Source organism: Apus apus, chromosome 6 (assembly GCF_020740795.1).
Source record: "Apus apus isolate bApuApu2 chromosome 6, bApuApu2.pri.cur, whole genome shotgun sequence".
Classification (NCBI taxonomy): Eukaryota; Metazoa; Chordata; class Aves; order Apodiformes; family Apodidae; genus Apus; species Apus apus.
Window position 1 is genome coordinate 11,554,665 of NC_067287.1, and position 564,992 is coordinate 12,119,656.

The following is a 564,992-nucleotide window of genomic DNA, read 5'->3' on the forward strand; positions in this document are numbered from 1 at the left end:
ACAAACAATGTTAGTCTGTTCTTTTACCTGGTCTGTCATTATGTCCCTTGAATCCCACCAAACCCAGCACAAAGCTGTTACAAGTGGCTCTGCTGTGCTGTGGGGACCATGGCTTCAGTCCTTCCTTTACTGTGGTGAAAAGAGCCACAAAGCTCCTGCTCTCACAGTGCCCCTAAGACTGCTTGTCATCAACCTTTCTCAGGAGTCTGTCTCTGAGGAAGAAATGTTATCCAGGAAAACCAAGACTCCATAAATGCTCCAACAGGTCTGAACCACTTGTGAATAGCTCTGTAAAGCCAGGATAAAAAACAGGGATGTACCAATTGACAAAAGTGCTTTGTAAAGTTAATTAACAAGTATTTAGATCAGTAAGACTGATGAATCACGATTTTGTTAAGCAAAGGAAACTGGTACAGACACCGAGAAATCATTAGTTTTTACCTCCAACTTGGCCTCGTGTGTCATTTCTTATCTCACACAAAATTTTAGCAAGCTCTAACATTATAGTCAAACTAAAGATTTTTTCAAAAGCCACATTTTTAGCACCCTGTAATATCAGGTGATGAACAGTCATGCTCATTAACTTTTCATTGGGAAATGGGATTTTTATCAGTGCTGTAAAAACAAGCAAACAAAGCCCCAACTGTCTTCTATTAGACTGACAGTTACATTACTTCATTATACCTGCTAATCAGCAATTAGTTTAATGCCAACATAACCAGAATGAAATAATGGCTCCAGATGCTATGACAAAGGAAGTTTTCATTCCTGAAAAATGCATCTTTAGGAATAGCAGGAAGGGAAAGAGTCTTAGAGAAAATAACATTCTCTGCCAACATACAAACTGAAGAAATGATGCAACAGCAAATTCTTCATGTGCACAACAGCCTCAGTTAAAAATTAAGCAGTGCCTCAGGGATGTGTAATAGCTTTGCAGTCTATCAATGGAGGTGAACAGATAGGTGTAAAGACTATTCTAGACTTTATAAGAAAGATAAAACCTGTTTTTATACTTGAACAGCTTCATTTTTCAACCATCTTAAATGGTAAAGGACTGTTTTTCACCTTTTCTGGTGCCCGGAGTTCAGAAAGGTGCACTGAGTGCTAACACAGGCAAACCTCTCCGTGCTGAACAGAGGCTGTTTCTGTTCATCTGGATTTTTAAATATTGGTGGTGTAAAAATTTCCTAAAATTCTTTATGCTTCCAGCCAGTCCTCCTCTTTTATCTTTTCACCATCTTTTGGATTCCTAAAACAAAAGCAGAGCATGTTCATTAATGCATTCTTCTTCTTTGTCTCAAAGTGGGGAGTGAAGAGAATGAATGACAAAGCACATCAGCACCAACACCAATCTTTAAGGCTGCACACCAAGGTACCTTCAAGGTCGACCTCAGACATCAGTCTGAGAAACACATTATGAAGGGTATTACAGATATTGCTCCTGTTCACTTTTGATTACAATTCCATTCCCTAATTCTTTTTTGTTGTATTAATGCATGATTTTTTTTACTAATACCACCTATTTAAAAAATTCATTATCTAGCTTCTCTCTTCTTGGTATAACTTATTGAAGCACATACATTTTGGTATGAAGTGCCCAAAGACATTTGCCTGGGGCAACACTTCATAATACAGCAAAGCTCTGCCACTTCCCAAATCCAACACCAGAGCACATGGCAACTTCCCTGCCATTAAGGCTTGTTCTTTTTCTTTTCGTTTTTTTCTTTTTCCCCCCCAGCATTTCAGTGAACCCTTATGTTATTCCAGGTCACATACAAAAATCTATCTGCATCAATCTATCTGTACAGTACAAAACATCACAACTGTCACATAATTTAAAAACCACCACAGATGGTGGTCCTATGTGGTTGCTATTCTAAGTGTATGGGGTTTGCTAGTTGATTCACAGACATCAGGACTATGCAGGGGTTCTCTAAAACACAAGTCTAGATCAAAGAGGTTCTATCCCAGCACAAAAACACCCAACCCACAAAGCCAGAAGAATAAACAAAATCCCTGATCTTTTCCTGTTTAAGCTAATCAGACCAATTTATTATTTTCTTTCAACAATTGTTTTATCTCAGGTTTGAGCTAATTACTCATCCATTTCTAAAAGCATATAAAAGAAGAACAATCCAACAAGTACAAGTCACTCCATTTACTCACCAATCCATTTCCTTTCAACCTTTCAACCAGAGGAAACGTGCAAAACTCCTGGGTTAAGTGGCAGAACTTTCTGAATAATTACTAAAAAGAAAAGCTGTCCACACAGATCACTTTCAAAGGATAATTAAAAGAAAATAATAAATGAATAAATGTTGAAGTATTTATAGCACTAGACAGAGGGCCACAGGTGCCATAAAGCTGATGCCCAGAAAGACAGTTTCCAGGTTACATTTTAATTAAGAAAACATTCACATATATGTCAATGTTAAACGAAACTTTCCAAAATTTAATATCTTACATATTCCAAATCTAGTTTGCTAATATGCAACAGCACTATTATTATTTATTTAGCCTATCTCCTACTGCCTCACAAAGGCAAAACTGATTTTGGAAGTGAAGAGCTTGCATGATACACGGAAGACAGACTCCATGCATTCCTTCCATTAACAGACTTTTGAATGAAGCTTTTTTATGCCACCAACCCAATTCCCTGATCTCAGTGCCCCTACATACATTTAACTGCACGGATATGATCCATTTTCCTGCTCTAGTTCCATATTCTTTCATGTCCTCCTTCAGGGGAAAAAAAAATAATAAATGTTTAGTTATCAACTGGAAAATGTCCACAGGCATCTTAAAAAAAAAAAAAAAAAGACGCACAAACAAAAGAAAGAAGAAAGTCCCATTCAGTTTCTTCTTCTGGAGAACAGCTTTACATTCCTGAGAGTGAGTAACTGTTGGAACAAGACTGCCTCTAAACGTTGCAGGACTTGTCAGACGTTGTAATCAGGGGACTTTCCCTGTGGTTGTCGCAGTCGAATTTGTAAGGTAGAAAATGCTCCCACAGTCACATGAAAGAAGAGCTGCCACAAGTTGCGCAGTTCATACAGGTACATGTTGCACAAGCAAATTAACCCAAAAGTCAGGAAGGATTTGGCATTCCTCCAGCCTGTGTAGTATACAAACAGGTAACACTGTCAGGAAGAAAACAGACATCAGATTACCTCATGGAAAATAACTTCCACTCAAAAAACATAATCTGGTCATTTAAAAATTGCAAACCCAAAATAAGGGAAATTCTAAATCAAACATGTAAGAACCACATCAATTTAGCAGTCATGGAAGGCTGAAAAGCACTTGATATCGTGGAATCACAGAACCAGAGAATCACAGAATGTCTTGGGTTGGAAGGGACCTCTAAAGCTCATCTAGTCCCACCCCCCTACAACAAGCAGGGACATCTCCCACTAGAACAGATTGCTCAGAGCCCCATCAAGCCTGACCTTGGATGTCTCCAGGGATGGGGCCTCCACCACATATATATCAATGCAAGGTTACATTTGCTTCCATTAAACCGTCTTTGAGAATAATTATCTCATAATAATTGGTTACAACCTGCAATAATAAGTGGTTCACGACAAATGAAAGCGGGTGTTCTTGGCAATCTCTGTTCCATCCAAGCAATGGAGAAGGAACAAGAGTCAATGTTAAGTCTCCTTCAAGCAAAGCAATGGGAAGGACAGAAAATACCAAAAATACCAGGGCCCTGAAGCTGGGAATACTTAACCCAAGACAATCCCCTAGGTACCAACCCAATGTCCTGTTGGGATTAATCCACAGGATTAACTGGTGAATTGAAGAGATCCACATATATCCACTGTCCTTCTTCATGGATGCAAGATGGAGAGAAATAAACAACTCCACTGTAGTTCTACCACATTGTAAGGGTCAGTTCCTGCACACAGTGGTGTAAATGCCCACACTTTCCCACTCTGCCTTCTTCCTACCAGAACTGGAAATCTATTCGAGTATCTTGCCCCAGTCCCAAATATAGCTGTCCAGAGCTATTTTTGAGCACATTATTTTTACTTTTGCTATTATTAAAACTACTCCCTTGACTTCTACAAAAAAAATCATTTGGCCCCCTCTGGATTCTAGCCATTCCCATGTGATGAAGAAAGCCTTTGGAGCACTTAAATACAAATAACAACATCACTTGTTGTTACATTGTATTCCAAATCTGGTCATAGTGGACATATAACCAGTATCACACAAATTTCTTACCAGCATTCATAATCAGATTATCTAAGTGCCCCTGCTATTCTTCTTGGGCATTGGTTTTATCAGAGTCAAAGAAACTCCACTTAATTCTTTGTGGGTTTTTTTCATGTTCCTCAAAGAAGGGGCAAAAGCATTGCACACTCACACCTGAACAATGCAAATTATTGAGGTTACTTTATATTGTATCCATAACTAAACCACGTTCTTATAAAGTATGGATTTCCACTGTAACCATGGCTCAGGTACCAAAACTACTTGTGATTTCTGGACACCTAAGTATCCTCAAAGATCTGAGTACTGACACTATCAGTAAGATTTCTATATCCTTCCTCCAAAGCAAAGTAAAACTAGAGATAAGTAATCTGCATGTTTCAGAATCTAGATCAAATTCCTCTGAACTAGACTGGCCATTTTGAGCAGAGCAAATGCAACCTACTTGTGTTGACAGATTTACAGATCACATCTAAAAGAGCAATTACGTGGTACTAGTATCTCAGCAGTAGAGAATTCTGATATAATTTCCTAGTGCCAGCACCTCCACTGACAACATATGTTTAACTGCTTCCAAGATCAAAATAAAGAGCCAGAATATGCTTCATCAAATGATTAATAAACATGAAGGTTTAAAAAACAAAAGTACTATTTTAAAATGTCACTGCAACGTGATGTTGAGTGACTGTGAATTGTACCAAAGAACTGCTTTGAAGGCATTCTGGGGCTTATTTCTGCATTAGTCTACATTTGACATGCTGGAAGATTTGCCACTCACAAAACAAAAGCACCAGTCAGAAGAGCAAAACATTGTGGTTTCAACACCTTGCTATAACAAGTGCACTTTAAAAATTCCTAAGGCCTTTTTTAAAGCTATCAAAGGGAAGTGTTAACGTGGCAATAACTAAGCATGCTTTTATGTGGAAGGCTCCTCCGCACCTTCAGAGAAGATTTTTTAAACCTTACTATTATTTATTTATAATAAATATTACGAAATTACTGAAAACTCAGCTCCAGACACTTGGCACTTCAGGTACAACAAGGACAGTTGTTACTTTCGTAATTTTTCTTCTTCAGAAGAGACTAGAAACCACAGAGGAACACTAGACATGTCAGCTCCAGATAAACTGGAATAGGCATTTCTCTACTTCTTGGACATAGTATCAGAGCTCCTAATCATAGATATTTTATCCTGTTAACATTATAGCATTGCTGTTTTGTCAGTGCTGCGATACTCAGTTATAATTTTATAAGCAAAATAGTCCATAAAGCAGAAATAACTTCAGTTTACTTGAAAATGGCACTTCCAAGTGCACAAAAAAACCCCAAAAAATCCCAAATGTAAAACACTTGGAGCAATTAAAAATCAGTTTATATTTTAAAGTTGCTAAGAAAGTGCCCTCAAGCTTTGATGTCAATACAAAAATGATACCAAATACTGACAGCATAATCTTGAAATTAAAGGTTTTAGAGAGTACATGGTAGATGCTGACGGGCCATTCCCCTACAATGCTGCTACTTTTCTCCTTATACAGTCTAAAAATACCCAGATTGCATATTGCATGTGAAAATGTAAAGGAAACACTTATTTCACACAGAATCGTCACGGTTGGAGAAGACCTGTAAGATCACCAAGTCCAATCATCCACCCAGGATAGGAGAGGAACCACAAAACCACAACCACACGCCCCACAAAACTAACAACATAAAACCCCGAAATCCCCCCCATACCCACTAGAGCATGCCCTGAAGTGCCACGTATTTCTTGAATACCTCCCAAGACGGTAACGCCACCACCTCCCTGGGCAGCCTGTTTCGGTGCCTATTCTTCCTAATATCCAGTCTAAACCTCCCCTGGCACAACTTCAGGCCATTTCCTCTAGTCCAGTTTGATACATATAATAGATAAATGACTCTAGCCTTAACTGGCCACTCAATACATCCCACATATTACAACACTTCAAAAAGTAGCAGAGGATTTTCTTCAGGCTGTTTACTCTCACTTGTATTCTTGGTACTTAGAGCTAGGCTGTGAAGATGCTAATTTTGGTCCAAAGAGCTTCATTTCAAATGCAAAAAGCACTGACAGTGAAGCTCTTCAGTTTATGTGTTTATTGGTTCCTAATGATCATGCCCAAACTACATTCTTCATCATTGCACACTGAATGTTAGTGAGCATAAAACATTCTGCTCCGTTTATGTCTCATTTTTTGCCTGCACACCTAGTTTACAAACATTTTCTTGGAAACAAGAAACACACTGCTACATTGTTATTAACTGAACACAGGAATACAACATTATGGAAGCCCTGTGGGTGAAGGACAATGAAATGTGTTGTCATGCAACATATAGAATTAATCTCCCAAACTCATAAATGGGCAGAAGAGTATCAGAACCTGACTGCCAGCCCTCTTCAGTTCTCAAAAAGGACCAATCACATATCATACAAATCACACTAGAGGGTATGGAACAAAGAGCCTTGACAGATAATTTTTTAATATTAAGAAAAAGCCTACGTTCTGAGCTGCATGGATTCCTTAAAATAGATCTATTCAAGTCAGACAGTGGGAGAAAGATGTCTGTCCTTATGTCTCAATGCACAGACATGAACACTTTATAAAATATTAGGTTTCTAATTTGGTAGAGGAGGAAAGAATGCATTTTTCACACAAAGAATGGAGAAGCTCCACATTATCTGATATGGAACAGACTGTTGGCATGGAAAATTAACACCAATCTGAAAAATTATTTCAGGCAGAAGCTGATGAAAAGTCAACAAGTGGTAAAGGACACACGTTGTACTGTGACATTTTGCTAGAGACACAGAGAATGAAGGCTACAGGTAACCTGGACAAAATGCTGGCTAATAAAAGGCTGATATAAAAGAAAAATACTGAGATATTTTATTTTACAGTCTGACACTGTGCTGAACATTGGCAGATGAAAGCAGGTAGAAACTGCATACTCCACATGCAAAAGATTAGGTCACAAGAAGTGTACTAATAGCAGTTGAGAGTGACAGACGTAACAGTCACAGCTAAATGTAACAGCAGTGTCACTGAGTGACAAATGCCAATGGGCACCTGAACACCTTGCTACAAACTATATAGGAAAATCAAACACAGATGCAGAAATGGAAAACCTACAGACCTGAAATGCAACGTGAAATATCAGACAAGAAAAGGAAAACATGGTGGAAAGTGGCCAAAAGCTTTGAGAAGAAAAAAGATGCATAATAATGTACAAAGTGTTCTGGGGTGTGCCTAGGTATTACTATGTTTACTTCAAATCTTCCCACAGGAAAGCAGTAAGGTATTTGTTCACATTTTTAGATTTACTTGAAACTATTACTGTAAGGAAATTATGTAACCTCCATGCAACTTTAGAGATAAATTCTAAGCTCCAGACAGAAAAGTCTATCAAATCTCTGAATCAACTAACTGGAGAAAAATTCCAGCAAACAGAAGCTCTTTGCATTCATCCTCTCTAAGACAGTTTATGATTAATGAAATAACACAGAGCAGAAATTATTTTTATAATCACTCTATTCAAGTATCAGTGACATTTGAGAAAACATTATTATACTTATGCATGATTGAGTGATGTTTCCAAACCCTAGTGAATTATGGAAGCAGAAGAACATACCTGGTACAAGCAAGCTGCTGTTCCAAGAAAAAATGCAATAACGTAACTGAAATCTTCACCTTCATTCTATTAAAATAAAACAAAAAGGCATGTTTTACAGTGTTTCAGTGAAATCAGATCACAGAATCATACAATCATAGAAGGTTAAGGTTGGAAGGGACCTTAGAGATCTTAAGGTTATTCATTATTGTATGTTAAAATAGTCTCACATACAGATTTAAAGCAATTATTATCCTATGCTAAACCAAAGGAGTTAGCACTAATCATTGCTTACTTACATGTCTGAAAAAATCCAGTGATCTAGAATCTGACCAAAATGTTTACTCAAAACAGACAACTAATGCTGAGATTTTCAAAGGCCTTAAAGGCAGTCCAGCTCTAACACTGGACACTTACCTTTTCCAGATGCCTTTGAAAATTCACATTTAAACACTGGTAACTACCCTTAATACCAACTTCGTACAATCATGCCTTTCTCCAGCTTCACAAAATAGAAATGAGATAAAAGGAAAAGACACCAATTGGCCACCAGGGTGTGGTAAAATTCTACACTGAGATTCGAGCCAGCAGCTCTGCACTTATTGCAGTGAGCACAAACAAAAGCACATGAATTTATCAGAGAGAGATTATTGGAAAATTCCATTTTCTTGAAAGAAAAGATGGAGAAAATTACTTGCAAGTGATAGATCTTTTCACTATGTGTTTGAAATACAAACCAAAACAAACTCCTCACTACCTCAAGCAGGTAAAAGTTTCTATAGAACTGAGCAGAATAAATTCACATGCGCAGTCATTATTCTAACAAACATTTGCAACAATCAAAGATTTTCCCAGAAAAAAAAAATGGGGACCCATGCAAAGGTACTTCCTTGAAAGCCAATTTCATTTTGAGAAGGTGGTCCATTCGGAACTACAACTTGTTTCTGCGCAGAGTGGGTTCAGGGGGAAGCATTTTCATCTACAGTGTTAACTAGGGAAGTTTCTATGTCTGTATATAAAACTCACCTATTTGGTGCTTTAAACTCCTAAACTATATGCCAGCCCTTGTCTTAGTGTTTTTGTTGGAGTCCAGCTACAGTGTAACAGAGTTTTGCTAACACTCAAATAAAAACATTGATTTTTATAAAGGAAACACAAACGTGGAGAGAAGCTTTTGAATGACTTCTCATTTGGGATTATTTCTCCTTAAACCTTGGGGATTTTTCAATAACAAAGTAAATCAAGAGAAATTGTAATGGATTTTTATTGTGCCTCATTTGTCAGATACCATCTTATTACCTCCAGATGCAATAATATACAGAATAAAATTAATTGGCTGTCCTATCATCAGTTAAAGAGGTTCATCTGACACTGGGGTTCCTTTTTAAAAACCAGCCGTGGAAAGGTAATAAAACAAGTTCTAGAAACATTACAGTAGGTGGCAGAAATCTGTTCAGTACTATTTATAATACAGTGTACTTTAAATTAGTTCCTATTTATAAACTGAGAGAATTGTGTATAACAGTAAAATACAATTAGGGATAAAGATGAACGTTCACTATTTCATTCTAGGTTTTTCTTTAAAACACAATCCAAATCAACTCAAAAGAATGACCTAGCAGAGAATACTTCATTAACCCTGTTCATCTACTCATTAGTGTTCAGCAAATGCTAAGACATCAAAAAAATCACTGCTTTAATTCTTTACATATATCAATAATTATGTAAGACACCTGGAATACAGGTCATCTTCTTTCCCTTACTTCCCTAAAAAATCCATTAGGCATCAAAAGTATGAAGTCCAGTTATGAAGTCCAGATAGATATTTGAATAAAAATATTATGTATTAGCCAAGTAGGAGTATTCTCTTTTCCTTTCAGAAAACTTCCATGGGGTTGTTAGTTTCTACCTCCATCACCACAACAGCAAAGCCATTTAATGCTAAATGAGTCTTTTTTTTATTCTGCTAACACACATGAACTTTCTGAGCCTGCTTGCAAGCACTACCAGCATATTCATTTGAATTGCTTGAAATCATTAACCCACTATTATCCTCATTGTAGCAACGAAGATACAGCTAGCACAAGAAAGGCTACAGGGAGGGTCAGACCAGAGAGTTCACATAAACAAATACATATTGAGGAGGTTGTCTGGGGGGGGAGATGTTGCTGTTTTGGGGTCGGTGGGATGTTTCGAAGAAATCACTTGACAGTATTCCTTACAATGCTCTTTTCAGCACACAGGAGTAATAAGTAACCTACTTATAAAGGTTTAGTCAAAACAAACAAAAATTAATAAAGGGTTTCTAAGGAACAACTTTATAAAACCTGTTTAAAGATCTCTGCTCTGTGGACCTTTCAAAAAAAAAAAAAGCCAGATTTTCAAGGCTGTTCGTCCTTTTTATAAAGTGTTTTTAAATAACATCTATTAAAATTAAACATCTCATATCCTGCCATAAATTTAGAAAACAGAACATTATGTTCATATCCTCACTGCTATCAAGGTACCTCGTGAAGGAGTCAGCCACCCACCTTCTACTGCTTTTGAAACCCACAGCCTCAAGGAATGATATATCACACTCAGGAAGCATGCAAGGATCACAAACAATATTGTTTCCTAAACAGAGGTCTGACTTCACAAACAATACTTCTGAAAATAAAACTGGCAAGATTTCATTTCTGTAACAAGCATCTTCTAAGGTTATATTATGATTGGTATGATGTATAACTCCCAGACTCAAATAAACATGTACAATACCTGGAGAAGACTTTCTATAGCATGAAAGCCACGAATTAAATTCAAAGCCCCACAGAGCAGACTGAGTACAAATGAGACAATCCCTGGCAGAGTCACAGCTTCTAGTCGCTGATGAGGAGCTGCAAAACAAAAGGTCAAAAGAAGATACCAAAGGTCAAAGCAACGTCTTTAGAAATTTAGTAAAATAGTCTCATTCTTCAGTGGCTTCTAGCTCAAGAAGACAACACTGAAGCAAACCACAAAATGTCATTTTTTTTTCTGAAAAGGAGAAACATTTTAAATATTTCAGCACAAGGTTTAACAAAAACTACACCTGCCTTCAATTCACATTCATAATTGTCTTATTATACTCAGTCTTTAACTCAATACATTCAGTTAATTCAGTGTGGTCCTGAAAGCTGCTCAAACACACTGGGAAATCGATGGCAAATGATGTATTTGCTAGTGAAATTTGTCTACAATTGGTAGCCAGCTAATAAGTCACATACTTAAGAGCTCCTCTTGCTACCTCCACTCTTCTTAAACACTATTGCATTAGCAGAGTCATTGAGACTGATTTAACTTGCTTGCTGAGCAGAATGCTATGAGGCAAAGCTATTACAGTCCCCTACCTTAAAAAATACAGCCAGTGAGTGCTATCAAAGACACAAAGAAAAAGACAGCTCTGAAACTAAGCTAGTATCTATCTTAAAACCTTACACAGCCCTTCCTTTCCATGCACACCCACTATTTTGGGCCTCATTAGGGTCACGGGCATATAACAGTTGTGTATGTTCCTCAGTAGTGTCCCTTTCCATAATTAATAACAGAAAGCAAGTATGAAAAAACAATGCAAAACCCTTACAGTCTAGGCAACACTGGGAAAACAACAGGACTACTGAGCCATACTTAAATCATTCTGTACAAATCAGCGAAGTGTAAAGATGTGAACAATATGGTTAATGAACTGTAACATTAATAGAAAGAAGGGTGTCACTCCTGGTTGTTTGCATTGCACAGATCCAGGAAAGAAAGCTTTCCAAACAATTATCAAGCTACAGAACCTAAAGGAAAAATTACAAAAGCTATTTCACACTGATAAGCAGACAGGGCTGTCTAATTACAAGTGTGTTATAACTCAAAAATAAAACACAAAATTAGTTCAGTTAGTGCATTTGTGCTGAATTTAATAGCACAATTAGTATTTTTTATTCTTTTTTAAACAAAAGCATAGCCCATGTTAACTTTCAGAGCTTACTGCTTTTCTAACCACAGTTCGTATTTGTGGAATACTACCAGCAATCACTCAGTTCAGGTTAGAGGTGCTATTTGCATTCCAAACAATTCTCATACTGGTTGGTTTGGTCTGGGTTTTTTTTAAAACCATCTCATCTAGAGAGTGGCAAAAAGCTGAAGGTATGTGTGACTGCATTTAGGCACAAGTCATTGCATTTCATTAACTGGTGGATAAAATTAGTTCACTGCTCTCCGTTGCACAGCTCTCCAGAAAAATCTTTTTCCCCATATAACTGGGTAACTGTAAAACATTATGTGTTAAAATGGTATTTAAAACACCTCTTTAAGAACCATGGGGGGAAAAGCAGAGAGTCTCATCAGCTAAATCAAGACAGTCTATGAAGGATCATAAAATAGAAACTTTTCACTCTTACTAAAATATGCAATAAAATCCAAAAACTTTAAAGGACACAGCATACTGCTACTTTTGTCATTAAGCTCCTCAGGTCTTCATAAATCAACAACAGTCAAAATGCAATACCAAAAATTCTCTAAAACAAGCTAAGGCTCAAATGAAGCTCAAACATTGAACTGAAAAGTTGCAATTCAAATACCAAAAAAAAAAAAAAAAATCAGGAAAAGTTGCACAATGTTAAAAACTGCACTACTTGTAAGGATGCTTATTTAAAAATAAAAAGTAAGTAGATCTAGTACACCGTCAGGCAAAATTTAACTTTTATTTGAGAACTGTCTTTTGGTTGAGAAAAAGCTCAGAAAAGAGTAGATTTATCTTAACCAAATAAATACCTAAAGCATCACACACAAGCATGCTGTCACGGTATTTCTAATGCCTGTCAACACCTACACTCACTTTTAAACCAAAATTCTATCCCTCATCTGCACACTTCTGCTTCTCATACTCTAATAATTACCCCTGCTCCTCTTTACACTCCACAACTTTTGCTAAAGCTGGTATTTTGCTATGGAGCTGCTATTTTCAATTAATGCAAGAGGCCTAGACACTAGACCTTGGGTACACATTGAATTGCAAGTACAAGCAAGTTAGCAGACAAAATTCATCAGCACAGCCAAAAGTAACAAATTTTGCTATTGTGTAATAAACCAAGATTTGCATCTACCTAACTCCCTACCTCTGCATGCTGTCCAACTGGATTTAACATACTTAATTCACTTATAGCAAGTCATATTTTCAACAGGACAGCATATTCAGGAAATTACACTGGGCAAACTGTATCTTTTTGTGCAAATCATGATTCTATGGGAGAATTTGTCCTTAGAGCAAAGGAGAAACTTTGAAGTCTAGTCAACTGACTGGGTAGCAAACATCCAGAGAAAGTTCTTCTCAAGGGTAGAGAGAAGGAATGAATGCAAAGAATTAACAGAACTATCAGCAGACATGCTAAAAGACACTGTTACTCAATAGCATCTAAAATGTGAGGAGCTGAAGAAGGAGCAAAATGCAAACCTCTCATAATGTACAGCCCTTTGATGGTGAGTTTCTACAGCAATTCAAGGAAGTGGATAACTGAACAGAGAGATCTATGGAATTCAGAAGAAGTTAAAAGTAACTGAAAGAGGGAAAAATAACAGAAGAAAGTCAAAACAGAATGAAAAGAAGACACCAGAATGAAAAGACAACAGAATGAAAAGAAGACAACAGAACTGCTTCTGTAAGACAAGTTGCAGACAGGTAGGAGAAAAAACTCTGGAAAATCATCTGCCAATTATTGTTTAATTTTACTTTATAAAAAGAAAGTGGTCCTTATGCATTTTAATTTAGGCCCACATGATCTTACGACAACTCATGTCCCACTATATGCACAACTTTAAAAATACAGCCAATTTTGACACAGGCAGAATTTCCTCATGCTAATTGTTTTCTCTTTCCCACTGCAGGTAGTTTGAATACAGACAATTTTCAGAGTTAACCAGCACCACCATAACCTTTTCCACAAGCCAGGATTGCACTGGAACATTAAAAAAGTAAGAACAAGATCAACACCAAAACTAGTCAAAGAATGGTATCATAGCATATACCTTTAAAAACAGGATGCACATAAAAGCAGTAGATTAATAAGTTACATGTGGTGCCGTTTAAAAGAGTCCACTTGTCTAAACAGTTTAAGTATCTTCACACATTTCCTTTACTAATTTTCCAGAATCTCTCTCTAAAACTGTTAAATTGCAAATACTGAGATGGCAAGCTATTTCTACCCTGTCTCACAGCATCTAAAAATCTCAGGATCAGGGCCTCAACAGTAGAAACAAGATGTCATGCCTATTTTATTTGTTCTTCATTTGCAGCAGAAAGTAGTTTTCAGTCTTCTAAAGGAAACTTCTCAAGTAAGTAATCAGGATAATACTCTGGCAAAGAGATCCTATTAAAATATAGATAATTGCACAAAATTAAGCTGATCTCTTGTATTACAGAACTTTAGGGAATGTTTAGCTTTACGATTGCAGTTTTCACCCTGAGGCACTGTAAAGTGTATGTCAGCCCAGGATAACTAGCAATACAGACTCATTTCTCTCTCATAGTGTCTTGGGAAGATAGGCACTTTGAGCAGAGGATGAAACAGACATCTAAGCTGAAACACATGTGATCATGTCAGCTTTATGCTTTAAAAACATCAGCGAAAAAAGCTTTTTTTAAAGAAAAAAAATATAATAGACTTATTCTACTGTCCTACATCTGTGCATTTAAGGATTGAAAAACAAAAGTCTGAAACTTACCTGCAGATATCTTACCAGTACCCTTATATTCTGTCCCAGATAAATGTGCAAATCCATTAGCTGAACCAAGCTCTGACACGGAAATTTGATAAGGTGGTCTCAGTTTGATTTCTGTCTGCATGTCAGCCAGATTCATCTTTGTTGACAAAGACCGTGTGTTGTTGTACCTCTGTTTGGTCCTCTGAATGAAATTATCTGTGTAAAATAAAGAGATACATCCTTATGGATTGCTGATAATTAAATAATCCAAGACCACACAGCTTTATGTACTGCACACTTCACAAATTCAAATATATTGTCTGAAATGCTTGCATTTACCTTGTAATTTCTAATACTATTTCTGTTTTGTAACTAAAGTATCATGGGCTCTTTAATTCTGCAGTAAAAAAATTAAGCTCTAGAAATCTAATTACTTAATAACTCTGAACAAAATAATGACTTTTGACTGCATGAGACTGAATGCATTGCTAATGCAATGGATTTACTGCACTTATTCCAGCTTTTCCATTAGTTTAGTAAATATCCCCCTAAAAAATTAACTTCTGCGTTCAAGTATAAACTTACTTTAGTATGAAATATGCCTGCAAAATATTCAGGCAGAAAACACAAATACCATGTTATACAGATAGAAAGACTGTAATAGAGCTACATTCTGACTTAGTAACTAGTAAAACAAAGAAGGTGTAGGGAAAAAAACAAACAAAACCAAACAAAAAACAGTGTTCATAGAAATCTTCATAAGGAAGACAAAGCTACACAATTGTTAAAAATGGACTGAGTGAATTATAGACAGGAATTAACCAACTGAAGTATTTCTCCCCATATTTCTAAAACTGCAGCTCTTTTTGTTCTAATGTGTTTTACAAGAATATTTAAAATAATGGCTAACCATCTAGTATTAAAGTGACAGAATTAATGGAATCCGTAACAGCTGTTATCTGGTATATGTGAGATTAGTTGTATTTGGAGCTTGCATGACAGAAGATGAAATGCTTCACTATATCATAAAACAATTTAACATCTCTCCCCTTTCATGTAGTGAACAAAAATTACAGCATAGCTAAGAGCAAATATGGAATTGTAGTCTTTTACTTCAGAAATTTATGACTCAGTGCCTTCACAGGTTAAGTATTTCAACAAGTATGAAGTCAAGCAACTCCTAGTATTAACTAGAAGATGAACTCCAGACTTGGACACATTAACCCAAAACCTACTGGAGTGAACAGAAAGATTGTAAACAAGTTTGGGTAAAACTCTAGCAGCCTGATTTAATGCCCACAGAAATATTTCTTCATTGACTCTAATGGGAGTTAAATCAGACTCTAAATCCACCTGAAATAGAGCTATAAACTGCCTCGGACATTTTTGTTTTATGTGCATTAACCTGCACATCTATTTCAATACTCATTTGTCTCAGTGTGAGAACAAAGGAAGGAAAAGTGAGATCCTTACCAAACTCTATAAAACAGTACGGTCTGACAGCAGTGTTTGTCTTCATCATATTGTAGGTAGTGATGAATTCTTTCTGAACCTCATCCAGGAAGCAAAAAGACAGGACACTGGGATAATTTTCAGTGCACAGCATCATATAGCTTACTCCCAGAGAACTGATAAAGCTGTAATTGAGACAATAAATTAAAAATTTCCAATTTAAATCCAGGTAATTCACTGCTTCACTAGTCTGATCTCATATTTTATAATCAGAAATGCTAAAACTGCCCTGGGGTAAAAAAGGAATTAATGCTCACTGAAAAGCCCAATGGTATTCTAGAAGAAAAACTATTTACTTTTAGGCAGTGTTTTACTTTAACACCACATTGCACTATCATTTGAGAGGCTGTGTTACACATGTGTTTTATAAATATATATATATATGTGTGTGTAAGATGTGTGGAACATGGAACCTAAAATACCACAAAGCTTCTGGGGTACAGAAACAGCAGGCTTGCCTCACTGCTTTCTGTTCATCTCAAATGTGGAATACGTGCTATGGTGAATCCCAGAAATGCAAAAAACTTCTCTCTGGCATGAAGGGGGGGTCAGTTGGGTCTTTCTAAACTGAGGAAATAAAACTGTTTTATAGACCAAGGGATTCCTCATTCTCCAAAGATAGCTGCAAGGATGACCAGAGATGGCAAATACGAAATTAGAAAGGTATCGTTTTCAATATGCATATCCCTATGGCATTTAGGCACTTCATTAAGTAGAGATCACACCCTCCTGACATTTTAATTCTTCAAAACACTGGTAAATAAATTACAGTAGTAAACATAATGAAAGACAAAAGTAATATATTATTTTGACTGAGCCTTATGTCTCATTCTGAAAAGTTTCTTTTAAGCTGGTAAGTTCACAAGCTAACTACACCTGAGGTTAAGAGGAAAAAAAAAAGACTGGAAAAATTTAGTCTCTGCTGGCCCTAATAGTAAGGAATGCTGGAAACTCATACTTCTAAAAGTTGTGTAGACTTAAAAGAGAAGATAAATGAACGTTATTTGAACTTACTTTATGTTATACTGCCCAGTTTTCAGCGTACATCTATCAGGAAGCTGAGAAAGTTTCTTTGAGAGCATTTTAAAATATTTTCTACATTCTTGCATTCCCGTGCTCTGATCATAGTCAGTAGATGCAGACAGTGGGAGTCCATCCCTCACACGGACCACAGAGGCAGATAAAATCATAGACATTGCCAACAGAGCTAACAGCCACCTACAACAAAACACAAATCAGGAGGAATCAGAATTAAGGTGAAAGCAAAAACCATGGAGTCAACTGTGATTAACCAAATTTCCCAAGCTGTATACTGTGCTCAGGCTTCAAATGGGGCACAGGGAGGATTTTCAACTGTAAGTCAGATTAGAGTCCTAACTCAATGGGACCTATTGCCCTACATGAACCACAAAGCAGCAGCACATCTAATGTCAACGTTTTCAAATACTTTTATCTGAACTGCCACAAATCCTCGCCTAGAGATACCTGTGGAGACTGAAACACTTTTACTTAGCCTTGGCACTTTCACCCTTCAAGCTGTGAGTCTTCTTATTTAGAAACAACAATTATAGTCTATACAAACAAGAACATATACTGTAGAGATATGCCAGATGGAAAAGTGATCCAGGTCTTGATTAAGCAATGGTATTAATGTGCTTTCATGAAACTGTGCTGCCAGGTACATGGTGAAGTACCCTGACAAACAGAGATTTACACAACTTACTATCAAATATGAAATCAAGGAATCAGGACAGCAAAAAATTTAATCCACCACTTCCAGCTTGCAACAGAAAATCTTAAATATTAAATGTGTTTTTTCTTATCTGGGTCTCCATTTTCTTTAGACCTGAAAAATGTGTCTATCTGTATTACATGAATCCCAAGCAGGCTGAAATAGTGCTTGCAAAGCCTACATGCTTTTACTGTATTTAATTTTCAAAGCATATTAATTAAAGCTTTGTGGAATACAGTCACTTTCAAAAGTTGTGTATTTAAACATTTCTTCATCAAAAGGAGAAAAATTATAGCAGGCAGTTAACAGTATAAACATATAGCCTGCAGACAGTCTTCAAGACTGAGGACACATTTTTAAAGCCCTCAAGTTCTTCAAACCTTATGTTAAATCAAAACATTTAAAAGTTTGGCAAGACAGGCATTAAAAGAAGGATTACTGATCTACTAAGCATCACTACACACGTTTGTCCTCATCCAAGTGGGCGAACTGCTAGAATTTATATGAAGCCAAAAGCAAACACTTCCTCAACTCTTAACACTGCTCTGCTGACTCCTATCATATACTACACCTATCACTTAAGAGATTATGAAGAAAATAGATTTTTGCCTCCCTCAGACGATGCTACTGAAGTTCCATACAGTCACAAACCGCAAAAGAAAACAGATTTCTGAATACAGCTGAAATATGCTTTTGTCTGCAATATTGACATGTTTACAGCACCTTTCAAACTATGACATTAAAGGGTACTTTACAAGCCTTAGCAACTGAAGGACTGCATTTTGAAAAGTCAAGAATCCAGATTTTCCCAAAATAGTACTGTCTCTTCACAAAAGTGAGGAAGTAGCTATTTTTCCCTGAACCCTCACCTCCCCTACTTCCCACTACCCAAAGGCTGTATTACTCATCAGGATACTTACTGAATAATAATCAACATTCATGTTTTTCAAGTGTATTTAATACTCAGAGAGAAAGAGGCATATAATAATGAAAACACTGAATATGTGCTGTAATTTTCAGTTTAAGACATTCAGCTTCATCAGCAAACTTCAACCTGCTTTGATTTGCATCAGATTAGATAAACAAATTCCAAATTAATACTCTTCTGATTTTACTTGTATAGCACACCAGACTTCCACCAAAGTCATAACACCAGAAGCCACTCTTGTCTGTAGTCTGCTGAAGACCTCTGGGCTTTTAGCAGGTATGCTTGCTATTTCAGCACTTCACTACATGATTCCCTAATGTAGAAAGTGCTTCAATCAGCTGGACACAAAAACAGAAAACAAAACCAAGTGAAGCCTTCTAGAATTAAGCCTGTTCTAGAAACTTTTAACTATCTCTATTTGAGCTCACGCATGTGCTCCCAGCAGGACAATTCGCACGGAATGCACAGGGCACCTGTTTTCTTAACTATGCTGATAACCATGTACCAATGTCAGCAGCTCAAGAGCATGACAACAATGCAGAGGAGCTTTAAATTGTAACAGTTCTCTGACAATAAGCACTTCTACTTCTTGGAACTCAATCGTTAAAGGGGATTCTGGGAGCTGTACCAATATAAACATAAGAACAATGATGTGATAGCTGAGTTTAAAATTCCCCTCATTAACTTACTTGCACAAAATGTAATTCCCTGGATCTGCATTTCCTCTGATGAAAGATATAACTTCATTAGCACTTAATGTACAGAAAGGAACACAGCTCCATGTCCTGTTTTAGGAAAAGGTAATGAATTGGACAGCACTGCAGGAGAAACTCAGAATCCTGTAGCCAGCTCTCAGAAGGAAAAATACTGTTCTGTTGACTTTTTAGTTGATCTCGATGCTTAAAGTTCATGTTGAGCTATCTGATGGGACAAGAACAAACACAAAAAAGTTAATAAATGTACTTACTGGCTAATGATATTCTTAAGCTCTTTTTGTTAGGGTATACCTACTGGAATGGCCAAAAAATATCCCATGGTGATTTCTCAAGAGGTAATGAAACAAAAAGAACACTAGAATAACAGAAATATTAAACTGTCTCTGTGTTCTTTAAGTGAAGTTCAGGAATTCCTATCACTTCAATCATTTGAGATGGGAAAATATGTACTTGTCTGCATAGTACATGAGTAACTCAGAGTAACATAACCTTTGACTCTGAATCCCATAATTTCTCTCATACATTAAGTTTCAACAATCTATAATCTCCTCTGATCAGAAACCTGAACACTTCAGGAACATAATACAGTACAACCACAACTGTATTGCCAAGGCATAAAATTTTCAATATTCAATCTAACAATAGTTCCTTTACTCCAACCTGATCTAGCAGGAGGTGTCCCTGTCCATGCAGGGGGGTTGGAACCAGATGATCTTTAAGGTCCTTTCCAACCCAAACCATTCCATGATTCTATGATTCTAAAACTAACAAAAAATAATACAGATATCACTGACAACAGCATGTATCCATGGACAATGAGCAAAGAAAAGGATAAAGATCTCTCTAGAGGTATTCTTTCAATGTTTATGTCTATTCTATATGTAAATAAATATTTGCATAAATCTAGAAAAAAAACATGGTTACTTTCTTTCTTCAAGATCTCTACTTATATGTAGGAAAAATAGGCTAACAGAAGATAGGCCTCCACTAAAACCTGCCAGTTCTCTTAATGTACTCTGAAATCACACAAGTTAAAAACTGTGTTTAGATGTACAGGCTTAAGACTGCCAGTCAGCCAGGTTTTGTTACCAGCATCTGAAAAATCCATCCAATTAAAATATGTATTTTTTTCCTCAGCTTCCTACCAGTGGAATCAGAAAGCTATCTAAAAAGTTAAGCTAATGGAAGAAAACCACCTTGGCTGAAAGATGACACGTATGCAATGTGCTATGTGCAATACTTAAACTGTAACAGAACTTTAAGCCTTACTTGAAAACATATTAATATGGGAAAAAAGTTTACTAAATCATCAAAATGAAATAGGTACTTCATGTAGGTCTCAAAACTGTAAGACTCTACAGAAGGAGCCAAGTGGCAAATTTCATATAAACTTATACAGGTAGAGACTGAAGAAAGAACACTAAAGATATAGTGGGTTTAGATCTATTTTAAAATGTCTTTTTAAAACACCTATTTAAAACTGCAAAAAGTAATTCACCATACCATTACAAATTTCATAGGTTTTCCTCCAAAGATTTGACATCTATCAAACACCTGAAGATGACAGAAGACTGCACTTCCACTATGAAAAGTCTATAAATCCATTACAGGTAGCCAGAAATGAACACTGGGGTCACTGTCTCGTTCTGTGCCAGAACTGAGGAGTATTAAACCCAACCAGCAGGTGTTAGGCTCATGGATTCCAGAGATGGTTCTTCCCAAAACATGGTTAACAAGTGGAACTCCTCATCACAGGATGTTGTCAATGCTAATGCAGTACACAAATTCAAGAGGCAAGTGGAAAAGTTTACAGAAAAACTCCAAGGGCTGTTAAAGCTAAAACACTATCCTTTGCTCAGGGAGACTCTGACCCCCAAACAAGAACCCACAGGGAGGGTACACCATGACGCACCACTCCATGCTTCCATGAGTCTTACGTTTCCCTGCATGCACCTACTCCTGGTCCATCTTTATTCATTTCCCCTTAGACGACACTTTACAGCCCTCCCTGCAAAGGAGGGCTGGGAGAACTCATGGAAAAGAGGAACATGGAGAAAGTTGGCCACAGACAGGGAAGAGTCAACTGAAATGGTCATTCCTCTATTACTCCACTCTTCCAAAAACTGTCCGATCTACCACAAACGTGTCACCCTCCACTGCTTTCACATATAGGAATTTTCATATATCGCTTCAGTTTCAGTTCCTCCCTCGAGGGGAAAATCTGAGGTGATGGAAACCAAAGCCTGTTTCACTCTACATACTTGTTTTCAAGAGAGATTCAATTATCACTTTGTTTATTTGTGTGTTGTGACAGTATTTGATACCAAGACAGAATCTAGAAGAGTCCCAGGCAGTGGTATATGTTCCAGTCTTCTGTAATGAATTGGTCTTTCAACTCATGATCTGACAGTAGTTGTTTTGTATGTGGCATCTTCTCATAACTTTTTTTACCAGCAAGTGTTTGGAAGTGACCTGTGAATACAGTCTGCTCAGGATACTTCCATTTTTAAAAAACAATCCAGTTTCACAGAAACTAGGAGATTCCAAGTAGATCTCACACAAAGCCTACCCTCTAGCACCTGCTGGCCTTCAGCAACAACCTAAGCTATTTCTTGCCAGAATGTCAGCCTCTCATGATAACCTCCCATAAAATACAACGCTGGGAAGCGGTTTCAAGCTGCACACCTGCCTGACCCAGAATTAGCATGCTGCCACTTACTCCAAGAGTACAAAGAGCGCTGGACAATTCATTGCCCCCATGTTTGAGGGTTGTGATAGCTGCATTTTGCAGGCAAGAGTCTTAATGTTTCCACTCTGCAGCATACTTCAGAAATCTGCGTTACGAACTAAAGCACTAGAGAAGGACACAACAAATAAAGCCACTTCGATATCATCAGGTATGATCAGACAAGGAAATAATCCAAGACCACTAGCCCGTATCATCCTTCCCACAAAACAGAGAGAAAACACACCCTGGAAATCGAATCAAGATTCTGAAAGACTAAGGAATGGAACCAGCTGAATCCCAAAGTTCGGAAACTGGACGGTTCCATCCAGCACCTGCTTCTGGGGCTGCTTCCACAGGATCCTTTGCAGCATTTGCAAGGGCAGCTGGAGCAGGCAGAGATAACGTGCCTGCCAACTCACACGGGCTCACGCTGCCTCAGGCTGCAAAGCTTCACCCAAAACCGCCGGTGCCCACACACCCAGCCAGGAGAACGACCAGCCCCTGCTGCCACGGCTGCTGCCACGGCTGCTGCAAAGGCAGCTCTGGACAGGCCTGGGCTGCCACGCACGGCCCCCGGCCCGCCCGCTCTCCCGCCTGACGGCGGATGGACATACCCAAGCGACCCGACGGCTCCAGCGGCCGGACCCACGCCCCCGGGAGGGCGGCGGCCCGGAAGGCGGCGGTACCGGTGGCAAGTCGCTCCGCTCCGCAGCGCCAGCCCCGCACCGGGAGCCCCGCGCTGCGGCCCTGGAGCCGAACGGGTTCGGGGACCCCGGCCCGGGGGCCCGGGCAGGCGCGGGGCCTGCGGCGGCGGCGGCGGCGGCAGCCCCGGCGGGCGGGCCCCGAGCGCGCGCGGGCCGCGTCGCCCGGCAACGGCGCGGGAGGAGGGGCGCGCGCTGCCCGGCTCACCGGCGCGAGGCGGCGGCGGCAACGGCGAGGGCGCGCGGCGGGCCCCCGGCGCCAGGCATTGTGGGTACTGTCCACGTCTGCCCCGGCGGGGGAGCGCCCCTCACGTGACGCGGATGCGGGCACGGCATTGGCCCGCGGGCGGGGCGGGGCGTCGCTATGGCGACAGGCGGGGCCGGGCCTGGCGGCGGGGCCTCTCCCGGCCTCCCTCCCCGCTCCCGCCGCGCTCCTGCCGACTCAGCCTCCTGTGCCCCGGCCTGTGCCCGCAGCCCGGTCGGATGGGGGGCTGGGTGAAGTTTCCGGGCGCCGGTCAAAGGGGCGGGATGACCCGGCCCCGCAAGCCCGCAGGGTGCCAGGCGGGAGGCAGCCTGGCTAGTTCTCTGCTTCACACGTCCCGGGCAGCCCTGCCTTGGCCTCCTTCGCAGGGGAACTGATGTTTAGGAGTTGTGCGCTTTGGGATCTCCTGCGGAATAACTTCTCACTGTACTTGGCCGGTTTCCCCCCGGTTTAATAGAAGCGTAGAGAACCTGGCATGTGCCTGGTGTATTTAACTAACAAGATGTGTGCTTGGTGTTTTCTGACGGGGAAGCAAACGTAGCTGCCAACAGGGAGAATTTACAACGGTGACGTAGTTGTCACCAGAAAAAGTGCACGGAGCTGACACCAGCTGCTGGACTAATGTCACTCATCTCCAGACAAGTCAACCAGGCATGTTTCAACAACAAATAACAATACAAAACCAAAAGCTGGCAAATCTGATTACTAATCCCAAAGTGAGGTTCCAATTTTAAAACATTTGTTATGGATACATGAATTATCTTCTTCATGTATTGCTCCTCGATTTTACTGTTTTCCTAACACATCACACAGTTTTAGTCCATTGGCTCAAATGACAAACAAAAGCAGCTTATTTCCTCACTAAGGCTTTTTAATTTCTTCTTCCATCTGTTACTCCTTAACTATCCAACTGCTTGGCTGGAGCGTTGGCATCAAGGTCATACACCTCACACTCTGGACTTTCGAGCTCTGCTGAGCTTCACAAATCAGGAGGGCAGCACCAAAGCTCATCAACACCCTCCAGCCTCACATCTGCCTTCTCTAAGCAGCGTGATCTGTTTTAAATGGACACCTACAGAGACCCCAGATACCAGTGGGGTATCACTCCCTGCCCCTGAGACAATGTTTGTGAGTGTCAGTGATCCAGGTGTAGTGAAATGATCTCTTGAATCTTAAAACCAGGTGTAAGTTGCTGTTTCTGGAGATTAGTGTTGCCCTTTCAGCTTGCAGGCTCCCTCCTCCGTGCTTCCAGCAAAGCTGGGCCACGCTGAGGAATCAAGTTCTCTGTGTCAAACGAGGCTGCAACAAAGGGTACAAGGTTAACTAGGACCATAGAGTTGAGTAACAGAGGTGAAAGGCAGGCTGGCAAAAAGAGAAAAATTGTTTTCAGAGCGGACTCAAAATGAGCCAGGAAGGTGGTGAGGTGGGGAGTCAGGAGACACAGGTGGTGTGGAGATGTGGGAAGGGAATGCAGGTGCAGGTGAGTGGAGAGGTCACCTCAGGAGAGGCCACCTGCAGGTGCTTGGGGAGGTAGTTTTGCTCTGAATGTAAAAGCAGAAAGGAAAAAGTGATATCCTGGACACCAGAGGAAAAAGACTCTTCTCTGAGCGTCCCTCTTGCAGTGAAAGCTGGTTGCTGGGGGAAACTGCCACAGATGTGGGCCATGAGCAAGTCTTGCTTAAGCCTCTGGATGGAGCCTCTGCATGTTGAAATAAGTGACTGCATTTCCAAGTTGATATCAAGGCCTGTCAGGAAGAAACTGTTCCCTGTCAGACTTTTGTAGAGCCAAGCATAGGAACGTCTCAGTCCTGACTGGGTAGGCACAGCCGTAGCATTTGGAAGATGATACGTTAATCTGAATAATTTCCAGAGACTCTTTATCCTGTATAAACAGAGTGCACAATATTACAAGCTGCTACACAATTGAACAGCTTCTGATAACATCCACTGTAGAGCTGAGAAGTAGTGATTGTTTAATTAGGGGCTGCCTAAAGGTTTGTGATAAGTGCATACCTGTGTGATTCTAATTTTCCTACTTCTTCCGAATTGTTTCTCTTTCAACCCTAAAATTCTCCTGACCACTTGTAAATGTTTTAAAGGGAAAAAAAAAAATAAAATGAGCATTTTGCATTTACGTAAGCAGGGCTTCAAAAATAATACACATATCTATTAGTTAAGACTTACACATTCCTAGGGGGAAAAAACTAAACACTCTGTTTTCAGGTAAACCTGGCCCTGAGAGTTTAAATAAATTACACACAGTCACTGAGGGAGGTAGTGGCAGAGTCAGAAGTGCAGTTATAACTCTGGCACTCCCAGCTCTCACAGTGAACTTAAATCATACCTGTTATCCAGGAATTTACATGACTAAAAAGCCAGTTACACTTAAAATAGCTTTTTTTTTTTTTTTTTTGCTTGTCCCATTGACTCCCCTAGGACACGAAGACAGTAAAATGTTGTCAGAGGGGCCCCACCCAGTGAGTAAATCAGTGAAAGCTGCAGCCAGAGATAAAACTGAGATTCCGAAGAAGTGAATCCAGTCAGTTCAAAGGGAAACCACGGTGGAGAAATGTAGGTGTTTCAAAAGGAGGAGGAGAGGTGAGGAGATGGGAGTGTGAGGCAGGGTACCTATAGAATCGGAGTTTGGAGGGAGCTGGATGGGAAGGACTAGTGTCACACTCCTCAGAGATGACACCGAGGTGTGTCTTCAGGAGTACAGAAAAATAATGAAGCCAGGTGGTTGCTTAATGTCTCATAATCCAGACGAAGGAAAAACGAACGGTGAACACTCCTGAGAGAAGCTGGGACGGGGTTTGTCTCACCCAAGTTCAAGGATCCGGAAATCGCCCGCTGGGAAGAAGCTTCTTGCTGCTATTTCTCCTCATTCGCTGCAGGGGGAGCAGGCATTTCCAGCCGCATGTATACGCTTCGGGTTAAATGACTAAGTGTAGGGAAAACAAACCCTTAGGCACTGGGTGGATTTGCTGGATATCTGCTGGATTTAAACACGACTTTTTAAAGCAAGTTTCCGCAAGAAAAAAATCCAGCCTGAGGAGCTGGCAATAGCTGTGCTCGTCGGTGATGCAGTCAGAGGAGAAGCAGGAAGGTAAAGGTCTGAAAGGACCCTCAGGAGCTCATTCAGAAAATTCAACTTCAGTTTTCTTTGCAGCAAATTAAACTGTGGAATAGATTAGATTGCTGATCCACTTTGTAACCCATTTTTACAGGGGAAATGAAAGCCTTCTCTGATTTAGACTAATTAAACCCAAAGCCTTTCATCTTTTTTGAAAAAAAAAAAACAGCAACAACAAAAAAACCACAAAAAAAACCCAAACAAACAACAACCACCAAACACTTCTGTTTACTAAACATCATTATCCTTCTATTGCTCCTTTCTCTGGACTTTTTCTTTTTTTCTGTATTTTTATTAAAGGTTGGTGCTTGAAGCTGGAGGTATTACTCAAGCTGGTGCTTTAGCTGGAGACCAGTTATTGTGCTTCCTGTTTCTTGGATGCTAGTGCCAATTCCCATGAAAAAAACTGATTGGTTGAATCAGCGAATTTATGTTGAATTGGCCCAGCTTCATCACGAATGCTTAAAACCTCAAATAAGGCTCCTGAAATCATGGTGCTGGTTGAGAACCTGTGACTTTCTAACAATTCTGCAATCTCAAAAAATCGCATCTGGTTTTAGAAGTTTCGGAGAAACCTGTGTCCATAATCACAAGAGTTAAGATAATATTCACTGGAATGAACTGTTCTTGCTAACATAGCATCTGCAGAAGTGTGAGCAAGGTCATAAAAATCAGCAGCAAAATATCCAGTTTATTTCCTTGCTTCTCTTTTAAAAGCCTTCTCTGCTGATTCAGTCATAAGGGCCTGTGCTGGGCAGATGAGTTTCTTTCATGGAACAATAGTGTTTAATTCTCAAGGGCCTTACAAGTCTGAAGCCACCCCATGTTGTCACATAAAGTATCTCACTGGTAACAAATGCAGATGTTAGAACAAAACACAGCGTTATCCCAATGGCTCTTGTTGCAGCAGGGCCCAGCATGATCTCCTGCATAAAGAACATCATATTTCTGAAAAGTAATCTTCATGCTGCATCTCAATTAGTTGACGTGTTGTTCATGCATTTTTATTTACAGGGCTATCAGCATCTTGGGCTCATGGAAATAACACAAGTGAGCTTTCCTGATGATTGTGTCCCAAGCAATTTCAACAGTAACAGTCTCTCTCTGGAGCTTCTCTGCTTCCTTTATTTCCTCTCTGGTAGAAGCAGCTGATCTGGAAAGACACATGAATATACTCCTAGTACACATAGTGCCTTTAGTTCCCTACATGGCTGTAATTGAACACATTGGCAGATTTTGTGTTTAAATATTTTCATAGAAGGGAAAGTCATTCCAAGCTGATCACTTCATGAGGCCAAAAATTACATTAGGAGCCATTTAAACAGTTACAATAAATAAGAAAATCCTTATTTGCTTGTACCGTTGTGCCATAAACAGTATAATTTATCTTCAAGGAACTCTTAGTCCCTAAAGAAATTTGTCTTTGTATATAATAGCCACAACAAACTTAACTGAGTAAGAAAAAAGCCACATATGGCTTTGTAATCCACAGTTAGGATGTTCAATTTGAAATTTAATTCAGAAGGATAGGAAGGTTTCTCCAGACTGAACGGATTATTAGATACTGTAATATCTAATAAGATTATAAGATGGAGGTGGTAGCTCACAATAATAGAAACCTGCTAAGACACAGGAATGTGCTAAGACACAGGCCTGGCAGGACTTCTGGGTTATCAAATCCAGTCCCCAGGTGCTGCAGGCAACTGGAACACACAGTCCATTTAATGCATTTTGTGAGCTTCACATTAATACTAGGTATGGTTTTGCCCCTATCATTTTTACACCCGCACTGTGCAGGTGGAAAAAGAACACCTCATCCATAGTGTAAATTGTTCATGGCCAATTTATACCCACTTGCTCACATTCCAAATTCCCTACCTTCAGTATTTCCCCTACCTGATGTATTTAAAAGAGTAATCAAACCCCATCTTGACCTTCAGCTGCTAAACAAGCTGTGTGCACACAGTTTCCTTCTATGAAGGGTTCTCCAGTCTCCTCCTCATCTTAGCAGCCCTTTTCTGATTCCGTTTCTTTAACTTCATTGATCACAGCCATGTGTATTATTTCAAACAAAATCTTACTGGGGTATTTTACAAGGATGTTCATGCTTCCTTCGATCATAGGGAAGTCTCTCTCCCATTGCATTTTAGGGTTTCAATTGCCTTTTTCATGCCCACCCTGCACTGGGGCAAATGGTTAGAAGTCTTTCTGTGTTGTTGCAAGTTTCCTGCAGAATTTTTTCAGCTACTAACTCTCTTAATACTTCACTCTTCAAGGACATTCAGTTCTTGCTGTGGGATATTCTGAACTTTCTTTATGCTGATGCTAACTTCCTAACTTGGTGACTTTGATAAATTTTAATAATCAGACACCTCTGTTTTCCAAATGAGTGATTAATGAAAATAACAATAACAATCAGTCTTAACACTTACTTCTTAGGAGCTCTGAATAATTTAGTTCCAACACAGTTCAGCTTCTCTTCTTCTAATGCCATGTATGCCTTACAGTTCCTTTATATATCAGACTTCTCCAGGTAGGAAATAGAATTTTATACACAGCTCCTCATCAACTACTTAATTGAAGTCCAGGCAGTCAGATTTCCCCTCTTTGTCTAGCTAATTAATTACTGTATCAAAGAAAGCTATTAAATTAGTCTGGTATTATGTAGCCTTAGTAAATGTCAATTCCATTTTATTCTGTTTTGCAGTGACTGTCATGACTTCTAAAACTCTCTCCTCCCACATTCTTTCCTAAAGCCTGACATGAAACATTGATGTACACAAAGGAGAATATATTGTGCCTTTTGAGTGAAACCCATGGTTTATTTATCATTAGTATAGATTAGTTAATTACATCACTATGTGTTTTTGACTAGCAGGTAGGGCTGAGCAGCACTTATAAATATATTGAATGCCTCGCTATATTCACTAGCAAAAATGTATATGCAGCCTTCTTTATTCTAAATATTGCTAGTACCACTTTTAAAAGGACAGGAATATAAATTCAGCAAGCTGCTCTAGCTGAGACATGGCCCCACATGGGACAGGTCTCTTCCTGAACGGGTTGGTAGTCCAACTCAAAACACAATAAATGTTGCGGGAAATCAGAGGACAACACATCCAGTGAGTGACTTGACTTGTAAGGGTGATCAGAGGAAATGGGCATGGAGGAAAAACAGACTTTGAAGAAACAGAGAAGAGTTGGGGAGGATTTGGCAGAGAGGTACAGGATGATTGTTCCAGATAGAGATAAATTACACATGGGATAGTCTTCTTTGTATTTAATTTTTAATTATATTGTGAGCACTACACAAATTGAAAGAGCTGGTAAGAAACTAAATCAAGAGTTGAATTTCAAGTCCTCTGCTGACCCAGAGACTTTGCGTGTCCTTGGGCAAAACACTTTCTCATTTTTTCCCCTCTCACTGCCTCATCTGTAGAACAGAGATAACACCACCTCTTTTTCCCTAACCTGACTATTTACATAATAAAAGCCTTTCCATGCATGACAGTCTCTTATATATTTGTACAGCATCTAGCATAATGAGGACCTGGATCTTAGGATTACAATACAAACAATACACAACAATTAAGATTATACATCCATCCAAAATATACCTAATGAACCTAATACTGCAGTACCTCATCAGAGAGACATGGCTTTTATTACACGCTGAACTCTGCTTCTGTGACTTCTGCACTCCCTCCTTTTATTCTGCCCTCTTGCCTACAGCAGGCTCTGGCACAGATGCGTTTTTTAGGAAAGTCAGGGGTCCTGTGGCTATCCTTTTATGGTCTCCTGCAGGTGGAAGGAGCAATGGACCCCAGAGTCCTGAAGGACCTGCAAGGAGCTGGGCAGCATCGCAGGGGCTCTGCACCTCTGCAGCAGCTTTCCCATGCCCCCGCTGTGTTGAGCAAGGTCTGCCTTGAAGGCAAGTTGCTCCTCTTTGAAAAGGGAGAAAAAAAAGCCTCAGCCCACAGTGTCTTGCCCATATTGCCACTGGGGAGGACTGCATACCCACTGCAGGCCAGCCCAAGCACAGAGCTTACCTTCCCTGGTAAGGAAATCCTACACTCTTTGATCAAAGAGTTCTCTGCTGTAGATTGTTGGACCTGATCATCCCATTCCACACTCAAGGAATAAGCATGGAATAGAGTAATAAGCATCCTCTCACCAGTAGCCTGGAGGCTACAGGATGGGGGCTTCATCACTATGCTGCACATTTTCCTAGGAAATGTTTTTTAAGAGTTTACATTCAGTCTGGAGGAAGACAGCTTCCCACGCTGGAATTTTTGGGGATTTGGAAGCTCTTTTTTGGTACGGCCAGGAAATAGTGCCAAAATACTGCTCTTATGGGAGGTGAAGCTGGGTCTGCACTGCAACTCCTCTGCACGCTGAAATAGAGTAAAATGGAGGGAGCTGGTGAGCCCAGGCCTTGAGGCTGGGCTGGCTGTGCAGCTGCTTGGCATGAAGGGGAGCAGAAGCACAAACTAGGAGCTCTTAAGCCCAGTTTCCTTGTTTGCTTGCAGAATAAGTGACTGAGGGCACTCAACGTTTGCAGCAGTAGCCCAGCCATCTCTCACACCTTTCTCTCTTCCCAAGTTTTTTACGAACAAACAAAAGTGATGGCAACTGGATTATTAAGAACTGGACAATTTGGTCGCACGTACTGTGCGAGGAAGGTTGCCTTGTGTCATGGCTATTGTTGCTTCATGGGAACTGAGATTATCAGGTGTCTGTTACAAATGTTTGGCACAAGAACTAAACACCCATGCATACTGAAAGGTCCATCGACACGACAGGAAGAATTATTCAACTTGCAAGCAAAAAAATGACAAAGCAGAGGAGTGACAAATACTCGACATAAATCCAGAGCTCCAATTTAATGCATGGGATAAGGACCTCTGTTTCCAAGTGAAGACTCCCAGCTCTTGCAGTTTCTTACTTCTCCATAATTTAGCTGTGCACATATTTGGCATTTGGAGTGTGACGGATTTCCACATTTGCTACCAAATGAGCTGCAAGAGCTAATCAGCTCGTGCAGAATTGCACATATTAATGAAGAAGGCTCTTCTGCATGCCTGTGATGTAGACTCCCACTTAACTGGGGCACCAGAGACTAATTTGAAAAGATTTTGTTCACGTAGAAGCTTTTTTCCTGTGATGAATGCTTGCAGGGAATCGTGTTGCAGAGAGGGAGGAAGCAGTATCTGCAAAATCTGACTGAACAGTAATTACTGAGTGTTGGAAGAGCAATAGGAAAGATAATTTATTAGTGGCTTGAAGCTAATGAGAATAATTAGCACTATGATGCTTTCTAAGCAAACACAGAATAATTGTTCCTTAAAGAGCACCATCCCCCTTCAAGTGTGGCGAGTGCTCTGGGCAGGACAGAGGAATTCCAGGGGCAGGAATCTTAGTAACCAAGGACCAGGTCCTGCAACTGGGTGGAAACATCCAGGCATTCTCGTGGCTGTAATTATGGGCCAGCACTGGAGCTGCAATTCCCTAAATTTTGGGCTGACAGGCTTTTTTTTTTTTTTTTTTTTTTTTTTTTTTTCCAGACCTCAAAACCAGCTGCCCTGGGCTGATGAACACAGAGTTCAGCTTTACTCCACAGAAACCAGAGTCTGGAAACTGCTGCCTTAGATTTTTTTCAACATCGGATCTTACAAGTGCCTGCCAAAACCTTGGCAAAAGCCCAGCCATCTGAGGGTGCTTCACAGGGAGCATTTCAGCAGCACTGGTCAGTCAGAGGTTCCAGGAGTCCTGGTTGCCAGCAGATAAAATGGTATTTGGAGTCTTTTCCTTTGTACCCTCCTTCCTTAATCGGTAAATAAAAGCAGGACGCACAGAGACAGCCTAGCATCCTCTCACCATCAGCCAAAGAAAATAACAGGAGAAACTTAGTTTCCAAGCAGTTCCAGCACAGAGCAGTTAGGTACACAACTGGATTAGCCAAAGGCCTGCATGGTTCCAGTGGAGCCATGGAACGCTCAGAGATGCTGGGCTGCCAAAGGCAAAGGAAATGCCAGTGTTTGGCCCCGACACTCAGCACCTGCCGATAAAAGCTAATTTTCTCCCCCTCTCACTTTTCAGAATTTACTCCTGCAATCCTGCTGTACCATTACAGACCCAATCACACTAAAGTCAACCTATTAAATTAAAATGAGGTGCACGTGGACAACAGTCCCCACTCCCCCGAGTGTGGTTTCGAGCAAATTACTTGTTTCATAGTTTGTAAAATCCAGTTGGCAGGGACTTAGTATTATGCTAGGAAATCCATACAGGGAACACTTCCTTCTCATAATGTAGCACGATCAAGAATATGGAGTGTGATTTTGCTTTTTATTTTTTAAAAGGAAAGCAGCCTATGAAAAGATGCCTAGACTAATTCACCAGGTCCTGACTTTTCTTTGGAAAAGCAGTAAGATTCTAAAACCAAAATCACCCATGAAGCAAACCCACCTGAAACAAGTCTCTCTCTGAAGCATTCTCTTAGAGCTCACTCATGGGAGTGATATCTGCTTTTTCACTCCCAGATGACATGCTGTAAGAACACAAACCTCACCCCTCTTATCTTTTTTGACCATTAATATAATTCTATCTTTGTGGATAACTATTGAGAAAATTTTAAGTCAGCAAGATTTAGGGACCTAATCTGGTCTGAGTGGGAGTTGAAAAAAAATTCCCAAGGCTGTTTAAAGCAACTGCTACTAGTTAGGATGCTTTGGAGGGTCAATGGGGCTATCAGATCCAGAATGCATTTTTACATGGGGAGGAAAGAGGAAATGGAGATTTGCTAGGTTGCTTTTTCTTGATTCAGAAAGTAAGTCTCTTTCAGTCTCTCCTGTAGGAGTTGCTCTAGTTTGAGCAAATAAGGATGTAGTTATTGGGTCAGAAAGAGACAGGTAATTCCAACAGAAGCCAAACTATCCTCTCAGGTTGCAGAGGACTGGGGACTTATGCTCATCTTGGGCCTCCAGTTTGGGTCTCCCATATCCCAGAGTATTCATTCTCCTGGGATTCTCTCCAGACTGCCTTTTCCCTCCTTCTGGTGGATGAAACAAATCATACATTTCAGGACCTTTCATGAGATGGGGAATCCATTGCCTACCCAGCTGCTACTAGTTTGCTCAAAATGCTTGGTCCCACTTCCCTCCATCTCCTGGTCTAACACCAGGACTAACAGAGACCTGTGGGCTATTTATATCTTGCTTAAGCCAATGCTGAGAAACAAAGTGATCACAAAATCCTTGCTCAGCCTCTCTGCTGTGTACACGTTTTACCCCTCCTCAACAAGACTTAATCTGCTTAGGGTTAATGGTGTAAAGGATGCCTGAGACTTTAACAGGGCTGGAAGACCAAACTCAAAATTGCAAGAGCAGAATCTCTGATTCACTACAAACCATTTGTTGTCAGCAGTTTTCTTCCTGATAAATGATTCACGATTTGAAAGCCCAGATTAATCACTTTTAACCATGGCAGAAATTCCCACCTGGCTCTGGATGCCTGAGCATCTACTGCAATGGGCTGGAAAGTCTGAATGTGTGAAATGCCCAACTGTTTAAACACACCAAGTAAGAGGTTTTACACAGAAGATACTTTTCATTCACAGTTTGTAGAAAAGACTGTAAAAAGTACATCAATTTCAGCTTGACTGATGCAAATATAAACATAAACTGACTTCACTAGCAAATATAAACACCAACTTCTGCTTTACTGGAGGCAACAGTGTAACAGTGCAACTAGGATCCAAACCTGAGCTACTAATTAAACAGCCTTGGAAGCAAAGCTCCGAGCTCATGATACACTCTAGTTCACAGTAACTAAGGCTTTTGTCAGCCATTTGATGTAATTGTTTATTGTGTTCAAAATGTATTTTTCAAAAATCATTCCGATTATAAACCAGATTAGTCATGACCCTGTAACAGAAGGTAAATTATTCTCAAATATTTTATATTTGTGCATTAACACATGATTAGCCAAGAAAAAATGAATGCCCAAGTCCAGGAAGTAACTGACAAAAGACTGAGGGGGAAAAAATGAGAATCCTTAATTTTAATTTTATTATGGTGTAACCAGCTGTAAGGAATTACTGGTCTGAAGCACAGTGTGCAATTGTCCTATCCTAAACATTTACTAAAGCCTATAATTCAGAATGATCCTGACAAGTGATGTCTCTACTGGCAAGCTATGATTTCTTTTTTTTTTTTCCTTTTCCTTTTTTTTTTTTTTTTTTTGAGAAGCACACGTTTCTCAGCAATTAGCACAAATACAGGCACAGCCCATGCACAGAAATGCTCAAGCACTTCTGGGGAACTGTATTTCTTTCATGCTAGCTGCTTTAACTCTGAGATTAAAAAACCCCAGTAAGTTCTGGACCGATCATACCTCATGGTTTGTGGGTAAGCAAGAGAATTCCTGTTTTAAATCAAGTGGCATAAATTTGTATTATTTCCTAAATGCAGGGCAAAATGCTTGCTACTAACATGAGGATGGCATGAAAGAAAATTACCATGATCTTATGTAAAAATCACTAAGCACAACATGAAGTAACTATGCTAACAGAAAAGAAAAAAAGCAAAACAAACCACAGAAAAAAACCCTAATAAATTAAGCTACTTTCACAGTAGGATATTAGGGACTACCAGGCAGCTGATTTTTTGAGTGAAGAGGCTCATCAGGTACCTAATAAGAGAAGATACTTGGCACAGCTCCTTCACTGTTCAAATTGATGTTGTGGTTAACAAGCTGGCTACCATACAAGGCTGATCTGGCTACCAGTATTCCAGATTACTCACTAATGACTTCAGCAACTTAATGAATGCCAAACGTACAGTGCCATTAATTGGGCAAGAGAGAAGAGGGAAAAAATACTGAGAAAAGAGGTAAGATGCCATTCACCTCCTGAGCAGCACAGCGCAGTGCAGAGTTGTCCATTAGCATGGCCTTCACTGAGGAACCAAACTAGCAACAGAAAATGAGATTGGCAGACTGAGGAGCAAGAGGAGGAATTCAGACCCAAGGCACAGATAGTTATTCATTGTAAAAAGCTGTTTTGTCCACCTGTTGAGTGCCAAGGCAGAGAGAGGCCGACGCTCACTCCCCCAAACACCCCGCTGTACTGCCTAGCACCCCTGGACCCCGGGCTGTCCCCAGCAAAGGGCTGGTGGGCACCCATCCTGCACGTGCTGGCTCTTCCTAAACCCCCACCAGCTATGGGCGTACACCCAGTGGGGAAGAAGCTGAAAAAGGCTAATTAATTATAAAAATACTGGTCTTTTTTTAAATTTAATTTTTGTTCAAAGTGAATCACAACTTCCTGCCCCTCCCTCTCCCCTGCTTTGAAGACACAAATACCTCCAGATCAATGTCAGGGGTTTTTTTTAAGCATCAAGAGTTTAACACATTTCAACGGCTGCTAATGCAGGTTTTACAGTGATGATTTTTGTCAGAGAAGAGATTGTTTATGCAACTCCTTAAAGATCAAAAAGGTAAACTCCCATATAAAAATGCAGATTAACTTTTGGCACGTAAACGCATAATATACATAATTACTGCATTATCAAAAGGATTATGCATTTATCAAAAACAGCTGAACATAACACTTTCCAACACGTATCTGATATGGCCCAACTGGAACTGGAAGGGAGACTGTACACCCTATAAGGGTCACTGTACACCCCTAGAAGGTAATTAATCACTCCTACCACAACGTACAGAGACATTTGACAATACTGATGTCAAAAAAGGAGGGTTCAGTTTTCATTTTACCCATGCTCTACTGATTTTTTATTCTTGGCTTAATTCACTCAATACATTCTATAAAGGTATGTAAACAGTCCTTATTTAAAGACCAGAGAGATTTAAATTAAATCAACAGATTTGGACTGGTCAACGTTAGTGTCTTCATTAACGCATATACCTTATTTTATCCCTGAGCACCTTAAAATTGTTCCCCCAAATCAAGAACATGTAACTATTTCACAAGAATGCAAAACTGCATTTGATAAATCTGTGTCTTACAAGTTGCACTTTCCTTCACTGGTTCAAAAAACAAAACCAACCAAACAACAAAAAAAGTGTCCCCTCCCCTTTGTTTTTCACATGTACTGCAATACCTTAAAACAAAAATAATTCACTTTATCAAACACCACCTACAGACAGACTACAAAAATATTGCATAGGAGTGTCAGTGGGCATAGTCTCACAACATGAGAGAAACTGCTAAGTTTTCTTCAAAACATTATGGTAACATTCTAATTTATTTTCATTTTAAAAATCAAGTGGTTTCACTTTATTTCAAAATTGTACAAAATGGCCATGGCTGTTTATAAAAAAAAAAAAAAAAAAGAAAAAAAGTCTCTGTCTTGAGAATTTGTGAAGTCTCAGGTTCATTAACAAAAGACCTGGAACCATTCACAGTGCAGCGGAAGCTTCGATTGAGGCAGAAACTACAATTCATCCTTCTTCTTTCCTACTCTTTCATGGTCTCGTTCTCTCAGTGTTCGCATGAAAGTGGTGAATCCAGACTCCTGGTTTTGAAGAAAGAAAAATACGGGTCACACTTTTACAAACAAACCAAAACAATGCATCAAGAACACTTTACAATTTCTGCATCCCATGGCAGAATATGAACTAAGGAACAACTATTGCTTCCACATTGCCTCATCGGGCAGTGCTCTGCTCCAGCTCTGCTCTGCTGCAGTGCAGGGGGGAAATACCCACACAGGTGCCATATGTTAAACTTTGAGGAGATGGGACACAGAGAAAAAGGTCCTAAAATCACATAGGACATGGGGAAATCTGTGCCTAAAAATGCTACTGATAACTTTCGTCAAAAATGCTTGAAGAGATTTTCATGCCACGTTTGTATCCTCCCTGTGCTAGACATCTACTGATTTAGTGCTAGAATTAGCCACGGAAAACAGGTCTCCTGGCGTCCACTGCTCTGAGGTTTACTCTGCGAAGTGGTTGGCCAAGGTGATTCAAAGGGTGTTGTGCCAATGAGCAGCCCTTTAACAGCACAATTCCTTGTTACTGAAACAGAGGTGTGAACAGACCTGGAAACTCCATGGAAGGAACTGTGCTAAGCACTGCTCCCAGCATTATCATGATAGGAGATAACAAAACCTAGTTTGATGCTGCATAAGCAGAAGACCATAGGTCCCAGGAGAGGTGGAGGGGGAATACAACTGTCAGCCACAACAGAGATTGCAATGTTTCTGTTGGGCATTTTAATTCCACCCAAGAAAGTGTTGGCTGCATGCAAGGGATTAGTCAATCCACTTCCAAGCATAGGGATAATCATTTCCCAATTGCTGTTGCCCCACAGCACTCCTGTCTTGCTAAATTCCTTTTATCAGACACCACAGATCCTTCCTTCCATGTATCACTTCTGTAAGTACGGGTTAGAAATACAAAAATGGAGGCTGAAATTTTACTTAATTTTTGACCACTGCATCTATCTTTACTTTTAAGAAAAGATCCACAATCAGAACTAAACACGGTATCCATAACAACACCTGGATCAGCACCATAAAATAGTAATTACTGAGGTCCATAATGCTGGAGAGAAGTGGGTCCAAAGCTCCATGCAGACTTCCTTAAGATACCGACTTACAAAGAACCTCAGAATTTAGCTTTTTTCTTCATGCTTCTCTATAATTTGGCCTGCTGTAATAGGAGCAATAACTTTTAGGCAAGGCTCTTATCAAAATCACTGGATAGCTTGAAGACCCCAAATTTTTCTTGCAGATCCTTAGTTTCTCCAGGCAATCAATCACAGCTGAGGAATAACCTCTCTCTAAGAGGTTATGACAAAGAATGCACACAAATAATTTGATTGCTCCCTTATTTTCGGGCACTTTACAATCACAGAAGATAGTAATGCCATTCCTGCCTCTTGTATTCATAGCATTTAACTAGCTGGCCACAGGAAAAAAGAGTGAAACTTCAGCCCATGGACTAGATGGCACAATTGGCCTTTCCATCCTGAGGAGTGAATTGGATTCAGTGATAATGAGATATTTAGTTTTCCCCAGTCTCCAAAGGACAGCTTTGTCCCTGCTATGAAACCAATGGTCTGTCACCATTTGGCAGCCTGGAGGCCCCATAACACGTTTGCAGTAAACATGCAAGCCAGATCCAGAACTGACAGGAGTAAGTTCTCTATTTTCTGGCATTTTTGCACCTGGAGCAGCCCATGCAATAAACCCTTTACTCTCACTCAGTCCAAATTCACTTGCAGACTTCAGTTTAAAAAGATTAAAATATACAACAAAGCATTACCAAATCTCCTCTTTTTTCTCTTCTCATATTCTTAAAATAGACCAAGCACATTCCTAATGCAGAGATGTACAGGGGTGTGGCACACAATGATTCATCCATATAAGACAGTAACAGAAGCAGTTAAACATCCTTCCAGCATGATAAAAATTTACCTTGCCATTTTCATTTCCAAGGCAGTACAGGCAGAGGAGATCCTCCTCTCTGTATTAGGTGATGACTCTTGCTTTCACTTACCCCTCTTTCTCCAGTATATTTTTCCACAAATTTCCCATAGTTGTAATAGTTGAAGGTGGGGTAGCCATCAACCCCCTCCTGCTTACACAGGTCATGATTCTGTTCTTTGGCACAGTCCACTGCAGCGTAGGCGATCTGAAAGACAAGAGATCGGCATGAGGCAGGAGAAGACAAAGCAAGACTCCATGGTTAATGCTGCTGCAGCTTTGACTTAACATTAGGAGAGACCCAAGTTTTCTGCCAAAACTGCAACGGCTTTTGTAACAGCTCAGCTGTGGAGGAAGATCAGAGGGTGGTCAAGCCATGTGAATGGGAGAGCAGAAGCCTGCTCCCTCCAGATGAAATGCTGTGCTGCTTGCACAGCACCTGGCCTGTGCAGCTGCAAGGCATGTTCAACTCAAGGAGCAGAAAATCACCTTCCTAGCCTCCCCACTGAGCACTGTGTTAGACTCCAAATGGGAAATCTAGAGGCTGTGTTAGTAAAATCACTATGAAATCCAAGCATGCCAGTCACAGCTATGTCCCACTGCAGTATTTTTCCTGCACATCGGCTTTAAGTAATAAATGGTGACAGGGTGTCTTTGATAGCAGCAACAACCCACCTAAACTAATCTCCTTCCTGTTCCATGGCTAACGCTTGGAAAAGTTACCTCTTCTGCTCCTGGACAAACACGGCTGGCCACTTATGCAGGCTATTAATAGATAGATGATTTCTACCCCAAATAGTTGTTGTAAACTCCATTCAGTTCTCCCAAGGTCAAACAGGGATGGGTGAGAGCCCAGAGCGCTGTCTGCTGAGCAGTGCAAGTAGAGCAGAAAGTTGCTTGCTTGCACTCTCAGTCTGGTTGATGTTTCCTTTCCAGTATTTTTTTCAGTCTAACCGTTAGGGTAGGGACTGTATGTTAAGTGCAGCAAAGTGGACTTTAGTTCCTTTTGAAACCTCTAGATGCTACTGTCACACAAACAAAGGCTGAGCAGGAAGCAGCCTGCCCAGGCAGCAGAGCAACACCCTCCGGCCCTGCCTGCTTCAGCACAGGCGCAGCGAGGAAGCACAACCTCACAGACCCAGAGGATCAGCTCAGGCTGACCCTAGTTTAAAGCATTTGACATTTGAAACCTGAATCTGTGAAGTACTGAGGAGGGGCTGCACTTAGCATGTCTGATGTTGAAAGAAAAAGCAATTTATAGGCTTCTACTTCAAGCGGCCGAGCCCTCTGCTGTGCCTTCACACTGACTGCTCCCGCGAGTGGCAGCTCTGGCTCCGAATGTACCCTGCTGCTTAGGCAGGCCTGCCTTCACAGACCTACTTGGCTCCTCAGCAAAGCATCTAAGAGGGCCAGGGACAAGCTCTGCAAAGCCCCAAACAAATTTGCAACTGTGGGGTACAATTTATCAAGTGCTAATTTCACAGCAGACGCATCTTAACTTGAACCTTTAGTTCCATGAGCCTCCTTCAAACAATCTGATCAAAATACCTTTTGCTCTCATGACTTTAGGGTTGCAGTTGAACTGTTCTTCCATAATTAAAAGATCACTTAATATTCCAAAATGCCCTCCAGTTTCATGGTGATGCTGTGAAAACGAGAAAACCTGATCTCATTATCCTAGCAGTAATTAAGGAGATTGGCAAAGCCAACTTCAGTTAATTTGCTTGTTTTGTTTTGGCTTTGAAAGCCTGACAAGACAATACTCAGTAAGATCTCACTTGGGTTTCTCTTCAGATGGAAAGCACTATATAAAATGACCGGTGTTCTTATCTTAAATATTTGGTTTCTGCTTTCCCGTTTTAAACACTAATAAGGCTACTGGAGAACTCTTGAGAGTTGTTAAAAACACGCATGATCACACTTTTTTTTTCCCCCCTTTTGTAAACAGAAAGACTCCTACTCATTTAGGGCCAGATAAAACTAAAAGTTAGGAGTAATACACTGCAAGAGTGTCATCTTAAGTATTTATGCCTTTCTAACCTTAGCAGACAGCCAAAATTTAGAGCCCTGTTGGCTACTTCAGTGTAAAGGAAAGCTTACAATGGAGACAAGCTTCTATTTCTTGTCACAGTATTAATGTAGAAAGAATACTGGAAGTCTTGGTTCCCTGAAAACAGAAAGAAAATAAAACTGTTTTTTTCTCACGGCTCTAAATATCACACAGGAAGAGATAATAGCAGAAAAAGCAGAAGGCATATGCACTCATCCAGATCCTAGTAGCTGGTCTGAGGCATGAAACGGTTGTGACTGATGACCCATCTGTTCTTAAGTGTCTTGGAGATTAGGAAAATTAGATTTTAGTTCACTAGAAGGAAGAGAAACCCTCTTTTTATCTGTACCTCTCTGGAAACATCTAGACCAGCTCTGGTTGAAGCAAAGAGCCCTACTTCACTTACAAAAGGCTTTTGTGAGAACAGCCCCAAGTGAGGAGAAAGCATGGTGGAGGGATGCAGTGCTGTAAGCCACTGTTAACCTTGTTCAACACATCTTTACTTGTTGCCTCAAAATGGGAGACAGTTAAAACTATGAGGTGGCTTCTGAAATAAATGCTTAGTAGTCTGCTTGAGATACAGCACTCCTCTAGTGCACACATACAACTAAGCTGGTCCCTCTGTGCATTTGTTGTGTGCAAAAAAGATCCCAGTCCAAGTCTGGCTGCAACAGTCACATTAGCCTTAATGCTAGGCCTTCTAACAGGTCTAGTGGCAAGGGCTGTGTACATCTAGAGCAGCATTTGGAGGACGCGTCCATGGTCTTTCTTTCTCTGAAATGCTCCTGATACAAGCCCCACAGACTCATCACTGCTCCTGCAACACATTATTTTGAGCCCAGCTCTTCAGAACATACGTTCCTATTTGGTTATTCTTACAGCCAATGAGCAAGGAAAACCAGCAACTTTCAAAAGCCTTGTAACTCATACAGACCCAAGCAAAATTTCATAGAGAGTCATCTAATTCCCAAGACTCCCAAGGAGCCTGCACTGCAAATCCCTGCTGCCAACAGTAGCTGAGTAGAAGCACTTAAGAGAGCTTGAGTGATTACGTTCGAGTGGAAATGTTAAGGCAGCCTAAATATAGAGGATGCTACCATCTCTCTATGCACTCATCACCATAGCATCACAGTCCTAATTGTCTTGCCTGTCTCACAGTGGAAGATCAAATATAGTGCACTGCTAGGAGAGAAAAGGAATGCTGAAAAACATTTGTAGCAAAATGCACTTCTGGACTGAGCACCAATTTCAATCTCAGTTATATTAACTTCAGACAGCTGAACTCTGAGACATACCAGAATTTCAGCAAACAGCACCAATGACCTTTGTTCTGTTCATGTTTTCATGGATGCGAGTATTAAACTTGGAGGCAGAGGCCACTCCAGAACTTTTCAGTTAGGGTGAATTACTTCATTACTATACTGAAAGGCTGCACATAAAAAGATGCAGCCCACTAAAAGAAAGGCTTTGCTTGAGTCCTGGCTCAGGTGAGCAGTGATACACTGCAGAGAGATTTTCCTCCGATTCTCAGTCTTCTTGGTACTGACCAGTTTTTCTGAATCACTAAAGGGAAACTGAGTCAGGAAAACTAACAACCTAAAAAGCTTCTACCAAAATGTGTTTAAATACTTATGAAAAATATTACTCTCAGAAATTATCTTCATATTCAACTACCAGCAACAAGTTACATGGAAATTCACTGAAAAGTATAGGTTAGCAGGATCTATATGCTTTGCTGGTAAAAACACAAACTTGATTCAAACTGGAAATTTCAGACAGATTAAGCATAAAACAACTCTGATATATGTCCAGGAGCAAAGGCATTTGCCATCACCTCTAACAAATTCCCTCTCATCAAGGAGGGGAAAAAAACCTTTCAAAATCGGTGAGAGCAAGAAATTCTCCTATTGCTGGTGTAATATATGTGTGTGTGTATATATATTTATATATATGTCCACTATGGAAAAACCCAGCATAACAGCTTTCAGAAGACAAGACTGATGTTATGGAGATCTTAAGATTGTTAGGGGCTAGAATGTATTTATTGTGATTTTCTAACTTTTCCCCTAACCAGAGGGAAAAATTCACTGAAAAAACATTTCAGGAAGAAAAAAACCTAAGTGCTATGTCTGCACTGCTTTAGATATTGACAATACATCATAACATACAAGTTCTCTCTCCAGAGGCAATGCTGTTCAGGTTTATCACTATCCTGTTCAGTAGCTGTAGCAGAAATAGAATAGTTATCAAATAAAATGATAGTCAATCAGAGACTGTGGACCCCGGAGGAAGTTCTTTGGAGTACATCCAGCTTTCTCATGTTATTGGTAGTTCCTCACAACTGGTATGCAGCTTATAATTAATACCAGGTTATATGCATAACAATTATGCATAATAATAACAACAATAAAATACCAGGTTAGTATGCTTTTCTTCTTTATTCCACAGTCAGTATTGTTTAACACAACTCTAGCAACATTTGGGACTGGAAAATATCTTTATCTGAAAAGGGAAATCCCACAGCAATGCTTCATGGTTTTACCAAAGAAGAAGGAGCTTAACTACAGTTGCAAACTTAACTCCACATGGCATTAGAGCGTGTGTATGACCAGCTCTGACCAGCTCTTAAAATGGGAAAATCAAACATGGCATATTGTTCAGATGAAGTGGTCTGATCATGAACACTGAGCTGTTGTAAGAATCTGAACGTTTCATTTAGGTGCTTAAATAGAAGTGGAGCTATGCTGAAAATGTGACCATTGGTCTCCATGTACCTCAACTCTAATAGAAGGATGATACCCTATTTTTTTTACTGTGTGTTAGAAGGTAAAGGAAGTACAAGCAGTATCATCTAATCATACATCAAGAATCACAGTTCCCTTCCAACCAAATTTCAAAACAACTTTTTCTCTAGAGGCACCTTGCAGGTAAGGAACACAATTACATCCAGTGGATCAAATAGACGTGTAGAGAATTGAAAGCAGGATCCCTTGACCTTCCAGGCAAGTCCTCCTTTCTATTCTTAAACTTCTTCATTTTAACAGTTTGTCTCCCAGTCACCATACGACTGTATGGTAAAAGTACCCCCTGCAATCCTAGTTGCTCTCCTGTTAAAAAATGTACTGCCACACACTGGTTTATTGATTCAAGGAAATAAATCTCTGCTGGAGCTAATATTGACTTTTGTTATGAAAATGGAAGTGAATAACTAACTGAATATTGATTTAAGGGAGGAATGATATATGGTAAGGTTAAAAAAAGTTAAAATAAAAGTAAAACTGCAACATGGAAAAGAATGCTTCCAAGCAACATTTTTAAAGTATAGTCAATTCCAGACAACAACTACCTGATTATTAGGAAAAAAAGTCTGTTGCTGCCAAAAGTGGATCCTAACAGCAGTTATGAGCTGGCCTCCTAAAGCTTGTTCGAATTCAGCTGCTGTTCTCAATTTGAAAGGCCGTGCAAATGGAAGATTCATTATGAGCTGCCCTGATGTGCCATAGCAGCATTACCAGAGCTGCAATTCATCAGCTGTTCTCAAAGCAGGCCTGTTTGCAAAGGGAAGACTCATTAGTAGGCACCATGATGTATAGTGCTAGCATCACCATATTTAGTGAGTCTAATTAAAAAGACATTCAACACATGCTTTTTAAGCAAACAGGGATCAAATTCTTGGCCAAACTAAAATATTAACTCATTTGGATAACTGTACAGTGATTTGGTTGGTATAATGATTTTAAACCATGGCTCACAATACACACTGGGGACTCGACCAGTTTCACTGGTCTTGCAGGCCCCTGCAAGCATCCCAACTCAGCCCATCACCTGCACCATTTCCAGCAATCTCTGCCACAGCTGTTTCTCTACAAATTCATTGGAACTCAGCTGCACTGCTCTGATTTAGGTCATTGCACTTGTACAGGGACAGTCTTCTGTGAAAATGGAGAGGACTGGTCTAATAGCTGCCCCTTTGAGGGAGGTCCAGGAATTTGTTACTGGTCAGCTGTGAGGAGTCAAGAGGCTTCCTTCAGCAAATCCAAGCTGGAGCATTACAAATCAGTTCCTCCAAGCTGAACTTTATCATCAGCCAAAAGGCAGAATGCAGATTTTTTTAAGATTCAGCTGGTGTCCTTTCAAGACTTTCTGGAGTAGTTAGTGAACATGCCATCCTGCTCCTCAATCTGTTCAGCAAACTGACAATCCTTACACTTGCATTTTCTGATGTACACCGGTCATTGCCAACACTTAAGTTGTGGAGCACAGGCCAAAGGCTTTCCCCTGGCAGCTGCATGCAAAGAACACAGTGCCCCAAGGCAAGAATGCTCCAGATGGTGCTTTTTTTTTTATTTCCTCCCCCACCCCGTCACTGAATAACTAAATTAACTGAATAACTGAAAGCAATATGTTAATTGCTTCACTGGACTAGCCTCTCCACTGACCTGGTCTCACTGGCACTGACTTTCTCCAGGTACATGGAAAAACACAGAGGCTCTGGTTCATGAGTTACACCCAGAGCCCTGTTTTGCATTAGCCACACAACTGCCCTAAGCAAGCGAGCAGGCTTGGGATTTCTGCTCAAACCACCAGCAGTGATGTGGCCAACAAGAACTGACATTTGGGGCCAACGTTTCGAGCGCTGCATTTTTAAACTCCAGCTCCTGCAGTGCAGATGATGAAAAAGTACACAGCATTACACAGAGCCCCAGGGGAGGGGTTTTTTTGCGCCAAAACCACCCCCTACAGTGAAACTGCAGAGCCGAAGATACATATTTAAACACTTCAAGCTTTGCTCATTTCCAAAATTCCAATGTAAAGACTCAAAGTCTCCCAAAGGATACCTTTTTAAGATACCATTTATATACAATTCAAGACTAGAATGTTTTTTGATTGCTTTTCAGCTCCTGCAGAATTAAATGCTTAATTAAAGGACCACCCCTATCAAAGATACAGTTTAAATGCTACTATACTCTGTTACAGTGAAAAAACCTTTCTCCATGGGGGGAAAAAGACACTACTACAGACTAAAAATGAAAATTGGTAATTTTTCCCTGTTTTTGAAAGAAGAAATACTTATTCCCTCTTAAGCAATAATTTTACAGAAGTTTGCAACCCGACAGAACTATGAATTAGCCAAAATTTGAAGCCTCAGCCCCATCTGAAACATGGGAATACGCCCAGTGCTGCCTGTGGGAACAGCCATGTGCCATTCTTAAGTCTTAAACAGATTTATTTTCTTTTCCGCAAGGGTACAAACTGGCAGCAAGAAGCACCTTGGCAGGTTATGGCTGTACACAATTAAATAGGTTCCCCAGATAATCAATTCCTGGCACTTTCATAAGTCACTAGGGTGGAATAACATTGTTTTCCCTAACTGCACACACCTCTTTGAAACTGTACCAGCCTTAATATTCCCTACTGGCTCTCCTGTTCCAACTCATTACATTTTATACCTCCTTACTTCAGCCTTAAACTGAAGTCAAGAGTTGCATCCGTCAATCACCACTCTGCTCTTGGAGTCCTCTCGTAACCTGCAGTCTGAACCAAAAGCTTCACAAGGCTGCGTTTACCACCACCACCGTGTCCAACAAGCTGTGCCCTGGTTCAGATTGCTTGTTAATACATCCTGGGGCTCTAATAAGCAAGTTTCACATTGTTTGGTACATTTGCTTCACCTCCTCTGACTGAAATGTTAATGAGTTCAGGAAAGAGAGGCTTCTTTGGGAACTACCAGAAAAGTGGGAAAACTAGGATACTTTCTCAGAGATTCTGGAAACAAGTAAGTATAGAAAAAGCATCTGAGCAGACAAATTTCCAGCAGCCTAAATCTTCTGTGTGCCAGAGTGATGTACTTCTAATTTTATGCAGTTACTGACACAAGAACGTTTTGTTTCTTGTCAATCTGATGCACCTTCTGTGAGTTACAAACAGAGGAGAGGAAAATTAAAAAAACAAACATGTCAATTTCCTCTGCTACAGTAGCAGGAAAATTAATAGGAGTATAACTGTTACAAAATGCCCTCTTCATTTATAATAGAATATAGAATAGATTATATTTCAGTTGGAAGGGACCTAAAACTGTCATCTACTCCAACTGCCTGACCAGTTCAGGGCTGACCAAAAGTTAAAACATGTTGTTAAGAGCATTGTCCAAATGCCTCTTTACACTGACAGCCTTGGGGCATCAATCACTTCTCTAGGAAACCTGTTCCAGTGTTTGAGCACCCCCGTGGAAATAAATGCTTCCTGATATCCAGTCTAAAGCTCCCCTGATACAGCTTTGAACCATTCCCACACGTCCTGTCACTGAATACTAGGGAGAAGAGATCAGCACCCCCCACTCCACTTCCCCTCCTCAGGAAGCTGTGGAGGCCAATTTTCCTATTAATTTGCCAACTCTTTTCCATGCCACACACACCTAAACACAAAGCAATCTTGAAGTTAGAACAAATTCAGAGATCAGAATAAAATATAGGTCACTAAAAGATAATAAGCAGGTTTCTACCTAGTTATTTGGTTAAATCTGGTGGCTCACGTGTTTTTTTTTTAATCCCAGATACACATTCACTCAGTTAAAATGGTTCAGCTGATGCCAGGAAATTAACTGGTGTGCTTGAGCCCTCAGATATATTTTCAAGCATGAGGGTCCTAGAAGGGCCTGACACCCTGGATTCAAGTCAGCCTACTTACAGCAATATATCACACTTATGATATGCAAGCAAAGATGAGTTACATGATTGAGGTCTTCAGGACTGCCACAAAACATGCACCACCAACAGCTGACAAAAGTTGAAGGGGGATGGAGATGATTAAAACTATCCTTTATTAATCTCTCAATGAGAAAGAATGTGTTTTGCTTCACAGAACTGTTACAGAAAGAATTAAACAGAAAAGACATCAAAATAAGGAAAACAGAATAGGTTAGAAGTGTAACTCAGTGTGATCAAAAAAGACACATCCCCTAAGATGCAGATAGATTTCCATTAGTGTAACAGCAATTTTACCTAGAAGCCCATCACCTTATCAGCAAACAAATCTATACATTTCAAGTGGTGGAAAACATGCTTAAATATCTCAGAAATAATTAACAGCAAGTTACCTTTCGATCCTCTTTGAAGACTTCAGCCGCAGTTGTGAAATGCGGAATGGCATTTTTACAGTGGGGACACCCTGTTGGACACAGGAAGAGAAAAACAGCATAAACATTAGCTGTAAATATGGTACAGGGACAAGCTCAAGATAAAAGGTGAATTAGTGGAAAATTTGTTTTAAAATAATTCTAGACGAGTTCTCCAGTTTGTGAAAAGTGGGACAAGGCATCTGTAGACCATTTGTCCGCTACATGAACTTAAGCACATGTTTAAATCCCTCTGACTCCAAGCAGTTGGTGTGTACTTTCAGTTAAGTGACATCCCATACAGGGACCATGGTGCAGGGGGAGGCCTTTCTCTATCACCTGTCCTTTAAGAGCACTGAAAGATCACCAGGCACAAACCAACAAAATGTTTCCCTGCTGTTGTACCTCTCTGTAGACATTACCACATGGGTTACTGCTGCTGTTGGCACACATATAAGCTACATTTGGACAAAGAAATTAAGATGGTGCAGCTGTGAACAGGAGGAGATTGAAATTTGGAAAGGAAGTTGTTGGATGAAAAACTCCATACTGAAGATGAAGGAGAGTGTTTAGAAGTGTCTGGGAACTGCCTGTGTTAGGGCCAATCTGTGGGGTTCACAAGGGAGGGGAAGAGGAGCAATTCCAACAGGCCACACGTCTTTCTTTCACATATGGAGAATACATGTCCAGTCCTGGGTTAGGATGACTGCTGCTGGCCTTACTGAAGACTTCCTCATGTGCACCACAAAAAAAGCAACCCCAGAAGAGTTTTCCAGACACAGCACACAAGAACCCTGCAGCTTTGTGTGGGAGATGGGCTGATACTTGTTTGTACCACCGCAGCATTGAAAATAGGTCCATTCATTCCTTGCTTAAACATACACTCAATCTACTCAAGCATTTCAGAAGAAGCCACAGAAAGGGAACAAGAACTGCTTTTGAGTCAGGAGCCAGATGTGAGCACTCTTAATTCAGAAGCAACGTTTATTGTCTATGACTAATAGAAACAAATCTCAAAATATCAATACTAAGTAAAGCTTTGAAAAGGAATGTACCTGCCTACGTGTAACAAATGGAATATTGTGTCCAGTTCTGGGCCCCTCAGTTCAAGGACAGGGAACTGCTTGAAAGAGTCCAGCGCAGAGCCACAAAGATGATGGAATGGAACATCTTCCTTATGAGGAAAGGCTGAGGGAGCTGGGCCTCTTTAGCTTGGAGGAGACTGATGGGTGACCTCACCAATGTTTACAAATATGTTAAGGGTGAGTGTTGGGAGGATAGAGCCAGGCTTTTTACAGTGATGTCCAGTGATAGGACTAGGGGCAATGGGTGCAAACTGGAGCATAGGAGGTGCCATGTAAACATCAGAAGAAACTTCTTTACTGTGAGAAAGACAGAGCCCTGGAACAGGCTGCCCAGAGAGGTTGTGGAGTCTCCTTCGCTGAAGACATTCAAAACCCGCCTGGACAAGTTCCTGTGTGATGTGCTCTAGGTGATCCTGCTCTGGCAGGGGGGTTGGAGTAGATGGTCTTTCAAAGTCCCTTCCAAACCCTAAGACTGTGTGATTCTGTGTGAAATAACTTTTTTCAAACCTAGCATAAAGAGATGTTTCCCAAGCAAAGACTCAGGACACTATTTTGTGCTCAGATGCAGAGAAAAAAGGAAATGGACACACTTCTGTCAAGCCTGCATAATGCTAGGGAAAAAAAGGGTTAATCTCATTATTATTTCTGGATAGGAACAGAACAGAGCACAGATGAGTTGCTCACAAGCTCCAACTCTTTATGCTACTGTTGATCATCATTGTAAAATACTGGTAAACAAGTGGCTGTGTTACTTCAAAGCCCGTACGGAACAAATGCCCTCTTAGGAGGCTTGCAGCCACCCTCTCATAAATTGCACTCACTCTTTGAGCTGACAAGAAAAACAGTACCTGTGAATAAACACTGCACGTCCCTTTTTACAAAGGTAAGGTTGCTGCACATCCCTCTCCAGCAAACAACAATTTCATAGAATCATAGAATGTCTTGGGTTGGAAGGGACCTCTAAAGGTCATCTAGTCCAACCCCCCTACAATAAGCAGGAACATTGCTTACATGCCCTGCTTTGAATTTCAGAGTGTTGGTTTTTTTTCTTCAGAATGGGATTTTGAAAGCACTGCAATAACATACACATGTATAACTACAAGGAGAGTCTATGCAGTAGACTATGCAGTATGTCTTCTTTTTCCCTTCTACTAATACACTTATGATACATCAGGCAATAATGTTTCCCACCTCAGAAGTACTGAACCTTCAGAGGATAAGGCATTTGGAGAGCCCCTCTCTTTAAGCCCCCACTAAAGTTGCAGCACACAAGAGCTTTCCATGAGCAAGAGAACCAGAACATGGTTCAACAAATAACAAGCATATTCTTTCAGACACAGAAGAGTCCAATGATTATTAATAATGCAAGCTGCTGTTTTGCAGGGGCCAACAGATAGCTGGTAAGAAAACAGCCCAAGTGGCTTTCTAGCTGGTGGATGCTCAGAGAAGCATCTGCACCTGCTCGATGTCCCTTCCACCTTAGTGAGTCACTACTGCATGTGCTGCTGCATGGCATTCAATAGGTGGCATCAAGAAGGGCTTCTAGTGTGGTACTCAGAAAAGATGCAAATCTTATAAGGCCAAAAGAGAGCACCCAATTACTTAGGCAATTATGGCATTTTTTGAAAAGGTAGGCAAAACCAAATACGCTTTGAGGTTACAGTCAAAAACAACACATAAGATAGGAGCACCATGTAATTCAAAACAACTGGCAAAGGAACACGGCTTTTATTTCCTTTTCTTTATGATCTTCTCATCTTCCCACTCTCACATCAAATGACAAAAAGTTACCTTCATTTACTGATCTGAAGCTCCATCCCTCCTCCTCTCATTTCTTCTTCTCTCTCATCCCTCCATTCTTTACTGCACTGTGCTTGCAAAACTGAAACACAACCATATGGCTTTTGGCAGCACTGACTCCAAGTCCAGTAGGCATTTTGTTAGCCTTGGACATCCATCCATGGAACAGATGTGAATGCTACACTGAATTCCCAAGGAGTTTCAAGGAGTTACAGAAAAAGGGGGAAGGAGCACATCATATGGAATAGCAGAACTTCATCTGTTACAACTTAGAAGGATTGCCAAATACAGCAAACACTTGGAAGTCACCCAACCCAGTCATTCTATTTAAAGCACACATGCCAAAAAAAATGAAAGCAGAGGCTGATGTCTTCATTTTGACAGACAGAAAACTTGTTCTCCCCATTCCCTCTTCGTGCTCACTATCACAATTTTATTTTAAGTGTTAACACTATCTTCCAGATTTCAAAATGCAAAGAAAGGAAATGTACTGAGCACTGCACATGAGGATAGGAAGTGTGCAGGCTCCTCACACGGCATTTTCCAGATGGGCTGCAAAGCAAAGAGATTACACTAGCGGCATCTGAAGGTGTGGGTCAAGAATCAAAAGGTCTTGTGACTTCTTAGAAGCATTTATAGGACAGTAAGCCATTATGGACTCAAGTATTGGGAAGATTAATTCCATCTCATTTTAGTTTAATAATCTGGGTGCTACGCTAGGCACCCAGGCTTCCAACAAGGCCAAGAGGTGGACTTTCAATTGAGCAGCATTGGAAGTAGCACTTCTGGGAGCAGATCCTGCTAATGTAGTTGTAGGGCTTTGCTTTGCCCATTTTCTTTCTGCGTTTTTACATCATTGTCAAATTTGATCTCAACAGGGTTAACAGCAGATGTGAACTGAACAGTAATTTCCTGTGCCTGACTTGAGAAATCTGAAAGAAATCTGCTCCAGGAACATCCAGCTTTTCCACAGGTTCCCAGCACTGGAGCTCAAAACCTCTAATTGCTTTTGCAAATCTCATGCCAACATCATTTCCTAATGCAGAAAGACACTTGCATCACCTGGCAGGAAAGGAGGAGAGCTTAACATCTAATGCACATGTGGTAGCATGTGTTAAGGCCATTCTCCATTCCCAATCAGCAGATGATACAGCTTTATTACAGCTCTGGCCAGATGTTCTCACCCCTCTGTGCTCAAAATTTTGCACTCTGGAGGCCCCCACACACAGCCTGTGGTGGCATCTCCTCAGCCTGACTGCTGAAGCCTGCCAGGGTATGGCTGCCTGCTTAGACCATAGGTCCATGGATTCCTAGGAGAACACACCTGCAATAGGGTTTTTAGTCCTCTTTGCCTTTGCATTACAAATGAAGATTTTTACATGAACGCAGTATTTTCTACAGGTTGTTTTTTTTTCCTCCCCATTCATGTTGCAAATTTGGTAAGGGCTGGGAAGGCAGACTGCAGTACAGTCACAGCAGGTACTCTCACATTCCTCACTTTGAAAACCAAGTAGTTCTTGACTGATCCAGTACAAGAAAAACATGGGTTTTGTGCATAAAAATTCAAGAGGAATAGCTGATGAACAGCAGACGAGAGAAATCAAGTAAGAAAACAGGCTTCATTCAGCCCATTAGCACTGAGGGGCTAGAGAGGGAGTCAGATTAAATCTCCTCTAATTAGAGAAGCATTTTAAGGAAAGCTAGTGGGTCCTTTGGGAGATGAAGTGATGTATAGCACAGCTTACTTTCCATGGATTGAATTAACTGATAGCAGAAGCAATTGCATGGTAGAGCATGGATGTCTTTGAGGAAAGAATAAATGAGCCAGCATTGGTTTGGGCACAGAAAGGTGTTGGAGAGGCCAGCACTGAAGCTGGCTTCATCCTCAAGGAAACACTGGTTTGAGTACTCTGAAGAAATAAAGAACTAGAAGGGGTGAGCTGGATGTGGTTTCCAACATGATGCCACAAAACATTTGTATGTATGATGTAGACCAAAGCTATCTCATGGGGAAACAGAAAAACTTACTAAGTGCTCACATCACCTTGCAAACTCTTATTTATTTTTTTTAAAACAAGAAGCAGACTGAGGAAAAAACATTATCAACTCATTTGTCAGGTATGGTAAGAAAGACAAAACTGATGTTAAAAACCAAGTTCACACTGCCCCAAACGTAAGAGCAGTCAAGCATATGTTGTGGTAGCAATGCAATAAATCCACAGAAATTATAGTCTCAATTCAGAATTGTAAACATTTCCCATAATTGCAAAGTCCCATAGGATGCAGAAGGGATGCAAAGAGGATTTCAAAGCAATGGAACAACCACGTGAATAACCTTCATATCTTTATTACACTGGAATAGATAATTTTTCGTTGGACAGGGTCTCCTTTTTCAACCTAGTGAATTGTTTAGAGATGACAGGAAGTCAAAAGAAAAACTCAGAGATTCTTAAAACTTCAGTGTACAAATGTATTAGGACCAGATGGTAACTATAATGTTGTTTCCAGAGTATCACATGAAACAGATGCACCCTGTTGGACAACAGTCACCTTATTACATTCAAAACAAAATTATGTGAAATTTTCAGAATTGCCTAAAGGGACCAAGTTCTCCTTCCAAAACACACAGGTTTCTACTTGCTTAAATATAAAAAATGTACTTTAAGTTATTTCACATTAATTTGAAACTACAAAGTCCAGTGATATGATATAGTATAACCTCTCTACAGCTGAACAGTACAAGGTTAATTCAGTTTCCTTAGAAGAGTGAAAGCTGTATTAGCATAGCACACAGAAGAAAGGTGAAGCAGTTTTTAATGAATATAAATCAAAAGCTAACAATTTGTACAAAATAGATAAATGAAGCAAATGGACATCAAAGAAGTATCTACAGTCAGCAGAGGCAATAATGATGTTTAAGTACATAAGGGGCTTTAAATGTATTGGAAGCAAAAGAAAACCAAACAATACTAGCAATATAACTTGGAAAGAAAATGATGGAGTTGTCACAAGGAACTTCACTGAATATATAAATTAAAATATTAAGTAGGTGTGGAGAGGGCCTGTATGCTTGGCACTTCCAAAATGCTGTTTGAAGTTCTGGGTCCACAAATCAAGAATGAGTTCAAACTGGTGGCAGCTCAGGAGACTCATAAGAAAAACAACAGGACTGGAAGGTGCAGGAAGGAGTCATGGCAAAGGGAGTCAGGGAGCTCAGTGTGTCAATAGCTTAAATCCAAAGATTAAGAAGTGATAGAAATTGAGAGAAGTCAGTCTAGTTTCATCATAATGAGCTATTCAAGCTGGGTGCCAAAGGCCAAGTAACCTCCAGAGCTTGCTACGTGCTGAAACCCATCAAACTCAGACCTGAAATTCACGTTCTCCACCACTAGTCATTTTCAGTCTGAAAGGCACTGTTTTTTAAAAAAGATGCTTTCACTCAGTGGTTCTCCATCTGATCACGCAGCAGCCTGTCCTTGACTCACATCATTGAGCTGAAACCACTACAGAGGTGATATGGTCGTGCTGTCCTTGGATCACCCTCTCCCAAGTAGCCAAGGACTGCAGTGTGCCATCCCCACAGGTCAGGTGAGGACAGCAACCACTGTTGACCCTAACCTGAGCATCCCACCCAAACGACCTTACACTTTTTGCTCACCATTAATACAGAATTACGTATAATCCCACCCATGTTGTTTCTGTGTGAACTTTTAGCATCTTGTACATAATAAAATCTGATAAATAAAGTAACAAAGTGGTGTGTACACATTTCATATGAAATGTTTCAAAGAGATAGTTAAAACATGCATACATTTTATGTTGTAGACTGTTTCCATATCAAATATACTAACTTAAACTCTGAGTATTTTCACAGTGAAGGCCTGGCCAACTCCTTAAGAGAAGATCTGAAAGCCTGATGATTTGTGGGATCATGGCATTTGTGCTGTCTGTGCTCTGTCCCCAGCATGAGGAGCTCCCACTCCCCCTTCAGCCCCCAGCTTCCTTTAGTTCCTCTCAATGGATGATCTCAAACACTTTAACTGGTATCAATTAATTACTCTTCAAATTGTCCCTAAGAGAGACAGACGTGATCATCCCCCTCTGTCATTACACTCAAGGTTAAATGGAGTCAGGAAGAGGTTAAGTGACTCTCAGGGTTCACAATCCTGCCTGGCAGGGAACAGGGTTGCAAGGTGCTGACTCCATTCATTCAACTGCAAAACCATCAGGGGCTCAGAGGGCTCAGCATGTGGAAAGACGGAGCCCTCGGCGTGCAAAGCGCAGAGCAGGGAATGACTTTCCAATTCCCCATCCCTGCTTGAAATCATCACTGTCTAAATAACAGGGGTAGATACTGCCCTCCGTTATTGGTTTTTAAATGACTGCAATTCTAAGCAAGAGAAAGCAGCACACTGCACAGCTATCAAAGCAAACCCGGGAGCTTGTAAGCTGCAGAGTAAAGCAAAGCCTGTTTCCACTTCAAGAATTCCACATGATTAACTAGAAATAAAACAAGAATATTACTTGGTCAATCAAGGAAAGACAAGCCACAGACAGTAATTGCACAGATAAGAGCTGAAAATGGGTATACTGCTTAAACCAACACAATTCATGTAGCTACAGAAGTCACTGAATCCACAGGCAGATCTGAGAAAGGCATTTGGAGATGTTACTGAAAGGTTAATTTGCTTTTGTCCTACCAGTAGAGAACTGGAGGGCCTTTAAATTGAATATCTAGAACCAAAGCCCTTTTTATGACATGACCTGACACATAGCATAATCATATTTCCAAGACACGAGATATTAGTAATTGAAAGCAGGGGGATTTGTCCTTTGAGTATAAAAAGGTCACAAGGTTTTCAGTTAAGCATCAGGTCAAACAGGGCTTGCCTCACTACTCTAAACAACAACAAGCAACCTATTACCAATTTCACAGCCTACTGGTGGGCTTTGTTGTCCTTTTTTTTTTTTCCAAGCTATCTGAACTGTTATTTTGTAGCACTTTGGGAGTATAAGGAGAAGATAAGGGATACAGAAAACAAATCTTAGGAAACCACAGTGTTAGACATGAACAATTGCAACAGCAGGAACAAACTCATTGAAAAGGCCAAACTGCAAAGGTGAAAAGAGGAGAAAGACTCTGCACAAAACTGCTGGACTGTTTTATGCACTACAAAAGGCAAGGATACAACCAACTGCAGCGAATTACAAATGACATGGCAGCACCTGGCATTTGACAATAGCAATTGTTTAAGATGGGAAGCTGTACAGCCAGCCACCTCTGGACAGAAAGGGTTAAAGACCAATAGTTACATCCAGAACAGAACTGAAGTGTCAGCTCCAGCAGACCTGGATTTTCCAGATAAACTGTGTCACTGGCCTGCATAGCACAAAAGGAGCTGGTAATAGGGGTTAACCAGGTCAACATCAGCCGTGGTTAACTGCAAACATAGTTAAAGAGCAAGCAAAGTAATTCTGCCACCTAACATGCCAGTGGATGCAACCCATAATCAGAGGATAAACTGCTCTGAGTTAGCAGCAGTCCAGCAGAGTGCTGGGAGAGGCACCACTGCATTACACCAGCGCTGAGTGAGGCTCTAAAGCAGTCCCTGTTAGGATAATGTTGCATCACCAGAAAAAGCATCTGTATTCTTGGAAATGGGTTTGATAGCAATGCATAAGGATGGGTGGCACATTTGCAGTTAGATGTCTCCTAATGTACCCCCCACAAACTTTATGATGCATTGCACCAACACACAGCCCTGTGTCTGAAGGGAGAGAATTTCACAGGGCAAGGGCATGTACTTCCCTCCTCTTCCCCTCCTCAAGAGCCTGAGCACTTCACACCAATTCCAGCAGCTGTAACATTTTAGGGTTACAACAGATTTACAGCACGAGTGCTGTTTTACAGAACAAAAGGAGCTGGATCGCCTCCACGAATTGAAGTTTAATGCCACAGCTCCACCACAGCCACCTCTGAGCACTTCCACCACAGCCATGCACAGTCTGTGAAGTGTCTCAGCAACTGAGTTGAGAACAGTTAAAACTGTTCTGTCAGTGTTAATTAATATCCTCGACACAAGCAGTGGGGCTAAGAGCAATTCTAACAGCCTGATTGCAGAGACCACTCTATAAATCCATCCTTTATCAAAACCAGCCTGTTAAGGGGCTCTGTGGCATCAGCACTATTTACACCATCAGGAATGCACCTCACTAGCACAAGCCTGTAGCAAAAGCACCACTAACGCACAAAACCAGTCAGCAGCAGAGCTAACATATCAAAATTCTGCAGTGCCAGCCCACGCAGGATTTAAAACCTCATTATCAGAAGGTCCAGACCTCACTTTTGCCTCAGTCAACAACCAGAAAATCTTTCCTGCAAGGGTTTTTGCCTTGAAATGGATTCTTTCTGTTCAGCATGTTTTTAGTAATTTTTTGATAGCTTAAGCTTCATTTACAAACACACACATTTTGTTCAGGCTCTTTGATACAGACTTCTAATGAAAAATTAACAAGATGTGCTTGCAAGTGATGGGAAAACCTCGTGGTGGGAGGCAATCTGAGGCCACCGTGGGACACAGAATTCATCCGTGCTTCTGTTTTGCTCCATGCAACTGGATCCATTAACTCAACTGTTGAGTATTTTAGGCCCCCCTTTGCATCCTTCATGCAGAACTACACCACCCAGGCCTGCTCAGCACCAGCCATCCCATGCCCAGCAGCCACAGGCTGAGCCCTCATGGCCAGTCAAAGTTGCCCTGCTTTGTTGCAGCAGCCTGGCTTAGCTGGAACATAGCATTATCTCACCAAACCTTGCCATGCAAAGGCTGAGATAGGGTGCAATCAGCCTTGTCCCAGCTTACTTCCAAGAATGGGAGGGAGGAAAAAGAAACATTATTGCCTTCTTAGGAATAGCTTTTTGATGACAGCTTGGGTCCCTGAGCAAACTATCAGGGCTGGAGGAGCAGATTGGCGCTGGCTGCTAGCATTAATAGCCAAAACACAGTCTGCACCCACTGTACACTGTGCAATCCATTCTGGCAAGGACTCTCAGCTAAGTGCTTTTTCTGCTGCATATTCCTCAGTGCATAACTTGGACAGAAGAATCCAGTTTTTATGGTGAAAGCAGAGAGAAGAAGCATACCAAGATACCAGCATACCAGCCTGTGGGTGAAACTAACGCAAATTTTCTTTAGCTCTCAGCATTTCATACACTGCTGAGGCAACACACAGGGATGGGCATGATTTAGACAGAACTGAAAAAAAACGTGTGTTCCCTATTTGATTTCTTACTGCTGAAGAAATCCCCATCTGATTTCTTGCTTCTTACTGATGGCCAGGAGGTGATGCATCAAACAAGGATGATGTTGAGATTAATGCTTGATTTGGAAACTAAAGAACTTTTTTGTTTTACACTAGAACAATACCCAGGTATCATCTCCCACTAACAGGTTAGAACAACACCCAGCCTTTCAATGCCTCAAACACCTTCTGTGATTTTATCAGGTGCAACACAGATTAAGCATCACTCATTCACTTCCATCCCTGAAAGAAAAACCTTACAAAAAATTTAAGTGAAGAGCTAAGGAGGTTGACATCCCTTAATTGCACATCCTCTGGTCACAGCACAGCCACTTACTCAATACAAAAATAACTCATTAAAACAATTCGCAGTATGATTTATTTATGGGTGTTCTTTGGGTAACCCCTGTGGGTTAGCCTTAATCAGAAAATAACCTTTTCCAGTTGACAAAAATAATTTCCAGCAAAGTGAAAGTTTCACTGCTGAACAGGGAACTGGAAATCAGCTCCCAGCACAGTATTTATTAAAAATACCCATTCTGCAAACCTTGTTGAGTCCCACAAACTGAAGCCATTTGGCAAGTTAATAACATTGGCAACTGCTGCCCTTATAAACCACTAAAAGGGTCCATTTCCCCCCTGTTATTTCTCATTGCTGCTGTAAGTCGTTGTTTTCTAAGAATACTTATTACCTGGTGTTTTTACAAAAGCAGGATATGAATGAATTTGCTCAATACAGCACCCTTCCACTGAAAGTGACTGACCTAAGTGCTGCTTGTCACCACCTCCTCCCCCACATCTGGACCTATTATTACTGGTCTATTATATGTAATTCCTGTTCCTAACCCAGTTGAGTAATTTGTAGTCTCTTTGGAGGCAGCAATCTTAATAAAAAAATGATATGAATGTGTTTTCATGTGTTAATGTCTCATTCTTATGATCCACAAGTGGACAGCTTCTGTTTCTGAGCAAGAGTTAGTAGGGGGTATTATTAACTCTTTTCTATTTGCAGAAAATCAGAACTCTAAAAAAAACCACAACAAAACCAAAATCAACCAACCAAGAAAAACCCCTTCAAAACAAAACAAAAAAACAACCATGTATTTCAGACTCCAGTGTTATTATTCCTAGAAACACAGCTCTGCTGTTGTTAGAAGGCACTTCTGGAGACCATCTAGTCCAACTCCTCTTCTCAACAGAGTCAACTACAGCAGGTTGTTCAGCACTGTGTCCAGTTGGGTTTTGAATATCTCCAAGGATGGAGACCCCACATCATCTCTGGTCAACCTGTTCAAGTGTTTAACCCCCCCCACAGAAAAAAATCACCCAAGTTTCCTCTTATGTTTAAACAAAATTTCCTATGTTTCAATTTGTGTCCACTGTCTCTTGTCCTGTCCCTGGGCACTGCAGAGAAGAGTCTGGCTCTGTCTTCTTTATCCCCCTTGGTAGCCCAAAACTGGACACAGCAATACAATTGTGCCTCCCCAGTGCTGAATGGAGGGGAAGGATCAGCTCCCTTGACGTGCTGGTGATGCTCTGCCTAACACAAGTGAGGACGCCCATCTATGGAGTCTGTGTCCCCAGAAAAGACCTAGTATAAGTTTGAGAAAGCACTGCCTAAGAACAGCTAAAACTTGATGGTCACATCACCAAATTATGACATCAGAAAGGCATATTAAATCCCAGGGATGAACAAGGCAGAAGAGGAAACCATGTGAATTTTAGTTAGAGAATGTGATGGTCATTAATTTGGTATGGGTCTTTGCAATGGCTCAACAAGAAACTCCACGTAGGATACAAAGGGCTTCTCCAGACAGAAGTTTGGTTTAAAAACACAATACACTCCTGAAGAACTATCTGTATTTTCCTGTTTAATTGAAAAATACTTACTTAGCTTCAAGCACATTTTTTTCTCCTTAATTAATTAGTAATACAGCAAAAATGTCTCCAACTGAAAAGAAATGTTATTTACTGGAACTCTGTTGCCCTTTGTGATTCTCACAACTCATCGCAACCAACTGCTTCTACTTTGCACAGTTTTCAGTGCTATAGTAGGAGGAGGTTAAATGCATTGGCAAAGTCAAATCTCAATTATCTGGGATAATGGAGCAGAAAGAGCACATTAAAGTAAAAATGCAGATAAAACACGTTCAGATAAGCTATATGAACAAACAGTGAGGACATAAGAGAAAGAAGAAAGAAGAGTCAATGTGTTGATCCCAGAAGAGGCACTGGTGCAAGCTGGTCAGTCCTGGATGCAGTATTTAATGCAGTGACTCTTGAATGAGCTCTGGACACAGACCATAGACATGCAGCTATTGTACTTCTGGCCACAGCTGGTTAAGCACTGCAGTCTAACTGGGCTAGGCTCAATCTGTTCCTGTCCATTTGGCTCATTTCCTGATTTGGTCCACATTCCCCCAAATCCTGGTCATACACATACCAGCCTACACATGTACACCATACCTCACTCAGACCAGTTGTCTCCTCTCCCCATTTCTGAACAAAGGACAAGCAATTACAAAAGAAAACTTGGGAGTAGTTGATGGTATTCAGTACTCCAAGGAGAGTTTATGTCTATAGAGGTAATATAGACACAGATCCCATAAACCCTCCCAAAACACCTCTCAAATGCTGATGCAATACCTTCAATGCTCCTCAAACCCTCGTGGCAGTCTGCAGGACACAACACATACCTGAGGCATCATGCTTCACTTCAGCAGGCTGTATCATTGTTGTTCTCTTATTTTAGACATTTTCAAAGAATGCCAGGCTGGAAGGGACCTCAAGGATCATCTGGTCCAACCTTTCTAGGTACTACTATAGTCTATATGAGATGGCTCAGCACCCTGTCCAGCTGAGACTTAAAACTGTCCAATGTGAAGGAATCTACCACTTCCCTTGGGAGACTATTCCAATATTGGACTGTCCTCATGGTGAAAAGCTTACCTCTTGTGTCCAGTCAGAATCTCCAGAGAAGCAACTGGTGTCCATTACCTCCTTGTCTTTTCCATGTGACTCCTTCAAAACAGGGAGTCTTCATCTTCTTGGTAGCCACCCTTTAAGTACTGGAACATGGAAATAAGGTCTCCCTGGAGCCTTCTTTTCTGAAGGCTGAACAAACCAGTTCCCTCAGCCTCTCTTCATATGGCAGGTCCTCCTGTTGATCATTCTTGTGGCACTTCTCTGGACCCGCTCCAGCCTGCCCACATCCTTTTTGTAGAGCAGGGACCAAAACTGAATACAATACTCCAGGTGTGGTCTCCCAAGCATCAAGTAGAGCAGGAAGGTGACTTCTTTATCTCTGCTGGTGTTGCCCTTGTTGATGCAGCCCAGCATCCTTTGGGCTTTCTTTACAGCACACTGTTCACTCATGTTGAGCCTGTTATCCACCAAGACCCCCAGGCTGCTTTCCACAGGGCTGCTCTCCAGCCAGGTGGATCCCAGTCTGAACTGCACTCCTGGGTTATGTGTTCCCAGGTGCAAGACCTCATACTTCTCCCCATACTTCTCATTTTTGCCCCTAGTCAGTCCTGTGGATCTGCCTCCACTGCTGCCCCAAATCAGTCACAACAGTGCAGAGATGCCACTGAGAAGGAATGGGAAATCAAGAACATTACTCTCTCAAGGTGTCACATCCACAGGAGTGTATTTTTTCCCCAGCAACTTCAAGAGGTTTGATTCTGATTCTCAGTCCTTAAAATATTCCACCGGCACCAGGAGTAACCTTTATGCTTCAGCCACATTCAGGGTGATGGAGTAATGAGTTTCCCATCTTTTCTATGTGGATGTAGCAGCTTTCTCCTCTGGAGCTAAATCACTGTGAAGCACTGTTCAGCACCATTAAAGCACCCTTCAGCTCAGTCCAGAGTTATTGGCATAGCAGCAGATTGATGGTTCTCCTATAGGTATTAAATAATTTGGACTGCAAGCTGCCACAGAAAAGCCAGATCTCACTTTAATTTTCACGTAAGATATAAATCTGTGGCCTTTGCCTAAAGGTTTGTCACTCTAGCTGAAAGCTTTACAAAGGTCTGAATATTCAATTTCCTGCTTTGAATTCTTTTGACAGCTGAGAGATACATTTCTTAGCATAAATATTTATATATAAACATACTTTATATATGCATGTATACACGCTCCCCCAGTCTTAAAATATCTCAGCATATGTGTAAGTGTAACAAACACTGTCACAGAGTCACAAGTAACTAGAGTAACATACTGTGAGTCTGAACTGACCTAAGATGTGGATCTGAATAGAAAGGGAAAATTATTTTAGATAACGCAGCCTGGCAATTTTAGCAGTGTTCCTCCTGCACTAAAATAAGGAAGTTAAGCCTAATTGGCAATGTAAGCTCCAAGAGGTCTCAAGATTGTGAAAATGGTAAACAAAAGCTAATCTATCAAATTTAGCAGGAGGCACATTATCACTGCAGAAAAATAGCATTGTTTGTACCGTTCTATCGCATTAATGATTATTTCACAGAAACCAGAGATTGAAAATACTCATCTGCTGCTTTCCCCTTCACCCAAAAAAGGGCAGGCTCATTGCCTTCCCTTTGTGTGCCTACTTTCTGCTTTGCACACAGACACTTTCAAATTTAGAGAGAACAAATCTGACAAATCAGACACAGTGCATGACCCACATACTGACAACACAACAGCAACACTGATTGTCTTAGGAGCCATGGAAAGGCCAGAACTGGTTCCCGTTAACACCTCTCTGTCCTGTATATAGGTGGTCTCATGCAGCACTGTATCCAAAACAGTGGAAGAAGAACGTTTCTGAAGGGCAGCTTCAAAGGACCCAACAGTCTTACATCATGCAAGCATTGCTTTTACAACCTGGTCATACAGACAGGGACAGAGTGATCATTATTCACCCCTCCTGGTGTAAGGGTACGAGTCAACCTACAAACAACAGTATCGTAATTAGCCCATCAGGCAAATTGCCTCATGCTCTCAGCCCTGAGAGATACATACTCACTGCACACAGTGTCTCTGCTTTAAACATGGCCTTAAAAAGACCAAGAATTGAAGTGCCATAAAAAGATGCAGGAAAAAAACAAAAGGGAAATAAATCTCTCTCCTACAGAAAGTCACTTGTTGGGTGGAGAGAACTCAAGAATGGTGAACTCCTAAATCTTACCACTTCGTGTGAAATAATTTGATTTTAAAGTTACAGCTTGCTCTTAACCAGTTGAGGTCCATGAATCAGAAATTCCTGGCACATGGGCAATTTTTTTTGTCAATAGGTAGTGGGAACTGGAGCTGAGAAGGGACTAAGTGTCCTTCCCTTTTATTTTACAACCTTCCAGAAATCTCCCTTTTGAATTGCACCCCTCCCTTATCCCAGATCCAGCAGGTCTTTGTGGGAGCCCAAAAGCAGTCATGTTTAATTTTCTAACAGAGAAGAAAAATAAAGGGCTGCCTGATCAAACATTAAGGACCTGAGCTTTTTTTCTCGTTTTCTAGAAAATGCCTTCAGTTTAATGTGAACAAATTAGTAACTGTTTCTCTGAAGGTAATCCATGAATTGCAGCACTGGCCATGTGATGGGGAAGAATTTTTCTTGCATCTGGGGACAGGGGGCTGAGTCATGGTGCTATAAGCTAATACTATCCAACATTAAGTGTCAGGATTGCGCTCTCCCTTTGACAAGCCCCTCAAAATTTAAGAACCCGTACCAAGTCCACCTGTCTCTCAGATAAGACAGGATAACAGAGGAGGTCCCTCCCATTTGCCTAATTTATAAAGGGTCTGATTCAAAAGTTCTCTAGAAATATTCTCAGGAGCTCCAAAAAGAAAGCATGCACATGATGCACACTAAACGATCTGGAAGGAGGAAGTTATGCTCATATTCCCAGTGGAGATTTAAATGTAGATTTATTACAGACAAAATTTATTCCATCAAAATTTGTTCTCAGCCTCTGGGGACTGATTCCTCCTACATCACTCCATTGATTTTTCTACTGAAGTGCTGCACAAATGAGTCAGGCTCTCCATGTCCATTGTGCTACTTATAAAGGATCACATTTTGTTATATGGACCAGAAAACGTAGCAAAGGAAAATAAATTTGGTTTGATTTTGTACCCATTTGGTGTCTGCAGTAACCTAATAACTTCTAAAATAAACCCTGTATACTCTTTTGTTTCCATTTATAAAGACACAAATGATGGTGCCAAGGATGGTCCCATGCAGTTACATTCAGAATCAGCTCTTTATCCTTAAAAGTGTAGGGACAGCAAGGAAATTAATTCAGGCTTACAGCAACCATAGGCTTTACAAAAACCCAACCCATATATAGGTATTTACTCACATGGTGCATAGAACATGACAAGGGTGTGCTTCTTCTTCTTCAAGGACTCCCTGAAGTCTTCTCCAGCAAGGTGGATAACACTAGTCTGTTTTTCTTCCCATGCAGGCTCAGGTGGAGGTGGTGCTTCAGGGCTAGAAAAGAAAGGAAATTAGATTGGTCTGAAAATGTTTCTGGAAGCAGACAAAGGGGCATCACATCCTGATCATAACTACCATGAGGCAACTGAGGTTGAACAATCCTTCAAGGTGCCTGTGCAGTAGAAAAACTCACTCGGTATTTCCAACACCAGATAGTAACAAAAAAGATGTAAGTTAATTTCTGTAACACAATAAAAATATAATTTAAGTGATTGTACTCAGGCATATGAGTAGGAATGTAGAATAAAGACTTCCTACATTGCATCCAGTATCTGAGTGGGAAGAATATTGCTCTTCTATCACTGTGCCATCCATAAGCATGAATTAAGAACAGCAAGCAGGTGGAATCAAAAGGTAACCAATATAGAACAGCATCTTCCATTCAAACACCCTTTTTGTACTCTTTATCGCTATCATGCAAACTTTTATAAAGAATTTCATGACCTTCTCTTGAATTCAGATATTAAAGCCAGGATGCAATAATCAGCATCGTTCCACTTCGAAGACTGGGGGTGACTGAACTGGAATATTTTACCTTGATAAAGAGAATGTCAGGTTTCAATTATGACTGCACATACTGACTAGATCAGAGCAATCCTGCACATCTAGAGCGCCTCTAACAAAACTTCTGCTATTCAGCAGCTCACAGATTTCTCTCAGACTCATTAAATTCATTCCTGCTGTATCTTAAATAGTGATTACTTACATAAAATCATCAGAATGGTGCCACACTATAAAGACCTTCATATGTCGCCTTGGTAATAAATTAGCTTTTCAGACTTTCCTGTCACTTTGAATGGCACCATTTTAAGTTCCTTCAGGTACATAAAAACCAAGTAGATAAAAACTTGATTTTTAAAGTCCTACTCAAGGTCACTTGGTGGACATCTACCATATTTATATTGATACCAATTTACCAGTTGTTAGCAAAATAATTAGGACAGCTGGTCTGAATTTTCACACAAACATGGTGTGAACTATCATCGATTAGAGTTACAGTCAGAGGTCTGACTTCATCTCACAGACATCCCCACACTGACCTGAAATAAGCTACACAGATACTGGTAACAATCTAGTGTGGTGGCACAGACACCATAGACAGACTGGGGACCAGAGCCAAAATTCACATGGCTACAACTAGACCACTCAGTGGATAGGTTTATACAGGATGTACTTTACTTCCTGCCTGAAACTCAGATGCATCCCTGTTTCTACCACCTTCATTGTAGCTGTGACAAGTTTAGCCCATGTCAGCAACAAGGATCTTAACTTCGTTGCATTTCTAGTTGTGAGAGCATCTAGCAGTCAAGAGTAGGAGACAAGAACTCTAGGTTTCCCCTGTGCTGCTGACTACCTGAGGCTGCAGACAAGTTTTCCAGAGGCACATTGGGATCCAGAAGGGAATAAACACCCCTTTCCTCCTTCTCATTGCTTCTCACCTGCTAAATGCGTATGGGAACTGTAAACCTCAGTCTAACTCAATACAAATTACATAGCACTCAAAGTACTCCAACAAACTGGTGAAACTAGGATGGTGACTTAACATCCATTACTGACAAAGCAGCCTGGAGCCTGAGTACACAGGAAGGCCAAGAGAGCACTGTGCCTAAATGTAAAATACAGTTAAAACTTCCCAACATGCTACATACAAAGATGTTGCCAGGCCACATCTATTACCTGATTTGAAGCACTCAGAGATATAACTTAAAAAGAAAAAAAAAACACACTCAAAAAAACCACTACACCCCTAGAAACCCCACAGAGCCTCCCCTCCTCCCACCAAATAAGAGGGGAAAAATTAAGATTACATTCCTTATGCCAACTGCACTTAACAGTTAAATGATTTTAAAACTTCACAAAACACTGGCAGGTTTTTCTCACTATGAATAATGCAGAAAATACATTAGGCTTACAGAACCTAAAGGAAATGCATATTTTATTCCAGAACACTTGAAGAGAGAATTGTACCACCAATTTACTTATTTGAAATCAAATTATTTTCATCATATCTCAAACTTAATTCTGCATATTTTAGCACACCACCCAAGAAAAGCTGGGAAGTGCAAACAAAGGTTCTGTTCCTCTTGGTCTCACTGGCTTTCATTCAGCCCCATGTAGCTTCTATTCTAGATATTGGCTCTGAAATGCTGGAAAGTAAAAAGTACAATTGCAGAAATTCAGTTACTAACAGTGAAATCTGCTGCTTAGTATAAAGAGGGAACAACAAATGTTCTGTTATTTTTCAGAGCCATTGCTATTCCTTCTCCACTGAGAGGCTTAGGGTATATTTGAAAAAATATTTATTTTGGAAAAGAATTACCAGGACAACCATGAAAAAATCCCACAGCAAATAAAGGATTTTGTGCATTAGAGACCATAATTAACATACATGTTTGTATGGCTTTGAATACTGGAATTCAATTTGGTTTTGCTAGCAAGGGATTTGGGCAGCTAATGAAGCTAGGTTTAAGATTAACTTCCTCACCAGAGCAGCCTTCAGGAGCCAGTAACTGGGAACCTGAATACTATCTTGGACTCTCAAAACTTACTTTAGCAGCCAGTCAATGATCTTCTTCTTTGTTCTGAGGTGTGGCAGAGTGTATTTCTCCTCTCCGTCCTTAAAATACTTCAGAGTAGGAAATCCTGAGATGTGGTATCTTTCTGCCAGTGCCTTGTTGACAGTAGCATCGACTGCTGCCAGGACACCTGGACTCTAAAACAGAGACCACTAACTGTAAATCCCAGCAATATACATACACCCCTTTGGCAGGCAACAGGGACAATCACTCATGATCCAGGTGCCTTCACTTTCTCAGGTACTCAGCACAGACACACGAAAACAAGCAGAGGACTGATGCAAAACCCAGAAAGGACATCTCATGGACTAAATGTAACCAGTGTTACCTGTTCTCCCATTTCTGACAGGATTCATAAATCACTTTATAATGTTCAAGAGATGTTCCCAGGAATGGCATTTCCTCCCACAAATCCCAATTTCTCTCAGAAGAAACAAGCATTGTTAAAGACAAGTTTACTCCGAAACAAATACATCTTTCCCTAACTTGCAGGCATCTTTATAGGGACCACCTTTAAAGTCACAGAAGAACACTTGTAAAGTTTGATTAATCTCATTTTTGTTTTTCTTATCTCCTCCTTCTTCTCCAACAGGTTCAAAGGGACTCTAGATGTCTCCTTTGAAGATGCTTGAAGCATGGGGGTGACTAATCCTACTTCTCTTATTGCATGGCATACACAGCATGAGACTGAATCAATAACACTAATACTTACATTATTGGATCTCTCTTCTCCAGCCATGCTGATGGAGCACTTAAGATGAAGCTAATGGAGTGATACAACCATAAAACCAGGCTATTTGAAAAAGGGATCAACCCCCTTTTTTTTTCCTTATCTAATTTATACATAAAAGCCCATGCTTCTTCACATTATAAGTAAGGGGGGAAAAAGATCCATTTTGGATTTGATCATATTATGTATAAGGCGTACAGCAGAATACATAAACATTTTTCGATTTTGTTTTTGTTCAAGACAGAATGTTCTTTCTAAGACTTTGGCAGGGTTCATGCATTAGCGATGAGAAGCACACTTTGGAAGTACATTTTGAAGGGTCCTGTGGGAGGATGAGAACAGCTGAATTTGTTTTAGGGAGAAAAGTCACTTTTATTACTCCAGTTATTTATTACTGATTATTTGAAGGACATAATAAAGGAAATTAGCTTACATCACTGGCTACATGGAGAAACTCTGCAGCTTTCTCATATTCTGGCTTCATTTTCTTACAGTGCCCACACCCTGCCAAAAGAAAAAAAAAATCCAATTAAGTTGTACACGCCACAGTTATTCATTGACCCATCTAGCCATTATCAAAATCCAGAACCATGTGACAGAGATTTACTAGAATTTAGTATGTATTTTACTTATTTGCAAAGCCTTAGTATGACTTAGGATCTTTACCAAAGTGGTCACTAAGGTTTAAACAAATAATTTAATCTACTTAAAATAATAATAAAGGCCTTGAATTTGCATCCACACCTCTCTTCTCCCAGAAAGTACTATAAATATTACTTGTCAAGCCCATCGCTCTTGGGTGAGGCATAACCTCACCCATTTCAGTTTCCAAATCTTTATCTGCTTTAAAAAGAAACAACACTGCCCTTCCCCTTTGCGTGACTTCCTGACTTTAAGCGGAGACTTATACTAGCACAGCTTAAGTGAGCAATTAATTTGAATTAAACTGTGCTGATAATAAGCCCCACTTTACACTGGGGCAGCATGTCCCTCTAGCAAGGATTTGCACTGATTTAATCACAGCAGTGTAATTACACCACCACGTATGTTCTCAACGTAAGCAGGACCTGTAAAGCTGAGATAATGGTGCTTTCTTGCTTGTGCGAAGTTCTCCAGAGACCTGCCATTACTTCAGTGCTAAGTGCTGACATTACAATAAAGTAAAATGAATGTATGAGCAAGAAAAGCAGACTTAAAATACATTGAGTGTAAAATTGCTTTCAGCTGGTACAACTGCTTGCAGGCAAGCTCAACCTGAAGGACCAGGTGAGGTTCCTGCCAGGACATGAAGCTTTGCACCCGTGGCACGATGCTGGACCTGTGGGACAGCACATTCCTTGCCCCTGCACAGCCCCTGCCATCGCCCCCACGGGACCAGTGCAACTGTGGCCCCACAGGATCAGTGGGAAGGGACAGAGAGCTGAGCTTGGGCAGGGCAAGGGCTGACTCCTGCCCACAGACACAGAGCTGCAACAAGGCCCATCGCGTGGCACTCGCCTGCCCTGCTGCAGTGTCATCTCAACACAACCCCTCGCTGCACTTTTCCCTCTTGTTTGCAGCAGCAGCCAGCTTTTCCTTTCTTCAGCTGCTGTTGTTGAAACGGGCACTTGAAAGCCCTGACTTTGCTGAGCTTTTGAGTGTCATAACAGAAAATACAGTTAGAAAACTGCTTCAATACAGCTTCAGCAAAGGCCATTTCTGAGGCGTATGGGCAACAGGGCTATGCTGTCTGAAAAAAACCCAACAAAACTAAACCAAAACAAAATTAAGGGCTCTGAATCTCAGGGCTGCCTTGATTCCCACTGTGGGATGGCTGCCAAAGCCAGCAGACACAAACTTAAGCCTGAACTCAACCAGTCAACTGTGTTTTATATCACACAAGTCAAAGGGTGTCCCCAGCCAAGAAGCGACAGGACATCCAGGTGTAACTTCACCACAGCAAACAGGGACTTCAGCAGAGCTCCAACCACTGCAGCACACCATGAAACCATTTCAGGGCATGTTTATAGCACTGGGTGGATACATTTGAATGAAGATTGCAAATCCCACCTGAGAATTACAGCAAATACCCAAATGGTTGATTCCAGACTGAGCTCCAGTTCAAATACTAGGCAAGGTCAATGCTGTTTAGTCATCCGCACAGTGATTCTGGCATTAAAAAGCCCCATGTCCTGCTTTTGAGCAAAACCAATGCTATAATGTGGTAGGAGCAGCAGAATAAGGGAATCTCAACAGGTTTAACACTGTAGTGGAAGCACATGTGAGCATGCTGGAAGCCTCAAGTGACAGCTTTAGAGGTGAATTCAGGAAGAAGCTGGAAAGAAAGATTGAGGAAGAGTTACTCTCTGTACCACTTGTTTTGGCTGAGAGCACGAAAGAGGCTGGGAAAATTATTTATTTGCCACCCATAGTAAACTTGCAAGCATATGGCTTTGTGGAAGGAGCTAACCATTCCCTTTGACACCTGCCTGAGTTGATTTATTTCTCCTTTTAGGAACAGGGAACTTTATTAATTTTGTGCTCTTCCTCACTTTTAAACAAAGGGCATCTCGAGGCCCAGCTCGGACACCCACGAACCTTTTCAAATTAGTTAGCTCAAATTTGTACAAAAATAACAATTTTTTGCAGGGTTAACTTCACCTTGGTGGGCTTTACACACCCATGTCCTCCACCCAAAGCAAGCTTCATATCATGCTCTAGATACAGTACCCACACAATCTACACTATATTTCACAATCATTAATATTAGATCTCATCATCACAAAGCATTAAACAATCTGAGTTTTCACAAACCTATGCAGAGATAAAAATATAACACAAATGAAGCATACTTTGCCCAGGAAATTTAAAAAAAAAATCCAAATAATTTGGAATTTGTGTAAGTAATGTTTTGGACAGATATATCCAGGCTATCAAATGTCACTATTCTGGGTTCTTTCAGGAACATCACATAGACACAGCACTACTGACTGCCACAAAGCTAACTCACTCATGCTTAAAATAAAGGGGGAGCAGGATCAGATCTTTAAAGACATATTTAAATGCAAACTGAAGTCCTCAAATCTTTATCATGCAATGCTTGTTCTACCCCTGACAGAGGACAGCACAGACATGACAGCCTGGAAAAAAAGCCATCACATTAAACTGAATCTGAAAGAGGGACAATGAATCTCAAGAGCTTCTCCCACAATAAATGATGCTTCTCTGGCCACCTTTATGAGAATTTGGCTATTGCGTGCTACCGTCTGCTTCCACCTCAAGAAAAGGGGACATACAGATTAGAAGTCAGACCTACACACTGCAGATCAATTCATCTCTCCTATGACTATTTATCCTACCTTTCAAGAATCCTGTGAGGATTGCCATTAAATTCTCAAGGCCAATGAAAAAGTCATTTAAATGAATTCCAAGGTCACTGCCTCTGCTTGGATTGTTGCAATAGGTTGCTCAGCATTGTCTTTATCACTCTGCACTAAGTTCTTCCAGTTTTAGATGTTTTCTGTTCATAAAATGAATGGGAAAAAAAACAACCCTACAGGCCCTTAGCCCAGATGCTCCAATGTGCTGCACAAGGTCTGCTTGGGACAGTGAAAGGAAGCCCACAGGTCTGCAGTGGGCATCTTTGATAGATGCGCTCTTACGAAGACACACTCTTATGTCAACTGTATACTGACATTAAAACTGTAAGACTAAGCAGAGGAAGCAACCTGTTTAATCCCAGGTGAGAAGAGAGAGGTCACAGTCAACAAAAGGATGCCCTGCAGCCTACTTGGTGCACTGAAACCCTCTGAGCCTCCCCAGGTCATGGCTGGTGGAAACACCTAAAGGACTTGTGTCTGCACAAGAGCACTCCCGTAGCTTCAGTTGTTTCTCACAGAAGACAAGTAGCTCCCCTGGAGGTGTAAATCAGTGGTACTCCCCATCTGGCAGCAGAAACCAGTCTGGGATTCAGTGCCTGGCTCTGCTGAACAGTTCTGGACAACTCCTTTGACATCTCTACACCTCACCTCGTTACTCTTCACAAAAGCAGGCTCAGGCTGCAAGGGCCAAGGCTTGAATGAAAAAGAGCACACAGAGTAAGTGTAAAGAAGGAGTGCTACAAGTCAGGAAAAATAAGTCAAAGCTTACAAAAATTGGTGCTAGGACCACTAGTGCAAGACAGACCCTTGCTAACCACTTTTTAAATGTCCCTAAATGAAGCAAGCATTATGTTTTCTCCATTTATAATCATTCTCCTGATTTGCACTGCACAGAGTGGCAGACAAAGAGCTGCCTTCACTGCAGTCGCTGTCATACACTTTAGCTGAGCTGCACTCCCAAAATGACAGCAATCACAGGTCCTCACAGTGCCCCAGCACAAAGAAGTCACTTACGTCCAGAATTCCACTGCAGGGCAGAGGAAAACACTCACTCAGCACTTCATCCTTCCCAGAGTGTGCCTGAATGCATGGGCAGACATGGACAGAACAATGCTAACATGCAAGGGTGAGCAGCACATGGACAAAGGGAAGGTTAACACATGCTGTTGTGTTTTTTTTGCCCAAGTAAATATCAGTATTTGTTTAAAGCAGCCTGTTTGGCACCATGGCAAAGACTCAACACAGAGCACAGTTGCTCCAAACTTTTTCAGAAATGTACTAAGACTAATACTTCTACTGTTAAAATCCAAGTTTTGCCTGCAGAAGACAGGCAGCAAACCAGCTAAAAAGCTCCAGCTAAGCTCCTGCATATGCTGTTGTAGCGCTGTCCCCAGAGCGTAAATCTATATTTCTCTCTGTCACTCACTGTTTGCTTCTTTCAGGTTATTATGGCTACAAAAATAAACACCACGCTTTTAGTCATGTCCTCTCATTTCAAGACAACATTGTCTGAGGATCTGCAATGTATGTGTCAAGCAGGAGATAAAAGCCAACATCCAGGTACTTGTGGACAAAGAATTTTTGACATGAAGAACCCTTGAGATAAATTAAATTGCAAACCAAGATTTAAAAGAATCATTACATTTCTGCCATCCACAGACTGCTTGAGTACTGCTATTGCATACCAGCTATTTAATATATCATGCCAGCTCTACATCCGTCTATAGCTGCACACCAAGAATACCTTCAACAGTCTGATGAGAAAACATTTGAAGTACAAAGCACATCCTGCTTACAGCAAGCACATGACTGACAGTTCATACTATACCTATGGAAGACTGTGACCTCTCAACACAGCAGAATATCCAGCCCTTATGTGCCCTGCTAGCTTTTAACATCGAGTTAGGTTATGGTTGGACTCGATTATCTTAAAGGTCTTTTCCAACTAGAAAAGTTCTTTGATTCTGAATATATACAAAAGCAAGAGTATGTACATGAGGGAGGGGAGACAATCCCTGGAGACAGGGCAAAGATACATACAAGTCCCAGCCCTCTTATCACCTATGCAAGAACACAAATGTGCTCTCTTCTGCTATGGAAATCTTTAACAAACTTACAGATTTCTTACACATCATGTAAAAGAGTAGCTCTAAGGTTCGACATGAGGCAGATTACAGTTCTTTCACTGGTATAGGAGAGAATAAACTACAACAGCTGCAGATTCCCTTGCATAATTTAGCTGTCTGCATTGCAGACATCTGATGGGAAATCATCCACAAATATGGCAGGGAGGAAGGATGACAAAAGTAGCTGTTTCTCCCCATAATCACAGATATGAATTTGCAACCATGTTGGTTGCATGTTCATTTAATAGTCATAATGGTCACAGCTATCGGGTCATGCCCAGATCTCCAGGTTTGTGCTTTAAAAAACATAATTTAAAAATAGCACTTTATGAAGGATCAGGAACTCAAGAAATTTCATGCATCTTTTCCCCTCTGGGTACTTACTCCCCCCCAAACTGTCCATTTTCTTCTCACCAGCATCACTGAACAACCAGGTAAAATTCCAGCTACTTAGAGATGTTTCACGGCTTGATGCTTTCTTACAAGATCAAGAGGAGCAGCTTGAACATCTTTAATGTGACACCAAATTAATTTTTTCAACAGCTAGCAATGTGTGCATGCACACACAAACCCAGAACCCCCCCACTTTACTGCTGTACTTTTAAAGGTAGATTTGCTTTGACCAAGCATTGAATTGCTTAAGGATCTGCGATAACCAAACAGCTTTATGGCTTTACAAAAGACAAAGCCTGTGAAAGGTCAGTCTGGAAATGACCCTGAGGAGCTAGAAATATAGAATTAGAAGGAAAACACTCCAGCAGTTTGGATTATTGCAGTCACGGTACATTTACGTGGCTGCAGCCCAATGGCTCGGCTGTGTGGGCTGCACCGTTCATCCCAGTGACAGGAGAGGAGTAACCGCTCATTCCCACTGTTATCACCATCTCACTGGCATTACCACAAACTCAGTGCAGTCAATCTGTGCAACCAATGATCTGTGGAAATCCAATCCCAGCGTGTGCACAAAGAAGAAAGTGCCTGCCTGCTTCCAGCAGCTCTTCACTGTGAAGTCAGGGCACAAGAGGACTACAAATTGGTCACCCCTTCTCCCACCCGTGTGACTTGTTGCGGCAGTAGGGACCCCCACTCCAGCCACCATCTCTTTCGGGAGTACCTCATGCATGTGCTGCAGAGCACACATGGCAGACACAGATGTCCCTGGGAGGAAGCCTCAAGGCATTGGGAAGAACACAGTAGCACAGTGTGGGCACTACCAAATGATTCAGTCAGACACCAACCAACTCCTGATCAAGACACAGGAGAAGGCCAACACACCACATGAACTGACACCTGCTAGCGACATGGGGGTGCACACTGAGCGAGCCAAGCCTCACCTCCCTGCTTGATCACCTTCATTACAGAGGTGAAAGCATTTAAAACTCACATCTTGGTCATCTTTTGTGTGCTGGCATAACTGTTACCCCCACAGCATCACTGAAACTGCTCAGCAGAAGATTCATAACAGCTTGAGACAGTTACAGTACAAGTTCAGATGATTTATTTTTTAAAAAGACAGTCAGATACTGCATTACATAAGTTATATCAGATCAAACTGAGAAGAGAGCTTAAACAAATGTATCCCTCTGGGAACCCTGTCTGCATCCATGCTGTATTCACAGCTCTGTCTCACAGACCTTGGCAGGGGAAGGTTCAGCACAGAGGGGCTGAACCACCAAGTGGGTCCTGCAAGCTGCTTCCACCTTCGTTTCTGGTCATGCTGGAGCATATCTTGACGTAGAAGCTCAAGGGAAAGGGTGAATATCCTGCAAGTCCACAGACTGCTACCTCCCAGGGGTCCCTGAGAGTTAAGCAGGGAGAGAGATTTCTGTTCTATCTTGCCCTCGGAATGTGCACTCTCTGCTTTTAACCTCATAGGGAGTCCTGGCTGACCTGGACTCCTGAAATTAGCCACTGAAAAATATACCCCACCTGCAATGGCACTGACTCCAGGATGATTCTAGGAGCAATCCTTAAGCTAATCACTGTCTTCATTTAAAATAAGCTAAGAATAAAAATCACACGGCTCTTTATTTCCATTTCAAATCCGGCTTCAGTTTCCAGCTATTGGGAGATTATGCTGCATGTATATACACCTGCTTAGCCAAAACTGTACAGTGCAATTAGTAGAAGTTAGTGTTGGGAGATGACAGTGCCTCCTACCATTCCACTTGGGTGGGATAAGAAGTGAAGGAAGGTGAATCAGCTGGCATTGGGAGATATAACTTACACTTCCTACACCAGCTTGAAGGAACACGGCCCTGAGTAGGTTTGAAAATTAATCTTCCCCTATTCAAATGTGAAAGAGACACAACAGCATGGCTGCCTTAAGGTGAAATTGTTTAGAGCATGAAAAATACCACCAGAAGGTTTCTTTCTCAATTAAACCATAACTATTCCACATCCGAAAAAGATCTTCCCCCTTTCTCCACTGTCAGATGATCAACAAAACTTTGCTTTGGAGAGGGAAGAGAAGTTGCACTGCTTTCTCTCACACTCTTACCCACTATAGAAGACTTTATACTTTGGAAATCCAATTAAAAAGTTTGAGAACAGAGGTTAGATGAAACAGCTTTGAATGCCCAGCTTAGGAAAATAGCATAGCAAGCAAATAATTTTATAGGATTTAATTTGTATAAAACAGCAGCAAAAGCAATGTAGTGCAAAGATATTTTCCTAAGAAGGGTATATCCAAAAGCCCTCAAGCTTAAGGGACAGGGGTGTTAAAGCCAATGGTGACACTGGCTATTACTGTGAAGACACCTATAAAAGTCAAGTATCAGGAAGAGAGACCATGCAGAATGCTCACTTCTTGTCCAAAATCAGACCAAAAGTGTTTCCCAGCTGAGATACATTCACCTACTTTGGAGAATTGTGCTGGGATGCTCGCTAACCATAAGCAGTCAGGATCCCAGAAGACACACCTTCACCACGAGCACAATACCTCTGTATCAAAGCAATGGATTCATTTATTAGTAACTCAGAAAGACAACATCACTTGCCAACTCACTATCTGAAAGGGCATTAAGGAGCATACAGACAGGCAAGCAATCTTTCACTGTACTTTTCTCTGTTCATTATTTGCCCTTTAAGTAAGTTCTCTACCCTTCACAGAAGCCATAAAGTATTTAGAAAGATAAACTTGATAATGAAAACTCTACTGGTAATGATTCAAGTAGCAGGGATACTGTAAGGCACTTTCCAAAGGAGAGTCTTGCACTATATATTAAACTTACCCAGGCAAGGAAATGAATTTATTTCAGAAGAAATAAACCTGGTGCTTATTTCTTAAAGCTAATAGCTTCTACTGTTAACCCATCCTTAGAGGTAAGCAAAGGAAACCTATAAAAATAAGTTATGCTTCACTCCTATCAGATCTTACCACACAAGCATCATGGGCTTCCATGTATGCTGGAACACAGCTTGTGGGAGGAGAGTCACCCATTCCACACACTCAATTGTGGACTTTCACAGCTAAAATTACAGAAGTCCTTTACAAGACCACTCTGAATAATTAAATCTACAATAGATACTCAGAAAAGAGGAGAAGGGGGCAAGTGTCCCTTCAGCTGTCACCTCTCAGCTGCCCCTTGGTTCCCTGGCAGCCATAGCTACTCCTTTGCAGTAGTCTCAGTTAGTCAGTGAGGACTTAGAAAAAAAAAAAAAGGAAGACAACAGTAATGCAAGAAATGAGGCAGCAAATCCCCAAAGAAACTAATGCTCCCTTCACACCACCTGCCACACATTCAAACAAAGCTCTTTTTTTTCTGATTGGGATAGCCTTTCCAAGTCGTCTTTAATAGAGAAACTAATTGCTCCCTATTGGAGGCAAGGATACAGTGATGCATTTTGAATACATCCCCCAGATTACACAAAACACAGCTCAGCTCCTTTTTTTCCTCCTTCACTACTGTTCTGCACACTTCTCTCTATAAAACTGCTAGCAAGTAAGTTATACAAAGTACACACCATGTACCCAGAACACCATCAGGGCAGAGAGGAAGTCAAGATCCAGCCTGAAGGCAAAGTAGCCACAACACCCCCAGAAATCTGGTTTTGCTACTCTTTGTTATGAAGCTGAACCAGAGCAAGCCAAGGTTCTTCCCATCAAGTCCTGGCATGAGCTGTAGCCAGGCTGCAAGTCATCACAATAGCAATAATCTTGTTTGAGCTGTGCACTCTCCTGGTTGCAGATGGAGTTTCTTAACCCTGGGGGCTAAAAGTCTGATTGCCTGCTACAAGCCAGGGAATGCCAAAGGCACCATCCTATTTCCTTCATGTTAATCAAGGCCTTGCCAAGTTCAGTTATGATATGCCTTCCTACCCCAATTCTTGCAACGCTGGAGCATCTCACAGTCTGCATGTGGCTAGCTAGATAAAACTCCCACACAAGGTGAAATGTTATCTCCACAGATAAGAATCCAAGACAAATACTTAGCCACTTGGGTCACGATTGTACAAATCAAAGCAAGGCAAGGAACTAAACTTTTACACCTCCAAGTCAAGGCTATCTCTTTTATCACTGGATCATCCTTTTTTATGACTTTATCCTGCTCAAAGAGAACAAACTGCTTTAAAAAGACAATCATCTTCCACAAACTCAAAAGACTGACACAAGAGACAATGGACTCTGTCATTACTGTCCTCACCCTTTTCATTAGGTATCCTATAAAGTTTTACTGCAGAAGCTAGTTATTAGGATTTTTATCCTCTCCACATTCCTATTTATATTAAGTACCACTAAAAACCCATATTGATTTTTATTTTTAAACCGTCAAGAAACATAAGTTGAATGGTCATTAATGAAAAAATCCATGTCAAGTTCTTCATTTTGCTGGTTTGCTGCATTTTCAAGAACTCGTTTTAGTGTGTGATTAAATCTCCACTGAAAATCACTGCTGTAATTAGTTTAATGAAGCAGGTCACTTCACTGGCAGGTCACTGAACTGAGCTGTTTACAATCCCTGAGATTTTTTTGTGATATTCAAATACATGTAGTATCAAGCAACATCCTGTTGTAGCCTTACATGCTATTAAATATTGATGAACCTAGTCTGAGTGTCCCAGTCCTCCTCTCTGAAATCAGCAGTCAGAATTTGCTCACTTCAGTGGAAGCAGATTCAGGAGCTAGGAATTTACATGCTTCTAACTGGTTTGTATAAAGAATGTCTGCTTCAGGAGCATGCCAGTAACACACAGCTAAGAACTACACACATAAAACGAACAGAAAGTTGGCACAGTTTACACTTGTCTAGGGAAGCATTTATTATACATTCCATTAAAAATGCATTAAGGCAACATTAAAGTCAGGCACCTAAGGGGATGAGGAGAGACAGGAAACGCGATGATGAAACTGAAGCAGATCTCTTATCTTCACCTATCTATCCAGACTCTTAAACAGCAACATTCATCATCCCAGTGCCCTTGCACAACAATTCAGTCTTGCACTGATAAGGGCATTGCAACAGCCCATCCTGACATCTGCACTGCTTCACCAAGAAACCTAACAGAGCTAGGTACTGCCTATGACCTACTTAATGGTCCAGCTTTCTCTGATTACTCTAAGAACAAAGTAAAATTTTTTGCAGGGTCTAGTAGGAACAGGATTGAGCCCACAGCAAGCACCTTGACACATGCATGTCTCCACAATTCTGATCTCATGGACTGGTATACACAGCTACATCACATGGATAAAGCATCTGCCAAGCTTCCAAACACACAAGTACATGACTTGCCATATACACTACAAACTTTGAGTCATCCTTTCAGGCTGCAGCTGAGGCTGCACAGAACCACCTGCCTTCAATTTCTTCTCTGACTACAGCATCACTGAATAACAGGCACAGTTCTTTCTGAAATATTGCCCACAAAGAAAGTTCAACTTGAAAAGCAGTCCCTTCGTGAGGCTGGATTGTCACAGCTTATAAAGACCTTCCAGGAAGCTACAGCAAACCCTTGACCAAGGGCAACATCCTGCCAAGCTTTTGGCTTCCAACTCCCTGTTGTTTCACACAGTTGAAGTGCATTCTGAAAACACGGCTGTTCTCTGCAATTCCTGCCTTTCAATAAGCTCTTCTCACACACAGTCATCTTCACCTAAAGACTGACCAACATTATAGAACTAGAATAAACAGCACAGAGTGCAGACATGGAGGGGCTCTAGAGTATATGCTATCATTGCTGCTGCTGACACTCCTCCTGGGAAGCTATCTAAGACCCCTCCATGATGCAGGGCTTTTCTCCAAAACACTCAATTTGGCTGCATCAAAGCTGAGGCCAGAAGGTAGACCTGAACTAAAATGATGCCATCAACAGAGACAGGCTGGTATTTCTTAAGAAAAGCTGCCACCAGAAAATGTCAAATAAATTTAAGGGGCTCCTAGCACAGGTCTAAGGAGGACAGCTTCCCAGCTACCTACTGTTTGTTTTCATCCTGGAGGCTGTACATCTTAAGGCAAATGCCAAAAGCTCTCTGCCTAGCCACTATCTTATTTGAAAAATCACAAATATCAGACATGACAGGGACAGATAAAAATTAAAGGATATTTCCATCCATCCCACATTCAGTGTTGCTGGTTGTCTGGATAACCCAGAAGCCTTTGAGTTAACTGGTACAACTTCATTGGTGTATACCTTTTTAAATTCCTTGAATGAATCACTAGCATGGAAAAAGATATTTATTTATTTATTTATCAAAGGCTGCAAATGTTAGGCTCTGCTGACCTGTCCTGGAAAGGTGTTTTTTTTCAGGCTGTACAGTAAATTAATTCTTCAGCCTTTTCAACTTACGGCCTTTCTGTTGAGGCTGCCAGGGGACATCCCAATTAGCACTCACTGCAATGGTACATTGCTTTCATAAGGAACCAGTGGGGGTCTGAAAGGGAGACTTATTTATTTATAGCTGTAAAACCCAGTCTAATAAAAAAAAAACATTTCATTTTGGATTTGCTTTACTTTATATTTAAAGCAAGCAATGGATTCCTACATCCTAATCTCACCACATGCAGCAGTAAGAAACAAAAACAAGACCACTGAAACCAACAATGGTGCTCTGGCAGGAAGAGATCCAAGTCTGCTGCTTGGTTAGAAGCTGGAGGCCTTCAACTTGTATTGGGTGAACCGGTTGGCATTCTTAGCAATGAGTCCACAAAGTGGCTTAAAACCTTGGATTTTAATGCACTGGAGGGAAGAGAGAAGGAAGGATGAGTGTGAAAAGCTGTTTTTCAAAGCTATATTGATAAAACAGCTCCCTGTGCAATTAAAAACCTGCAAAGCTGAATAGTTGGCTTTGGAAAGCACCAACTGCGTAATTTATCAGGCTGGTTTACAAACGGAGAGAAAACATCTGAGGACAGGAAAGAAATTTCACAGGCGTTTCAACAACACATCAAAACTACAGTGCATTTTATCATCAGGATTTATTTCTTGTCCCGCTTCCGTTAGAGGGGGAGCAAGAAAAGGTATGAGAGCTGCATCTCCAAAGCAGTTTCTAAGAAGAAGTTAAGGAGGGGAAGGAACAGAAGGAACAAAAAAACAAATAAACAGCTGCATATTTCCTGCCTTCCCTCTTTATCAAGGGAGGAAAACTGTGACAGCTCAAATATTCCACTAAGATTACTAACATTTTTTTCTAACCTTAAGTCCTGCAACTGCAGCTTATATAAAGCCTCTGAAGTCCTATGAAGAGGGTTGGGAAGAAGACAGGTTTAATATGAATTTAAGTTCATGTGCAGGGAAAAAATGCTGCAGGAGAAACTTTAAAACATTTTAATATTTGTGTGCTTTAGAAAGCAAATGCACACTCAAACTAACAGTAGAGCCAAAGCGCCTTATTCTCCTCTGTTACCTCTGGCATCAGTACTGGATCACAGACTTGGTTATGGCTGATGGGGTATGAATGGGGGGGCAAAACTACCCCAAGCAATCATTAGAGGTGACTTGACGACCACCACTCATTAGCAATAGCAGCTAGTCAGATCTGTACTTGCTGACTGTACCTGGACAGGCTACAGCTCATGGTGGTGTCAGGACATTATTGCACATGAGGCTGCAGGAACAGGTACACTTTAAAATGTCAGCAATGTCATTTGTGATAACAAAACATAATAAACATGAAAAGTAACTCCTGTTCATTAAGCACAGACACTTTTAGAACTCATTTCTGAATGGAATATAATTTCAATCCTAGACTTGCAACATCCTTCAGTAGCATTTGAATTGGCTTATCAGTGACTTGGTTAGGTTTATTTTGTGCAAGACTCTCAGACTGTGCTTTGGAGAAAAATGCTGGGAAAAATGTAGAAAGGGAAATTTGTGGGGTTTTTATCCCTTTGACAAAACCAAGTCTGAAAGACTGCAAGATGCACTAATTTGGTAAATATTTTGGATAGAATTATTTTTCAAATTGCATTTGTCTCAGCAAACAGTTTGATGAGGACAAATGAAAACACAAACAGGGCTTTTTTTGTGCTCAAGTGATTCAGGAGCATTTTAAGTCCTAGCAAGTCCCTATGCCGCTAAAGCACTTAACACTTGGCTGGCAGGATAACCTGAATCTAGCGACATTCAGAACACATCTGTCATCTTGAGCATCTAAATAAGTTATCAGCTGTAGGCTTAGGTACCAAGCAGCAGATACAGACATGGAGCCTTTATTGCTAACAGAAGACTATCATAAGCTGCATAGGTGCCTCCCTTTATGTTGTGGCACAGAAATAGCTTTGTTTGGTGTTGGTGGTATATTTTCTGTGAGACTTGGAAATAGGCTCATTAACATAACTGGGTTATCTACCTCATGCTAGGAAATATGATCAACCCAAGCAAAAATTCCAAATCCTTCGGGAGATAAGGCCATCTATTTGTTCTTCTGTATAGTGCAAGTGATCTCAGTTGATAACTGAAGTTTCTGGGTACAACAGAACACACAGAAGAAACACTTCAGATGTCTGCATGATCCCAGTCTGGAGATATCCAGGATAACACTATGCTTGCCACCAGCCATTACCAAATTTCAGCAAAATAGGAGCAAAATGCTGCATAACCTTCACAGATGGCTAAGGAGGGAGAGTGCATTCAGACTCCTGGATGTTTGGTCACTGTTTACCTGAACTAAATATTCAGATTAATTGAACATCCTCTTAAGTGCTTTAACAAAGAAGTTTCAGAAGGTTAAAAATCCTGCTTTGTGTCCCTGGTGACCAGAAAAACAAAAGCAGGATGAACTCACCCTGCTGACCCACAGTCACCCCTGTTTCTCAGGACCAGCAGTAATGACTTGAAGCAGCAGCACATCTTCTGTTCAACAGCTGTGCTAAATTATTGCAGAAAAGGTATAAGGTCTCTGATAGCAAGAAGTACAAGTTGCTTGCTGCAGACCTTCCTGATGTGTTTAAATCAAACGTAGCTGCTCTGCTTGAATCTAGTTATGCTAGACTGCACTTGACACAAAATGCTGTGAGGCCTTTAATTGGGCTAGTAAGTGCAGCTGATTGTAAATAATTATAGTGTGGTCCCTCTGGATGATCGTTAGTATCCACAGGCATGAGACCCAATCTGGCCACATTCATCACAGTGCCCAATTCTGCAGTTCACAGGTATTTACCAGGGATGCATTTGGTTCAGCTGGAGGGGGAGAGGGAGGGGGAAAAAAAGCTTCCAATTCCCCACACATCTTTTAATACTACACACTCATTAATGCATTGGCCACCTGACTATGCAATTAAAGCATAACTGAAATAATTCTCTGTCTAGTAAGAGAACACATGGACACAAGATTGATAGTACACTAGAAAAGCTCCAGTCACGTGTACACTCCATGATGATATGGGGCTTTAAGTACTTGCTAATTCCAGGCCAGGGTTGGGATCTTAGTGCTTATTCTTAGTTACACAGAAGTATATCCTGAGCTCTGGGCCTATTTTGTACATCTGTTTCAACATTTCATTTTCTTAATACATAATTTTTAGAAGAAATTTTCTCCTCCGAAGCTACCAAAGTTAAAACAAACAAGATGTCCTCCATTTTTACTGGAGTAATTTATCTGCTTATTTGCATAAGGTGACTTCATTAGCACATTTAAGAAGTGCTAGGAGAAGATCTTTTAATCATGGAGATAACTGTTTAGAAAAGTTCTTTGTCATTAATTAGTTTGCAATCCTTACACTCTCTGCTGAGAATGCCCAGAGAGGATTCTTACAAACACAGAACTTACACACATGTGCAAACTGCTTTCTGCACGTAGGCATATCAGTACCATCTGAATGTAAATAAAATGCCCCAAATATTCAAGTTGCTTTTAAAATGTATTTTTTCTGGTAAGAAATATTTTTCATTCCAGTTCTGAGCAGCTGGAACATGTTATCAGGAGACTGCAACAGCCTGACTCAGGCATCTTTAGTTAGTTTCAAAACAGTATTTAACAAAATACTACTGTACCTTAGCACAGAATGCCCCTTAGCATAAAACATACCTAGCTGGAAGTACTCCTCCTTTCCAAACAGGTCACACAATTCTGTTACCACTATAATGGTACTGTTTGTGTTTTAGAAGATATTAAAAACCCTAAAAACTAAAGAGTCTTGTTCAAATTGAGTTTTTTACAAAATCTGATTGTGGTTATGTGTATTCATCTATTTTTAATCAGACTTTCCAAAGAAATAAGGTTTGCAGGGCCAACTGCTGATTTCTACCCTCTTTTCCTCCTCCCAAGTACCTGACCAGACTCCCTTGCCTATTTACAAACTCAAAAATCAGCAAAGCTTTTAAACACGACTAAATCTCTCTACATACACAGAAATGTGGGACTAGTGAGAAGACACTTATCCCGAGCCATTGTGCACAAAGAGGGAAACAAGGGAAATTAACAGCAGTTACATTTCTGTTTGGCAGCAGTTGTTCTGCCAAACCAGCAAGCGCACAGCTCCCGAGGAGCAGCAGCCCGTGCTGTCGCTTGCACACTGGGGTGCATGGAAATCTGGGGAAGGAAGGCTTTGGTTGACAAAGGATAACTCCTGAGCAAATCAGGCTTCATCAGTTCTGCTACTTGTGTTTTCATTTTCAGACCAGGCGTTAATCTCCAGTCCCACTTTAATTAGGGCAAATAATCCAGTGAACACAGCAACAAAACAGCAGCCAGTCACCTGCTTCAGTGGGTCAAATCCCTAGGCATTTCATCAGGCAAAGGAAATTCATTATGGTATGTTTTTCAAATGAGTCTTATTAGCAGATCTTCAAAAAAAGGCATTTTGGAGCTAACTCCTGCAGGCTTAGAGAGAAGCAGAATTTCAGCCTTTGTGCCAAGACCTGCTGCTGTTCAGCTGTGAGGACACAGCCTGCCTCCAGAGCCCTAACCCTCAAATCTATGTCCATGAAAATTAACATTTTGCCCAAGTGCAACTGCAAGCACAGCAGCAAGGGAGACCAAAGCTGTGTATCACCCAGCATAGGAGATCTGAGTCTGAACCGTGCACTGCAGACACAAAGAATTGGTAGAACCAGCTACGTAGCTGGAGCAACTTATATCCTAAGTGAACAAAGTGGTTAATGCATTCTTCCACCTGCACTCTCCCACCCAACAGTGTACAGAAGGGTGATGTGGCTAGAACAGCTTTCTGAGGGCAATACCTCTGGGCAACCCACTGCATTTTATTGCTCAATCTAAAATGTCAAGTCCTGAAAAAAAATCCGCTCAGTGCATTCTCAGTCAAACAGGAAGTAGTATCACTACCAGCTCTGCTTTAGATTTCAAAAGTCCTGGGGACTTTCTGAACTTAGATCAAGTTTTAGCATACTTCAGCAGAATACGTAACAACCATCACGTTGCCAGAGAACAAACTGTGCAGAGGAGTTAAAATGCTCAAAATGACACCTTGGCAGCCATGAACAAGGACTCAGGAGCCCATGGTTCTCAAACTGAGCTGCTCAACCAACCAGCACTCTGCTTTGAAAGCAAACAATATAGAAGATGAGCTGAAAATGGCAAATCATGCTGTAAAATGGTAAGTCCTCGGACTTTTTAAGCATCATTACACTCTTCAGTTATGTTTTGACTCAGACTACAAAGCATCTCTTCCAGCAGCACATCTCCTTTCTAAACCTGAAGTCAGCAACTTCACAAACATTTCAGGCCCTGTGTATTTAACAATCATCACAAACAAGAAAAGCCTGGACTTTGAGTTCATAGCTCTGTGAAACCTCCACAGAAAACCATCATTCGTTTTGCTAGCAAGCATTTGGCTTAGGGTACAGAATAGGAAAAAAACAAGCTCACATGGTGCATGGAACATCACTAGCACAGATGAATGATCTTTTATAAACTTGTCGAAGTCCTCATCAGTCAGGTGATAAACTACATTTTCTTCATCTGCCCAGGGAGTTTCTGGAGCCTGTGGCTGAGGTGCCTGTGGGCTGAAAGACAAAGACACAGCTGAGAAGCAGCTCTCTAGTGCTAATCAATCATTTTGGGAAGCTGGACTGCAAGCAACTATGTTGTGCAGATGTTTGTGTATGTATGACACAGTCACCCTACTGAACAGCTTCCATAATTGTACCCACCCAGAACTCATAAACACTGAAACTCAGATAAAACTGAAGGAGGAATAAAAAAATCCACAAGAAACTCATGAGGACAGATCAGAAATGGAAAGGGATGGAGCAAGGAGATAACCAGACTACTTGGTTATTACATTACAGAAAACAGATGCATTTTCTGCTAGTCTTTTACCCTCCTTGGCAGGATGCCCTCTTTCTCACAGCAGTCACACTCTGCAGTTCACAGGAGCCATGGCAAATGAAAGCAAAAAGTAGTGAGCTGAAACAGCCAATCTAACCAGTCACCTTGAATACTGGCAGCATGATTAAGGCTGACACAGAAAGGAGGTGCAGTGTTGGGACCATGAACCACCTACACAGACCGTTTCCTCAGGAATATACAGTTTTCCCCCAAACAACCCTGTGACCCAGGGAAACATCCTTACGTCCTCACTTGGCAATGGGCTTGTCGGCTTATTCAGCAAAGCTACTCAACTGCATACTTAACCTAAAAGATAAGTGACATGCTCTACAGACTCTATGATTGTATATGAGTTTATCCATCTTTGACGGATCAGAGCCAAAGAGACTGTTCCAAGACATGGTAGCAAATCTGGAAACTGAAACCCAGGGTACTCTGGACCAGTTCACTGATCATCATTCAATTAAACAATTGTTCTTGGCTTTTATTACTGTACATTAAAAAGGGAATTTGTCTGATGTGAACTAAACTATGCTAATTGACACTATCTATTAAAACAGTGTTCATATAAAGGACTCCCAAACATAAGAACTTTGGAGCCAGACTTCGAAGGTGTTTTATCTTTGCCAGTTTTAGCAATGAATTCCAAACACCCCCCAAAATTCACCACATTCTTTGGCAAAATACAGGTCTGGATGTGACCCCATCTCTGGATGAAAGCAGATTTACTATTTTTTATTAAAATGTATTATTGTGTTAGCTGCCTGGAACAAGAAATGGCAAACAGATGATAACTCACTTATCCTGCCTTGCTCATTTCTAGACTGAAAGCCTAGTTTGATAAAAAAGGCAGTAGAGAGATACACAGATACAGATAGCAAATTCTGTTGATGTAAGCAATGGATCTGAATCAAAAATATTAACCAATCCATGCAAAAGTGTGAGGCACACCTCTGCTGCTGCTTATATGATAAACAAACCAAGAAACAAGCCTCAAAGCAAAGAGAGAAGCCAAGAGAGAAAAAGAGGCAGGTCCCCATCCACAAGAGTTTACTCTCTATAAGCTTAGCAGCTAATCAGTTTGCTTGTTGCCAAGCCTGTAAGACAGCAGTAATCTGCAGGTATCCTGGCAGAGCAAAGGCTCTCCAGAACACACTGTGACACTTAATGAATTTGGAAGGGGAACTGGGTTGAGTAGGCAGAGCATGATGAACATGGACACAGTAGCTTCAAAGCACTGGGAGAATGTGTTTAGCGTTGCCTGGCATGACCTATTTCAGTAAGGAATTAGTAAAGCAGGGCACAGGATGTTTATTCCAATGGCCCAATTTAAAATGCTGTGCATGCTAATAAGCCTACATAGGAATTGGTAAGAAGCACCTCAAGGCCTGGAAGAAGCAACAAGCAAAATCTAAAATGTCATTTAAAACTGAGACAAGGCACATCCAATGCCTGAAGACCAACAAAAGAACGACAGAAGTCTGGAAAAGTTATCAAGCGCTAATTCAATTAAGAATAGAGAACAAGTTCTTGATTTAACTGAGTAGCTGGTGCTAAGACAGGGCCCAAGAGAACTCCATAAAAACAGCTAGACTAACAAAGCAGCTACTGAAGGCAGCAAGGAGCTGTCTGGCTTGCCTACCATGCAGGCTGATCGAGTTGTGTATCAGATTACAAGATTTGCAGTATGTACAAGACAGCACAGCTAATAATGCTGTGGTTTGGAGTAAGGCTGTTTGATTGTTTCTCCTATTGCCTCGTGAAAGCGTGTGAAGCTCCATAAGGTAGTAGCCAGGGCCTATTCAGAAGATAAGAGAGGTTAATTATCCATAAAACCGATGGATTAGCACATTTCAGCATAAGAAAGAAGCACCTTCAGTAAGTGGTAAAAGTTGTTGGAGCCCTCCAAACTAGCAGTTTCTGTTCTGACAGGGAAGTACATGGAAAACATCCTTTCAATAATTCAAATAATTTTCACTTTCAGTAAGTTATATTGTGTCCTACCCCCAAAAAACAGCAACAACTTTCAGCACATTACTAGTAACATTTAAAATGAAAAGACAGAAAAGGAAGAGAGGGAAGAGAAAACAGCTGCTTTTTTGTAGTGTGTACCTAGTGTCCACAAAAAAACAGGTCATTCCACATGGCTCAGTGTCCACTGTATTGTCTTCTGAGACTCAATGATAGCAGCACACCCATGTACAATGTGAAACATGTTGGCTTTCCTGGCCCTGGGCAGTGCCCCTGCCCTGAGCACTGCCCCTGCCCTGAGCACTGCCCCTGCCCCGCAGACCAATGTCTTGCATCATAGTGATGACACTATTTTAATATTATACTCTTCTGAAATACAGCCTATATGCCCTGCAGCTATCTCATTACACTCTCTGGCTTTCCTAAAGCCCTTGCCTTACCATTTGACTGCTTGTATTGCAGATTCCTCAGACTAATATAACGCTATGCATATAGCAGATATACCACCTATATGGTTTTAATTGCAACATCAATGACAGGCAAAATTCAAGTATGTGTAATTTCTCAATGTGGTTTATTTAAAAGTTGTACTTACTATACAAAACTAGGGCAAGAAGGCTACTGCTCAGATCATCTTTTGGGAGACTAATAAGCATGCACTAACACTAAGTGAGGACAAACAGCTGTCTTTAGCTCTGGACTGCTGAAATATCAGCCAAAGCCCACAGTGCCTTGTTAGCAGAGATTATCATTGGGAAGAGCCTGCAGCTGTTCTGCTCTGCCTCCAGTAGCTGTGTTCACTTGCTGTCACAGCACTATACAAAGGCACTACATATTACAGGGATTATCTGGATATTATGTGGGCAGACAGGGGAAAAGAAAACCCACCCCAAACATCTAATGTTTCACAGTGTGGTAGCCAAGAGATAACCACATCCTTGCAAAATCTGAAAAGCATAATCAAGTGCAGGTAATGAAGTCATATCCTTGCTCCAAGGGTTGATCATCTCCTTGGCATTGTTGGAGTTGCCATCTTGATCACTCATATCTGAAGGCTTAACAGATTAAGTAAGGCTTAAAGACTATAGCTAAATTCCTCCTCTTTGATCTACCGGGCAATACTTGCCCCCAGGGTTTGTACCTCCTGGTGGTAACAGAAATGCTGCCCTCACTTCACTCATGGGTTCCCAGTCCTGAACCACCTACTGAGGACTACCACTGCTGAAGACCCTGCGCTGCTTGCAACCATACCCATGTCCCCAGTGTAGCCCCACTGGTACAGTAAGACACATTTACTCTGTAGCCCCACTGGTACGGTAAGACACATTTACTCTGAGCCAGTTGTGTTAAGTCATATTACCATAATAATTTGCAACTGTCTGTTCCTTCTCATCCATTTGTTTCCTTTCTTAGTTTAATTTCAAGATTATTTCTGTGGCTGCAGCGAACAAGGGAGGGTTGCAAAGATGATATCATAGAATCATAGAATGGTTTGAGTTGAAGGGACCTTAAAGATCATCTAGTTCTAACCCCCTAGCATGGGCAGGGACACCTCCCACTAAACCAGGTTGCTCAGGGCCCCATCCACCCTCGTCTTCAACACTTCGAGGGAGGGGACATCTACAATCTCCCTGGGCAATCTGCCCCAGTGTCTCACCACCCTCACACTAAATAATTTCCTCCTAATGTCTAGCCTAAAACTCCCCTCTTCCAGTTTTGATCAATTACCCCTTGTCCTCTCACTACAAGCCCTGGTAAAAGTCCCTCCCCAGCTTTCCTGTAGGCCCCCTTCAGGCACTGGAAGACACTGAACAGCCCCAACTCCCTCAGCCTGTCCTTGCAGGAGAGGTGCTCCAGCCCTTGGATTATCTTTGTGGCCCTTCTCTGGATTTTCTCCATGAGCTCCACATCCTTCTTATGTTGGGGGCTCCAGAATTGGACACAGTACTCCAGGTAGGTTCTCATAAGAGCTGAGTAAAGAGGGAGAAGCACTTCCCTTGACCTGCTGGCTACATTTCTTTTGATGCAATCCAGGACATGGCCAGCTTTCTGGGCTGCAAGCACACATTGGCAGCTCATGTTGAGCTTCTAGTCCACCATCACTCCCAAGTCCTTTTCCTCCAGACTGATTATGATACATTATTCACCCAGATTGGATATGTACTTGGGATTGCCCCAACTCAGGTGTAGGACCTTGCACTTGGTCTGCCTGAACTTCATGCAGTTTGCACAAGCTGACTTCTCAAGCCTGTCAAGGTCTCTCTGGATGGCATCCCTTCCCTCCAGCATGTCAACCTCACCATAGACTTTGGTGCCATCAGAAAACATGCTGAGGGGGCACTCAATGGCACTGTCCATGTCACTGACAAAGATGTTAAAGAGCACTGGTCCAAGTACCAGCCCTGCAAACAGCTCTCTTTAGGTAGAACAAGATGCTTTCAATATCTCTTCATGTCATGACAGGAAATACAGACTTTGTAGAAATGACTAGCAATCCAGACTGCCTTGATCTCCTTTTTGTCTCTGCAAGACATTCTAGAGGTTCTAAATAAAGGTTGAAGAACCAGTGAGAAATGTGCACTCAGTATATACACTTCTAGATAATACAACAGTCAGACCTTTTGCTAGCTATTAAGTTCAGGCATCCAAGATCACTGAAAGCTTAAGCTGGCATTTTTAACAAAGCTGAGAACTGTGTATTTGCATTCCTTCTGATCCACAGACAGCCTCCTGTTACACATGAAACCCAATTGTAACATGCAAGGCATGCATGGTAAAAACCAAACATTAGGCAACGTCTCTGTACTAGTTAAGCCAATCTCAGCAAGGTAGTTTTGCTTGCTCTTCCGAACAGAGGGAATGAGGAGAGATGGCTGTTCCTAAACCATTATATTCTGTAAATAATAAAGAGTACTTAGAAGGTGGAGTGCATGAAGTTCAATGCCTTACTTTTTCAGCCACTCTGCTATATCTGCCGCAGTAGCACCATAGTTCTCAAAGTGGAACAGGAACTTTCCTTTCCTGTTAAAGCAACAAAACAAGGTTTAGTCCTTGTCCTGGAAGATAAGAAGATGCAATTATAGTTCAGTGTGTGATTTTTAAAGTAGTAGCAAAACATAACTGACTCAAAATAGCAGATTGTAGGATATCCCCGGACATTGTATTCTTCCTTTATCCTTTCAAATTCAGCAGAGTAAACATTCATCCCTGCAAGAACCTGAAAAAAAAAAAAATAGAGCATAATTGTATTGATTCTTACAATGCAGCAGGAACATTACAACTTTTTTTTGAAGAGTAAAGTAAAAACAGCTAAGCTCTGGGCAGATTCCAATTTAATTCTGTGCTATAAAGCAAGGGGATCTCTGCAAAAGGCAGTGGAGTTTTTCTTATTTTGTGCAAGGAAGAACACAGCAATAAATGAATCTAGTCCACAAAAAGCACACACCAATCAGCTTGTCACCTCCTCCTTGCTCTGGCAGAACACTCATTCTCTCTCTGCATATTTGGATTTTACACTACAAACCTAACTAGATTTTCTTCTTCTTCTGCAAGTACATGGTTTAGTTCACATCTAAATATTAGCTAGGACAAAAGAAGTTCCACCTCACCTCTCTGGTTTCCACTCCAGCAATGACATTGGCATCTCAGCTAATGTCCAGAAGCTCCAACCCACCAAGCACTGGCATTATCCCAGTTCAAAAATACACTTACTGAATAGAAAGGAGAAATCAGCATTTCACTTATATGAAAGTAAAACCTGTCCTATTTCCATGAGGAAATACCACATGACACTTATATGTTTTAAATATGTTAAATCACCTGACTGGCAGGGTAAAGTGAGAGTTAAGAATGAACCTTGTCCTACAGGTATCAAAAGAGGGGCACAGAACTACAGTAACTTTTCAGACGAGCAAGTGAAGCAAAAAGCCTCTCCTCCCCTTTCTTTAATTCTATCCCAACTCACTCTCTACCTCCAGAGCCCTTCACCCCAAGCTCAACCTTCAGGCTTAGGGCTCATATGACTTACCCTGTGGCCTATCCAATCGCCTTCCAAAAATTTCTCATGGGAAAATTTGAAGATGGGACTTATTCTGAGTTTCTGTGGGTATGGGATTCACATGGAGCTTGCCCTGCAATCAAACCTTCAACCAGCCCATTGCTGACATACCACTTTGTGATTAACTTAGTTTATGGCATTGACACCTTAAATCATTTTAGCAGCAAGGTCTTAAGCCAAACCCCTCCTCCTTTCCCCTCCAAACCCAGGATTTTCTCCTTCCAGCTGGAACACCACATCAGAATTGAATACCAAGTTCCTGACTGCGGCGAACTGCACAGGCCAACCAAATGTGCTCAGAGCCAGCATGAAATAAATCCTAGAGCAGAAAATCCTCATTTGAAGGTCAACCTTCTGCAAGAATATGCTGGAAAGTCAGAGAAAGATACATTGTTTTCTCTCCCCTATCCTGAGAAAGGATAAAGGAAAGCTAACTGAGAAGAGCACAGAAACAGGATTCATAATTGCTGGCCAAGTCTCTTTGAATTTTCCTTGTAGTTCCACCAGATTGACTTCATTCATATGAGATTATCTAGATTCAACTCTCCCCTTCCCTTAACCTTTATGTCACCACTTGAGGGTAGGTAAATGCAATAAGATCAAGATACAGTGGTTGCTTTATAAAGCGAGAACCAGGCTCATTTAACTAATTCCCTCCTAAACAACACTCTAACAGATGCCACATTTGCTGTGAACTTTCAGAGGATTTCCTAAATTTTAAATTGGGTGTTCCCAGCCACGCCAGATACTCTGCTATAATCTCACTGTGCAAACCCAACCTGCAGTGATTGATACAAGTCAATAACTTGGATTCATTATGGTGTTCATACTTCACATGAAACACAATTAGCAGAAAGCCTATTACACTGGGATTTGCTTTTAATGACAACACTAACAGCTTTGCCTGGCCTATAATCACAGAATTATGTAATATCAGGCTGTCAGGCACCATCAAAATACACCTACTACCCAAAGCCAGGATCCTCTCTCTATACCTAAGCTACTCCTGCCAGATGTTCAGCTAATTTGCTTTAGCAAATGACTCAATGACCCCTACTTCAATTTCAGTCCATTAGCTCTTGTAATAGCCACAGCAGACATGAAGATCAGTTTATTCCTTTCACCTCTGCAGTGACATTTTACATATGTCAATGCTTAACTGCTCTCTACCAAGCTACCTACAACCTAAACCAACTCTGAACCTCTCCTAGCTGGTCATGTCTTCTGGGCTTCTGACCATTCCCCTTCTACTGTGACCTCTCCCTAGCTTCACAGTTTTCTTGAAGGAATTGCTCCAAAACTGGTACCTAACACCACTCCCTGAGGCCTTCCTAGAGCCAAGTTTACTGAACAGATTAAACAAAGGCTTCCTTAAATAAAGGAAGGTATCTGAAATAAGTGTAGGGGAACTTCATGCTTCTGAAGTCTCATGTTTTTACCAAAAAGACTAGCACCAAAGGAGGAAAGCACTTAGGCATATGTTCAAACTGGTCTTACTGAGTGAAGTACTCTGGCACATTCATGAAGTCTACAGCACCAAGGAGATGCTGATGTGCTTTGCTGACCACCAGATCCCCTCTGCACTAGCACCATAGGACATCACTGACAGTCACTTGCAAGAGCTCACTCTAGTCACAAACCAAGGAGTCTCTTGTGCCAAGGGTAACTAAGCCATCCTCTTCTGTTTCAGAGCACCTTTATTGCTTCTGCACTGGATGTAACAGAACCACAAGACCTCATCTGAATGTAGGACTGAAAACACCACCCAGACTTCCTCTCAGTAATGGTACTAGGACAAGAAACAACCAGTCCCAAGAGAACAGTGCAACCAATCACAGGTGCAGTTCACCTTTTCATTTTTATGACCTATTAAATAGGCAATACTGTACTTGATTTTCTTGCTATATAATAGTAATAATCACTTTTGAGCCTGGCACATCCTGACAGCCAACGACAGGTCAGATTAAAAGGCCAGACATTCAGCTCATCCAAACCAATCATAAACTTCCGAGCAAAGCCTGATACAGAGGTCAACATTGCTTTAAGTTATCCCATTAATAATTTATGATGGGTACAGCACAGTTAACTTTAGAAATGGCAAACTTTATACATGTCCCACTCAGGAAGCTAAGTAGGTAAAATTTAGACAGACTGATTTTTGTGAAAGGTGGCACAGGTGGCAATGGCATAACTGTACTTTCCTCTGAACTGATCCTGCACTAAAACCACTCCAGTGCAGAAAGCATCCCTGAGCTGAGCTGCATCCAGCACAGGCACTCCTGTGCCACAGCCCTGTCACTCAGCTCTGCAGGATTAGCCCAGATCTACAGAAACCATTTCCAAATGAGGAAGGAAATAATCAAACTAGAACAGATTTGGAGTTTAAATTCTCCAGTCTGATTTTAATAAAACAAGCTGCACGTGGTCAAGGATAGGATAACTGCAGAGAACACAGAGCTCTGCCTCTGGCATTACCTCTGTAGGCCACTCTTTCCATTCCTAATTGCTGCCACCCCACACCTGGCAATGTACCTGCTGTGCAGGATGGGAGCACCTTCCCTAGTCCTGTGGCACAGTCTTCACCAAGGGGAGATGGCAGAGTGCTGCTTGGCTGGGAAAAAACACTCTCGAAAATATCTTCAAGGGTTGTACAGTCTCCTAAATAAATGTGAACAACTCCCACTCATTTCAGCCCTAAGCAAACAAGGATTTAGAGAAAATACTTCTGAAGAACAACTAATTAGGAGAATGTGGGGGAGTCTGACAGTGCTTGCTACTTATGAGAAGCACTGGTCAGAGCTACCCTAGTGATGAACTGCAGTGCTTCATCTTTCCCTCCTGAGGAAATCTGGAAAATTGACAGCAAATAATCCAACAGGTGGGATCCAGCTAAAGCTGTGAAACAAAAAACCTCTTTCTTTGTCACTCATGTGTTATTGGTATCATAATTTATACATCAAGCACATCATACAAACTTGACTTCAGATGGGCCTTCGACTTGCTTAGAGAGATCAACACACCTTATTAGTACAAATAGGTAACTAAGTTACTGTGACTGCTGTTGATGGATTTTACTGTGGTTAAAACTTCAGTCTGGTATGAATGCTATCCCTGTTGACAGAGCTATAACAAAACAACAACATTTTATTAATGTTTACACTTAGTGCCTAGGAGGGCAGCAAATAGCTAATGCAGGGAAATCCCTCTCCCATGACACAGTAACTCTCCACTAAAAAAGTGCATTAATTATCACTATAAGAGCAATCATTCTTGATTCCTCAATGCAACATCAGGCCAAAACACTGATCAAACCCATTATGGCAAACATTTCTTTATCTTTTGCAACATGAGCTCAATAGGACTACAAACTCACAAATCAGAAGCTACACATACAACTACATAGTGTTTGAGCCTATTTTCCCACAGCAAGAACTACATGGGATCCAATGGGCAAGTGAGTCAGCAACTAATTCTACAAAGTTTTATAAAAAATAAAAACCACGAGAGTGAATCTTGAAGGGATCTGGAACAGAGTAATTCAATTCTGTTTTGTTTAGAATTGCTTAAAATTCCCCACTTTGGTAAGTATTTGTGGTTTTCAATACTAAAAAGAAAAAAAAAAGTGTTAGAAGGATTTTTTTTTTAATTGTATATAAATCTTATCTTTTCACTTACATATTTACCCTTCAGTTCTGTGGCTGCCTGCTGGTAAGATGGCATCATTCTCTTACAAACACCACACCCTGATAAAAAAGAAAGCGTGTAACTAATATGCCAACAATTCTACTCAAACTGTTCTACAGGACTGATGTTTCAAAGCACAAGAAACTACATTTTTAATATCCAAAATATATATACACATAAACTACATTTTCATATTTTAAAACAAAACTCCTCTATTTCACATAATAATTGTTTATTAGCTTCTAAGGATGTTACTTCTTGTTACATGAGGCTATTTTTTGCACGTTTTTCATGCTATTCATTTTCATACTAATTTCTCACCCCAGTTTTGGAAAGAGTAACTCCATCTTACATTCTGCAGGCTCTGAGCTGAGCTCAGAGGGTACCTTAAAATGAAACTCACATTTCAAAAGTCAATGGAAGATGTCATGCTTGTGAACTCGAACAAAAAGCTTTGTGTGTTTCTGGTCTTTAAAGAAGGGGGGAAGGTACTTCACATTCATCCCAGCTTAACAAATCTTTGAAAGTCATTTGAGACACATTTCCTAAACACATTAGACATCAAAAGTTAAACAGCACTCTGTTAATTGAGAAGAGGTAACTCAGAAGAAGCAACAGGCCTTATAAGATACAGTGACTTTATGTGCTGAGGAAAAGACAAACAGCAACTGAGGAAGCCTACTGATGTACAGCTAATGGATCGTGCTGAGAGCTGTTTGATGATGCTCTGGAGGGCTAAGCAGATTAACACTACATCACCTTTTAAGCACCGGGTTTCACCCCTGACAAGTAAAATACAAGTGTGGACATAGGAAGGGGCAGGACAGACAGCATGAAAGAAAGGAAGCTGTGGCCAAGCACTTCAGATTTCTGGAAACTCCTGGGTCCAACATGGGACAGTAGTAAATGTTCATATTCTGGTGAAGACATGAGAAAGGAGGAGCAGATCTTGCAGCCAGAGGTTGAGGATCACATCAGCATGCCTGGGAAGAACACCCTTTAATCAGAGGAAAGAGAGCTCTTGTTTCTGTGGTCTTTCCACCTTTGATCTCTCTGCTCAAATTGCCAGTGAGGTTCTTAAACTAGTGCTAGTCAAAATGATGATTTCTTGGTGAGCATGGATCTGAGGCCCACTGAGGTATCAGAGTTTCATCCAAACCACTGGACAGACATCAAAAGATCCAAGTTAACACCATATTCTTAATCTTGTTTCTTCTCTCTTCAGCAGCCTCAGGCCTGTATCTCCCCCAGCTATCCACGTCCCTCTTTCCCTCTCTGGACCCCCTTCTGGAGCACAGGCACATCCCAGCCTTGTCCACTCAGCTATCACCTCCATAGTCCTTCTGTGTCCAGCTCTGCGGCTGCCTCACACTCACTGCTCACAAACTCACTTCAGTACAACCCCTCCTGCACACAAAATGCTGGGTTATACTGTTCAGGACACTGTCAAGTCACATATATCCCTATACAGGCCTAAAAAGGTAGCCTTGGAAAACTAATTTTCTTCTGTTCTTTTTTCTTGTATTTTAATTCAAAAGGAGGGGCTTAATCAAACACATAGTTTTCCCACTAGTTAACACCTTTATTTTTAAAGCCCTGTTTCCAGTGATGTTATGAATAGCTTGTTTTTGTTGCCAAATCCAGATTGCTTCCTGCTGGAGTTTTCTTTGATAGAGTTAACTACATATATCTGAATACCTCTAAGCATACCTAATTTTTTGTACTTAGTGCTGTCTGACTTTATTATATAGGTCCAAAATTACACTGAGTGGTCTCCAAATGGCAGGCAATATTTTCTAAGGAAAGCATGCCTTTGCTCTGAGTCATTTTACCCAGATCAAGCATTCCAGAAGTATTAAAGAAACTACCTTTAAGTCTGCAGTCACTTTCATCTCCCTCTGCACTGCTGGGTAATGAAAGCGCCCATTTCCTATGAATCTGCTACAATGAATCTAAAGGCCCTGCTTCCAAAAAGCAAAGAAGCAATGCACCTGTCTTCCCCATGGCTTCCCATACAAAGCCTCTGATGTCCTCTCATGCCAAAGACCTCTCAGAGTCACCTTTTACAAGTAAAGAAAAGCAGAATTTCCTTTAGTGACCAGCCTTGATTTGCTGCTCCCAGTTATGAAAGTTAACACCTGTAAGTAAACTTCAGCTGCCCAAAGCCAGTACTTTAATGCAACTGCTGGACACATTCTGTCTCCAGTAACAGGAGTAAGAAAAGAAAAATTGGACAAGAACCGCGTCAGAAGGTCTTGTGTGTTAAATAAAAGATGAGGGAGTTAAGAATTGTGAAATCAGAGGGGAGAAAAGAAGTTAGAAGTAGGCTTCCTTTGCAGCAGTTTGGAAAGCAGCAAAAGTATTACAGCACTGAAGACTAGCAGGTGTTTTGCCACTTCAAAAGAAGAGAAACTGGAAGGAGGAGTGTTTCTGGGGGAGCGGTTCAAAGAGAACAAAGGGTTAGATAAGACACACTTCAGGAAGAGACTCAGTTGTGGAAAACAATTATTCACGATGCAGGTAAGCTGTGAAAGCACTCTGCAGCTGAACTCCGCCTGAAGGGGCGATTTCCTGGCAGAGCAGGCATATCACCACCTGCTGATACAAAGGTGGCAGCAGCCACTGCGAACAACCAGGCACCACTCTAAGCCACGCAGGACCATCCTGCTGCAGAGTCTGAAGGAACAGAGCTGCAAATAATTTAATTCAAGGAAAAAACATTGCCTAAGCGATGCGTCAAACTACGGCTTTAGCCATTCTAGTCAACTTGGCAGTAATCTGATGAGACTGAAAAGGTAGAATGGCATTTCAGGCAGTAATTACAAGAGAAAATATACTGGGAAACACCAGATAAAGCTGTCACGTGACACAGTTTTAAAGAAAATCAGCCAGCAAATTGACAGTGGTGCCTAACATAAATTTCTCTATCAGGGCAGTGCTGGGAAGTTTTCTAGCTTAGCTCACACATTCTTTCCTTTCTCAAGGCTCCCTGTTTTCCAGCTGAGCAAAAACTCCAGTGGAACACCATGTCATTTTGAAGAGCTGGAAAGCCTCTCACACAACCAGTCACCAGGAAGCACAAAAAAGTAATTGTAAATCTGCAAAATTAAGGAACAAGCAGCCAATGCAATGACAAGATAGCAGCAATACAAGGTCAAGGTCGAAAAAGAAATGCAGTCACTCCAATGTGCTCTTCTATTTCCTTCCTGTCCCCGTCCCATGAAATGCCACTTGTGTTCAAGCTACTTCTGCCACTGTAGGTAGGAACACCCAGGGCACTTCTTGAATGGAGCAGGAAAGATATTCCTGGCTCCTGACCACTGCACAGTTCCCTCTGCCTGCAGTATAGGAAGAACAAATACATTGCTGTTTTTTCAACCCCACGGTCTCCTCCGGAGATCTGCTTGTGTGGAACCAGCTTGTCTTACACTATGACCCAAGCTACAGAAGTAAAATCAAGTGCAATACCAGTTTGCATGTACAGCTCCATAGAGGCCAGAGGGCTAGGCACTCTAAGACAAATGTATAAGCACTTATGCCCTCAGTATACAGTGTTTTTGTCTTGTACAACACAAATCTAGAAAGGACAATGTGTAAAGAAATTACAGAAAACAGCTGCTTAAAAGAACAATGAGCAAGAGTCATCATCACAAGAGAAAGAGGCAAGACTAGGATATAAGTGACAGATTACAAGGGGAAAACTGAGGACAAACAGGCAGAGCTACGCAAGGAGTTGAAAGATAAAGATGGGACAAGATGGTATTAGTGAAGCACAGGTGAGACTTCTACTCAGACTTGAATATCTCTCAGTGGAGAAGGGAGAAAGAGGTGACAGGACGTGCTGGGTTACTTACATGGGGCATAGAACATCATCAGAAGGGGCCTGTCCTCCTTCTTTAGAAGCCTTCTCAATTCCTAGTGAATGAACCAGAGAACATAAAAACAGATCTGTACTCAAGGACACCTCTTATTATTTGTGTTACAACTTGAAAAAATTAAATATATGTACTCATAGAATACAGCCTTATTATCTGAGGGAAGAGGGGTCACCTCTCCTAACAGACAAGACTTCGCTTTCTTCTTCTTGCTCAATTTTAACTTGAAAGAAGATGGCAAAATTTGTTATAGATTTGAATAACTGCTAAATATCATACATCAGTAACTTCACTGTGAGATGTGGAAATTTCACAGTTTCGTTTATTCTTGCTGCAGAATCTCTGACTGGAAACTTTTCTTCCCTGACCCAACCAAAAAGCCATACTCTAATTCAAAAAGTCATACTCAATAATAAATAAACCAAGTTCAGCTTCCACACTGTGAAGCCTTGTCAGATCTATAAGAAGCCATGAGAATATATTTTTCAGTACCAGCAGGACAGAGAAACCAGATTAAATTTTCAAATTGAATGCAACCCTTGGAAGGCCTTTAATAGAGTACAGAGGGTGAACATTAAAAATTAATCTTCCTACGAAAACTGAATGTCAAAATAACGGTTTCTAATATTAAAAATGAAAGCCAGAAAATTGAAAAGGCCCTTTACAAAATACCAGCTAGAGTCCAATCAATTAAAGTTTAAAAAAATCTATAGACTACAAAACTAATACAAAAGACCAAGGTGATTATATCACAAAGAATATAATAGGTAGCTCTGTGGCGACACTGGTTTTTTAAGGTAGTTTCATCATATTTGCTGCTTTCCCACCTGTCTCCAAGAGGACAGTTACTGTACAAGGTTTATTCCCTCAAGGTCTGGATCCTGTTCCTTCCTGCTCCAGACTTCCTGAGACGACATCAGGCAGAGGAGGGAACCCAAGGTTTAACAAACACCTGCAGTTGTAAGAGCAGCTCTTTACCTCCTACTCACACCCTGCAGTGACTGCATCTTGCAAGCTGCTGCACTTTCCTGAGCCAAACAGGTCTCTTCTGCCACACCATCCACAATGCTTTGATACTTGCCATGTTGCTGGTAGACTAGTATCATGAACACATGCAGGGGAGCAGAAGGTGGGAAGCAGGAGACTTTACTCTATAGTTACCACAATCCATAAACTTTGTCAAGTCACTTAAAACAGTCTGGTTGCTTTAAGCTTCCCTTTCAATGAAAGGAAACAATGTTGCTTCATTAAGACTAAACATACACACTCTCCCCACATATTTATAAAATATCTCTCCAGCTAACATACCTTTTCACTGTCAACATGCACAACATCTTTGGCTTCAGGATCCTCCTCCCACAGTGGAGCACCTTCCGGATCCTTAAGAAAGGCCACAATAGACTGGAATAAACAGAGAAAAAAAAAAGCTTTTAAAGGAAAATTAATGGAAACCATGGAAACCCAATCTCAAATCCATGCTGTCATGCAGACCTCATCCAATTAGTGCCTTTGCTTTTCTGCTCATATACTCCTCTGCTCTAATGCAGATGAACACAAATCTCCTGTTGTAGAAGCAAGTGATGCACTGGTGTTTACCTTCCACATAACTGGTATCCCAACTTAGCAGTTCCCATTTTCATGGTAAAGCTGGAGAAAAGAGTGTGCAAGACACAGGTGTGTTAGGCACAGACCTAAGTGTCAAGGATCCTTCAGAGAGCTTTTTCAATGGTACTAGATCTGCAAAACTTCCACAGCTACTCTCTGCCTTAGCAGGAAAGATTTCTCTTTATGCAGAGGTCAGCTTCCCATGCCCTTCACCATATTGGAATAACCTTTGAATCCAATAGGACTAAGTTGGAGGGCACACGGATACTCACTGTGTGCAAAAGCAATGAACTCCACACTTAAAGATCAAACTGCTTATTTAGTCAAAGGAAGAATAATCCACCCATAGTTCCCCCTATGATCCATCTACCTAGAAACAGCACTCAATAGATTTTCAAGTAAGAGAGTAAGAAGCAAATGTGACAAGAGAAGTGGGAAATAGGAGAGCCTGTGGTTCTGCAGCTTCCATATTCAGCAAGCTGAGAACACACATAATACATACTTTGTAACTACTTTACCTGACTGACATGCAGACAACAATCTGTTTCAGCAGACCACAGATTTCTCTTTATCATAAGGAAATACTCTCTGATAGTTCTCATTTCAGCCTGAGGGAAATACCAGCCCTTCAAAGTCAATGAGACACTCTCCATGGATTCCAGCAGAGTTGCACTGCCCCCCATTTCTGGCTACATAGGGAAGCACAGGCTTGATCACTATTATCCTCAGATGTCTGTGCTCCAGGAAACATAATACTTGGTATTCTTTGTTCATTCAACACTCAGATTGTCCTAATTTCTTTCTCCGTGGCACTGGCTGAAGGTATGTGTCCACTCCCAGGCAGGATCTCTGCCACACCAGCGACACAGTGAGGTCTCTGAGGAGCTCCCTTCAACGTAAGAATGAGTGGATGATGCTGCCACAGCACTAACTGAACTTATTTCGAGTTCTAGCAAAGAAAAGCTTCACTGAAGCCTTTTTCAATTCATGGGCTGTTTTGCTAAAGCAGCACATAACTGAAGAACAGAGCTGAGTATATCCCAATATATACCAAGAGCTCACATCTAAAAGCCTAGGTTTGTACTTCACCTTCTCAAGAGCAGGTTAGCAGCACATCTGGTGACATGCCACAGAAACAGTCTCAGAGACACTTTTGCCACCTCTCTGCCTTTGGTAGGGCTGCTCTGGTACAACATCCCAACAGCTTAGCAGACAGTGGAGCTCAGCTCATTTTCCTGCATCTCAGTTGGTGCTGCAAGGCTCAGGAGGATTCAGAGCTTATGGCAGGATCCATTTATTGCATTTGTGTTTCTGTCTACTTGTACAGCTAACACTGAAGAGATTTGTCTCATCACAAGCAGCAGTACATATTAGTCACTAGACAGCACGTAAAGCATTTAATGTACACAGTAACAAGACCTAAGGGGTGAGGCAGTAGTTTTGAGTAGTTTTGGGACAACAAACACTTAAAGGAGAACAAATTTGTTTAAAGATGACATTAGCAGAGAAAGAGATAGCTAGGAAAAAAAAATAAATAAACAAAATCAGGCAATTTATAATGGAGTTCCAGTTGTAAAAAGATCTAAAATCAAAGGCATTAGCATGCCAAATGATGCCCTAAGAAGATTTAATAATATATGGGGAAAGGAGAGAAGAGGACAAAACAGCAGAGATGTTGTACATTTAGGAAAGCTACATTGAGTTCTGCTAGCTCTCAGTCTGTGCAGACCCCAACACTGGAGGGAGGAGAGAGGGGTCAACATTTTAAACGGCTAATGAGCACAATTGATTCTGCCAGTTTCAAGAATTTCTGTGTGCCAAGTTCAGTTATGCAGAAACAGATGTGGTTAGAGGATGGGGAATTAAAGAGATTTAATTCATCGAGACTCTCCCTTCTCAGCCAAGACAGAAAAAATTAGATGCATAATGTCTTCTGGCAGGAGCAGAGAGTATGTTGCCTTTCACTCATTACTCCATGCGCTGAAGAGAACTTCCTGTGTGCCTTTAAATATGAAAGAAAGCCCCAAACAAACCATAGCACGTTCTGATCACAGAAAAGCAGTGGTGCACAGGCTGCTAGGTTAGGTATCAGAGCACAGCCCACATCGAAGAATCAGCTGTGCTCTTGTCCTGCCATGACGTGGTGAGGACCCACTTTGACCCTGCAGCACCAACAGAGCCACACTGGGCTGTAACCCATTGCTCAAACCCTTGTGACAGCTTTGATTCTTAAACACCAATTAAGCAGAATACAGGACACAGTTTCATCCAGCCTATGCTGCTAAAATCAGCAAATTTGCTATCCCATCATCCAGGTCATTGATGAAAATACTGAACAAAACTGGGCCCAGTACTAATCCCTGGGGAACACCATTAGTCAGTTCATTTCCTTCACTAGTACCAAGCAGATTTGTACTTTAATAAGCTTTCTCCATTTTAGAAAGAGAGTTAAACTCTCCCTGTACTTCATCCTCCAGAAAAGGCTTCATCATTGTAATAAACACAGTCTGGAAACCGGCTTTAGGGCACTAGTGAGGATTAGGACATGGCATGGTTAAAGCAATGTTGCCGAGGTCCAGTTTCCGTGGCAAGCCGGGAAAGAACATGACACACCAGTATGATGTAGATTCAGTCCATCTTTATTAGGCTGCATGCAGATTATATAGTCTCAGGACAGCGTGTACGCCATCCACATGGCAGAGCAAGGTTTTTGAGTGGTTAGTGCACACTGTTTACATGTCCCCATTCCCCTTTTAATTGGTCCCAACTCCAAACCCTTTGTCCAGCCCCCCATCCTGTTTACCACACTACCCGACTGCTGCTTCACTAACTAGTTCCCACAGAATGGCCTTCACTGTTTCTGTTGTTATCTAAAGTTTCTCATAACCACTCAGCACAGCTAGGGCCCCAACACAACATATGAACAGACATACCAGTTAAGAGCAAAGATTGATCTAAGCTTAGGTCTCCAACAGTAGCTGACTACAGATACAGACTAAATTCTTGTACAAAAAATAGTTAAGCTTTTGGACTCTGCACCAGTTGTTTTATTTGGACCCTGTGATTGTTAACTGTCAATGGATCTATCCTTTATGACTATCTAAAACTTTTTTTAAGATTCCTAAATTCTTGGCTTTCATAACATGTAGCTAGTTACAGGTTCCACAACTTCTTTTTTAACGTTGCATTTATTTGTTTCAAATCAGCTGTCCCAAAATGCCACTGTTTGCACCCAAGTTTGGAGAAAAAAAACAGGTAATCATTCCCTTTTTCAAGGTACTCACAATTATACAATATCTATCATCATCTCCTTCAGTTGTTCTGTTTTCTAAGTCCAAGATTCTTCACATAAATATCCAAGCCATCTGTGCCTCCGATCATCCTCAGTGCCCTTTGCAGAACTTCTACAACTTGCACATGATGGGGCAACCAGAATCACATACAGGAAACAAGACAAAGGAACCCAATGGTGGGATAAAATTTTCTCGTCCACTCTCTGTTCCTTTCCTAATCATTTAACATTTAAATATTGTTAAGTACAGGGCCAATATTCTCAAGTCAACTGCTGTCCTGACTGGCAATTCGAAACCCATTACAATAGCCTGCATTACTCCAGCATATCTGGAGCTGTGTCCTTTCCTTCACTCTCATGTTCATTACATTTCAAGTTACTACTTTCGTATTGACAAGCCACTTGGCACTGTGAGAACCTAAGCCATCTGCAAAGAGCTGGAAATATATTTTTTTTAACTATTTTTAATAATTATACATCACTATGCTTTGTTATCTTGCAGTCCACCTCCCTTTACCAGATAGTCCAAACAGCTCAGGTCCTAGCACAGGTCTCAACAGCAGGAGGTTCTAACTGCTTACTAACTTCCCCCCAGTGTGAGCACTGAGCTCTCCTTTATTCCTCATTTTTCTAACAGAAGATCCACAAGGGCATCTCTGCTAATTACATAAGGATTTGGTTACTTTAAGAAATGAAAAGCTTTTCTTAAAAACCCAAGTACACTATCAGCTGGCTCAGCCACATCTATGAAATTTCCGATTACTTCAGAAGAATCATTTTACAGTTCTTCAGAGCTGTGTCTATCATTCTCCAAAATGTCATACATACATTAATATGACTACGGGATGCCTGGAAAGAAGATCTGAGTTTTATTGCCACAAGCTTGCTGAATGATGTGAAACAAATCCTCTAATCTCCCTGTTCTTCAGTGTATCCACCTGTATGTAAAACGGGTATGATACCCTACATGATTGTGTTGCTCTGCTGCTCAGTGTTTGTAACGTACTGGGAGATTCCTGACAAACACAGCTGAGAGAAAGAAAGGTCACTGCCTCAACAGAAGAAAACGGAGAAAAAGTGGGATAGAAGGAGAAATACAGAAAATATTCTGGCAGCTATGAGCAGTAGAACAAGTAAACAGCTGACTTCCTTGACCACTGCACAACTCTGATGCCCTGTACAACCTGTAAATCATTAAACAGCTGGTTACACAGGGGCAGTTCAGTCAAGACTAGAGCTCCTAGAGGGAGGGAGCTTCAAAATACCTCTTCAACCCACACTAGAATTGCACAACCCTGTTCACAGGATGCTGGTTCCTTCACCCCAGCAGGCAGAGCAAGAGGGAAGGGAGAAATGCTCATCATAAAACAGCAACTGAATGAATAAATGGTATTATTCCTATTGTGTTGTGACTGCTTCTCAGCCCCATACTCCTTGGGGCTCTGTGGGTGCTTTCCAGTTGATCTGATCTGTAAGGAAGACTTACAGACTAATTCCTGGTTGCAACACCTCATGAAGGGCAGAAAAGACATTTAATGCAGTGTTCAAACCACCCAATCTGGGCAATTAGCAAGTCTCCCTCACCCTACCACCACCCCACCAAGAGGGAAAAAAAATTCACCAGGTGCATTTCCTAAGTACAGAAGGAGCCTCGGAGACTTGCTGATGAGGTAGGGTATCCAACAATGCCCTTTCTAATGCCAGCCAAGATTTCTGCTGTAGGAGATAGGAAGATATACAGTCCTATTCTCCCCACCTCAGGCAAATCCTGTGTGACAACCCCAAGTGCAGGCTGAATGGAACTCTGGCTGTAAAAGGAAAGCCCAGAGTTAGCACACTTAGAAATGGCTACTCTGAGAGACTCAGGTTCACACAGCATCTCTCACAGGCTTTCCTCTATCCCTGGCCAAACCTCTGAATAAGCCAGAAAGGGGAAGTGAATGTAATTCTTTCAGCCTGGGGTGGTGTCATCAAGCCTCCACAAGACCAACGATGGTGCAGAGCTGAGTTTGCTGGAGGAGGAAGAGAAATGGGAAGCGGGCATCAGAGGTGGGCAGAAGAAATTTCTGGAAGCCAAGTCATCACAGGGCTGCAGCCTCATGTGAGGATACTCCCAGTGCTTCACCAGGGCTTTGCATAGGAAGGCTGCTCAACTCAGGACACATTCATAGCAACTGTGGTTCCATAATCCAGTGAAAGACAAGGCCACCCTGCTCTCCTTTAAAGTTTATAAACACACAACCTAAAAACCTCAGAGAACTCATTATTAAAATGCTGTATCAGCTCATACTTTTAGTTACATTGCCACTAATAGCTCCTTGTATTGAAAAAAAGAGAATCCCTATTTATTACCAGCCTGCAATCTAACTTACAATTTACATTACAGTTCAACATGGGTTCAATCTTTTTAATAACACACAGTTTTCCTGGATCTGTGGTTGACAGACACATACACACAGAAAAATCTTTAGGTCATTCTGACAGCTGTTTATAAAGATAAAACCCCTCCCTCTCATGCCTTCAGCATGAAAAAGTACCAACACCTGTTTTAAATCCACAAATGTCTACCCCATATCTAGCAGAACTAAAAGAAGAATAATAAAATATTTAAATTTACCTTCAATGTGACCGCTCTGTTATATTCAGTATGAAATGCACCATCCCTGTTGAACAAGGAGTGGGGAATAGTGTTAACTTACAATAAGGCTGCTGGAAATCATACAGCTGCTCTCCCTCACTTCTTGCTAACCAGAACAAAATGATCCCATTGAAGCCAGAGAATGAAGCAGAATTTACAGTACAGAAATTAAGAGGAAAGTAAGGAAAAAGGAAAGGTGCACAACAGAGTGTGAATCAAACAGGTTTACATTAAATAATTTCCTCCCTGACACTTTAACAAGAATATTTACTAAGGCATTATCTTTGGAGATGCAGATGCAGCTGCCTGGTGTCTCTTACACTTAAGAGCACTCCCACGCCCATTATTTCCAGGAAGAAAATCTCTTGCTGTCTCACTACACTTGTCTTTCTCCACTTACTTTATGAAGTACTACTGCAAGTCAGAAAAACAAGCAGGGGGGTGAAGTGACTTGCCCAAGGCACATGCCAACAAAAGTAAGAGAGTCCAAATCTCAGGCATCAGCCCTGTGCACTGGGTAGTTTTAGTCCATTTGTCTCTCAAATGGACTCCCAGGCCCTGCTCATGCTCTTGGAGTACTCTGTTCAACAGTAGAATAAACTTAACCCAACTTCTGTCAAAACACATGCCTGTAAACTGAAGAAACAGCAATCAATTTCACAAGTTTTGTCATACTGCAGCAGTACAGAGCTGCAAGGAGAGCTAAAGGTCCTAACAGAGCCATCAACAATAAGAACCATAAATCCCAGTCCAACACTCACTTATAATGGAGCAATTCCACTCCTTTCTCCTTTGAATTAGGATCTACTTTCATCTTCTTGCATAATTTTCGGCTTTCGGTATCACTGCAAAAAACACATATTGGAAGAAAAAAATGGTTACCAGAAAGGAAATAAAACACATTCACTTCTGAAAACTCATTGCTGTGCTTCCTCATCAGCAATTAGTTGCAACTAACAATAATTTGGAAGCTGCTCAGCTAAGTTTGTGGAACAAACATTGTGGAAAGTGGCATTAGCCAATTTAATTTACCCATTTGCATTGTCAGAACACAGTGAACTGTGTTAAAATGACATTCCAAAGTCAGGCCCTAAGCAAGGGAGAAGGAGACCATTCTAGCATGTCCAAGGACTCAGCAGATTTTCTGCCTGTGGGATTAACACTAAATTTAGGAAGTCAAGTTCACAAGAAGACCAAGCTACTGTTAGGGCAATGGTAAAAAAGCACTGTCTGTGAAAAGATTCAAAGAGAAACAGCAGGTCAGCTTTTATATGCGGCAGAAGATAAATCAGAACTAAAAAGAAACATCTTCATGGTATCTCCAAGCCCAGATCCCAAGTGGCCAGCCTTAAAAATGTCCTGCAGAAACCAGATTTTGAAGCCCGAAGCCCAGCAACACCATTTACTCCAGGTATGAGACATGTGTCCTGGGGCCACATTTGCCAAGTGGAGGAAAGGACCACAGCTCCTGAAGGAGGCATCATGTAACAGCACATAGACTTGCTGGAGGCAGTTTTCACAGTGAATGAAACACTTTCAGCACCCTATTAGGGTGAGCTGAAGGAGAGAGATGGGTCATGGGAGAAAACTTCATATACATTCTCTTAGGTGGACAAGTAAGTGGTCTTCATGGTTTAACCACTGTCCTAAACAATGCAGAAGTGAAGCTATAAGGATCCTTCAAGACGAAGTGAACATGAAGTCAGTCAAAGACCTGGAGAGAAGAGCGAAACAATGCAACTACAAAGAAGAGAGGATGATTCACATTGACAAGACTATTCTTTGCATCGACAAACAGCAAGATTAAGAAGCTTGGAAGCTGTTTCCCAGCAGAGGACAACTTGTACCTTTTACACAGATAAATCAATTTAGAAAATGAAAACAATGAAAACCCATCAAGTTTAAACTGATTACAGCCACATTAGAGACCCTGAGATGAAAGGGTGGCAAGAGCCCCACCAAATTAGGTGCTGCTGCTCCCAGTGTTCTCCAGCTGCCTTCCTGCAAATGTGAGGAACAACAAACAGCAAGTTTGCAGTGTGCTGCAGATTCAAGTCTGCCTTTGTGGAAATTCTCTAAATGCTTATTGGAGATGGAGATGAGGAGGGGGTGCTACAGACACATGCATCAAAATCAGATTATTATCCTGAAGACAGAAACAAGCATTTTAAGAAACCAGCAATGCATGCAGCTACCTCACCAGAAAGGAGCACCTGTAATCCAAATTGTATAGAAGCATGTTCATCTGAAGAGTCTTACTGAAATCATCCTGGTTCTGTATTTTCAGACCATATCCAAAGCTAGTTATTTTAACCCGTAAATGCTTTCTTTGCTTCTCCGAGAGACTGGAGATCTGAGCCTGAGAAGACAGTCATTTTCATGTTCTCTGCTGCACTTTTGTCTTCCCCAGACTGCAGTGGAAGGTGGAGCTAAAATGTGTAATCTGTTCATTGAATAATATGGACATTTCTCCCTGTAACAAAGCTAGATTACAAAACAAATAGCCCGGATTTGGATTGTTGCTGAGAAGGTAGTTTGCCACAAGGGGTTTGTACAGAAAGTCTGCAGCAACATCAAACCCAACATCCAGAAACATCCTTTCTTCTCTCACCTGCAGTCCTCCAATTGTGCCATGGGCTAAACCTCAGCAATTCCAAGGTCAGGGAATCTTAGGAGGAGGTACCAGTTCCAGCATCCTTCCATCTTACTCTATACAGACCCAGAGGTTTGAGCCCCTGTCGGCTGAAGTCAGCCCATACTACAGTCAACATTTGTAAATGTTCTTCTAGACACTCCCAAATGTTTCCAGGATACACAAGTATTTGTGGCTATCTCAGCCTTGCCAAGACAAACATGAGATGGTTGACATGAACAAGTGTAATGCTGAAACCTACCTCCAACAACAGGGTCTGTCAAACCCCAACATGTGCAGACGATTGTTCTGGCATCAGTAGAGGACCAAAACAGGTCTCAAGACAATTCAGTTGCCAGTTCTGCCAGCAATCTGGTGCAATTGTAATTGCTCTTTGTGTCTCATTTGGAGATCCAGGTACTCATCTTCAGAAAGTTCTGCAAGATTTATACTTGAAAAAGGCTACAAAATGTTACTACTGAGTTGTACCCGTGAGCAAGCAGCTAACAACTCCTACCACTCAACTCCTATCAATTATTTTTCTGTTTGCATGAGTTACTATTAAAAAAAAAAAGATAACAGCTGTTTCATTGGAAGGGAACAGAATCTAATCCTGCCATGTTTTCAGGATCACTCCATTTGTAGAGATTCACATAGCTGCTTGAATGTACATCCATTATCACAGTAAAAAAAAGTAGCAGTTTGCTCCAGTACGTCATTTAATGGAAGGATTCTCTGCATTGGGAGTTTAGTCTGTTTATGCAAGCTATCTGCACTGATGCAAGGGGTGGAAGAGGAGCAAATTCCCAGAATAAGAAGTGTCTAAATATGTATAAGTAATTTTCATGCATCATTGCAGATTTTTGCACTTGCCAGACCCACCAACTCTTAACTATTCTTTGAAAAAAAGTAGACTATGAGATGTACAGAAAAAGGAGAGATGGACCTGTTCTGCTTTTCCTTCTTCTTCTTCCACTTACATCCAGACAAAAATAACCTGTGAAGAGCAACCTGCTCTTATATCACTTGGTAATGACCATTACCCTTAATAAGAGTAAACATCAACACAGATGCAGTCTTTGCTCTGAGATTTGTCTCTTGAATCACAGCCAGCAGCCTCTCTCTGATGATGAGCTCCTCAACTCTCACATGGGAGAGGGTAATTAGAACTCCAGTTCTTGCAATTTAATTATACCACTTGAAGAGGCAGTGTAAGAGTTTGTTAGAAAGACTAGAAGAGAAAAAAAAAAAAAAAAAGAAAAAGAAAAAGAAGGAAAAAACACAAGAAAAACCCAAAACATAAAAAGCCACAAACCACCCCACAAAATCAGCACTGTACCACTCAGACCAAGACACTCCAAACAAGGCATCAGGCTGAGGAGACACTGGTTTGAAGATGAGGTCAGTAATGTGCCCCAGCAGCCATCCTTGACTGCCTTGTGCTATTTCTATCCAGAGAAATTTGAACCCTTGCAGGTCCCTGTGCTACTGCTGAAGGGACCCCTGCTTTGTCTGCAGGCAGTCCTACAAATCATCACGCTTTATCTCTGTGGAAAATCATCCAAAACTTCAACCTATTTGAAATACCATAAAGGACCTAACCACCAGCTGTCTCTGTGGTATTAAGGCCAAACCTCACATGGCATGATGGCACAGCTTCCTTCCACTCTCACACTCCCTCTTCCCATGAAACCAAACCAAAACGCTCCTTTGCTGGAGAAGTGAAAGAAAATGTGGCTTGTTAAAAAGAAATTATAAAATGAGAGATCCAAGTTGACCTAAGCAAGCAAGCAGTCTAAATAACAAAGACAGTGTGCATCACAGGAATCCTTCACCCCTTTCCATTTACATCCCTGCCTCCTCTACTGGGAGATAAGATGGAGCTGGCAGGAAGCCTGACAGGAGTGCTCCCTGTAAACCTCTTGTGGTCCCTTGCCAGTATTAGCATACATGAATAATCAGTTTGCACAGGCTGTCAGCTGTTACCAGGGACAGGAGGTGGATGAGGGGCTTACAAAGGAGATCTGACCTCCTTTGGTTCACCACCAACAAAGCCAGACCTGGATGCTCTGCCTGTGCAAGTCTGTCCACAAAGCAACCATAAGTTCGTGGCCACAAGGACAGAGAAGTAGTAAGAGATACCAATGGCAGTCCCCAGTGGAAGAAGCAACCCAGAGAAAGGCCTTTGCAGCAATGTGGCAAAGTAATTTGGAGAGAGAAAGAACAACAGACAAAGCTAGATGGGAGAAACACAAAATAAAACCCAGGAGTTTGGCTGCACTAAGTACACACTGGCTTCTAAATACAGAACAAGTCCAAGCTGGACGGATCCTCAGTTAAGAAAGGTAGATGCACTGCCTGGATGTGGCAGTGAAAAACACCCTCCTCTCCTTGGGGCAAATTCAAATAGTGTCCTGGTAGCTCCTGAAAGCAGCAAGATAAGACCAAACATCCTTAGCATCTTTCTCTCTCACAAGTACAAATAAGATTGTCCACAGCTCCCTAACTAGTTCCCTTATCACATAATGTTGCCCACTGGCTTCTCATCAAGAAAAGAAAACAGCCCTACAACCACATCAGCCTCTGGGGAGGAAGGATCTGGGATGACTGTCAAATCCCATCTTACAAAGTGACAAAAATGCCATCCAAAAAAAGTTTACAGTTCCAGCTGCCAATGTAATAGCAGCATATGCATGCACTGTGAGGCCACCCTGCTTCAATACCACAGTGCTGGCATCTACTAACACTTTGTGACAAGGACTGGATCCAGCTTTCTTTTTCATCTGTACCTACCGTGTTTCCAGGCACAAGGGAAGTGATTAATAAAAACACTGACAACACCACTTTAAATAACCAGGTCAGTAAATCTGTCTGCACAAAAACTCTCTCAGTCCTCTATCAGCATATCATGTAACCACATGTGAACCACAGACCTCACAACCTGTAAACAGGTTACCTCTTCTAGCTGTAGGTCTCTCCATCTGAAAGATGGTTGGAACTAGATGATCTTTAAGGTCCTTCCAACCCGAACCATTCTATGAAACAGAGCCAAACAATCCACATAAATTATGCTTCAGCAGTCCCTTATATCACAGTTGCACCTGTAGACCCCAGCATGGTGGAGGCTGTGCTGTACCAGTGGCTGCACAGACACTATCAGTGTCCCAACAGCTGGAAGAGATGAGACTGAGCAGGTAAGGAGGAGGACCAGGCTCTTTAAACAGGGTGATATGGCAGAGCAGAAGCAGGGCTGCCTACAAAACAAGCCTCCCAATGTTGGGAAAAAAGCCGTGGAAAGTACCAGAGTCAAAGCTGTTGTCCTGTTACCAGCATGTTCTCTCATTATTGTCTCTGTTATTTAACTGCTTTCATTCTTTTATGTTATGGTAAAAACCATCATACAGGGAAGAACTCCAGTTACAACTTCAGGGAAGTGCAACCGCAAATCCAGACCAGCCCCCAGAAGTGAATTATAAAACAGGGTTTCCCAGCCCAATGTGCAGCCTCTGCAATGCCCTCTGGCTACCTTCCAGAGAATACCCTCTCCAGACAACAGACTGACGAACATCCTGAGAAACCATGGAGTTGAAATCCTGCCAAACAACTAATTGAGTTTGTGACCCAAAAAAGCAGCAAAAGGGGTGCCAGTGCCAGAAATTGCCTCAATCCACCTAAAAATAAAAACCACATTTTCACTTGCAAGTCTAATCTGAAAGAGGAAGTCATAAACTGTCAGTTGTAGCTAGATGTGCTCATATGAGGTTTCCAAATAAAAAAAAATGCAATTCATTAGCCATTATTGCTGACAATATGGGATTCTGACTACGCTCCTTCCAGTCATCAATCCCACCCTCCAATAAGGAGTCTGTGATCCATTTACACCACAGCAGCTTGCATACTTTGCTGACCAAATGACAACAGACTGACTCCCTGCATTGACTCTCCATCATCCTCACTCCTCCCACCCAGCCTGGGGTGGCAGCTGGCACAGCTACTGCTGCTGATGGTATGTCACATTTGTAAGGCTCCTCATCCTCTCTAATGATCCCTGATCTTTCTGCATCACTCTTGAGACAGACCTGAAATCAGAGAAGGAAAATAAATAAATAATGATAATTAAAAAATAAATAAAAATCACTTCTCAAACCATCAGCCCCTAGCTTCCAGGAGCACTTCTCCAAAGAGCTGTGCTAAGCAGCTGCTGGATGATAATGGCTCACAGCTACTTGAACAGAAAGCCCATCCGCAGCTCTCCGTGCAAACAGGCACTTGGATCCTACGCTCCTGAGTGGGGTTTAAGAACCTCCAGTCGCCAAAATAGAAACAGGACCCAGAAGACACAGACGCAGAAGTAATCAACACAGGAAGCTTAAAACACAAGATGTGTCTTTGAAAACAAAGCAACATTTTGCCATTGCTTCCTGATGGAAACTATCTTATAAAAGAAGTAACAATAGCAACAGTTTTCCATAGCACAGGACAAATGAGCCGCTCAAACAACATGACATGTGAAAAGCCTGAATCTTTCCAGGGATGGAGGAGCAAGAAAACCAAAAACAGAAAACTGATGCTGCTGGAAAAAAATTTAAGATTAGGATTAGTAAACTGACAGGAGATTCTCATCTCAATTTAGGGCCTGATTTCCCATCTAGAATGCAGCAAAAAGCCTCCCTGTGACCCACGAGGCAATTGGCAGCCTTCTGCTTCAAACACTCCCTTGGAACGTGCCAGGAATGCAAAGAGAATAATCCATGTGTTGCGGAGACCCAGCACCACTCATCACCCAATACAAATGACTCTCTGTACCCATTAGTCAATTAGAGAGGCCAAGAATCTATAGGAATGAGATTAAAAAGAAGTATTTTCTGAAAATTAAAACCCATGAGATTAATTCTCACTGCAAGCAAGAATGAGCCAAAGAGCAGAAAGAAACTCAAGACAAAAAGGTAACAGGTATCGTCAAGCAAAGGCAACTAAGGGAAAAAATTCCAAGCTCCAGCCCTACAGAAAGTCAAAAAGTTATAACGAACAGTACTTTCCATGGAAATATAAATTAGGAAGAGGCACTTGGCAGCCCACGTACCTGCACAGAAATAAGGTGAATATATGCACAGGAGCCTCCAAAGGCTTTGCAGAACTTCTAGAAACGCCAAACACTCAAACTCTCTTTGCAAAGCAGCAGCATCCTCATCAGACTCATCCAGACCTCCTCTAACTCACACCACCTGGTACAGGGGAACAGTGTCCTAACCTGGGACACAAGTCTACTACCAATCTGTCTTTGAGTTCACACTCATCTAAGATCCCCTTGAAGGCAGGTTTTGAACGTATCGCTCGCAGGCACACAAACATTACAGCCCCACTGCACTATTTCCCCAGTGCCTGTTTTATGACCTTTAGCTGCACTAGGGGCCTGGAGAGGATATTAGAGGATGTTTTAAATGAAGTATTGAATGCAGGAAAATGGACGTAACTTTACATTAAATCTTAGCTTGCTTATTCTTCATCACAGTCTGAAAAGCAGCAATGTTGAAGATTCATAGTTAATGAGCAATTCCAGGCAAACCACAGTGAATGCACGTGGTTAGGATGAAACTGAGACATAAGCCCAGGCTCATACACCCAAGCACTACAGTGGATTTCAGTTAAATGCTCTGCATTTCTGTATTAATGCAATACACCAGATTAAATGGGCTTATGTTAGGAATGAGAGTGAGCTTAATGAAGGAATTTATTTTTTTCCCAGACTGGCATAGCACTTCCTCCATGGTCACTCTTACAGGAAAATAAAAGGGCTTTAATGTGAATTAGCATTAACCACACAGACAGGTTACGATAGAGACAGGAGGAAGGCATTGAAAATCTCTGAAGCAAATGAACAGTTTGCACATCCATATAAATCATCCACACAAGGACCACATTGCCAGTATAACTACACTTGCAGGGTGTTCCTGATGGACACCTGGCTTACCTCCCCTGGACCAGATAAAAATGGAGCCCCTGCTACCATCCCCAGGCTGGCACCCTACATCACCTGCCACCACTCCTGAGCTGCTGCTGCCCTTCACCTTCAAGGCAGCTGTAGAAACAGGCAGAAATCCCAAACACTGCAAATCTACTTGGATGGAAGAGGGTAGCACCAGTGCAAGACACAGCACTCCGTTCTTTCTTTTTTTCTCTCTCCGTTACATCTGGTCATTTTTATTCCCAATTTCAAAGCTTTTCATCAGCTTTAAAATTCAACTACAGGGAAGGAAGATGAGCAGACTTATTCTCTTAAATAAATCCTACTTCTGATCCGATTTACAGAAGTGAAGGTAAAAAGTAAAGAGCAAAATGATACTTAATGCCATCTGTACCAGTGGCCTTATATCTGAAATTTCTCCCTACTATTTCAAGGCATTAATCAAATTCACTGATGATTTTGTGTATAGGTAAAACTTTTCTGTATCAAAGCATTAGAAAATTAGAAATTTGGGAAGGAAGATTTTATCTAAAAGGTGGATAAATATTGAAATTGGGGAAAATACCAGAGAACACAACTATTCATTAGATTAGGCTCTCTCCTGAACCAGTCCATGTTTAGATGCACAGCCTTGAAAGGGCTGCTTCACCAGAAAAGTTATGGCCTTACCTTTATGCTAAGCATCATGGGATTGCAAGAAATAACAAGTAATTATTTGGGATGGAGACTACAAGAACCATGCACAGGACACACAAAAGTGACTACTAGAATGACACAGAAGCAGAACAAGTGGGGCTAAAACCAGCCAAAAATTAGTCAGGCATTTTAACCAGATGGCACTTCCTCTTCCTAGCAGACTAATGTGCTAAAGCCAAGCACACATGCACTGTGGCAGCAGATGGAAATCACACAGTTTTGTTTATGTTTGGGACATAGAGTAAAAGGGAACCATGCAAGCTTCAGCAGCAAATAATTACTCAGAGCCAAAGAAATGGGTGCTTTTTTGAAAATATCAGATCACAACTGGGCGGGGATTGTAGTCAACTCAAGACAATTCAGCACCAAGAAAAACCAGGAACATTCACTTAATCACATTCCAGATGGAAAGAGATAGTTTAAACCTCTTCTGCCACTTCCTCAAAACTGCATCTGACCACAATTCATGTTGTAACCTAGCAAACGTATCCTCTTCAACAAAGCCATTTTACTTTTTCCCCCCCCCCTTCCACTTCACTCAAACTAGTTAACACTCCTCCAAGTAAAATCAGTCCTTGGCCACCCAATGATCTATCACACACCCTACTCTAGAAGGCTAGAAGATAATTTTATATTAATTACTTTTCAAAACCAGACCTCAGGACATCACAAACTGGGACTGGAGCTTTGTCTACTTTGAAGACAAGCAACAATTTTTTTTTTGTCTTTCACTCAAGCACTAACTTCATCTTACTGACTTCCCAGGGACATCACTTTGTACCTTTTAGTTGCCACCCTAAGGATATACCAAGAGTCTCTATGAGGGACTGTGAGAGGAAAAGGCTCTGCAGCAGCCACACAGACCATCCCTCTGCCTGTGCAACACACACCAGCTCCAGCACAGTTCCCCCTGCCCCTACAGTTAGCAGCATCCAAACTTTTGAGATCACACAGAAGACAAATGTTTCTGTTTTTGCAGACATCTTCAGCTTTCAACTCCCCATGAAGCCCTTCCATTTGCAACGTTTCTATCAGCCTCCTACTAAAAATAATTCATTAACAGTCCTTTGCTTACATGCCCATCCCAATAGCATCCAAACACATTAAATGAAGAGCACTCAATTGAGCTGCTGTAGCATTTTTCCTTTCAAAGTTCTCCAGTCTCTTTACAAACACTGACTAATGAATCAGGCAATATTTACCCAGTTGCCTGGAAAACAGATACACCTTTTTTAACAGCACAAAGTAACACATGAATCATTCACAAAGTGAGGAACAGAAGCTGGGACTCTCAGCTCCTGTTAACATGGTGCCTTCCCAAACATGAGTCTCAAAATACCTGCCCGTGAGATGACTGATCCATCTGTCTGGAACACTCCAAAAATTTACCAACTTTCAATACTGTTCTCTACCCCTGCTACCAGTTAGCCTCAAGTCAGAAATGAAGCAGGCGGTATTACAGGGAGAAAATAAATAATTAAAGGTAGCAGAGAGTACTCTGTTCAAACTGACAGCAACAAAAAGTAGCTATCACACAGAAGACTGCATTTTACCAGGCATTACTAATTCAATATTCTGTCATCTCTCACACCACTGTTCATTCAACATCAAAAGCCTCAGCAAGGACTTCCTAATTACAACATGGAAAGGCTAGAATAAAACATATTTCTGTCACATCACTTGTGGGTCTTTTATTCACAACTGAAATAGGTTTAATTACATACAGAGCCACATACACTATCTCAGCACACAGGAGCAAACACTGACCACTTCAATGCTGCAAGCAATACTCGCACTACCCCTTCATCTCTAGCAGGAGGTGCCTATTTGCCTGTGCAAATTGATTGAAATCTCCCATGAATGAGGACCTTTTCTGCAATACTGCATGCAGAGGTGTCCCTGGGCGTGCTGGGCTGACTGTGGCCCTGCTGGACTCACCGTGGCCCTGCTCCAGCACGACACACAACAGGAGTGAGCCTAACTGTGCAGGAATGGCAGGTACCTGGCACTTCCCAGCCTTACCTCTCCTAAGCCCAGGCACTCTGGGGACCTTTGCTATCCTGTTGCAAAGGGACAAATGAAGTGGCAACATCTATTTCACACTAACAGTTTCAGCAAGAAACCAAGTGTTTCCTCACACTATGCTGAAAAACCAACCTCCCTGGTCTCCCTGCAACTACTCAACCTAGAACTGAAAACTCCAGTCTAACCTTTGCCTCTTATCACAGACTTAACAAAGCCAAGGCCAAGGAGCCAGTTACACATAAGTCAGCAATTCAGGCAGCCTGCCTCCAGCTGCAAACCTGCACACTCCTCTCAGCTGTATGAAATAAAGAACATAACTGCTGATACTTCATAATGATTTCCATCAGTGGAGCAATATGTTCTTGTTTTTTTCCTGAAAATGAGGGGAAGAAGTGGACTGACAAGTAACAAAAAAAGCACTGCCAATAAAGAAAAAGACTGCCATCATCGCCACAGGAAAGCAAGAGACACAAACCACAACTCTGCGTGTATGCCAGCCTTGCCAATGCTTGGATCTGAAGGCAAAGAAGTCCGCTGCAGTGGGATGTAAAGATGAAAGCCAAAATTCCCTGCTAAACACTGCTGCCAAACAAGCCATTTCTTGTCAATATTTGTAAAACAAATTGAGCCTGTGCTGTAAATACCCCTGCATCTGTGTGCTGTTTGTTTCCGCACGAAGACTTGCAAATAAGCTCCACAGCATACTTACACTGGGAGAACAGCCTGAGCAACTCTGGTAGGACTCAGCTGTTCAGGCCCTACAAGTGGCCCTTTGTGACTGGTGACAGACAGCACTACTGCAACCTCTCTCACATTATCACTGCAATGAGACAGGCAGCACTTTGCAGCCACCTGTATACCCACCAAAAAAAAAAAAAGCAAAGGAAAAAAATCTTTCAAGGACAAAAATGTATTTAAAAGTTACCTCAACACTACAAGAATGAATTCAGAATTATTTAAATGTTTAACAAGTAAAATTTTAACAGGCAAATCAACCAACCTCTTGGTTCAGGCGCAAACTATTTGTTCAGGTTTTGATTTTTTTTCATGCATCAAGACCTGCCCTGCCCCAAGCCAATCTTCCAGCACACCCTGCCCCATGAGACAAGCTCACAAACTCTGCTACGACATCCCTCTGCAGGAGGGAGGGATAGAAGAGACATCTCTGAAAAAAACCCAGCTACAGTTGGACAGATCATTATTTTTTCAGGTTCTCACCAAGTGAATGATCTGAAAGGAAGCACTGCTTGACCCTCAAAGACAGAGTTACAGCTATTGCCATGTTAACAGTACCCTGTTCTCCACCTGTCACGCAGCAAGTAGCCATGGTGGTGATAAAACTGGCGTGAAAGGAAACTTCAGGAACCTAAATCTATTCCCACCTCTCCCTACCTCTTGCAGCATGCCCTTCACCACACTGCTTCACTCTCTGAGATTAACTCACCTTTCAATACAAATGGGAAGCTTAACTTAAATATTTTCCCACCATGGTCAGAGGGAAGGCACAGCAAGCACCAAGCTTCCCAGGAAATGTATTAAAGCACTACCTGGAGGAGACTTTAAAATACATTTCTTGCAAGTAACATTCATAAAAAAGTTTGGGTTAGATTACAACATTTGGAAAAGGAGAGCACATTAGGGTTTGATGAATTGAAGATTGTTTTACAGCAAAAGCAAACAACACATTTCCCTCTCCGTCACCATCACTTACAAACTCAGGAGCAGAGACTGACCTGTTGAATTAAGCGCCAAAACTTCCCTGGATTTCAAACTGAAGTCCTAAACACTGAATCCTTCCTCCCCCAACCCAGAGCTAAAATAAATCCTGGAGATGGTTATTGCTTCACTGTATGACAGTAGCATTTTGAAGGGCCAGATGAACAGCCTTATCATTCCAGCAGCTGTACATACATGCCATGTGCACACATACAGTAAGCATTAAGACACAAAAAGGTAGCATGACCCATGGTCACAGAGGGGGCTGATTCAAGACTAAAGCCAAAAAGCTGGCCCAGTAACCTATTAGCTAGCCATCATTACTGACAAACAAAAATTGTCTATCCATGCTTTTGTTAGAAGATTGTATTTTCTCCATGCAATCTTCTCCTCGTTGTGGTCAATACAATTTATTCACTGGCTTTTCAGCAGGTGGGAACTAGCACAGGCCTCACCTGCAGCCAGGAGTAGTCCTGCTTTCTGCCAGCAGATGACTTAGAACACTGCACCCATCAGCTGAGCAGAGATGAAGGTGTTGGATGAGCCCAAGAGAATGCAAACAGAAAGCAGAAGCTGAGGACATCACAGGAAATATACCTGTCTGGTGTTAGGGGAAGTGCAAGACAAGTTAACCAACAACAAAAGCACAGTAACTTTGATTTACCACAGCTTTATTCTAGGTCACTGCTTGATGGATAGAAGTATATCTTAAAGTATAACTTAAAGGGAGCCATACGATTTTTCAGAGCTGACTTAGATCTGTGCACAGCATACAATTTGTTCATACCATGGCAATCTACCCAAACACACAGGTAGGCAGCAAGCTGCTCCTCTGCAGAACAGAAAGGGGAATTTGCCACCCGCAGGTAAAGTTCTAGAAGCTGCAGATGCAGAGAGGCACAGTGATACACAAGCTAAAACCACAGGCAATGTGTTATCGAGAAGAACCACAGTGGAAGCTTTCACATCTGCAAACCAGAAAGTACACACCTGTTCACTTCTCCCCACACAAGCAACCAGTTACAAAAACAAGTTACCCTGGCTTCATGTTAAAAATTGTCGTGAACCTAAAAAGCAGAGAGAAATTTCTTTAAAAGAAAGCACATTTTATTAAGAAACACAAATAAGTGGATGCTTCAGAACCAAGCAAACAGCCCTACTGCTTGTGCAACACTTGCTGTCAGTGCAGAGTTGCCTTGCCCGCCAGCTGAGGCACAACATATGGGATTCCTCATCCCCCAGCTTATGGGAAAGCTGGAGTAGTCAGAGTTTCCATGCTACACTTCCCCCATGAAAGGCAATACCAGCTGAGGTCTCCAGCTTCAGGCTGAAAAACATACTGCCAGAGAAGCGACAACAGCCATAAGGAAAAAAACACTCCCCATCACTGGTCCGAAGGAAGAGAGGATGGTAAGATGTGGGGTCCCTACAGCTATGGAGAAACCGCACGGAGTGATGTGGGTTCAGTTACAGGCAAAAAGTTTTTGAGCCATCAAAATAGCTAAAGCAGCAACAAAAGCCAAGAGAAGGAAAAGGAAAAAGGAGGAGAAAAACAGCAGGACACATACCCACAGTCGATCCAGCTTATAGTACCTCGTCCTTTCACCTCCTGAGCCACACTGGACAATAACCTGAGTGAACTTTCTGCAGCAGCAGCTGGAAAACAAAATAAAATAATAATAAAAATAAATCAACAACAGCATTATTACTCCACATCTAAAACACACAACAATGCATTCCTTTGTTCTGAAGCATTGGAAGAACCTTTTGTCTCATCTGAAGAAACCAGTATGACAGGGATCAGTAAAATCTTCTGTAAACTAGAAGGAATGCTGGCTGCAGCTGAAGTTTTCCTCCAGGCACAGTCTCAGACCTACATTTACAGAGCTATACTGTGTCCTCTCCAGCAAAACAGCTTCCATCCCAACACTGCCTTTTTCCTGTGGCTGGGCATTAGCCAGTTTGCATCACTGCCTGTTAATTAGAGCAACCTTACTTAGAACCTTCATCAGCGGTAAGGGCAAGCCATTCAGCATCTCTGCCTGCCTCAGTTCTATCCCTGCCATACACAGAAAATAACCCAAACCAACAGTTTTGAGGAGATCAAAACTATTAGCAGAAAGCACCCAGAAAAGGTCCTTCCAAGAACTGGCTGTGTTATAAATATGAAATTGATATTTTTATAATGCCATGCCACATGTAGATTTTGGAAAACACTTCCATTCCAAAAGTCTTACAAATGATATTAAAAATAAAAAACAGAAAACAAATGGGACAAGAGATCAGGAGTGAAAAATATCAAGTATCAATACCCAAAAAAATCTAACACACTCTTTCCTGCCTCACTAAACAGAAAACAGAAACCTAGAGCCTCTAACAGATCTATTTAAACTGCTGCTGCTCCTCAGCTGCTTCAGCTAACTGAACAGAAGAACAGCTATACTGGGTCAGATCAAATGACTCTATAGACCAGTATTCTCATCTCCAACATTTGAGAAAATTAAGGCCTATGTAGGTCTGAGTAGACAAATAGAGCCAGAGGGTAGCAACAGCTCCCTCAAATAATCTCTAAACCTCCCCAGTTTTTATCTCAATGATCTCTGGAGCCAGAAACAGCTTCTTTGTATTCCACAGACTTTGCTTGGGCCTGATGCCAACAGAGACGTCAGCCCACACACGGCAGCTCTCAATAAACTCTCCTAACCCAAAACTGATAAAGTGCAACTGCCACGTCTCTCCAGCACAGGTGTGTAGACATGTGGGGGAATTCTTCACATGTGCTTGAAGTGGAACAGTCTGACGAACACCCTTTAAAGGTAAGCATTCAGGACAGGACAGACTTGTTCCAGAAGATCCACTAGTTGAGCAGCCCTGGTAGAATACACAGCCAGCAGGACAACCTGAGCGCCTCTGGAAACCAATGAATTTTCTGCATATGATAGAAACACTTATCTAGTGGTTTTTTTTCTAGTTATCTACTTCTCAACTGAGAAGCAAAGCCTTTGTTCCAGCAGCATGATCAACTGGCCAACACCTTACTGCAGCAGGGGGATCAGTATCTGGGATAAGAATTGCACCTCCAAATTCCTACCTCTTTTTCCTTTTTCCCCTCTTTCTAGGTGACTGTTAGACAGGAAATCTCTAATCGTGCAAAGATCACTGTTCCAGGAAGAAACATTAATCCCACAGTCAGATCTGCATGCAATGCTTTAGACTGGTAAAGCTAACTAATTAAATAACAAAAACAGAAAAAAGAAATCTCCACAACACACGTTTTGAACAATGCCCATAGGGCAATGATTATTTGATGAGTGTCAGAGCTGAAGTGTTCTGGCTGTGCTTCTAAAAATGAAAGCAACCATCACTTAAAAATATTAACCATAAAAAGAAAATTTTCCCTTTAAAAAGCAGAATAATACAGATGTCTTTTTTTATCTAAAGTGCTCCTTTCAAAATAAAAAAGCATTAAAAACTCTTTTATTACTTTCACTTTGAACCTATTACTACAAAACCATTTGGCCAAGTTCAAGTGCTCAACATTCCCCACTAAGCAAAACACAAATATTTTCAAAAAATTAAGTCACATACATCATTTTAACTGTTCCAAAATAAGCACGTCTTTAGGAAACAAAGTTAATTATCCCTGCACCTTCACATATTTGTCTGCCAAATTCTCACATTTTATTTCTTGTTGTCCAATGACTTCCACAAAAGCATGTCTGCACTTGTGTATGGGGCTTAAAGATTGTTCCTTCGTTTTACATTGTGTCACACAAAATAACACACCAAAACAAACAAGGCAAAAAGGGAAAAAAGGTACAGTGGGAACAAAACAGTGCAAAAGGAAGAGCTAACAGACAGGTAAAAGCAAGAGTCAACAGCCAGAAAGGAGAGCCTGAATGAGAGAAGACAGCAAAGAAATTCAAGGGCACAGACAGCACGACATGATATGAGTCATTTCTCCCTCTTACAGAAGCAGCTTATTTTTTATTTGTATATTTTGTTGAAGTTGAAAGACAACCATGGGACACCCAAAGCTGTAAGAAGCAAAGATTGATTGACTTCAGTACTGTAACTATTCAATAAGCCTTTCAGTGTCACCAGGAAATCTAAACTTGCAAACTACTGTGATAAACACACCAGAAAGCTCTGGCTGATAGCTATTACAAGCAGAGAGTTTTGGAGACAAAGCCAAAAGGACACTGGTCCTGGAGAAGCCCTCACAGCCACATAAAGCAACACTGAACAGAGAGCAAAACAGGGTGAAGAGCTTAGTCATCTGAGCATGGACACTGGTAACTCAACATGCACATAATGTTCAAATGCATACACCTTGCTCGGCACAAAGAGTTGTGACATCAGGAATAAAAAAAAAAAAGGAGGACTTACCAGATTTGGAATACAGCACTAGTACATTATTCCGTGTCCTGAGAAGCTTCTTAAAGTCCTTGTGGTCACTTATTTTTTCTATGAGTGGAGACAACTTCAATGAGTACACGAACACTGGCAAGAATGCCTACAGAAACACAAAGCCAGAAACATTAGTAATAGCTTCCATACTGAGACAAACTGATCTGAAATTGCCTTGACCTTTTTTTATAATCTTGAGACATGCTGCCTTAAATAATCTATTAATTTGATCAACAAGGGCTGTTGTTTGCTTTTTTTTAAAAAAAGGAAAAAAACACCATGCACGTGACTTATTGAACCTGAACCAATACCACTCCCAGGAAGCATCCTTAAGTGGAAAGATAAGACAAACACAACATTTAAGAAATATGGTTTTAGTTAAGAAGTCACACCCTTTAAAAGTTTGTTCCATAGTCAGATAATCAGATGAAAATTCTTGCATAAATTTAATATACTGCAACAAGAGATGCAGCAAGTTACCACTTCAAGAGCACTCATCTACAAACTCAATCAAGCACTTTGATATCCCACAGAAGACACTGAGTGCCATGAAGCCCACACCGACATAAAGCAGATGAAGGAGATGAAAAACAGAATTTCCAAGTAATTCAGCATCCATATTACAACACCAACCACAACCCACTCCCAGTAGCCCTTCTAAAGTGGAATAGGGCTTATGTTTCTCACTGGCCATACAGTACCTCACACACTCACCAGTGCCTCTGCCACAACATCCAAGTTTGGCTTCCACTGGCCATATGAAATGCACAGTGCTTAATCTCTCTGCATCTCAGGTCTGTATCTATGCAAAGAATTTTTTTTTGTCTTCCATTGCATCTTTTGGTTTATTTAAATCATGACTGCTCCAAAGGAAAGTATGTCTTCCATCTTACCATGAAGTAAAACTCCTATCAAACTATGACCATAACCTCAGCTGGGCCTTTCAATACTCATTTGTACTGCAACAGTCTTCAATAATAAACTTATCCATCATGCTATGCTGCCTCCCTTCTGCACTGTACTGAATTCCTACTAATGAAATGATTGTGGGAAGCTTAGCTAGAGAATTATCTAGTTTACATTCACCTTACAGTAAAACCATAACACTTAATTGCTTGGCTAAAAGCTTTAGCTCATTTGCCTAACACACACAGGAGGTTCAATGTTTTCTTAATTACAGAACTAATTTTGATCATATCTCATTCCAACTGGTCTGGAAAATGTGTCCGGGGTAGATGTGAAGAATTAAGAGGCTGCTCTTCTTGCATCCCATGTATTACAGATTGCAGCATTCAAAACAAGGCACTAAGCCAATCCCAGTCAGAACACTCAGCCCCAGGCACTGTACTTCATTACATATTCAGCTATTTGCAAACACCATGTCACTGAGGCACAAAAACAAAAACTGCACCTATGAAACACAATTTTTAAGTGCCAGAAGTTTTTACATGCAGAAAGGCTGGGGGGGGGAGCTTTGGGATGCAAAGGGTAGAGGCTGAGCTGAAATGGGAGTCCTCCTCAAACGAACCTCAGGATATATTTCAGAATTTAGTCACTAGAAGATACACCTTTAACATAAAATATAAAAGCATGACAGGCCACATAGGCTTAGAGTGAACAAAGTTATCCCACTCTGCAGGCAGGTTTCCCACTACCAAGCCCTCCTGACCAAGTGATCCAACTGTGAGGCAGGAAAAAGCACATGTGCAAGTCAGCCCTTACCTTCAGCATAAACATCCTTGATGCTTTAATTCAACCAAGAGACTTGCATTCTTCTCAATCCAGATGTCCAGAGCACAGCCTTCCTACTTTAGGCTGAGGCATGTGAATCATTTGTGATTTTTCTGAGATAAATATATGGCGTTGCCAATCAAAGGAGACAAATATAGTTGTGCTAAGTGGGGTGACACAAACATGCAAATTCCTGCTCAAAGCTCATTGCAATCAAGAGGCTGTAGAGGAGGGATTAATCTAACCTTGAATTATGAGCAGATCTCTTTAATCCTAGGGTTTTTTTAATTTTTCCTTCACCTCAACTTTTTTAAGTATCCAAAGTGCCCTAATGTCTTGAGTTTCAGAGGCCAAACCTAAATTTAATTGTAACTAAGGCTGAACACAGCAGGAAAAAGTGAAACTACAGGTTGCTTTTAGAAGCTTTCCTCATTTAAAAAACTGGACTCAAATAAGAATATTCTACTCTATGAACTCACTGCCAAAAAGAAAGAATGGGACTGAAAAAAGAGACAAAGGCCACTTTCAACATGACACCAAATGGTATTATGCATTCTGTTTAAAGCATCTGTACAGTTTTACCAATAGCTTGGAAACATGTGTACTTTATGTCTTTTCCAGATGGAAAGGCTGTTTAGCCAATTCCACTGAATTTTTTTCTCTTTTCCTTATAATGGCAGATTTATAAACCTCTTGAAAAAATTGATTCTGGAGACAGTGACAGCTCTAACTGCTGCCTTGTCAGTGTTGCCACTAACAGAAAACTCACTGTGCTGGTGGAACAGCAGGCGCTTGGAGGGAGAGGCACGTCAGGTTGCATAAATCCCACTGCTACTTCGCCCAGTTCCTCCCTGGGTATCAAATCAATATGTTGCTAATTTTCCTGCAGTTTTACTACAGCAGCTCTCTCCGATCTTATGGTTTATACCAAAATCCACTGGGAAAGGCACTGTGCACACAAGAGCACTAGTCAGCCCTGCCAAATAAATCATCATCTCCCTTTAATTAAGATTAATGTTGCAGCCTTTCCTGGTTATAAAACGCAAAAATTCCAAGCTGAAGGCATTGAGTTGGACAGAAACACCCTGCCAGCACATCTACAGAAGCTGCAGCAATGCTGGGAGGTTATCACTGCGCTAAAAAGTTCACCACCTTCCAATACATATTTGCACTACATGGTGTTTGCAAACTGATAAGAATAAAATAGTTCCACACTCTCCAGCTTTCCTGCATTGAAATGAATGAAGACCCTTCCCAGGAATAAACGAGAAGCCGGTTTATCGTTAAACCTCCAAAGAACCTCAGCCTTTGCTTTCAGCTCCACTGAAGACAAGTGACGCTGAGCAGTCATTGTGACCCAATGCCAGTCCCAGCCACTGAGCTGCTTTGCCCTGCTCCAGAGCAAACCTGGTCATGCCTGTACGAGCAGCTATAGCATCACCAGGGCTACATCCAATAGGAAACAGCATGGAATTAAGAGGATGGGAAAAGAAAATCCTATGGAAGCTGTTGCATACTCTTCATGAAAACCAGGCTCATATTCCTGCATAGCCCACAGGCAAAGCAGCAGCAATGACAAAGCTCATTTGCATGTACTGTGCTATATGACTTTAATTATGAGATATGACTCAGGCAGATTTACTCCAGATATCTTGCAGGACAGCTCTGTCTGATCAAGCATGCTGCTTCTGGTTTTTAAATCCAGGGCACAAGAGAAGAAGAGCTCATATTAAAAAAAAGAAGAGTTCAAGAAGAGTGATGGTCCCTCCTGGTCAGGAAGCCGCTTTTCACACGAGTCAGGAAGTGCTGCATTCACACATATGGAGCTCTATAAATAAAAAACAAGCTAAACTCTCTTGTCACTTGAGCATCCAAAAGCTTTAAAATCTATTCCCAGCTACCACTGTAAAGTTAAGAAATCACTGCGAACATTTTTCTCCAGAAGCTGCCTACCTATTAAAGTAGAAGGCACATTAGGACCAACAAACACAACATTTGTGCCACCCCTGCCCTGTGACAGTTGTGCTGACAAGAAATTGTATTAAAACTGAGGGACGGTATATTTTATTTCATGCTGTGTTTGCACAGTACCTAGCATAATGGGTCCTCCTCCATGGCTGGCTTAGTAAGCTGGAAGCAAAACAACAGTCACCTGGTAGCCTCAGATGCTAGAAACTTTGGTGGAGACCTTCAGAAAAAAAGCAGACTACACATGGTAGACTATGAAATGCAAATCTGGTAGCACTTCTAGTCTGCAGATTTTCCCCAGCTCAAGATCTCTGAATTTATTTTCACATTTTTTTTATGGTGTAGGTCGCACATCAGTCGTGTGCTGATAGTGTCTGATCTAAGATGCATGAAGGATTCTCAAGTAAAACATAAATTAACCCAAACCCTCAAGACAGTCAATTCAAAACTGCTGAGAGACACTGCTATTCAAGCGCAAGGTACAAAAACATGTTCTAGCTCTGCCTCTGCTCTTCAAATCAAAATATGTATTTAAATACATAATCTTGCAAGCTAGGTGGAAGAAGTCTAATCAGTCAAAAAGGTTTAAATTTTCCTTTATTTTCCCCACTCTCCAGCAATTCCTTACAGAGCTGCTGAACATACTGAAGTGCTAAAGAGCAGCAAGACATTCCACAACCCCACTCCCTCAGAACTGGCACCCAAGAAACACACGAGCTTTCTGAAAACCCAGAGGCAAAGAGAGTTACAGACAAATAACTATTTGCTAATTATACTTCCAGGACTGAAAAGTGTGGTCAACCCTCAGGCTGTGTTTTCTCAAAATCATCAAGGATCTGAGAAAGAAGACTATTTTTCTAGTTTTTAGTCTTCTCTGAATCTCATGTCAGAAAGAAAAAGAGAAAAAAAGGAATAATCTTCAAGCAGCTACAATAATGTATTTTCAATTTTACATTTATTATTCAAATTAAATGTGATAAATGCTTAACTGCTGTTTCCCCAGAACCCAGCTCAATTTAGGAGTCGTTCCCCACAAAAGCTTACCGACAGCATGTTCTTTTGCTAAGGATAAGCAGCATGTCTGGAGAGTATTTTTTTTATTTATCTATTTTAAATCGAGTGATGATTTAAAAAACAAGAAAATACAAATTAAAATTAAACAAGGAGGAACTATCAGAGGAGTAGCACTGTACACTGGACAGAAAAACTATTTCCTATTTCTTCTATTCCAAGCTCCAGAGCATGAAAAAATTTTATTTCCCTAGACACAAATTAAGCATTAAAAAATATAAATTGATGTGTGGCTGAAAGAGTCCTTAGATGCCTGAATCCATAAGTCAACATACAATTTTTATGCACACACTAACACATGTATAATTAGGTAGACATATTTGCACACTATTATTCACCAAGAATAGCTGGGGCTGACATGAACAGCACTGATTCCAGCACAACTGCTGCTTGGCAGGGATGCAATCTTACACTTGGCCACAGTTTCAAAAGCCCAGGTTTCAGCAAGACGTTGGCTTTGATTTCTGTCTTCGCTTAACCGCCCACTGATGTCATTCTCATTTTGGGACAACAGTGTTTATCCCACTGTAAATATGATCAACAAGCGACCTTGTACATATGAAACAGATTGTGTCTGACAAGGCATTTTATGGGAATCTAGCTAAAGAGCAAACCGCCTTCAAAATTCCAATGGAGATGAGTGAATTTAATTTCATAGCTAATTTCTTTTTGAGGGGACTAGATGACATTCTAAACAAGGGTCTCCCCTGCTATATTAAAAAAGGGGAGTGGGGAATGAAACACAACAAAGGCAAGAAATCTCAAGAAGAAGTCCATATCTCACCTTTCCTTTTCTACTCAGTTCCCAAAATGAACCCTGTGGTGGAGTGCACACTTAACTTCAGAAGGTGGATTTGAAGGAACTACTGCAGTGAAGGAGGCTTCTAAACCTGCAGATCAGCCAGTGACACGGCCAGGTCCTGGGGTGCAGGCAGTGTGTGTATACGGAAAATACCAAGCCGAAGTCATCTCCAGGCAAGCACAAGAGAGAAACAGATCTGTTGCTCCTCTCCCCTCAATTTGTTCTCACTTAAAATACAAGATGTTCAGGTCCAAAGCCCCCTTGTTTACAAGAATCACAGTTTGACTGCAGATGTTTTATCTTCCTTGTTCATCATACAAACCACTCTTGACCTTGTGCAATAATTGCTTGCTTTTCACTCACAAGCCCTCCCTCTGCTGCTATTTACATTCAGGGTTGTGCTGCTTTGATCACTGAGCCATTTGTAACAAATGCCTTCCAAGATGGATAGTGATAAGTAGGACAGTCCCCAGTTTTCATTCATGATTAATATCCAAAATAGCTGTAAAAACGTTTTAATCACAGTGGATCAGGGGAGACAGGTTATCTCTGTCACCCAAAAGTACCTCAAGGAAGCCTGCTAAGAATTTATTAGGTGAATGAGGGGGAGAAAATAAAGGGTAGCACTTGGGTCTCAGGCTTCCAGGAGTCACAGCTGAAGTAGCCCCTGCAATCCAGCTGGGACTGCAACAAGATCTTCTCCCAAACACATCTGCAGGGGTTCCCAAACTGCAACCTGCTGAGCACCCCCAGCTCAGAGGCTGCAGCACGTTATTTGCAACTGATCCAAAAAGCCATCTATGGGCTCAGTGGGGAGTGGCGATTCGAGCGCCTGCAGTAGCACAGGACAGCCAGGAGGGGATCACTCCAGCAGACACACTGGAAGATCAACTCCTGCATGGGGAGATTGACAGCATTAGAAACGTATGTTTTTTTGCCTGGGAGATTCACATTTGCAGACACTCTCACTGGACACTTCTTGGGTTTTGTTCATTTCACCATAAGCTCTGTGGAAAAACAGATTCTTATTCTGTATATAATCCAGATCAATTAATTCTCACCTCTAACCATTCAAGGAAAGAAAAGCACCGCTGACATTTTTTTGTGGTAGGTCACATCTGCAAGAGGCAAGTGTCATAGCTTCCTTTGTTCATGAAAGAAGACAAACTAAACTCCTGACAGCATCTGGGTATTCTTTAACTTAGGCTGAAGAATGCAACAACCAAGGCTTTCCACTTAACATGGTTCTTGCTATGTTCACTTTCCAAATATAGAAGATAGCAAAAAATACCATGGAGATGTCAAGATTTGACTAGACTCCACTGTTCATATTGTTCTTAAACACTGGGTTTTAAGGAACATAAGCTACAGGCATAATAGTCTGGGTTGTTCTTAAGGGCTCTGCGTAGCCAATTAATTGTATGGCTTATCACTGGTTTTCAAATGCTTAGTGAAGCAACTATTTACTAATTAACAACTGACTGTAATAGGGTCAATTACTAATGCTGACAAAGAACTTTCTCCTTATTATTAATGTGAAGCTCACTCTCTCTTCAAGCCAGGCATCAGTGGATTAGATACTAAACAAGCTGTAGATTAAATAATGCTTCAGATACCACTCCTGAAAGAGTGCATCTGGATGACTAAGGGCATGAGCAAAGCATATGCCACATAATCCCCTGCTATAGATTGAGTTCTGAAAAAGCTTAAAGAAGTATCACCTACTCATAGGAGATGCTATAAAAAGAAGACTGAAACACTCCTAATAGAATTTAAAGAGAGGGTGAAAAGTAACACCTGAAAATCCTTAGCACTTGATATGGTACTTGTTCTCTTCAAAGTATTGCACAAATATTAACTAATTAATTCACACATTTTTATCCCAGGTGATAGGGAGACAAAGCTTAATTTAAATCACTGGAGTAAGAGTCACACAGAAAGGAAGTGATCTGCAAGAGGTAAAAGGGAGGCAGCACAAGAGCAAGGTGGCATGCAGCTGACCCCAGAGCAGCACACAACCACACAGTCCTTGTGTGCCATCTCCTGAAAAGTAAAGAGGGGGAGAGGAAGCCCATTTGCAGTCACCCTGCAAATACTCTATATGACTATAAACCCAAAGACAATAAACAGGACATCATCAGGGGAGCCACAAATGAGAGTACCTTTGTTATCTGTGTTCTGCAAGCACACAAATCACAGCACCCTCCACCAATGCTACCTGCTACTCTCAGCCAGCAAAGTGCCAGAACTTAAGACCTCCTTTGCTACCATAATGTTTTGCCGTTCACAAGCTTGAAACAGCAGCAGGACCAAAGTAAACCATAACTTACTTCCAAAGTGACCCTGTCTGCCTTAAGGAATTCAAGGCAATGATAGTTTGTGATTCTGATTGGAAACTGCATTGAGTTTTTCCATTCATAAACCTCCAAGCACAACTCTAAAGAAAGGGGAGCCTCACTACCTTCATTTTACTGGAATAGAAGGAACTCAAGGAACTGTTCACCAAAAAGCAAAATAAATGGTCAACAACAGACCAATTCCATCCATTGATCTTTCATCATCAATTGCTCACACACCCCTGAGCAGAAACACCACTTTTCATCACTACACCACACTTGTGGCAGCATCCAAGTCTCTCAGAAGCACACAGACACTTTGGGACCAAAGGCAATGGATTCAAAATATCAATCCATGGAGTGTGGACTTAAGTAAAAAAAAAACAAAAAACAAACAGTCCTGAAAGCCAAGGTTTGTTTTGGGAAGGGCATCTGAGGAGCCAGAGCATAGTCCACATCACAAGCTTTACAAATCTGTATTTTCAGGAGGGAACAGATGAAGTAGGAATGAGGTTGGGGGACAGAAAGTAAGGGATTTGCCTCTGCAAAACCACCCCTCTGACTGTAGCAAACACTTCCCAAAGCAGCTCCTGAAGTACAGGCCATAACTGGATGGTAAGAGGCACTTCCAAATTCAAGCCCAAATGCCACCACAGGAATCAGCACCTGAGCACCACTGCCACACTGCAGGGCTACAGGCAACACAAAGAACAAGCCATATCCAAGCTCTCCCCACAGGCCTGGATTCACAAGCCCGTGTTAGTGCTCACGGGTGCATTCCCATGGTGCTACTGGGACTTGAGGAGCTGGAAACCTGAAATGTTCCTTTCAAGCCTTTCTTTGAAGGCACTGGGTGTGAATAACACCAGGTCAAGACGCCTGCCTCCCAATGGCTGTAACTCCGTCAGACTCTTTACTCAGAAGCCAACACTCAGAAGACAAATTGAACTTTGCCACTTGGCCTGAGATAACATTCATCAGTGTTTGCAAAGCAAACTGATCCCAGATGCATAATCCCGTTGGAAACAGTGGCTGACCTCTGCTAGGGAAAGGACAGTACCCAGTGCATCAGAGGAAATTCAAATCCACCTTGGTGTGAAACTCCTTCCCAGTGCCTTTAACAGCAAAATTCAGTCCTTCAAGCATGAAAGTAAACCACTTGGCATACCAAACAGGGAAGTATCTCTGAAGTTAAACCACAGCTTTTCTATGAATCTCATTCAAGAAATAAAACTTTACAGCAGGCAGAGATGCCTGCAATATCTTCCTCACATGTGTCACATATTCACAGTGATGTAGAAGATAACATAATCTTCCATTAGAAGATACTGAAGTGCTTTCTTCATACAGCTTTGTAAGTTTTACAAATGCAGGAAGTCTTACAGAGATAAGGATTTCAATTCTCAGAAGTCACCTCCAATTTTGGGCCCTACTTTAAAAATGAACCCTATTTTTCAGGAGTGGTATAAGTGCATGGCTCTAGCTGCTGTCCTACGTGCATTGCAAGCACTCAGCACTTCCAGAGGGGGGGGAAAAAAAAAAAGACAAGAAAATCACATTTGGGTACATAAAAAAGGACAAGCTGGAAGGCTGGAAGGAAAGATAATGTTCTCATTAACCTGTGTCGTACCAAGCAGCTGCCACTACCTTCACTTTAACATTACACACTGACAATATAATGATTTAACAGCCTCACTGACTTTGCAAACATTGACTTAAGAAAAAATTAAAAGCAGGTTTTGCAATGTCACAGCTGTAGGCTAGTTGTTTAATCCTGGCATACAGCGAGTTACATATTTTAAGATGAAAAATTGCACCTTCAAGTGCAAGATAATGCAAACTGGAAGAAAAAATTAAAACTACTTGTGCACAGCAAAGGAAAAAGAATTAGCTGAATCAACAGCTCAGTGAAGACATCTGCTCAGCATGCAGCATCACAGAGCAAATAAAATGCTGGGGCAAATTAAGAAGGGGAAGAGAGAATAATGTGAATAAATTATAATGGCTTCATATAATTTCAGTGACAATGGCAGGCCCACTCTGCTCATCTCAAAGGCACTAGCTCTGCAATACAAAAGGTCCAGAGAAGGGCAACTAGTTAGTAACAACAGATTCACATTAAGAGAGGTGGGAAAAAATCATTTAAGCTACAAAAAGAAATCACAGCAAAATATTTCCATTACCATAAGATGATTGTTACAGTAAGATAAGGCCTGACAGTCACAGTGGATATAGAAGGAAATACTACAAATAACTCCACGTTTAGTTGTTTTAAACAAAGAGAAAATTCAGTCCATTTGTAACTCCACTTGGTCCACAGTTTATACTTCATCTGAGGAATCCACTGCCACAAGTATCACTGAGAAAAGTCCTGCGTATATTAAAGATGAGCCACGGGGAAAAAGAATAAAAAAGCCACACTAAGACTTCTCCAACAGGAGAACAGTTCAGCCTGACTTGAGTTTCACTTGAAATGAAAAAATAAATTGCAGCTCTGTCCTTCTAGATCAAGCTTAGAAAAATAAACAAAAAAAATAACTGGCCAGGATGCAGAGCACTTCTTTTCCCCCCTCCTGAATGAGCTGACAGCTAGGCCTGAAGCAGGGGAAAAGAGCTACCTCAGGCAGGAATGATGCTATCAGTCCCACAGTGGCAATTCTAGTATTAGTACAGAATAAGTGCTGGGCAATTAGCAATCCGACACTTAATTTGTATGATTTAGATGAGCACTCCTAGATCATGCATTTCCAAATACATTTCAGATCACGGGTGCGTAAAAAAAATTAACGAAATTTTCCATTAATTATTAACTCTATTTGTCCAGGCAGAACTGTAGCTCATGCCTATAAAGTAAATAAAAAAGTGCTTTAAAGCATGTCTTCACCAATCTTTTGAGCTATTTATGCTAAATTCTGTGGATAAAAAAAGAAGTAAAATCCGACTTTAAAATGTTTCTGTAAGTCTGGGAGTCTCCCCGAGGTAAGGAGCGTTCTACCTGGTGTCGTTTCAATGAAACATGCCCAGATCTTCCCGCACGCACTAAGATGGAGAGCACCCCAGGGGAGGGATGCCTGAGGGAGGAGGGTGGGGAGAGCAGGTCTGTCCCCGGGGGGCAGGGTGCGGGGCGGCAGGACCGCCCGGGGGGAAGCCCGTGCCCGCGCACAGGTGCACACAGCTCAGCGAGGCAGCGGTCCTGCGGCGGAGCCGCCGCCGAGGGAAACGCGCTGCTGCCGCAGCACCGATTTTCACGCGAAACTTACAAGCAGAGAGCCCGCCGGTCCGAGCCCCCGGGGCAGCCGGTAGCAAGCCGGGGGCTCCAGCCCGCAGCCGCCCGAGGAGACGCCGCCGCACGCCGGGCTGCGTTTTCTCTAGGTGGTCGGGTTTTTTGAGAGAGAGAGAGAGGGAGGCAGGAAAGCAGCACACGGACTGAGGGCTGGGGAAACACACCCGGGAGCAGAGCTGCCGGAGCCCAGCCCTGCCGGGCTGCGTCGTGCCGAGTCCCCCCGGTGCGGGCGGCGGGGGCAGCCGCCGCGCCCAGCCCACGGGGCCCGTCCCGCTCCCAACTTTCGCCCAACTCCGCCGGCCGCGCCGAGCCGAGCGCTCCCGCCCCGGCCCCGGGAAGGAAGGAAGGAAAGAAGGAAGGGGGACACCCCGCCCCCGCCCCCCGCCGCCCCGGGCGCGGCCGCCGCCACTCACCGCCAGCCCCAGCAGCAGCGGGAGCCGCCCGCGGCGCCGCGCAGCCCCCGCGCCCTGCCCCGGCACAGCCATCCCCGCCGCCGAGCCCGAGCCGCTCCGGACCCGCCGCCGCTGCGGGTGCTGCCACGTCTGGCGGCGCAGGCGCGCTCCGCCGCCACCGCCCGCCCGCCCGGCGGCATGACGGGGCTTGTAGTCCGCCCGGCCCCGCGCCGGCGGTGCTCCTCGCCCCCCGAAGGTGTGTGCGGTTCTCGCAGAGATCGGGCGCAAACCCAAAACCGCAAACCCACCCAACCTCCCCCCCCCCAGCTACTGCCGGCCAGCACGATTGAAAAGCAATCTCCGTCCGATTTGTCTCAACAGAGGTTACAAAGCAAAAAGTTCCAGCTCTTCTTCTCTTATATCACACTGGCCTTCCCTCTAGGATTAGATATTTTTTGTGCCTTACTCTAGAAAGCCTTCAGGCAAATAACCTTGTTCTTGATGCTTTTTTTTGTCAGGGTCTTTAAAAGCTTCTGCTGGTCTTAGATCTGGAGTAAGAGGTGAATAAGGGAATAAAAAATAAGGAAAGGGATGAGTTAACTGGAAGAGAGGCTAGGAAACTAGGACCGGTTCTTAAAAGTTGTTCCCACTTATAATAATTGAATCCTAAAGGAGAACCCTGCTTTTTCCTCACATGTGGGCAACGACGCCAAAGTGCAGGCAAATAAATACACTGATTCTGACCAGGATCGATACCTGCAACCTCCATTATAATCACACTATTTGAATGATTGCTGCATCCAGATGAACAAATTGGTCTGTGCTCCTAGTTGGGCACACTAAGTGAGCCAGCTCTGCCTCGCAAGGACATCCCAGATGTCGTGCCAGTAATCTTAAGGTCAAAGCATAATTGACTTCCCACAAACAGAAGGGATCTTCACCTACTGCCTAGTGGCCCCGTGAAATTCTTCCTTGGCTCAGAAACATCAAAGGAAAATCAAAGGCATCTTTATGAGTCTGATCCTTACAGCTGACTGTCGCCTGAGCATTAGACTAAGAGGCTGGCTACGAGGGAGCAATTTGTAGATCCATACAGCTGACTGATCATTTCAAGCAGTGATCATGAAAACTGAATGCCGTTGACATTAACAAGTCCCCTGGTGGAGATGTAATTTTGCAAAGCAGAAACACACAGAGAAAGTTATTGCTATTAACATTTACACTTTTGTGGCATCTTTTGCGGCAGAACCAGACCATGCTTTTCTCAGTCACAGCTGGATAACCTTTAGCAAATCTTTTCACAGTGCTATGCCTTGCTTCCCATTTGCAGAAGGCCCCTCGATTAGCCTGCCTTAAAATGGGGTTAGCATCCCTAGCTCAGTCCAAATTGCCAGTGTATGTACACATGAGGCACAGCCCAAGAGCTACCAGAAGGAGTTTGGGATGAGGAAGGACATACAGCTGAAGAGAGACTTAGGGAACGAAAATGTATGAATCTTCTCAATCTGCAGTGGAAAGGCCCAGACTAAAACATCCTTTGTGTCAAATATCTGTACCCCTAAAGTACATGCAGTGCCACTTCCTGCCTGCAGTGCTTACTGACTGCACTGGGATGGGTGGAGGGGTGCACTGCACTCGTCACCACCACTGCTGGTTCCAGCTTCCCAATCTGTAATCATCAGTCTGCTAGCAGAAGTCTCACAATCCGCAGTTGAAGCCCATTTCAAATAAACTATCAAAACTTCCAGGAATAGGTAACCTCTTCCAGCTGCTGTTCCCCTTCAGATCCCCAGCCTAGAGCTGAAAGGCTTTTTGCACACAACTACCCTGACTCATCCAGACCTCTAATTTCAGTTGGATATCCGAGTCCTCAAGGACTGTTTGAATCCTCTGGTGAGTCTTTTGTGTAGAAAACTGTTACATCTTCTGATGCTTCACATCACAGTCATCACTATCAGGCAATGCAAAAGTAACCTCAATGTGCTGGAATTTCTGTGCTGTGTCATCACCATACAAGATGTGGTGCCATTGTGGCAAGAAAGGATAAAATCCTGGGACATGGTTGTTTTGTCACAAGAGCACATTTTTATCATAATGACAAGAGGAAACAGGAAGGAAGAAAGAAAAAAGGAGACGAGCTATTTTAAACTGTGCTTCTGAAGGGTTATATAAAACATCCAGTTTAGGAAGTTGCAATTCTTATATACAGAATAATACAGAAAGGGTATTCATATGGCAACTAAGCTTCCTACTTTCAGTTTGGCTCAATAATTTGTATTGATGTGACAAGCATTAAGAGGACAGTATCACTGAGCATCTGTCTCAGGTCAAAAGAATGTATCAAGTACCAGCTCCAGACAACACTTTACACAGTGGCAACTACTTAATCAGTCCAGTTGTGGATTACTAATGAACACCTTACAGTTGTATCTGAGTGTGCCACTATCCAGCATCTCAAGTTTTACCCTGCATCTGTTTGGCGTTGATATCCTACGCTGCTTGCTTCTCTGTAAATGTAATACTTGTATATGGCACCAAAAAACGCTGTGAAACCATCCATTAATTCACCACTGAGAACCAAGAAAGAATTACTGCCCTTGGATTATAGATCAGAAAACAGCAACAGAGAGATTATATGATTTGCCCAAGGCTATAAAACCAGACAGTTTCAGATCATGTTCTTTTTCAAAATCTATACCGGGTCTGCTAATCCTTACTTGTCTATATGTATTCAAACAACTCTTTTACCAAGAATAAAATACAAAACTGGCCTGCAGTAAGTATGCCTGTAAGGAATTACACCTTCCACATTTCCTATATATTGCTGCTTTATTTGACAAGCTTTGTTCTTTGTTCTCTTTTTAACCCGAACAAGTCTCTAGAGGCCTCTTACAAAAGGTGAAGTAAGTCACCTTTACCACAAAAAACTGACAGCAGAACAGACAGAAAAAATTCAAGCATTTTGCAAGCCATACTGAATCCAGGGGCAATGTGGCCCACACTGGGATCCCTAACTACATAGCACTTGCCCAAAATGAAAGCAGGATTAGCTCACTGCCACTACATAAAGTTCTCCTCTTTCCCTCTGGCAATATCTTTTACTTCTTTAGTTCAGCTTCAGCCAGCTGATTTTGATCTGTGGGCTTATCTCCTGTAAGTTTTGTGACATCTGTATCATGGCACTGATTGGATCAGCTGAAAAGAGACATACGAGCTGGTTGCCATCAACAGATTGATAGTATTGTAGCCCTTGGCTCCTCCATGACCTTTCCTACAGCTCTTCAGCACATGATGAAAAGGAAAAAAGACAGGACCAGCCCCTATAGGACTTTACATGGGAGTGGTCTCGGAGAAGAGGCACAGCTGTACATTGCTTTTCTCCAGCTGATGCCAGTCAGATAGGACAGCCTGAAGGCAGCTCTCCACTCCTGCTGCCTTCTCGGCACCTGATAGCAGAGCTGCAGATGCATCACATCCATGCACGTTACCTAACAAGTTCCACAGAAGATCATTAGGACACCAAAAAAAAGATACAAAGGTGCAACTGCTACATAAAGGATTGTTTCTTATGTCAAACATTCTAGTTTCACAGTTTTGCTTGAACTCTCTCCAGCGCTATTTTGTTAATTATTGAAACACATCATGAGTCTTGAGGCAAAGCTCTGTTATTCAGCTGTGACACATTTGTGCTTTTCACCTGGTTCACTCACTACAGTCTGTGAGAATGGCATGGAGGAAAGTTGGGATGGAGTTTAGTCTGAATGCTTTTATCCTCAGTGCCCTGCAAGGATGCTGTACTCAGCCACATAACTCAGTGCCTCCATTTTCTGCATCACACCCCTTTACATTTCCAAGGCCAAGTAGAACTGTGGGCTTCCTGTACAGACCTTGTACAGCACAAAGAAGAAATACACACATGCTCTATGCTTTCATGGGAATTTTACTTTTGCACTTTATTGTTGTTGTTTCTTTTATTCTAGAATCAAAGTACTTTTGGACCACAGGTAGACAGATGCTCTTTATATATGAGAGGAAAAAAGCAGTTGGTACTGCAGGAGTCAGTTAAAAGTTAAGTACAGGTATTTTCAAAATATTTCTTCCCAGAAATTTTCCATTACAGTTTTTATTGTTTTCTCTAAGTCTGAGGTCTGCATGCCCCTTTACATTTAAGTGGCGCTACTGTTAATAACACTGTCATTTCTTTCACTGAATCTTCAAAGGATATAATGTGTTCCTGAGCAACATAAAAACCTTCTACAGTACTGGCACCTTGCTGGCATGTAGTAGATAATTTATGTCTCTCAGTTACCTGCTGAGAGAATAGTTTAAACAAGATTAAAACAACCACTGGAGTCTAGTTGTTGTGCACTGACTGCAGCACTACGTCATGTTTCTCAAGTACTGTGGTTAAGGCAGTTTTCCAGTGATTTGCAAAAGCTTTATAAAATATTTGCAGACTGTTTTACCTTTATTGCATCATCAGGAAAGTGTCAAACAAAGAGCTTGTGAAGAGGGCTGAGATCTGAAGCTGAATTCAATGCATATGCCAACCACAGGTTTCCTGCAGGAGGATTTACATGTCACATGATCTGACAGGAGCTGTTGTCTCTACATGTAAATCAGAAATAGGTGCATTAGTAGAGGTTTGCTAAAACCCCTTGGATTGTGATGGCATCTACACACCTTAGTAACAGAGGCCCAGCTGGTAATTTTAGAACAATGCTGGCAAAATATGTTACTTTAATATGCAGGTTCATATATTGAGACTGATTCTGCCATGCTGTTCAGGGGTAGCCTCAAACTAGCAGCTGGTAACAGAAGTAGATGGAGCTTCTCCTGTGAGTAGACTTATTATGACTCTGGTCTGGGTACACAAAATACTCATCAGTACAAAGGACTGAATATAATCTAAAACCCATCAGTGTAAAACAGTGTTTTCACTACTATGCTCTCCTATTGCACTACTATTGAGCCATCAGCATATATTTGCTGCAGACAATGTTCTGCTAAAATATTTTTCATACATCTATCCTATGAGAATATATTCAATGCATTAAATATATACATATTTGGTACTTTTCCCTCTCTATATGTAGATATTTACTTTTTAATGTATGTGTATACACAGACATATGTGTACACAGGTACACGGCATGTATTAAACATGCTTTGTGTGGAATTATATTATTTCATATAATGTTAGAAAATACCCAGTCAGTATGTTTTTTTCTCCATTTTTCAGTTTTCCTGGAATTAGTTTGTGTGACTAAGTACTGCCTGTTTGAGCTCAGTATCAGCAGCCCCAATTAATGCTTTGACTATACTACTAGCTACTACATGCAATAAGGCAAAGTTATTTTTTTAGATTTTCTTCCTGACAGACCTTGGCTTTACAGGGACAGGGACCACTACTCACAGCCATATGACAAAAGCTGTGCTTTGATGAAGCTAGCATAAAACAGCCTCCAACCATATGATCAAACCCCTTGGCTCTCTGCAGTTGTGCAGCCAGAGCGACAATTTAGCAGTTAAGTAAGGAATTTACTAGGTCCTTAGGATTTTCTCTCTCTAAACCTACTTCCTTCTCTGCATATTGGGGTAACCCATCTTTTAGTAAAGAAACAGAGTATGCTGCATGGGAAAGGAGAGTGTAGAAGAAGCAGGGAAGCAAGTGGGAATAAGGCCTTGATCCTAAACTCTTTGAAGGTAATGAATTGACTTCAGCAGGCTTTGGCTCAATCCCCAGCTGTCAGAGAGAAAAGTCAGTAAAGGAAGGAGGAAAAACATCTGAGAAACAATAGGGAAACAAAGGAGGCAGAAATTAAAAATACTGAAGATGAAAGAAAACAGAAATGGTAAAAGATCAAGTGTTGAGGAAAGAGAGGCAGAGGAGAGCAGTAGTGGACACTACTAAAACATCAGTGGAGAATAGTGAGTGAAAAAAAACAGTGAGCAGTCTGTGAAATGGATTTGCTCTTGGGTTTTAAGATGGTTGTCCACACAGAAAACCTCAACGTTGCCAGTGACTGAGGCTGCAACTACATTGACCTTTTGATGTGCTTTATGGCATGTCCCGCGTCCCAGCTCCTCTGGTCAGCCAGGTCAGCACTTCTTTAGACAATGCCATGGCTCCTATATGCTGCGTGCATCTAGGTTTCTCCTACAGGGAGAGGGGTGGCATGCATCTGGGTCTCACCTCGAGTATAGAGTTGAGCTCCTATAGAAGTCAATAGGACTGAAGGGAGCTCAGAGTCAGTGAAATGTACAGTCTTGCCTCTTGCCTCCACTGCAGCAATGAATTGATATTTTAAGGTGGGTCTTATAGGCACAAGATTGTCTTGAGGGCCAAGAACAGGAGTTAAAAGACCTAAATTCTGATTCAAAATCCTGTCACTAGGCTCTGGCAACTGTTAATAACTATATAAAGTATTATTTTTCTCATTTTCTCCTCTTGAAAGATGCTAAGTCTGGTGACAGGTGGCTGTGAAACAGATTTGCAAACAGCTTCCACTGTGAAACCCCAAGTAGGGTCTATGTTGGGAATGGACCATCATAGTAAGATTTCATTTTTCTCCCAGATCTTCCTTTAAGAAAATATTCAACTTTTAAAGATAATTAGCAATATCTCTGCATGGCTCTAAGTAATGTAACACAACAATAAAATCCTTGCAGCATTATAACAACACTGTGAGAGAACTGTCAGCCACGTGAGTTCTTGTCTGTATTTTCATTATCAATGCCTCCCTTCTGAAGCTCAAAAAGGTTTCTGTCCTTCTCGGGCTCAGCCTGAGTCTCTGGAATTGCAGTATCACCCCAGGACAGCCAGGCAACACAGTTTCTGGAGATCCAGAAGAGTAATGGGGAGCTCCAGATGGCAGCTCTCATCTGCCTTGCCTCCTGTGCTTTTAAGAAAATGATGAGCAGAAGAGTCAGCCTGAGAATCCAGCTAGATGCAGAGCCAAGGCCATGATCTCTGCACAAGTAGGTAACATCTCAGATTTCAGACAGTAACATCTCTGCTCTTTCTTTGTTTGTGGCCTTCTGGGAGCACATAGGCTAAGAAGTGCCCCCAGGATCAGATGAGAACTGGAGTGAATCTGTGCAAGACCAGACTAAGCAAAGAAACGCAACCAGGACCCAGTATGAAGGGCAGAACCAAAAGAGAGTGTGCACAGATACAGCTAGGAATGGTGGGCAAAACTCATGGGTGTATGAGGAGTTTGCGATTGCATGAGGACATGGGGGACAGAGTCTAGGACTGAATGATGGGTTGAATAAGGAAAGCTCAACTGAAATTTCAAAACTGGTGTATGAAGCTTAAGGTAACAAGACAGGAGCTAATGGGACAGAAAAAACTGTATGAACACTCTCCCCCAGAGCAATTAGATTCCCAAGTTTCTGCTCTTTCTAAGTATGTGCCTCAGCACACCGATCTGCAGAGGGCAATTTGCTATTTATATGAGTTAACTCTGATGTGTCAACTACCGGGATGGAAGTGCTGAATTTTACTGATGTCAAAGATACAACCTGCAAAATGGAAATGTTTTTTGTCTGGATTGCTTTTTTTAAAAACCAATTAGATCACAGGCACACAAACTCTATTCAGAGGGAACAAAGTCACTCACTCAAAAGTTAGGAGATGCTAGATTAAGGATGCTTGAAAAACTATACTAGCCTCCTTGAACATGGTTTGTGAGATGGAGTTTTTAACTATATTTTCTTTCCCAAAGATTGCTTAGCCTGTTTGTTGCAATAGCTGGGAAATGTATAATTAAAGGCTGGAGATAACTGGAAGGAAAAATATGGTCTTATCATTAATGCATGTTCATATCTCTGTTTCTGAGTGCCCAACTTGGTATCTGATCAGATTTGCAGAAATGCTGACCACTCATAAGAGAAACTGAATTCAATAGGAACAGTGCAGTGAGTACTTAACAGTCTGCTCAGCTGCCTTTTCTGAAATAGGAAATCTTAGACAGTTAGGCTGTACATTCAGAATAGGAAAATCAACCTTATTCCCTGTCTATGAAGTGGAAGAGCATCCTCTTTTGTCCTGCTATGTACTGGAAAACCAAACTTAACAATACGCATGAAGTTCTCAGGCTCTTTAATGATAAACAATATACAAAAGACTCTGTGGTAAAGAATATACTCACATAAAAGGGAAGTCTGAGTAGCATACAGTAAGGAGGCAACAGGCATGTATGGATCATGAAGGTTAAATCAAAATATGAAGAGCTATGCATTTACTGAGCACCATCCATCCTGTGCACTGAACAAGCAAGGCAATTGTGGAAAAAAAAAATAGCCAAATATTAACAGATGCCTGTTTATCTAAGAAAACAGTTTTGGAGGAAACGGGCAGTGACAAGAACGTGTTCAAAAACATTCTGTCAAGCCCATGCAAAAATGTGTTAAAGACACATAAAATAGAAATAATGATACTTTTCCTTGCTAGTGAAGTGCTTTGAGAACTGCTTGTGAAATATGCTACAAGGCTTAATACATTTTTCTTTCCAACAGGAACAATAGGATCTTACTGATTGACTCTAGGATAGCTCAAAGGATGGATCTGAAGACAATTGCAGTCAGTGGGAAGTAAGTTAATTTCAGGGGTTTTGGAGAAAAATCCATGAGCCATCAAACCCGGTTTCATTTTATGAAGTGACTTGATGTCATGAGCTGTAGACCCTAGAGACAAAACTATGGAGTTGAGGTTATTAGGGTGACATAAACCAGGATCTGGGTTTGGTTTACTTTTTAAACAAGTTGCATCTTGGCAGCAACCCAGAAAAAAAGCAATATATATATAAAACCAAGAGGAAGGATAGCATGGTAATAAAACAGCTACTGAAACTAGATCTGCATGGACAGTGAAGTCTGTGAAATACAAGAGTTGGACAGCAGTGAGACACTAATAAGGCATTGTCCAGCTGAACTAGTAAAAAGCAATAGAAAGAGGTTCAGCTGAGGCTGACAGGGTCACTTCAAGCTCATTTCCCCCATGTGCTGCAGAAGGAACAGATCTGAAATGACTGCTCTTTTTTTCCCTTCTGTCAGTTATACAGCAGAAAAACTGAGCACCTGCTGAAGGCGCTTGTCAATGACAAGCAGAAAATGGTAGCACTAAAAGTGCAAGCCAGTGCAGCAAATGTGACCTAAGAAATACAGGCTGACAGTGAAAAATGCTGCAGATTTGAAGTGCACCATAGCTCTGAGTTTATGAAAGCAGTGCATCCGGGCAGCTAGCATAGGCAACAATGACAGAGCACGTGTTTGAGATGTTACTATGGAAAGATAAAAATTGCAAGGCCATAAGCATCATTTAGAAATGGAGTCTTACCACTGTAGTGAAAAAGAGATAACATGAGTCCCTATTTTTAACCTCTTGTTGCCAAATTCCTGGACCATGCTCTAAGTCTTCAGCTGGAAACACTGATCCCAGCACTCTCAAAATACTCCTTACCAAGCCAAGGAGCAAAAAGCTTCTGCCTCCCACAGGCCCAAGATCTGCTCCCCTTTGAGCTCCCAAGTGTAAACTTTTCTCTCACTTTGCACAGTTTATCTGAGCCCTATGCCACACTTTGGGAAAAGGCTGCATATATTCTAGTGCCACAAGTAACAGTGAATTACTGTTACTGCAGCTGGGCTGCAGCTTCTTTGAAGTGAGGATTGGATAGACCAGGTGTGCATGGCCCCCAGAAGCAAAAAGACCCCAGATATTTTCTTGAGTTGCTTATGTTAAAGCCTATTCTGAACATGAGCAATCTTGGATTCAATTAATTTGTCTAAATGAAGAATTACCAAATACTTAGGTTCTTCTAGTAAACTTCCCAACACAAGAGCTCCAAGCTATAAGCTTTTTTAGTTGTCATCTCTTTGGAATAGGAATCTGCTTTTCATTAGATAGCATCTATCACCATGGTGTTCTGATCCAATCAGAAGCCATTTATGCTGGTGTGTTGCAACATCGTTGTATTAATGTGTATTTTCCGTTTCTTCTTGATTCAGATTTGACATGCTTAGAAAAGACAGAAATGGAAATGTTCAACTATGTGTGATCTATGGATTCTTCCTTACCACAAATCTTTTGGTTTGTGCTTTTCCCTGGCACGTTAATATCCGATTGGTTGTGTATCCATAAATACCAAACTTGTAAGTGGGAATGGACTTGTTTTAATGCTGTCTGATTACAGGAAGAGTTTAAGGGCAAGGACCTTGTCTCTAATTGGCATATAGACATAATTTCTTTGTGAGGAACATGGATATATTTGGGTTACATAAATCAAAACACTTGTGGTACAGCCATCTGTACCACAAGAGGGATGATATGACATGCAAAGGAAAACAAATACTCTGAAATCTGATGGACAAAACCACAACTTCAACCGAAATCTGTTGGCTATATGCTGTGTTAATACTTAAATACTACAATATTTGCAAGCAAGATTACATAATGAGACTCAGCAAAATCAGTTCATTTTTCTGCCATGTTGACTTATGTTCCTTGGTTACAGCATCTTGTGTGGAAAAAGCACAGCTGACTTCTGATGTGGTTTTGCTATTGTAATGTATTTATATGCTGTAGTAAAATGTCTTTTAAGATTTCCTTCTTTTTAAAGCTGTATATTGGTTTTATCTTATGGGGACAGTACACCACAAGGCCTATTTGATTTGTAACTGCATTTTGGCAGATTAATTTGTTAATCTAAGTATCGGATTTCTTCACCCACATTACCAGTAATATATTTAAAATAATTTAAAAATACATTTAACCTTTCACTTTTGATACGTTGCTGAGTTCTGAGTTTCCTCCTATATGAATAAAGCAGCTTCCTTCCTTTGGAGTAATTTTATACTTTGTGTAATAAGCAATGAAGAGAAAAAAACATGTTCATTGTTCACAAACAACAGAGTCCCATTCAAATGTTAAACAACTGTTATTATTAATTATTTACATTGTGATAGCTCTGCAGAGACACCATTATGGAGCATGGATCTATTATGTCAGTTATTATACAAACATAGATGAAGAAGATTATTTTTACTATTCCTTATGGCCAATATGCTAAGCTGCCCAAGGTAACAATGATTTGTATATAAAAAACAGCAAAAGGGCCTGGATTAATCCAAACAAAAAAGCCTAATTGTACTATTGAAATCATTTGTGGTAAGGAAGAAGGAAACAAAACTAGAAAATAATGTGCTAAAACAACCTCACATCTGTTTACTGTGAAAATAATGGAGGGATCAGCTATCCAACTCTTCAGAAGGGCCATTAAAAAAAAAAAAGACTGAAGAGGAATCAAGATGGTCAGGAAAGGAAATACACTGAAGAAGTGGGGCATTTTTAATGCCTGTTTCCTACATCATCTTTTGAGTGCTGAAATACACTGGTACACTACTGGAACATCAAAGTCAGAGCAGACCAGGCTGTAGAGGAATACCTAGATGACTTTACTCTTGCCAGGTTTGGCTAAAACCCTAATAAGCACCATGTTCCTGTTGTTGCTCTTTCTTCAGGATCTTTTTTCTTCCCCATCTGTTCCTTCTATATCTTTCTCTTTATAGTTTTTGAGGGATTTTTTAGTAAAGGTTTTGTTAGCTGGCCAAAATCACATGCCTTGTTGCTATAACATTAAATAGGTTGAGATCCCTGCATTCAAAATCCTGAACCCTATTTAACTTTTTAGGACTGGTCATAAACACACTTTTGATTCACTCATCCCATCACATTTAATATAATGTTGATACAGGGAGCTTACAATGTAGAAGCATGACACTAAATACTAATACAGATTTTAATTTTGGACCCAGAACTATCTGAAAGTGTTTCTGTTATTAATATAATCAGCATCAGCAGGTGTTGCACTCCTTAGGAGATCCATTTAACAGACTGAAGAAACTTCAGGCTAGCATTCTAATTGCTGGATTACTCTTCTTCTAACCCATTGCTTCATTTTCAGTATTATGTCAGTTCCCTGGGCAGCCAACATAATACACTGGGATCTTCTGAATTCTCCAGAAGCAACAGCCCCCCCTCAAAACCCCACTTCCTTCAGAGAGCCTTTTTAAGCATGAATTTGTATGTCAGGAAAGCAGTCAGGCATGCCTTTTTCTGTATTCTTGCTAAATGTTACTTAACTTACTGTGCTAGAATCTAGAAAAAGTTGTTTTCTCCTCTAGACTTTTTCTGAGGAAAAATAGTTTCCTTTCTCTCTAAGAGGGTCTTTTCCATTAAGAATTCAGGGAAGCAATCTCTCCTAGAAGGCATGCTCTTGATCATAAATGCATCTCAGCACTGCAATTCATGTATAAGAATTAGAGGAAGCAGCCCCTGTGATTTAATCTGATCCACAGGAGGATGAAAAAGAAGCAGGCAGAAGCAGTGCCTGCTCAATTTATCAATGGCAAATGTGACCAAAAAATGTATAATTATAGTCTGGTTTTGGTGGAGAATTGAGCTTTTGACAGAACTATTTTAATTAAAAATACATTTTTGTTGATGGTGCCTGTTTTCTGCAGAAAATTGAAGCTGAAGCAGTGATCATAACCCTGGCTATTTCAATTTTGTAACATTACTGAAGTCTTTCATACACTTTAATTGTCTTACACTCTTCTTTCTAGGCCCCATGGTGTGTTGTGGCCATGTGGCTGCTGTGATGCACCATTTCCCTGTACAAATAAAGTGAAAGATGAGGGCATGTTGATCAACTTATTTATGACAGAGAACCCGACCTACAATGAAGAATACTGTTTTGCAACATCTGGACTACAGTTCCCAGGAGGCAGCACAGCTATGATTAGTATTAAAAATATTTTTATTTTTCACTGCCATGTCAGATTATTCTATCTAAAATGTCTCCTTAACTGCCCATTTTCCAAGCAGCTATCGCCAAGAATCTCTGATGAGACAATAGAAGGAATAACAGATGAGAGACCAAGTTAAGGAAAAAACCTAACAACCTACACTTCCGATTTTCAGATGTCATCGTCTTCCAATGAGTTTATTTTCTATTATGTGAGGTACTTAAGCTGATTCTTCATGAAAAAAATGGAAGTTAATAATGATCAATCTACATTTACTCTGCACATAACTGTAGAAGTTATGATGCATGGCATAATTGCAGTGTACGGAATGTTTCCCTTTTATAGCTGTCTGCAGACTCTGTAATAGCCTGTTACTCATTTCTAGGCAAAGGAGTTCCTCTTCTGGTTGAGGTGGCAGGAGTTTGTGCTTCTGTGCTAAGGTGTTTGAACTTGATCCTGACTGGCAGTTGTAGACAAGTACATTTAATTATCATACAAATTACACTGTTTTGTCATTCTCCTTTCAGAATGACCCCATTGCACCTGACAATACTGTATCAAACAAAGCAAAAATGCACTTGGAAAGGAAAGAGTTTTCCTGAACACCCTTCATGCCAGGGAAGAATTTCTCACTTGCTTTAAATGTTCTTTTTTCTTCATTTATCTTTTTCTCAACATAGTAATAAAATACAGAAGACCCAAGGTTAGATCTGACATAGCTGCAACACTAGTCAGTTTCTTATTCACCTTATTTACCTATTTTTCTGAGAAAGAAAATCAACATGTAAACAAAATCAGGAGGTATTATGTGTATTTACAAGCAAATGAAGCACAGGAAAGATAAAAGGAAAACAGTATATTTAAAATATTCTTGAAGATAAGACATCAAGGATAAAGTGAAATGTTATTCATGTATTCAAATACATTGGCCCAAATCCATGCTGGCTATTAAAGCAGAGCTCATAGGTGAAATTGTTTGATTGTTATTTAAGAACAGAACAAAACCTGACTCTGGAGCAGCTACAATGAGCTAACAAACTCAGCATGGAGTTCAATGTACTAGACTAGACTAGAGAAGACACATTTAGTTTGATAGCTGCTACCAAAGAGAAAGGACGGGTTTGTAGCTATGGTTTTAGCGCGTAACTGAGAAAAGCTGGATTCACTTCTTGTGAAAATAATTTCCTTCCTGTGGGTCTGTTGCCTGAGTAAAATAAATCTAATTTTGCCTTTTTTGCGTCATGAAAGCCTTCAGTGAAAACATGCAGTGCCATCATCTGAGACCAAACCCAGGCCTCGGAGAGCAAAAGCCGTGGATGGGCCTTCTCGGCTGGAAGCGCGACCCACGCAGAGCCCTGCCTCACCCGTGCTTACAGGGGTGACAGCTCTGGTCCTTGCACCCAAACATGGCTCAGTCTCAAAGGAAAGAACGTAGTGATGCTGTTACCTGTGCTCACTGAGAAGAAGGATGTCCAAATCCATCCGGAGATGCCCTGCACAAGGGTACACAAGAGCTGGCAGGGCTGCCCTGCCTGCCCTGCGAGGAGCTGCCAGCAGGGGAGGCCGTCAGGTGTCTGCCCCGAGGCGGGGCCCGGCCGGCCGGGCTGCCTGGAGGATAATGCTTTTTCTGCTGAAAACGGTGAGCTGGCTGAGCTTCCCTGAGCCTGCCCAGAATCCTCTCTACCTCAAGACTTGGCATGTTGCCCTCACGGTGCTGCGGCCATCAGCGGGACCGTCCGAGCTGTGTCCTGGTGCCATGTCAGGAGCTCTCCGGTGGATGTCAGCTGGGAGGAGGTAAGGCCTGGAGGCACAGGCGTCATTCCTCTTTGGGGAGACAGGGAGATCATGACGTGGAAGGGGGGGGGGAAGAAAAAGCCGACTTTGTGGTGCTGTTTCACAGGGAACAAGAGCTTGTTTCACAAGAATTGGCACTTCCTTAGGTCCTGGCGGCAAGAGGGGCTCCTCGGTGGGGCAGGACATGGCCTCCCTGCCAGGGAGCAGGGCAGTGAGGGCAGCCGGGGCAGCGCCAGCCCCAGGGCACCTCAGCTCAGTGAGATCCATGGGCAGAGCTGTATGGAAGCCGGAGACTGGCACTGCTGCGGTATCCCTGGTGCAGGAGCGGAGGGCCCTGGGCTGAGCTGGAGAGGGCTCTTGGGCCACGGGGTCGAAGTGGTGGGAGCCTAGCGGGCTGGTCTGGGCAGTCTTGCCTAAAAGTGCTTTCAGGGCCCTGGAGGTGGGCTGTATGCTGCTGCAGTGAGTGGATCAGAAAGAAAAAAGCATCAGAGAATTCCATAAAAGGGAGCATCTGATGAAAATAAGCGTTTTTACTGAGCGCGTACTTCAGTTGTGGAACGTATTGTCACAGGAAGCCACTGAGGCCAAGACCTTAAAGAGATTGAAGAGGGTTTGGTCAGTTATGTTATAGCAAGATTTCCCAAATCTGGCATAATTTATGTCAGATTTCAGAGATACTAAAGTGTCTGCTCCAGGAAAGAACTGAGTCTCTCAAGAGATTAATTTGAGATTTAAAGCAGAGAAAAAAAGTATACCTATCAGATTATGGCACAGGTCTCCTAAACTACTATTCTAGAGGATACTGATCTGAATAGATTACCAAGTTGATAACATATGACAATTTCTATACTCTAGGCTGAGTGAAACCATGGAAAACAACCGTGTGTTTTACAAAGAGCATGTGATTTTAGATTTTACAAGGGTTACATCAACTTAGCTGCTGACAAATGAAAGCATATCTGACCTGAGCATCTTTCAATCAGTGAGCTTCCATCCTTCAGGAAAGAGGAATAACTGACAAAAATGTTATTGTTTCCACAAATTAATTCAGGTTTCCTGCTCTTTTATCTGGTACATAGCCTTTTGTTCTCTCTCTCCCCTGCTATACCTTTTCATTCTTGCATGCATAGGAGACGGGAATCTTCTATCACTTAGGTAGTCGCTTGTACTTACAAAACCAATCCAGTGTTCTCTCCAATGACACATGAAAAGTCACCTCTGGACGTGCCAGTGTATCAGCACAGCAAACAATAAGCAGGACATGGAATCCCATGGCAACTCAAGGGTGAATTTAGACAACATCCATACAAAAGTTACAGTATGCAACACATGGTTCTTCAAAGTACACAGGCTACAATTTGTGACCTTCAAGAATCCTGAGTGAGCCATAAAGAAAAGGTTGCATTAGTTGTATCACTCCTTTCCCATAAAGCACACCTCTGTGTAAAAGGTAACAAATTAGAAGCATGTTTATTTATATATTTTAAACTGCTTTCTACCTAGCAAAATGCTAGGTTGAGAGCACTTCAGGAGCTATTGGAATCTCTTTGCCTACCACTGAAGTAGAGTAATTTCTGGGCTGCAAACCAACAGCTGCTGCATGATCCACTATTGCACAGTTTGAACATTGTGTGTGAAGAATTCTATCTCTTGCTGAAAACACACAGCAAGAATAACTAGTAATGCATGAACTTGGTGATTTTCAAATATTGTATTGCCACAATCTGTGCCTCATATTTTTCAGGGATTCTTTTTTTTTCCTTCTAGTGTCCCAATCCTTTTCTCACTATTTTCCTAACATACACTGAAGATACCATAAAAATAGTTGCACAAAATTACAGTGACTAGGAAGCAATGTGAAACTGAGCTTCCTTCAAGGGGAGGTGTGCATCTGCTTTGCTACTCTCTGTCATTCAGCATTCTCTTAGCACAAATGTGGGGATTTTACTCTTTTTCTCTTGCACGCAGACATTTAATATTCTCTCCAGGTCACTCTGCACATTGCTTCTCTCCTCTTGTTTGTTGCCCTCTTGTTTTCAGCACTGGCTGAAAGTTTGCTCATAGCTGCATTTTCGTCAGAGATACCTGACTTAGAAAGATATCCAAGAAGTATGCTTATTTTAGAGTCTAGCTGGTAAAAAAAAAAAAAAAAAAAAAAAAAAAGCATTTGGAAACCTTAAATGAATCTTGAGCAAGCAGCAGGAAGACATCGCAATGCTGAGACTGACAGATGCTTCACCACTGTGACAGCAGTGAGTATAGGTTATAGTTTAAGAACTGCTGTGTTTGCTGAATCAGCAAAACTGACAGCCTGGAAACTGAACTGCTAATTGCTTGAATGCCCATGCAAAGACCTTGCCTGGCTTCCTCTTGCTATTCAGAGGAAGAATTACAGATTAAAATCTGGATTAAAGTGAACCTATACTTTCATAAAATTAAGACCTTCAGCTGCTCTTTACAGATGGCTTTATCAAAGGATATGATTATTGAGACCTACTTTTAAAACAAATCCAAACTTTGGAAGCTGAATCCAAATTCTAACATTGTTATTCAGGCTCATCAGATGAACACCTTTGAGTAACTCAAATGGGTACAATGCAAGCCATGCAGTGAGGTAGAGAATGTGTATTTCAGTGGCAATTGCTGAACTTCATGAACCCTCAGTGCCATAATTTGTAGCAATGTGTCACCAATTTCCAAAGCTTTTTCTGAGTGGTGTGTAGTGAAAAATTATTGGTACTTAGGCTGCATAATCTTTTCCCTTGCTATGTCAGGAGCAAAGGATAGTTTGAAGTGAGCACTGCTGCCTCAGCTCAGCATCTGGTGTATTTGCCTACCTGATGCAGTGTTCTTAGGGGGTGATTAATGAGAGCTCTTGAGTCAGAGCCTATAACCATGATGAGCATTAACAGGTAAACCTACAAACAGTAAAAGATAAAGCTATTAAGGGAAAGAAAGGTACTGACTGGTATCTCAGTCTAACTGCTTATGTGTTGGTCCCAATCAGATTATTCAAAGTTGTTACATTTCAACCCAAGCCTTTTGAAGGTCCAAATAAAATTATTCATGAGAATGAATGTTTATAGCCCAATCTAACCCTACAGAAACAGGTGGATAACTTCTCTGATCAGACCCAGGCAGACAATTCATACTGGAATGCTCATTTTCTTCTGTGGCAAAATCAAAATTGTCAGCAGTATGCTTCTATGCAGAAACAAGGAGACGCAGAAATGTCTGCAATATTAACAAACTTGGTGGTAGCTCCCTATTTGTTACACAGGAGAATACAAGTAAAAACACCCTAGGTCATCAGTACATTTAGGCATATGCCTACCTTTAAGCAAGTGCTTGAATATCACTGTCATTCCTTGAACTTTAATGGGACTTCGGGCCACTGTTCAAGGATAAATCGATATTTATGTTCCTTGAACACCTGAGATGGGCTTGCTCATGACGTTTTTGCTCTGCTGGATCAGGGTTTATAAGCCTACAAGTTGATTTCTATCCTAGTCTGCCTAAATATTTCAAGCACATATACAAAAATAAACCTAATCTTCTGCCAATATTCCACCTCTCTGGTCTCATGACAACCAGGACACAAACCAATGATCTTTCCAATGATCTGAAATACAAATCTAGTTTTAGAAGGCACCCGCAGCTAATCACTCCTGCAGCTGGAATACCTGCATTATTGCATCTCTGTTGCATGTGACTAGCTTGGAAAATGAAGTTAAACTTGTACAATAGAAGTAATTTAATACATGATTTAGAACTTTAACCATCTTGCTACAAATTAATTTGCATGCCGGCAAACCTTTACTTGTTCGAGTAACCCTATGCGTTTTGATGAGGAAGGAATATTAGTGAGGTTTGGGCTGCTGACTGTAGAAATTATTGGATAATAATGATAATATTTACATGAAATGTAGCATTGTTCAGGAGAAAACAGTTTCAGTTTCCCTGTCTTTTTCATTCCCCATCACTGTTGAATCTCACATTTTTTTTTAAGAAAGGAAGAGGAGAATCAAACCTCTCAGCTTTTCATGACAATCTGAATATAGTATATAGGCAATCAAGTAATTGATCACACTTAAAATGATTACCTACCAAATGAAATTATAGCTGAAATTTAGGTAGGCCACCACTCTAATAAGCCTATTTTGTTGACCTCCAATAAAGTTTCAAGCACCTTTATGGCTGATGAAAGTGATGCTTAGTATCTTATAGAACTGGGTTTTATGTTACAGATTAATAGAAAAATTTAGGTTGGGAGGGATATCTGGAGGTCAACCTTCTGCTCAAAGCAGGGCTCCAGCTTCAAAATCAGGTGTGGCTGCTCCAAGCCTTGCCAAGTTTTGAAAATCTGCAAGGGTGGAGGCTGAACAGCCCTTTTGGGCCCCTGTTTCAGCGATGCACTAGTCCCACTGAGATTATTTTTTTCTGTTCTCCAATCAGTATTACCATTGTTGCAGCTCGTGACTGTTGCCTTTTGTTCTTTTGCTGTGCATCTCTGAGAAAAGTCTGTCTTCTCCAATGGATTGAGGTAGTGGAGCACTGTAACTATAACCCCCCCTTGGCCTTTTCATCTCCAAGCTAAACAAACCAGTTGCCTAGCCTCTCCTAGTACAGCAGGTGCTCTGGTCCCTGTCCTGAGGACAGGATAGAACCAGGTGCCCTAATTGTCTTAGCAGCCTTACCTGGAGTCTCTCCAGGTTGTCAGTAGCTGTCATTCTGCAGGTCCCAAAGTCCAGCTGCAGGGCTGTTTGCTCAGCCCCCAGCCTGGCCTGGCACACGGGGTACATCTGGCCCTGACACGTGACTTTACCTTTGCCTTTGCTGAACTTCATGGGGTTCCTGCTAGCTTGTTCCTCCAGTTTGTTCAGGTACTTCTGAATAAAAATCTTGTTCTCCAGTGTATCAACTACTCCTCCAGTTTGGGTGTCACTTCATGAGGTTGTGTGGTATCTCAGCATCCAGGGCCATATGGCATAGCAGCAGGGTAACATATTGACTTAGTCAGCAAGTGGCAATTTTCAGCTTATCTGGCAGGAATAGAATTCTTGGTAATTGTTGACCAGAATCCATGGAATATTTTTGGCCACTAAGCTAGGCTGAATATACAATATATTTCACAGCACATGTTATGCTAATTAGAAATATATAAAGTAAAGGTATTTTTATTATACATATCTAAATAAGTTTTTATCTAGTAAAGGTATTTCTGATGGATAACTTTGTAAGGAAAGGAACAACAAGATGGATAATCAGTACTATATAATTATATATATAAGTAGGAAGTGGTTGGAATTATCTGAGTAGAAGAATTATTACAGCATGCTGTTCAATACCTATGACTCAACACCTGACCCTGCCCACTCCAACCATCCTGGTCTGTGCTGCCACTTTGTCTGCCTTCAGAAGTCACTGTGAAACTCTCACTTACTTTGCTGTTCTGCCCTACATTTGAGGTGCTACCACTGTATGTTGTGATGGCCAAGCTGAAGGAAGGATGTTATGTTTTGAAGAAGTCACAGGGTTTTTAATTGCTGAAAATGCAAAGCAGAAAGCTTCTCTCTTAGTGCACTAGCCCCACTCTGCTGCAATCATTTGTCTTTATTGACATCCCTGGCTGTGCTGGCAAAGGGAAGCAGACACTCTCTGTTAGGAAAGAGTGCAGTGTATAGTCTAATGTGACAGTGCTCTTAGCTTTCTGTTAATGCAATGCTTGCAGTATCCCACAATCTCTTGCTAAGGTACTGCAAGAAAAAAGGTAGCTCTCTCTTCCAGCTTTGTTCTTTAACAAAAACAGGCCCCACACCATAGTACCATCAAACCCAACCTCCTCCTGGTGTTTAAGTATACCAATGATAAAGTAGGGAATGAATATTCATATTCCGCCTATTGCTAGCTCTTCTCAGGACAGCTCAGCCTAGGCTCAAGTTTCCCTTTCATGACGGAAGTGCTTCCACCACCCTTCTCTTTGTGTGGGGAGAAGAAGCTCAATTCAATGAATCAGGCAGTGAACAGGGCAGAAAGGACTTTGATTGAGAAGACTAAAAAAGTTGTATTTTTTTTTTTTTTTCTCCTGACCTTTTACTTTAAACAGCCCTTCAGTCAAAGTGGGTGAGGTTTAGAAGTCAGTTGGTTTTGATTTTAATTACAAGCATCTGAACATCACACACTGAGAGAGTACAGTATAGTTTTTAGTTAAGTTCATTAATAGCATGCAGGTATGGAAGGACACTGTACTAACTGAGCATATGAACTTCTTAAGTCCTCAGAACAGCTTTCCAGGTCATGAGTTCCAAATACTACAGGAGAATCACAACCTGCTGAACAGATGTTCAGTTTTACCAGCACATTCACAGTTCCACTATACTGAGAATTGCATTTTCTCAACCAGACACTGCAAACTGCATTCTCAAGACATTGGTCATCACACAAGCAAGTGGAGGAAGGAATGCTAATACTTTCAAAACCTGCTCATATTTAGACCCAGTCTTCTCAGTAGAGCACACCTCTCTGGGCGTAAGTTTGTTATATAAGTGGGCCATGTGAAGCTTTTTAATGTAGCTGTTTGAAAGAAATTAGAATAGGGCAAGACACTGCAAAGGTTGTATTGGGAACTCGCAGCTCATCTTTCAGCAGAATTGCCTAAGGTTGGGTATGAAGTCAGTAGATAAGCTGTCAACAGTCCCAAATTCCCTTTCCATTCAAATCTGTTTTTTGTACGGAGTGTTCAGTGGGACATCTGATGTGCTAAACAACATGTCTTTAAATTTCAGTTTAAGTCTAATTATAAAGGTACCTATACTCCACAGGGGAAAAAATCCCACTTGTATTTACCAAGGAAGTTTCTAGTCCCTCAGATAATATGTATCTAAGAGCTCCATAAAACTGTTCAGTATTAGGTTTTATTTTCCAGTCTCACAGCAGAAATAATTTCCAATAGACACAGCCTCTAGACTTAGAGTTTGAGTTAGAGGTGGGGGAAAAGCAGTTTCTGATGTACTATCAAACCTCTTAATGGTGGTGTTAAAAACTAATTTTTCACTGCTCCTTTTATTTGCTAACAAATAGGTGACTGCTAGGTGCTGTATATCTTACCACAATGTGGGTGCTTACTGGGCAATAATAAGTGTCTCAGCTTAATGTTTGCTCCCTTCTGGTATATTGTATAGTTAACTTTCATGTTTTATGAGTCTTAGTCTGCAAACAGGGAACTTTCTAGTTCTGTGAGACTCTGTGGAAATACTCAGGCCTGCTTCTATTAAATGTGATGACATTTGCTGACTTTGTCATATCGAGTGACACAGGAAAATTGGCAATTAATAGTACCTGGCTTCAGGGGGAGAAAAAATTGTATATCACTTGTCTGTAGGAAGCAGAGGCTTCAGATGTAATTCTCTGAAAATAAAGCAGTTGTCCCAATTTAAGCTCATTTCATTTATTTCCAAAGAAGTGAAATACAGTCACTCCGGTGATAGTGTCAAGTCATCCCTGTGTATTATTCTATTTGTTCCATCACAGCCTCTTCTCTCCAGGGAGCTCATTTGTATTCTCCTGCTTTCAGGTCATCTGACTCTTAGTTCATGTCACGGATTTAACTCGGTGCCTTCTCTTTAGTATAAATTAAAATGTTACTGTTGCCACCAGACTGAGCCTGGAAACTGCAACTGTGACTACTTAGAAATCTATTTTAAATTCAAGAAAAAAGCCATGTACCTAAATATTTTATGGCTAATGGCCATTTGGCTTCAGATCTACATCCCAGTATTCAGGATAATGCTTACTATCACTATTGCTGCATGCCATTGCTTTTGAGTATTTGCTGATATTGTCTTTAGAAATGCATTGTTTCCCCTTCTGAGAAAACATTGCACTGTCTAGAAGGGCAGTTTGGGCCCCACTTGAGTCAACCACTTGCATCAGCATAAAGATGTTCTGCTGCATGCATTTTCACTGTTTTCCTCATGGCAACCCTGCTTTTCCCCTTGCAATGCTTATAGTTGGTTACTGAAGTGCTTGGCTGAACATATGTGCCCAGCTCTAAATTCAAGCTTTGTTTTTTTTTTTTTTTTTTCTCCACTGACACAGGCACTTTCCCCTCCCCTCAGTCTATGTGAAATGGTCTGGCCATCTACAGTAAAATTACTTTTCTAATGAAGCTGCTGCTGCTACTGTGGAACGTTGGTCCAGATGAAGCATGGGTGAAGGTTGTTGCCTAGCTGCCTGACGATGAGACCAGAGTCAAGATTTTCCTCCAGATCTCCACCTAAAACATCTCTTAGCTAAGCTTATCTGAATGGCCAGAGCAGCTCAAGTTCACGCGGGTTTGTGCACCCAGTTCCATCATAAACAGATCGATTTTCTGTGTCCAAATGCAAAATGACACAGCCTGCTCCGGTTCGGCTGCAAAATGCGATGCTAGCTGTGATTTGGGATGCTGTCTTTGGATGACCTGAATCACAAAAAGCCTAGGCTTGATCTCTTTTTACCGCACAGAACTCTGTGGACTTGCAGGTCCTTGTCTGCACCAGCGCCCCACAGTACCTGTTCACCTGCCCTTCTCCTGCCCCATAGCCCAAAGTCCTCCCGTCCCTCTAAGTGTTGTACCTCCTCCCTGCAGCTCGCATCTCCGCTCTAACTCTGCCCCGGCCTTCTCAGTGCTCTGCACCGCCGTGTCTGAAGGCAGCAGGGCTGGCCCCTGTTCTCCGCAGGCAGCAGCGCTCCCCTTTGCACAGGCAGCGCTCTCCACGCGGTGGGTTTTGCCCCTACTCCCCGCAGCCCACGCTCCCCCGGCCAGTCCCCGGGGAGGCGGGGCCAAAACCTCCTGCTGCCCAAGCCGCCGGCCGGCCCCGCAGCCTTCTCCCGGGTGTGCCGTACAGCCCCGCAGGCTCCCGGCCGGGTCAGGCCTCCCGGCGGTGCGGGCGGCCCCGGGGGAGCGGGCTGGCAAGGCTGCTCCGCGCCGGGCGTGCGGTGGGGCCGGCGCGGCGCCGGGGCGCTCCGGGAGGCACTAGCAGCACCTAGTGGTAAAAGCCGGCCCGAGCGGCGAGGAGGGCGCAGAGGGGAAGGCAGGGCTTCGCCAAGCCACGCTGTTCTTTGGCGAAACTGCACTTTGCGCTGGCTAGGAACGACCCGCAGGGAACACCGCGTCTCTCCCTCATGCGGAACTGCGGGGACAAGCCAGGAGAAAAGCAGAGTGAAGGGCGTTTCACCAGCAGAGGTGTCTATGGGTAGACGTGCTGTTCAACACCTCTTGACGAGTCTTGCTAAGAGCTTGGTCTGTGCCAAGCCCAGAACAGGAACCCCGGTAGCTCCTCTCTCTAGCAAGGCTGAGGATCTGGAGATTGAAACCAAAATGTTTGATGTAGATACCTTCACATGCAATACTCTGTCTTTTCCCATGGCATTTTTCTCTTCTTCAAAGAATCTGAACTATCCTGCTTCTGGTCACAAGCCCTTTACTAAAAGGATTTCATTAGTTTCCCTGTCTGCTCAGTGATTTTGGAAACGTCATGTTGTGTAAAGGCATGAAAGTATCAGAACCTGAGTGTCCAAGGAAACATTACAAAACTTTAATCTATATGCACCTTTATTTGTGGGTCTTTGAGCAATACATGCATGCACACAGCTGAGGGAAGTACTGCCAGCTCTGGGGGGTAAACAGCAAAATAGTAGTAGGAAAACGCTAGAAGATTTTAGGGCAATCACTCAATCTTTTATTCAATTGAAAAGTGCTATCCATTAGATCTTTAAATGTTGACAGATACTGGGAAAAACTTAGTTTATATGTTCTCATGCTACTTGCTGTTCAATTCTCAGTGCCTCATCTGCAAGTCTTAGGAGGAAGGAAGGTTGAGCTGAGGTCTTCTGAAAATTACACGTGTAATTGTGGCATTTGGTGAGGTGTTTTATCCCTGAGGCTTTGATAACCAAACCACCCCCCCTACAGTACAACTGAAAAAGAAGGCAAATAATGCCCCAGCACAGCAGGACAGCCCTACACTGTGTTCTGCTCTGAACACCCAGGCTGCTGAACATCACTATTTAAAATTAAATTTACCATGTTGAAAGATACGCTGCGTATTAGGGAAATGGAGGAGCTTGACTACTCTGTATTATTCACGTGTAGATTAAGACTGTACCCTAAGAAGATGCTACCATAACAAATCAGGTAGAGGTTTTTTTGCTGAAGGTCTTCAGAAGAGATGGGGATGGAGAAAAGTGTGGCAGATGTGATGCAGCTGAGCATGGGGCAGTCTGCTCATCAGCTTCCACACTGTGTCTGACTAGAGGCTTATCCTGGAATTCGAGTTTTGAGCAGAATACATAGCCTCATTGCAATTATTTTGTACTCATTACCTGTCTTCAACTTCCCAGTGAGAGTATTAAAATGGAAATCAGATTGAAAATGCTCTATGTATAAATGATGTATTGACTGTTTCATACAAGCTGTATCTAAAAATGTGTTACTGCATGAAGGAATGTAGTGATATAGGTACTTGATTAAGGAAGAAGAAATCAAGAACAGGCAAATAATTACATATTGTATAATGGACATTGCAGTGGACCTGGGCTGTTACTTCTCTGAGATGTGAATTGGGAGAACACCCTCTGCCAACACAATTGACTGTCATAGCATTCATGAGCCCTCAAAGAATTGCACTGTTTTTATATAGCTGTTAATGGACTGTCAACATGAATGACCGGATCAGTTTACAGAAGAAAAAAATCCGAGTCTCACTATATACATACACATACATATGCAACAGCATCACTGCAGGCCATTCTGCCTGGGGATTCAGCCGACTGAGGCTCTTATCTTGCGATTTTTAAATGTCACTAAACCAGCCCAGATGTATTTTTATCCTTTTGCTGCCAGGCTGCTTGTCCATCAGCAGAGATCATGCCATAGCTCGATGAGGCTGCCGCTGAGGGCGTTCAGGCACCGAGCGGCACCGCGGGAAGGCCGCGGCACATCACCCACTTGCAAAACACCGTGGATGCAGCCCCCCCGCAACCAGCTGCCCCCCGCCAGTGGCCCCGGGGCTGCGGGCTCTGCGGCCCGCAGGCGCGGAGCGGAGCGGGCGGTGCTGCCGCCGGGCAGCGCACAGCGGCGCTGCTTCTTTCCTTGCGCTCCGCGCCGCGTACGCGCCTCGCCCGCGGATTTTCCGCCGCCGTCTCATCTTTGGCGTCAGAAAACTTTGACGCTTTCCGCCCCAGGTTAATGTCGACCCCGTTCGTCCCCGGCGAGCAGGGGAAAATCGCGACGGGGAGATCCAGCCTCAGCCCGGGCCCCGGGTGACGGGAGCGGCCGCGGGCAGGGCGCCCGCGCTTCGCCCGCTGCTCGTTGCAAGCCCGGCTGAGCGGCGTGGCGGGGCCCGCACGGCAGCCCGGCAGCCCGGCAGCCCGGCAGCACGGCAGCCCAGCAGCCCGGCAGCACGGCAGCCCAGCAGCCCGGCAGCACGGCAGCCCGGCAGCACGGCAGCTCCGGGCTGGGGCCGGAGGGCCCGCGGCCCCACTCCAAGCCCCAGCCCGGCGGCCCCCTGCGCCCCGCTCCCCTCTCAGCCACAGCCACAGCAACGCTGCCGGCCCTGCCCCTTCCAGCAGGGAGGGAAGGGGGTGGGTTTTAATACAAACACCGCTCCGCCGCTGGCTCTTATCCTCGTTCTCGGCTGGTGCCTCTCCTCCACCCTCAGCCCTCCCCACGCCCGCTGCACTTGAACCTGCCCGCCCGAAAAGTGTGTCATCTCCTCATTCCCCACCCCCGGCCCCCGGCCGCAGGGGGCCCGGCCGCGGAGCGCCGCCGTGCTTGGCGGGATCCCCCCGCCGGACCGGGGCTGCCGGCTGCGAGCAGCGGGGAGGGCGGCGAGGGCGATTTGCTTGCGAAGAAATGCCCTGTTGAACTTTGAATATATTAGTTGACATCAGTGCGAGTTGGGGCTGCCAGCCCCTAGCTCCCTCCTCCTTCCCTACCTCCTCCTCCTCCGCCTCCTCCTCCTCCTCCCCCCGGTCTCCGATGGAAAGAGTTGAAGCCGTGCTGATAGGAGCCGCCTGGAAGAGACAGCGGAGCTCAGGGGAGGACTTCGGTCCCAACTCCGGCCGCGCCGCGGGGACGCTGCCCGCAGCCGCTCGCATGGCCCGAGGAGGAGCTGCCTGAGCACCGGGCTCGGGAGAGCCGCCGCTCCGCTCCCCTGCTCGCCCCGCGCCCAGCCCCGCCGAGCCGAGCCCCGCCGAGCCGAGCCGAGCCGTGGCTGCCCCCGCTCCTGCGGCAGTCGGAGCGCGATGTGCCGGTGAGCCCCGCACCGGGAGTCCGGCGGCCGCCCCGTAAGCGCAGCGCGGCGACGGGCCGGGGGGCGAGGGGCACGCAAACTTCCCAACTTGGCGGGGGGCCGGGGCGAGCGGGCGGCGCTGGGAGGGGGATGCCGGGGAGGTGGGGAGCCCCGGCTGCTGCGCTGCGGAGGCCGGCGCGGGGCAGCGGCGCTGGGGGATGGAGGGGCCGGGGACAGGCTGCGGGAGCTGGGCTGTGTTTGTGCACCGCGCTCCCTGCGCGTCCTCATGCCACCCGCGGGCTGCAGAGCGAAAGGGGCTTTTTTCTTTGGTCGCTGTTTTTGCAGTCCGGCAGCGCCGGAGAGGACGTTAGCTAGGAGGTGGCAGCGGAGGTGGTTTCTTTCCTCTTTCTCTCCCTCGTCACCTTCCCATCTCTTCCTAAACCCGCTGACCGGGGCCAAGGCGGGAGGGAAGGGGGTGCGATGGGGCTAAGCCGGATAGCCTAGACGGAGGGATATTAATGATTTTTTTTCAGATGGTAATTTGTCTTTGTGGTAGGGGCGGGCCATTAAATTTCAGCTCACGTCCTGATGGAGATCAAAAGCGATGGGGAGAGGGAGAGGGAAGCAGCCTGGTGCGGCTCCTTAGCTCTGTGTATTGTTAGAAACTTGGGTGGGGGGGAATTCCCAGAAACAACCTTCGTCGATCCAGCTCCAACACCCACACCAAAAGTTGGAGATCTGTGTTTTCCAACAGTACCATCTGCTCCCCTGTGCTGCCCAGGAGCTCGCTTACTGTTACGCCTCAGAGGAAACAAACAAAAGGTGTGCTTGCCAAGTCGGTGCTGAACCTGTCTGTTCATGGGCTTTTAGGTGGAGTTTAAGTATAGATAGAGGAGTAGGTATGTCCTAAAGGTTCACTATCTTCTGCTGGCTCAGTTTATACTTAGATGATTTCCTGTCCTTAATAAAGGTCTCCAAACACGGTAGATGCCAGGTCCTGGGTTTTGTGTTGTTGCTTTTATTTTGGTTGGGTTTTAATTTATTTATTCCCCCCCCCCCCGAACTACTTATATATGGATATATTGGTTTGGGATTATAGTAAAGTTTCATTTTCCTGTTGTGGAAGTGTTCCCTCTCATTAGAGGAGATACTTTTCCTAAACTACAGCCTGAGCAGCAAGAGGTTAGCTGCCTGCCTCTGCATGGGTTCAGTGGTAGGCTGAGACCCCAAGCCGGCTGCACTGCAAACAAAATAGAGACCAACTAAGCTCAACGTTATAATGGGCTTTGATTCTTAGTACTGTTTGAGATCAGTAGAGATCCTGGGTGAGTGAAGGCAAGGAGGAGTGAGTGTAGCTAGAACAAGCTACTCAGACAGGAAAGCGTTCTCTTGATTATGTGTGTGATTTTTAAGCACCTAAGGGTGAGAACTGGTCATAAACTGCAGAGAAGGTAGCAATGGGAAAAAGAAAAACCCTGCTGATACTTAACCAGATTTTAAAATAGATCCTTCATTTTTTCAACAGCTACTTTAAAAATCCGTGTCTTTTGTCATTTTTTTCCTCCCTTTTGGACTAAAACTTTTCTGTTTATATTGGATTGGATGCTAAGTATACTCTGCACTAGTCAGGCTATAGTAGGAGATCTCTGCACTTTATGTTATGCCTTTTGCATTTTCAGTGAAGTGGAAGCAATTTATCCTTTTTTTTTTTTTTTCCTCTCTGTCTTGCTTTCTTTCCTCGGAGAGATTAAGTTTTTGTCCACTCCTGTCACGGACATGTTAATCCTGAAGTCATGGCGGGGGGGAGAGATCCCACCATTCAAAATATAGTTATTTGCTTTGTTCATCCCCCTAGCCTGTTAGGCTGATGGAATTGGCAGTGGCTGCCCTTCGTGACCTCTGTCCCTTCCTGCAAAGAGCTGGGGCAACCACGGAGGAGAAAATGTGCAAACTCCAGTGAGTGAAAAATCACAGCCCCAGAAGACAAAAGGCTTGGACTGAGAGGTGCAGGGGGTGAAGGTCTGTGTGAGGAATTACTTTTACCAAGGTGGTCCCGATCAGTTCATACAGACTCAAAAAGATGGTGTGGGGATAAGGTTCAGTAGGAATGTGTGTTGCCTGATACAAACTTGATACAGGTGGTGCTATGGACTTTAGCTGCTTTGCAGTAAGATGAAAGAAATGGCTTTGGTCATCCGGTATGACTACCCTTTATTCGCCAGGCAAACAGCTGACTTGGAGGAGCATATACCCAGATATTATACTCTTTGCTTTTTAGCCTGGAGACAGTTAGAAAAGTCCTCCTTGACTTAAGCTGAGACACGATGGGTCCTCGTTAGAGGATTTATGTTCCTGGAGAGCAGTTTCACTCTGTGATATTAAACATGGCTTGAACAATGGATTTCTATTTTAGCTAGGATTAATAATCATGGGAGCAGTCACATTAGGGTTAAATAAGACCATCTGCATGAGTATGTTTTCCTGAAAACAGATCCATGACATAAAAAGTTTCTGTGTGGAGCTCAGGCTGTTGAGTTGCTGTTTGGCAAAAGGGGGCAGTATCAAACAATACCACAAGGCAATCCACTGTGCGGCTGCCTTTCTGCCTGGAGTACTGCTGTGTGCTGTTATCTACTGGGATCTGGGAATTTCGGGTGTTAGCCGGTAGCCCTTCCTCAGGTGATTCCTGGTAAAGACATCAGGGAGGTTAACTGCATGAAAGATGCAGGATCAAAGCTGTCATTGTTTTACTTCATGGTTGCATCACTTCCATATGCAGGTGTGACCAGTGAAAGCTTGGAAAGTAAGGACAATACTGTATGACTGCAAAACTGCTTTAGTTCACATTAAGTAGGCTGAGAGCAGTAACCTTAACCTGATCTTACTCCACTGATTTTAGGGAAAGCATGATGATGCACTAGCTTTGAATTGCTGTTCAGATAAATGCCCTCCAAGGAATTGTCGTAACTGTTTTCCGAAGTGAGAAAACCAAACTTTTTCTTCTGTAATTGTAACTATTTTTGAGAACTTGTTTGTTTCCAGCCTACAGAATTGATCTGTCTTATAAAATATGGGATTTAGAATGCATTTATAAGCCTTTTCACCTTTTCTTTATCTACATGCTTGGAATAATTAGATTAGCATTTCTTAGGTTTTGTTTTGTTTTGTTTTTCTGAGAATCGTGGGTAATTGTAGCAGGGGTCTGTAACTGGAAAGGTGTGCACTGGACTCCAGCTTTGCCAGGTCTCCTAAGTGTTGGTCACTGTCTTCCTGGCAAGAGCTGCAGAGGCAACTGCAGACCGGTCCTGAGAGAGAGGGCAAGTAGTGAGGAATGAGGAGTCTGTCGTAGTAATGTGAAGGTGTTCCACTGATGGGGAGGTGCCAAGATCCAGAGTTCACATTCAGTCCAGTGTGACATCTACAGCTAGATTTGCCTCATTTCAGGTCATGCCTGATCAAATCATTTCTGGTGTAAAACTGAAAAAGGGAAATGTAATCATCCTCAGATGCAGGCAATTGAGAGTGGTTCTCTAGGGGCAAAATGCCTTGGTGTTCCTTGTGCAGCAGATACATAGTATCAAGTCATGCTGAGATTGCAAAGTCAGTCTTAAGTGATGGACTTAGCCTTTTACAGACTGAATACTGTGAAGGTGAACTGCCACTATTTTGGGTTGAATCCTTATGATTTAGTCCAGGAGACAAACTGTGGAGTATTACAGCGTTATCCCTGCTGTGCCTTGAAACAGGCTGTGTCTGAGTATGAGTGTTGTTGACTTTGAGGACTGTGTCAACAGTTCTTTGTTATCATTCTGTTGCCTTTTTTTTTTGTTGTTTTGTTGTGTTGGTTTTTTAAATTATTTTTAAGGAGGGAAAAAAACTCCTCACTGAAAGGATTATGTCAGCTAGTCTTGCTGTATGGATTGTTTCTTTTCCTTTTACACTGTGGGTTGCTAACTCCTCCAGTGTGCCCAGTATCAGGAATCATCCCATCTCTGTCCATGGTGGCAGTTATTAATAGTTTCAATGGGAGCTGTCTGAATATGTGATAAGACTTTGAGAAGTATTTGAGCCTGCAACTTGTGTGGACACTGCCTTACTTGCTGGAGATTATTCTTCAAGCACAGTTAGCCTCTGTATTTATTTCACCTCTGTTCTCATTGTTCTACAAAAAAAAGCTGAATGACAGCAGTTATTCCTTACCCCAGGCTCAAACCAAGTGAGCAGAGTGCAGCAGAGCTCCAGCAGCACAACTGTGACTTTCAGTATGCAAGGTCTCCTTGACTACAGTGCTGTGACTCCCAAAGTTACCTCTGCTTCAGCACCCACATAAAGCACAAATTTTTAAGGTCCACACAAAATCACTCAAAGTGACTTTATGGTGATGAGTGTATGAGTAGTGATACTAGAGTATTACTGTTATCAAATGTGTAGCTATAAACCAAACAGGTTTGTTTTGTTTCAGAATGTAGTAAGTCTGGTAGGTAATTTGCGTGTGAAGGATGTTACCAAGTTACAGAGTATGACTCTGAATTGGTGACAGGACTATTCCTGTACTTATAATTAAGCATATACCAAAGTACTGTGCTGGTTAATGACTTATGTGTCTTTATTTACTTTTTAAGTGAACATTAAATGAGATCATAAGCAAACATGCTGATTACTAGTTGTAATCCCCAAATCAATTGCAACCACCCTGGGAGGTCATAAATCGTCTGTATAATTTCATTGTTTTTCAGTAAGGGGTCATCTGTGCAGAGAGCACAGGATATTTTCTTCCCAGAAGCTGCTGTGAAGGAGCTTGATCTTACAAGGTGCTACATGTTCTTCGTTCTTGTTAATGCGTCTCCAGGAAACAGCACCCTACATGATCAGACTGTGATAAACACAAACCATAGCAGTGTTTGACCTCTGTGGGTTACCTGCTTTGTGGAGCAGGCTAAATGCTTATGGACTTGCTTGTCTCAATACAGAACATACCCCCTATTAGGCTGTTGCTGGAAACCAAATAAATTGCAGAGTGCCAGTTTCAAAGGTTTGAGTTATCCATTGTGCAGCAACATCTGAGCAGCTGAGACATAGCAACCTGCAGAGAAGAACCATAGTCATCAGTTTTATCCCTGCCAGATATTGTGCTGCACTCAAAAGTTTAATTATAGCTTCAAATCATTGAGGCAGCCTTCATAGCTAGCGTGCAGGAATTTGGTGATACCAAATGGATCCTCCTGTAGCTTCAACCCTCCATGCTATGGAAGACGTATCCTGATGCTGGGTATGCTCAGATGTTAAGCAGAGATGCTGTCTGCAGTCCTGCAGAACAGCCAGGCTAAGTCCTGTGTAGATGGTATAGAAGCCATTTGCAGTTTAAGGGTTTGTGGCTTCTGAAGTTTGTATATTTTGCAGATTGCTTGTGCCATAGTCTTCAAAAACTGTTAGTTTTTAAGAAAGCAGATGGCTTTAGCAAGATATATTTGCTGGCACCTGGAACAGGTGGATCTGGAATCAATTTATGCAGTATAATTTTTTCCACACCCCTTTTGAAATAATTTTATACCCTGGAGCCACCTAAGATGCTTATTATTTAGCCAATAGGGAACAGCTTCTGTCTGGCTACATAAAATTTTACACATCTTTTAGAGCTAATGCTTAGATTGAAATGCAAAATTTAGTGCTGGGAGTGCATGTGAATTTGTGAAACTCCCTGGAGAAAATGTGAGTGCATGTATCAGTGAATGAATTATACTTCTCCATAGAGGGAGAGGGCTTCTTTTAGTGGTAACGAATGTCCTGTGTACAGTGTTTGTCATTTTAAAAGTAGTATTTTTCATTTCAAGTGCAAACCTTGTGCAGGTTACTGATGTAGAGTAAAAATGAAAAAAATATCTTTAACTTCATTTGAAAGGATAACAGAATGAAATTTTCTTACATAGTATGAAACTGTCCTAACTTAGATCAAATTATGTGTTTTGAAAATACAGCAGTGAGAGTTATGACTAGTTATGTGAGAAAGGAGAAGATCCTGCCTTACTTTTCAAGGGGCAGGAAACAAACTCCAATGAGATCTTGGCCACATTCTCATTCTTGCAACAGAATCTGTACCAGCAAGCTTACCTGGCTGTGAAGGTTCATAATGTCATGGTTTCACCTCAGCTGGCAACAAAGCAGCACCCAACTGCTTGCTTACTCCCCCACGGTATGATAGGGGAGAGATTCAGAAGAGCAAAAGTAAAAAAACTTGTGGGTTGAGATAAAAATAGTGTAATAGGTAAAGCAAAAGCCACTTGTGCAAGCAAAGTAAAACAGGGAATTAATTAGTACTTCCCATGGCTGGAACTAGGTGGTCCTTAAGGTGCCTTCCAACCCAAATAATTCTATGATTTTATGATCAGTAGGCAGGTGATCAGCCATCTCCAGGAGAGCAGGGCTCCATCACGTGTTATGGTTACTTGGGAAGACAAACACCATCACCCCTTCTTCTTCTTCCCCCAGTTTTATATGCTGAGCATGATGTCGTATGGTATGGAATATCCCTTTGGTCAGTTGGAGTCAGCTGTTCCAGCTGTGTCCCCTAGCAACTTCTTATTTACTCCCAGCCTACTCACTGTTGGGGTGATGTGAGAAGCAGAAAAGGGCTTGATGCTGTGTAAGCACTGCTCAGCAATGGCAAACGGAAACATCTCTGCATTATCAACACTGTTTTCAGCACAAATCCAAAACATAGACTCATACGAGCTACTATGAAGAAAATTAACTCTATCCCAGCCAAAACCAGCACACACAGTAACTTCAAAGAGGTTTTGAGTGGGTGCTGGGACCATCTGCACAACTCAGAGGTATGATTAGGAACTAAATCTGGGAACACTTTGGGGCCAGACTCTTAAGGGAAGAGGATGCTGACTACAGATGGCCTGTTGGGCAGGTTTAATTGCTTTGCTGTGTTTCCTGGCCACGTGGAAGTTGTTTAGCCTGCTGTTTCGGCTAAAGGTTGCTTATTTATCTCCTATGATGCTGATTCACAATAGATCAAAGATTAGGGGAAAAAAATAAGACGAGAGGAAAGGGTAGGAAGTTCACTCTGGGTAATTCAGTTTGACAGGATAATGTAGTAAATTCAAGAATGGAGAAGGAGACGTGTTTTGGAGCCTGTATATACAATGCAGAGAAGGAGAAACTGGCTAGGTCTCTAAGTTTGTTAGAGTGATTACAGATCCCTCTGCCCTGCCTTGCATTCCTTTCTCTGCTCTCTCGTTCTGATTGAAGATGGTTGTCTGCCAGAATGAGATTTTCAAACACATGGTTTGGATGGGGCAATCAGTCTATATTTATAAATCTCTTAATATTTCACTCTCTGACCTTTCTGGGGTCCACTCCACATATCAAGGGCACTTTCAATAAAAATGCAAAGCTAGGATTTGGTTTCTGCCTGTGTCCAAGGTGCTCCTCCAGTCTAAGAGAGCTTAGCTTTTAGTTGTAATTGCAGCTAGTAACCACCTACCTAAAGTAAAAGACAACAGGGGAAAGAATAGAATTAGTGGCTTGAGATAGGATAGAGATGCATACTTTATTCAACATGAGCAAAATAGAACTATGTAATGTAACTGTGCACTGTTCCAATATTTATGAAGGATGATGTTGAGTAATACATAATACAAATGATGAAGAATTCCACTGTTCCTGCTTTGTGAGGATAATTGAGTGATATAATAGTACAATTTACTCTTATTTCCATTTTGAGAGCCATGCTCAGCAGTCAGAAGTAATAATAATCAGGGAGAGAAACTGAGGCATAAAAGGACTGTGAACTGGATCAGTTTTTGCTCATCTGTTAAAGATATCATGAAACATAACAGCGCAGATGGGTGCCAAGTAGGATTGTCAGCAACTGAAATGAGTATGAATTAGACTTTGAGGTCTGTGAAAAGTCTGGTCTTACATGACTTGTTTAAGGTTATAGAGGGCATTAGTGGCAGAAGCAAGGTAACAACCCCTGAAAATGCTTATTCACATTTAAAAATCTAAATATGTATTTAAATGCTATGAATGAAATATTCTGTCTCACTGCTTTCCTGCATCATAGCCCAAGACTATGCATTTACCTTCTTGCTAAACATTGCCAGCAGGCAACTGGATCATGCAAATCTTTTACTCATCGATGCAGTTCAGTTCAAGTTGGTGTAACTACAGACTGAGAAAAAAGTACCCTGATAGCATGTACACAATCAGTCCCAACGTTTTGAAGATGAACTAGGGATCATTCCTGTATTTTGGATTTTAATTTTTATATGCACACATGGATATGCATCTATATTGATTGAATTAAAACAAAAACCAAGTGATTACTATCTTTAAAATTAAATGTTTTCTCTCCTTTACCAACTTAAATTGTTCCCAAGAGAGTAATTTACTAGATATCATCTGTATTTGTTTAGGACTGTACATCAGGAATACAAACCATGATATTGCTAATGCTATGTGTTCCCTCTAATGGGTCTTTGAAATATTAAAGCAACTTACATTTGGAATAAGCTTTGCACACCTCCTTGTCTGTTCTTGCTTTTCAAATCCAGGCTTCACTGCTTTGCCTCAGAGCATTATGAGTTTATTATACTCCTGGAATCCTAATAGCACTTTGGTTTGTTTCCTAAATTTCTTCTTTGTATTTATTTATTGATTCTTCATTTGAGCACAGTTTTGCAGATAATGATGGCACCACTGAGAATAGCTGGTGTGAGTTAATCTTATGAAGGCCTAAGTTACAATGCCATCCTTCTCTGCCAAGAATCTCTCTATAAAGTTCATGAATAAAGGCATCCAAAACACTAAATTAGTTAAGATAACTGGATAAGTTTACTCCCGATGTTTCAATTCATTCTAGTTTCATAAGGACAAAGTGTGTCAAGGCTGACAAATCTAAATTTAATTTTTCATTGAAAACTCATAGGCAAATTTGCAGATGATATTCTTAGGGAAGCAGTCTTTTCTACGGCCACTTGGTCTTTACTCAAATGAAGAACATGGACTTGTGAGAGAACACACATGAACCATGTTTTTAGCATTTCAGCATTTAGTTTACATTTTACTTTGGATTCCTAAGATTCTTCCCCATTTAGTCCTTCCTCCCACAGTGGTAACTCCAGAAAGGTGCTTTCAGTCATTTTATCTGTCTTCCCTGATGTCATCAAATTTCCCTGAGCTGATTCCCTAAGCTGCAAAGATTGCAGAGCACAGCTTAGCAGATAGTTATAAAGAGATAAGGACTATGAAGTTGGAAGGCAGAAAATAGGGATAGTGGCACAGGAAGCTTCTGGCATGAGACCCTGGTGGCATACATGCCTTGTGAAGAACTGGAGTAGCTGTAGTGGTAAAAGGCAGCAGCAGGTTTTACTGGCAGAGGAGGATGGCTCGGAGGTGGTTGAGGACTGAAGCAGCAGCAGTACTTGTAGATCAGAACAGCATTGTGTCAGAGGAGCTCTCTGCAGGGAAATGTCAAAACATCTGCACTTTGCATGGGCATAATCAGACTTCTCTTTCACTCTGGAGCACTGTGATACAGGCAAAGAGAAATGACACTTCAAACTTAACTGAGGGCAGAGGTCAGGTTGAATTTCTGGTAAGGAAGTAATTCCATTCTTGCAAGTGGTAAGATCTGAACCTGCAGAATAAAACTCACTTTTGCGATCTGTACAAATGCATGAAGTGTTACTCATTTCAGTGAAATGACCTGTGGATGAGAATTTACCAGCCTGAGTTTTTGATTGCTAACATAAGGCAAAAACATAAACTATTTCCAAAAGTTACCCTAGTGTACAGTTGGGCTGCACTAACCTTAACTGTGACGCTTGTGGTCTGAGGGGACTAGAACCTTCCCATAAGTAATAAATTTTCTGTTTTTAGTTTCGAAAGATGTTATCATTTAATGAAAATTCTTTGTTTTCTGGCAGCCTACTCTGCTCTCCATTTACAAAGGTCTCAAAGGACTTGGACGTCCATGAAAAGTGCAAGAGCCCAGTTCTACTCTCAGAGACACTAGTGCAGCCTCACTGAAGAGCTGTGGTTGTGCTTGACTGAGGACTAGTAGTATGAGCCCAAAAAAACCTCAAAGAGAAGTTTGTATCTATGGGAAGGGATTGCATAGGGATGGTAGTGGCCCAGAGGAACTCTCCAAAATTAGGTCTGCAAGACTATGCTGTTGCAAAATCCTCCTACCAAGAGAAGCATTTCCAGCTTTAGTTAAAACAAAATCGCAAACAACAAGATCTCTATTTCTGTTGAAATTAAGCTTCCCAAATGTTTGAGCATGAGATGCAGAAGTAATTGATTAGAAACAGAAGTAAAATAAGGAGGCTTTCTTTTTTTTTTCCTTTCCCAAGCTGACTCAACTGAGGAAGGAAAAAACCGTCTGAAGTTTTGTGCTGGTTTGGTTCTGGCATGGTTTCGGTAGTGGGGCAGGGGCTCCAGTGGTGGCTCCTGTAAGAAGCTACTAAAAGCTTCCCCAGCTCAGGTGGCCAAGGCAGAGCCATGAGAGAGACAATAGATGCGCCTCTGCAATTAATGTATGAAAAATCTGATAGAAGACTTAAAAGCAGAGAAAGCAAAGTAGATGAGCTAAGCTGGAGAGGAGAGGAGCAGAGCAGTGCCAGAATGGAGATCCTGAGGTTAGTGAGAAAGAAGGGGGAAGAGGTGCCTGAGCAGAAGTTCCTCTGCAGCCCATGGAGGAGCCCACAGATGGCAGGCTGTCCCCCTGTACCCCATGGAGGAGAAACACGGTGGAGCATTCCCTGAAGGTGCCAGGAGGGGTGAATGGATCTGCAGCCCATGGACTTGGATCTGCAGCCATGGAGGACCCTGCACCAGGGGAGGTGACTGTTCCCGAAGCAGCCCACGACTCTGTGGGAAGCCCACACTGGAGCAGCTTGCTCCTGAGGGACTGTACCTCTTGGGAAGGACTCATGTCAGAGAGGTGTGGGAAGGATTTTCTCCCATGGAAGGGACCCCATGGGGAAACAGGGAAGGACTGTAAGGAATCCTTCTCCCAGAGGAGGAAGGAGCAGTAGGAACCAATAGACTGTGAACTAACAATAAACCCCATCCCCTGTCCCCCTGTGCCACTGGGGCAAGGAGGTAGAGAAATCAGGAGCAAAGTAATTTGGGCCCAGGAAGAAGGGAGGGGTGGAGGTAAGGTATTTAAGCACTACTCTTTGTGTTGTCTGTGTCCTGTGTGCATTTGATTAGTGGTAAATTAAATTACTGTTTTTCCCCAAGTTGAGTCTGTTTTGCCCGTGACCTTAATTGGTGAAGAATCCTCCTTGCCTTTTGTCTTGACCCATGAGCTTCTAGTTGGCCTTTGTCTTTCCCACCCCACAGAGTGTGTGTTTGTGTGTGGGGGGGTGAGTGCGTGGCCATGTGGCTGGTTCTTTGTTGTTGGGTTAGGCCCAAACCACGACAAGTTTTTACTTGGGTTGAGTAAGACTTTTGTCCACAAATAGACCAAATAAACTAATGAAGTGCTTCAGTGGAGTTATCACAAGAACCTGAGCCAGTGAGATTATTAGAGATTTATGCCTGGTAGAAACAGGGTTTAAATTGATCGTATAAAGAATTGGAAATCATCTCATGTTTGTGGTTCTGATGGTCTAAGATATTGGCAGAAGAGATAAGGGCCTGATCCTGTACCAAAGGACAGCAGTAGCAAGTTTCATTTATGCAAGTTAAAATTGGATTTTTCATTAAAAAAAAAAAAAAGTTTGTCTTGCTGTTCTTACCCAAGGACTATTTGCTTTTGAAATTGGCCCACTACCTGAGTCAGGGCTGCATCAGGTTGCCCCAGGTTTTCCACTTGACAGTACCTCTTTGAAATGCAACAGTCTAATTTAGGCATCTCTTATTTGTTTTGAATAGCAGAGCTAATATGTCTGTCAGTTACAATGACTTGATAGACATGATTAAAAGGCAGGAGATCAGGAAAAGTGTGTGCTCATCACAGCCAGCCCTCCTCGATGAAAAAGTAAGTGGCTCAGTGGTGGCTTTGCAATTGAGGTGTAACTGAAAGCGTTTTTGGAAATGTGCTTTGTAGACTGCTTTGAAATGGTGTTTTCTATTATGACCAGTTTCTGGAACAGATTATACTGATTGCAGGAAGCACTTCAAAGCAGACTGATGTAGGAAGATCTTTCCCTGAAAACTTTGGCTTCTCTGTAAGACAGAAAGCTCCAAATGTGTCTGCAATCTGTGTTGTTTCAGCTACAACAGCATTTATTTGATAAAAATGGGCTGCTATTAATTTCCAAAATGCTACAAATCACTTTGTATTTTGCTGCCCCCTCTGTTTCACAGAGAGTTTCAAAGGTTGTGTTGCCTTTCTCCCATATCCTTTTACATTTCTGGTTTATATTTTTTTAAAGACTGAGATTTAAACATTGTAATGAAACATTGAGCTGCATCTGATAAGCAGTCAGGCACTAATTTAATATATCAGTGGCCAGACTTTGATAGAACAGATCTTGACACATCATCTAGTCATTTCCTTGACCTCAGACAGAATCAACTATACTTCCACCATTCAGTTGAACACAGGCTCACCTGGAGATGTGCTTAAAATACATAAATCTATGAATTTTCACTGGCAGGTGAAAGGCTAGCCATATACCATTTCAGGAGGACTCCTAAAAACTTTACTTGTAGGCTAAAGTCTCTATGTTTGAGAAGTGAAGTAATCTACATACTTGAAAACATGGGAGCAAAAGGGAAAAGCCAACTTCCTGGGTGGTATGAACCAGGTGGTACCAGCATATTGAAATGTGGTGGGATGCCAGTAAATTCTTCTTGTTTTTCAAGGATATTGGAAGGGGAGAAAGCTTGTGCCAAAAATGAAAGGCAGCAGTAAGAAGAAAGACAGGAATGGACTAGAACTGTCTTGCTCTGCTATATTTAGTAGCACATGCAGAGGACAGGGAGAAGAATTTACAAAAACATTGTTGTGTTCTTTTATGCCTTACCCAGCTGTAATATATCAAACCCATTGTATGGTCCTTTATGATTTCTATGTAAACAAGTTTCTTTTTACCGGGGAAGAAGTTGAGGCAAAGAGAAGTTAAGTCTCTTGTCTAAGCTAGTAGAGGGAGGCAGTGAATCAAAGTCAGTCCTGCAGTCAGTCACTTTTTCTGGATTGACAGCAGAAATATAATAAATTCTTTATGTCAAAGCAGAAGGGCCTTGTAATAGTCCTTGCCCTTCATGAGAAATTACTTTTTCCTATAAGGCACGGCCAAATGCTGCTAATGGGTACCTTATGAATATATCTTTTTTTAATCCACAATATCATCAAATGAACAATTCTGACAAATGAGTTTGATATTGAAATATTGTGCTGTTTTTCTCCATCAGCTCTTTCAATAGCTAAAGCAATACACTCTGCATGCTGTAATCCATGGATTCAGTTCAACATTGCCATCTTGCTGTTTGAAGCCCCATCAAGAGCCTTTCTTTACTCTTCTGCTCAAGTGTTTGTCACCTTCCAGAAACTGGGGGTGACTTGTTTGCAAGGATGCTCTTTGCAGCTATGCTGTGTGACACTTCTTTAACCTGCTTATCCCCACTCACTCATCACATTATGGTTTGAAAAACCTGCTTTATGCTTTGCTTGCTGTGCTTCACTTTTTTCTTGCTCTCTTACTTATTTCCATAAAATGTATTCTCTAGAATACAATTTGTTTATTAAATGCAGTGAGTAAATGAAGTTATCTTATACAAAAAATCATTCTGGTTCTTCCTGGAAAAAAAATGCAGATCACTTTTAAATAAGCTTGTAAAGCAGACAACTCTGTGAACTCTTTCTTACCCTTTCTTTTCTCCAACATAGAAAATGAATAGCTAAGCACTAATTTTGTCCATATTTTCAGTGAGCATAAATTAATCTACTTAATATGTAGAATGCTTCTTGCATCTAGATATAATTAAATCATATTTGTTCTTAGAAACTATTAATCCAGTGTAAACCTGCTTCCTAAGTAAATACTCCTTTAATTAATACTACAACTAGATTGCAGGATTTGGAGTTGATTATCACAGCATTCCTTTCCCTGATGTCTTCTGCTTCAGATCTGTACAGTGGAGAGGTGTGCTAAACACAGCCAGGCAACACAGCAGCAAGCTTTTTTGCAGTTTGAAAATAAATACATCTTATGAATACTTCACACCTACAGAACCCTTCAGTTGGGGATTACAAAGTGCTTTGCTGTGCTGTGTGGGTATTATTTATTTCCATTTTAGAGGAGAATAACAGAGAGACTGAGGCCGATACCCACCATCCCCCGTGTTGTATTAATAGGCATAGGTGTATTAAGATATATAGGATTATACTCTACTTGTGTAGAACAGCAGAGGACATGGCTTTTTATACAACCTAATGAGGTACAGCCTCCATTCTTGGATGCTGTGCATTTCCGATCTCAGAGGTCGTGAAAGCTCAAAGGAGATGGAAGTCACGGAGAGTTAAAGACACTGGAGATCTTGGAGCCATGCTTCTCCAACAAGGCACCTCATTTTTTGATTTGGCTGCTGGTGATTAGTGGCTTAGGACTGGGGTGTGCAATTAGTGGCAAAGCTAAGAAAAGAGTGCAGGTGTCCTGCTGCCTGGCCTTACTCTATCAGACTAGAACAATTTAGACACAGATGCAGATCCTTGTCTTCATCACACAACTCATCTACGAGGTTGGAAGCTCCATCTGAACAAAGCCACGTGCATGTCCGTAGTGTTCCTGTGTTTGCCTCTGGGAAGGTGTGTGTAAATGTGGGTGTCACTGTTTCCCAGGATGTTTTATGTTTAGACTGTATAGGAGTAATTCCTCAGAAGTTATGGGAGAAATAAATTTCCTGTGGGAGGAGTGTTTAGCAGTTGTCAGCAGCTTCATGTTACCTAACTGCAGGGTAAGGAGTTTCTGGTAGGGGAGGATAGAGTTTGAGCTCTGACTTTCTCCTGCTGAGTTAATTAGTTGGAGTTTAAAAGCACTTCCTCTCCTGAGCTGGAGTTTCCTATGTAGGAAAGGGAGGTAAGAGACCATAGCGAAACAAGTGTCCCAATTAAGGACACAGGTGAAGACAGCTTGTAAATGGCTGTCTTGAGCCTGAGCAGAAGACCGTGTCTGCCAATGAAATACTGTTTGGACATATCCTTAATGAAAAGAAAGGGTTTACTGTGTAGCCAGCAGCCAAAACGTCCTTTCTGCTGTTTGAGTGCAGCATGCCACGTGTGCTGTGCTTCCTCCTGGCTTTGCTTTGCTAGTGTGGGCAAGGAGGTGGCATTTTGTGGAGACTTGGGAATGTCAGACCTGAGAGGGGCAACTGTGTGCTATGTGATTCCATATTAATGGGGACAGCTCTTTCTGCCTGCTTCTCTTTGGATGGGTTAAATTCATAAAACCATCCCCACTCACAAACATACTGACTTAGAAAAATCCTTTCTTGCAGTTGCTGTTTTCTTTTTTTCCTCACTGGACGTATTAGATGTAGCTGAACCTGGTCAGATGTGAGAATGTGAAGAAACAGATATGTCGCTTAAACAAAAACATCTTTAGCAGCTAACAGGTTTAGAATTTTATTTCTCAACACACTTTAGCTCTGAAAGCTCAAGGGCTGTTTCTTCATGGGTCTGAGGGCTTTATTTTAAAAGCCAAGGCATCAACTGCTGCAGTAAGTCCCTAGGTTGTTGGCGGTGCTAATATAGCCTGTGCTTGGTCAGCTGGTGCAGGTGTGCCTACCTGTGTGGTGGTTGCATCTCCTGCTTGTGGTGGAATGATAACTAAAGAGCACCTTGATATGGTTTAGTGTAATCCTCTTACCCACAATAAGATGTTTTGACCGTGTAATACAGAGTCCACTCAGCGAGTTAACAGGAAATAACTATTGTAATTTAGATTTACATCCTGGATTATTGGGCAATAATTTCCTTTTTGCAGGAAGTTGTAACTCATGCAGAGGTCAGATGGTGCAGGGACAGGAAGTTTAAACCAACTCCAAGAGGATGTCTGATGAGTGCTCTCTACTTCAGCTTTCCACTGTGAATGAGTATGAGAGTACGCATAATTTGTTTTGTTAATGGAGATCAAAAGTTCTGGAATAAGAAGTTACTCCATGGACAGCATGTTGTGCCACTCTAGAGTTCCACTCATATGGAACCTCTACCTGTTTTTGTAACACAAATAGCAGTGGTAATCCATCTGAAAGTCAAGGACCTTGTGGTTTTAATGCTTTCTCTTTGTTTTCAGATAACAATCTCTTTAGCTATTTGAGCCATTTAATGAAAATTGTTTTAGCAGGACTGCAATATCTTAGAGAGCACTGTGTGTATTTTTGTGTAGTTAGGAGTTGAAACCATACGGTACAACTGGAGCCTTAGTGCTTTACTGTGCTGTGACAGGTAGCATTGATTTTACAGTTAGGTGAGACTGATTTCAAATGTTCCCTCATTGAGTTTATTGGCACCTACAACTAACAATGTTAAAAGGTTAAATGGTATGTATGTTACACTGCACACAGCCCAAAAATTTGTTTAGAGAAACCAAACAATAGAGTGTCTTCTGACTGGTCCCTTCATCCTACAAAATTTCTGTGTGTGGATGTCTAGCCTTGATGAGGTTGTTCAAGATCCCTGGACAGGGTCTTTTAACATCTTTTCTGTGCCTCTTGTGGTGAATACTTCTGGCTGAAAACTCAGTTGTAGGAAGGGCAGAACAGGCTCTTAAGCTGAACATAGGTTAAAGACTTGGAGCATTCCTAAAACATCTGGGAATGAGCTGGCATCCATGGCTAGCATCAAGTCCTGTCACAGGCTTACTGTGTGAACATGAGCATGTCCCATAAACACTCCATGGTTGATTACTCAGCCCCCTTACAAAGCAAATAGATGCTGTGAAGCTTTGGTCACTGGGATTTGTAAAGCTCTGGTAACACTCAGTCTGAGCCAGCTACAGAATTGCAAGTATTAATATTGGAGTCAAGTAATCCTGTATAAATGTCATCTGCTTTGGTCTGTGTTAACAGTTAGAAAGGGACATGAACTGACTGAGAAAGAGAGATGTGTGCTGCGATTGCTTAAGTACAAACCTGGGAATTAGTAAATTTTAACTTCTAAACTCATCCCTATCAGCAGCTCACTCGTTGCCTTGGGCAAACAATGGGAAGTCAGTATCAGGTTTCTCTATTGAAGTAATAATGCCTAAGAAAAACAAAATGAAGACAGCATTTTCTAGAGTTGTGAGAATTAATCAGATATTGCTTTAAATGAAAAAAGTGCTCTATATTTCAAATGGTTTCCCATCTTTGCATTCTAGTTGTATGCATAGCAAAAGATCAGCCTGAAACACAGCTCCTATTTGGTGATTTCCGTTTGAAATGATCCTTTCCTTCATCAGAACATCAGAAAGGACAGATGTGTGCTATTAAAAACAAGATGTTCTTGTTCAAACTGACTGCGTTATCTCTGAAACTCACCGTGCTGGAGCAGTGCTTGCAGAAAAACTAGGTTCCCACCAGTTAGCTGCTGCTAACTGTACCACTTCATTCTCCAAACTGTTTGCAGAACAGCTGGCATTAGCTGCCCTTATTTCCTTTGATGCAAGAAGTTTGCATTTCCCATTCTTAGATTTCTCCACACCTGTGCTCCCAGTAACAGTGATCAGCAGTGAGTCACTCGGTGCACTGTGTGTCTAGTGTTGGCTTTGCTCCTAGAGACAGAAAAAAAAAAAAAAAGCGAAAAAAAAATCCCATAGGCCTCAAAGGCATGATAACTTGAATTATTTCCCTTCAGCCCTTCCCTTCCTGGAGTAGAAATCCAGCTTGTGTATGGAGGTCCCAAACTGGAAACACGCTGCTAACTCTGAAGCTGCTGTTGGCTGTGATCCTCCAAACCTCAGCATTGGATTTAAAAAGCCACACTTCTCCAGTGCATTAAGGCTCACGCACTGGCTTTAAGTGTTGAGCTTTCATTCAGGACTAAGAGATTAAAAAAGAATTGCCCAGGCTCTCTTGTCAGTGGTCCATGTTCCTGTGATACCCTAGCTAACCTGACTTTGAAGTGGGCTGCAAATGAAGATGCTCTCTATTCTCTCCTCTACAAGTACATTTGCAAGAGTCTAACCGCCACAAGTTCATGTCAACTTGATTAGTTGGCACCAGCTTTGATGTGGACTGAAATGCCATAGGCAAATTGTCTCTTTAGAACTACCTCTCTAAAAGTTACTCAGAAAGTTACTGTATTTGTTTGTCCTGAATTTAAAGCCTATGAATTGGCTATGGGCCTCCTGCTAGGGAACTGATCCAAAGATCACTGAAATAAAAGAGGGAGAGCATCTGAAAACGTCTTCCATCGGCTTTGGATCAGGCTGTCTTTCAAAGATACTTGTGCCCTCTTCTAATCTCAAACAAGTATTCCTGAGGACTGTGCATATCTTTTCTGTTTCAGAAGTTTTTTGCATTGTACTCCTACTGGCATGCTTGATTCCTCTCATTTAGTATGACTTGTGGTCTGTGGAAGTAGGTTGGTTTTCATTACTGCATCAGACATGGATAGCTACCAAGACTGTATTTTAGCCAAAGGTGGAATATATCCATGTTGTACAACTGAAGTTAGAGCCAATAGTAAATTTTACCTTCAAACTAGTGAATCTACCAAAGCCAGTAATTTTTTAAGCTGAGTGGGGACTGTACATCTGTTGTGGTACAGTTGGAATACACGTTGTTAGAGGCAGGGTGCCCTCTCCAGGGGCTGGGTGTAGTGCTTTATATGCTGTCTACCTGCAATAGACTCTTTTCACTTGGCTGCACTGAGCTGTGGTCATGGTTGAAAATAAGCAGATTTGTTATTTAAAACCTTTGGCAGACTGACAGGAAGTTATAGTTAAAAATCTAGGACATGCTTGCTTGGCACCCTGTTCCCATCAGCCCTTGCACATGTAACAACAGATCTCCATGCTTGTCCTCTTCTGCTATGGGCGCTGTATCTGCTGGGAGAGAAGGACCTCTGCGGTTTTGCTGTTTATTGACACCAGCCTGCAAAAGATAATCACAGTACCACTGCTTCTCAGAAAGAGTCTTTTGGCCTTGGTTGCCCTCTTTGGTAAAGGGAAGGAAGACAGTGTTTTGTAGCCTGGAGTTTGTGGGTTCCTGATGCAGGGAAGTGCTGCTGTGTTAGGTTGTCCTTAGAGGTCTGCTCTGCTGAATGCAGGAGGGCAGGTCTCTTCTGTTTCTCTCAGAAATCCCCCCAAATGCAGGAGCGAACTGCAGTCAAATTGCTTCTTTTACAGGCTGGTAATTTATGTGGCTCTTCTGGCTGGAAATGGGCTGAGCTCCAACCTTTCTCATGCTGTTTGCCTTGTGACCTCTGTTCCTTTCCTGATTCCCATCTGCATTGTCAGAAATGGGCAAGCTCCCATCTGCCACCGGCCGGGCTGCTGCCGACAGGGCTGCTGACCTCCCAGAGGGACAGGGTCTCCCCAGCCCCGCATGAGATGCTGGCAGCTCCCTTCCCCCCCTCTGCCCAGTCCCTGCAGGCTTGGATGTTTGCTTGCATCCTCATAACCATACCTAATCCAGTGATTACATGTGTTTGTGCTTCACCAGAAACCTCCACATCTGTCTGAAGGGCTGGTTGGGATGGTAAGGGAATGAGGAGTTCTCAGCCACTCCAACCTTGGGCTGAAATACACAGACTTTTTAAATGATATTTTCAACTGAATGTTAACAGTAGCTGTTTATGAAGTCAAGAATGTGTCTCTTCATGCCACTTTACTGAGGGATAGGGCACAATTAGTCATTCAGCAGACAAACATCTGGTGCTTTTGTGTGCCAGCAGCTCTTCCTAGTTAGCAGGCCTCACCTTGGCCTGGCTGAGCTCAGAACGTGCTAGTGCAGGCATTTTAGTTTTATGCTTGTAACCACCACCATAAGTGGACAGCGGGTAAAACTTGGTTGCTCATGGGGTCTTTTCCAGTTCTGTATCCTTCTCTTTCTAGATTCCAGCTCATTCTGGACAACAATTTCTCTCTTTAGGGATGATATGTGATAGATAAAATAAATAGGGTTTTCAGAGGATTTCTATCCCATTAACTCTGTTCTTTCATGCAGAATAGGAGTCAGAAAACCAGGAAGAGTAAAAAATGCCCTTCTGCAGTCTCTTCTCCTTTCCTCCCCATGCTTGGCTTCTCTTCTGAATCCCAAAGTCATCCTTTGAACAGGGGCAATCCTGGCTGATAGCTGAATCCTTGCAAAACTTCTTCCTTTTGTTCCTTTTTCCTGCCCTTGTTTCCTTCATCTCTGGCAACCCACCTAGGCTTTCAGTTAAAGGCTGACAAGAAGTTTCTTTGTTTTCCACAATTGAGGAAATGCCCTTTTCTCCAAATGCCTCTCTTTGTAGCCCACCTGCAGTAACTGGTTTCTTCCAACTCTTAGCATGTATTTTGTACTGTCTGAACATCAAGCTGCTCACTTTGTGTGTCTATTTTTTTGTTTCATGTCTTCTTCCAGAAACAGTATGAGATGTGTGATGGGCTCCTAGTCTACCTAGTCTCTGGCTGATGCAAAGTGTCTTGAAGTTTGGAGCCTGAGCTGAAGTACATTACAGCTGCTAGAAATGCAGTGTTTCCAGTCAGAGCCCTGAATTTCTCCAGGTATCTCAGTAGGTCTTAATCACAACGTATTTTCTTCATCCAGGCATAGCTTCCAGGCACACTCAGTTTCAGAGAAACACAGTGAAACTTCTCTGTTGTTTTTCAAAGTGCAAGGAGAAGCTCTAGTCAAAGTGATCCTCACTATGATTTAGAAAGTAAAATCTCTGTGGTGAAAAATCTTCGCTGCATGGTATTTCAGAAATCACAAGGTGATTTATTGTACAGGTACATTGTACAGGGAGAACTTATGCTGTCTGTCTGTTGTGTAACATATGTTTATGGAGACTGGTAAGCATAATGGTGGAGGTCTTTCGGTCTTTTGACCTGTAGAAGAATTATTAGTAAATCATAAGCTAATTTGAATTGGCAAAGGGCTGACAACCTATCAGTTCATCCTTTGTTAATGTGGGATTGTTCCCTACAATGCATTTTCTCCTGTCAGCTTTAAGTAACTAAGCATCTATTGCTTCCCCAGGGAAAGCATGCCATTCACTAGTTCTGAACTCTAACAGCCAGCTGAAATTTTCCTTAATTCGCTTCCTCTTGTCTAACTCTTTTTAGATTTTTACACTTTTCCAGTATTTGTAGATAGCTCTGTTGTTACCATATGTCGTGTCAGTGATCAATGATCAGTGTAAGTTTCATTCTTACAAATTGCAATTTATGCTGCTTCAGGGTTCACTGTGGAGATTCTGGTGCCACTAATTAATGCTCAGCCCAAACTCCAGCATGTCCTTTGATAAAGCCACTTGTGCATCTTATGTGCTGTGAATAAAACTGTAGTTCTGTATACCTTTGAAAATGTGTCACCACAGTCTTGCAGCAAGATGAGTCTACACAGTGGGAAGCCCCTAACCCCCTTTTTTTAATGTGAATATTAACACCTGTTCATATGGTAGCCCTAGGAAAGTGATTTTGCTTGTCAGGATAAGTCAGGACAGATTCTGAATGGAGGCTTGTGCAAGAGAGGTACAGATGGCTTTCCCCAAACTGTGTATGGGTGTGTGTGTGGGGGGTACATATGGTGCAAATGTAGCTGAGATACTTCAGTCTTCCCAACCATGAGTTAGGGGTAATGTCACTTGTAGCTGCTATTGTAAAACCTTCAGAAACCAAATACTAGTCACTACGGTGTCAGACGATGCCTTATCTTTAAAATAGGCTCATCTCCCACCAAATCCTAGAGGAGCCCTTCCTTTTGGCTGTGTCAGATTTGAATCTGGGCAAAATTTTCTTCAGAAGAAAATACGCCTTTTTTTACTGTCCTTTCAATCATTCAGTTTGGTGATTAGTCTATCCTTTTATTTTATTTCAGCTCAAAGACCAAGCAGCAATCTGGAGTTATACACCAACTTGTTTCATATATTGTATGATTCATTGTAAATTTTAAAAAAATCCTTTTTTTGGAAGCCTGGAATTTTACTGGTGGCCAAAGATCCAGAGAATCCATTTACAGGAAAAATGCTAGTAAAAGTAGGAGAGGATAAAAAGCATCAGTGGCTGTGTATTTTGGTGTAAATGACATTCATTTCATAAAAGTCTTGAACACATCCCCTTAAACTTTAATACCTGAATTTTGAGCCCAGCAGTCAGTGGAGTTTTTAGCACCAGCCAGAGAGCACTCATAGTTGGCAGGCAGATGGTCCTTTCCCCTCTTTTACATTCTTTTAACACACTAACACTGCCAGTTGGGCGTTTGAAAGCCTCATTAATTTTCCTTGCTGCTTGGCAATAAGACCTTGCTTGTTCCTTGCTGTCTTCCACTACTGAAACCTGTGCAGTTTTCAGATTGCTCCTACTTGTTTCTTTGATGTGGGGCTGGATCATTGCCTGGCTCAGGAACCAAATGGTGGAGATGTTGAGTGATGTCGAAACACAATGGGTTGTGATGTCAAAATCACAAGTGGTTAAAGTGGAGATGAGAAATTTAGTGTGGGGGTGCAAGAACGAAGTTAGAAATCAGAGAGAAAGGGTCATGTCAAGACAACATTGATGTTAGATCCAGCAAACTCAGAAGAGACTTTACCTTTCTCTGGTTAAATTATCTGTGTTTTGGTGTTGTAGAATAACCAGTGATACTCTATACTTTCTGGAGACGTCTCAGATTTCTGTGAAGTTCTGGAAGTGTGTGATGCATTTAAGAATACCGGTTTTGCATACCTTCCCCCCCCAAAAAAAAAAAAAAAAAAAAAAAAAAGCTTCACAATGTAGCCCCTTTTAATAAAGTGAATCTGCAGAAGAGGCAGCACGTGGAGTGGGTTTGAATGGCTCTGTATCTCATTGTCCAAGTTACAGGATGGATTTTTTTACTGCCTGCCCTGAAAACTCATTTGGAGACAGGTGTGTTAAAAATGCATGTGTCCTTGGTTACCTGGAGAGAGCAGAGGTGCTTTGTAGCTCTGAGTTAAGTTCAATGAATAAAGTCTGTATTATTCATCAAGACAAAATAATTTTCTGAATCTGAAAAAAAGAAACTGTCTTGTCTTTGAAAATCATTTAGCTGACTTGATTTTCCTGAGGGCAGCAAGTAGAAGTCAAGTTGAAAACAGAGACTAAAACTCTTTTTCTGTGGGATCAAGAAAAGTAAATTGCTAGCAGAACCACTTTTGATGATGTGAATGTCTCCTGCAGGAACTGCCTGTGCTGCCTGTGCAGTGCGGTGTTACAGTGTTACCTGCTCACCAGTCAGCATTGCTTCCTGCTCTTCCTTTTGGTGTGCCTGGCAAATTGACAAAGATGGATGTGTAAAAGGTTTTGTCTTCTTCGTGTGGACTTCTCCAAGGTGAAGAGCTTGCTGATAGATCAATAGTAGTTGCATCTGTCAGCATGTGTACAGAGAAACCACTGGTGCTCGGAATTCTTGGTAACAGCACCTCTGCTGATGGCATGGAAAAGCAGTGCTTGTTCTGTCACAGCTTAAGGAGGACATGACTAGCATTCTCCAGATCTCAACCTGGGGCGTGATTGTCTGGGTTCTCACAAGTTCAGAAGAGTCAGATATGACCAGATTATCAGCGCAGAATTGAGGGTGATAGTCATGATCCATGTGCTCAGTTCCTCTGCCAAAGGTAGGATGTTGCTGGAGTAATTCTCTTCAAGGTAAGAAGTAATTCTGATATCCAGACTGTCTTATCATGGTCAGTATCCATCCATGTCATATCTCATCGCTCTTTGCTTTTGAGCCTGAGTCTTGGACAGATTGCAAATTGGAGCAATTTATATTCTTGCTGCCATACTGAGTTACAGAGGAGAATAAATCTCCAGAGAAAGGTGTGTTTGGCTTGTATGCAAGTAGGCACTAAGCAACATCACCAAGGAGGACAAGGCAGCCACAGCTGGGGGATGGATGAGTGTGGAAAATAACAAAGGTGAAGTATTGATTCATTCTCTGTAGTTTTTACGCTAAGAGAGAGGGTTTCTGGAGAAATTTCTGCACACAAAGAATTAGGATTGATGAGCTTGGCAAATATGGATCCATATTAATTTTTGGCCTATCAACCAACTTGTCTCTTCTAAATTACCCTCCTAACATTTGTAAAAAGTAAGATTACTGACCAGCCAGTAAGGCACAGCAAAAAGTAATATATAGTTTTTGCCCTAAAAATTCAATGGATCCCTTTTAATCCTTTGTGCCCATGGTATTACTATTTTTTTACTAATTACCTCCTCCCATAGTGATAGGTAGTAAGGTAAAACCCAAACAAGATACAAGGAGTATCTAGCTTCATCTCCAGGAGGAAGAGTTCCAGTGTTCCTTGTACAAATAGTGTTCAAGATATCCTGTATTTGTGTCTGCATGCAATTCTCTATAGCATTTTGATTGGTTATAGTATTCCTAATCTTCTCTCCTAAAATATTTGTGCATCTGTATAATATGCTGTTAAATGGGTAGTGTTTACCACTCTACATGTGACTATATCCCTGGACTACATGGAATGTCTCCTAGCAATAGTTCACAAAATACTTCATCACTTGAGGTGTGAGAGAATTACACCAGTAACAGCAAATATCTTGCCTCTTTAATAAATCTTTTAGGTTTAAAGGAATGCTACCATATTCCTTACTCTTTTGAAAACTGTATTAGTTTTCACCCGTGTTCTTGCAATATCATTTTGTCTGGCTATTTTGTCCTCTTCATTATCCCACAGAACTTAGTTGAACTGAATGAACTATACATGAACATGAAGTGGTGATTATTCAGTCCCACTACTATTAATTCACAAATCCAATTTAACAATTAAAAAAAAATCTTAACTTCACTCAGTAGTTTTAGAGCATCATTCACGAAATTTATTAGAGATTTCTAAATATGTCATGCAAATTATGCATTACACCCCCAAATACATACACCATATACAATTTATAAGTGTTGGCTTATTTCTGCAGCTGCTTGTAGTCTGCTGGTGTGGCTACTTACGTTGCTGGAACACAGAGTAATGAGTTAGTCTTTAGTGGCTGCTTTTCTGTGCAGTGAAAGCTGCTGGTTGTAGCTGAAGTTGAACTGGGCTAAGGTGTTATTACTCCAGCTGCTCATCTCCGTAATCTTGCTGGAGGTTGTTTTATTTAGGTTAACATGCTTTCCTTCTCATTTGCAGTGGGCTAGGAGCCCTCACAAAGTCAATTGTTATGTTCATCTGAGAAGTGGTAACATGCTACCACAAGGTTTACTGTTGGTTTTTTACTGTCCAGGCATAGCTATTGCTTAGATTGCAGTTGTTGCAGGTTTTTATTTGCCTCACATTAACAATACAGTTTTTAATGTCTTGTCTTCTTCAGCTGCTACTCCTCTCCAGTCCTTTTCTGCTAAAATCTTTTAGTCTTGACTTAAATTTTGACCAGTTTGTTTTATTAATTTTTAAGTAAGATACCCTTTGAATCTATCCAGTAAAACAAGACACAGAAAAACTGTAGTAGAGTCCATCCTTTTGTGATAAGCGCATGTATAGTGCCAAGCACAGTGGCACCCTGGTTTCTCAGCAAGGTTATGGGCTCTCAAGTACTCCACAGAGATGTGAGACCAGGGTGACATCTCCAGAATATTGGCTCTGCTCCCTGCTCATGAAAGATGGCATGTTGTGCAGTCCCTAATACATCTAGCAAGAACTTTTCTTAAAGCACTATTCTGTTACAGTAACTTAGTCCTTTGGTAGTGAGAAATAGTTTCTAAGACATATGCTAATTCTATTCAGAGATAGCTTATATAATTTATTTTCTTGTATAAACACTTTCTTATAACCTAAATAGCTCTTTTATACCTGATATATTTATAGTCAGTAATCATCTCCCCTCTCAGCTTTTGTTTTCCTAGGCTAAACAGTCTAAGCTCATGAGATTCATAAAGTGTCTGATAGCATGAATAGCTCTTCTCTGGACCTACTCGAGTTAGAATTCCTCTTCTTTGAGTGCAGGATAGAATTGTACAGCTCCAGCAGTGTTTTCCTAGCTCTGCTAGAAAAATATGTTTTAATGCAATAATGTGGTTTCATTTGTCTTTTTACCAACTATGCCATTAATGGCTCAGGTGCTCATGAATGCAGATATAAACCCACATCTTAATATTATTCTTTCTAGCCATATCCACAATATTCTTCCTGGTTTTTAAATACATTATCTTGCCCTTTGCATCAGTGAATGTCTTGTTCCACACCTCTGATGTCATGTATGGTATTGCTGGTCCCTTCTGTATCACCAGTTTTTTTAAACTGTGAATCAGCATCACCTTTTCATTAGAACATGCCAGCAAATTAAAAGCACATGAAATGTAGAACTGGCTGCAAGTTGCTTGTGTAGCTCTTGCTGAGTGTCTGTCTCATCTGCAGGCACTTAGGCTGTATTGAAGCTACAGAAGGCACAGCTGGAAAGTTTTCATCTTTCAGTTCATGGTAGCAGACCATACCGTTAACTCTGAATGTCTTTAGTTAAATCCCTAACGCACCTGTCATGTTGGTTTCCACAGTGTTGCAAGATCTTATGCTGTGCTGAACTATTTCAGAGTGTGCACACTTGAAGGTACTCACTGTTTGCTAAGATAAAGCTGCATTGCTCAGGACAGCTTTTCAACAAATGTTTTTAAAAATACATTTCTAGATGGGAATTCTTTGCAGGACTGTAGCATAAATAACTTTCCGTTTGGTTGTGATGCAGATACAGTTTGTGTTAGGCTGCATGTGGTTATTTACTCTTCCCTGTGTGGGATTTGCCTGCTGTGACCCATTAATGAAATTGAAGCAAGCATGATTTACTTCAAAGCAGTGGGACTTCATATGGACAAAATGTATGCCTATGTGGAGCTCCTCACCAGAGCAGGATTTTATGCAATATTACTGAATCTACTCATCTAGACAATAGATTGGAAATTCTGCTTATTGGCAAAACCTGAAGCTGGCCAAATTCCACATTAAAATTGTCTATAGCAGGATCCCACTGACCTACTCAGTGATTCAAGTGAGGTTACACCAGGGGATGAGTCTGGCCAGTTAATTTACCCTTGATGACAGCAGTTGTGCCACTGATCTACACAATCGGATTGTGTTTTGGCATTGAAGGGACTCTGGGGAATCTCACGTGATCTGTGCTGTGAAATTAATTTGATAATGCACCATTGTTTTCCCTGAGCTCAATCGTTCATCCCCTGCTGAAGCCAAGGCCCTCAGGATCAGATTCATCACGTTTAGAAACAGCTACAGCTTTCAATTTACAGGATGTCAAAGTGCCTGTGTGGTCTTTCTCTAAAAAACAACAAAGCGCAGCGCTGTGTGGAGAGGGAGGCCGGATGGGGGTTTCTGGCAGTGAGGGGCACATTATCATCCCTCAAGTTTTACAATTTCCTAGGAGCACTGTAATCCATAATCACTGCCCCATGAAAAGCTGGCATCGATTTTCTTTAGAGCTGACCATGGGTGAATCTGCAGGTGCTCATTTATGAAGGAATTGATGCAATCTGTTCTGATGAATGTGAATCCCAACAGGTTCAGGGGGAAGTATCCAGTCCCTCCAGGCTGAGGTCTTTCCATATTGTGCCTGCAGATTTTAGCTGTGCCAGCTTAGGGGCATTGGGTCAACGGTAACCTCGGTGTAAGCCCATTAGCATTGATGGAGTTGCCTGCACCTACACTAAGCTAACTTTGGCCCGCTGTGGTTGAACTTCTCTCAGTATTTCTGCTGAGTTCTTTCTTTATTCATGGGTTTAGAAACTGGCTGTAAAAGAGTACTCCATGCTGACATTTGGCATGCAGTATCTTCTCATCCTGGGAGCACAGATTTTCTTCCTCTGTAAAACAAAGCAAAACAAAAAGAAAACCCAAACCCCGTTGAGGAATTTTAGTCTGATTAGAAATAACTAGGGGTTTGATTCATATTCATTCCTATTCACCTGCATCTCTGGGGTTGATTTGTGTTAAAGATTATCATATGCATCTATATGTACATACAAAGAATCCATTCTTTTGTGTGATGTCACCATATTGCCTACTTTGGTAGGTGGGGTAAGATGACCCTTTTAGGAAATTAAAGGTAGTGCTTAGGCCACTGTGTCCCTAAATCAGTGGCTTGTGCTGAAGAGGTAGCTTCTTTGTGGTTCTGTATCCCTTATCTAAATCAATTACTTTCAGCAGACAGCTCTGTTTTTGTCTTCGCACAAGGATTTGAATCTGGATAAATCGGTTTGTTAATCAAAAGAAGTGTACACGTAGGCTTTTAAGCAGCCAAATTTCTGTTTTAGACTTGCTTGAGAATAATTCAATGCAGTTGTGCATGGCCATCATCTGTTGGTGGCCAATGGTGTAGTGTAGACAAGTCACATGCAAGTCTGTCGACAGTCGGAGTGAACGGCAGAAGTGCTCACTCGGCAAGAGGGGGGCTGGAATGAGTCAGTTGTGCAGACACTCCCGCTGAAGCCTATTTACATAAGCATTCATCAAAGTGCTAGGACTTCCTCTGATATTCCTCTGCCTAAGTTATTTTTTGTAAATGCGGTCACTTTATGGGCAATAGTAGAATCAGCTTCACAGATGCTTGTAGACAAAAGTGCATTTGTAGGATTTGTCATGTGGAATTTGCTGGAATTGAGGTAAAATGGGAACCTGCTTAGTGATACTGCCAACACCCGAGGGGTGAGATCAGTTGAGAAGTGGGTGCAGTAAGGAGACACTCTGGTTTCTACCTTCAGATCTGCCCTGGATCCCATATGGCTACAGAAGACCACACAACGCTAATTAGGAAATCTAGGTGTGGAAGTGGCATACCTGTTAGCATATTTATCTATTTCACAAGGATATGGCAAATTTTGAAAGATAGTCATGCCCGTGCCTTTTAAACAGCTGTACTGATTTAGGTTGTTACTGCCTCTCAGATGTTCATTATCTGCTGCTCAGCTGACTGATCATGTAAGTATTCCTAATTTGTTTCAGTACAAAGTGAAACAGTTCATTTAATGAAGCTTTTAATTAGTCTGATAGCAAGAAGGGATGGCCAGATCTTAAAGCACCATTGTTTTCATAAATGAAGATAGTATGATTGCCACGATATTTTCAGAAGCCTATGAAAGTGCAGAGGTAGAAGGGGTGGTTCAGTTCATACCTTTAGGATATGTCTTACCCTAAATCTGTAGGCTATGCCGTTTCTGAAACACGTCATGGACTTCTTTCTCTCCTTTGGATCAAAACACAAAGGCCTGGAAAATAAAGCCGAAGAAAACCGGGGGAAAAAATGATGGTCTTGTGAAGGCATCAAAGGAAAGCTGTAGATTCAGACTTAACAATGCTTGTGTTCCTTATTGCAGCAGTATATACATGGCCAGTGATAGAAAAATCCCAGTGTTCATAGATCCTCTTTTTTAGACTAGAACACTTTTATAGGTTTATCCAGTGCATTGGCTTTTTTACCTTCTAATGCATCAATCCTGGGAAGTATATGTTCATGGACCTGTGGGCAGCAAGACCTTGTCTGGTTCTTCATAATAAAAATACCATAGCCCATCTGCTTTTCCAATTGTAGAGCTGTCTTGGTTGGTTGTCTGGCTGGCAGACCAACTGAAGGGAGCACTAGATAGATACACATTTAGTATTAATTTAATGTACACTATACAATTTTTTACATTTTCACACACTCCTTTGATAACGCTTATGATTTAGTTTTCAGTGCTTCTGGGGCTGGGGAAAAATCAGGCCCTGAGGGCATGCCAGGTCTGCTCTGTGGGTGCTCAGGACCTCTTAAAGCTAAGCCACAGGTTCTGCTGTATTTCCTCATACAAAATTAGTACCTCAGCTGCAAATAGTTCCACTTGCTTCAAAGCAATCATGAATCGAAGAAGGCACTGCAAAGTAGGAGTGAGCCTTAGAGCCAGATGACTGGAGTCATTACTATAAAGGAGTGTGAGCCTCCCAAGGGTACCTCAGCTCTGTTTGAAAGGATCAATCTGAGGATGTCTTGGATCCTGATGGGGCTGACATTTCTGCATGCTGCTGACCTGCACCAGCTAAAGATCTGCTGGCTAAGCTGGTGAGCATACTGTGCTGTGTGAAGACCTATTGTTACATTATGTTATTGTTTACAAAATGGAATGTAAAACCCAATGTTGCCACTATGTTTTCCATATATTTTTTGGTTAGAGCCAAAACTCAAAGCTAGTTTTGTTTTATCTTGAATCAATTCCCTTTCCAGCTCTGTGTTTTCTTCTTTATTGTCTTCCCTCTGTACTCCTGGAATGATTTTTAAATATTCACACAGAAACAAAAAATAAGTGGAACTTTTTCTAGGAGTCTTCCTTGTAAAGAAAAAGCTTTATTTTGTCATAAATGTTGCATGAATAACAAGTTTATACTTTAACTTTGAAAGCACTTTGTGATGCTCACTGTGTCATAGAACATGTATTTGTTAAAACAATGTGGCATTTTTCATGGCCTCTGGTTTTTACTGCTCTACCCTCTGTATGTCCTTTACTAGTCTCTGATCATTTTGGCACCTTAGCACAGTTGGGGCTTGATGCATTAGAGTGTTATGGATTTGTTTCTCTACTGCCTGTTAAATATGTGCCCTAGTTCAACCTGAAATGATGGCCAAAATGCAGGAATTACAGGTGGTATTCTGCGCCCAGGGTAATTTGGGAGGTCATAATTGCTTAATCTGGCTGTAAAAGATAATAATTTGCCTAAATCTTTGCAAGTACTTTAAACTACCTCAAGGTGCAAAATATTCTAAGCAGAGTGAAAAGCCATCATTGGAGAGGAAACGAAAATAGCCTGGCTTGCTTAGCCCAGGAAAGCTGAGGTGGAAAGGGGATGTTCATGCCCATAAATATATCAGGGCTGTTAACACCAGGGAAGGAAAGTAACTATTTAAGCTAATGATCTAAGCTGGCACAGGTTTAGATATGTTTACATTGGTGGTGAGCAAGTTCAGACTGAAAACTGTAATGTTCTGGCCGCTCGAGAAGCAAGGGGCAGGCTTCTGTCACAGCTTTTGAGAAGGGGAATGTGTTTAAGGTGCATCGTGGTTGTTTATTAAAAGGATCAATTATGCGGTTGTGTGCGAGACCAAGACACTGGATGACCCGGCAGGGCTCAGTAAAAGAGCACAAACAGCCAACCTTTTGTTATGTGCATTTAAGTGTTCAATTCAGATCCAGCTCAGCAGAACTCAGCAGTGTTAGAGTTTAAATCGTCCTTAGTTTACCCCATTGCACATATTTCCATGACTTTGTAGGGGGTGAGAACCGGATATTCTGTGTAAGATCTTACCTTGTGTAAAGTACAATTTAACATTCTCATGATGGCCAGCAGAATGTATGGTTGGAAAAGAAGTATGTTTGCCTGCTTGTCACTGCTCTTATTTAGACACGACTGGGTGTAATAAATCTCTCGAGTTATCTTCACATGCAGTATTCTGTACTTTATGAATCCCTTGAGTGAAATTTAATGAGAAAGCAAGGTCACAGAACAATCAGGGAAAATTGCTGTGTTCCAGCAATGAAGACAAAAAGATTGATCTAGTCAATAGCCATTCAAGTCAGAGGAAACCTTCACATTGATTTCAGTGGAAACTGGATCAGAGCCTTGGTGAGTAAATTGCTGTCTGGTCTCGGCACCGTGTCTGTCTAGTATCGTGATACAACAAAATTCTGTCTGTGAAGACATTTTACTCTGTCTGTGCTGTAAGACATAAGAAATAAAAGAAAAAGTGATCCCAGTGGGAGCATTCTCCACACTGCAAAGGTCATTAGTTTTTATCTGGAGTGATGAAATATAATTTCAAATTATATAGAAAAGGCACACTGGCATTTGTGATCTCTTCTTTAGGAACAGTCATTTTCCTTCTCAAAGAGCAGATAATCACTTTTTTTGATCAGTATGGAGAGCTCTGTACATCAATGGTTTCAATCAAATGCTGAATTTTCTTCCTTGGCGGTTTAAACTAAAGATGAGTTCAAGCTGAACTATTGAGTCCTAAACTCAAGACGCTGGGACAGATTTCTAGATTTACATCTGGGTTACTCTACCAGGGGAGTGCCTGTCTCAGATGGTGTATTGTTCTTGGTAGTCTAGCAAAAAAGTTGGATCTAGAGCAAATTCTACAGAGTGGTATTGTTGCAGTTGCCCTAAATTATCAGTACCCTCTAGAACTAGCTGTAACACATGCTCAAATCATGAAGGCCTACTATGAACTCCATTTTTGATGTTTTCAGGTTGATGGCCCAGGGCTCAGAAACAGAGGGACTGAGCAAGTATTAGTGGCAGAGCCAGTATTGAACCTGGATTGTCTATGTTGCAGTATTTAATCTGAGAGACCATTGCTCAGGTTGTTAAGCTGCATTTTAAATTCTCAGCTTGCTCTAAGCTCAAAGTACTCCTGTGTCTTCTGAGTTACATGTTTGGAGAAAATGGCATTTTTTAGAAAAGGCTTCTTTCCCCTCATTGACCCTGAACATTTTTAGAATATGGAGTATGTTGGGGTCTGCCAATAGAAATTTATTTTTCATCTCCTATATTGTCAGACAACAGAACAAAGCCAAGCAAAGGAAAAAGACAAGGAAACCAGACAGCAAGGGAAACTATATTGCAATTCTGAACATCTCAGGGATGTTAGCTTATTTTCCAGTTATGTAGACAAGACTGTCCCTGTTTCTTCTGCTATATAAATTGAACGATCAGGTCTTCAGGGATGGGACCCTCTTATTAAGACGCTGTTTGGTGTGTTAGCATTTTGTTTCAGAGCCATCCACAGAGAATCATTGAATCTGACTATTGTGTTTGTCTCTGCAAATAGACACCTTGTGCATTCTTTTCAGTAGCACTGCAAAGCCTCCACTTTCTATGTTTGTGCTGCAATGGTAGCTTAGCCTGCCCTCCCCTGCATGGAATATGTATATATCCTAAATGCATTTGCACACATTTACATCAAGCTGTGCTGGCAGTTTTTTGTTTTTTCACCATCACTGTGGGTTTTCCAGGCCACAGAGAAATGGCTCTGTGGAATAGGGAAGGCTGATATTCTTTCTGCTTTAGAGCAGGTGCTTATATCTAAGTGTCTTAACTATTGCCAAGGTGGAGATGTAAACATTTTTGGTGCTGTGTGAGAAAGTTCTTGGACCAGTAAGGAGAGTGAGCTGTACTGGTCACATCTATACCCACTGGACATCTACACAGAGCTCCCTTAATCCCTGAGAGCCTTCTGCCATCCACCTGCTGCAGAGTGCTGTGACCTCTGTCCCTTTTGGTGAGCTGCTATTGAAGGTGCAGTTTTATCAGTGGATCCTTCAGCTCACCAAGGGGCCATGGCTGGAGCACGGGGTCAGTGCAGTGTTGCACACCAGCTTGGCTGTGTGCTTCCCAAAGGACTCCAGAGCTTTTTCCTGTCGTGTCATTTAGTGTGTTAGGCAAATCCCGTGTTAATTGCTGGAGCAAAGGAAACGAGAAGTCTGCAAGTGCCAAAATTAGAAGGACATTCTCTTGTATTGCTCAGAAATGTAGAGAACATTCCCACAGTACTGCTGCTTCCCATCTTCCACCCTCCTGAGAGATTTCAGAAAATACAAAGCTATGTTCACTATGTTCTCTCCAGCTTGTAAATATCAAGTCTGTGTTCCCATGTTCCTTTCAGGCTCTAGCTGTTGGGGTTACTACTCATTAGGTGGTGCAAATGCTCCCTGCTGTTTTAGTGCAGATGAACTGGGTTAGGGTATATACCATTTCAACTCAAGTTAAATTACCTTTCTGCTTCAGCTCTGCATTTTTTGCTGATGTATGGCTTTGCTGGTCCCATTGCACTGGGAGCTCATGTTGAGTTTCTTGTTTTCTCTGATCCTCTAATTCCTTTCCTGGAAAGCAGTAGCTCTGTAAGCAGTTCTTCAGCCTTCAGGAATGGACTGCATTCTTGTCTCTTGATAAAGGAGCTGCCCCATTTGTCCAAATTAACTGTATTTTTTTTTTTTAATGGAACCAGCATATAAAGAAGTCTGGAGGACATCATTGTACACTTGCCTAGACTGTGTAGTCCAACTGAATACATCTCTCCTTAAAGGGATGGTACTTTCTTCATATTTCTTCATGTCTTTCTTCACTCTAGCTAGGTTCCTTTTTTGACTTTGGTCCCAATCTGTTCCTCAAGAACTGAAAAGGTTATCAAATTCAAACAGTTAATATCTGTGGACCTAAGTGTTACTATTCCAGGTATGGGCACAGCTCCATGTTCCAACATCCTCTTGGCATATCTTAGCTCTGGAGATGTTCTCTCTTGTTGTTCTTTGTCAGATGTCACTTGTCACCCCAATCAGCTCTGGGCCGTTGTGTCAGACAGCTCACACATTGTGAGGAGAGCAGAGCTCAAATGTGGCAGTGGTCAAAAGTGCATCCTTGAGACGGGCTGTATCAAATCCATCAGGGAAAAAGAGACCTGACGAGTGTGCAGATTTCAGAGGTGTCGGTCTCCTCTCTCCATGTTGATGAGTTTAGCTCTAAACTCCGTAGCGCTGATGTGTTTCTGGCATTTTCAGTAGTGTCACAACAACGTTAGTGAGGCAGAAGCTTCTTTAGGAATTAGAGATGAATAGTTTTCCTTTCTCTAAACTGGCACTGAGGATACCCGGCAGAGATAACTCACAGGAGCCTTGCTGTTAATGTGACCAGAGCAGGAACAGATAGGACATATTTGCGAATAAATTCCTGAATCTATTCTCTGTCATTTCAGCAGTGTGGTGGAAGCAGATAGTATCCTGAAGCTTTTTTTCTTTTTCTTGTTAGCATAAAACATGCAGAGTATTACAGACTTAAATTCAGAAATGCATACTAACATATTTTATACATGCTAGCTCTCTCTCTCTCCCCAGCCAGGAGGCATTTAAAATAAACCCAGCATATCCAGAAGCACTAATGCAGCAGTTAAAAGGGAGCTGACCACACCAGCTTCCTGAAAGACAAGTGTAGCCTAGTGTATTTGGGTCTGACCCAGGACTGAGGAGCTGAGGTACTGTTTCTGGCTCTGCTATCAGTTTTTCCTGTGAAGTTTCCCTGTTTGTAGATACAGACGTATCTTCTTCAGGAGAGTTTTAAAACCACTTGAGGAAAGTAATGGGAGAGATGGAGGAATGAAGAACACACTTGGCACTGGAAAAAATCTGTATTTTTAAATTTTTGAACTAATATCTAGGCAGTTGCTGTTCTGTCTTGCCTGAGAGGCCTCTGTTAGGAGAGGAGCTTCAGCATATGGAGCACTTTCAAACATGCAATGTAAATCAGACCCAGCCCCGAACAGATGGCAAAGTGCTCCTCACAGCTAGACCTCATGCCCTGCTGCAGTGAATGGGACACTGCTGCTATAGACAGCTTGTGGGATGGATGCCTAATTAAAGAGAAGAGGCAACAAGTGAGCATCACAGTGGTGGGGAAATGGGGAGGTAACTGGAATAAGTGGGTGTGGTGGGGCTGTCGAGATTGCACACTATATTTAAAATTCTTGTTTCTCTTAATTAGAAAAATTAATCTGTCTATGGCTGCACTTCTGCTTCCATTTAAAAGTAAAACTATTTTTTTAAACCTCTGTTTATTTTCAGAAACCCATTTCTGCCTGTTTTCATTTTGCTTTTTTAAAATTACTAGTTTAACCCAGTAAGACTTATCATGGATTTTCTGAAGGGGAAGAAATGGATTCTGCAATTTCAAGCCAATAATGATCTGTCTGTGTACAACATGAAAGAAATAAATCGAAGGAATTTTTTGACAAGGAGCAGACGTCTCTGTAAACTAATCTTTTCTAAGCCAACTGTGGAGAGATTTAGCTTTCTGGTGTTTCCCATGAAAGCATACATAACTCAGTGCTGTTCAGCAGTTTCAGGTCACTTGATGGGATGTAATTAACATTCTGTAATGAGCTGGCGAGCCCACTGATGGTCTTGCCAGGGAAATATTTAGGAGTCTGCAAAATGTACTGTGTGCATCACATGCAATTATTCAATCCATTGAGACACTTCTCCTCAGCTCACAAGGTGCATTTGATGCATATATACAGATGCAGTGCGTATATGGGGCATGGATGGTGCAGCTGCTTAGGAGAATGTGACAATATCAAAATCAGTGGTTCACTAACAATTCCGATTTTGTGAGCTGCAGCTACTGTTCCCATCCATGGCCCAGAAAGGAGAAGCTGGCAGTGTAGGATGGGGAGGAGAGAACCTGGTGTATAAAGAGCTGCATGTTTGTGTGGGGAGGGCCTAATGCCTGAGATAAGTGATATAAAACCCCACCATGAGTACACAGAGAATGCCTGATTCTTGCTCATTGTTAGAGGGAGTTGCTCTATAGGAGAGCAGATTTCTTCTTTGGAGCTAGTCACGGGAGTTTGGAAAGAATCTTGGGGAAATCTGCTTTGGGATCAGTGAGCAGTGTATAGCACGTTTTCTGAAATACTTTCTGACTGTGCATGTTCAGCACTAGCAATAATTTAGGCCCCAATCCAATACCCACAGAAGCTAATGGGTGTCTTTCCATTAACTTCATTTTAATAAAGCAGGCCCATAAAGAGAAGACAAGCATATTTTTAAGTTCTTGCTAATCTGTGGAGCATGTGTTACTTTGAGTGAAATCCCCTAGCACATTGTGAATGGAAGATTTCCAGAGAAAGAAAGAAAAAAAGAGTAAGTATCCATTTGTGGAAGCTAAGAAACTGTAACAGCTGAGAAAGGAAAGGTCAGCTGCATTCCAGGCTAAAGACTCAAGATCCATGTGTGGGCGTTTTGAAGATGCCTCTATATTAATTATATAGGGGAGAAATTAATGATAACAAGAAATCCACCCAAACAAATCCCAAACCACCTCACTTCCCCTCAAAATAAACTGTATGAGTACTAGGAGTGAGAGAGCCAAATTCCTCACAGACAAAAGGAAAAAGAGGTCTTACCTGCTGTTGCATAACCAACGTAGCTTTTGTTGCAAAAATATATTCTAAATGTGAAAAAACAATTTGTTAAGTGGCATTATTACATTGCATGTTTGCTTAGCTGGTTTTTTTGTATAACTATTTCATATTTATTTTCATTTTTAAAGCCAGAATAGCCTATGAGCATCTAGCCTGGTTTTCTTGTAAGGCACAGAACACTGAATTTTATCTGCTAATTCCAGCATTAAATCCAGTAATATATGACTGTGCTAGAACATACCTATAAAAGGAAGAAATTGAAACTTATAGCATGCAATAAATGGACAATCTCTGATATCCCAGGTTGAAGGGCTAGGTAAAGAATAAAAACTCTGCTTTTTCCAGTTTGTTTGTCTAATTTCACTTTCTAGTGCTTTGATCTTGTTATACCTTCATCTGCCAGATTAAAGAACTGCCTAGGATCAGATACCAGGTACTGTGTAGGTACTTACAGACTGTTATCAAATCTCCTCTTAACCTGCTCTTGGATAAGCTAACAAGATTGAATTTTCTAAATCTCCTATAGAAAAGTGTGTTTTCCAGACCATGAATCATTCTTAGCCATTTGTTTGATACTGTTGCAGCAGTGTGAAATTGGAGGTGTCCAGTAGAGAATTAAGCTCTGTTGCTTTGTTCTGTAGAGGCCCTTGTTCTTTGAAAAGTATTAGGCTTTAAATACCTTCCAAAATGTGACCAGCTCCGTATTTCTGCCGAAGAAAAACAGACAACAGTCTAGAAGCATCTCCCTTCTCATGTAAACTCACAGTTGTAAGTATTTGCATACTGGTAAATGTTTATTTAGCACTTCAGAGAAGCGGTGATGGTGAAGTAATGCTCACTGAGCCCCAAATGATGCTTGAAAAGCTTCTGAAAGAACCAGGAAATGCTATGGTTGGGACTCATGTGATAGCATTGCCAATATTATGTTTTTATCAGCTAGGTAACTGAATCATCTGTCTTCATGATCCTGTTGCCACTGAAATTAATAGAGAGTCCTCAACAGACTCCCGTGGAAGCAAGAAAGTACCTAAACACTGTCATTGTCTTGGAGGATTTACCTGATCAATCCAGTTGTCTCTTTTCTGTGGCCACTGCAGTTTTTTTGAAATCTGAGCATTACAGTAATAGTGACTTTCAGCTGAGATCTGGCTGCAGATTTTGCTGGCCCAGACAGAAAAGGTCCCTCACATATTCGTTCAGTGTGCCAGTAAAGAAGGAAACTTTGACACAGGGTCAAAACTGACAGGCATCAAAGCCATCAGAGTTTAGGAAGAACTTCTCCTCTGTGTCATTCACTAAACCTATTGCACCAAAGTCCCTTTTCTCCTGGTATCTGCCTTTGACAGCAGGCAGCAGCAGGTGCCCAGGGCAGAACCTAGGCAGAATGCAATGCATCACTACATAGAGAATTTATCCCTGGAAAGCTCTCCCAGGGCTATCCAGGGCTGATACTTTCTTCAGTGTTCCTACCATAGCCCTTTGTAAGTTATATAATTTGAACTCATCTTCACCAGAAGATATATCCAAATTTCCTAGCTCATGCCAATGTTAGATTTAGGAATATAGATCTGTTCAACTTACCTGTTGAGAAGTAGTTTAAAAATTTAACTTCTTTTTATCTAAAAGCAGTGCCACTTGGGGTGTGGTTGGAAGCTTATGCATTCTGAATGGGGAGAGGGACTAATGCCTTATGGAGGACAGAAGCATAGTACCTGTGCTTCCAAGTATGTTAGGTGGAAAGTAGCTTCTGAAAGGAAACTCAGACCCCTTTTCCAACTCGAATAAAGTCAAAGTACAGTGTACAAAATTGTGTTTGTGATTTCCTGGTTGCAAAATGGAATTATGCAGCTGATGTCAAGGAAGTTATACCTGATTGATAACCAAATAAATGACAGTAAAAGCTAGCAGTGAGCCTCCTTCTCCGATGGACCTGTTCCCCAAAGACCATTCTTGAAAAGCTTCCTGGAACTACAAGAAGTCAGTGAGAGCTGAACGCATTCAGGGTGTTAAAACTTACGTTATACAAGCATGAGGAGTTTGGTCAAGGCCTTGAGATAAAGTATTGTTATCTGTGCTAAAATAAGTTTAAATTCTTCCCCTGTAGGCAGGAACTTGTGTTGCATAATATGATCATGAACATTATCAAAATCCAGCAATTACAATTAGTGCAACTGCAGTGGAAGTTGTATGGATTCTGAAAGAAGACTATCTGTTCATGGCTGGCAGAGGCAGCCTGCCTGCAGGATCCGCTGGGCTTGGCACACTAAGCACTGCTCAGCCTAAACACATGAACTTCAGCCCGCTCTGCTCCACTTAGGTCAGCTTGTATTTCAGATAAACCACTGGCAGTTTGATGTTTATAGTGGAATGCAATCTGAAAATCAGTGTTCCCTTATCTGCTTTCGCCGTTGTGCTCCATTGCTTTTTGTGGCCTTATGTTATTAAAATTACATCAGGTGTGTAGCTGTATTGTATGATTTGGTGGTTGGAACACAGATAACACTTGGATTATTGGGTCAGACGTATTTATTATCCATTCAGAGAGGGTGGATATCTGATGTGAATTTCTGGAAGTGTCTGAGTCAATTTTGTAAGTTGAGAACAGCTTCTCCACAATAGGCTGCTGTGTGCAGATAGTCCTGTGGCTGCTGCTTACCTTGACTTTATTGTATGCTCCACTGGAGCGTAATGAGCATGTATATTGGAAATTGCTCGTGTGTGGTGAGAGGAAAAAACCTGTAGATGGAATCCAGCATCTGTGGATTCCCTGGCCAAGGAAGAGGAGAATGGGTGTTTCTTGGTCCTTTGTACCTGCTGTGTGGGGTTAGCACTTGGCTTTGGAGTCAGTCACTTCTCTACTTGCTCGCATTGATTGAGGGTCAAGGGCCAGGGAGAGGCATGTGTTCATAGTGGAGAATGGCTCCAGCCAGCAAGACAGGCAGGAGCACTGAGCAATTTGGTGTGTTACAATGACCTCCTACTGTTGTTTTCTTGCCGTCTCTGAGTCGTACTCAGTGTCTCTGGGTGCAGCCTGTCTTCTTGAGTGTCTGTATTGCTGTGGGTGGGATAGCACGTACATCTCTGCCTGCACGTCAGGAAGGAGCTTTCAGCTGTGGGCAGCAGTGGGTGGTATGTTACGGTATGCTTACGTGGTGCAGAGCAGCATTTCTTGGAAATGCCTAGATGAGCCCTGGAGGTGCTTGTTTAGCAGTCTACAGCCAGTGATGACTAATGTGATGCCTTTTGGGGTTATTTAGTCTTCCTTGGAAGCAGGTTGCATTAGGTTGACAGAGTGGTTATGTTGCTTCCAAGTGCCAAAGAAAAAGTGGTTATGTTGATCTCAAGGCTCAGTCTAGCTTGTTGGGAGCTGTCTTGGGTGTGTGCCCAGTGGTGCACTCCAGACACTTACTTTTGGGAATGGAGGCAGGTTTAAACAGCTTTGTCCTTGAGTGATGAAGAGAAGAGAATCATCCAAACCAGCTCTACAGCACATGGTCTGGACTTGTGCAGAGAAAGAGTCAAAGCCAGGATGAGCAATCTGACCTCACTTGGAAGCTGAGAAATGGAGAATTAAATTTGTGTGCAGAGGCCCAGAACACAGCAGCCAGCGCAAAAAAAATCCCCAGCCCCTTCCCTCCCCACAGTCCTCAGTTCAGAGGAAGAACCCTGCAGATTTTCTTCAGAGAGACTGCAAGTGAGTCAACCCCCTGCAAATCCATATTCAGTTACCTTCCCCTCCCTGAGAGCCACACTCCCTACCTTATTTCTTCAGATAGAAAGATGCAGCGTTGTCCTACACCTCAGTTTCTTCACTCAGGAGCCTGCAAGCTGAAAAAGGGGAGGCTCAATGCCGTCTAAGTGAGGAGATAAGCTCAGCCAGCAACTGCTGAACTTCACTATTAGAAGCTGAAGTTCATAGAGATAAGACGGTGAACCTGGGTTCATCTGAAGTCTTGAGAATATTTTACAAAGCTATATGCATATTACTCAATAAAACAGATTGCACCTGGCCAGCCCTTGCAGCTGTACATCAAAGGGATGCACACAGGGAGAAGAGGAGGGAGGGAGCTGGGGAGAGATTTCTCATTAGATTGTTATCTAGAAGATGATGCTTGGCTCAGCAAGCATGTTGCTTCCAAGGTTATAGTGGAGAGTTTGGTTTGTTGCTGCCATCATAAATAGCTTCTGGCTCCTGAGTCTGACTTGTCAGATCTTCTCCCTAGGATCAGCTATGGTCTTTGTCGTACATTTATCTGGCTCTGCTCTGGCAAGGGCAATTTGCAGACTAGTTCTTTTCACCCCAATCAGTTCATCAGGAGGCACCTAGCTTCTTAAGGGTCTTGTTTTTAGAGAGCTGTCAAAATCAGCTGGGCTCAATCCATGCTTCAGAATCTAGTCCACTGGGACTTTGTGGTTCTTCATAGGCTTCCTTCAACATTTTGTTTCCTTTCCAGTCAATACTACCCGTGACCTTGTGCACAAATTGTTACTGATTCTCTCCTTCTCTGGTAGTTAACAGTTGAGTTCTCCACAAAACCAGTTTGGTAAAAACACCATGCTCTTGGTATCCTGTGGTGTTAGTGCTTGTCCCTGGGCAGCTCCCAGGGCTGGCTGCCCGTGGGAGCTCTCCGTGTCAGCGAAGAAGCTGGGGCTGCCATATCCCTTTTTGAAAGCACCTGTGGCACTAAAAAGGAGGGTCACACATGCCTGGGAAGAGTCTGGATGTTGCAGAGGGGATAACTGGTATTATAAACCCAGGGTCTATTTGTGTGTAATACACCTCAGTGGGTATTTCTGTAAGCAGCAGTGCCTAAATTAATTTTTATTCACTTTGGTTCTGGATTAGGCTTTTGCAGAGTCCCAGTTTTCTTCTTTCTCTGAATCCAAATTCGCAAATTAAAGGGAACACCTGGAGTGAACGATACTGCTGATGTCAGAGCTTTAGGTGATAATATTATAGAACATCTATTTTTTTCAGTATGGAGTTCTTCAATATCTACACATCCAGGTATTTAATTTTAAACTGTTAGCACAAAGCATGCATTTGCAGCTTTACTTTTTTATAAAATATTTAAATTTAACACAGCTCCATATTCCTCCTTGAAGGACAGTTAAACCTGTAACAGTAGTTTCTTTCCTTATCAAATCCTGTAGAATCCTATTAGCTGTTGAGCTATAAAATCCAATTGTCCTTTTTCCCTTAAGATCAGCTGAGAAGATGTGATATAAATTTGAAATATTAGCACAGACTTTAGCCTAGGGCAAACTGTTTTCTGCAAGGATATAGGGCCTTCATTGTACTTACACTAATATTTGTGACATACCCTTTACCCTAAGCCTGAGACTTTGCTTTCCCAATCAACAAACCTGTCTGCTTGAGACTTATTTGATGAGGCAGTTGATGCATCCTGCTGGGAAAGCAAGCACAGCATTCAAGGGTCATTTGAAGTCCAGCATGCCCAAGTCCTTTCTTTAAGACTGCTTGAAGAGGGGGTGGGGTGGAAATTGGAAAACTCTCTGAAGAGGAACTTTGCACGAAGGAGAGATTTGGATGAGAGTGTTATGCAGCTGCGTGAAGCCGTGGGAAGAGATGACCACACAAGGTTAATTGCATCTGCCAAGTGTTTCCAGATTTAAATGAAGAAGAAAAATATTAAATCCTACACATTTTGTTTCTCTTGTCTGCCAAGTCCATTAGTAAGCTTCTTAAACTAGCATATAGCTCTGTGAATTCTTTCAGGCCATAAGCACGTTACAGGCATGAGTAGTGTGGCTCACAAGACACTTGTATTTCCCACAGGAGATGGGAGGACCTGTGGTGTAGCCACCACAGTGACCATGGGGTCAGGGACTGCTCTGGCACAGCTGGAATTGGTAAACATGGCTGGGGCTGGGCCCAAATCAGGAAAGTGCTCAGATCTCTGTGGCTGCAGTTTCACGGCCCTGGGGTCCAGAAGGATTTGCTTATGCACAGCAAATGCACAGGACTGGTGTGGAGACTGAGCATGTAAGCTCAACTTAATGAGAGCTGAGGAGCTGGCTCAGATCAGGCAGGGCTTTTCAACTTTGTCTCTGAGCCGACCATGCTGGATCTGTGCTGACTCATAGTAGTGAGGTATCTACTATTTTCATTATCTGTTTTTGATTTCTGTTACCTGGGATATTCCCATTTCTCTTTACTTTGGATAGCAGAGTGTAGATGGCATCTGTTTTCTTCACTCAACTAGAACATAGGAATTTAACACACACCTTATAACTGGCATCCATATATCATACCAATAAAAACAGCAATTAACCTGTTACCCTTGTCTGAGGTTGACAAAACAAGGAAGAAAGTGGCATCAAATTGTTGTTGCCCAGAAGAATGGGATGTTTGTTTCAGAAATAGGAGAGTTGCAAAGGCAGTTCACTGAGATCAAAAGAAAAAACAACCATCCAGGGGGCTTGCACCAAGTAACTTGAAAACACATTGATTGCTTTGTTGCTAAAAATCTGCTATTTTCATTGCGTTATGATGTAGACTAAACGTGTAAAAACAGGCTTGAATTGCTAAGCTTTTCTTGCTCATTGAATTCAGTGGCATAAACATGTATCTCAGTACCTCGTGCTGTAGATGAGGCTTGGGAGTCCCCTGGTTGTACATGCCTGCTGGGAAGCAACTTTAGAATCAGAGCTGGTTCTTGTAGGATTGTTACTTCTTAGGCAGGATGTGAGTCAGCAATGGGTAACATCTACAAAGTCATGACTGGAGGGGTGAGCTGGGTCATTTTGGGTTACTGGTAGGGCAGAAAGCCTCACCTATCCACAGTGTGCAGTCATAACCTCAGGCACGTTGTGCTCTTGCCAGGTCCTATACAGGAAGCAATGTTTGAGCAGGTCTGGTCCTAAAGAAAGACTCTTAGGGTTGGCAGATGGTGACTCAGATGAGACTTGTTGCTGCTGATTCGGTCAGGCATGGTGTCAGTAGTTCTCCGGGAAAGATATTAAATGAAGTTTCTGACATTTGAAATCATTAATTATCACTTGGCAGTTTTCAGAAGCTAAGAGGTGCCAGGTCCATTTTACATGGTTAATTCTTAGCAGATTTAATAGAATAAGAAGTTGTGTAGGATTTTCTTCTCCATACCATTAAACAGCAACTATGTGCATTTAGCAGTGGCCATGGTGACCTCTGTTCCCAGTTCTCCTAAAATTAATCCCCTTTTTCATACATGAAGCCTGAATAATTTCAGTGTAGAATTGTGGCCATAGTGTGTAAGACACCATTATATCCTCCCAAGAAGAAAAGTACTGTAGAAATTCAAGTTCAGTATTTTAAGACAACAGGTTTAGGACTCCTGCCCTAAACTCTATCTGAAAATAAGCAGAAGTGCCAGACACTGCCTGGTTTGCCCTGCTGCTGGCCCCCTTCCTTCAGAGCAGATTAGGAACAAATGTGGAACTCACCGGCTCACTTAAGCACTCCAGTGAATTTAAAAGTAAACATGACAATAGAAACTCAACAGCCTTTTCATCGAGTTTTAACTCCGACTTGTGAGTAACAATGGAGATGTATTACATAAAATAGAAATGTAATGCAGAATAACTTCTTCATCCTGTTATTACAATTCTTTGTGATGTCTCTTTATAGTTAGGAAAAGAGTAATGGGGTAATTGAGGGGAACTATTCAGATATTGTTGAAGGAGATGAACAAACTTGTTCTCATTGCTATTTCCTCCTGTGAGAGAAAACACATTCCTTCTCTGATGATGTTGTGACTTTTGTCACGCTCTGCTTCTGAGTATGTTTGTTAATTGGCACCTCTTGGATGAGCCTGTCTGTCAAAATCACATGTAGCACCTGGATGTGTAATGTAACAAAACACTCTCAATATTTGAAAGGAATTCAGGTTTAATATAATCTATTCTATAAATAAAGCCTCCTTGTTGACATGAGATAGATGTGATATGCCTTTTATAATAAAAATTAAAAGTCTTCTGTGCATTTGCTTTCTAATGTTGAAGTTTTCAGATTCCAAACCAATGCATAGCTTAGGTCCATGAATAAGTGACACAGAAATTAATGAGCCTTGGGTATATGCTTAATTTTAAGCATGTGAAATGCTGCACAAAGTCAGGTCCCTCTTTTCTTCAAATTAATCAGATTTTCTTTTCAGACTTTATTGGTGTTCTTATTTCTGTGGATTTGGGAAAGCTAAACTTAAAAACAAGATCAATGATCATGCAGGCAAATTCTCAGAAAAGATAATTGACATTGAAGGAAGGGACCTCTATTAGCATGGTAAGTTCCCCAAATGAATTGCCTCTTCTCAAGTGCTGTGTTCCCCATTAGTGGCTTTGCATGTTGCAAGGTATGCTCCAGCCTGTTCTTTAGTAATAATGACTATAAGTAATTGAACACAAAGAATCTCAATTAAATTTCACTGGGGTCAGTGGAAAGGCCCTTACTGATTAGTTTTGATCATGCCCTTATTTTCTGTTCAGATCAAATGTCTCCTGAAGTAGGAGCTGAGTTTAGGAGACAATGTGCAGCACTTGATGCTGAATGTAGGTGTTGGTTTGGAGTCCTTTTCCTGGGAGATGGAGATGTATGCATTTTGGAAAGAGAAGTATTCCACATTTTTACAGTCACGTACACAATGTGGGAAGGCTGGAGAAGTATGTGGCTGAGCATAAAAACGAAGGGTGAAGTGCTTTCCTTGCCTTGTTGGGAGAGAACACACAGACGGAGAAATGCACATGGTCAGAACAAGCCCTTTCCTGCGGGGACCCGTCATTTACTGCTGCACTGACTGCATACCAAGTGGAGCCTTGTGACAGGAGCAAGGTTCTGCCCCTTGGGAGGCCAGGGGGACTGACACCCAAACACCTTGAATCTTGTTTTCTTCCTTACACCAATGTTGTCCCACTGACTGTGTGAATTTACTGCTCACCTGTCCCAGTATATATGTTAAGATTCAAGCCTCTTCTCATCGCTGCTTCCCTCTGTTTCAAAAGGCAGTAAGGTGATATCAGCAGTTTGCACAGGGAGTGCTGGGCTGTCAGCATCATGTGCTTTGCTCAGGTGTGGATGACTTTGGTGGCTGAGATATGGGCCAATTTCCTTTAGTACCGATGATCGCTTATGTTGCTATAGCCCCCACTGGGTCGCACTCTGCTGGTTCTTGCAGCAGCTCCAAGGAAGGGGCAATCCCTTTGCCAGATCAAGGGCCTGACTCTGATTTCATGTTCTCCATGACAGGGTAAATGGGTTGAAGTCAATGGAGCCCTGCTGGGGTGAGGGAAGGCTGAGCATCAAGCATGATGGATCTGCCTGCTTAAGGAGTTTTTATGGCTCCCAGAGCTGTGATGTTTGAATGCCTCACAAACTTTAAGACCACTCCTGTGAGAGAGGGAAGTGGTGTCATCTCTGCTTAACAGCTGGGGAGCTGAGATACAGTAAGATGAAGTACCTTGGCCAAGGTCACTCTGGAAGTCTGTGACAGAGCAGGGTCTGCCAAATAACATCTTGCCAGATCTCAAGCTGCTAAGTGGACAGCTGGGCCAGCTCTCCTCCTAGCATGGAGCGAATGGGCTGTCCTTGCCTTCTGTCGCCCCCTGCCTTCGTCTTCCTCCTTTTCTTGTGTTGCAGTGGCAGGAGCTGCACACCCGTGGGCCACTGAAAAGGATTGGGCAAAGCCCAGCCTCTGGGATGCTCTTCCCTGGCACAGTCCAGCTGCAATCCCCTGGAGCACAGGCAGGGGTCAGATACCTGATTCCCAGGAGTGTGGAAATCCACGGTCAGCACTCAACTGGACTGTTCATTACCAGGGTCTGAAATGTAGCACCTTCCCCTTTCACATTTGTGTTATTTAGGGTGACTAATCATAATAACAAATTGATTAAGGTTAACTGGATAAAGTAATCTAAGTCATATTTACTGCTAAACTAACTGCCCAGGGAGGTGAATTAATGATCTTTACAGAAACCTTTTATGGTTATTTGGCCACAAGGTGCGATCTGGTTTGATCTTTTATGCGACATAAATCAGTTTAATAGTTAAATCTGTGCAGCTAGCTGTTGAATGTAAATGAGGGCTTTTTAAATGAAGTATGATGCTTTTCCACACACAGAGGGACATTGAGCAGGTGTATATTGCAATTAAATGGGAAAACTTACAATTAGATAATGTTAAGTTTGTGACACTGGCTGACAGAAGCCTGGAGATTCATGGTGAAGGTCCATGATCAATCATTAATTTATGCCACTGCGGAAGGAGTAAAATTGCAAATGGTTTCAGTTGAGGTCAAAGCAGTGTGGGAGAGCGATGCGAGTCGTGCAGTGGATGGCTGATACTAGACATTCATTTCAACAGCCTTGGGTTCAATACTGTGTTGAGTCACAGATGGAAATTATTTGGTCTCAGGAGGCAGCTCTCGGCCTTTCTGTGCTTCTTTTGGCAATACCTAGGAAGGTCTGTCAGAGAGCAGGGACCTGTTAGAATAAGCAGCCTACAAACATGCTGGGACATGGCTTCAGACAGCTGCAGATTTTCCACAATGGGAGAAAGCTAAAAAAGCATTAGCAGCTCTCCTGGCCTTCCCACACTCTAACACTGTGCTCCTAAATTGCCTGATGTAGTCACAGCCTCTCCTTCCTCATTTAGACAGCAGTGATATCTCTCCCAAGAGCTTACTGTTTAAATGGTGAATGCACTTTAGGAGGTGGAGGCTGACAGACCTGTGCTAATGCATCCTAGGTCAACAAACCAGATCTGAAACTGAAACCAGTGCTTCTGATCTACACAGCCTCTTTTCTGAGCCACAAGAACACACTGGCTGCTGGTTTTCCTATGAATCCTATCTTCACCCAAGGATGGAAGAAGGAACCAACAGTTAGACACTTCAGTTTAGATGTGAGCTGCTTCCCAGGGGATTTGCTGAACTTGAGAGCAGCCTGTTACTCAGGTGTTTTGTGAAGAAGGGAGAAGTGTTCGGGGTATTGATTGAGCACTGGGGAAAAGCTGTTTGTAGTTGGGAAGGCATGGAGAGGAGTGACTGGTTCCTATTTGATTGACTTCTGTTCTGAGTCCTCCTGTGTTAATGTTTTGCTGGAAATACTAAAGAAGAGGCAAAGAGCTTTGGGGCAGATGGTGAGTGGAGGTGGTGTGTGGACAGGGGTGAAATGATTGATGAAGACTTAAAGAAAGATTGGTTTTGGCATCATGAGACACTTTTTCCCATCCAAGTCAAAGTTGCTAATGGGGCATGGTCTTCTTAGGCTTGTCTCCTTGTTGAGCAGAAAAAAAGTAACCTGTTTTTGCTGTAGGGCTCTGTCCCAGGTCCCGTTGAGTAATGGAGCTCAAATTCTCAGGGATTCTGCCAAGTCTTCCTCTGTTTTTTAACTCCTTGGTGTGAATCAGGAGAGGCAGCACAGCTACAGGCTCACAGTGTTGAGCTGGGAGTTGAAGGACTTGGGTCATCCAGTTACAGCTTTAACTCTTTTGTCTGAATGTGTGCATTCTACACATTTCCCATAAATTTCCCATTATGGAAAACAGATCTAGCAATGCAGAGCTCTGGGTAAATATTGCTTGCAAGTACGAGGATGAAAACAGCTGCGTAAGAGTTCAGCCTGCTTACCGTGGTTGTGCATTAAGTTTACTGCTTCAAGTAATACAGTCTCTGTAAAGGATCCACCTGTGTGCAGAGTCAGAGCACATTGTGGGTGCTTCTTAGGTTATGGCTTTTCAGAACTACTAGCCACTTTATTTTATTCCTCCCTGGTGGATCACTTGTGCTGAAGTTCTCTTCCAGCAAAATCAGTAACACTTAGAACAATCTTTTACATCTTCAATTTTTTTTGCAAATGCAAGCTAATTGAAGAATTGTCGTCAACCAAGAAATCAGTTTTGTCTTTTTTATTTTTGGCTTATTATGTTATGAAAACACCTCAAAGTTGTCATAAAGCATGCTCATAGAGGAAGGAAAGGAAAATTTCATGGGTATCTTTTTTCTTTTTCTGGTCAAAGCTGTGATTTATGAAGTTTTTTATTCCTTTTTTTCTTTATTAGCTGGCTTGAATCACAAAAGAACAAGAAAAATAAGTTAACTACCTTCTTTCCAGCCAGTTTCTGCTATGAATTTGTAGTATTGGAAATTGGAACTGTTAAGACTTCTGTGCACAGAAAAAAAATAGAGACAATCACAAAAATATGTGATTTTTAGAATCATAAAGCTGAATGGGGAGGGATTCAAAACAGTGCCTGAAACTACTTCAGACAGTATCTTTTTGTATCATATTAAAATGCAAGTTGGTGCACTAAGTCTCCCACCACTTTGGTGAGGTAAGTAAACATTATGATCCTATTTAGCATATGCCTGAAGCCACGTAAAAAGCCAAACAGAGACTTGGCATACTTGGATGTAAATCATTAAAACTGCAGCTCCTTAAATGAAGACTGAATTCAGCCCAAAGAAAGAATGTTAGGACTAGAATTAGACTTGGTCCTCAACCCATCTCCTGTACACCAAACTATGATTTAATAACATAGAGACATATGAAAAACTGCTGAGTACTCAGATAGCATTTTGGATTTTCACTGCCGTGATTGTTTTCCTGCTCATTTCTGCTGTGCTTGGGCTGGTATAAAGGGTAATAACCAGTCTGAGATCTGACTGGCTTACACTTGGAGGGGCTATTGCCTGGAAGCCTGGTATTGGATGAAGCTGCTATCTCGAAACAAAGTTTGAAAACTTACTTGATTTTAAGTTCAGTCTCTATGATAAGCAGTATAGGATTTCCACCAAAGTGCATAAGTAAGCTTGGACTCATGCAGAGATTCTTTAAAGCACAAAGCACAACTGTTGTGGCAGGCTTGGAAAGTGGTTTTGTTTGGAAACAGTCTGTTCTCTCTAGAAAGACAGTCTGAGGCTGAGTGGAGAACGCAGGATGCCAGTTCTTTGTTTCTTTAGTCAAGTATTGTGCTTTACTATTTCACAGAGAAATTAGCTCATTTATTTTTATTATCAAGATGTTTGGGATTCTGAAAATAGGACATTATGGTCATTCTATGCTGAGCCTGCACTGGTCTTTCAGTCACCTTTATCTGTGTTTCAGGATGGAAATCAAAACAGAAATCAAAGAAACTTTGTTTCCTTTCTAGACTATTAGAGTAGGCTTGTTCATATGGTTCTGATATGGGGTTTACATTTGAGAAACGTTGAGATGTGGCAGCTTAATTCTGTCAGCAGAGAGAGCAGTCACCATCTGAAATGCCTGGCCCTGACAGAAGGTATTCAGGGATGCATAGGTCAGTCTCTTCAAATCAAGTTTTATAACTTGATTTTCTTGATTTGATATTTCAAGTCTGATTTTAAGAATAAGGCTGGTCCATTCTGCTGGAGGAGAGATGTAGTCAGAGATCGTCATAGCCTCCTACTTAGGAAGGTCAAATGCATCTTCTCCTTTTTGTCCCACTGCTCAAGGAGGAAACCAAAAGGTAAGGATTGCACGGGAGCTCTCTCTCGGAACACATTCAGAGTCTCAGCAGTTACTTGCTTTGGTTGTGCTTTCAGATTTGCTCTGGCAGAATTGCCCAATTAGGAATAAAAAGTAGTGTTGGAGCCTGACTGTAGTACCCAAAGAAGGTGATGGTTACTGAGCATTCAGCATTGCTCCCAATTAAAGTTGCTATAAAACATGAAGCATATAGCTTGTGGCAATGCAGGCATTGGTTAGAAGCAAAGCAAGTGAAGGTAAATCAGCTCTGCTAGCCCAAGTGTCCACCTCTCCATAACTCTGCCAGATATGCTGTGGAGAGGGAGTGTGGAAGTGGTCCAGCCAGTTCAGGTGGAAGCAGCTTGCAACTGGTGGAAATCAGGTCTCTGGTTGTACCACATCTTCATTAATTGCCAAAAAAGATTACCCGCTTGACACTGCTGCTCTGACTGCTCTGTCTTCAGTCCCACATGGCTATGCCTTAACTCTCATTTTCTGCTTGTGCTGCAGGAAGGAAACAAAGCAGCAGTGCCATTTTTCCTGCTTTGCCCTTGAAAGGTGAAGATGCTGCTTCAAGGGCAGAATGGACAAGCCTGTAGTAAAAGGCAGTATCGTGGGACTTGGAGGATTTTGGTTTAATTTTTGCCTGTGCCACAGGGTGCTTGAGCAAGTTGGTTAATCTCCATGTCCTGTCTGTACTGTGGTTGTAGGATAATCCTCCCCAGCCTTTTCCTTTCTTGACTAGCATATGACCTGTTAAGGGCAGTTGTGGTCTCCTTTTCTTTTGTGTAATGCTGGACAGGGGGACTCCGTGGGCTGCAGGAAAAATAAAACCCAGGCCACCCTGAACTGATTGAATTAAATCAGAGGGTGGAAGGCTGGTGCTTACCAGGTTTGGGAGCAGGGCTGTGCCTCATGGGTGCCTGCAGGAGCAGGGCATTTTTATCTCTTAAGAGAGTTCATTTTGCTAAATGTTTCCGTGCTGATGTGTGTGGGAGATGAGGACTTTGCACAGTGACGTTGCAGTGCTCCGTCAGCCATGAGGGATAACAAGGTGCTCTGCTGATAGGAGAAAGCATGTGTGTGCTGCGCAGATTCCTGTGGGTCCTGATACCAGAGTCATTTCAAAGCAATACAATTCCACTTGCAGTTTTTGTTTCATTTCCCAGGCCTGGGAGGTGCTTTATTTACCTGAGGTCCACAGCACATCTAGTAAAGTTCAGATGAACCTAGAAGCTAAGATGGGATTTGTGACTGTAGGACAGTCACCATTTGAGTTCAACCCCAACCTGGACACCACACTAAGAAGCTGTGGGTCCTTAAGGGGACAAGTCACCCCTAAGCTGGAACCTGAAATACTTTGTCACAAATTCCTATGTCCTGCTGTGGCTGAATTTTAAATGGTCTGGTGATGCTAGGTCACCCTTACATGTTGTTGTACCTGTTATCGCATTATGGGGCTGACAGTAAGTTGCTGCTGAACATTTCTGAAATACAAGAAAACTCTGCAGGGCAGCTGCTCCCCAGCAAGACAAAGCAGAGCACAGAGGGTTGGAGAAAACAAATGACAACACAGAGAGATGGCAAGTTCCTGGGTTTGATGATACAATTTTTAGGAAACTGTGAGTGTGCAGAGAAAAATTTCTGTTTTCCCTGACACCTTAGTGGTTCTTGTGGCTCCAAGGCATTTGAGTCGAGTGGCACCATGAGAACTGCTATTCAGTTCTGCAGGAATAAGTGGAAACTTTGTGCCGCTCTGTGGCAGCCCCCCTTGCTCTGCAGGGGAATCACGATGCCTGAGCAACAAACCAGAAGTGGCCCAAGCACGTGCTCTGAGCTGTGGGACCCAGCCCTGCTGAAAAGCCCTTGAGAGCATTTTTAGGATCCTCGGAATAGTTTGTGTGCTTGATACAGATCTGGCAGTACTTCTGTCACAGCCTCCGTTGGCAATGTCCCTGCAGCAACTGAGGCCCGAGGAGCGTGATTTACAAGGCAAGTTACTATGTTAAAAAAAAAAAAAAAAAAGTTACATAAGGAATAATTTACCCCCAGCTGCGCATAATAATGCTGCTATAATTCCATCAAGGCACTCTGCTGACATCAGAAACCGCCTGTGTGAAGTTTCAGTGTCTCACTAGTATCCCCAGGCCCTGCAGAGTGGCTCGCAGCCGCAGCTCGTGCTCCGTCGTGGTCCGGGCTCCCCTCGCAGGGAGCCAGCAGCCGCAGCGCGGGAGGCTCAGGCACGCAGCCCTTCCAGCACGAAGCCCTGTGCCCCACAGCACAAGTCATCCACGCTGAGAGCTGGTGCGGTTTGGTGGGGGGAATTACACCCATGCCTCCGTGCTGCTGGCTGGCTGGGTGCAAGTCAGCTCCAGCCTGGAGGCTGTAACCGGAGCCTTGGCGTGGCGTGGAGTTAAGCGTTTCCTCGGGGCTTATTAACTAACTTCTCTTTGATGCTCTCTGCAGAAACAGTTCTGCGGCTCCTGGTGTGCACCCAGCAAGCCCAGGGTGCCGGCAGATGTGGTAGGAACATGCACACCTAGCCTGCAGGCAGGGGTGGCAGTGTGCCAGAGCAATGGCCTGGCGGGCCTGGAAAGCAGCTCTGCTGCTGGGCGCGCTGGATCCTGACATCTGGCTGCGAGTCCCGCCAAGGGCTGGGAGCGTGAGCTCGAGTGCGGCCGCCTCAGGCGGAGAGCGCGGCAAGAGTTGCTGAGCCTGGAGCGATTTACACCAGGCCCTTGTGCTGCTCCCTTCCTTGGGCCTCTTGGACTGCTTGAGTGCTTGTGACCCCCTGGACCCGCTCTGGTAGGACTGTAAGCTATAATGTTCCAAGTAAGAGAAGGATGACGGGGGGATACAGAGAAGCGAGGGAAGGGCACCTAATACAAAATTTGAGAGACCCCCCCGGCAGTCTGTCCGTGGGAGGCTGCCATGTATAATAAGGAAACGGTTTGTCTGGGAATGATTCAGCGTGTAAAACTCTCCCTCCCTGACCTCCTCCTAAGTGCCCAGCACGGGATTGCGGGAGGTTTCCAGCAGAGGAGACCCAATAAGGCACAATAGTTTTCATGTGCTCAGTGGAGAGGTCGAAGTGTCCGTGCTGAGGCAGCGTTCTCATTGCCACGCGGGAGAGCCACATGGAGCCAGATTTCACCTTTACCCCATGGAGCGAGGTGGATTTTGCCCGACTTGGAGACACTTTAACCATTGGGAACTTTCCTTTTGTCCCCAGCCAGCCCTTGGGCTTGTGCTTCCCACAGCCTCTCCCCCTGCCCCAGGGACCATGGCTAACAAAACCTCACTGGCAGCTGCAGAGCTCCTTCCCTGCTGATTACCATGGGTCTGGCTCCAGGCTCTGAGCTGGCCCTCTGGTATTTCCCAGAGGTTTCCACCCCTTTTGTGGGTGACCACAGGGAAGGCCGGAGGCTGGAGCAGCTGCCCTGTGGCAGCCTGGCAGTGGGAGCTGGTTTCCAACAGAGGAGATTTGTGTAAATTTCCTGCAGCTTGCTCTAACATGAGGGTTGAATCATTTTTGCTTCTCAGGTGCTCTGGGAATTCATCCTGTTCAGCACTGTAGGCCTCTACCTGACTTGCACAAATGATTACAAAACTGATGTTTCTTGGGAATTGAACTGATTCTCTAGGTTGTCAGGCTCTCCCAGCAAGTGCAGGAGGGGAAGAGGAGACACAGCAACAAAGCAGGCTCAGCAACACTGAGTTTGTAAATGCTGACTCTTATAGAAGCCACCCACGTGTGCTTCTCTGTCCCCTAATACACACCCTGACATTTTTGTAGCTTATTTTCATTGAAAAACTTTACTGCCTTTTAGGGTGGGATCTTCTTTTGCTGTTTGCTTTCTGCAGTTCGTTACACCAATGCAAAAAAGATATGAGGTGTGAGTGGATCAAAACGGGCAGGGATTTGTGGGCAGCCTAAGGGGGCTGCAGGTCCCTGCCTGCTGCCACTGTCACATGGGGAAGGAGCAGCTGTGCTTCTGTGCAGTTCCCTTTCAGAGATGTGCAGCTGTCTCTAGATCTAGCATTGCTCCTTTCCTTTTCATTAACTGAATGTAGAGATGGCCAAGATTCCTGACCCTACAAGTTCTGGGCAGTCTAAACTCTCCATATGGCTGAAGGCCATGAAATACATACAGCATCCCTTGAGGAGCTGGAAGGGGAACCAAGCCTAGTTCAGAGATGGGTGAAGAGACAAGCTCTGCAAAGGAGCAACCGTTCTGCTGTGGGATGGGGCTGGAATAGGCATGCAATGGGGTTTCAAGGTGAGAAGTTAATGACCTTCATGAGCTCACTTCCCCTGCAGCACTGACTTATGCTTATACCTGCTGCACTGATGGTAATGTAACCACCTTAGTGTGGGGGCTGTGATTGAGCTAGTTAGGAGTGTGCAGCTAAAAATCTGGTGGTGGGCACCACAGGCTTAGTGAGTTCACAGGGTGCAAGGCCAAGGGAAATGAGGCACCTGGTGTTAGCCCACAGCAAGGTTAATGCTCAGCAGTGAAGGAAATAGAAATTCAAACCAGAACTTAGGGTTTGTGAATTCACCTATTGAATGAATGCATTGCTCTCCAGGTCCTTCCAAGATATCAGCATGGACTGCAAGTGAAGTAACTCCTTTCCCTGTTATAAGGTGGTATCTATTAGAAGATAACTCATTTTATGTTATGTTCCTGGTGGGGTCATTTTGGCCAGAAACTGTTTCCAATCTGGCAAGCAAAACAAAAGTTTTACAGGAAGGGGGAGAAGCTGAGGCTCCGTGGAGGAAATATTATCTTTTTTTTTTGCACTGGTTTGAAAATAGCCCCTAAGCAGGATAGGTCATCCAGGAACTGAATTGTCTTAAGTTGCCCTTTCATATGTATCAGCGAGCAAGTCTACTCTGCACTTCTGTCTCTCTTCTGATTTTGGTGGGAATTTGGGGAAAATCAGCCTGGACTGGGATTTCTGCCCAGGCTTTGTATCTGCTGGGTCTGACATTGGCCAAAATCTGCTGCTGTGTGGTGTGTGTGTATGTAATAAGCTGTCTTTTGTAAATGAAACGTAGTTCATGTAGCTTCTGAAACATGTAGTACTTTGTCAAAAGCTTTTGCCTCTCAGGAGATAACGGTTTGCTATCACAGTGCTGGATAGACTTGTTACCAATATCAATGCCCAACCCCAACTTCATGTGTTGCACTTTCTCCCCATAGCTGCCAGTATGAGTGAGTGCAGTGTAGTCTGGCAAAACCAATAATGGAGGAAAATCAGTGAATGTGGAGGAAATTCAGCATCTAAGTCTTTGTCAGTCATCGTGTTCTGCTGTTCAATTTTGCTTTGTAGAACAAATCACATAACCTTTCTGTATCTCAGTTCTTTCCCATATAACGAGGACAAATATTAATTTGTCTCCTAGTGACAGAGAGAGGTTGCGTTCATACTTACGAAGTGCTTTGGTAATCACAGGTGTTCTGCCAATGCCATATATTGTTATCCTGCTGTCTGAATGATCAGTGTTTCCTGATGTCTAGCCATTCGGAGCTCAGTCTGTGGGATGCTTTGTGGCTAGCTTCTTGCTATGCCCATGTGCTGAACATGAGACAGCAGAGAAACTGTGGGTCTGTGTCACTGGTGCTGGATGTGACGCCTGGATCTGCACTGTTACCTTTTAGCCTGGTACATTGGAGACACACGGACCCATTGTGGCAAGGACAGCGTGTATCTCCACAGGGAGGAAAAAAAAAAAAGCTTGGCATTTCATCACCTCCTTCCAGCAGCTTACACATCCTTCTTTCTCTCCCCATCACCCAGCCCAAGAGTCTTTTTCAAAACCTGTCCTATGAGCCCCCTGAATTTTCTTCTCTCCACCCATGGGTTGTGGTGGGATGGTCAACAAATCCATCTGCTCCAGCTCTGTGATTCTGCACTTTGGTGTTGAGGGGTGCTAGTTCAGCAGTAATTTACAATGTCCACTTCATTAGCAGTTCCACCATGACTTTTCTGAGCAGTCTGTAAATGCCACAGCAGCCCTTTCTTCATTACCTATTCCCCGCTTCACTTTAGAATTAATTATCTCAGATCTCATCCCAAAGGAATTACTGCTCGCTCACCAATATATAAGCATTTCTTATCACCTGGCTTTCTCTGGTTTTCATACCTGGTATATCATTTTGCCTTTTGCCCTATTCTCCCTAGACACCGAACACTTTACATTTCATTTATGGTCCCTGTCTGATATTTTCTCTCTGCATTTTGTCTTCTCAGTCTTGGTTATTTTTGGTTTGTCTTTTGTATTGGAAAACTGAATTTGGAGTCTTTCTAAATCATCATGTAAAGCTGAGCAGAGCACAAGCTCCCAGCATCAGTATTCTAGGTGCTAGCTAAAAAATATTCCCAGAAGCCCTTCATTCTTCTTAAATATATTATTTGGGTCCCTTCTGTAGAACATGGTTGCAGTGCTGCAGAAGACATTGGTTGCGTTTCTGTTGAGAAGCCCAGGACTCTTCCACAAGGACAGCTGTGTAACCACAAGGGAAATACTTCGTTTTTCTTGAGAGCCTTACAGAAGTTCTTCTTCACCAGAGCCCTGGGGTCTGGGGCCTTGCACAGACAGGAAAGCTGGCACACAGTCACTTAACAAGGGGCACAGGAGGAAATCAAAAGCAGAAGCAGGATTGGGATTTTTGCAGTGGTGCCTCCAGGCATGTACTTGAAAGGTCTTTGGCAGGTCTCCTGCTGCACTTGGTGCATGCACACCACCTACCCTCTACCACATGCCACCAGGAACAGACAGCCAATCAACTTTGACTCAGGAAGGGCAGTAGGACTGAGGCATGGGTTTGGGAGAGGCATGGCTTTACTGTGATACATGGTACGCATTATGATACAGGACACATAGGATTCATTTAGTGAAATTTCCCTTTCAGCTGAAAAAAGCAATTACTTGCATTTAAGATTCTTCCTTCAAAGTCTTTCTGTTTGCAAACAGCCAAACAGTAAAGTAGCCAGCAAGCTGTTACCTCTCACACCCCAGTGTTGATATGAAGCTTACTGGTTTTGCACAGGGTGGGAAATCCATGTGTATAATTCTTAGGACTCATTTGTTGTGGTGTGTGCAAACCCATCTCAATGTCCCTGACTGGCCAGGTGATGAGGCATGACTGTTCTTTTGTGGGCTTTGCTTCTCCAGAAACAGCACCACAGTTCACAATCCCAGGATTAGTTCTGCCCTTGGCTGCAGGCAGCGTGTTCTACTCCCTCCCTAGCACTGGCTTGCCTCTCTCCTCTGCTGCCTAGGGTATGGTTGGGGTATCTCAAGTGCTGCCGTACCGTGGCTGAGCAAGCATTCCTCCTAGCTAGTCTAAGGTTGCCTTGGGTATTTCTGATCGTTTCTGTAATGTGTTGCTTTGACCTCTCTGTGTGCACCAGTGGTCCAAGGCGCTTTTCTGTAGGCAAGAATACAGGATGGTGCTGCTGAGGGGTGTCTGGACACTGGGAGGGATGCTTGCTTTGGATTGTGAGCCATCCAGAGCATAGATCATATGGCATGTGGGTTATTACTTTTTAATCATAAATGAAACAAAGCACAGAAACTGAGATGTAATGTAGAACATGAACACCCAGCAAGTCTGGATGTTCAGCTTTTGCAGCTCAAGCCATGACCTACAGCACATAAAGGGTTAATTATTCTAGCAGTAGCATGATTAGGTGCTATGAACGCTAATGATCCAAAAAGCTGAGTTTTAGCTTACATGAGAATCGTATTCAGTGTTTTCATGCCTGTTAACTTTTCAGACAGCGGGTTTCCTACAGGAGCCAGAAATCCAGGCAAGTACATGAAAACTTACTGTGAGCGCACGTAGTGTCTGACTGGAGTTACGGTCCTAGTGGGGAGTTAGACAAGGTGAGACTGTAAAAGGCAAGTAATTGTACACAGGAGATGGCTGTGATTGCTTTGAATGTGGAGCCATTGTCAGGAACGTAGAGGGAAAAGCATAGCCTATTTGAGAGCTCTTATCTCAAACGTGTGGCTAAGCGAAGCCAGGAAACGACTGGGGGGCTGGCTTGGCTGTTGTTGTCTCTGCATTTTCACTTCTGGGATTTGTAGAAACTTGGGATTTTGTGCCACCTTTGGCATGGCTCTGCTCCCCTTTGCCAAGTTTCATTAATCAGCAGCCAGGGGTTACGTGAAGGGTATGGTGTCTACCCTATGGGAATTCAAGGACCAAAAGGAGAGGTTTAAATAATGTTTGCTTAAAGGCACTTCAAGGTTTTTTATTTCTTTTTGGCTCCTGAAACATAACTGCCCTCCTCTTAACTATTATATCAATAGTATTAGAGCTTCACATAGTAAGAGCACACTGGGATCCATGAGAGAGCATCAGACTGGCTTGCTGCTACATGAAAAATGTCCAGTCTTGCAGCATTTCAGCTCTTGATTTTTGTCTGGCTTTTAGTACTTTGGATTTTGATGCCATCATATTTTCAAAGGGAAACATGTCTCAAATTAGAGCTTGCTTTAAAAAGATGCTTTTCAGTCTCAAATAAGTACAATTTGTAGACCTAACTCAGAGAGAAATTTAAATGTTGATGGCAATTACATTCACGAAATTGCTGGGCTTCAGCTAAATAGCTAAATTTTTACTCCAGCTTTCCATCACACCTTAAGCAGACCATCTTCTGAGTTATTCCTCTCGATTTGCTCTTACCCCTGAGACTCGGGTCTGTCTTCCATGCTGAACAGCACCACTATCCCCTTGCCTTTCTGCCTCTTAGGCATTGCTGTTCCCAGTTGTGTGACAGTGTTGCACTTCATACGTTGCTCTGTGTGTACAAAGAGCCTTAATCATGGCACGTTAAATGAAACCGTATGTAGAGCGTGGGCTAAACTCTGGGATATTTTTAGTCTTTGTTGGCCTTGTTGTGGCCCTCCCTGTATTTCTCTGGGAAACAGTTGCTGAGTAGCACCATTTAGCTTGTCCCACATAACTTCAGGCTCTTGGAAAGCTGGAGTTTCCTGCTAGGCTTGAGACTTCTGGGATGGCTGTTTTCCCACAGGGAATGTGCCCATTTTAGCATATAAGACCTCATGCCTTATTAATTTTGATGAGCGTTCAGGGTGGAAAGGCAATTTCAGGACTGTATGTTAAGTGTTGTATTTGGCAGGGGTAAAACCCAAAGGTCATGAGTTTAAACTGCAGCGAGGTTGTATGTAGCAAAATCTCTATCCCCTTGCTCCTCCTGCAGAGCAAGTGGAGACACACTGCATCATTGCTGTCAAGGGCTCCTGATGCACAGATTTTCCCAGGAAAAGGGACAAAAAGCCTTACTGCCACTGGCGAAGGAAAATACTGTGGTTGGGAGGAGGACAGAGAGCCAACTCCTTCATGGAGAAGAAGTCAGCTTAGGCCTGTAGTGACTGACTGCTGGTTAGAATAATCAGCACAGTGGATGGGCAGCATTCAGCTGGGTAAACATCCAGCCACTAGTGAGGGTATGTGGGGAGAAGGTGAGTGTCCTGGCTGGCATGTGGAAGATATGTGATGTGGTGATGTCAGGAGATTTGGAAGAGGGTTGTTGGAAGGCCAGGGTGGGATTGCAGGAGACACAAGAGAACTGGGGTTACAGGGGTGCCCAGGCAGGGAGTGACACCTGACCTGCATCCCATGGCAGCATTAGCATTACTGATTCCAAAACAGCTTGTTTGAAATGCTGGGCTTCAAGCTGAGGGATGATGAACCTGGGGCTGGAGATGTGGCCCAAGCTGTCTGCCCTCCCTCATCTGTTGGGGCCCATGTTTCACAGCAGAATAGGTGGAAGGGTAGATAAGCTTCCTGTGCAAAATCTATCTTTTAGCTCAAACCAGTGAGGATGATGGGCATGAACTGAGCTCTTGGCTGTGAGCTGTTGTGTTCAAGTGCAGATACATGTTCTACTCTGCCTATTGCTTCAGGTACTGGTCACCTCTGGCAAATGGTTGAGGCAGGCATTTGGGGATGGTGATGACTAAAACTGCTGTTACATGATTAGCTAGGGCTCATCTGATTTTTGAACCTATAGTGTTCACCTTTGCAATCTCCTCTTTCTTACCCTGAGCACTAAAACATTTTTTCTTTTGAACCTTTTTATTTCATGTAACAAAATGGCTTCAGCAACTGCAGCTTTATAAAGAAGAGGAAGTTATGAGAGACTGTATAAAATCACCATGTTCTGTTATATTACATTAAAAAAATAAATAATGCCATTCTTTAGAGACAGAAAGAAGTGATTTTATTAGCTGAGAAAACACACATGAAATTCAAGTTTTACATGCAACAGCAGAAAAAGTAGATAGCAGGGCTGGGAGCAGAACTGACTTCTTCCACATCTTAACACAGAGAGGGGAAAAAGAGACTGGCTGAAGATCCTGAGCGTGGAATTCTTCCTCTGCTAGGCAAAGTATTACCTTAAGAACTAGAGTGATTTATTTTCTGCAGTCGTTATACTTGCTTAGAAAAACAAGACCTTTGTACATTTTAGTTTAAAACTAATTGTTCACTCTTAAAACTGCTAAGAATCTGAGGAGTGAATTTAAGAATGAGTTTTTTGAAGAACACTGCTGGTCCCAAACTGAACCAAGACATAGATTAATCACAGTCTTCTGTGCAGTAGAAGGCATTGGAGAATCCATCAAGTTCATGGGAAAGTGATCTTGGAAGAGCAACAAATAAATAATGTGACCTTTTGACTCTGCTAGCCCTGGAGCTGTGGTAAGTTTGCAGTCAGGCACTTGGTTCCAGACAGGAATTTTCATTGCTGCAGTGAAGTAAATCACCATGAGGAGGAGGCCTCTCTGGCCCTGTCTGCATGGAGATATTTTCAGAGCTCTAATTCCCTGCGGGTGCCCCCTCCATCAGTGACAGCGTAAATAGGAGCCAAATGATAGATCTGCTTAGGAAGCCTGAAATACCAGCATCTTCAAACATGTTAATTAATGCAGTACCAGAAATGCCAGCATTATCACTGTTGTGGTCTGCAATGGTGGTTCTGGCAGAATCCCAAGGGCATGAGATGGATTTGTCCCTGAGGCAGTTTTAGTGAGGGGATGTAGGGTCCTGTAGAGCTCTACAATAGCACCATCTTGATGTGGCACGTGTAGGACACATCAGGTTCACTATTTCTATCCACATCTCTTTGGCAGTTCAAGGAAGCTGAATTAATAATGGGAAGTAAAATAGCTTTTGGAAAAATAATTGGTTTTCATTATTATTAATTTTACAGTCCTTAGAAACAGATTGTTTATAAACCTTATGTTAGAGGAGGGAGTTTCTCTGCAATTAAATTGTCTGAATTGAGTTTTTTGGATTTGCTTTCTGTAGCCTAGGCAGAGCTGAGTCTCCCCTGGTTTGGATTTATGTCTGATGTTTTAATTACAGTTAAGCTGCAGAGATTGAACTAGGTGTCATATTGCCAGACTGGTTTTCAGACCTTGTGAGATCAGGCCTGGAGAGATTTAGTTTGTCTTATAAAGCCTGAAAACTGAAAAAGTGGCTAGAGTTTCTTTTCATTTTGACTTACATATTTTTGGGGAATGGAGGCTAATCTTTTATTGTTCAGATTTTCAGTCTTCTCTTGTTCCAAATTAATACTGGAAGAAGTTAAGCCTGGTTTCCTGCAGATTTGTGTCTTGAGGTTGGTCGTGAACCTTGATGAATGTTGTTAGGTCTCACATATAAGGCTATTTTCTATGTGGTTTGGTTTAGTAAGGCATGAGTTCACATTTCAGTCTTTCCTGGAGCTACTAGATCTATGTCCTCCCCAGAGCTTGTGTTAATGAAGTTTGTAAGAACTTGCTTATCCTGGAAACCTCCACTTTTCTCTGGTCTCGGTTAAAACTAGTCTGTGAGTGCTCAAGTTATTAGGAAAAAGAGACAGTCAGACATGCTGGGTCTCACTTCCATTGGAACCAGGAGCAGCACTGATTTTTGTGTAACTATAGGAACTAGTGCTTTAAAGAAATGACCAGCCAGTGCAAGACTTGGGATAAAACTGAGAGCTGAAAATTATTATTTCTCCTGATCTGTCATCATGTGCAAGGGAATAAAAGGCCTGATTACCACTGAGGCTGCTTGGAGAAGCAATGCAACCAGGCTGGCTGTTGTTTTGTTCTGCTTGATTGCTGCCATCTCCACGTGAGCTCAGCACGGCACGTCTGGAGTGTCATGTGAAGAGAGTAAGAGGAGTTTGTGCTCTGTGCAAGTTGTCATTAACAGGTTGTCCATGGAATATGGCTAATGCAGCTCTCCTCAGCACTGTAGTTGGTGCTGGAGGCCTCCTGCAAGGTTCCTTGCAGTTCCTCACTCACACGATTATATGAGCAGGAGTCTATAGGATCTGCCCTGCCTTTGTCTTTGCCATCTCTGTGGGCTCTGTCCCTACTTTCTCTGAAAGAAAATCACAGGTCTTGTTGTTGTCTGCAGAAAACTCCTTTCCTCCCTTAGCATACTTGCTCAGCATGAACCTCTGAAATGCCCATGAAACAGCAACTATAAACTCACTTCTCTGAAATACTTTCTTTCCCTCTTCATCCTCTCCCATCTGCTCTTTTCTTGTTTTTCTGTTCCTTCAGTGATGATAAAGGCCCCTGATATTAATTCTGTGGATTCCCTCCCTCTGAGGCAGCCAGTGAAAAATACAAATGGCATGTGATGTAAATCAGAGTAAGATTCTGTTGGGATTTTTCACCCTCTAGGCATTACTATAATAAAGGAGAAGGCAATAACTCTTATTTAATTTACATACTTAAAGGCAGATGCTTTTGGCATGTGTGGGACCAGAAAAGACTGGTCAGTGTGCCAACATGTGAATGACTGTGTCTGGACTGAGGGCTGGTCTTTCCTAATTCGCTATATTTCATTTACTAGGTGAAGACAGGAATGTGCCCCCTGCCTTCCTTCCACAGATCTCCCTCACCTGCCATATCCTCCCTTGGTGCCTTCGTGAGCAGTGATTTACAGGCTCACCAAGAACGTGGCAGCTGCAGAACATCCCAGTTCCAGAAAGAGATGGTGATGACAACTGCGATGCTGCTCCACCAGCAGCTGAGAGGGGCTCCCATAACTGGCCAGAACAATCGTGAGAGATTTTTTTGGCTGAGAGCTGTGTCAGGAATTTTCTTGTACTACACAGTAAAAAGCCAAATGAGAAGAGTTAGGTTCACCTGACCTGTCCCCTGTGCAAGGGGAAGTAGAATCTAGTCCCTCACTGTGTCCTATGCAGTATTTCCTCCTACTCTGAACTCATTTCACCATGACAGAGCAAGGGGAAGCAACAACCTTGGTTCTGCCCCTTGTTTTCCCTGTGGGGAGGCTGCACACAGCTTGATGTTTAATATTTCTTGTGGTAAAGTGGATACAGCTTTTCTCTGGCAGGACTGAAGGAACTGGAAATGCCTGTGCCACAATTTGTTCCCTGGGTCCTGCTCACTGGGAAAGCAGGTGCCAGCCTTTGCTCAGAGCAGGGGATGTCTTACCATCAAAGTGTAAGTGATTGCACCATTAAAATTTTATTCCAAGTCAAAAATGTCTCTCCAATTATGTAACATTTTTCATCCTTGATCATACTGTGATGGTCACATGGTAGTTCTTCTGCTCCCCTAGCAAATCATCCTTTCTGATAGACAAAGGTTCCCCAATTCCTTTATTTGTCATTTTTTCCTCCCTTTTAAAAACTCCTTAAATTTCCATCACTGGGAAAACGTTTAACTGTCTTAAGACTGCTGTGCTGTGTGGGTTTGACTCTGTTTTGTTGAGGCTTTGAGGCCAGACAACTTTATTAACAGCAGCGGGTTCCTTTTCAGAGAAATCCGTCTTTTCAGAGAACATCTTTCCTAAAGAGTTTCGCAGCTGATTATGGACACAAATAACTCATCAGAGAAAGTTAGTGATACTCAGTGCTTGGCAAGCCCTGAGTTATTATCCAGTTAATGCTGCGGCACTGTGCACTTCCAGCTGTGTTGCAGTGGCATGCAGACCTCAGCAGCTGCTGCAGAGCTCATCAAATAGCTGTTGAGCATCATCCCTGATTTGTCATAAACCTAAAGGTTCCTCTGGGGAAACAATGTTATCTCCTGCCACAGCCCGACTACACCACAGCGATGCTCTGGCGCTGTCGTTATCACAGGGACACTGCTTGTTTGAAGTCCTCCCCTCTCTCCTTTGCCTTTATTATTTTTTCCTTTTATAGGGGGGAGAGTTGTGCTCTAATTATTCATAGCCTTATGCTTCTAATGACTTGTCTGGAAATGCAGTTTGGTGTACACTTTAGGGCTACCCGGCTTCTTTTCTTGCTAACTAGATGAGTTTGCATTAAAATAAAAAAATTTAGATGCCTAAAGAGGCACAGAATGGAGAGATTTGTGAAGTGCTCAGGTACTTTGTCCCTACAGAGAGAAATGGAGTTTCAGATGTAAGCTGTGGGGTGGACAAAAGCTGTGTTTTATCTAGGATTGTAGCCTTTGCACTTAATCTGAGTAGGAGCTAACCTAGAAAACTTCAAAACTTGAAAGGAAATTCAGGGAGGGGAAGCTTTGCTAGGGGTTGACAGAGAAGTTTTGTTTTAAGAAAAGTTAGCTTCAGATGCATGATACAAAACATGCTGAAACAAAACCTTATTTTAGAGGATTTTGTGCTTCTCAAAGTTTTCCATGTCCTATTTCCCATTTTCAGAACTTTTCACTTCTCTTCCTTTTTTTTCCTTTCAGACAAAATTTCAGCAGAACTGATAGCACTTCCCAAATTTTTTTGGATCAAGCTTCCAAAGATTTTCTGACTACTTTTGTCTTTGTGCTGCTGAAAACCCTATTTCAATATTCATGTGTTTCCTAGAGATTTGAGAATTCCAGCCCATGGACTAGTGCAGAAAGTGTTTTGCAAATGCAAAAGACCACAGTTAAGTTTCTGATCCTGGTGGCCAGGTCACTTAAACTCTCTGTGCTTCACACATTTCTTGATATTATGTGAACAACGTTAAAGTTGCTTTTTGAGTTCTGTGATTGTCTAGGTAGGGTCCAATATATTGCAGTCTTTAATTTCAGAGTCCAGCTTTTTAACTCAGCCAAGACCCTGTCAAGGTTTTATTTTGGAAACAAGTAGCTGCTAAGTGGCTCTTATATTTGTATGGAAGTATTATCAGAAGGGACATGGAAGTCACTCCTGGCCAAATCCCCATTTGGCTGTCTCTGAGAAACATCTTGAGAAGAGTGCTTTTCCTTCCAGAAGTTGCCCTGTAATCCCAAGAGATTGGAATGATCAGTTCCAGGGACACCCAGGTACGAATGACAGGGGGAAGTATTGGTGTGTTTTTACAGAGAATTGCTCCTTTCATGACTCTGCTTCTTGCAAAACTTGCCATGTCACCCTGATTGGGCTGTGAACATCCTGGTGACTGTGCTCTATAAATATCCTCGATAGACAGAGATGGTGCAAAAAGTAAACAGAGCACTTAAGCAGTAAGGACTTTTCTGTTGGTCCCACTGGCTTTGTCCAAGTTGTCATTGTGACTGTCATAAACAGGCTGTGAAAAATATTTTCAGCTGCTTGAGATAAAATGGAGACAGATTGAGACTTTGTGTTGGCTCAAAATGGTGAGATGTTTTTGGTCCAGAAAGGTTCTTTCTGCTGCCAGCCCCCAGAAGACTTTTTTTGGCCTGAGGGCTCATGTGTAACAGTTTATATCTTAGTTCAATAAAAGATACACACAATTTACCTTGTCTCACTTTCAGTCCACCACCTAAAATGTTGCTGCAGCTAATGGTGGCTCATATTTGATTTGTATCCAGTGTATTTTAAGGCTGCAGAGCCATCCAGGCAGGATAGATGTCTGTCTCAGTGCTGTCCTCTGCCTGTTACTATATATGTTTGTATTAATGTTGAGCTATCCTGTAGCATTAGTCAATTTAAATATTGAAAACAAATGTTCTCCTATTTCTCTGCCTTGGGGCTAGGAATGATTCTTTCAGCTTCTTCAGTGTGTATGAATCTGCACTTGTTAGAGGTCTCTGTTCTGCAGTGAGCCCAACATATGAATTCAATTTGCAAATTCATCTGAGAAATGCTAAAATTGGCACCTAGTTCTGCAAGTACCTCTACAGGCAATGTATCCAACGGTCTAAATACCACATTGGTTTGGAATTGCAGTTTTTTAGACTTAGCCACTTGGGTCAACATCCTTCTGTCCCTTTATTGTTTACATCTCGATGTTTCACTGTCATCAGGATACATTATTATGACCCTGGGATGCAAACAGCCCATCTCTGAGAGGATTTTTTTTAGAAACTTGGCAACGTTATCTAAAGCAAAGCAGACTCTTGATATTGGGACATAGTACAATACACAGGGTCAATAAAAAGTATATTTGTGGTACAGAGTATTTATTGCAGGTTTGAAATCTCTGCTATATCAATCTTAATCAGAAAAGGAGTGGCTGAAGCAAAAAGTAATTTTTTTGCTGTTTGATGTTACTGATAAAATTACCTTTTGCAAAAAAATACACTTAGAAATAGTATAAGAGTTTCACACAATCTTAACAGTGTTTATAGTGCTGTTTATAAATATGTGCTTAGGGAGATATAACCTTGTAGATCATTGACCTGATAACCCATAATGTAATTTTCAGAGCTATTTAGGTGTGTCAACTGCATGAATGTTTAGAATCTGTGCAGCACGTGTAGTAAACATTTGCATGAAAAGTATTGCTTTCAGGTGCAGAGGAAGCATTTCAATGCAGAATAAATAGACTGGTGTATTTATCTGTGTTCTAAGTGAGAGTGGGCAGAATTCATCCAAGGGACCCTTTGTAGTCCTAATGTGAGGTGGCACAGGGCAGTAGGAGACATTGCATGCAAGATGAAGGGAAAGACTGTAAGCTGCAGCTCCTGGGTTCAGCTACTGGGTCTGTCCCATATACTCCAAGGAGGTAGTCTGCGATGGATTCCCTCAAATATCCTCATTTCTAGCCCTTTACACAAGGGAAGCCTGCTTCCATAACTACAAGCAGAGAGGCAGAAATAGGTGCTACACTTTGTGCCACTCTTGACATGAATCTAGTGATAAGTCCTCAGTACTTTTTGGCTGCTGCATGCTGGTTTCATCATTTAGGGGCTGCAGAGTTGTAATACCATCAGCAGCAGAAAGCTCAGTCCCTCCAGAGCAGTGGGTCAAGTGAGAACCTGCATCCCTAGTGAGTGGGCAGTGGAACAAGCAGGAAGGAAACAAGAAAGCTTGGATCACATTGCTATGAGTTGCAGAGAAATATCCGGAATTTCATAAAACTGAGACTTGATGTGGTGATGTTCCATTTATGATGAAGTGTCTCAATATATCCAGATAATTTTGAACATTTTGTTTCTTCCAGCCAATATCAAGATCTTTTTGTTTCCTGCAATCTGGAACTTGTTAAGTACATGACACCGGTGTGTTTGACTCTTAGTAATGTAAGGCTGGGGAAAACAAGCTCTCAGCCCCATTTTCTGTTAGACACCTTCTGCATTCCAAATTCAATCAGCTTTACATATGTGCACTTGAATGTTTATATGTATGTCTCACTGTGTCTGATTGTGGATTGGAAAGTCACCGTCAGTGCAAAAATCTCCCCTGGTCACTTGGTTGAAGGCAGAAGGACAAACTGCATAAGGTGCAGTGCTCCATCCACCCCTCATGGCCCGAGAGATGGACATGCCCCCTTACTGCAATGTTGCAAACAGGTATTTCTCCAGAGGGAGATACTGGAGGATGCAGTTTGTTGCTGTCTGCTTCAAAGTGAGGAGAGAATCAATAATTTGTTAGGTTGTGAGCTGATGGCTTGCTTGTCTGAGTGCCAGCTCTGGTGCCCTGCAGGATAAGATGCCAAAGTGACTGAAAGAGCAAAGTGTGGTGTAAAGTCACAGAATCACAGAATGGTTTGGGTCAGAAGGGACCCCCACAAGTCATTTTCCTGAAGCTCTTCTATGGGAAACATTTAGAAGCCTCTTGGTAAGGGCAAAAGCCTTCCAGGCTTAATTCTTGTTTAACAAAATTCTTCCTGAGGTCAGTAGACCTAATCCCAAAGTTTTATCACTTGTTTACTTCAATGGGATTTGAATGTGTGTGGGTGGGGAACAGAGGGAGGGAGGGAGGAGTTTTGGGACAGGGTATGCTGAGGATGCTTCCCTGGGAAGCTGGAAGGAACCTGCTAGGCTTAGACTTTCCAGAAATGTGCATACATGTGAAAAGAAGCCTTACTTTGATTAAAAACAAACTTCACTTCCTGCTTTCTTAGCAGAGTAGAGAGACTACGTGAGGATTGCTGTTTTCTATGGAGGCTCTTCGGTGTCTGGTGGTGGCCCAGCCCTGTCTCTCAGGGACAATACAGCTCACACTCTCACATATATGCTTTAGAGGTGGTTGGTATCTGAGACCTTCCTTCTTTCACATCCTGGAGGGGAAGAAAGCCCTCCTTAGCTGACAACCTCCTCTTATCTTTTTAATTGCAACACACTCAATCAAAGTGATAAGTAGGTTCAAATACAGGAGCAGATGAGAACTGGGGCATTGTTTTCTGTTATTCTCAACCTGGGAAACAAGCTCTGGTTTTGCTGTGTGGCTCTGGGAAAAGAACTTTGCAGGGAGCTTTGGCACAAGCCCTGGCTCTGCCTGCTCCATGTGCTGTCTTAGTGAAACCCCATGAAAGGCCCCTCACCCCTGCTTTGCTAGTTATGGCGTGGCCACCGTATCCTCAGCACAGATCTCTCCTACTCGTTTCTTCCCTCCCTCCCCCCCACCTTTCTCCTTGCATGTTGAAATGTATCTACTTTATAATGGATTAGCCTGTTTATTTACCTTCCAATAACACTACACCAGCTGAAACACCATTCAGTAGGGCATATGGTATCATAAAAGTCACTGCTGGTGTCACACAGCTGTGTACAGTGCAGGAAATGGAGTTGCTTGCTTTTTGCTTTTTGTTTGGTTTGAGGCTTTTTGCTTCTTTGTAGAGAGATGGAAATAGTTCTCTTCTGCTTTCTGGTGAGTGACTTATAAATGCCCTGTGTAAAATTGGCTCTACAAAATATAACCAGAAAAATATATAGGCTGTTGCATTGTTTTTATGAATCCCAGGTCATGATACAGGGGAGATTCCGTAGTAAAGTTTCCTTAAAAGTAGAGGAGGAACACGACAAGCTCTGCTGATGCTCCAGGGAAAGAAAAACTTCATCAAGCCAAGTAACACTGAGCCATCCTCTACTTTATTCTCTGCTGCTTTTCTAAAGCACATTTCTTACATTCAACAGATTTCCACCTCTGGCAGTTTATATTGCCACGAGTTTAAGAGCTTTTGACTAATTAAGAGCAGAGAGATTTCCACTGTGCTGCCACAGCCCCACTGGAAGAATACTTTCTGTGTGTTTTGTTCTCTGGGGGCATATGAGGCCAAAATTCTGACTGAACAATGAGCACCTTCAGAGGGTAGAATGTATGTTCTGTAAGGCAGTCTTCTAGGTGGGTCTCTGGTTGTGTTATAACCTATTTGCAAATTAATTGTTGAAGAAATTTAAGAGGTTCATCCTACTGGTGAACAAGCATATGTGTTTGCATGAGTGCATGTGCACGCATGCAGAAAGTGACTGTGAGAGATGCCTGTGCTTAAACTGATCAGACAAGTTTTATTACTTCTGTCAATTGGTGCTGCTTTGAAATATTGCAAGTGGATCTTATTAAGGTAGCTCAGAAATGTCTCTCCAAAATGGCTTTTGAGCCTTGGTTTCCACACTCATTTATTTCTTTGATTCACTTCAAAATCTGCTCTCCTAAGCATTTGTTCATGGAGACACATTGAAAAATGGATCCTTACCTTGTGGTTTTCTGTAACAAAAGGTGGGTTTTGATCTAGATCCAGAGAAAGACATCCAGGAAAAGATCACAACCAAGGAAATGACTGTGTCAAATTGCATGTGAAAAGTGAGAAGGTAGTATGGGTATGAAAGAATACAACCCAGTTAAAAAAAAAATATTCAAATGAAGGGAGAATTTCAGTTAAAACTCACAGCTGCATTAACCTTACTGATGTTGGATAGTGCTTGCCTCTACAATACATCCCATACACCAAAGTTCAAGATTCAGGTTCAGGAAGACCTACAAGTTCTTCATCCCTGTTTGGCAGCATGATCCAGTGCCTCCCGCATCACTGTGAACCTGCTGCCAATTCTCACAAGGCTTTTAACTTCAGAAACCAGTCTCCAAAGGAAGACCACAGTATTAAAAGAGGTATGACAGGGGGCATGAATCTAGCCAATTTCATCTAAAGAAATGAATAATGGGAGGATGATCTTCTTCTGGGTCATTTAATACCAGGAAAAGGAAATTACATGTAACATAAGTAGAAACACAAAGAACAATTAATTCAATTTAATAAAGATCAAATTCAAACTGGAAATGAGGCTAAACTTTTAGATGGGTAGGGACAGGCAGAAAGGGAAATCATTTGCTTAATGAGGTACTTAGGGCGAACTAGGTAGAAATATTCTGGTTTCCAAATTCAGCATGTGCAGCATTGAATCTTTCCTGCCTGATCCAGTGGGTTTGACTAGCAGTGTTTTGTCAGCCTTGTCCATCTGAACTATTAGTTGCATTAATAATCTCTATTTTAATAAAGGTACAACAGTAGCATTGGTACATGTTGAGAATCCTTCCTTCAACTCTAACAGTGAAGAAAGAAATATTTTTTTTTGTGGCTTCACAATATGAAATAAAAAGTTAATTGTGCTGTGGTTGTACAAGCTCAGGTGTATAGACTGCGTGGAGATTTACAGCCTCTCAGCATTTGTGTCTGGTCAGAACTGTGTTTATAGAAAGGCTGGTGGGGATTTTTCCTGGGGTTGTGTGGAACTTGGGTATGTAGCTCTTCACTCTGTTGCAGAGACAACTGGACACCCCAGAAGTATCTGTTCAAACTCCTACTATTGTATTCCACTTCACTGTTTCCGTAAAGCAGAGCTGACCTGGTGGCTGTTAGTAATGTGATGGTTGGTCTTAATTAACCACCTACAGGTCTGGCTGCTCCAAATGGTCTCTTAAGTTTCATGCCAGCAACAGCACTGTTTAGGAGCGTGTCTGAAAACAGCCTCATATCTGTGTTGCCAAGAAGACTTTATGAAAAAAAGACTATGAATTCATGCTGCCAGAACCTCATGTCTGAGTAAAAGTGAATCAAATATATTTCCAGTGTAAACTTACTGGAATTAATAAACAATACAAGGAGTGATACTGATACTTAAGTCAGTGATTCTGATTAAGACAAGAGATGAACAAAAATTTTTATCTCTGTGTGGCACAGATACACAATTGATATTTCTTGCTTTAATTTAAATATATTGATGGGCACAAAGTACCTAATTAATGAGTATTCATAGGGATCCCAGTTTTCAACTAATGATCACCAACTGGTGGGTTTTGGAATTATAGCATTCATTGCATGAAAATGGCTGATATTATCCAACACAACTGATGATTCCTGTGTTTAAGTAACAGAATTCTCGTAAGGATTTGAGCTGCTCAAAAATTAATGCAATTTTTCCAGGACCTTGATAATGATCAGGAAGTGAATGTAAAACTGTGATCTCATGTCATTTTGAAAGTTAATGCAATAATCTGATGGGCAGAACTTGCTAGGGATATAACTGTACACTGAAAGAGGAAAAAAAAAAATCTTAAGGCATTGGCTTGTGCCAGCAGTAATGGAAATGGAGAAGACAGTAGATTTTATTCCATAATTTATCAGAGGTTAAACTGGTGGTGTCCCAAAGAGAAATAAAGTAGTGTTGCTCTTTGTGAACAAAACAGGTCAGCCTAAATACTGGCATAGTTTGTTACATATTACTATAGATTTGTATCTTGGAGAGCTGCCTGGAAAATCAATTTATTCCTGTAGAAAAATTGCTTTGATAGAAATCTTTATTTTAGTTTTGAAATTTTTATTGGAAAAATTCAAAATTATCAGTTCCCAGCTACCAGAAAGTTTTGGATGGAAACTTGGTTCCTGGTCAAGACTTTTTCTGTGGTGAAAACTCATTAAGGCTTGCAGGAGTAGCCACCTCTACTGGTATGGACATTGTTTCTCTACAGCAGAAATTAATCCAATTTTTGCAATCTATTCCATTTTGTCTTTTGGTTCTATACATCATTTACAGGATATACCATCTACCTTAGCTGCTACCTCCTTATTCCAGTTGTGAGTTCCTAAGCCTTGGTTTCTAAGTTTCTGTTCCAGTCATAAGTTTGTAAGGTGCTTGGAGGGCTTGTCATCCCATTTGCTCTCAGATCTCTATTCTTTGCAGATGAGTTGAAAATTAGTAATAAAGTGTTTGTGATGTTCAGTGAAAGCAATGGCAGCAATTGCACTGGCAGTAAATGTCAAAGAAGAAAGCTGCACAGGCTGAGAAAAGTAGATGCAAAACATCGAGAGTAAGTGCAAGCCATTTTTCTGAAATAACCCAATCTTTTTGGCTGGGGTCAGAGAATGACAATCGTGGATTTAATCCATCCCTCATATGAGTCATTGAAGTTGCTGGATAATAACCCATAAAATCTATACTAGTAGAGTTGTTCCAGGATTCTAAGAAAGGTAATGCTCCCTGGGTGTTTGGTGGAAATATTTTTTGGACCAATATAGCACATTACCAGTGTTCATCAGCTAATACATAGCACTTACTGGACTCAGCTGTGTAACTGGGGAAGTTATATTGTCAGCAGGAGGTCAGAGGAAATGATCTGTTGGTTCCTTCTTGCCTTCCCTTCTATGAATAAAGGTCCTAGTTGCCCCTATTGATGCCCACAAACGTACATTTGCACTAAACAAAGTTGCAGGGAGCTATGTGATGAGCATTAAAACAGACAGTCCTCGGCATTATTAAAAGGTGAAAGCATGGATGTTTCAGAATTTAAGATATTTTATGTAGCTTAGGCAGGCTGGTGCCATGTGTTATTAGAAAGCAGAGTTTTTTGGGAATGTGCTAGGAGTTGCAAATCACTGTTTCTCTAATATACAGGTATCTACACCTCTCTGAATAGCCTGTAGCTTTGTGGCTTGGACTTTCGACCGAGAAGCAAAAGACAAATGTTAACAGGGTCTTGTTAAATTAGGCAGTGAAGAGATTTAAACTTCAGTATTTTATACTGGGGCATTGTGTTGTTCCTTGGGGTGCACATGCCAGATGGTCTTTCCCTGGAGGTGGTCTTATTTTTCTTCCCATTTAAAATGGTAGAAGCTTTGTGGGATGAGAAAACTCCTTCCTGTGTAGTTCAAGTAAGTACTTATTTCTAATATCTTCCCTCCTTAAAGTAGGTGTCAGTTGCCTTTTTTTTGTTAGATACCATAGACTAATTCCTGTCTCTGCTCTGGATCTGTAGTTCAACAGAGTAGTTCATCACCAAGGGAAAACAAGTCTCTCTTTGTAACTGTTTCTCTTCATTTTATCTTGTCTTGTCGGTGTCTGGCAGATTCTCCATCCTTCACGCCATTCCTCCTCAGCTCTCTAACAGAGCCAGCAATAGCTCTGCATACAGGGCAGGCTCAAGGATTTCATTATATCTCTGAAGTTTTGTTCACTCGTTCTTGGGTTTTCTTTGAACTTTATTTTTTTTATAGATGAAAAATGCTGGGTTCTGGTGTCAATCTGGTCTTTGCTTTGTATGTTCTTAACACTTGTAATTATTGCTGAACTGGACTGACCTGACATGATGCTGTAACTGTGCCTAACATTTTCTGTTTGGAAAAGCATTTATGATGCTGGCATGTGTATCTCATTTTGTTAAGTTCACTTGTATTGTTTAGAACAATCTGAGGAGATTTATAATTGCTTGTTTTATAGTACAGCCACAAAGAATTAAGCAAAGGCTTTGAAAGTAATCTCTCTTTTCCTCTAGCCAGGGAAACACTGTCATGTTTTCATATCTCTGCTTATTTAGGGTCTAAGTTCAGCTTCTCTCTGTGTTTGATAGGCATATATAAGTGCTGCATCTGAGTAGATCACAAAGGAATTAAATGTGGTGCCAAACATGTGGAGAGAACAGCAGATATTGATTAGAATGGAGCCCGTGTGATGATGGGAGGTGTGTTTTCAGCAAAAAATACTATGAGAAGAGATGACAACTTAGGAAACCAATTGTAATTAAAATTACAACTGAGTTCATATTGGAGATGGGTAACTGCTCCATTTAGATATTTGCTAGCTAGGCAGAGACTCAAAAATCAAGCATTTTCTGAGAACAGAGATGTGGAGGAAAGATGGCTTTATGTTTAAGACTGTGCATTGGGGCTCAGAAAATTGACTTCAGTTCCTTTCCTGGCTGCCTCACAGGATGTCTCTTTAGGCTTGGGGACGATTACAAAGTTTTTACCATATGTTTATGCTGCATCTAGTGATCTGGAGCCCTCATTTTAGTTAGGCTTCATGAAAATTTAGCATAGCAAATAATATTTACTCATTAGTCTCTATCAGAAAGTAAACAAATGGTCTTTGGAAAAATTAAACTGAGTCACGTTTACACTGAATAGGGATTCTGTGTCCTGGTCAGTGATGGATGAAAAGTAGGGCTTTTGGAGATGATGACTATATCAGACTCAATGCTCAGACACCAGGATCATTTAAGTTGTTTCAAAAAATGCTGTGAGGAAGGAGAAGTGAGAAGGGGAGGTGATGCTGTCCATGAAGGCTATTATGTCAAGGTCTTACTCATATAACTCAGGAAAGAGAAAGGACTTGACAGAAGTAGAAAGAGCCTTCCTCAAGGAGGAAAAGAGGGCATTATAACATCATTAATGTATCAGCCAAATGCAGGCAAACTTCTTGAATGAAGGAAAAAAAAATGGCTTTTTAAATTTTTGGTTTTTTGTGTTTTTTTTTCAAGATAAATCATCCACAGACAAGCTTATGAGAAAAATAGAAGAATTAAGGCCAAAGAGGCATGCCAGAGAAGGAAGTTTGCAGAGTCCAGGGGCTTCAGAGAAGACTGCAGTGGGACTGCCTCTGAGAGGGAGCGTTTACATCACTGATTCTTGACGGGCTTACCTTCTGGGATTCCGACCTTGAACTGCTTCCAGGACATTTGTCTTGGACTTGGCCTCTGGGCTGGTGAGTTAGTAATGGAATGGCACATGTCTCTGCTGTGCTGAAACATGATGTTTTCAGATTGCTCATTGTGAGGGGTTTTGGTCTCTGATAATTTTGTTTTTCCTGCTCCAGTGATGAGAGGATATGTCAAGTAGTTAAAGCACAAAAATGAGAGCTGGAAGCGTTGGCCACTGTTTCTGAGGCTGCCACAGCCTATTTGTGATTTTGGACAAGGCAAAGAATGACAGATGTTAGATGGAGGGTTTTCCAAATTCCTCAAGGCTCTCTTAACTCTGTTGTCATTGAACTCAATGGGCCTTTCCCCCTTGACTTTGCTGGCAACAAGGACACTCCTGCAGATGCTGTTTAGTAGGCAGGGGAAGCACAGTTTAACTAAAAAGGTAGGTTACATTCAGGCCCAAGTTATACCAGTCCAAGTCCAAAACTATGTTAGTGTGTTTAACCAGCATTCATTGTTGCACAAATATTTCACAGTCACACAGTACAGGTACATGTGATGAAGCATGGGCAGGGGAACTGGGAATGGAAATGGATTAGTTTGGTCCTAGAATATATCCCAGACTCAATAAAGGAGCATTGCAAGGGGTTAGCTTTGTAATTGCTTTTCCACTGCAGCATTACAAGAAGATATTATTTACAGACTGTGTCCAGTTTGTGTTCTCTGAAACTAGGAAGTTTCAGCTTCGGAAAGGCTGGAGCTTCTCTTTGGAAAAGAGAAAAACATTTTAAAGTTCCTTATGAAAAATTATTATTTTATATTTTGACAGAAATACAAATTGTTTCTCTCTGGTTTTGTAGAACAATTGACCCAGTGTGAGAATAACCAATCTGGTCCCATCCTGGTGATACATTTGCCTTTGGACTGTCTGGCAAAAAGATACAAGTCCACACAAAGCTGTTTCAGGGGAATTGGCAGTATTGGTCCTGCAGGCAGCTCCCTGGGAGCCTGGGAGTCCTCTGAAAAAGAGGAGCTGTCAAAGAGGCATCGGGAATTGGTTGGTGTCATTTGAAGAGAACAGTCTACAGAAACATGTTCAGTAAACCCCAGAAATCCCAAATACACTGACAAGGGAGGACAGGACTATATGGCCCAGTCCTGCTGCTGGAAAAAGATACAGAGCCAGAGGAGCCGAGTGCCACAGTTCCTAGTGGAAAGTTGTGTACTCCTTAAGCTCTGGAGGCATGCACAGGCAAGTCCCTCCTGTATTGTGGGCAATCTAGAGGCCAAGGAATGTTGTCATAGTGAGAGCTGCTGGACTGCTAATTGGGGATCCTGGAAGCCGTGTGAGTTTGATCTTCAAGTACTTTGGTTTAGGACATGGCTGCTGCCAGCTTGGGGTTGCTGGCCTGGCACTGTCAGCACTGTACAAGCACAGACCCTGTCAGCTGTTTCTCTGGCATCCTGCAGCCTGAGCTGGTGGGGAGCTGCACAGGATGCTGATAGAGATCAACAGGACAAGCTTGGTCTCCTCACACCTCTTTTATGATAAACCCTGTGAAACCAATAGCCTGTATGTGTCAATGTTGACAAATCAAGCTTTACTGTCAGAAGATAATTGTGCTGGGAATTTCCTGAGCAGATCTACTTACTGCATCCTGGATCTTGTTTAAAAACAATTGCAAAGATTGAACTTTGCTTAAGCTCAATGGATTTTACTTCTCCAGTCTTCATTGCCCAGAATGGTACTCAGCAGCTCTACTCTTTGGAGGAAGAAAGGCATTTTCTTCAACTACAAATGTTTGCAGCTATTTCCTGTCTCCCTTTCAACTCTGTTCATATTCATATTTTGAATGCTAATGGGAATCATGACTGTATGCTAAAAAGATCCTCTGTCTCTTAAAACTTCTCTTAGAATAGCCAAAGACAAAAAGTAACCAACTAAAGCTCCCTCTGAGTCTTTGACTCATCCAATTACCTAAATTAATCAGTGTTACGACTGCCCAGGGTACTCTGCCTGGCTCCATGACTTACATGGATGTGTCTGAGTATCACAGTGTGCATATATATATGGTGTGGCATTGTGCTCTGTCCTCAGGTGCCTGCCACACTTCCACTATGTAATCAAACTAAATTTGGGATGAATGTCAGCTCCCATGGAAGACTATTTCCAAGCAGCTCTAGATTTAATTTAGGCCTTTTGGGATGAAATTTTCATTTCCAGTATAAATTCATTGAAGGAAAGAGTTTGTTTAGATGCACACATGTTAAAAGTAGAATCTAGACCTAAAAGTTGTCTTCAAGCAACTTGAAGATCTTGAAGATCTTGTCTTCAAGATCTTCCATGTATATATATGCTTTTAGGGACAGCATTTAATAGTCATGGCTGCATGTGGAATAGGCAAGAATGGAAATAATGCCTAGTAACTCCATGGTGTTCTTCATAGAAACATCTCAAGCAACAGGGACTAGTGTTTAAGAGGGACTTGCCCATAAATTGGGGTTCCTCCCAGCTGTGCCACTGGCTTGCTGTAAAACCCTTTGCAAAACACTCACCTTCTCTGGAGGTTCAGTTTTGCTTTTGTAAAGCAGGAACAATGAACCCTTTCAGCTGTGCCTCCACAGCAGTGATTGAGTGGGGCTAAGAAGCAGTAATGCAGTCTGCAGGGAGCAGCAGAGCTGAAGTTCCACTAGCTGGTATTTTGTACTAGAAGAATGGACCCTTAAAATATTTAATCAACAACCTCTGAGTATATATACCTCACTTCTGCATTAAATACTTAGTGATTTAGGGCTTTATTATGTCTTTCCCTCTTTTGTTTATCTCAGGTTTATCTCATCAACAGGAGCTTCACTTTAGACCATGATAAAGCTTTTTAATCATACTTTTACTGGCTATAGCTGTTAGGAAATCTTCTGCACATATATATATATTTAATAGTGACCTCATTACCACTTTCTGAACTATCTTGGTTTTTTTAAAGGGAATCAATAATGAATTTCCATATGGGCTATACCTTGTAAAAAGATTATCTCCATTTATTCTTTTTATAAAGTTTTCAGAAGGGAAGGCACTGTCCCAATGCACAGAAGCAATTTTTCTTTTCAACGGATCCTGTGACTCAAATCTAAACCTTTGCTCTCAGAGGAACACTTTTCAAATGTTTACTTACTGCTTGATTCCTGATAGGCAGTCTGGAAAAAAAAAAAACACAACAGATGAGGTGTTTCTACTGAAAGTTATATTGCTTTATGCTGTTTGAAAGGCAGAGATTGAACTGATTTGTCTAGCAGCTTGCCTTTTCTCAACTGAGGGAAAGAGTTCTTTGTAGCTTAGGCTTTTATCAATGGTCCAGTAAAAGTGTTTTATATTTATACATAAAAAATCATGCAACATTTATATAAAGCATTTCATCTTGATGGCTCCACAGCAGTAGATAAATTTGTGAAGCAGTTTGTCAACTACTTGCCTCAAATGTTATCTCTTACTTCATCACATAAATTGAGGTATTTCTGTGCTGGATTAAATTATTCTTGCCACTAATGGCTTTTTAAAGTAACCATCAGACTTGTAATGCATGCACTACAAAATTTTCATCTAAGAATTTTAGAAACATTTTCCTGGTCAACTAAGGGCATTTAATAAAACATGAAGCCACCTTCCTGTTCTAGTGAGGCCAGGGGGAAACTGGTGCTCAAGGTGTGCTGAGCAGGAGAGGATCAGCACTGCGTACGTGGGAAACTGGGGGAAAAAAGATAAATAATACAATGCTGAATATAGCAGGGTCTTAGAAAGATCCCCACTTGACAATTGGTGACAAATTCCTGTTCTGTGGCACCAGAGTACTGTAAGTGGGTGAAAACTGCATGAACTGATGGGGACAACTGCTCCTCTCTCATACCCCTGTACCAGTCCCAGGTTTGGAGAGGAGCTTCTGTGCTAAGGGTAGGTTATCTTCCCATGGTTGGTGATGTTCCTCGCAGTAGTTTGCCCTGTACCTCACTGGTGACACCATGACCTTCTGTGGACAGTATTTACATATAAGCCCTATGTATGAGCAGTGTTTGCCTCTTCTGGAAGGACTCTGCATTCACATTTCCTACATAAATACACACTCAGCATCTGTAAGGCTTCACCAGAGGATCTTCTTGGCTGATGAACCTTCTCCTTGTGCAAATTGTTGGCTACCTCATGAGCAAACACGTTTCAAGGTGACTAAGGGTTTCATGATGGGATCCCACAGCACGAGTCTGTTAATGGAGTCAAGTGCTCTTTATTGGCTTCAGTGTCTTTCACGGCGCCCTTGGCGCATTCGTGTTTCCTGTATGAAACTTGGCTGAAGGAGTCAGAACTGCAAGACATCATCCCAAATTCCAGCTGGGATGTGTAACTTGGCTACATGACACTCTCCCCTCTTTGCCCCCCCTTAGCCACTTCCCATGTTGAATAGTTTCTCAGGACTCAGAGGGGAAGGGGGAGATAATCTCCAGGCCAGTGATTCTGCTAAGTAGAAAAATTACATAAATAAATTAGCCATGATTAATAGTAAGAGATTGTCACTTGTCTCACTTGCCTGGAAGCTGTAGCTTATTGAAAAGACAGTCCTTTCTTGCTCTTGGGAGGTTGGGATGCAGAAGGTGAATGCTGGGGGTAGGGATTTATTTTACACGTATTTTCAAATTTAAAAAAAGAAGTGTGATTTACTTTCTTTTGCTGCAGCCTGCTCCCAATTTTCAGTTTACATTAATAGCTGTGGGAACAGCAGTTCTTATTGCCATATACTTTAGCTATTAACACTGTGTCTGGTGTGACAGAACATCTCAGGGTTTTTTTTAATTCCCTTGCAATCATAAAATATGTATCAGCCTTCCTTTTTAATCTCCTTTGGTATGTCCAGCTAGTTAATTTGTTTCTTCCTGTCTTCCTTTGGATTTTGATATTTCTAACATCACATACTTAACCAGAAGAAACAAACCAACTCTCTATTAAAACTTCCTTTTTCTTTTTTTTTTTAAATAAAAATTTGTTTGAATTCATATTTAATGGAATTATTTCTCCAGGAGCCCCTAAAAGCTTTCTACCCTAAATATTTGCTTCATTGATATTTTAATTGCTGTAATAATCAGCATTCTGAATAGGGTCTTTCCCCAGCAGAGTAAATCCATACTGGCTGAGTAAAGCATGTCTGTGATTTATGTGCAGATAAACAGCTTTGGATCCCATCCAATCACTTCATCAGTTTTAATTCAGCTGCCTAATCAGTAGCAAACAGGAGGGGGTTTTTTGTTGGTTTTTTTGCTTTGTTTTGCTTTTGGCGGGGTGGGGGTTGTTAATACAGGGTTTGGCTTGTTCCCCACAGTGGCACAGATAGCTTCCCCATTTCTCCTCATGTTTGTGTCAAAATCAGCTCTAACTTTCTGAAAGAGTTTATAAGAGGGGGATGAGATGCCAAGACCTGTCTTTGGGCTTTCACTGGTATCCAAGGGACCATACAGATATGCAGGCTGAACAGCAAGTCTTCTTATCTCATGTTTTATAAAGGACATCCCTCAGCTGCCTGAGAAAGGCTCATTATAGAAGCAGATTTGATTTCCTGTGTGTGTTTAGGGGTTGATGCCTCTGAAATTATTTCATAGCAATTGTGTCACTGCAGTTGCTGTTTCTCAATAGACATGATGACTTTGATGGGGCCCGGGAGGTGGAGGTGAGTGGTGCCTGTGAGGTGCAGCAATGTAGAGGTAGGAACAGTATTAGCTGCTCTCACCTTTGCAGCCCCAAGCTATGAGTTGCTCTTACATCTCAGCTATGTCTACAGTACTGTAAAGGCCAAGGTGGTCCAGATGACCCTGGACTGAGGCTCTTCTAACTGAAGGCTCGTGACTAGAGTTCCTGACCTAATTTTTTTCTACAATAACCCAAGCAAATGCCTGTTAAGGTTAAAACAGTGGACCATTTGTATTATTATCTTTTAGCATGATGTGTCCAGAGGTGAAGTGTTCTGTGATTTATAAGCAGCCTTTGAGGGATTACAGAGAGCAACCCCATTTTGGTCATCAGATCTAGGGCACGCAATACCATCTGTAATAATAAAGCTTACCTAAAGAGCTTAGTTTGAGTGGTAAACCATGTCTATGTGTCTCTGAACCTTGTCAGCTAGCCTGCTGCCCTTCATTTCAGCGTGTAACTGTGCCTGGCTGCTTCCTTTACACTGGGGCACTGCAAAGATCTTAGTAGCTGTTTTTTGTATCTGTTTACTCCTATTTCATAGCAACCCTTGCTGTGTAATCAAGCAGCAGGTTTCGGAAAGCTGTGCTAGGCTGGGTGCCCACCACTGAGCTGTTTAAGAGACAGGTTAATTTGGAAGGAGAAGACATTGGCATTGCTACTGTATCTTCTTGAGAGTTTACATCATAACCTGGCTAACACATACCACCTAAACATTTCCGTCTCAGGTTAAAATCCCACAGCTCTCTTTCACTATTACCAAGAAGAATCCCAACTGGAGCTGCTAAATTCAAGCTTCTTTGGCTCAGCCTTAATTTCTTGCACACACCCATAGCTGCTGGAGCTTTAAATAGAGTTTGAATCATCACAAAATTCAGAGAACTAGGCAGGGCTGGAGGGAAGGGCACTGGACTGGGTTTGTGGCATTTTGGGATCTGTTTGCAGTGCAGATGTGCATGTCCCAAGGGAACTTGGGTGAGGTGTTTAATCCCTTTGCTGTGCTGGGTTTTTTATAGCTTGTAAAAGAACCATAACACCTCCCTGCCTTAGACTGGGCATGAAGAGAGGTTAAAACCCATTGCTGAAGAGAAGACATTCAGATCCTGTGGTGATTCTGGTACAGCTCCACCTGTGCTAAGGCAGTCACTGGGCTTTTTATCAGCAGTGCTTGAAGATTTTTCACAAGTGGTTTTGTGCATTTTTATTCTCTTCTTGTGCATGGTCAGAGGAAGGCAACATGGCTTGCCCAGAATTGAGGAGCAGTCAGGGACAAGGTGACAGTCATGCCCCTGCCAGCAGATCCCATTTAGCAGAGCTCAGCAGCCACAGAGGTGTGACCATAGCCTCATGGAGAGCAGAGCTGCCTGCTTTCTGCTGCTCCACATAGGCTGTGAGCTAGCTACGGCACTAGTTCCACAAGTCTCTTACCTCAGGATGGGCAATTTATTCTTCTTGTTTTGGAATTCCCTGCTTTTGGCTAAGATGGCATGGATTTGGAGGGGTGTGTGGAGGGGGAAGTTCGACCATTACACTATGTTACTTACATTATCCAGCTTCATTTTGATTGTTGGCAGCACTACGGAGGGACTACCTGGCTTGGGATTTTCGTGGCTTTTGACTGAGCACACTCTACAGGTCTTGGTCTTTTAACCTCAACAGGAGTTCTGAGCATCCAGTTGCTGTTAAACTTAATGTGAAATGAACTTCCAGAGTCCTGAAAGTTTAAGACTATCCTGTCTATCTGCTGCTTTAATGGAGAGATAGGAAAGGTTTCATGCTGTAACCTGAGAGGGAATTCAAACATCTGTGAAGTAATTTCAGGAGAAGGCTCAGTTTCTTGCAGATCAAAAAGTGAGTTTAGGGAATTCTCTGTTCTCTAGCCATAAGGGAGCTATTATATTTAGAGAGTTAGGCAGTTTGCAGACCAAAAAATCTTTCTGATGATCAAAGCTGAGAGTTTGTGCTGACCAGTGGTTTACTCTTTAGAAGACTACCAGTCCTGGAGGTTTGAACTAACAGATGCATCTTATTTTCTTACAATCTTGTATGCTGGGCTCTGAACTGTCTCCTGGGATATAAAAAAAAAAGCATTGTTATAATTTTAAAGAGCAAGAGTCAACTGGCAGTGAAGACTGAGTCATTTTGTCAGGTGCTCTGTCACACCTGAAGTCCCTTGGGTTTTCCACCTTCAGGACTCAGCCCTGGCAGAACACCTGCAGAAATTTTCACATCTTCATCCCTTTTCTATGATTTCTTCCACAAGGGAAGACTGACAGGAGAAGGAAGGAAATGTGAGAGTGCATATGCATGTTAGTCTTAAAATGTTGAAAGAAGGACTGTGGGAGCGTTTCCTGGGTTATGGAAATGTGATGAATGAGGCTTCTTGTAGAAAACAATTGCTTCAGTCCTCTCAGTGAACTGGGTCACTAATTCTTCTGTTGCTGCACTGTGCTTTTTTCATATGTTGCTACATTTATTATTACTTTTTCTTTGATATTTTTAAATTTTTATTTTCCTTTTTCTCCCTTGCTCTTCTCTTTTCCTTTTTCCCTTTTTCTTTTCCTGATCCACACTGTTTAGAAGCCATTGTTCAAGAAAGAACTACCAGGGTGGTGAGAGGTCTGCCTGTGGCTAAAATCTGATCCCTGAGTGTGGCACCTTAACTACGGGAGCCCTCTGGCATGATACAGGTTTTTATCAGACTGGATTTTAGTTTCCCTAGGCGTTTTGTCTTTCTAGTATTTCCATTCCTTTTCTATGATACAGTTAACAGCATGTGCTTCTTCTCAGGAGTGTGGTGAGGAAAAACCCATCTGGTTTTAAAAGCTCAGACATTGCTCTAATGGAAGCCATGTAAATAGCTAGATAAATGATTCCAGTGGTATCATCTGTTGAGCATAATAGGTAGCAGGGTCAGAATCTCTTCACTGTGAATCATTTCCTACCAGCTAAGTGGGATTTGTGCTCACAAGCTGATGTGTAGAATGGTCCTCTGATTTTTGCTGTCTCTGTCTTTTCCCTGCCTACACATTTAGCTCCTTGGTCTCCTGCTGGTAAACTCCAGGGAGCAGAGATCACCATGGCCAACATCTGCACAGTGCTTAGCACAGACTGTTCAGGCACAGGGTAGGCTTTGGGGTGCTGCTGTAAGACAAAACTAAAGGATAAAATATTAGAAAACAATTTAGAATTTGTTAGAATTTTTGCTGTTTTGCTTTCCTCAGATTTTGGGGCTTTGAATAAGGCAGAGGGGTGAAAATAATGCAAGTAACCTTTGAGATGTGGATTTCTTGAGCAGATTTTTTCATACTGTTCTTTGCTTTGGCATCAGTACCCTTGGTGTTTCAAAGAGGGGTGATACAGGCTCACAGCTAGCAGGCTAGCTGTCTGCCCTGCCAGCCTTGCTATGAGACCTGGGGCAAAATATGAAGGCTGCTTTCACACTTTGTCATTTGACTGTAGCTCCTGAATTGGCTTGAACATTTTAAATAAGTCTTTACAAACCTGTATCTGACTGCATTTGTGTGTAGTTCTGCTAACAGAATGGAGGCTGCAGTGAACTCCAGCAGGGTTGAATGGTGAGGCAGGGTGATGGGGGACAGGAATATTCTCAAGCAGATGAGGAACAAGATGTGTATTCACAGCCTACATTTCTCACTGGTGCAAATATCCCACTTGGAAACTGGGACAAGAGCAATTGCTTGTGTCTTCCATGAGAGTGAAGTATTCAAGATTGGAAAATGTTCAGGCAGGGCTGCACAATTTCTGAGTTAGATTGTGTTAAAATATTTATTGTTTTGACAAACATTTGCTGCTAGCAAATCTGTAGGCTAGGATTTTTGCAGAAAGCAAATATGAAGAAAAAATATACTGCAGCTGAAGCAAGTTTTGAAGCAACTTTCAGATGAGCTTTAAGCAAAATTTTTACACTGTTTCGTGGTTAAACTTCAATAATATATTCTTTACATTTATTTTCAAAATAACATCAAAATTTGATGTTATATTCTCTTCCCTGTTGGATAGAAGATGTAGGTAGAAATATTTTCTGAAGGCTCTTTTTCTGATGTTTTCACAGGTTACTAAGGATTTTCCCTGGAGCGTGACTTCGAATATGACACTTCAGTAATGCAGAGGCTGTAAGTAAATAATAGAATGTTTGCACCCCTTCTTTTACAGCTGTGTTTACATTCTTTCCAGAGTTCTACTAGAGCTCATCTTTGCTAGACTCTACCTTGCAACGAGCTTGCAAGGACATGACTCAAAGATGACACTGTTCTAAAGTGGATCATGCCATTTTAGACAGTTTGCTTCATCAGCTTCTTGTCTCATTTAAGAGCTCTAGTAATGGTTGCTTAATCTGCAGGAGGAAAGCTGAAGACATCTGTCAGTATTGCAGGAAAAGCGACAAGCAGACAAAAATAAAAATTAGCTCATTAGCACAGATGAGCAGTGAATAAGATGCAATGGTACGTGACTGAAAGCTGGCATGCAGTTGGTTCCCAGGCACAGAACAAAGGCCAAGAACCTTATTTTACTTGTGATACCACTAATTAGAAGTGCCTGCTAGAATCTGAATGAATGAAGGTAGGGGGCTGCTGCCCTGGCCATGTATTTGTTGGCCTTTGGTAACTTGGTGTCAGAGTTGGGTATGTGAGGAGTCTTATTAGAGAGGCAAGCTTCTGTACAATTCCTGGTGGTGAATGCTTGAAAAAGATACAATTTCCTTCTCTTCCTCAACTTTCCTCATCTCTTTCTAAAGTGAATTAGTAAGCTATTAATGTTGGTAGCTCTTTTCTGAATTCTGTGTTGTTTTTCCTAATCAATTTTCTCAGATCTGCTTAATCTCCATTTAATTCAGTCAGCTACTCATCATCCCAAACTTTTGTAATAAAGAGAGTGCTAATTTTTCCCTTTATTTCAATTGTAGTTGATGGCTTTCATCAGGTGTTATCATATAACTCAATCACCCGCCACTGGAATTTGTAATTTAATCAATAAAAGAGGCCCTTTTTCTCAAGGAGATCAAAAGAAAAAGAGCTCAAGGAAAATGCATGGTAAAAGGAAGGTGAAGAACAAGCAAGGGTGGTAGGAACTGTGGTCTGTACTTAGCAGTTGCACACCCTGGTAGCTATGTGTGCCTGGCTATCAGAAGAGATACCACTATTTTAGAATTAATGAATCTAATGGTTGCACGTGTAAACTCACCTTGCAAAATCTAGAGGGAAAACCATGGATCTTACTTAAGTTACTTGTATTAACTCCACCACACTGAATGGTGCCAGCAACCCTGTACATAAGTCCCTCCAAAAGCCCCATTGCTAGTGCTCTATCCACATTAGCTCCAAGTGAAACATTAAGTGCATCTTGGGGACTTTTTTTTAATTGCAGCAGGCACATTAGTAAATAAAGGCTTAAGAATACAACATTTTGGGGAATTTTTAACATACAGTGTATGGCATTTGTCTTGAAAATTTTAGTACTCCCCTTGAGTGCTACTCCAGAGTAAGTAAAAAGGTATTTAGAGAGTCTTTATCTGATTATTTTCAAACTGAATTGACAAGCATTTCCTCAGGTAAGCACAAAATTTCTTAAGAGAATAAAGCAATCAACTGATGAACTCTGGACTGAGTGATCTCTACAAAGCCCACCTCAAACACTCTACAGCAGAAGCATTGCTTACTTGTGATAGAGACTTACCTCAAGGCTTATTGAGTGTTGAACACTGTCAATGAAGAATGCCTGCACAAGTGCTGCATTGAAATGGCTTGGTCCTGATTTCTCAGCAATTCTGCCTTCCTGCAGCCCTCTTGAGTTCAAGACCTGCTCCGGTTTTGCACAGCTGTACCAGAAAGATTTGGGCAAGGAATGTGTGGTGTGCCAATCAAACAGCTATTACATCTACAAAGCTGCAGCTGGCCAACTTCTGACAGATCACTCCCTCTGCCCTTGGAAAATATCATAGAAGCCTTTTCTTGTATGAGTAATATTGTAAATAATGGTTCATCTTTTTTTCATAAACTTGTTTGAATCTATTCCCCAACCTTTCAACAGTGCCAAAGGATTACCAAACATACACCACATGATTGCTTATGATCCTTGGTTCCTTCTGGTGTGCACCAAATAGTGCCATCAAAGTCAGTGTAGTTTTGCCTGACATGTTTGGCCAAATATCAGTGCAGAATTGCTCCCACCAAGTAGCGTAGTATGCTGCATTTGAAGATTGACTTTTTTGAGCAACCAGACTTTGACTGGCCAAGGCAGTCTGTTTTGCCTAGCCAGGCAGCCTAGGGAGCCCAACTGTAAGAAGTGGAAATCTTCTGATGAGAACTGAGGTTGAAAGCATTTTTCGGGGTTGATTAAGTGCTCAAGAGCTCAAGGCTTTGTGGAATTGGAGCATCCTCAAAAATAAGCAATGGCATGTGCAGACTGCCTCTCTGTCCATCCCACAATAATTACTTCCTCTTTTCACCTAAAAAGAAGAAAATAATGCTTTAGTCCCACTCATCAGTGGTATGTTGCAAAAAATCCCTCCCACAAAGCAGAATAACTGGGGGTTTGAGAATCATACATGTGTACAGTATGTCCAGAAGCGTTTATATATATGTTCATTAATTTTTCCCCTTAATATTGCTTGCTTTTAAGTTGCTAAATCTTTCTGAAACACTTGGACTGGATTCTTGTCCTGCTCCCAGTGCCAAATGACCCATTTTAGTGATTTCACACAGATTGGGAATTTGGGAAAAAAAGAAAATTGCAGTGTCTTTTAGCTCATCTCTTAAAGGACACTGAGTTTTGCTTCCACTGGTTTTGAATTCAACAGGCTGCAGAAGGACTGAGTGTCATTAGCTATTAAAGATTTTTGTTTTCCTGATCATTGTGAAGTAGCATCATTAGCACAGGCAAATTACCATGCTTCACTGTGCTGTGTCCATGGCACATTAGAGGCTCTTTCCCATTGGTAAAGCTAAGTCTATTCTTCTGTAAAATGAGGGGCCCATTGGCAGCTCTTTGGCAAGTGAGACAGAGGGAGTATTTAATGAGGAGGAGAGTGGTCTAATAAGGGGGAAGAAGTTGAACGTGACAAGTACAGGGAAAGATACCAGAAGGCTGATTTATAAACCACTACATAATTGGGCCAAAATATTCATCTGTTTTAACAGGGCTGGGGAAGAAATGGCTGCAGTTAGGGGGTTAATATGTAACATGATTTTTCCAAAGTACATTTTAGAAAAGTCAAGCATTCCATTCCATTTCTCTTCCCCGTACAAAGTACTGTTCTTTCAGACTAATGGAAACTGGTTTGTATTGCTTAATTTTCCTCTTTGAAATGGTGTATTGCCTTTTGGTGAAGAAATTGGACTTACACTTGAATATGTCTGGTTTTTACAAATATGTTTTTAGTTTAATAAGATGAAACCAATTAACCAGAAAAGTCATTGCCAATGGATTTTACAAGTACATAAAAATATATTGCTTTTTCTCAAAACATTTCATCACCCTTTTAAATGTTCCTTTTTCTTTCCTTTGCCACCAGTGACAAAGCACTGTGATGTATTTATCCCCTCATGCATTTTCCTGAAGATGTTGATCTCTGGCCCTGATAGCGTGTGTGTGTGGGGGGGTTGTAGGCATGTGCATGTCTATGTGTTTATTTCTGTCTCACTTTGCCCCTGGTGTTGTTCAGTGTGTTTAACTTGTGGCCTGAAGAAAAACAGAGCACCAGAGCTATAAAAAGGTGTTCTTAAAAAGGTTACTTAAAGTGGCACAGGACCCAAGGGCTAATGAGCAATCTCTCAAAACCAGGTGTTAACGCAACTACCAAAACATTTGGTGCAGCAGGGATGCTGAGGAAGGCAGTAGCACCTGGTTGTTACCCACTGCCTCCCTGGGAAAGGAAATGTCTCCTGGAAACTCTTCTGAGGTCCCTTATTACGCCAGCTCTGCCTTGCAAGTGAGGGTGGGGCCAGCGCACGCTGTCCCACAGCAGTGCAGAGGTCTGTGGCAATGAAGTCTGGTCTCTGCCTGCCTGTCACTGAACGATATTGCTCATTTAATAACTTCTAGCAATATTTACTTCCATTCTGTATAATTAAATTGGAGAGAATTTTCATATAAGGCCCCACCAGCCTCCTCTATCCCTAAATTTCCATCTACTCACTGCCTGCCAGTGGGCTAGGTGACACAGAGGACATGGGTGCATGCTGAGGAATTACAGGATTTCGCTTTCCATTACCTCAACCCTCCCCATTCCCTCATAGCCTTGTGTTCTGCTTAAATTGCAAAGGCTATTAACTTCTGTGAGCATGTGGGGTGTAACCAGGCAGGCATCGCCTTGGAATGACATGGTTTTCCCTGCTCTGATCAGCTCTGTGTAAACTGAAGCATAATCTGCTTCGATTCCTAATAATTTAGCTAGTTTGCTTTAGTTACCAGCTAATACAGAGATGACTAAAACACAGTAGTTGGTGGTAAAATAGGGTGTCTGTCCAATTACATGGCATATGACACACAAAATTATCTGTTGCAAACAGGCACCTCTCCTCACAACAGCTTTCCTCAGTCCTTCAAGAAAACATCTGTATCATCCAAAAGAATAACAAACACTAAGTGTTGGTAATGGGAAAGGCTTCAATTCTCGTCTTCCACAAGCAGCGGGAGTGCCCTTCCAGGCAGTGCCCTTTTTGCATCCTGCTTCCATTTAGCAGTGGTTCTCACATTATAAAAAATAAGTCTATGTATTTTACCAGCAGCCTGACATAATTACTAGTGCTCTGCATATTTACCATGTAACTGCTGATTGATTTGAAGGAAATTATTACGTGGAGGTCTTTAAAGGAGATACCCCTTTCAGTGGGGTGTGAACTTCAACATAAACCAAACAGTTGTTTCAAATCGTCCTGGATTTGTGAAACTCTCAGTTAGCCACACCAAACTGTGAAGGATGCTGCCCTTTCAAAGCCAGGACAGCCCAACGCCTCCTTTCAGTAGCTGTTGTATGAGAAGCATGTGCAGATTTAGGTCCAGCTTAGTTAATTCTCACTTTTTTGGGGTCTTTGTTGAATTCCTAAGCTGTCTCTCATATTAAAATGACCTTGTTTCTCCAGGGAAGCCTCTCCCCGTTCAAACAAATGGTACCAACACCAAATAACCACTTTGTAGTATTCAGTTTTGTCCTGCGTTTGTTTTAAAGCTTCCCAGGAACCCTTGGCTACTTCGCATGAACTGTTAACTTGAGGGTAATAATTTTGTCTGGGTTTTGTCACAGAAATTCAATTAAGGAGGATTATGAACACAGTTGTAGGCCTGTTTCATTTACAGTTGCAAATGAAACCCAGGCCACACACTGATCGTTTATATACGAAAGGAGATGCTGTGTAGTTTTGAGTGTCTGAATTACCTGCATATTCCTTTGTGTGGCTTCTCTTATTGCAGAAGAAGGAGAAGAGAGACTTGCAAAATGAATAAAGGAGTGACAGAAAGGCAGGAAAGAAATCACCAAGGGAAAAACTACCCCCACTGCTTTTCCCTAGGAGGCACACTGCCCGTCTACACATAATAAACTCCACAGGGAATTTCTTCCTCCTTAGAAAATATATCCCGAAGGGCAAGAGCAAGTAGTCCTTTATTTATTTATTTATGGTTAACAAAGAGCAATATTCTGGTTTTGTGGCCTTGGTTTCAATCCAAGTCCCAGAGCCACTGGGGGCAAGGAATACAGTTTCATTTTTATTTTCCAGTTTTTATTTCTGGGCCATGCAAGCCAAGTATTTTATTCCTTTTTTTCCTCTTCTCAAGTTTTTCTGTGAGCAGCTGAATTCTCCAGGTAGGAAAGGAGAGAGGAGGAGGAAGGGAGGAGAGGACATTTACCAGACTGGAGCAATAAGATAGCTGCCGCAGAGGCTGACTCCTAGTGGAAGCAGTGTGTTTGGAGATACTGAAAGAACGGATTATTTTTATTTTGAGGGATGCCTTTTTTAGTTATGAAGCGCAAAACAAAAGCAAAACTTGTCTTGATGTCCTCTGATGAAATGTCTGTGTTTGTAAAGCAGCAATATATCTCAGCTTTGCAACAATAAACTTGGGAATTACTTTGCACCAGTCTGTAGATGTGAAGGGCATGGCACTTGGTCATTTCGACTTCCTTATACGGGCTTTATCCCACAGATTTGGGCTCTGTCCTCTAACCTTTTGGCTGGGAAATCCCACACTGATTTCCCTGGGGTGTTGCCTGGTGAAAACACAGAGGTTGTGGCTTCCTATTACTAATAAGGCTTTAGCTGTCATCTACTAAATTTTATCCACAAGGAGTTATCACCATTTTGCACGTGGGGAAGGGTGAGGTGCCTAAAGGTGGAAATGCAGCCCCAAGTGAGTCAAGAACAGGAACAGCCCCAGTCTCCAGTCTGTTTCTAGCTGTGCTTCAGATACTGTTTCCATACACCTCTCGTATACAGGCTTGACACTGTTAAGAGTCTGAAAGAGAGGCAGGCAGCTTATTAACTCTCAAAAACTTCAGCAAAATTCACTGGAAGTGAAGCAATGAAGTGTGAACAATATCTATCTTTGTTCCATGTCCAGGTCAATTCATCCTGTGGTGAGGGGCTGTTACAGTAATTCATATTTTTTGTCTGTTTTGTGGTAGAGTTGTCTTGTGTCAGACCAAGCTTGTGAGAGCTTGTTGTTGAGGCAAAAGTTGGATGAAAAAAATGAAAGGCCTTATATTAAAGGTTGATCTGTGAGTCTCTTACCTTTGGGGAATCTTTTCTGAAGAAGTTAGGACAACTGAATTCAGTGCTTTCAGCAGCTTTGAGTCCAGGTGAACATGAGTTTGGAGTAGCTACTATGACAAGTTGGATCTGAGTTTGACTAACCTTGCAAAAAACAATGGATGCATGCTGGAATAAAGACTCTGGTAGAGAAAAGGAGAAGGATCAGGGGTTTTTCATAATACCAGGTTATTTTGTTACAGCTGATTGGGATATCTATCACGGCCCAGCTTTGTTGACTAGTGGAGGTGATCCCAAGAAATCCTTGCAAAGATGAAGGAGATGAGCATCTCCAGAAGGGTCTTCCCACAGGGGGCAAGAGCCAACCTTTGGGACTGCTGCTGTCATACCATGTGCCTCACTGCCTAGCCTAGCCCAGCTTTCAGGTAAATAAAGTAGGGTGAGATGAAGCTCTGCCTATGTTCCAATCACAGGTTTTATATTTGGTGGAGCATATAAGAATAGCTCTTTTTGTCATCTTTCAATCTGTAAATAGTAGAGTTAGATCCTTAGCTAGCATAAATAAGCTAAACTTAAGTGCTGAAGGGTTGATTTTGATGGAGTAACTTATGCTTTGGTCCAGTTCAAGCAGAGTCCTTCCTTCCTTCCTTCCTTCCTTCCTTCCTTCCTTTCTTTCTTTCTTTCTTTCTTTCTTTCTTTCTTTCTTTCTTTCTTTCTTTCTTTCTTTCTTTCTTTCTTTCTTTCTTTCTTTCTTTCTTTCTTTCTTTCTTTCTTTCTTTCTTTCTTTCTTTCTTTCTTTCTTTCTTTCTTTCTTTCTTTCTTTCTTTCTTTCTTTCTTTCTTTCTTTCTTTCTTTCTTTCTTTCTTTCTTTCTTTCTTTCTTTCTTTCTTTCTTTCTCTCTCTCTCTCTCTCTCTCTCTCTCTCTCTCTCTCCCTTTCTCCCTCCCTCCCTCCCTCCCTCCCTCCCATTCTTTCCTTCCTTCCTTCCTTCCTTCCTTCCTTCCTTCCTTCCTTCCTTCCTTCCTTCCTTCCTTCCTTCCTTCCTTCCTTCCTTCCTTCCTTCCTTCCTTCCTTCCTTCCTTCCTTCCTTCCTTCCTTCCTTCCTTCCTTCCTTCCTTCCTTCCCTCCTTCCCTCCTTCCCTCCTTCCCTCCTTCCCTCCTTCCTTCCCTCCTTTCTTCTTTCCCTCCTTCCCTCCCTCTTCTCTATTGTCTCTTCTCTCCTTTCTTTTATTTTCTTTCCTTTTTTTTTTTTTAAACAGGTTTTTTTTTACATGGAAGGAAAAACATGTAGTTGAATCCTAGAGCTAGATCAAGTATTGTGAGCCTGAGGTTCTTTTCAGCCAAATAATGACTTTATTGGCTTATAGTGGAAGAATTGAAAGAGATGTGGGAAAATAAGACTGAAACACACTTGGGAGCCTGTATTTCAGTAACAAGGAGTACAATGACCATTAATATGGGAATTAATAACTCTCCAAAGCCACCTCTTTTGAGCAGCTGCAGTAGGAACTGGCAGTGTGGAATGCACACACTAATTCTCTTTCTGAGCAGCTTTATGTATGTTCAGTCTCAGCAGGGGCTGTTTTCCTTCCCTTTAGGAAGACTCTGAAGAGGAAGAACATGTAACAGCCTTGAACCACCCAGTCTGTGTACCATATGTATGTGCCACTGAGACATGTTGTCAGTGTTGACTGTCCCTGAAAGGTGGAATCTGTGCTGGTTGCTGGCAGTTCCTGTCATTGGAGGCACTGGAGCAAAAATGCTAATGTTGAACTAAAAGGGAAGGTTTGAAATTGTAAGCAAACACAGAAGATCCATCATGCATTTTCACAGATGATAAAAGGCTGACAGTGGCAGTCTGCTTATCAAATAACTAGATTTATTGAAATAGCCCATGCTCTCATTAAATAGTTTGCTTTTTATGTTTCAATTTTATTTCCTCTTACTGAAGGTGTCTGGATTTTTTTCAAACCTACTATGACTGCCCTGGCAAACTGGCTAATTTAGATAATTCATCCTGTTAATGCTTAAAAGAAGCATGGACTGCAGCGTTCTCTTCTCACTGAAGTAGTGGGACCTCAGCACAAAGCCGGTCCTTGTCATGAGATCTGAGCTTCCTGGAAAATAAGTTATAAAATCAATCTAATAATGAGAAGTTTGTTCCTTGCAAGATGATAGTGCTGGTGGAAGTGTGGCTACAGTTTCATTTAGCGTGAGCCTAGCGCCGTCAGCTATGCACAGAAAATGGGGTAGGATTGATCATTTTTAATCACTAGAGAAAAATAAAATACAGAAACAAAAATGTTGCTAGCATGATATGACATTGCTGTGCTGAAGGGACTGTTCCTTTCATGGCTTAGCAAGGTACTGCATTTTGTGTTTTTGTTCCCAGGGGAACAAGCTGCTGCTTTCCTCATTTGCTGAGAAAGTTTGTAAGACGAGAAGTGAAATATTAATAATTGAAAATGCAAGTTGCAGTAATTCTATTTGCATAAGGGTGTTTCTTGACCTGTGGAGGATATTCATTCTTTGTTGGAGAAAGATCAGCAGAGGAACTGTGGGAGCCTAATGGATCTAAAAGGCTACCTAGTAATAAACATGTTTCTCAAATGAATCTTAATGTGGTTCCCAAGACTGGAGCTCTCTATTTTTAGCCTGCCATTTTTCTGAGAGGACCTGATACTATCAAGAGAATCAATTCCCCCCAGCTCTGGGTGTGGTGACTGTAAGTAGACATGAGTGTGGCTAGAGGGATTTTTCACAAAGGACATGAACACACTCTTCCTCCTGCAGAGTTCGCTTTGTGAAGTTTAACAGTCACAGTGACCTTCACTAGGAAATTCCTTCTCCAAAGACATTTTCACAGTGAACTGCATGGAGTTCACCCACCTGCTGCAGCAGGGGTTAAGACTGAGTTGACTCTGCTGAGATTTTAACCTATAGTTTCAGGGTTGTGGTGGGTTTTTTTGTTTGGGCTATTGGGAGTTTTGTTTGTTAAGCCAGATGCTTATGCTGCAGATCCATCCTTCCGTGCTATTTGGAATGTTAGTGGTACCAAAACATTACTCATAAAGTGCACACGCTGTTACGATTCCTCAGTTTAACTCTTAGCATATTTATAGGCCTCATTTCCATTTTTTGTGGCCTCATTAATGGAACAGCAATAATAAATTGAAATGTTAATGGGGGATCACTTCACCAACAGCAGAAGGTACTAACGAACTTGATAACACAGTTGAAAGGAAAATAACTTTTTAGTAGTGTAATTTTTTTAACCATAGCCCTTGATTCTCTCCTTCCAAACACACGTAAATGGGGCAGTTTTGAAATTATGGCTGTCATTTCATGTGGACATTTTAAACATCAGGTTCCTGGATGTCTTGCATGGGAGATGCAGAAATTCTAGTGGGGGCAGCCAATCTGGAAGCTGAAGCATGAGCAAACTTTGCTGTAGTTGGTGGTAAGTATAGAAACCCAGAAAGAACCTTTTGTCTGTGTGGGTTAATTACCTCCATTAACGCAGCGTGAAAAAGTTGTCATTCTTGTGTGAAGTGGGCCACTCACATCCTGTTGTGAGGTACTTTGAGAGAGCCTCGAAGGATGGCCTTACATAGGACTTAAATTCCCCAACAGACAAGGGAATTTCTGTCTCAGTCACAGATTTGTGGAAGGACACTAAGAATTTGCTCGGGGGCACTGCCTCTCACTTTTCCCACTGGTAAGGTGGAGGGATTTGAGTTAATGGAACACAGTAGGATTTTGAGGCTTGGTCAGTTAATATATGTGGAGAGTTAGTATCTTCTGAGGGAGAGGTGATACACTGTGGGGCAATCCTCAGCTGGAAGTAAAGAGTACCAGACACTGTCCAGGACCTTTCCCAATGCTATACCTTGTTGAAGACCTCTGTGCTGAAGTTAATTACAACTGTAAGGACATTTCTGTATGCATGCTTAGAAGCTGAAGGCTGAAATTTGAAAAAAAATGCAGTAAATTTGCATTCTGGCCCCTGGTACAGACCATGTGTTTGAGTCTTTTGCTGCTTATTTCTAGAAAGTCTGTTCCCAATGAGTTTTCATCTCTCTGAGCATATGCTGTAATGCTTTTTCAAGTTTTCTTACACACAAATATAATAGAAATTTTGAAATGGATTGCCCACCCCTCTTTCTTTCTTTTTGTTAAACAGCAAGTTTAAAGATACTAGAGTGGGTCAAGAATTACATGTTTGAACTGGGTATTTTCTGCAAGACAACAGAGATTGGCATTTTAACGTGCCATTTAAGCTGGTAATTTCATGATCAGGAGACTACTGACCTAGAAACTTAACTCAGTCTTGTGAATACAAGTATGTGCAATTTGTTTTAGAAAATAGAAAAAATGTTATTTTCAAAAGAGGGATGTGATTGGGTAGACATGGTGTTTCATAAGATGGTTTAGTGATTAGGGGTTGTAGGGTGGATGGTTGGACTTGATGATCTTGAATGTCTTTTCCAGCCTTGGTGATTCTATGATTCAATTATTCTAATTCTTTCTTCTTTGTAGGCTTCGCGACAGTGTCATTAATTTGAAAATTACTTCTGTGTGGTATTGTTGTCTTGCTTCTCTGCAGGCAGACTGCATGAGCCCACTGGGCTAAGCATGGGATGAGCAAGTACGTATGGAAGCGAATAGATAAATGCCAATGTAGGGGCATTTTAAACAGGCAAACCTCACTCGTTTTCCGTCTCTCTGCAACCAATTACTAAGAGCCTTAAGCAAGTAAAGATATTCAACAGCCAGTACTACCAACACTACCTGGCACTGGCAAAGCAGACTTAATCTGCTGTGGCAGAAATAACACTTCAACATGTAGAGAGGAAGACAGTTGCTTTGAGTAATATGACATGGATATGGATGTGGATATAACTCAAGCATGTGGCATGGGGTTATGTGTTGAATAAGGTGCGTGAATAGACAAATGACCTTAAAATTCTTATACCATTTTGCTACGTTGTCATCTTTTAAACTTCTTACTTTTTAGCTTTAGTTCAGTTGTATCTAATTTTCCCCATTTTTTAAAGTGTTTTATAATATTCAATGTGTGTAGATTTAGTTTGGAGATGGAGGTGGAGCACAGCTGGTGGAGTAGAGGAGCAGGGAGGGAGCAGATCTTTTTAAAAGCAGCTCAACTTGTAGCCAAAAAAGATACTGCGTTTATAATGTTCCCATTCTTCTCAATACTTAACAAGAAAAATGATTGTGTGTGTGTGACGTGAATATTCAGCACAGAGCTTTGGTAGCTGACCGCTCTCTTTTCACAGCCATCCAACCGCACACACATTCCTAGGGGATTACCTCACTGCCAGTGCTCCTCAAAGTGTGGGATACACTGAAGCCGACCAACTGCAAAGCTCCTTTCTGCTCACTGTGGTGCTGATTTTAGTCAATGACCTTTAAAACCACAAACCTAACCCTACATCTACCCCCACAAAGTTTTTTCATTTGTTAGCTAAGTGGGAGAGAGACTGGGAGTGGAAATAGGGTAGTGTCCGTAGGTTACGTGTAGAAATTCCTCTCCAAGCTTTCCACTCCTCTTTGGCTCTAAAAACTCAATAACTTTCCAGCCAGAGAATGTTTGTCCTTTCCTTCTCTCTCTCTTTTTTTTTGTGTTCTTCCCTTGCTTTGCATATTCTGACAACACTGTTTACTTCAGCCTTCAGCTCCCACTGCTTTGTGTGCTTTCTCCCCATCTCACAATTGCACAAATAAATCACTGCGGAAAATTTGCATTTGATGGGAATTTTTAGGTGATATTAAGTTTTATGGGTGGAATATAATGTATGTGAGTTGGCTTAATTATACTGAATTTTCATTTGTGACATGGAGGTCTTTGTACAAGGCTATTTTTACCTTTCATCTTTTTTGCTGTTAAACATGTCAGTGAATTTGAAAACCTGAGGACTACAGGTCTCAGAAATTATTGTCTTTTTTTGTATCAAAATATCTGCTTATGCCAAGCAGAGCAAATCAGGATCATCACAGAGCTGAACAGTTAATTTATGCCAGGAATTTCTGAATGCCAGGCGGTCAGAGTCCAAGGCCCATATGTGTTGTAGCACCCTCTAGTCGCTCCAGTGGTAACTTGTCTCACTCTAGAGAGATGAAATCTGGCAAAAGAATTTAGATCAAGTGAAAGTTGATTAAAAGTATGTCCAGAGTTCCTGTGCCCTAATGTACTATCTATATAGGTTGAGAGTGGCTTCTTTCCCCCTCCCAAACAGTGGTGCATGCCCCAGAGCCCTGCCGGGTTTGGCATTGATGCGTGCAGGGTTTCTCTTGTTGCTTCCTGTCCTCCCACCATGGCAAAGCTTACATTTGGGCTGCAGTTGGCCATTGGGATTGCTGGGGCCGTGGGCCATGTCCACATATTACCTATTCTGCTACCCAGGCTGAGGTCGTAACGCTCACAGAGCAGCAGGTAGCCCCTGGGAATCTCATCAGCTGCTGCAGCTTTGTTTCAGGGAGGTGGGGAACCAGTTCCCCATTTCTGTTTTTGCCCTGATCTTAAATATCTGAACTGAAGGAAGGGACAGAAGTGCCATTGGTCTGTCGTATTTCTTCCTCCACAAGCATCAGGAAAGGTTGTGAGCCTCCTGCAGGATCCCCAGATCTGACCTTCTGGAGGGCAGGTATTTGGGAGGGCTCAGTAGGAGTTCTGATTTTTTTGACTGTTTCTTTGGAACAAGAATGACAAATTATGGCTTGAGATTGTCATACTGATTAATACTAATAACGTTGGTGCTGCTCCACAAAGTGCATGAGGCACTAATGAAGGTGCTGGTTTCAATTTATTTGTGTTTTAGGCTAAAGATTTCCACACTTGCACTATCTCCTTTCCCTTCACTGCCATTTTCCATGCAAAGGACCTGCATGCCCCTGAGACTGATAGCGCATCTGCTCCTCTGTGAAGACAAAGATAAACTGGTTCATGGTGTGTTGTTATTTCGCTTGCTCTTCAGCATAAGAACAAGCTGTAAGAATGCATTTAAGATGTTAATGAAATTAATGAAAGCCAGATCTCAGAAACAGCTGAGATTGTTGACTGTCTCAGGCAGATTTGTACTTCATTTTAATTACAGATGAGCCAGAACCAAAACCCTGATTAGAATTGCTCCAGATTTTGGATCCATATCTCCCAGCTTTGCAGTTTGGATCAGTTTCCAGTGTTTAATTCTCTTCCCATTTTATTTTTCCTTTTGGTTTTACTCCAGGTGTTTTAATGCTTTCATTTTGTCTCTGTGAAAGACCAGCCTCAGCAGCGGGCATGAGACCTGCTGCCACAAGTCCCACTGGGGCTGCAGAGGTGTAATGTGGTAGCAGGATGCGCTGATAGATGCTGAGGGAGCGTGTGCTAGACTTGGGGTTGACAAACACTTCTGTGCCATCTAAGCAGGCAGGTGACTTTCCCTGCTGGCTTTCTGGCAGCTCAGTAAAATACATCCCCTGGGGAAGTCCTTTGGTTAGTTGACAAATGTCTTTTTCTATGGCCTGAAACAGCCACAAATGTTGACCAGTCCCCCAGATGCAAATCTGATCGATGGTTTGTTACTGTGCCTTTGCTTGTACCACCAGAAGACCCCATCAGTGGTGTGGTGTTCTCAGTTAGCATGTGTATCAATTCCATCACAGAATTTATAATTTGATTAAAAAGAAATGCATCTTGAAGGCAGCGTATTAATAATGAATACATTCCTTTTTATGTTTCCTGGATATAAGGAGACCTCACGTCTCTCCCTGGGGAGAGAGAATGTTCTGAACAGTCCAGTTAGAAACGTCAGAGGCAGCAAGCACGCCAAAAAGGCTGGCTTATTATCTTTGTTCTTTGATTGCTATACTCAAATCCTAGGAACAACGTTACTTTGGGCCATAGGTATTGTGCTGTGCATTTTTAGAGTAGGTTGAGAAAATAACTTGATCATAATGGCTTTAAAAACAGTGATAAAAGGAGAGGAAAAAATAAGTTACATTAAATGCTACAGTGCTTCATTTACACAATATAATATAAAGTAAATTTTGTGATTCAAGTAATGATTTCTGGTTATTAAACTAGGCTTTAAAGACTTTATAAATGAAAGGCTTTTAATAAGTGATGAACATAGATGATATTGCGATTGAAAATAGAGAGAATAAGTTTAACACATTTGTTCCCAACCCACTCACTTCCCAGGTACTTTACTTGGTCCTTGGATCACTATCACAAAAATGTGCCAGTGAGACATAGCTTTAGCTGGGAAACTACATAGGAGAGCACCACCTGCCATGGCTGCCAGAGCCTGGAGAACATGATATTCTGGGAAGAGGCTGCAACACCATGGATTTCCACTGATTGGAGCAAGGGTTTTGGGGCAGCTAAAGGCAGTGGGACTCTGCTACTGAAGCCAAATTCACTGCCAGATGGTTTCCATCTGCATGTGTAAGATATCTCTCCTATGCCCATCATTGAAAGATTAAGCAGAGAGCTCATTGAGACATGAAAGTTGCTCTCCTTGGACAGCCATTTCATTAGGAAATTGGCAGATGGTGATGCCAGCAGGCATTGGGGCTGGTGGACAGAGCTGGGCGGTGCTTCACTGGGCTCTGGTTCAGAGCATATTGGCATCAGTTGGTGCCTTTTCACTGACTTGAAGGATCTGACCTGGGCAGTGTGCAGTGAGAAACTTTGACAAATAATTTAACTGCTCCTTTATCTTTTTGAGGATTAGTTCTAATTGTCTTTAGATTGGGACTGGCTGACCTGGAGGGGAGGTGGCTGAGGGAGAGGCAGGGCACTGCACGGAGCCATGCTGCCAAGCCCTGCAGCAGATGGTAGAGCCTTCCTTGTCTCAACTGATTCTGGTGTAAAGGAGACTGTTCTGGTGCAGGAACTGCCTTTTGGTTCAATATCTGAAACTCATGAAAAACTTTTTGTTACAAGGGTAAGCAGATGGGACAGCCCTGCCCAACTGCAGCTATGGATAACTTAATTTTACCTGATCAACTTCTCTCCTCATTTCAGTGGATTATTCTGCTTTATTTTGCCTAAAATATTAAAGACTGATGATGTTTCCAACCTAGAAGGGAGAAGGGATAAAACTGGGCTTACTAGAGAGGAGCCTGGGAGTGGCAAGCCAGTGCCAGTGGGACAGTGTAGTGGTGAGGTCCTACTGTTGGCTGTCTCAGTGGAGATGAGGGATGAAAGGCTGACAGTTATGGAAGCATCTGCAAACTGTCTGGTGGGAATTAGGACTTCTCCCTTCAAAAAAGTGGCAGGACCATTAACCTAGCTGAAGTGCATTATACCAATGAACACAGTATGGGGAACAAATATGATGACCTAGAGATCTGTGTGCAGTCACAGGGCCATGATCTCATTGCAGTCTCTGAGACATGGTGGGATTGCTCAGATGATTTGAGTGCTGTCATGGATGGCTATGTACTGTTTAGGAAAGACAGGTCATCAAAGTGGGGTGGTGGAGTGGCTCTTTATGTGAAAGAGCACCTGGAATGTATTGAGCTCTGCTTATGAGAGAAGGAAGAAGATGTTGAGAGCTTATGGGCAAGAATTAAGGGGAAGGCGAAGATGGAGGACACTGTTGTGGGTGTTTACTGGAGGCCACCTGATCAGGATAAGGAGGTTGATGAGGCCTTTTACAGGCAGTTGAAAGTAGCTTCATGATCACAGGCCCTGGTTCTCATGGGGGACTTCAACCACCTCGATATTTGCTGTAAGGGCAACCCCACCAGGCATGCATGATCCAGGAGGTTCCTACAGAGTGTTGATGACAACTCTCTGACCCAGGCGGTTGAGGAACCTACAAGTGGGGGTGTGCTGCTGGGCCTGGTATTAGCAAAGAAAGAAGGTCTTGTTGGGGATGTGAGCGTTGGGGGCAACCTTGGCTGTAGCAACCACAAAATGGTAGAGTTTACTATTTTGTGTGGAAGAAGTAGAGAAATGAGTAAGATTACAGCACTGGATTTCAGGAATGCAAAATTCTGTGCAAATGGAAAGATCTACTTGGTGAAATCCCGTAGGCCAGGGCCCTGGAAAGTATGGATGTCCATGAGAGCTGGGCAACTTTCAAACACTACTTGCTCCAAGCTCAAGACCTGTGCATCTCTATGAGGAAGAAATCAAGCAGAGGAGGTACAAGACCTGCATTTATGAGTAAGGGTCTTCTGGAAAATATTAAATGGAAGAAGGATATTTACAGAATGTGGAAAACAGGACTGGCCACTTGGGAAGGATAGAGGAAAACAGAGAATGCAGGGATGCAATGAGGAAAGCTAAGACCCACCTGGAATTAAGTCTGGTGAGGGGTATCAAGGACAACAAGAGAGATTCTTCCAGTACATCAATAAAAAAAGGAAGACTAGTGAAAATGTAGGCCCGCTGATGAATGAGGTGGTTACCCTAGTGGCAGAAGACACAGAGAAGACAGAGTTATTGAATGCCTTCTTTGCTTCAGTCTTCACTGCAAAAGCCAACTCTCTTGAATCCTGGACCCTGGAGGCCAGAGATAAGGTCTGGAGGGAGGAAGACTTTCCCTCAGTAGGGGAGGGCCAGGTTAGTGGCCACTTAGCCAATCTGGACATCTATAAAACCATGGGCCCTCATGGAATGTATCCATGAGTTCTGAGAGAGCTGGCAGGTGTTACTGCTAGGCCACTGTCCATCATCTTTGAGAGGTCATGGAGAACAGGACATGTGGCTGAGGACTGGATGAGAGCTAACATCACTCGAGTTTTCAAAAAGAGCAAAAAGGGTGACCCATGGAACTACAGGCCAGTTAGTCTCACCTCTGTCCCTCCTAAGGTGTTGGAAAAACTTGTTCTGGATGTCATCACACAACAAGTCAAAGCAAAGAATGTCACTGGAAGAAGTCAACATGGAGTCACCAAAGAGAAATCATGCTTGACCAATCTGATTTCCTTCTATGACATCGTAACTGGCTGGCTTGATGAGGAGAGAGTAGCAGATGTCATCTACCTTGACTTCAGCAAGGCTTTTGACACTGTCGCCTATAACATCCTCATTAGGGAACTCAGGAAGTGTGGGCTAGATGAGTGGACAGTGAGGTGGATTGAGAGCTGGCTGTGTGACAGAACTCAGAGGGTTGTAATCAATGGAGCAGGGTCAAGTTGGAGACCTGTAACCAGTGGTGTCCCCCAGGGGTCAATGCTTTGTCTGGTCTTGTTCTACATACTCATCAGTGACCTGGATGAGGGGATAGATTGTATGTTCTCAGCAAGTTTGCTGATGGTACCAAATTGGGAGGGGTGGCTGACATTCCAGAGGGCTGTGCTGCCATCCAGTGTGACCTGAGAGAGCTGGGACTCTTCAGCCTGGAGAAGAAAAGGATGAGGGGAGACCTTATTAATGCCTACACGTATCTAAAGGGTGGGTTCAGGGAGGATGGAGCCAGACCCTTTTCAGTAGTTCCCAGTTACTGAGAGGCAACAGGCACAAGCTGGAATATAGGAAGTTCCACTTAAATATGAGAAGGAACTTCTTTACTGTGAGGGTGAGAGCACTGGAACAGGCTGCTCAAGGGGGTTGTGGGCTCTCTTCTGAAGATATTGAAGACCTGCCTGGATGCAGTCCTGGGTAATGTGCTCTAGGGGATCCTGCTTTAGTGGGGAATTTGGACTAGATGCTCTCTAGAGGTCCCTTCCAACTCTGACAATTCTGTGATTCTGTGATAGAAATAGATGCATTTCAGTGATGGGTGAATTGGTTCTTGTGTGGAAATAGTAATCAAGACACTTTTAGGCATCTTTGGCATCAAAGGCATGATATAAATGTGAAATATTATTTTGTGCCATGCAGCTGCTCTAATCTGAAATACACATTATGTCTCGGTAGTATAGACAGTGCTTAAGACTGTTAAATTAAACTATTAAAGCCTATAGAAAAAAACAGAGATGACAGAGTGCAAATTAAATCTGAATTATCATTAAATTGCTGTGCCAGTAGTTTTCAAACACATTCACAGTGACCTGGAAGAGAGCAGGGGGAGTGGAATGACATTCACACCTCTTAATTGGAGTAATTATCTGTACTTTGTTATCATGCTGCCCACAACAAGGGCATCTCTGTTGGTCACATGGGTAGGGCAGATGGATGCCTGTACACCACAAGGGATACATAGGGATATAGTGAATGTCCTGCCATCTTTCTGATTTAAAGCCAGGGCATGGCCAGACCCTGTTAGATAGATAGTTTTTAAAGATGATAAATGACTGAAGGCTCTTTTCTGTGCAGGGTGACTGGGGCAGAAATGGGGAGCACAGGGCATGGCTGGGTTGTGCTAATAAGAAATGTCAGTGTCCGAGGGTCATACAGGTCTTTCCTCCCCTCCTCTGAGCCCAAGCTCAGTGGGGGCCTTGCTGAACCGGGGGCTTGTAATAATTCCAGCTTTGGGCCTTCATGGAATATCAGGTGGAGAAGGAGGTCATCTAAATGATCTGCCTGCTAAAACATGAGCACACCTGGCAGTATTTTCTCATGTGCTTTGGCCAGTTCATTTATATCCAGTTGCAAGTGATGAAATTTTCAGAGCTTCCTTTGGAAGTTTATCCCTGCCCCGTTCTCTAATAAACACTCCACAGGGCATTTTAAAATTAAGATTTCACCTTTGTTTTCCTCATTTCATTACTCATGATGGTATCTTCGTGTACCTCTAAAAAAATCCCTTTCCATTCTTAACCCATACAAGCACTTGCAGGCAAGTGGGTATCTGTTTATTGTGAGTCAACCTCATGCCAATCCATCAGTTTGCCTCTTAGAGCACTTTATGACAGCAGAAAGTGATTAATTTTCAAAGCAGACACAACCTTTAATCTGCAGAAAAGGAAACAAACTTTCCCCCACTCCTTTGCTGATTGAATCTGGAAATGAATGAATGATACCCAACTCAAATGTGTTTCTAAAATAGTTTTCATTAAATATAATTGGTCAGTGCTGATCATCAGAAGTGGCTTGAAGATGGGCCTATCTATGTATATGGTACTAAAGTCAGAATGAGCTCAGTGATCAATATTCGTCCAACATCTTAATCTGCTCAACAGTATTAAATGGGTTTTCCCAACATCCCCACAGAGTGGAGAAATAATGTAACTCTTAGGCAGGAATATTAAAGCAGAGAGGATAAATGTGATATCCAAAGCAATGCCGAGCAGCTCCTGACTTGTATCTTTGTACCTGTCATCCTGCTGTTTGTCATTATCAACCAATGCATTTACAGCTGGGGAAAGCTCCCAAGGATGGCCAAGAAAATCCATAGTTTGGCAAAACTGGATGAAACATCTGAGCGTGGTTTCCCCTACATGTGCTTTTGCAGTCCCAGATCTTTCAGCTGCTTGTTGCTAGTGGATAAATCAAGACTAAACTCAAGTGCAGGCACAGCCTTAGTTCTTAATATAGTTTATTTGTTTTCTGGGTGGCTTATTAATTGCTGGGCTCCTGTGCAAATGATGGGAACACAGATCTCTGTCCTTAAGTCCTTCCCTTGCTATCCTGCTAAAATACATGTTATGTTTCCAGCATGGGGCTGAACCTTGGTCCGTGAGAAGCTAAACTCAAGTATGCAAGTCATTTTACATACTGCTGCACTGTAAAAATCATAGTAATTTTATATACATATACAGTTAGCTCAATAATGGCTAGAGATACGTGTTCCTCCCTAGACTTACTGTAGGAAATCTTTTCAATTTCCCTACTGCTTGAGAGGGTAACTAACAGTGTATTTAATTTTGTTATTTAAGGCCAAGCCTGCTACGGGACATTTGTCAGTGGCTATGACTTCTGAAGGGATTTGAATGAATGACCAAGAAGAATCTGAATCATCCAGTCATGCAAATTAAACTATTTCAATAATATGAAGGCTACTTCTCCTGATCCATAGTAATTGATGAGGCTCATTATATGTTAATATCACTCCTTTTTTTTTTTTTAATCTTACATGTAATTTGCTACAGTGTTTCCATGTGAAGGTATAATTAAGATTCAGATGGCAATTTCATTCTAGACTGCTGTCTATAGTGCTTAAATAAAAACTAGCACTTGGGATGCTATTTCCTCTAGAGGCAGAAAAAATATTCTTTTTGATACTTCAGATATAAATCCATTCAGCCACTGCAGAGTTTTCTAATTGTGAAAACATGCAAAGTACTATCTCTTCCTGGCAAGCATTGCTTCTCTTCCCCCTCTGTGGTGTGGTGTCCCTGCAGAAGGTCTTGTGTTCAGTACAGCAGCAAGGGCTCAGTTCCTAAGTGCACAAAACCTCCCAACTTTCATGTCAGCTGTGACCAGTTTATCCAGCTATGTATTAACATTCATTATCAGTGTGCAATGGCACTGGTGGGTACAGAAGCCAGCTGCTCCAAGGTCTCCATGACCAAGCTGTTGGTGGGAACATCTTTGTGTGAACCTCCATGAAATTTCATTGAAATTTTACTATACACATTAAGGGTTCATGTGGGGCTTAAAGTGGGCAAAAAGCCTTAGCAGTGTGAGCAGGAAAGGCAGGTGTGTGTCTGTGTTCTGGTGTGTGTCATCACTTTGTGATGATCCTCTTCTTGATGGCCAGGCTCTGGCTGTATGCGGGATGTGATGACTGCCTACCAGTTGACTACACACATGAGCTTCTGCTGGGGGTGCAGCTCACTCTGACAGAAAAACACTTTGGTACCTACTGTATGAGAAGAGCAAACCAAAATGTGTCTGTAATACCATGTTAGGAAACACAAATGTGGGTGTACATTAAAACATCCAGATGAGCCTGCTGACATGAGCAGGGAGGGGGGGAGAGGGGAGTCTCTGTGCTTTTGTAAAGCAAGCAAAATAGTCACCATGCAAGTGGCAATTTCTGAAGTGGATGGCAAAATCTCATCATTTTTTTTAGCAGCCATTTTTTTGGAAGCAATCGTGCTGTTACTCTTTTGTTTAGACTGACATCAGGTGCTTTATGAACCTTGTTTCAGAGGTTTTCTTTTGCTGGCTGCTTGAAAAGAGTGGGGCCATGTGTCCAGAGCACAAACCTTGTGCCAGTGTGAACTGCCTGGCAGCAGTGTTGCTTGGCAGGGCAGACCAGGTCATTCCTCTGCTTGAATCAAAGACAATTAGAGTAATGGAGCATCTGCCCTATGAGGAAAGGCTGAGGGAGCTGGGTCTATTTAGCCTGGAGAGGAGGAAACTGAGGTGGGGATCTCATAAACTTAAAAATATCTAAAGGGTAGGTGTAAGAAGGATGGGATCCAGTCTTTTTTCTGAAATGTCTAATGACAGGACAAGGGGCGATGGGCACAAGCTGGAGCACAGGATGTTCAAGTTAAACGTAAGGAAAAACTTCTTTACTGTGAGGGTAAACTCACACTGCAACAGGCTGCCCAGAGAGGTTGTGGACTCTCTCTGGAGACATCTAAAACCCATCTGGATGTGTTCCTGTGTGATCACTTTAGGTGATTCTACTCTAACAGGGGCGTTGGGCTAGATGATCTTTAGAGGTTCCTTCCAGCCTTGACCACTCTGACTCTGTAAGGGAGATGTGCATTTTACAGCATTTTCAGTGCAAGGCCCCATGGGGGTTCATAGGCTGTAAAATACAGAAATCATCCCACCAGAGCAATGCAGTCACCCTGGGGCTAAAAGAAAAGTGAAAGGGGGGGGCAGCCCTTGGCGAGTCCTGCAGCCACCATATGGGCAGGGGGAAAAATTCTCACTTCCACCTCACTGCTGGAGTGGAGACGACAATGTGTAAACATGTTTTTTGGTAAGTGTTGGTGGGGTCTGTAAGACCAGAGCCACCATCATCCTGCTTTGCAGTGGGGAACACTGTGCAAAATCACTGAGTGGCTTCCTGACTCAGTTTCCCCTCCTGTAAACTGGAGGAGATCTTTCCCAAAGATGCTGTAAAAATGATTATGTTACAATACTGTGGTGTGAGGTCCACATGAGTCCTTCAGAGAGAGCTTTGAGTGTAACAGCTGCTTTAAAGTGGTAAAAAGAAATGCAAAGGTTTGACTTTGCTTTGCACCAGGGGGAAGAGCAGGATGTGTCTTTCAAAACAGGAATTCATTATAGCATTGTCATGTTAAAGGACTGCAAGTGGTGTGGGTCTTATTCTCCCCTGGTGTAACTGCAGCTCCTGCTTCTGGCTCACCCAATAGCAGGGGTGTGGGGTTGCCCATCCCTGCTGGTAGCTGCAATGGGAGTGTGCTGTCTCTGTGCCATGTGTTGTCCATAATGTGAGGTTTGGAACCAAGCCTGTTTTTAATAAATTGTACCTTTTCCTCAACTGCTTCCTGTCTAAATGCTGTGTACTAACCCAAAAATGAGCAACCGTCACAGCAGCTGTCAGTGGATTTTTGTATGTTCTCAGCAAAGACCCCCTGAGGAATTTCCTTATTAAACAGCCGAGCCATCGAAAGCGCCTTTTCCTGCCAAAAAGGGCAAAAGGCACAGAGAACCGAATGAATCTGTTGCAGTTTAATGAGCCTGGGCCTTGGAAGGGTTTCCCCCCTGGCTGGTGCCTGCTGCTGAGAGAGTCAAAATAATATTCTAGTGTCCTGAGTATAAAGCCCTTTATCATCTTTGCTTTGACCGTTTCAGGGTATACTGGTACTTTTGACATGTTGCTGATGGACACTGTCACCCCTGGAGCTGAGCTGGGCTGAAGGGTGTTTGTAGGGCGTCACATGCAGTGAGGTCTCGGCAACCCAAGGACAAACTGTGATCTGGGAGGCTGAGGAGTGTTGTTTCAGACCTTCAGTGTGTTTCAGACTTGATCTTGAGGAAAGTACTGGCCTCAGTTGTAAGAAAAATGTGAACTCTATTACCAGGTGTATCTGTATCTTTTGGTGATTGAGTAGAATGGACCAAGACTCTCCAGCCTGGAAAAAGAGATGGACCAAGTGGGCATGTGGTGGGAATCCAGCAGACAGGAAGGTGCCTAGAAGCAGGCAAGGAAAGGGGAAAAGGAAGGATGTGGTTTCATTCATCCGGGAAGTCACTGTTTTGCTTACTATGTGATTTTATGGCTAATTCTAAAGAAACATTGATTAGATATTTGCTGTTGAAGGGAAACCTGTGAGAAGATCAGGACCAGAGGTGATAGTGGAGGAACTGGCCTGGAATAGCATTGGGACAAGGCTTCGTAGAAACAGTAGAGAGGCAGAAACTGCATTTTTGCAAAGAAGGAAGCAAAGTGATCTGATCTGAAACAGAGGGTGATGTTAAAAAGAAATACAGTGTCTGAGAGGCAGATGAATTGATCACATGAATTAAGACTATTCATTTCACTGGTAGCACAGAAATCTGCTGTGTACTTTTATTCTCAACCTGGTTTTGGCCATTTTTGTTCTGAATCACTGCCAGAGGGTGTCCTTTCATGCTGCCCTCCTGTACAGAATTCAGGAACAGGGCCCTTTTCCAGGTCTAAGCCTTTCCGTTATCTTATTTCTTTCCTAAGGGAGCAAAATTGATTCCCAATAAAGCGGCTGGTTGATTTTGAAGATTCTAGCACATGTCTATTTGTTTGATCTTTTGGTTTTCCTTTTAACAGGTTGCTCGCTCTGTCCCACCTCTAAATGACTGTCAGCCTGTCTGTGGTCACGGACTGCAGCTCCGTGTCTGGGCTACTTTCTGCTGCACTCCTTCTCCAGCAACGCCCACTACATTGTCAGATAGGAAAGCTAATGAAACATATGGTTTCTCCTTTTTCTTCTGTGGTTTGATTTATATTCATTTTGTCCTTGTATGTCAGGAGTGGATGAGTAGAAAGGAAGAGGGACTCACAGACCCTGAGTGCACTCTTCTTTGCTCTCCTTATTCCATGGAGTAGCACTTTTAATCACTTTTTTTCACTCCATTGCATTTTCTTCATGCTTGATTTTTTCCTCCCATCACAGCCTTGTTATCCTTGTTGCCTCACCTCCTTCTTTTGGCACTGAGATCCTCAGCTTTGAGAGCTTTCCTATTTTAGTGAATATGTTTGGCAGTAATAAACACCAGAGCGTGATCTAGGCCAACAGTGCAATACATATCTTGATATTTCTTATTTATTTTTGACTAATGTTCATACACTCAAGCCAGCCAGTTTCCAAGTTAGAACATTTTTTTCCCCTCTGCCTCTGACCACTGCAAACTCTTCCTTTTATGTAGAGGAGAAAATGTGTTTTCTTCCTGCTTTTTAGAGGGATGTGGTAGCAGTAGGGAGGCTGGGTTAGGAAGCTGGCAGGGAACTTTGCAGATTATACACAGGGTCGAATAGGACAGATTCTATTCCCCAGAGTTACTTTGGTTGTACAGCACTAGTAATTTGTTTGTGAATGATGCAAATACTGTGCAGATGAAAAAGTGAGCATAGCTGTGTCTGGTATCTAGGATGATTTTTTAGTACTTTTCTGAAGATAACTTTTTTTCAGCAGAAAGCCAGTTATTTGACACACTGTATCCTACTTGTGGGTAGTACAATGCTACAGGATTCTAGAAGGCTACTGGCAGAGCAATTAAAGGTGCATATTTTAAGCAGTTCTTTCAAGAGATGCTTACAACTCTTGTTATTTGTTAGGAGAACAGCAACTGCCATGCCAGATGAAACTGGCAATCATTCTTCTCCGATGTGCTGCCAGTGACAGTATCTGATGTTGGATGCTTTAGGGAAAATGCAAGAAACTACAATGTGCCATGAAGGAGCTTCCTCTGACTCACACCCATCAGAGCTGGCTGGTGCCCTGAAGAGTGTTGATATAACATAGAAAGTGATTTTTGGCTCATGACTGAGGTTAAAAGTGAGTTGTCAATGCTACAGAGTAGAGCAGTGACGGAAGCAAAGGTAGCTGGGCAGTATGGCCTGGCCAAGTGTGGAACCAGCAAGGTCAGGGAAAATTGAAATAGTGCAGTGGAAATTCTCAAATGTCATAAATTTATCACTTGCAATCCGTAAAGTTTGGTCCTTTAATTGGATAAATTAAGTTAATCATTTATGCAAGTCCATAGGCACACATTACAATAATGTGTGCCTTAATTTGCTAAGAATTAAAATAAGCTTTGTTAATTAGTTCTTATGGTCTATCATGAAGCAGCAATGACTTCTGAGCCTCTGAATTACCATAGAACTTGAAGGTGTGCTTTTTTCCTCATTACTCAACTAACCTAATTCTGCTTTCACTTTTAACTGCTTTTATATGTTTGACTGACTGGGATTTTGCTCTTCTTTCCCCATGTATTTGAGCCAGCAGAGCAATCATTCAGTTTTGATCTAATAATGATGTGGGAGATGGTGGCCACTTGACTTCCTGTAATTTCTTGACCCGCCACCTATTGAACAGAGATGTAAGACAGAATTGATACAGATGACTTGGCTATAAGGTCTCAGTATACAGGATGTCAGCATCAGCCTGAAATATCCTGCTTGGAGAGCATCAGATGTGAGCATTGCCAACCCTGACATCACCTGCCTAGGGAGGCTGCACCAGTTATTATGACCAGTGGTTCCCTGGAACAAAGAGAGATTAAATATCCAGAAGAATTTTACTCAGCTGTGTAAAATACAATTTAAAAGAACTTTCAAGTAAGTTTTATGTATTACTTCCTTTCTGTCTGTGTCATGACAGGACTCCAGGCAATCCTGGCTGGTTTTGTAGTTGTGGGAGATACCGATATGTGGCGAGGCTCTACTCCTGCCTTTTGAAGAGGGCATTTGCTGTAGAAAGGCCTGCACAAGCTGCAGAACTGAATTTGTGGACAAATCCATTTTCATCCAGCATTATCAGCAGAATGAAAATGGGTAGGACTGCAAATTGTGAAGTACATTGGCCTGTGGTGTAGAGGCCAATTTCCCACTGCTGTCCTCAGGGACACAGCAGATGTTTCTGCCCAAGCAGACCCTCAGGCACCATGATTCCACCTCTTGCTCTCCTCAGAAAGCAATCAACTTGACTTTGGGGGTTTGGATTTTTTTCTCCTGTATTTCAAAGCTTCAGCACATCTCCTCTTTTTTGATACAAAATACTCCACTGTAGAAAAACTCTGTTAACACAGCAACATTGCTTGCTGCCCTCTACATTGAATTCTTTTGCTGGTTTTCTGGGAACTTTGCCATTTAGGAGACCCATGTTAGTAAAGCTGTGATAATGCACAGGACAGTTGGTGCCAAATTACCTGAATTTGGTGGATTACCTGTATTGATGTCCATGCTGTCCCAGCTTGGCTGCTTTTCACTCCAGATGCAGATAGATGAGAGTTGGCCCACTTTTGTCTACAATGTTCTGCAAACACTCTTGCAATCGCATTAGAGTCTGTGATGATGATAGCACCTATTTTGGGTGCAAAATGATGCTTAAAAAAATTAAAGAGGCAGCTTTCAAAAATGGAGAGGAAAAAGAAAGACCAGAGCAAGGAAATAAAAATAACATACCTGGCTCAGCTGTATGCACATTTTTTACTGCTCTTGGAAGAGAATGGCAAATATTTCTTTCCTCTGCAATTCCAAGCTGCTGAATAGGTCTAGGATCTCTGTTTTACTCAAATATCTACTCTTACTCTGAAATCAGACTCTTAATGTTGCATAGACACTCGTCTCCTTTCTTGCAGTTGAAAATCCTAAGTCATTTTAACATTTCATCTGCTATCTCTACTCCATTGAACAGAAATAATGGAAAGAAGAGAGAGTGATAAAGAAAAACACCAATGGGAAGTAGAATGAAAACTGATTGATGAGACATGATGTAGTTAAGCAACAGATGTTAAGCACCGTTAACTGATTGTCTTATTATATTCTTCCAAAGGCTCATCTCCCCTGACCCTCACAGGCCCAGTAATCTGGGTGTGTGTACTGCAAGTCAATGCAAATCAGAAGCAAAATAGTTGCCTCTAGTCTTACAAGGAGCTTTTCAGTCAGACAGTGGGGATACAAATGCCAGCCTGATCTGATCTATTAGTGCAGTTGAATCTAACCTCACTAGCCTTTTAAACATGGAAAAACAACAGCCCTAAGTGGCTGTGAGGTTCTAATTACATTTGCACCCCAGAGGGACGCAGCGGTGACCTGGTGCTGATGGATTTATGAGTATGTTATCTGACAGGAAGGTGGATTTAAAAACATTTGCAGCAACATGTGCTTGGTTATTGCATTAAACTGCTTTCCTTGGCTTGGATGTCTCTGTTTTTATCCTCTCTGCAGGCTCAGGTAGTCCAGGGGATTCCTGCCATTGCTGTGAGTATTATTTTCTCATAGTTGTTTCAGAAATTGAAATAAAAACAAAAGTAATTTTAAACATTAAAAAACCCCAACATTCCAACATTTGAATCACCAGCACGGTGAGAAGCCTTTTACTTCAGGTGTGGTTTTCTTTAAAAGCTGAGAAGATTATTTTCTCTGACTAGTCTGAGCAAGAGTGATTTCAAATGTAAAAGGATGAGTTAGATTTTTGTGCACACTTTTACATCTAAATCCTTAAAATAAACGTGTTTCTTTGATATATTGTCTTACCCACATTATATCATACAAGAGCTGGATTTACTTAGCTGGAAGTCATAGAAGGTTATTCTTGAAAGTTCTGAATTGCTTTCCTCATACTTCTGGAGCCTTTTACTCTCATTTGGGGTTAATAATTATCAAACAAAGAATTAAATACTGATGGGACATCATAGAATCATAGAATGGTTTGGGGTGGAAGGGACTTTAAAAGATTATCTAGTTTCAAGCCCCCTGCATGGGCAGAGACACCTTCCACTAGACCAGAATGCTTAGGGCCCCATCCAGTCTGGCCTTGAACATTTCCAGGGAGGGGGCATCCACAACTTCTCTGGTCAACCTGCTCCAGTGTCTCATCCCCCTCACAGTAAAGAATTTCTTCCTAATGTGTCATCTAAATCTACCCTCTTTCAGTTTAAAATCGTTACTCCTTGTCCTATTGCTATATGCCCCTGTAAAAAGTCCCTCTCAAGCCTTCCTATGGGCCACCTTCAGGTACTGTCTCCAAGAAGCCATATCAAAGAAAATCAGAGGTTCTTCGTACTTGGGGAGTCCCCCTCCTTCCTGCCTTCAGCTCAGCTCCTGAGGATGCTGATGCAGTATTTCTCTGAACTGGGCCCTAAAATTATTTCAGGGAATCATTACTGGAAGTTTTAATTATTTCAATTCCACTGTGCCATTTTAGTTTGAGCTTTAAATGTTTTAACATATTACAGATGTTCTTCTCTTAATGTACTAATGTAACTGACAGAAGTAAGACTGAAAGTAATATATTTTAAAGTAAAAGTTGGAATAAGAAACCTTTATGCTTTTACTAGACTTTTTTTTCAAAAAAGATAACATGAGTAATGAAAACATTTTAAATAGGCTGAAAAATATACAATTGCCATGACTAAAAATATTCAAATTACACAGTAGTATCTCAGCACTTTCTAGTATGTCACAAACCTACGTTTGTACATTCCAGCTTAAAAAAACTGTCCTGTGTAATGGTTTCAGTTTTACAGATGTATTCACCATTAGCCTATGTGTGAAGACTACTAAGCAGTTTTTAATTAGCTTATGTCAAACGTTGCATAGTGGTTCATCAACAAGAACTTACAAGAAGAACAAATCTTCGTGCAGCTCAGATCAATACGTGTACATAATTCATTACACCTGCACAGAAATATCCTGTGAAGACACCTTAACTCTGACCCATGCAGCTTTCCAGACAGCAGATGTCTATTTCAATAATTATTGCAGTAACAGGGGTAAATAGAAGTGTACCTTCAGATGCTTTTGCACACAGTAGCACTTAGTGGTGCCTGTATGTCATCTACCTGCTCGCATTAAATTGTGTGTTACCTCTTGCACAGCAAGGAGCCAAACCAGGTGTTCCAGCCATATTAGCCCCACTTAATGCCCTCCTCAATCTTGTGAAAGCTTGATGGAAGCAAATGGCATGGATTGGAGCTTTGGATTAATTTGAAAGTGCCTTTGTCTTCAGCAGATCCTAGCTGTGCCTTTTCAACTCCTCAGTGCCCATCTACCAGGCAGTGTCAATACATTGCTATATACTGTGATCAGCATTATGGCCCAAATATTCTCAGGCAAGTTGTGTAGCTGAGCTCCATTCTGCTGTGACTAGGTTGCTAGCCATACCTGTCTTGGTATGTCTTGGCCTTTCATATTTTCCTTTAGTGAAGGACAAGTGGTTGAGTCTCTTGACAATCTCAGCTGGTTCAGATACCCCAGAGTACCACCACCAACATTCTTACAGTGGCCTGGGTGCGCATACTGCGCAAGTGGAGATCTGAGTCTGATACCTGAAGCAAGTGACTGAAGAAGTCCATGGGCGGATATTTTTTTGTAAGAGCTCAACATCAGTGCTGCAGCAAGAGGAGGAGAGATGAGAAGAAATCAGAGTGCCGTGGCAGGCAATTTTGTGGGTTTTGTCTCCTGGTTGTACAGAAAGTAGTCTGACACAGCCAACAACTTTCCTGCATAGCAAAACTTTCCTCTTAGCAGTCTGTGCATGGGTCAGTCTGCAACATGATGTCTGCTTTAATAATTTTTCCTTATTCCTATTGCCTTTCAAGTGGTCACTGAGGTACAAGGATGAGAAAATTTAAATGTGCGCGTGGCCAATAACAAGCAGCTTTTCCAAAACTCACTACCTTGATGGAGCTGTGCAGTAGCAGTCCATTTTCTTTAGCTGATCCTTGCTGCCAACCCTATTGTATAAACCAAACCAGCTTGGGACAAACAGGAGTGTGTAACTTACCCATCCCTGCACCTCTCCAGCAATAGCCTCTTGCTGCATAAATCAGTGAACTATTTACCTGACGAACTGGAGAACATGGAGTCAGGGATTTTCACTTCACAGGTAGTTCCTATTTGAAACTTGTGTGACCTCCCTATGACTGCCAGCTTAGTGGCAATAACACATTTTACTGAGAATATTTGGCAAGGAGGGGTTTTATTTTCTGCTTTTCCTGTCTGACAGATGTTTTTTGGTTGAAGCAGGGGTAGAAATTCCCCACAGTAGTTGCAGGGAGACTTGGCTACATCCACTGGCATTAATTATAATAATTGTCCTTCATAATTAGCCACGCAGCAGAGCTGGAGGCACGGCACGTCTCCGCTGACTCTATTTGATTGTTGGGTCCTTTGGCGGATTGCTCTCCCACAACTGGGTAGCAGATTGTTTGGGCTGGAATTAGGGAGTTGTAGGTAGGCAGCAGCTGCTCTTGAGCTTTTTTTGTATGCTAGTTGGATGTATGAGATCAAATTGTTTTTTTTTCATTTAACACCCTGTTCGATGGAGGAGGAAGAACAACGAGAGCCCCTCTGGCTGCAAACACACTGTTCTCATAGAGGCTCTGCCTGGATGTAACACTTAGGTATGCTTATGACTCTGTAAATGATCAGTTCCTGTTCCCTGCAAATGTAGGAAGCAGCCTTCCCTACTCATTGCATGTCATGCAATCCTATGCAGGTGGCACGTGGATTGACCAGAATTTGGTGTGAGCATTTGCTCAGTGAATACAAGACTACTGAAATTATGCAGGGATTTTCTGCCTTGTATTTGAAGCCTTGACCTCACTGTCAAGACCCGCATATTTAACATGTAACATATGTACAAAAATGAGGGCTTTCATCTGAGCCCTGAGCCTCCGTGATGGAAGAATCCAGGCTTACACATTTCTTTAGCAGGGTCCTCTGCTTTCTGGGTTAGTACACAGGTAGTCTAAAGCTTAGCAAGCTTTCCTGAAAAGGATTTTATGTTAGTGAGAACACGGGTCTTATTTGAGACCTCTTAGATGGGAGTTATAATCTTCACTAAGAAGTCTGAATGTTGCCAGACTAACTAACGCCAGGCATGTGGATAGTGAAGTTGGGATGATGAAGCTTACACTACTAAATTTTCCTCTGAGACTTAGTCCTATGTATCAAATCTAGTCAGTCATATCAAGCTATGACGTGCAGAATTCCACTGTCTTTCCTAAGTCAGCAGAACTGTGACATCCTCAAGAGCTTACAGCACATTTGGTCATGTCTGCAGCAATGCTCTGAATCCCCACAGTTTGTTTCACTCTAAAATCTCAAAGCATTTCACAAACCTAAGTAACTAAGATATTTTGAAAAAGTGGACAGACAATATAAGCACCATGTTATCAAAAAGCAAGCTGGTATTTAGAGAGTTTAAAAGAACTGCCCAGACTACACTGAGATTCAAGTCCAAAGTTCTTGCTGGCCAGTTCTTCCCCTAAACATCAAACTTGCACCAGGCAATCCACTCATGCCAAGGATACAATTTGACTCTTGTCAGTGGACTTGCACTGAGTTACAAGTGTGCAGATCTGGCTCCTGCAATATTTCTCCAGGCCTGACTGGAGAAGAAGTCATGGATCGGTGCAGGGAATCCTTACTTGTTGCCTGTCTGCATTATGCATAGTTTAAATCAGCTCCAAATTGAAAGAGGAATTTAAATAGAAAGAAAACCCGTATCCAATGTTCTCAGAGTTCAAGGAAAAAAAACACAACAAAACCAAAAACCAAGGGAGAGAATCTGCATCTCAATCTCATTGTTGCGTTAAAGGAGATGTACTGAATTTGCAGAATGGCTGCAGCAAGTTGTGAATAATGTATGAAAAGGAAAAATCACTTCCCTGTGCAGAGAGAGAATGCAAACAGCTGTGCTGCTTGCTCTGTGCTGGTTACACAGACACACCAGCATCGCTGGGGACCCGTGAAGCAGAATGTAGCAAATCCAGAGCTGCTGAGTCTTCCCTCCTGCTCTGGCACCAATCCTTAAGAAAGTTTAAAATTACTTTTATTGCTTATAATTAATTTTTCTTCCTTTTCTCTTCTTTTCTCATCTATTGGCAGATGGCCAGTTAAAGGGAGGGAGAGGGAATGCGAAACATAAACAAAGAGGCCAAATAAGGAAATGTGAATCTAAATATATTATAGCTAATGGTTTTTATTTTTAAAGCTCATCCTCCTCTTTTTCAATGTTGTTGTTTATTTCCTGTTGATGAGAGATTTGAATTAGTATGTTTGGCAAAAGTTCACATCTTCTGGTGCTACAAACCAAATCTTGATTTCTAGAACATCTGTGTTCACCCACTACCTTGAGTAGTTACTCTGCTTTAATATGACAAGTCAGAATTTGGTCAAATACAGGGTTTGTGCTTCAATACATTGCAGATCAGACCAAGGTTTTTTTGGTTTTGATAGCTACCTGGCCAGAAAATGAGATGTGTGCCCAGTTATGTGGCAGTTTCATGGTGGTGTTAAGTGAAGTTTAGGGCCAGCAGGACAACAGCAGTCTTTTTCAGGTTATCTGAACTCCGTTTTTTGAAAGAGAAGAGGAACAAACACAAGTCCATGGACTTAGCTTTCATTTCAATTAAATAAGCTTGAAAAAAAAAATAAATAAAATTTTTCACTCAGAATTTAAACAGATGAGTGAATAACAAAACACAATTCAAATAGCTGTCCCTCATTGCCAGAAGAACCTTTTGTCAGATGTGGAGAAGAAAACACAGACAATTAGTCATTTTTATGCTTTCAAAGCATTGGTTTGATGGTGCCAAACTTTTTCTGACAGATCTTGTCTACTTCTGTTATCTGCCACTCCAGCTTATGAGGTTTCTAGGGCAACTGACATCTTCATGGTGAACCAGCCAGTTTATTCTTAGGATTTCTGGAAAGCTGCTCTTGGTGGCTCCTTTTCCTTTAGCAATCATAGATTTCAGTAGCTCTGTTTCCAAAACCACAAAAGCAAATTATGATGATGATGATGCACAGGTGAATGATTTCCTGAAATTTTGCAAGACTGATGGTTAGGAAGGCTTAGATTTTCTCTCCTGTCAAGTGCCTTCATAGGTGAGAAGTCTTGTCCAAGAATATTACTTGTAACTCTCTTGAGATTTGTTAGGAGAAACATTAGCTTTGCTGCTCTGGAAAAATGTAGTTGCCTCTGCCTTGAATCTAGGCTTCTCATCTGTGAAACAAGAGAAGTAAAGAGAAAAGTGGTGGAAGGAAGGAGCTCTGAGCTGGGACTGTAGAGAGGGTGAGCTTCTGCAGGCTGTTTGTGAAATGGCTTCTATTAAAGACTCCGTGAATTTTAATAATCTGATATGGGATTATTTGTATTGGTAGAACCTGGTCCTAAAGGAAGAGGAGCTAATTTCCTGGCTAAAGGAGATGGACTGCTCTGTAAGTCCACAGTCTGTGGGAATTCAATGGGATGCTGTGGTTGCAGAATGCTTATGCAAATATGTTTATTTTCTGGATCAGGAAAACCATTAACCGTGTTACCTGGAAGAAACAAATAATTGGATTAGTCTGAAATTCCAGATTCTGGAGGATAACACGTATGCATGTTCTGATAATTAGCTATATTTGAATCCAAAGTCAAGTCTCTGCTCTTACAAGACTTTCTTGTGAGGAAACATGATTGTTTTATTATTCCATGTAAAATGGATGGATGGTGATAGAGATGTAAGGAAGCTGCACCACAGCTGGGTGCAGTCAGGAGCCATGGAATTCACAAAGATGTTCTCCTCTGTATGCATTTTGTGTTCCACTGGTGTCTGAAAGCTCTTTGACAGCACTTTTAGGCTGGGTATTACATATTTGAAAAGCATCTAGAGTGTTGGTGGCAGCTATTGAGGAAGCAATTTTCCTCATTGCCCAATGGTATCATTCTTCCTGCATTCTTGGCTGTGTAGAGGCAGAAGCCAAACAGCACTGATCATTCAGGTCTGCTCCTGGTTTCCAGTCCAAAACGTAGCAAAGAGGTTTGCTGGCTCATCAGCTAGCCAAGAATAAATGAGTACCATGCTTTTCACCAGACCTCCTCTATGAGGTGGTAAAGGGACAAGGAAATGCAGTGTTAGCTGTTGAAAAGAAATTCTAAAGTTACTTATAATACTTCCACTTCAAGCTGCAGCCTGTTTGCTTGCACCATCCACCCAAGCCACTAAATGCTTCCCACTTCCCTGACTGTTGTCCGTTTTCTACTGCTGGCTTGCTAAGGATATAATGAATAGGATTTTTAATTTATTAGTTCTGTTAATGTGGCACATAGGAGCTGCATTAAGCTAGGCACAGTACTAACACATTTATTTAGACTTGTGTGAAAGTTACTAATGAGAAAAGATAGTTGGCCAAAGCTCTAGGCATTCTGACACCTCTGAATAAAACAATGACATGGCGACAGTGTTTAAAGTGATGATTCCAGCAGAAACTCAGCCAGCTGCTTCCAGAAACTCCTACAGCATACCATTAGCCTTCTCTAAACAGTCTATAAAACAGACAACTTGACAAATGTTAGGAGATGGTCCTTACCCTGAAGTGTTTACAGTCCAAAGCCTTCATCCTTCAGGGAAGTGTCTACTTACATAATGTTGCCCAATGAGAAGATGTTGTCACTTGTCTTCTTTAAAATTATGCACATCTCCGGATAGTCAAGAGAGAAAGCAAAGGGAGAAGACAGGAAAACTTTGATTTGCTTGAAAAGAAAGAAAAGATGAAGACTGAAAGCTGAAAGGATGTGCTTGAGGCCACATAGAGAGTCAGTGGCAGAGTTCACAATAGAAGCCAGATGTTCTGAGTCTGTGACATTATGCCTTAGCAAGAATTTAACAGAGAGGTGTTTTCCTTCAAAGTCTATTTTCATCTCCCTTTTGAATTATCTTTGGTTGCCTTTTTTTTAGAGGATATCTAAAGCATGGAATGGGGAGTTTCAAACAAAAATTATACACTGAGGAATCCAAGCTTTGGGACATTTGCTTGGGTTTTGATTTACTAGGAGCAAGAAGAACTGCTCTGATCCTAATTCTTAGGCAGGAACCTCAAAGATTGCAAGGGTCTGTAAATATTTGCAGTGAAGAGTACAGGAAGTTCTGTGTTAGCCTAATTTAGGTTTCAATATTGGCTATTTATGTACTACCTCCTGGGACCACCTCTGATTACTGAAAGAGTGACCTTATTGGAAACCAACAAGTAGGTCTGGAGTTAATTATAAAGGGTTCAGAGCTTGCTGCAGAACCCTAACAAAGGTAATTTTGTGGATGATGTTACTTGTTTTTATTTAGCAGCTCAAATCAGGAGAGCTAAAACAGATGGCATACTTGTTCCTGCTCTCTGAGAACACCTATAGAAAGACACTGATAATAACTGAGAGGGGCCAAGCTTCATCAGTGAGGAGCAATGACAAAGATCAGGCTGTCTGGGCTCACTAATTACTGGATGAGAGCAATAATGAACTGGTCAGTGGGGTCAGCAACAGGTGATGCTGTGTGGAGGGGGAGAAAGAGGGATTTGTTTGTTTTCTGCATTTGGAATAAATGGTTTAAACACTCATCTCATTTTTAAGTTTATGATACTGGCAGTGACTTAGTCGATTCTAAATGTGGCCTTTGGAGAAAATCTGCACTAGGACTTTTCCAAAATAAATTCCTGAAGGAAAGAAAAATCTCTCTGAGTAAAGTTCAGAGTAGTGTCAGAAGAGAGAAATGTAAAAAGCTGACTTGTGGGGCAGCAAGTTTATGCATGGGACGATGCTCCTCTGGGGCATTATAGAAAATGATTATACCAGATTTTGTTCATCAAGGCAAAGTAAGTTAAATCAGATACAAGGCAAAGCCCTTAGGAGGGGGAGGAACATATTCAATTTAGTGAGGCAACTGTGATAGTAATTAAAGCCCAGATGGAATCCTTTGAATATGTCTGGCGTCTGTGTATCCACTGTGTTTTTTCTGTGAACTTGACATTATGAAAGGAGCACCCAAAGAATAAAGAGATGGTGTTTGAAATTTCATCAGTCAAGCACTGTCCCAAATTTGATTTATTGTAAACAATCTTCAAAAATTGCTTTGGGTGTATATGGTACAGGCAGGGAGTTTTCTCAAGTGGCAATTCACAAAGAGAAAAACTGTACATTATTTCTATATTTGTCTTTCTGAAATGCAGTCAGGATTAATCACACCATTTGCCAGCTCTAACTGTGAACCTCTTGTACTTTGGACATATGGATAGAGTTTTATTCTGCTGTTATATATTCTTTCTGAAGAAGAGTGCTATGCTGTTTACTTTATGAGCAGATATACTTCCAGATTTCAGTAAAAAAAACCCTATATGATAAAAAAAATAATGTAAAAATCAGGGGATAAAAAGGGAAATATTGTCCTACTTTTTCCCTCTAATACACAAGCCAAAAGCAAAGGATAGTATTGTATGAAAACACTGTTAAGGGGTTAGAAAAAAGTAAAGTGTGACTTGCTATAACTGCTGAATGGAGGGCTGGGGGTGGCTGTAACTCTACTGGGCTGTCGCACAAAGCAGGAGCCTCAAGTGTCTCCTGCCTTGTGTTTGAGTCATTACTTTGTCTGGAGCAGACAGACTGCTTCCAGTCCCAAATCCTCCAGCATATACACTACTTGATGTCTAATACAGTCGTATATGTTGTGCTAAGATTTACTACCACCACTTGAGTAACTGGAGAATTGTAGCCCATGCTCACATTTTTCCTGATTTCATAGTCCAGCATCACTGATCAGACTTCTGTGACAAAGCAAGGGGGAAGAGGTAGTTGTCTGGACCATGTCAAATGTACAAAAAAAACCAAAAACCAAAAAAAGGGGAGCTTGGGGGGGAGGGGAAGTACTCTTCTTCAGGTGTATTAAATCACTTTTCCCTGCATCATCTGTAAGCACGTATTTACGGGCTTTTGCAGAACTCTGTTACTCCTAGACAGACCAGTTTATTGGCAATTTTGTGATGTTACAGTTGAAGGCAAAGCTGTAGTTAAGCATATGTAATTAGCAGCAATATTAATGGTCTTTACTCCAGGCCATAGTGTTTTCCCCGTTTTCATTACCTTTGAGCTGATAATGGTTTACATCCTTTGTAGTTAATCTGTGTTGCCAAAATCCTTCTGGTGGTTTTCACTTAAAAAAATTTCTCCATGTCAGCTATTTTCCCTACGTATGCTGTCAATCTTAATTTTTTTTTTTTTTAATTTTGTTTTGCACTGAAGTGCCTTGGGTCCCTTTTGCAGTTTGTATTCTGAAATAACAACAAAAAAGCCACTTCTTAAAAATATGAATCTTTCTTTTAATGGAGACTTTTTGAAGAGCTGTGCTCTTAACCCACCTGTTTTGTGGCTACGTTTGCTCCCGCACTCTCTGCAAGTGCCTTTACTGCTCCTTGATGAGAACCCAAAACCTTTGGTCCCGTGACTCATGAATTTAAAACAGATTAAATTAAGTTTCAGATCTAATATTTTTTTTAATCTTCATTTTACCTCCACATTTAGTATTAGAGGGCATAACAAGCGTACATATCTACAGTTTATTTTTATGTAAGTCAGGTTGCCACTTATAGCCTTGGAAGTGGAGTTGCAGCATTTGTGGCCTCTGTGATCAATCCTCCAGGAAAGGATAAGAGACTTTCAAGTCAATAAAAGACTTGAGTGTAGTGCAGAAGAGGAGCCTATTCCCAATCACCTTTTCAATCACCTTTTCACTTGTCATCCCGTGACTTCGCTTAAAGCCAAACTAATTATGATTTTTAAAAAATCCAGTTTTATTCCCTAAAACCAACATCCTGTAAAGTTTATAAGACCACTGATTATATTTATGACTCCTTAACCTCCGAAGACGGGCTGCAGTGCTTTTGTCTGCAATTTCATTGCTGCCACAGGACTAAGGCCTGAATCTTGCATCAGTGTACATAAGAGGAGATTGGGAGATTTATAATGGGAAAATACTGACAGCTCCGTAATTTATTGCAAGCCTAATGGGCAGCACTGTAGTTCCTGACAGCTCCAAGCCCTTGTTCTCTGGGATAGTTTCTTTCTAATCCACTCCCTTTGCTGGATCTTCACCCCAGCCCCCACCTCTCTCTGGATGAATGAACCTAGGCTGGTGAGTCTCTATACTGCTGCATTTTCCCTTGGTATTTTAACAGCCTTTCACTTTTCGGACTTCCTATTGTTGAAATTTGTAAGAGATTTCAGGAACTTCACAGCAGAAAGGCTTTTTATATATAAGTTGCCTTTTTTCTTGTTGTTGCTTCCCCAGGCAGGAGTGTCTTACATATTCATTGTCACACCGGATACTGCAGCAGCAGCTTTACATTTGGGAGTCCTGGTACTTTGCTTCATCCAAAAATGGGTAGACACAGAACAATATACTTTTTAACTTATTTGAGGAGAATGCTGTGAATCTACATAATGGTCTCACACAGAAAGTGCTTTATCTTCAAGAGTTACTGAATCAGTTTAGGGGTATTCTATTGGCAAAAGCTTTCAGAGAAATTATGCATGGTAAATTAATGAAGGCCGTCTGAGGTATTATTGTGTGTGAATACACATGCCATTAGAATCAATGGCTGGCTGAAAAAAAGTTAACGGTCATTAAAAGACTGTTAAAAAGGCCAGTGGACACAGATTTACTCCCTTGCAGGGCTCTGGTTGGGTTAGGTGGAGGCAGAGATTGCCATTTGCCTCCGGGCCACAGGACAGTCCAGGCTTTGTGCTTTCCTGTCCCCATTTCTCTTAGCTCCTGTCACTGGCAGATTTACAAGAGCCTGCAAGAGACCTTCTTCTGAGCAGGTAAAGACCTTTGCATCACTTTTTTTATCTTACAAGTGGTTGGTAACAGAAAGTCCAATTGGGTGAGCTGAAATGCCTTAAAACCTCTGACCCTCTCTGCAGGGGTGTGAAATGGAGTTTTTTTCATAGAGAAGTTGCAAGACAGAGGGTACTGTTTGGTTTTGGATGATGCTGTTCTGTCTGAGGGTTAGTCTTTAAAATATTGCTCATCTGAGGAGTGGAGTATCACCTCCAAGTTATGCTCAGAGAGCAAGAAAAGAAATTGATTGCTGCAGCATATGTAACCATTAGCCAATGGTAAGGGAACTGTAAGGCTAAACACCAGGTGATGATTAGACAACTCTGTGCCATTGCTGGCAATTCAGCTGTGAGCTTCTCATACACAAAATATAAGTGACCTGAGCTAACTCCTGGGCACCTGTGTTCCCATGGGCTGTGTCCTTTCCCTTTAGCACTGCAGGGTTTTTTTTCTGCGTTGTATTTTGAATGCAATGATTCTGACCGAAACAAAATGCATGGAGAAAATGAATTATTTGATATCTTCTTGCTGCTGCCAAAAGAAATATAAAAGAGTCTTTGATCTGGGGGCTTTAAAAAAGTGAGCTGGACCAGTTACTGATACTTACTTATTGACCTAAGTAAGTGATGAAGTGACTGTCAAAGTTTAATTAGTCTTGATCAAGATATGTTTTAAAGATTCAGAACTAGTGGTCTTTTGAAGAAGAAAGGCTTCTTAGTTGTCATTTATGCCACAACATATCCTTTTATCATACTTTGTATGTCTCCAGCAGGAACAGTTTTTATTTTAGAGGAAAAGAGAAATGGCTCATTTGATGGAGATTAGCATGGACAAGCTTACTAATATTTGAAGACAATTTTTCTGTCTTAACCTTTTTCTCTTTTTCATATCCCACAGAGATTACCTCAGACTGCTGTTGTTAGTCACTGTTATTTATATGAAGATATGTAATGCATTTGTGCTTGAGGGGTCGTCTGTAAAGGGGTATGCAATTTCAGATTGTAGAGACTGGCAGGAATTACTGTGAAGAATTACTCTGCAGTGACAGCTTTATCCTGCCTGTAATATGTCATTGCGTGTGACTTTCAATTAATCACGCAATAACAAAACATTGCGTCTGGCGACAGTGGCGTGTCCATTAATATCGAGAAGGATGTCTCAGCTTTATGAACACAAATGCTGTCGCAGTCCCCTGCCCACTCGTGCACTTTAATCAGGAAGTCTCAATGCAGAAGGAACATTTCTCTCTTCCCCTCTCCCCCATTATCCTCCATTGAGATCTATTAAGCTGCAATCCATAACATCGCATGTCTCTGTAATGGTCTGGTGGCGTGTGGTTTTAAATGATTGCATGAATCTGACTTTGTCTCACTCCGCCTTGACCTTGGTGTCTTCAATGACTTCCCCTCTGTATTTTGAAATCGGGAGTGGGGAGTTAGGAGGGAAAATGGAAAAGTGACAGAATGGACTTGAGATATTTCACAAGAGGTTTAATGTTGCTCTTTGAGGAAATGGGGGAGAGAAAAGGTAAGAGAGAAACCATTATGGGAAGACAAAATGCACACATTTGCAAATTTGCAGGTAAAAAGACATCATGCTGTTGAACATAACTGGCTCCATAGACTGAAGCCTGCCCTGTGCTGGACTTCATTCATAAGCACAGTGGAAACCTTGCATTAATTCTTCCTTTTGCTCACTCTCCCATTTAGAAAAAGATTGCTAAGTAACTTATCGATTTAAGTAAAAACCCCAAATCTCATCGTATTTTACAGCTGTTCTGCATCCTCAATGGAAAAATAAGGAGGCACTTGGGTACTCTGTGCTTGGGCTACAAAGAAAGACACTCTGGTCTTAGCCACCAAGTATGAATCCCTGTTATTATATCCAGCCAAATTCAGGGGTAGATTCTCACTCCACTGAAAGCCCTGGCCTTTTTTCACTTGGTTTCTTTTGGGTTAGTATTGAGGTTTTACACCTCATGCAAGATAAATAGGAAGCCAGAGTGTAATTACTGTCAATGGTTTTCTTTTTCCCCTAAGAAGGAGATGAACTTGATTTTTTAAAAAGTGCTCAGCTGGACAGTGTCAGAAGAATCTCCTGAGCATCCTGAGAGCTGTTTGACAGCAGAGCAGTAGCATGTTACATGAAAAGGAGGAAACTAATTTTTATATCTCTTTTCATCAATTAATACTGTTTGCCAGCTTGCGACATATTTGACTGGTTGACTTGAAAAGTGCATGCTGAAAGAGGCATTTGTGTTAGTCGTGGATTTTGGCAATGGTGTGTTGGGTGGATTGGAGTACTTCCACTTTGTAAATAAAAAGCAAAAGTCGTTGGGATTCAGATGAATAACAAAAAGGTTTGTAGCTCCTTGGGGAGATTTTCAAGCTCTGGCTTGCCAAATCTCCCCATTGTCCCTGAATTATCAGCCAGACAATAGAACAATAGTTAATCAAAGGTTTATCTCAAGCATGGTTATTCTGCGGTAAATGCAGTATTATACCAGTGCCATACAAGGTCCTTACTGCCTCTGGGCGATGTGACTTCTGCCAGTTGGCAAAGGTACTGGTTTTGGTTCTTTAATTCATGCTAAGCCCGTCTATCCTGCTGTGGGCCCAGTGGATCTGACGAGATGTCGAACTTGCTAAACTCTATAAAATAAATGCGCCTGCCCTCACATGAACTCGAGGGCATTTAGTACCACAGAAAATGATCTTCTTGATGATCCCTGGTAGATGCAAACTAGCACAGGTCCATAAAGCCATTTGCTGCCAGGCTTTTCCATCAGGTGAAGGCACTTGGTGCGTGTATCAGGATCCAGTCACACAAAGGAGGCCTCCAAGAAGAGGAGTTTGTAATCAATTTATCATTTCCAAATTATTTTTCTAGGATTCACACAGTGTGGTGTTTGAGTAACAGAATAATTTCATAGCTATTAAGTGCCTGAAAATCAGCAGTGATTAACTCAGTGCAAATTCTGTTCTTCCTCTCCCTCCTCTTTGCTAAAAAAAACCAAATAAGCCCCCTTTCTCAGCCGAGGAAATGTAGATGGAAGCAGTCTCTTCTGCCTTAGTGAAGTCATGTGCAGACTACATCTTTTCCCCTCCCTTTCAGTTCTGTGAATAACATAATGGCTTTGTTATCCCCCAGGGGATTTGTAATATTAACATTGGTTAATGACATTAATTCAAGTTTTTACCATTTATAAAATGGCATTGCTTAAAAGTAAGCATTACATTTCAATTAGTAGTTCATCAAAGACTTTAATAGTCTGGAGCATTAAAGTAATATTTTTTTTTTCTTATTAATTTTTTATTGTATCATGCAAATTTCCAAAGAGTGATTGAAAGCCCAGCTGATCCAATGAATGACCCTATCTGCCATGTTTCTTGAGGGAACTTCTTTCTTTTATGACATTATGCAAAAAGGTCACATTTCCACAAAGCAGGAATCTGTTTCAGTCACCTCCTGAATTCATTATCATCCTTTTTACTTTTTAACATGAGGCACATGATATACAGGCACCCCAGGTGGACATGTTTAAATTAATCTAGTAATAATTGATTCAGAAGAGATTTGGAGGACAGAATTTGCATAAAAGCTATAATGAGAGCAAATCCTCCAAGGCCAGACTGAACAGCTAAGTCCCTGAATAACTTACATCTCCTAAACTAATTTGGTTATATATGCAGGATGAAGGTGTGGGGGCTGGAGTGCCATGTGATTGGAATTTGTTACAAATAATTCATCTTCTACAGAAAGCCTGGCCTCAGAGTATGTTAAAATTATATCAGCCCCCAAATGCGTGCTCAGACCCTGCCTCCCAGAAGATGATGACAAGGTTTCTGTGCAAGGGCTTGTTTAGACTTTTTAAAGCAGTTCTGGGGAGGAGAGCTGGCACCTCAGGGCTGACAGGCTGCTTCTTCTGCCTGTTGGGAGAAGGTTCAGATGTCCAGTTTGCACTGGACATTTGAATTTGTCAGAAATGTGAGTGTGGAGGATGACCCCAGCTTTCAGTCTCAGATATTCCTCCCTTCTATTCCAGCATAGAGCTGCTTACCTAATACGTAGATCATAGGGTTTGCTTTAAATCCTGGATCACTTTGTTGCCTTTTGGAATTCAGAGAGAGGAACACGTTGCAGGATGGGGACTATGCTGTGTAAGGTAAATCTATGGACAGTAAAATTATTACTGCAGTTCATTAAAATAATGCAGCCAAGGGCTTTTTAAAGGTCAGCTGTTCAGCTTCATTTTCTCTTTGCCTAAAGTTCATTTTTGATAGAAGTTCTAAAAGGATGTTGCTGTGACCCAGCACAGTAATACATGTGTTGTTAGGCTGGTGAGCTTCAGTTTGCAGGTTAACACAGTACCATGCTCCTGGTATCAAACAAGTTGCCTAGAATGTTTGGAGGAAAATTCAGCTCAGTCTTTTCAGAAACTGTTGATCACCAGGTATTTTTTCAGGGGAAAACTGATGTCACTCTTGTTTTCAGCAGATGAGGAATCAGTCCCATTTTGTTTACACACAGCAGTTGGTAATAACCTGTCATTTGTGAGCTGTTTATTTTCTGCACAGTTTCCCTTCAGTGCTGTCCTGCAGGTGGGGAGCTCTGGAAAGAGCTGCTCTACTCTACGATATCCTAAATGCGGTGTGAGAGTTGGGGCAGACCAAAGTAGCCCTGCTGCTCCAATGAGAGGAGGAGGTAATAAAGCTCGACAGGTAAACGCTGCTGCAAGGAATATGAGAAAAGCTGGGCATGGCAAGAGAAAAAAGAGTCTGGCTGACAATCATTGTTTCTTCAGATTCGGGGAATATATAGGCCACTTGAATGCCTTCTAGCCACAGGTTTCCATATGATGAATGATGCCATGTAGTGCCAAGAAGGTGCTGCAGCAAAACATGTTCTTGTTTCCAAGTGGGCTGAAACCTGGAGTTGCTCTGCAGTGATGGTTTATGCTTTTTCTCCTTGAGTTACAATTAAACTGTGAGTAGGTGTTATGTAGCAACTGGTAATCACAAATCTTTGACAAAACAAACAAGCTGTGGTTTCTCTCTCCTGCATGGGCAAGCATTAGGAGAAAAAGTTCTTCTCATCCTTTTGTTACAACATAGCAGTAGGGGAAGGAGCAGCTGGGATGGATGAAATGAATTTGTGATGTGCAGCAACGTTGACCCAGGCGTGGGGGTTGAATTAGTGATGCAGGAGGATTTGTGGAATGGAGTAGAAGGGAGGCTGGTGGCAGGAGCTGTGGCCCTGGAGCTAACACTGGAGTCCTTAAACTGGAAAAACAAAGCTCTAAGGAAAGTTGACCTCATGTGTTATGGATGACTCAGGAAGGAGGTTGGTGTGAGGATATCATGGCTCAGTTTTCATCTGCTAGAGACTTGATTTCTGAGATTGTTTTGGGTCAAAGGAGAATTAAGTGGGTTTTTTTTTTCCTAAATTTCATCTTCTTACTGTTTTCCCAACTGTGAGGTCACAGGGTCACCATAGTGGCAGCTACATAGTTCATCAGGACAGCCTGTCTGCTTGACACAACCTGGGAACTGCAGTTGTTCCTGACTTGCTGTCATGGTGTTAAAGAGAGAAACCTTGCAAGGCATGAAGAAGTGTTAGGTCTGCTACAATTTAGAACCATTGTTGCTAACTTCCTTACTGAAATTTCCGTGGGATGTCTCCAGTGGACCTAATAAGTAGAGGTGAATAAAAAACTAGTGTTAGTAAAAGTTAGTGCTCTAATAAGTAAAAAATTCAAGAATCCTTATGGTTTTCATATTAAGCTATGAGATAAAAGCAAGCCCCATACCACAAGCATTTGGAAGTCAGGAGGAGTTTACTTCTCTTTCTGTATCTACCATAAACTGGCCACAGTTAATAGTGACCGAGTCACAGAGTTGTGTCGTGCCTCAGTTTCCCCAGCTGTAGTGTCACACCTGCAGTGGGGGGAGCAGGGTGGGCCTGGGAGCCATGGAAATCACTGCAAGTAGATGAGTCTCTCCAGACTGTCAGGCACCAGTTGTGTTGGGATGACATTGTCTGGGCAGGGTGGTGTTAAGGGCTGTGGCTCTGCTGATTTGCAAAGTTACAAACAATTCCCTCACTGTGCAGGGAAGCAACTTGAAGAAAAACTGCTACAGCTATAGGCTTAAGGCATGGATCTATGGGCTGGAGCACCAAACCTCAAGCCAGAAAGACCCATTGCACCCAGGTGACTATTTGCTGCGAGTCTGTTGCTGACTCTACTGTTGTTGTGATGTCTAGCTGATCTGCATATAAACAGCACATCTGGCACCATGGATGTGTAGAGTGAGAAAGGTGACTGAACTGCAAGGTGTGCCAAGCCCTTAGCACACTCCCCTGCTGCACCCAGGGCCTCTGGAATAGTTACTCTTCCTGTGTTGCTGCTGCCCTCTGAGCCCTGGGCTGGCTTCTCTCTTGTGCTGTGTTACACTCATTCATCCTCTCCTTTTGATGAAACATCCAGACACTGACTGGGAGCCAGCAGCTACTGATTTCTAATCTGGCTGCAGTAAACTTTGTGTCTGAATTGCAGTCATGCTAAGTATCATACCATCCATTGCATTCTGCTGTTGTGTTAGTCTCTGCCTTCCTCTATTTGTTTCACAGATGGAGCACGTGAAAAATAATTCCATAGTAAGGCCAGGTCCAAGAATTACAAAAAAATACCTCCTCTCTGTTGATAGTCTCCCAGACAGGCTGTTCTGTGACCAGCAAATAGATGGTCTGTGAATCCCCGCTGTAGAGGTAGTCTTCTAGAGACCATGGAGGCATACCACCAGGGAAATAAATGAGTGTAAGCCTTCATTGCCAAATACAATCTTTGGATAAACAGAAGACTTCAGACTCTAAGGCACCTTTTCACAAGTGCTAAATTCATACCCAAACAAATGCTAACAAAACCTCTCATGTCTTTATATTATGCATAGCCAGTAAAAAAAGATCTAGAGCCCTTTGGGGAGAGCCTCTTGAAGCACTTGGGGACGCACTCAATGTGTGGTCAGGTCTGAGTGTCAGCAGAGCAGGTATTTATTTATGCCCGCTGGGTTTGGCAGGAACCCAGCGGTACAGTATATTTCGCTCTGTTACACAGGCTTTTATTGTTGAATCAGCTTTATTTAATGGGAGCTTTCTATAATAGGTTCCTGTTATGGAAAGCCTCCTCTAAAGGTGAAGAAACAGTTCAGTTTCCAGGACCATGCAACCATTGTCTGTGCTACTGAGGGCAAGTAACCAAGTGATGGCTGATGGCTCATAGAGGGCTTACACCAGTCCATAAAGAAATGGATTGACACCAACCAATTCAATTTGCACCAACCTTTTACTAAGAGTTTTGTCTTTGTTACCTGATCTGAACAAGAACATCCTATTGCATTTTGTGGGTTTGGGACCCTAAACAGTCCTGGGTGAGTTTGAACAGTGATCAGAAAGTGCTCTGGAAATAAAATGCCCCAAAGTGCACTGTCAATCTTTTGTGGGATGTAGTCCTAGGAAGATCAAACTCCAGACTATTGCTATTCAGCTCTGCTTCCCGGGCTTCACGAGCCATGAACCTAACAGTGAATTAGGTTAAACTTCTTTCTCCCTTGCAAAGAGTTACCTGAGTTATTTATAAAGATAACCGAAAGGTTGCAATAAAGTCACCTGTGTTGCCAGATCTTGGTGGTTTATTCCTCATAGAACAACTACTGTGATACTGCAGCTGGTGCCTTGCACAGTGTGCCAACTGAGGGAGGAGTTGAGAGTGTCCCAGTGGTCAGCATGGAGCTTGAGCTTCTGCTTTCCCACAAGAGAGTGTACTACCTGCACACTCTTGCGACTCACCCTGATGCTGAATTGTAGCGGTTTTTTTAAAAGATAACCCTTGGAATTTATGCATGAACAATGTGGTTCTGTCTTCCTGGGGTGTTTTGTGACTGACTTCAGTGTAAGGCTCTTAGATGCTGTTGTAGTGGAGGCCATGAGAAGTCCTGAAAAAGGTGGTCACAGGAGAGCATGGCAAACCCCAGCTAGAACAGCAGCAGCATGTAAACTGCTGGGAAATTAGAGGTGAGCTCACCGATCCAGGTGACTGTAGGGTGGTTTAATTAAAGCAAAACAAGATCTCTTCACAGATGCTCATCTGAACAGTAGTTTGACCAATCCCATATGTTTACCTCAAAAGTAAATAAATGAGAAAACCTTATTATGCAGGAGCCTGTTCTAAGGGTGCACAAGAGGTCTGACATGTGGACGTGCAAGTGCAGCATGCCACATTTTGGCTGTGAGACAGATCCACCTCCCAGCACAGGCATAGCTGAGGGCTGAATGTGTGGATGTGACCGGAGGCAGAGGGAAAAGCTGGGCCTGTTCTTTGATAGTATGAAATGCCCCTTGGAGTCAGTCCGGTGGGACAGATTCCAGCTGGTGAGGGTGGGAGGGGAGGGAGGGCAAGGAGCAGCAGATGAAGAAAGGGCAGTGGTTTTAGAGTTTTCTAGGGCAGAGCTGCCTGTGCCAGCCTGTCATAGCCGCATTGCTGAGCTGTCTTCCTTTATAATGTTTATATTTATTTCCCTTATTCTTCCAGTACTTTTTGGAGTACTTTCATGTCCACCTCTTTCCATTCCTCTCTGGTATCCCATTCTAATAAAAGTGTAACTGTGCCAATGACAAAAGATGCCGACCAGAAGAATCAATGCTTTTACAGGAGGTTCCCTTTTTAGTCTTTTTTAAAGGCATGTCTTTTCTTTACAATGAAAGATGAAGCATTTTCTTTTATCCTTAAACTTTACTGTCATGTTTTATTAAGTCAAAATGATAGTTACAGTCAGAGAAAAGCAAGATGTGAATTCCTGGTACAGCCATTTTTAAAGTGTGCTTTGTTTTAAAGCCCTGAAGATTGATTGAAGGTATTTTTCTCTTAGACGTGGAGCTTTAGTCAAAGGGGGCCTGATCTGAGTTGCCCTCTGTAAATCAGGATTAGTTCCTGTGAAATCAATGAAGTTATAAAGATACAATACAGGGCGAGTTGGAAAAGACTTATCCCCTGAGAATGAATAAGGGAGGGACTGTGGGTGATCCCCTCAATGCTGCACTTGTGCAAGGGGGTGAAGGCACGAGGCAAAGCAGAATTATTTGCTGTCCCTATTGGGCTGCCATGAAAGGGACTGGGTGAGAAATGGGCATGCAGCAGTCGAGTTGTGCTCATATGGGCCCTGTGGTTGCAAATCTCAGCTTCAGGGATGCACTGAGCGTGCAAGACCTCCTGCTTTACGCAGGAGGAGAGCAGCTCATTGCCTGTCCCCTGCCACCATCACTACAGTTAGGGAGACCCATGAGCTAAGAAAGCCTGATTTAAGAGGCAAGAGGGTAGTGGCAGAAGTGGTGCTTTACAAAATACCTGTGTCTGGAGCATATTACAGCAGCTCCAATAGAGCCTGAATTTGTTGACCTTCTTTTGGAAAAGGGTCAGAGGGTTTCACTGTAGGAGTAGGAGAGGGGAGAGAGATGCTCCATCACTGAGCCTTGGAACTGTGCAGAGGCACAGAGGATAGTCTTTTGTGAGGAAGAGATAAACCTGGATAGATAATCTTATTGGACACTTTTTTTTTGGTTTTGTTTTTAATTTGTCTTGATAGTATGTAAGTGGGGGAATAGTGACAGTGGTAAACATACATCAAGATGAGCAAATAAAGAATTGAAACAATATGTCCTGTGTGAGATTTGAGCTTAACCACGGATTTGAGCTCTTGTCTCTCATCTGCACTGAAACCTAGACAGCTGATTTCTTGAGCCCTAAGCCATTTTGAGCAGAGAGTCTAATAAGAACACCTCTTATTACACCATTTAGCTGTATCTAAACAGCCTAGGGAATGGAATGCAAACCACTGCTAGCCTGGGCTCTGCTTAGGATGTGCAGTGGTTTTAGCAGCTTGGATGAGGTCTGGTACTAAGCACTGGTCATACTCCAGCCCTCCCACTGAAAAACTGCAACCTGGGCAAAATTGGAGGTTTTAGATTGGCCGTGTCCAGTAGAATTTAAACATTTACACTTCATAACTAGTTGCTGGACTCATTCAGGCAGTTACTAGTTTGCTCTTGGCATACAATTGGCCTGTTCTTGCACATGGCACTGGCTTAATATTTGGAGTAAGTTTTTTTCAGAAATAAAGTTGCAGCAGCTGGGAATAGCAATTACTGAGTTAGAAGCTCAGAAAGTTGAGAATAAAATCAGCAAGGCAGCCCGGGAGTGGGCAGGTCGAAGGAGTAACCTTTTGCAATGCGATCTACTGTCTGAATATTGTTCAGCTGGTGCTCTAGGGCTCTGGCTTCTGTCGCCCTTAATCAAGCTGGCATTTACCCATTGACTCTAACTCCAGTAGACACCAGTTCAGGGCTGCACATGACACTGATTTTGTTGAACTTTCCAGCACATGAGAGCTCCACATGTTTGATGGATGTAGTCGGATATAGGAGACAGGGGACATAGGGGTATTCCTTTTTCACCTTTGTTTGGTCATATGTTACTTTCCACTTCACGTCAAGTTTCAAACCACTATTTTCATCCATTCCCTATGATATTAAGGAAAAAGAAGATGAAACTTTACCCCAAATACTAGTTACAGCTTTCTAAGGAACACTGAAGTCTCTTGGACTGTGGTAAAGCCTCCCAGGGAAAGTGGCAGAAATCCAGCTACTTGGCATATTTTACAACTAGTCCAGACAAAACACTAGTAAATGTACGCTGCTTTGGCACAGAATAGGCTGTGGGATGTTATGAAGCTTTCCAGTAGGCAACTTTTAATCATTTCATGACCCCGATGCGTGTGAAATTTGAATTCACTCATCTGCTGATTGTAGAGTACATAAGGCCTTAGAGGACCATGGGGCCCTACTGTGTGTCTCTGATTTAAGACATTTTTTCACCTAGCTTGAGAGCATTGTTTGGATGCTTAGTACACGAAAAAGACCATACTGGCTTAGAATGAAAGTCTGTCTAGATTAGTACCTTGTTTCTAGGATTAGCCAGTAATTGCTGCACTGGGAGGAGTAAAGCATGCATAAAGTGAGATTTCCATGACTGCCTCTTCCGTTTTCCTGCAAGGATATCAGACAGTGAAGTCATCCTTCTGCCTCTTGTGCTTTTCCCACAACAACTAGCTCCCATCTGAGGAAAGTCTGGCTTTGTCTCTTCTGGAACTTCTAAGTGGATCTGAGAGCTATACAAAAGGCATCTCCCTGGGGTTCATATCTTTGTGCTGTGTTTCATTTCTGGTTCTATACTGAAAAAATGATCATTTGTACCAGAGCCTGAAAATATAATCTGATGCTTCATCATCAATAATTTTCATTACAGCATGACTTGCACAACATCTCCATCATCTGAGATGGCACAGTACCCAGTGGTGTACACCCTGCAGTATGCTTTTGCTTAATGACTACATGCTGTGCTGGCCTTAGCTTTGAATGATTTCACATTTCTTACTTCTGCCAGTCCCATTTTTTAATTGAACATGATATTTGCTGTGTTCAAAAATACCCTCTGTAGTGAAGCACTGTAGAACCTCCTTTGGAGAGCTGGAAGGGGATTTTATACAGCCCTGCATAAAATCTGCATGTATATGGGGCTGGAAAAAATGTGGAATGCTGTAATTTCTCACTCACACTAGTTGGGAAACTGAGTTGCTAGAACTACCCCAAATCCCGAATGCCAATGCTATTTTCAGTCAATGGTAGGTAGCTACTGCTGAGGACATGCATAATGGATGTACTGGCAGCTCATTTTCATACCAGTGTTTAGAATCACAGAGAAATACAGATAAGAATAAAATCCATCTTTCAAACCAGCTGGCTCCCATTGCTGCTGTAAGCAGTCCTTTATTGCTCCTCTGATGCCCAAAAAACTTTTTCCAGCTCCTTGATGTCACAGTATTGTCCCCTGTATTGGAGTTTGCTCCATGCCATGATCCTGTCATTGTGTATCAGTGCCTCATGTTGCCAGCCACCAACCTGGCCACTTCAGCTTACTGAAGGTGTTTTGGAGACTCTAAACAAAAGTATAGAGGTATTTGGCACTGCAGGTGTTGACTGTTACGCTACCTTTACGAATCACTACACCCACAGGAATTGAAAATCTCATTATTTGTGGATTTAATCAGAATCAGTTTTATCACTAGATAAGAGTTAAGGGTAGGAGACTCAGTTTGCTTGAAAGCATGTGTTTGCAATAATTGAACAAAGTTACATAGGAAAATACAATATGCACACCAGTAAGATTAAATTTGGCAATGCAGACTTTCCTAAGCTGCAGCAACATCTTGGGGAGCTTATGGCATGGACTAATTAATCCTCTATCTCCTGCCACAGGCCTGGTACACTCAGGGGAGTTTTTAGAGCTGTATCTTTTCTGGTGCTATTATTAAAAAAGCTCACGTAGAAAAGGCATGACTTTCCCCTCTCCTAGCTGGAGGGTGAGTGCTCCTCCTCTTCAGCTGTGCCTTGACTCATGTGACTGGGAGCTCTAGCATCCCCGTGCTAATGCAGGCAATTGACTCACTTCTCACCATTCTCCCCATTAAGCTCTTTTAATTTTTGTGTTACCTTAATTAGCACTTTCCAGGCAACAGCTTTAAATTGGCTTCTCTTGTTTCAAGATATTTAAAACAGCTGTGGTAAAATGTATAAATCTCTTATTAGAACAGCATTAAATGCACATGTGTTCTCATGATGACTGATGTTGGCCCTTCCTTAGAAATCTCTTGAATGTAGCATGACATTTAAACATGGAAATGTCATGAAACTGAGGCATGAGGTGTCCACACCAGAGGACACATTTTCATCTGGGGTATTTGAGATTTCATGTTGTCAGCTCTGGCCTTTGCACACTGGCTGATGCGTAAGGCCATACACCCCAAAGGTACACAGACATAGACCTTTAGGGAGCTGTGCACTTCCCTTCTCTTTGAAGTCAGAAGCCCAAATACAGTTGTAAATGGGGTTTGGTTGTGGGTTTTTTTTGTTTGTTTGGGGTTTTTTTTTTATTTCTTGTTTTTGTTCTTTTTTTAAGATGCTGTTTGTGCAATATTATCTTGTGTACTTGGCACAAGTGGGGTTGGGGTGAAAGGGGAACCTTCATCCTTCTCTAACCATGTTACATGCTCTGGATAAGCATTAGTCTTTCTGAAAGTAGAATTATTTATTTTTCAGGTATCTTCCCTGGGCCTACCTTGGAAGCTAGATCTGCAGCTGTCCTTCAGTCATGGTTGTTTCAAGATTAAAGAGCATTTCCCTGTCATTGCCAAGCCTTTTTCTTCTTGCTTTTCATCTCTCAGCATCACAGAATGTACCTGAATATTCTGAAGCTGAACATCAGCAATGTGTTAGGAAAGAGCACCCCACAATTGCTTTTGAAGGTAAGAGCCTCTATGTCTGTTTCAAGTTCCAGTAGGATGATCCATTTTGAAGTCCTTCCTGATGTTGTTACAGCTGATGGTTTAGTCTGTCCTGTTTTCCTTACACCTTCCATTCATAGGCCAGTGCCAGTGGCCTGGTGAGTTATATTTCCTTTGATGCTTCTACAGTGTTTTAACTCCAAGGTTTCACAGCAGTTACTTAATTCAAGCAATTTTGAAACAACTAGTCTAATAATTTCCATTTCCAATTCAATTTCCAATATGTTCCCTGTAATCCTATGCCTCACTGTGTTTCAGTTTCCTTTTCTCTAACTGAATTCAGTAATGCTTGCGTACCTCACCTGGCTGCCTGGCTCCAGACAAAAGTGAAAAGTGTTTGAGAATTTAGACATACTTGAATGCAAGAGAAGTGCATTGTTTTACAAGTCCAGGGAGTGGCTGCCTTTTTGTTTGTTGCTTTGTTATTGTTGGCTCGCACAGTTACATACTTATCACCTCTGCTCGTTGTTTTTCTGTCTTTCACCTTGGCGTTTGCCTTGACAGGTCTTAAAAAATGTAAAAGGGCCCTTTGTGTTGCAGCATCCTGCCAAATATGGGCAATTGTTTTACTGTTCTTTTGCAACATGGAATTTCTCTTGTCCTTAGCTCAGTTGGATTTTCCATGAGTGTACATTTGCTCGTAAGTTGCTGTCTTGACCAATCTGTCCACTTCTCCACATATCAGATCATTATATTGGTGCCACCATTATTTTTTAGTTCACCCCAGACTCATGTTAAGCTCAGTGTGCCAGTGTCATCAGCTGTTGAATCTCCTTGCTAAAAATGGTTTCCTCCTAAATGTTAAAATATTGATTTTGGTTCCCGTTTAAGGCTTTGCAATGCATCTCCAGTTACATTCTTCACTAAAGGCAATTAAGTACCTTGCAATGTGTCTCTAGTTAGGTTCTTTGCTAAAGGCAATTTCTTTGTGTTGTGACCTTTGAGATAGGGTTTCCAGGAAGAAAGTAGTCAAAGGCTTCCTTGCTGACCTTTTAGGGTTCTTTTAGAGCTTTACTTTTCTTCACAGAGGAGGAAACTCTTGTCTCTTAATTTGGAAAGTGTAAGAGATTTCTTGTCTGTTTTCCATTATCTCTGCTTTAAAGGTTTAAGTGGATTAAAGTAAATTAACAACATTTTTAAGCCAACATGATATGCCACTGTCTCTAACCTTGCCCTGGTAGGATAGGTAAATAAACCTTGATTTTAATTGCTAAATAAGTCTAACCATCTGTTTAACTGGGGAGGGGTGAAAGGAGAAACCCTTGCGGTTAAAAACGTGGCAGAACTCAGTTGGATATTTAAAGAGGTAATACAATAAAGAGGATGTAATAGGTACAGAAATGAGAAGTATGCACTCTGCCTATTAACTGGGAGCACCAAACTTTCAGTTTACAGAGGATGTTCTTGTGGGATCCAGCACTGAGATAAATCATTCTGCAAGGAATATTAGAGCCTCAGTTCCTGCTGTTGAGGAATTGGTGGGCATTTTTTGGCACTCAAGGTGAGTGCTTCTCTGCAGAAGAAATGGCTACATAAACACACTCATAATCTGCCAGTTTGCTTTGTTTTAATCAGGAGCGATTTATCACAGAAAAAAAAATAATCTCTCTTCCCTTTCCACTGTTTTTGCTGTCTTCCTCTCATTAATGATGGAGAGCAAAAACTGGTATGATTTAATTAGAATCATAGAACCATAAAAAAGAAATAAAGATTGAAGTTGCAGACTCCTCAAGAAAATTACATAGATTATAATTTGGGCCTCTTAAACATGAGTTAGATTCAGAGTTCTTGTTTCTGTTTCTCAGCACCTGTTTGCTCGTGATTGTTCATGATAGGGTTTAATCCTGTACTTTGTCTTGCTATGGAAAGGGTGAAAAAGAGAGAATACAATAGATGACTTCCTCATTTAAGCAGAAAGGAGTCTACCTATGCAAAATGCTTTTACTTTAGCTGCATTTGGATGTGAAGAAATGCTTGTTTCCTCACAGAGTCTGTTCCCCAGACTACCTGCCGTTACTTGTAACCTAGAGAAAATGTTCTAGACAAGCTGAGGGACCTGAATTCTAGTCCTAAATGTGCTTAATTTACATGCTTAAGATAAACTTGGTGCTGCCAGGGCTGGGAAAGGACTGAATGATGTATGATGTGTCTTAGCAGACTGCATAGAGATTGTGAGGGACAGGTTAGGAATTTGTGCTGTGACTGCTGTCCTGTGTTTGCACAGAACCAAACTCCCACAACAGTGCCCCAGTTTCCCTGAGGCTTATAAATGATGCTCATTTTACAGTTCACCAACAATAATAACGTACCCTATCCAGGCTTTTCATAATTAGATTGTTCTACTCTGTGCTTATAGGAAATCCAGTTAAAGTTTGATTTCCCCTGTTAGATCAATAAGAAAATGATCTTTTACTTCCCAGGAGCCTGTTTCTAGTGTCTTATTACCTGTTTGGCTGTGAGTGGGTAGCTACATCTTGCATGCTTGTTTGTTTTTCAGTGAGTTGAGAAATCAGTGTAACAAGTCAGGTATGGTTTAAGTGCATCCTTTTTTATTTATACATGTATATACACATGAGTCCAAGTCCCATTTCACTGAACAGTATGATGATGCTAGCACAGCTCCACTGTGAATCACTCTGGTAACGTCAACACTGGAGAAACTGCTTCTAGTTCCTGTCAATCATGCTCATCTTTCTTGTCTTTTCCATAGATATATCTTATAGCCAGTAGATCAGTCAATGCATTTGCAACTGGGCTGTGTCCATGCCATGCTGTCCTGGTTCATAGCAGTGTTCTTCATTGTTATACAACTGTTTTCTAGGCATAAAGTGCCTTTGCTATTCACTAAAGATATTTGGAGCTACTCTGTTATGTGCCCCTTGGGAAAGCCAGAAACATCTTCTGCCATGGCAGTATTGTTTAAGACTTGTTATTTTGAGAGACAGAGCTATGACTGACATGCATATATGTTTGTAATGGCTGCACAGTGCTTGGTTTCAGCTTGTTTACCAAAGAAGTGCTTAAAAGTCTGTAAACTCATCTGTGATATCTGTACCTCTTGAATGTTCACAGCTTCACTGGAAATGAGTTGTAGACATGTTTTGGCTTGCAGTTTCTATCATTATTTATTTCTCATTAGTTTTATCCATTAAATCACTATGCTCAGGAAAAAGTATAATAGATTTCCCAGGTTATTCTCTGTTCTGTCTCCCAGAGCTTTCTCCCCTGGGTCATGGCAGTCAGTGTAAGCTGGAAGAACATAATTTGTCCCTGCTTTAATAATTGCAGCCTTTCCTCATCCATAAAGACACCTCAGCTGATCCCATGCTGAAGGACAGGAGAGAGGTGGACTTGGTTAAATAGTTTATATCCCAGATCTTGTCAGGACTGCAAATCTCAGCTGTGTGGACTGTATCATCACAGCTGGTGTGAGTTCTCAATGTGTAGAATTTCAGCCATTGTCTAATCCTCACTCTCTCCTAGATGCAGACAAATTGCTCTGTCTGTTGCTTCAGGTTTTCAAAATGAATTAGTTTGGGAGTGTTTAAATCTGGGATTTTACTTCAGTCTGTCTGTAATTGTTACTTCCTACTAGATGAAGGTGATTCAAGTTGCTTGAATGTAGCTTGCTGTATATTTTCTCAATATTTTCTTTCTTTAAACAACATTTCATTGAAATGTGGCCAGCTTCAGACACTGAAATCTGCAGGGAGTAGTTTGTGTTTGCTTGTTGTATTGAAAGTAAAAGCAGTTTTAACTTTGTGGGCTGAAGGATAATGGGGTATGATTTATTTCTTTTGAAGGTTTTTGACATTTTACCAAACATCCCCACTATTGTGGAATCTGTCACTAATCCATTATTCCCTTTCCTGTATATTGATGGAAAAAAGCACATTAACATCCATCAATTCCAAAGGTCAATTAGGAAAGTCCCTTAGGAAATTTTGATAAAGATTTACACTTTTCTTGACCAAGTGAGGTGTTGGCAGTCCAAACCAAAATTTTAGTTAACAAAGGATGAAGACTGTGGAGTAAAGTATGAGAGGTGATATACACACACACACACACAGACACATATATATATGTATCTCAAATGGAAGGCAGAATACATTATGGGAGAATTGTGTTCATAGCCTTGCTGCCCTTGAATCTCCATACAGGAAGTCCAAACATTAACCAATGATGGAGTGTTGATTGGGAACTGGTGGCATTCTGTGGGTGCTACAGAATAGTTGACCTTCAGTGCATTTCAGTGTAGATTTTGTTTCCATTAAGCAAGCCTTGTGGCAATTTTCTCTTTAATCTTGAAATATGGAACTGTGGCAAATGAAGCTGATGTTTTCTTGTTTAGGGTTGACTTATAACTTGTTTGAAAATTATGACTAATAAAGCCATAAATATACAGTGGTTAGGGAAATAATTTCCTCTCAGCAAAACTTCTTAATATTACACCCAACAGCTTTCAATATATTTTGCATTCCATAATAATTAAAACAATAATGATGCTAGTTCTTTGACACTTCCCCACTAATGTTGTCCAAGGCACTTCACAAATAATCATAATGAGATTTGATTGAAAAAATTATTCAGTGTGCTGTTCCTTGGGGCCTTGAGAAAAAAAGGGCTCTTGGAAGAGTGCCCTTCATTCACAAAATGCTTAGTCAGAATGAACCAAGACAAGCAAGAGAGAAAAGGAAAACTGCAGTGAAGCTTCAAGAAACAAAGAAATTGAGAAACTCTTACTGTTGGAGTGAGGGAAGGTAAAACTTTAAAGAGGTACAATAGCTCAAGTGAAGAAGCATCCTCTGACTATGAGTGGTGGTGAGGATGATGAGAGGGAGGGCATGCTCTACAGCAGGACTGAGTGAAATGGGCTCATGTTGTGTAGCAACAGATACTCAGAAGGTCACCAGCATGAGAGACTCTTGTCAGCAGCCGAGTAACTTATTTCTATTTTCCAGAGTTCCTGCTGGTGTAGCTGATGCTAACAGCAGCAGCTAACAGCAGCATGTGCATGGTCCTTTCTTTGGCACAGTGGTTGGGTCTAGGTCACAGAAGTGGGCTGCCTCTTTTCAGATCTCAGGCAGCACCTCAGAAAAAGGAAACAGGGTGGAAAGCAAAGCAATGTGCTTTTCTCCTTTTTCTGTTGTTCAGTGCAAACAACATACCTTATGGAGACCTCATTCTCAGGTTTAAAGATTGCTTGGCATAGTTCATAGAATCATACAACTATTCAGGTTGGAAAAGACCCTTGGGATCACCGAGTCCAACCATCATCCCTACTCTACAAAGTTCTCCTAACTAGTTCTCTAACTGAATAATTTGTGAGCAAGTGGTATTGGCAGACCTCATTTATTTACCACATCTGCTTCTGATGAGTGTTAATACATCATATTCTTCTAAAACCTTCTAGTCAAGGATGTCAGTATACTTTGATAAAGTTCATTATAGTACTAGCAATCTCAAAGGAAGTATTCTTGTTTAATCATGCAGGGTTCACCCTGGAAAGCTGCAGTCTCTGCTCAGTCAAGCACTTAATGTATACTTACCTTGAAGTCAATGGGATTGTGTATTTGAAACCAAGCATATGCTTGTGTGCTGACCTAGGCCACAGTCAAAGTGCACAGCACTGAAGTATCAAGTCTGTAAAAGGAAATCCTAGCATATAATTTTGTTTCTAGAGGGTTCTGCTAGCATTAAGTCCAACTGGTCAACTTGTTACTCTAATGTGGCTGAATCCAGTGATTAAGAAATCGGACACGTTCCTGGATTTAGCACAGGATTAACTGGGGGAAAATCTGTGATCTGAAGTACACAGTAGACTGGGTTAGAGGTTTTTGTTATATTTTCTATCTTTGGAAGATGCCCAGAAAATCCTTAAGAAACTCTTGTGCTTTGGCTTAGAAAACTCTGGCTTCATTTGTCATAGCCATAGAATGGTTTGAGTTGGAAGGGACCTTAAAGACCATCTAGTTCCAACCATCCCTGCATGGGCAGGGACACCTCCCACTTGATCAGGTTGCTCAGAGCCCCATCCAGCCTGTTCTTGAACACTTCCAGGGATGGAGCGTCCACAACTTCCCTGGGCAACCTGTGCCAATGTCTTACCACCCTCACACTAAAGAATTTCTTCTTAATGTCTAACCTTAATCTACCCTTTCCCAGTTTTAATCCATTTTCCCCTTGTCCTATCACTACACACCCTTGTAAAAAATCCTTCCCCAGGTTTTCTGTAGGCCCCCTTCAGATACTGGAAGGCTGCTATGAGGTTTCCCCAGAGCCTTCTCTTCTCCAGGCTGAACAACCCCAGCTCTCTTAGCCTGTCTTTGTAGGAGAGGTGCTCCAGCCCTTAGATCATCTTCTTGGCCCTTCTCTGGACTCACTCCAACAGCTCCTGGTGGCCACACTTCTTTTGATGCAGCCCAGGACACAACTGGCTTTCTGGGCTGCAAGTGCACGTTGCCAGCTCGTGTTGAGCTTCTCGTACACCATCACCACCAAGTCCTTCTCCTCTGGACTGTTTTCGATCCGTTCATTCTCCACCCAGCCTGGATTTGTGCTTGGGATTGCCCTGACCTAGGTGCACTTGGCCTGCTTGAACTTCATGCAGTTTGCATGAGCCCACCTCTCAAGGTCTCTCTGGGTGGCATCCCTTCTCTCCAGCGTGTCAACCTCACCACAAACTTTGGTGCCATCAGCACACTTGCTGAGGGTGCACTCAATGCCACTGTCCATGTTGACAAAGATGTTAAACAGCACCAGCTCGAGTTCTGAGTCTTGGGGAGCCCCATTTGTCACAGGTGTACATCACCAGTCTTTGAGATCGTTCATCCTTTCCTTTTTATAACATTGGATGATCCTCAGAATGTATTTTAATGGAAATGGTTGAGCTGCAACTGACATCTCCAGTTCCGTCTCTGGTGAGCCAGCAAAGAGGGTCAACTTCTATTTCACAAATTCGTCAGAATCACATATCTGCTTCTGTGGCAGATCTGTCTACCTGCAGGTGAAATTCAAGGAGAGTTTAGCCAAGCTTTTTCTGCCCTCTCCTACATTCTTACCAGTGAAAATAGTTGTCCTGAATCTTCCACAGTCTCTGCTGGCACAAGTGGCTGATGTAGAGATGTAATTGTAAGGACAGTGGAAAAAAAATGCCTCCAGATGTGGAGGAGGCAGATTGAACCATGGTTGAATGATGACAAAGGAGTGTTTTTTCCATCAGACTGCAGTGGCTGTAGGAGCCAAGATGCAGCTTACTTTCCTGTCTGAAAAGAGGGATTATGCTTATCAGAATGTCATAGGAAGCTGCAAATGATGCATGAGCACTCACCTTATCTTTCTCAGGGAGGGAGATTTTGTGACAGCTCCAGGGCTTGTCTCACTAAACAATGGATCACAGTACTTAAACACTCTGCAACATACTTAAGACAACAAGAAAGCTCTGCATTTGCTCATAGTGGGGCTGGGTGTTGCACCACTTAGAGGAGTTTCCCAAGGTGGTTGTGGAGCACGGGGCTGTGGCTGCATCAGACCATGCAGTGCTGTGTGGGGTAGCAGGTAAGGTTTCTGAGGAGGGCTGTTCTGGAGGGGAGGCAGTGTTAGAGTAGTATTTGCCCTGGTTGGTGACCAACTGAGGAAATCCAAATCCATTCTTTCTGTGCTGTGTAGACACACACCTGTGGTCCTGTTGATCTCAGGAATGGCAAACAGAAATGCTCATGGACAGTCATCCATATCCTGCAGCCTCGCAGCATTGTGGTGTCTCCTCTTGATCGGCCATTGCCAGTAAGGATCTGCAATGCTGAATGTTAGTTGGGGTTTGAGGTCTTGTGGGGGTCTGAACAACAGGAGCCATGCTGAAGAGGGAATAGCCTCTCTCATGTTATATGACTTCTTTCCTACGCCTCAGGCTGAGGCCTGGGTCCTCACAGAGTGGAAGGCTCCTGCCTCTTCCCTGGGGCAGGTCTTGATTGAGCTTCTGCCTACCTGTCGCCATGCTCAAATGCAACCCAAGTGAAATGGAGACTGGGCCAGGAGTGGACTTTCTTATGGAGCAGAAATGCTGAAGAACTGTTGAAATGTGTAGAATTTGGAATGTGCCTCACAGTCCTTCCTTGAGGGTCCCCAGGATCCCATACTGAGAATGAGCACTAGTTCATGCGTATTAGCTGGTGGTCTCTTTGCCGGGGATTGAATCCCTGGGTTCTTTCTTCCTGATAGACTAGTGTGTTTTGCCAGCTGCTCCATATTAATAATAAAAAATTAAATGAAAAAGCAATCATAATTGTACTTTTGCAAAAATAACCTAGTCCAAATGTAATTTTTATTTTCCATATTGAAACAATTTAGTAACCCTTGTTTTGAAACAATGATTAAAATTTAGGGAACAAAGAGTCAAGATGCTCAGTATGCATTAGCAACAGTTAGTGCCTCCTGTGCATCCCATACTTTACAGATTATTGGGCCCTGGTGCACTAGTCAGTATCCCTAAACCCAATTAATAATTGGAAGGACTGAGACACTAAATAATTTGATGATTTGCCCAAGACAGAGAGAACTCCAATGTCAGTGCCATTGGGCACTCAAAACCATGCCTATGGCTCCAGATGTCTTTTCTCTTTTGGGATGGAAGAAGCTCAGCAAGATCAGCTCATGGAGCAGCTGTAGGCTGTGAGGGGAGAGGCACAAAATAATCGAGTTTTGAAATAACTTCAAATGATAACATGTCTAGGTTACTATGATTATTGTGATTCCTATGGCTCTGTGAAAGTGTAATCTGAGTCTTTGGTTCTTCTTTTTCCTCTTCAGGATGGTAAAGAGCAGAGCCTTTTCTTCCATCTCCTTCCTTTCTTTAATAGCTTAGAGATGGGACTATTGCCTCTTTCACAATACCAAGACAGAAAAAGTCTTCTTTCTTCTTCCAGTCATCTCCCATCCTCAGGTTCTTGAACAGGCTGGAGAAGGACATTAGCAGCTCTTGCTTCTTGGATCTCATTGAAAGCACTGCAAACAACTATCGCAGTGACTCAACAGGCCACTCACGGGTCAGCTCATTGTTTCTCTCATCTGAGGAGGAGTTTCATAGTTATCCAAGGTGGGAACAATTGACTGAGAGGGCAGGAAATGAGGTAGAAACATGGCTGGAAGCTGAAGACTGCTAGGAAAGAAAGCAGGAGTGGGAGGGGAGGTGAATACGGGGTCAGAGGTGTAAACTGAGTGAAACCATGAAAATGAGACAGCTGGAAGAATGTTCAAGTTGGATTTGGGTATTGAGGGGAAAGGGAAGGAAACAGCTGGTTTGGTCCATTTTGTAGAGAGGGTTGTACTCTGCCAACAGGCTTCTAAATTCTCATAATTGTGAGTGGAGATCAGAGATTTAAGAAGGCAATGAAGCTAGAAATTGCGGCAGTTAGGATGAGGACATTTAATGTACAATTAAAGATTTCAACAGATCAGGTTAAAGAAAAAGAGAATACCAGTAATGAGGTGGAGGTGGTGATGGGAAGACAAGACAGCAGGGTGATATGTATCTGTAGGAGGACTTCTGGAGTAAAGCCAACTTGAATTTTTTGGCCTCATGAGTAAAGTTGAGCTCTGAGTGCTGACACATTTGTTTGCTCAGCTCTGCCCGCACAGCAAAAGATTTCTTCTTCCCCTGATGAATTGTGGAGTGGTTTTGTGTTGTGGAGGCTACTTTTACATCTCAGCCTGGGGTAGGAGTGAAAGTTTTTGTGTTTTGTTTTGGTTTTTTTTTTCCAAAGACGGTTGCACTAACCCATGGTGTGACCTACAACAGGGTGATATTAAATTATGATTGTCAGTCTAATCAAGATAACAGTGTAAATAGACTTGAGCTTCTGTGCATGCTTGCACTTGCTGCATTTGAGAAGACAGTTGGTAGCATGGGTAGGTCATTAGCCTTCTGATCTTTGCTCACAGCTTTGTTTTCTTTGTCTCTGTGTTCTGGTTTGTGGCCCACACAGAATGGAAACTGTGGCCTCAGTCTTAGCAGGCAACTGTCTAGTCCATGAAAAGCTCTCTGAATACTGAGGATGATTGTACCAGAGGATGGTCTAAGATGGTAGGTCTGATTCTGAAAAGGGGATATTTTGTCAGCCTATACCAAGAAAACAGACTGAGACACCTTATATTACAAAGTGATTTGCATCTGTTGGTCATAGTTGGGATCCAACATTGAGAGTCCTCCAGGATAGCAGGTAGTCTGAAAAAGATCTAAGTGGTTGAGTACTTGCAAACTAGAGTATCTACTAGTTCCTAAACATGGTTTGCCCTGTGCCAGAGCTGAAGCAAACCAAAACGAGAGGAGACTGCACAGTTACAGAAGTCATGGCTGTCATCTGGGCCTCCTCACGATTGGTGAAATACTCACACACAATGATTAAACATGCCATGAACTAGTAGGCTGAGTTAGCACAACTTTTAAGAGACCATAACTAGGCAGTAAGGGAAGCACTCAATGTGTGCCCAAGTTAGCACTGCACAAAAGTAGGTCTGAGTATCTGCAGAATAGATATTTATTTATTCCCATTGAGTCTGGCAGGCCCCCAGTGTTATACGTATGCTCTACTTCATTGCACAAGCCTTTACTGTTGAATCACCTTATTTTACAGGGGCTTTATGTAGTGTATGTGGTTCAGGTTGTATTTACTGGAATGGAGTCCCTCTCAATCTAACTCCTTGTTCAGCTTCCCTGTCTCCCTCCCTTAAGGTTTTTTTATGATATCCTCAAAGCTTTTCTGTGCAATCCTAGGATAGGAACATGGTTAGTCTAAGTATGTGGGTATACCTTTATTTTGCACAAAGAACCCTCTGTCCTGTTTAGTTCAGTTTCTTTTGTTCCAGAGTAGGAACTCCATGCTGAGAATTATTCCAGAAGTGTTCTTAAATAACACAGTGGTAAGGCTTGCTCTATGCACCTAGCAATGGCTTTGCGCTTTCAAGGCATGGGCGTTTAACCTCTCTGCTCCTGTGTGGTGTGAGCTGGATGCAGAAAGCTGTTGCAGCCTGTGTGAGATGGAAACCACAAGTGGCTCAAGTGAGATAAGGCAGCAAAAGCCACCATTCAGACAGGGAAGTCTCAACTCAGTGCTTGCATACTTCTTTTCCTCCAAAACACACAGTGTAAGGGTGAGGTGGGGGGCAGCTGGTTTTGAGGGCTCAAGTATTACCAGGTTTACCACATCTTTAGAAGCTGATCCAAAGCCCATCAAGCTCAGTGGAAAACTGCCAATGATGTGAAGTGCCTCTGGATCAGGCCTTTAAACCCAGCTCCTGCAATTTGGCATGCCATCCTTTGTGCAGCTGACTAATCCCCATCCCGGTCCTGTACTCTCAGGAAGCCAGTGCAGAGCAGCGTGCTATCAGGCTGCAGAGACCACCCTCTGAAATGGCAGAGAGCCTCTTTTCACCTTGTCTTATGCATGCATAAATAGCCTGAGCACAGCTGTGCCTGCAGACTTACATTTTCTGTGAAGCTTTGTCATCTTTGCAGCTGGATACCTGCACTTCATTGAGCTGTGGAGGGACTTGGGGAGCTTTAGGGGCTCTGAATCAGATGTCTGGCGATGGACAATGTTGGAAACTATTAAACTTTTGTTTATTGGTCCTTCTGGGGAGGAAGTGAGAGCATGGATCTTTAACCCCCTGGAAATGATTAGAGATGAGAAGCACAAAGGAGGCCTTGATGAACATCGTGCCCCTAAGCCATGTGGTTCCTTGCTTTCCGGCTCCTGCTGCCGACATGTAAAGCCAGGGCCTTGGTTTTTAATTTTTCATACTGTTTTTAAACAGATACTTTTGCAAATGTAAACATGCTCCAGCACTGAAGGTTTCCAGCCAAATTAGAGTCAGCACTGGAAAAATCAGCCTTCTGAGAAGGATCAAATACAAGCAAACTCCGGAGTTCATTTGGTCCATATGCGTAAACTTCAGCTAATATGGGGTAGACCCAGGGCAGCACTTGCCTTGCAGAATTGAGCTAGTTTCAGAGTAAAAAGGTGAAACTGCCTCTAGGGATGCCAGTGGTCTGAGTAGTAGATTTGAATGTGTCAAACAAAAAAAGACCCATGTCCTGACTCTTGGTTGCATTTCCATTCCACTTTATTCCTTCCTCTTAACAGGAAAATGTGACATTTGGCATTAATTCTGACAACTTGCATTTAGACATTCTTAGCTGGGACCATGCTGGGTTTAATAATCTCCAACTACATGCCTATAACAGCTTAATTTTGCTATGAGGATATATGCCTTGCAGCCTTTAATTTAATAACTGGGAAGGGTTTCTTTATAAGTTGTACCACCTGCAGTAGTAATAGAAATCAAGACACTGCCTATTATTTCTTGGGCTTGATTGGCATTTCAGCCAACATGGAAAGATTCAAGCCACCTACTGCCTTTAATTTTTATTAATTATTTTTACCTATAATTTGTCGAGCTTACAATTAAAAGGAAGAACTGATGAGTATACCCCTCTAAAGTGAGGAGCTTTTGCTTGGAGCAGCAGATGAAGAAATATTCTTCCTGCCACTGCATTATAATAGTGGATTAATTAGTAGGAAAGAGCTAGTAGGAGAGGAGGTAAAATGACAAGAGAAATCATGGCCTAAAAGCAGGATCCTTAAAAGGTATCATCATTATATACCATTCCCCGAATCTCACCCCCATCAGCCAAAAGAAATGCCAGGAGATACGCAGTGCACGTCAACCAGCTAACCTGCCTGAAAGGTGTTGTTGCTGGTTCTGCTGCTTGGCTCAGAAATGTCTCTGCAGTGAAAGTGCTACAGGAAAAGAAGACAGAACCCCATTAGTTAGGAGAATGCCAGAGGTGAAACTGCAGTGCCTCCTTGGTGCTAGTACATCATTAAGGGTCCCAGAGGAGCGTAGGAGGTGGAGATACTTGAAGGTTAGATGGGCTGAGTTATTCCTTAACCTCTACCTTTTCATTGAGGAGCAGAGAAGGTACACGTGTTGTGTGTGGTTAAGCAGTGTGACAGGAATGCTGAGAAGGGCTGGAAGCCTCCAGGTCCTGGCGACAGGGTTTTTGGATTGCGAGGTTGGAGGGCTCATTATTGGAGAGGCCCTGGCAGCATCCAGTTAGGTGGGGCATGGGATCAGGCCTGATGGTGTCCAGCTCTGTGGTGATGGCAGTTAGGAATTGTTATTAAATATGGTGGTGTTCAGAGCAGTAGCAGAATTTCCATTACAAGGTTCTGCTTTGGACTGGGAGGAAGGACAAGTGGAGTGTAGCGACATTTATATGTTTTGATTTTGATAACTGAAGGGCCTGATTAGGTTTCATCCATCACTGGAGGGAGAAGGGACTTGAAATTGCTCAACAAATATCCTCACATTAAAGGTTTTAAACTGTTGCACATCTGTAATCCTCCAAAGCATGCCAAGATGTTGAAGACCTTAATGAGATTTCTCATCAGCATTGTCATCTCACCCCTGAGGAATGAGGAACTAATGCCTAAAACAAAACATTCAAACCTTACTGCCTTCAGTGAGACTTCTCAATTTATCACTGGGGATATAAAATGACAATGGAGCATGTTTTTTCAGAGCTCATTTGAACTTGTCTGAACAGCATCATTATTGTTATGACTCATCAGGTCATTGGCCCGTGTATTGGTATCCTGTTGGCATGAGGCCAGAAGATATTACCTTTCATATTTAGCCTTCTGGATCTTCAACATCCAGTCCTTGAATGAAGCAAGGTTACTTGTCAAGAGGTCACAGAGGGATTACAGATACACTGAATTGGTTTCATTTGTGCCTTGCTCCCTCAGATATTTGGTATTCTCCATGTATTTAGCAGCCAGAGTAGTTAAGAGCTGAAATAAATTCCCAAGAAAAGTCCTCATGGTGAAGCTGGATGACTTTCTGAAAGATATGTGGGAATCTATTCCCAGTTATTTCATGCAGTAAAGGTATAAAGTGAGAAGCTGAAATTCTGTGATACACACAAGGTTGAAGTTGGTAAACATATTGAAAGAAGGGATTCTGTGAATGCCCTAGGATCTCACCTGAGAGTACCCTAAAAAGAGCAATTCAGCTTTTTCTTGAAATAGGTGTGGGTTTTATTACATCGGGACTATTTGTCCTGGATCTCTCAGTTGATGTTGCGTTAACAGATGTAGCTTCTGGAAGAAGGTTCTGGAAGAACCTTGTGTCCATGAGCATAGTGTAGTCAAATGTGTTGTTTTGCATTTAACCTGTGTGATTACAGTTTGGACAAGTGCCAAGACTGGCAAATCAAATCTAGTTGGTAGAGTCAGTCTCAAACTTGCGCAGTCTCTCAGCCACAAAGATGCTCTGATTATGGTCCCATATATGCTCCCATATATGCTCCCATATGCTTCCCCCATCTAAATTAAGAAAGGATTTCACTGATTGAGATCCCAGATGTTAGGTAGGTAAAGTGACACCTAGAAGAACCTAAGACCTGGCTTAGGTTCTGGAAGAGAAGTCAAAACCTGGCAAGCCAGGTCTTGAGTGCAGATCACTTTTGTTCTAACTTGGTTTTGAACAAGTTGACCCCACCTTCTCGTTCTGGAGGGCAGCAGTTCTCTTTGCTTAGCACAAAAGACAAGGCTATGGTAGTGTTATGGTGGGCAAGCTAGGCCTCAGCATCACTTAACCCTGACACTGAAGATGGTTCCCCAGCTTTAAGAGAAGTAAAATCAAACTGATGTTTCCTCTCTCCAAAACCAATACTGCCACTCCATCTTGGACGTGAAAATAACTGCCGAGACAGCCCTGCATTTGTGTGTGGTTTTTTGCATATTCTGCAGAGAATCAGAATAAATGGAAGCCCTTTAAATAGATTATTAATTAGCCTTCCCTTGACAGATGACTTGGTAGGAAATCTGTTAGTGGATGTCCAGGTGAACTCACTGCTTTTAGAGCAGCTTTATTGTTTTCTGCTTTCTCATTTTTGTTGCAGATCTGAAGCCCTGGGTGTCGAATTTCACCTATCCGGGTGTGCAAGACTTTTCTCAGCTTGCACTGGATGCCAACAGGAACCAGCTCATTGTGGGAGCAAGGTAAAGATAATATTTTCATTAGTCCAGTTTTGCTGCTCAAGCTCTTTCCCTTCAGGTTCTGGCTTTAAAGGAGAGTGCGTTTCCAGCTTATGTGGCCAGTTTCCCCCTCAAAAATAAAGCTTTAATATATGTAGAGGGATTTAAACTCCTAATATTATTGCAAAAGAGAGAACTGCTCAAATGTAATAATAATAATAATAAAAAAAAGATGCAATAAAAATGACTGGTTAATGAAGTACAATGTTGGCATCTCTCTCAGAATCATGAATGTTAGAAAAGTTACAGTAAGTCATTCTACACCACCCCTCTGCCAGCACAGAATTTGACTTGATGGTTTATTTGCCATGGCCAGATTTTTCTTCTATACCAGGTTCATTTACACACCATTGTATGAGTTGTAGTGAGACTTTGGCAGTGTAAATGATTGCTTTCTTCTCACTCCTTTTAGAATTCACTCCACAACCTGTTCATTTCATCTTGCTGATATAGTCAGATTCTCAGCTAATGCATTTTGGTGCTACTCTATTGTTCTAGCCTATTGCATATAATTAGCATACATTTTCCTTTATTTTTAAACATTATTTTTATTTAGGATGCCATAAGAGGAGGGTAGAAACACACAGTATGAGCTCTGGCAAACTCTAACAAATTTAGAGCTGCATTTGTAACAGGGAAAAGAGCTATGGTTCAATGAAATCATATACGTCAGGAGTGGTTGAATCATGAGCCTTAGCAGCAACTATTTTTTATTGCATAATAAACAGATAAGATGACCCAAAAAGAAAGGGCTAAGCATGGCCAAACAAATCAGTTTAAGTGTAACATTAAGAATCAGATAACATTGGGTTTGCAGTCTATGCTATTAAGGAAAATGTAAGAAGAGACCTTGGGTTTCATCTTGGGTTATTCAGCATCAGAGGACAGGGAGGTGAGGAGCAGAGCTGGAAGGACTTATGATACAAACAAGAGGAGAGAGGAGGATGTGTAGCAGAGGGAGAGTTTATTGTTCCACAGATACAAGTGAAGTGTGATTTAATATACATTTTCTGTGTATTTGTGCAGTAAATAATAACACTTACCTTCCTGTAGCTGATCGAGTTGCCAGAGGCCCTCCTGCTTTTCATACAGAAACATTTTACTTTTCAAGCCACAGCTTCACCCTGTGCTGCAATCTGTAACCAGCAATTATTAATATTTATTACTTCAGAACAGCATTTCTTTGAGGATGGCTGGGAACAGTGCCTTCTGCCAGGCTTTGCACAAACACAGGCACATTGCTCTGAGGAATTTATGGTTTACATAATCCAGCTGCACGGCAGGTTCCCCCTGCGCAGCCGCTGCTAACGCTGACACTCTTCTTCCCTACTCAAATCCCAGCGACATGTCCTGGAGGGACTCTCTGTCTCCACAAGAGTTTGTACAAGTGCAGTTAGACACGAGGCTACAATATCATTATAAACAGGGGAATGACAGCAAATTTGGCTTCCTGCTGGAAGTACAATATAGTGCAGTGTATTGGCTTATGAGGAAGCAGTGAGAAGTGTTTACAGAATTTGTTTGGAAAAGTCAGTGTTCATGAAGCACTACCCACCTGATGGGGAGACTGAAAGTTTTGATGGTGCCACATGAGTCTGCCAAGCACTTCTTGATAGGGTTAATGGAGATGTAATTTCCCAGGGTGGTTTTTCCAGTTAGATACAAGCTTGGGGCAGGGGGATAGTGGGGATTCCTGAGCCCTTTCCCTCTTCACCATCTCATTCCCACCCTGTGTGAAGTGAGAGGGAGAGGTGCATTAATATAGAGGTTTGGATGGGGTCCTTGTTGCTGCACAGCTCTGGGTGTGCTGAGCTCCTGGAGCTGTGCCAGAGACATGAGAATGGGAAGTAAAGCCTTTTCTATTCCCTCCTTCCCTGATAAATCCATACCTTGTTCTTTACTATTTTTAGATTTTTTGAGTCATTAGTTGCTTGTGCACCATCTGCTTGAATTTGCAAATGGAACAATACCTCAAAGAGATAGGAGCTGTCTCTATCCATCTCTACAGGGTGTAATTTATGAAACCTAAATTTAAATGTTAACCATGTTTAAATGTGCTACTGTAGATCATATTAGTAGTAATGCCAGCTATTCTGGGGTTGTGGAAGGAGTCTAGGACCAGGATGGAGTTTATAAGTACTCCCCCTTCTTAATTTCCTGGTTAACATCATTCTCTTAGCTGATAGCATTTTAAATTATTTCAGACTAGTTCTTTCTGTCTCTATTTAAAAGCAGTATGACCTCACCACAGCATCTCTTTGGCTTTGTTCATCCTGTTTCAAAGCTTCACAGAAAATGCTTCCTAGAAGAAAAGAAGATCCTGGGGCTCAAGAGGGTTTTTGGTTTCAGGAATTGGACACAGCATGACTGAGTCTGCAAGGGGTATTGAGGGCATGCCATGCAGACAGGGAGCTGGAATAACATGAGCCTCAGATTTTTAAGCTTTTTCCTTATCTGAGAGCCCTCCCTGAATGACTGGTGCTGTCTGAGTGTTAACCAGAGGAGTTTGATAACTCCACTGCACCAAACACCTGCCAACTCAAAATCCCAGAAACAAAAGAATCAGTTTCAAAAGCCCACCATGGTTCCTAAGCAACGTATTTACTTGTCACATCGTTTGTAAAATCCAAACACTTGCAAGTAAGGATATGAATAGTTTAGAACACTGTAAATCTCGCACTACCCATATTATGAGCCACATTTCATTAAGTATAAAAACACACATTTCAAAAATTCATAACCTTCGTTTTGACTCATAGTTTGCCTGTTTTGTTTTTGTTTTAAATGTAGTGTTAGTATTTTAATGTACTATTTTCCTTCTGTGAATGAGTGATTGTTTTGAAATATTTGCTGCTTTTTTCAGCTCTTGAGTGCGTGTTATTACTATTTGAGCGTATTTTAATGGGAGGAAAAACAATTTTCTAGACCTCATTATTATTGAGAAAAGACTTGAAAATATGATCTGAACAGCTCAAAACCTGAGACACATAAATCCCCTCATGCATTAAAAATCCTGATGATTTTGGGAACTTGAATCTTGCTTTTTCTGTGCTAGCTATCAGCAATGCCATTTTGTCCAATTGTCCTGCTTTTTTGCCAAACACTTTCTTCTTTTCATCACAAATAAGCCTTGAATTTTTCAGACCTGAGAAACCTTCCAAGTCAAAGCCAATAAAGGAGATGAAATGGAAGCTGATTGCAGCCTTGACTATGTAGAAACTTCCATCCCTCTCTAATAGTATGATCTGGAATGCTCATTGTCTTTACTTTCAATCTCTTTCTCCTTATTAGATTTAAAGTTTAACTCTGCTATACAGCATTCCTAGTGAGCAGTTTGCTTTTATTAACTGAGGCTCTATTTGCTCTACCTAAAAATCTGAAATCAAAGAGTAATGGTGAGGAAATGGGTGGCAGTTTCTCCACAGATTAGTGTGACATAATGAGCTATAGTTTTGAATTATAGACACAAGTTGTATATATGCTGCCACAGAGGAGATTATTCTGGTACCAGAACAAAGGCTAGGAGACTGGGACACTGCTCCTTTGTCAGTAATACAGCTGGTGAATGGACTGGGAAGAACAGCATGAATGACCTGCTGTAGAATAATCGTTTAATAAAGGAGATGAGCTGAATTTCCTAACTTGATGGGCAAGCAAAAAAGACCTGTGTTAAAAAGTGATGACTTAATAGATGCGATTGTTTGAATTGATTGTATATACATGCTGTAGCACAAGGTCAGACCTAGATGCTGTCAGAAACTGTGGAGAACAGCAGCCTGCCTGGGCAGCCAGATAGAGGCAGCCCCTTTTGCCATGCCTATGCTCTCTTGGGGGTGCCGAAGGTGTTGGTTGGTGGGGCAGGAGGAAGCCCCCTACCCAATTCTTACCGTATATCCCAGGTCAACTGTCCAACATTCTTTCTTTGCCCTTTCCCCTCCCTCCTTCCATTCCTTATCTGCAGCAGAAATGTTCTGGCCTTCTCCCATCCCCATAGCAGTAATTTCACCTGTGTGATGGAGAAGCAGTGCTCTGCTCTCTCACCTGTGCTGTAAGCAGGGTGCCCAGGCCCCAGGGAGGGTGGGATTTAGGAGGAGGTACATGGTGTAGCTGTGACATCCCACTGTCTTGAGGAACTCGGCTCTTTGAGACTCTCTCATTACTGGCTGGGCAGAGAGAGGAGCCAGTACCAAAATGATGATATGAGAGACCCTGCTTGGAGTCAAACCAAAAAGCATGCTTCACAGGAGCTGCCTGGCAAGGAGAACACAAGAGGTATGAAGGAGGATGGTTGAGACACCATGTGACAATCTGGCATGACAGCAAGCTGAAGGGAAACAGCTTGGACAACAGGAGGATGGTGCCCAAACAAATGGCTGCACAGAGAGTAGCTGGGAAGCCCTAAGGGAAACATTTGACTTTTCCCAGAAGGAAACTGCAGGGGTGTCAGCTTGGGGCCGTAGCCTGCTGTGGCTGTGGATGTGAGAGGCATGGCTATGAGGGTTGGCTATTGACAGCAAATGGAGGTGTTATTTTAGAAAACCAGTCAGAAATCATAGTGACCAGAAGTCCTCATAGTTCTGCCTGCCAAGAGGGCTGTCAACTCCATCAGAAGATGGGAAAGGATTGTGTCTCATTGCTGTCATACAGAGAACTGCAGCTCAGGAGCCCTTGTCACAAATACTCATTACCAAGAGGAGCCTGGAGGTAGAGGGTAGTGAGCAAAGGCTGCATGAAGGGACTCAAAACTGGCAAGTAAATTGCATGTCATTCTGGACTGCCAGACTTCTCTACAACAAATGTGAAGCTACAAAGCTGCTGGTGATGCAAGTCTGGATGCTTTGATAGGTGTGATTTTCATAAGTAAGTTAGAGCTGAACTGAATGTGACTGTTAATGCCAAGCAGATAGATGCAAGAAAGGAGATACAGTTAGTTTGGAGAGCAGGGTAGGTTCTATATGAACTTTCAAGGGTTGTTTAAGGAGGAGTACAGCCACCTGGGCCCACCTCTTCCTGGCTACTACTGCTTCTGGCTGTATAAGCTTTAAAACAAGTCTGGATCATGCAGGCTTATGATCTGTAGACTGAATAGAGTGAATGATATCCCAAAAGAGTTGCTTCAAGTTGCAGCTCACATAAATATGGAAAATTGTAAATACACTCTAGGACCCTCAACCAGCAGGTTTGGCACCCTGAGTTTATTGAAAGTCTCTGGAGTATGATAGATTAGTTAGTCAGACACCAGGTTTCATGCAGATTACTGGCTGAACGTAGGCTCTTTCCTGCCTGCTTGGCAGAAAGCTTCAGAGCACTGCAGTAAAACTCTCAAAACCTGTGCTGCTTGGAAAATATCACTCTTACCCTTGGGCACCTTCAATCCTGTCCAGATCTTGACTGCTGCTGAATCCTGAAGAGAGTAAGTCTCAGCAGATTATGCTGCCTAGGCAAAAAGCATTTTGCAAACCAGGAAATTCAGTGGCTGAAGTCAGGTTGGAGTTGGTCCACAGATTTAGAGTATCAGCGTCGGGTCTAAACTCTGTCAAGAATACCTTCTGTTGCTAAATGGTCAAGGACCCTCACCAACGTTTATCCTCACAAGGCTTCTGTGAGGCAGGAAGGCTCTGATAATGTCACGTTGTAGATGGGAATCCAAGGCCCAGAGGGATTAAGAGCAAGCCTGCCCTGTGAAGAGGCTGTGATACTGAGATACGTGGGTTCATAGTAGGTCTGAAAGGTAGTGCAGTGCTGCACCTAACACAGCTACTCCTGCAGCAAGACTGCACTTCCTGAAGACACCAGGCAAAGTCCGCACAACCTCAGAGGTCTCTCCACTTGGCTAACGTGGATATAGCCAGAACTCTTCTATGGACTCACAGAAAACCTATGGCAGAAGTGGATTTTGAAGCCTTTACTGTTATATTTCCACCTGGTAGTTTAACCACTTGTCCTCAGCCTTGCATCTCCAAAGAAGATAGAAGTCTCCAAAATACTCATGTAAGTCTGTGAGTCCCACACACACTGGGGTAGTGGGGCTTCACCATGCCTGAAACAGTCAAGCCATATAAAGCATGGAGAGTCTAACATGCAAACATTGACCACAACCGCATAGCCATAGCCAAAGGTGAAACAGTCCACAGACTTCCCCTGTTTTCAGCCTGGAATGACATGCCATTTGTCCCTGACTACAGGATTTGACTCAATGCTTTTCTGAGGCAAAATGAGTGGGCTGAGTTTCTGCCATTTCCGAGGCTCACATTGGTACTGCCCTGTCTTACATCAGCTTTATCCCCTACTGAGTTTGGCTGAGAAATTACCTTGCTAGTTGAGGACAGGAGCAAACAAAGACCATGATAATGTTTTTTATTATATCCACATCATAGGAGGATACCTGGAAGTGCTGCTGCAGAGAAACATAGAAAAACAAATAACCACCCTTTGTCACTGGGATTTTTCCTTTCAGACAAAAGAAGGCTATAATCAAAGTTGCATCCTTGTGTTTGGGGCTGGAAGGGCTCAGATAACCTGGTGATGTGACAAAAAAAAAAAAAGGGAGAATCAGTCTCTGAAATTAACAGAAATTTTTGAAGGACCATTGATGTTGTTTTAAAAAAAAATAATAAAAAAATTAAGAAGTGCTTGACCTTCATGGTAAAGAATGTGGCAAAGGATGAGAAACCTGTAATTAGACATTGGCAGCTAGTTAAATCCATAATGAGGGGTGCATGGTTTCTTACACAGGGAACAAAAGTGTGATGCAAAGTGCAGGTTTTAACCTCTGTGGTTGAGCTTGGACTAGTTCAGAGGGAGATTTTCCTCTCTGATACTATGCCAGGTGAGGTCAACTCAGCCCTCTTGTAAGTGTGTGGACAGGGAAGCCCCACTAGCATGTGTCATTCATACCTATAGAGCTAGTTTTCCCCTGCTGGTCTGCAGGGAGCCTGAATTTGCCACTCCTCAAATCTGTCTTGCCCCTGCCTTACACCACTTGGGGAGGAGGGAAAGAGGTGTGGACAGGAAAAGACAAAAGGAGAATTTTTGTGATGATGGGAGTCTGGCAACATTGTAGCCTGGCCCAAATTTTGTTCAAAGTGTAATTTTTTTTTCTTAGTTAAAATTTGTGTATTTGCCCAAGCACAGAATATGAATATTAGTTAACTAAAAAAATCAAAGAAAATGCTATGCTGCAGCCCTGTCAGGTTGCTGGGCCAGACCAATACACAGAAGATGCCACAGCTCTAGGAGGGCAAAGAGACAGCTTAGCTCCAAGTTTTGTACATGGTGAAGAATGTGAGGCAAGGACGGTCTCTGGTCTGTCATCTTTGTTGGCAGACTAAACAACTGGTCCTTCAAATCACCTGCAAGACAGGACCATTTATCTACCTCTCTACAAATGACCTTGCTGACTTGATGTGTTTGCTCACCATTAGAAGAACCAGGCTACGGGCTGGCTCATGGCCAGTGCCTGCACAGGCAGTGCTGTGGGAAAGGCAATCTTGGTACAGTGCAGGCTGATGAGAAGCATCCTTACACACTGGATTTCAGGCCTGGCTGGAAAAATAGCTCATTTTCTGGATAAAATTAAAATTGGTGATACCCAATCACAAAAGCAACCACCCATGAGAGACTCACTTGCCTTAGTAACACACTGAGAATAATTCAATTTGAATATTTCAGAGAGTGGGGTGCGAGGAAACACAAGGTCAGGATGCTTTGGCAAAAGTCTTGGAGGCTTGGACATAGTGTGTTTGACAGCATCACAGGATGGGGCTGCAGAACAGTTTCCTTTTACATTACTGAAAATACTCTCTCTTGCTCTGATTAAGTCAGTGATATGGCAGTTTGATATGGCAGGGCTCACCACAGTGAGTTGCATATCACTTTATATCCAGATGTGTAGGTGCTAAGCCTCCTGTTCTGTGCCTCTGCCGAGGCACAAAAACCACAGCAAAGAGAAAAAGAAGAACTTAAGCTCACCAGCCAACTCCCTGAGTATTTGCATACGAGTCATGTTGAACTCCTCCAGAGTTTGAGGAAAGCCTGACTAAACTGAGCATGTTTATCAGCCTAAGTAGGCAGGTGGAGGGGGCTGCCAGGGAATATTTGAACAATAATCAGTGCATAATAAGAAGAGGAATTTTACAGTATGACTTTGTAAAACACAACTGTAAGTGATGGGGAAATAGATCAAAGGTCCTCATGCAGCTTGCGGCCATATCAAGGTGTTGTAGTGCTCTATGGCTCTGTCAATTGGGTGAGAGGGGAGAGAAGGCCTGTCAGTCACATGTCAAGAGAGACTTGAGGTGGCATAATGTGATGGTCTCAGAGATGGACCCAGGCTTCCAGGAAACTAGGAACAAACCCACACACAAGTTTTGAAAATTTGGCTCATTTTCTATCTCTGAGGTTTTGAAGAAACTCATCTAATGAAACAGAAGGAAGGAAATGTAACAAAAATAAAATATGGTAATTGGCCTATGTTTTACAAATATGTTCAAACAATATTAAAAAAAAAAAATTCCCACTCCTTCTTCTCTGAAGTGTGTACTTATGGTCATTCTCCAGAAAACAGCTGGTTCAAGGTGTCTCAGGACCAGAACACTGTCACCCCCAGGCAGGTGAGATCACATTGGAGCGAAGTTGTGCCTCTTCTGTCCTGGGCAGAGAGAAGGGCCAGAGATACCAGAGCCATCTTGCTGCTCCACTTCCAAGACAATGAAAGAAGGGACACAGGTGTTGGTCCAAGGGCCAATCCCCTTCCTGCTTCTCCCTTCCACAGCAGCAGCCATGCATCTAGATTTCTGAATCTTGTTATAGTCCAAGGGTGCTACAGCCATACCGTCGTCCTGCATGATCTGCAGCTATAAGCATCTGCCTCTTCTAACTCTTCCTAGAGCTGGCCCTGAGTATACAGCATTGAGCCTGAGCAGATATGTGCCACGTGCTCTGTGCCCTTAAAGCTGATGGTAGTTCTCCTCCATTGACTGGAATATAAAGGGTTTGATTTTCATCCTTGTTTCCACTGAGTAGTACTAATGGGCCCCAGTAGCAACCCAGAAGTGGTAGCTGGGACTCTGGCTTAATTGGGAAGCTGCTTAATCAGAATGATATGCTGCTTGCATAAGTAGCCTCTTCTAAGAGGATGCTCCTCAAGCTCTGGCTGGATTTATCATTGAGAAACGTTGCTTTGGGAAAAGCAATTGCTCATACAGCAACTGCGTCATATTACTGCATGCTGTTTAGTATGGTTCTCTGTTGAACATCTATTGATTTTTAAGGAAGAATGATGTACCAGACAAGTTTTTCTTCAACAGAACCACAACTACTGGTGAATAAGAATCCAGCTTGTAAGGGAAATGCTGGCTCTCCACCTTTTTGCCAGGCCCTTCAAATGGATCACTGGAGTAGTGTTTGCAAACAGCTCATCACATCACACTCCAGACCAGACATATACTTAGCTCCTTCTGAGAGCAAAGGCCAGAATCATCCCTCAGGAGCTGGGTTTCTTGGGATGGTTGGCTAGTTCAGAAATGTGGATAACCATCTGAAAAGTTCAGCCACAGCTGGACCTGCATAGAGGTGCTGTGCGTTAATCTAGCATGAGATTTGGTAGCCAAGAGCCCTGGGGTCTCATCTGGATTCCATCAATGACTTGCTGTGTGCTTTGGAGAAGGTCATTTAACCTTTCTCTGTCCCGTGTTCTCTATTAGTATAATGGGGGAATGGTACTAACCAGCTTTCAGGGAGACATGAAGCATGACAAAGTTGTGTTTGTCAAGTACTGTGGAAATACAAAGTATACCTAAGGCCTCCAGCAGAGATAGGAAGAGCTGGCTCCAAGCCAGAGGCTCAGCCCCAGCACGTGGCTTCCAGGAGCACCAGAAGGGAGCATTAGGTTTGTCACGTGTATAATCCCGTCTCTTTGTTTCGCATCACCCGAAGGACCCTGTTCTGTTAATTATTTTTCTTATTATCTACACTGTGACAGTTGTGAGTCCCTCTTGCAGACTGGCTCCAGATTGCAGCACAAGTGTGGGAATGCCTTCTCAGAGCACCATGAGCCTACTTGAGTCTCCAGCACCTCACCTGGGCTTTCTTGGATGCCTGTTTCAGTGCAGTAATAGTCCCCAAAAGAGCAGAGCAACTCTTCGCTCAGTTCTCTTCAGCTTTCCCTGAACTTCATTTTTTTAGCATGATCAAACATTAGTATCAGCTTCTGTTGGCTTTGTTTCTACTTGCAGGTTAATTACCTGTATGCAAAGAGAGGGGGCTTGAGATAGCCTGCCCTGTAGCAAGGGGTGGGTGTGTTTCTCATGTCTACTCTAAGGTGCAGGCAAGTAGCAATATGTGAGTAGGTGTACATATCTGGTAGTGATACAGACGAGCTGAGATAAGGCAGTTCATTGTTGGTCTTTTTGTGCATTTCAAAGTCCTGAAAGGTTCTGCTGGTGGCCAGCATTGGGAATCTCATGGCTCCTGATTTGTTAGCAGGGATTGTTCTAAAGCACAGAGAGGTTATCTTACCTGCTTGCTGAGTGTGGAAGAGGATAGAGGTGTGAAATGTGAACAAATGTGGCTCATTTAAATGGAAAAAAAAAGAATCTGAAGCTAGACTAGCCTTTCATTTACACCTGTTCATACCATTGACTGCAGGGATGCTCCTCCTGATCCTACCACAGCAGAACTGAAGAGCATGCTCTCTTTTAATTAGAGGGAAGCACCTTTAAATCAGCCTGCACAATACTGAGAGATGTAGTGCCTGAAAAGAAGCACCAAAAAAGAGGCCTGAACAAGTGTCTGAAGCATGTTGCTACCGTTATGATTTCAGTAACCTAAGAGGAAAGGCCCCAGCTTTTTTTCATGCACTCTTGTTATGCAGCTTCTTCCCATGGGAAAGATGTAAATTGTCTTGTAGCTCTGTTGCTCAGTGGCACTGCAGATTAAGTTCTTTGCACCTTCACTTTCAAGGCACAGCAATGTGTGAACAAGTGCATGGGCATCACGTTACAAAGTTCATCCAAGGTGTGCTTAGCTATATGAAATAAACACTTAATAAGTAGCTTTAACTTGGGAATGTCATGGTGAGCAGATTTAGGTGAATATATTCTTCCACTTTTTCTTGAAACACACCTCAGCTGCTCTCCTGCTGTTACAGTATGTATGCGTTGTGGTACCAGGCACAGTGAGCACGTAATCAGTTTGCAAGGCAGCCAGATACAAATTATGAAGCCAGTTAACAAATACATTCAGCCACAAGATTTATACTGAATCCTGGCTCTGTTCATATGCAGACTAGCATAGAGGGCCCAGTTCAGGAAAGTAATTCAACATCTACCTAGCTTCCATGAGTGCAAATGGCACTTCAGCACAGGTTTACATGCTCTGCCCCAAATTTGGGGGTAAGTTATTCTTCTAATCAGGGCATAAGCTAACAAACCAGAAGATCTGCTCCTGGGTGTGCTGCGGATACACTCTATGATGTTGGCTGAATTGCTCACTCTGTGCTTTAAATTTAAATGAGAACAATGTCTCTTTTTCACTCTTCTGTATGTATTTAGGTGGCAAATTCTTTGAACAGGAGGGTCTTTACAGCAGTTAACTTCATGTGTCTGGGCTGGAGAATAATATTCCCCTGCAATCAGAAGTGACAGAGAGGAGATCCACCCTGAGGTTGCTTAAATAGGGATCTGCTACAAATCAGTCTCCAGAGGAGCCACCATCAGCCCACTCTGTGTCTTAAAGCAACCAAACCACAGTGTTGGCTGAGACTTCAGGGCATTACTGTTTAACATGGGCATTTTCAGAAATGCACTGATGTTCATGAGTAGTAAGTTTAGTAGTAATAATAATTAGCAGGTTGAGGCTCCTTTTAATGTGTATAATACCATCTGTCCCAGAGTACTTGAGAGGAGTAGTGTAGTCTTTTGCTCTGGAGATGGCTGAAATGCAGCCAGCTCTGGGATGAAACAGAGCTTGTGTTTTTGTACCATGAAGTTGCATGACCTCTTAGGACAGAAAGTAAGATGATTGTCCTATCCCTCCACATTCGTGCACTAGCTTTTTATACACGAGAGGAGATTATTTGAATAGCTGGTTGCACCAAGTAGTCTCTCTTCAGGCCAGTCCAGATGGGTTTAATTTAAGAGAAAAAGGAATTAGCTAATGTTCACTTACAAGACAAAACGGGAAAGGAAAAAAAGACCAAGAAGGCACCTCATCCATTCATGCAGAGATCTCAGTGTTCTCATATATTTCTTAATCCTACTCTTTCAGCTGCTTTGAATTATAGGTCAGCAAGGTATTAAATAGACATAACTTCAAACACAAGCAGAAAACAGGACACAAATGGGGCAATTCTAGGTACAATAAACCATGCCTGTCATTCAGACACCTTGCTTATTCTTGGACTGAAATTAAAATGCAATTTGTGAAAATGGTACTGTCTTATTCAGCAGTTCTTCCTCCTTGGCATGTACTCGTGGTATAGCTTTACAGAACAAGTATTGTTAAAAGAGCATATTATTGATTAAGGATTAGTCAGTTCTGGCTGGGCAGGTCAACTGGAGTCCGGAGGTGTCTCTGCTAGCCTGGTCTGCCTACCAGTGTATTACTGCTGATGAGATGCCAGAAGGATCAAACAAACAAACCAACCCTGCCAGTGACTGCAGAAATCAGTTGAGGCCAGCTGATGAAAAATATATGGAAACCCCCCATTACTGTAAGAAAGCCACAAGATCAGACTTAGAGAGCTGAGATTTGTACAAAGCCTTTGGAAAATCCTTGTGCTATTCACAGTAGTACTGCATTCCTGCCTGGTTTAGGTCTCAGCCACCTGAGTGATCTCACTGCTAAATGCTCAGGTGCTACACTGCAGTCACTGAGAGGACAGAGACTGGCTTTATTTAAATGGACAGTATTCCTGTCTGCGTCTCCTTTGGCTGAGTGCAAGAAAAACTGTGTCCTTTAGATTTGTCTCTTCCAGTAAAGATATTTTGGTTGAATTTGCTCTACATTTCTATCAGGGAAAAAACCAAACAACCCTAATATTAAAATTTATTACTCAGTGAAACTGTCCAGCTTTTTACAAGACTAAAACAAAGAGCTGAAATCTGCATTATAAGGCTTCCAAAATCAATGCATTTAAATAGCATGCTTAACAAAAGGATAGCAACTTCAGGCCCCTAGTTATGAGAATTTCTCCTTAGGGTGTTGTAAGATTGGAGGCCAGTGACATGCTTAATTTGTCCATGAGAAGGCTTATTCCATGATATCACATGTCCCAGAATTGCATTAATATTTTGGTGAGAGTAGCATGTGCTTTTCTGAGGGAGCCAAGTCAGGATGAGAATTTACTTGCATTTTGAAATTTCAGCTGAATGTAAGCTTAGTGCCTCTGGTGCATCTGCAGGATGTGATAGTTTAGTCTGTAGCAGATGCTAAAGAGTTAATAATAAATGATTAGGGTAAGTGTGCAGCTCTTTGAGACAGAACAGGGCTTCAGACTGTAGAAAAGAACTGCTGTGTCTCCAGTGACAGGAATAGGAGACAAGATGGAGATAACATGTGTGTGTGTATGTGTACTTCTCTGCATGCTTACAGGAGCATGTATCATAATCACTGATATATTTTGTTGATATATTGCTAATGGGTCTCATTCTTCTCTGGGTAGTATAGAATAGAATGGTGCAAATCAGAGCTACATCAGTTGAAGATTTGGAACCAGGAGTTTAACTTCCCAAGTTCCCCATCATCCTTGTTCCCATTTTTCTTTACTGACAGTCAGCAGCAGTTGAGCCCTTTCGATTTATTTATAGAACTGCAACAAAACATACAGGCAACTCTATAATTATGATTTAGGTGGTAGACAAGTGACAGATAAGAGAAGGAAAAACTGCTCAAGCTTTGCAGTGGTCATTGTGACCAAATATGAATTTCTTGTATGGTGAAGTTTAAATCACTTTCTTTGCTTGGCAGCATGTGCCAGACCCTAAACAAGGGTTCAGAAGTGTCCTTAGGACCTTTTTATCACAACAGGAGCTTTCCTCTGACTTTACTGACCTAAGACTGGAACTTGCATTTCTACTAGGTAGGAGAGTGTCTATATCCTGACACTGCTAGAGCAGATGAAGCTATATCATCAAAGCTGCATTTTCTACTATTTAAGTAGAGCTACCTCCAAAAACATAGTTCACATAGTTCATAGTTCATTATGGTATAATATAGATGTGTGTTCTCTGGGAGATGGTGGTTACTGGGATGTTGGAAAAGGATCACTGCTCTTTAGACCCTCTGACAGATGTGTTACAAAACTATTAAGATGGATGTAGCCAAAACCCTCAAGCACAGAATCAAGTCCATATGGCTTAATATGTCAGCTGATTCATGATAACTGCATTGTCTTAGGAAGCAAAAATGTAAGATAAATCCTGTTTATCCTCATCTGTGGATGATTATGTGTGTGTTTTCCTCCTATTTGTGACAGGATATGAACATGCAGAAGGAGGTTTACAGGAGCTCAGCTGATGTGTGGTATCTCATGCTACAGTGACTTTTGTCAGGAGCTCCCTCACTTTGCCAGTGGAGATGTGATGACAGGAGGATTGGGAGTATCTGCAGTCACTGCCTTGATTTCCCTCCTGGTTTTCTGTGCAGAGAGTTTCTACTGAGAAATATCTGTCCTCTTCTCCTTTTCCACAAAGTTCTGAATGGGAACACCCACAAGGGCAAGTGTGGGGGAAGCATAGTACAGGAGCCAGATTTGTTCCAACTAACTTCTGTCGAACCTCAGTTTTCTCAGAATGCAAAGAATAACAAGACTGTAGCCCACACAAGACTTCAGCCCTGTGAGGCTTTGCAAACAGTCCTTTTGCTGTTGGCATTTCATTGTGGTTTTTCATTATGGGCTCTGTAATATTTTACTCCAGACCAGCTCAGAACTTTGTTATGAGATTCACTAAGACACTGATGAACAAGGGACATATAACTGTTTTTGCATTCCATGGAGAGGTGTCTAAGAAAAGCTTGTTTTTTGTAGAAATTAATTACTAAAAACTATGACTTGCTTTTGCAACTTTTCCCTTTCTTCTCTGGTAGTCTAAGAGTTTGTCATTTTTCTGTTTCTTCATGCAGGAACTACCTCTTCAGACTTAGTCTACACAATGTTTCTCTTATTCAGGTATGTTCACTTTTTATTCGCTTGTTTTATTTGACTTGCTAATGAAAGTTCTGTAATATTTGATGTACATTTTCAGAAGGCTGTGTAGTGTAAATTTGCCCAGAGTGATGGAGCAAGGAGAAGACAAAGTCGGAACCAGATGCATATTCCCACTCCATTAGTAATGCTGGGGGAAGGGCTGTTCTACCCTTGCCCGATTGGACAGCGCTTTCTGCTCTTGATTCTTAAGTGTTTGGGTGGTAACAAGATCTGCCAAAAACATGGCATCTTAAGGAACAAAGCATGTAGTGTGACTGATACAGGCTTAAACACAACAATCAATAGAAATCCTTGGCTTTCATTACAAGAGATGTCAGCAACATGTAGGAGAACCTTTTACTATTCTCGTCCATCCTTATTTTTAGCCATTGTTGGCCTGTGTGAACATAGATTGCTGAGGAGCTCTGTTTTGCTGAATGCATTACTAAAACCAAGATTGGACTTGCAAGAGGCAGAATGGGTTGAAAAATATGTTACCCGTGGGAGAATAGAGGCACAGCAGCTAAAGTTTGAAAAGGCTTGCAAATAACCAGCAGTATTAGGGCTTTCCTTCCACTGCACTGAAACTGGAATTGAAAGACGCAGCAAAAATTGTTAGTAAAAACCTCAACTGCTTATCTTTAAATAAATACTTATGCTCTGGGATATTTACCATTGTCTACAGTTGTTAGAGCACCAAAGATGTATTCAGCATTTTTCAGACAGATTGAAGGGCCTTCCTGTACCTGACAATACAAAGAAGCCATTAGGGCAGCATTGTCAGCCATTCCGATGTGCACAAGCCTTTTGCTGTTATTAGGAGTTAACAAGTATAGCTAGAGAAAAATGCTTAATGGTTGTAAAATGCATGAAACTTTCTTAAAAAGGAAAACAACATCCAGAGTTACCGAATGACAACAATAGAGAAGCTGATACTCCCATTTGGCAGTAGTTTCCCTTTGCAGACCATGTTAGCATGGCTGGAAGGCTTCCAGCGAGTACACAGGAAAGGGAAGTCTCTGTAGTTAGACAAGGTGTCCTACCTTCTGCAATGCCTGTTATCACACTGCCTGACACAGCCTCTTGTGCTTGTCAAATGAGGGATCCCCTTCCACAATACCCAGTTGTGAATCTCGCTGATATACTTCTGAAGTCAGGCTTGGCTTGGTCCCTTTTCAGTGCACCGAGTTTCCTTTCCTACGCTGCAAAACATGGGAAGTCTCCTTCTATGGCACTGGAGGATGCTGTGAGATCTCTGGTTAACATAATGAGCTTAGTTTGCTCCTGTTTTCTGGGTGTATCCGGTCACTTTGCCAAGACTTTTTGCATGACAAAGAGAGCATGGAATTATGTTGACACACGTGTTGGGAATGATGGAAGCCATTGTTTCCTGACCTAATGGTTGCCTAAGTAGCTGCTTGGCTTGTATCCATAAAGCACATGATGTAGCTTAGAGGCACCCCTCCCACCTTCCCTTAGCCATGCATAATTTTTAAGATCAGATCAGACAGTGAGACAAGAAATGCAAGGAATTTACAGTTCTTTCTATAGGGGTTGTAAGCACGGCTTAAGAAGTAATCACAATGCTAATTTGGGTTGGTTTCTATCTCCTCTTTGCTTGTAAATAAAAAGTGTGGATCTTGCGAGACCTTATCCGGAGACAGTTTTCCATCTTGAGATTGTGGCCTGATTTATTTCTGCTCATGGGACTTAACTCTTCAAGTTGACAGCAGTGCCAAGTCTGCTTCAAGGTGCAGGATTGTGTTGACAAATGTCTGCTCCCTTGTATTTGTACTTCATCAGGTGGGGCAAAGCCTGGAAGCATGATGAATGTAACTCCCTTGCAGCACTGTTAGGTGAAGTTTAAAGCTGTTTCTCACTGAATGCTCTTGTACAATCAACTGTATCTGTAGCCTGCACTGTCCCCATGGGGAAAAGGCAAGGGCACACTTCAGCTTCATGACTGTCATGGAAAGGAGAGGAGGCCAGAATATTCCCGTGAAGGAGATGACTCTTAATTGTCTTTCAGCAAGGGTGGCACCAGCACCTTGCAGGAGTAAAAGCCCTGTGCCACTGCTTGCTAGTACAGCAAATTCAGTACTGCAGTCTTTCATTCTGTAATGAGCAGATTTACTAGCTCACTCTGTCTAATGTGTGTTTTCCTTGACAGTTATCTGTTCTTTAACCAGAAAATGAGTATTTCCTGCCACTGAGCAGGCCATAATGTTTTTCATCACAGCATTACTTTATTAATTGCTTTCTAATAGAAATAAATTCTTCTAGATTATAATCCCCTTTATGAACATTGTACATCACAACCCCAGGGTTATCCACGTTGTTGCTTGCTGATTTTAGCAAGGCTTTAAAAGACTCTGCTCTTTTTCCTTCTGCCTGTTGAATGGCTGTGGATACCTTTCATTTTAGCCCAATGTAAAAGTGATTAAAATGCAAAAGAGTTCTTCATCAACTTCAAGGACTGTTTTGTGAAACCATCACACCTGAAAATAGATGTTAAGAGTCCTTAGTTCCAGAAGCTAAAGTTATGATATTACTCCAGAATCTATGTTGGACTGTCATTAGTATAAACTTAATTTTGTAATCTCCACAGCAAAGAACACTCCAGAGTATCATGTAGCCACTCCACATAGTTGGGATAGGAAGTTATTGTCTTGGAATTGTGCTAGACTAGGAGACAAAAGAAGCATTATGTGGGCAAGTTACTGGATAAGAGCTGTGTAACAAGATAGCATTACCCTAATAGAGCAGTTGAGATTTCAGGGGAGGGGAGGAAGAGAGGTGGATTTGAGGACATGTCAGCTGTTGGACCATATTATAATTTCTTAAAGGGGTAATTTCTTTTCTTAGCACCCAGCTCTTAGTCTTGGACTCCTTCTCCAGAATTAGATGCTTTTGTCCCTGCTGCTCCACCATGTGCCGGAATTTGCTCCTGACTTTTAATTTTCCTTTGGTTCTGCTGAGTTTATTTCTCCAAGGGTGTAGCACTGAGATTTTACATGAGAACTAGTGAGTGGAGTGAAGCAGAACAGGCTCGTTTCCTGCTTTGCAGCACAAAATGTCCCAACTTCTTAGAGATTTTTTTTTCCTCCCTCTCCTGTTTCTAAAATGTATTTCAGAAAATCCATTTTGGACCTAAAGAACCTTTCTCCAAATGAGCTTTAGTTGCATGAGAGAGTGGTTTGTTTTCTTGTGTGGGTTTTTTTTTTTTTTTGGCTCAATGTCAATATTCAATATTCAGAAGGAAAATTGGGGCCAAAGTATTTTGGGAATCTTTTGTAATTTTTCCTGCCTGTTTTTCTTGCCAAAATTGAGGCACATTGTTAAAGAACTTCTGAAAATCAGCATCTTGAGATGCCCCAGGTGGGGTATCCAAAAGCACCTGTTAATTTTGGAAACTTTAGAATGTAGCATTCAAATTCTTGCAACAGTCAAGAAGCATAATTTTAATATGGTTACTGTTCTTAATCTGTTAGCTTATTTTAAACCAGAAATCCCTACAATGTGTTTCATCTCCATCCTTAAACAGTGAGGTCTAAATATTAAATATTTTATAGAACACATTTTTTTATGTGGTGTACACTTGGAGCACATACTGTTTAATTACGCATGGGCTTGAAACAAGGTTAGCTCCTAATCTGCAGCTTTCACAGCAAGGTCATAGAAAAGTCCATTTTATACTGGATTTTGTAATTAATAGGGTAGGTGGAAGGGTTGTTTTAAAAAGTAAGCTTTTGAGCAAATTTTTAGAAATGCACGATGCTGATTAGGACTCCTTAGCAAGGAAAGCTATTATCTGATGTGGGTTAAAATGCCTGCTACTTGGCAGGCATTCCATAAATCCCAGTGCAGTGCCTACCCTCTCTTCAACCTGATTTTACCTGGAACTTAGGGTTCTCAGAAGAACAGAGTGGGAAATTAGTTTTCCAGCCTTTTTGAGATGGCAAGTTATTTTGCACTGGGCTGAAAACAAGACTATTTGATATCTTTGTAAAATCTTAAAGAGAAGATAAACACGTGGTTACTTGGCTTAAGCCCAAGCTTAAAGTTAGCAGGATGGTTAAGCAGCATCAGCACTTAAGGTGTGATAGGAAACTTATTGAAATAATTTTTCCCTGTTGATATTGTGGGGCTTTGGTACTTTTTCAGACCCAAAATAGGGGCAAGATATTTCCATATGGTGCTGTAGCATCCAGTGCATTTTGGGTGAGGATGGTTTTACTCCAGTTTTTCTATCCCTCAATCTAAGAAGCAGAAATATCCCTGCTACAAAGAAGACTGCACAGCTGTTCCTGAAGACACACTTACCTCCCTGCTAGTCCCTGGAGGGATCTTTAACTCTGCAGCATAATCCCTGGCAAATCAACAGCACATATCAACAAAGTATCGTTAATAACAATAAGACTTGCCCATCAGTCCTCAATATGTCATATGGTCACAAATGGAACTGGTTTCATATTTTGCATTTTGAATGAAACGAAGCATTAAATGCATTATTTTCTACTTATTCAGGATTCAGTAGTGCCACATTTATGTGTGCTGATGAGAAACATATTCTGCAAGTGTATAAAGGTGTGAGGAGAGGTGGCAGAGTTTAACTTGGTTTTCCTCTACAAAGTTGAATAAAATATGATAAACAAAACCAATGGGGAGCAGTGAGTAATATAGTTTACAGAACAAATTGTCACTCAGTTAATCCTACCTGGTGAAAATATTTCACTGGAAAATTTTAAGGATTCAGAAATCGTTCACAAAGCCCTGGCACTCATCAGAAAACTTACAAATAATAGAAAAATCTTATGTACCCCAGAGATGATGAAGAGGCACCAGATGGGGCTTGGAGGGCCTGAATTTGTACCACTGGCTCTGCCCTTGGGCGTCTGTCTGGTTTATCTACCTGGTGTTTGCTTGTGTGTGAAATAGGGATATAGCATTCCTTGATAAAGTCCTGGGAGTTTTGTCAATAAAAAGAGGTAAAAGTATTGTATTTCAGATCTGTTTGCAGAAACATCCTTGAGCTAGAGCTGTTCCCATTTTTCAAAATAACCTTTCCAAAATCATGAGGAAACTAGGCATTGATATGCAGCACAAACCCATAGGCGATCAGAAGCTGGCCCAACTTTGCTGAAGATACTTATTTCTTCAATCTAATTGGAGTGTCAGGATTATAATCCAATTTAAAATCCAGTTTAGGAAGTAATTTTGGGAAAGAATGAGAATACTTTGCCTATCTTCATGTACCACTGAGCTGCCTGACAGGAACTCCATTTTGAAATGTTCAGGAGCAAGCTTCACTTTCCAGGAGTCATCTTCTTAAAAGCAGTTTATTATTTGTTTCTTGCAGATTCCTAGATGCATCTTTGAATTACATGGCACATATTTCTAGATAAAACATTTATTTCTTTATTTTTAGGCCAATGCAGTTCCCTAATTTAAAAACATAATAAAAACCTCTAGTAGAGCAGATGCAGTCTTTAATATGTGGCTCAAGACTGAGTTATGATTGTCACATATTTTATCAGTATGCTACATTTTTTATTAGCAGATTAACATATAAATCTACTCATAAATCACCTTCTAAAGCTGCACCTAAAACCTCTCACTCTCAGCCTAGAGGTTTAAAGCTATTCCATAATAAAGCTTGTATTGGCTGAACAAACTTTCTGGCAAATTCAACTTTTTATTTGTATGGTTTAAGGTTCCCAAATAACATTTACTCCCTGAATGCACCCGTCCTTAAAAATGACCAATTGTACACCCTTCCTTAAAATGAATGACCAGAAGCTAGATTGTGGCTTTCAGGTGCAGGTCTTGCTTCCCAGGATTTATCCAAGAGAGACATTTCTAGCTGGAGTGGGAGATGGGGGGAAAAAATTACGTATGTCAGGCTGGAGTTCACCATCTCTGAAGGCCTCACTTCATCTTCCAAGGACACATTTCTCCAGCTCCTCACTGTGGGGAACTGTGCTCTTCAACAGGCTCTGGCATGTGCTGTTGGGAACCAAACTTGTGCTGATGTTACTCATCAGCTGAAATTCAGAGAGCAGAGAAAGCCAATCTCTTCTCACACTCCGTAGCATCAAGTGATTTCTGAACACAACATCCTCTGTGTCGGAGAGAACCCAACTCAGGAGTCCATTTGGAGCCATCAAAGCTTTTAAGCCCAGATTTAGCTTTAAATAAATGCCTCTTCTGAGAATTGTCCAAGTTAAGAACACGCTTCATGCTCTATTGAGTGAGAATATGTTTTAGTGTGTGTGTTCATAGATTTGTTGAACTGGCTCAGAGTGCACTGCCTAGTTGTGATCAATGTAATTGCCCTTTAAAGTGAGTATTAGGCATGGTATAGGAAGTTCTCATATTTATATTTCCGTATATATTTGTATATATACACATGTATGTACCCATACACAGGAGGATCATATACCTAGGGTTGTGTAGCACATGCCAGGGGTTCAGGAGCTGAACCTGTTTGGATTCATACTTGGCATTATGCAGGGCAGCCTTCTTGGAGTCAGTAACGGCCATGGAGCTGATTTACATCTGGAGGGGACACATAGTGGTTAAAGGTTGTGTGATGATTGTCAGCCATGGATTGTCAGCCTGCTTTCCTGGGTAATTTATTAGTTGTCAATGCCTCCTTCCCTGCCTGACCTCACCTAAAAGCCAAAATTTCTGTAAAGGTTTTGGTCTTTGTCAGCAAACATTATAAGCAGGATTCAGAAACTGGGAATTTAATTAGCTGCTGAAGTCACTTACTGGTAACAGTAGCATATTGGGCTCTTTATTTGATAAACCCCTGTCAAGCATTTTATATGTAGAAAATGAAGACTAATGTTCTTATGCCTTGCAACTTACAGTCAGGACCATTAAACATCCTTTAGAAAGGGGAGGGAAAAAATTACAATGGAAAAAAATAAAATCCCTTGGACTTCTTGTTTCTTGTCACAACTGTTGCTGCTGTATCTTTTCAAAATGTATTTTGATTTGCCTGTTTACCTCTTTTTCTCTGTGGGCTGCTTCCCATTCCAGCAGCTCCAGGAGGCTTTCGGGGATCTGCATGTACTTACGCCCTGGCTGTCCCCTGCCCTGACACACGTGTTCATCTTATGGCTGCTGTCAACAAATCCAGCTCTGCAGATGTTCCTGAGAGGCAAATCAGCCTCTTGTTGTAGGCTACACCTTAGCTAAACTGACACTTATATAAATTGAGATTTATACGAAAATATGTTGCTTTTTTATTGTTGTTATTACTTTAGGGATGTGGGATATTTTTAGACATGGGAGAAGTTTATTGTTTAGCTGCAAATGCTGGCCTACCACAAAGGACAGAAAGTGTTTTCTACTTGCTCCTGTCTTAGGGTGCTCTGATGCAATTGTTAGTGAAGGTTCTAAGGCAGGGTGGCTTTAATGCAACACATTGGCTAAGACCAGTCCAGGTGACAAGAGAAACCTGCTGAGTTTCACAGGCTGAGTTTCACAGGCTGAGTGCTGGGTTCAGGCAGGCAGCTCCTGCTTGATGGGCTCCTGAAGATGAGGTGATACGTCCTGTCATCTCCGCCCTGTTCAGCAGGCAGGGGGTTGAGGAAGTGGTGAGGTGCTGAGTGGTGGAACCTCGGAAGAGGTCCTGGCACCACTTCTCAAGGTACTGCACTCAGACTTGTGTTCTTCCTACCTGGGACCCAGCACCCCAGCCCATTCCTGGCATGGGAGCTGAGCTGCACGTGCTGGCAAGTCAGCAGTAAGAGAAGTGCTTGATAACATGGACTGCATCTTACCAGACAAACAATGGGAGTATCTGGGCCAAGTACTGAAAAAACAAACAAACAAACAAACAACAGGTTTGGTTGTTTTTGTTGTTATTGTGTTTTGGGGTTTGGGTTTTTTTAATGTTTTGTTTGTTTGGGGTTTTTTTTGTTTGGTTTGGTTTTTTTGTTTGTTTTTTTGGAGTTTTTTTTTAGGACTGAGAATACAGAGATATCTACTTTTTATTCTCAAAGCAGAGCTTAAGAGACATCTAAATGATTCATGTCCTTTGGACTGGCTCCCTGCACAGGATTAAGTTTGACCCTGATAGCATCCAGTCATTTATAATGAAAGTATTAAAAAAATAAAAATCACAATTTATTGATTTGCAGCTCTCTAAAAGGACTCATGAATGACCTCATATGTTTCCTTTAAAACCAACTATTGAGCTGCTAGAAAAAAAAGAAAATAATTATTTTATAGTAAATACATTTCATGGCAGTGCATGCGTTTTTTTCCCTAGATAAATAATCCTACTTTTCTCTGTTAGCAACAGTTTAGCTGACGTGTGTTTTACAGCTGCTTTTAAGTGTAACAGTGCTGAATGACTAATATGAGGGGATCAGTGGAGCCTGGAGCTGCACAGCAGAGTCCCTAACATGGCCAGCCCAGCTGTTACCAGAGACCCAGAGCTAGGGAGCAGAGATGAGAACAGTTTGCTCATCATGCCCACAGAATATAGATCCTGTCTCAGCATGGCAGGTGCAGCTTTCCAGAATCCTTTGTGAGCCTAAAAGAGCTTTGACCACCAAGGGTTTCACCTACCTTCCCCAGGCTGAGCTCAAGGAAAGCACAACCCATGTGCTAAAAGAACAAATGAGTAAACAGGCACAAACTTGCCCATGGCATCTCCAGCCATCTTGCCTGGAGAAAGACAACAAGGTTTCAGGCTCAGAAGCCTTTCTTCAGGGCTGCAGGAGTAGCAGCAAACCTCCAGCCTAGCAGCATGGGGCCACAGCTGCTGTTAATTACTTGCTAGTAGGTAAGCAAGGGGAGAGGAAGACTGGATTGTTCCACTTGGAGGAGGGGGAAGGATGTGGCTGTGGAGTAGAAATGAGTTGCTGGATGCTGCCACAGCTTGAACACTTAATAGGAGCAATGATCTTACAGGTATTCTAGCTTCACTGAAATGCTTCTTTCATCTAGAAGTTACCCTACAATTGTTATAGCTATCTGATACATTTTTGTTGATAATATGACTAAGTAGGGACTTTCTGGGGTTGGGGAGACCAGGCATGGAGAGTTAGTGGAAGGAGATATGCAGAAAAATAACATTTCTCCTCTTAATTTATGAGGAGAGTGTGGGTAGCATGGACTACCTGCCTTGCTTGCAGACAGCTGTGAGGAGGCAAGGTGGTTTCCAGCCATCTCCAGTCTGTGCTTTCCTTTCTCCACATGTGAAGCTGGGATAAAGATCCTTGTCTTTTTGAAGTATTTTGAAATATGTGGCTTACTGTTTAAGACCTAAGTATTACATATTATGATATACACTTGTAAATACAGGGAATTTGCCTTAATCATGAGTCTGCAAAGTTGTTACATTCTGATTAATCTAGTACATGTATTATTAAGCAGTTGTTTTCTTCACCTCTGCTTTCTAGGTAAGCAATTATGCAACTTCATCATGTCCACATGTTTAAAATGGACCCATTTTTCATTTTTTTTTTCTAAACTTCTTAAATTAAAATCTTTTGATGTAAAAATAAGAGTAGTTGGAGTCTGGTAGGGGAAATATGTAATCAACATGTATCCCTTCAGATAAAAATACAGATAACTCTGTAAGTTTGTTTAAAAAAGAGATCAGCTTGGAAAGAATTTGAGGTGAGAGTTAATAAAAATATGTCTTCATTGGAAATACTTTTGTGTCAAGAATGTGGATCAAATTCCATACATTATTTTAATTTTTAATTAATCACTTCAGATAGAAGGCAAAGTATAGTTTTGAGCTTTTTATAATGGAGTGGTTTAATTCCTTGTAAGTAAAGAAAAAGGAATGAGAGGGCTGCAGCCATTTGAGTAGGCTACTAGTTTGCTTTATTAAGAATGACAAAAAAGTTCTGAAGTTAGCCTGGAGTAGTAAGAGACAAACTGCAGTTGTCTAAGAGGAGAGGATTTTGATGCATGGGGCAGAAAGGGATGATCAATGGTTCATAAATATAATAGTGGTAAACACAGTGACAGAAGAAAAATTGTATATGGCTAATATAATTGTTACAAATTTAGTAGCTTTTGCTATAAGATCAGCCACTGAGGATTTAAGAACAAGGCAGAAAGAAGAAAAATACTTGTCTTTTTTTAATTTTTTTATTTTTTTCTATTTTTTTTTTCTCCCAATACAAGATAAATGTGAAAACCACCAAAAATGAGTTAGAAAGAAGCTGCACAAAGATGTATGCTGCATTAATCCTGATGGAGAATCATTTTGTGTTCCCTCATCTTAATTATAAGGCATATTCTCAAAAGTCATTTCTGGAAACTTTGATCTTGGTAGAGGTCAGATGCAAATGGGCTGGAGGGGAGGGGAGGTGAGGGAAGGAACAGGTGGCAGGGGGAATGTAAGGGCAGGACTCAAACCAAAGGAAATTGGAACATAAATCCTGGGTTGGCAGGGTAGTGCAGGCTGGAGAACAGAACAGAAGAGCTGGAAGGAAGGAATAAAAGACACTGCATCAGAGTCTTTGCAGGAGAAGGAGCAAATAAATTCCTTGTTGAGATGGAGCTTGGCAGAGCTCACTGTGGCATCAGTTGCTGACGTCTGCTGTTGGAAAAGAGGAGGCAGAAGCAAGGCAAACTGTGACAGACCAAGCAGGGAATCTGAAGGCATCTGTTTCCCAGCCTTAGGAGGAAGCTGGGTGGGTTGATGCTAAGCAGAGTGGTGGGGCTCTGGCTGCTGCTGTGGCAGCAGGTGGGGACTGGGTCCAGTTGGGCTGGGCAACCAGGGGACAGTGGGGGTCAGAAACACTTGAACTTTTGGTGTTGGGACAGCAGATGTGCAGCGAACCAGGTTATCTAACCTTGCAGTCCCGTTTTGATTTAAACTGGTGTCACTTTTTCATTTTGCAGCAATAAGTGTAAGACTTGAGAAACAGCTTTTGGATTCTGGATAAATCATCAGCCTTGCTTTTTCCCCAGACTGACTCCTTGTGCTTCTCTGAGTCAAATCTTTGTTTTTACATTGATCAAGAGCTGAACTCAACCACTGCATGTATTGCTGGTGATGTGGTATTATTTGAAATGTGAAGCTTTTGAGGTAAAGATGTAAAGAAATGGAGAGATTCAGGTGCTTTCTGGCTTGCCATTTCCCCACTGACCACTGCAAGTGTTGCTGCATCTGTAGATAACTTTTGCCTACTCAAAACCTCCCAGTGTATTTAGGACTGGATGGATGTTGGCTTCACACTTAATTGGAAATGCTGGGGAGAGGAGCTGGGGGTAGCATACAGGGAATTCGACACTGTTGGTTTTTCATTTTCTCTGTATTTAAGTGTTTCTTGCTGATGGTCTTAGCACATATGGTCTTAGATTAAGGAAAATACATGCCAAAACTGCAGGCTAGGCTCAGACTGGGGAGTTAAGCTTGACATGAAATAAGCAGAAGGCTGTAATTAGCTTATCAAAAGTGTAAGGCACCTGGGGGAGGAAAGCAGAAATGTAATGCACAATGTAGCTGTAGAACAATTAAAAAAAATAAAATAATGAAATCAGTTTTATGAAACATGGGGGACTTTTCATTGCTGACACTTCCTTTTTCGGGCCAGCTTGGTAACATCTGAAAGGTCCTGCTTATTCTTGGTTATTAGTGATTTATCAGATGTGACATTTTCTGACAGTTTATGATGCTGAGCACAAAACCCCATAGAAGCCAGAGAGTCTAAAGGTCAAAATCTAGGTGTGTTGCCAAAAACTTTCCTGGGAAGCTTGCACCACAGTTGCCTGTGCACCATGTGTACTCCCTGACTGCAAATACCAGTCATCTCACTGCTCCCTCTTGTTCTTTCTGCCTGTTTTTTTGCAGCCCCACATTGTCTTTCACCTTAACCCTAGGATTCAGGCTCACTGGGGCAAGAATTGCCAGTTAATTTTAAGCAGAAATGCCTAACAGAGTGCAGCTAAGTATTTTATGTGCTTCCCCAGTACATATCAAAATCCTGGTGTCTAGGAAGAGGAGTCTGGATCCTTTGTCGAGGCGTGCAAAACAAGTGGCAGTTCAGACACACATCTGCTGTAATGAACAGGGAAAATACAAAGACTCCTTTTTAGCTGAGAAGCTAGAATTTTTGCCTATATTCCTAAAGCTCAAAAAATACTACTTTAAAATGGGGAAGAGAAGGAAGGAGAGTCTGGTTTCACTTAAGTTCCTGTGGTACAGGCAGGCTCAGGTGGGATCTCTGTTTTCAGCCTGCCTTGCAAAACTCTCCCAGTCTCTCTGGCTTGCACAAAACTGGCCTTGGCTAAGTAATCACAAAACTTTTGTTTGGTCTCAATAATGAATCTTTCACTTAATTAAATATTTCCAGTGCCTCTTTTCCCTTTGGGTTGTACTACACCAAGATTAAATGCACAACCAGAAAAGAATGTTGGTACTTTAAATTGAATCGGATGCACATTTATTTATTTGGTTGTGCACTGCCTCCTTTTTTCAAGCCAAAACAGAACTCAAGCCATGTTTAACCTGTTATATGATTTTAATGAGAATATATTGCAGTGTTTGTCATCTGAAAAAGTAGTAGCCTCCTAAGGCAATATATGTGATTTCCCTGAAGAAAAACAGGAGGCGCAGAACGGTGAAAATGTCATCTTGAGTTCTTCATTAGTCTCTTTAATACTGCAGGATGTGCTGATTTTTATTCCTGAATCTCAGCCTAAATGTTGGGAAAATCAGATCCAAATCGGGCATTTCTTCAAACTTATTTCAACTCCTTTTCAAAGCAAAAAAAAATAGATGCTGAACAAGTATATTGAATGATATAATCAGGAGAGGAATGAAGAATGCAGAACTTCACCGGTTTGGAAAGCTGATAATACACAGATGTTTCACGTGTGCTTCACTGGTTACATTTTCAGTTTGAAGCATATATGGGAAGACTGTTTTTCATAGCTGAACTCTTAATGTGAGTGCACAAAAATCCACTCAGTTGACTGTGCAGGATTTGTCCAGTCTGTCTCAGAAGCTGACGGGGGAGGGAACATAAAAAAATGTATAGTGGAGAACTCTTAACATCTCTAGATGGCAGTGAGCTTCAAAGAGGCACAATGGCAAGGAAGCCCAGAGCAGAAAAATGAAGGAGAATAAAATAGCCTTGCTTGATTCAGAAGTACAAAGGAGACTATAGCCATGGTAAATTGATTTTGTACTGAATATGGGCTGGTCCATTGGAAGGGTTTTTGAACCTCCTACTCCAGAAATCATTGTTCAAAAGAGTAAGAGGAGGCTGCTTAGGAGTCTTGTCACATCCATCAGTGGAGCCCACAAAGAGGAAGGCGGACTTCAGTTCTGAATGGTGGCTCTGCCAAAGAACATAAAGGGGTGGAGATGGATATCTTTTGGTGGTCGAGGGGCCTTGAAGGAAGAACTGCCCCCACTTTATCAAGGGCAACCATTGCTGTGACTCCGTTTGTTGCCTTGCTTCTTAGAATTAGCTTGTTGTACCTTGTTTGTAGCAACTGAAGGAAAAAAAAAAAAGAAAACACAGAACAAATTCTGTTCTTTACAGAATAAATAGTGCTGGTGGTATGAGAAACAGTGCTGTGTGGTGCCCACCTGGCCAGTGCCAACTGCACCTACATGTGCATCCGCTGTTCTTATGTTCCTGACCTGTGCTTGACTGCAGTGGAATTTTTCTGTAATTGTTTTTGACTCAATGTATTTTAACCTCTGTATTTAGTTATTTTATTGATTTATCATGTAATAATCTATGCCTCTCTAATCTCCAGTACATTTAGTAAATGTTTGTTGTCATAAGCTATAAACTGAATGTGACATGGCAAGAAACCAAATTCCACTGTGGCTGTTAATTACCCAGTATGCTAAAAGTCTCGTCTCAGTTTCTGTATGCTTTTGATCTTCAGTAATAGGAAACACTGTAAGTAATAATTCCTTAACATCCCCTGTGCTGTTCTGCAGTTCTGGATGTTGTCATTCATGCTAAACTGGCTACAGGTGAGAGCTTTAAGGTCTTTTTTTACTAGCATGCCAAACCTCTCAGTTAACTAAAACTATTGGTTTGCATTTGACCCCATCCATGCTTTTGCAGGCTTAAAAGCAATAGAAATACCCATTGGATTAAGTTGTTTTCAAAAAAAGATAAGCACTCCCATATAGTACTTGCAAGTAAATTACTGGCAGTGTTAAGCACTTTCAAGCAAAATGAAGTAGATGATCAGAAAAGTTAAATCATTGTCACAGACTGACATTTTTCTTTGCATAGAATGATAAAAATAAAAACACTAGATAGTGGAAACAGAATTCCAGTGCCATCTTTATCTTTCATTTTCAGAGCTGTATCTTTCTTCCCAAGTAACATGTTGGCATGTTCATCTAACATTGCTGCATAAATATGTAGCTGTCAGTCTAAGCTCAGTGTATAGGCACAGCAAAGCGTGCTCCTTCTTTCTTTACCCTTATGGGCAGCATTGCAATCCGATCTGTTGCAACAACCTGTGTTCTGGGCATCATTCCTGGGTTTCACAAGCCCTTCTGTTCAGGTACATCCATAGCTCATCACATCCATAGCTCTTGTTGCTGGATCACCAGTATCTTTGCACCCTTCCACTGATCCCCTCTTCTTTGGGCATATCCTTGTTGCATCGCATTAATGCTTGTATTCATTTTAAGGGTCTTTCAGAGACCTGCTTGTCAGTTCCTGCAAGAGGCTCACCCCACTTTGAATCAGCATCTCTCTCCCCCTTGGTTAATGTCCCTTCTCTTGCTTTCTCTGATGTGTCCTCTTTGTGCCTCAGAAGAGTCCCATCCTTGCAATACTGCAACTCTTCTGGTTATGAAAACCTCACAGTGAGTTACGTGGCTGAAGAGCTGAGACCTTTCCTTGCTGTGTGGTTATGCTCCATTGTCTCCGTGCTCTGCCATTGACTGCCACCTGATGCCTCATATATTATTATACTTTGCTTATAATGCACTTTGGCAAGGCTATAATTACACAGACTTGCACAGGGAGTCCTGTGCTGCGATGGAGGTTCTCAGGTACTATGAAAACTGCAAATTTTTAGGTCAAAGGAAGTTCCATTATGTAAAAAAGCTCAAATTCTCCTCTATGTGAAATTCAGCATGATGTTACAAATGTTTTACATCAGGATTACTGAAAATATGCTTAAAGCACTGATCTGCTTACTTCAAATATGAATTTTAATTTGACAGTACCTCCTCAAGGTTGAGTTGGCTGCTCCATTATAAGCTGTCCTTAGCACACTAAAACTCCCAAAGAGCTGAAAAGTGCAGGCTGTAGCCTGAATGTGTCTTATCTGAATTTGTTTATCTTAGAAAATGCAGTTTTAGTACTTGGTTTCAAATGTTCTTTACTAAAGCTTTAGACAACTGTGTTTAATAATAAAACCTGGTACTCTTGTACAGTGTTTTCTATTTGGGTACACTGTAGAAACCATAATCTGTTAAGCCTCATACAATGCTCCATTCAGATAAAGAAATGCATGGTCTGGAGTTGTAAATTCCTATCTGAGACTGCAGAGAGAGGGGAGTGTCTGATTTACAGACTGTATGTTGTTTAATGGAATCTCCTGCAGGACAAATGGAAGTTGAGGGCATCAAAACTCAAATTTGGTTTTCTAGGTTAGATTGTAGCCTTGCCCGAAGATGTCAGAAAGAAGAGGATGAATGGCATTTTGCCCATTGTTCTGCTCTCTAAACCCACTCCCTCTGCACACCACCAATTCAGTAGATTAATTTTGTGATCTTAGGAAGAAAAAAAAAACAAACAACAAAAACCCAAACTGTGTCAGAACTCATTTTGTGCTAAACAGGAAACTTCTTAGTCCTCGAGAGAGCAAAGTTCAGTGCTCGTCTCTGCCTCTGACATGCTCAGTGGCTTTTTCTAGTTAGTTGACCTCTCTGTGCTTCTTGTTTTCCTTTCCTCCGGTGTGCCTGTGGTGTTTGCTTAGCTTGTAAGTGCTCTCAGACAGAAATTCTCTCCCACAGCATGTTTGTATATTGCCTAGAAATACGGGGTCACAATCTCAGTTCATGCCTCTATGTGCTCCTATAATACAAGTAAATAACAAGGGATTTTGAAGCTGTGAAAGAGAGAAAATCAGTAGCGTTGACCATCCAAGAAGAGCGCAAAGCAGCTCAAACCTTTCCCTCAAAAAAGATTTGATAACATTTGTAGTTGAAAACAGGTTGTCTCTGTAGGCACAGGTCTACAGCAGAGGTGCAGGGAGCTCACTCTCAGCGCAGAGCTGTGTTACTGGGACGTGCTCTCTGTGCAGCAGGAAGACTGTGAAGGATTTAAACAAATATTTTACCTTGCATATGAGATAAGGCAGGATCATGAACTGAGTGGGTTACCATTGACTCAGCTGATTGGGCTGGATAACTTGATCAGAGAAAGTCGAGCTCCCATACCTGGAGGCTGAGGCCCTGTTCTGCCAGGTGTTACAGTGATGCTCCATCCATCAGTGCTACAGTCTGAAAACATCAGGTAGGAGGAGAGTGAATAAGTGAGGCTTAAGACTGAAATCAACAAAGAGAACATAAAGGACCTCCTGGAAACTCTTCTCCCTGACCAGTGGGTAAAGAGCTACCCCATTTATGTAATTCATGTAAAATAGATGAGCCAGGGCAGTGAACTTCCTTTGGACTATTGCGTTTCTCTTTCGAAGGATGTGGTAAGAGTCTGTAAGATAGAGGAACATGAATGTATAAATATGGTATTCTTTGGAGCTGAGTTAAAGATCCATTCTTAAAATGAAAAAGTCTCACTTTCTGACAAATTATTCCATCCTTACTATACCAGTGTGAAGCATCCACTTCTGCTCTGATGTGAACAGCAAGCAGTCAACTTCCATAGCCAATAAATGCCCTGCCAAAATTAGTCCCAGTATAACAACAGCCTGACTTTTGTTTATGGAGAGATGGTCTGATTCAGAGATTAAGGTTATGGGCACTGGAACCCACTGATGTTTTGAATTGTTTTGGGGTTTTTTCTTGTATGTTTCCCAACCTCCATCTCCTGAGTGTTACATTTTAAGGTCTACCCCAATTGGGGTACTGTCCAGCTGCTCCAGAAGAGCTGTGCGACTGGGCTGCTCTGTTGACAGGGACTATGGACTAAGGGTGCTTCGTTTAAATGAAGCAAACAGCTCGAGTTTTTCCACATCTCAAAGGAACAGAGATCACTTAAGGGAAACTAATAATTTGATAAAACACAATGCAGTTCCCCATATCTAAGTCCTCTCCTCTCCCTGCAATACATTGACTGAATCCTGTGATCATTCCTCATACCTGTCACTGCACACGACAGTGATCTGTAATTTGTATACTGCAGTATGTAGCAGAACTATTTATTGTAGCTTGGCATTATGTTATTTTAGTATTAGTTATCTGTTTATCAGACATGTTTATCACAGTCTTAATAAATTACCAGCACTGGAACTTCAGAAATGGCCTCTAGGCTATTAAGCTACTGTGCTTTATTATTAAGAAGTTAGATTTCAGTAAGTTATTATTTATAGAGCACTGTAAATGTGGCTTGTCCTCAAGAGACAAATTCAATGCTTCAAAAAAGGAATTTAACTTTCCACTTTTAGACGAAGGCAAGCAAGCCTTCATGGAGAAGTCCTGGAGGATTAAATGGGGAAGAAATAGTAAAGTGTTGTAGAAATATTTTTACAGTACACATCATAGAAACCTAAGTTAAACAATAACGTTTTCATGGATTTTCATGGTGCTATCTTGTGTAGAGGATGCAAAGCGTATAGAAACATAGAAATAAACTGATGAAATGGATTTGTCATTGTCAGCAAAAATCTATGGGTGACAGCAAAAATCTATGGGTGATACTTCAGAGGGCTGAAATCTGTTCATCTGTATGGGTAAACAGACTGGGGCTGACATCTTGTTGGGGAATGAACTGGCCTCTGAGTGGCCACTGCCTAAAGGATTTTGTCTGCACCCCAGTTTAACAAAGTTCTTATGCATGTGGTTAAGCTGAACAGGTCCAGTAGGATATATAAATATATGCTGGTTGACAGGTATTAAATGCAGCGTAGAAACATTGTCCCTGCATGTTCCTCTCTCCTCAGACTTGGAGAAAAGTTTCCATACCTTGCTGTGAAATGAGCTGATAAAAACATTTTGTAAAAGTAAATAAGAAATGCAGAGATTTTGAGCCAGTCTAAGGAATCCAGGAAGCTGCCTTCAAAGCAAGTATTTATTATTTTTTTTTCCAGAGTAACATTTCTCTGAGCATACTAGTGCCTTGTACGGTTGCTGGAAAGGAAGGTGTAAATAAATACACAGGGATATAAATGACTCTGCCAGCTCAGGTCTCTAGTGCACAGTAACTGTCATATCACACCACCTCCTGCCCTCCTTCCTCATGCATAACTCAGCAAAGGCTGATGTGACTGGCAGGCTCTGCTTGGCGTGCCCTGCATGGCACAGCACAGAACCAAAATCACCTCTTACTCCATGGGCAGATTGAGAAGCCTCCTGTGGGCACTGTGGAGGGTTGATGGAAATGAAAACTCCTTCGGTTAGCAACCTCTGCAGACCTGAGCCTGGGACACAAGTTGGTGCAGCTTCTGCTTCTGATGTTAGCAGAAATCTGAGGAACTCAGTACCTTTTAGGAAGTGCTGGGCACCTCACAGATTCAATCCCTGGGGTTTTTTTGCAGTAAGCCTGAGTTTTTTTGTCTCCTAGCAAACTTACACAATGTACATTTTTGTATTAGACTTTTTTCCCCCAGTAGGAGAGAACAGCTTGATTCTGGGTCTGTGTGCAGGCATGCAAGGCTGCTGGTAGCTTGCGCAGAGTGCTTGGTTAGTGGAAGTGAGGTTGGTAACAGATGGGTAGGTTTGTAAGAAAATAATTTAGAAATCAAGAAGGGGGTTGATTTACCTGATAAATACACCTATTCTCTTCTAGTCTTCACTTTCCAGTTTTAAAGCAATATTCTGGTGTTGCACAAAAACCTGCAACCTCTGTTATGCAAGTACAGTAGGAGGATTAGTGTATGCTTGGTCTGTTAAATTCATATGCAGTGTTTGAAATAATTAAAAATCACTGGCCTGAATGTAGAGGCTGGTCCACAGAAGTTGAAGAGATTTTTACATCAGCATTTGAGAATGCACGTAATGGTGGATAACAGGACTTGCTAGTCACATGCAGGTGCTTTGAATGCCAACACTGAGATGTGCAGGTAATTAAATAAATGTGTCTAGAAAGCTTCTCTCAGCAGTGCGTGCTGAATAACTGATTTAACAGCACGTGGAGAGCTAGAATTTCTAGAGCATTGTTGATCTGCAGTCTGAACTGGGAGCAAACTGTGATGCTCATAAATTATTAGAAGAGACATTAGCTCTTTATTTCTGTGTCTGAATATGACATTTGAATATTCAGATGTGCACTGGGCTTAGCCATTGTGGCCTATTTCTGTTCATTTCTAGTTGGGCAGTATTGCACCAGGTACATATGGTTGTATACGGGACTGCTTCTCCTGTGATGGTTCTCCTTCATGTGACTTTCTAAAGATGCAGAAATGTTACATAAACCCTTTTTTAAATTTTTTAAAATGGGAACTCAAGAACAGGAATAGGAATGTGAAGAACCAGGTGTCCATGCAAATGGGCTGAAGGAAGGCACATTTAATTACATTTTCAGTTCAGGGACAAAGTTGCTAGTACTCTCCTGCCTGCCTGCACAGGTGGCTGGACAATCCTGCTCATGGTTTGTGTGGCTCTTGCCTCACACAGCAGCTACAGCTTTGAGCTGCTTGTCTCATTTGTATGGCATAGGAATCTGGTGTTCCCCTGTTCTGTACGTGGACCATGTGGTTGTAGAAGAGGTCTTCAAAGTCTGGGAACACTATTAGAAACCACATTCCTTCTGGAAATGCAGGAGGGAAGAGATGCTGGAGAGCTTGTAATGTGGTAGCATGACAAGTTGGAGTGCTCTTGGTAAGGGTGTAAGGGGAGGATTTGCTGACAAGTTGGGAGCCCGTAAAAGTGTTTGCTTGGTTGCTTAAGCAAGTAGGCAAATAAGGAAGCAGCCAGGAGAAAGTACGTACTGTCCTGTGTTTGTATCTAGCCTCACTCCCTGGTTTGTCACATCTTCCTCCAGGCTCTGTTTTCCATGACCTATGCCATGACAGTTGTTTAATTGCCACATGGGTCTAGAGGTATCTACTCTACTAATTTTGACTGACATGTGTAGCAGGAGGCTAAAAAATAATCCCAGATGTGTTTTCTGGAGCTGGGAAACTTAAATGTCTCAGACAACTAAGAAACTGAATCATGAATTCAGGATGATGACCCAACTGAATGACCAAAATCTTTTGATGGATACATTCTGTACCTCATCCGAGTGTGAGGAGGCAGCTTTCAGCAGTAAAGAGAAAAATTATTTATTTGGTTTCTTGAGAGACATGAGGAAAGGGAGGGGAGGCAACTAAGTCAGTGTGCAAAAGCCTGGCTATTGAGAAATGTTACAATCAGGTAAGTACAAGCATCCTTGACAGTGCTGTATTGTAACCCAAGTTTTAAGTAGGTGTCTGCCTTACTGAGAAGCATATAGGTACACAGAGGTACTCCAGAAAAGAGAAATCTTTCTGGAAGTCTCCAGGATTTAGTTGGAGACTGGGGCAAAATGAACCTAAGGGGGAGGAAGAAAATTTAATCTAGGAAGGCAAAGATAACAGAGATGACAGGAGTGGGATTTTTTTTTTATCTGAAAAGACAGCTGATTAGTCAAGTAAAGAAACCAAACAATGCTGGAAAGCTTTGGGTCCAACCAAAAGCCATAATCACAGATGTTGCAGGCTTCTGTGAGCCCAGCAGAAGGACTGGGCTATAGATCAGCTGACTGGTGCATATTCATACCTTGCAGTACAATTATTTAAACATACATTAGCTCCTTGGCCTTGCAATTATATTTTTGTTGTTGACAAGATGTTCTGCTTTGCAGGGTCATGAACATTTTCTTTGAGTCACTAGAGGTCATTGGAGTTACTCAGCCCTCAAACTAGATCCTCCCTGTCCCACCAAAGACATGTGTGGGACTTGAAAACATGTTCTGGATTGCCACATTGCTTAATTATCCTGTTAGCTCTAATGAAGTGTGCCCTGACTAATGGTGCAGTCACAAACAACATGTTCCTATAATTTGAGCCATCACCAAGAACTTCTGTTATTACTAGACTCACATCAAGGTAGTGCTTCAGAAAGCTGAAGGACAGTGTTGTCCAATGAAAGAAAACATTTGGACGTCACTGGACAGCTGGAAGAGACCAGTGCTCTGACACTGTGCTCACTCATGCCTCAGAGTTCTGGGGTGCAGGTGTCTGTCAGGTAGTTAGGTATCCCTTAGGAGGACAAACTCTTCTCTTGCATTTCTGCAGTCCCAGAAGACCCAGAGTATTTGCAGAGAAGCAGCACTGACTGCTGAAGTAACCAATTCAGTTTTGTTTTCATTTTGTCCTGTCAAGCACTGTTAATGTGAACTGGAACTGGGCTGTATAATGGAGAGTGCTCTGTCACTGGTTTGGAAATGGAAGGAAAGGCCACCTAGTAAGCTCTCTCTATTCTGGATTTTTTTTTTTTTTTTTTTTTTTAATTAATGTTGTCAAAAAATCGATCTAAGGTGCAAGGATGCTGTGGTTAGATGAATATGGGTTAGATTTGGGACCGGGTATCAAAATGCTGCTGTGTAGTTGTTTTGTAGATGTCAAGGGCTCCTGGGAGTCACCAGTGAAAATTCCTTCCTCTCCTATGATGGCGTATGGACATGAGCTCTCTCATCCAGTGATATATCCCCTCTCAGGATATGACTAAATGATCCTTTCCAGCAAGGACTTATCCCAGCTGTCACAAAACCACTTCTGAAGCACAAGCTTTTGGCCTTCAGCCTGAATTGGACTGCAGTACATGGGAGGTACTTCCCAAGCAACTCCCAGGGAAAGATCTGTGCTCTTCCCTTCTCCCACCAGATCTTTGCCTGTGCTCATAAAGTCTTACTTCAAGCCAAATTGAATTGAATGCTCAGCTAATCGAGAAAATACAATATTTTCTGAGTGAGGTAGAAATATCCCTTCCCCCAGTGTTGTGTATAAATGCATTTCTTGCATGGTGTCATTTCTTCTGGTTCTTAACGAGTGTCTTCCTGGACCTGAGCTGGGGGTGGGAAAAATTGATCCCCCTTCTTACTGGTCTCCTATCTTTCTCCAGAAAAAAAACAGAATTTATCATGTGTCAAGGGAACAATTTCCATGGAAGCCCAGAGTTAAAAAAAATATATATTGGCTGCAGTGAGAAGGTTCAAGAAGAGTTCAAATCCAGACCAAACTTTAAAGCCATTTCCTGCATTGGAAATGGATTGGGGAAAAAAAGAAATCCTGGCTCTTCTTTGGGAACTTCGGATCTGTTTCTAAACTTTGTAAGCCTGGCCTTTCCCTGTGTAACAGAGCTATTTTTCTTGTACTCAGAATGATGTATTATGTATAGTATGGATATTTACATGTATTTTCACCTCCAGCTAACAAGACCTGCTTGAATTTGTTAGAACTATTTTTAAAAAGTGCTGAAGGGAGGAAAATTGTGGAGGGCACTGGATGGTTGGGTATGTTACTGAATATTTTAAATCTAGAAGTTCTTTCTAGTGCTTTTCTAGCATCACAAATCACCATCCAACTTTTCTCCCCCCTTCCCATCTCTCTGGGTTTTGCCTGTCGTCTCCCAGTTGTTTTATCCAGCTCACTTCTCTGTAGGATTACTTAGAAGGTGATAATCTTTGGGTAAATTTAAAGAGACCAGCAGATTTGTGCAGAACTAGTGGACTTTACTGCAAGGAAGGTTGACATTTTAATGGTGAAAGCTGGTGGTTTTATACAACACTGTCTTCTTTGAAAAGAAGGTGGCACAGTGTGTGGGGCTTATGTCTTGGATCTTCCAGTTCGGTGATGATCAGAAGTTGCATTTACATGTAAATTAAAGTCAGTTCTCTGGTAACATTGCACTTGCTTCTGCCTCTGGACTTCTCATCTATTTACCATTTGTGTGCACTGTGAGCACAGTGGGGGTGAGATACATGTTTACCATCATAAGGCTGCTTTTAAATTAGACTGTGAAAATTGGCTGGAGATACTTCCTCTTGTTTTGGGAGTCTCCAGACGTGGTGGTTGGTGGCATTGTCATGTGACTTGTGCGTTTTGGTTTCTCAGGCAACAGCATGGGGTTCAGATGAAGACACCAGGAGGTCCTGTCAAAGTAAAGGGAAAACAGAGGTAAGTTTTGCTTTGCTACAATGATGCTATGGGTAAATTTATTTGCACCATGTGAAATCCGCACAGGGAGCATCTGACACCAGCTTGAGATTGTGAATTTGCAACAGTTATCTACCACCACAAGTGCGTAAGCACCAGAGAGCAAGCCATTTCAAAGACCCCCTGTCCAAGTTATTAGGTTTGCTCTGCATGAAATTCAAAGGTGATTTCACTGGTGGAGAGGACACAATTTGTGACACATCAAGGAGCAGAGTGGTGGCAAGCCAGGGGTAACATCTTGCGGTGGGGTCTAAGGCTGGGCAAGTTGGCTTAGTCTCGGTACTCAGTAGTGAGCCGCTGGCGTTCAGCCACGTGAGTGTCCATGCTTGTTTGCAGCTCAAGTTCATCTTTGTAAAATTCTCTTGAATGTGAGAATTGAATCTGCCAGCACACTGCTTCTGTTCAGGTGGAATATCTGGAGTTCACAGACATTTCTGATCCAGGTCCTTTGAGAAGCTAAAGCAAAGCCATGTATCTGAAATCAGGAACTATTTTGATTTTTCAAATGTGGTATTGGTTCTGTCCAAAAATCTTCAGGCATCAACTGAGAGGGTGTCCTATCGTCCTTAATACTACACTGCAGAGAGCTGAACAAAGGATAAGAGAGGATAGGCAGGATCTTTGCTTAGACATGGACAGACAAGCAGAGAGTGAGCGTGTGACTGGCCCAAAATGCTGGAATTCTGTCAAGTTCCAGTTCAGTGTTTTAAACACGGGATTATATGATCTTCCACTGACCATGTGCATTTTACATAACAAACTCCATGTGATCACTGTATTAACTTGCATATACACAAAAAAGCTATCATTAATGTAGCTGAATAGGCAAGAATTTGTAGCATGTAGGTGTTCAGAACAAGAGTTTGGGTATCCTGGAACATTGGTTAAGAGTTTTGTGTAGGATTAACTTTATGCAGGAAAACACTATGGAGGCAAAAGGGACTGGATGAGGTGAACGCCACACATGGCCAGTCACTAGAAGTACCCAACAGAAGCTGGACAAAATTAAAACCCTCCAAAAACCCAAGACGAGGAATTTTTGAATTTGCAGTCTGTGTACGTTGAAATGTGTAAAGAAAGTATTTTTCTCTTTTCTTCCATTCTGAAGTTTGTGAGATTTAAATTGCATCTCATTGTTAATGAAGAATTTGAATTTATAACCTAGAATTATTTTGTCAGCCCTTCGATAAAACTATGCATTTGACTGAACAAATTCTAGGATAATTTCAATTATCTCTTTTACTGTCGTGCCAAAAGAAAGCAGTGGTCTGAGTAACTTCATTGCTGCTGCCTCCTTACACTGCAAAGAATTTGCCAAATATTTTGTGAGGATAATGCTCTGAACAGCTGAGTTTATGCTGGTTCTGATCCAGAGCTTGAAATTGTTTGGTGGGCACAGTGACCATGGGCATAAAGTTCTGAGGAGCAATAATTAAGTGGATTGTTAAATACTTCTTGATGTACAAATAATGGCAAACAGAGGTGTTGACTAAGAGTCTGACAAGAAGACATGAAGCTACAAACAATGGTGGAAGGATCCTGCAGTAGCTAGGTAAATTCCAATCTGCCAACTCTGTATCTACTCTAGCCTGCGTGTCCTTGACTGGGTCCCTCTCAGGAGGAGTCTACACATCCATTTTTACACTGCAGAGAAATGACTTAGCACTAACTCCGAAAATACTGATTTTAGTCTAGCCAACTAGTGAAGTGCTCTATTCCAGCTAAGAAGTCCAGCTGTGACCCAGCATCTCTGCCCTGGGCTGGGTAAATGCAGCAAGTGAGGGCAGCACTAATGGGAGTGTTTCTGATTCTGTGGGCAACCGTGGTACGGGATCCCAGGGCTCTGTCTGCCTCAACTCTGCCTTGTCAAAACTTGACTAATGGCAGTTTTCTACCTTGCAGAGATGATTTGATGATAAATATGTTATGGATTGTCAGGCACTTAGATCTGTGGTGATAGAAGCTAAAAATAAGGAGGACCTTTGGCTTTTATATTAATTCACAGTGTAGTTTGCATAAGTTATATGACTGGTCTATTTTCCTTGCTGATTTAATAACACGTGTATTTCGGGGTGAGGTTTTCAAAGTCACCTGGTGTATTAAAATGTTTTCCTGTTGAGTATCTAAATCAGATTCTTCCTGCTGCTTGGAAAATATCTTCTAAAAATTCTTAGAGCTTTGCCATAAGGGAAATAAAAAGTGCAAGAATGGAAGCCACAAAATTGATATCACAAAAGGATAATGATTATGACATGATGGTTTCTCCACATTTGAGTGCTTATTGGCCAGAGAAAAAGGAGCTGAGAAATCTGGGTCCCAGATTTGAGGTTACAAGGTACCATTAGGTAATTTCTTCTGACACCCTGTGTAGCTCTGGCCACAAATTTCACCTACTTATTCCTAAACTGAGCTCAGTAACTTGTGTTTGGCTGCTGCACCTTTTTGAAGAAGGCAAAAGTTTTGAACGGAAGGGCAAATGGGCTGTGTGCTTTGCTGGCCTATTCAAATGGCAGATCATCTTCCCTATTAACAACGTGTACTTTATTTTCTCTTTGGATCTGACTTCAGTTTTGAGTGTCTGGGTCTCATTTTGCCCTTCTCTGCTAGATTAAAGAGCCTTTTCATTACCAGTATTTATTTTTTACTTATCTGCTCTTGTCAAATTGGTACTTAGGTTTTTTCATAAAGCAAAAAGCTGATCTCTCTAAGTCTCTTTCTCTAAGTAATTTTTCTACTGCACTTGAATATTTTGTGTCGTTTTTCTGTGCACTCCATTTTTTACCTGCATTCCCTTGTCAATCTTCTAATGCCTAAGTGTGATTAAAACAGTCCTCCACCTCTTACCCCCTCCTATGTTCAAACACCTGGCAGTTTCAGAAGCTCTTCTGTCGAAGGAGCTTATAAAGAATTGCCTTGCCATTGTGACCACTAAATCCTTTCACAGTTGCTAGTCTTGGGATGTAATCTCCCAATCTACACATAGAGCCTTTTTGTTCCTTACTCTTTAATGCATAATATCTTAAAAAAAACAACTATTTAGTTTGTTGGGTCCAGCTCACCAGCCTACCATATATCACTATATATAGTGAGGTTCTGGCCTCACTGGTAATTACTATTTTCATAATATTTGGGTTATGCACAAAAACTCGTTAAGAAAAATGTTGATGCTGGGCTAGTACCACCCCATCTGGGACCCTGCTAGAGTGGCAAGTTTGTGAATAATTTCACTCTGAGGAATTTTTCAGTCCAGTAATTTATCAGATTTTAATCCATTAATGTATATGTTCTTGAACCGGATTTTAAAATTAACTCTGCAATATGTCATGTGGTATTAAAACAAACACCTCAGAAAAGTTTCTTTCATTTATGTCATATTTATCAAACAAAACTTGTGGTTTCCTGAAAGAATTGTATGTGCTTTATTTGCCATGTCTCTGGGGATCCATGACTTGCTTCTACTAGCAATCTTTCTTATTTTTGCAGCATTTATAAAATGCTGACTGAGAGACAATGCAGAGAACAAAGTCAGTGTTATGCTGCCTTTCTTTCTGTCTTCCAAATTATATCACCCAGAGGTTGTAGTTAAAATGAGTGATGAATAGAGCAGAAGGGAGAGAGGTGTATTTAATTTCATTAGGAGTTGCTCAGCTTCTAGCTTGTAATTGGTTTGTCTCTGCATAATGGTCCACATCAACCACATCTTAGGAATTTTGCCTGGCATGGAAAGTTGTGGCTTTCTAAACAAGAGCACTTTGGTCTTTCTCTTGTCTAAGCACAGAATTATTTGTTAAGTTGCCAAAAGCAGCACACTGTCATTTCAAAGAGTGAAATGGAACTGATTGTGAAAATGGCAGTGATACAGCACTTACATGCTGTCCCAAGAGCTTGGTGTAGCCAGGAAAATAAGGATGCACTAGGAACACTTCTGGAGGAAGGAGAAAACAGAGGAGAAAAAATGTCTGATAGGTTGTCCCACCATATTGCCAGTAGAGTTTCTTTTTCTTGTATGGTGTCCTGATAGAGGGGGTTGTCTTATGATTCACACAAGGTTACAGGGAAATCCTACCCCAAGCCTAGAGCCTACCCAAATGGCTTTGGAGTGAATAGAGGAATCTGCTGTTTCAGGCCTTCAGGTGGCTGTGTGTTACACAGAGGATGTGCTCTCTGGTTGTCTAGTGAAGCTGGGAATCTCCATGCCACTTAGCAATGTCAGGCATCCAGGTAGGACAGACACCATATGAATCCCCAGACAAACAGAAGTAATTGGGAAGTGGTTAGATAGTTTTTCCCCTTTGTAACTGTTCCTAGAGTTCTGAACCGACATTCCTACTACTTCTGCTAAGCTGTCAATGTAGAATCAGCCCCCGGATTTGATTTTCTAGTCCATTAAAGAAAACTTGACTGGAAAAATCATTAGCAATTCTCTTTGCTATCAATTGCGCTCAAAGGAGAAGGACAGCTTGGTCAGGGTATTGGCTTAAACTGATTAATAGAATTGTTTGTCCAAATAAATAAATATAGATATCTGAAAGCCTGTTATTAACAGTGCTCAAGAACATGTTAGGTCTTGATTATTTGTTTAACAAATTTGGATGAACTGCAACAGATAAATGTTTGCTGCACTCTAAACTGTCACTGAAGGGGTAACAGAGAGTTCTGCTGGCTGATCTCTGCACTGCAGGTTGTGTTTTTTTGCTGAGGATAACAGACCATCTGAAACAGCTTTGGTTTTTTTTGGTCATACAGCATGTAACTGTGTTTTTAATCTATGATTAAAATCTATCAGCATGTGATGAAATAGTGTTAGCCTAAAAAGAATAAATTATAAAAGGAGATCTCTGAAAACAGGACTTAAGTCGTTTATTCAGAATAAAAGGGCAATTAAAGTGGTGCCTATATATGATTATGTTTTCAAGGAGAAATACCTCTGTACAATGAGATTAAGAGCTTATAACTTTTCAGAACTCCAGTGTTCAGAGATTACAAATGAAATTACTCAAACACTCACAGCTGGCTCATTCACAGCATCCTGAAAATGTCTTTTTGAATTGTGCCTCAAACTGAAGCCAACAGGAGTTCATCCTCTCCATTTGCTGATCTGTCCACATGAATGAAGGGAATAACAGGGCACCACTCTTAGTTTTGAAATCTGCTTTCAAAGCAGCCCAACATCTGCATGAGCTAGAAAGAGGCCTGGTCTTTTCACACTCATTTAAATCTAAATGTTGCAAAAAATGCAATAAATTGTGATAGGCTTAAACTGGGGGATGAGGTGGGAGGTGCAGTGTCTTTAGGGAAGTTCATTCTCTTAGTGATTGTGAGACCCTGTGCATTGTAGGGTTGAACACTACAAGTCACAAACTGTCCCTTTGCTGAAAAAAACAAAAGTTGTTAGACTGGAGAGAAGTGGTATCTGCTCAGTTTAAGGCCTTATCTCAAAAAAAGGGACCTGTACCAGGTAATTTTGAAGAAGGAGCGAAAACCCCGAAGTGGGTAACATGCAATTCGTAGAAAAACTGGAGATGTGCTTAGTGCTGTGGCAATGAGCCACAGGTTTTATCAGCTCTGCTACATATTTAATAACAATCCTAGCTAATATAAATGGGTTGTTCTCATTAACCGCTGTTTGAAATACTCGGTCTTTCTGCTTTATTTAAACCTGAATCTCTTGATCCCAATAATATATTCTGGTGATGAGATTTGCAGACTGATCATACACAGATTTAACTGTCTGCTCTATAATGTGTGAGCAGGATCCAGATATTGTCTTGTCTGGACAGCGTTTGGTTCAAGCTTGCCAGATTTTCCTACTATATTAAAGCTTGTCTGAATTTTACCTCCTGCATGCCTAGAGTTTTCCAGCCACATGGAAGAAACTGCATTAAATAGCTCCTATTTTCTGTAGGGGTTTCCAAGATCATCTTACTAACCAGTTGCCTCAGCTACAAATTTTTGCAGAGAGCAGTGTGTTGAATGACTTTACAGGGCAAATCCAGGCTGGTTTAAGGAACACAGAGAGAGGAGGATGTTCCTTGCTAGTTACTTTGAGAACAGAGTAGAAATAGGATCTAATGTAAATCTCACAGTGCCTTGAGAAAAATCCTGAAAACTGAAACATGTAAGTGGGTTGGTTTCTTCTTTGCTTTTGTTGGAGGTTTTCATAGACTGACATGACTGTTAGTGGATACAGCAATAACAAATGCCCAGTGAGCACAGATTTCCTCTTTGGGCCAGACAGGCTTAGAGTTGTGGAGTCTGGTAGTTAGATCTTTATTGGAGTCCTTCAGGATCTCCTCTGACTCTGTGTCACCATGGCAAATCCTTTAGCACCTGTGTTTCGTTTCACCCAGCTGAGAGAACAGGGCAAATAGTGCACATCTGTTTCAGAACATTACTTAAAGCTGCATAATTTGCTTTGAGACCACTAGATGAAATGTACATATTGTGCTTGCTATTCCTCCAGGAGCATGGAGTGCTGTTACCACCATCAGTAAGGCAGGTCCAGGGAAAAAGCCTACTCAGCTAATTCATAGGAATAACTATGTTTGGATATGGCCCACACCTAGAGGCATCGCCATCTAAGCAGAGAGGAAAGCATCCACTACTCACTCCAATTTCTGCCTCTTACAGCCAGTGAAATTAGTGGGCTTGGTGCATCTAGTTCCCTGAAAGGTATCAGCTGCCAAATGTTTCCCATCTACCACCTCATCCACGCTGACTGTGGTTTTTTTCTCTTTGCTAGAACAGTTGGGGATGGGCTGGAAGTCACAGATTACATATTCTGGTGCAGGTTCAGACAGCAGCAGTTAAGTTTACTCAGTATGGTTTCTCCCCTGTTTCAATAAATAACTTCTGCTTTGGACTGAATGGGTACAGATGAAACCATGCTGAATTAGACTAAAATAACAGAATATTTTTACCAGCTTCCAGCATCCTTACCAGCCCAGGCTACTGTGCCTTGGAGTAAAGTGTGAAATAGATGCATCACTGCCTGTAGACTCCAGAAGACTGCCCAGCACATGACCTCACTGAGAAATTCTTTTTTGTGTGCTACTCAGCTGGGAAGATTTTTGTAGAAATATAAATCTGTTAATCTGTAATAGGGCTCTGTGCAAAGAAAGGAATTCTGCAAATTAGGATTTTAGATTTCTGCAGGACAGAGTTTTAATTCCTAATATATTGAAGTACCTAAGCAAGAAAGTAATCAGCAACATTTGTGGGATTAGCTGGTTTAGGTCAGAAGCTATGCTCAGACTCTGCACAAAGCAGAGAAAGGTGGTAGTAGAGGGGGAATGGATGGGCAATTTCATCTTGTGATAGAAGCCAATCAGCCATATTCTGAAAACAAAACCCTGCTGGGACAGGAGCCCATACCCTTTATTTTACAGCATTCAATCAAGAATTTCTAGTACTTTTCAGCTGAATATATAGGGGTCCTAATACTATATGGGGTTGAGTAGCTGTGCTCTATAGAAAGAGGAATTACTTAACCTATTCATGAAAAGCAGATATCTCTAGAGCAGGTGATAACTAACAGGGCTCACAGCACCATGTAACAATGATGGGAGAGGGCAGAGAGGCTGGCAAGCCCTTTGTTTTATTAAATGAAGTGATGAGACCTCTATTCTCAACACACAGCAGGTGGGACAGTGCTTCTCAAGGTCCTATTTGACAGACTGATGCACAGTCACCATGACTGATCTGCTGCTGAAATTAGTGCTGCATCGACCCAGCTATGAATTCAAGCCTTCATTTGCAGGTGCCAGGCATTATGTAGCTGATCCCTGATAGCCCTGCTGAGAGTCAAGACCAGCAGCACCTGCTCCTTGGCATTCTGTAACCTCTGCCTGGGCTGGGCAAGTGCTCCTAGGCTAGCTCTGGAGGGCAATCCCTATGATCTTCTCCATTCAAAAACAAACTCCCTGTATCATGCTCATGTCTGTGGTTAACGCTGGTGGGTTTGGTTTTCACTAAATGCCATCCTTCAATGAGTTGATTTCCATACAGCAAATTAAAGGAGATAACACATAATCCAGCTAAGCATACCTCTTCCTTTCCAGATGATAGGGAGTGTTTTTACAGTGTTGAATCTTGCAAATGAAGTCTTCAGGGAAATGATCAACAGTGTGGAGCACTGTGAGACAGGGAAGCTTGCAGAGTGATTGCTGCTTATAGAAGGTGAAGTGGTGTCTGCAGCTGTAGGCTCAGCTCAGTGGCAAATTATGATCTATTGGAGGGAGGAAAGCAAAGCAGCCGGGATAACCCAGCTGAGGTTGTTATTTTTTAACAAGTTTCCTTTTTTGTTTATAGTATAATATAATAGACTTTCTTTGCTTGAAGCCGTGTGGGTGCCAGTCATTAGCAACGTGTTGCTCATGTCCTTTCCTCTGCGGTGGCCCCAGAGCCCAGGGCAGGCAGACTGGTGCCAGGCTCACAGTACATCTTTCATTAGGGCTGTTCAGAGGAACCCTGGGCTGGGCAGCTCTTGAGCCTCTTGTGCTGCCTGTGGGAGCTGCACACTACTCTCACACCTCCCATTCCCTGTGCATCACATTTGAAAGTCCCTGCCTCATGTGGCTTCCTCCTCCCCCATGGCTTAACTCTGGGGACTGGCATGTGGAGGGAATTGCCTATTGCACCAGGAAATGGTCATGTAGTTGAGAAGAGATTTGCTATTCCTCAGTGGCCTGGCCTAAAAGAGAAAATCCTTCCACCATGGAAAATCCTGAGCGCTCAATTCTTGGGGGAGGCAGGAAATCACAATCTGTTCAAGCATGAGATTCTCCTGACCAGCCTGGCCTATTAAAGAGAAGTTCCTGCTGTTTTCCTTCTGGCACTGTTGTGAATTATAACACAGACAAACCCACTGTCCTTCACTGGAGTTTGTGCCTGGGTAATGTTTTCCAAACTTCAGCATTACTGGGTATAATAGATCACAAGTATCATTGTGAAAACGAGGAGGATTCCTCCTCCAATCTAAGCAGAGCACAGAAAGAGGCACTTGTGTAGCTAACACAGAGTCAAACATCCTATCCAGGGATTGTGCAGGGCTATGATTAGAGAAATAACCAGCAAATTGGGCTTTCTCACTTAGAGCACTAGCTCTCTACAGCTGTGCACTGCTTGATTCAACAAACTCCTCCTGAGTTAGAGCTAAGAAAGGTGAATTCCAGCTGCAATACAGGTAATTTTCAGAAATGTAATAAATAATCCTACGGTCTCTTTTTCAAAAATCCCTTGTTTCTGTCTTGCGTCCCTTTAGGAAGAGTGCCAGAACTATGTCCGTGTGCTCATTGTTTATGGCAAGAAGGTTTTCACCTGTGGTACCAATGCCTTTTCACCGGTCTGTTCCAGTCGACAGGTCTGTTTTGATTCTTTTGCAGTGATGGGGAGGGCTGGATATCTGCTCTGTGGAGGGCCAGTTTTTTGGCAGGGCATCATGGCTGTAGAGAATGTGTTCCAAATGTTGCTGATCTGAAACACCTGGGATTTGTTCTTTGGGCTGCTTTGGGACAGCAGGGGTACTGGGAGGTGGGGAGCAGAAAACTCATGGGTGAGCTGGATCTGGTCAAAGTGCTGCTTGTGCAAACCTTGGGTATGTCACTGAAAATGGGGAATATAGACAGGCTTAGTTGTGAGCACCTCCTGAGCTGAATACTTAAATGTTTCCTTAAAATAAATGGCAAAACTCCCTTTGGATTCAAGGGAGGCAGGAGCAAGTCCAGAGCAGTGTTTATTTTTGTATTTTTTAATGCCAGTACACATTCAGGAGGTGTCTGTGGAAGATTAGAAACCTGTGCCAGCATCAGAAGCACCTGATTACACCAAGTGGGTTGAGGCCTATGGCCTTCTTGACAGGGGAATTACCCTTCCTACAAAGCAATAGGATCAGTGAAGCCCAGACACAACTTCTTATGTTGGCAAATGAGAATGTAAAGTTAAATTTACAGTCATTGCTAGCATTACTTTTTTATAGCGGTCTATTTATTTAAAATAAAGGTTTTGCTTGTAGGTAGTCATGGTCAAACTGAATTCTCTATGCCAGTAAGAAAGCCAGATGCTCTTTAAACTTTCTCCTCTCTCCTTTTAAATACAGGTAGGGAATCTTAGCAAAATCATTGACAGAATTAATGGAGTGGCTCGGTGCCCGTACGACCCCCGGCACAACTCAACAGCTGTGATTACATCACGAGGAGAACTCTATGCTGCAACTGTGATTGATTTCTCTGGACGGGATCCTGCTATTTACCGCAGCCTTGGAAACGTTCCCCCACTTAGGACAGCACAATACAACTCCAAATGGCTCAATGGTAAAGTCATATTAAGCTCAGCTTTGCAGGCTTGTAAATCTTTTCCTCTGTTTTCATGTTGGGATCCAGAGTTGCGATGGGGAAGGGCTTCTGGTACAATAATTGATGCAGCTTAGAAGATGCTTAAAAACAGCCTGGCAGTATTTCAGAGAAGTTGATTTAGAATATGGGAAGTTGGTCTTACAGGTTACTTAACATATATGGGTCTCTGTGAGATGACCACATCTTTTTCACAAGAAAACTGCTCAAACATTTGAAGATCAAAATGAACTTACAGCATCATATTGTTGACCCAGTTCTGCACAGTGTTAAGCACCCTCTGCTTCTGCTGACTCAGCTGAAGATGGTTGGTTTCAGTGCAGGACCTGTCCGAAAATGAGAAACTTCACAGTGAGTTATGTTCCATGTAAACCCATGCTGTTGTGGATTTAAAAGCAGCTGTTAGCCCAGTGTGATCATACCCTGCATCAAACAAGCTATAGAATATCAACCAGTAGTTCCTCCACTGAGTGCACACCTTCTGACTGGAGCAAAGCACATCTTGTCTGAACAAACTCTAGTGATGGAGACCCTAATATTCCTCTCTCTCCTTCAACCCCAGTAAGTTGGCAAGATATTTAGAATCTTTGCATTGGATCTTTCAGAATCTTTCAATTGGATTTCAGACCTTTCCATCAAAGATATGAGCAGTGGGACTATGTACTCTCTGGAGCTTAATGAGACCGATCTAAGCTGCTTCAGGCATATTGAAATCAGTATGGAGATCCAGAGTTTTAAGAGAAGAATGTCACCAGGCAAGACTGAATTCAGACCAAGAAGCAGTGTAACCTGTATATCCTCCTTAGAAATATGTGCCTCTGGTCTGCACATGAACCAAGAATTCAGAGGAAGTAAAGGAACAGGGGAGTTTGAGGAAAGAAAAATAGAATCTGCATTTCTAGCTCATGATTTGAAAAACTAATGTGCCTCTTGGATTTGTAACCTTGCACAGCGTTGGTGACATTGAAGTACTTTCATTCTGTTCTGGCCACTTTTCAACAAGAAACAGGAAACCTGAAGATGATTCAGAGAAGAGCCATGGAGTGATTTGAAGCTTGGAAAGCCTGCCTCACAGTGAGAGACTTAAGGACCTCAATTTATTTATCTTTCTGAAAAGGAGATAAAAGGTGTTTTGTTCATGATATGGAAGTACTTACATCAAGAGAAGATTTCTGGCAGGATAAAGTTCTTTAATCTAGCAGACAAGTCATGACAAGAGCCTGTGATTGGAAGTTGAAACCAGATAATGTCAAATGGAAAAAGAAGTACGGGTTGCAGCTGGGGCAGCCTTTAGTCATTTGAACAAGTCACTGAGGAAAGTGATGGATGTCAAGCCATATGACATTGTCCAGTAAGATCAGATCTCCTTTGAATGATGTGGTCTAATTCACCTGATAGTTACAGGATCCAGTGGTGGAATTACAGGGTAAAGTTCTGTGGTTCGTGTTAGACAGGAGGTCAGAATGGTGATCACAACAGTCCCGTTAAGGTTCACTGTTTGTTTAAAGAAGAAGGTTTAATGGGAGATGCTTTGCATTGCCCTCCCTCTGTACCATTGTCTGCCTCCCAAACCTGTCTTGCAGCAGCATCAGCCTGTCTCCCTCTGCCATGACTCTGTTTTCCTTTCACTCCTGGGCTGCAGCATTAGAAGAATTCCATACTTTCCATTTTCCCTCTCCCTTTGAGCATTACTCAGAAATGAAAAAGCACCTTATAAAACCAACAGGGTTTTTTAAACAAAACGATATTATTCACTGGCCAGTCTTTTCCCTTTGCCAAATAAATTGTTGGGACAGAAGACCGCACACTTTAAAGCTTTGTTAAATGCCCAATCAAAATACTCACTACGAAACCAATTCCAGGTTCTTTTCAATTCTTCTGAAAACAATAACAATAATTCTAGGAGAAAAAGAATTAAGGAGGACTTGCATCAATACTGTCAGTCTGTGGCATGGTTTTGTTTTACGGACACAAGGTAGTATTTTGTGCCTAGAAACTGGAAAGGCTTCATGATAAAAGCCAGATGTGATTGCACTGGAAGAGTAGATGGAATGTTTCAGTGTAGCAGTCTGGGGAGATGGGTGGATGCACACAGCATATTTAGCACATCATATGGTGCACTTAAAAGTGAATAGGTGAAGGAACCCAATGGGAAGGCTTTATGTTGTAAAATTAGTATAGGTATAGAGCACACTCATGCATATGCAAAGTGGTGAACTCTGCTTTCCCTGGTAGCGGCTTTGCCAATAAAGTGGTGAAACAATAGGGTCTCTCCAAGATCTGAAGAATGGAGCTAGATCTGTATCCCCATGTGTCATTATTCCCATCTACTGTTTTTATGTCCTCTGCTGACTCCAAACTCCCTGTGGTCCCAACTTTGACAGCCTGTGTAAAGGGAGCTGGTGGCACAATGCATTGAGCAAGCCAGTGAGCACAGCTTGATTTCTGACCTGTATAAATCTCTTCAAATGTTTGTTTTTCAGAGCCTAACTTTATTGCTGCCTATGACATCGGTTTGTTCACCTATTTCTTCTTCCGTGAGAATGCTGTAGAACATGACTGTGGGAAAACAGTGTATTCTCGTGTGGCAAGGGTTTGCAAAAATGATATTGGAGGGAGATTTTTGCTGGAGGACACGTGGACAACTTTCATGAAGGCCAGGCTGAACTGTTCCCGTTCTGGAGAAATCCCTTTCTATTATAATGAATTGCAAAGCACCTTCTACCTTCCTGAACAAGATCTGATCTATGGTGTCTTCACTACTAATGTGTAAGTTGCACTAATTTTACCACCCTTCTATCCCCAGCAGTTTGAGACTGACAATATCCAGGTTTTTTAGACAGTCTGAGGATTCATTTGTAAAAGATCCTTTGGTTAACATGAAGGAATAGGTAGGACTGCGTTATCCATCATGGCAACATAGCTTTTAGGACAACGTTTCTAATCCATGTGTCATAGATTCCTGGATTCCATAAAATATGTTTATGCAGTTTGAGGGTAGTTTAATGTAATACAAGCCTGGGCTGTGACTGACTTTTTTTTGTGGTGGCAAAGCTACTTGTGTAGTTCAGAGAGCTGGCCTAAAAATAACCTAACAGAAAAACATAATTAGTTTTCAGTCGGGTTAACTGCTTGGACAATCTGACACAATTGTGTGAACACTGGGACTGGTCCATGAGAGAGACAGGTACATATGCTTCAGAGAGAACTGGAAAGAGGAGAATGAGGCAGATGGAATCACAACTGCCTAGGCTGACATCAACATAAATTGCTGTTGAACAACACTTTATAGAAGCAATGTCACATGGACTATACAGCATTTGACATTTCCAAGGGGGGCTGTATCTCAACTGCAGACTGTTTCAGGTTCATAAATCAAAAACAGGGCTGGAACTCTGAGGGGAAGGCATGATTTCTGAAGCTTTATAATCACTTTTCTTGGCTTGATATTGAAAAAACTTGTAATTGGAATAATTTAGTGTAGCTCTGAAAGCAGAAAGGAGAAGAGAAGTTAATTAAAAATATACATTATGAGTTTTTAAATATATTTTTAAGTCAGGAAAACTCAAATAACTTTTTCTCTGAAGCCCAAGGCTAGGATGATGAGTTTCAAGCTATAACCAGTCTGCATGGTATTGAGTTTCAATAATTCATGTTCTCCAGGGGGGTCTTATCCTGATGTGTAAACTAGAGATTAAAAACTTTAGGTAGTTACTCTGCATGACAGACACTCAAAGTGTCTTTGGGGTTTTTGTGTGGAGTTGTGTTCAAAAGGAATAAGGGTCTGCTCCCAGGAATCCCACAGCAAACCAAAGAAGTGAAGCCCCACTGAAGTGCAGGCCTTCCCTATTTAATGTGTCACTTGCTGGTGTGACAGGGCTTGAACTTCAGCCTTTGAAGTCACAAAGCATCACCCCCCAGCTTCTTGACCTAAGGCACTATTGAGAGTTTCCCTGTGAGAGTCAACAGAGCCTGAATTTTATTGTTGCTCTGTAAATGCCAAGAAGTAGGGAAGTGTTTGGCCACCCTCATCTGTCTTCCATGTTTTGTTCTCCACGGCCAGTGCCAATGTCAGCCAACAGTGAGCCAGTGGAAAGGCAACTAGAAAAAATAAACATGATTGAGCACTGCACCTTGACCGTGAGCTTTAGGAAAAATCTATTGTGGGATTGAAAGGGGCATGAGTTGTTCTCTAAAAACATTTAAAGGATGTTAACCAAACTTGCTGAACATTAAAAGGAAACCTGGGTACTGCTTTGGGTACTTTTTGTTTTACTTTTTTTTTTCAGTCAGAGAGGGCATCTGTGTCTATAGTGATAATGTTTTATCTATCCCTTCATCCATTTATCCAGCCAAAACAGAAGTTGGAAATGCAGAAATTATTAAACACTGTATCATATTTCTCAAATTGGCATAGTTTATGGACTATAAGGAGGGAGACACAGGCTACCTCTGGTTGGAAGAGTTCTTGTCTGCTGTTTCTGCCTCCCAGGTTTAAAGTGAGACATGATGAGTGTTACCCATCTCCTCTGGGTTATGCTTAAGTCACTCCTCATACGTTATGGGGGTACATTCTATCTTGTGTCTTTGGAGGACAATATAATATGTAACATTTGTGTAGTTGGAGAAATGAGTTATTGATAATAGCTGAAGTTAGATCAAGTAGCATTTTGGGTCTACAACATGGTGTTCTTTTGAGAGTTCAAAGAGAAAGTGTTCCAATTTGTCATCCGACTAAAGAAATAATGGTAATTATTCTTTTAACTTCCAGTGGGACTCATATCGTGCTGCATGAGCTTTGCATACCAAAGAGAGTTGATGAATGCTCCAGTCTAAATTCCTTTATAATAGGATACTAATGCACCACAAAATGATTTTTTAAATTTTTATTTAAAGGTATTTTTAATTTGGAAGGTTCATATTTAATAGTTTGTGTCATCTTATAAAAAAGGGGTTTTAGTAGTTTTGGTAAGACCCACATATAGATTTATTGCTTCATGTTGTGTTATACGTAGCTGAATCAGTGGGAAAGAGAGCTTTTTGGGGAAGCTGCTGATGAAATATTTAAGAAGCTTTTTATTAAAATTTTTTTGTAAGGTAATGGAGACAATGTTAAAACCTTGAACTCAACCCGTTCACTAAACCACCTGGTTAATCACAGGAAGAAGGAGGTGGGAATAAAGGAGGTTACGCTTCACACCAGGCCAACACGAGGGCCAGCTGTGCAAGTTGATGTCACTTGCTTGAGACTGGGATCAAACTATTCATAGGGAGGGATGGGAAGTATGCCAGGCCACAGATGGAAAGGAAAACAGGCCACAGATTTAATGGAAAACCTCTTTTCTTTCTCCTCTCTAGCAAAAGGAAAGGTCTTTGCCAGGGCCCTAAAAATATCCTTAAAAAAAAAGAAAAAAAGAATAAAAGAAAAGTGTTTTTGTTAGACTAGCAGGTTTTTATTATTTCTTTTCCTTTTTCATTTTCTTTCTCATTCTCTTTTTCTTTCCCATGTGTGCCTCAAGGCATTTACTTGTCATCCATCATTAGCTTTGTCTCATGAGCTGCCGTCTGTGAGCATCCACTGCATCAGCCATGTTCAGACAAAAGTGGAGGAAGGTTTGCCCAGCATTGCTTTGACATGTTCAAAGTGAGCTACTCCATCACTCTGGGGATGGAAAGGGCAGGGGCAGGAGTGGAGAATGGGAGGGCAAAGCAAGAAGTTCTTCCTGATCTTGTATTGCTCAAAAGAATATGCTGTGAAAGAATCTGTTCTTCTGCTTTCCAGCCTGGGGTTGTGAAGAGAGGCTTTTTATTAATTTTTTTTGTGCAAGAGAGATAATTGTTAGTGCAATTAAAAAATGTGTTCTTCTCAGAGAATTCACACAGAATCATAGAATGTTAGGGGTTGGAAGGTACTTGAAAAGATCATCTAGTCCAACCCCATAGTCAGGGCAGGATCACCTGGAGTAGGTCACACAGGAACTTGTCCAGGCGGGCTTTGAATGTCTCCAGAGAAGGAGACTCCACAACCTCTCTGGGCAGCCTGTTCCAGTGCTCTGTCACTCTCACAGTGAAAAAGTTTTTCCTTAAGTTTACGTGGAACCTCCTGTGCTCTAGCTTGCACCCTTTGCCCCTTGTCCTATTGTTGGACATTACTGAGAACAGCCTGGCTCCATCCTCCTGATTTTCACACTTCACATTTTTTGTAAACTTTGATGAGGTCACCCCTCAGTCTCCTCTTCTCCAAGCTAAAGAGACCCAGCTCCCTCAGCTTTTCCTCATAAGGGAAATGTTCTATGCCCTTAATCATCTTTGTGGCTCTGTGCTGGACTCTTTCAAGCAGTTCCCTGTCCTTTCTGAACTGAGGGTCCCAGAACTGGACACAATACTCCAGATGCAGCCTCATCAGGGCAGAGTAGAGGAGGAGGAGTACCCCTCTTGACCTACTAATCACATCCCTTCTCATACATCCCAGGATGCCATTGGCCTTCCTGGCCGAAAGAGCACATTGCTGGCTCATGGTCATCCTTGACCCCCAGGTCCCTTTCCCCTATGCTGCTCTCCAACAGGTCAGTCCCCAGCCTATACTGATACACAGGGTTGTTCTTTCCGAGATGCAAGACTCTACATTTGCCCTTGTTGAATTTCATCAAGTTTCTCCCTGCCCAGCTCTCCAGCCTGTCTAGGTTTCGATGAATGGCAGCACAGCCTTCTGGTGTGTCAGCCACTCCTCCCAGTTTAGTGTCACCAGCAAACTTGCTGACAGTGCACTTGGTTCCCTCATCCAGGTAGTTAATGAATATATTGAACAGTACTGGTTCCAGGACCAACCCCTGAGGGACTCCACTTCCTTTCATTAGCAGAAAGATACATACAGCAGGGCCAGAGTTATTTAAAAGGCACTGAGATGAAGCAGTGTCTTGTACTACCTCTATTTTTAATTTATTCTGATATTGTTTTCTCTGAACATTGTACTTTTTCTTTTTTTTAAAAAAAAGCAAGGGGAAGGGGAGAGCTGGGAGCACATTTGAATTTCAGGTTACCACTTAGCAAACATCCCTCTTTGGGCTGGCTTCCCTGAGGTGCCAGCACTATCTGGGAAGCACCCTCCAGCCCTCTTGAGGCAAAAGGATCTGAGTCTGCCCAGGACCTTGCAGAAGTGGGTCCTGCGTGACTGAAATGGGACAGCAAAGGCCAACTGATCTGTGTGCGAGTCTAGTAGCACAGCAGAGCATCCCTGAAACAAATTTGCTTCCAAAGAGTCCTTCCTAGAGTGGCATTTTCCTAGCTGTGCCTCCCCTGGCTGCTACGTGCCTGGTGAGCAGTCTGCCCGAGACAGATGCTGTTCCCAGCTGAAAACACAAAGAAGTGAACTGTGGTCAGTGAAAACAGAGGCTTTCACGTATTAGCAAGACCTTTTTGCGTGCTGAGCTGCTGTAACAACCAGCCTGGTTTGCACTGTCACCCTCTCCCTTCCCCTGCATGTCTGTGCATGCATGTGTGTATTTTGGAAAAAAATACATAAATATATATATATATATGCATGTAAAATCCTAGGGGGATATAATTTATAGCTAAAGATTTCAAGAGCCTGTAGAAACAGAATTTCACCTTGAGAAACACAAAGAGATTAAAAATTAGGTTCTTTGTAATCAATAAAGATGGATGTGTTGTTAAATAAAAATAAAACCAGACACAAATAATCCATGCAAATTAAACTGTGTTCACCTTTCTTGTCAGAACTGCTTCCGTGGCCCTTAAATCACAGACATTTTAAAACCAAGCTTAAAATTCATTCTGAAAATTGTCATGCAAGACATCTGCATTTAACTATTTATTTGTTTTGTTTTGTTTTTGTTTGTATCACTGTACATCTACCTAGCAATGTACATGTATTTTACTTGAGTGGAGTCTGATTTGTGTTATGATGAAAATGTCGATGTTCTAATTATTAAATTGATTTATTTTTTTCTCCCCTTTTCCAGAAACAGCATAGCTGCCTCAGCAGTGTGTGCCTTCAATCTGAGTGCCATTACTCAGGCATTTAATGGCCCTTTCCGTTACCAAGAAAACCCAAGATCAGCCTGGCTGCCAACGTTAAACCCCATCCCTAATTTCCAGGTACTGCTACTCTTCAGTTAACTCCATTTTCTTTTATGTTGTGTCACTCCAATGCATTTATTTGTGTGGGGACCATTTTTCCAGGCAGACCCATGGTGCAGATAAATTGTGTTTCTCCACATTTATCAGTGTTTTCATCTGTGGAACTCCTTGCCACATGCTACTGAGGCCATGGTATTCATGGCAAAAACAGAATGGTTTTACTAACAATAAGAGTGTCCAGATTTTTTATAACAATAAATAATTTAAATATTTGTTATGCTCATCACTGACATGTGAGCTCCGTGAAGGTGATCCTCAAAAGGGGATGTAGAGACTTCCCCCAGGGAAGGTTTAATGAAGCTGGGCAAAGTCAAACTAGAATGGAGACAATCTATATTTTTAAACAAGAGCGGTAATTAACCATTGGGACTGTGTAAGGAGGTGATGAATTATCTTTCAGTTGATAGGGCCCCTAAGGCTATTAGTGGTTCAGTGCAAGATGGATATCTTTCTGAGACACAGTAGCTCAGCCAGAAGTTATGGACACATTGAGCAGCAATGGGTGGAAGTGGACACATGAGGATGGTCTTAAAAAAATATTTTTTATAAATGAGAAGCTTCCCAGGATTATGAGTTAAAGCCAATCTGAAAATTAGAGAACAATTTCAATCTCCTAGATTTAGTCAGTGGGGTGCAGAGTATGTCTGTGACAGCCCTGTCAAACCTGAATCTTCTGAAGCATAAGCCCATTTTACATCTCAAGTCCCTTCCCACCTGGGAAATCCTAGGGAGGATGGACTGGTCTTCCTGTCCTTGCTCCCCTCTGGTGAATCCTTTCAGCCCAATAGTGTGAATGTGTCTCTCTTTCATTATGGCAAAGGTGCTGAGGCTGCCTGAAAATGCCATCTGCCTTCAAGCTGGTGATGTCAGGGACCTTCCAAAAAGGACTCTGCAGTTGCCTGAAATCACAGCAAGAGCAGATGGGAGAGATGGGAGGCAGGTCCTTGCTGGAGGCAGGGATGTGCTTGGGTTCCTGCTGAGGATCCTGATTTCTCCCCCTGAATTCCTTCATGGCACCTGAATGAGGGCTTCTTCCTGTACGAGGTGGGACAGTTTTGGACTCTTGATCACGCCCTCAGCTTCATGCACTTAAAGCCAAGATCAAAGCTTTGCTGAAGACCCAGCCATGCCAAACACAGCCAAGTTTCTTTTTTTCTTTTTTTTCTTTGAGTTTAATGAGAATATTGAGGTTAACTGAGAATCAAGGACTTTTTGTCCTTTGCTGGGCAAACCCAGGAGAAACAGAGAAAACAGAGAAGGACTTTAGAAAGCATTTCCATGTAGTGAAAAGTGTGAGATAAAATGTGGACTACAAAGATTGCAGAAGCAAGAAGAAAGAAAAGGGTCAGAAGAAAATAAGGAAAAGGAAAGGAGGTATGTGGCAGACAGAAGGAAGATTGCAAGAAGAGATTAAGATGTTTTTCAAGTAGAGGAGGAACAAGAGGTCAGTGAAGGGCCTTTAGGAGATGACAAGGGTAATTTAGTGACAGAAGAGGCAGATATTGCAAAAAAAATTAAATTAGTTTTTTTGCTTCAGTGTTCACAATGGAAGATGAGAGAAGCATGCCAGAATATTTTTTTCCTTGCAGAAAGGAGAAATACTGAAGGATACAGAGGATCAGGGCAGTGCAGATAATCAGGAAATTAGAACAAAACAAAATAAAACCAAAGCAGAGGGATGCTGTGTCAGCACACAGGCTGCCAATAGACCAAAAGGATTATCTATGACTTGATGAGAACGGAAAACAAAACCTACAATGACATTCCTGCCACTGGGACTCCTCCCTCAGTGATGTTCTAGAAAGGAAAGTGAGCAGAGAGAAAAGCATCCAAAGCAAGACAGTAGTGTAAACCAGAAGAAGCATGGGGGATAGCAAAAGGGAGAGATTTTTAAAATCTTTAGACTGTGGAATGAGTCATGAAGACCATTGCAATAGAAAAAAACATAACCAAGCAAAAAACCACCACCACCACCACCAAAAAAACCAACCAAAAAAAAACCAACAAAAAAAACCCACCACATTAAAACCCACCTGAGGACTCATCAAAAACCCACCGACGTTTCCTTAGTCTGGCTACTCAGGAAGAAGTTAAAGTTCATACAAAAGTGCCCATGTTCATAGGTGGTGGAAATTAGCATCACGTAGTTCACGAAAGCTCCAAACTGTTGTAGAGCTTAGTACACTGGCTGGTTGGGATCTGTTTTCATTGTGTAAAAGTGAGCTAAATTCCTGTCAATTCATTTTAACATGTTGTAAGACAAGCTCTGCATGGTGCACCTCAGAAAGGCAGCCACAATGCAAAGAGTTGCTTCGATCCGTATCGAAGGTATGCACATGGGAAATTTCTACACTGTAGCTGGAGTGCTGCAAATCCACATCCTGATTTGCAGTATACTAACTTCTCATTCAAGGAGAGCCCGAAATGAAGAAAAATAAATTTTTGAGAGTTTTTTTTCCTGGTGAAATTTTTCAGATGTGAGCATCACAGTGAGAAGTGAAGTTGTCCATGGACTGAGTTTGGGAGTTGGCAGGATTTCTAGTTTTACCACAGACTCCCATGGTCTTGTGCAGGATAAATCACCAGTCACCCAGATTTTTTTTGGAGTGATAAAGCTTTGGCCCACCACACGTGGCATTGTGGGGAAGAATGAAGAACCAGCTCTGGCTACTGACATGGACTACAAAACTGCATGGAGAGTATAATGTTGCACTGGATTTTGAAAATGCTGAATTCTAGAGATTTGTGTGAGAGAAACACAGGCCTTAAAATGCACTATTTACCTGATAGGACTTATGCTGGTGTTTAAAAGACAAAGGACAAGCTCTCTTTTTCCCCCCTGTTCTGGATGAACAAGGGCATTGATTCCTGTTTCAGTGCACCTCTTGGTGCTGGAGGGTGGATGGACGTGGGTTGATCTGCTGTGTTTGCTGTGAAGACAGGAGATGTGTGTGTGGAGCAGGGAGCTCGTGGCTCACAGTGCCTTGCTTCAGATAAAGCTGCAGGGGTCTTTTCAGAAGGGGAGAGCAATGTGGTGAGTCGGGTTCTTCGATGTAAAGCCAACCTTTTTTTCAGGTTTTTTAACCTTCAGGTTTTGTCCATTGTCCAGAGTGAGATGACAGGTAGAGTCGGAAGATGGTTTGAAATGCTTCAAGGATTAACAAAAGAACCTTCTTTCCACTGCTAACTCTCCATCTTCCTACAGCTAACTTTAATGCTTTCTTCTTCTTCTTGTTTTGTTAATGCCCTTCTGTTGTTCTGGCTCCCGGGTATCACAAGGGAATGAAACACCACATCACTGGTCAGTGGACCAGCTGGCAGGAGCATTTATAAAGGGAGGGGTACAGGCCAAAGCTAGGCTGAGGACCTAAGATCAGGCTCAGGGCATGATCCTGTGACCCTAACACAGATTCAGCTCTGCAGGCAATCAACAGGACATGGGTTTCTTGAAGGATTTCAGGGGTTGGTCTTAGGCTACTGAAGTGGGGACAAAATGCCGGCACTGAAGTTCAACCTTCCATGTTTAGTGTGGGACGCTGAGTGATGACAGCCCTAACGAGAACCTGACAGAGAGAGTCCTGCAGGACGCGCAGCGCTTGTTCCTGATGAACGACGTCGTGCAGCCGGTGACTGTAGATCCGTACGTGACGCAGGACAGCATTCGGTTTTCCAAACTGGTGGTCGATATTGTTCAGGGGAAGGACACTCTCTACCACGTGATGTATATCGGGACAGGTAAGAGCATCAAGGCTTAAGGAAGTTCCCTCTACTTGCTCGTAGACCCAGCTGCTCTTGTAGCCTGGTTCAGACATCGTTACGTAGTTGTCATTCAATATCAATTGTCGTTTTGGCACAAAAGTGAACAGAAGTTAGTTTGCCTAGGTAAAATAAAAGCAGGATGGAGGCCTTGAGGCAGAGTCCCAGGCAAGCAGACTGTAAATCTACATTGTGTTTAACAACAACAATAACATTTTTCTTCCTTTTGTAAAAACATGTTTCAACTAAGCAGGCTAATACATAACAGTGGGGAAGAGCAAAGGTTGCTGAAATGTTCTGTGGTTTTGTGCACGTAACCCACCTCTCTGCATTATGACATGCTCATCTCTAAGTAAGCACTAGTAATACTCACCCTCCAGGCTTGCCCAAGGTTTTAATTATTTCTTTCATTGCACTTCCATGTGCCTACTCGTGTATGACTCCCAGTGTTTTCGGGAATGGGCATGCACTGAAGCGTAATGTAGGTAGGGGAGGTGAGGTAAGTGCTTTTTTGTGGTAGCATAGTGAGCCAGTGGTAAAATTAAGTATATGATTTAGTCTCTTGATTTCTACTGCCATCTTCTAATTAGCAGGACACGTTGCCTCTTCTGAAAAGCACAGATATCTTGGATTAATGAAAAATGTGGAAGAAGGACAAAGTGTTATAAATGGTTGTCTTAGCACACATTCATACTAATGATAGAGGTTAAATTAAATAGTTTGATTAATCAGAGCATATGGCCAGCCTCATGGGTATAATGTTGTTATCCTCTACTGCAGAAGCTTTGACTTTAGAATAAGATGAATTGTCTCCGTAAGTGTTAGTTTAATCTCATATCTGAATGCAGAGTCATTACCTCATTCTCATGTTACCACCTTCCAGGACTGTGTCATAATTTATCCGACTTTTACTACCACTTACTTCAAAAATTATCATCTTGGATGTGTTCTGGTAACATTTCCACTGTGGGAGCCTCCATGGACATTGATTATGATTAGAAGATTGTCCTTAAATGGAAATAAAACATGGTTCTGCCATTTTGATACCTTGATGTTTTAAGTGATGAGTCCCAGCTACAAAGCGTGAGAGGAAGCTGGAGTACTTTCTGCCTTGTATCATATGTGTAGAAAGGTCTGCTGCCATAACCTTACCTTCTTATTTGTGTTTGTTTTCTGGCCCTGGCTAGTGGTGACTGAAGAGAGAACTCTGCTGGACTTGAAATATTTAAACCAGTCAAATGCTTCAGCAGCGACAGCCCTGCCCAGAGGCAGCCCTGAACACAAATCTAGTCCTGAGACAAACCAGGCCCAAACTTGAACCTCAGACTTGTTCCACACTTCAGGTCCTCCTAAGTGAAATAGAACCTTTGCATGGCAGCCAACCCAACCAGCGTAAGCTTTGGCACCAATGCAGAAGTTTCCAGGGTAGAAAGATTAAGCTTCAGGAGCAATCAGGGCTGATTTGGGGGGTTTAATGAAAAACAGTGTGATTGCCCCCCTTTCCCCAGCATAAATCTCCCACCCTTTAACAGATCTTTTACAACTGTTTAAGGAAGAGCACTGTGGATGCCAGTGTATATGTTTCTGTGTATGCACTGCTCATGCCATAACATCCCCTTGTCAAGTTGGCAGGATGGCTTCTTCCAGGAAGAGGATCAATTAGATCTGTGACCCATGCAGTCATTATGGAGGCCTCTGAGATTTCCAGCAGGGCTGCTGCATCTGTTGTCATTTGTCATGGCATCAAATCACAATGATCTGCTCCATAAACCAAAAGAAATATAGACTCGAGGCACTAGAAATGATCCCTGCTATCTTAGGTCACCTTGCTATATAACTCACTGATAATTGGACCAGACTCTTTCCTGCCTCAGTGCTCCAACTGGGAAATATTTCTAGGTACTCTCTCTCCAGATGGTTCACATCCTTCTTGGTTCCCATTAAAATGCATTCCCAGGCAATTTCTATAATGTCTAAGAACTGCTGAGGTTTGTAACAATGTAGCTGGAGCTCTCTCTACCAGGGGCAGCAGGTGACCCAGAACTAGATTTAAAGCAACTCTGTAAAGATGACATTCGTATTTCAGTCCTTAGGCAGATACGAAATTAAATCAATGCCTTCAAGATTTACTTGTGCCTTGTTTCTTGTTCTATTAGAGTATGGCACCATCTTGAAGGCCCTTTCTACCACTAACAGGAGCCTGAGGAGTTGTTATTTAGAGGAAATGCAGATCCTCCCTGACGGACAACGGGAAGCAATCAAGAGTCTCCAAATCCTGCACAGCGACAGGTCGCTCTTTGTGGGCTTAAATAATGGAGTGCTAAAAATTCCTCTGGAGAGATGCTCCATGTACAGAACAGAAGGGTAAGCAAATTTACAGCTCTGATATATTCCACTTCAGGTTAAAAAAAAAGCACCAGGGAAACATATCCCACTCTAGTTCAGTTTAGAAGGTTTTTTTTCATCACTGCAAGACAAAAGACACTGTTGAAAATGCATCTCCTGATAGATGCATTCCTGACAGGAGCAATGAGAATGAGCAGTATTTTTTTTGGTAAATATTAATTAGTCCTCATCAGAAATTAATCGTTTGTTTACCAAGGAAGGGCTTGCAATATTTTTTTTCTTCTTTTTTTTTTAACTTGACATTTCAGTGTGGCTTTTATGAAGTCCATGTGTTTTGCTGGTAGTTCTTATTGGCAGTATGGCTGCAGGTTTCTGAATTTGGGTTGCAGCCAGGCTATCTTGGCCTATCCAGCTGATCACCTCTCAAATGTATGATGAGGCAGGGCTGGGCTATGTGGCAATTTGTTATTGCTTTTGGAAACCAATAGCTCATCTGAACTATGTGTGACACCTCTTATACCTGGATGGATTCTGTGCCAAAATTGTACCTTTTAAAAGGAGTAGGAAAAAAGACTTTTTACATTTTCAGCCCTGGCTCCAGAGCAGTTTTTCACCCAGAAATGTGTGTAGCAGGTTTTTGCATCCAAATGGTATCCCTCCATTTAAGCAGGTGAAAAGGTGTGATGCCAACTGATGGAGACATGATGCTCAAATAATCTCCCTAAGTGTGTAATGTTTTCTGCTGTGGATAATTGCTTGTTTACATATCTTGAAAATACTCTTCCTTCTCCTCTCTTTCTTTTGCCTTGCTTTTCTCTATCAGAGTTTTGTCTGAAACTGATGTCCTTTGTGCTGGACAAGAAGGATTTTGTTAGCAATGTCTAAACAGATTCCCTCTTTCATGGTCTACTGCAAGATGTTCCTGTTCTCCTGCCAAAAAGTTGATATAGGAAATGTCACCATCGTTTTCTTTTCATCAAGTAGAGTTTATCTATCAGCTTGTACTAAATAATGTCTGTCTAAATATAAAAATGCCAGCTCTTTCTATTTTCACTGAACCTCGTAATTATCTCTTTCAGAAAGTATAACTTGGTCATTATGGCAAGTTTGACACAGAAGTGTTTAATGTGTGAAGGTCTGCTTGCTTATACAGATAGGCTGACACAAAAGTGTTTTGTAAGAGAAAGAGAGCCACAGCTGGAAAATGCCATCCTGTCCTCAGCCTGTAAAGGAGAGATTTAAAAAGGTAGAAGATAGAACACAACAGCTGTCCTCTTCAGGCTGTCTTGGAGAGTTCCAGTTTGAGAACATTTATGTGTGTATGCATATATATGTTTCAAGAGAAATGAGTTCTTCCTTTTCGTTCTTTTCCGGATCTTGAGTTGAGCTTTCCAGTAATTTATGGATCATGTCCCAGTTTCAGCCCGCATAAGTTCTTTGTATGACACTTCCATTAAAACTCAGATGATGGAGGTTTGCTCAACTGCTTAAAAAAAAAGTGACAAGCAGGGGAAAAGCAGCAGTGACTGGAAGGCAGACCAGTGGGGGTACTTCACAGGAGCACCATCCATTTAGAACCTGAAGGCTGCAGGGTAGTCCCCTGCTAGTGTAAGCTTATCCCAGCAAAACAAAAACCTGGCTCCAAAAAGGTTCCCTTGCCTGCTGGTGGCCACAAGCAGCCTCAGTTTTATGCATCATATGGCACCAAGTCCTGGCTGAAATTACTGGGATGCTGGTGTACCAACACTGTGGGGGTTTTTTCTAAAACAAACTTTCTGGAGGCATTTTTCAGTGAAATAAGGAAGCAGTCCAGCTTTTTGGAGGATGGAGACTCAAACACCTTTCTGTGTCATGGTAATTCTAGGCAATTTAAGCCAGCCACTGAGCAAATACCAAAGTACATAAGATAGGATCTCCTGACAGCATGGTGGGTGCATCCATTTGGTATTGTGAGAGGTCAGAGTCTGCTAGATTTGGGTGCTGGTCAGCTAGTGTACCTGTGTACATTGCAATGGATCCTTTGTCCCATAACTGAGTCCTGTGGAAGGACTGTGCATTTGAAGAAAAGGAGGGAAAAAAGAAGGAAACTTAGGAAAGCCAAGGAAGTCGATTATTTATTTATTTGTCTAAAAGAATGTCTGTGATATTATTATTATTTTTTAAGCTAGCTAGCCTTTTTTTTTTTTTTTTTTTTTTTTTTTTTTAATAGGAAATAACTCAACTACAAATTTTTCAGCTCCAAAGGCTGGAACCCTTTTTCCCCTTAGCATCCTGGATAGGTAGGTGATAAGTCAATTTGGTGGTCTTTGTATTTATTTTAATACTGAACTTTATCGAGAAGGATGTTTTAATTTCCTCCAGTGCATTCACCTGGCACTTCCCCTGGACCATGATTTATTGCTTATTGTTGTGTCTATGCTTAATACATGCCAATATACAGCCACCATGGGAAGAAGGGCTCCCTCCCCTATGACAACCCCACTTACTTTTTTGTCCTGCTGTGACTTCTTGACTGGTCTCCCTGAAAAGCAACTAGTTTCAGCAGTTTTTATAATGTAATCGTTTTGATGGGGGCTCAGGAAGCTTGGAGGTGATGGAGAATTTGTGCCTCCCAGGCAGGAATACCACATAGTTTGTATTTTTTGGCTCTGCCTCTGTTATCAGGAAACTTTGCAGCCCTTCCCACCCTGGGGGCTGATGTGGGTTTGTGATTGCTGACATAGAGCTCTTGCTTTCACCTTGCCTTCTCCCTTCTTAGAGCAGGCGATCATGTGTCGAGAGAAAACTGATCCTAGCATTGATCCTTCCAGTGATCCTTGCTGCTGTGCTGCTTCCAAACCTTGGGGCTTGGTACCAAGGCTCAGAAACGGGGCAGAGGAAAAAGGAGCAGCCAAGGGAAGAGATGAAAAAGGAAAAATATTAATGCCATCTCCTTTGCTGTTTTTTTTATTGACACAGCACCAATTAAATCTCTTAAATGGTGACCAGTAACTCAGCCCCATGTCTTGATGTAGTTCGTTGACCCGGTATATTTCTAGGTGTCTGAGCAGTATTGTGTGTGTGCCCACTGACCTGTCCCCATCTGTCTTTTCAGAACAGTCAGTCTTAGGAACAGGGCGACAGGAAGACATCTGCAATGTCAGCTGCCCAAATTTACAGACTGGACTTGGCTGCAGGGACCTTGCCTTTTGCGTGTGTTTTCCTGTTGTGCTTCAGTGCTGACATTCCCCAGTCTCTCCAGAGCGCTAAGAAAATGTTCAATGCAAGCAAAACCTACAAGCCCTTTGAACATGCAGCATGTTTTGAAGGCTGCTTTGCTGGGTGGTAGCTTGGCTGTGCTTGCTGCTGAATTGTGCATGGCTTTGAAATCTTTGTAATCTTCCTGCAATTTTCAAATGAGCTTGGATTTTTACTCCAACTTGCCCCCAAGGTTTGGAGTGAGATATTTGGAGAGTCAGCACTACAGCTTTATCACTGGCATTATCATATCTCTAGAATATGTCTGAACAGAATTCTGGATCTGAATTTTAGAAGGGTGAGGGTTTTAGATCTGGACCATTGTGTTTTCAGGTGGGGCCTATCTGTAGGGGTAGTTCACTAATTTATTTCAAAGGGTGGGGTGAGATTATTCATTTTCGGAATTACAGTCAAACAGGTAGGAAAAATGAAGCTGGTTGTTGTAGGAAACACTTTGTGATCTCTTTGTACTGCCCCTTTGCAGCATCAGGGCTGTGGGCCTCTGTGCAGACAGACACCCTGAGTGATTTTAAAGCCATTTTTGTATGATGTGTTCAGATGAGGAAAAGAAAATATGTTTGGGAATGAGAACAGAGGGTGTCTTGAAAATCTGCCTTTTCTACTTTCTCTGTTCTGAGAGGTTTATTTTAATGGATTTTATGTTGCTGTTCATTCTTTTGTCTTCCCCTCTCGAGTTTTCTGCATAAAATTTGCAGTTGCATGATGCAGATCACAATTTTGGGATGCACATTGTTGTTCTGAGCATAGTTTGGCTTGCCTGTCCTCTCCCTACCGTGCTGTGCCCACATGTGGGTATCCTATCAGGTTGTGTGAGTACCAGTTCAGGTCAACTTTATGTCAGTGGAGATACTCCTGCTTCCCAAACTATGGGAAGAGCCAGGTTGTCTTGTGTGCAACTATGACACACTCTCATTTGAACCCTGCCTATTTTGACCCAGTTGCAGGGAGTTGGTTGTTGAGTGATGCTGAGCTTTTGCCTTCCTACTTGGCCTAAATTCTGCCATACATCCCCTCCGGCCATGGTGCTTAATGCAAAGCTAGCAGAAGTGACTCAGCTGACAAATACTCCTATTTGCTGACTTGAGAGATAAGTGAGAAACACAGTTCACCTCTAAGTAGCTCTGGGCCAGTGATAAGACAGCGAAGTATGTATAGGTGGGTAACTCCTGAAGTGGCTTCAGGGAGTTTTTGGAAGAAAAGGGCCAGCAGTAGCAGTAAAGAAGCAGAGTGTGTTCTGCCCTCTTTCTCCTAAGTGCAAAACTGGAGCTCCAAGCATGGCTTATGTGCCACTACTCTTCGAGGGGGTTAAGATGTCACATGGAGGATTGCTTTGGTGGTTGTTGTTGTTTTCTTTTTTTTTACTCCTTATATGGTGCAAACTCCTCTGTAACAAAGGAATGAAGCACTCAGATTTAGGATTACAAAACCAGAGTTACAGCATTTCAAGATTTCAGGAGTGAAACACTGTTGAGGAACTTAACTGAAGGAATAACACAGTCTGGGAACAGTTCTAAATATTTCCCAAATTTGGAAAAAGAGTAAAATGAATATGGGCTGGAAATCCTCTGACCCCTACATAAGAATGACAATTGTTACTCAAAGGGCAAACAAGTAACTACTGTTGGGTAAAAAGCATGGGAGAGAAAATGCTAAAAGAGGTAGGGGAGGGAAGGAAGCAGAGACTGTTGTTCAGTGCAGCCCAGCAACCAGCAGATCACTGACATGATGTTGATGTCCAGATTCTTCATCAAAGACCTTGGAAATTCAGCCTCTTCTTCTGAGCTGAGGTTGTTGAAAATCTGGCCCAGATTTTATTTTTAAAATCTTCTCCCTAGAAGTTAAAAATTATCCAGCATATTGAACACCCTTTTAAAAACAGAGGCAAAAGGAAAGGTAAGTGCCTACAAAAATGTTGTGATAAAGCTTAATCATCAATTTCCGTCTGCTTTGGCTGATATGGCCTCTACAAAATTAAGGGGATTAGCTAATTATTGTACCACCAATAATTCTGAAAAGCTTTGGAAGACTTCATAGGCAGAAGGGAGTGTTTAGCCCAATCTTTTGTCATCCACAGCATCCAATGATACATCAGAATAAATCACTAAACATCTGGTTTGGCATTCTGCTTGCATTTAAGTAAATAGCGAGACTCCCACTGACAGAGAATGAAGACATCAAACAGACCCATGATCACTAAAGCTCTTGGAATGAATGAAGTTTGGTAGATGAAATGAATCTATGTTCTTTAAATAGAAGTACAAAAATATACCATTTTCTCTATCCTGAAAACACATTTGCATCTGCTGTAGCAGGCAATTGCTCCCATTTTCTTTAATGTAGCTGTTTATATATGTAAAGTTAAATGCATCCATACTATTTGCAGAATATGGACCTTTGAGATTTCAGGGGATGCTACAAGTCTAATAAACCTGAATTTCAAGATAGCAGGTGAAGAGGTTAATTTGAATGGTCTGGGAAAGGAACATGACTGTGTGTGTCTGAAATTGGAAAAAAAAGAAGGCAAGGGCAAGCAGCAATGCAGTGAGCAGGGGCATGGTTCCGGTAAGATGCCAGAGAGATTGGTTTTCTGTTTCATCTTGTTTGACATTATCTTTAATGGCATGGAAGAAAGAAAATAGCATACTTTGTAGATGGCATTTAAGTATGAGGGAATCACAAATAACAGTGAGGAGAGAAATGCAATGTGGGGCCAGTAGGGAAACCAGCAAGAGGCCAAGTCTGAGGAATTAGCCTGTGCTGATTTTTCTGGTGTTTGCCTCCCTGAAAAAGAGGACAGAGGATGAAAGAGTGGAAACGAGCTCTGCTGCAAACCAGATGAATTAGTACACATTTCTCCATTTCTATTAAATGCTTAAGCCAATGGCAAGCTTTACATTTATTTTCAGGCTCCTACTTTTAGCTCCCAGCTGTGTAAGTAGCCCCCAGTGAATGGTACTGTGGCAAAAGGGGTATTTAGCAGTAGCTGGAATCTGGGGTTATACAGACGCTGGAACAGATGAAGGTCACTTCAGAAAGAGCCAACAAAACCAGCTAATTTCAGGGCTCGATGCATTTTTGTCTCCTTGCTATCATGACTAGGTTGCCCAACTGTTTTGGGGGGCTTTGGATTTGCTAGGAGGGAGAAAAAAAAAACAACAAACAGGGAGGTTGTTAGGGACTTTTGTTTGCTTCTTATTTTTAAAGTGTACTGCAACATGACTTAGCTCCCAAGAGCAGGAACAGTTTAGTGTATGGATCCTTTTACCTCTAGCAGGCTGGCTTTGGGCCAGCTCAGATCAATGCTGTCTAAAAGTCATTACCATCTGATGACTGCTAGGTGGGCTATGTGAAATTAGGTTCAACACAGTGACAACTGACAGGAAAGCAGGTAGTTTTCTTGAAATATGTAATATTAGGATGACATTGATGCTATTGTTATACAAACAAGATTAATAACTAAGGCTCCTAGCAAGCCCCAGGGCAGATATCCATTGCATTTACCAATTCTTGCAATTTGCTACTCTTATGTTGTAAGATTTGTATTCTAGGCAACGGTCATATATATTCGGTGACATGGCTCCTGATGCCAAGAGTCTACAGCCTTACTGCTGCCACGACTGCTTGGCTTCAAGTCTCAAGCTTCTAGGCAGCATTTGCAGTGTAAAACACACGTGTCCAGTGTTAATACTGAAGGGATATAATGCTACGGATGCGTCATTAACTTTTTATTAGATGTGCTCTTTTACCTGTTTGGGGAGGAGGAAATACCTGGATCAAGAGCAAATTTGTTATTCTTGGTTTAAGTTTAAATGTCAGTACATATAAGTATATAAAATATGTACAGGTTGTGGAAGAACATAATATGTACTGTCTGGTGTCTTTTGTGTGTGAAAATACCAAAGTACTATAGATCTATGGGAACACTCAAGTCTGAAAAGGGGTAGGGCTGGATTTCAAGAATATGCATTTACTTAAGCAGTAATGTCTCTTTTTAAAAAGTGGAATGGTTATTGTTTGAAGGCATTTTTATTAGCAATGGAGAATATATTGGCAGGACCACTTTGCCCCTTATGCAATGTCTAAATAGCCCTGCATAGGACAAGAAATGTGATAGATCCTCAGGGTGTAGTAGGTGGTCTAACATTAATTTGCCTCTTCCAACATACATTAACCTACAAAGGCTCTGTCTAGTTGAATCTACATCATGTTGCCCAGAAAATAATTATCCAGAGCTTAACAAAATCCAACTTTCACAAAGGAGCTGCTTGAATATGGATGACTTTGTGCAGCCTGGGTGACAACTGTAGACTGTTTTCAGGTTGCTTTATCATCGTTTACATCCCTTTCTAAGTTTTCTGCTATTGCAGTTTTATTTCCCTTCCTAAATTCCCATTTTAATGGAATTTTTATTCTTAAATCATCAGCATCTTGTAGAAGCTACATAAAGCACCTGTCTATGTCACCTGCAGTGGATTTGCTATTGCCTATACCACCCTTGTCCCCATATCCACTTATGCTACCAGACTACAGGAATTTGCCATGTTCACACCAAGTCTCAGATGTGCAACCACAGAGCAGAAGCACAGGAGCAGAGCACATCTTAATCTGACAGCTGCCTCCAGACACTGACTGACACAGGACAGAGACAGGGAATAACATTTGAGTGCACTGATTTGCCCAAGCTGCCTTTCCAAAAGACTGTCTAGTCTCCTCTGCCTCTTTCCATATGGCAGCCCTGGGGGGCATGTTTTCTTAAGGCTCAAAAGCCTGCTGAGGCTAGGAAACTGTCATGCTTCACAATCCAGTCAAACATGCCCTGCATTCAGGAATTCCTTCTGGCTATTCCTTTCATTAGCACTTTAATAGTATCTGAGTTTTCTTGTGGATGACTGATCCCATCAATGGTATTCAGAGGCCCTCTGTACTTCTGTTTTTATTAGAGGTCAGTTTTGTTTGGCACAGTGACAAGAGTTTCTAATCGTGTTTGTGGAGGAACACTTACTCATTTTTTTTAATAACCTGCTTTACTGATGTAAACATAAATCCAGATTTAATCAGACTTTTTCTTGGGATGGCATTAATCTTCATATTTGAATAAAGGCAGTGTTGTTTTATTTCACAGCTTTAAAAATAAAAATAAACACCTATTCAATAAAGTCACTGTTACTAGAAGATGATAGAATGGGATGTCAGAAAGTAAGGAATGGAATAGTTTGTTGTGTAGATTGTGCGAGGCCATAATCTATAAACCACAATTGATAAAAGTGATACTGAAAGTGGTACTGCAGGAGGTGGAAACCAGCAAGCCAAGATCCCTGATGTGGAAAGGAAAATGAGGTGAAACTGCCTCTGAAAATCCTCTGTCTGTGCACTGTTTCTTTCAAATAAGTTACATGTGTTTGGCTCATAAATGGACTCCAGTTTTAGAGGTGGTTTTACACCATGGCTTTAATTTATGCACTCAAATCATGTGCAGAACAGCAATTGCTGATGCTAAGCATGTGTGGGTGATAAATTACACACGCACACAACACATGCACAAAATTATACATGCAGAGAACACATGCACACTTTGGCTTCTCTGCTTCTGCGTCCAATACCAAACGCCAAAATACCAAACCTTGCCAGTCCAGGGTAACATCAACTGTGCCCTGCTCCACACACAGCCCCATTAATTGCTTATCAAGAAGGTGGCTACTCATCTTGAGGCAATGGCAGTAGAATCTGGCACGGAATGTGCTGTATTCACCAGCTGAGAAATGAAGCTGCTATTTGACCAGTGCCTGACTAAAGCAGCTCAGTTCCACTTGGCTTCTCTTCTCAGTAGGGAAAGATAATGGATTTGTACAGATCACTAACTCATCTCTGCTGTTTGAATTCTTAAAGGTATCAAAATTAGAGGGATTGTTTGAAGGTCTAGTGCTTTTTTTCCCTTTCTAATCTTATTTTCTTAAGCCATAAACATCCTTTTGATTCTTATTCTTCTCTTTTCATGCCATCTGGCTTTAGGAAAGTCAGAAACCCACTCTTCCTTGCACGGGCTATTGAAGTTGTCAGTAACTATGATTTGGTTGGCTGGAAGCTAGTATGATTATTTGTTTAGTTCATCCCCTCCGCAGGTTGATAGCAGTGGGCAGTAAGCTAACCTTGTCAGGAAATGTCTGTCTGCCAAACACAACCTCACGCTTGCAACTAACAGACACATCTAAAAACCCCTTTTTGCTTGCAAAGAGCTGTTCTCAGAGCTAACTGCTCAAAGAGTGCAACACCCCAGTGTGAAGTTCTGAGGTCTTCTTCCCCCGAAAGAGAAAGGTGAACTCCAGTGCTGATGAGTGGAGGTTGCTCAGAGCCTGTCAGGATCAGGCTTATATATGTTTGCACCACAGCAGTTGATAGCACTGCTGTCTCTGTGCCTCTAATGAACTAACTGGAGATGCCCACAGGGGTTTAAAGGACTAGGTGCTATGACAGTTATCATATTTCCCTTTTGTTCAGTGCCTGTTCCAAATTCATCAGGGAAAATGCAAAACCCTCTCCTGGTGCAGTGCAGGGTTTTGTGAGGAAACACAGTTTGCAAAGGGAGCTTCTCAGTCTTTGGGTCTAGAGCCTCTGCAGATCATCATGTCCTGTCATTCAATTCCTATTTGCTTTTAGTCATCAAAAAGGAGTGAGACAGAGGTGGATTAAAAGAGAGGGAATGAAAATTGGGAGAGCAAGCACATGATGGCAGATGAGAGGAGCAGAGTCCTCCAGTGTGAATGCTCTGGATGACAGTTTTGTGGCTTTTAGTACAAAATGTCATGTCTGTTTGTCTTCTGTGTGGTAGTAAGAATGGGAAGAAGCTCTAGTAATTCTTTCCTTTGGTCTGCTGAAGGCTTATCTCTTGAGTCTGGTTCTATGGATTTGGTGATCCATTTATTACACAGTCTAAAGCTTTTTAACTACCATGGAAAAACGAGCAAAAGATGAAGTTATCTAGTGCCAGAGCAAATTAAAGTGGGAATGAAAAACTTTTGAACTGCAGACATTTATGCTTTAATGAAGATTCTGAAAGAAGATGTCACTCAGGCTATTACAGAAAAGGAGATCTTGGGCAGGACCAGGGTCTTGGAAGCAGAAACCTTTTTACAGCACTTGCTATTAGGGAAGGCTCAACACCACCAGGCTTCAAAGGCCCCACTCTTCTGAGTCATAGGTAAGAGTTTCCATTGAATTCAGTGGGCTGTGGATAGTGCTTCACTTGCAGAGCCTTAAGCCTTTGTGTTATCCCAGATCACTGCTGTAGAAATCATTGCAAGAGCCAACAACAGGGACCCTTACAGCTCCCAAACAGCAGGCAGCAGGTGAGCTCTTATAAGATCTTATTTTCATGCAAATGTCCTTGGTAAGTGAGAATAAGGAACTGAAGAAAAAAATACCTTGAACAGGAGATACAAATGGAATTGTTTTTCAATTGAGCATTTTCAGTGTACGTCTTTATGTCTCAGATACGACATTATTGTGAGACAATGAATTAAAGTAAATCACTATTGATAGTAATGCCCTGTCATAGTAAATCTAACCTCTTAGATATCCAACAAGAGGTGTTCTTCTGAGTCCTCACTGAATGTATTATGGTTAGTAAATGGCTGGAGGTGAACTGGGGGCACAGATCGTGTGATATCAACCCCATCTTGCTTCCACAAGCATCCCACTTTGTGGGATTTCATTAACTAAGTCATTAGCATTAATATAGCCAGTGTTAACCTGCTATGCTTGGGTAGTCTTCTGGGATAATGGGTTCCTTCTACCTGTGTGAATTACGATGGGAGACAATGGTGTGTCATTAGTCCCTTGAGGTATTCCCAGCCTGCCACTGAGGAGATCTAAGTCTGTTCTCTGTATGTGTGGTATGAAATCTGGCCCCACTGAGTTAGTGGAAGATGTCCTATTGCCTTTGAAACATCAGAATTTCATTACAGGGTATAAACTCCTTTGTATCTTATTTCACAGTATTTAGATACTGCCTTGCGAGACTGAGTTTCCCCTGGCCTGTGTGAGACTTTTCAGCAGTATCATAATACAAAATGGTATTTACACATAAACATTTCAATTTTGGGGGGTTCTGAGCATAGGGGAATGCTGTGATATCTGTACGTTTTCCACATTGTGATGCCTGATCTACTAAGAATGAAAGCATATTTCTGAAGCATTTCGAGCTGTGCATGCATGTATGCATACATACATTTGGGTTTTGGTGCGTGTTTGCTGGTGTTGTTTTATCTTTTAATGACATAAATAAGGATATATATTCAAAAGATATTCTAAGGGTATTGTAAGGATTAGGGTCAATTTTGAAGTGTTCACTTGAAGTATTTGCCAGAAATGTTCTTTTGCAAAAATGCACATTTTAATGCGTTTCCTGCTTACCAAAGGAAAAAATATGGAGCAAATTGTGTGTAAGTAAATACATTCCTCTTCACCTTTAAGTGTATTGCTGTCAGCTGATATAATAGGTTTTCTCACCAAGGTTGAGGCAGATGAGTGGGCTCTGAGTCCTGAAGGGAGGCAGACAGTATAGCTATTTTGTTTTAGATTTCAAATGGTTTTGAGAGCCTGCCATCAGACAGGGAGAAGTCCTGGGCTTTGATGGTTGTTCAATTGCAGAGTGCGTGTTTTGACAACCCAGCAGAGCTCAAGCTGCACTGGAGTTCGTTACACCCAGGACGCAGAGCAGGCCCAGCATGGGATGGTCACAACTCCCCACAAACGAACCCATTCTGGGCCTTTGGGCAGCTCTGCAGCTGGTTGCTGGTGGTCCATCAGCTGGGGTCAGTAGTGGTGGCAGGGGACCTCAGGCTCTGGTTCACTGCCTGCACCCTTAGGGATCTCCTAGCTCACTGCCCACAGCCAGGAGCAGTATGTTACGTGACACTCATCCTGATGGTGCCAGCAAAGTGGTCATTGCCTAACTGGGATAAATTGCAGCCTGCAGAGTGGCTGAGGGCTGCAGCACAGACCATATGGAGATTATTTCCTGAATTTATGCAGCACATGTTTTCCTATAAATTAAATTCAGAGCAAATGTGTATCATAATAGGGTGATGCTCACAACAGCCTTCCCTGTTGTGAATTACAATGACCTCTCTCAGCTCGCTGGGTGCCCAGTGAAATGGCCTCATGCAGTTGGAAACAATAGCAAGTATGTGGTGTCAGGGTCAGAAAGCTTGACCAAAAGGTGCTCTAACTAAAAGCAGAGGCTGTTTTCTTCCCCCCCTGCCCCCATTGCTTCTCTCATTCTTCCCTCTAGAAACTGCCTTCTTTCCTCCTGAAGGGCTGAGTTACTCAGAGGGTGGGCAGGTGCCCCAGTGTCTGCTTTGTAATTAGCTGGGTGCTGCCCTTGCTGAGGGGCTGCTGGATGGCAAAGGGAGCTCTGGATGTGGCAGTGGCCCCACTTCATGGATGAGGGTGGTGTGGATTGCTAAAACAGCAGGATGGGAGTCCTTAGTGAGAATAATGGGCAAAGCAGTACATGTCCCTTCTGTGTCCTTGGACTGAGAGTCTTTTCTAGGCAAATATTTGATGTTCTGTTGCCTGGGGCTCGGGCAAAATCATCTTTGCCTTTTCCCTGGGTGTGTTGAAGCAGCTGAAGGAAAAATGTAGTAGAGACAGTCATCGTAACTGCCTTCTTAAAAGATGGAAGATAAAGTTATGTTCCTTACAACTCTGTGTGTGAAATCTTTAGTAGAGGAAATGTAGGAGCTGCCATGTAGGAGCAAACTGGCAACTCATAATTAAAATATAAATATGTACATGTGTTTGTGTATATACAAATATATATACACACGTATCTGTATAAAGCAGTGGGCACCAGAGAGCAAAATAATCCAGGGTTTTCTTTGGGGCAAATCGTTGTGGAGTCAGTACAGACTGATAGAGTGTTTTCAGCTGTGCTTAAGGGACTTGCATTTTCATTTGCAGCTGATTACAGGCTAATGGGATTTCAAAGATTTCTGGGAGGGAACAGTTCACATCTCACTGCACTTGATCCTTTTTTTTTTTTTTTTTTTTTTTTTTTTTTTATGGTTCATTTATCACTCTGATACCTACCCTTAGAATAAATTTTATTACTTTCCTATTTAGCTTCTTGAACTGAATTTTTCCCCTTGGTCCCTTGTTGCTCTCTAATTGGCAGTTTTCAAATCGTTTGGGACTTTTGGAAAGATCCTATCAGCCTTTGTGTGATAGAACAGAACGGATCATTGAAATAAGAAATCATGTTGCAAATCTTTTTACGTTTAGTCCTCTCTTCTTTGTCGTTCACTAATACATGCATGATGTGGCTTGTACTGTTATGTTTTCTTAATGAAAATTAACAATTGGAAAGTGACTCATGGGAACAACCAATACGGCTGAATTTTATTGCTGCAGACTAATTCTGTGACTGACCTTCCCTGTTTAGCAGCAGTAGTAACCCTAGTTATTTTTCTTTAGCAGCTCACATGTTGGGAACACACACTTAGCCTGTAAACATGGATTGAGGAAAATGAATAAGATAGTGTTCAAAGCAGCCAAAAGCTTAGAAATAACATTCTGCTGTGACTTTTCCAAACTGACATCTTGATGCTGGGATTATAAATGAAACCATTGTTCCAGCAAAGGCCAAGACTAATAGAAAGCCTTTATTACTAGTCCATGGGCTAATTCTGCTTGTCTGACCCGTTTGGATGGACACAGTGTCAGAAAGCATACTTACAGAGCTTGCTTTATGTGAGATTTGGCCTGCTGAGTGATTACATGGGAACACAAAGATATCTCAATGACAAGTGTTCTTTGACTAAAATTTGTAAAGTCATTTTCTTTCCCTAGGCCTTGGAGAGAAGTGAACTGATTTTTAATCTACAGCTTCTATGAGTGGTATTTGCTTTGTGTCCTATCACCCTTCTATTCAGCCATTCTCCCCTTCCAAGCAGGTAAACCTCTGCTTAGAAGAAATTGTTTCTTCTGCTGAGCCTTGGTGCAGTTGACAGCTGTCATATACAGGCACTATGCTTGAATACATGCTTGTAGAACTAGACTGTCTTAAAGAACTTTAATCTTTTCACTTTGCACATGCAGGGAATGCCTGGGAGCCAGAGACCCCTACTGTGGCTGGGATAACAAGCAGAAGCGATGCACCACCATTGAGGACAGCTCCAACATGAGCCTGTGGACTCAAAATATTACTGAGTGCCCAGTAAGTGGAAATATTTTACATATACTGGTGTGTAAGTATGCGTATGTGTAGGAGAGAGAGGGAAATGAATGTGTGGCAGCCTAGTGAGTACTGGCTGCTAGGAGAGCATGAAGAGCCCAGTGACACACAGAGTATCTGTGCACTGCCTCTTATTTAGAACACAAAGGAACATAATGTATTTGTTTGCTCTAAAAGTGGGATCCCAAAGCAAGCATTCAGTCCTCCTCATGCCCACCCGTGTCTCGAGTGAAGAAGATTGGTTCATGCTGTTGGGGTACTGCTGAGAACCATGTTAGCCCCAGATGAAACCTGAGCTTTCCCAGGGCTGCTCCACGGTCTGCAGTATTTCCTTCGCTTCTCTTCAGGTCAGGGAAATCAGACTAGCTGCATCCTGAGGCAGCATTCAGTTAATTTTCCTCTTGGATCTGTGAGCTAGGCCCAGGAGACAACACTGGTGACATGTTGCGCTGGCAGGAAGGGGTGTCCAGGAAGCAGCAGAAAAACAGGACATGAATGGAGGGTTTGCAGAGGGAAGAAAAACGTGCAGTATGTACTGGAGAACAGAAGGGAAGGGGAAAGTGTAACCAAGAGAGGGAGTATGAGAGTTTTTGTTTCCAACCTCACTGTAACAGACAGAAGGCCGAGTCTTTATGGAACTGCAAGGAGATGGTCTTCTTTCCTTGCTCTGGTCTCCATCAGTTGCAGCAGTTAAAAAAGAAGTATCTCTGCTTGAATCAGTTTGAGTTGGCTCTCCAGCTTCCTTCCCACCCGCCCTCTGATGATGTTGATATCCAGTTCCTGGCTGTGATCCTCAGAAGCCATCTGGCCAAATTTATTTCCCTGTGCTTGAACCATACCTGCAAGGTGGCTGACGAGGAAAACCAGTCTTGTTAAATAAACTGGGGGCAGGGAGAAATTCTCATTAATGTCCATCGTTACTATCTAACGTCAATTAGCATGTTAATACTGCTAAGTCTGGTAGGTAGAGAGAGAGGACTGGATGGGTTATATCTTCAGTATGCTATTTCTATCTGGAGGTGCTGGGATGTTTATTCCTCTTATCTTCCTTACTTCTCAGATATTTTCCCAGGAAATATTAGTCATTACTTCAATCCATCCTCAGCTTGGCAGGCTTAAGCTTTTCACTGCTGGATTCAGAGGCTTGTGTGTTTATAACCCTTCTGTGTTGAACTGGGATGCAGTGCCTCTTGATTGCCCATGCTGTTATCTCATCCTGCTTAATGCCTGTGTCTGTTGATAGGTGTGTGAGGTGTTAATCCTCTAGTTTGAACATGTCTGCTGTGGTGCACACTGGGGAACAGGCTACTCCACATCATTGTTTCAAGGTCATAAAAACACAACGCAGAATATTCAGGAGCTTTGGTGGTTCTTGAGGTGTTAGTTTTACATTTGTTTGAGCATTTCTATTGCAGATTATTTTCCCTTTAGGTGCTGTCATTCTGGTGCACACATCTGCCTTGTGCTCTTAGCCTGACAGGCTGCCAAACTGTTTAAAACTCACATGTAAGTGCTTTCATTTTCTTTCTTCCCTGCCCTTCGCTGGAGTGAATTAACCTCTGGCATGGATGGCTCTTTTAAGCACCTACATCAGCAATATCCAACTATGTTCCTTATGTTCAGTGGAGGATAAAGGTCATGACAAGATTCTAGGGCAGCCTGCACAAATGACCACTGGAAAAGTAGAGGAATGCAGTGACCTAGTGCCAATTTTCACTCTTGAAAAAGGCTTGTCTGGAAGTTTAGTTGGATGAGTTACTGTCTTAAGAAGTCCTGGCTTTTCTCACTTCACTTTCCTGGGCCAAGCACCAGGCACTCAGCTGTGCTGGTACAGCTGTATGTGAGATCACATTGAAGTGGGACATGGAGTAGACTAAAAGCACCCCTCCCAAATAAACTTTTCCTAACCCAGATAATGTCAGTGAGTTCTGCTGCAGCCTAGCCCACAAGCAGATGTCCTGGCACAGCTTAGGGACTGGCATGCAGCAACTTCTAAAGCCAGAACTGGCATATTATTGAATCACATCCTACAGGGGCCAGGCACTTGTATGAGTCAACCACAACACTGACACAACTTGACTGCTGCTCTTGTGCAGACACGCTTGTTCAGAGCTAGTCTGAACATCTTTGTACAACATTACATTGTACCACAGATGCCCACTCTCCAGCTTTAAAATTAAGGGTCCTTAGATGGTGGGTTATTCATACATAGTACCTGGGCAATGATTAATAGATGTCATGAGCAGATAACACCCGGAACCTCCTAAAGGTTAGTTACTAAGTTTGCAATGTCAAACATTTTAATATTAAGAAATGATAAGATAACACATGCTGCTCTTCTCTTCCCTGGGTGTACTCATATCATATCAGGGATTCCTGAATACATGATTGCATGCTGTTTCTTCTTAGGCTTGGGAGAAGGGAGTGAGGTGCTTTTGGTTTTAGGACAACTGAAAAAAAGCCACATCTTACCTTATAATATCTTACTGATGCCAACATGAGCCACCAGAGGGAAAGGAACTTAGATTTGGCTAACAAATTCCATTAGCCAATCTCATGGGGTCACTGTTTATTGTGGCTGGCAAGTCAGGAATTGAGTATTTGCAATGAATTATGCCATCCTTCTTATCCTGAGCAAGTGATGCTCTTCCACTCTGTTTCCAGCAAACCCTTATCTCAGTCACATGGTGTTTAGTCCAAGCTACCCCATTTTCTTGCTAATAAGTGCCAGTTTCCCTGCTACTTTTTTGTGGTTTCTAGCAGACTTGTACCTTCCTCTCAGTGTGGACTCAGGCACTCACAGCTGCAGTGTCTGGGATGATCCCGCTCTGGCTCACACTGGAACATGCCTAGTGCACAGAGAGGACTTCAGGTGCCAAGATCAAGTTCTGTGAGTCTGTGAAAACTGCAGATTTTCCTCCCCACCTCCTAAGGATTTTGTACCCTAGACAGATCTGAGTTGCTTTTCATCAAAATTAGGGAAAGGTGTTACAATGACATCAAGTTCAGTTTCTAGCTCTGAACACTAGATTGTTTCAAGGAAAAGGTAGCTACTTACGGATATTCTTTCTCCTTAGATTTGATTTTAGAAATATTTGAAATATTTGGACTGAAACTTTGCAAGAATTTTCAGCTTCTTTGAGACAGCCAACGTAGAAACTTCCAGCTGAAATAACTGAAGCTTGGCAAAGTTCTAAGCACTTATCATGTAAATCCTAAGAGGAAGCACAGATGAACCAAAAGAACAAGGAATGCTTCTAGCGTTATCTGTAATATTAGAATAAACATTGAAAATATCCTGGCAGCAGGTGGGTAGGAATGGTCAGTCTGAAATTTTAGATGCTGCACTTGAGCCTTTAGACAGTACAACTAAGAAATGAAAAGGTGATGCCTTTGATGAGAGTGTGGCAGTTTACAAAATATAGGAACTCCAGAATTGTTAATATTGTCAGGTGGGCTAAGGGCATTTGATCAGAGATGTGTTTGAATATGTCCTCTGTGTCTGATGGGCACTGTGTTGGCTACAAAGGATTTGCCTTGTAAAGATATTCCTGAAAAAGATCAATGCACATGGGTTTTTATCCTACTTCCCAAGTTTGCACTTTTGAAGCTATTTTTATGAATTTAAAGATGGAATAATAATCCATTTGTAATTTCTTAAGTATAAAACCTTCCCGTGCTGAAAACGTGACGTGTTTCTGAATCTCAGCATTTTGGTTATGGCTTACTTATTTGTTTAATTTTGGGTTGCTTCCCAGTATCACTTATGAGCCAATAATTATTTGTCAGCTTTTTTTTTTTTTTATAATTGGAGCCATGGGCCATATCATACCATTGATTTCTGAACAGAACTCCCTGCTGGAATCAGCAAGGCTTTCTGGCTCAAAAATGAATAGAAATGATCCAATACTTGGATTATGACTTTTGTAAGGCAGGAGGAAAAAATGAGATAAAAATCTAGTATTAAATATCTCAAAGTAGTTACTTTGATTTCCCCTCCCACCCATCCCCTCACCCCCAACTTCTAGAAGTTCAACTGTATTGATTTTTTACCTCATGCATGTTTAAAACAACAAATTCAACAACAACAACAACAAAACTCAGTGTTCTCTTCTCTGGGCATCTTGCCTTGTAACCTGTAGCCCAGAGCAAATTTTTACAACGACATGATAATCTATTGTAAACAAAGGTTTACAACAGATGCTTGAACCCCCCAACCAAAGCCTGAGGAGTGCAGTAACAGATCTAAATTACTTCCATGCCACTGCTGCATATTTTTGATGCTGCTGTAGGTGGGTGAGAGGGTAAGATAGCCCACCAGAGGTGTATTGTGAATGTTTAGCATAGTGCCAGACTTGGACAATAAGCACAGAGCAATGTGTTTCAGAGAATGAACATTTGAAAACACTACTCCCATGACTGTGGTTGGTTCCCAAGCAGGACTGCAGCCTTTCTGTGCCTCAAATTCCTTATCTGTAGGAGCAGAAGAAATTGTTTCCCCCCTGGACAGTTTAGGGGACTGATCCTGCTGACTGCAGAGCTCAAGGAAGCGTGGCACAGTGGGGTTTGTCAGTAGTAGCTGGCTCAGATTTGGGGCCTGGGCTGATCACCAGCCTCTTCCTCTTTTGCTTTTCCAGGACTACGATAGTTTTACTTCTTCCTTGCAGTGCACAGGAAGCTCAAGCCCCAGCCCTCAGGGCTGTACAGGCATGAACCAAGTGGCAGATGAAACAGCAGTGTAGTCTGGTCTATAACTTGCCTTAAGGTGGTTTCTTGCCCACCCTGTGATCCTCAGCATTAATTCTAGTTGCCACCATCTCCTTCACTTTCTGTCCTTCACCCAGCTTAGCTATTTTGGCTACAGCTGTGTTTAGAAAGGGACGCAATTCTTACTGTGTGTTTGGACATGGTCAAGCTCAGCAAGGCCCTGGGGGCCAAGCTCAGCAAGGCTCTGGTCGCAGCTGGTCACTGTGGTTATATGAACGCCAACATGGAAAATATTCTGCAGGAGCCTTCCCAAGCTCTGCAGAGGCAGGAGCACAGTGGAGTGGGGACAGTCAGCACCAGCTGTTGTGTTGCTTGAAAGGCTGAAGCTGTGCAGTATGGCATGAGGGAGCACAGTGGTTTTGTGGTGTGGCAGATGGATGCTTGTGCCTGGTGTGGTGCTGGCTGGGTCGGCTGGGGTGCCTGTGCACACACGTTAGGTATGTGGGGTGGAATTTGGAGGGTAAATATTGATGTGGCATTGTCTAAAAACAACCCTGTTTTGAATCCTGCTCACAAGCACAGACAGCTCCCATCTAAGCTGCATCCTAATCCCCCTGGCAGCTTTGTTTGGCATTTCTGTTGTGGGGCTGTCTCCAGAAATGTAAACTTGCTATTAATGACCCTTTTTTCTTTTGAAATTAGGTGAAAAACCTGACAACAAACGGAAGACTGGGACCTTGGTCCCCATGGCAACTGTGTGAGCATTCAGATGGGGACAGCACAGGCTCCTGTATGTGTAGGTCACGTTCATGTGACAGCCCTCGTCCTCGCTGCGGGGGTCATGGTTGTGAAGGGGCCAGGATTGAGGTCGCAAATTGCTCAAGGTACCTCAGCATCTTTGAGCTTTTTAGGAAAGTACCAAGAACTGTTCCCAGTCACAGCTCAGCTCCTTCCTTGTGTTTCTGTGACCGTGTTGTTGTATCTCAGCTATCCCAGCCAAACTGAGGGACATGAGGTCCAGCTTGAAGTCAGTGGAAAGTGAAGGAGCCCAAGGGCACTGAGAGAAGGGCCTTCATTCAGCCAGGGCTCTTGAAAGATGAGCCCCCCAAATTAATGTACACATTAACCTTCCCTACAGTGTGCCTCAGTTTCCCTGAGTGAGTAGTGACCCATCAGGAGGATGTGAGTAAAGCAGGAGTAGCAGTTAGCCAACTGAGCAGCGGAAAGCTAAAAAACTCCAGTAACCTCATCATTTTTTAGAGTTTGGATTCCGAGGTTGCATTGCCAAAAGTGAGCAGAGCTCCATCAGAGCAAGCAGCTCTTGTGAAGCCAGGGCCTAGCCTAGCTTGGAGCAGTGCTTGTTTGACTGGTCCTGCTGGTCTGTGAGCTGTCTGCAGCAGGCCAGGCATGGGACAGCAGCAGACCATCATCTGGCAGTGCAGGACTGAGGAGGCATGCCTGCTGGGGACAGCACTGACACAGCACTGGCAGCTCAGCTTGAGTGGGAGTGCTGTCCTTCCAGGGAAGCATGGAGCTTGTGCTTGAGCAGTATGGAAGCTAAATGTGCTCAAGCATAGCCACAGTGTTTGTGTCCATGATACCCCACCACCCTCAGACTACATCGTATCATGACTCAACGAAAGCCAATGCAATAGTGTCAGCACTACTTAACCAGGGTGGGATCAGCCAATGTTTTGGTAAATATTGGGTCAGTACCGTTTTTATCTGCTTTATCTTCTCCATTAACGTTCATTCCATTAAGGACAGCTGTCTCTTGACTCCTCTGTGGAGATCAGTGCTGGTCTTGGCACAAAAAAATCAGCAATACTCGTGTTTTAATTGGCATTTCTCCTTCCAGTTGTGGGCTGTGCTGCCCAAAAGTGTGCAGTCACTCCTGCCCCTGAGCTGCCACCGTGGGCTGAGTGGAGCCTTCTCCTGGCAGGCTTTTTATGTCAGTGGCAAATGGAAAGCATGCCAGTGGGGTGGGTTCCTCAGCACTGCTCTGATGGCAAAAGAGGCAGGAACAGCTTCTAAGAAGGGGATGAAAAATAGATTATTCAATCCTAAGACATAGGAAAACAGCATGGTTTGAAAAATAGGGACATCTGGTCATCCTACATCTGCCTCAGCCCTCAAATTTCCTTTAATTGACTTCATATGGCATTGAGATTTCTTTCTGCAAAGAGGGAGTGGGGTGCTTAAAGATTAGTTCTGTTAGGAAGCTGGAGTTCTGAAAATGGAAAGGGTCTTTATTTCTGTTAAAAATCCTGAAACACAGATAGATGCTGAGAATTGTTGGGTTTTTTTGAGGAATTTTTAGTAGAAATTACTTTGCCTTTTTTGCCACGATAACAGCAACCTTCCATGTCATTTTTTCTTTTTTAATTTTACATATTATCTTTCTTTTGGACTGAGGAGCGGGGAGGTAGTAGGTGGGTTGAACATGGCAGAAGAAGATAGAAGAGTAGGATTTTTATGTGAGTGAATTTCTGGTTCTTTGACCTTGTTTGGGACAGGAGAGAGGAAGGGAAGGAGGGAGAGGGATGAGAGAACAAGAGGAGGAGGGGAGAAACATCTAACAGGTTTCTGAAGAAAAGCTGCCAAGAACAGGCAAGAGTTGATAACAAATACAAAAGCTGTGAAGGGCAATGTGGGTTTTAACTTTCATCCTCTGCTCTGATTGGTGCTATGCCAGAAAATATATCTTGCCAGCAGTGTTATTAGTTCAGTCAATGCTTTGAAAATTAACATCTGTTTTTGAACTTAGCTTTCAAGAACCAGAGAGCACCTGGGTTGTTGTTTTTTTTTTTTTTACTAGACTTTTTAGAGAGGTTTTTTCTTTATTAAATATAAAAACAAACCAAAAAAAAAAGAGATAATTTTTGGCTTAAGGTGGTGAAGTGTCGAGAGTAGGCAGTTCTGTAAGACAGAGCGTTGCCACTGGCTCCCTGTGAAATGAAACCTGCAGTGCAGAAGAGATGAGATACGGTTCCTCCCCTCCTCCTCCCAGGTTCAGCAGTACTGCCAAACCAGAGGAAGGTGAGCTTTGAGGAATGTGAGATGTTAAAACTGAAAATGCTGGCTCCTGTGTAAGCACATGGTTGAGTCCCCCCTCGTGGCAGCAGCCTCGCGGGATCCGACCGCCTGCACGTGCTGAGCCTGTCGCAGGGGCAAGGCCCAGAGCACTTCCCATTGCTGAGGTGTGAACCAAGGGGGTTGACATCACATTTGCTGCAGTCTAAGTTACCACTGCTCAGCAGAGATGTGATCACTTATTAAACGGTGAAACTCGATCCTGCCTCTGAGCTCTTAATTGGCTTCTGGTTTCCACAGATTTAAGGTCACAGCACAGTGACGTCCGTAGGCGGCCATGAAAGCTAGAAGCAATTATTGCAATTTTTAGTGAAATTTGAGGTTTCAACTTAATAGGATTCAATGCTGAAGGCTTTAGGAAAACATGAAATATTATGAGGTTTGTGATAAACACATCGGCGCTGGCAGTAGGATTGCAGTTAAGAGATTTAAAGCATCAGTACCTACGGAATTAGCAGAGGATAGATTTTTGGCTGAGCTTCAAAACCTCAACTCTTTGTGCAGAACAGTCCAGGAGATACAACTTTGGGATCAGCCATTGGCTCAGAAAAGGGGCTTTATGAGCCATGGGGGACATGATAGGGTAATAGTCAGTGAGAGTTATAGAAACCACACTCTTGCCCAGCAAATCCTAGGAGGCATTTTCAAAATAATTCAATATTGTCTTCCTCCTCTTCTTTTCCAATTCTTAGAGACTCTAATGGGAGGAAAGTCAGACCAATGCTAAACACTATTGAAACTCTCTTTTCTAGATCTCTGCTGATGTCTTTCTGGTTGAAATGAATAATCTCTTCTCCAATGAGTTCAGCAGTTCCCCCATTAGTGCCTTCCATGTTTTGTTGTAAAGCACAACATGAGGTGGGCAGATCATTGGGTAACCCCTTTACTCTGTTCTCTCTCATCCCTTTTGTTTAGAAATGGTGCTTGGACACCCTGGTCTTCCTGGGCCCCCTGCAGCACCTCCTGTGGGATAGGTTTTCAGGTCCGCCAGAGAACCTGCAGCAACCCTGCTCCACGGTATGGGGGCAGGGTCTGTGTTGGACAAAGCAGGGAAGAGAGGTAAGAGGTGTTCACAATGCTGTGTTGTCACTCCTGTGGTTACAAAGTTGGCAGCTGGAAGTGGTGGCTCTTCTGTAAATTTAAGCTGTTTGATTGCACACAGTGGAAGGAGTTCCAGAACCTGGGAGGAACGAGGTTGCACACATGCATGGCTACTCTCTCTCAGTGAGCCTGTGGCCATCAGAGACTTCAGCACTGCCTCCCTCTCAGCAGCAGCCTCCCTTTCATACCTTTACAAGTACTCCCATCTCCCACACAGGTGGCTGTCCTCCTCAACGAAGGGAGAACCTGTGCCTCCTGTTAGCAGTGTAGAGTTTGTGGGTACAGTTACACTGTTCTGATCCATTCCTGAAGAGGCAGTTGAATCTGTGGGGCTTACATGGCCGATTGCACCATTCCTAAGTCTCTATTAATTGTGCTGGTACACCAAAAGAAGTTCAAGACAAAATATAGCTTAGCTCACAGATTCAGGATTGAGTTTTTGCAGGGCTTAGTACCAGAAAAATGCTTTTTTTCTCCCTCTAAACAAAGCAAATTTCATGCAAAATCACTAAAAGACAATACTTTTTGAACCTACAGAGCCATCTGTATTATTATGGTTCTTGAAGCCCAGCCCCTCATTAAACACATGCTTCAAGGCATCCCAGTTTGGTTTCCAGATTTGACATTTCATTAAAGGCCAGCTCTGCTTGGCAGTAGTCTGTTGCTTGTCCCTGGAGTGGTCACTTAAGCCAGATCTCTCTGCATTTCTCAGAATACAAAAGGCAATTCATTTAACTTCCTTGATTCAGGACATTTTAATCTTTGGTTTGATTTGTGGCCATTCAGAATGGTCCTTTTTGGGTTTTAAAGACTACATCTGAGTCAATTGCAGTCCTGTGATTCAATTTGAGAACAATATTGATTAAAAAGCTGAACAAATTAAAGTTACCTTTTGAAAAGGGAACATAAAATAGCATTAATTGGGGGGCTTCTGCATGTAGCATCTAGCTCGACTCCGGTTGCAAACGGTAGTTTTTAGGGTTCAAACAGCAGCAAGGGCCAGATCGTGGGAAGAGAAAATTGTCAAGTGTCTAGCACCTGGCATTCCTTAGACATTGGAATGGACTTCCCAGGGAGGTGGTGGAGGCACCGTCCCTGAATGTGTTCAGGGAAAGGCTGGATGTAGCACTTAGTGCCATGGTAGCTGATGTGGTGGTGTTAGGTCGTAGGCTGGACTTGATGATCTTAAAGATCTTTTTCAGACTTGATGATTCTGTGATTCATTAGTGACAGATCACTGTTGAGTTCACCTCCCACTAGTCATCTCATTGAAAATATGTACCATCCACTGCCTCTTTTTATGATGTGTGGGGCAGCTTATGAGCTTTTTTGTGAATTCAGTGCATAAAAGTTATGAGTTTAAGGCACTTTCAAAAACTCAGTCTTGACAATTTACTCCAGCTGTCTCAGTGAGCTCAACCTGGTTAACTACTCCCTGCTGTGTACAAAGGGTACAGTTCTCTGCTGTGAAGAGGAATATTGCTGATCTGACTGTTGTGTCAGCCTCTTCTGGCTTTCTGTGCACGCATGAATGGCACCCAAATGCAGAGTGTAGTCTTGTGTCCATCACCATTTTTTCTCTGAGATGTGCTGATATGGGTATTTTTTGAGCAATGTGCTTTCTTCTTTCAGATTCTGTAATGAGAACAGCCCATGTCCATTACCAATTTTTTGGTCTTCATGGGGTCCTTGGAATAAATGTAGTGTGAATTGTGGTGGAGGGATTCATTCCAGGCAGAGGTCCTGTGAAAATGGAAATACATGTCCAGGCTGTGCTGTGGTATGTATTGTTTCTTGACATTGTATAAGGGGCACCTATTGATATCTAGCATGTAGGAACTTGGTATTTAACTCCTCTCTGCATCTTGGTTTTATTTCTCTAGCTAAAAGAAAGTGATACCCTCAGCTTTTGCTGGAAAGGATGCTGAAATGAACTGAGAAGCAGAGGGGTGGCAGATTCCTAAAATCAATTAAGTTAGTGTGAGAGTGTCTGTGTCAGAGTGTATCCCTGTGCATGTGTGCAGAGGGGGGACAGACTGGTGTACAGAAGACTTCCTTCTGGCCTCTGTAGACTTCGATAGCAAATCTTGTACCTGAAGGCACTATACATTTTTTCCTTCAGTTACATTCCCAAGGATGATCCTGTTGAACCATGCCCTACATGCATCAGAAGTTAGTTTTGTTGTCACACTTGTGTAAACAGCAGGCCAAACACCTAGTTAACTCATCAGTAAGGCAGCGGTTACCCATTTTCTCTCCTTATTTTCCCTTTTCTATTGACAGCTGTTTCATGCAGCTGTTTTAATAAGGTTTATGGAGAGTTTTCTTTCATTGTAAGCAGATTTGATCTGGAACCTTCCATCTGTTCACAAGCTGTTTGGCTCTAGAACTGTAAAGTCCTGAAGCATTACATTTCTTCCCCACTGCCAGAAAAAGACTGGTTTGTTTATTTATTTGTTTTTAAAGAAGAGCTCAATGTTTTCACTGGAATTCCTCCCACTAGTGGTGAGAGTTGTAAAGACCTCAAAACACTCCATCCCTATCCAGGAAGCATGTTGCCTGTACTCAATGAATGCTCTACACCAAGGATGGAAAATGGTTCACAGCCCTCACTAGAAAGTTCAAAAAGCCAACCAAACAAAAGTAGCTGCAAAAGGAGATAATCTAAACCTATCTTAAAAATAAAACAATAAACTTTTCAAGGAATAAACCTTACTGACATTTTGTCCTCATGGGGCTCCTCTAGGCTGACCTAAGAGCAGCATCTCAGGGTCACAGCAGAAAACTTACTTGCTGTTACTATTATCTATTGCCCAAATTATTCTCCTACCCATCATGTACCAAGGTTTTGAATCCCCACAGGACACTGAGTCAGCAAAGAAACACAAAGCTGAGGAAGACATAAAAATAGCAAGCATAGTTCACCCTTGAGGTCCACCTGAAGCTATGCACCACTGCCACCTCCATAGTCCCCACAGTTTGTGCTGTGCCCAGCACTTGCTTGTATCTGTGAGGTCAGATAAGGTGGATTCAAGTTGTTTTCAATGCAGAGGGTACCCTCTTGCTTTCTGGGATGTAAATAAATCTCTGCCGGTTAGACTGCTGCTGTTTAATGAGTAAGGAGAGAGTGTGTTTCTTTCTTGGCAGGAATATAAGACCTGCAACCCAGAGAGCTGCCCAGAGGTGCGCAGGAACACACCCTGGACCCCTTGGATGCCTGTCAACATCACCCAGAATGGTGCCCGCCAGGAGCAGCGCTTCCGCTACACGTGTCGCGCCCAGCTCCCCGATCCCCACGAGCTGCAGTTCGGGAGGAAGAAGACTGAGAGTCGGTTCTGCCCCAATGATGGCTCAGCAGTCTGTGATACTGACTGTACGTCTTGCCAGCTCTCGGGGACCACAGGGCAAGCCTAGATTTGGTGGTGGAAGGGGGAGCCTCTCAGAACGTGAAGAAACTGATCTTGTCTGCATGCGTCTCGCCATGTACGACTTAGGGTCGTTGCAGAAAGGCAGGGATGGAGAGAGCCCTGTGACTCACAGTTGTGAGCTCTGTGCTTATGCCAGTGTGTAGATTTGTTCTTGCTACTGCCAGGCTGCCCCAAAGAGAACAGGCAAGTAGTAAGGGTGTAGAGAAAAAAGAGCCATTCTACAAGAGAGTGTGTCTTTACTCTTCTTTCTCTTTGGAGGTCCCCTTGGGTATTGCCTCTTGGGTTATTCCCTTCACTGCTGCTGTGATGCAAGGTAGTGTCTTGAGGGCACAGCCTTGACTGCTACAATTTGCTGCCCAGAAAGGTCATTTATCAAGGTTGTCAGTAGGCTCATTCTGCATGTGTACAGATTTCATTTTGCGTCTAGCTTAGCTGAACCCTGTGGAACAAATCTCTTGCTAAGGGCTTTCAATGGAAACTCTTCCCCTGAGCATATAAATCCTGATCTTATTCATGAGCTGAAGTCCTTTTTAAAAACCCAACAGCTTATTAATTTGTGATCATGTGGTGTCTTGTTTGTTTTCCTTGAAGCTCTTGTTGATGACCTCCTCAAGACTGGTAAGACCTCTGCACGGATTATCAATGGGGGCTGGTCCTTTTGGGGGGCCTGGTCTTCCTGTTCCAGGGACTGTGAATTGGGCTTTAGGATCAGGAAGAGAACATGCACAAACCCTGAACCTAAAAATGGTGGCTTGCCTTGTGTGGGGTCAGCGATGGAGTACCAAGACTGCAATCCTCATCCCTGCCCAGGTAACCATGATCATATTTCTGTATGAAATGCTGAGGTGTTCTACCCCATCTTAATGGTAGAGCCATACAGAAAATCAGTCTTTCCAAGCTGCTTTATTTATTTATTTATTTGTTTGTTTTATTTGGGGGATATTTCCTTAATCTTTTTAAAAAAAGATATTGTAATAACCTATGTATGTGATCTTTAGTGCTATGACTTACATTTCTCCTAGGCTCAGAGGGTAACACAGCCACATCCTCTAGAGGAAGTAGTATGGTGGCTTGTCTAGCAATTTTTTGCTTCAAGAAGATTTGGTTCTCCATCCAGTGGAGGGCATCATGGTGCATCTGCACCTTAATGAGGAGACAGGCTTAATAAATGTGGCTTAATACTGTGTAGAGATGCTTGATGTGGCAGTTCTTCTTGTGAACACTTGTTTCTTCCCCCTCTCCTGCTTACGTATTGTTCTTGCGATGGGCATCTACTCTTGACATCAGTTACCATTTCCTGCACAGCCAGCAGGGAGTATTCTTGCCTGGTTTCCTGGTTTTCGAGTTTGTCCTCATATTTATGTTGCACTCCTGGTCCAGAATAGTAATAATAGACCATTGACTACTATATTCTCTCCCTTATCTTTCTCCTTGCTCTGTAATAACTATCTAAACTAAATTTAAGTGATCTCACACAAATTACCTTGCCTCTTTGCAGTTCTAGCAATTACCTACCTCTGGCAATATAGTTTGTGACCTGCACTTGAAAATGTTGTATTATAATAGTATTATTATTATTCTAAAATTCAATATAAAGATAAAATTCCAATGCAGATATGATCAGAATGTGCAGCAAGAGCGTAGCAAGAGTGTCAAATAATACACTCTATGGCTATAAAAAGAAAATAACTCTAGCACTATAAAGGCAGCTATTAGTACTATTTTGGAAGCTCTCAGTGGCTTTTCACTAATGTCTGTGCCCTTCTTCTGTGATGTTTTCTCCCCTTGGACACTATGATGTTTTACAATCTGTTCTGAGTGCATGATTACTATTTCTCTGTGTCCCCCTCCTTCCCTGCCTCACTCAATGTCTATACACAAATCCTGGGTTTATCTTGCACTAAGTCAGCAGGTTGTTATCTTCTGAATTAATGGCATGTGGACCTGCAAGGCAGGCAGTCTAGTAGCCTGACAAGGAGGGGGGTGGGAATCAGAGATCTTAAATCCCTCCCTGTTATTAACTTGTTACGGGGCTCTGCTCATATCATAGAATTGTAGTTTGGTTTGGAAGGGACCTTTAAAGGTCATCTTGTCCACCCCCACCCCCTGCAATGAGCAGAGACAATAGATAAAGCCTCTGAATTTCTGTTTCCTGAAGGCTGGAACTAGAGGACTCGCAGCCCCCCACAGAAGGGTGCCATATAAGCTCGACTTAGGTTGTACAGCACTTTTTCCCAAGTAAATCTGCTGTTGCTGTTGGTGAAGTGTCAGGAGACAAATAATAATAGTAACAATGCTATTCTATGAAAAGGAATAGAATAGAATAGAATAGAATAGAATAGAATAGAATAGAATAGAATAGAATAGAATAGAATAGAATAGAATAGAATAATTTCAGTGACGACCCTAAATAATAGTTTCTATTTTGGCACTTTATGATGTAGAGTCTTTTTGTGCATAGACTTCATTCTGCATCCTCCGAGTGAAGTACATTTGTACCCAATCTCGGTAGGAAATTCTTGTTGTCAGACCCAAATGTCCTGGGGTGCAAGAAACAGGTAGCTAGTCTGGCAGGGTGGATCTGGAAGGCGAGGTGCCGGGGCTCTCCATCTTTGTCACAGTGAGAGGAGTAACCAACAGCATCTACCTCTCTTTCCTTGCTTTTCAATGTCCTTCAGTGAAAGGTTCATGGTCCTGCTGGACTCCTTGGTCTCACTGCTCAGCAACCTGTGGAGGAGGACACTACCAGCGAACACGGACTTGCACCAATCCAGCTCCATCTAGTGGAGAGGATATCTGCATTGGCCTGCACACGGAGGAGGCCCTTTGCAACACACACCCATGTGAAGGTAGCCAGTTCTTGTCCCTGCTCCAGTTGACTTGGGTGGTGGTGGGAGAAAGACACATCTGCAAAATGTTTAGAAAATAATTTGGAAACACCACCAGTTAGAAGCTTTTCTGTCCAATCAGTAAATGTCTGTTAAGCCAGGAAAAAATGACACATCCCAGTGTTAAATTACAGTACATCATCCTCCTCTTTACCTGTTCACTAGCCCATGCTCTGGTGCCAGACAGGCAAAATCCTGTTAACAGCCGATCCATTTAAACTAATTGAAAAAGCAGGAGCTTGGTTCTTCAACATGGAAGCTTCCAGTGCAAACAAAAGGAGTCATGAAGCATCAATCTGTGCAGTTGCTGAACGGACAATATTTCTTTTTTCTTACACAGACAGGCAGATGAACACATGCTACAACTCAGAGGACAGGGCTTAGATCTGTGCTGGTTTTGAACCACCCTTGTCTATTTTTGATCCAGTGCAGGCTGACTCCTTCCTTCAGGAACCTCAGCAAGACTAACTGCTGTAACTTGTGCTGGCTGCTTGAGGTATCCCTGGGAGGCTGCCTCGAGACCTGCAGGTCCCGATGCAACATTGTCCCATCCAGGTCTGTCTGTGTCTCTAACTAGAGAACTGATATAGGAGCTTTTAAGACAACTCCATGCTATGCAGTGCTCCGCCAAGGGTTGGTTTGGTCTGTATTATGAAAAAGACAACCTGACAAGTAGGGGATGATGCTTGCACTGTTATTTGTATTGAGAAACATAAATCCACTAATGGCCCCTGGATTAGATGTGCAGGACAGGCCAAGGCCAGGATCTAGACATGCTTCAGCATGGGAGAAGTTTGGTATTTATAAGGGATCCTTTTCCTTCTTCGTGACACTGTTTGTGTGTTTTCTTGATCTTGGCTTTCAGGTGGCTGGTCGGAGTGGTCAGAGTGGAGCCTGTGCAATGAAGAGGGTGTCCAGTACCGCAGCCGTTACTGCGAGGTCCACAGCCCAGACTCTTCTCAGTGTGTTGGGAACAGCACGCAGTACCAGGATTGCCTGTATAATGAAATTCCTGGTATGTACAGTGTCAGCCAGGAGGAAGAGGGTGGGCCAATTCAGAAGAGCAACTCATGCCCAGACTGTTGTGCTAGGCTGAGATTTTCTTTACTATAAATTTGGGTTGGATGCTTCTAGAAAAACAAGCAAACAAACCTGTTACAAACTCCTCTGTGGCAGGCACAGGGTAACTGGCATGCCTTTAAGGCAGCCTAGCTTTTATTTGAAACAGAATTACCTAGATTTGTAATAAATAACTAGAATTGCTTAATCTGAGTTCAAACTTCTAATCTTGCATAGTTCATCTTGGGTAGGATTATAAAAATTATCTCTGTTCTTGCTATGGATATGAGCAACAGAAGGTCATTGAGTTTGAGTATCAAAAAAAGCATCCCAAAGGAGCAAAGAAATAAAGTAAAGCAGATGGAGAAAACTGGTGTGTGAGGTGGGAAAATTAATCAAAGGTCTAACAGAGCAACACTGTTGATGGACAGATGGTCATCAACATCTTCCACGCTGTGTTTTGTGGAAATTGAATCTCTCAGGTAAATATTTGATATGGGTCTAGATTGAGTAACCCCTTTCCGTATGTTCTTTTCTGGATTACAGTGCCCTGACTTAAAAATCTGAGATCTCTGGGCAATGGTATTCTTCTTTGTCATGGTTTTCTCAGTTGCCCTTAAATTGAAGAAGCAAATCAGTGATCAGGTAACAGTACTGGAATTGTCAGGATTGGAGAGGATTTTTTGTATGTGTTTTACACTCTGAGCTTATCATTCAATTTGGAGAGACTCTCAGCTTGCTGCAGAGCATTTGAGCAGCTTCTCGTGTCTGGAGCACAGTGGGTTTAATTACTTAAAGAAGTAAAGTGATGGCAAAATGACAACTTTCGCCACTCTTCTCTTTGTTTAGTGATCCTGCCAGCCTCCAGCATTGATGAGAACACGAACTGTGGAGGTAGGGTACCACTAACTATATATCTTATTTTTATCTTAACCTGGCTTCTTTTCTCCATGTGTAGTATCAACCAAACCATTAATCTATACAGCTCATATCCCACTGATAGCCTTAATTTCACTGGAGTCTTGCTGTCTGAGTCAGACTGGAGGAATGTATCACATGTCCACTTGTCAGTTCCAAGATTTTTATTTATTTCAGGGTTTGGGTTGGCCACTGAGGGTCATTAATTACCAAGGAGCACAGTTCTTGTCTCCTTCTACCCACAGGGTAAATGGTTCAAGCAAAAGGAAGGGATATTCCTCATTGCACCACTATAAGCCTCCAGCTGTTTGGAGACAGATGTTATTAAGTAACCTGTAAAGATTTCAGTGAACAGGGTGTCTTAGGTAGATCCTTTCTGATACAGGATGAGATTAGAATTTATACTTGTCATGCAAGCTCTTCCTTTCATTCGGGTGCTTACCTCTTACAGCAGTTGTTTCCTTTCTGCGTGTAACTTGGAAAGATTCAGACATTAGTGTCACTTTAACACTGCTGTAGGAACCTCTATGATAAAAATTCAGTCTGAAGAAAATGGCAGGTTCCTTCAACATTTTAAAATGCTGGTTTCACACTAAAGACCATGTCAATTCCTGCTAGCGTCACATCCCTGCTTTCCTGAATACTAGGTGGTCTGCAGACTGCCAAAATCTCTTCTCCCTGTGGAGATCATGGCAAAAAAAGGCATACCACCTGTGGCACAGAAATGTGGCCTCTCCATTTGTGACTGTGGGGCAATCAATGGAATTAACATTTCAATGTAACAGTTGGCTTTCTGTCACTCCTTCTCCCCCAGAGGGTGCAACTTTCCTGCTTCAGTTGCAGGACTCCTTGCTGTGTCTTGCACTCTGCTGTTGTGCACTGTATCCACATCTCCTTCTTTTACCACCACCATCGTATTTGCTGTCGCAATCTGCATTTTACCATAGCTAATATTATTTATTACTTATTGTTCTACAATATTTGGCAAAGAAGCCAATCAATAGAAATTCTGTTGGTGCATCTCAGAAAATCTCTATTTTCAAAGTGATGCACCAGAAAGCTTCCCCCCTGGGAACTCACGTGTTGCAAACAAATTAGTTTGTTTTTTCCCTAAGATACAGCTAAAAGTCACCTGAAAAATCAGATGGGCCTTACGAAGGTGAGAGGAAGGTGTAAGAGAGCTTTATGTTTTAGAAAGGATTTCCTGCTGTAGTGAATATGTAAATGTAGCAGTGAAATCATAGAATCATAGAATGGTTTGGGTTGGAAGGGACCTTAAAGGTCATCTAGTTCCAACCCCCCTGCATGGAGAGGGACAACTCCCACCAGGTTGCTCAAATGAAACATTCATTGCAGTATAAGCAAAGCTGGACAGGAGGAGAATGTGACAGTGTGTCATGTGGCTTCACTGAGCACGGTTGCATATTGTGTGTTTTAGCTCTCATGAGTGACGTAAAGCAGGTGGAAGCTTTTAAAAAGGACGTGTCTTTGTGGAAAAGTCTTGTAACATTTAGTAGGAAATTATCATCTTTTTGCTATTTTTTTGGACCATCATCCAAAACACAATAGAAAGTGATAATCTTGCAGTAGAATTTTATAGTGTGGTTTAAAAAATAAATGTAGCTTGTCAGTCTAATAAATTCTGTATGTTCCTTACTGTAATTATGATTGAAGTGCACTACTTTGCTGTAAAACTCTATTGGCAGTGTTCCTTTTAAACTCAGGAGAATATTTTTTAACTAAAGATTAGAGGAGAGCTGCAGACTAATGGGCAGAATTCTCTATTTGAAAAGCGTATCAGTTAAAATGTAAGATGGCACCAAAAAAATGCACACCGTGACCAGACTAAGAATGAGCTTCGTTTAAAGCCACTCTCTGAGTAGTCCCTCCATTTCTCTGCATGAAGTCAAGTCAACACAGCAGTCTGTCCAAATGAATTGGCTATTTAAAGTATTATGGGAATTTTATGGCTGCCGTTGCCACTGACCAGCGTGGCTGTCCCCTAGGACAGCTGCCCTGGAGGGCCATCAGTCAGAGGTCCTCCCCCAGGCACTATGGCCCTGTTACTTTGACAGATGACAGAGCACAGGCAGTTGCATTTGGAGTCATCATTGCTGATTCTTTTTCTGTAGCTTCTCCCCTGCACATAGCAAAAGACAACAGGTTCATAAAGTTTTGCCACCCAAGATTGCTTCTGGTTGCTTCGTTAAATTGATGGCTGTAAAGGTCGTTACTGTTTGTTCTGTTGTCAGTGGAGATCTGTTGGTGCTTGGTTATACCATAGTGTTTGAGACTCTCTGAGGTGAGGGAGGAATAGGAGTACTGCTTGACTTTGTCTTCCCCCCACCAGCCAGGGCTGTGAGTTAGGTGCCTCCCAGTGCGTGGGATGCACAACTACAGCTCCTTCCAGAGGGTCAGCCTGTGCCTGAAGGGTGCTGCTGCAATCCCACATGGAGAGATCTCTGTAGAAGGCTTTTATACTCCAAGATCTTTTGTGTTTGAAATATTTACACTGTAGCTACCCCACCGGCACCTGCCTGCCACTGGCTTTCTGTCTTTGCAGTTTGTGGAAAAAAGCCATCACAGAAATGTTTTTCAAGGAGTTCTCTGCTTTCCTTTTTCCACTTTATTTTTCCCGTTCTTCTGAGGACCCCTGTGTCACTTAGCAGTACAAATACACCTCAGAGGTGGTGCAGACATGGCATAGGCGGTGCTGCCCCATGAATAAGCAAGAAAGCTGAGCACACTTGGATTACACAGGGGAAGAATGTGTATCCCCCCACCTCACACACGGTCCCACAGGCATTTTGGGCAGCTGACAAAAATGGTTTTCCTTCCCTTCCTTCCCCTTCAGAGAAACACTGGGCATTTTTATCCCCTTATTTCTATGACACGCACATGCTTTGGAATTCATTAATGTGCATTTTTTGTATGGCTCATTTCTTTAGCTGTCAGCTTAACATAATGTTTAGTTTCAATATCAATAGAGGGGGAGAGGAGAAACGGGCAGGGAGCTTTGAGAAAACAATGCATGAACCTGTTAAACTGCACAAGGCAGAGCTGCAGTGGGGAGACTGATTTGCAGGGAGATTATGTCAGTTTATGTTAGAACATAAGACTCTGGCTTCAACAGCTTATTAATGTCGATCCTGAGATGTCAGAGCTCTGATTTGCACCTGTGGTCTTGTCGGGAGAGGGAAAAAGGCTCGTCTTAAAAATTAGCATGTCTTGTCATTTCCCTTGCAGGTTTTAGTCTCATCCATCTGATTGCCACTGGAGTCTCCTGTTTCTTTGGCTCTAGCCTCCTGACATTTGTGATTTACGTGTACTGCCAGCGTTGTCAGAGGCAGTCCCAGGAGTCGACTGTTATCCACCCAACCACTCCCAATCATCTCCATTACAAGGGCAACACAACACCCAAGAATGAGAAGTACACCCCTATGGAGTTCAAGGTAGGGTACTTGATGAGAAGCACCACAAACTGTTTGATACTACTGGGAAAAAAAAATCTGTATTTATGTTGTGGTTGGAATTGGATACGTTTGTGTTTCTGTGCCCAGCTGTTGGCATGACACATGGGGTTGGAGGGGTATTTAGCCATACTGTCACAAAGTGGTTAAAAAGACCCATTACTGCAATGGGATTTTGTTCTGTTTCACAGTCCTGATGAATGCCAGTCTGGCAAGTACATACTAAGATACTCCAGCCCCTTTTGACTATTGTACCTACACAAGTTGTCTGCTAAGAAATCAGTAAGAGCTCAGTTCCGTGCATTGCTAGTGCGTGGTAAGAGGAAATGGAGGGGAGGAAGAATAAAAATGGAAAATTCATTAGACAAAGAACTGGGAAAATGCTTATTGGTAGGATGAGATTCTGGAAATGCTTTGGGATCTGCCAAATTGGAGGGAATGAGGAAGCAGAGGGTTCTGCCCCCTCTATCAGTACTGGACAGAACTTACCCCAGGCAGCCATGCAGAATTCAATGATTGCAGCAGAGTTGGGAGCTGAAGCCTTAGGGGAAGATGAGTGGCATACTCTGTTGACATGTCTGCTTGCTAAAGAGAACACCAGCCATTATCTGAGCAGATAGGACCCAGGGTGCAAGGGACAACACGCTGGGAGAGTAGCGAGCGCATCATAGTATTTGAGCATCAATCTTCTGGTGAAGTGTGGAATCAGAGAAGTGAGCAGTGGGATGGGTGAAGGGGCTTGATGTCACCACGGGAGGAACAGCCTGCCTGAGGTCACTTGAACAGTGTGGAGCATTATTTGGGTCATGAACACAAAACAGAAGGAAGCACTGCAGCTGCTTGTTCTTTGTGTAGCTGTGTGCTGTTGACATTTTGATTGTCTGTTTCTGCTGATCTGGCCCAGCTTCTAACTGAGACCCAACAATAAGATCAACGGTGGGACTGTTGCCATAGTTTAAACTCCCTGGCTGTTGGGGACTGTTTCTACACAGGGGTTTTATGATGCTGGGCACAGGATGACTCCTGATACATGGCCATGATTTGCAATGTGCATGCACATCAGAACTAGGAGCTTGCATCAAATCATCTGAAAAGAGACAACGTTGTCTTGGTGTTTTAAGGGAACACAGTTTGAGCTGGAAAATAACAGATCAGTTTGAGAATAAGCATGTGCTTGGATTTCTTTTGTTGGGCATGGCAGCTCCTAAGAGCATCCTGCTGCCTATAAATGCAGTCTCAAAAATACTTTTCCTGCTAGGAAGGCTATGGTTGCATACAGTTTGCTAAGGGTGCAGCAGAATCGTGTGAGTCAGCATGGATTTGTGGAAAGTAAATCATGTCAAGCAAATTGGATTCCTTTTTTAAAATTAAATAAATATTGATCTAGATAGAAGGGAAGCAGCAGACGTATTGGGATTTTCAGAGGCTTTTAACAAAGTTTCACGGGATGTATTATTCTACACACTCTGCATATAGAGGCTAGGTAATAAATTATTAAGACAGGTAAAGAACTGGGACCTAATCCTGTAAGCTTCCAACTATGAAAGTAATCCTTTCAGTTGTGCTAGTAGTTGTGGCAAAGTCAATCAGAAGACCCAGATGAGAAAGGTTTGCATGAAAAAAGAGATAAGAAAGAGTATTCCCTTGTTTCTTACACAGCAGACAACGAAAAAGGGAGAAGTTTATTTTTGTGGCCAAAAGCAGGTAGTTACAGGGGTGGCTTTGTGTGGACATTTTCTTCATGATTTATATTGTGCGATCATGTGTTATCAGGTGATGCTAAAATAGGAGTGGTTACAATTTAGAGGGATGAAGTTGTTCACAGAAAGACCTTGATCAGTTGGGTAAATGGATTATGAAATGCAGTATGTCTATGCTGAGTGGTGCAGTGGAGTAGAAGTAATAACAAAGCTAGGGAAAGTTTAAAATAGCAGCAGATTAGTTAATGTAGTATCAGGAGGGAGCTGACCTCTTTGATAGATCCATCTCTGAATACTTGATCTCGTGTGTAGTAACAGTGAGCAGCTGTTAGAGTCTTCTTTCAAGGGACATAAAGAGCCTAAGCATTAGATCAAGTTTTGAAAAGTCTAGTTTATTTAAAGTAAAGTGTTAGCTAACTGGGACTGTATAAGTTAGGCTGGGGGAGAAGGAACTTGGACACAATGAGAGATAGACCAGATGGGGCTTATTTATAGAATGTTAGGAAGTGAAAGAGTTCAAGTGCATAAATCTGCAGTCATTGGACAGACCAAAACTAAATGTTTAGGAGCAAGGGGCTACTTACTAAGAAGAACTGAAATTCATACCCTTTCAGCGTGGTGAATGAGGCAGAGAGATTTACAGAAAGGGTAAAATCTGTTTATTAGGTGAAGCCCCTTTTCTCTATTCTAGTTAAATGTTTCCTTATGTTCATCTTCTCTGTTATCCCTCCTTTCTTAAACTCTTGCCTGAAAATGTCTCATTTAATACTACAAATTTGCCACTTCTGTGTTTCCTTGAAGAATATAATGTTAGTGCAGCAAGAGGAAGGCTCTGTGTGCTCTGTGCTGTGTAATTACTTACAGAAATTACTAGCCAGCTTTATATTTAGGAATCAGTGGCAGATTTTTCTAAGGGTCAGGAGGGAGTTTTTCATGCTTTCAAGGAGCATGTGTGATTTTATTGTGATGCTACACAATTAACATTCGAATGATGGAGGAGCTAAAATTCACCTTCTGGAGAATGAGGGTTGGGCTGAACTTGGATATAGGCCCATTTGAATTTAAAATGTGTATGTATGAAAGTAAGTGAAAACACCTGAAATTCCAGATTCTAAACCCAAGTAAGTTTCTGTTCAGCAGACTCCAAGAAAACTTGACCCAACATTTTTTTAGGTAATGAAAGCAAAATAATCATTGTGGGGTTTTGTGTGTGAAAGAGTTAATAAATCCATGATTAAGGAAATACATGGTGTGTAGACTAGTTTTCAATAACAGATAACTATAATACACAGTGACTTGATGGTAGCAGAAGGCTGAGCATATGCACAACTCTATTATTTTCCATTCTTTGATAATAATAAGCCTTCTGCAAGCATCTTTAGTTTGTTTTCATCTTGAAATATCTCTGCTCTCCAACCAGCAGGTGAACACAGTAGAAATTTTGGCAGTGTCTCATTCAAATTTACAGCACTGAATGCAAACTCATAAATCAAGGTGAATTTTATATGAAGGCAAATCTTAATGAAGGAAGTGCTAGCTGATATGAGCCTTGTTGGACACTTCAGCACAGCAATGCAGTAATGCAGATCAGATGTAAGCATCATACGTAGTGGTCACCTATTGATCATTTAGCTGCTGCTACCTTGCCTAGGAAGTGATTAGCAGAGGAGTGCTTTCTTTTTGCTGGTTTGTATTCCCTTCCTGTTTTGCTTTCTCGAGAACACTGAATGTTTATTATTAGCTATTTTAGCCATGGTGTCTTGAAAGATTTCATGCATATGCATTTATCACCAGCGTGTTGATTTTGATTTGTTATTCATAGATCGTAGGGGAGAGACCTTTTGGGTCACCTAATAAGCAGTTCATGTTTCATTAATTGGTTAAAGTTCATACAGCACTCTGACAATATTGAAGACTGTGCAGAACAAGAGCATAATGAAAGAAAAATTATCTGCTCTTCACATTTTGGCATGATGGGTTACAGAACCACCTGCAACCTTCCCTGTACCGCCATGCCAATTAGTTAATAACTGGCTGTCAAAGCAGAGAGGAGATCCTCTTTTTTAATATCTTGCTTCAGCTACTCAGTGACTTACTCATGAGTTACTTATTAGTGTCCTGCTGATGGAAAGCCAGATGATCCTGCAGTAGAAGCAGGAGGATGTAGGGTCAAGGATAAGCCCTTGTGTATTAGAAGCTCTTGGAACAGCTACACATGGAGAAAGGGTTTGGACTGAACCTCTTCCTATTGCTAAATCCTCTGCCAATAAACAGAGCCAACTTTTTATTCTACGTGGGTTTTAAACAGCCAAAGGTGTCTGCACATTGGTCCAAATCCAAAATCTGATGGCCTTTGGACCAGGCCAGATGGGATTGGTGAGAAATGTAGGTTTACAGGATGGTTATGATGATGATTTTGCAGATTTTCTTCTCAATTGTGCTGGACAGACCTCCCTGTCCTTCCTTCCTTAAACACATCCGTAGTCATGAGTCACGCAGACTCTTTCTGTACTGATGCCTCAAATAAGCTAAGGAAGCACCTGAGCACTGCATCTGCTCTGGGTATCACAGCTGCTCTCACAGAAGCTAAGGGCCAAACACTGAAGTTATGCTCAAACAAAACAGTCATTTATGTTGATGAGCAAATTTATTGTGGTGGAAGATGAGGTGAGAATTGAGTGAGATTGCAGGATATAGTAATGAAAGAGGGAAGCTAAATAATTGATGTATCAGCTGATATATGAAGTTTCTAGAACACCAAAACAATATAAATTAACTAGAGTAGGACTGGGAGTCCTTAGTTTGCCCAAAATTATACAGCAAATATAAATGCAGCTAGCAGAAAATGGGGGGAATATTCAGTAGATCACTTGTGAGTCTGTATAAATTAATGCATACTTTTTTAATAAAGTGAGAACAACACTGTTGAGAATCAAATAATGGCACAGAGCAGACACCCCATGTGAAGGACTCCTGGCAGTGTGATCCATAGTATATTACTAATCCCAAATAGTTCATGGCAATAAAATACCAACGTGGAAGGTTCTGAAACAGCAACCAATTCTGTCTGTGAAAAAAGAATTCTGAATAAAACACCAGGCTGTTTGTTTGGTGTGGCTTTCAACATTACAAAAACAGAGAAAACTCAGGGCATAGGAAAGTGGATCCCTGTATGTATTTTAAATGTCTCTGTCTTGGTGATGCTCATTAATTGCTTTTGAAAATCAACCTTTTTCATAGCAGAGACACAGCCAGTGGTTCAAGTTTAAGTAAGCTTTAACTACTGTAAAGTGCCCCAGAGTAATCTTTGTCTAAGTAATCCTTGGTCTCTGAGGATGTTTGTTTCTCTCTGCCATGGAAAGCTTAGGGCTTCAGTGTCTTATCACTTAATTTGGTTTGCTGCTACTTCTACTAAAATTACCAAACTCATCCATTTGCCGTGATCACAGCATGTACACTGATAGCAATGTGATACAAGCTTTTGCTCTTTCCCAGTGACCCTTTCACTGGGCATCATCCGAGCCCCAGGAAGTGTCTGTGAAGTTCAGACATAAGGCAGCAGTTGATGATACCCAACATCATTAATAAGCTATCAGCAGCCTCCCTTGACTATTTGATTTAGCTGCATGGTGCTTTAGAGAGAGATTTAGCTGATGTAATCAGCTGGAGGAAAAAATAAATATATAAAAATATAGTAAATCAGATTGCAACATAAATTTTGTTCCCAGTGAATTTCATGTTTAACAAGGACTATTTCACCTGAACAAAGTGGCATTTAAGAACATTAAGTGCTTGAATGGTAGAGTACATATTTTTAGTACTTACCGTGAGTATCATATTATTTGAAAAAAGAATAGTAGGGGCAGGGGGTTGCATTGGCAAAGGAGCATTGTGCCCTTTCTTGTATGATCCTGCAGTTGCAAATATCACTTCAGGGGACCCTCAATTTACATAATGCCTGCTAGAAAGGGAAAGCAAGAGAGCTTACTGATGGAGAAAAAAGGATTAAGTGGTGCGTCTCAGTCAAAATCTATTAGTGTCTTTTCTCCCCTTTATATCATTGGGCCGAGACAAATTGAGCAGTCAAGCATGCCTGGAGGTGTGGCTGTCCCAGGATGACTGTGCCTGAGGAGTGATGTGCAGCTCTTGGAGGTGTCCTCACCCATGGCAGCAGTGGCTCAGTGGGTTGCTGTGTGCAAGTCATAGATATCTCCCTCTCATAGATGCATTATTTAAGAGCAGGGGAAGCTGCCAATTCAGATCTGAATGTTTCCTTGCTCCTGCTCCCTTTGGGAAGCTAAGCAGCTGCTCACAATGGTGCCCAGTAGAAATTGGTCTCCACTGCATCTGCTCCTCTTGCAAACCCTTCATTACTTAGCAGAGCTGTTGCTGCTCACTGTAGGGCTGGAATCCACATTGCTTCTTTGCTCCCACCTCTTTTAGAGAGTCCAGATTTTGGGATGACTTATTGTCTTCTCTTTAAGCCATCTTGAGAAGTTTTAAGTCACACTGAGGTAGATGCTTCATATTGATTTTGTCAAGTTTTCCTCTAGTGACTCAGCCTTCTCACATCCTCCTTGTACAACCAAGCATATCTCCTCTACACCATGTTCAGGGATATGGTCCATGCTCTGTCTTCTTACAGACTAGGCTAGCCATCCTGGATGCTGACACTAGCCTTTCTTTGGGGTCATGTTACTGCTGCTGTGGCAATCTGTGGACACAGGCAAGACAGGTTTGTAGGTAGACAAGTTTTCATTTGGTTTCAATGACATCAATGAGTATAATTGGAAAAAACTAACAGGTTTTTTGAACATGTGTGCTGCCTTTCAGACCTGAAGACAGGCAGATGTGTTGAAACATTTATCTGATTTTTCCAGCTACACTAGTTGATCTAATAACTGATAATACCTTTTCCTTGCAATTTTTGCCATTCCTAATTTCTCTGGAGTTGACATGTATCTTCCCAACCCCTCCCCCTGGTCCTGTGCTAGAAGAAGGAGAATTAACCAAAGAAAAGCTGCAGGAATGGGAATAAAATTGCACTGCACAGACTGCTGTGTATTTACATGACTTCCCTCTACTGGTCAGAAGAGGAATATTTCAAATATACCCTAGCCTGATTTGCTGAAAGTTAATGGTTCCCCCTTGGTCCAGGTACTTCAAGTGGTTCTTCCCTCCTTGTCTCTACGAAGCTCTGACTGGCAGTGTTGTACTCATTAGCTGAACTGGGAAATCCTCAGTGCCACCAAAATGTGCAAGAGGAATTAATTATGTGTTTGCAGAAGAATTTAAAAGGAGCCATGGAAGAGGCAGAAATAGAAGGAGAGGATAATATTAGACAATCAGTAAATACTAGAAAACATGAAACCTTTTTGGTTAACTTGGAGGGGAACTGCCTCATTGTTCATCTAGAATAGCTCCACTAGCAAGTGGTGGATTTTTAAGCAGAATTATAAAGAAATCTTGCTACATATGCACAAAATAAAGATAGCTGTGTCAGTATTCAGAACTAGAGTTCAATGTGCAGAATGTGTGTGGCAGCTCTGAGAGAGGACAGACAAATTACCTGAGCTGTTTTGTTGTTTCTTTTTTTCCTGAGCCATGATCACCCTGTCCTGAAGAGCAGTTAAGAGCTCAGGGCTGCTCGGGATGTGCTGGCTGCTGCCACCACACAGGCTGCAGCAACACTACACCCATTGCCACCTTTCAATGGGGCATCACTGATACATGCATGAGAAGTTTGGCATATGGTAAGCAGGAGTAGCTCTGCCTGTATTCCCCTATAACTAGGGGAATCCTCATTAAGTCATCTCTCAAATCGTCCTGAGATTTAGCACAAAGCATGTGGATAAAGGAAGGAACTGAAAATCTGCAGATGAAGGACTCTAGCTGAACTGTGTCCCAGAGTCTGTGAGAACCAGCTAATGAACAGCTCCAATTACCTTTATAAATGTCCTGGGTCTTGGGCAAACCCCCATTGCCATGAAATGCAAAAGTAATGCAAAAGCATTTGTAAGAAGGCAGGCCAATTTACTTCCAGCTAATTGAGTCACTGTCAAGCTACGCAAAGTCCAGTGCACTAAAGTCACACAAGTAGCTCTTGTAAGTCCGTATGGGAAATGCCAGTTGGATTTGGGGTAAGAAAATCTGTCTGTCATCATACAGGCCCACAACCAATAGAGTATGCCTGGACCTTCCCCATTCAACAACATATCAGTGAGGTGTTAAATCCCACTTGGTCTTCAAAATTCAGCAGAGCTGGGGCCAAACTGGAGAAACAAATGGGATTGACTCGACTGTGCTTTCAGTTACAGCCATGGAAACTCATTGAAACAAATCTGTGTCAGCATTAATATGCAGGCAAATCTGAATAATATGTGAGAGGCAACATGTCACATACCCTGATAAAATGAAAGGTGTCTGGGCTGAACTGACAGCTGAGCCTGGGCTGTGATGCTGAGCAGGAAGAAATCAAACACCGTCGCTTTCCACACAGAGTTTCAGCATTAGTGGGTGAGGGAAAAGCACAAGACTGAGCTGCATAAGAGCAAATCCTCAGCTGGTTAAAAATGTAGCTTCACAGGTCTGTACACCTAAAGAAATGAGGATGGTATTGGTGTCTTATATAATCTTGTGACATGGAAGTAGAGATTTGCTTGGACAGGAAGGCTGCTGCAGAGACTGAAACCTGGCTAATGGCAACAGTTAATGGAAACATACGGGGCTGTGAGGAGGATTTGTGTGGGGCACCACAAGTAGTAATGCAAGTTTTGGCTTTATTTAATATCTTAATTAATGAGCTTGGAGAGGGTGCAGTGTGTTAATTAAGCTAGCAGAAGATATTAAACTGGGAGGTGTGTAAAAAAAACAGGCATTGGTGTAGAAATACTGGAAACCAAGCCGAGGAGGGTAAAAATGTAGAGAGGAAATAACAAGGTGAGGTACAGCATGGGGAGAAAACAAAGCAGTCTAGAGGAAAATAATAAAAAAGCAGCTATTTAGAGGGTGGGAGATATTTGGAAAGCAGTAAGACTATAAGAGACTGAACAGAGTTAGCAGATGGCAAATTAAGCCAGTTTTTACTTTTATTTCTATTTTTACTACTTTTTTTTTTTTTTTGAACCACTGCTGTTTCACCTTTGCAATTCTCAGTCTAAATGTAGCACTGTGGGCTGGCATCAGGCTGCATGACTTCTGTTGGTAATTCACCAGAATAAGCAGCATTGAGGCCATCTGAAAACTCAGGGCTGCTTGATCCAAAGTAACAGCAACGAGACCATGAGAACTGCCCTCCCCGGACAGACCCACAGCCTTCCTCAGACTGTGACTGCATAGCTGGTCACTGTGGCCTTGCTGGTGACCACCACGGGAAGCCAAGTCTAGCCCAGTTTCTCTAGATGATCATCTGCACCCAGTGCAGATTACTACCCTTAGTTTTAGAAGGCAGTGATTGTACCTGTGGGGAGTTAATCTGTGTACTAGGGCGTGCGAATGGGCTGGTGCCGTAGCTCAACTCAGGAGCCCCTGTAGTAGCACTAGAGTATATGTGAGGGACCCAGGAAGGGCACACGCTGAAGCATAGTAGTGCAGCAAGGAGACAGTTTACACCTTCCCACACAGCTGAGATCATGTCTGGTATATCCTGTGCAGCAGCTGTCTTGGGAAGCAGCCTGAGGCAGCCCTGAATTCCTCTTTTGTGTCTGGATGCCACGTCATGGGTGTTGCCAGCACCAAGTTACTGGCAAGCCAGGGGTACATAGCAAGCTTTAGGCTAGACACCTGCACTTGGCAGTAGGAAGATTTCCATCAACTCCTTGGACTTTAGTTTCTTGTTCAGAAAAATACTTAAACCTGGATTTAGCTCTGAGCAGGCATTCATTTCAATTTGCCTTACTATTTCATACAGTTTGCTTTGTCATCTTACTCATGTACTTAAAGGCAGAGATGTGCCAAAGCACCTTTCTTACAATGGTCCTTTATGTTGCCTACTCTGAAGGTTTTTTATAAGTTAAAATGGCAATAATGTAACCTCACTCCATCCTAAGGATAAAGTAGCTATTTTCAAACAGCTATAGAAAACTGTAGCTATTCATTTTCTTATAACTGAATATTAGTTCAATTGTTAACTTGAGCACATCTACAGATGCTGCTGTCATTTGAGGGTTGTTTAATTTATTTACCAATAACAGTGAACAAAGAATTTCCAGCCTAAAAATATGGTAAACTTCCATCCAAAAAGGACATGCAAGCATAAGTTTAGTGCCCCAGTGGGATGTTTTTTTTAATCTCTTTTTGAGAGGAAAAACCTTCTTATGCTGAAAATAGACTCCTCATCTGTACATCTACACTTCACTGTAAATCCTGCAAACAGCCTTATTGAATTCATCAGAAAAACCTCAGCATCTAAACCCTGGCCACTGCTACCTCTGACTGCAGGCAGAGCTCAAGAGATTTTATAAAAGCATCAGGTGAGATTGTTCAGTGTGAGACACTAAGCAAATTTTCATGAAAGATTGGAAAGAAGAATCATTAAAGTCTTAAAAATCACCTTTAGCTTGCAGCAAGTACATGGGTCTCATAAGGTCTTTCTGGCAACTTTCTGTCCTTCTGGGGTCATTTGTAAAGCACAGCTCGAGAGGCACAGCAGTGCTGTGGCACCCAGTGGGTCAGAAGAAAGGGAGCATGTGGGTGGGCCAGACGTCATTGGTTTCCCTGGTGTCAATTATTGCCAAAAGAGGTTATTTTAGTTGTAAGGTTTATTTTGTTGAAATGTAATTATTATGCTAATTCTTTCCAAATTTACTGGTTAATTTTAATTCTGAGATCTCTGCCTCGGTACTTCCAGAGATGTCAAGCTGTAGGAAATGTTTCATAATATGAATATCTTTCCACAACCCTAAGTCATTTGGCTAATGTTCCTAGAACACAAAAAGTGACAAGAAGGCATGACTAGCTCCATACAACAGCTGATCTGCATGGGACAGGCATTTTCTTGGGGGGTTGAGGGGGAGTGATGGCCATCCCACTGGTGCTACAGAAAGTCTTTGGCTGCTGTTCCAATGAAAACTGGAAATGCTATTTTAATTCTTTTAGGAATAATTATGTGACTGAGCTCAGTGGGAATTTTGTTCCTGATTTTTGCAGAGGCAGGATGCAGGGTGCACAAGGGCTTCATTTGGATTTTGCTAAGAGGAATGGGTTGACTGCAAAGTTGCTGCCTCTTACCTGGACCCTGATTTTAGACCTCTGCCTATGTCCGCAGTGCTACCAGGGTCAGCAGTGATTGGAGTTGTTATCCATAGTTCCTTAGTGCCTGTGCTCATTTTGTGAGGAAGGAAAAGGGAAGTTTTTCTTTGTAGTACACCAGGATGTTCAACACCACAAACAACTTACAAGGTGGAAACTTCCAGCTATGCAGTCACTCCTGGCACAGATGGACACATCTCTGATGAGATATGCCCATTGGAAAGATGTGTTCTTCAGCCTCTTCAGAGATTAGAGTGGTGATAACTTAGCCATAAATGCTAGACAAAGTGGTTTGAAGCTGCCCAGGAAGGTCACTCAATTTTTTATTTCTTTGTACCTTTTTAAAGAGGAAAGTGACATGAGTGTGAGGTGGAAGAACTGAAAGAACCCTTGTCGACAGAGAAATAGTAGAGAAGCTGTGAAGCAGGGAGAAATTGTCCTTGGTCCCTGTGACACCCTTATTTTGGTATTAGTTGCATGTGTATTAAATGCTTTTAGAAGCCTCCCTTTCACTTTAGCTTCTTGAAAACTATATGGAATTCCTTTTACTTGGGGGTAGGGACATATTCATCCCCTTTAAAATCAAGTTTTGAAATTTTTGTGATTGTTTATTGACAATTAAAACATTTATCTGTTTATGTGTGTAAGAAATGTTTATAAAGCTTGTACATGCAGCTGTAGGATGGGAGTGGTGCTGAAAGCCCCATACTGTTACTCCTGTAGATGTTTTGATGCATCTGGGAGAATGTAAGCAAGTAGGTCAGTGGATTATGACTTAATGATTTGGAGCAGAGGCAGAATTTGGGGGAGTAGCAGCAAGGCATTGCTGGAGAAAAAGTAACAAATGGAAAATCTGAATGATGACTTAGGCTAAAAATATCGATGGAGAAGGCTGAATAAAATTAAATGTCTGCATATGGCACAGTGCAATCATGTTTAACACATCTGATGCTTGGCTCTACCTTGGGAAAAACAGCCTGTGAGTGTGTGTCAGTGTTTTGCCTGCGGTATAAATGCCAGGGGGCAGAGCAGAACACACCAGGGACAGCTCTCAACTTTCCCCTTAGCCTCCTCTAGTTCTAGTTGCTAAAACAATAGCAAGAGTGATAACAGATTGTTTCTATATTTCTGTAAGTATTGAAATGCTCAGGATTTCGTTGTGCTTGGCATAGACATGCAATTCACTGGCAACAAGATTGAATCTTTTGATTAGTTGACAGATCACAGACAATGGAGAAAACTGCTGCTGTTTTACATGCTCTTAAAACCATGTCCATCTGAGAACATCCCTGCTTGACAAAGCAGAGGTTTTGAGTCAGGGAATTTCTTTTATGTATTAGTCATATGCCAATGCAAGATAATAAAGGGTCTTTTAAAGAAAGCAGTGGAAGTCACACCTGCTTTTGGGTGATCCAGTTAGTTGGGTTAGTGTGTGCTGGTGGCTTACCTTCTACTAACAGGTTTGTGAATTGAGGTTAAGGATTAACAGACCAGAAGAATCAAATGCTATTAAATATGCCAGGATGATGGCATGGCTCATACTAGAAGGGAGGAAGCAGGTAAAAGTATTTGATTGATGCGTGTTGAGCTTCTGGTTATTAGTTGAATGGAGCACTTCTAAGCACATCCCACAGGTTTTCATATTAGCTCAGGGTCTGGCCTCACTTTTGCATGGGGAATGTTATGTTTGCACAAATACCAGAAGCTTCTTTCTTCTCAAGGCAGGTTAGGACCAAAATGAGGGCCTGAAATACTTTCCCCTCAGTGTTTGAAATACATTGTGGGTTACAGCACAGAGTTTTTGCACCAAGTGATTTTTAAGCAGTAGACATTGATCAGACTTTTGATCTTTTCTGATCCTTCAACAGACAGTCCTCAGAGGCTGTAGCTACAGGTAGGAGGAGGTGTTAGTGTTTGATAAGGGAGGGAACAGACAACAAGAAGGGAAAAATGCATATTGAGTATCAGGAAAATTGTCATCCATAAGGTCTGGTGTGTGCTCAGGTGACTGACACACCTCCCTGAAGGGTGCAGGATGGTAGGTAATGCAGATGACTCTGACAGCAAAAGCAAGTCTTTCTTCCTTCCTCTGAAACCTTTACTAAGGACAGCCTGAGCTCTAGTACTCACTGCTTTAGTCAGTTTAGTCACTGCAGCCACAGATTAGTCCCTGCACAAGCAATAAGGGTTTGTCCCTTCCAAGAGGACATTCTGGGCATTGTCTTCAGCAACCACTTCTTGGCCACTGGAACACTGGAGACTTGGCTCAGAGGTGGCTGAAGTGAGGAGGCATTTGTAGGAGTTGGGCTGCGAGGAAGAGTCTGGTCTGTGTTAGTTGTTGTAATCAAGTGTAGTGTGGTGGTGATGACTCTTGGCCTTTCCTGTTGGCACTGACAAACACTGGTGGGAACAACTGTGGGCACAGTAGGCTGCTTTCATCCCCACAATAACTCCAGTGAGTTCAAGTTGTCAGGAGGCTCTGATCAAGACTGCATATAGCATTGGGGAAATATCTTCCACTGGGGAAGTGGTTGACAGTCTCTGTACTGTCACCATGAAGAACTGCAGGATAAGAGCAAGAGTTAAAGCTCTGAGTAAAGCAGCCTGAGAGCAACCCAGAGAGGTATAACTGCACACCTCTGCTCCTGCAGTGCCTGCATGAGTATGTGTGTGTACATCTCTCAGATTCACTGCTGCCTAATTTCCCTGCTTCAAAATATCAACCAATTCCTGGTGTCACGGAACCTAATAATCTGCTTATTAAAATGAGACAGACAATAAGTTTGTGTGGGGCACTGTTAAGGCAGGAGACATTGATCATGCTGATTTAGGACTGTACTGCCATTGCAGCCATTCCAGAAACAAATTCTTTGCAGCCAATTGCATTATAAATTCCAGGAAAACATTTTCATAAATTATTTCCCTCAGATATAAGCCCTTCGTGGAAAATAACATCAAAAAAAGCAAAGGAGTAGTTGTGGGTTTTTTTCTTATTAAATGTTATATGAACATAAGACAAGAGAGAGAAGAAAATGCAAATCATGTTAATTAGATGCTAAGTCTGCTGTAAGGGGCTAGTTTAACCACCATGGGACATGTTGAAACTCACACAGATTTTTCCAACTGAAAGCCAAAAAAGTAGAGTCCTGAGGTTCTTGTCCTCAGATCAAGATGGTCCTGAGCCATTCCAAGCCAGGATTTTGATGTCACCAAATTTCAGACGTGGTAATTTGGCATGTCTTAACCATCCCAAAAAGCTGGACAAACTTCAAGAGAGCCCAGGGAGTGTGGCAATGGGAACCAGCCTCTTCCTCCTGCTGTGGCAGCCACTGGCTGTGGGTTCACTCTGCCTGCAGTTAGTTTCCTGGGCTAGAGACACTGATAGGAATAAGCAGTTATGGTGCACAGCCTGTACAAACACCTGTGTTGTTCACCAGAGAGCAGGTCCCCCAAATACTCACTGGCAGTACTCAGCAAAGTGTATTTTTACAGGGGATCTCAATATTTTTTATCATGCTGAGTCTCAAGACACTGAAGCAGAGAATAATTAATTGGATTTCCCAAGGAAGCATAGCAAGCAGCAGAGGACTGAGCCTGGCTTCCTTGATTCCCAGCCTCCAGCACAAAGCAGCAGTCTGTTGCCCACCCTATTTTAATATATCTTTGGGTGACCTGAAGCAAAGCATGACATTTCTTTTCTTCCTTCCATATGGAAGGCCACAGATTCTTGTTCCTTGGAAATATTTGTCACTTTGAGCATGCCTATAGACATTCTCTCCTTGGTTCCTACAAGTGACATGCTGTGAGCTCATTTTAGAGTCCAGGCAGGGAGGGATAACTGTCAGACCAGGAGGAGGCTGGGTCTTCCACTTGTCACACATGAAATGTTTTAGGTGGTGCTTATTTCCAGAAAAGTTATTCAGTACTTCAGCAATGGGAAATTTATTTGGCATGGTACTTTTAATACAGGAAAGCCTTTCCACCTAATGTCTTTTATGAAAGTTACAGCTCACAGGGTATCTGTAGCTGTCAGTCTGCTATCAGATTAGGATTTTCATTTCTTCCTCCTCCTCTCCCCCTCCCCATGCAGTAAATTTCCTCAGTTACTATGAAATTTAGAGATAAACGTGCTGCCTGTGGTCTGTTGCTTTGAGCCTAGCAGTTGCTCTGACCATTGCAGTGGTCACAGTTGGGATGTGACTAAGCCCTGACTATGCCACCAGCACTTGTACAAATGGAGACCCTACTCAACCAACTGTAGCCTCCTAAAAGTCAGGCACCCACTGTTGGCAGGTTCCCCCTCTGCCACCAGGGCTGCAGGGGACAGGGACTCTCCCAGAAGGCAATTTTCATCTGCACCTGCCTTCGTGCAGGAAGGAGACTTCTCCTCACCTTGCCAACAGAGCCCAGATGCCTGAAGTTTAGGTGACTGGAGTTAGATGGGTCAAGTAAGGCTAATGGATCTGGGTGTTTCAGAAACCTGCGCCTTGCTCTGGGTCAGGTGTGAGCTGGCTGTCTCATGAGGGACCTGAGGTGAAGCAGTTCCCCCAGGAGCATGAGATCGTGGCAGAACAACCGTTAGGTCCCAGATCTAGTTGCATTAGGCCTCTCCATCTCTCTGCTCCAGACAAGGGACACTCATACCCTCTTTCAAGGTGCTGTGCCCTGATCATGAGGATGCTGTAGCAAACATGCTTAGTGTTGATTCCCTAATCAAGGGAGTGATGTCGCTGCCTGACAACCAGTACAGGTCCATGTAGGACCACTGTAGGCCCCAGATACAGATAAGAAATTTAAGCCAGGTGTTAGTAGAAAAAAACCTGTCATAAATGTTGCTTAGCCAAATTCACATAAATCAGGTGACTAAGGAGAAAGGAGAACCTTCATAAAATTATTGCATCCCCCAAAATGGGATTTTGTCCTTGTGCATAGGTAAAGGTTGGCATAGCAATGGGCTTTCATCTGGGGGGAGGGGGACATCTGCTTGCTGGTGGGAAGAGTAATAGTAATTCTTGCAAAAAGCAAAGAAAGGGAGGGGAAGAGGGGAGGGAGAAAAACCCTATTTCTAATTATTGTTTTTTAAAAAGGGGCATTTGTGGTTCTCATTTTTTATGTTGTTGTTGCCAACATTTGTTGCGTGGTTGTTAAATTTTTTTGAAGTAATTTTAGTTTTTCCAAAAGTGACCATGATTTGTTACTTATACTGTAGCTTACAGAAGTGACACACTTAATATCGGGGGGTCCAAACCTGGATATCTACCAATGGAGATGGAGATCAGGTAAATGCACACCTGCTCTTCAAAAGAGAAGAAGCGGCCTTTTGGCAACTGGTTTGAGAGGGAGCTGCAGGCTATGACACGAGTGTTTTGGAAGAGGTTAGACTGGGAGCTGCTGCCGTTAATCACCAAGTTCTGTGTAGGCCCAGCATGGTTTTGTGTGACAATGATGTTCAGACAACGTGCCACCTGCCAGGAGTCTCCGGGTCCCTGGAGAAGGCTCTGGGTTCTGGCCCTAGAAGTAGCTGAGCACAGGTCCACCAAAGGAGACCTGGCAGGAGCTGAGGTCCCCTCAGACTGGCCCCGTAGAGTTGATGTACCCTCTTGCTCTCTCAGCCGGAGGGAAGGCGGCGGTGGCTGCAGCAGAGGCCGTGATGGAGAAGGCAGGTGAGAGGGAGGTACCTGCAGGTAGATAAGAGTAATTATGTGGCACTAGTGCCATGCCTGTCATTTTCTCTTCTCTTTTACAGACACTTAACAAGAACAATTTGATACCAGATGACAGGACCAACTTCTACCCATTGCAGCAAACCAATGTGTACACGACAACTTATTATCCCAGTACACTGAATAAATATGACTACAGGCCCGAGGCCTCCCCTGGAAGGACCTTTACCAACAGCTGATGGTGGACAGATCCTACAGGACTGAATCACTTCCTATATGAATTTTTTTTTTAATTGATTTTATGGACCAAATACTGGCCCAACTTCTAGATGTAAATATTGTACAGTAGGGTCTTTTTTTTTTTTTTTTTCCTTTGGTTAATTGTATTTCTTGTAAACAGCACATCTCCTTACAAGGACAAAAATGCATATGGACCATTCTGCAGAGCTTTTGTGGATATTTGGCTGGAGATGGCTCTTACTACTGGGACTGTTTATGTCTGGAAGATCAGCATTGCTGTCCAAGGCCAACGTTGCCAAGGAGGTGGCTGTGTGCTGGACTTGGTGGCCACCACGTAGCAGCACGGAACACCCAGGTACACTCCAAGCAAGGCAAGAGGTGGCCTTCTGGGGCAGGGCTGTCTGGTGAGGAGCATCTTTCCTGAGGGTAGCAGTGGTGCACTGGCTGACACACAGTGCATGAGACAGGATAAGGGGGATTCCATCGTGCCAACAACTTGAAGAATGTTTTATTTTTCTTCTCTTTTCTTGGTGTCTTTGCTCTTTTGTTGTTGTTTTTTTTTAATCTTTGATAATGTTTTTTATGTTTCTGAAAAAAAAAAAGGAAAAAAAAAGTAGTAGCTTTCTAGTTACAGTGTTCCCTGTATCTTCAACAGAATCTTTTCATATTACAGGAAATACTCTCCACAGCCTTCTTTGGTAATATGCAGTCCAGCTGATGAGAAACAACACACAAACAAAGTGCATTACACAAAGAAGCTTTCCAGAATGTTTCCAGTCTTAATTAAAAGAAAATTGTAGAGGCAGTGAGACACTGAGCAAAGTAAATGTTGGAATAACATCGGAGACTTGAACTTGGAGTGCCTAACAAACAAAGATGTTTATATCACTGGAAAAAAAGATGTGATGATTGCTGCACAAGAGCCATGGGCTTTTTTTCTTTCTTCCTTTGTCTTTTTTTCTGAGACAGTGTTAACTCTTTTTATTCTAGCTTTGATCTTGATTGTGTCTGCCAAGAAAGGCAACTTTAGAGGCCATGTTCTTCTTGTGGGAAATCACCATGCTTTGGGCTAATTTTTTTTTAATCTGTTGGTTTGGGTTTTTTTTAAGTTTTGTTGGTTTTTAGTTAATTTACTTTCAAAGAGTGAATAATTGTGACTTTGCAGGGGGAGAGTATTTTTGTAAGGAATGTTTCCATAGTATGACATGACCCGGAAAGTCTGCTGCACATTATAGTGTCTTCCAGTCAGTACTCTATGAAATAGTAACACAGCTGAGTAATGTGCATTGTTTGCCAAGATTTCCTTAATTTTTCTGAACAAAAACAACCCAACCAACAAATGCTGCAGCTATTGAAGTAAATCGGGGTGGTAGCATTATTAAACAGTATATCCAGGCTTGAAATGTGATTTTGTGTATGTGCGTGACCGTGTCTATAAGAACTGTATTGGTTTGATGCAGAAGCCATGTTGTCTACAACCAGATGTTTGTCTGACATAATTGTTTGGCAAAAAGGAAACTTATTGCTGGTGCTTAATGTACAGTTACATCCAGTGTGTTAGCAACGTGAACAAGTTCACTGCTGTTATCATTCAGTGTTTCTAAATATTTATAATGAACTCCTGATGCTAAGGATTTTAGAATATCGCAATACTGAGCATGAGATAAAAGTACACCCCGAAACGTGCATGAGCTCCACGTGGTCCTGAGCTTGGCTTTGTTGTCTGCACCTGACTGGAGCAGTTGCTGTGCCCGTGCTTGGCCACTGGCTCAGCTGCCTTCCCAGCGGGCCCGTTTGTCTTTGCTTTCTTTCAGCTTTCACTGCGAGCTGAACACTGATGGTTTCTCGGTGCTGTTCCTTTGCAGTTGCTTGTTTGGAAGCCCAGCTTGGGCTGTGTGTTCAGCTCTCTGATGTAGGCAGCCACTAGAAAATGAAGAAAGACTGTATTGCTGGTGACAAGGATATTGCTTTTCCTGTGAGGAAAAGCCGACATGGCTCTGTAAGCCTGTGTTGCGCTGGTTTGACCAGACGGCCAGAATAAAGTAGCCTCCCATTTCTAAATTACTTTGACTTCAGTTTGCAGTGATTGAAGGCTGTAGGGATATTTTTAATCAAGTGTGGTCATTAGCACTGCCATGAGGATGCCTTAGGCTCAGTGGTTCCCATCATTTCCAGCTGCTGTTCTTCTAATTTAGCAGCTCATCCTGCTTCAGCTCTGGTCTCGCTGAGTGAACAGAGGCAGAGAGAGGTGCCCTTAAACAGGTGTAATGGCATTTGAAGCAGCAGCGTCAAGAGCTGATTCAGACCTTGCAGTTCTCTCTGTCTGAGCAACCAGGTGCAACTCTCCACTTTGGCATTATGGCTTGGTGTTCCTAACTCCACCTGGCAGCCTGGCTGGAGTGGGAGCAGCAGGATGAGCAGGGAAGCAGGACAGCACAGGTACCAGCGCCTGCAGGGGGGCTCTTCCAGGCCCCCAAGCCCCAGGTGAGGAGCGATGCCTTTGCGCCTCGTACTGTAACAAGATCCTCCTGGCTTGCTGAAACACTGAAAATCCTCACTTTAAGTAGTTCTAAGAAGTATGTAGCCCCAGGGTTGAAAATTATTAATTAGCCTGTCAGGGTGGGATTTCCCAGCTTTAATTTATGTGATTCAGAAGAAAACATTGACTCACTCTAGGCACTGTAAAATTAAAGCTATATCCGAGCTTTCCCTTCAGAATATTCCCTGTGTTGACAGGTTCTGCAATTACCATGCACATGGAAGAGTTGCAGGTGGAATTTGGGGTGGGGGACATGAGGAGTTAAAACTTGCAATTGTTTTATTTTTCTATATTTCCTTTCTTCCCCCCTCCCCCCATTTTTCTATTTTCAGTGTCACAGAACAACACGTTGTAACCTGATCTTTTTTTTTTTTCCCTGAAGTCCCACGTAGCAGCTGAAATTATTTAAATGTTCAGCCCACCTAGATAGGTCATTACTGCCGTCGTGCTCAGGAGGTGGATATTTTGTAGGCTATTGGAGTGCAGATGCTTCCAGGGTGGTGTATGTGGTTATAGTTTTGTCAAGACATTCCTTCTTACCAGCCATCCAAATGGATTCAGCCCTTTTTCATATAATTGGCAATCACAGCAAGGGTCTGTAGACTCCATTCGAGCAGAAAGTAGAATCCAGGAGAGAGCGAGAGCGTGCGAAGGAAAGAAATCAGAATGCTTATTACTCAATTAATGTTTGCATGAGAGTGCAGTTCTTTAAGGACAATGTTAATGCAGTGTGAGGGTTGCATTTTTAATGAGCTCTCTAATGCGTGGCAGGTTAATGACACCATGTACAGTGATAGTCTTGCGATCCAGGTAATTTGGCAGCTTGATCATCAGGTCTGTAATATCTGTAGCAGCCTGAATTGCTTCTGCAGCTGATGTTAAACTTGCTAAAATTTCATATTCTTAAGGCTGCCTTACAGTAGACTGGAAATGCATTTAGTTTGGGAGCACTGTTTTCCAAAAGACTCATCTTGCTGTTTGTTTGTTGTTTGTTTTCCTTTCACTTCAAAGACAGAGAAGGGGAACTCTGGGCAGTCCCTGTGTTGTTCTGGAGACACTGGGTCTCTGAAAGCCCTTTGGATAGAATTCAGGTATACAACATGTAAAATATGGTGGAAATCTTACAGCCAATTATGTAGTGGAGGCATCTTTAGTTGGGCCCTTCTTCCTTCTTTGTCCGTAGAAGTGGCTGCCTTGCTCCCTCCAGAAGGGGTGTGCATTACAGTGTCACCCAGGCTGTGCTGTGTTGTCAGCCTTTATGTGATCAGCTGCCACCCACCAGACGTAACTGGTGCAGCTCACTGATGGGCCTGACAATCACACCACAGCCTAAGAGGGGCTGTTGCTCTAAAGGTGCACTTGAATGTTCAGCATATGAGTCAGGGCTGCTTTTAAATACATGAACTGTACAGATACTGTAGGAGAAGAATATGTTTTGTCTTACCACCACTGTCCCTAATGCCTTACGTTCAGAAAAGGAGATGGTTGGTTTGAAATCAACAGAGAGTAGGAATGGAGTGCATGTCTGATACAGACAATTTGATGCCTCCAGTGTTAATCTGATGTTAAGCCCACCTGGAGAGGAAATTGCTGTCCACTGAGATTGATTTATCCTTTGTACCAAATGTAGTGGAGGGAGAGCTATATATATATAAATATATATATATAAAAATATAAATGTAAAGTTTCTGTAACAACTTACTCTTTTTTTTTGTAATAGTGTATACATCTATCAGTGGATAGACACAGTATATATTTATAATATATACACACAATATATATATTTAGCAAAATGCCTGCAGAGGAAACTTAGAATAAAAAAGGCAGTGCTGGTATTCAAAAGCCACAGGGACAAAGTGAAGAAAAAAAGCATGTAAAGATCTAGTAACCTTTCTGTTAGGTTTAGAAGACCACTTTTGAGGTAAATATAATTTTTTTAATTGAAAAGAAAATTGATTTTTCTAGTTAGAAAAGCTGATTCTCCCCTAAATCATTCTGGTTAAGAATGATTAAGAAAAAGATTCTTGCTACTGCTTATATTTCTGAATAAGCCTCCCAAAGCTCTCATGTGTATCACACTATTGTTTTTGTAATTATAAGGAGGGAGTAATTGTGCAAAGAAAATTAAAATAGCAAGTAGGAGTAACAAATATTGTGCCATTAGAGGAAAAGACACGATCTATTAGAACGTGAAAAAAATGTCACCTTCCATGTTAGAGAAGTTAGCAGCTGCTTTCTGAGTTCTGGATCAGCATTAGCAGCCTTGCCTTATAGCCACGCTGGAAGGTTTTAGCACTGAATTTAGGGAAGAGAAAGTGCACAAACCTGTGGCTTTTGCTTTTCAGAGGGGTCAAAAAAAAGCCACCAGGCCATGGCAGTCAGGCACCTGGTGCCCTGAGGACCTCTGGAGCTTCCAGCCTTAATAGGCAGGGCAGGGCACAGCGCCCCGTGGAGCCGGCTGGTCTAACTGAGAAATACCCAGTAAACTGGGTAGGATTTTTTATTTTTTTTTCAGCAGATCACTTTAAAGCCCTGGTGACCAAGGCCCAGACTTGTACAGGTGCTTCTTCCTCATAAGCTTGTTAGGAGAAAACTTCAAGTGGCTTCAAAAGCAGATTTGGGGTAGGTGAGCAAATCCACAGATTTTTTTGATAGTGCCTGATTGCCAGAGCCTTCAAAGCTGGACAGAAACCTTTCTGGAGCTGGGTCCTTGTGGAGCTTAGCCAGTCTCAGCTGTTCTGCTTGAAAATTCTTCCTTTGAGAAATTTTAGTGTCTGCATTAGTCCTGGCTGGAGGAACAAAAGCAGCTACCTACTGTTTAGATAGCCACAAATATTCAACAAGTTTGGATCCTGAACTGGATTTTTTTTTCTATTCTGCCTCCAGTCTCGGCTGCAAATTCTCCCCTGCTGTTTGAGAGGCCTCAGGGCTATAAAAGCAGCACTTGGCTTGCTGCAAGTCCCAGCCACAATTTGGTTTTAAATGAATCTGATAATGAAAAGTATTAACCCAGCACTCCAGCTCTGCAACCTCTGAGAGCAGGGTGCTGTTAATTTGCGTGCCACGGAGTCAAGCAGAGGTCGGCATGGATGGGCCATTAATAACTGAAGCAAAAATGTTTTTAGTAACAAAATGTCAAACAATGTAAAAGCCAACCAGCTGCATGACAGCGTGGCTTCCATCCACACACCCCTCCTTAGATAACATCCAAACCTGCACGCACTTGCAAGTACTGCAGTTAATTAGGAGCATTCCCACAGAGGAAAGTTTAGGGAGGATGATGCAGATGATGGGATTTAGCTTGTAATTGAGGTGGGAGAGTGACAGATACAATACTGGATCTAGGATACAAGGGAAGCCATTATGTGAACATAGAATGTTTGCCCCATAACAGCAAAACCTGGAGAGTATTATTGGACTCTGTTGTGAAGGCACATCACCCTTCCTATGCAATTGAACTTGATGGTACTTTAGTGTAAAGGTGACCTAGACTGTAATCACTGCCTTTAGACACTGTGAATTTTTTTTGGGTACTCTGTATTTTTATATATTGTACAATGTAAAGAATGATTCAGAAATAAAAGAGACCAACCTGGCAAGCCTGTTAGTTATTTCCCCTCCATGGCTGATGGGCACTGGGGCTCTGAGAAGTGCGGGCCAGGCGGCTCGGAGGGAACGTGGGGGGGTTTCCTCCTTGTCTTGGGGCCAAGGGCAAAGCAAAATTCACTCAGTTGCTTGTGCCGGGGTGGGGAAACTGCAGCATGTGTCCTTCCTCCCTGACTGCGTTCTGGCTGCATCGTGAGGACCCAGTTTGGATTCTATTTGACATGAGTTAGAGACTACATGCTTAGAAAATTGTGTTCCTGAGTGTAACACCCAAATCTGTCACTGCAATTCTGCTCCCTTCCCACACGAGCCTGGATGTTGGAGAACAGCTCCACACCAGGCTTTGGGTCCCTCTGAAAAATGATAGTTCTCAGTAAGGTAAGATCAAACCTGTCTGAAATTCAGGGTGCCAAATCCACATCCAGTGCTGCAGCCCGTCTCACCTCTTCTCCCCAGCTCTCCACCTGTGACACCGAGCTTCCAAGGACACACCTGCTCACTATGCCAAGGAGATTGGCTGCTGCAGCAGCAAAAGTGCCCTCATCTTTTGGAGAGGCTTCCAGGTGTACGTGCACAGTCGCAATGAAAGTGCATTGCTGTGCCTTCTCAAGCCCTACATATTGATGTGAAAAGTTATAAAAAGCTGAGGGACACGTTTTGACTGAAGGATGATCGTAGCCTCATATTGAAGACCATTATAGCCCTTGTTGCATTTATTAATCAAAGTAAAGACCATGAAAGGTGACAGTCAGGAACATTTTAGTTTATGTTCCGATACAGCTCAAGACTTATAGTGAAGTTTCATACAGAAAATTACACCATAATGTCATAAAAAATAGATTGGATTACTAATAACCTGAGACATGCTACACCTGCATACATAATACTTTAATCCTACTGAATCATAAGCTATAATTTGGGTGTTTTTGTATTCTCAAGTGTGCATACAGGAATTTCTTCTCAATGCAGACCATTAAAAAGTAATTGAGAGGCACAAGATCAGTAAAAACAAACTTGCTGTGAATAAGATGGAGGGTTTTTTCCCCAGTTGGTTTGCACGATGACACGAAGAGGCCATTTCTGAATGGTTTTGTTTTGCATCAAGACACCTCTGCACCCAATTAGAGCAAAAGTATCATGTTGGAACCTATTTCCAATTTCCTTAAAAAAAAAATCTGTCTACCACAACCTTTTTTTTTTCCTAGTTGACTATTTGATTCCTTAACGAAACAGTTTCACATGCAGCCGCAGTGCATTTTTGCTCTCTCACCTTCACCACACATCCCAACTAACTGTACCACCTTTTTCCTCTTTAATTCTTAACTCTGTGCAATAAATAGTGAAAACTTCATTACCTTGTAATTTCCATCTTCTAGTAAGCCCAAGCACTGGGGCTATGCAAGGTGGGGCTGGGGGCACTGGTGGGAGGGCTGGGCACAGTGGGGCCATGGGTGGCCGGCCCCTACTACTAAGTCATAAAGGGAGATGTAATAAATGGAGACTTCATCATGGGAGATGTCATAAAGCAAGACTTCATAAAGGGATACGCCATAATCAGACATGTCATAAAGGGGAAATGTCGTAAAGGGAGACATAATAATGGAAGATGTCATAATGGGAGAGTTAATTAAAGGGAAAGGTCATAATTTGTGACATCACAGTGGAAGATGTAATACAGGGAGATGCCACAAAGTGAGATGTCATAATGCACAACATCATAATGGGCAGTGTAATTTATGTAGAAGTCATAACGGGAGAGGCCATGAAGGGAGATCTCATCAAGTCAGATGTCATTATGGGAGACACCATAATAAGAGACGTCACACAAGGAGACGTCATAAAGGAAGTGATCATAAACAGAGGTGTCCTAAAAACAGAGGTGATAAAGAGAGGTGTCAAAATGCTCAATGTCATAAAGGGAGCCATCGTAATGGCAAACATCATAATGGGAGACCTAATAAAGAGAGACATCAAAATGGGTGATGTCAAAATGGAAGACAGAATAAAGGGATATGTCATAATGGAAGACATGATCAATGGAGATATCTTCATGGGTGAAATCATAATGGGAGACATCAGAATGGGAGAAGCCATAATGGAAGACCTAATAAAGGGAGATATCAAAATGGGTCACAATGGAAGATGAAAAAGAAAGGGATACGGCAAAAAGGGAGACAAACTAATGAAAGACATGATAAAGGGAGAAGTCAAAGTGAGACGTCATCGTGGGTGATGTCATTAAGGGAGACATAAATGGAGACTTAAAATGGGAGACATCATAATGGGCAGCATCATAAAGGGAGATGTACTAAATGAGACTTCGTAACAGGAGACGTCGTATTGGCAGCATCATTAAGAGCCATGTCATAAAGGGAGCGTCATAATGGGCAACGTCATAAAGAGAGATGCCATAAAGAGAGGTGTCATAATCAGCCATGTCATAAAGGAAGATGCCATAATGAGAGAGGTCATAAAGGAAGACATGATCGAGTCAGACGTCATCATGAGAGACGTCATACAAGGAGACATCATAAAGGAGATAAGAACGTGGAGCTGGCTTGCATGGGCTGACAGGGCTAGGTAGACTCTTGCCTTTTCCTGCTTTGCTGGGGTGTGCTTGTAGGGAAGATTTATGTTGTGACCCAGAGTTTTATCACCTTCTTTATCATTGTGACTGACCCTACATTGACCACCTCATCACATCAACTCAACCACATGTAAGTGTAGCTTGCTCTCCTTTTAAAACTATGAAGACACCAAGGAAAACACTGGCATGCTGCACCCCAGCCACCTCTGCTCCTTACCTCCATGCTGTGTGTCTCCACTGAACACAGAGGATGCAACTCATAGGATCCTTGGCCCAAGGCAGGTCTGGCACCCAGCAAACACTTAGAGCTCCTTCTGGCTGTGGGGCAGAGGTGTCTTCTTGCTGACGAGCTCTGCTGTACCACTATCACGCTTCAAAATAAGTATTTTTGAGATTTTTCAAGGTCAAACATCAATCATAGTTAATGAACTAAGAATTAGCGGGGAGCAAAATGCAATCCTGGTTTTCCATCACTCTAGAGAAACTGTGGTGTCTTCCAGACCTGGAGTTGGCATTGAGCATGGCAAATAGCAACAGGCTGTTGATGTTCAATCCATCTAACTTTCCTGTATGCTTTCATTCTTAAACCTTCCACAGTCATTTCCCTGCTGTCTTGGAAATAACGGAGCCAGCAATAGATTGTTCCCCTCTCAAGCACAGGGTAATGAACAGCCATCAGAAACATTTGATGTTTCCATGATGTGAAGCATCAGTGGCCACGGAGAAAACTTTACCCATTTTTGCAGTACTTAATTTACTGTCACAAGCAAGTGATCTGCACAAGGGAGCAGGCACAAAGCTGACACACTTTCATTACCCTGGCAGGAGCTACATGATTGTTTTCTGTTTTCACATTTCTTAGCAACAACATTGTTTTGTTCATAGGTTTCTTCATAGGAGATTGGCTGAAATTATTTTTGTGTTGTACTGAATTTCCATGCTGACTTACCTCAGCCTGTCTGGGAGCAAGAGCCTTGCTGTCTGCCTGAGAGCCTCCTGGCACTTACTGCTGTCTTCTGCTGATCCATTGTTCCTCTGGTGCTGGAAGAGCCAAACCTCATTGCCTGGACAGCCTTTGCAGCCCCCAAGGAAGGGGTCTGGCCCACCTTTGTGCCACCAGCAGAGTCCCTCCAGCCTTGAGACCTGCCTGCAGATATAGAACAGAGCAGAAAACTCCCAAAAGGGAATGTTGCTGCAGCCTTAGGACCCACTGCAAAGCCTCATGTTGGGAGTCCTAGACGACCTGGGACTGCCCCACCACCAGGGGGTCATGCTCCCATGGTTGTTTGGGTCCCGAAGAGTTGTTTCCTCTAGCCCTTATCCAAGAATGACTTCAGTGGGTGACTGGCTGTGCAGGAGAGGAGAGCAGGCTGCTCCGGACAACTTGCTTGAAGAGTCCTGACATAGTGCACACTCCAGGGCTTCCCCCCTGCCTGTTCAAGCCCTAGTTGAAGCAAAACAACCCAAGGGATGCCAAAACACCCAGAGCTGGAACCTACAAGCAGCCCTGACTTTTTCCCCAGCTTCTGCTGGTCCCACAGGATTAGACATGAGGTATCTGTGAGTAGCTTGGGCACATCTGGGCACGCCAAGTGCCTGCCCCCAGCCCAGCTGCTCCCACAGGCCCTGTCTGCCCATGTGCAACCCCAGTGTGGTTGGGGAGGAAGCAACCAGTGAGCACCCAGCAAAGATGTGCCAATAGGAAAGAGAGAACAAATGCTATTTATATGCCAGGGAGGTGCTCAATTTCAACAACAGGAAAGATAAAACAGAACCCGGGGTTTAAGTCTCTGACTCTTTGAGAAAGGATGAGCATAGAGGGTTCCTCAACACACACAACTACAACAGGGATGGGAGATGGACCAGAGATCTGAGAGGGGGATGGATCAGTTCTCATCCCCCCCAAGGGCGGAGATTTCCGTAACACCGCAAAGATAAATACAACTGGGAACTGTATCATTAGAGGAGCCTTAAGCTCCCATATATAGCCTGGAAAGAGACTGTTGCTAAGAATAGTGGGGCCCAGATATTCCACGATACAAGAGTTGACAGATTTCTTCCCAGCACTAAGAGGATGTGAGGCTATTTTAAACTTACCAGGGTAAGTAGTCAGGGCGTTTCTGAAGAGCTGGTCCCAGAAAATAAACATGGGTCAAGAGACCTCAGGTTGAGTCTGTTTCAATTAAAGGTAGAATAAGCACAAGGAAGGTTATTACGAAGGGTCTCCTTTCTAGAAGCATGAACACAGACATGCTAATGACAGCAACAAGCAAAATGACCCAGCAGGATGATGCCTGCAGCATTCTGAGCCCCGATGGTGAGGCAGCATGTGAAGTCAGAGTGGGGATGGTGTGGTGGGGCTGCAGGGGCTGCCACTGCCACCAGAGCCTTCCTCCCACTCTGCCCCAGCCTTTGGTCCAGCACTTTGCCAGACCCTCCCCCTAAAACCCCACTGAAAGCAATGGAAATTTTTCCATTGGCTGGGTTGGGCTTTGGCTGAGGCTTCACTCATTGAGACTAAGCAACCCCCATTTTTGTAGCAGTACCTGCAGTGGTTTTCAGCAATATTACGGCAGAAATAAACTATTTCCCTGCATTTATTTTTCTTTTTAATTAATGAACAGTGATGGCAGCACATCTGAGTAACCTCTTTAATGTGCAACAACCAGTACGCCAAGTAACACGCACTTCATGGTCAGATTCCAGTTTTAAAAAGAAATGACACAGTGGATGTGTTACACTGACAAGTATATAGTGGTTTCCACATATTTTCTTTCTTAAAAATAAAAATACATCACATCAGAATATTGCATACAAAAAGTAGAATTTGCCCTAAAATAAAATTCTATCAAATTACTTAAAAAATTACGAAAGTAAAATGCATACAAACTCCAGTAAAACTGAACAGTCTTACAGGTTGAGGAGAGTTTACAAAGATGCTCTCCAGCACATAAAACCCTTTTCTTTCTCCATATGTTCACACAGTTCAAAAAATCCCAAACTGTTGGGTGTGTCACATAATAAAAGCTGTTTTTCCCACCTTATCAAGTACTTGTTTCTAAAATGCACAGAAGAAGATGTTAAACTTGGCAGGGGAAAAAGAGATTTTAATCTAGTAAATATCACAGACAGAGAAAAAAATATATATATGGAAAATAATGGATTGTCCCGGGGGGAAGCAGCAGCAGTGGCCACCCACCCCTGGGGATGCCCTGTGGCTCTGCTGGGAGCAGAAAGGTCAGGGCAGGAGAGGAGCAAAGGAGCCAACTCCTGGTTTTGCACCATGGCTTTGATGGCTCATCCAGGGCGTCCAGAGATACAGCCCAGGAGCATCACAGCCCCTGACAGCCACATGCAGACCAGCTCTCTGAGCATTCTCATAGAATCATAGAACCATTCCAGTTGGAAAATACCCTTGGGATCACCGAGTCCAACCATCATCCCTACTCTACAAAGTTCTCCCCTAAACAGTATCCACCAACACCACATCCAAACGACCCTTAAACACATCCAGGGATGGTGACTCAACCACCTCCCTGGGCAGCCTATTCCAGTGTCTGACCACTCTTTCTGTGAACTATTTTTTCTTAATGTCCAGTCTAAACCTGCCCTGTTGCAGCTTGAAGCCATTCCCTCTTGTTCTGTCGCTAATGACCTGTGAGAAGAGGCCATTCCTTCCCTAAAGATAACCATTTCCCACCAGTTTGCTGAAGTACCCTGTCCTGCTGGAGGGACACACAGCACACACTGTCTGTGCCCCAGAGGCTCTGCTGCCCAGGCACAGGCACACAGGGGCTGTGTTCCCCACCAGAGTCTCAAGGCTGAGGACATGCAGCCCATTAAACAGGGCATTTCCCAGGCCCTGCTCCAGCCCATCCCTCACAGGATCCCAAAGCGCTTCCCAGCCCCAGTTGCACCATGGCCCTGCCTGGGGAGGTACGTGGGGTGTCCCCCTCCCTTTTTAGAAATGGGAAGAGTGAGGCACCTCACACACCAGCACCCCCTTCCCCAGGCCCCTGTGCAGCTTATCCCAGCATCACACAGGTCTGCACATCCCTTCTGAAAAGGAAAATGTGGGGTCTGAGGCTTTTTTGGCTTTTACAAATAGATGGACTGAGGTTGGAGAAGAGGCCTGAGCCTAAAGGGGAAAGATTCCCATAAAGAAAAAAAGGATTTGTGCTTGGTATTTTCTTAATTTAGTGACATGAATTGAGCCCAACAAGCCTCTCCAGATGTAGGAAGTGGAGAAATGTCAGGGAATGGTAGCAGGGAGAGGGACTGGGGAAGGAAAAGCTGTTATTGCAGAGACCAAGTCCCACCTGCCTTTGCCACGCCCCGGAAAACCAGCACCTCTATGTCAGGTGCCACATCCATGGCTGATACTGCTGCACAAATGGTGTCACAAACATAAAACAAACCTCATCCTTGAGGAAGTAAAAAATGAGATCCTGCTAAAATTGGGCTGTAGAAGACAAGCCTCCTGCACAAATAACCCAACTGCCCACCAGCATCACACCTTCTGGGCATCCTGGCTGCAGAAATTCCCTTCCCTCTGCCCCAACCCCTGCATCCCCAGCCTGGGCACGAGGTTAAGCAGCAGGAGGAGGGTCAGGGCTGCAGGAGAGGGTCCACACTCCTGGTGGGCATCAATTGCTGCAACTGTGATCCCAAGTGAAAGGCAGGAGCCAGCACATCTGTGCAAATATTTGGTTTTGCTTGTCAAAACTTTGGACTGAGTTACATTTCCTCCTCTAGTCATTAGTTTCATCTGTCTTGAAAAACAAACTGCAAAAATCATAAGCAGATTGACATCCTCTTCTGACTTTACTGGGGCCACCTGCTCTGCAGCAATTCCCTGCTGTCTGAAATGATGGTCCTGGACCATTCTGTGCACCCACAGCCCCCCTGGCACCAACGATGGCTGCAGGGACACAGAGGAAGCCCCTGTAGATGCTTCCCATCTCTCTCATACAGAGCAGAAGCCTGCAGGCTGTTCCTCCATTGGAAGAGAGGCAGCGACCAAGACAAGGCTTTTCCCTCCAACACATGCTCCCTTCCTCCTTCCAGCCCCAACACTGGGATGCACATCCCAGCCCCAGGGAAGCTGATAAAGTCCTCGTTCCTGTTGGCAGGGTCACCTTTCCCCTCATGCAACCACACATCCTCCTGGCACAGCCTCAGCCCTGCTCCCCAGGGGTTCAACAACACAGAGAACAGCAGCACCAACACCAAATACCAAATTCACACCAAACACTGAGGTACCTTCTCACACAAGTGTAGCAGTTGTCTCATCAAATCATTACCCCAATCCAAACTTAGTCTAAAATAAAGCCCCAAAACACTAATGAAACATAAAAATGCATTTGTCACAGATAATTATTAACATTTGCAAGTGACCTAGTAGAAGAAACGAAGAAGAAAAATGAAGACCTTGCTTTCATAGCATCATAGGACAGTTATATCCACTTGCAAACTGTGTAATTCCTATTAATATTTCAGTCTGTCCTCACAATTAAATAGCACTTCTCTTTCTTGAAGCAGCCAATATATGCATATCAATCAATCCAGCTTATTTAGATTACAGTATAAGGCTACACAGTCATTTGTTAAGTTTACAGTAGAACAAGCCAGGCCTTAACATCCCTGTCATCACAAAACTTTCAATTTTGTATGGATTTGATGAGCTCAATGCAGTCTTTCATTGTGGAAATGCCCTCTGGAGATCCCCCCTCCCTTACTCTCTTCCTCAGCCTGGCACTCCCTGGAGTTACCAGTACAAACACCAATGCAGCCTGGACTTTTCCAACCCACTCCAAGATTAAAGGCATCCTTCTTCCATTCATTTCAGCTCTGTCAGATGCTTGGGAATAATTCCATGATGCTGGGAACCTGAATCCCTGCCATGCCTGTCAGTTTGGCCCCTATAGCTGCAATGTCTTTCCACAGCTCTACCTTGGAGACCTGGCAATAACTCAAACATTCCAGCGTTATCAGTCCTAGCTTACTGAAGGAAAAAAATCAAGAAATCAGTAAAAGTGGCTTCATCCTGGCTCAAACCAGGACACTGTGGGAGCTAAAATTACAGTTTTCAGGCAAATTATACTCTGCTCATAGCAGACTATCAGTTCACATATGTGAACAATCCTTCGGGCCTGCACTTTCTTCCAGCTTGCACAATTTTCTAAACTCCACTCTTTTTAAGCATATGAAGTAGGTGGTCAGCCAACCCATCCCTCTAAAACTGGCTTGGGAACACAGAAGCTCCTCTCCATACCTCCTGCACAGACTCCAGCTCAGGGGGGGCAGGTGGCCACATGGGAAGGCAAAGGAATCCAAAAGAAATTAATGCAGTGAAGAGACAGAGCTGGAAGTGGAGCCTCCATTTGCGAACCCCGACCTTACATGAAAGCAAACACAGCTACACAGCTTCTCAGCCAAGCAGAAACCTGAGGAGCAGCCCATACTTAAAATGAAGAACTATTAAGAGACAGCCATCACTACAGAGCATCCTTCCTAGCATCTTCAATATAAAACACAGCACAGTCATTTATGTTTTAGGGGGCTCTGCACTGCTGGGAAAAAAACATGTTCCTCAGGGCTGTGAACTTATGGACGTTAAAAAGAAGCAAATATCTTAACTTCCCAGGGCACCTTCCTCTGCTTGCAAGTCAAAAGGCCAAGCAGCAGCCAAAGCCAGCTACTTTGTGGCAGTGCAAGGTAATGTCTTATTTAGATATAAAATACCCAATTGTTGCTGACTCAGAAGTTACAGAGATACTTAGAACTTTAATTAATAAAGAAAGGGTAAGTGAAGCCTGTTCTGCACTTCTGCTAACTGGATCAACATTGCTTAGAGCTCTCCCTGTGGTCTCAAAATCTAATTTCCAATAAAGTGCAGTTATCCCTACAGCTCAAACCCTCAATAAACCCAAAGGCGGACTTAGTGATGACCCGTATCCAAAAAAATATTCCCACAGGTTCAGGTGGGTTACTGGCATGAAATGGACTGCTTCTCCAGAGGGGGATTCTGTGCTGCTGGGCAGAGAGGATAAAATATTTTTCCAAGATCTTAGTGAGCACATTTGCAAGCCTCACCTCTGTCCTGACCCAGACTTGCTAAACTAATACAATCCTAAAGCCTGAACATGGTGTGTATGGAACGCAGCAGTGTCCTGCACAACTTAAAGTAACTTGGGAGCAATCCTTTGGTTTTCATTCAAGCAGATTTCCATCAGACTTGCTGGGAACACTGAAGAATGGTGCCCACAGGCGCAAGGCTCCAGTAGAGCCACTCTGCTCTGGAGAACATGTCTATTCTGGTGCAGGGGCATCAAGCGCTGTAATTAAGACCACACACTTGAATGCTCAAGACAGACAGACTTCTACCAAAGCATAAAAGTTCAGGAGAGCAATGAGCAATGCACACCCACTCAGAGAAACAATCAACAGGGTTTAAAACAAGATGTTGACTCCTCTCCTCTGACTGTAGGAGGATGTTGACTCTTCTCCTCTGCTGCATCTGGCAGCACTGACAAAGTATTTTGAGTTGCTCAGTGCTTTCTGGAACAGAGGCAGAACAGGTTATAGTCTGAATACTGTCTGAAGTGCTTCTCCATCTTAAAACAGGTCAAGACAGTGAAAATATTAGAAATCTCTGTCACTCAGGACAGTGCCTGAACTGTGCTATTTTAATCTTAATGCAGCAACAGTAAATTGCAGAAGCAGAGCTCTGAAGAGCCACCCAAGCTTGCAATTCTGCCATGACAATGCAACTCCCCTCAGACTCTTGGCAAGCAATCCTTGGTTTCAGAAGACAATAGGTAGCAGCAGCTACTGGATACTGAAACTGTTCCAGGCACTAGAACATAGTAAAAAGAAGTTGGACAGTTAATGCCATTCATCTGAAAAATGGCAAGAGGATGATGCCAGCAGTCCTGAACGTGCTGGTTAGATTGATTTGGTTATCCCAGCAGAGGTTTGCTCCATCGCCTACAAAGAGCCTGCTTCAAGACAGAAAACGAGCTAAGTCAATTTTCTGTCACTGCAGTAAATACATCCATTGCTCTGAAAAAATAAAAGCAGGAAACAGCTTGTTTTATTTTACTGCGTAGATACACTCCTGAGTTGAAGGAATCAGTGGCATGTTCTCTGCAAAAGGAGAGCAGACAGAAGGAAGGGATCGGCGCCTGAACGGCAGCGCTCAGTTCAGGGTTTATTCAGCAGTGTTGGTGTCACCCCAGGGTGGCAGAGCAGAGTCCTGCACAGGAGCAAAGGGTGTCTGATCCAGACTTCCATGGATGCAGAACCCCACACACATCCCCTGCGGCACAATTGCTACGGTAGGAAATCACTCACCCCCTGAAAAAAAATCACGTCACCCACAGCCTATGCATGGGTTCCCATCCACGGCAGCGACTGGTTTAGTTACAGATCCCACCATCCAGAGACATGATTACTTAAAATAAACCTATGTAAACACATACCCTCGTGTAACTTATATATAAAATGTGTATATATAAGTTTTATTTGTGTATACATAGATATAAATACGCACGCAGACACACACACCCACACCCCTAACACAAAGCACACACACATGGAAATACTGTAACTGATGCTGAACTGAAACCTTAAGTATATAATTAAGAAATTATTAGCAGATTTAAAATTGAGTTAAAAAACTATTTAAAGTGTCTTTAATATTTATGTTCAAGTAAGGGCCAGAAAGACCACAAATCAGTACTCATAAAAAGAGCTGGCATTATATTTCCCATGTCATGCCAAAACTCAGGAGATACTTCTCATTGTCATTTCGCCATCAGGGCACCTCATCAACTAGAAAGATGTCTTTTTAGGAAACAGTGATTTTAAAAACCTGGGTTAACAGTGTTGTTTAGGCACCCTCTATCATAAATTAATCCTAAAAACCACACACAACTTCGAGTATCAGAAGAGAACTAGTAGGACTGGGACATCCATACCCACAGTACTCAGTGGCACAAACAGGTCTTCACAGTAAAAAAGGCAGTACTGGAGACAGGGGGTGAGAAAGTGACACAGTGGTGGCCTTTAAAACAGCAACATGTACCAAGAGAGACCCTCCAGTAAACTTCTGAGATACCACAGATGCTCTGTATTCAGGAGAGAAAGAACCATGGTGGTATTTCAGAGGTGACTGCAGGTGCAAGTCGGGTTTCAGTGGCAGCTAAAGCTATCATTACCTGTGCTCCAGAGTGACAACAAACATCTCTAACAACACTGCAAGGACTGCCTGGGATATTTAGTATGGCTAAAACCCCTGGTACCAGTGTCTTATATCAGAAATTACATTATTAGAATGTAAATGTAGTGTACCAGCACCAAATGGTTTTAGCTTAACTGTTCAATGGACATTTATTATATGTGACTACCAATTTAAAAGAGAGATCTATAACAAAAAAGATATTTTTTTCCTTTTGTCTTTTTTTTTTTTTTTCCTTTTGTTAAGATTATTCACTCTTTCTATTCTCACAGAAGACTCCAAATATGCTTGGTACCCCAGTGTGTATAACCGTGAGTCGGGACACACACACACACACACAGAGCTGTACACCCCACTGCTACATCAACAGCCTTTTAAATAGAGAGCCCCAGCTCTGGCACTGGGGCCTGTACCTCAGATCTGTTCTTTGTGCATTTCAGCATCATTAGCACCACTCAAGTTCCACGTTTATCACAAATCAAGGGGGTCTTGAACGTAAAGAACAGCCTGTCCCTCACCCGCTCTAATAAAGCCACCAAAAAAAAAAAAAAAAAAAAAGGTCTTGGAATTTCTTTGTTTTTTCACTGTTCAGCTGTGCAAATCCAGGCAGATGTGCAGACTGCAAAGCTGACTTCCAGTCTCTTCCAACCCCTCATGAGCCTGGTGGTGTCACACAGAGACGACAACGTCGAGATAGAGTCTGTCGTAGGACTCGCGGAAGCAGAGGATGAGGAGCAGGCTGAGCAGACAGGAGCCTGGCAGGCACCAATTGAACCAGGAAAACTCTGTAAAGCAGAAAACAGACACAACCTCAGAGTCATTGAACACATTCTGTGTTTAAAGTGACCAAAACACCGACTGAGGGTGGGTCTGAAGGAAACTGCTGTGTTCTGAGCAAAATCCTGATAGCTCTTGATCAACAGCGGGCTAGCGTGGTGCATGAGATGTCTCCCTGGACACCCTATGCATAAATAAAGTTTTCTTTTTATATGTCCACACACATATATATACACATAAAATGTGTGTATGCATCTATATATTTACATATATACACACACCAGTGCCTCCAGCTAACGTTAATCCTCCTTATTCAACCTGCCAATGAAGAAAATATCGGGGCGGGGGGAGGGGAGGAAGGAATCTATCATTGCTAATGGAGAATAAACCACTTCTGAAGACTCTAACACATTAGTTCTTTGATTTCTATGGATTGAAAACTAAAACAAATTAAAAGCGTAAGAAGTAGGATTTGATTTTCAATCAAACCTGCTGCACGGTTTGAGGAGGGAAAACCAATTGCTCAGAAGAAACTTGGGAGTAGTACAATCAATTATGTTTAAAAGTAGTTGCACAAACAGCTCCTCTGAAGCCTCTTTTTAGCTGTCAGCCGTAATGTACTGCTCGTAAAAGCCTGCCTGTGTTCCACATCTGATACTTCACTACTAATTAGCAGTTTTATTCAGTGTTACTTTTTAAAAAGTGCACCACACTTTCCTTTTTTGTAAATCTGTCAGTTTACTGAAGAAACAGTAATTTTACTGGAGTTGGTGTTTCACTTTTCTAAAGTTGCCTTTATTGTTATTATTATTTAGTTATTTTTACAGAATCTAAGCTCTCCCTCAAATTTTGAGCTAATAAAAATCAATACTTCAGTGCTTTTACTTTCTTAAATCTATAATTTATATTACACAATGCAAAGTTTAAGTCAGCCTAAAAGACCAACCTTCCAAAAACCTTCAACAACACCTTCTCTCATTCACCAAAACCCTTACAGATTTGTTTTAGCAGTAAACCTCTTAAAACCTTCGGAAAATTTTCCTAGGCTTGGAGAAGACCACGTTATGTGATGCCAGAAGTCAACAGGTAAATGCTTTCTTCTTATTATTTTTTATGAAACAATACTTTTGCTTAATTGGATTAAATGGACTTTAATCCAAATATCCTAAAAGACCAAATTTAACTTGTGAATCCTTCATGCCTTTTGCAATCCAGACTTTGTGGTAGCACCGGCGATGCACAGTAACACATTGATCACCTGAAGCTAAAGGTCAAGTTTGCTTTTGTTTATCCCTTGGAAGTCCCTGCAGAAAAGGCAAAGGAAAACAAATCCAGAGGCTGTGGCTCTGGGTCTCGGGGCACAGCACTAGCTCAGCTGGGCCCAGCTTTACATCTCCACTGTGCCAGCTGGTCCAGAATCTTCAATGCACTGGGAAGTTTTCAGGGCTTGGCTCTGTCACAGCCTTTGCAACACCAGAGGGTGAGGAGAAAAAGAGAGAAACCAGAAATAAAACTACTGGAAGATTACTTGGCCAAAACACAAGACCAAGGGAACAAGATGAATTTGACTGAGTTCTGATTTCTCTGTAAGCTTCTTAAATGCCATTAGAAGATGGATTTGAATCAAATGAAAGACAGATGTTTAAGATCATTATCTAGCTTCTCAAGGATTTTTAAATCAAAGGAGCCAATAGCACCCACTGGCATTGATCCCCCCCCAGTGACCACATGCACTCTTGTACTTTTGATCATTTGTGAAACTGCATCTTGAAGAACGAGGTGTCCTAAGCACCACTTACTTCTTAATTTATTTTTCCTTTGAAGAAATAGGGAAAATATTCCAAGTGTGTGGATATACTAACTTCAGGTTTGTTCTTACTGGCATTTACTGATACTTCCTCAGGCAGGAAATACTAGAGACAAAAAATGGCTCCAAATACCCTATTATGAGGGAATGAGTTCTCCTTATCAGGATGCTTCAGTCAGAAGTGAGACACTATCCCCAGCCTCAATTATTAAGTAAACCCAAACACTGGATTGTTACTCTGAAAAACGCTTAAAAAATTCTTCAAATATTCTGCATAATCTTTTCAGCTGAGGCATAAATGTTGGAAATACCAAGAGTTCACACCAATTAATATTAATTATAAAGCATTCTTTAAAATGTAAAGATTGAGTATCACGCTACTTGAGGCTAGCAGGGACAGAATCCAGATTTTACAACAGTTCAATGTCAGTATCACAAAAACAACCCATAATTTCTCTCAGCCTGTGTTCATAGACCACAATTTGGAATGGGGCTGTCAACCTGCTTGTGATTCCCTGGCAGAAAGACACACAAACCATACTGGAAATTTGTCCCTAGCTGTAACCTTCATAATTTCAAGCACAATTCATTCTGAAATTTGTCAGTCTCCTCTGGGTTATAAAACACAACATTTTCAGAAGCACATTATTTCCTGGTAATATATAAAACCTCACAATTTCTAGTGCTGTCAAAGCCAAAGTAAAATATTGCTTTACAAATCCTGCATTGTGAAGCAAAGAACAACAAAATACAAATAAAAAATCTGCATCTTTGAAAACCATTAATAAAAAACACTTCCCTTTAAAAGTAAGATGGTTCTTACTTCACAGCTTAGAGTAATAATATGTAATTTAGTCTACTAAACAGCAAGTTGGAAGTTACAATTATGAGTTATAAAGAAGCAAATAATACTTGAGAGATGAGAAGTTGATGAAAACATCAAGCAACCCACTGTTGTGCCTGCTTAGGCCACTGGATTATCTAGAGGAACGAATATTCCATCTCTGGGCAGTGGTCAGGAGCTGCTCTTCAGCCTGCAATGGTGCATCCAGCCACTCAGTGGATCTGAGCACAAATGGGGCATTTCTGCTCTGCTCCTCCTGGGCAAGACAGTTACAGCCCAAAGCATGAGGCTGGATTAGCTTTACTGTGGCTTTTAACACCCTTGGATACAAACCTTATTAATGATCACATTACCCAGACCTTTATAAAAATATGACCACAGTGTGTTTCTGGCTACAGCAAATTCTAAGCGGAATATGACTACATACATCTTGCACTAAAGCATTTCATTTTTATTAGCAGAACAGAAAAGAACAACTAAAGTTCTGCCTTGCTGCTAGACAGAGGGATTCAGACTTTTCATTATGAACAGAAATTGTACGTGCAAATCCTGATGTTACTGACAAGGATATGTCTTCATGGAGAAATACATTTTCAAAGCAGCTTATATTTCTTACCTGTATGGTAAAATGTGAGGAAAAACAAAAGCACTCCCATAAAGACATTACTCAAAAAGGTGACAACTCCGCAGGTAATTCCTTCTGGAACCGGGTAGACTGTCTCCACGAAGAGCTCAAAGAATATTGGTACACTGCTGTTGAGGAATATCCCCAACAAAATGCAGGATGTGTACAGTGTAGCTACAACAGAAACAGAAATAGTTATTAATTTCACGCCGGTATTTTTCCCTCCTATTCTGAGCTGCCAAGAATACTAATACTTAAGTAACCAAAAAATGCAGAAACTTATTTTTATCCTCAGGGTATCATAAAGCTTTTCACATCCCACTGGTTTTAGGCAGAATGCATGCACAGAATTGGAAAATAAAAATAAAGAAATATGGAATTTATTTATTTTTTAACAGAAACCAGGAGACACATCCAGGGATTTGGAATTCACTTGTAAGAAAAACAAACATAACAAAATTATGAATGCAGAACAGCACCAATGGTTTGATTTACCTCTGAAATTAACAGAAACTATTGTCCTATAGACAATTAGGACAGGGAGCAATTCATGCACTACATGGGAAATGGACATGGATTAACCTTTTGACTTAGCTCTAAAGGTCAAAACTAATTTTGCTTCCATTTTACAAGTAAATACTAATGATCTACCAGATATCAGAACATTAGTATTCAGCACGGCCTGAGCTGCAACATACTGAATCCCTTTTGGCTTCAAAAGGAAATGAAGGGCACCCAGTGCCTGGCAGGAACAGGACATATTTGATAACGAAGATTATTCACTGCTGTACAACAAATTATTTTTCTTGGATAAATCAACAGAAGAATACAGATATTTCTTCAGTACCCTCAAATGTTTTGTTCTATGATTCTGTCAAATACTTTACAGTGCTTAACATCTTAATAGAGATGCTTAATATGCCCATATTATCTATTAATTAACCTACTACACTTCTGAAAAAAAACCCCAAAACTTCAAAATAATGTAATGCCTGCTTAGAAATTTAAGTCTGCTAAGTACCGTCTTGGAAAAGGGAAGATTTTCTGGCCTGCAGACTCAACAATCTGAAGTTATTGATCAAGTAGGAAGTATAAGAAAACTATTAGAAGGCTTGGCAGGGGGGGGAAAAATGTCTGCAATCATTTCTGAAGTTTCCACCAACATGACAAGAAAACATAAAGGAAAAAATTTTCAGATACAAAAGTGTTACCAAGTCATAGGGACATTATTTATTAAAAGCATCTTTTCACTGAGGAATGGTAAAAAAATCCTTAGAGAACTTTTTTTCATATAGATTTATATGTTTCAATAAAAGAGGAACTGCATTTTCAGTTTAATTTACATTGTTCTGTCTTAGAAGGGGAGAGGTCTGCTCCATCTTCTGTTAAGTATTGCTCAAGCTTTCAGTTGAGAAACTGTTAGGAAGCAGGAAACTTCCAGCTTAAAAAAATAAATAAATGAATGCCACTGTTTCTTAAAATATGGAGAATCATGGAAAAGAGATAAAGGCATTAAGAAGCAGGAAAGGCTATCTATCAGATCCTCTGTTTGATGTGGTTTGCTTCTGAGGCACAAAGACATATTTCTTTCTCCACAGAGGATTTGCCTGGACAGAAAAATGAGGACAGAAGTCCCAGCCAGAAAGATTATATGGATGGCACAACTTCAGGAGAGACAACTGATTCCCACTTTTTTTTTTTTTTAATATGCCAGAATGTTCTGAGTTGTTAGGAAAAAAAGAAAAGAACAAACCATGGTAACTTTGCCAACTCTGAAATTCTCTTATTCTAAACTGCAGAATTAAAGAAATTGATATAAAGTATATTCAAGATTTGCCGAGGAGGAAGGGAAAAAACCAAAAACAAAACAGTATTAGGATGTTCTTCCTAATGGGCTCTTCTAGCTAAAACTGAATAACTGATTTGCCAGTTACAAGATCCATACATTTTTTTTGCTGCTAGTCCTCACCAGTATTTACAATTTCACAAACCTCACTTTGAACTCCCGTTCATCTCAAACACTACTGCATTTTGCTCTCACTGTCTCTAACTGCTATCAGGTGTAGTCAGCAAATCCAAACACATTCAGCTATTTGAAATGTTTATGTTGGCTTGAGAAACCAACATGTAAATAAAACAGAAGAACCTCTGAAGACAAATGAACACGTGCCCGTCGTGACACTCAGTTGAAGATATCTATAGATAACTACTTGGAACTTCTTAAGAAAATTTTCAAGAGTCTCCCCAAAGAAAAGAAGATGACAGCCAGCTGTAATTCTGTACCAGAAACTCACAGCAGAAATGGTTCTGAAGCTGCTGAATACCACAATGATCATCATCAAAATTGGAGCTGTGCACAGAGAGTGCCAGAGGGAAAACATCTGCAGGAAGAAGGAAACCCCTTCCATCAACAGCAACAGCCAGGAAAGGGGAATCACATGCTTCCAAACAGATCCAAACAGAGAGACTCTCTATAGACATATAATTTCCAGAAACTTAAGGTGAAGGCAAAAAATAAATCTAAGATTAGCAGCCACTTAAAAGATCAAGACCTCAAATTTTAGTGGACACAGCAGGTGCAAGAGTTTCCATAAAACAAACAGAAGCTTTCAAAATAAATTTGATAGCTTAAGACATGCTAGTTGAATTTCATCATTGCTCATCACCTACTGAAATGCACTAACAAAACTAGACTGTAAGCAAGTAAGCACAACTCTGTTTTAGAAGCGACACCCTGACACTTCTTTCTCATGAGCTTGTCATGCAAATACACCCACTGACACACACCTGGCACTTCCACAGCACCATGAGCAAAGCAGCTTTAGCACTACCTTTGGGTTTTCCCCAAAGTATGACCTGCCTCCTGTGTGCACACCAACAACTGTCAGCTGAATTAGCAATGACCACACCTCAGCTGAGATCTCGGGTAATACACATCAAACAAGGCCTACACGTAAGTACACATACATGTGGAATTAATTTGCAGAAATGTCAAGTCAAAAGGACCAGCAGAACACAGCATCCAGTAGACGCCAATGTAAGTTCTAATGGAAATGACCGTTTTATATAATAAATAACTGGTAAACCACAAAAAGCAGCTCTGAAAGTGGAGGAGATGTACACATCTGAAACTCTCCCTAAATGGGTACATATTGTAGACAGGAAAATATTTCTCATTTCCCGTTTCCATAAATGATCCATGGTCTTACTGAGTGCTACACAAAGAAGCTCATTCCATTAACTTGGCAATTAAGTCACAAATCCTATCGGTCAACTAGACACAAAGTCAAAGATAAGCAGTTTCAGAAAAGCAACTTGTTAGAAGAAGTCAAGTAAGAGCTCAAAAGTGGTTTTTGCCTTCTATTTCACACATTAAATGTTACACCTCATGTTCCAGCTCATGGGCAACCAGCTGCTGTAGCAGGGACACCATCACCTACTAATGGAGACCATTTGCTTCCCATTGCAGTGACCTTGCATTGAACAAACACAAACCATTACCATGATTTTATACTGCTGAAGTTACAGCAATTGTTTTTTCAATTAAGACAATATTGATGACAGTCATCAGAAATGAATATAAGAATATGAAAGCGCTGACCAAAAAAAAAAAAAAAAAAAAAAAGAAAGAAAAAAAGGCAAGAAAAGAAAAAGAGATGATTTACCAATAAGCTAAAACAAGGATGCTTGGATAAGCATAAACTGGGGAAGTGTGTCATGCTATTAGTATAAAAAGAGATCACTTTTTCTTCAGAAAAGGAATAAACTGCCTATGAAGCTATCCCCAAAGTTGTGGACCTGAGACAGTGGCAGCTGCAGACATCAAGAAATATTGGAACTGAGCAGGGTTCCTTTCAACAACTTGGATTATTGTCACATTTTAAAGATGTTTGTGTGAATTCAGCAGTTATTTCACAGGTTGGGACTGCAAAAAGAGCAGGAAAGGCAAAACACCCACCCAAAGCACAGCTGCTGCAAAGAAATGGCCTGGAGCTGCCACCGCAGGAGGCTCAGGCTGGGTTTCATGTTCCTGCTTGGTGTGTGACACAACCCACGCTATTCCCTCAGTGCTCATTCTCCTCCTGGCCTGGAAGGAGGCAAGGAATGAAATGTGCCTTGACAACAGCACTAGTTAGATGAAGCAAGGTACTGACCGGGGACTAATGGTGATGAAGTGGCTTAGCTTAAAAAGCAGAAAAAGCATCCTTCCTTCTTATCCCCTGCAGATTTTCAGCAACAGGATGGTAAATACACCCCTGTATTCCAGAAAATAGACCTTCTTTTCTCCGAGCCACAAGCTGTGACAAAAGCTTTATACCAGGTTTTTTTTTGTTTGTTTGTTCGTTTGTTTTTTATCTGAAAAAAAAAAAAAAAGCTAGGAATTCTAACAGGCAGGTGATTTAAATGCCAGTGTGCACTTGTTGTCCCTAGATGAGCCTGCAACACAGCACCAGGAGTCTCTAGTTCTCTGATATCCAAACAAGTTCCCAGAACTTCCAAGGACATTCTGCAATATGTTTTGCAATTTAGTCTTTAAATTACACCATCGCTAAATTTTTAACTGCAGAGCCCAATCCAAACCAAAATGAAATCAATGGAAGGATTTCCACTGATCTAAATGGTTCTTAGCAGCCTATTGGAATGTACATCTTGGCTGATTTTTAACAAAGAATATGAAGTATCACCAGTTTTTTTTTAAAGAAATCTGTTTTGCAGATATATTTACAGAAGAAATGCAGATACCCCAGAGCAGTATAACAAGTGCAAGCAGGTGGTACAGTATCTTCTTCCAAAGTCCTTTGCCAGAAACTATTGAACTCTGTACATTCTGTAACAGTTCTCTTCTCAGACAAGCTGAGCCAAGATTCACACAAATTCCATATGGATAAACAGGAAAGTAAACACAACTGAACATGTTCTCTTCAGGGCAGGATACAATTTAAAGTGAAACCTACAGAGATGCAGGGCATTTTCTTATTGACCATTAAAACAGCATCCCAAATGTTATAATGGAAGCATAATTTCTCACATGGATATATGCTTTGTTCAATTTACTATCTCCACGAATGCTTTGCACAATTCAAAGTTAGCTCCTTTCAAACTCTCTGAAGTCTGTTGAAGTGGAATGAAATTTCCCAATATTTTAATTCTTGCTACTGGCCATGGTAAGAATAGTCATGGAAGAAGTTGCCCTTAATTTTTCCATGAGAAATGTGACTCCCTCAAGGAAAGACAGTATTTTTTACTGTAATTCTCTTCCAGGAACAAAAAAACACAATAGAAGAAGGATGTCCCAGTAGTGCATGTTTATAACATCAATATGTATCACTGCCTAGATTTCCATTCCAGCATGAGCTGATCAAATTCTTATCTCATCATACAGTTATGAAAGTAACCAAAAATCTGATCAAATTGGATTTGCTCTATAAAGTTCCCAAAAGAGAAGCAAGTGGAACTCACTTTGAGAGCAGAGCATTTGCTTTGGAAAACTAAAATTGAAGGAATTACTGAGTGATCCTAAAAAAAATATAATAATAAAGAAGGGGCTGAAAAACATACAGTATTTGAGGGTTTTTATTGATCGATATTTAAAGTGGCCAGATTTCTAGATTTTAATTTTTTAAATGCCCATCCCAAATTTCTAGTACTACACACTATTTGAGACTGGGTTTTTACACTTTTTTTAAATAAACCCCTTAAATTTATTCTTCTGCAAACACTCTTCTATCTGTGGAGTTATAGAAACCTTCAGGAAGACAAAAGACATTATCCCCAATCTATGAGTGGAAAAACTACAACAGGAGTGGGGGTAATTATTTGCCCACAGCCAGAAGCAGGTTAATGCTGAAGATAGAGAGTCTCAGTTTCCATGTTTCCAGGCCACTGTTTTATCCTTCGGGTTCCCCTGCCTTATACTTTTCAAGCATGTCTTGTCTATAGTAAAGAAATTAAACTCAAAGAATGAAGCTATCAGTATTAAATAATTAACATCTCTCTTTTCCAATACTGTGCTTTGCAGATGAGGACAGGGAGACAGATGTGTTTATAATGCTCAATCTATTGAACCTGAAAATAACGTGTAGACTGCTTAACCTAAATATAGTCATCAACTCATGGAGTTGCCACAATACTCTGTGTATCTGCCATGCAGCACTAGAAATGATTTTGTAAAGCAAAATTCTGCTGAATGTGCTCATGAATATTAGAATATTCTTGATATGCTGTGCTGAAAACAATCAATCTGAGCTGCAAGCAACCAGTGTTGCATACCAATTTTTGGAAAATGCTAGTGTTTGTATCCCGAGATACCACCAGCAATACAAAGTGGCAAGATACTGAAACTGGCATTACAATGCCTTACACAATTATTTTGGGTCAGAGGATCCCATTGTACATAAATTCACATAATGAAGTTCAGTACAAAGCAGACTAACAATGGGCTTGGCACAGAGAAACAGATCAGCAGCTGCACTGGAAATTCAATGGAGAAAACTATTTAAATACTCAATGTGTACACAAAATTGTCTTTGAAACTTGCTGAAAAAAAATGCAAATAATATACATTATAATTAAAATTTCTTAAAAGAAAATTCCAGCTTCCTTGAAATGTAAACCAATTCCTGAATCAAGGGGTTTTAAGAGTTGTGATTAGCTGATAAGAGGTGTTTTAGACAGATAATATAGCAGCTATGATGGCACTATGTCATTACTGTCTCACTGTTGGTTTTTTTATTCCACACTAGCAGTTATAGTTCATACACATGACTCCAAATACACTTTCTATAAAATCTTACAGAGATATACTAAGAAGTCAACAAATGAAAGAAAACTTGTCTTGCTCTGTGGCAGGAGGAAAACTGGAGCATATTATGATACAGAGCAAAGCAGGCACGACACGACACAAATAATGCTAAACAGCATCATTTAAAGAAAACACAAAGCAGTCATTGATTTTTAATATCTGCATTAACAGCCCCCATTCTAAGTAATTACTTTTTTTGTAGAAAATATCTTTAGATTAATGTCATGCCTATTTACAAGAAATTAGGAGAATATTACACAAACATGTGCAGGGAAAAAAATGTTTTGCTGTGACCGTTTTTTGAAATACAATTCCTCCCCCAATATTTATCCCACACATTACTACAACTGCTACAAAGACTACTGATTAAAAGAGAGTGGTTGGTTGGTTGTATTTTAAAATCAAGTCTTTAGTGATTTTCTCCCATTTAGCATGAATAATTGGCCAAACTGATCTCTTCAGCATTTCAAAAGCCTGCTTGCATGCAACCTGCCCACCTTAGTGCTTACTCTAGAGACCAGGTGAGAGACAGGCAGAGGTGTTCAGACAAGGGGACCCAGAACATATGCCACACAATATCCACATCATAAAGGAAAAGACTACTTTGGACCTGGACAAAGCACTGGCAAGGTCTACTTATGGATGCAAACTTAATTTGTGACCAAGCAGCTGTCAGGTGAGATGAAGCAGGTGACAATGTTCTCTAACCAGCCTTCATCTCTGGGGTGAAGCCCTTCTTAACACCTGGGCCAGTGAAAGACTCCCATGAGGCATCTTACTTCCTCATCAAAATGACCATCCTGTCCCATGGAAAATCTCCCTTTTAACTGTACCAGCTGTCTGTCAGGTCCTGTGAACATTCTACCAGTTTCCAGGTATTGCTGAGGATGGCAATGCTTGTGGTTTTGTAGGACAAAGTCTGACTCGCTCAGGAGAACAACACTGGAGGTGGGACAAGAGAGGAGGGGGAAGCCCCTAACAAAACGGGAGCTAGATGCTTAGAAGGGAAAACCTCCTTGCAAGATCAAACATCCACCCACACAAGTTTCCCTAAGAGTCACTTTTGAACCCTGCTTGCTCTGCCTCAGCATTCAAATGATGATGAAAATACGGACCAGGATCCATCACTGGTTCTGCAGCACTACCAAGCTTCATGCTTGTGCTCTCTGTCATGGGACAGGAAGCAGTTGCAGAGCCCGCTAACCTGGCTATGTCCTGCTGCCCTCAGTAACAGCTATTCTTGCAAAGCAGGTGTCCAGTGATGCCTGCACAGCAGCTCTGGAATACACAGCATTACACAGACACTTCCTACACACACAAAAAAACCACACCACCAAAACAGACAGACAGACAAAAAGACACAAGGATGGTTGCTTTTGTTTTGCGTATTTTCCAGCTCTACAAAAACACAGAGAGACCTGGAAGTCCACTGTCAACACTGGTGCACTAACTAGGCAGGGTGACTTCTACCTCAACCAGCTACCTCAAACCACTTCCCAAAGCTGCCAGCCAACAGCCTGCGTTTGACCTCCTACTCTGACATACTTTATATCTCAAACTTTTAATTAAGAGAAGAAGAAGAAAAAAAAAAAATATATTCATCCAAATCAATTCAAATGTACCATTTCTCCCAATTACTGTGGAATGCAGAAGTCATCATCATATTGCATCATTACACTGAAGAATAATCTAGCATGAAGTCCTATAAATTAGCTTAAATAGCTTGTGTGTTTTCATCCATAACAGCATATTTCATAAAGATATACCACTGCTTTTCTGTGTATAAGGATCTAAATTGAACAGGAGCATGGCATCTATTTCATATTAACTTTAATGAGAAAAGGCTGATATGAACCCCCCCACAATCTATCTATGAAGTTTAAACGTTATGCCACAGAAGAAAAGAGATCTTATTTGCTGGCTGCACAATAGACCCTGATGCTTGAGATTGCCTTTTTTAGAGAAATGCACCATATTGCTAGCATTTCTATTCAAAACAAGCTTGTGTTTTATAGAAAAGGGTTCAACATTTACAGTGACATCTACAAGAAAAGCACAGACAGAAACCCCTAAAATATAATTTACAACTCAGTCCAGGAATCATCCATTTTAAAAGAAACAGTAACCACATGAAAAGAACAACCCAATCCCTAGATTTTTATCAAGGGATGTTAGTTTAGGATATTTATATCAAACCCTCAGATACTTTAGGTACTTTTACTTCCTGATAGTGGAAGACCTTTTTTTTTAAAAAAAAAAAAAAAAAAGCAAGCACTGTAACTTGCTACAAATAAGTAAAAATTCTTCTAGAACCTATATTGCAATCTGAATTCTTTAAAAACTAAGAATATCAAATCAGAGAGAGAGCACCATCGGTTTTGTTCTGGATCACTGGTGAGTACATCTGTAATGACCTTCACCTCTGGAAACCTCTCTGCTTCATTCTTATGCCCAGGCTTGAAGGGACATTCACGCGTTAGGCTTGTTGCATCAATTCAGAGCATAGAGTTACTGTGAAAATTGACATTACTGTAGGGTTGTAGTGATGAAGCAGGCAAGCACAAGGAATAAACTTGTACTGCATTTTGTTTAAATTTGATGGAAAACAAAAGCATAGTCATTTGATGTGACAATGCCCACCATGAAATTTAGGTTGTTTATTGATTAAATTACATTTTATACAAGCAGACATTTTTTTTTTAAATTGAAATTTCAAGATAAATCACAAATTCTACCTAGCCATCCAGATGGTGCTTCTCCTGAATTGATTATGCATTTCAATTTGCTGTACCCACTTCAGGTTGTACTGGTGACATATGCAATGCACCAAGGACACTTACTGAAATGCAAAGTTAATTCAAGTAAAACTGTCTTTTGTATACTACTCTCCAGATGAAACTATTAAAATAGGAAAAACCCAATTTTCATTTGTCTTATAATGCATAAAATTCCCTATAACAAAGATGGCACTTCATTCAAAATGGTTTTACAGAATTCTTTAATAAATAAATAAATATTTTTTAAAAATTTCAATGGCTTAGTTTTACTGTAACTTATTGCTCTGTTGAAGGGTTTGGAATCACAGGTGAATCAATCCTTTGGTGCAGATAGGAAGGAAAAGGACAGATTTTTAAGAACTAAGAAATGCTTATTTTCAACTAAGGGTACAGCTCACTGGCAGCTTGAGTAGACCTCTGAGCTTTTTCCCTACTCCTGCCAAGAGGTTTTTTTCCCATCTTTCTGACCTGCAGGCTGAGTCAATCTTGGGCTGGAAGAGTTTCCTGAACCTGCCTACGGGTGCAAAAAAAGGACAGCACAGTGCAGGAATAGATTTAGATGGCTGAAAATACCATGGGTCACCCTTGGTTTCAACTGCACCATGTGTTTCCAATAATTAACACAAGTCTCAAAACCCTAAAATCCCAGACGTCACCATCTCTTATGCTCAACACGACTCCCATTCATCTAATTTTTCTGGGTTTATTTCTCTCCTTTGTTATTCCAAAACACTCAAAACAGAAATACACTGAGTCCCAAAATAAATTTTAAATTTATATTCTGAATTCTTATTGTTGAGTTTGTTGGGTTTTAATAATCCATTAGAGTAAGTTATTCAAATTTGGTAACATTATTTCAGATCCAGTAGGTTTTCTAAACCTTTGATTTTTTGTCTTGGCAAAACTACCATATCACTACAGATACCAAACCAGGTTATAATACAGCTGATTTCAGACTGCAAGTATCTGTCTGCAATACCAATTACAAATAATAGGAATTAAAATAACTGTAAATACCTGTGGTTAAAGGCAGATGAGTGACACTAGTTAGACAGGTGAGAGTGAACCATGTTGATGCTAACGTTGCTCCAGATAAAAGCAGCAGCAGGATAAACTTCAGCATGCCCCTGATAAAATCTGCAAATCTAAAATAAAACCATAGATCAGAGCAGTATAAATGCTGATTTTCAAATTAATTAAATGTGATGCTTGACAATTAATTCAGTATATTCTCATTAAACATTTTTGAGACTATAAAATCAATTTTAAAATAATTTCTCATTTTCAGAATTAGAAAAAAAGGTACTTTTAGTGAATGGTGATACTTCTAGCTGTCAAGTTGAAGAGCCATAGATTTTTTAGCTGTCATAAAATAACAATCAAAACAGAAGAATTCTCAAGGCATCAATTGAAAACACTTAGTATACAGGCAGCTTTTTTTTTTCTTCTGCATTTGTTGGACACAACATCACACCACTACTTACATCTCAGTTTTGCCAGCATTTGCCAGTCTCCCTTGGCAGCCACAGCACTCAATTAGCATATGAGGAGGCTGCTACATTTCATTCAAAACATAGTTAAGTGTCACGATTCATTCCTGTGGGAAACAACACAACTCCAAACACCAGAATCCCTAGATCGAAGATGACAAGGAACAGCTTCTGAACCCTTGGATGCTCTGGCAACGTGGCTCTCAGTGGTTCAGGCAAAGCAGGAACTATGTACTCAGGTCACTCTGCCAGGGGCTGTTTTGGGATGAAATGTTCCTGAAAAGCAAGATCTTGCTGCCACTCCTCTCTTCCACACCTGCCCCATTGACAGGCTGGGGGAGGACAACCCCACAAGTCCTTAGGCAGTCTGACAGTTACACAGAAATATGATCTTCATACCACCTGATGGTATGATTGCTTTTTGATCTTTTTTCCCTTTTTCTTTCAAGGACACAGAATGCATTTGAGCAGCACTCACATGGAATAATTATCAGTGCAACTGCTCTTTCCAAAAGGGATTTCAATACAGCTACTAAAAAAGATACATTAAAAAAGGCAATGTCATTCATAAACTAGTCATTTTCTGGGATCTCCTGCTTAGAAGACAAGAGTTGGGGCTGGTTAGGTTAAGTATGTACGTCTAAAGGATGTCTTCTGCCTTTATAGCCTCCTACCTTGATTAGGCTAATGGCAGGACAAACCACCTGGGGTGGTCCATGCTGAAGTCTGTCCCACCTGTGAGCTGCCTGCCTTCTGTCCCTAACAAAGGTCACTTTACAGGCAGACAATATATAGCTTACTTGAAAAAACAGATAATGAGACCAACATTTTGAGAACTAAGAAGCCTAGCTCGACACACACCATAAGAGATGTACAAGTAATGCAATTAAAAATATATATTAAAAAGCCCCACTTCTTTCCTCTGACTTTGATGCTCCCTCTGCTTTAATTCCACATTGAATTTAGCAACAAGTAATTCAATAAGCAGTAGAGGAAAATCAATGCTGCATATAATCTTAAAAGTTTATGACTGCAGTGTTCAAGTGGCTTATGCATTGATCTCTAATAGTCCGAGGTTAGCTGCTTCCGTCGGGTTTTCTCTGACTATTGAAATCCAGCAATCAGGATCGCCTCTTCTCAGTGGTTTGCCAGTTTCTTTTAATTACTCTTTGGGATCACTGGGGTCAAAATCAGCAATTTTAAAAGCTTCTCAGAAGTACCTCCAAGTGCAAACTTTAGACTTCTTCCACAGACTCCCTGCTTTGCCTGCCTGCAACATCACTATTCCTTCTCCTTACAGGCAAGAGCAGTTTGGTACGGTCTGTCTAATGAAACAGTGTGACAAATGCCAGCCTTCAGGAAGGGGTATTCACAGACAACAGATCTGGAAGGGGCCTCTAAGGGGTCCTCCATCTCTATCCCACCACATATATGGGGATGGGAGGACAATGCACAGCTAACCATTCAAGATAGTTAAGTGAAGCAAGTATCTACGTTTACTGAGCAGTTGCAACTCCTTTTGGCACAAAGGTCCTGGTTTGGTTATCACTAGTTAAAGTGTGCTCCAAGGAGTTCTCTGTTATCTCAGGACCCCAGAAAGCCCAAATACAAACTGAAGGGTTTATACAGCTACTGAATTCAGCCAGAACAGAAACCACGGGGGAAAAACAACATAGCAAACCTGCCTGAACTTGTTAATTGAGGGACTTCAGGTCTGGTTACAGACTGTAAATTTAGTAATCTCTTCAGAATACTTGTTTCAATCAAAAATAAGATAAATTAGTTTTATTCTCTGACTCCAGTATTTGATTTCAAAACTCTCTGTTCTGTTTAAATCTTTCTTCATCATCTAGCATGTAAGGATATGTCTGCAGCTGTTAAAAAGTAGGCATGCCAGGAGAGAAGGTATGTAGACTTATCCAGACACAGACCTCTGAGCCTACTGCTGGGAACAGTCCTAGGCTGGATCCTACAGTTAAAATCACAAACCTGTGCTGCTGACAACACTCTCTGTTGCTAAGGAAATTATCACCATGCCATAAAGTTTCACCATTTTGACTGCACTGTAGGTTAAAAGCAGGAAATAAAAAGAGAGCCATGGAGGACAAAACTTCAGAAATATCTATGATCATTATCAAATGTGGTTAAAAAAACCACAACAAACCAACCTGAGAAAAGGGAATAGATTTATGTTTCCATGCAATGATAAGAATGTTGCCCATTGACATTGCTTTTCTTCAAACCAGTACCATTTGAAAGCTGCCAGCAAAGAGTACAGCAACTGCCAGCTGCCCAAAATAGCCCAGGCTTTTAAATTACAAAAATGCATCACACAAATTACCTAAATATATCTAAGTTCACAGCTATAGGGTGAGCAGTGGGTGGAGAGTAGGAGGATTTATGTATCGTGCTGAGGAAAACATGCACCATTTTGAAAATGAGATAGATAAACAAATTTCCAGGCTGGGCATTACTTCAAATATAGATGATTTAACACCTACTGTGACATGCAGTACCAAACATTCCAGAGCAAAGCTCAGGTTGTTACAGTTCTAAATGGTAGATTCTGCACTGATAAAAATGGAAGAAGCAAATTCTTAAACTGCACCAATTCCGCTCTGACAAACTGACAGAAAAAAAAAATAATTAGGAGAAGCCTCCCCAAAACCAACAGCTTCCTGAGAAGTGGTTAAGGGAGAGAGCTGCTTGCTTGGCAAATCACAGTTCTGACACTGAAATACATCAACTTGTCAGCCTTGACAAGAATCATTACTTAATTTTCCTAATTACAACTTTCAGCAGATTACAGTCAGACTTGTCATTGATTCAACCCTACACAGATAAATGCTGAATAGGCCTAGGAGGGAGAGTCATCCATCAGGACTGACAAATCACCTCCCCCCTCCCTTTCTGTGTGCAAACCCTCCCATGTGAACTGTGTATCACCCAAGTTAGAAAGACACATTTTGAGGCAGACTGTTGGTATTTTTTCAATTTACTCAAAAGCAAAGCTTTGAATGCTATAAAATACTGATATTCAACAAGGTTTGAAATGAATTTTGAAGCAGTTAAGGAGACTGTCAGCATTTCCTGAAACTTAACACAGGCAATACATTAAATAAATTAATCTACCACAAAGACTGAAATTTGCATGTTGACATTGAGTCAGCAGATTCTCAGTGTGCTGTTTAGGGTGCCACTCTATTACTGCAAATGTCACAAATGTAAGAGAGATTAACCCGTGCTGGGAAGGATTAAACCAGCATGTAACCTGCTACAGCCTGTGTCATTTACAGCAGTGGGTTTTCAATATCTGCTTCTCTTAGAGGGAAAATGCTCAACTCTGAGTTTAGCTAGTAAAAATTAACTCTTTTTAGAGGAAACCAGGGTGTGAACTTTGTCTCAATAGATTAAGTCCTTTGGCCTGCAACTGGAGCAGGCAGGAGGGAAGTGCTTGGTTCTTTTCCCTAGACAAGGAGATTTCTCCTTTCCCTCTGTCACAGTTGCTAGGCAGCCTGTAAAATGTGAAGATGAGAAACCTCACATTTCTTCAGGCAATGTGTACTCTGATGATGCACAGCAAGTGAAAGAAAAAGAAAGCTTCAAGTTCTGCCCTAAAAAGATGCTTCTCTGAGTCCACAATCCCACAATGACTGCAGTGATGACAGACCCCTGCACTTGAGCTGAACTGTCTGCAGAACTGGAGCCAAAAGAGTGGACATACAGAAGCCAGGACAATGCTTTGATGCAAGGAGAACACATGACTGGTCTTTATCAGGTTTATGAACTCACTGCTTGAGTACCTCTTGGAAAACTTTTTCTGCCTGCCCCTTTCCCCCCACTCACCATTTTTTAATTTAATATATATAAAAAAGAGATCCCCACTGAAGGAAAAGCAGCAGCCTTTTGGAAGGGAAATCCGTTCCTTCCTTTTCTACTCCCCATGTCATCAGCATTCATGATGGCCAGAGAGAGCTGTGCCTGGGTACTTAAGAAGCATAGATATAACCATACCACATATAGCATTATTGCAAAAAATAGCTGGGCCTTATAGGAATCCACCAACATGGCCAAAATGGGCCCAGACTAATTTCTCTGTATAGGAACATAATGTTATTGTGGTTAGGCTGCTTGTGCTACACTCCTAAATATCCCTCTAGGAATCAATATACCCAAAAGCACTGATGGAAGGAGATGCACACTAATTTCTTCAATGCTTCTCAAATGTGCTGCAACAGGTTTTCCCTCATACTAGGCAACTGTGTTTATTAGGGGCATACAGGAGCACTTCTCAGGAGTAAAAGTATGACTTGCCAAATTCAGACACATGCATGTGGAGTTCTCAACTCCCAGCAACCACTAACATGGAATATACACATCAAGGCTCTACACACACAGCATTACTCAATAACTATGCTTTTTCAATTTCAAGTATCTAGAAGATGAGAGAAAACAAGTCATGTTATTATGAGGATAAGCTAAATGACAATTACAGGTGAAGAAATGGAGACAGACGTAGTAATTCCTACCTCGCCATTGCTATGCCAACTACACAACCTCCAACAATAGACCAAAATCCAATCCAGCCAGCATCTACCTGACAGGAAAAAAACAAAACAAGTGTTAAAGCTGAGAAAGTAAGATGATGTTACTTTCAAAACAAATGGTGTGCAGGAGCTGCTAACTGCCAGCAACAGCCCTGACAACAATCTGCAGTGCAAGATTTTTTCTAGGATATTCAAAAGGAAATAAATTCACTAAAAGAAAGTATGACTAAGTAGTCTATGCTCTAAAAGTGACTTCTCTTTATAGCATCTGAGTAATGACCTCTGGATTTTTATAATACTCTATTAAAAGCTTCTAAATCCTCTTTTCCCACTTTATCTTTTCCACCTGGTAAACATTATTTTCTTTTTCTAAAGGTGCAGCAGCCAACAATACTCTCATTTGTTTACCTGCCTCTTCCTTCTTGTCAAAAGGTGTGTATGGTTCTGAAAACACACACTGCTGATGGAGAGTCAGCAGGGAGAATCACGACAGTTGGAGATGTCAAAACTACAGTTTGCTTTGTTTAAAAAAGAAAAGTGGTCCCTATGTATTAATAGCAGCTTAAACATAAAAGCCTGATAAAATTGTATGTTAGTGCAAAATAAAAACCTGCCAGTTACAAAATAGCTGCTGATTATCTGTCAGGAGATACTTACTTGGCTTACATGAACTGGGGTTAATATCAAATCCAGAACACCAGACCAGCCAGAGAAAACACCCAGTGGTATAGCATAGGCTAAAGCAATCATCAAGAATCGGAAATTGCTGTGAAGACAAAACAAATGCAATTAGTTGCAGCTTATATTAGAAATTGCACCAAGCTGCTCGATTAAACGACACCTTAGAATCTGTATTTTGCCCACCAAGAACAATAGTAGAGCTCTGAAGGAGTGAGCCAGAAAAAACAAGAAAAGTATCCAGCAATGTCACTGGAATTCCAGTGGCTGAGATGTTACTGCCTCAATACTGTGATAATAAAAAAGCCAGTCCCTCCACATAGTCCAAAGGCTTTTGTAGCATGCTGGGCTCATCTGTTTCTCGTTTCCGCAAGCAATTCTTCTGCATTTGCATGGGCAACCTACTTAGCCTAAGTGTATGTTGGGAAAAAGAAGCACTAATTTATATGACAAAAACTGTATTTCAAGAATAAAAACAAAGATACATACTTTGTGAACTGCATTTTTTTCTTTTAACTGTTTTACTTATCTTTACTTTGCTGAAAGGCAGAGAGCGCTCTGGGAATGAGACAGGTACAGTCAAAAGAGTGGAAAAATTTTGACAGTTTGAAGTGTCAAAAAACAGAGACAAGTGTAATATTCTGCTCTAAATAGTCAACGTGTTTGCTTTTTCCTCCCAATTAAAATTACTCAACCTTTAGTATTCAGTGAAGATGAAGCATTCAAAGCTGTGTCATCATCTTCATCGCACACAACTAAACAGGAGCTGGTAGACAAATACCACCACCAATTTCACCCACCCACCATAACCAAAAGCAAATGTGAAATCTTTGCTTAGAGACATCCAACTTTTGCTCAAAAATGTTTCACTTTGGAAATAAAAACTGACAATATAGTTTGGACTCTGCAATGCTGGTATTTTAAAGTGAAGAGATTTTACCATGACCTCAAGGTTATCCCATGGGTTACTTGTGCAACCACAAAATGTGGCCCCCCCTTCCCAAGGAATTTACCTAAAATTGATCTTGATCAGCACCAGTTCCTTGGCATGCAGCTGCAACTTAATAGCATGCAGCTACTAAAGCCAAGAGGGAGGGAAAGAGCTTCAAACGCTCTCCAAAACATTCAGAGCTTTGCAGCTTATGCTGCTTTACTCCCCTAGAAGATCCACGCACAGCATACCAGCCAGAGTTTTTTTGCACTATTCTTCTTCACACATCCTCTTCTTGAATAACACTTTTCTGTCACGTGAACATATCTTTCTCTTTCAATATCATTCATGTCAGATTTATTTTTTAATGCAAAGAAAAACAAGTTCCAAACTTTCAGCTCTTCCACACACTGCTTATATTTCTCTGAATGCTAAAGCAGTTGCTGTCCTCCTGACAACTTCTTTTCTCTCTTAAGAATGCATTACTCTTTTCCTATCTTGTATCATCTTGGCACCTCTTAAGGCAGGTTCTCTGATACTATTTAATGTTATCCATGTAAAAGCTATTCCAATATCTGTAGAATAAAAGGGAAAGCACATATATTCCATGGACATTATATAGCCAGGTCATAGATTGCTAAGAGGGAACAAGCCTGAATGCTATTGTAAAATAACACTTGCTCAATATTCAAAATCTCTGGGTATCTGAACCTTGTCTTCATTAAAGAGCTACTTTTGTGGGAGTGAGTACTTTGTACCCTACTGGAACAAGATATCCCATGCTGTATTTGTCTTCTGTGAGCCAAGCCATGAGGCACACTGGGACAGCTGCTCTGTGCTCCCCTGCCTAGTCTCCAGATTAAAGAAGGTGAGCAGGAGAAAGGCTGCGTGGCAGTGACAAAGTGGCACCCATCACCCTATGCCATTCTGTCCCTGTGTCCAACAACAGCTAGCACTGGCTGCATTAAGGGCTAAAGATATTTGAAACATGCATCTTAGGTAGCCGCTCACTCTCCATGGCTCCAGTTGCTTCTATTTGTTTTTGCAATTGCTCCACTGGAAAGAGAAAAATGTGCTGTCTGTCACATCATCAGTTGGTAAACCCACTCTGTTTTCAATCATATCAGCCCTTGTGACAGGATATCAGCATTAGCCTCTCTGTTAAACCATTCCGCTGGAATACAAATTGAGTTTTTCTTCTGGCTTTTTTCAGAAACTTACTTAACACTGTTAGGATCTCTAAGACAGGCTGGTTGAGAGGGGAGCCCTGTCAAAGTCAGGCACCATTTCCAGAATAACTTTGCCAGTGTCTATTAACATCAGCCACACTCTGAGCAGCTTCCATCACTGGATGGTGATGTCATATGAAAGTTTCATTAAAGAAATAACAATGAACAAAAACCCTTGCATGAAATTCCAAAACTGTTTACACAGTTCCTTGAAAATATAAAAGGCATGTAATTGGCTAAAAGCATTTAACTACTTCAAAGCAAAAAATCACTACATGTTTTCTTCATGAAGATTTTAAGGCTTATCAACAATTTACTTGTGTTAGGATTTATTCCATGGAAATTTCTGGCATGTCCTGAAATAGGAGGGGGAAAAAAAAAAAAAAGTCCTATTTGCTTCACCCAAGAAACAGAGAAAGAGCACTGTACTTCTTCTACTGAAAATCCAAACTACACTTGTCACACTGTGTGATAGACTGTTAAAAAGATTTGGGCTTAGCTCCCAAACCATGACTAATCTGTCGTCTCCCACTGCAGGCTGACAGAGTTGGTATCAAGAGATAGCGAGAGATCAGCTAATTGTTAAAATCTGTCAGCAGCAGGAATCATCCAAACCAGGAGGGAGACCAAGTTTCTCCAAATCAGGAGGAGGAACTGAGTTCCTAAGCAAGTCCCAAAAAAAACAGCCTACAGGGGATGGTTGACTCTAAGAAGACAGGTATAATACAACTCTGCAAGAAGCAGCTCATGAAGATGACCACTCAAGGACCTGAAGGCATGAAGGAGTGTGGGAGTTGCAAGGATGTGGTGGATCCCTTTGGCATCTAAGGAAAAAGGTCAATGACATCAATGGCAAAGTTATGCTATGCAGCTTTATTCTGAAGTAATAAAACTGCAGCCTGGGGGAGAGAAGAGGAAAATTATGAACATCTCAATTCTCATGAGTGTTTTTTGGTGCATCGTTGGGTCAGCCTACCAGCTCACACACATCCTAAATGCTTTACACATAGGTCTCATGCCAGGAGGTAAGTCTGCAATAAAGGGGAAATCATGATTTCCTGGTACTCATCAGCTGATCACCTTCCCTCTACACCACTGAGTCAAAAGAAAGACTCTCTGTGCCAAGAATTATGAAGCCTAGATTAGGCAGGCAACAGAGCTTAGAAGCCTAATGAACCAGATGATGGATTTCTCTTGAAGCACAGCAGATATTATTCTGTTTTATAAAACTCTCTTGTTTGATGGATTGTTGCTGAGAGGCTCCCCAAGATAAGTGGTTTTAATGATGAACTGTTGATTGTTTCATGTACAGAGGAATGAAGAAGTACTCTTGATAAGGGGGAGCACGAAGGAATGCATAAGGACCAGAGGGAAGGGAGATATAATGATCTATCTGATTGCATTTTAAAAAACCTTGTTTCTTGGAGACACTATAAACTATGCCCATTATTTGAGTGTCTAATTTGTTTTCTTTAGTTGCATTAATAGTAAATAGTAAACCAGCTTTGCTATTTACCTCCTGAGCTCACCTGTATCTCAGGTTCACTGCTTGCAACACTTTGAACACGGAATCTAATGGTTATAGAGCTCCCAAATGGAGCACTGTCAACAGAAATTTAGTATTTCACCTGTGGAGTTAGTTGCTGTTCGGATTTCTGTTCAACAGCAACATTTTTACAGCACAGCCCTCAGGCAGTGTCTCACCACACACCAGCTTGGGTGTGTAACAGCATTATTGTGTATGCTAAATGTCTTTACGGGAATTGCTATTTTTTTATATCCTGAGTAGGTCACTTTGCAGACTAACCAGCCAGCTGCATTCACACCTTCTCCCAGCTGTCAGACTGCTCTTGTCAACTACTCACTCCCCCAAATTTAAACAAAAGCCTCCAGAAACACCAAGAGAAAAAAAAACAGTGACAACAAGGGGTGAGTTGTTTTTGCTGGCTCTAAATACACTTTCAGAAACTACAGCCCACGGTAGGTCTGTAATAACTAAAGGCCTAAAGCTCCACAATCATCACGTTTCAGGCAGTTATTTGTACACAGAATCAGCTCCTATTACTGCATCGCTCAAGAAACAATAACAAGAGTTTGAAGCCCACCAGTGAAGTCAGCCACACTCTGCAGCATAGGAGTGGTTCTTCTTTGTCCCAGGAGTCCACCTGTGAAATACCACGTACAGGGCACAGGCCTTTGCCATCATTCAGGATTAATATAACAGTTGCTTTAGCTGTTCCTCTGAGATCAGATTCCCATTATGCAAGACATTCCAGAAACACTGGGGGAACAGGACTGTCTTACCAAAAGAGTCCAACTGGGAGAAGGTGCAAAGTCGCAGGTAGTATTTTCTTTATAACCTTTTTTATTTTCTTAAACCCAGAAATTTAAAGGAAACTTACTCACCTTTGAATTATCCACAAACACATCTGGAGACACTTCTCCAGTCCTCACTTCTCCAATCCCCACTTCATATTTAACATACAATTAAGGAGATCAAATAGATTCTATCACGTTTACAGTCCATTAATTGCTCCCATGGCTGAGTGAAAGCAGGTGGATATTTCTTTAAGTGAGAAGCAAACCCCAAATTCATTCCAATATAATAAGCATGGAAGAAAGCAGCTTCTTAATTAGTTATGCCCAGTGTTGCTTATTGTTATCTCACACCTAGCAGTACTCACACTGTTAACAATCTTGTACAACCTGATGAAACAGAAGCATTGCATAAAAAAAGCCATGCTAACAGGATGACCAAAGCAGTGTTGAAGGACTCTGGCATAAAGGTTTCAGATATATTCAATGACTTAAATTTTATTGTCTGCTTTTTAGCAGTTAGCATCCTTTTATGTCTTGGCACTAATATTTAACTTTATTTTGTTTAAAAGCACTACAAACCAACTTGTTTGTTCAATGAGAAGATTAAAGCACACTTGTTTTTATTTATTTAGGTGCTGATCTGCTTTGAAGTGGAAACCCTACAAGGACATACCTCAAGAGTCTGCAAAAACTCCTCCTGTAGCTGAGCCGTTCACTCGCTGCAGCCACGCTGGGAGGGAACGGAGGGCGGGAGGGGAAGTAGGCCAAGGCTGCAGAAAATATCAGGGAAACCATTCCAAATTCTAAACAGGAGGGCAAAGAAAACCAAGAACAGATGTTAGTATAAAAAAGACTTATTTCAGCACAGCACTGTTATCAGCCAGCCTCCGATACATAAATCCCACCACAAGTGCTTTACTGCTCCTGACAACAGAACTCCGTAACTTGAAGGAGTGTTTCTTTTTTCCTCCCCAAGCAAGATTTCAAATTGAGATGGAGAATCAATGAGATGGAGAAATACTGGTGGTCCATTCCAGTGACAGGAGCTGCAGAGCAACAGGCTCACACACGAGGAACTCAGTGCAGCTAAAGGAAAGCTGTTGCTTTTTCTCTTTAAAGAGAACTGCTTATGAAGAGCCATTTCCTCCCGCTGGAAGCAACACAGTGCAGGTAACAGTGTGCTAGAGACTTTAAACAGATGGGACTGGGAAAGCCCCAGGGAACGGAATGACAATTACTCAGTGCAGGGGATGATGAAGGCAAATGAAAGGTCAAGCAAGGCAGCATCTTGGACATAAACACTATTACATGGCAACTGAATATAAAGAGAAAAGCAAAAGAGCGTCCATGGCTCAGGAATAGAAAGAGCACGGGTAATAGGGAGAAAAATGAAAGAATGCAGCTGTTTGCAGATGCTCCTCTTGTTCAGCAGCAGGTGTTCTAGATCTTTGAAAAATTTCATAGTAGAAATTTGGACCTAAACTTGCAAAGTGATGAGCACTCCACAGAAAATACTCAGCAAGCCCCGCGGTCAGACATTCTGATGAAAAACTGCTCTACCCACAGTCTGTCTAATTAATTTGGTTTACAGGCCTTTAACAATGTATATCATGCCCACCACAGTTCTCAATCCCAGTATTTCTCCTGTCTCCTTTGAAAACAAGATTCTTTGCTACTGGAGAGAAATATGTACAGCTGAAGTGTGTTATCTTGAAAGAACCTGTGATCTTATAACAAAGAAGTGTTCACTGACACAACAAATGGATTCCAGCAAAGCTGGATACTCAATTGCATTAATATCCTTTTTTATTCCCTTCTTTTTAATAAATCGGTATCAACATTGCACTTTGCCAGGTTCTGCTAAACCAGAAGCAAATAAATCCAGGAACCTGGAAAGTAAATAACACTCAGAGTCTTAATGGATCAGCAGGAGATGGGGAAGGCTTCTAGTCAGTATATATATAAAAAAAATCTACACTAAATTTCTTTTGAAGGCATACCAGGAATGTGACAATGCCATTCTTCAGGAACAAATATTAAAGGATTCTTTCTGAATTATGTAGTGTCTCTTTTTCCTGCTGTGGCCTAATTGCATGTTTCAAGGGTCAAGGGCACTTCAACTAGACCTTCTCACTACATCTCCTCAGTTCCTATGTTCTCCAGAAATCAGATTAGTTTCTATCTTTGTGTACATTGTTTCTGAGATCACAAGCAGTGAATGAAAAACTGGCCACAACTGATCATCCCAGATCTAAGGAAGGGATGAGATGCTCTGTCACTACAAAATTACTCTGGCCAGGGAAGCAAGGCTTACCAAAAGCTGTTCATCCCCTTCTCCTGCATCTGGGTCTAGACAGAGGTTTATTAGGTATACATAATGTACATGCATACACCCTCTTTAATCACATATTAAAGGAAGATTTCAGCCTGCACATAGGTATAGCCAACAAGAACATGACTACATAAAACCATAAACTTTATCCAAGATGCTTATCATTTTACTTCATTATACTGCAGTGCTGTAAGGGGAAAGGTGAGGTCTTTCTCGAAAGAATGTAAAACACTTTGGTAATTTTTTTAAGTCACAGTAATATTTTGTAACAGGTGCCCATCTGGGGCCTCTTCTATGGGTTGCCTCAAGATTCCTGCCAGTCAAATTGCTGCAGTAGGAGCAGTATAGTAACCCTTCATTTTTTTTTTTATTATTAAATTCAGCATGCAGTTCTTGTAGTACCTTCTAGCAACTCTTTAATGTTTCCCAGTGTTATACTTTCCAGCCTAACAAATTTGCCTTGCAAGCACTACCCTCACGCTCAAAAGAAAAGAGCAGAATTCACTTCAGAAACAAAAGCAGCTCCCTCTATTGAAAAATAAAAGTCTTCAGTGCCATCTTAGCTTTGTGTACCCTGCCTACATCTCTAACAGAAGTCCTGGTACTGCAAAACACATCTGGTTTCTTACATGTTGCATTTCTTCCTCCTTAGGAAACCCACACTTTTATCTCTATCATCATTCACTCTACCAGACTAGATACAAAAAAACACATTCCCACAAAAACTTTTAGATTTTAAGTAGGGACTAAAAGTAAGCAATAGAAAACAAGAAACAGGTCAGTATTGAGACGAAGGGAGCTGCAGTGACAAAAGAGGAGCTCTTCCACAGGAGCTATGCGCTTCTCAACAGCATAATGGATGCAGAAAGCACTTGGAATTGGGCAAGTCAGCATGAATGAGTGTGCAAAAATACAGATGTGTGTATCTGTTGGTGAGGAGTCAATCTGGAAGGCTTCACAAGAGCAAGGTGCCATGCCACAGTGACCTGTGACTGTCATGGTGAAGTACCTGCATGTTAACCTAGAAGTAGGCACACTGCTGCCTGTGATAGCTCCAAGCAGAAAAAAAAAAAAAAAGGTTTACAGATACAGGAGGCTCCTTCATAGAAGATCCTTCTCCTTCAGATAGGCTACTCACAGCACAAAAGTCTACCCAAATCTGGAAACCTCCTCTCCATCTTGTCTTGAAATACAAAGGGGGAATGAGGGCATTTTATACACATACACTTTTTTTTTTTCTCCTAAACAAATAATGAGTTTACATTTATATTTAGGAAAGCATATGGCTAACAGCTCTAGCTGCAGCCCAGGTTAATTCAAGCTTCCTTATGTGATTCAGGTTATACAATTAAATCCTGACTTGGTCCATCTGTACCATTTCAGCTGTGAACCAGAATGTGCAGCGACACAGATGACACAGAAAAGAGGCAGTGGTGTTTCAGCTGAACTCTTAGTCTATGTTTGAGTTAAAGAAACAACAATTTATTAAAACACAGAAGAGACTGAAGTTAGCTGAGTAATTTCAGAATGCATTTATAAGCAATTGCTTCATAATAATGTTTAAGGTTAAGTCCTTGGAAAATTAGCACCCTCTTGGCATCCTACTGATCCCAAGTTAACAATTCACATGATTATTGTCTTCTAGAAGTCATCACCTAACTTTTGGGGGCTACTTATCTAATGCTACCTTACACAAACGTGACAAACTCCATTACAAACACAACACTGCTGGGAATGCAGAGTGCCTATCCTGTGAAACTGGCTTACCCATAGTATCTGAAAGTAGAAGTCATACCAAGCCCAGCTGTGCTTGCTAAAGAAAAGGGGAAGTAGGACATTTGGGTCCCACTCCCATTGTTCCACCACATTCTGTCACATCTTTACTAAGTAATCTGTGAAGTCAATTTGAGCTTCATTCTCTGCCCAGCTGATTAAGGGGACAAATAACAGCCTACTGCACCTATCAGTGCAGAACCTATGCTCTGGTCCACAGGTGAACAGAGCTGTACAACTACCTCGAGGTAGTCACCCACCGTGGGGCACCCTGCCTTCCACCTCTGGGGCCTACCTGGCACAACAGAGCCCAGGGGAAGCTGACAGCAGGGACCTTCCTCCTTCTACTCCCCAGGGAAACAAGGCTTAGGTGAGACACAACAAATCCCACAAAGGATTCAAAGCAACCTCCCCTTTGACAGTCCCCACCAATTTTAAACCAGTTGAACGTTTTGCCACCATCACTGCTTTTCACTGCAGACCAGTAACATCCAGGAACCCCTGCTTTTTCATTGCCTGAATACTAAAAAGGGTTGTAGCTCCTGAAAAGACACACCCCATACAACACAATGACAACCACAGCTGCACAAAGAAATCCACCTCTGTTCAAATAACTTTCAAAAACTAAGAGATACTGATGCCTCACAAACCACATTTTCTAGGAAGCCGAAGAACTGCTGTGGAATCATCTTATACTGAAGCCAACAATCTCAAACAGGTCTACAGGATGTTCTCAAAGCCTTGAAAGTTCAGAAAGGCAGTAAGGGCCATGCTGAGACACACACATCTGAACGTTGGTGACAAGCAAGATCCATCACAATTTTAGAAGAAAATGCTTAGGAAAACAACCCAGAAAGTTAATCCAATAAACTGATGAAAGCAACATTCCTAGTGCTACCAGACTCAAAACAGTGATTTTAGGCATGAAATCGTACTTACTTTAGGTGGATTAATTCTCCATGGATAATCTGGAGCAGGAAAGCTAAAGCACTTCTCTAATTGCTAATTTTTTCCTCCCCTTTATGTACTGCTCTCCTCAGGACAAAAGCTGACATGCCTTTATTCTGCCTGCTTTCATACCTGCTGTTTTCATCTGCCTTAAGATCTACAGAGTTTAACATCATACTTCCCTTTGAAAAGGCCTATCTAAACCCAAACTTCCTTGTTATTCCAATACATTAGAGTCCAGTAAACAGGTTACTCAAGAATACTTACTGAAATAGTAGATTCATCTTACACTGTGCCTTCTTAAAAACCAAGACTAAAGTGGCCCTCAACCAACAGGAGCATTAACTCGGCAAAATTTCCATAATAACAGCCAGGAATAAATGATTGCAAAAAGCTAACTCCATTCTATAAACCTGTATATCAACTACACAGTATATATATTTTAAGACCTCTGGAACACTCAGGGCTAACTCCTGGCTGAATTTCAGAGGCTGCAATTATAAGGGGTGGGAGGAGAACCCAACCAAACGTGCAACTGCCATGATGTGGTGAAGTTCAGCTGCTTTTAATGCTAGACCAATTTATGTCCACCAAGAATCAGATTGCAGACACTTAAGCAACTCTTTTTCCTTAAGGATGACTGCTCATTTTTTAAAGTGACATAAACAGCTGTAGAAGCCATTGCATGAAAAAAGTTCAAGGACATAGAATCTAAGTTATATTAGGTGATTTTTATATCAGTGTTTTTTTTCTACTAAACTGTTGTAACTTCACTGAAATTGCCCACTACAAAAGAATTATGTGGGTTTAGTTAAAAACAGTATCTACTGAGTTTTCATTTCGATGTTAGATTCTTAAATACTAATGATCTAATCACATTTGAAAGGCATACATAAGTCTTAAATTAAGGCTGATTTAATGCAGGAAATAATTGAAGGCTGAAAGAATATTGAATTTCCATCTTTAGAGAAACAAAGGCAAAATAAACCCCAAACCTGTTGACACATTTTAAAAATGAAATTCAAGAAGCAAAATCGAGTTTGGAAGCTCAGGAAAACCCTAAACTCTCCTAAGCTCAGTTGATACAAACAACTGAAACACTTCATTTGAAATCAGTCTGTACAGAAGGCTATTTTTAAAATCCTTCCTTCACAAAACCGGAAAAAAATTAACCCTTCTGATGGTACCACATTTTACCACTTCATTATTTTCCATCAGTGAGTAACTGTTTTCTGTGCAGACCAGCCACTAGAGGGTAGTGGTTCACAAGTACCAAATACAGACATGCAAGGACGTACATTTTAATATTATTTTTTTTCCCTTCATTTTTATTTTTAAACCACACCTGCATAGAGCACAGCCTCAATGCGGTCCTTGATGTGCTCGGTGTTGCTCTGCGACAGCAGGGGGACCGGAGATGTTCCATTAGGAGGTGGCACCACAAGAGGTCCCACTAGAAAGGCGCCAGCAGCGCCCAGGTAATTGAGCAGGGAGGCAATGGCTGTGGCTGTGGCACGTTCATCTGGAGAAAACCACGTTGTGGAAAGAAATGGTGCTGCATTCATCACAGTTGGCCCTGCCAAGCCATTTAACAGCTGCCCTCCATGAATCAGCCTGCAAGAGAGAACAGAGACCACAGTAATTTGGATGACAGTTGCTTGCTTTCTTCTCTTTTTCTTCTCTTTTTTAATTAAAAATATCATGTAAGATATTGAGTGCTGGAGCTGCACAAAGAAATGCAAGTTCTGTGCAAAAAGAGGATATTCTATACACTAAAAGAAGTCCAATTAGACTGATTTAAAAGAATCCGAACCTACTCTGTTCTCATTACCTCAGATAAATGGAGAAGCAAATGTTCACTACAAAGCAGGATAGGAAGAGGGAATAAAAGGGATCTCTTTGAAAAAAGGTACCATGATAAGATGTAAAAGTAGAAAAGGTGTAGTAGCACGAAAGCTTTAAATTACAAATGCCTTCAACTTGACCCCTTGCCTGCATAAATCCCAACAGAAAAATTAAATTAGTTGTGGCAAAACCAAAATTGAATCACTCATGCAAAATACTCTGCATACTTTTTCACTGTATTATGTTTTTATTTACACACAGAGATGAGCTCTATGTGCTTACAGGGGCTGGGCTGTTGAGGTTTCCAAGATAAATGTCTTCTCCAGCAATCTGCCTGTTCTCAACATACTTTTTGAAACAGCCAAGCAAACCCAGATTTTTCTTGTGTTTCACACTCACTGGAATGCAACAGGTAAGACTGGTGACATAGCAGAGATAGCACTTCCAGGCAGTGAAGTCTAAAAACTTTGACTCACATTAGTACAACGAGAGCATACAGAGATGACTTTTTGAAGCCTCTTCACAGAATCACAGAATCCTAGGGGTTGGAAAGGACCTCGAAAGATCATCTAGTCCAACCCCTCCTGCCAGAGCAGGATCCCCCACAGCACATCACACAGGAACGTGTCCAGGAGGGTTTTGAATGTCTCCAGCGAAGGAGACTCCACAACCTCTCTGGGCAGCCTGTTCCAGTGCTCTGTCACTCTCACAGTAAAGAAGGTTTTTTTTCTGATTTTTACATGGAACGTCCTATGCTCCAGTTTGCACCCATTGCCCTCTTCTACATGAGGAAGTCAGCCAGAAACCTTCCACTTTGACTTTCCCAAAAAGTGATCAACCATGAAAGGCAAAAGCGTTTTGGAATTTATATAAAAACCTCATGTCTAAAAAATGGCTAATGATTCAAACAAAACCAGTGCAATCCTCCAAAGCAGATCTATCCATCATGCAAGAAAATGGTGGCAGATGATGTTTTTAAATGGGTGATGTTTTTCTAAGCATAGCAGGAACTCCCTGTTATTGCTGCAAGACTTGAGTTGTCAGACATAAGAAGGTAAGGCCTGAAAACAGTGAAACATAAGCTAGCATTTAGGCAGTGTTTCAAGCCAAAAATGGCTGAATAATATACATCTTAGCAGGAGGTTTTTTTACAGCATACAAAGGAACAAAATATGCAAAATAAATGCTGACAGACAATTTATCAAATTAACAAGCTAGCTTGCAATAAAAAAGAATAACTCTACTGATTGTCAGTGGATTAGAAATTATTTTTGAATATATATGTATAAATATACAGAAAAAAAGAAAAAGCTATTGCGTATTATCTGGAGAACAAACTTTTCAAGTTGGGACACAAGTAATATCCATCCCCCTTAAATACAAGCAATTAATACTTGTTCTTTTTTTCCCCATTTTGTTTGTGTTTTGAAAGTTCACTTAGTGAGGATTTGTTTCATTCCTATTTGTTCATTATGTGCTTCAGATGGACATTACCAAGGCATGGTCAGGCCTTTTTAATGCTTGTTAAACTGAGGCACCCAATAAAATAAAATGACATAATTTAAAATAAATAGAAAGAATGATCTAAATAATAATGTAGTATAGTTTTCTGGAGGAGGCTGCACAAATCCTTTATAGTTACTCTACAACTCAGTGTTTTTGGACAAACCAAAGTAACCTTGTGTACTTAGGTATTTTTATTCTACATTAAGTTACCCTCAAACTTACTTGAAACTATTCCAGGATACTTGCTTCCTGGAAATCTCTGAGGAGCTGTGCTGCACCCCCAGAAATAGCTGCATTTCAGTAGCAAGTGAAGTAACAACAGCGGCGTATAAAGATTTTTCCTTCAGTATTTCCTCTTGTTCTACAGTGAATTTAATGTTTAAATTGTAGTTTTGTTATTCTGTGCTAAGAAAACTGCATTACCACAAAATAACTTTTATAGCTACAGGTGCCATACTAACATTTCTGTTCATTTATACCAATATGATAATACTGTTTTAATTCAAATACACCTACTCTATCAAATTCCTAAGGGCAAATAAAACTCAGTAAAACCAGAAAGAAGTACAATAGTTCTTCTGCAGCACCTATGGGCATATAGGCACCTCACCTGGTAGAAGAAAAGTTTTGCAAAAAAACCCCAAACAAAAGATGCAGTTTATATATTGTGAGAATCACACATACTTCTTTTCATGTACTTACACTTCAGGTTTCTAGTACATCTATCAAACTCAACCATCTGAATAAAGTTCTGTAACTGACCCCTATACTCGATGGAGAAACAGATGTTAATTTTACTTTGCACATCCAAAGGGAGAAAGCAGTATCTTAATCCAGAATTTTAATTCTACGTTACTTTTCTGTCTTTGTTTGTTTGTTTTTTTCAAAGAAAGAGACAGTTTTTGTGTCTTCCGTGGGTCTCTTATGTTGGTGTTCTCCTGACTGCTCTCTCTCCTGCCCAGTGTATTGGCTGTTCCCACAGATCTGTTTTTCCACCTACTTTTTTGGCATTTACCAAGCTTGATGTTACCTTCCAGGGTAGAGCACCACCCTTCATATTGCCTAATTTTTCCAACTCTATCATATCTGGGTTAACAAACACTATTTTCAGACTACACTGCCACTGATAAACAGACTACTACCTCCAAATCTCTGCATATGAACACAGCCTAAACCTTATTTTATCTCTTTTTTCAATAGTGGCTTGATTTAAGCTACTTTTTCCTGAGAAAAGGATTGTTTGCTTTGTTCCTCTATACACCCTTAACTCATTTCCCTAGAGAGGCAGGGATGAGAGATTCAAAATGTGATTCAGTTCATTTCCTAAGCTACTGCTCCAGGAGACATATGTAGCAGCTGCTTCATCTGACACAGAAATATGAACACAACAATGTTGGTGGCTTTTTTGCTGTTTGTTACAGCATCTTATCATCTCGGAAGTAATTGGAGTCTCACTGCCCATAGGAGTCTCCTCTTGTAGAGCACCAGTGCTAAAAATTGCTCCAATAACATGAGACATTTGTTTCTGTTACTCCCTGATTTTCTTCGTGTTTCTGCTACTGAAAGGGTGCAAAGAGCAACTACATTTTTCCCTGTCACTATTTCAGTTTCATTCTGCACAAGATTTTTCTTCCCTGAGAAAAGGGCTAACAAGATAACTTTAGCTCAGGACACACAGATGGAAAAACATTTTTCAGGCTTACTACACTAACAGGGTAATTTTCACCTCTGATTTATCCAGTTCTGCTCTGCTTTCACATGTGCTACTTATCCAATCATCATCTAATTAATTTCATGTATCAAAAAGTAGAACATTATTGAGGTCAAATAATAGAACATAACACAAGAGCAGAGGCTTTTAAATCACAATTGTGAAAGAGAAAATTGGAAAAAATGACACCAGAAATTCATCCCTTACTTAAAAAATAATTTATGACTGTCTATCTTAAAGCAAAAGCTGGGAAGTAAACATCTATCCAAAATATCTTGCTTTTAGCCATTTCAGAAGCCAGGTAAGACACTCATTTCAAAATGGCAAGGTTTTTTTGCACAGCTGACCTCTGCACTTGTGTGCTCTGGCAAACCTCTAACTCGCAGCTGAACACAAGCCCTTTACAGAAAAAAAATATAATTAAAAATTATTTCAGGACTAGTGGTAAATGCTGGTGCCAAATGTGCCAGAGCATCACAGTAATGGATAACTTATCCATTTACATTATGTTTATACCTATGTGTAGGTACACACATACAAAAATACTCCAAAATTAAAGAAGAAAAACTCTTATTTGATGATATTGTAATCCCTTTTCCAATTTTTTCTCAAGTCACATTATATATAACATAGATTATATGGTCTTCATCACTTCCCTGACAGAAGACTTTATATGAGTACTAAGAAGTAACCTGGTTATGCCTCCTTTATTGAGTCTCTGCTGTCACTACTGCAATATCCTAACAGGCAAAACAATAAAAAATGCATAAGACTATAAATGCTGAAATTACAATATCACTGAGAAAACTGCATATGGAAAAAAAAAAGTGGGAACCAACAGGAAAAAGGTTTCAGTGATTGATGATAATACCATATAGTTAAGATGGGAAAGAGCTTCCATTTACAGTTGGCTTTATTTATCTTTTGCTGCCTGTATGGGTTGAAACTTTTCATGTATGTCACAGTCCTGACAGGTATTGGACTTAAGCTGTTGAAAAGCTGGGTGTTACATAAACATTTTTTTTTAAATGTAAAAAAACTTAGATATTCAGTGTTTCTACTGCAGTACATTTCACGCCTGGACTTCACAGAATTTTAAGTGACAGAAAATCTCATTAGGAGCCGTACTCAGCTGGGGAAACAAAGGCAACAGTACAGGGAAAATTACTTACTCAAAAAATTGCTTCTAATACAACAGATTGAAACAGCAACACTAAAACAAGTCTCCAAAGCTCAGCTCTGAGATGTGTTAATTGAGCCTTTTTTGGGAAGGCTGGGACTGAGGAAGTCCTATCACTATTTTAACACTGACTAAGAGAGTGGAAAACACATTTTCACCTTTTCTTTGGCAGGCAACACAGGGGAAGCGTGAGGCCACTGGCCCCAGTGCATTGCTCTGAGTCTCTAAACAGGGATTTTCTCTACCAGCCTCTAATGAACCCCCCATCAACAGGGAAATAAGGTTCCTGTGGGTCCTGGGAGGGAGCAGAACTCATCTCAAGAGGCACGTGAATATGAGATTTGGTGCAGGTTGTTCTCCTGAAACCTTTACCATGCTTTTCCTACAAGCTGCCACAAGAATTGACCACTTAGTCGTTATTCAAACTGCTACACAAATGCAATAAAAAAACCAAACCCTGGTAATTCAGTTTTGCTATTGTTTGGCAAAGTGCCAAGAGTCACGAAGCCACAGAGAGCACCAGGCTGCTGCTGCATGAAGCCAGCACTGCAGCATGGCTCTTAGTCTGGAAAAGTTTAGTAAAATAATTGCCGATTCTAACAATTAACACAAGAAGGGATTTCTGGATAAATAAGTCAATGCTTTACAGAAATGGATGGCTGATTTTTTTTTCACCTTGTCTGATATTTTCATTCACTGAAAGAAGTGGATTGTTCAACTGCTAATTTGGAAGACAAATAAGTTTACATAGCAATTAGCTCATTGTGGGAACTACTGGAAGCAAATGAAAGAGACCTTTCCACTGGAGGACTTCAGAGCACTTTTCAAGTGCTATTGAACTTAGCTTCACTACAAAGCAAGTAAGTACTTTCTATTCTAGAGTGCCTACATTGATGCATGATGCAAGTTGCTTGCCCAGGAGAACGAATATGAAAAGATAAGGACTTAATCCACATTATACATTAGGAGATTTATTATACCTCGGAGGGAACAGCTACCAGTTTTGTAAAGAACCAATTCTGATTTTTCACAATCAAATTACTAGAAAAGTCTAGAGCTTTTCCCTTAGGCTCACCAAAAAAAACACAACAAAAGAACCCTCTAATAAGTGGAACCTTTTCAGGTACTTTTTAAGGCACAGATAGAATTAGGGTGGTCAAGCCCATGTTTTACAGCAATTCACTGTTACAGAATACAGGGAGAACCCGATGAAAATGCTGTCCTGTCCACAACCCAGAGAGAGTGCAGCAAGGCTCTGTGTCTGGAAAAGAACTGGAGAGAAAGATATCTCTGTGTAAAGCAATGAATTCATGTATTAAGAATAACATTCTGAAAGATGAATTTCATGGAAATACACTTCCTTTCAATATTTTCATTAAATGGTATATTTATACTACAAAAGCTTTATGCCTTCTGTATATTCATGGATCGAGGCCATTAGGTTTTTTCATCTTGTTTTTGATGCATGCAACCATTGATATGTGGAATAATTTAAAGTTGTTTTTCCCCATCAGTAAAAAAAATTATTACAAGCAGAAAGCCTGAGTCACTGTGTGGTAGATTATCTCCAGCAATAAAGTGAAAAAGAAAAAAAACTTTTGAAAATGTACTGTCTACCATTTTCATCAGGAATTGGACTCACATCACCCATTGTACTAACTGTGGCCTCAGCACAATTGGTCTCATCATTATGGGAACAGACTTGGAAAGAACCATAGCATCTCCCAGGCATCCCAGCCTCATGCCTGTTCTCCCACTCTTAAAACAGCAAATGCATTTGCAATGATCTGCAAAACACTGAGTTGAGGTTTTAAATTTAAAATTATTGGAAAAGCAGATTTACTCCAAAACTATTATTGCTGAGAGTCTACCAAGAAGGGAGACAATGATTTGCAAGGAGAGGAAGCAGCAATCTCAGGCCAAGACCCTGACATCTCTATCAGATGTCCCAACAGAGGAAAGGGACAAGGTGGGTGCACAGAGAGACCCCTGGCAGTACGGTGACAAACTCACCCACATCCTCACATCATTAATGCCTTGTTCTTGTGCAGCCTTCACAGCTGCCACACAGCTTAGAAGACAGTTTCTTCACTTAAAGCTCTACCCAAGTTTGAAGGATGAGGGCACATGAAATCAAAGCTTATTTTTGACTTCTTATTTATTAAAAGTGAGGGGGTTTTCTTTTTCTTTTAAAACTAACCCACTCCACAAATTGATTATTAAAAGCAGACATCATTAAAGCAACACTAACAGAAGACACACTCGTCAAATAGGAACAGACCAAAAATAAACAGCATTGCTGTAAACATAAAGTAGGCAATTACATTACAGACTAATGAGGCAAAACATACTGAAACAAGTTATCAGGGAAGGGCACCAGGACTGCCTGCTACCAGGGAGGAAGCTGATGAAGACTACTTAGCACAAAATAGGTCCTAAGTAGGATCTTTAGTAACAGTGTAGGAGTGTACAGGAGATACAGCAAACTGGGGAATGGGAAAAACAAAACCTATTTAAACCCTGCCATGCAACTTTTCACTGCAAGAGCATGAGGATGTTTTGATTATAATGCAGCAACTTTAATATAAACTCAATCAGTATGAATTCTTCTTAAAGGACAGAAATCAGCTGACAGAACATGAGTCCCAAGATTAAGGCAATGAGCTCAATATGATGAAAAAATTAAAAGCCCTCTACTGTTGAGGATAACACTTGCCATTCTATGAGATGGAGCTAAATAGCCCACAGAGAATACAAATTCTCATGCCTTCCACCTTAGGGCCTAGCTGAGGCCTTGTAGAAATGCTGCCCATTAAGTATTGCTGCAATACCAACCTTTTCTGAGATTTCACAGTTTCCTTTAATATATCTGCTGGATTTACCACTCCAAGAATTTACAGTCTGTAAATTGCTAATTCAGCAAGTCACCCCTGTCGCTGGGGGAGGCACATGACACCCACAGTGTCACGGCAGAAATCCAGCAGAGGAGCAAGAGGAAAGAGTGTTTGTCACCAAAACTGTCAAGCTGCCTCCTGATTCCACCACGGCTGTTTCAGCTGAAGGAGAAGCCAGTTTGGCTGCCACCTAAGCTGCAGCACTGACAAGCAGCTGCTGGCACACAAGGAGACAGGCAGCGCGGGCAGCAGCCGGCGGGACCACTGGGCAGCCATAGAATCATTAAGGTCGGAAGGGACCTTAACGATCATCAAGTTCCAACCCTCCTGCCATGAGCAGGGAACCCTACCACTAGACCAGCTTGCATAAAACCTCATCCAACCTGGCCTTAAAAACCTCCACGGATGGGGCATTAACAACCTCCCTGGGCAACCCATTCCAGTTCCTCACCACCCTTAGAGTGAAGAAATTCTTCCTAATATCTAACCTAAATCTTCCCTCTCTCAGTTTAAAACCATTAGCTCTTGTCCTACCACTATCTTCTCCGATGAAAAGCCCTCCCCAGCTTTCCTGTAGTCCCTTCCAAGTACTGGAAGGTGCTATAAGGTCTCCCTGGAGCCTTCTCTTCTCTAGGCTGAACAGCCCCAACTCCCTCAGCCTGTCTTCTTAGCAGAGGTGCTCCAGGCCTTTAATCACCTTGGTGGCCCTTCTCTGGATCCTCTCCAACAGGTCTGTATCTTTCTTGTGCTGAGGGCCCCAGAACCGTACACAGTATTCCAGGTGGGGTCTGACCAGAGCAGAGCAGAGGAGCAGAATCACCTCCCTGGCCCTGCTGGCCACACTTCTTTTGATGCAGCCCAGGATACAGCTGACTCTCTGGGCTCCAGCACACACTGGTGGCTCATGTCGAGCTTCTCACCCATTACCACCCCCAAGTCCTTCTCCTCAGGGCTGCCAGACAGACACTTCAGCACCCACCGAACCCGCCTCTGCCAGCAGGAGCACAGCAAAGCAGGAACAAATCGTCACCACTCAGGAACAACTCACGGGACCTCTCGCCTAAAACAGCAGCTTTGGGGTAGAGGTTAAAAAGTACAACCTCCATACAAGGTGAAGGCAATAAAACAAGCTAAACTTCTAAATTACAGGTCTATAAAGATTAAATATTCCCCATGACAACCTACCTGTGAATGACCTGTTTCCTTTTTCCCCCACTCACCTTTTTGGATACTATGGATTAACCCTGCTTACCCTTGCCCAGCACTGCAGCCAAAGCACAAACCAGCAAGCACCATCAGCACCCAATGAGGGCTCCATCTTAGCATCCCCCTTCTGCACTCCCTCAGCTATAGCACACAGCATGCAAACATACTCAGCTTTTTATTCCCAGAACCACACTTTAAATACTCTTTTCATGTCTCTTCCTTAGTGAGTTAGGGAGCACACAACATGCATCACTCTCTGTCTTTATTTTTTACAGGCAGGTTCTTCTCCCATCCTCCCCTAAAAGGCTCATTTCATTCTCTGGGACATTTAATTCCTTTTCTCCACAGCTGCTCCAGTTTGGGGTGGGGGTTTTTTTGAGCACAGATCTATGTTCAGCATTGCCAGGGAATATGAGAGTCCTAATAAGTCCTTTCTTTACTGAATTACCTCCTCTGAGGTGGCCCTTTTTTCATGCATGAGAATGGTAGCGCATAGTCTCATGATAAGATGATCCCATGACATTGTTTGGGCTTTCAGGGATGAAAAAAGGAAAATGTGGAACTATTCACAAGTTTATCTAACAAGAATAAAATACTTGATACAAACTAGGTTGCAACTAGCTAATAGAAACAAAACGTTCCAAAGCTGTAGTAAAAGCAAATCTGCAAATATCATAAAAGGAAAAGTCAACATCAATGTACCTAAGAGCAGGCAAAAAATTTCCAATACCTAGGAAGTGGTGTTATGAAAGAAAAAGCCTTTTTACAGGAACTACCAATTACCATTGTGTCACCATAAAGGCATTGTAAACAAACTCTCCAGTCTCCACTGTCATTCTCTGTGTTACTGCTTTCCTGGCTTCCCAGCAAATGTTCTAATGATACTTACTGCCACGAAGTGCCCTCTCACTGCTGTGATTCAAGGTCATCATAACTACTTCTCTGTTGCAAAATCTAATGGGAAGACTAAACCCTACCAGCCCGCAGCATACTAAGTTCTAATGAATTGCTTAATTAATGTGTTCAATACAAATGACAAATTATGTTACATTCTTTACTTCCACATCTTTAATTATCCGGTCTTTCAAAACATTTTAAGAAGTCTTACATCACATGGTCAGTCTTAAAAGCCATAGAGTTATGGCTATGGGCTGATATCATCATTTCCTTCTTTCTTATACATTTCAGCTCATGGAGCTTTTTTGTCTAGATGTACTACTTTACAATCATATCAAAGACCTAAGCTGTATGTAAATCTATTCCTAAATACAGATTATGAGATAAAGTGTTATGTGAGGGGAAAAAAACCATCCGTCTTTTGTTTATTAAAAAATGGCCTCCTAATACTGTTAGTGTTCAGGATAAAATAATCAAATTCTAAGAGTCATTCAGTGCCAAGCAGCAGTGAAAAAGGAAAAGATTGGACAACTGGACAAAATGTAGGCAAAAAGCATTAGCAATGCTCTTGTGACCTTCAGGGAAAGATAGAACGTACAAGTTCAGGAGTGGTACACTTTGATAGCCTGTTTTTTTTATGTTCTATATAAATTATATTAACTATGAACTGAAAAAACCTGGAGTAGCAAAGAAGGTTTTCATAACATTTGGAGAGGAATAATGGTTTGGGGTTTTAGAAGTCAAATTCAGACAAGCCCAGAAGTGTGTGGTACGTAAGAAAAATTTCTCTTTAATCTCCTTGTCTGTGTGATCTACACATTAACCTCACAGGTTAGTGAGCTGGGAAGGAAAGCAGGTAAGGAAGAGTGTGTGTGCATGTGAGAGGGACTTTACTAGCAGATGTATAGGATGGCTCTTCAATCTTATACACAAGTCCATACTTCCACATTTTCACCATGTACTCACTGCAGCCTTCATTGAATTTATGCAGTTGTGACATGGATTCCCAGTACAGTTTAGGTCACACGGTGGCAGAGAACAAAAATTCACCCTAAAGAACAGCTGCTTCATGACATACATTCAAATGTGCAACCTGAGTTTTTCCTCTTACAAGTCACACACATACAGGGGCATCAAATGAACTCAAAACAGAGGTTAAGGTTTGAGCTTAAAACTCAACTCGTAGAACTGGAGATCGTCTCAGTCTGCTGTTACACACAAGAGCCAAAATAATAATTACAGACTAGAAAGGAACTTAAGAATGCACAGGTCTGTGTGAGATAAGGAGCATAAAGCAGTCAGGATTAAATGTCAGCCTTAACAGTGATTTCCTTGTGTTTGTGATTGCTCTGATAGAAAATGGGCTTTAGTAGCTCTCTTTAATGTTAAATTACAAGAGCTTAGGGAGCAGAGACAGCTACAAAGTAGCAAAAACCCTCTAAACCTGACAAATCTCATGAACCTTCTTCTAATTTTATCTATCAACTCTGACATAATTGCCCCATAGAAATCCTTCAGTGTATACTGCAATTACCCAGGAACTGAAGGAACATACTACAAAATATGCAAAGGCATTTAAAGAAATTCCAGTTACACTGGCTGCTGAAATGCTCCATCCAGCATGAGCTTGTGTGTGATCTTGTCCATCTGACTGGCTCTGTAATGCTCAAATTGTCCTATTAAGGCACACACACATTCAGAATAAGTGCATAGTTTACTGCTCAGCCAGTTGTTGCCAATGCATTAAGCTGTAATGCTCATCTCAAAAATACTCTTTTATTTGGTATCATGCTTCAAGTAATTGTGAAAACTGGCCTTCAGTCCTAGCCCTTAAAACAATGCAGGTTACCTGTATAACAACACACAGTGTGTATATTTACACTGTCTTAAGAAATCTCCCCTGAAAACTACCCTTTTGCTTTACATAGCTATTATTAATATTCTTAAACCTCTCTAGATTTTTTAAGATTGAGCTGCAGTTCTTCAAAATTGCCCTTTTGTTCTGAGTAAGCTAAGTAATCAAATGTATCAATTTTGGCTGAGAATGATGTGTATTTTCACAGCACAAATAAACAAAATTAGTAACCTTTTCCATCAGGATTCTGCTCATGCTCCTTTCTTTTTTGTCTATATGGTTTTCAGTAAACATATCATCATATTTTATACATCTCATCAGACTCTACACAGTCCACTGCCATTCTTTCCCTAGTTGAAGAAGGTGTTCTTAGAATGCTTCTCCTTAGGCATTTATTTCATTGTTCTCCTAGGTCTCCTTGTTGCAGTTACACTGGAAAACCTTGTTTAAAGGTGATCAGACCATGTGGAAACTCTCCTTCCCACTCCCCAAATACTACCTCCCATCTAAATTTCATTTGGGAATTTCTTCTTGGGCTCTTACAGTCTGCATTCTTGCTTTGGTAAAGCCTAGGACAGCATAAGTCTTTTGGCATGAATCATAAATTAAAAGCTACATGAGACACTACATTTTTGTGCATTTAAGCCATGTGGCCCATTTAAAGATACATATATTTAATCCAAGATTGATTAGAAAAGATGAACTGGATGTTGAGCACCCTTTGGCATCTTCAGAAAAGGTAAAACTAGGGCACAATAAGGACTGTGCTTTCTGGCCTCTGTAACAGTCCATTTTCACCTTAAAAGGGTCACAGTGAACAGCAGCACAGTATGTGTAGTCCAGCCTCCCCTGCCCACAAAATCCTTGAACACCTCATTGAAATGGGCAAAGCTGGACAACTAACATCAGGTACACCTTGGGTTTCCTTATACACACCCTAAGCACCTAAGAACTGAACTTGCATCCCCCTACTCACCACATTACACCTCGTTTACTAAACCATGCACTACTTCCTAGCTACTTACTCCTGACTGGGGCTAGTTTTACAGTCAATGGATTTACTACATTCTCAGTCCTCTCACTGAACCTACTCCTTTAGACATGGTAGCCAGCTATCTGAATTCTACTACACACCAAACATTTTCTTTCCAACTTTAAGGGTTCCAAGCTGATTTCAGGGTAAGCAATACTACAGAGTAAAAAAAAGAAACTCTGAAATAATAGAAGGATGGTGTGGAACCTGACTAGAATTTAAGGGGGAAAAAAACAACACAACAAAACAAAACCCTTTTATAAATAAGTTATTTTCTTGGTGCTTACATATCGGTGCATAACTAGCGAAGAGCTAGTGCTACTACTGTTTCTAAAGAAGCAGAAAAATGTAGTCATGCCTGTACTCCTTCCTCCTTCAGCATAAGAGGCAAAAGAAAATTAAGTGAACAAGTGATCCAAATTCCCTGGCTGTACAAAACGAGTGCGACTGTGTACTTACCTAGGATTCCCAGGTTCTGTATACATCAACAGAACAATCAAATTGTATGGATTGTGTGATTTTTAGGAAAGAATCTGTCTTTATCACAAACTCTTACATTGCATGCATACAGGAAGCAGCCATTTCAACCACAGGGAAAGTACAAGACTACTTTGGAATGCAGACTGGAAGCAACTACATGAAAAAGTCCATTTTGTGTAAATTCACCCATCTCAGTGCACAATCCCACACATCCAGTATGAGAAACATGAACTAATTATTTAATATTTGCATACAAATTAAGTGTTTTGGGTTTTGTGGAATGGTTCCCTGTGTGATCTCGGGCCAGTTTCTAAACCTCTCCAAATCTCTGCTTCCTTGTTTGCATAGCAGACTCATGTTAGTTATGCAGGATGGGGTGAGACTTAATTAGCTCAAGTTTGTAAAGGCCTTTCTGATCTTCAGATACTATGTAGAAGAAGGACTAGAAAAATCCATGCAAGGAGCAAAGAAGCATGTAAGCCTGCATCCACACATCTGGCATATCAAATTCACCCAGAAAATTTGTACCAACATTTCTTTGCAGTAGCAGCAAAAATTACATTAGCAGAAAGTATAAAATACGTGTATTAAAAATAATAAATTCACTTACTTCTTCCTGATTTCTAGGTCTGAAACTGGAACACATCTCAGGCCAGCTCCCAATACCATAAGGGATGATGTTAGTAACACAGTTACTCTCAGACCTAAGATGAACAAAGCACAGTATTTTATAAGTCATGTCAACAATCTTGCAAAATAATGTTGCCTAAATGTGTGTGTTTCCATGCAGTCTCACGTAGTTAATGCATCTCTTTCAAATCATAAACACTTTGGCGCTGATATGAACTACAGATACATTATGAAATCCTATGTTATTTCTATACTTACACATCAGAATTACAAAGACTTACTCTTATACCACACAGGGACTGTACCCAAAATCTCAGAGATATTCTTGGAAGTGAAAAGTGGTAATAAAAGTATCATCAAAATGTACAACATTGCCTTTAGAATTAGAATCATCAGGCAACGCGCTCCAGTGTGTGATAGGAAATCTAGGTAGCTCCAAAGAAAAACCTTGACTTGTACATTCTTTTCCAACCACTTACTGAGTGTAGACACCAAACTGCTATTGTGTTCTTTCATAATGGAGATGAGAATTTCATTCTGAAGAAATAACCATTTATTCAGGGGGGGAAAAAAAGTGTATTTTTTTGCAGTCCTTGCAATTAGGGCAGGTTTTCGCTGCGCTCAGCTCGAACAGTCAGAGGTTGTAAATCTAGTACATTAGAAAAAACTACAATTGACTGATTCCTTGAATATGCTTTTTTTTCCTCATACTGTGATTCCCGCCTGACAAGGATTTAGATTAGAAGCAACTTTATCTTAGTGCTGCAATTCCTTTTGCCAGCAGTTTATTTGCTGCTCTTAAAGTGTTTCCATCAGCAGCAAACAGAAAGAGAACAGTGACAGCTGCGGGGCTTAACCTCCAGAATCTTGTGAAACACCAGAACCATAAACATGCATAATTAAAAACCACTGATACAGTCTATATTTGTGAAGTCATAAAACTTGAAACAATTTCACAGCAACAAACAGAAAATAAAGGGCTTCCATATTCTTAGCAGAACATAATAAAAACAATTAAATGACGACAAACTTGCAGTATCTCTAACATTTAGGTAAAACTAGGAACTACCCAAAACACAGATGGAAAAAACAACAAGTCACTGTGATAACTCACCTAACAAACAAACAATATTTATTCTAAACCTGCCAGTTTTCAGAGAAGTGCTCTCACTATTTACTATAATCAGTACCATTCAACCAGCAGTGACAGCAAACATTTTATCTCCATATGAATTTTACAGGGGGTTTAAAGCATGTATTTTTACAAAAATGTAATTTTGGAGGATGAGACATCACTTCGCTCTTATTGCAACTGCTCCCGGTGAGCCTCACTCATCGGCATGCAACTCCTTGAGTTGGACACTGCACACACCAAACCAAAGGCAACTCCTCTCTCAATCAACCTAGTCCAACACAACGCAAACATAAGTTGAAGTGACAGGTTTTCTGACATGGAAGTATGACTTCCTTTGGTATGTCTCAGTCATTAACAAAAGGAATGTAATCCCTAGTCCTGCAACTCAGAAGGACACCTCACATCCCTGATGCCCTGGAGAAACATCATCAGCCAAAAATATTTGTTTCCTTAAAGCACTTCCAGTGCCCACCCAGATTTACTCGCTTGACGCTGCATCTAACCAGTACATGTTGCTGTTAAACTGGTTTTTCAAGTGTGTGTGTGTGTGTGTGTGTGTTCAAAGGGCCCTAACTAAATGTCTGGATAATACAGCTGTTCAAACCCTTGTTGTTCTTCATGCTTTCTGGGCCACCATGTCAGCCTTCACATGGCATGCTTAACCCACTATTACCACACTGCATATCTTGGGTAATTATTTGTATCAGGATCACGTATGTGATGCTTTTGCCTTTTCTCCTGGGAAATGAATCCTGGTTAGCATTGCTTTTGTGCATAATGGGAACTTATACACAATGGGAATTAGAATTTATTGACAGAAAATTGAAACACAAGTCTTTTAACTGAAAAATCTTATGTTTCCCATTTGGAAATGCTGCTGCAATGTTTCAGGAAATCTCTAGTAATATAGGTATCACCTCCATATTTTCTATAAACCACGGTCTTTCTGAATTTCATTTCAGAAAACATTGCACATTCTACCTTTCAGAATACACAAGGACAGAGTCAGCCAGCCCTGAAGGTCCTGCTCACAAGGTGCCACAGGAGGCAGAGGCCAGGGCACAGTGGTAAATTAGTTAAATACAGAAACTTAAGTTTAAATCACCACAGAAGCCACGAGGAGTGTTTCCAAATTAAACTGACACAAAAGCACAACATTTAAAAAAAAAAAAAAATTCAATTAAAAATGCCCAAATCAAAAAACACAAAGAAAAGAAAATGTTTTAATTTAAATCTGCAGAAAAGTCTCCTAAGAAAAAAACCACGATTCAGTGAGAACTAAACTGGATACCAAAGCCTTCCCCCAGCCCTAATTTTACACTTATCTTTAACGCCAACCTTACATACTAGGTAATTTTAAATAAAATTATCAGTTAAAGCCTCACAATGAAGTAGGCTTGATCTCTCCAAACACACTTTGAAGTCCTCATCTTGAATACTATGCACTGCAATGTAACACTTTTAAATGTCTTGATTGCACAGGCTATTCTTCGGCCTTTTTTCCTACTTTAACATGTAAACACACCCCTAAAAATTCCTTTAGTTAGAGCTGCAAGTTGAAAATTACGACAACAAAGTGAACAAGTAAAAGATGTCAGACAAGCAGCATATTAGACATTTTCTTTCCTAATTACATGATGTATTTCTAACCTCTAAGCACCTTCCCCTTTTATTTTGTTTCACATTTTAACTCTCAAATCTCTCCTCCTTTTCATCCTTGTCAGAAATTTTCTTTAACATGACAATCATTTCAGTATTTTTGCTTTGAACATTGCAGTGGCCCTTAAGCTGAACTGGACATCTTGTATTACTCTATAAGGTGCACACCTGAGTGTCTGCAGCATGGATCATGGGTACAATAAACCAAAGTAACCAACTAAGCCTGGGGAAAAAAAAAAAAGCCTGCGACTCCTGGAATACATGATTTCTCTCTTTTAAAAGATCTAAGTAACTCACACAACCACGATTTTAAGTAGATGGAATTAGCTTCATTAATTTTACTCTGTAATGCAAGTAGTAATTGATGGTGGGGGCTACAGCTTCTTAAAATCCATCATCCAGTTTCAAGTCCATTTCTATGTGAGGTTTCTTCCACATGACTGGAAAGGGAAGAAACTCATTTAAAGGGATTTTCTGCCAACAGAGGAAGTTCTCTGTTCTTTGGAGCCTTTCTCATTAGCTGCTCATTCCCACCCTGCTCTTGCAGGAGGTTTCTTGGCCCCACAGGTTGCACTGACTCTTGAGCAAAGTGTGGCCACGATCAGAATGGCCAAATGTCATTGACTGTAACAGAAAAGTCTGAGCTAGCAGCAGAAATTAAGTTAGTAATAAAAAGACATACTAATTATAATTTATGAGTGAAACAGTTGATATTGTTGTTAAATCCTCCTGCAGCTAGTAACACAGTCTGCTTTACAACTTCAGCAGCCCACACTGCATTTGCTGTTTTTTATTTCTTTAGAAAACAACTACCCCCAAATGCCTGCCACTATTAGAGATTTAACACAAACTCTCAGACCACAATCCTCTTAACTCTCCTGCAAAACAGAGACTTTTGATCCAGCTGTACAAGGAGACCTTAATAATTACCTGTGCTGGCAAGATATGCTGACCAGATTTGGCCCCTGAGACATTGCTAGCTGGCCCACCAGTTTCCTTTCCTCCCTGCTGAAACAAGGCACACAGTGTGATGAACCCAGGATCCCCCACCATTCACAGCCCAACACAGAAAACGAGCAAAACCCAACAGACCACAAGGTGGTCTCACAGCAGAGTGGGGGGCAGCGGCTGCTGTGGCACCCAGCTTCATTTCAGCTCCCTCACCTGCACCACAACATCAAGCTACAGCATCCAACACGCGGGCATTGCAGCCTCCACAACTCCTCCAGTGTCTTACTCTCAAGATAATTTTTAAAGTATATGAAAAGAAAATTCTTCACAAACACACAGCATTACTGACTTGCCCAGTTTAATAAAAAACTTAATAAAAGATGTACAGTTACAATGAACTCCTCGTTCCAACTATTTATACATGAACAAGTTGTCATTCAGAAAGAGAACATGATTAACAACCGTTTAATTTTTTAAGCTCTTGAGACGTATGACCATTTCTTCTCTCACCTGTCAATCACCCATTACAATAAGACATCATAAAACAGGTGACTGGCAGACTGTATAGACAAATCCTTACTCACACAAAACACGCATTCAAGTAAAAATTGTCGTCACATCAAGAAGTGGAAGTTTCTACTTCTGCTGTCTAGTGGCAATGAACACCCAGAGCATTCCCCACAGGGCAGCACCCTCCTTCCTTAGGCTGTTACAGACCTGCAGACAGGAACACACTTCTAGTTCAGAGCATCACACACATGGCAGATGCTGTTTGGGTTTGTATTTTCTCCTCTACATGAAGCATCTATCCTGGGGGGGAAAAATTCCAGTTGGATGTGCAGATCAGATACTTTTCACCTTTCTACTAAGGTTAGTAGAAGTCTGGCCAGAAGAAAAGCTCTTGGATTCAGCCCTCTGCCTGGCACAGCAGCAGTGGATTTCCCCTATACAGCTCACACACCCTGCTCTGGGTTGCAGTAATATTTGAGGGTTTTCCCTCCTTCAGCTGCAGATACTAATAACAGTCCTCACAAACACAGAATATAGCAAGGTTCTAATTAGAAATTAGTGACATCATCTTGCTGCACGTTTTCACAGTTTTTAAAGACCAGGCTGGAAGCAAGAACAGTCCCTTCTGACAACAAACAGAGCATTTGCTTAAATACTCCACTACTCTCCCAGTAGCTTGACTACACAGTATCTAGCTAAAAAAAAAACAAATCCTGTCTTGATGCACACACACCAGGAAATTAAACACTCCCTAATTTCAACAGCTGTTCCAACATCCACGGTTAAATTGTGCTTCTCCTTCTGATTTAAAGCAAACGCAATTTTCAAACAAATTCTTGTTTTACCTTTCTTGACAAAACAAAGTGCAGGCTCTTGCATTTTTCTTTCTATCAAATTAACCTACAAAAAAGAACGTTTACCTTTTGCTTCAGTAAGCAAAGCACAGAGTTCCAAGTCTTTCACAATTTTTCTTTGGTACTGGAATTGTTTTTGTGTCTTGTCTAGATACCCTCCTTATTGTTCAAGCACTCTTTTAAAAATGGATTTCTTTGCTTGATACCAATTCTCCATTTCATGGGATGGGTCTGCTTTTCTTCCTCCTTAATGTGTGCCTTTACATTTTATCTATAATAAAACAAAAGCTTGATTAAACCTCTCATTTCATCAGCTAATACTGAAAGCTTTGCACAGGTATCCACCACTCCAGAAATCTTTGGAGTTTAAATGTAAATCCCAGCAAAATTATACTAATAGCTGCGCCATTTACTCTTACAAGATCAGTTAACTTTGTCATTACTAAAATGTATATTAAAAAGTCACTACCTTTCTCCTGAACACAGTGAATAAAACTTCCACTGTGTCTGCATTTTGCAAAATTGACTACTGTCATTTAGGAGGATAAGCAGCAATCCTTTCAGAAGAAGCACCCTGGCATCAGGCAACAGAATTCTCAAAATAAAAGAACCTTTCCACTGATATAAGAAGACTTCACAGGTGAGATATGGTCCCAATCTTTTTGCTAACACACAGAACAAACTTGAAAAAAATCGGTATATGGGGCCTGTCTTGGATTCCACAAAAGCACTTGACTGCACAGGACCATAAACTGTGTTTGGAAATTCAATGGAAAATAAATATGTTAACAGGAGCAGCATCAACTACACTCAGAAGCAAAAAAACTGGGAACTGCATACAAAGACTGTGTGCAAGAGAGAACATCTACCAGGTCATATATAAAAAATTACTCCTAGTTTGATGGCCAAGATGTCATAGGGTGCTATTAAGCACAACCTGGATCTCCCTTGCTTTATGGCTACAGGATGCTGACACTTCTGATGTTGCTTCATCTTTTGGAAGCTGTGTTTTTAAACAAACTAAAGCAAATTATTTTTTTTCCATTCTTTGCCTCAGCTCTACGTGGCAGTGACAAAATCCAACTTTCACTTAAAAAGGTTTAGGACTTGAATTTATTTTTTTATTTCTGATTGAAAACAAAGGAAATTCATGTAAGTGTTCTGCAAGTCAGGTGACAGCATCCTTCTGGTATCAAATAGCAACAACCAAGCTCTATCATATAGGAACGGTTTAAAATAAACTAGACTCAAAGCTACACTTCAATGCCAAGTCTTTTCTAGGATACAAGAAATATACCTCTTCCTGCATGGATACTACAACACAGCCCAGTTTCACCTTTCAGTGGAGGACTGCATGGCATTGGCAAATTCCACCAGACTCCATAGCATACCAATTTCTGTGTGACATAAACAGCAAGCAGATTGGAATCCCCAGACAAAATATATACTAGAAATCTCTTGAAATGTAGATGTAGTTGCCTTCAGAAGGGCAACTTCTTTTTATAATTTCTTACAGCTCTTGTAACAGAATCTGTCAGCAATAGCTGCCTAGTTCCAAGCTATCAGGAGGAGTTTGAATTTTTTTATGAATTAATTTATTTATAAATATTTAAATTTGAGGAAACAAACTTTGTAGGTACAAAACAGCACCATCAAGTAAAATAGCTCCTGTGGTTTGACACAGACTTCCTAATCAGGGTCAGAAACTCAGAAGGGCAAATATACCAGAAACGTCACCAGTGATGCAGGGAGAATCCACAGTGAAGTCCCTGCCAAATCAGGAAGGAAGACTGGTGCCAGGGACCAGATCTGACCCAAAGATAAAGTTATTTCTGCTTCTAGCACTTGTTGGACAGACATGGCAATAATGCATGCAAAACTGAAAACAGAAGAGCCAACACTCATTCCCCTCTGGTCCTTTTTGCAGTATAATTCTCAGAATAAAAACATGCCTTCTCTGCAGAAACCTTTTAACGTAAGTCCTTGTAAGAAAAGTATCACTCCTGAATTTTGAAGTTAGTTAAGAATCTTGAAAAAAATCCCAATCAGTCTAAGAGGCTCAAAGCACAAAATTTAGCTAGCCAAGTGTTTCAGAAAGATGACAGTTATCTTCAGGGAAATGACTGAACACATATAACAACTAAAACAAATACAGAAGCTTCTAGGATATGGATATATCTGCTTGTGAGAAGCAGAGCTAAATATAATGCGCTTGGGAATTATGACAATCACAAAACCACCCCACAATTCCTGAGCTGCTGTATTTTTCTCTAGGTTTCATCCTGTTTGTAAGAGAATGAGATACTTGTGTATTCACACTCTAACTGCTCTGCTCACTTCTGGTTTGTATTGTAAAACTCTTCTTGTGTTATCAGCAGAGGTGGAGGGAAATGAGGTTGGTTGGGTTTTTTGCCTTAACATTCACTGAAGTATATTAAAATAGTTCTTTTTCTGTTTACTCTAGATACAAGTACTTGAATCCACCTGTTAGAAGGCAGATCAAGCTACCACAACCATGTCAAGAGGACACAGTGTGCTTCTGTCCCATTTGCATCAGTTAGGTCAAGATGATCAGCAGACCCATTCTGATTTAACATCATCTTGGCATATTAGGCAAGCATATAATCTCTAAAACGATGTCAAGGGAAGTACAGCTTAATTCTCCAACTCTCTACTCCTGTAAGTGTAGTTGTTACACACTTAATGACTCAAGTTGTTCCGTGGTGTCTTAGAGTTAGCTCCGCTAACACAGATTTAACGGTGGTTGATGGCAGACTGTACCTGTACTACAAAGCAAGTACTTCAGAGTTTGTGCAGCAGGTTAGAAGTTTGGTACTGTAAATAAAGAAGAACTGGAAGGGCTTAATCTGAGCTTTTGGATGTGTAGAAAGGTAGTTTACAAGTACTGAAGTTGCCTTCAATACGTCAGCTAAGGATTTTAAACATCCTAACAGTTTAACATCAACAAGGAAAAAACAAATGGTAAAAGATGCAAATAAAAAAATCTGCATTGCAAGTTTCTGCAGTGTTGTAAATTCCATTTATCAAGTCCAGAGACTGACATGTTGCCTGAACAGAGAAACAAAGCACTGACTTGAATGGTATTTGCCTGCAGATCAAAATGCTGGCTTTAGAATTAGTTTTAGACTCTTTACTAAAATATCTCCTATTCTTTAATACCATGTTTCTTGGCTTCAGAGGAGACCAATTATTTTAGCTGTTTATTGGTACTATACATTTTACTGCAGAGAGCATCCATTTTATCTGCAACTAATCCAAGTGCAATGAACCTCTCAATCCTTGCAGAGCGCCTCTGAAAGAAGAGCGCACTGGCCTGGGGCAGTGAGACGTGCATCTCTCAACATGCCTTATGAAATTGGGCAGGCCATGTCTTCTGCTTCACTTTTCTCTTCCCCATCCCCTTTCTGCCTTGTTTATTCAGGCTATAAACATGGACACAGGAGCCAGTCTCACCATTAGTATTGGGAAGGCTAGGAAATCAGGTCTTCTCAGGACCTGTGGTCAGTGCAGTGCTGAGACACAATAAAAAAAAATAGGTCTTTGAGTGCTGACTAAATCTGTGAAATCAATATACAAACACTCATAAGAGTTGCTGCCTCTTCCTTCACCTCATGTACCTGCTTTCTGCTCTCAACTCCAATATTTACTGAAACAGGAAGATGCAAGTGAATCATTTAATCCCTCTTTGCCATCCCATAAACTGAAAAACTATGCAATAGGGCGTGCGTGCGTGTACATGTGTGCTAGTGTATAAATACAGAGAGAGATGTGGAGCAACTGACAAAAATAGCTAATAATGCAGTCAGGGACTAAAGCTCTTCATTAATTTTGAAGCTAAATTATGGATGCTCATTAACAAGTTGAGAGAAATAACAAGATAACGAGCCAGCACTCTAGCTCTCGCTGTTGTATTCCTGGACGAACGCTGACAACCTTTCAGCACGGAACAAGGGGGAGGGAAGCTTTTTTCTTTTCTCTTCCCACTCACTTCAAGGACTCCTGATTGCACAGCAGGCTTAATTACCACACCACTAACTACAGATCTTTACCTGTGGCGACGGAGAGGAAAAACAATCTGTCTTGTACACATCTATCAGGGATGATGTTCTGTCACTATCTTAGTGGTACTTGCCTGCACCACTCAACAGTGCATGAAATTCTTCATTTTAAGAAACACCAAGGCATTCTGCTTTGCTGTGGCAGAATATCATAAAATCAATCACGCAGCAAGGGTGGACAGCCATGCTAAATACTGCCTAGTGCATCCACTAAGCAGGACACTAAGGGCAAAGTCTCTCCTTTTCACTATCCCTCCTGACAGCTGGGGGAAAAGAGCCCTAAGAGTCACACTGATGTAATATCCATGCTGGTCTCATGACTTGTAGGAAAGGTCACTGGAGTAGGCTTTCTGTTTTCCTCTCTGTGAACAGTTTCAATGTTACTTTAGTATTAAAATGCATCAGGCACTATTTAGGGTCCTTAGCTAATCCTAAAAAACGCCCTTTGCAGCACTGTAATGGTTCCTAAACCCATTACATTTTTAAGGCTCCTGATCAATTATTGTTCCATCAATTAAAATGTAACAACTCCACCTTTCTTAAACATGCAAAAGGGATCGTGTTTATCAAAAAAACCCTAAATAAAACAAGTTTCTAAATGCAGTTGTATTTGACATCTTGTATTCCACAAAAACACTGGTAGATTTCACAAAAGGCAGAAGACCTCTCACTTTCAAAACACAGTTCCCTCAGGCTGAGTCACACAGACCTCCAGCTTTAAAAAGAGGAAAAATCTAAAAATCCTCTTTATGACAACTCTGCATGAGAAAGCTTAATTTGCAGCTTTAGAGGAAGCTGGAGCACTGATCACAAGATTCTTCAGCATAATTACAGTCACAGCACAGCTACAGAGCCACAGGGACACAAGAAGCATTAAAGACCAAAATAATGGCATGAATGGAACAGCTCTGAATGTCACCACTGAGAGAAAGGCAGAGCACACCACAATCTCCCTTGCCCCAGGATTATAACTAAAAAATTTCTTAAACTTGTACCAGTGAGGTCTTTGATCTGCTCAGCTGAGGCTACACTGGGTTGTCTCTTGGAGAACTGAAAAAACTTACTCCAAGAAAATTTGCAACATACTTTAACAGAGAATTACTGAAGCATCATGTTTCTTACATGTACTTCTGCTCATCTCAGCACTGACATTGTTTTTAGGGTGGTTTGAAGCCAAATATTTTTGTTTGGCAGTGTCAGACTACAAATTTTCACAACAAGGAACACTGTTTCAGGACCTGTGCTGTGAAAGGAAAAGCAAATACCACTGGTCTACACGGTTCCTTTCCCATAAGCAGAGCATTTCTCACTAGAAAAGTGGAAAAAAAAAAAAAAAAGGTAGAAATTGGCAATGCAGAAAATATCCCAACTTTATTAACAACTAATGAACCTCATTTTTGCATTCACTTCAGGTTTGTTTTTCACTCCTAAAACGTAACATGAAACTAACTCGTAAAAGCAACATTGGGCAAAAATAATGAATTTGTTTTGTTTGTGCAATGGTAACGCCGTTAGTGGAATTCAGAAATCATTAAGGCTGGGTTAGTTCAGCATTACCAAATGAAAATTGTCTTCCTTTCATACTTTGTTCATATGTAGTTTCTTCTGATAGGAAAACCAAACAATATCATATTAATTCTTCAAAGTTTTCTTTAAAGAAAGCAGATTCAGCTTTCACAGGCCAAAAAGATAAAAAAGAGGAGCTCAGGTTAACAGAAGTATAAATTAATAACTAGGAATTATAAATACAGTATAAACATACAGCTAGCAAAAATAATGCAATATAACTTTCCTAAACACTTTACTACTTCCAGGGGACTTCAGCAACAGTGGAATTATTGCTGTCATTTGTTGTACAAGTTAGGACCAGCTACCTTTCTGAAGCACAGCTGCCAAACTCTTAAAAGCTTCTAAGAGATTAGCAAAATTTAAATGTTTCTATAATGCTGCAAGACAGTGGACAACATTTTAGCATTTTCTGTCCCGTTCCACAAGGCCTTCCAGAAGGGGAGAGTCACCAGCCAGAATGGCCACATCCACCCCAGCACCCCGCTCATGCCTCTATCATGAGGCCAGTCATGGGTCACCACCAAACCCACAGAGGAAGAACCAGCCACCCTCCCTCCTCTGCCTTGGCAGCCCTGCAGGGAGCAGGCAGCCATGGCCAGGGGTGCCTGGGGAAGGGGAGGCTGAAGGAAGGACCGAACGCACCCTCCGGCTGAGAAGAGGCACTGGCAGGTGGGGTTCACAGGTTGGGTTGTGCAGAGGCAGAAGACTGGGACTTTGTTGGGGATAAGAAAAGGCAAATGGTTCAATTGTGTTCAAGGAGACTTCCCAGCTGCTGGTTTGAACAGTGCTTCTCAAGACAGCTCACAAAAGCTGTGTCTGCTGACCCGCAGCCGGGGTGCTGCGCAGGCACCCACCACCCACATCATTTGCTGCTCACCACACTAGGTCCTGTTTAGTACCGCCTCTTGCTCATGGGGGAAGACCCTCAGCATCCTTCCCTCTGTGCTTCCTACTCAGCTCATTCCTCCACCTTCGCCATCCCCACCACTCCCTGCCTTCCAGCTCCAGATCTTGCTTCTGTCTCTGCATCTCCTGTGCTTCAACCACTCATTACCTTGTCCCACCCTCTCCTCCTCTATCCTCTTCTATCTTTTCCCACCAGTCCAAGGGCTTTTCTTCTTCCAAGGGCTTTCACTCCTTTGAGCCCTGAGCTTCTCATATCCAACCTCTTCTACACCTCAACAAGCAGAAGTGGGGGACAGAGGTAAGCTGGAGGACAAGATGGGCACACCACAACAGCAAGGAGACATGCAGGCAAGGCAGATAAGTGAGAAGAGGAAGGATTTGGGTCAGGAGAAGATTATAAGGGGTAGTAAAATACATGAGCACACAACAGAGATATCAGTGCATAGCTGCCCAAGTATACTCTTTATAGCCAACTTCTAAAAGCTACCGTAGACAAAATATCTTCCTAACTAGAGCTGTGTCCTGACCCAGTTCTGTGATGCTTAAGTACTTTAACTTTGCTTGTGTTAACAGCTGCATAATAAAACTAAGGGATCATATTTTACACTGGTAAATTATTCCCCTATTCATCAACTTGTCAACATCAAGGCAGAGCAAGTTACCCAGCCCACACTTCCTGTCCCTGTACGGTCAGTGCACCAAAGCCTCAAGATAATGTTATCCTCAGATAACACAGCCATTACTATTCTCACATGAGCTAGGCAAACATGTTAGGATTTAACTTTCCATCATGAAAAATTCATTTTAAATCCAGCAGACAGTTTCCTGATATTTCTCAGTATGTGGTGTTTCAAACACCTGCCCTAGCACCTGTGCTGCAGCTGCAACTAAGCGTGCACAGAGTGCAAAGAGCACAGGAGTTGTGTAGAGGGTAGTAGTATAAAGAGAAAAGTCTGTGGAAACACAGTACAAAGCAGAGACTAGGGTGATACCATCTACCCAGAAAGAGGTCCAGAGAGGACACTTGTCTACAGCCGTGATTGATGCTTTAAACTCAGCCTGGCCCATCAGGAGGTTTAGGAAGTGCTGCTAACAATCAAGGCAGTATTGCTATGATGAATCATAGTGGCATCAAGTTAATACAACTCATTGGATCCTAATTAAACCCCTCCATGTTGCTAATCACTCTGTGTATCTCAAGTGGTCTTTTGCAGCATGTCTGACTCCAGTGAGGGTGGGCCAATCAATTCTCTAATGAGTCCTCATTCCCGCAAGCGCTTGCACCAATGCTCTGTGGAGTTTCATGCAGGCACAGTACATAAAATTAAGGAACAAAAGCTAAATTTGGTTCAGTCTGCCTTTTTCTTTCCTTCTGATGGTGTAGACGAAAAGCCTGTCTACACAAACACACACACCAGCAACTCATCAAAATAAGTTTTGTAAAATCAAGCTTATCAAATATCTATTCTAGTGGGATTTACCTATATCCAGCTGTCTAATTGCTTCTTTCATCTTTCCACATGAAAAACAATACTTCTGCTCATCTCTTACAAGATTTGCTAGCTTAGGAAATTTACTCCCTTCCACAGAATTTGATCAGAGTGGATCAGTATCACTTATAAGACCGTGAAATATGCATTGTTCATAGCATGTAAGAGAGTATGTCCACAGGATGGGAGAGAACAGATTGGGGCAAAACTGGTATTTTCCTTCAAATTTCTTTTGCACTTGGCTGAAGTGCATTCACACTCGCCTTTTCACTACATATATATGACTTTCACTTCAAGTGAGTTAAGGCATTTTCTTCCTCCCTCCCACCCCCCCTTTTTACTTTAACTGAAGCACTAAATTAACATTAAACTTTCATTAAATCCAAGAGATCCTTCTGCTGTTCTTGCTGGAGTTAACAAGACCTTTGCCATTAAGAAAAATGCTACTGAGTAGAATCAGTTGTTTATGAGACTATTCTCTGTAAACCTAGCAGATTTCAGTGGAGCACCAGGAACACCACACTTTCCTTTCTCACTGGCTCCTTCCCATTCTACCCACATTTTCATACCTGTAAGTTTTCCCACTGGTATTTCTTTCCTGTACGCTTTGCTAACCTCACAAAACCATAATGTCTGTACAAAACTTTTCTATTGTTGAAGTATGCAAATTCTTCTAGCTTGATCTCACCAAATTATATTAAAGTCTTACAGCTTTACACAGAGTCTTATCCTAGGCATCTTTAGCTAAGGGTCGTGCTTGAAATTGACCTGTGAAGTATCAAATTAGCAATTTTGAAATATCGACCACATATCTTGCAGCTCAACTTTCCTTATCTCAGATGCATACTGCTGAGATCATGACCAAAAAAGGAGATGAAAATGTGTTTCTTTGCCACAGGGTGAAAACTCTCAGACTTTAAAGGTTTATAATTTATCTATTTTTGTCCTTCTTTTCAGAACTCATGTGTTTATGAACACTTGGGACATGACAGAACTATGAACACTTCAATTAAAAACTCTGCATGTTCCTGTGAGTACTACCATGCAGAAGTACTTCACACTGTCCATCAATACCAACAGTGATACCTATCAGCAACTAGACCTCCTGGAGTTTTTCTTAGTTACTAGTATCATGCTCTGATTTATATTTACTACCATGTTGACTGAGAGCCTGAATTAAACACAAGGACCCTATGATGTCAAGCCCAATTGAAACATTTAAGAAATAATGTTTTCCCCATCTCTTGTCTCCATCAGATCATTCATGTTTCCACTGACTTCTTGAACAACATCCTGCTTTCTTTTTGCTCTCTACCCACATTCACAACTCTCAAAACCAAAGACATTTCAAACACAATTCCTACATGAAAAGCTAAGGTGAGAACAAGTTCACTTTGAAGCCTTCTCCCTTCTGTCCCAATGACCCCAGGCTACGAGTTAGAGGAGTCTAAACATCCTTTGAAAGTAAAATCAGTGTTTCCATGCACATGGCACGAAGTGACAACCCGGGAACTTCAAACACCAACGCTGCCCTGCAGAGTTCTCTTTATCCATCATGTGCAGTTTATTTTGTACAGAGAACAGTTATTAAGACATTTTTATAGTAGTAAGGCCTGATGTAGTACTCATACTAAATATTCATGTCTGTTTTGTCAGACTATTAAAGCATTTAACCTCAAAATTCCCAGGTGGAAGAACTAAGAACTATTAAGTGTCTCAGAAAAGGAAACTGAGAAGTGTGATTTAGGAGACAGCAATGAAGTAAAGAGTTTGATGCTCAGGAAAGGAATAACTATTCATACAACTGAAAACATTTGTGGCTTCAACAGACAAGTCAGTCTCCATTAAAAAAAAAAAAAATAAAAATCTGATTATGGAAGTTTTCTCTGCTTCATAATTTAATCACAGCAACAATGCACCGTAAATTTAATTTCAGCACAAAGAAGTTACTAAGAATGCCTGTGCAACCTATGCAAGCCTATACCATTTTATAAAAAAGGACACTAAGTAGATTATATTTCACTTTTACAAGTAACATGTCACATTTCTTCAAACTCAATATAAAACTGTGTTCACTGTATTCCAAAAATTAATGGAAAATATCACCTTAACATTAAATTAGTTTAATGTGAGTTATCATAAAGTATTTCATCCTTTATTGCCTCTTCTTGCTTATATGGGAACATAATGAAGACTGACACTACATATTCCTTCTAGGTCTCACCTTAAAACTATGAACTTAACTAATAAAAAAAACCCAGTGAACCAAATCCATTGAAGTATGTAAGCTTTCAATTTCAAGTTAGATATATAAACATTGTAACAGTTCTGTATGCTGATATTTACAGTTCCCAGGAAATGAAACACTCACGGCACAAAACATCCATAAACACTCAGGCATCATGTGACAGATTGTAGCTAAATTTAATCATGTAAACAACAAGGGTCTATGCAATGGCACACTGAAGTAATTTCCACTTAATTTCAGTTTTATTGAATCTGTAAAGGTAATTATCTCTTAAACAAGGACTCTCTAATCCTACTGTTGAAGAAATGCACCAGACAAGACACATGTGGTTCCATGGCACACACCATTTTTGACTTTTCTTCAGCAAGAAACCAACCAGCTATGACAATACCTGTAGTTCTACTACTTATGGAAAAGGCTTTTCAAACCTACTTTAAAATGGCACATACTCAGCAATGATGCACACAAACTTAATTCCTGACTTTCAACATGCTCCCATCACAGAACAGGACTTGGAAGGTTACAGATGCCACCATTGTCCCTACTGCAGCACCCAGCTGAGGAGCATGGAAAGCTCCCCCAGGCTCCCAAGAAAAAGTACACTCCAGAAGGCTCCATTCAGCTAGAGGAAGCTGGGAGGCAGGAACCTGAACCAGGCTCACACTCCAAAGAACAATTCTCAGCTGTGACATGTGAGCCTTGCTAAGCGCCTGAAATCGAATGCGTTTTTGAGAACAAGAAGAGCTCAGCAAAAAACAGGAACTAGCTTTCCATTTACACACCTTACAGAAACACCAGATAAATCCAGTCTTTCTCCAGTGCCTTTAAAATGCAGTGTTAACATCTGTTCTAACCCCCAAGTAAGATTTTTCACAAATACGGCCTCGCTAAGACCATCACTACTCTCCTGATGAAAATTCACCCTCAATTTCCTAAATATCAGGAAGTCCCTATAGATCTACAGGAATGTGGGCCTAGCCAACCATGACTGTTTGTTATGCTGCTTCCAAAACCAAAAGCCATTCTGGTTCACTGGAGTTCTTCGGGGAGGCATATAGCTGCCTGTAGTGTCTCCTGCAGATATGTCCTTGGCAGCCAAAAAACCCACCATCTTCACACCTTTCCCAGCCCATGTTCCTCTCATTCTCCAATTCCATTACTTGTGGCACTCAAAGAAACTCTCTGAAGCTAGAAACCCCAAAACATGTAATTTCTCCATCCTGGCTGCCTTCTATGCAAAATTGAAGAACAGACAATTTTGGAGCTTATTTAGCGTACCTTCTACTTAAAATAAACTCTTCTCAGAGGACCTCACACTTCCCTCAAAAGCTGTGATGGAACTGAATCACACAGCCCAAGAAATGCTTCTTTCAAGAATGATAATTAACAAGTCTGTTGCTTAATATTCAATCTCTCAACTTCTAACTAGTTAAAAGGTGAAAACACCCCAACAATGATCAAATAAGCAGTACTGAAATAAGAAATAGGTGTATAAATAAAACAACAGAAGCTTTGTATGGAAACAGATTTAAGTTTCAAAGTATATGCTACAATGAACAACTAAGAACCAAAAAGACAAATACTTTTGGACTACATCTGAAGCACCATAACACAAACTCAGATTTAACTGACAGCAGACGGCTACATATCGGTATCAGTCAGATGTGCCTCTGACTGTGAAGTACAGGTCTATCTCAAAGCAGAATCTCCTCTCAAATTCTGACATGCACCATCTACAGTGTTATACTTCTGATACACACCAGGTTTTACATGTTGACACTTCACAAATACATTTTTATCCTGACAGTTCCTTTACTAGTTAACTCCAATGACAGATGACTGAAGCTAGGAGAGAAAGTGGTTCAGTTTCTCTGTATTTTTGGTACAGAGAGTAAAACTGGTGTAACCACAAGCGTTTGTATCCCTAAGCAAGTGCAATGCAAGGTCACAGCCAACCAACTTAACATCTTCAAAGTAGGAGAGTCACACTCCTCTTGGAACATACGTACTTCAAAGAGCAGATACCTCCCCACAACATGTGGAAATGTGCCCCACAGGAGAGCCGGCCAGCAGTGGCTCTCCTCTCCGCTCCATGAGACACCAACTGGAAGGATCTCACTATCACCTCCAAAGTCAACAGCAGCACATTCTCTGTGGGAATCATCTGGACTCAGGAAACAGCATGAAACACAACAGGGCCCCCACAAAACCTGCTGCTGTGCAATGAACGTGCTCCAGAGCCCTTATGTACTCCTTATGCATAAATCCAATGGGTCAAGATGTTCTATTTCAGTCTATCAACCAAAATTCTCTCAATAAGGAAAGCAACAAAGCAAGACCAAAGGGATAGTTGGTATATCTCCAGTGAACATGGAAATAATAATAATAATAAAAAAAATAAAAACCAAGCAATCAGTAAAAGTAATGAGGAACATACTAATATATATATTCTCATTAAAACAAGCAATGTGTGAAATCAAGAAATCCAGCAACTACCCTACTAATCACATTAGAGGAGCAACAAACCACTAATGTTTCTTCTTCCATGAGTTACTTCAAAACTTTCCAGTATTTTTTTTGCATCACTCAGAATCAACTTGGTAGAAAGCGAAAAAACAAAAATAGAGTCAATTCTACAAGCACAGGTTCAACTTTAGTTTTATTTCCTTCATACCACGAGCAGAGTCATTGTCTTCACTGTACAGAACAAAATAACTTACTTTAATTTTAAGATAATTAACAAGACTATTATACAGCAGTCTAGACAGACATTGTCAACTTAAGACCAAATTGCTTGAGAGGAGACTGGCTGTACAGCCACCACGGACTCATTTGGAGAGTGTATTTTCAGCCCGATAGATTTTATTCCCCCAATGCCTCATCAGTTTTGGGAAAAGCAATTCCAATTTCAAAACACAAACCTTCTCAGTTAGAACTTTCCTCCCCGTCTGCCTTCACTTCCCCCACTTCCCTCCCCACAAATGAGCTATTAATTCCTAAATAAATGGAACGAGTAGCACTTAACATCAGGAGCCACAAGGGTATGGAGGCTCCTATCTCCTGTTTAGAGGCCTGTTTAAACAGGAATTGAAAGACTAAATGCTCCAGTGGATTTAGGCCGACAGCACAGATCTGCAAACAGAGGTGCCTGACCTCACCAGAGCAGTCCCCAGGGTGACCCCAAATGAACCACACAGCCCCTGGAGAAGCGCTCCAGAGATAAACGCCATTTCCAGAAGTTTGTTATCGAGGCGCAACCGTCCGAACGCCCATTAGGAAGCTGTCCCTCGTGCCTCCCTCCTGAAACCACTGCTCACAACTTCTGGTTTATGTCACTGTCTGCGCATCTCCCTCACGCAACCAGAAGCAAACAACTGACCTGGCGCCCCGGCAGCCTGAGCGCTGACGTTACCTCACCCAAACATCACCACGGGTGTTTGTTTCACAGCTCACCAGCAGCAGCCACGACCCTCTCCAGGCCACACACCCAGACGGCAATGCCAGCTCTCCAGACCCACACCTCAGAGGCGGGGGATGCAGCAACACCTCTTCGCTCTGGGAGCTGCTTAAGCACCTGCCTGGCGAATGCCCTTTGATGTGCTGTTCCGTGTGTGCGCTGTACTGAACACAGCACGCACCAGGCGTCAGTCACCCCTTTCGAGGAGCGAGGCCGCCAGCCCCAGGGCCGGGGGCAGCCCCGGGCGGGCTGCGCTCCCGCCCCCGGCCCCGGCCCCGCCGCGGCCCCGGCAGGACGCGGGCTCGGCCTCCCCGCCTGGCCCGGGGCAAGCCGCAGGAGCGGGTCGGGGGGGGTCCCGACCCACCGGCCCCCCGCCGTCCCCGGCCCCGCTCACCCTTCTTGTCCATGAGCCACATGAAGAAGAAGCAGGGCGCGAAGCCGATGGGCCCCCAGAAGACGAGCAGGGTGATGTCCCAGCCGCTGAAGCCGAAGGCCAGGCGGGCCGAGTTCTGGATGGGGCCCCAGCTGTTCCACACCAGGCCCTGCGCGAAGCCCAGCAGCGAGAAGAGCAGCAGCACCAGCCACCGCCGCCCGTAGACGCGGCCCGCCAAGGGCGGCAGCCGCCGCACCGGGCCCGCCGGGCCCCCCGCCTGCGGCCGCCGCGGCTGCTGCGGTGGCGGGGCCGGCAGGAGGGGCTGCCGCTCCTCCGCGCTGCTCCAGCCCAGGCCCATCTGCGGGGCCGCTGCCCGGGGGGCCGCGCGGGGGAAAGGACACCCGGGCTTCCAGCCCCGAGCGCGGCGCCGCTGCCCCGGCCCGGCACAGCCGCATGCGCGGTCGGGCAGGGCCGGCGGCCGCCTCCTTCCTCCGCCGGCGAAGGGAGGAGGGAAGCGGAGCCGGGGAGGAGAGCCGGGCCCGCCGCCCGCGGGGAGCTGCCCGTGCCGGCGGGCGCTGCAGCCCCGCGGCCGGGGCGCCGGGAGCCCGCGGCTGCTGCTGCCGGCCGGCGGGGAGAGGAGGCTCGGGTGCCGAGGCAGAGCCGGGCTTGGCCGCAGGAGCCGCCGCTGGGCGCAGGGGCCGCCCGGGTGTCACCGGGGGGGACGCGGGGAACCCCTGCCCGGGAACTGCCGCCACCCGCGGCTCCGCCCCGCGCCGCGGGGCTGCCGGGCCGGGCTGCCCCTTCCGCCCGCCGGGGCCGTGCTGCCGGGGGAGGCCCTGCAGAGCCGCCCCGCGGGCAGGGCCGCCCCGCGGGCAGGGCCGGAGGAGCATGGCCGGGCCGCAGCGCTGCCGTCCCGCCGCGCCCGGTAGGTGCCCCTCGCCCCGCCGCGCTGCGGCCTAGCGGGGCCCGGCGGGAAGGAGCGCGGGGCGGGAGCGGGGCCCTGCGCGGGGGGGCCCGTCTCTCCTTCAGCTCCTCCGCCCAGGCTTTCCTCTCGGGCGGGGGTCTGCGGGCGCAGAGCCGGGCTGGCCCCCCGCAAGGACGGTGCCCTCCCGCCGGGGCTGCGCTGCTGCCGCCTCCCCTCCTTCCCGCGGGGGAAGGGGCGCGTTCCTGCTGCCCGGGGCGCGGAGCGGCTCTTGCCCCCAGCGGGGCGAGGGAAAACGGGAGGTTCGGTTGCAGCCTGCCCCGAAGTCCGTTCTAAAGGAGGTTCGGAATATGCCACCGTGCGGGCTACGCTCCCTGCAAAGCTTGTACCGTTTAAATAGCTCGAAGTAGTATTCGTTCCATTAGGTTGGGTGAGTATTTGCGTATCTGCCGTCTGCCCTTGCCAGAAAATTAATGGCTCGTGTGCTGCACAGTGCTTCAGCTTCCCTGAAAGAAAAAAAACCACCAAAGCACGAGGTACTTCAGTTCGGCTTGCTCAGGCGCCCTGTCCCGGAGCCTGGGAGCCGAGCAGGGGGATCCGCACGGGCTGGGCTCGGAGCCGAGTCAGTTTCCCAGCTCCCTTGCGGGGCTGGACAGCGAACGTGTGGGTTTCGCACGTGGGGCCCGTCCCGCCGAGAGCAGCAGGCTCAGGCCTGGGCTTGCCGTGTGCAACTGGAGTGACAAAAATAAAATACAGTGAAAACAGTGGACCAGGTTCAGATTTGATTGTGACCAGTGCGTATTCCAGTAGTGCCTTGGGGCTCTGAGTAAGATTAATTCCCTGTTTTACTAGGTCTTTTTCATACATTGCCACCTCAGCATAGTTTAGCCCATGCCAAAACGTTCCTTCAATTTACAATGGCTGTGTTACTACTATAATGTAATTGATTTGGTGGCATCGTGGCAAAGACAAAGTGCTGTCATTTGCAACAGTAAACAAAGTGGGGAAAAAAATAAATCTGTCTTAAAACATTTTTCAATTAGCTGTAGTGATTGTGGGGGTTTCTTGTTTGTTCTAGTGGCAGGAGACCCATCCAGAAATAAGGCAGGTGGGGCTTTGCAGTGTCCTTCCACTGCAAAACTTGCCTCTTACTGCCTGCACAGTAAAATGAAAACTTAAAAATATGCAGAATAACTCCTTGATAACTTACCCAAGCCACCTCATCTTATGATGGGTTTAAAGATATTTTGACTGTTGCATGAGTCATCAGGAAAGAGAAATTTCTGAGAAACAGCAACCTAAGAAAGGAGCTGTCAACGTAGGCTCAGAAAATCTAGCATTAATCACTATTGACTTAATTATTATTTAAATAATTTATTTTAATTGCTCGGTTTGAAATTGCTCCATCTTTTCATAGCTTCACAACCCATATGTGCATCTTTCATTCATGGCCTGACCTTTTCTATTCCAGCTATTTAATTAACACAGTGTAATATTCTGTGTGAATTATTCTTGTTTGCAGGATATGGTACCATTTAAATTTGTTAATGTAAAGGAGCAGTGCATTGTTGATAAACTGTTGGAAACCAAATTAGCTTTATCTTGCAGCTAGCTGATTGCATTATTTCACTCATGGGTATAATACTTCTCTAAATATGCTAATTTCACTCTTTTCTCCGTGTGGTGACATTTTTACTGTTCTCGTTACTGACATTTGTAATATTTGGGGTGGGGAAATCTTTTCTGGCTTTAACCTCATTATAATGTCACTAAAGAGATTTGAATATTATCAGATGAAGCACACATATACTCAGGCAAGTGGAAAGGTTATTTTGTCTCCTGGCCCAGAACCTTCATGCCTGTAGCACAGCTTGGATGGACTTCACTGTGCCTAGATCCAAAACTGTGACACACAAGCCCATCCAGTTACTAATTGCATTACCATGAGAGCATATCCATTGGTAGGTGCCTCCATTTCAAACCTAAAAGCTCTCAAGGTGGTTGTATCTCCATGTTTATCTGCATGTGTCCAGCCTAAGACCCTCTGGAATCCATCTTACGAGGAGTTGGTGGCCTCGAGCTCTGCTAGACCAGTGGTTATAGATAAAAACTTTATAGCTGAAGCTGTTATTGCTGCCAAATGCTCATCCCATCGCTGAGGCAGGCCTGGCCTTGCTGATCCACTTATGAGTTAGCACATAGACTGTGCTGATTTAAGCCTGGCTCAGTAAGATAAACTGAAGACTTTGACAGGTGTGTTATAACATTGAGGCATCTGAAGAGTCTAATTCAGCTTAAACACATCAATCATGTAGTGGTTGAGCTGAGTCTAGGAGAGTATCTCCCCCATGGTGCAACCCCCAGTTCCTAGCACATTAGGTAGCGTCATTTTGCTTTCTCCTAACAGCAGGTTTTTGACAGATTTTCTCTCCAAGTTACTTTCTTTAGAGAGAATCAGTGAACTCCAGCACCCCCTTGTTTCTTACACCTCTCTCCCAACAACTCCTAACATCATGTGTACAATCTTTACGTCCTCATGCCAACTCATAGCTTGCAATCTGAGGAGTAGCAATGGATCACATAGCCTCTGAAGGCTAGAGGTATATTGGCACAAAATGGACAGGACTCAACATTCATTCAAAGATTCAAGAGTGGCATTTAGCCAATTCTGAATATTTCTTCCAGCATCTAAAAAGAGGCCTCTTTTCTAGGTATTTCCCTCAACTTCTAGACTTGAGCTGGAGTTGTGACAATGTCGTTTCAGAGCTGCCATAAACAACAGTAGTGAAGCAGGGAGATGTTCTCTTCTTTACACTCCCTGTCTTGAACAACAGCTTTGAAGGTGAGCCTGTGAGGTGTGAACAAATCTTGTTCTTCCCTCAGCAAGTTTTGACATCCTTTCCTTTTAGTTACTTAGGAAGAAAAGTTCAGATCAGCTCTGTTTTGGGCTTGGTTTGGGCACCTTCCAATCTGTGTATTCTGTACATGTCAGCATCTTTTCTCACCTTTCTTTTTTATTGAGTGGCAGATAGACTTCCAGCTCTAACGTCATACAATGATTGCTTTGTATTTCAGGAGGAAAACAGTTTTACAGTGCTTCCTTTTTATTTTTTCTAACAACAATAAATGAAAATACAAACACATCTTCAGCTTATAAAAGCTGAAGAGTTTTATTCTTAAGTTCAAACATCAATATTATCCAGTGGGCACTTATTTTTACCTTTGGATTGCAAGCTGTGTATATCCACATTGCAAAGTAGGCACTGTAACAGAGATAGTTTTAAGGCTTGTGGTGAGCCAGAGCAGATTGCAAAGTCCTTTAGGGAGATGTGGGGTAGCTCCTTGTATTTGTAGAGTCTACCTTTGTGATTGGCCAGTGAAAGACATCTCACCAGATTCACTGTAGACCACACTTTAGGTTCTTCACTGTCTCTCTAAAGGAATATGCAAAAGTCACACTAGACTTTGGCTTTGAATCCACTTAAAGCATTTTCTACTCCCATTTCTGCTTGTTCTTCCATTCATCACTTGCTTAACAATGAACATGTAGATGATTATTGTATCTTTGAAGGGGAAGTGGAAGCTGCATGCTGTCTTTCATCCAAGCTCATTTTGATGGATATTTCCCTACCTCACTTGGACAGCTCCGGGTCTTAGATATTTTGGAGCGGTATTGTTAGAGCTCCAGCCTCAGCAGTCTATGGTCCCTGTGTTCTTTCTTTCATTTTATTCAGGGCTACTCTCTGCAAGTAACTGCAAACAACATTTATAGAGTATTTTGCATGCCAAAGTTGTGCTAGGGAAATCCAGTTTCAAAGAGTGCCTTGATAACTTGAGAATGATGGAAATGAACTGAGTGACAGGGCAGGGTGAAAATCTCCACCAGTCTGCTTGAACTGCCTCAATGCAGACCACACTCTCTCCGGTGCCAGCAAGAAGAGCTAGTCATATTGCTCCTGGTATTGGTCTGTCCATCATGTCTCTGGTGAACATTTCTCATTTCTGATCAGACTTTGTCATTGTTCTCCTATTTTTCTTACATCAAAGCAGCAAGGAGTAACTTAATTATTGCTCTGATGTAACTAATGATGTAGGCATTAGGGAGGTTGTTTCTGTTGCTATGGCTAGTCACACTTGGCTGTCATACAATAGGTATGCCATGTGCTCACCAGGTGAATCTTCTCAAGATCTTCTCTGGGTAGGTGTTTGGGATCAGGTCCATTTGAAGACACGATGCTCACAAAATGTTGTTTGGAAATGCTGTATCATGTAATGCTGTAGAAAGAAGAGGCTAAATTTATGTCTATGCTTTTCCGAATAGGGGCATATCATTTAAGATTAAATTACACCATCGTTTGTGATCACAGACACAATGAGACTCTTGGGAGTAGATACAATATCAAGTGATTCTGGTTTCTGTTTGCATCTTTCAACCAGAGCAATAGTAAGACAGCTTGGGTGTCTTGGTGTAAAAGTGCAACTTAAACCTTTCCAGTGTTACTGTTTTGCTGATGTTCAGGGGGTTATCTTAAATTTCTAAATACCATGTGCTTTTGAAACTGGATATAGAAGACGTCATTGCTTCTAATATTGAGTTAGTCAATGACTGACATAGTCACATTAATGTTTAAAAGGGATCTGAAAATATTGAAACTCCTCTACTGAAAGGACGTTTCTAGATATATTAGTAGGTTGACAAATGCTGAGCATTGGTAAGTTTTTGCATATCACAAGCAGCTTCCAAAATTCAAAGCAGCGGCACTGCCATGGTTTCTTCTAAAATTAAAGGTCACCTTCAGTCTCCAGAAAAGTAGGTGCAGCTTATTAGAACAAGAGTTCACGCACATCTGAGTGGAGATTTGGGCCTACAGAGTCTTTGATCTTTTTTGATTTTTAGCTCTTGGTGTTTACAGATAAAGAAACTTTGCAGGCAGTTGTAATTTGAAACAGAAAAGAGAAAGAAAAATCTCTGGAGGGAAGATGGTAAAGATAGTTTGATACCACTAGCAGCAGCTTGTTGTATTATAAAGTTGTGAAAGATAAGCTTCTATGCAACAAGGCTGTGCTTCTACAGTGAAAGCAGAGTTTCTTTTATGTTTAATATTTATGTTAAAAATAGAACTAACATGAATGAAATAATAGGATTGTAAATTAAATTAGAAGAACTTGGTATCTCACATTTTGGTAAGCTTTGGTCACATGTATCCTTAGCTCTACATGATGTCAAAGCAAGATTTTACATTGTTTATATGAATTCCAAGAATCAAAACATACACTGTTAATGTTTTCTCACAGGGAAATTTCATGTTGCTACATGAGAACCTTTTTAAAGAGAAGCAGCAACCTAAAACAAACATTAAACTCACTTCTGTTTGTTTTACCCGTGCTGAAAGAAACTGAATGAAGCAAACCGGTGGAATAGCTATGATTTTTGTTAAATATTCATTCCTATAATAATGGCAATCCTTGAATCTAATACCCTGATTGTGTTGGTTATTGTGCAGTTCAGAAACTGTTCTTGAGATTCACATGCTGGGTCTCTCTGGCTTTATTCAATTCAATAATTTATGTAATTTAAAAAATACTTCTATTCTTTTAAAGTATAATTTCATTCTGACAATTATATCTCTAATTGACTCAGTCATTAACCCTAATTTGTATCTTACGTGGTATAATAGTGAACAAAGTCATGTGTACTTAAATCATAGCCCCTTTGTGGATCAAATTCAAAAGGCTCACTTGTATTATTGACTATTTATTACAATGGCTTATGGGAAAAGCATAATTTAAAAATACCATAGACTGTTATTGGCTATTGACTACAATAGCTTATGGCAAAATGGTGAATGTTAGAAGATTTAGATTATTTTGTTGCTGTCATTTTCAAGTTCTTGTGATTAGTTTGCAGGATAGGACAACAACGTCATAAATGGTTACAGTTTCTGACAGTGCATTTTGCATAGCGTATTCATCAATTTAAGAGTAGTGCATTCAGGTTTGCTACTAACAAGGAGTAGAAAAAGAAACAGAAATAAACTTTACTTACAACATGAACAAATTCTCCTTTTTTTTCTTAGAGATACAGATGTTAGTTTCCTGATGTGCCAGTTCTGTTACTTTCAAACATAATACTGTAGTAGTACTACATTTTATATTAAATTTCCTATCTATTAGGAAATATTCTGAGAAGTGTATGTTAGTGCAGGTGGGGTATTGGGAAGAAGTGGCTTTGCTGCTAAATTTCCTCAGCAGCAGGTGAGTGTAATTTACACCCCATAAAGACAGAAGGGGGGAATTGTAGCAGCCTAGCTTAAGGAATAGCAGTCTCTCCTGCTTTATAGTGAGTGGAAGGTTTCGGTCAAAGACTATAGTCTTTTCATTCAAAATAAAATTGAGTGCCATTTATCCAACAAGTGCTGCAATTTCATTGTGCTTCACTTTGCTTTCAGCAATTTTGCTAATAAGAAGTTCACAAAGTTAATTGGAAATACATTTAGTATTGACTTCTGTCAGTTGTCCTGATGGACATTTTCCTGAGCTTGGGGGGTGGGACCAGAAGGAGGTATTGCAAATGGCAGAAGATGCAGGCAGGAGCTGTAAAGACAAGGAGGGAAAGAAAAACATTTCTTCTCCTAAAGGAGACCAGAGGATCTGAGGCCATTCAACATCCAGTTAGATGAAAATCAAGGCAACTGCTTTCTAGAAGTGCACTACTGGATGGGAGGAGAAGAGATGCCAGGCAAAAGCTGGCCAGGGGTTCAGGAAGTGCTTTCTAGGAAGAGCCCTAGGGGATTTAAGAAGGAATTTCATAAATGTATGCTTGAGATGATGTGCTGTCATTTAGAGCAGGGACAGGAAGTCCCTCCCAGTGCTATCTTCTGGGCTTAGCATCTTACTCCACCCCTAAGAAGTCTGGCAGCTATTTCCTTTTCTGTATCAGAAGGACAGTTTGAGGGTGTTGCTGATGCTCTTACTTCATGTCTTGAGTCACTCAAGCTTCCTGCGAGAAGAACTATAAGATGCTCAGCCCTGCTGCAGCAGGACTTGGAAGTGAGTGAAATACAAATTCCTGCTTTGGCCTCTTTTTCTTTTGTTCCCCTCCCTCTGCAGTAGCAGACGCGGAGGGCGAGGTCGGATGTGCTGACTTCAGGCTGCCAGAGTAACCTTCAGGTGACAGTCTTACCAGTTCAGAGATGTGTTGGACTGGTCTGTCCTGAGACACTCCATCCAACTACTACGTATCCTTCAGTAGCCAAAATATTTATGCAAATCTAGGTTAGATACCCTCCTCCAGGCTGTGCTACATCTGCAGTATTGACATTCACCAAGTCAAAAATAATAGTAACTGCAAGAACTGGTCAGGAAGTAACAGCTAGATGTTGATACACTGTATCCTGAGAGCTGCCGTCTATATTTGAACGCCTTCTGTTTGCCCAGAGCAGCCTGATTACAGTGCATAACGCTGTAATCGCATGCAGATTTTTTAAAGTTGTTTTTTAATTTACATAGTTAATGTACTGTGAAATCATTAAGTCTGACCTCCAAACCAAGTCACTTCTCTTTGGTTTGGGGAGTTTCCCCATCCTTCTCCATACCTTCTCTTTTCCTACTCCTAGTAACTCGATAGTTAAGATTTTAGAGGTTAGTGGATTTTTTTTTAGTGGCCTGGCTGGTCTGTCTTAATGTTTGCAAAATATTTTTTTTTCTTGTAACTTTTTTTTTTTTTAAGAAATAAGGGTGATGAAGCATTACAGATTTGCAAGAAAAACAATTTGATGATGCTTGCACAAAATATATTACTGGGCTTTCCTTGTACTCCCTCTTTTATAAAATAATTTTAATACCTCTCAATTAAATATCATAATTAAGCAGCAGGGTGTTTTGGCAGAAGCCAGCTACCACACACTAATGAACTCTTCTAATTTGCTAAATTATTTTAAATGAATCCAGTACATTTAGCTTCTTAATGACAGTACACTTCTTAACAACTTCGATCAAGTCCACTTTTCAGCAGGCTGCCTGCTGTGCTAAACTCTTTATTCACAAACCCCACTCAGTTTTTCAGAAAAATTGTTAATCAGAAGCATTTTCTCTCTTAGAAGCAAAGTCTACTGTAAAATACTTAATTCATCACTTTTCTTTTACCTGCCCTCAGTGCTGAAGTCTGGACAAGACTTCATATTTGACAACATTTTATGTAAAGATGACTGGAGAGCTTTGGTTTTTTAATTGGAAGGTCTCTATTTTGCATATGTTACCTTTCTAAAAAAACACCTTTCTTTTCTGCCAATTTTGTAAGCTGTCACAGTTACAAAACTTGAGCTATAACTTGTTTCAGTTTTTCAGTTCTTGATTGGATTCTATACATGCCTTGTGTAAAGTCAAAACATGAGACAAATTATTCCTGCTTCCTATTGTGCTGGGAAGCCACATCATTTGCTAACCCTGATGGAAAGAACTAATTTAACAGCATTCCTTTTCTCTTTTGGATCAGAGTACAACTGAGAAAATGAAGACTTCAACAGAGATTTTCAAAGGGCACATGCATTTCTATTCTCTCCTGCTACCAAATCTCCCAATGGAATTTGATGTCTAATGCCCAAGAAGTGCCATGGACATTTTGTTTCTTTGCAACACATTTTATTGATATGCCTTGTACTTCTACAAATTCTTCTGTCCAAACTATATGCCTGTATATGTGCCATACAACCTCAGGTTTTGCCTAGGAATCAATTACTGTCAGTTTCAGGTTAGGAAACACTGAAAAGCAAGAGCCCAGCTGAAGAGATCCTGGTGAAGCTTTGATAACAATAACTAAGGAAAATATTTATTGTTGTTGTTGTTGTTGTTGTTGTAAAGTACAGGGTTTTCTGCTAATCTGTCTTTCAAGAGGTATCTTCAGATGTTACTTTTAATAACCTTTTACCACTCCTACAGTTTACAGGTCCATCAGAAATCTCTGTTGGTCATAAGCAGAGTTCTCCAAATTATCATAATATCTAATTGGTGTAGTATATGATATTTACCTTTATCCCATGCCTTTTCTCTAACAAGCATTTAGATATGCATGACTGGCTCAAACCAGGACATTGACAAACATTATGGGGAAATAATTGTGTTTAGCTAGCTGCAGGTCTCCCCAAAGAATATATAAACCTGAATCAAGACACTTGAAGATTCTTTGCACAAAATTGGCAAGACTCCCCATTTGTCTTTGCAAAAAAAAAAAAAAACAACCAACACAACCCTAATGATCATTTATCTGATGCTGTACATTTTCTGAAACGTTTCAAACTTCACTGCTGATTATATCATGTATATTGTATGTGATTATCAGCATCAGGAAGATATGTTCTCATTTAACAGTGATTTTATTACTGTTTGAAGATAGGAGTGATTAGCATCTTCCTAAGACAGAGGGTGCTCTTTCATTGTCTCTAAACTTTAGGGGGAAATAGATTTAAAACTGAATAAAGTGTCGTGACATGACAAAACTCTCCAGCTAATGTTCTGTAGAGGCAAGGCTATTTAGCCTGATTGTGGTTTTTTTGTTTTGTTTGGCATTGATACCAACTCTCCCCAGTAGCTTGAGCTCTGAGCTTCCCACTGTAGAGTTACTGTGGTTAAAACCACACCTTTCAACAGCACAATATGGATGTGGAAATTACGTTAGAAAGCCACACAGAATCAACAGTTGACTTCACTGAGCCTTCCTGTCTCTTCCAGTACAATTTCTGCTTTTTTAACACATCCCAACTGTTGACTGAAGTTACAGGATAAACCTGAAGCTTTTGCAATAAAACTCAGCTTTACAAAATCCTCCCAAGAAGTGCCACCAATTGCATTTCTTTGGATTTGCATCCTCTAAAATAATTAAATGTATTGCCCTTAAAAAAAAAAACAACAAACAACCCACGCAATTGAGTAGTCAGTAGACAGCCATGTGGTGATAAACTTAGCCTAATTTCATTTTTATGAGTTGGGAAATCTGAGGAGTATCTAAGGCCAGCCAGCTCCTGCATCCTGAAAGCCACCTCTACGATATTATAATTACACTGGTTAAAGATAGAAGTTTTATAGATCCTCCTCGGAGTGTTCAGATCTGGACTGAGTCTTGTCTTAGTCTTTGAATAGCATCACTGCAAAAAACCATGCTGAGCTTTAGCCTCTTCCCATGCTACAGCCAGCTCCTGGTAGCTGCACCAGCACCTCTGTTGTGTCTGCACATGTCTTTCTGCCTTCTCTGGATTTGCTCCCTTTAGGTATGCTAACCTATTGCTCAGAAACCCCCAGAGCCTCCTGCTGGGCATAGGAAAGACCATATGGGAAGACATAAGGTCCCTGTGAGGACCTTATGTCCTGCTTGTGCTAGCTGCTGGAGCTCAAGACTGAAGGCCAAGTGTCGGAGACATCTCTGTGTCACAGCAACACCATCCTGTCAAGTGTTGCTCTGCATATGAGAGGAAACGTGGGAAATAAAGCAAACCCCAAACTCCCTCCTGTCATCACCCTTGAGAAAGGGAAGCCGTTAAAAATTTATATTCCGTGAAGATAGAATATTGGAGGTCTTTAGTTTTAAAGCTTCAAGATGGAGTTTCCATGAGTTAAAGGAGAGAGGGATTCAGTTTCCTTGGAAGTCCATAAGAGAAGGACCCCTCAACTAGGTAGGATACCCCAACCATGATACCTCTTACTGAATTTGTGTGGAAACAGCAGCTTAATTTAGAAAACTAAAAGAGTCCAGCTATGCTGGAGTATAAACCCTGTGAAAAGAAGGGGGACTCACAGAAGTTACCAGACATACATGGCATACAGCATGCACAGGGCTCCTCTTATTCCTGCCATCTACCTTTCAGCATAGATATATTTATTTTAAGCTGTTACGTTTGAAACAATCCAAAATAAACCTTCTTGGTGACCTTATTCCTGGTGGGTCTTCTGTGTTTCACCCAGGTGGTCATGCTGGGCTGCCCCATGCGGGACTGGCTGGTTCTTCACCACCTGTCCTACCACCCATGCCTGGGGAGGAGTGAGAGGCAAAATTAGCACCCAGCAGTAAAGGGAATTTTCTTGTCCTGTATTGATTTAACCCATCACGCATGCCAAACCATAATTTGACCCCTCAATAGAGTGACTGAATTGGTTTGTTTGTTTTTAATGAGCTGCTTGGAGTCATGGGGGAACCATACCTATCGATTTGCTATTATATGTGTTATATGGATGCAAATTCTGGATGAGTTAACTTCAATAGAGGTTAAAATAATAAATGTTTTGGTGGTTTTTGTTTTTTTTTTTTTATGATTTGAAGTTGTAGTCCACTGCTTCAGCTCAATGGAGTTGTTAGTTTAAAAAAAATAAAATAAAAAAAACCCAGGTTTTTCTTCTCAATATGTCCCTGAAGGAAAGTTGTTCTGAAAGCACCAAGTTTATTCCAGGTTGCCAGCATTTCAGCTTGACAGTTTCAGAGGGGCACATAAATCTTTAAACAGCAAAGGAGTAAATGGAAATCTTGGGTTAGTTCAGTTCTTGGATTGGTACAATTTCCTTTTTCTAAAATTCTGTAGATGAGAAGAAATTTTAAAACTTTTTTTTAATACCTGCTGTTTGGGTTAGGCTGTTCCTTGGTTTACATCAAGTGCACAGGAACCTGCTTTGCTATCTCTGACAATGAACTAGACTTCTTGGAGAGAATCCCATGCAGAAAGACTATTACTCATAAAAGTTATGTTCTCTAAACTGTAGATGTTGTTTATAAGGTTTTTTTTATTGTCAGCCTAATTCTAAACAATGTGGCTAGAGTGCTTTATTGACTAAGCTATATGTGAAAATTCTAAGCACCTGCCTGTTTTTATTTGTTACATTTTGGGTGCCAATACACTACTTTAATTTACTGTAAGGATGTTCTTTCAGTGTTTGTAGTAGAACTTTGACTTCAAAAAAATCTACAAATATAAGAGAAATATCAACCATAAACAGAGGAGGTGTTAGTCCTGAATGTTTTCTGTGCTGTGGGAGATGGTTGATATCACTTCATGTATCGTAAATCATCTCTCTACAGCTGTTTTTTTCTTTACATAGGTGAAGATGTCAAACCGTTTACTCCTGAGAAAACCAAGGAAATTGTGATGTCTCTACAGCAACCTGCAGTCTTCTGTAACATGGTTGGTGACTGGCCAGCCCTTCACTGGAATGCAAAACACCTTTCTGCGGTGTTGGGTGGAAAGAAAATCCAGTTTAGGATAGGCCTGAAGACAGTGGATTTAGGTGAGACTGAGGTGGGTGGGTGTTACATGTCACAACTATCTTTTTTAAGTTCTGCAATCCTCTGCCTCTCTGTTATTACTCGTCACTCTAATGTGTTGCTTTTCACCACAGGCTTTGTTTTTAGGACCTGGGATTTGGCCAAGAGTAGAACTCTCCTTTCTTGCATGTTTATTCTTAGTAGGAAGTCTGGTGGGGAACACTAACGTATAAGACTCAAGCTTCTCTGTTTTCTTGCTTTGTAGTGTGTGGTTTTGGTCGTGGTCTTGTACAGGATTCAGTTGTTCACATGAGCTGAGTTTATGTGAGTGCATTAAAAACTGGCTAATCACAGTCTATCTTGGTTTTTTATCTGTAAAATTCTCACCTTTCTCCAGAGGTTTTATAGGACTGTGATGGTTTTCAACACATTAAGGTCATGTGATGAAAGATGCTATGGAAGTATAAAGCTTTAAGAAAATCATTTGACACCAATACAATAATTTCACCTCTAACCCTCCAGGATTCACTCAGAAATCTAGGAACATGCCATGGGAAAATGAGAATCTTTGCACTTGATTTTAAATACTACAGCTTCATTTCTGTCTGTAGCCACACAATTCTTGTCAGAGTCACAGAGTTTCATACCAGGGAGGGAAGACACAGGAAATATGCCCCAAGGTGGCAACCTGATATCCGCTTTAGAGGTTATGCATTGCTTTGTTCATGCCCTGTACATCAGTTGCCCTCCCAGCCACATACCAAAATATATCTTGCCAGACACTTTCTCCCTTTTGTCTAAAGGTTTGTCTAACAAGCCCAGCTCTTAAAAAATGTTCACTATAAGTCATGGGTTTTTAGACCTCACCTAGCTATTCTTCCTGCACTCTTCTAACCTTCTGTTGGACTACCTCTTTCTTGGAATGCAGGATCTGCACAAATACTCCAGATGAGGGTCTGCCAGTTCCTATGAAAGTGGTAGGATTATATCACATTGTCTTACTTAACAGCACTGTGTGGGATTTTCCTTCTTCACAGCATCACGACCATATTATTTCCTGTTCAATTTTTGCAAGACAAGTGATGAAACAGAAGCGTTAAAAGGAAAATGCTTGGCATTTTAGGATTTCAAAGCATTTTGCCAGCATGGATTCATGATTCCTATGCCATTCTTAGGGAAACTGATGTTTATTCACTTTCTACAGATGGCATAACTGAGGTATAGAATTATTAAGTTGGCAGACATCTTCACAGCAGTGTCTTTGTAGGTATCAGGCAGTTCTTGCACTACATGTAAAAGCCTTCCCGTTGCCAAGGGGGAGGCCATTGCATTTATACGACATTTTCCTTGCTACCTTGTTAATGGATCTCACTTGTGATATTCAAGGCTTACCAGGTAGAAGAATAGTTTAGGTCCTAGTCTCTATTCATTAGTAGGGACTTTTTCAGAGCCAGCTGGGTATACCAACTAGGAAAGCTTCTGATGGGATTGATGGATAGATAAACAATGATGGTATCAACTAAGTAGATAAGAGTCATCACTTAACAATAACTTGTAGTCTCTAGGGGTATAAAGCGGATTTAAATTGGAATTTGTGTCTTAAAGTTGCAGCTATCTGAATTTTGCTTTTTCCCAAAGGCATCAGTCCCTAGGCAGCAATCAGTTTGTTTCCAGGAACCTCCATTAAATGCTAATGTGAACTAGAAATGTCATCTTCAAGAAGATGAGTAGAGCCTTCAGGGTTTATATTGTAACTGAATAAGACCTGTGATGCTATAACATATTTGCATTGTAAGGATGTATTAGTGAAGCCATTAGCCAAGCCATCTCACTCTGAAATAATGCAATACATTTCCTGTGCCACTGGCATTTGGACGATGGTTGATCTCACTCTTGCATGTTTAACACTGGTTTTCAGTGAGGGCCTCTCTTTCTTACCATTGTTCATGCTAACTTTCTCAGGTGAAAAGGAGGCAGCGATGTGGTTAAAGGAAACAACAGGAGAATACAACTAAAATTATATTGATCTCTCTGAATATTCCTACCATGTTTACAATAGATTAATTGCTTCAAGAATAGATGGGCCCAGTCCTTCCACTGAGCCAGAAACGGAAAGAAACTGTTCTCCTGCTTGTAGGTATACTTTGGTGTGATACTGAAATGACTGCCTCAGAGCTTGTGAAATTATTTAAACCACAAGGTTCATCTGGAAGATAAAAAATTATTTGAGACCTCTTACTGTGACAACTTCTCATCTTTCTTTAGCGCTACATCTGCAGCCTGGGTGGGGATTCCCAAACTGAAGATTCCTTAATATAAAAAAGTGGGAACTGCAAATGGTGCAACTTGATGGGAGTTGCTTGGATGTTATATTTGCTTTTCTTGCTGATTTTGAACTTCCTGAGGCATATAAATGTGGAAGGCACATTTGAAGTATGGAAAATAGGGAAGCTAGCAGTATTATTTGTGGGAATTGTTTGTACCTACCTAAGGTTGTGTGTTTGTTAGTATTCTGTTGGATTACACAAGTTAAATAGTATGTGTCCATAGGAGGGGAAAAATATCATCAGAGGATTAAGCATCAAGAGAGGTAAGATGCCTCCAGAGAATACCATTATTCATTACAAGAACAGCAAACGTGCTATTAATCAGGAAATCCCTACTCAACTAGTTCCAGCCATACTAAAAGATTTATTTTTCTGAGGGGGTGTAAAGGGTGGGCAGCAGCTACAGAAGTTGAGTTTCTGGCAGAGAAAATGCATCATTATAGCCCATCTATCTGATGAGTACCTGGAGCACACCCACAATTACAAAGGAAGAAGAAAGCTTACACAAAACTGATTTCCTTTTGCAGACAGTTCTTATTTTGAGCATTTTCTTTGGTTCTGTAGTAAAATGAATAAACAATGAGTTTACTGTGAAGAAGCTGGAGAGAACAAGAGGCTGTCACGCTGATCAGTTATGAGTCACAAGAGCTGCTGGACAGAGTTGATGCTGTCAGATATGCAGTTGGAGAGAACTGGGCTGCAACCTGGACATCTGCCCAAGAGGTTCTGCCACTAAGGACAGCAAAAGGATTCAAGCCTCTGAGGTTTGATACAGAGAGAGGCTGCAAAGGTGGCTGCAGGCTCAGTAATTGAAATTACAGTACAGTACAAATACCAAATGCTGAATAAATGTTGCATATTGAGGTGGTTATTGAAGTTGGATGTGGATGGCCAGGTTTTTTTGGGTTTTGAGTGTGCCTGTGCTTTGTTACAGGATTAAAAGGCTATTCCTTGCTTGGATTATTAGTTTAAATAATTTTAATTCCCCAGCAGATGTGAGTAGATATTTGATTTTCTTTTAAGTTTAAAGAAATGGTGGAGATATTTTGCTTATATTCTTACTGGGGCCTTAGGGTATTTTCTAAGGCTTTATCCTTTTTTTTTCCCTACATTTCCCTTAGTATACATTGCAAACATTGTTTTTCTTAGTAGAACAGAATTTGGTGTCTGTCAGGACCAGACTTTAAGTAAGGAGAGGGGCTGCTTCCTCCATAAAGCACTTCTTCCTTTTCTCCTTCCCTCCAGTTTCAATCTGTGGCATTAGGTGGGAGGGAGGAGGACTGTCATGCCTTCAGATCCCATGTCATCAGACAGAACTGGTAACTTCAACAGATGTGGCTTACTCTACAATTTATCAATTAAAAAACACCTTCAGCTTTTAGTCATTAAGTATTAACAAACTGATTAATAATCTTCTTGCTTTCAGCTGCCCATTGCTAACATTTTCACCCTCGTTACACCTACAAATCCATTTAAGCCATGTCTAGGTTGCCCAAATACATTTTTATTACTATTTATTTTTCCATAAGCACCCATGCCTTAGCACTGAACAAGTTATAAATTAAACCAAAAACCCTGCCCTGAGGAGATTCTGCCCTAGAAGATAGTCTTGCCTTTCAGAGTTGGATTTTTTTTTAAATGAAGCTCAGAGTGAAATATACTGGGGGAGAAAGAGCATATTTCTTTCCTTTAAAGCACTTCCTCCTGAGTTATCTTGGAAAATAGGCAGTGTCCTAAGCACTGTTTGTTCTCATCAGAATAATGCAGATATTGAGCCACCTTCAGCAATGCTTGTATCTTTTATCTAATGTTTCCATCAGATCATGTTTTAGTAAAATGATATGCATGGCATTAGTGACTGTGTCAGGAGGGGACATTGGACTGCAACTCAGGCATGGACTCAGATACAGGAGGTTTGTTACTGCAGGCCATCTTTGTCCCTGGTCTGCAGTTCTTAGGTCAGGAGCCCTTCTACTGCAGAGAGCCAGGTTGTGGGCTGCTGAATAGTGGGGCTTATCTGACATTGTTAGTTAATGAATTTGATAGTGAGGGGAAGGAAAACCACTACCTAGGCTGCATCAATGGAAAATAGGAAAAAGATAACGATAAAGGTTTGTAAAAGCTGTTCTCGTGCCCGAGGGGAGTAAGAACAAATGTATGAGACTCTATGGGAATTGCTGCAATAACAAAATGAGTGTGGTAAAGAACAAAGAGCTGCTGCTGCACAACAGTGAAAGGATCCCATTGCTGAGCTGCTCCATGCAAGTTACACAAGGTTAAACTGCAGCTCAGCCATTGTCATTTATGCAGGCTGCAGTAAATTTTTTCCAAGTAGTAGTTATAGGTTTGTTTGGTTTGGTTTTTTTGTTTTGTTTTGTTTTGTTTTAACATTGGAAATGCCTCTTTGAAGCTGGCACAGTTATCAGCTGTAGGAAATTAAAATCTCTGATTAACCACAATTAAAGTACACTGTGATGTGAGTTATCTTGTAGGCCTTCCAAGTGACCTGGCCTTGAGCTGAAAGGCTGTATCAGTCAGTCTGACCAAAGCATGATGGGAGCAAAACATTGCTGGTAAATACTTTTCATGTCTGCCAAGGAACACTGCAATATGCTTTTGCCAGTCCCAAATGAAAAATAAGGACATACAGCATTTTAAATGGATCATTGGCACACATGTGGCTCCATAATTTCCTTCCTACGCTTTACTGTGCCGATTTGGTTATTGCTTTAGGGAAAGATGAACATGACCATCTACATAAATCCGTGGTGACAAAATAAAAGGGACAGAAATACTTGTGTGCACATTTGCAGCTCACACTTAAGGGAGATGAAGCAAAGGACAGGCTCTCAGTTGTTCAGGGAATTTGGGGATACTATTGAGCTCTTGTGCTGAAGGGTGCCTGGCACATGAACAACAGCAGCTGTTGGTGTGCTTTTACCTCATAGCAAGTTCAAGGCAGCAGCCATTCCCTTAAACCTTAGTGAAAATGCAATACTCTCAGACTTTAATTATGAGTTAAGTGATGAGAACCATTCTATTGACCAGAGTCAAACCACCTAGTCCCATTTCATACCTTATGTTGCTTTTAACCAGAGCAGAGAGAGAAACTACATACTATTTTTTATTGGTTCTGTGCTTAATGGTCACGTCATGTTTGGCTTTTCTTTTGTTGCTCTAGTTCCCCAGTTTGAAACCAAGTGTAGCTACGTGAAGGCTACACTTGAAGAGTTTTTGGCCTGGACCTGTGGGCAGCCTTCTTGTCTCTCTGGACCATTCAGTTCTTACGAGTACTCCAAACATTGGGCGTATGCTGACTACAAATACATTGCCAGGATATTTGAAGACAAGCCAGAAATATTCCAGGTAAATATTAATATTATCTCTTCCTAGTTTGATGATGGCAAATTATCTAGTGTAGCTTCTGAAACCTCTACTGCTATCCCCTCTCTGCTTCTTTGGCCATTTATTTTAAAATCTTGAAATAAAAACCACTGGCTCTCAGGCTAATGGAGAATAGTAGCAAGTGGCAGCCATCTAAAATTCTGAGTGTCCTTATATGCTTAAAACCAACACCACAAGCAACAAAAACAACTACCAGACTGGAAGCACTCCCCCTCCCATTTAGCCCAGCATCATTTTGTGTCTGGGCAGGCTTGAGGAGCACCAAGTCATGTGTGTGACCTCTGCAGCTCAACATCTTCCCTGCACCTCTGCTGAAGGTATCTAGATGAGGTGGGGCTTGGGTGTGGAGATGGCAGGCAGCTGGCAGGCCTGGCAAGGTGAAAAATTGAGACCCTGCTGCTGCCCCAGATCCACCTTGCACCCAAAATGCACCCAAACTAACAGCTCTGCTCTGGAGAGAGGGTTTGATGGCATGTATTCACTTGTAGCAACAAGGCTGTCACAGGGTTTTCTCCCCAGCTACAGGAATCTACACTTATTCTTGTTGAACCTCATTAGGTTCCTCTTTGCCCAGCTCTCCGGTCTGTCTAGATCTTGCTGAGCAGCTGCACAGCCTTCAGGTGAATCAGCCAGTACTCCCAGTATCATCAGCAACCTTGCTAAGGATACTCTGTCACTTCATCCAGGTCATTGATGAAGGTGTTTAACAGGACGTGGGTCATGTTCCTTGAACTAAGTTGGGAGCTCCAGGGATATTTCAGGCTTCTCCAGATCTTTGAGTGACTGTTCTTTGGTTCTGCCTTGGTCTTTTTTCTTTCTGCCTCAAAACCCAGCATTTTCTTGTGTTTCATGGGACAAGATAATAGCAGCTCAGAAGACCTGAATATCCTGCTGCTTCATTCAGTCAATAAAAACGCACCTGAAGGAAACCACCATTTTCCAATTCCTTCTTCCCTTTGCCCCCATTCCAGAGAAAAAAAAATGAGTCTTCAGGAATTGCATTTCTGTCATGCCACAACCTCATCACCTGACTGATAACAAGCAACAGATTGTCCTGCAATTTTAGAACAGACACACGTAATGGTTATGCTGTGGATTTTACTTTTTTTTTTAAAGCAGAATCTGGGAAGGAAAAAAACTGCTGGTGTTATGCAAGCAAATATGGTGTGTGTCATCTGCTAGTTTCACAGGCATGGAAGTGAAATGCATCCATCAGTTCCAGACTCATACGGCTTTTGAAACACTGCTCCACGATTTATACCAGCCAAAAGAGATCTTTGTAGAAATCCTCTTCCATGCTTGTGTGCATTTGATGATAACCCCTTTTTTTTCTTTTTTAGATGTTATTTAGATTTACGTAAGGTGATCTGAAGGGGAAATGAAGGCCAACTGCACTGTTATTTATAGTGATTAATAGAGCCAGTTAGAAGTTGTTTGAAATTTATATTGCACTGTTTATCATTTACAGTTGTATGGGCTAAGGTAATGATTCCATTATTCTAATCTATGACCAGTATCTAGCATCTTACATTTTTTTGTTCAGTTGATATTTCATCACAGAATTGGAAATATAAATCAGAAGCAAGATATATGCTTGAAGTTTAAATAGAAACGAGACCTTTTACAGTGACATACGGGGACAGATTAACTTCATTATAAGCAGCAAATGAAATAAATGTAATTCACAAGTAATGTGCCATCTGTTATGGTTGGAACACCTTTTAGTGCATTTCTTCTTACTGTGGCTTTTTTATTGTAGAAAAGGAACCCACTGTGACAAGATTTCAGTAAGCCTACAGGTTCCTTTTCAGTTCGTTGGCTAAAAACTATTTTACCCATAATCACTTCAACTATTTACTATTTCTGCAACAGTTTCAAAAAGTTCTTTTAAATCTAGTATTGATTATGTGTGCTTTCTTTCCACTTAAATGGTAACAAAATACAAAAACTATTTAGGTGTGAGATTAAAGTGTAGAGATGGTGTTACACTTAACTTTATCACTGAAGGAGTTGTATTGGATTTTAAATTTTATGGCTGCTGAAATCTATAGTAGCAACTTTTTCTTTCTGATTTTTTGCTGCCTTTGACAAATGTTTATATTACACTTTTGCATTATTTTTTTTTTCCAAATGATATCTTTAAAGTCAATAACTCTGAAATTCAACATCTTTAGCAACACTGAATTTTTGGGAAAGGCTATTGCTCATTTTAAGGGTTTCCTGATACAGAAGCATGAAGTCATCCTATCATCATGTCTAGTTGTAGTTTTCCTCATCCATAGATCTTAAAAAAGGATAGTTATCCACCTGTCTGCAAGCAGCTAGCTTACATACTTGAATTAGAAGGACAGAGTCCTATTTTCTCTTTATAGACAGCAGAAAGAGAGAGGCTTTTCCAAGGGCTGACTGAGAGTGCTTTGACAAGAGCAGGAGCCAAATTAGGTTCCTAAAGTTAGGTGCTGTGAATGACCACAAAGTGCTTTACTGAAACAGAACAAATACTGTTATCTTCCTTTTCAAGATGGGAAAAATAAAGCTCAGAGATGAAGTGATTTGCCCGAGACCATCAGGAAGCCAGGAATTGAATCTCTCTTTCCTAAGGCTCAGTCTGGGGCTCCAGCCAAAAAGCACCAGTATCTCTGGCCGGTGTACATCCAGTGCTTTCCAATAAACAAATGATCAGTCCCTGCAGGTGGCAGGGTGAGCTTCAGAAACAGGGGATGGCTTTATCAGAGCTATACAGAGCCCTCCTGCAAAACCCTGGAACTAGCTGAAAAATACCTCACCATCCCTCATTCCATCTGTCATCCCCAAGGGATTGGGGATTGCTTGTGGGAGAACCAATGGGCTGGAAAGCTTCAGGATCCTGTTCATAACAGAGCATACCTCTTTCTGCCCTTTGTCACCATGTCATCGAGTTGTTTTAAGTTCCCTTCCTCCTCAGATGCAAAGGCAGAAGAATGTGTCTATTAAGTAATCAGAAACTTAAAAAAACCCAGCATACCACTGGGCCAGAGGTGGGGTAAAGTCTGCATTTCCAGAATACATGAAGAAAGCTGAAACAGGAGCAGAGAGCAAATATGCCACATGGATCACCAAACTGATTTGAAAGGGAAGGAGAGATTTTTTTCCTTCCTTCCATTCTTCTTTTAAATGCCATATATCAGAATTTTTCTAAAAGCAATCCTGAGCTTGGGTGGTTAACAGTGGATAAAGGAAAAAAATTGTGTTTGAAAAGGAGGAAAAGAAGCCACATGTGGCGATGGGGCTGTTCTTCTGTAGAACTTGCCTGATATGAAAGACTGGGATGAGAACTGGAGACAGAGATCTGGGAGGCTGTGTAGGTAGACAGGGAAAGAAGAAATTAGCAGAAGAAATGCTACTAGAGAGGAGAATTTTGGAGCAAGGGGAACAGGCCATATATGCAGGAACCCCGCCAAGGAGTATCAGCTGCAGCGGATAAAGTGCAGCTGAGGGGTAGAGGGAAATGACAGAAGACTCAGAGAACTGAGGGTAGGACATGAGTCAGTTCAACAGCTTACATGAATAAACTTTTGTTGTGGTAGGATATAAGGTGGTCTGACTTTGGTTTTCCTGGAAGAAGTGGAAGAGAGAGCACACTGTGGATTGGTTCTGAAGGAGCAAACACCCCCTGCCATTTGGACTCTTATGGCTGCAATTTAGTGTTGCAAGTACAAGGAAGGTAAGAAGTCTGTATACACATAACAAATACAAAGAAATGTTATACTGTGCTATGAAGTTAGTTTTGGACTCTTGAGTGTTAATTCTGGGTCCTGATTATTTTCATTATCTGGTTGGAAAGCATCAGACCTTGTTCTATAGGAAATATCAGAACTTCAGGGGGGTGGAGCATTGACTGGGGCATGGAGGTAACAATTTTATTTCCTTCTGTTTGAAGAAGATCTTTTCTGATCTGTGTTATGGGATCCAGTAATGAACATTTTAATCTTCCTTGCAGTTACAAATTCAGGAACTTGGAATTAGGAGATAAAGAGTTAAAAATAAAAAGGCCAGAAAAAAATATAAATAAGCTACTTTAGACTCTTAGAATATTCTCTGTGCTAGAAGTAATTTAAAAGGGGGACAGCAGGATGGGAGAAGCCAGCTATGAGCAAAGTTGAAAAGGACACTTGAGGCCCCACACTAATTTTGGGAGCATGTGACTTTGTTCTGTTCTCTCTCTTTCTCCCTGTTTTCATGCTGTCCTCTTTTTTTTGCCCCTTCTATATTGGCCTCAGGGCTTTTTTGTTATTTATTATTGCTAGAATGATGCTAGAGTAACAAAATCAATTGCATGCATTTTTTTAGGTTTGATAGTGTCTAGTGGAAGGAGAAATTTGCCAGTGGGATTTTAGTGTGATTAATTACTCGGATGTTTTATAGAAAAGTGAAGTCATGGTGGTCTGGTGATAAAGGTGCAGGACTGGGATTCAGGTAGGCTGACTTTATGCTGGGCACTGCCACAGACTGACTGCCTTTAAGGCCTGAGGCAAATTAATTTGTCATCATCTGTAGGAAGGGTAACTCTGTAAAGTTCTCAGGCAGGTTTTTATTTCTGTTGATAAACAGTCCTGAGATCCTTGGGTGAATGCAGCAGAGACACTCAGGAAGCCCTTCTCAGCACTGCATTTTGCTGCAGCCAGTCCTGCAGGCTTCAGATTGCATTAGTAAGTGTTGGACACTGAAGTCCAGACACTTCAGTGTATTTAGGAGCCAGAAATCCCATTGAAAACCATGAGACTTACATGCTCACATATTTTCTAGGGATCCACCTTAACACTGGGTGTACTAAATAGGTGTGGTAATCTCACAGACCTGATACCTGCCCTGCCTCTTTGGTCTTTACCTTCACGTGTTGAACTTGAGCCAGAATTCCAGCACTGCATAGTGATTTTGCCAACTTTCCCAAGACACTTTCTCCCCCTCTGGTAGAGCAAAATCCCTGTTCTCTCAGGGAAGGAAGAAGCCTAAAGCCTTTGGGTGGCCTGAAAAGACAAAGTTGTTTTCCTCTTCGAGCAAAATCTATAAACAGATGGAAAACTTCCACAAGCTTGTGAATCCTGTGCTTCTTCAGAGCAGGAAGATTCCCTTTTGAGACTCACAAACAAGACAGGCTTTGTAACAAAATATAAGCTTATGCTAAACTGAAATAGATTTGCCTTTGCAGGAAAGCCAGGGATGACTCCTTAGCCCTTTGTTGCTATCTTGAATTTCCTTCTTGCATCCCTCAGGCTTCTTAATTTTTTGCTACATGATATTGCTTTGACATGAGCCTGCAGGATTAACCCGTGAGCTTCCTAATGTATTTATTCTCAGCCCTTTCAGAGGGTCTAGTTTGGAGGGCAAAGTGGAGTTGCAATAGGACTTGAGTTTCAGAAGAATTAATTTTTGTGCTTGTAACCTGCAGTAGCTTTGGCAATCACCGACAAATGTCAGTGGCTGATGGCACTTCCATCTGTGCCAATCTCTGAAGTTCTGGCTATCCTGCTATTCCTGTCTCTTTTGTTTTTGTGCCATTTGGCTGCTTTTCTCCCCTTTTCAGATCTGTGACTTAACACTGACAACCAGAAGCAGCAGGCAAAAAAAAATAAAGAAGTGAGTACCAAGAAAAAGGACAAAAAGAAAAGGTCTTGCTAAAGCCTGAAGCAAAGAGGAGAGCTGCTCAAATTGTCCAGCTGTGCTGCAAAGTACTGCCTTTACTTCTCCATTGCTTAGTACATGGGTCACTGTTGTACTGCTTGTCTGGCACCTCTTAAGTGTAATAAATTCTCTCTTTGTGTATTCTGTTCTGGTTATTTCCATCACCTAAAGTACAGCCATATAAAACTCTTATTTCTAAATAACGTGTGTACCTGCTAAGGTATTTAATTTATAAAGTACCCATAAAACTGGCACCACCAGTTCTGGCATATTCTTTTTCTCTCTTTGATCTGGTTGATGTCACTGAAATAGAGACATTAACTCCTGAGGTCAAGGTCCATGTCTCAGCTCTGCTCAGCCCTGGACTGCTGTGTGTTGACCTGCTGCTTTGGGCTCATCAAGAGCAGCCCAGAACCTGAGTGCCCTCATGAGCAGAACGAGCCAGTCTGGCTACATCTGAGCATTTAGTCATGCCAGTGAGTTCTTAACCCTGGTGGCCCATGCAAGCCACGTTTTCATCATGTGGCAACAATAACACCAAAAAATACTGATGTTTTAGAATGCTTCTGTCTAGGGATGGCTCCAGTTTTTATTTATAGCATTGCTCTACCTGTGGCATAGGAGCATCGAGGTGAGTTTTGCTGAGAATGAGAGTTTTGTGGCTAATGGCCAAATAAGTCCTGTAGGTGATGACAGGGCACAGAAGATGATGTCCATAGCCCTTTGCTGTAACCATTCTAAACACACAATACCCTCCTTTTAGAACAAACAGGGGTGCAGCAGCTCTTCATTCAGTGAATGGAAGTCCTTTATCTCTAACAAAACTATTTCCCCAGGTTTGTAGAGCAATTTTTAATGCTCTGAGCATCTGTAAATGCTGCATGTTGCTCTGTAAAAGGGTGGAAGGAGGAAGCAGATGGGAGAGCTTTTTTTTTTAAAAAAAAATATTTTATCTGCCTTTTAAAAATAATTTGTGAGCAGCTGTAAATCTTTTCAGTTAAAAAATTAAAAAGTGGAATATTTTAAAAATTCTTTAGGAGACAGCCTGTAAGCAGTGTCTGTGTTCTCACTGCGTAGGAGATTCACACAGAGAGGCAGATTTATGTTTTATTGAAAACCCTGCTACTGCCTTTAGTTCTTTGCTGTAACTGACATGCACTGAATACATTTTTATCTTCTATTTTCAGGAAGAGATGGCACCTCTTCCCACCTGGTGACACCAGTTTCCTTTATCCCACCAGGATCCCTTATGAGGAATCCAGCGTATTCAGCAAAGTCAACGTTGCCAACCCTGATCTGAAACGCTTTCCTCAGTTTAAGAACACAACAGCCCATGTGGTTACACTCAGTCCAGGACAGGTACCATTCACATACAAGCTTTCCATCACTTTAAAGATTCTAGTAAGTTATTTAACTGGCTAATTAAAGGCTAGAACATCTTAAATTGACCGTGGAACTTCCCTCTCTCTACAGTCTGCACTCAGGCTTGAAACATTTCTCTCAGCACGGGAACTTTCTTTGCTCACAGTTAATTTACTAGCCTTTTTTGTACAAAAAACCTGCAAACTTCTAGAGAGTTAGTTCAATCAGCTGCCTAATTCCATCACAATTCTTGCAGTCACCTCTAATTGGTCTGTTTTAAAACTTTCTTCAACAGTTTTCCAACCTGTCTACTCTGAAACCAATATGTTCCATAAAATGTATTTGATTAATGAGCGTGTAGAGCCAGCAAAGGAACTCATATTTTGATAGTGAATAACCTTCACCAGGGAACATTGCCCCCACTTATTGCTTTAATAGCAGAGTATTATAATGATGATACTTACATTTAGAGTGCACACCTTTCAGAGATTTCACAGTCCTTCACAAGGATGTAAGGATATTATTAACCCTGTTTTACTTGGGAAGCTTGGTTTTTAAGTAGTTTTGGATTTAACAGCAGTATGAGAGCAGGGCTCATGGCTCTTCATTCCTTGTCTCCCACTGTAAATAGTGTCCTCCTTTATTTAATCAACATGGTCTGTATTGGAAGTCTGAATCACCTCTTTGCATTTGTTCAGCAGCACATGTCCCTGTGAAGCACTCCTGTGCATCTCAAACTGTCAGGCCTTTCCAAAATAATTTTGCAATGTTCATTGCTCTAGCCCCTTAAGACCAGTGAAACTCCTGGGTTTAGGGCCTTTTCACCATTTTCCTGGCAGATGTCACCTCTTGTGACCTGCTAGCTCAGCTACTTGTACAAGTGTTCCCTTGCCTCTAGCTGGCAAACCCAGCTGTCTTCAGCTGTTTAAAGAATGGATTTTTGTCAATACAGGTAATTTCAAGGAGGCAGAGAGAAGGGTGCTCCTGTGAGCTGGTGAGATGGCTGACTAGAGCAGGATAGTAGTTTCCAACAAAAGGATGATGTCAGTGAACTGGGAAGAGCATGCTCTTATGCTGGTACAGTTGCATTATTTGCCCTGCATTAGCTCCTAGTGATACTCCTAAAACAAATAGTTTGAGTCCTGCACTTTGTAAAGTTGCAGCATTCAATAATTTAAAGCACAAATAACAAATTTTTACTATTGATAAAAAGGCCACATCCATTCAGCACTGCCATTATGCATGACGCCCAACACTATTTCAATTTATAATCTCCTTTGGTATGATCAAGTATAGTAGTGAACCTTTAATATTATCTTAATCTTAATTAGGCTTAAAGCAATTACAAATTCATCTCACTAGGAATAAAGATCTTGAGCCAGCTCAGCAGAACAAGTTGTCTGCATTGACATGGAGGAGATACTGTTTGGATTTCTGGGGTAAAACAACATAGAGGCAATGAGGGAGCAGTGAAATATTGCTTTCATCCATTTCAACAGCACCTTTTGGGTGGTGCTTTCGAGCATCTCATCCAGAAGCTTATGGGGGAGGTAGCTGGGGAATGCTGCTGTTTGATGGAGAGAAGAGGAATTACCTAAAATAACTGTTTTTTTAACAAGGGAAAGGATCCCTAAATAAAAACAATCTTGGATCTGTACCTTAGCAGTTGTTTTCAAGCAGAATTAATAAAATTACTGCAGAATTTGCAGCCAGCTTTATTTTATGATAATGTATAGCTTCTCCACTCCTTCCCAGAGGGTATGTAGAACATCATGGATTAGATATTGTAATAATAAAGGATTGAAAATTAAAGACAAAGGTGTTCTAAGGTAGTCAGGAGAGCAACTGCATGTAGGGTGAGTGCAGCTCTGAATATCAAAAATTTAATGTGGCTAATGCCACCTTCTGGACGGTGTTTGCTACAAGCCATTTCTCTACAACCATTTAAGGCTTGAAAGCAGAATTCCTTCATGAAACATTGTACCAATGCACAATGTCTACTTTGGTGGCAAACTTTTCACCCTTTCACTGTGCTGTTCAGAGGTGAATCTCTGTCAAGAATGTTGGTAGTTGGCCAAGGCTTTAGGTTTGATGATGTTTCATCCTGTCTTTGACCAGTGGCTGCTGGCTGCATTTTCGCAGAGCTCTTATATATTAGTTATACATTAGTGATCTGTTCTTGATACAAATTATGATAACATTTAGATATCTAAATGGAGCAGGAGGCTCACTACTGGTGGATCTGAATTCACTGAACTAGTGATTTTTCTCCCAAAGCACTGGTGTTTTATTTGTTAAAAAATTCTGCAATATTTCTAGTCATGCCTGGATTTTTTTCACAAGTATACAAATACTGCTTAAAAGACTGCAAACAGGGCAAAACATGTCTGTTCCAGTATCTTCCAGCCCACTCTCTGGGACAAGTATTGAGAGTTAGGGTAGGATCTGCCACACTCAAACCCCATCTGGGACAGATGTCCTGTCTGCCATCAGTGGAAAGAACCTGGCACCCCTACAAGGCAATTTATCCTCCCTCTCTTACACAGTTACAATCCTGCAGGAACATTCATCCCCTTTTCTCCTTCAGCACAGGCTATAAAAGGAGCCTACGCACATAGATGCTTAACTTTTTTGATGATTAAAAATAGAAGAGAGGAATACCACCTACAAAAATCTGAGATGCTGTACAAATGCAAAATCATTGATCATTCTTTCCTCTGCCCCACTTCTCACCAGCTTCTTGCTTCCTTCCTGCTTGCTAGTGGGATTGCTCTTAACCCATCTTCCTCTTAATCCATATAACTAGACAATGGTAAAGGACTAGAAAACCCATCTCAACTTGTCTGGAGGCAGACACAGAAGGCTCCACATATCTGTCCTTCTAATGAAGAGCAAGCACCATCTATGCTGGGCTCCCACAAGCAGTGCCATTCTCTCTGGCTGGTGGACACCAGGACCCATGCTGCTACAGGCTCTCCTACTGCTTGGCCCTGTGTCTCAGGTGCAGCCTGGAGCCAGAGGAGCCACAGTGCAGCTCTGGACACCTGTGGTGCAGAAAGGCCTAACTGAGCTAGTCTTAGAGGCACATCAAGTCCAAGAAGGATGCTCTCTGCCAGCCTTGAAATTATTGTCACAGGGTGGGAAAAAATATTTTTAGAAAGATCAACATTACCACTTGCTGTCTCTCATCATGGTTTGCTGCTCAGAAGCTCTCCTCCCCTGCTTTTGCTTGCCTGCCTTCTGAAAGTCTAAAGAAACATACCTCAAACTCAATCTGCCTCCACAACTACAGTTCCTGTGTGTACCTGGGGGATTTTCTATTCCTATGTTCCTGCTGCAGTATCTGACACACGGTGGGATCCTGCTCAGCAGAGCTCCCAGTAGCACAGGCAAACCTCTGACTTCTAGCCCAACCCTGAGGGAGCAGAACTCTTCCTGAAGTCAGGAAGGTATTTCCCTAATGTGCCCCTTTAAAGAAAAGGAGTGAGAACTTCAGATTGGGATTACAGTGGGTAACAGGAGAACAGACAATCTGAGAACAGACAACCAAGAAAAAAGTAATTTATACAAAAAATAAGTGCTGTAGTCAGTCAGGAAATGCAGTAATTCAAACTTTAAAAGGCAATGAAATGTTCCAGCTCAAAGTAGGCAAAGTACTTTTTAAATGGGGTTGCAGTGAAAAACTATTTTTGTTGGATGAGAGTTTGATTTTAGTAAAGGAGAGGTCAGTTGTCTGCAGTATTGTGCATAGTAGATGATTGATAATTCTGTTTTGGGGAAAGAAGAAAAAATGTTCATGTGGGAGACTGCAGAGCTGGCCCCAAGTCACCCCAGAGAGCAGGCAGACAGCCTAGCTCAACCTCTAGATGCCAGAACTATTGTCTCCATCATAGAAGAGGTAGAAAAGTCCAGGAGCTGCTTTTACACTAGAATTGCTGATGAAAACATCACTCAGCCTGCAACACACAGGCAGAACCCCATGAGTGCCCAGGAAGTCAAGCAAACCAAAGGTGAAAGCTGCCAGTTTCTAACTCTACTTTTCTACCTCTTCCCTGAGCTTCCCTCAGTCCCTTGCCTGGGTCCCAATGGACACAGGATGGTGACAGCCCTATTCCCTTCCTGCTCACAGCTCTCTCCCCAGGGCTCTGCCTGCATTTCTGCTCCCAGTAGCCTTTGGGTGCCCAGTTTCAGCAGGTGAGAGGACACCAGCTTGTTGGGGAAGAGGGAGGCAGGGTAAGACAGACCTTCCTAGCACCAGGGCAGCCAGGCACATGCTGGGACAGGGCATCTGCTGGGGTGGCAGTGCTCTCAGAGTCCTCACATGGTGCTCCCCCAGAGCTGGGTCTGCATTTATTTTGCATTACCAGGGTTGTAAGCAGCTCTAGGATTTCTGTTGGTTCCCCCCACAGCCCCCATCTTTTTGTTCCCATCAGAGTGGCCTTCTTCAGTGCTTCCTTTTCCAGCACATTTACCCAAATACCATTTTCTAATGAGCAGGAACTTCTTCGTATAACATTCCACTTCAGTGCATGCTCTTTTTGAAGCAATTCCACCTTTGCCCTACCTTTGCACTGTATTGAGTTAATCATGTCCATTGAGAATTTAAACCTGTTCTGTTCTCTGTGCTGTACAAGTCTTCAATATTGCTCCACTTGCTCTCCCAACTGTTCTCTTGGTTTCCTTCCTCCCATTACAGACCAGAATTTCATTTTATCTTTTCTGGGATTTGTGTCCTACTTTGACTTCATCTGCTATATTTGCCTATTGCTAGCCTAAATAATAAAATAATCTGATTGGTTGGTGTTTAGATCAGTATCTTCTCAGCCCACAAAGCTCAATACTTCTGCAGAAGGCAGCTAACAGAACATTCTCTCTTAGCTTGGAATAGTTGTCCTGCTTTTGCACTTCACATTTTGCCTGTAAAATGTTTGCTCCATTTTTCTGTGTATTATTTCACTGTGGCTTACTTTCACATTTCCTATTGAAAAACAGTTTCAAATGTAGCTAAATCTGTGTCACATTCATAAATATATGGAAGTCTGCTTTGTTTTATTGTGGAATCCATATCTGGGGGCAGTGGTGGTGGGGTTTTTGTTTTGGTTTTGTAGTGGGGTTGTGTTTTGGGTTTGTTTTTTTATATTCCAGCTTGCAAACCTAGAAAAACACTATTTGGTAGAAGTAGAGTAGGATTCTCCTGCTTTTCTTTGCTGGATTTGCAATTTTTTTTTTTTTTGGTCTTCTACTAGTCAACTGCTCTCTTGCCAACTGTATTTTTTTTGTTTTAATTACTTTTTTTTTTTCATTTCTTCATCTTTCTTAAAGTTTTAAATCCTTTAACTTTTTGGTAATTTCACTTTTCTTGCTGCTATAAATCTTAATTTAATAAGCATAAGCTTGCCCAGAAATGAGAGGGATAGCAGGTATCTTTACAGTGCCTGTTTTACCTCTTGGAGTCACAGCTCTGTAGGGCCTCTATAATTTGCATCAGCAAACAGTGCCAGCTGCAGAAATACACAGTTTTGCAGTTATTACTCTCAACCTCATGGCAAGTAAAAGCTGGTTAGTCTCTTGAACGGCCAAGTTTCTCACCTTTGGTTTAAGAAGACTGGATTATTTGGGGGAATTGTGTTTTCCTCCTAGCCATAGCTCCTCTTGCCAAAGTAACTGTGTCTCACTTTGCACGTTAATCACACTGAACCAGTACGTTCCATTCCTAATTTCCATCTTGTTTTTACCAGGCAGCCCCTTTTATTGAAACATTTATGCACTTCTCTTAATTTGCCTCTTGCTATACACTCCCTCATCACCCTACCCCAGCTCCCTAGTGTCTTCATTCAGTTCTCCAGCATGTTGGAAGCTCACTGCTCCTACACAAGTCTCACAGTAAGGACCATGTTCTTGGAAACAGCTACTTCCTGCAGATCTGCCTTCTTCTGCTGGTCACCAGACTTCTCCAGGCTTCATCATTATACCCTGTCATTTGAATGGCACCCAGATTCTTTAGCAGGGTGCAGTGTAAGATGCCCTGCAAGGAAGTGAGTGTTGTTTTGGGTTTTTTTCATGATTCTGCAGTCAATGAAATGTGGGCAAGCACTTGCTAACAGATAGACCTACTGCAGCTAATGCAGCTGCATTTTTAAAAGCACCACTCAGACTTGTTCTGTGTTGAAAACATGCTTTGGCTTCAGGCTGTGGAGGTTTTTGTACACTTTTAGATGTCAGGAATAACTAATTGGTGATACTTTTTAAATAATGGCCCTCCACAGACTGACTTCCTTTCTGGTTTGTATGCTGTACTGGATTAAAGTACAATTTTCAAATGTTTCTGACCTTTAGAGAGCCAATGCTTTTTTGCTTGCCTTAAATTGAAACCTGTGGAGAACATTTTGTCCTGAGGCCCAAAAATTACTCTGCTCTGACCTGTAGGCATTGGCAGGACTGAGGCCATGGTCATTGTTTCCTACACATTTTCTTATTAGCCATGTTTTAGCATAATGAAGCACAGGACTATCTAGGTAGCAGAACATTCTTTTAAGTAATTTGAATCTACCAAGAAAAAGAATAGTCTGCAGTTCAGATACAGATCATTGCTTCACTTTACCCATTCCAAAGTGTAAATTTTTCTCCATCTCTGACCATTTTTATTCCCTGTCAAAAAACATCTTTTATGCTTTTCTTGATAGCTCTATGTTAATCTAATGTTCAGTAATCTGTGAAGCTTGTACTATATCATCAAAACAACATTAATGTCTTTTATACCATAAAAGCTGTGGGTTAGAATCAATTTTATGTCACAGCTATCATCATGATGTAGTTGTAAAGCTCTGATCTAAACTAGATTGTCATGATTTCTAAGATACCTTATTTTAAAAGCCTGTCTACCAAAAGTGACAGGTTTAATACTGGTGATTTTTTTTAACCAGAATTAAAGTTACGTATTGTTAATCACCTAGATGAGCATTAGGATACCTGCTTTTTGGTGAAGCCAGCTGGCAGTCCTAAATGAACTGGGAAGTATGCTCATTTGGAGTCTACAAAAGACTTCTTGCTTGGCTAAGACTTTGTCTAAAGCCCTGCTCTACTGCTTCTCCAGCTGCACTCCCTTTGTACAGATGGACCATACTTGCCTAGAGTAGTTACGAGGTTACAATCCTGCCTCATATGAGGAAGAGTCTGGCTGAGAAGTAGTTCTGGATCATGTCCACTTTTCACATGAGGGCATTGATAGAATGGGAGGAGAGAGCAGGTATTTAAGTCTTGAGAAAAGGCTCTTTAGAAGAAAAAAAATATCACCTCCTTCTTATTCCTTGCCTCATTCTGCCTCTGCTTCCCACATCACCTTAGTTAAAACACCTTATCTTTCTTCAGGCTTCTGTTAGTCCTCTAACACAGTGTTTCCAATTCCAGGTCCTGCTCGTTCCAAGGCACTGGTGGCACTATGTGGAATCCATTGATCCCATCACTGTCAGCATAAACTCTTGGATTGAGCTGGTATTTTCCTTTTTATGTCCTGGTGATGTAGCATTTCCATATCTGCACGGGCTTTTTTCCTTTGCCTGCCAGTTTCAGACCTATTTGGCATATTGTATTTGGAGGCTGGGGAGGGAAGAGCCCCTGTGGCTACAGTTTTTCCTGAAGAACCTTCCAGGGTTCCAGAGCAGAAGCCCAAATTCAGCAGAATTCACATGCAACTTTACCTCAACTGGGCAAACAAATAAAAGCTAAACTTCTCATATCCAATTTCTTATGGGCTACCTAGCTTTGTGCTGAATGGGGGACAACAAAACAGCAACTCACCCCAAGCACATGCATACGTGCAAAGCAAAATTAGAATTTAAATCAGATTAATGTTATAGGCAGGGGGGCAGAGGATTTCTGCATTATCAGTTCTCTGTGATAGTTTTGATTTGCCTGGAGTTGGATTTTCTCAAGTATTTAATTAATTTTCTTTTCCCCAGGCTTTGATTTTTCTTACTATGTTAACCACTATGTATGTGATGGTTCCAGGGATATCATCTCAATACTCCAGAAGGTTTTCTGATTCAAATTGCTTTATCATTAATCCTAGCTTAATATAAAAAAAAGACCCTTTGAAATGGCCTGTGAAAGCTGCCTCACTAAAATACTTATTGCTTTTTTTTTTTTAAACCTTTATTAGACTAGAAATCCCCAGGGGGATGAACACATACATTCAGCTGCTGTTGAAAGACCACACGATACATTTCTCATACCAACATCAAACCAAGCATTTGCAGAATAGAGGAACTCACTTGGGTGTTGCCCTCATGGAGAAATTTTCCAGATGAGACTGTGCTTAGAAAAGACAGCAGGCCCCTGGGCCATACCAAGTTCTTATATAGCCCTAAATACAGTCAGCTCTGTCCAGTGCCAGAGAAGGCACCAACAATGTGTAGAACAACCATTTAAGCCTGCCTTCAATTTGAGCAGCCTATGAGGTAATTCAGAGGAATTGGCTGTGCACCCTGTGCTTGGAAAGACCCTGATGTCAACACACACACTTGGACCCTAAGCTGTGCCTCACGAATTGTCCCCCTGTGGAGGAGCAGGTCAGGGCTGGATCAGTTGTGCTGAGCTGGGAGCTCCCAGGTGGCTGGGTGATATGTTAGCTGTAGCATCTGTAGCCGTTTTTATGTGCCACAAGGAAAACAGTGGAGCTGAACTCCATGGCCTTTCTGGCCATAAAGAAGTCACCAGAGCAAGTAGCTGTGTATGACATCATCAGCAGTGTTCCCCAGTGTTGAAAGCTGCCATGAGCAAGTGTAGCTACAGCAACCCAAGGGAAAGTTCCTCACAGAAGTTATCTCTACAGCTGTTGATGGCAGCACTGTTATGTGTTGGACAATCCATCTATAAAAATAAATTGTGACATGGATGCTTAAAGACAATCCCGAGAACATTTCCATTACCAAATCAAGCAGTTCTTGCTTGCAGCTGTTACCAGCTGCCTTCATATTGACAGATGTGAATCATGCCAACAGTTATAGTCCTAGTGAAACCATTAATTATATTGGCAAGACTTTAGAAGTTTAGTTTTTTTTCAGCTGTATGTGAGCTACTCAAAGTATTTGTTGCTTCCTAACATATTCTTATGCAATAAGGACAACCCTTTTATTCAGCAGACTAGGTGAATATCAAGAGTGCAACACTAATTTAATTTCCACATGTAGATAACCAGACTCTGGGCTGCAGGGGGTTGGTATACGAGGCCATTGATACACCAAACATCCAAGGCCACAAAATGCTAAGAGCACTTCCCCCTGATTCTATCCCAAATCCTTCTCAGGGTTCCAGGATGAATTACTGCCTTCAACCCTCACATTAGCAAGATGCATGGTTTGCTTGACATACTACCCAAAGCCACAATTAGGCAGTTCAGGGCTGTGGGTTGATAAGGTTACATCTTTCTTCCAAAACTTGTATGTCTAAGCATCTCAATGAAAGCAAATTTACATGTCCACTCCTAGGCACTTGTCATTGATGTAACTATACCACCCATCTTGTTTGGAGTCTTACTGTCTCCCTCCACATATGCTTCCCTTCCTCATAAAAAAAAAAATAAATTCAGTTAAGTAGGAAGGAAAACTTAAAAAGATCCTATGAAGTTTTGTTCTGATATCCTAAGCTAGCTAGTACCCAGCTGCATAGGGGGATGATGCAGAAAGTGAAAGCTCAAAAGAAAGAACCGGTTACTAACTTAGCACTTTGCAGAAGAGCTGATGTTTGAAACTGCAGCAGAATGTCAGCTACTGTTACATGATAAAGTATTTCCTGAATATCTTTTGTGCCTCTGTAGCCCCCAGATAGTTGCTGCCTTGCTGTAAACACCCTGTGTATTTAAAGTACTTGAATTGGGCATAATATGTAGATATATAAAATTTACTATGTACTTACATGGTCCTTCTAGTCCTGAAGAGCTGTATAAATGCATACATTAAATAAATGCTAACACTGCATTGTAATTTCAAGCACCAGATTCAACTGGCAGAATACTAGTAAGAAAACAGATTATATATGCATACTGCAATCTATTTTTCTCAAATCCTTACTCAGATGAGTAGTCACACCAAAGCCTGTGCTGTTACTCATGTCATTCATGTGTAGGAGCACCAAAAGTCTGAAACCTTTCACTGATTTCACATACATGAGTATGGCTGTCAAGCCAAGGCCCTCAGTTTAGTTCTTCCCCAGAACTTCCACTTCCTGCAGAGCCCCAAGTGCTCACATATCTCCAAACACTTTCTGTTCCCTTGGAGCAGGATGCAGATCATGAGGCCCGTGTGGAAGAAGCAGTAACTCGGATGCTGGTATGTGCCATAAAATCAGCAGAAAATCCCAGTGATGGAGATCTCTGGCTAAATCCCACAGAGGTAAGCCCTCTCTTGCTCCCATTAGAGCAGTGATAACAGAGAATTACTGACATTTTGCTTAGCTCTCTCCTTGTCTTTCTGCTGCCTGAGAAAAAGAATTTTCAATTCCTTCCCTTCATGTAGCAGAAGTAATTTATGGAAGATAATCATGCAAGACTGAATTGAAACATATCTCCTTTTAACTGAGTGTACCCTGGGTGTTTTCCTAGGTTGAGGCAACATCCCATGAAATCAATCTCCAGTACCTGAACAAAGCAGTGTCTGCATACTTCCAGTGTCCAAAGGGAAGTGTGTCGGAGGAGGCACATCCCAGCAGTGCTGCTGCAGAGCAAAGGACGAGCCCCTCATGCAAGAGGAAGAAAGGGGAAGTTGGCTGTGAACCAGAGAGCTGTAGCTTACTAACCCCTGAATTTGGCTTTTCAACATTTCAAGCAGAAAATTTGCAGAGAATACCTTTTGGGCCTCATCTTATTCAAGTTTTACCACAGTCTCAAGAAACAAGTTCAATGGGTGCAGTTGCAGTTGGAAGTGATAGTAGAAATCTTCTCCATGAAAATGAAGGAGGACATTTTGGAAAACTGCACTGCGCCAGCAAGCAATTGCTAATAAGTAATGACTGTGAAACACCTGCATATCAAATGGATTCAGACAGCAGTCCAAATGCCTCACAAACAGCCCTTTCTACCAATGATTTGCTGGACTGTCTGGTTAATCCACGTGTCATCAGTTTAGTAGCTCAGCTGCTGTTGGACAGAGCAAGAGTTTAGTGCCAGAGTGCTTTATCATTTCTGAAATAAAGAAATCAAACTGCAGCCTTGTTCTGGGTGTTTACGCTCAGTAATAATTGAATGTTTCATTTAAAATAATTTTTCGGTACAGACAGTGAAGTGCCATATTGAAGTTGAGCTGAAAGGGGAATAACTGATTAATGATGGCTGGGAAGAGAAAGGTGTTTTTAGTCAGAGGGCTCCTTGGTGTTATGAACAAAACAGAGCATACACAGTTATAATCCCACCTTGTTGTGTGGATGAGATCCACACAACAAGTGTTCTACAGCTCTGAACACTGGCTGGGGACAGCTGTGCAGGAACAAGAAGGCTCTGCATTTCAGGGGGTAACAGCATGAGCTGTAATTCCTCCTAGATTATGTTTGCTAGACCTAAACTACCAGAAGGGAGTGCATGATGTTCTTGCAGAGGTTTTCTTTCTTTGTTTTGGTTTGGGAGTGTTTTTTTTGTTTGTTTGTTTTTTAGTTAGTTTTGTTTTTTCCTTTTAAACTGGAGCAGGCTAATTGTACTGCCTGACAGCTTCATTCTGAGCACTCTCACTGCCCCAGCTACCAGGCAAACCAGCTCTGGTCTCAAGACATCAGTCACCACAACATTGAACCTGGAAGCAGCAGGCACTAGGAAGGAATGTGGCTTAGCCAGATTGAAGAGATCCTGCAGCACTTAATGCTACACAGCTGGGTCAGAATTGGAAAGCTGACTTGAAGCTGAGGCATTTGATTCATGTCTATATTCATGTAACACACTTGATTCATCCCCACAGGCATGGGGATTGCATTTTGCACCTTCCTGAGATGAAGGCTCATCCCAGCAGAGAGATTAATTGAGTCAGGGTGGGCAACTCAAGTCCTTAAGAGGCATAGCTGAGACCCTGAAGCCTGCACTCAGCAAGAGCTGATCCTCAGAAGCATCTGAGAAAATCAACTTTTCTTATTTTATGTTAACACACCAAACTGTCTTAACAGGGTTGCCCCACTGCAACAAGACCCAAAATTTAATAAATGGTCCCATTGGTATAGCTCACTTTTGTGTGTTGGCACTGCTGTGCCAAAAGGATTAAAAACTAGTTAGGAAACACCTGAGTCACATCTGCTGCCTTTAGTGATTCACCAGGCTCAGAGGGAGCAGATCTGCAGCATATGGCAGCCCCATGTCAGTAGACAGGGGAATCTCAGCAGAGCTGGGGCTGGCAAGAGCCTGTGCTGCCATCCTGCTGCTGCACTTGTTTGCTCTCCCTGCTGACCTGAGAGGCTGAGTCCAGCCAGGGATCACTGCTGCTGGCAGCAGTTGTAATGGGGAGGAGAGGCTGCAAATGCTTCCTTTTAATTCACTGAAAAAAACAGGCCTGCAGTAAAAAAGCTTTTATATCTAAAAGAGGTACAGGTGGGGGAGGAAAAGCACAGGCAGGGAAGTGGAGGAGGTGGATGGCAATGCCTCCTTCCACTCCCCACAACATGGACTTCCTCAGCTTCAGCTTTCCTCCCAGCACAGAGATCATGGTGACATACCCCCACAGTATCTACACTGAACATTTTCTCCCTTTGCATTCAGGCTGACTGTCCTAGAAAAGGCTCCTTGAATATTTCAAAGGCCTTCAGGACTTGCCCCTGTGGGCAGAAGCTCTGGTGTCTGCACTGGGGGACCTGTCTTAGGCTCTGTGTAGGAGCAGCTGTTCTAAGGAGGCTGAACCACCCTTGTTCAGAGGCACATCACTCACTGCTCCAAACACACACCCTTTGTCTGGGGAGAGTTGTGGCTTATGCCTATGTGGGTGCAGCCTATGATTCAAGGGCCAGGCTGTGGCCAGAAGCCATTAGCAGAGAGGATGGGAAGGAGAGCAAACCAACCTGTTTAGGATGCCAAGCAAAAGCACCAGAAGGACTTTGTGTCTCAGAGGCACAATACAAAATGTCAGTCCTATACTCAGCACACCAGGGCAGAGACAGAAATCACCACAAATTCAGAAAGTCGCATATGGCAAATGGCTCAAACCTCAGTAAAAGAAAATTACAGCTCTGACCCAATTGGCAGGATACCAAGTGCCATGATTTTTGACAGCATTTCTAAATTCATGACCACTGGGTGAAAAAGCTTGCACAAGTTTCTACATATTCATAGCATTAAAATATAAATTTTTTTTGACCTCCCTGGTGACAGCCTGTGGCTCAGCAAAGAGCAGGAACCCAGCATCTAGCCCTCTACAACCAAGAGAAAACTTTCCTTCTCCTCAAAAAGAGTATCCCCTCTTCACCATCAGCAGTGGACATGGCAACAGCTAAGATGGCAGCCTGGAACCATCACCAGGGTGGTCACATTGGTGACATGTTCATCATCCCTGAGTGATGATAAGTGGTTGCCACTGCATGGCTCAGTGATGAAGCCCAGGGGCAGTCTGGCCTGCATGTTTATCTCTGCATGCATGTCCCATCCATCCCTATTGCCTGATGGAAACCCTGGGTCTTTCCTGCCCCAGAACTGGGTTTACGGAGTGGTTCCCAGGCCAGTCTGGATTCTTTCCACTTAGGATGTTTGGTGTTGCCACTCACTGTCCCTCAGCACAGCCCCCACCTACAGGGGTTTTCACTTTTCTTGTCTGCAAAGAAGAAAGAATACCCAAATGAAAATACCCCACCTCTCAAGAGAGAAGGAAGGGAAAACCCCAGAGTCATGCCTTCCAGAGTTTTGGTCCTTCACAGGAAGCCTCCCCACTCCATTTCAGTGGGTACCATTTCATTTAACAACACCATTTCCCTTCACTTTTCCATCTCACAGGACGTCTGCTCTGGCCCCGTTTGCCTCATGCCACAAAGGGACTCAATTGCAGAGCTGTGACATATGTTATGATATAGTGTTACCCATAAATGGAAGCTTTAACTAACAACTGTGGCATATTGAAAAGGCAGAGAGAATCCTTCCACAGTGCTAATTGCCTTTTAAAATAAAGTCAGTGCTACAATTCAGTACTGTTGCCAATTAGTAAGCTCCTCGCTCTGTTCCTTGGCTACAAATGTGAACTGTTCGGGTGTATGGCACTGGCTGGCTTCCTCTTTTGGGGGAGTTACCTGACATTTCTGGTGTTACTACAACAGTGGCTGATGAGGAAAGACCATGGCCTGGTTTTACCCCCTGGTTCATGTGATTGAGTGAGAAAAAGGCACCCAGCTCATCTGCACCATGCTTTTTTGTCCCCTGAGCAAAGAGGTCAGATCCTATAGCATGATGAGGACAGATTTTGATACATCAGCTGAAGGGGCAGTGGGATGATGGACTGCACTTCTGCCTGAAGAACCACACATTTCAGAGCTGTGTTTTTGGAGACATCCTAAGTGGATGCTCTGCAAGACATTTTCTCCATCTAATTGGTGGGGTATGTCTGTCTTTCTGGGGTGACTGGGAGCCAGATGATCTCATCACTTGGGAACAGTCAGCTTGGCAGGACCATATGGCAGTGGAGACTGGGGGTGACAAGTGCTGCGGGTCAGGGATGGGAGGAATATTTTGGGGAAAGTCTCCCACAGGCCCTTGGAAAGCAAACAGAAACTCAGGAGCTCTCTGACCTCTCAGTAAATGGGTCCTACAAGCCAAAAGCATTGCTTTGCAGCAAAATCTCACCTGTATTACAGCTGTCCTGGTCCTTGTGTCATTGCTTACCTATTTACAGGGGCAGTGTGACAGAGAAGACAAGGCTGGCTCCCAGGTCAGCACATGTTGCAGTTTCTCAGAAAAACCCAGCTCTAGGTTTTGAGGGCACAAACTTTGATCCTTCCAAAGTGAAGCTGTGGTGAAACTGTGCCACTGAGTTCTGATTCCTTGTGGTAGCTCTTAAAAACCAATTCACAAAGGTCTGAAGCTGATACTTCAGGCACTGAAGAACTTTTAAACCCAGTTTCCCAGTAAAAGAAGGGAGCCTACATCTTTCCAGGTCAGAAAGGCCACTCACAAAAAGGGGTTTAATCTCCCTGGGGACTACGTGACTTGTGTGGAGCCATTCTCCATCATTGCAGTGGGGAGGACATCTCTGAGCTTCCATGGCAGCCAGAGTTAAACTTGTTCCTAAATTCCTCTCTCACCCCTGCTATTCCCTCTCCTCCTACTCCCACAGCGAGGCCCATTCAAAGCACTAAGCAGTAAAACACACCCCTCCCATTTATCCAGCACTGACCTCCTCCCGCCTGGGCAGGGCACATGAATCCAGCCTAATTAGCAGCAGTCCTAATAAAGCTGGCTGAAAACCCACCATTTAAATGAAAAATGGTGTTGTATAAATAGAAGGCAGGGTAAGCAGGGCCATAACACAACTTCTTGTCATCCGCAGATGAACAGCCTCATAAGTTACAAGGAGCTCGATGCCTCGGCTGAGCTCCAGTCTGTTTTTCCCTGGGGAGGCAATGCCTCTGCCTCCTGCTGTGCCTTCACTCAGGGCTTCGGGGCTTTATCCAAAGAGATTAGGGTCTCTGCTGCAGCTGAAACCATAGATTTCTGCTGTGTAGTGGTACTTCATTGAAATGTGATTTCATTCCTTGTTTGCTGCTACCTTGGCTGAAAGCTAAAGAATTGCAGAGATTGGCTCCACGCACTGAGCTCACATCATCACTGCTTTAGCCATGACTGGCTCCTGCTGATACCACAACAGCCCCATCTTCCATCCAGTGGTGGTCCCCTGGGGACAACCCAGCCTGACCAAGCATCCTCTAATTCCAGCCAGGGACATGATGGGATCAGAGGTCTCCAAATCACCAGTGTATTTGACTAAGCATATAAATAGACCAGATTGCCACCGAGTTACATCCATGAGGAGCCTTACAGGCAGACCAAGGCCAGAGAGCAACAAAGCCAACTGCAAGACACAGCACACACCATGAAAAGCACCCCCAGCCCCATGACTGCTTTTCTGTGCCTGCCAGCCTTCTTATTACCATTTTTAACTTCAAAAATACTGTTTAAAGCTTTATTAGCAGAAGCACTAGAGCACCGAATGGTACAAAACAAGCCTGGTCTTGCTGGGGCAAGGGAGAAAGGAAGAGATGGTCAAGCAGGTCTTTCCCATCTCTTCCTCTTTGGAGAGTTAATTAGCAAGACAAGGTAATGGTATTTTTGCACTTACTGTATGTGCTGATTACAGTAAACTTTGTCCTGCATGTTGAAGTCAGAAACATCTCCCATCCACAAAAAGCGATCAGGCCCAATTAATGAAGACGTAATTTCCCCAGATGCTGCCATTAACAAAACTCAGTCTTCCTAACAACACGACTATAATTAACCCAGCTAACCGCAGCTCTGGTCCCAGCAGCACGGAGCTGCCCGTGCCCGCCGCGCCCCGCGGCTCCGAGCTGGGAGGTGGCTTTGGGACGGGCAGGCTCAGCTCACAGCCCAGCAGGGACAAAGCCTTCCTGCGAAGCAGAACAAGGCAGCTGCCCTGACCCTCAGGGCTCCTGAGGCCGGCAGGACGGGCAGCAGGCCGGCGGGCCCACGCTTGGGCCGGCCAAACGCGCGGCAAAAACAAACAGTCCCTTGACCCAGGGCGTCTCCTGGGGCTGCTTCCACGTTCAGGCCTCGCACAACGAGCCCAGACGCGCCTCCACCACCGCCCCGAGCGGAACAACTTACTGTCGGAGGGCAGCGGGAGGAGCGGGGGCACAGGCCACTCAGGTCTCCTCGCAGAGCGAGCCAGGATCCCACCAGAGCCCGGCCACTGGGAACAGAGGGAGATGGTGCTGGAGCCGCGATAGCAGGGGTTTAAAGCCCCTCCTGAAGGCAACACAAGCCAGGGCTGCTGGTCCAGGGTTGAGCTTAAATGGGGCTCCAGAACCAGTGGGAGGATGTGGTCCCAGGTGGGGCTGGGCAGGGCTGTTAGGGCCTTCAGGTGCTTTTCCTCCAGGGATAACGGGGGGTGTGCAGCCATCAAAGGCTTTGCCCGCTGCAGCCTGTGCTTGCTGTGGGCCAGGGACCCAGTGCTGGGGGGATTCTCCTCTTGGTCTTTCCTAAATCAGCCCTGGTCCTGTTTCTCTGGCAGCCAGCTGGGGCGTGGAAGAGGAGAGGACGAAGGTGCCAGTGTTCAGAGCAAATTTCAGGATCTTCCCAGGGCTTTGGTCCTTGCTAAGCTGAGGCAAAAGTCTCATCGAATGCCTGTGTCTGTCTTGCTCTCACCTACTCCCAGTACAGGAGGCAGGAGCTGGAGCTGCCCTCGGATAGGGGAGGATTCAGCCTCTTGCAGCCTCCCAGGCCATATTTTAGTGGCAGAGAAAGCTCTCTGCCCACTTCCAGGGCTGAAGGGTGAACACAGGTGAGATGCTTTAGCCAGTCCTACTAGCTTGCACAGAATTGTTTCAACTTTCCCCAACTTGAGACAAGAACTGGTATTTTCCAGTGGTCAAAACCACTTAGAAGCAGCAGTTTCACCCATGGCCAAGTGTGCCCTGAAAGGATTTTTGGGTTAGGTTTTTGAGTTCGATTTTATTTCACAAAAAAACCATGGGCAGCATTTCTAAAAAGCTCAAAAGAGCTGGCAGTGCTTTTGTGTCTTGAGGGAAGAGCCCCTGGTTCCTCTCCTAGCCTTTTCTTCTGGTGAGAGAAGAAACAAGAAAGGAGATATCAAAAAGTAATGAACACTGGGGTTTTTTTCCACAAGAATGGGAAGTTTAAAATGAATTTAAATTCTTCAGTTCCTTCTTTTGATAGCATTGCTCAATAGGGAGTTTGTTTCTAAGCCAGCTCTGGGAGCACCCTGAAGCCCCTACATTTTGGACTAACATTGACTAAACCCCATTTTCTAGCTTGAGACCGTCAGAGCTTTAAATAATTCATCCCTCTTTCTTGCAGATTGATTTAACTGAAATCACCTGAAAATAGTAAGCTTAAAAATGTAGGCAGTCTGCTGGGCCAGAAAAAGCAGGATATTTTAATGGAACTACAGACCTCTCTAAACCAGTGAGTAGATTAACAATTACCTGATATAATAACATGTAAAAATATGCTTTGGACAAAGGTGAGATTGTTCATGTGAATTAAAATGTCTGAGCTGCAACACTCCTGCCTTAATAGTGGATTTAAGCTGCTGCATAAAGTGATGATAGAACGGTCATTGCTTCCGAGTAATTAAGGAAGAAATGGAGAATTAACAAGTGCTTTTGTGGAGGGCTGGGGAAACGCTGGCAGCTCCTCATGGCCACTGAGCAGGGGGTTTCTGGAGGGGTTCCTGGGCACTAATGTGGAAGCAAGATGCCAGGGAGGGCCTTTCACCCCTTCTCTGAGAGATGCTGCCACCAAACCGGCCTGGCTGCGAGCACCAGGGACAACTTGGTGACGCATTTGAAGGCATTTTCTGGGCAGTGTGCTGCTGTTCCCCATCCTCTCTCTGCAGATGGTGGGCATTAAATCCCAGCAAGCCTCATCCACACTGGCTGCCCCAGGGAGCTATGAAATATTCATTGGGAAAAGCGAGCGAGGAAGTGAGCGATTGACTCCGTGGCCGGGCAATTAGGGCACGGGTGAGGGGGGAGCTCAATTATTCATACCCAGTGGAGCGACTTCTCCAGCAGGGAGAGCAAAGCCTCCCAGTGCCCTGCTGCTACTGGAAGCCCCTTGTTGGGGGAAGAGATAGCCCCTCTCGCTGCTTCACCACCATTGTCATATCAGTGTTTGTCTCCCCTTTGCAAAGGACGAAATTTGGTCCCCAAGCCCCAGAGTGGGGCCGAGACTGCCCCAACAGGGGGGCCCCTGGTGTTGGTCCCCTCCATCCCTTTTCTGCAAGATGGAGATGATAGTCCTGGCTGTATGGGGTGAGGGATTAAAATGTCCGAGGTATAGAAAAGCCAGCAAGGAGACTCGCTCCCTGCTGGTGAGCAAAGCTATCCCCTCCCTCCTCAGTGGGCTGCATCTGGGGGCAATTCCCAAACTGCTGCCCCCCACCCCCTCCCCAGGTCTTCCAGCAGCACGGTGGGAAGCATTGCCTAGTGCCCTTCCAGGTGTTGGGCTCTGCCTGCCTCACCATTGTGCACCCAAAGCTGTGCCTGTGTCCAGTGGAGGCTGGAGCTGCAGCAACGTCTCTCCAGCACCCAGGAGCACCAGCCCCACCGATGCACAGTGTGTGCCAAGGTGGCTTTTTTCACAGTGTTTTCTTTTTCTTTTTCTTTTTTTTCCTTTTTGCACCACAGTAATTCTTTTATTCCATTAGCTACAGAAAATCAATGTGTCTTTTCGGTTAAAAGTCCTGGCTTGAAGCTTTCAGTCTCTTAAATCATCTTCCCATGATTTAAGGGGGGGCAGGGGGAGGCAAAAATCCCTCTCCAGTGCCAGCTGCTGGGACAGCTTCCCAGAAGCCCCACCACAGAAAGGTAATGTGAGAGCAGGAGGAGTGAGAGGGGCTGAGCCTCCAACCCTGCCCCTTTGCCCTCCCACCCCACGGAGCACCTTCTCCCCCAGTGCACCACAGTGGCTCTGCCGGAGTCAGCTCCTCCACGGATGGGGTGGGGGGGATCAGTGCTGGCAGGGCCCCCAGCTCCCAGAGAGTGGGCTCCTGCAGGAGCAGCCCTGTGCCACCCAACCCAGCAACATCCTTTTTACTGGCAAACAGCACAAAGTCGTGAGGAAACTGTTCAAGCAAACGTGTCCGTTCCCAGCCCCGCTCCTGGGAGCGCAGCAGCACCCGCATGCTAATCCAGCCAGATGTTATTAAAGCCTTGATCAAATTAAACATCAAGAGGTTTTAAGTTCTCCCTTTGGATTCATCTGGAAAAAAATTCTTCTGAGAGAATCAGCTAATTGATGGGTCACGTTGAAAAAAATTTTGGCAGCCTGCTGGGTTGGAGCATCAGTGAGAGGGAGCTGCCCCCCCCATCCCTGGCCAGAGATGGCTGGTGGGATGCTTTTGGGGTCCATGTGTTTCCCTAATCCTTTACAGACTTGGCTGAAGCATTGGGAAGATGCAGACAGCCCCAAAAGTGATGTAAAAACATTCCGTACTGGAGGCTTTTCCCTCCTTCCTGCTTTCAGATTAATTTATTGAATTTCCACCCTTGAAATAGAGAGCAACGCTGCGGAATCCGAAGGCACGGCTCCTTTGTCTCGCCTTGCAAGGCAAGAAAATAGCCCTGCTCCCCTTTCATGCTAGTGCATGAAAAATCTTCCAGGGAAATCTCCATTCATCAAGATTGAAGGGCACACAACAGAGGAGCTTAATGCCCTGCTGCCTGTTAACTTGTACCTCTGTTTGTGTTATCAAACGAAGTGATTAAGAAGATTGCTTTTTCTTTTAAGTGTGGCAGGACACAAAATTTACAGGGAAAGGACGTGGGCGCCGCTCGACATCAGAGGTGGAGCATTTCCTGACAATTAAGAGGGAGACATGAAGTTTGAGGCAGAAGATGATTTTCAGCACAGATGTGCCACGTGTCCCATGTCACCAAGGGGTGCTGGGAAGCTGCTGGGGACGGAGGGTTCTGGCTGGGTCTGTGGTGATGCCAACATGTCAGCCACCACCTCCCCCCTGTCCCAGCCACAGGGAGCTGCTCCACCGTGTTTATCAACCAATAACAGAAAAATATTCATGATTTTCACTGACCTCAACATGATTTTTTAAACCATTACTTATAGAATTAATAGAGAATTCAAATAACCCAAATGAATGATAACATTTTAAATTAATTTTTGGCTACAAATGAACACAAATGGTTTCAATATAAAATGCATTAACTCCAGCACCGGGGAAATTCATCCTCATTAAAGGTGCACCCAAGCTGCAGCATGTTCCTCAGGGTGCTTGGCTCTGGGACCTGCCTGAAACCCTTTTTCAACTGTAAAGCCACATTTCCTTCTGTCCCACATAAACTCCTCATGGCTTTTACCTTTGAGTAATGTACATCCACAGTGAGCTTGTCCTTTTGTCCCTTAACTGCCCCACTTTGTCTGGTTTAATCCCCCAGGAGGAACATTAGTGGAAGGACACAGCCCAGCCACGAGGCTCATCTCCGCTAAAGTAATTTTTTCTTGCATGGAAAATTTGTAGCTGACAACCAGATCATTTTAATGCTGACCTCCCTCTGCCAACGGCCAAATTCATCAAGAAAAGGGGGGATGAGCCCTGGTATCCATAATGATCCTGGTGGCACTGGGTGGGAGCTGCTCCCCAGCTCTCCCAGCCAAATCCCATCACTTGGCCCAACAGGGACCATGCCCCAAATCAATGGTCAGGGCAGATATTGTGTGGGCATAATGCAGTTTCTTCCACTTAATTCAATCACTGTATAATTATGTTACCTTCTCTGGCACTTGTTTATTTGTACCAAAGGCAAATACTTTCCACCTTTTATTTTTATCCTTCCAGGCAGGTGACATTGGAAAACGCAATCAGGGGTGACAGAAAGTTTCTGTTTCGATTAATGAGAGAGCAAAGTTCTGGAGAGGAGGAGGGGCAGAAAAGCAGGGATGGAGGAGGACTTGTGATAATTCAGAATGATTAGGGCTCATTGTGCTGTTTTACTGCCTGTTGCAGTTTCTGAGGCAGAACTGTTGGGCTGTGAAGGTCTGGAGATGTCCCTCAGGTACTCGCAGTGATGGTGAGGTGGCCACCTGGTGCAGGCTGGCCAGTGGCCCACGGGACTCGCTGACATCCCACCACTGCTCATGGAGCCCTGCCAGTGTGCACGGGGCAGGGCAAGCAAGGGATGCGGATGTTGTCCCAGCAGATCCAGCCACAGCAGTGGGATGGGAGAGACAGAGGAGGATGCTTGGTTTGCTGTAGAAGTGCTCTGTGGAGCAGGTTATCCTTGGTGCAATGCCCAGCTGTGTTTTTACCCGTGTATTTCCCCATGAGGAAAGGCCATGTGCCCGCAGCATCCTTCCTCCTCCTCTCCCTCCATCGTGGCTGGCTTGCTCCCTGAAGCGTGGTGGTTTGTGTCCCTCACTGAATGCAGTGCTGGTTGCCCTCATCTGCCACATACCACCTCATCCTTGCATGGATATGTTGGCTCTTAATTCCAATGACACCTCGAGGCAAACAAATCCAGTTGAATGTTTCCTTTAGCTGTGGCAACGCTGTCGCAGTGTCACCGTCTGGCTTTCCCTCAGTCTGATAGCCACGGGTGGATGTGGCCATGTTTGCTCTCCTCTAGTCCTCCTCTCCCACCCTCTCTGTTGGCCTCAACTCCATCACCCCACTTCACTTAGAGTCTCCTTGAAGACCAAGGCAGTGTAATCTCATCTTGACAGACCTTAGTAGGAGCAGGATGCACCCAAACAGCTTCTATTTTTATTAAGTGACAAAGCACATCCACTCCTCCAGTTTACGTGGGTCACCATCATCCTGGAACTACACAAACCAGGAGCACCTGGCTCACTGGGCTGCCTCCAATGCTTGTGGATGTGTGTGACATCCCTATAGTCACATTAGCCTGTTCTTCAAGGCATCTGATTTGCTCTTGGAAACTCCCCGTCCTCAGGAAAGCAAAATGAGAAGAGATTTGGCTCCTTCCCCCAAAAAATACATAAAATGTTCCTGGAGTGCTGTGAGTTTTTGCCTTGCCCTTGCAGGGCTTAAATATTGCATAGGGCTCAGGAGAACAGGGAGGAAGGTTTTTGTGATTACTACTTTTGCCTATTTCTTATGAAGTTTTGCCATCTCCATGGTCTATGGCCAGGGGATATCCTGCCAGCTTGGGTTAACATCCCAGGTACCCCTTGGGCTGGCTGGGAGCCCCTGGGAAAATGGAGAGATGGGTTAGGCATGAAGGCAGATGATGGGGATGGGAACAACACAGGAACATGCAGAGTTCCAGCTTCGAGACATTTGTGTCTCCTTCTCTGGAGACATTCAAAACCCATCTGGACACGTTCCTGTGTAACCTACTCCAGGGGATCCTGCTCTAACAGGGGGGTTGGACTAGATGATCTTTTGAGGTCCCTTCCAACCCCTAAGATTCTGTGATTCTGTGTGATTCTGGGTGCATTTGGACACCCGTGGAGAGATGTCCACTCTGCTAAAAGCAGTGGTGGTGAGGAAGGAGCCCTTTCCAGCACAAATATATTATTTATTTCTGGGAGCTAGAATTTTACCTGTACCTCATGCCCCGTGGCAGCCATAGCAGCAGATCTGCCAAAGTCATCTTTGTGGAGAAGTTTTGAAATAGCAGGAAGCTTTTATCCAGAGCAAAACCTTTGTCATAAAACTTCAGAAAATTAATTTCTTTTTGAATGGGTCCCCTGGGGCCTCAAAAATAAATATCTGAGGATTCATGTAGTAGGAAAAGTCAATAAAAATCTTTGAAGCAAATGGGCTATTGAGGAATTATACGTGGAAATGAATGGATGGATTCTTCTGCAAATCTCTTCATAGAGGTACCTTGACATAATGAAGACACACTAGGTGCATTAGTAAAAATCCTCTTTTTAATAACTCCTATACCTTATGGTTTTCCTAAAGTGACAGTTTACCAGATGGAAAATCCACTTAAAGATTTGTATCTAGAAAGGAGGCTGGAGGCATTCAGCAGGAAGGGGCTAGCTCTCTATCCCATCCCTGGGATGTGGGATGCCATACCTGCCTGCATAACATTCCAGAACAGCGAAACCTTCCTTTCCCTAGTGAGAGGGGGTCAACAGATGATCTGGGGTCCACAGCCAACTCTCTGGTCACTAAATGTAGGGAGAAGAACACAACATATGGAAATACTGTGGTTCCTGGATGGGGCAACACCAGACACATCCCCCATGGAGAACCTGATGGCCAGAGAACACACCAGACCATCCTCTCACTGTCCCAGTGGCCAGGCATGGTCTGCAGAGGTGACTGTGGGTCCCTGGGGACCCCCTGTCCTTGGAGCAAGGCTGCTCCCTCCCCATCACCCTCCCCACGTCCAAACCAGCAGGATAAATCCGTTCCCAGTTCCCAGCACTTGTTCTGCAGCTTGTAATGGTGTTTGCCAGCCCTGGCAGGGAGTTTTTTCATGTCCCCCCTGAAGAACACGAGCCCAGGTAGTTTTACATTAGTGCCGAGCTCTGCTGCAGAAACATCACTCCCTGCTTTAATTATTATCGATTTTCATTTTTCCAAGGAAATGTTGGGCCTCTCTCAACCCCCCACTGCTGACTCCAGAGATCTGGGAAGGATTTTGGCTGAGCCAGCATTTCTCTTGCAAATCTAAATATTTATGGTACAGCTGTGTAAACAGCCAAAACTCAAAGGGGGTTTATTTTTAGCCTTCTTGAATTGCAGCAAGGGATTAAGACGGACAAGTGGTGCAAACTCTGACATCTTCTGTGGCCATTTATCACACACTGTTGCTCAGAACCCCTCCAGCCTCCTTTCTGAAGGTGTTCCACTCTATTCATTTCTATGGTGAATCCAGATGGATAGGAATTAGATGGTCGTTACTTTATGTTACATCGTTTATCCGGACGCCAAAGGAACATCTGCTTGAATGCAGTGGTTTACAATCATACAACATTAAAAGGAAAAAGAAAAAGCAGCCTGTTGTTAAACATGGTGTTGAGGAGGGAAAATAGTTATTCCTTAGTGTGTACCCAAAGAATATGTTACCAATCTTAGCATGACCCTACGCAGACTCTTCCCACTGAGAAATGGCTACACAGTCTTTACTCAACGTGGAGCGAAAAGGGCATTTTGTTTACGAGAGCTGAGCTACAGCTTATGTTATGCACAACCTGCTGCTCAAAGCCTGGGTGGGAGCTTGTACCTGCCTCATGAGGTGTCAGAGAGATTGCAGCCCCCTCCCTGATTTTGGCCAGGGTCTCCCTGCAAGGTACATAAGGGTTTTAAATGCGTTCGTGTGCAGCTTCTCTGTGGAGTCGCTCGCAGCGCTGTCCAGCTGCTGGCAGACACAGCTGCTGCTGGGAGGAAGCCTGAGGAGATGGGAATTGCAGGGGATGAGCAGCTTGAGTTAAACACAGTTCAAAATAGATAATGAAAACAAAATAATTCTCTTTTTTTATCCCCTCAGGTTGCAGCGAGAAAAGCTGCACCTTCTCCTTTGCCTCCAGGTGCACACAGGGCTTCCAGGACCCTTGCAGTGGCCAGGGTCTCTGAGCCCATAGCCCCAGGCTGGGCTTTGCTGGGGTTTTAACTCCAAGGCTTCCTCTGAGTGGTGAAAATGGCTTGGTCTGTCTCCCTCCTGACGGGG

General features: G+C 42.0%; 5 protein-coding genes across 16 annotated transcripts; 2 read left to right on the plus strand and 3 right to left on the minus strand.

Moving 5' to 3' along the window:
• Positions 1-2,030: 2,030 nt before the first annotated feature.
• Positions 2,031-23,109, minus strand: SEC22A (SEC22 homolog A, vesicle trafficking protein). Of its 2 annotated transcripts, none has more exons than XM_051623585.1 (8): positions 23,073-23,109; positions 19,409-19,640; positions 17,074-17,277; positions 16,021-16,184; positions 14,569-14,763; positions 10,600-10,718; positions 7,864-7,929; positions 2,031-3,140 (listed from the first exon to the last, which is right to left on the minus strand). In XM_051623585.1, the coding sequence occupies exons 3-8, from the start codon at positions 17,253-17,255 to the stop codon at positions 2,940-2,942; spliced, it is 927 nt and encodes a 308-aa protein (XP_051479545.1). In that variant the 5' UTR covers positions 17,256-17,277; positions 19,409-19,640; positions 23,073-23,109; the 3' UTR covers positions 2,031-2,939. The 2 variants fall into 2 exon arrangements, with proteins under 2 accessions (XP_051479545.1, XP_051479544.1); XM_051623584.1 differs by lacking the exon at positions 23,073-23,109 and adding an exon at positions 22,778-23,065.
• A 13,399-nt stretch (positions 23,110-36,508) lies between these two features.
• On the minus strand, positions 36,509-136,331 carry PDIA5 (protein disulfide isomerase family A member 5). The gene is made up of 17 exons (XM_051623583.1): positions 136,211-136,331; positions 124,586-124,712; positions 121,765-121,852; positions 107,924-108,007; positions 107,142-107,187; positions 100,936-101,028; positions 99,607-99,667; positions 95,744-95,811; positions 91,137-91,228; positions 90,961-91,032; positions 85,579-85,715; positions 68,262-68,332; positions 67,072-67,235; positions 64,386-64,516; positions 47,861-47,931; positions 38,788-38,922; positions 36,509-36,797 (listed from the first exon to the last, which is right to left on the minus strand). Exons 1-17 carry the CDS (start codon positions 136,280-136,282, stop codon positions 36,717-36,719), a joined length of 1,593 nt encoding a protein of 530 aa, XP_051479543.1. The 5' UTR covers positions 136,283-136,331; the 3' UTR covers positions 36,509-36,716.
• A 26,377-nt stretch (positions 136,332-162,708) lies between these two features.
• On the plus strand, positions 162,709-437,584 carry SEMA5B (semaphorin 5B). Of its 7 annotated transcripts, XM_051623689.1 has the most exons (26): positions 162,709-163,123; positions 238,523-238,746; positions 248,485-248,545; positions 300,965-301,170; positions 316,175-316,274; positions 331,434-331,479; positions 354,727-354,789; positions 364,091-364,189; positions 364,925-365,138; positions 367,661-367,946; positions 373,160-373,295; positions 376,865-377,072; positions 379,250-379,457; positions 393,795-393,912; positions 399,340-399,521; positions 402,646-402,789; positions 404,464-404,611; positions 405,979-406,204; positions 406,851-406,877; positions 406,966-407,069; positions 407,547-407,574; positions 408,938-409,108; positions 410,013-410,162; positions 411,056-411,100; positions 414,371-414,576; positions 431,290-437,584. In XM_051623689.1, exons 4-26 carry the CDS (start codon positions 301,017-301,019, stop codon positions 431,443-431,445), a joined length of 3,219 nt encoding a protein of 1,072 aa, XP_051479649.1. In that variant the 5' UTR covers positions 162,709-163,123; positions 238,523-238,746; positions 248,485-248,545; positions 300,965-301,016; the 3' UTR covers positions 431,446-437,584. The 7 variants fall into 7 exon arrangements, 6 of the variants coding, with proteins under 6 accessions (XP_051479649.1, XP_051479650.1, XP_051479648.1 ...); XR_007889922.1 differs by lacking the exon at positions 407,547-407,574 and having other exon boundaries at positions 406,851-407,069; positions 431,290-431,801; positions 432,120-437,584; XM_051623690.1 differs by lacking the exon at positions 407,547-407,574 and adding an exon at positions 430,753-430,822 and having other exon boundaries at positions 406,851-407,069; positions 431,290-431,324.
• A 5,173-nt stretch (positions 437,585-442,757) lies between these two features.
• SLC49A4 (solute carrier family 49 member 4) lies at positions 442,758-514,520 on the minus strand. The gene is made up of 9 exons (XM_051624243.1): positions 513,788-514,520; positions 494,516-494,609; positions 480,644-480,912; positions 474,919-475,048; positions 469,746-469,854; positions 469,071-469,138; positions 464,069-464,196; positions 453,464-453,646; positions 442,758-450,204 (listed from the first exon to the last, which is right to left on the minus strand). The coding sequence occupies exons 1-9, from the start codon at positions 514,122-514,124 to the stop codon at positions 450,089-450,091; spliced, it is 1,434 nt and encodes a 477-aa protein (XP_051480203.1). The 5' UTR covers positions 514,125-514,520; the 3' UTR covers positions 442,758-450,088.
• A 16-nt stretch (positions 514,521-514,536) lies between these two features.
• On the plus strand, positions 514,537-550,884 carry HSPBAP1 (HSPB1 associated protein 1). Of its 5 annotated transcripts, none has more exons than XM_051624239.1 (8): positions 514,537-514,691; positions 526,767-526,952; positions 532,438-532,622; positions 536,228-536,364; positions 539,510-539,723; positions 547,092-547,175; positions 549,962-550,072; positions 550,282-550,884. In XM_051624239.1, exons 1-8 carry the CDS (start codon positions 514,655-514,657, stop codon positions 550,837-550,839), a joined length of 1,512 nt encoding a protein of 503 aa, XP_051480199.1. In that variant the 5' UTR covers positions 514,537-514,654; the 3' UTR covers positions 550,840-550,884. The 5 variants fall into 5 exon arrangements, with proteins under 5 accessions (XP_051480199.1, XP_051480202.1, XP_051480201.1 ...); XM_051624242.1 differs by lacking the exon at positions 514,537-514,691 and adding an exon at positions 514,775-515,118; XM_051624241.1 differs by lacking the exon at positions 514,537-514,691 and having other exon boundaries at positions 522,405-526,952; positions 539,564-539,723.
• The last annotated feature ends 14,108 nt before the right edge of the window (positions 550,885-564,992 follow it).

Excerpts from the sequence above, each read along its gene's own strand:
- SEC22A (XM_051623585.1), bottom strand. The coding sequence starts at position 17,255 with ATGTCTATGATTTTATCTGCCTCTGTGGTCCGTGTGAGGGATGGACTC. Across the intron at positions 16,185-17,073 it reads ACTGGGCAGTATAACATAAA|CTTTATCAGTTCTCTGGGAG; the intron begins GTAAGTTCAAAT and ends TCTCAATTACAG. Across the intron at positions 3,141-7,863 it reads CAGCAGCTTGCTTGTACCAG|TGTTACCTGTTTGTATACTA; the intron begins GTATGTTCTTCT and ends TCTTCCTGACAG.
- PDIA5 (XM_051623583.1), bottom strand. The coding sequence starts at position 136,282 with ATGGCTGTGCCGGGGCAGGGCGCGGGGGCTGCGCGGCGCCGCGGGCGG. Across the intron at positions 67,236-68,261 it reads TTCTCCATGTAGCCAGTGAT|AGTCCAGGTGTCCTGGCAGC; the intron begins GTAAGCTAATTT and ends TCTCTGTTTTAG. Across the intron at positions 64,517-67,071 it reads ATCATTGACTGGCTGCTAAA|CCCTGAAGCACCACCTCCAC; the intron begins GTAAGTTTTGAG and ends TTTCTTTTCTAG.
- SEMA5B (XM_051623688.1), top strand. The coding sequence starts at position 301,017 with ATGGTTGTTTCAAGATTAAAGAGCATTTCCCTGTCATTGCCAAGCCTT. Across the intron at positions 393,913-399,339 it reads AAAATATTACTGAGTGCCCA|GTGAAAAACCTGACAACAAA; the intron begins GTAAGTGGAAAT and ends TTTTGAAATTAG. Across the intron at positions 404,612-405,978 it reads CATGTCCAGGCTGTGCTGTG|GAATATAAGACCTGCAACCC; the intron begins GTATGTATTGTT and ends CTTTCTTGGCAG.
- SLC49A4 (XM_051624243.1), bottom strand. The coding sequence starts at position 514,124 with ATGGGCCTGGGCTGGAGCAGCGCGGAGGAGCGGCAGCCCCTCCTGCCG. Across the intron at positions 464,197-469,070 it reads GTTGGCATAGCAATGGCGAG|ATTTGCAGATTTTATCAGGG; the intron begins GTAGGAATTACT and ends GTTTTATTTTAG. Across the intron at positions 453,647-464,068 it reads TCATCTGCCTTTAACCACAG|CTACACTGTACACATCCTGC; the intron begins GTATTTACAGTT and ends TTTCTGTTGTAG.
- HSPBAP1 (XM_051624238.1), top strand. The coding sequence starts at position 526,721 with ATGTATCGTAAATCATCTCTCTACAGCTGTTTTTTTCTTTACATAGGT. Across the intron at positions 539,724-547,091 it reads CCATCACTTTAAAGATTCTA|GTCCTGCTCGTTCCAAGGCA; the intron begins GTAAGTTATTTA and ends TTCCAATTCCAG. Across the intron at positions 550,073-550,281 it reads TCTGGCTAAATCCCACAGAG|GTTGAGGCAACATCCCATGA; the intron begins GTAAGCCCTCTC and ends GTGTTTTCCTAG.